Source organism: Callithrix jacchus, chromosome 11, assembly GCF_049354715.1.
Source record: "Callithrix jacchus isolate 240 chromosome 11, calJac240_pri, whole genome shotgun sequence".
Taxonomy (NCBI): domain Eukaryota; kingdom Metazoa; phylum Chordata; class Mammalia; order Primates; family Cebidae; genus Callithrix; species Callithrix jacchus.
Window position 1 is genome coordinate 95,689,572 of NC_133512.1, and position 576,716 is coordinate 96,266,287.

The 576,716-nt window shown below is 41.5% G+C and overlaps 4 protein-coding genes, 3 long non-coding RNA genes, 1 other non-coding gene and 2 pseudogenes across 64 annotated transcripts in view; 5 read left to right on the plus strand and 5 right to left on the minus strand.

Annotated features, from left to right (window-relative positions):
- The first annotated feature begins 23,676 nt into the window (after positions 1 to 23,676).
- LOC108592911 (uncharacterized) lies at positions 23,677 to 59,073 on the plus strand. The gene is made up of 4 exons (XR_008473426.2): positions 23,677 to 24,128; positions 45,197 to 45,294; positions 45,537 to 45,816; positions 58,849 to 59,073. It is a non-coding gene; the product is annotated as an uncharacterized LOC108592911 (long non-coding RNA).
- Positions 59,074 to 95,317: 36,244 nt separating this feature from the next.
- Positions 95,318 to 97,257, minus strand: CCT8L2 (chaperonin containing TCP1 subunit 8 like 2). Its single transcript, XM_009002788.5, is given in 4 exon segments — positions 95,318 to 95,716; positions 95,719 to 96,335; positions 96,337 to 96,834; positions 96,836 to 97,257. Coding segments are annotated over 4 exon segments (1,635 nt in total). The 5' UTR covers positions 97,117 to 97,257; the 3' UTR covers positions 95,318 to 95,477.
- Positions 97,258 to 97,497: 240 nt separating this feature from the next.
- LOC144578409 (uncharacterized) lies at positions 97,498 to 105,500 on the plus strand. Its single transcript, XR_013524137.1, has 2 exons — positions 97,498 to 97,839; positions 104,647 to 105,500. It is a non-coding gene; the product is annotated as an uncharacterized LOC144578409 (long non-coding RNA).
- A 1,445-nt stretch (positions 105,501 to 106,945) lies between these two features.
- Positions 106,946 to 407,797, plus strand: KMT2C (lysine methyltransferase 2C). Of its 50 annotated transcripts, none has more exons than XM_078343416.1 (63): positions 106,946 to 106,977; positions 107,834 to 107,995; positions 180,155 to 180,243; positions 204,429 to 204,570; positions 220,031 to 220,231; positions 224,254 to 224,402; positions 226,735 to 226,844; positions 252,544 to 252,620; positions 264,666 to 264,828; positions 273,613 to 273,784; positions 275,597 to 275,711; positions 286,178 to 286,347; positions 286,800 to 286,951; positions 288,220 to 288,333; positions 289,248 to 289,325; positions 290,702 to 291,402; positions 302,580 to 302,699; positions 305,787 to 305,903; positions 311,969 to 312,070; positions 312,259 to 312,363; positions 316,951 to 317,132; positions 317,388 to 317,552; positions 318,877 to 318,986; positions 319,465 to 319,530; positions 320,480 to 320,692; positions 332,651 to 332,779; positions 334,856 to 334,975; positions 339,348 to 339,478; positions 342,931 to 343,111; positions 345,241 to 345,345; positions 345,677 to 345,724; positions 346,802 to 346,972; positions 347,108 to 347,140; positions 347,241 to 347,360; positions 353,697 to 353,829; positions 354,069 to 354,283; positions 355,832 to 355,905; positions 357,956 to 358,138; positions 358,514 to 360,394; positions 361,297 to 361,589; positions 363,312 to 365,134; positions 367,042 to 367,153; positions 370,960 to 371,038; positions 373,041 to 373,104; positions 374,914 to 375,146; positions 377,953 to 379,671; positions 382,844 to 383,056; positions 384,019 to 384,183; positions 387,036 to 387,177; positions 387,321 to 387,468; positions 388,953 to 389,131; positions 389,242 to 389,378; positions 390,409 to 390,658; positions 391,784 to 391,923; positions 392,353 to 392,460; positions 394,227 to 395,346; positions 396,600 to 396,736; positions 397,929 to 398,071; positions 398,340 to 398,508; positions 403,061 to 403,177; positions 403,576 to 403,649; positions 403,878 to 403,986; positions 405,838 to 407,797. In XM_078343416.1, exons 9-63 carry the CDS (start codon positions 264,729 to 264,731, stop codon positions 405,928 to 405,930), a joined length of 14,073 nt encoding a protein of 4,690 aa, XP_078199542.1. In that variant the 5' UTR covers positions 106,946 to 106,977; positions 107,834 to 107,995; positions 180,155 to 180,243; positions 204,429 to 204,570; positions 220,031 to 220,231; positions 224,254 to 224,402; positions 226,735 to 226,844; positions 252,544 to 252,620; positions 264,666 to 264,728; the 3' UTR covers positions 405,931 to 407,797. The 50 variants fall into 50 exon arrangements, with proteins under 50 accessions (XP_078199542.1, XP_078199543.1, XP_078199541.1 ...); XM_078343417.1 differs by having other exon boundaries at positions 252,547 to 252,620; XM_078343415.1 differs by having other exon boundaries at positions 204,432 to 204,570.
- LOC118143834 (chromobox protein homolog 1 pseudogene) lies at positions 139,766 to 140,767 on the minus strand (annotated as a pseudogene).
- LOC103794939 (SIN3-HDAC complex-associated factor pseudogene) lies at positions 235,614 to 236,425 on the minus strand (annotated as a pseudogene).
- On the plus strand, positions 352,284 to 352,345 carry LOC118143965 (U7 small nuclear RNA). The gene has a single exon (XR_004728443.1). It is a non-coding gene; the product is annotated as a U7 small nuclear RNA (small nuclear RNA).
- A 13,967-nt stretch (positions 407,798 to 421,764) lies between the features above and the next one.
- On the minus strand, positions 421,765 to 496,008 carry GALNT11 (polypeptide N-acetylgalactosaminyltransferase 11). 6 transcript variants are annotated; one of them, XM_078343424.1, is made up of 14 exons: positions 495,849 to 496,008; positions 494,064 to 494,160; positions 473,553 to 473,597; positions 452,628 to 452,957; positions 446,310 to 446,433; positions 444,609 to 444,775; positions 442,242 to 442,367; positions 439,032 to 439,281; positions 433,266 to 433,383; positions 430,759 to 430,911; positions 426,977 to 427,195; positions 425,224 to 425,328; positions 423,128 to 423,265; positions 421,765 to 422,526 (listed from the first exon to the last, which is right to left on the minus strand). In XM_078343424.1, the coding sequence occupies exons 4-14, from the start codon at positions 452,917 to 452,919 to the stop codon at positions 422,395 to 422,397; spliced, it is 1,824 nt and encodes a 607-aa protein (XP_078199550.1). In that variant the 5' UTR covers positions 452,920 to 452,957; positions 473,553 to 473,597; positions 494,064 to 494,160; positions 495,849 to 496,008; the 3' UTR covers positions 421,765 to 422,394. The 6 variants fall into 6 exon arrangements, with proteins under 6 accessions (XP_078199550.1, XP_078199551.1, XP_035110223.3 ...); XM_078343425.1 differs by lacking the exons at positions 473,553 to 473,597; positions 494,064 to 494,160 and adding an exon at positions 457,753 to 457,850; XM_035254332.3 differs by lacking the exon at positions 494,064 to 494,160.
- A 7,662-nt stretch (positions 496,009 to 503,670) lies between these two features.
- GALNTL5 (polypeptide N-acetylgalactosaminyltransferase like 5) lies at positions 503,671 to 569,716 on the minus strand. Of its 3 annotated transcripts, XM_035254334.3 has the most exons (10): positions 569,554 to 569,716; positions 569,062 to 569,165; positions 557,480 to 557,765; positions 553,292 to 553,412; positions 540,625 to 540,791; positions 536,222 to 536,344; positions 520,619 to 520,868; positions 516,267 to 516,384; positions 508,981 to 509,130; positions 503,671 to 503,954 (listed from the first exon to the last, which is right to left on the minus strand). In XM_035254334.3, exons 3-10 carry the CDS (start codon positions 557,727 to 557,729, stop codon positions 503,799 to 503,801), a joined length of 1,335 nt encoding a protein of 444 aa, XP_035110225.3. In that variant the 5' UTR covers positions 557,730 to 557,765; positions 569,062 to 569,165; positions 569,554 to 569,716; the 3' UTR covers positions 503,671 to 503,798. The 3 variants fall into 3 exon arrangements, with proteins under 3 accessions (XP_035110225.3, XP_078199553.1, XP_078199554.1); XM_078343427.1 differs by lacking the exon at positions 536,222 to 536,344 and having other exon boundaries at positions 503,677 to 503,954; XM_078343428.1 differs by lacking the exon at positions 508,981 to 509,130 and having other exon boundaries at positions 503,677 to 503,954.
- Positions 569,717 to 569,831: 115 nt separating this feature from the next.
- LOC118143738 (uncharacterized) overlaps positions 569,832 to 576,716 on the plus strand; it is a 27,392-nt gene continuing 20,507 nt past the window's right edge. Inside the window, exon 1 of the long non-coding RNA XR_004728125.3 lies at positions 569,832 to 569,907. This is a non-coding gene — a long non-coding RNA (uncharacterized LOC118143738). The remainder of the gene's footprint in view (positions 569,908 to 576,716) is intronic.

A 576,716-nucleotide genomic window follows, 5' to 3' on the forward strand; every position in this document is an offset into this window, starting at 1 on the left:
GCAATGGCGCAATCTCGGCTCACTGCAACCTCCGCCTCCTGGGAACAGGCAATTCTCCTGCTTCAGCCTCCTGAGTAGCTGGGATTACAGGCATGCGCCACCATGCCCAGCTGATTTTTTGTATTTTTAGTAGAGACGGGGTTTCACCATGTTGACCAGGATGGTCTGATCTGTTGACCTTGTGATCCACCCGCCTCAGCCTCCCAAAGTGCTGGGATTACAGGCGTGAGCCACCACACCCGGCCAGGCTTTCTTTGTTAGAATTTTTTACAATATAACCTTTACTCGAGGGGTCTGACAAGAATAGAGAAGAAACGACACTATTTTGTCCAAATGTTATCACCATTTGTGTGGCATGTTCGTCTCCTAGAGGCTTTGGCCAGCAAGGTCACCTCACGAGGCACAGGCCAGAAATCATGTCCCTTTCGGGATGCTGGGAGGGAATGTCCGACTCTCTCTTTCCTGCCTCTGAGAAGAGTGTTTACAGGGACTAGGGACTGACTTCAGTGATTAGGAAGGCAGTGGTGTAGAAGGAAAAAGGAATGGAGTGGCTCTTATTGCTCCAAAGGGTCAAAGTTACCAGGAAGTAAATTTTGGCCTAATCTAAGAAGGAACTTTTTATCACAAACTACAGCTGCCTGGGAGGGAGCCCCTCAACTCCTGAGTAAATGCCTTCCAGCGCGGGCGGCACAGGGAGCAGACAGAGCTGTGCCACACGGAAGGCTGGCTACAAGAATGCTGTTGAATGCCATGGTTTTTGTAACTTGTTTTCTTCTGAATTCCTTCTATGTTGATATTCTGGCTCTTCTTTTTTTTTCTTTTTTTTGAGTCAGAGTCTTACTCTGTCACCCAGGCGGTGGTGCGATCTGGGCTCACTGCAACCTCCGCCTCCTGGGTTCAAGAGATTCTTGTGCCACAGCCTCCAGAGTAGCTGGGAATACCGGTTTGAGCCCCCATCCATGGCTCTTCAATTGCCTGATGAGAAGGTGTATCAGCTCTGTCTACTTCTCCCTCTTCTCTCTGCCGGACAAACAGCCTCTCCAGCTGAGGCAGCAGGTGTGCAAGCAGAAGAAATCCCTACTTTTCCCGCTGACATTTGTATTTGGCCACACAGGGTTCCTGAGCTGTTGTATTTACAAGTCACTTTTTCTCCCTGTTATTACAAAGCCCTCCCTTCCCACCGACGTTGAAGTGCCATGACTTCAGTGTTTGCCTGAGAAAACTGACCACAAATTAAGATGCCAAGGCCGGGCTCAGTGGCTCATGCCTATAATCCCAGCACTTTGGGAGGCCTACTAGGCAGGTGGATCACCAGAGGTCAGGAGTTCGAGACCAGCCTGGCCAACATGGCGAAACCCCATCTCTACTAAAAGCACAAAAATTAGCCAGGCATGTGCCTGTAATCCCAGTTACTTGGGGGGACTGAGGCAGGAGATCACTTGAAGTTTGCAGTGAGCCGAGATCATGCCACTGAAATCCAGCTTGGGCAACAGAGTGAGATACCATCTCAAAAAAAAAAAAAAAATCGGTCTGAAAAAAAAATTAAGAAGACACGTAATTTCTTTGCAGAAATATTCAGAACGATTAATTGGAGCAATTGCATCCTCTGTAAATGCACTCAGGTAACAATCTATGTAAACACGGATGGGAGCCACACCCTAGGTAGAATTCTGTGCTTATCTCCATGGCTAGATTTGGAGTCAGTGCGAAACTCCCAGACATCTAGGCGGGGTCATGTTTTCCTGTGACCCACCCTGGCTTTCAGGGCCTGCCTGAGCTAGCCAGTGCTTGCTATTCCGTTTTTTTGAGGAGGGGATGGAGTCTTGCTCTGTCGCCCAGGCTGGTGTACGCGGCTTACCGGGAGTCTGAGGCAGGAGAATCACTTGAACCCAGGAGGTCGAGGTTGCAGGGAGGCAGGAACTGGGCAGTTGCTGGGCGAAGTGCTGACCTGCAAAAGAGTCTAAGGGATGAGAAAGTTAGAAACAGTCCACTCTAATGTCCTCCCACCCACTTCACCAGCAGGTCCTCCCTTTCACATTCTGTGAGTTTCTCTGTCCTTCATTTTAATCTGATCATCTAACGCTAAAATGTAGTCGGAACACTCCTCCCCAGGCTGAGTCCTCTTGGGAGAACCAGAGAAATGTAAATTGTCATCCTCTACACAGCAATCATTACTGTAGCCCAGAGCCCAGAGGCCCCCCAGGGCCACCCTTCATCTGGTAAACAAGAGGATACAAACCCAGACACATTTTTTGCCTAATCAGAAACACTCAACAGAAAATGAAGAGTCCACCCTCCCTGCAGCGGCATCCAGGCCTGGCGGTGGGCCTCCCATCCTCCTGCACTGCTGCGCCTTCCTGGAACTCATCCCCACGTAGAATACTTAGCCTTGGGTTAGCGTTGGCTGCATTTTCATCAGCTTCATTTCCAAATGCCTGTAATTCCTACCGCATCCAATAAATATATTTTGACCAGTTCTATTCTAGCAGACTGGGGACAGAGACATCCTCCATACAGAAATGACAGCTTCATTGTTATATATCTATTATTTTTGAGACAGGGTCTCGCTCTGTTGCCCAGGCTGAAGTGCAGTGGCTCAATCTCGGCTCACTGCAAACTCGACCTCCTGGGCTCAAGATCCTCTCACCTCAGCCTCCCAAGTAGCTGGGGCTACATGTGCAGGCCACCATGCCTGGATAATTTTTTTTTTTTTTTTTTTTTTTTTTGTAGAGATGAGGTTTCACCATGTTGCTCAAGTTGGTCTCAAACTCCTGGTCTCATGCAATCTGCCCACCTTAACCTCCCAAAGTTCTGGGCTTACAGGTGGAGCCACCGCACCCCCCTGGCCTCATTGTTAATAAAGACCATGCCACTTGGTTAGGGTGAGACCCAGCCCTATTCTTTCTAAGGCTTTAATAATTAACTTTAGTTCCTCTACTATTCCAATTCTGTCCTGAAATGGACGCCATCTCAAGGAAGAGACTACCTTCGAGCAAGTGTCTGAGAAGACAGCTTTGATAGAATCGCATTATTCAAATTCTACTTAAGATGCTGGACAAAATGAGCACGCATAGCTTTTCACTCAAGTTCCCACTCCCTACCGCCCAACACGCTTACATTTTAAGAGGGCCTTCAGTAATTTGGCTGGGCTCGATGACTCACACCTGTAATCCCAGCACTTTGGGAGGCTGAGGATCACCTGAGGTCGGGAGTTCGAGACCAGCCTGAACAATATGGAGAAACTCCATCTCTACTAAAAATACAAAATTAGCCAGGTGTGGTGGCACATGCCTATAATCCCAGCTACTTGGGAGGCTGAGGCAGGAGAATCACTTGAACCTGGGAGGCTTGCGTTGAGCCAAGATCTCATCGTTGCACTCCATCCTGGGCAACAAGAGTGAAACTCCATCTCAAAAACAAAACAGAAAAAAGGACCTTCAGTAATTTAACCCAAAATGTGTACTGTGAGACACTGGTTCTGTGATCACCCCCCTGAAGTAAAACCTCTATGGCAAGAGGTTCAGAAGGGCGCAAGTCATATTGCATAATGAGCGTGAGAAGCCCCAGCTGGCTGATGCCAATATTTCTCGGATGCACTTGACCATGGAGGTTTTCCTGAAGGCCACAGCCAGGTACCCAGCAGGACATTAGTGAGCCTCTGTGATGAAGAATGAGCCTTGAAGACTACATACACACTGGGAGATGCTGCTGGAAGGCCGAGGATAGTCTACGGTAATATTAAATACAAAATGCAGGAGACAATATTTTGCACTGACAGCCTCTTGCAACCCCTTCAAATCACAGACAGAGGTTAGCATGGCCGCGAAGTCAGCCCTGCTTTGGTATAGGGTCAGTTTCACTAGAATGGAAACTCCTTGAGGGAAGGGATTAATGAATGCTTAGTGGATGAATAAATTAACAAGTCAATCTCAGTTCTAGTATTATTTTAAATTTTATTTATTTTTAAAATTTTATTATATTTTATTTATTTATTTTTTTTAAAGATGGGGTTTCACCATGATGGCCAGGCTGGTCATGAACTCCTGACCTCAGGTGATCCACCCACCTCGGCCTCCCAAAGTGCTAGGATTACAGGTGTGAGCCACCGCGCCTGGCCTTTATTTTATTTATTTAAAAAATTACATCTTTTTGGCCAGGCCAGGTGGCTCACACCTATAATCCCAGCATTGTGGGAGTCTGAGGTGGGTAGATTACCTAAGGTCAGGAGTTCGAGACCAGCCTGGCAACATGGTAAAACTCCATCTCTAAAAAAAATTAAATTTTTAAAAATTACATCTTTCATGCTTTAACTTTTTTTCTTTCTTTTTTTTTTTTGACAGAGTTTTGTTCTTGTTGCCCAGCCTCTCCCAACTAGCTAGGACTACAGGTGTGCACCACCACACCTGGCTAATTTTTGTATTTTTAGTAGAGATTAGGTTTCGCTCTATTAACCAGTAGGTCTCTAACTCCTGACCAAAGGCAATCCACCCGCCTCGGCCTCCCAAAGTGTTAGGGTTACAGGCCTGAGCCACCGCCCCAGCCGCAGCCGGTTGTTTTAAATTATATGCTAATACTAGTCACTTATAGAGCAATTTCTTCAAGCAAGCAAACGCTGCATGCACACACCATTGCTAATCTATAATTAAAATATGAACAATCATATTACAAGTACACATTTAATATTATTACCTCCAAGAGCAGGAATGATCAAATGTTTGAGAGTGTTTTTAATTCGGTAAATCACTTTAACATTGAGATTAGCCAGAGACTTTTTTTCCTTCATTATATGAAAGCTTTTTTTTTTTTTTCCTCTCTATTAAGTTATTTGAAAGCTCAGAAGAACTCACATCTTTTTCCTCCTGAAACCGTCTTGTTCTCCAGGGAGTGGTGGGAGGTTTGTTTGTTTTGCTGCAGAAGGTTAAATGATTCTTTTTTCTTTTTTTGAGACAGAGATTTGCTCTTGTTGCTCAGGCTGTAGTGCAATGGTGTGATCTTGGCTCACTGCAATCTCCATCTCCCAGGTTCAAGTGATTTTCCTGCCTCAGCCTCCTGAGTAGCTGAGATTCCAGGCATGCACCACCATGTCCGGCCAATTTTGTATTTTTAATAGAGATCAGGTTTCTCCAGGTTGGTCAGGCTGGTCTTGAACTCCTGACCTCTTGTGATCCGCCGATCTGGGCCTCCCAAAGTGCTGGGATTACAGGCATGAGCCACCGCACCCAGCCAAGATGAATGATTCTTGACACACTTCTGGCCTTGTCCTGTTAAAAACTGACAAGGGGCATCACATCCCAGCCCTGGGTAAGGGCACGAACACAGACAGATTCTCTGCGCAGTGGAGTTTGCCACCCCCACCTTGTAGAGTGTTCTGTGGTGGGCCCAGAATTCCAGGAAGCTGAGAGTCCAAAGAAACAGGCTAACAAATCTGATTTCTTGGCCAGAATCATTTAATACAGACTTATAAAGAAAAGCGCCCGGGGCTTATGTTCCATAGGGGAGGGGTGATTCAGAAGGGATAGGCAGGAACTGAAGTCTGAGGACATCAAGGTTGTTTGCCCTACGGGCAGGATTCACTGTTTGTTTTTTTTTTTTTTTTGAGACAGAGTTTCGCTGTTGTTACCCAGACTGGAGTGAAATGGCACGATCTCAGCTCACGGCAACTTCCGCCTCCTGGGTTCAAGCAATTCTCCTGCCTCAGCCTCCCGAGTAGCTGGGACTACAGGCGTGCACCACCATGCCCAGCTAATTTTTGTATTTTTAGTAGAGACGGGGTTTCACCTTGTTGACCAGGATGGTCTCAATCTCTTGACCCCGTGATCCACCCGCCTCAGCCTCCCAAAGTGCTGGGATTATAGGCGTGAGTCACCGTGCCCGGCGGATTCACTGCTCTTATACAAGGAACTATATATAGATAAACAGGAACTCTCAGAAATCAACTTGGTGGGCCCAGCTCGATGGCTCAGACCTGTAATCCCAGCACTTTGGGAGGCCAAGGAGGGTGGATCATGAGGTCAGGAGTTTGAGACCAGCCTGACCAACATGGTGAAACCCATCTCTACTAAAAAGAAATACAAAAAGTTAGCTGGAAATGGTGGAGGGCACCTGTAATCCCAGCTACTTGGCTGGGGCAGGAGTTCTGGGATTACAACGCAGGAGTGCAGATGCCTTTCAGAGAGCAGAGGTATATAGGAGTGAATGAGGATGGCCACATCTTATCAGCTGGAATTTCGCAAAAGCAGGCTTTTTGCTTACCATGGACCCGTTTGGTGGGAAGCCATGAGATTACACATCAATTCTTGCACATGCCGGACTGCCCCTATCCTTCCTGGGGAGAGACTTGCTAAGCAAACTAAGAGCTGCTATCACCTTCACTGATACGGGCTCGCACAGCTAAAACTGCCTCCGGCAGGGATTATCATGGCTCTCACAGTCCCACAGGAGGAGGAGTGGAAACTCTTTCTGACTGAACCAGGATGAGAACTAACCCCTGCTCTAGCCAAACAATGGCCTAAGGTCTGGGCAGAGGAGACTCCGCCAGGACTGGCAATCAACCAGCCCCTGTGCTCACTGAGGTCAAGCCTGGGGCTCAGATGGTTAGGCAAAAGCAACATCTAGTTCCCGAGAGGCCCTAGAAGGCATTCAGGTCCACCTCAAACGATTAAAGGACTATGGAATTACAGTTCCTTGCCAGTCTCCATGGAACACCCCCCCTCTTGCCTGTCCCTAAACAAGGGACCAAAGACTACAGGCCAGTGCAGGACTTGTGCTTGGTTAATCAGGTCACAGTGACTTTGCACCCAACTGCACCAAACCCGGACATGCTGGGATTATTGCCAGCAGAGGATGGTTGGTTCACCTGCTTGTACTTAAAGGATGCTTTCTTTAGCATCAGGCTGGCCTCGGAGAGTCAGAAACTATTTGCTTTTCAATGGGAAAATCCAGAAACCATCCGGTATACCTGGACCTGGCTCCCCCAGGGGTTCAAGAACTCTCCCACCATCTTTGGGGAGGCACTAGCCCGTGACCTCCAGAAGTTTCCAGCTAGAGACTTAGGCTGTGTGTTTCCCCAATATGCAGATGACCTTTTATTAGGACACCCCACGGCAGTCGGGTGCACAAAAGGAACAGATGCCTTACTTCAGCATCTGGAGGACTGTGGGTATAAAGTGTCTAAAAGAATAGCCCAGATTTGCCGACAGCAAGTGCAATATCTGGGGTTCGTCATCCGGCAGGGAGAGCACAGTCCAGGAGCAGAGAGGAAACAAGACATTTGTGATGTGCCAGGACCCGAGACTAGAAGGCAGGTGAGGGGGTTCCTGGGAGTGGTGCGTTTCTTTAGATTGTGGATTCCAAACTTCGTGGTACTAGCCAGACCCCTATCTGAAGTTACTAAGCGAGGATCTCAGCAGTGGCAGGCCTTTCAGGAACTGAAAGCGAAACTTATGTCAGCCCTGGCTTTGGGGTTACCTGATTTAACAAAGCCCTTCACCTTGTATGTGTCAGAAAGAGAAAACGTGGCAGTTGGACACAAACACTGGGAACTTGGCCCAGGCCTGTAGCTTATCTTTCCAAGCAGCTGGACAGAGTTTCCAAGGATGGCCCCCATGTTTAAGGGCCCTGGCAGCAACTGCTCTGCTAGCACGAGAGGGTGATTAGCTAACTCTGGGGCAGAACTTAAATATCAAGGCACCCCACACAGTAGTGACTCTAATGAATACCAAAGGGCATAATTGGTTGACAAATGCTAGGCTGACCAAACACCAGAGCCTGCTATGTGAAAATCCCCGCAGCACCATTGAGGTCTGCGACACCTTACACCCCACCACTTAGCTCCTGGTGTCGGAAGGCCCGGCTGAACATCACCGTGTTGAAGTATTGGACTCAGTTTATTCCAGCAGGCCCGATCTTCGGGATCAACCATGGGCGGTAGTACACTGGGAGTTGTGTGTGGACGGAAGCAGTTCTGTTAATCCACGAGGAGAAAGGTGTGCAGGCTGAGCAGTGCTAACTCAGGACACTGTAATCCGGACCCTGCTACTGCCTCAGGGTACTTCGGCTGAGAAGGCTGAACTTACTGCTCTGACCTGAGCCCTAGAACTGAGTGAAGATAAGGCCGTGAACATTTATACTGATTCCCAGTATGCCTTTCTAACTCTTCAAGTACCTGGGCGCTGCACAAAGAAGAAGGATTGAAAAATTCAGGAGGAAAAGAAATAAAGTACTGACATGAAATCTTGCAGTTGTCAGAGCAGTTTGGAAGCCCAGAAGGGCAGCAGTCGTGCACTGAGGAGGACATCAGCAGGCCCACACCTCCGCAGCCGTGGGAAATTCCCGAGCTGACTCAGCAGCTCATAAGGCAGCATCTGTTACAGCCCCTCTAATTCCCCAGATAGCTGACTTGGTGCCCACTTATTCTAAGGAGGAAAGAACTTTCTCCAAGCAGAAGTGGGGGCAAATAATTAAAGAGGGATGGATCCGGCTCCCAGATGAAAGAGTAGTGGTGCCGCAGCTATTAGGGGCCCCGGTCATACAGGCTATATGTGAAACCACTCATTTAGGCCAAGAGTCACTTGAGAAGTTGTTAGGCTGGTATTTTTACATCTCACGTTTGTCCGCCCTGACCAAAACTGGCGCAGCGATGCATTACATGTCGGCAGCACAAGCGGGGCAAGGTCCAACTATCCCCCTGTCATTCAGCTTATGGAGCAGCTCTGTTTGAAGATCTCCAGGTAGATTTCACTGAAATGCCCCAGTGTGGAGGACATAAGTATTTGTTGATCCTGGTGTGCACGTACTCTGAGTGGGTAGAGATCTTCCCGACTAGAACTGGAAAGGCCCATGAAGTAACCCGTGTGCTTCTTGGAGATCTCATCCCCAGGTTTGGACTGCCATTGCGCATCTGCTCAGACAACGGATCAGCATTTGTGGCTGATTTGATCCAGAAAATGGCAATGGCATTGGGTATCACTTGGAAGCTACATGCCGTCTACCGACCACAGAGTTTCAGAAAGGTGATCGTGTGTGGAAGAAGGACTGGAATGCAGTCCCTCTGAAGCCACAGTGGAAAGAACCCCGCACCATGATCCTGACCACTCCCACAGCCGTAAAGGTAGTGGGACTCCCAGCCTGGATCCACCACAGCCGTGTAAAGCCTGCAGCAGCTGAAACTTGGGAAGCTAGACCAGACCTAGACCACGACTGCAGAATCACCTTGAGAAAGACCACGACAAGCCCTGCTCCAGCCACATCCTGGGAGCTGGCTGGTCCATGCACGGCCGAAGCATGAGGAAACTCACCAGGGGACTTTTTCTTCTTAAAATTTGGACTTAGACCGTAGGGACATTAACAGATTTTGGAGAATGCTTTCTGTGTGCACCAGGTTACTGAGGTAGGACGGAAAGCTACTGCCATTCTTTTGTTCTGCAGTTATTATGAATGTACAGGGACACAGAAGGGAACCTGTTTATATAATGTACTCAGTATAAGGTGTGTCACCCAGGGGATGGACAACCCGATGTCTGCTAGTCTATCAGAACCCCCTACACATACAACTTTTGAAATTAAACTCCTAGCAGGGCGATGGAACAGTCCTACTAAGTTATTAGCTAAAACAGAGGGAAAAGGAAGCCCAAAACAGGTCACCCGAAGGTTTGATGACTATGCAGCCATCAGTGCCTATCATTCCAGTGAGGGGGGCTGTGGTTCCCTCGGATAGGAACAAAGTTGAGCCAAAGAGCGGAAGAGTATCTGCTAGAAACCTACTGGTGCAGTGAATGCACTTACTGGCCATGCGTCATCTGGGCCACTTGGAAAGAGGGTAAAAATGATCCCGTTCACCTTGTAAAAGGGAGGGACACCATTCCATGGGGTAATGTCCCCTGCATCTCGGGACACTGTAATCCAGTAGAATTAATAATCATAAACCCGCTCCTAAAATCCCCAAAATTACGGGATGCTTGAAACCATCCTGGGTATCAGAGAGACTGGACGGCCCCAGCTGGGTTGTACTGGATACGTGGACAGAGCATATATACAGCTGCCTGAAAGATGGACGGGTAGCTGTGTCATAGGCACCATTAAGCCTTTTTTTTTTTTTTTTTTTTTTTCCTATTACCTGTTAAGACAGGTGAGCTGTTAGGATATCCGGTCTACTCTGCCCGGGAGAAAAGAAGTCTAAAGATAGGCGAATGGAAAGATGATGAGTGGCCACGGGGGAGAATTATTGAGTATTATGGGCTGGCCACATGGGTGGAGGATGGTTCATGGGGATACCGGACTCCTATTTACGTGCTCGATCGGATCATCCGGTCGCTGGTTGTCTTGGAAATACTCACTAATGAAATGGGCAAAGCTCTGTCCATTTGGCCTGACAAGAAACTCAAATGAGAAATGAGATTTATCAGAACCAGTTGGCCTTAGATTATTTGCTGGCAGCTGAAGGAGGAGTCTGTGGAAAATTCCATCTAACCAACTGCTGCCTACACATACACGACCAGGGTCAAGCAGTGGAGGATATTGTAGACACATGAGCAAACTGGCACACGTGCTGTGCAGGCATGGCACGGATTTAACCCTGAGTCCTCCTAAGGTTGGTTCTCATCCTTGGGAGGATTCCAGACTCATCATCAGTGTTGTGATGAAACTCCCTTGTTTGCTCCCCTGCTTCCTTCAGATGATTAGAGGATTCATCACTGCTGTGGTCAACCAGAGACCCACATCACAAGTATATTATATGACTCATCGATCAGTTTCTTTAGAGGATCAGGAGGATGAAAATGAGAATGAGAGTGAGAACTGTCACCAATGCCCTAGGTGAGGTTCTCAGCAGGGGGTGAGGAAGGAGACCCCTTCCTCTTCAGCTTCTAAGACCATTTCCCCTTAGCCTTGCATTTCAAAAGGAGAAGTAAAAGTTGCACATAGAAGCACAAGGTCAGCGGAGGAGACAGAACAGGTTCCACTAGCTGGACCTGGAGGTTACAGATGAAACCCCCTCCCCAGTTCCTGTCCTACCTACAGATCACTGGCATGGTATGGAGGAATCTTCCCCGGAAGGCGTTGTTCTTGCTTAATCATGATTAGACCCCCACCTAAGTCACGTACCCCTCGCTCACCTCATCGATCACGACCCTCTCACAGGTACCCTCTAAGACTGTGAGCCTTTAAAGGAGGCCAGGATTTTCTAGTCAGAGAGCTCAGTTCTCGAGACACGAGTCAAATAAAAAGCCCCTTCTTTCCCAGTTCGGTGTTTGAGAGGTTTGCTCCTTGCCGCTCCTGCTTCAGGCCAATAAAAGCATATATTAATGAAACAGAAAACACAGAGAAAATAGAGAAAATCAATAAAACATAAAATTGGTTTTTTTTTGTTTTTTTTTTTTTAGAGTTTTGCTCTTGTTACCCAGACTGGAGTGCAATGGCACGATCTTGGCTCACTGCAACCTCTGCCTCCTGGGTTCAGGCAATTCTCCTGCTTCAGACTCCTGAGTAGCTGGGATTACAGGCACACACCACCATGCCCAGCTAATTTTTTGTATTTTTAGTAGAGATGGACTTTCACCATGTTGACCAGGATGGTCTCGATCTCTTGACCTCGTGATCCACCCACCTTGGCCTCCCAAAGTGCTGGGATTACAGGCGTGAACCTCTGCGCCCAGCCCTAAAATTGTTTTTTTTTTTCCCCCTGAGACAGGGTTTCACCGTGTTACCCAGGACGGAATGCAGTGGCATAATCACGGCTCCCAGGAGAGTCAACATCCCAGGCTCCCAGGCTCAACTCATCTTCCCATCTTAGCCTGCCAAGAAGCTGGAGCTATAGGCTCACACTACCACTTCCAGTTAAGTTTTCTATTTTTTGTAGAGAACAGGTTTTACTATGTTGCCCAGGCTGGTCTCGAACTCCTGGATTCAAGTGATCTTTCCACCTTGGCTTCCCAAAGTGCTGGGATTACAGGTGTGAGCCACTGCACCTGGACAAAAATTGATTCTTTAAAAAAAATAATTGGCTGGGTGTGGTGGCTCATGCCTACAATCCCAGCACTTTGGGAGGCCAGGGTGGATAGATCACGAAGTCAGGAATTCAAGATGAGCCTGGCCAACATGGTGAAACCTGTCTCTACTAAAAATATAAAAATTAGCCAAGCATGGTGGTGGGGGCCTGTAGTCCCAGCAATTTGGGGGAGAGTTGGGGAGGAGGAGAATTGCTTGAACCCGGGAGGCGGAGGTTGCGGTGAGCCGAGATCATGCCACTGCACTCCAGTCTGGGTAACAACAGTGAAACTCCGTCTCAAAAAAAAAAAAAAAAAATTAAATTGATAAATCTATGATGAGACAGCTCAAGAAAAAGGGAGAAGAGGAACTAAAAAAATATGTTTGGAATGAAAAAGGGACATCACTACAGATCTTGCAGATATTGAAAATACATATAGTCATATACTTTAAATAACTATGTAAAGATTGAAAATTTTTACTAAAAACAAAATGAATGCAAAAAGACATAGAAAACTTGAATTATCTCTGCTGGAGTTGGAATGGAAAAAGAAAAAGAAAACTTGAACTGTCCTATAACTATAAAAGAGGTTAAATCTGTGATTGAAAATCTTCCCCCAAATAACACTCTAAGCCCAGATGGCTTTTTCTATAAATTTTATCAACGTATAAGGAAGAACTAAAACCAGTCTCACAAATTCTCCAGAGAAGTGAAAAAGAGTATATTTGCCAAGTCATTTTATGAGCCTATCACAACTTCGTAGCAAAACCTGTCAAGGATATTACTTAAAAAAAAACTAATTGGCCAGGCGAGGTGCTCACGCCTGTAATCCCAGCACTCTGAGAGGCCGAGGTGGGTGGATCACCTGAGGTCAGGAGTTTGAGAACAGCCTGGCCAACATGGAGAAACCCCATCTCTTAAAAAAGTAAAAAAAAAAAAAGTATATAAAAAAATTAATTACAGGCCAATATCATTCCTAAACAGAGATGCAAAAATGCCAAATAACATATTGTGAAACCAGTCCTACAAATGTATAAGAAAACTAACACAACGTGACCAATCTGAGTGCATGCTAGGAATGTGAAACCGGTTTACTAAAAACAACATAATTCAGCACATTAGCAAAGTAAAGGAGAAAACGATCTCAATAGATGCATTAAAACGTTTCATAAAATTCACCTATGCAAATATACGGAATAGAGAAATGTGGGCCAGGCTTTGCGGCTCATGCCTGTAATCCCAACACTTTGGGAGGCTGAGGCTGGTGGATCACCTGAAGTCAGGAGTTCGAAACCAGCCTAGCCAACTGTGGCTCAGTGATGCATTACATGTCGGCAGCACAAGCGAGGCAAGGTCCAAGGTGAAACCCCAACTCTACTGAAAAAACAAAAATTAGTCAGGGGTGGTGGTGGGCGCCTGTAATCCCAGCTACTTGGGAGGCTAGGAATCGCTTGAAGCACAAGAATTGCTTGAACCTGGGAGGTGGAGGTTGCAGTTAGCTGAGATCATACCACTGCACTCCAGCCTGGGTGACCGAGAGAAACTCAGTCTAAAAAAAAAAAAGAGGCCGGGCGCAGTGGCTCACGCCTGTAATCCCAGCACTTTGGGAGGCTGAGGCGGGTGGATCACGAGGTCAAGAGATCGCAGACCAACCTGGTCAACATGGTGAAACCCCATCTCTACTAAAAATACAAAAAAAAAAATTTAGCTGGGCACGGTGGTGCGTGCCTGTAATCCCAGCTACTCAGGAGGCGGAGGCAGGAGAATTGCCTGAACCCAGGAGGCGGAGGTTGCAGTGAGCCAAGATTGCGCCATTGCACTCCAGCCTGGGTAACAAGAGCGAAACTCCGTCTCAAAAAAAAAAAGAAAAGAAAAGAAATGTGACTGGGCTCAGTGGCTCACGCCTGTAATCCCAGCACTTTGGGAGGTCGAGGTGGGTGGATCACCTGAAGTCAGGAGTTCGAAAACAGCCTGGCCAACATGGTGAAAGTTTGTCTCCACTAAAGAAACAACAATTAGCCGGGCATGGTGATGCGTGCCTGTAATCCCAGCTACTCCGGTGGCTGAGGCAGGAAAATCACTTGAACCCAGGAGGCGGAGGTTGTAAAGAGCCGCAATCACACCATTGCACTCCAGCCTAGATGACAAGAGCGAAATTCCATCTCCAAAACAAATAATAATGAAAGAATGGCCAGGATCAGTGTTTCATGCCTGTAATCCCAGCACTTTGGGAGGCTGAGGTGAGTGGATCACCTGAGGTCAGGAATTCAAGACCAGCTTGGCCAACATGGCGAAACTCTAATATAAATACAAAAATTAGCCAGGTGTGGTGGTGGGCACCTGTAATCCCAACTACTGGGGAGGCTGAGGCAGGAAAATTGCTTGAACCCAGGAGGCGGAGGTTACAGTGAGCTAAGATTGCCCATTGCACTCCAGCCTGGGCCACAGAGCGAAACTCTGTCTCAAAAAAAAAAAAGATAACAAATGTGAACATTTTTCCCTTTGCAATTAGGAATGAGGAAAGCTGCTCACTCTCACCACTTCTATTCAGGTGGTTGAGGAGGCGGCGGTGGTAGCCTGGGGAATGGCAAAAGTAAGAAGGTAGAGTTGAGAGTGGTTGTCTGTCTCTTTTGTTTGTTTGTTTTGAGACAGGGTCTGGTTCTGTTGCCCAGGCTGGAGTGCAGTGGCCCAATCTCAACTCTCAGCAACCTCCACCTCCTGGGCTTAAGCCAACCTCCTGCCTCAGCCTCGCAAGTAGCTGGGACTACGGGCTCATGCCACCAGGCCCAGCTAATTTTTGTATTTTTTGTAGAGACAGTGTCTTGACCTCCTCTCAACTATCGCACTTGCCTTGGCCTCCCAAAGTGTTGGGATTACAGGTACAAGCCTCCATGCCAGTCCAAGAATGTATTTGTGATGTAGTCTTAGGAATGGCAAGGCTTAGGTGTACCACTGGAAAGGGGGAGAAAGGAGAAAGCAGGTGAAGACAGAGCTGGAAGGGAAGGAAGCTTGAGACCAGAGTTTCGTGCAGACATGAATGGGCACTGCAGTCGCTGAGGCTGACAGGGACGTGGGCTAGAATGAAAGATTATGACAACCCATGCTAGAGCCTTCAATAAATACGGCCATGACCAGGACTTGAGTAGATGACATGGAGGAGGAGAGGTACAAAGTAATGAAACAGAAAGACAAACTGTGAAAGAGTGTGTGGGGTTTTAGGCCGGGCGTGGTGACTCATGCCTGTAGTGAGCACTTTGAGAGGCCCAGCCCTTTGGGAGGCCGAGGCGGGTGGATCACGAGGTCAAGAGATTGAGACCATCCTGGTCAACAAGGTGAAATCCCATCTCTACTAAAAATACAAAATTTAGCTGGGCATGGTGGTGCACGCCTGTAGTCCCAGCTACTCGGGAGGCTGAGGCAGGAGAATTGCTTGAACCCAGAAGGTGGAGGTTGCCATGAGCCGAGATCGTGCCATTGCACTCCAGCCTGGGTAACAACAGCAAAACTCCGTCTCAAAAAAAAAAAAAAAGAGTGTGTGGGATTTTACACCAAGGTGACGTGATGATTTGAAAAAGCTGGGGGGTAACAAATACCTAACAGGATACTGATTTCAAGTTCTCATGCATGGAGTTTATAGAAACCAACCACCGCCATGCAGCACAGCTCTGGAGGGAGCCTTCCACTAAAAAAAGATTTATTTATATTTATATATATATCTTTTTTGAGATAAAGTCTCGCATGATCTCTGCTCGCTGCAACCTCTGCCTCCAGGTTCAAGTGATTCTCCTGCCTCAGCCTCCCACGTAGCTGGGATTATAGGCAGACACCACCATGCCCGGCTAATTTTTGTATTTTTAGTAGAGACAGGGTTTCACCATATTGGTCAGGCTGGTCTCAAACTTCTGACCTCAGGTGATCCACCCACCTTGGCCTCCCAACGTGCTGGGATTACAGGCGTGAGCCACTGTAACCAGCTGCCCTTTCAGACTGGAGTCTCACCGTGTTAACCAGGCTGGTCTCAAACTCCTGGCCTCCGACCACCTCAGGACCCGCCCACCTCGGGACCCGCCCACCTCAGGACCCGCCCACCTCAGCCTCCCAAAGTACTGATTACAGATAAGACATCACGACCGGCCTCAAAAAAGGTTTTGCATCAGATAATGCGTGCTGAGCCCCCGGCATAGGGCTTGGCGCAGGGGAGGTGATGAGTGTTAGCCAGAAGGCTCTGTGGAAAGAGAGGAGGGGGTCCTGACAGGAAGCATGTCAAGGGAAGGGAAGAGACACCAGCAAGAGAAGAGAGGGAGCTCACATTCTGGGTGGAGGAGAGGGCAGGGATGGGAAATGCAGTGTTACTTGAACCTGGGAGGCGGAGGTTGCCTTGAGCCCAGATAAAGCCGCTGCACTCCAGCCTGGGCCACAGAGCGAGACCCCATCCAAATAAAAAAAGAAGAGAAAATGTTCTACTTTTTTTTCTTTCTTTCTTTCTTTCTTTTCTTTTCTTTTTTTTTTTTGAGACGGAGTTTCGCGCTTGTTACCCAGGCTGGAGTGCAATGGCGCGATCTCGGCTCACTGCAACCTCCGCCTCCTGGGTTCAGGCAATTCTCCTGTCTCAGCCTCCCGCTGGGACTACAGGCGCACACCACCACGCCCAGCTAATTTTTGTATTTTCAGTAGAGACAGGGTTTCACCTTGTTGACCAGAATGGTCTTGATCTCTTGACCTCGTGATCCACCCGCCTCGGCCTCCCAAAGTGTTGGGATTATAGGCGTGAGCCACCACACCCGGACTTCTTTTTCTCTTTTTTGAGTTTCTCTCTTGTTTCCCCAGGCCGGATTGCATGGCGTCATCTCAGCTCACTGCAACCTCCACCTCCCAGGTTCAATTGATTCTCCTGCCTCAGCCTCCCGAGTAGCTGGGATTATAGAATTAGAGCAGTTCTCATGCTGGACTTGTGGTCTAAATGAGAATTCCCCGGGGGATTTAGTGGAACTCCATTTAGCTCTTTCTTTTTTTTCTCTCTCTCTTGAGAGGTATTCTTGCTCTGCTAATTTTGCGTTTTTACTAGAGGCATAGTGACTCACACCTGTAATCCTAGCACTCTGGGAGACCAAGGCAGTCAGATTGCTTGAGCTCAGGTGTTCAAGACCAACCTGGCCAACAATGCAAAGCCCCATCTCTACCATAAATACAAAAAATTAGCCAGGTGAGGTGGCACACACCTGTGGTTCCAGCTATGTGGGAGGCTGAGGTGGGAGGCTCGCTTGAGTCTAGGAGGCAGAGGTTATAGTGAACTGAGATCACACCACTGCACTCCAGCCTGGGCGACAGAGTGAGACTCTGTCTCAAAAAAAAAAGAAAAAGATACATTTTGTTTGTTTCCTCTGCAACATTTTTCATGAAAGCAGAAATGATGTTTAATGAATGCCTGCCCTCTAAATGTTATGTGATTTTGTTTCTGCAATAAACCTGAGAGGCTAGTTTCCTTATTCTCGTTTTTACAAATGAGGAAATCACGGCTTAGACTAATGCCGTCAGTCAGGGTCACCCCGCCCGAAGCGGCAGAGGTGAGGGTGCTGCCCGCTGTGTCTCACTCCAAACTCACTGTTGCCTGGAAAAGCATGAATCCTGCTTCTGCTGGGTAACTGTTTGATTTATGCTGTGGTTAAGTCAGAGACGATGTGGCATTTACACGATTAAGCCAGTGGCTCTTTTCAAAACATTCCCCTCAGGTGTGTATTTACCCTCTTGAAGACAAGTGAATTAGAGCAGTTCTCACCCTGGACTTGTGGGCTAAATGAGAATTCCCCCGGGGATTTAGTGGCACTCCATTTAGCCCTTTCAATTCTTTTTTTTTCTCTTAGAGATGTATTCTTGCTCTGTCCAGGTTGGAGTGCAGTGCTGCGATCATGGCTCACTGCACCCTCCGCCTTCCCAGGTTCAAGCGATTTTCCTGTCTCATCCTCCTGAGTAGCTGGGACTAGGGACTACAGGCGCACGCCACCACACCCGGCTAACTTTTGAATTTTTAGTAGAGACAGGGTTTCACCATATTGGTCAGGCTGGTCTTGAACTCCTAACCTCAGGCGATCCAGCTGCCTCAGCCTCCCAAAGTGCTGGGATTACAGATGTGAGCCACCGCGCCCGGCCACCCTTATAATTCTTTCACCACCATTTGGTTCGTCACCAACTCGGTTGCATGTGATAGGGTCTTTTGAAAGAGATCTCTTTCTGAATCTTTGCAAAAGGAAGGATTTTAGCACAGCCAAAAAAGTATAAAGGGAAACCATTTTAATTTTTTAATTCATGCCATTATTAGCTCTCTTCGCATCAGCTTCTAATTATGCAGAACTGCGTACCTCTGACAGAGTGCCTGGCCCTGACTCATGACTCACTAATGAGATCATATTTTTCATTACAATTCCAAAATCCCATCAATCTTTTTTTAATTATTTTTAAGTGAATTTGCTGCCTTAGAAAGAAAAGGGCGTATGCGGCACTAGCAGGAGGAACTAGGAAAGTTTCATGCGATTTCAATTTCAGAAAGTTTGTTGGCAAGATGGCCTGTATCTGTTGCCAAAGTTAATAAATCAAATTTTGATGTCTAGGAACGGGTTTCATGCCATGGCCCCCCCTCCCATGTACCAGAACTCACTCTCAGATTCAGTGGATCAGCCTTCAAGCATTGCCACAGCAAAGCTCCTTCCAGATGCCTCTGCCAACACATATTACAGTCATTGGGATAAGCAGGGGCACTATTCAAAATGTCTGACAACGGATACCAGATTTAACTCTGAAACAAGGTCCTGGACCTCAGCTATGCCAGACTTAGCCCTTTAGCAGCTGGATTTTAAGAAGCTCCAGGAGGTCCCTAGAAGGGGGCCAGAAGAGACAGATTTTGGGGTGTGGGGAGAGATGGAGCAGCATCTATTTAAAGACGGGTAGAGATGTGGTTAAATGTTTTTGTGTGCAGTATAGAGCAGTGCTTACCAGTATCGGCCTCACCTCCAGCCACCCAGGCATCCCGGCAATGGCCGTCTCCTAAACCTGGGTTACAATCACCTTTCTCATCCCAGGGCAGGTGGTGGCGGTGATGGTATTTTTTGTTTTTGGTTTTTGGTTTGTTTTTGGTGCACTCCACTTGGCTCACTGCAACCTCAGCCTCCTAGATCCTAGCCGGGTGTGGTGGCGCATGCCTGCAATTCCAGCCACTTGAGAAGCTGAGGAGTATTCTGCGTTGTGGCCACAGCAACCTCGGTTTGTATCAGAGTCACGGCACCAAAAAAAAAAAAAAAAAGAGAGAGAGAGAAGCTGAGGTAGGAGAATCACTTGAACCTGACAGGCGGAGGTTGCAGTGAGCCGAGATCCCGCCATTGTACTCCAGCCTGGGCAACAAGAGCAAAACTCCATTATCAAAAAAAAAAAAAAAGATAGGAGAGCTTGGTCTTCACCTTTGATTCTCTCCGATCCTGCTGCAGCCCCTGTTTTCAACACCACTTTCTCCTTGTCTCTGCCTGCCCCTCCCCCTGCCGTGTGCTGTCAATCTTATTTATTATACTTCATCCTAACCTGAAGTTGAGAAACGATGGCCTCACCCACTCACCACTCAGTACTCAGTTCTGTTTGTGGAAATGTTCTAGGCTGACAGGGGCCAGGACCCTAGATTCAAGCGATTCTCCTGCCTCAGCCTCCTGAGTAGCTGGGAATACAGGCGCTCGCCACCAAGCCCGGCTAATTTTTATATTTTTAGTAGAGATGGGGTTTCACCGTGTTGGTCAGGCTGGTCTCGAACTCCTGACCTCAAGTGATCTGCCCACCGCAGCCTCCAAAAGTGCTGGGATTACAGGTGTGAGCCACTGTGCCTGTCCGACGGTGTTTTTCAATTGTGCCCAACATTCTGAATGAGTTTTATAGCATCACACCTAAAAATGTTCCCCTGGTCCCCCTCCACTCTCTTTCCATGGTGTCAGCTGCAATACCTATCAGTCACATGCTCCTAGTCCTCAGGCGATGTACCCTGCAAATATTCACGAGTACCTAAATGAGGGGAAACGAACATGGTAGTGAAAGTTGTTCTGGCTGATCTTGGTTGTCCCTGTTAGCCTTTTCCATTTTCTCCCTGAAATCAGGACCTCAGAAAGGAAGCCCCAGTTTTCTCTTTTTTTTTTTTTGACTTTTTCTTTTTTTTAAGATAGAGTTTCAAAGACCGGGAGCGGTGGCTCACGCCTATAATCCCAGCACTTTGGGAGGCCGAGGCGGGTAGATCACGAGGTCAACAGATCAAGACCATCCTGGTTAACATGGTGAAACCCCATCTCTACTAAAAATACAAAAAATTAGCTGGGCATGGTGGTGTGTGCCTGTAATCCCAGCTACTCAGGAGGCTGAGGCAGGAGAATTGCTTGAACCCAGGAGGTGGAGGTTGCGGTGAGCCGAGATTGCGCCATTGCACTCCAGCCTGGGTAACAAGAGCGAAACTCCATCTCAAAAAAAAAAAAAGGTAGAGTTTCACTCTGTCTCTAGGCTGGAGTGCAGTGACTCGATCTCAACTCACTGCAACCTCCACCTCTTACAATTCTCCTGCCTCAGCCTCCTGTGTAGCTGGGACTACAGGTGCCTGCCACTACGCCCAGCTAATTTTTTTGTATTTTTAGTAGAGACAGGGTTTCACCATGTTGGCCTGGATGGTCTCAATCTCCTGACCTCATGATTTGCCTGTCTCAGACTCCCAAAGTACTGGGATTACAGGTGTGAGCCACATTGCACCAGGCCCCGTCACCCCAGTTTTCTGACTACAAACTTAAAAAGCTTAAAGAAAAAAAATTGAAATCGGATGTTGGCCAGGCGCGGTGGCTCACGCCTATAATCACAGCACTTTGGGAGGCTGAGGTGGGTGGATCACGAGGTCAAGAGATCAAGACCATCCTGGTCAACAAGGTGAAACCCCCGTCTCTACTAAAAATACAAAAAAATTAGCTGGGCATGGTGGTGCGCGCCTGTAGTCCCAGCTACTTGGGAGGCTGAGGCAGGAGAATTGCCTGAACCCAGAAGGCAGAGGTTGCGGTGAGCCGAGATCGCGCCATTGCACTCCAGCCTGGGTAACAAGAGCAAAACTCCGTCTCAAAAAAAAAAAAAAGAAAGCAAGCAGATGTTTCACATCAACACCACCCTTTGTAGCTCTTGGAAGTTCTGGTAATGCCTCGTAAACAAGAGGGAGGGAGGAAGTCAAATCTCTGAGTTGAAAGGGGCCTGGATCAGTCTTACCTCCAGGCTCCTGGTGGCCAGGGCAGGAGGTGACACCTCTGGCTGGTCAGTCCCCTGCACAGACAGAACTTTTCCAAGTTTCTGGTCGTGGCAGCTTTGCGTTCATCTACTCCAACATCAGCTGCTTCTCTTTATTATTTATTATTGTTACTTTTTAAGAAGTTATTTTATTTATTTATTTATTTATTTATTTGAGATGGTGTCTCTCTTTGTCACCCAGACTGGAGTGCAGTGGCCTGATCTCGGCTCACTGCAACCTCCGCCTCCTGGGTTCAAGCGATTCTTCTGCCTTAGCCTCCCAAGTACCTGAGGCTACAGGTACTCACCACCACACCTGGTTAATTTTTGTATTTTTTTTAGTAGAGATGGGGCTTCACCATGTTGGTCAGGCTGGTCTTGAACTCCTGGCTTCAAGTATCTGCCCACCTTGGCCTCCCAAAGTGCTGGGATTATAGGAGTGGGCCACTGTGTCCAGTTATTGTTGTGCTCTTTTTTTTTTTTTTTTTGAAGTGGACTCTCACTCCGTCTCCCAGTCACCCAAGCTGGAGTGCAGTGGTGCAATCTCACTCGGCTTACAGCAACCTCCACCTCCTGGATCCAAGTGATTCTCCTGCCTCAGCCTCCCAAGTAACTGGCACTACAGGTGTGTTTCACTACGTCTGGCTAACTTTTATTTTTTGGTTTTTTGAGACAGATTTTCAGTCTCGTCACCCAGGCTGGAGTGTAATGGCACAATCTCGGCTCACTGCAACCTCAGCCTCCCAGGTTCATGCAATTCTCCTACCTCAGCCTCCCAAGTAGCTGGGATTAAAGGTGTGCAACACCACACCCAGCTAATGTTTTGTATTTTTAGTAGAGACAGGGTTCCATCATGTCAGTCAGGTTGGTATCAAACTCCCGACCTCAGGTGATCCACCCACCTCTGCCTCCCAAAGTGCTGGGATTACCGGCATGAGTGATTGCACCTGGCCTAATTTTTGTTTATTTGTTTGTTTTTTGAGACGGAGTTTTGCTGTTGTTACCCAGACTGGAGTGCAATGGTGCGATCTTGGCTCACCGCAACCTCCGCCTTCTGGGTTCAAGCAATTCTCCTGCCTCAGCTTCCCGAGTAGCCGGGACTACAGGCGCACACCACCATGCCCAGCTAATTTTTGTATTTTTAGTAGAGATGGGGTTTCATCTCATTGACCAGGATGGTCTCGATCTCTTGACCTCATGATCCACCCACCTCGGCCTCCCAAAGTGCTGGGATTATAGGCATGAGCCACCACGCCCGGCCCAATTTTTGTATTTTTTTAGTAGAGACAGGGTTTTACCATGTTGGCCAGGCTGGTCTCGAACTCTTGACCTCAATTGATATTGTTGTTTTTTAACAGAGACAGGGGTCTCACTATGTTGCCCAAGCCAGTCTCAAACTCCTGGGCTCAAGCAATCCTCAGGCCGTGGCCTCCCAAAGTGTTAGGATTACAGATGTGAGCCACCATACCCAGCTTCAAGCCCTTTCTTTTAACTGGAGCCATTTTCTTTCTTTAATGTGTCAACTTTATTTATTATTGTTGTTATTATTTTTGAGACGGAGTCTCACTTTGTCACCCAGGCTGGAGTGCAATGACACAATATCGGCTCACTGCAACCTCTGCCTCCTGAGTTCAAGGACTTCTCCTGCCTCAGCCTCCTGAGTAGCTGGGATTATAGGCATGCACCACCATGCCCAGCTAATTTTTGCATTTTTAGTAGAGATGGGGTTTCACCATATTGGTCAGGCTCGAACTCCTGACTTCAGGTGATTCCCTGCCTCGGCCCCCCAAAGTTCTGGGATTACAGGCATGAGCCACCGTACCCAGCTGTCAATCTTATTTATTATACTTCATCCTAACCTGAAGTTGAGAAACGATGGCCTCACCCACTCACCACTCAGTACTCAGTTCTGTTTGTGGAAATGTTCTAGGCTGACAGGGGCCAGGACCCTACAGGGAAGCTGGCTATCAGGAGACAAGCCCTGCCTCTGTCCCCAGCCAGGAAAGCAAAGTGAGCCCAGGGCCCTGTGTGGAGGAATGTGACCGATCACCTCCTGGTAGCTCCATGGCAGGGCCAGGGAGCCACCCTTGCTCTCAGACTCTGTGTCCCACGGCCAGGATCCGGAGCTTTCCTCCCCAGCCTATGTACTGTAATAACTAAGTCAACTGGAAAAAAAATACTGAAGAAAAGAGTGAGGAAAAACAGGGCATGGGGGCAGCTGGGGCCAGGAAGGAGCTCACAGCGAGGTATAAAGGACCATTGTGCCGGGGGCAGGACTTGGCACTCCGGGCCTCGGAGGAGCCGGCAATGATCCGCTTTCTCTGGAGGGAGATCCTTGGATCCCAGCTGAATAAAGAACAACTTGGAACTTGGCGAGGGAGACTGGGGGGCACACGGCAGGGGGAGGGGCAGGCAGAGACAAGGAGAAAGTGGTGTTGAAAACAGGGGCTGCAGCAGGATCGGAGAGAATCAAAGGCGAAGACCAAGCTCTCCTATCTTTTTTTTTTTTTTTTGATAATGGAGTTTTGCTCTTGTTGCCCAGGCTGGAGTACAATGGCGGGATCTCGGCTCACTGCAACCTCCGCCTGTCAGGTTCAAGTGATTCTCCTACCTCAGCTTCTCTCTCTCTCTTTTTTTTTTTTTTTTTTGGTGCCGTGACTCTGATACAAACCGAGGTTGCTGTGGCCACAACGCAGAATACTCCTCAGCTTCTCAAGTGGCTGGAATTGCAGGCATGCGCCACCACACCCGGCTAATTTTGTATTTTTAGTAGAGACGGGGTTTCTCCATGTTGATCACGCTGGTCTCCAACTCCCGACCTCAGGTGATCCGCCCTCCTTGGCCTCCCAAAGTGCTGGGATTACAGGTATGAGCCACTGCGCCCGGCCTCTCCTATCTTTTTACTGCTTCTCTATCACCCCAAATAACCAAGGTCCAATCAGAAGCTCACTTTGACAGCTGTCCAATAGGAACAGCAACTTGGGGGGCTGAGGTGGGATGACTGCTTGAACCTGGGAGGTCGAGGCTTCAGTGAGCCAAGATCACGGCACTGCACTCCAGCCTGGGTGACAAAGTGAGACCCCGTCTTAACAAACGAAGAAAAAACTGGAATAGCAATCTTTCAAAAGGCTGATCAGTGCATATTAAATGCTTGTTCTTGGAGGAAGGAGAAGAATAGAAAAGAAACTGAGAATCCATGGCAGTGATGGCGAAAATTATGAGGCCATGATTTTGAGGCTTTGCTGCTCCCCATGTTACACTGGAAGGTATGGGAGAAGATGACAGAAGAAAAGGAGGAAATGTGACTAACCTCTGCAGGGGGTGTTGGCTGTAGAACTATTATTACTACTATTTATATAGAGACAGGGTTTCACCATATTAGCCAGGATGGTCTTGATCTCCTGACCTTGTGATCCACCTGCCTTGGCCTCCCAAAGTGCTGGGATTAAAGGCATGAGCCACCGCGCCCGGCCTATCGTTATTATTATTACATCTTGAATAACAGCAATTCCTCCTCAATTTCTTGGTTGAGTTGCTTGCTCTCTGCCTTCTTCCTGATCATTTCAGGGGAAAGTAGAATAGAGCCAAGAACTGTCCCCGAAATTGAGAATATTTGTCCAGACTGAAATTTATTTTATTTTTTAAAATCTTTTTTTCTTTTTAATTTTTTTTTTTTAAAGACAAGGTTTCACCATGTTGGTCAGGCTGGTTTTGAACTCCCGACCTCAGGTGATCCACCCACCTTGGCCTCCAAAGTGCTTGGATTACAGGTGTGAGCCACCACGCCCGGCCTATTTATTTATTTGTTTGTTTTTAAATTAATAAAAATAGAGACGGGGTTTTACCATGTTGGCCAGGCTGGTCTCAAACTCCTGACCTCAAGCAATCCACCCACCTCGGCCTCCCAAAGTGCTGGGATTACAGCGTGAGCCACCACGCCTGGCCCAGACTAAAATTTACTAAGGAAGACAAGAGAAGCCGAGAGTCAGGGGTCCAGGGAGGCTTTTGAGCCTGAGCTCTCCTCATCGCAACTGTGGCCTCCTCTGTCCTCAACCCCTTTCTCAGGGAGGAGTCTGTGGGGTACCTCCATCCTCTCGAGGCCTTCCAGGGGAAAACCAGTTCATCCTAGACGGATGGTTTGTCCCCAGAACAAATTGGGGGTGGGAGAGACTGAGACTAGAAAAAGAAAGCGTTAAGAGGATGACAGAGCTGGCACTGCTGAATGGAGAAAGGTTCCAGCACTTAATCCATCTTGAACAGAATCATTAATCAGGTGCAAAACTCCTGAAAGGAGCAAAACCAGGACCAGCTCCTTCCGAGGGCAGCATGCCAGCCCCCCCACTTGCACTTTCATTTCCAAATCCGTGGTGTCTTTGTATCAGGGCAGATCCCAGCCAGCCTTCTCAGGAGCCACCTGTTCATGTCCCCTCCTATCTCCCTGACCTCGGAAGTGAGAGGAGAAATGACGGGAAACCCAGACAGCTGCCGCGACCCCCTCCCCCTCCCCCTCCCCCACAAAATAAGCAGCCCTATTCTAGGAACTGGGCCAGACCCTGGCAGATGAGTTACTCTCTGTGAGAAATGCCTCTCTGGGCATGTTAACTCTTTCATTCTGCACATCACTCTTGCTTAATGGAAGGTAAAGTCAGGCCCAGGCCGGCCCTCGCAGGTCAGGGCTCGCCTATCCTTACTGTTCCAGCCTGGAGAGTTCCAAGTGACGGGCCCAAGGTCACAGCACAGATTACGAGCAAGGTCATGCAGCCAGCCTCCAAGATATCCCCCAGTGATTGCTGCCTCAGTGTCCACACCTTTGGAGTCCCTCCCACAGGGAATAGAATCTATGAAATCAACAGGACACTGCAGAACTGACCCTTCGGGACTCCCAAGGCTGGGTCATGAAAGACTCTGCAGCCCCCAGCTTGCTCTCCTCTCTTCATTCTTGGGGAGAACCAGCTGCCATGTCACTAGGACACTCGAACTGCCTTGTGGCAAGGCCCATGTGGTGGAAACTGAGGCCTGCCACCAATAGCCAGCACCAAGTCATCAGCCATGTAAGTATGCCACCTTGGAAGCAGACCCTCCAGCCCAAGACAAGCCTTCAGATGAATACAGCCCTGATCCACATCTTCAGAGACCCTGAGCCAGAACCACCCAGCTAAGGCTCTCCTGAATTCCTGGCCCACTGAAACTGTGAGTTAATTACTATTTATTGCAGTGTCAAAGAGAAACAGAGCCAGACACTTATTAAAGACAGCAGGTTGGACTTTACTGAGACTCCTGCAATAAGGCAGAGATGTCAGCGGCTGAGCTCCACTCTCAGCCATGCAGAGGTGCCTGGGCTTTTTTTTTTTTTTTTTTTTTTTTTGAGATGGAGTCTCACTCTGTCGCCCAGGCTGGAGTGCAGTGGAGCAATCTCTGCTTAGTGCAAACTCTGCCTCCCAGGTTCAAGCAATTCTCCTGCCTCAGTCTCCCAAAGTGTTGAGATTACAGGCGTGCGCCTCCACACCTGGCAGTGACTGGGCATTCTTAAGTGGAGGATGAGGGAGGATGGGGGAGGAACAAGCAGGAGGAGCTGAGGTGGAGTCAGATGCAGTTGGGTAAGTGGAAACTTACAAAGAGTGGGTGGCGGGCTCTTTTCAGAGAAATGTTAGATAAGGCAGTCATCGGGTCTATACAAATCTCAAACAGTAAATTCTTTCGGTAGCCATGAGCTTTTCTAGGCGGGAACCCAAGAGGAGCTGGGTCATGCCAGGGACATGACCTTGAGCTATTAGAAAGCGGGCTAGTATGTTTTCAAGTCTCTTAGTGTGAGGGTGAACAGAATTGCTCTGTCAAGATTTTGCGTTTTTCAAAGGCAAGGTTAAAACCTCGTTGAGAAGACCGAGGGAACCCTGACTCAAGTTTGGTCAAAGAGAAGGTCTGTGTCAATAGTTCTAAGCCACTGTGTTGGGGTAATTTGTCTTGCGGTGATAGATAACTGCGCACAGTAAATATGTAGAAGCAGATTCTTAGAGTCTGTGTCTATGCTTTTCTTTTCTTCTTTTTTTGAGACAGAGTCTCTGTTGCCCAAGCTAGCATGCAGTGGCTTGATCTCAGCTCACTACAGCCTCTTCCTCCTGAGTTCAAGCAATTCTCCTGTCTCAGCCTCCTGAATATCCATGATTACAGGTGTGAGCCACTATGCCCCAACTATGTTGTAATTTTAGTAGAGACAGGGTTTTAACATGTTGGCCAGACTTGTCTTGAACTCCTGGCCTCAAGCAGTCCACCCACCATGGCCTCCCAAAGTGCTGGGATTACAGGAGTGAGCCACCACGTCTGGTCCTCCGTGTCTCATGCTTTTCCCACCACTCTACTGGGCCCTTCCTTAGAAGACAAGGCTGCCAGACATCACTTGTTACAATAACAAAGCTTTGAGGCCAGGCGTGGTGGCTCACACCTGTAATACCAGCACTTTTGGAGGCCAAGGCAGGCAGATCACCTGAAGTTAGGAGTTTGAGACCAGCCTAACCAACATGGTGAAACCTCCTTTTCTACTAAAAATACAAAATTAACCAGGCATGGTGGCACATGCCTGTAATCCCAGCTACTTGAGAGGCTGAGGCAGGAAAATCACTTGAAGCTGGGAGGCAGAGGTTGCCATTGCACTCCAGCCTGGGCAACAAGAGCGAAACTCGGCTTCAGGAAAAAACAAAAACAAACAAAAAACAATAGAGTTTCAGCCAACATGCAGGACAGCCAGAACCCTCACCTGTCCACATATTCATTCCCATGGACACTCAAGGCTGAGCACACAGCAGATAGATTTATGGACTTAACAGGCATGAAGGTTTCTCTCTCACCTCAAGTACCTCTCCAGGAGAAATCCCTGCAACTTGGCACGTCTTGTTGTAAGTGGAAGCAGTGGCTTGTCCATGTCAGGCATGAAAGCCGTTCATAAAACCACCTTGCTGAGCACTTCCTGTGTGTCAGGCAGATGTGAAGACACGTAAATAAACTTGCTTGTCTCTGTCCTCCAGAAACGGACTTCTAGAAACCCAGTGAAAAAATCTCTTATTTAGATGAAGGTTTAGGGAGGAGCTTAGGTTTGTCAAATGCAACATGAATTCCTTTACTTACTTTTGAAGCCATTTCGTCCCAGTTAAGCTGAGGGCCCTCAAGAGTGCACTGATAGTCAGAAATGTTTATTTAATGCATTTAACTGTGAGCAAAGCAGAGGCCAACAGCATCATCATCATCAACAATTGAAGCAAAGCCTTTGTCAATGAGATGTTCACAACATGGCCACCTAATGACTTTATCTTTTTAATCTCAGGATGTAGAGGGCTGTGCCCTGCTATTTAAGACCAACCAGGGGCAGGCGTGGTGGCTCACACCTGTAATCCTAGCACTTTGGGAGGCTAAGGTGGGTAAATCACCTGAAGTCAGGAGTTTGACATCAGCCTGGCCAACATGGTAAAACCCCGTTTCTACTACAAATACAAAAATTAGCCAGGCATGGTGGTGCACGCCTGTAATCCCAGCTACTCCAGAGGCTGGGGCAGGAGAATCACTTGAACCCAGGAGGTGGGGGTTGCAGTGAGCAGAGATCATGCCACTTCACTCTAGCCTGGGCAACAAAGTGAGACTCTGTCTCAACAAAAAAAAGAGAAAAAAAGACCAACCAGATAACTAATCAGTACTGTTGAGAAAGTAGTCAACACCAGGCATGACCATTTTTCTCAAAATTATATCCTATAGATCTCTCTGTAGATATTGTGCTATAACCCTATGAATTTTTTTTTTGAGATGGAGTCTTGCTCTGTTGCCCAGGCTGGAGTGCAGTGGCATGATCTCCGCTCACTGCAATCTCTGCCTCCCTGTTTCAAGTGATTCTCTTGCCTCAGCCTCCCTAATAACTGGGATTACAGGCATGTGCCACCACGTTGAGATAATTTTTGTATTTTTAGTAGAGACAGGGTTTCACCATGTTGGTCAGGCTGTTTTGTTTTGTTTGAGACGATGTTTCACTCTCATTGCCCAGACTAGAGTGCAATGATGCCATCTCAGCTCACTGCAACCCCTGCCTCCCGGGTTCAAGTGATTCCCCTGCCTCAGCCTCTCAAGTAGCTTGGATTATAGGCATGTGCCACCACGAGTGGCTAATTTTGTATTTTTAGTAGAAATAAGGTTTCTTTTTTCTTTTTCCTGCCTCAGGTTTATTTGTACAAATAGCACAGGAGGACCCCAGCCCCATGCAGATAGCAGCCCGGGGGGTGGCACCAGTTCATGTGTCCTCACGTTGGCAGACAGAGATATCTGCTCTGAAGCCTTTGTAGGGGCCTGGGCACCTCTGGGAGCCTGAGCTGAAGCTGTAGCCTGGGCCTTGGTTTGCTCCTTGGCTTTGGCCTTTGGCCGGCAGATCCTGAGCCCCTTGGCACTGCGGGCACGAGCACGCTTCCCAAGCTTGGGGTGGGTAATGTAGGCAAGTTGACCGAGCTTGCGGCCGGCCCCCTTTGGGATCTTGAGCTTAACCTCCTTGGACTTTACGAGGGCCTTGATGGCCTCGCACGTGCACTCATGGCCTTGGCCTTGGCCTTGTAGGCCTGCTCTTTGTTTAGGCCCTTCTTGTGCTTCTTGGCAAAGCACATGTTCCTCAGGAACTTGGGGTTCACCCCCTTAAGAGATGGGTGATCTGGGCTTCTTGATACCATTTCTGTGCCATTTTGGGGACTGGTTGTGTATGGTGTGGTTCAGGGACTTGGCCATGTCCGCACCCAAGCCACTGTTCTCTAGAAATGAGGTTTCTTCATGTTGATCGGGCTTGTCTCCAACTCCCAACCTCAGGTGATCTGCCCGCCTTGGCCTCTTAAAACACTGGGATTACAGGAGTGAGCCACCGCGCCCGGCCCCATAAACATTCTTAACCGCCCATGTTCAGGGCAGAGAGACAGTGGTGGTGACCAAGTGCCTGGAGAAAGCAGGGCCTTCAACAGGACTCGCTTCATATACCACTTTCTCCTAGAAGTGCCTGAAAAAGGGAAATGTGAAAATAGAGGACAGTGCTGTGAATTCTGGTCCCAAGCCCTGGCAGGAGAAACCGAGGAACTAATATTCCAGCTCCTTCTCATTTCAACTTTCCTGCACCTTAATTTTAGGTGCAAATTACCCGAGTGATTGGCAATTTTCCTCATAAGCCATAGATAATATGCCAGAAGTGGAAGAATTAAACTTCAAAGACAAAAGATTTAATTAATTTTTTAAGCTCTCCAAATGAGCTCTTAAAAATGAAATGGCTCAAAAATACATTTAAATCAAAATTAGATTTCAAAAGTAATTGAGTTCTGGAAGGAAGTGATGGGCACTTTCGTATTGGAGGCTCGCTGTTTAGATTTGGGCTCCGTTGCACCGTCCAAAGACTCTACATCTGTCAATTCAGCCATTCTGGTCTCTCTCCCAAAAATAACAATGTCCAATTTCATTGTGAAAAAGTATACACAGACACATATTTATGCATGTGAGAAATTTATATATATTAAAAATCATGGCGTCTGTGTCAAATAGAACAATAATGGTGTCTATTGCATAGAATTGTTGTGAAGATTAAAAATATGCCTGGCATATAATAAACATACAGTAAATATTAGCAATAATAATAATATCGCAAAGGCATCTCAATCTTGTTTCTTTTTTTTTTATTTTTATTTTTTTAATAGAGATGGGGTTTCACCATGATGGCCAGGCTGGTCTTGAACTCCTGACCTCAGGTGATCCACCCACCTCGGCCTCCCAAAGTGCTAGGATTACAGGCATGAGCCTGGCCTAATCTTGTTTCTTAAATACCTCATTAATCCAGGAGTTCTCAAAGTCTGATCTGGGTCCCTTGAATGGGGGAAGAGGGGCCCTGAGATCCTCTCAAAAAGTCCAAAGGGTCAAAACTATTCACACAAATACTAAGGAGATGTTTTGTCCTTTCCATTCTCATTCTCTCACAAACATATAGCAGAGCTTCCCAGAAGCTGCATGACTATGATACAGCAACCAGCTGAATGCAGAACCAGGTGCAAGAACCCAACCCCTGCTAAGTCAGACCTTAAAGACGTGCAGAGATCTATCACAATGCCATTCATCTCACTACGTTTTTCTTTCTCTTGGAAAACACAATTCTTTTTTTTTTTTTTTTTTTTTGAGACGGAGTTTCACCCTTGTCACCCAGGCTAGAGTGCAACAGCACAATGTTTTGTTTGTTTGTTTTTTTTAATTTTTTAAATTTAGGACAGTCAGTTTGAGCAGTGACACAATCTTGGCTTACCACAACCTCTGCCTCCCAGGTTCAAGCAATTCTTTTGCCTTTGACTCCTGAGTATCTGGGATTACAGGCCCCTGATACCACACCCAGCTCATTTTTGTGTTTTCAGTAGAGACGGAATTTCACCATATTGGCCAGGCTGGTCTCAAACTCCTGACTTCAGGTGATTCCCCCTCAACCCACTTAAAAATTATTGAGGACAACCGGACACAATGGCTCACACCTGTAATCCCACCATTTAAGAGGGAAAAGGGCTGCTTGAGTCCAGCCTCTTCTCGCTGTTTCTACCACAGTCAACCTACAACCCATCATCACTCCCGCCCTCCCAGAGGGACTTCTGCCAGGCACCCACCTGACCCACTGTCACTCATTCCTGCTGCCCCAACATCTTAAGCATCTACCCTCTCCCAGTCACTGTCCCAGGTAAAGGGGATGCAAGGCAGTTATAGTTATTTCCCTCCTGAAGCTTATATGAGGCAGATTAGAAGCAAACACAAACAGCTGGGCACAGGAGCTCACACCTGTAATTCCAGCACTTTGGGAGGCCCTAGTGGACAGATCACCTGAGGTCAGGAGTTTGAGACGAGCCTGATCAACATGGAGAAACCTCGTCTCTACTAAAAATAGAAAATTAGCCAGCCGTGGTGGCGCATGCTTGTAATCCCAGTTACTCAGCGGGGCTGAGGCAGGAGAATCACTTGAACCCAGGAGGTGGAGGTTGTGGTGAGCTGAGACCACACCATTGCACTCCAGCCTCAGCAACAAGAGCAAAACTCCATCTGAAAGAAAGAAAGAAACAAATGCAAACAATCAAATCCATATAATGATTGCAGATTGTAATCAGCACAAACAAGGAAAGAATCTCGGGAAGACGAGAATGAAAGGGGACCTCGTGAGGAGAGCGTGGCTAGGCAGGCTTCCCCCAGGCTTTGCCTTTCAGACCTCAGGCAGCTCCTTCAGTGAGTCAGAGAAGAGCCTTCCCAGGTGTGGAACTAGCCTGGGTGACCATGTCCGTGGCAAAGCTCCTGCGGTTTCATCCCAAATTCCAGCCAGAGAGGCCATTCATTGGCCCCGTCACATTGACTGACCCATTTCCCTGGCTTCCTATTATTGGAACAAAGAGCAAAATCCTTAACAAGAACAATGTATTCATGTTGCCCAGGCTGGTCTCGAACTCCTGAGCCCGCCCACCTCTGGCTCCCAAACTGCTAGGACTACAAGTGTGAGCCAGCACACTCCGCCCCGATCCGAATTATAATCTGCTTAAGGGAACATGAGAGCGGCTTAAACTTCTTTGTATCCACTGTACCACATGGTGCAAGCATTCAATAATGTTTTGTTCATTCTGTACATAGTTTACAGAGCACATTATGTGCCAGGCAGAGCATTAGACTCGGTGATACAAAAAAAGAATACGTTGTTCTTGGCTGGGTGCGGTGGCTCATGCTTGTAATGGGATCCCAGCATGTTGGGAGGCTGAGGCAGGCGGATCACCTAAGGTTGGGAGTTCGAGACCAGCCTGACCAACATGGAGAAACCCCATCTCTAAAATAAATACATAAATAAAAATTTAAAAAGAAAAAATACATTGTTCTTGTTTTGGTAGACACGAAATCCAGTTGACTAAACGCTTTCAAGAGTGCCTTTATTGAAAAAGTACCTGTAAAGGTAGCAAAATACATGTGTACTCAGCGGGGAGTGAGGGAGGATGAAAAAACTGAACAGTGGGTCACGAGCTTGCGCGTTCTGGAGAATGGACGCTGTTGAAAATGCCAGTTCTCGGGCCCACCATCGGATTGCCATTCAGTGGAACCTGGGTTGCACCCAGGAATCTGCATTTAAGATGCTTCTACAGCATTCTGACTCAGGTGGTCCCTAGGTCACACTTAGGATGCACCGACAATTTTCAGTCAGGTTCTTGTGGCTGGGTGAGTGACCCAACCCGCTAAGCCATCCTCAGGACCGGCTCCGTAGACACCATGCCCTTGGAGCAGGGTCTGAGGTGGGAATTCAGGTGCCTCTGATTGATGAGGGGGTGCTCAGGGGGTGCTCATCTGGAAAGACCTGCAAGGCAAGTGGTGAAGTGAAGCTTGGAAGGAGATGGAGCTGAGTGGGGAGGATTCCGGAAGGCTGGTCTTAGCCTGATCCACACAGCAGGTGTCCATGGCAGAGTCACCCCTCCTGAGATACAGGGGCACCCTCTGTGCCTCTGCATTAGTCATGGAGGGCAGGGCAGGACAGCAAAAACCTGGAGCAAACTGGCTCCCACCAGCCAAGGATGACGCCCAGAGAAGGGGCAGCCGTGAGCGCTGGCCACGGGCTGGAGTGCTGGCTCAGAAAAGGGACTGTGGGTGAGGCCTCACCGCTTCTAGCTCACTAACTGAGCAAATACCACCGCCCGCCCCCACAACCCTAACCCCGAAATGAGACTGGAAAATTCTGTTAAAAAATGTAAACAACGAAGTGGACCACTTACATCCAAAAGGATCTAAACCCTTTGCCAGCCTTAAGCGGGACCCAAACTCCAACGTCCTCTGAAGGTGACAGATCCCAGTTAATCCGCAGCCCTGAATTCTTTGACCCTACCAGCCCTTTCAGTCTCAGGTGGAAACATGAGTATTTCATGCATGGAAGTCTTGTCTCCCAGAGACTGAGACCTCGGACTGACAACCCCACAGCACGTCATGCGGGCCAGCCCCTAACCAAAGTGACTGCTTGCACCTCTCATTGTTGCTACTGTATTGCTACCTGCTACTTCCAAAGCCCCCACGCCTGTTCCACACTTCGGGAAACAAATGCCAGGGTGGAATTAGAGGGAGCCTACGCTGGCAGGGAAAGTCTTCCGACTGAGACACCAGTCTGACACCTGTGGAGGGCGGGAGGGAAGGAGAGATTGGGCAGGAAGCACCCTGGCGGGGCTCTGCAGGTCCCTTCTGGGTGTGTTACCTCCTCTAATGACATAGGAGTCACCTGCCCATAATAAAGCTGGGAAGACAGGCTCTCAGAAAGGTGAAGGAGGCTACTCCACATGGCATAATAAAGCTGGAGCTGACATGTGATGCAAGGCCCAAACCCTCTGCTGAGTCTTAGTCTTTTTTTTTTTTAATTATTATTATTTTTTTTTAAAGATGGGGTTTCACCATGATGACCAGGCTGGTCTTGAACTCCTGACCTCAGGTGATCCACCCATCTTGGCCTCCCAAAGTGCTAGGATTACAGGTGTGAGCCACGGTGCCTGGCCCGAGTCTCAGTCTTGTCTTTTCCTTCCTTCTTTCCTTCCTTCCTTCCTTCTTTCTTTCTTTAGACATAGCCTTGCTGGGTGGCCCAGGCTGGAGTGCGGTGACAGGATCATGGCTCACTGCAACCTTGGCCTCCCAGGTTCTAACAATTCTCTTGCCTCAGCTCCCTGAGTAGCTGGGATTACAGGTGCCCAACACCATACCCAGATAATTTTTGTAGTTTTAGTAGAGACAGGGTTTCACCCTGTTGGCCAGGCTGGTCTCAAACTTCTGACCTCAAGTGATCGGCTCACCTCTGCAAACCAAAGTGCTGGGATTACAGGTGTGAGCCAGCGTGCCTAGCCAGTATTTGTTTTGTTTGTTTCTTTCTTTTTTCTTTTCTCTTTCTTTCTTTTTCTTTCTTCTTTCTTTCTCTTTCCTTCTTTCTTTCACTCTCCTTCCTTCCTTCCTTCCTTCCTTCCTTCCTTCCTTCCTTCCTTCCTTCCTTCCTTCCTTCCCTCCCTCCCTCCCTCCCTCCCTCCCTCTCTCTCTCTCTTTCTTTTTTGATGGAGTCTCACTCTGTGACCCAGGCTGGAGTGCAGTGGTGCAATCTTGGCTTACTGCAACCTTGGCCTTCTGGGTTCAAGTGATTCTTCTGCTTCAGGCTCCTGAGTAGCTGGGACTACAGGTACATGTCACCACGCCCAGCTAATTTTTGTATTTTTAGTAGAGATGGGGTTTCACCATACTGGCCAGGCTGGTCTTGAACTCCTGACCTCGTGATCCATCCACCTTGGCCTCCCAACGTGCTGGGATTGTAGCCGTGAGCCACCTTGCCTGGCCCAGTATTTGTTTCTTTACTGGCAATTAGCACTATTTATCTATCTACGTGTGGATGTCATTATCATATTACTGTAATTTATAAATTCCTTGAGTTTCAGCTGGGCGTGGTGGTTCATGCCTGTGATCCCAGCACTTTGGTGATCCCAGGCAGGTGGATTGCCTGAGCTCAGGAGTCTGAGACTATCCTGGGCAACATGGCAAACCCTATCTCTGCTAAAAATACCAAAAAAAAATTAGTGGGGCATGGTGGTGCATGCCTATAATCCCAGCTGCTTGGGAGGCTGAGGCATGAGAATTGCTTGAACCCAGGAGGCGGAGGTTGCGGTGAGCCGAGATTGTACCACTGCACTCCCGCCCGGGCAACAGAGTGAGACTCTGTCTCAAAAAAAAAATAAAAATTAGCTGGATTGTAATCCCAGCTACTTGGGAGGCTCAGGCATTAGATTCGCTTGAACCCAGGAGACAGAGGTTGCAGCAAGCCAAGTTCACATCACAGCACTCCAACCTGGGTGACAGAGCAAGACTCCATCTCAAAAAAAAAATTTTTGAATTCAGGATCTGACTTCTACTTCCATTTTTATTTTATTTTTGATTCCTCATCATTCAACTTCATCTACTTCCTTTTTATCTACAAAAAGTGCTAGGTACAGTCCTCTACCACAGAGCCAGTTCAACAAAACCATGCACAAGAAAGCTAAGGGTCATTCCTGCACCTGCTGCTGCTGATTCATGGCTAAGTCGTAGCTTCCTGTTTAGTTCCCAAACCTCCACTTCTTCTTCTTCTTCTTTTTTTTTTTTTTTTTTTTTAGGGAGGAAGGGAGGAAGGCAGGAAGGGAGGAAAGGAGGAAGGGAGGGAGGAAGGGAGGGAGGGAGGGAGGGAGGGAGAGAAGGGAAGGAAGGAAATCGAGCAATGAGAGAGACATTGCCGACCTGGATCTAGAGGTCTACAAGTTGATTTCTTTTTTTTTCTTTTTTTGAGAGAAGGAAAGAAAAAAAAGGAGTGAAGGAGAGGAAGAAAGAGATGGAGTTTCACTCTGTTGCCCCAGACTGGAGTGCAATGGCACAATCTCAGCTCACTGCAACCTCCACCTCCTGGGTTTAAGCAATTCTCCCGCCTCAGCCTCCCCGGTAGCTGGGATTACAGGTGTATCCACCACACCCAGCTAAATTTTTGTATTTAGTAGAGACCATGTTGGTCAAGCTGGTCTCAAACTCCTGACCTTGGATGATCCACCCACCTCAGTCTCCCAAAAGTTCTTGGGTTACAGTTGTGAGCCACCATGCCCAGCCTCTCACCCCTGCTTTTTTTTGAGACGGAGTTTCACTCTTGTCACCCAGGCTGGAGCGCAATGGCATGATCTCGACTCACTGCAACCTCCGCCTCCTGGGTTCTAGTGATTCTCCTGCCTCAGCCTCTGGAATAGCTGGGATTTCAGGTGCCTGACACCATGCCCGGATAGTTTTTTCTATTTTTAATAGATATGGGGTTTCACCGTGTGTTGGCCAGGGTGGTCTCAAATTCCTGACCTCAGATGATCCACCCACCTTGGCCTCCAAAGTGCTGGCATTACAGGCATGAGCCACCGTGCCCGGCCGAGGTTCCCCTCCACTTCTAGCACCAGCATCCCATGGTGACCTTGCTACTTCCTATTCTTTGTCTCCAACCACAACTCTGCGACCCCCATTTCTCTCGTGTTCCTCTCTATAATTGCTCCTCAAGGCAGGCTGACCTCCTTCCTCAACCAAGTGCAGGACCAAAAACAAACAACAAAAAAACAAGGAACAAGTGCCGAATGCAGTGGCTCACATGTGTAACCCCAGCACTTTGGAAGGCCGAGGTGGGAGGACACAAGGAAAAGTGGATTGTGTAAAAGGGAGAAATGGGCTGAGTACAGTGGCTCATGCCTATAATTCCAGCACTTTCGGAGGCTGAGTCCGGAGGATCACTTGAGGTCAGGAGTTCAAGACCAGCCTGGGCCATCCTGGGCAAGACCCTGTGCCTACAAAAAGTAAAAAAAAAAAAAAAATTAGCTGGGCATCGTGGCACGTGCCTGTAATGCCAGGCTGAGGCAGGAGGATTGCTTGAACCCAGGAGTTTGAGGCTTCAGTAAGCTACGATGGTGCCACTGCACTCCAGCCTCCTGCAAGAGAGTGAGCCTCTGTCCCAAGAAAGGGGGTGGGGGTGTTGAAAAATAGCTGAGAGAAGACTTGGAGTGCAGAGGAGATGGGGTTGGGCGAGATTCTGCAGGAACACAGGACTCTTCACCCCAGACAGACGCCTACATATGGATGAATGTGTTCATTTGGCTTCACACATGTAGAGTTGAGGTTAGGAGCATGGACTCTGGATTCACCTTGCCTGGGTTTGAATCCCAGCTCCAACACTGTGTAACCCTGACCGAGTTCCTTAACCTCTCTCTGCTTCAGTTTCTCACCTGTAAAATGGGAAAAACCATAGAACCTTCCTAATTGGGCTGCAGTTAAGATTAGATGAGTTAATAAAAGTAAACTTAAGGCCCGGGGGTGTGGTGGCTCAAGCCTATAATCCCAGCACTTTGGGAGGCCAAGGAGGGTGGATCACGAGGTCAAGAGATCAAGACCATCCTGGTCAACATGGTGAAACCCCGTCTCTACTAAAAAAAAAACAAAAATTAGCTGGGCATGGTAGTGCATGCCTGTAATCCCAGCTACTCAGGAGGCTGAGGCAGGAGAATTGCCTGAACCCAGGAGGCGGAGGTTGCAGTGAGCCGAGATCGCCCCATTGCACTCCAGCCTGGGTAACAATATCGAAACTCCGACTCAAAAAAAAAAGAAAGAAAGAAAAAAAAAAGTAAACTTAAGGCATTGCCTGACGTATAGTAATGGCAGGTGATGATGACGTCAGTGACTATGATTGATGATGGTGAAGAAATGTCCTCCCCATAAACAAAACAAAACCACACACAGAAATATATGTTACCTCTATCTTGTATGCTACTGAAAATAAATATCTCTTTATGCTTGCTAGATAGATAGTTATACTCTGGTTAGCTTCAATATGAATAAAGTTCTTCTCTTATATGTGTTTTAAGTTTTTTCTTTTTCGCTGGGCAAGGTGGCTCACACCTGTAATCCCAGCACTTTGGGAGGCTGAGGTGGGCGGATCACTTGAGGTCAGGAGTTCGAGATCAGCCCGGCCAGCACCCATTTCTAGTTTTGTTTTTATTTATTTTATTATTATTATTGGTGTGTGTGTGCTGTCACCCAGGCTGGAGTGCAGTGGCAGGATCTCAGCTCACTGCAGCCTCTGCCTCCTGGGTTCAAGCGATTCTCCTGCCTCAGCCTCCCAAGCATCTGGGACTACAGGCACACACCAGAATGCCCAGCTGTTTTTTTGTATTTTTAGTAGAGATGGGGTTTTCCATGTTGCTCAGGCTGGTCTCAAACTCCTTAGCTCAGGTAATCAATCCATCCTCCTCGGCCTCCCAAAATGCTGGGATCACAGCTGTGAGCTACCACACCCAGCCCTATCTCTATTTTTACAATTTTTAAAAAATTATTTTTATTTGCCTTGAGTAGAAAATTATTCAAAACAGGAATAGCAAGGAAACCTTCAAAAATTTCTGATGACCCTTGTGTCATTCATTATTTTATTACACATGCTTGGTTATTCAATAATTTTTGCTTTGGATTTTTTTTTTTTTTTTGAGACAGTCTCCCTCTGGCACCCAGGCTGGAGTGCAGTAGTGCGAACACAGCTCACTGCAGCTCCTACGTCCTGGGCTCAAGTAATATTCCCACCTCAGCCTCCCAGGTAGCTGGGACTACAAGCATGAGCCACCACACTGGGCTAATTTTTGTATTTTTGGGTTTTTTTGTAGAGATGGGGTTTTGCCATCTTGCCCAGGCTGCTCTTGATCTCCTGGGCTTAAGTGATCCTCCTGCCTCTGCCCCCCAAAGTGCTGGGATTACAGGCATGAGCCACCACGCCTGGCCTTGGTTTGGACTCCTTCCTTCCTTCCTTCCTTCCTTCCTTCTTTCCTTCCTTCCTTCCTTCCCTCTTTCTTTCTTTCTCCTTTTTTTTTTTTTGAGACAAGTTTCATTCCTATTGCCCAGGCTGGAGTGCAATGGTATGATCTTGGCTCACTGCAACCTCCACCTCCCGGGTTCAAGTGATTCTCCTGCCTCAGCCTCCCGAGTAGCTGGGATTACAGGCATGTGCCACTACACACGGCTAATTTTGCATTTTTAGTAGAGACAGGGTTTCTCTATGTTGGTCAGGCTGGTCTCAATCTCCTAACCTCAGGTAATTCACCCACCTTGGCCTTCCAAAGTGCTTGGATTACAGGTGTGAGCCACCGTGCCCAGTCTTTTTTTTTTTTTTTTTTTTGAGATGGAGTTTTGCTCTTGTTGCCCAGGCTGGAGTACAATGGCGAGATCTCGGCTCACTGCAACCTCCACCTCCTGGGTTCAAGCAATTCTCCTGCCTCAGCCTCCTGAGTAGCTGAGATTACAGGCTGCGCCAAAATATCTGGCTAATTTTTGTATTTTTAGTAGAGTACGGGGTTTCACCCAGGGGGTTGGTCAGGTTGGTCTCAAACTCCAGACCTCAGGTGATCCACCCAGCTCGGTCTCCCAAAGTGTTAGGATTACAGGCGTGCGCCATCGTGCCTGGATGATTTGGACTTTCTGATTGCAAAATAACACATATATCCACACTTTTTTTTTTTAAATGGAATCTCACTCCGTTGCACAGGCTGGAGTGCAGTGGCACAATCTAGGCTCACTCTGCCTCCCAGGTTCAAGTGATCCTCCTGCCTCAGCCTCCTGAGTAGCTGGGACTACAAGCACGTGCCACCATGTCCAGCTAATGTTTGTATTTTTAGTAGAGATGGGGTTTCACCATGTTGGCCAGGCTGGTCTTGAACTCTTGACCTTGTGATTAGCCACCATGTCTGGCCCACTCATTCTTATTGTAGAAAATTCAAGCATACCACAAGCCTACAGGAAAATTGGGCCTGTCCCCTTGCCACCTTTGCCTTTACTGTGTCCCCCTCCACCTAAGTGAGCAAATCACATGCCTCACTTAGTGTGCGCCTTGTAAGCTACTTTCTGTGCCCTTACACAAAGATACATTTTTTTCAATATCTGTTTGCTGTTTTTTTCAACTTGCTTTTTCCACTTATATGTATCATATACAGCCTTGCAGACCTATCAGGATATAGATATTTATACACACACATGTTTTTCACTCCTTTTAACAATTATTAATGATTTAGCAATTATTGCTTTAACCACCTCTCAATCCATAGACATTTGTTTCCAATTTTTGCTACTGTAAACAATCCTGCCAGGCGTAGTGGCTCACGCCTGTAATCCCATCACTTTGGGAGGCCGAGGTGGGTGGATCACAAGGTCAAGAGATCGAGACCATCCTGGTTAACATGGTGAAACCCCGTCTCTACTAAAAATACAAAAAATTAGCTGGGCATGGTGGCGCGCGCCTGTAGTCCCAGCTACTCGGGAGGCTGAGGCAGGGGCAGGAGAATTGCCTGAACCCAGGAGGCGGAGATTGCAGTGAGCTGAGATCGCACCATTGCACTCCAGCCTGGGTAACAAGAGTGAAACTCCGTCTCAAAAAAAAAAAAAAAATCCAGCAAGAAATATTATCTGCATATATATTTGCACCATTATGCTTTAAATTTTATTTATTTATACTGTGCTTACTACTAAAAAGGACTTAAATAGCTAAAAATTATTTTTTCAGTTGAATCCAAATCTAAAAGGTGCCAGTTGTGACTTCAGATAACAAAAAGGAAGGGGAGAAGAATCAAGCTAATGTCAGAAAAGTTATAAGCGAATTAAGCTAAAATGCTAATTTTGAGAGGGTAAAACAGATGGGCCTTGTAATATGTGATCCAAAGGTTTCTGGAGACACTTATGTTTGAATTAGAAGATACTGCATGAGCTTTCTTGGCAGCAGAAATTGAAAGCAAAGTGATGTTAAATTGATTTTTCCCCCAAACAATTACTCCCACCAAATCATCCTCCATCATTCTATTTTTAAATACCAACAAGCATCTTGTACACATTTAAAATCAATGAATGCTATTTAATAAAATTTGTATTTATGTACTTTTTTTTTTTGCGATTTCATACATTTTCTATCTTCTCATTTCTAATGGCAACACTCTCGTCGATGTTAGAAATTTTAGGAGAACTTTGCCCTTGTCTTCCACACTGGCTAATTTAGAATCAGGAATAGCCCCCACCATGAGGCTCTTCCTGCAGGCCTATGGATTGCAGTCAATCAAATGTGTCCCTTGTACCCACCCGTAACTGAATGAAGAAATACTTGGGCCGGGTGTGGTGGCTCAAATACCAAGGGGCAAATAGGCTCTTTCTTTATGAGTCAGTGCTTTTTGGGAAGCTGAGGTGGGCGGATCATTTGAGGTCAGGAATTTGAGACCAGCGTGACCAACATGGTGAAACCCCACCTCTACCAAAAAATACAAACATTAGCCAAATGTGGTGGCGCAAGCCTGTAATCCCAGCTACTCGGGAGGCTGAAGCACAAGAAGCACTTGAACCTGGGAGGCCGAGGTTGCAGTGAGCCGAGACAGCACGACTGCACTCCAGCCTGGGCGACAGGGCGAGATCGTCTCAAAAGCAAAAAAGATATTTGACAGTGATGTTGCCCTAATGGAAAATGGAAACTTTCTAAGACCTAGCAAGGCCAAGTTTGATTAAAGAAAATACATACGATAAATACTGGTAACAGTGGTGATACTGGTAAGAATATTGGAGGAGCATCCAGCTAGCAGTCAAATGTGAGTTATTTATGTATTTGTTTTTGTTTTCTTGAGACAAGTCTCACTCTGCTGCATAGGCTGGAGTGCAGTGGTGCGATCTTGCAACCTCTGCCTCCCGGGTTCAAGCAATTCTCATGCCTCAGCCTCCCAAGTAGCTGGGATTACAGGCATGCACCACCACACCCAGCTAGCTTTTGTATTTTTAGTAAAGACGAGGTTTCACCATGTTGGACAGGCTGGTCTTGAACTCCTGGACTCACGTGATCTGCCCACCTCATCTTCCCAAAGTGTTGGCATGTGTGAGCGACTGCATGCCATCAAATGTGATTTAAATACCAAGGGGCAAACAGGCTCTTTCTTTATGGGTCAATGCTTTTTCTACAACTAAATGAAACTGTTGAAGTTCTTGGTTCTTTTTGCCATCCTCCCCCTGTTATATCACTCCTGAGTATTGGGGAGAGGCCTAGAGGATCTATCCCTCCTCTGGGAATTTCTCAGCATCTTTCAGACCACATAGTGCAGGCCAGGTGTGATGGCTGATGCCTGTAATTCCAGCACTTTGGGAGGCCAAGGCGGGAAGATCACTTGAACTCAGGAGTTTGAGACCAGCCTGAACAACATAGTGAGATCTAGTCTCTACTAAACAATAAAAAACAAAAAATTATCTGGTCATGGTGGTACACACCTGTGGTCCCAGCTACTCGGGAGGCTGAGATGGGAGGATCACTTGAGCCCAGGAGATCCAGGCTGCAGTGAGCCATGATCGTGACGCTGCACTCCAGTCTGGATGAAAGAGCAAGACCTCGTCTCAAAAACAATGGCCAGGAGTGGTGGCTCGTGCCTGTAATCTGAGCACTTTGGGAGACCAAGGGGGTGGATCACTTGAAGTCAGGAGTTTGAGACCAGCCTGGCCAACATGGCGAAACCCCATCTCTACTAAAAAGACAAAAAATGAGCCGAGCGTAGTAGTGGAAGCCTGTAATCCCAGCTACTTGGGAGGCTAAGACAGGAGAATTGCTTGAACCCGGGAGACGGAGGTGGAGCCGAGATCAGACCACTGCACTCCAACCTAGGTGACAGAATGAGACTCTGCCTCAAAAAAAATAAAAAAGAAGAGAAAAAAAAAAAGTATTCTGCCCGGCTCAGTGGCTCATGCCTATGATCTCAGCACTTTGGGAGGCGGAAGTGGGCAGATCATTAGGTCAGGAGTTCAAGACCAGCCTGACCAACATGCTGAAACCTCATCTCTACTAAAAATACAAAAATTAGCTGCGTGTGATGGTACATGCCTATAATCCCAACTACTCAGGAGGCTGAGGCAGGAGAATCTCTTGAACCTGGGAGGTGGAAGTTGCAGTGAGCCAAGATCAGGCCACTGCACTCCAGCCTGGGAAACAGTGAGATACCATCTCAAAATATATATATATATATATATATATATATATATATATATATATATATATATATAATCCAGAGAGCTGTTTATGAAACAATTACCAGCACATCACTAGTTTGTCTATTTGTTGAAGCTACTTTCTGGTTACTTCTGGCTGATCACTTTGGTGACAATGGAAATGCTGGATGGATAGGGGAGTCCCATTCTTTTGAGACTGGGTTTTAAAAGATCCTGCCCACTTTCAGCGAAATAAACTAGACAAGAGCCAGGAAGTATGGACACTGAAAAAACTACAGTCAAGTTCTGAAAGATTACCCCAAGTCCTGGCTGACACCAGCACCTGCTCACAGCATCCTTCCTTAACAGCTGAGCAGGGTCTGCATCTGCTGCCAGGCCATAAAACCCCCAGGAGGGACTAAGTGTGCCCCCTGAGCTAACTGTGGAAGGCAGCTGGGGAGAGGGCCAGCTCCAACCAGCTCTACCAGTTTTCCACAAGGCCATAGGCATGTCTCCTGGGAAATTTTTCATTCATACCTATCATCGTTTCAGTGTTCCTGCTTCTGGTATGGGAGAGGATCAACAAACCATTAAGGGGGCACTGCAGGGAAGACAGAGCTTTAATGCCAGCTGCACGAGCATGAGCCTGAACTATTTGGCTGTCCTGAATGTCTGTTGCTCTGTGAATATTCTCTGAAGAGCAGCAATGAGCAATGTGAAGCAGGCAGATGTGGGTGAGACTACCTGGGCTGGACCCATGCCACCCACCGAGCTCAGCAATCTTGGGCAGCCACCTATCTATCCCTTCTTTGTTTTGTTTTGTTTTGTTTTGAGACAGAGTTTCGCTCTTGTTGCCCAAGCTGGAGACAACAGAGCGAAAGATCTCCAAGCTGGAGATCTTGCAATGGCGAGATCTCCACTCACTGCAACCTCCGCCTCCTGGGTGCCTCAGCCTCCCGAGTAGCTGGGATTACAGATACATGCCACCACGCCTGGCTAATTTTTTTTGTATTTTTAGTAGAAATGGGGTTTCACCATGTTAGCCAGACTGGTCTCAAACTCCTGACCTCAGGTGATCCTCTGCCTCGGCCACCCAAAGTGCTGGGATTACAGGTATGAGCCACCTTGCCTGGCCTTATCTATCCCTTCTATGCCTCAACTTCCTTGTCTCCTAACTGGGGACATAGTAATACCCACCCTTATAGGGTTGTTGGGAGATCAAGTTAAGTCCCACAAAAGTCTCAGAACAGGGCTGGTTTCAGGGGCATGTGGCCAGTGCCGTGACACAGGGTCCCCATGCTCAAAAGGGTCCCACGCTTTGGACTGAATGCTCTGCAGTCATCATCTTGGAATTCTTTATTTTTTATTTTTTTGAGATGGAGTTTTGTTCTTTTTGCCCAGGCTGGAGTGCAACAGTGTGATCTTGGCTCACTGCAACTTCTGCCTCCCAGGTTCAAGCAATTCTCCTGCCTCAGCCTCCTGAGTAGCTGGGATTACAGGTACCCATGACCAGCCAGTTTTTATATTTTTTAATATTTTTAGTATAGACGGGTTTCACCATGTTGACCAGGCTGATCTTGAACTCCTGACCTCAGGAGATCTGCCTCAGCCTCCCAAAGTATTGGGATCACAGGTGTGAGCCACCGCACCCAGCCTGAAATTCTTTTTTTTTTTTTTTTGTTCCTCAGCTGAAAGGCCTGAAATTCTTAATGATTTTGTCTTTGAATTTCTCTTCCCACAGGGCAATGGAGCGTGCATGCATCATGGACTCGGAGTGTGGTCCCACCTCCCTGCCTCCTCCGGCAGATACCTGATGCCCATTTCCCCGTCCCCTGCACCCTGGGCCCCATGGCCCCCTCCCCACTCCCACTGGGTCACCCTTCACTCTGGGCAGGGACTGAGTGTGGGTGCAGGAGGATCAGGGTAAGGCACATGCCCCCTGGTTTCTCAGGCACACAGCGTGTTCCAGAACACCTCTAGAGTGTGCAATGCCTCGAGGGATGACCTCTCTGCCGCAGATGGTAAGTTGCTGGCCCCTGGCCAGAGTGTAGTGCATTGATTACTGGCTAGCCAAAGTGAGGCTCAGTGGCAGATGGGTGGGCCTCTGAACACTGAATGCTAGGACAGGGACCCCAGGCACTTGGGAGGGTCTCCACTCCTTCAGGAGCATCCTTGAGGCTACAGGAAGTATGAAATTCAACAGAAAATTTAAAAACAGGACAGTTCCAGAGATAGACCATGGAAAAAATACTTTGTATTTGGTACTTTTTTTTTAAGACAGGCTCTTGCTCAATTGCCCAGGCTGGAGTACTATGGTGCAGTAATAGCTCACTGCAGCCTTGATCGCCCAGGCTCAAGCCTCCCATCTTGGCCTCTTGAGTGTCTGGGACTAGGTGCACCACGCCTAGCTAAATTTTTTTGTTTTTGGAAGTAGAGATGAGGTCTCACCACGTTGCCCAGGCTGGTCTCGAACTCCTGAGCTCACAGGATCCTCCCGCCTCAGCCTCCCAGAGTGCTGAGAGTACAGGCGTGAGCCACTGCTCCTGGCCTGCACTTGGTACCTTTAACAGCACTTTTCTCTGCTTTTCAAACAAGGAGCCCCATATTTTCATTTTGCACTGGGCCCTGCAAATGATGCAGCTAGTCCTGCAGAGAACATTACCTGGCACACAATAGGCGCTCAATCAAAGTTAGCTATTATAATTATTAGGACAACATATATGTTCCCTGTGGAGTCATGTACCTAACAGGACATTCCACATCTTCACATGCCAGGATAAGGGTCATATCTATTCAGCATCACATGGGTCTTGATACAGCATCTTGTGCTAATATACGCATCTGGCTGGGCATGGTGGTTCACACCTGTAATTGCAGCACTTACGGAGGCCGAGATGAGCAGATCCCTTGCGTCCAGGAGTTTGAGACCAGCCTGGGCAACATAGTGAAATCCCATCTCTACTAAAATACGAAACTTAGTCGGGTCCGCCGTCCCTGCCACTTGGGAGGCTGAGGCTCGAGAATAGCTTGAACCTGGGGGGGCAAAGGTTGCAGTGAGCCAAGATCACACCACTCCACTCCAGCCTGGGTGACACAGCGAGACTCCATCTCAATGATAATAAACATTCACAGCAACAGAAGATGACATCGATTGCTGGGGTGACCTTTAGCATTGAATTTTTTTTTTTTTTTTTTTTTTGAGATGGAGTCTTGCTCTGTTACCCAGGCTGAAGTGTAGTGGCACAATCTCGGCTCACTGCACCACTGCCTCCTGGGTTCAAGCAATTCTACTTCAGCCTCCTGAGTAGCTGGGATTACAGCTGTGCACCACCACATGTGGCTAATTTTTGTATTTTTAGTAGAGACAGAGTTTCACCCGTATTGGTCAGGCTGATCTCCGACTCCTGACCTCAGGTGATCCACCCGCCTTGGCCTCCCAAAGTGCTGGGATTATAGATATGAAACACTGAGCCTGGACTAGCATTCAGCTCTGAAAGGTTAAATCACCACTTTCTTTCTTTTCTTTCTTTTTTTTTTCTGAGATGGAGTCTCACTCTGTTGCCCAGGCTGGAGTGCAATGGTGCAATCTTGGCTCACTGCAACCCCCCGCCTCCTGGGTTCAAGCAACTCTCCTGCCTCAGCCTCCAAGTAGCTGGGACTACAGGAGCCCACCACCATGCCCAGCTAAGTTTTGTATTTTTAGTAGAGACGGGGTTTCACGAGATTGGCCAGGCTGGTCTTCAACTCCTGACTGTGATCCGCCAGCCTCAGCCTCCAAAAGTGCTGGGATCACAAGGATGAGCCACCGCGTCCGGCCACCACTTTCTTTCAAAGAGCCAAGCACTAAATTTTTATTGAATATCTGCCTGGGGGAGCAGACAACCTACCTGGATCTAGAGAAGCCTACCATACCAATTCTTTAAAAGGCAATTCCGCTCCAGGTGATGTACTGTGAACCATATGTGGCATGGGAACCCAGAGAAGGGTCAGTGTAGTCCTAGAGCAGTGACAAGCCAGTCTGAGTCACATCAAAATCACCTCGAGACTCAATGACACGCAGTGCTGGGCCCACGGGGTTGCCAGCTCCATAGGTCTGGGTCAGGGGTCGCAGGAGTGCGTTTCCGGTCCCGGGTGATGCTGCTGCTACCGTTCTGTGCTTTCAGAACTAGTGGTGTAGACTAGAGCAATCCAGGAAAGCTTCATGGAGGAGAAGATTGAGACGGTAAGTAGTTAGTTGATTGGTGGGAAAGAGCAACTGCAAACAGAGGGCATGAAATGAACAAAGGTACAAACCAAATGAGAGCGTGTTGTGTGTGTGCAGGGAAAGGTTTTAGGCAGACAAGGGTGACTTGCCTCCTGGAAAGGTATTCTCTCCTGGTGAGCTATGATCCTGTACGTCTCTCCAAAAATAAAATTAAAACAAATTTTCAAAAACTGGCAAAGAGCTGGGCATAGTGGAGCGTGCCTGTAGCCCCAGCTACTGGGGAGGCTGAGGTGGGAGGATCGCTTGAGCCCAGGAGTTCTGGGCTGTAGCGCGCTATGCCGATCGGGTGTCCACACTAAGTTCAACATCAATATGGTGACCTCCCGGGAGCAGGGGACCACCAATTTGCCTCAGGAGGGGTGGACCGGCCCAGGTCGGAAACAGCAGGTCAAAACTCCCATGCTGATCAGTAGTGGGATCTCGCTTGTGAATAGCCACTGCACTCAGCCTGGGCAATATAGCGAGACCCCATCTCTTTTATTTTTTCTTTTTTAAAGATGGGTTTTCACCATTATGGCCAGGCTGGTCTTGAACTCCTGACCTCAGGTGATCCACCCACCTCGGCCTCCCAAAGTACTAAGATTACAGGCATGAGCCACCGAGTCCAGCCAACCCCATCTCTTAAAAAAAAAAAAAAAATACTGGCAAAGATAAATCATGCTATTAGAGTAAGATTTTTTTTTTCACTTCCGTTGTAAAACCAGAGTTGTAAGCACTGGAAGTAAATGTTATTTTTCTCTAACCCTGTCACCAAAACTCTGTGTGTTTGTATGTGTTTGTGTGTGTATGTGTGTGTGTACTATCAACCCAAAATATCTGAGACAAGTCTCAATCCATTCAGAAAGCTGATTTGCCAAGGTTAATGACCACTCGTGACACAGCCTCAGGAGGGGCTGGCGATGTGTGCCCAGGGTGGTTGGGATACAGCTTGCCTTCATACGTTTTAGGGAGACATGAGACGTCAATCAATATGTGTAAGATGTACATAGGTTTTGGTCCAAAAAGGCAGGAAAACTCAAAATGGGGGCTCAAAAATTCCAGGTCCTGGGTAGATGAGAGACAAAAGATTGCCTTCTACGCCAGGCACAGTGGCTCATGCCTGTAATCCCAGCACTTTGGGAAGCTGAGGCAGGGGGAATCACTTGAGGCCAGGAGTTTGAGACTAACCTGGCTAACACAGGGAAACCATATCTCTACCAAAAAATACAAAAATTAGCTCGGCATGGTGGTGCACGCCTTTAGTCCCAGCTACTCAGGAGGCTGAGGCAGGAGAATTGCTTGAACCTGGGAGGCAGAGGCTGGATTAAGTCCAGATCTCCTCGCTGCACTCCAGCCTGGGCAACCGAGCCAGACTGTCTCAAAAAAATGAAAAAAGGTTGCACTCTTTGGAGTACTTGATCAGCCTTCCACTGAATACATAGCTGAGTCTGACTCAGTGAATCTGCATTTTTACGTAACCAACAGGGCAGAGGAAGCAATCAGATATGCTAGCGCCTCAGGTGAGCAGAGGGGTCACTTTGGGTCTGGTATCTGTGAGGAGAAGCTACCAGTGTGGCTTCTTTTTACTTTGCCGGAGTGAAATTCAACAGGACCCTCTCAGGACAGAGACCTTGAGGCCCACTAGGAATTGCCTTGGGGGCAAATTGTGAGGAAGGTAGGTAGCTTTTTCCTAACGTACTTTTTTTCTCTTTTTTAAATAGCACAATCACGACTACATAAGACATGTGGCTTTTTTATCCTTGTAACTATCTTATTTAGGAATAAAATGAGAAACAGTTTGCCTGACACTTCCCATTTTGACTTTTCCTTTGGTTTTAGTAATTTTGGGGTCCCGAGATTTATTTTCCCTTCACACTATATAGAAAATGCCACGTTGCAAAGGACGGGAACACTCCTGAAATGAAAGTGTCGGTCCCCTGGAGAGCTTGCTTTGACATTTTCTGTTTGTTTGTTTTTCCAAAATTCAGTTTATGATACTATTCCAGTGTAAATATCCCCTTTAACGCTCCTAGGTCTTTAAATATTTATTTATCTGAGTGCTTCAGTCAAAGCACTCAGCGGCTGTTATTTTGACTTTGTATCCTCTGCAAAATTTTAATAGTATACAGCTGTCATTTTTCTAAACATTAATGGCAAGAAGAATTTACTGAAAATAACAAAGTTTTAGAGAAAACAGACCTGGTTCATATCCAAAGTTTGCCATGTCTTAGGAACTTGCCCAATGCCTTTAGAAAGTAGATAATGACAACCTGCTCGTATTAATGAAGATAAGGTTCAGCGGCAAGTAATGAAAGGCCAACCAGGCCGGGTGCGGCGGCTCAAGCCTGTAATCCCAGCACTTTGGGAGGCCGAGGTGGGTGGATCACGAGGTCAAGAGATCGAGACCATCCTGGTCAACATGGTGAAACCCCGTCTCTACGAAAAATACAAAAACTAGCTGGGCATGGTGGCGCGTGCCTGTAATCCCAGCTACTCAGGAGGCTGAGGCAGGAGAATTGCCTGAACCCAGGAGGTGGAGGTTGCGGTGAGCTGAGATCCCGCCATTGCACTCCAGCCTGGGTGACAAGAGCGAAACTCTGCCTCAAAAAAAGAAAAGAAAAGGCCAACCAACAGTGGCTTGAGCAGATAGAAGCCCAAAAAATACAAAAATTATATGGGTGTGGTGGTGGGCACCGGTAACCCCAGCTACACAGGAGGCTGAGGCAGGAGAATCGATTGAGTCTGGGAGGCAGAGGTTGCAGTGATAAAATCCCAGGTAGGTGGCTCAAAGCTGGGACTGCCGTCCGTGGGTATGGGACCCTGACTCCTCTGTCAGGCCCCAGCTTCACGTCACTCCATCGGCCTCAGTGGTCTACACCAGCTGCCTCAGCCCCAGCCTGCTCCGCTGTGTGCTGGCCAGGAGAAAGGAGAGAAAGGGATGATTTCCAGAAGCCTCACACTCCAGCTGTAAGAGGGGCTGAGCATTGTCGTTTACACAGCCAGGTGCCCTGCAAAAAAAATCAGGAATCCTGTTTCTAGAAAAGAAAAAAAGGCAAGGAATGACGATTCACGCCTGTAATCTCAACACTTTGGGAGGCTGAGGCAGGAGGATTGCTCGAGTCCAGGAGTTCAAGACCAACCTGGGCAACATACCGAGACTTCACCCTACTAAATAAAAAAAAAGCCAGGTGCGGTGGTTCACGCCCGTAATCCCAGCACTCTGGGAGACTGAGGCAGGTGGATCACCTGAGGTCAGGAGTCCAAGACCAGCCTGACCGACATGGTGAAACCCTGTCTCTACTAAAAATACAAAAATTATATGGGTGTGGTGGTGGGCACCGGTAACCCCAGCTACACAGGAGGCTGAGGCAGGAGAATCGATTGAGTCTGGGAGGCAGAGGTTGCAGTGAGCCAAGATCATGCCATTGCACTCCAGCCTGGACAACAAGAGTGAAATCTGTCTCAGGCTTATATAGATATTATCAGGGTGCAGTGGCATGTTCTCACAGACCCAACTGATACAGGAGGATCGCTTGAGCTATGATCGAGCCACTGCTCTCCAACCTGGGTAACAGGGTGAGACCTTACATAAAAAAAAAATAAAAGTAAAAAAAGGAGCACAGATATTGAAGATAAGTCGTTTAGATCGTATCTATGAAAGCCCTGCTGAAGTTCTCTACACAAAGGCAGTCACGGAACACTGATTACTGCTGTCATATATTTGTGTGTGCTCTAAAGCATCATGGTCTACAATAAACCAGGTGTGGTGGCAGGTGCCTGTAATCCCAGCTACTAAGAAGGCTGAGCTAGGAAAATCGCTTGAACCTGGGAGGCGGGGGTTGCCGTGAGCTGAGATAGCGCCACTGCACTCCAGCCTGGGCAAGAGAGCAAGCCTCAATCTTAAGAAATAATAATAATAATAATTTTTTTTTTGAGACAGAGTTTCGCTCTTGTTACCCAGGCTGGAGTGCAATGGCGTGATCTCAGCTCACTGCAACCTCCGCCTCCTGGGTTCAAGCAATTCTCCTGCCTCAGCCTCCCGAGTAGCTGGGATTACATGCCCAGCTAATTTTTTGTATTTTTAGTAGAGACGGGGTTTCACCATGTTGACCAGGATGGTCTCAATCTCTTGACCTCATGATCCACCCGCCTCGGCCTCCCAAAGTGCTGGGATTACAGGCTTGAGCCACCGTGCCCGGCCAAGAAATAAGTTTTAAAAAGGATCATTGTCTTGGCTGGGCACGGTGGCTGTCATCCTAGCACTTTGGGAGGCCTTGGCAGGAAGATTGCCTGAGCTCAGGAGTTTGAGACCAGACTGAGCAACACAGTGAAACCCTGTCTCTACAAAAATTAAAACAAAAAAATAGCCAGGTGTGGCAGTGTGCTCCTGTAGTCCCAGCTACTCGGGAGGCTGAGGCAGGAGAATCGTTTGAACCCGGGAGGCAGAGGTTGCAGTGAACTGAGATCGTGTCACTGCACTCCAGTCTAGGCAACAGTGAGACTCTGTTTCCCCACCCCCAAATAAAGGATCATGGTCTTAATTTATTATTATTATTATTTTGAGATGGAATGTCGCTCTGTAGCCCAGGCTGGAGTGCGGTGGTGCAATCTTGGCTCTCTGTAATCCCCGCCTCCGGGTCCCAGTTCAAGCTATTCTCCTGCCTCAGCCTCTCAAGTAGCTGGAATTACAGGCACAGCCACCATGCCCAACTAATTTTTGTGTTTTTTGGTAGAAACAGGGTTTCACCATGTTGGCCAGTCTGGTCTTGAACTCCTGACCTTGTGATCTGCCCACCTCAGCCTCCCAAAGTGCTGGGATTACAGGCATGAGCCACCACACCTGGCCTTAATTTATTATTTTTATAAGTAAGAAATTTCTACTAAATGAGTAACAGAAAATGTATCATTATTTTCCTCCTCTGCCGTAAAAACTAAGAAGGTAAAATAAATAAAATGTGTATCCTGCATGATTTACGAGAGATATACAAAACACTATTCCATCAGGAAGGATGTCTCCTGCTCTTAGAAATGAAAAACTTAGTTAAACACAAAACACAGTAGGCCAGGCACAGTGCCTCACCTGTAATCCCAGCACTTTGGGAAGCCGAGGCGGGCAGATCACCTGAGGTCAAGAGTTTGACATCAGCCTGACCAACGGGGAGAAACCCTGTCTCTAATAAAAACACAAAAATTAGCTGGGCATGGTGACACAGGCCTGTAATTTCAGCTACTCAGGAGGCTGAGGGAAGAGAATTGCTTAAACCAGGGAGGTGGAGGTTGCGGTGAGCTGAGATGCTACCACTGCACTCCAGCCCGTGCAACAAGAGCAAAATTGTGTCTCAAAAAGGGAAGAAAGAAGAGAGGAAGGAAGGAAGGAGGGAGGGAGGGAGGCAGGCATCAGCCGGGTGCAGTGAATCATGCCTGTAATTCCAGCACTTTGGGAGACGGAGGTAGGAGGACTGCTTGAGCCCAGGAGTCTGAGACCAGCCTGAAAAACATAGCAAAACCCTGTCTCTAAAAAATTTTTTAAATTAGCAGGGTATGATGGCACATGCCTGCGGTCCCGACTACTCAGGAGGCAGAGGCAGGAGGATCACTCAAGCCCAGAAGGGTGAGGCTGCAGTGAATTGTGACCACATGACTGCACTCCTGCTTTGTTCCTGGGTAACAAAGCGAGATCCTATCTCAAAAAAAAAAAAAAAAAAAAAAGAAAAGAAAAGAAAAGAAAAAAGAAAAAGAAAGGAAAGAAAAGAAACGAATCTAAAATTCTAAAATGTCTCCATCACCTCTGAAATCTGATGTAGACTTCTGGCTTCAGGCTAAGAAGTTATCTGGGTAAGGTACGGAATCTCACACTTTTTTCTCTGGGTTACTCCCATAATATAAAAATAAGAATTCAACAGAGATAACAACACCTTAAACTTTTTAAAGGATTACTATTTGGAGCTTTGCTTACTCTTCTCAAGTATATATTCTTTACTCTAATATCTGTTCGGTTTTCAGTAAATTGATGAGTTTTCTTTTATAGACTACTGCAAATGTATCGATGCATTTCTAGATGCTGAACCAGGTATGATGGCTGATGCCTGGAGTCTCAGCTACGCAGGAGGCTGAGGTAGGAGGATTGTTTGAGCCTGGGAATGAATTCAAGGCTGTAGTATGCTATAGCCGCGCCTGTGAATAGCCTCTGCACTCCAGCCTAGGCAATGTAGCAAGACCCTATCTCAAAAAAAAATAAAAAGAGTTCCTAATGGGAAAAAGACAAGACGTATACAAAGTTGTGGAGGAGATTTCAGTTAATATTTTCAGATATTGTCCTGGAAGCTTTCTGAGCCTGCCCTGGTTCTAAGAGCTGCACAATTATATCCCATAATTCATGGCTGCAGAATCCGGAAAATGTGAACCTCCTTCAAGACACAGGAGGCTTGTGCTTCACTTAGGGTGTGCACCTGCTTCAGGATCTGATTCTGGATTGTAAAAACATCAGCTGGAAGTAATTTTTGTTTCAAAAAGTGCTCTACTGTAACAACATAGGATAATAGCTAACACTTTGAAGTTAAGACTATTTTTTCCAGATATTGAACAACGGGGAAAAATTTTCTTTTTTAATTAAAAAACCTCAATTACAAAAGCAATCCGTGCTTCCTGCATGGAAATTAAAGCAATTTTCAAGCTAAAAAGTACAAAGTGGAATGTCTCCAGCCTCCTTTTTCCTCCCCTATCCCTGTTACAGAGCTGTAGTTTATAACGTAGAACCTGGGAAAACCTTTTCAACTGTGTAACCCATCAATGTTCTGAAAACTGAACAGATATTATAATAAAGAATATGTGCTTGAGAAAAGTAGACCAGGCTCGGTGGCTCATTTGTGTAATTCCAGCACTTTGACAGGCCAAGGTGGGCAGATCATGAGGTCAGGAGATGCAGACCACCCTGCTAACACGGTGAAACCCCATCTCTACTAAAAATACAAAAAAAAAAAAAAAATAGCCGGACATGGGGACTACAGGACTGGCCTGTAGTCCCAGAACTCAGGAGGCTGAGGAAGGAGAATTGCTTGAACCTGGGAGGCGGAGGTTGTGGTGAGCTGAGATCACACCTCTGCACTACAGCCTGGACAACAGACCAAGACTCCGTCTCAAAAAACAAGCAAGCAAACAAACAAAAAGTGTTAAAAGCTCTAACTAGTAAACTTTTTAAAGAGCTTTTTTTTTTTAAATTTGAGATGGAGTCCTGCTCTGTCGCCAGATTGGAGTGCAGTGGCACGATCTCAGCTCACTGCGACCTTAGCCTCCGGATTCAAGCAATTCTCCTGCCTCACCCTCCCGAGTGGCTGGGACTATAGGCGTCCACCAACATGCCCGGCTACTTTTTGTATTTTTAGTAGAGACGGGGTTTCACCTTGTTGACCAGGATGGTCTCGATCTCTTGAGCTCGTGATCCTCCCAGCTTGGCCTCCCAAAGTGCTGGTATTACAGGCAGGAGCCACTGCGCCTAGCCCTAAAATGTTTAAAATAATAATAATAATAACTTTCATCTGGGTCTACAGACCTGTGATACCACACCAGGCTAATTTTTTTCTTTTTCTTTTTTTGTTTGTTTCTTGCTCTGTCTCCCAGGCTGGAGTGCAGTGACACAATCTCGGCTCACTGCAACCTCTGCCTCCAGGGTTCAAGCAATTTTCCTACCTCAGCCCCCTGAGTAGCTGGGATTTTGGCTCCCTGATAATTTTTGTATTTTTAGAAGAAACGGGTTTTACCGTGTTGGTCAGCCTGGTCTCGAACTCCTGACCTCGTGATCCACTGCCTTGGCCTCCCAAAGTGCTGGGATTACGGGCATGAGCCACTGTGCCAGGCCTAATTTTTGTATTTTTAGTAGAGAAGGGTTTCACTATGTTGGCCAGGCTGGTCTCAAACTCCTGACCTTGTGATGTGCCCACCTCATCCTCCCAAAGTGCTAGGATTACAGGCGTAAACCACCACGCCCCGCCCCTTTAAAAAAGTTTAAGGCGTTACTATCTCTGTTAAATTATTTTTTGTGGGGGTGGGGGAGACAGAGTCTTGTCCCCTCTTGTTGTCCAGGCTAGAGTACAATAGCATGATCTCAGCTCACCGCAGCCTCCACTTCCTGGGTTCAAGTGATGCTCCTGGCTCAGCCTCCTGAGTAGCTGGGATTATAGGTATGTGCCACCATGCCCAGCTAATTTTGTAGTTTTTAGAGACGGGTTTTCTCCATTTTGGTCAGGCTGGTCTTGAACTCCCAGCCACAGGTGATCCACCTGCCTCAGCCTTCCAAAGTGCTGAGATTACAGATGTGAGCCACTGTGCCCGGCAAATTCTTGTTTTTATATTATAGTGGTAGCCCAGAGAAAGAAGTTTGATATTTCTTCCTCTTGAAAAAATTCTTAATTACCTGTTTTACCCCAGGGACAGCTTAGAAGAAAGTAATTTTAGCATGAGAGAAATAGAACGGTACCTTGCAGTGGGATGAGAAGGGATGACTTTCCTAGCACCAGTAGGGTGGCCAGGAGGGGCAGAGTGGAGGGTGAGTGTGGGGAAATTCCACAGAGCTCTAAGTCTCCCATGGGAGTCACCCAGCATGGGTTTATTTTATTTGAAATATTATCACTGCCTCTAAACTTCAGCTAGACCCAAATTCTCCGGTAATTCCGAAGAACACCTTATAAGCCAATTGTAAATAACTGTAGGAGTAGCTGATACTTTGGGTTTACCCGTGCTGCCGTAAACACTGCAATAAGATAGAGGCCAAGATTTTATTTTATTTTTGAGACAGAGTCTTGCTCTGTCCCCCAGGCTGGAGTGCAGTGGGGCAATCTCGGCTCCCTGCAACCGCCACCTCCTAGGTTTAAGCAATTCTCCCACCTTGCCCCCTGAGTAGCTAGGACTATAGGCATCTGCCAACACATCCCACTAATTTTTGTAGTTTTAGTAGAGACGGATTTTACCATGTTGACCATGCTGGTCTTGAACTCCTGACCTCAGGTGAGCCAAATTGGCTGGTGAGGTGGCTCACGCCTGTAAACCCAGCAGTTTGGGAGGTCAAGGAGGGCAGATCATGAGGTCAGGAGTTCAAGACCAGCTGGCCAACATGGAGAAACCCCATCTCTACTAAAAATACAAAAATTAGCCAGGTATTGTGGCACACACCTGTAATCCTAGCTACTCAGGAGGCTGAGGAAAGAGAATTGCTTGAACCCAGGAGGCACAGGTTGCAGTAATCCGAGATCATGCCATTGCACTCCAGCCTGGGTGACAGAGAGGACTCCATCTCAAAAAAAAAAATAAATAAATAAATAAAAATAAATATTATTTTTAAGTTGAAATGAAAACAACATTACAGAAACACAACTTTCCCAGAAGGGACTTCTTCTGGGTATGAGGCTGCTTTGGTTTTCTCACGTCACTCCGCTGGTTACTAGACAGCCTTCATCTATCTGAATAGACAGAAATTCCCCTTCTCCTTCCATGTTTACCTTCATTGTCGAGGATCTATGAATGATCTAGTCTCTAAAAATGTCCACTGTGGTCCAGGTGCGGTGGCCCATGCCTGTAATCCCAGCACTTTGGGAGGCCAAGGTGGGCAGATCACTTGAGCTCAGGAGTTCGAGACCAGCCTGGCCAAGATGGTGAGACCCCCCCCCCGTCTCTACTAAAAATGCCAAAGTTAGCTGGGCATCATGGTAGGCACCTGCAGTCCCAGCTACTCTGGAGGCTGAGGCAGAAGAATTGCTTGAATTCTGGAGGTTGAGGTTGCAGTGAGCCGAGGTTTCTCCACTGCACTCCAGCCTGGTGACAGACCGAGACTCTGTCTCAAAAAAAAAAAGAAAAAGAAAAATCATTATCTTGTGGTGTATCACACAGTTGTTCTAGGCTAGGGTACATTTTCTTTTTTTGTTTTTTTGAAATGGAGTCTCGCTCTGTTGCGCAGGCTGGAGTGCAATGACAAGATCTTGGCTCACCTCAACCTCAGCCCCCTGGGTTCAAGTATTTCTTCTGGGATTACAGGCGCCTGCCACTATGCCCAGTTAATTTTGTATTTTTAGTAGAGGTGGTTTTTCACCATGTTGGCCAGGCTGGTCTCGAACTCCTGACCTCAGGTGATCCGCCCGCCTCAGCCTCCCAAAGTGCTGGGATTATAGGCATGAGTCACCGCTCTTGGCTGGTTTCAGGACATTTGTATGCTCCTAAAAATTACAAAGAACTCGCCCCCCCCAGGAGGTTAGTTTATATGGATTGTATTTATTGATATTTACCATATTAGAAACCAAAGTTTAGAAAATTTAAAAACATTTCTTTATTAATTCATCTTCAAAGAACAATAAACCCATATCATGTTCATGTAAATAACACTTTTTTTTTTGGAGAGATGGAGTCTCGCTCTGTCACCCAGGCTGGAGTGCAATGGCGAGATCTTGGCTCACTGCAACCTTGGCCTCCTGGGTTCAACCAATTCTCCTGCCTCAGTCTCCTGGGTAGCTGAGACTACAGGTATATACTGCCACACCTGGCTAGTTTCTTTTGTATTTTAGTAAAGACGGGGTTTCTCCATGTTGGTCAGGCTAGTCTGGAGCTCCTGAGCCCAGGCAATCTGCCAGCTTCCGCCTCCCAAAGTGCTAGGATTATAGGTGTGAGCCACCACAGCTGGCCAAATAACACATTTATATTCAAAATAATTATATTCTCCAAAACAAAAAACACTGTAAAGAGTGGCATTTACAGTTTTATAAATCTCTTTGCTATCTGGCTTAATAGAGGACAGCTGGTTCTCATGTCTGTGTTCAATCTATTGCAGTATGATGTTTTGGCTGAACTACATGAAGAGAATCTGGCCTCACACGATTACGAAGCTGGAAAATGAAGGGCCCCATAGACCCACTGGAAGGGTCTCCAGGATCCCAGGGCTCCTCAGACCACACGCTGAGAACTGCTGCACTGGAGCAATGCACATCGTGATAAAGATAGGACTGTGGTGGGAATAAAAAGGCTTCTTCTGAGGTCTTTGTATTAATGTGAAAAATCTGTTTACAATTCTGTCGTTTTCAGGATCCTACAGTTGGAGGTCGGGAAATTCCATACTTGTCAATTCTTCCCCATTTCCAGCACAGCACAGAAGTTTGACTCACGGCCGGGCATGGTGACTTGCACCTATACTCCCAGCACTTTGAGAGGCCAAGACAGGCAGATCACCTGAGGTCAAAATTTGGAGACCAACATGGCCACCATGGTGAAACCTCATCTCTACTAAAAACACAAAAAACAAAATTAGCTGGGCGTGGTGGTGTGCGCCTGTAGTGCCAGCTACTCAGGAAGGCTGAGGCAGGTGGCAGAGGTTGCAGTGAGCCAAGATCGCGCAACTGTACTATAGCCTGGGTGATAGAGCAAGACTCTATCTCAAAAAAAAAAAAAAAAGTATGACACATGTCTCTTAAATAGCAAAATGAAACAAAGGGCTACATTTAAAATTTAAAATACAGTTGTTAATTAACTGATTTATTTTTTATTTTTTGTAGACACAAGATCTCACTGTGTTGCCTAGGCTGGCCTCAAACTCCTGGTTCCAAGTGATCCTCCTTCCTTGGGCTCCCAAAGTGCTGGGATTACAGGTGTGAGCCACCAGCCACAGTTGTTGATTTTTATTTTTATTTTTTTAGACAAGGCCTCACTCTGTTGCCTAGGCTGGAATGCAGTGGCACCATCATAGCTCCCTGCAGCCTCAAACTCCTGGGCTTAAGCCATCTTCCCACCCGGCTTCCCAAGCAGCTGGGACTACAGGCATGCACCACCGTGACTGGTTTATTTTTTAAATTGTTTGTAGAGATGAAGTCTTCCTATGTTGCCCAGGCTGGTCTTAAACTGTTGGCCTCGCCGGGCGCGGTGGCTCACGCCTATAATCCCAGCACTTTGGGAGGCCGAGGCTGGTGGATCACCAGGTCAAGAGATCGAGACCATCCTGGTCAATGAGGTGAAACCCCGTCTCTACTAAAAATGCAAAAATCAGCTGGGCATGGTGGCGCATGCCGGTAATCCCAGCTACTCAGGAGGGTGAGGCAGGAGAATTGCTTGAACCCAGAAGGCGGAGGTTGCAGTGAGCCAAGATCGTGCCATTGCACTCCAGCCTGGGTAACAACAGCAAAGCTCCGTCTCAAAAAAAACCGTTGGCCTCAAGTGATCCTCCTGCCTCAGCCTCCCAAAATGTAGGGATTATAGGCATGAGCCACTGTACCTGGCCCACAGTTGTTGACTTTAATGAAGAGAGGCCCTGTATTAATCATCTATCTCTGAGTACTAAAAATAGGAAAAGATGTATATTTTAGATCTGTAGGCCAGGTGCGATGGCTCATGCCTATAATCCCAGCACTTGGGAGGCCGAGCAGGTGGAACACCTGAAGTCAGGAGTTTGTTTGTTTGTTTTTGTTTTGGGCTCTTTTTTTTTTAGACACTCTTGCTCTGCTGTGCCAGGCTGGAGTGCTGCCGTGGTGTGATCTTGGCTCAGTGCAACCTCTGCCTCCCTGGTTCAAGCCATTCTACTGCCTCAGTCACCCAAGTAGCTTGGAGTACAGGCACATGCCACCACACCCAGCTAATTTTTGTATTTTTAGTAAAGACAGGGTTTCACCATGTTGGCCAAGTTGGTCTCGATCTCTTGACCTCATGATCCGACTGCCTCAGCCTCCCAAAGTGCTGGGATTACAGGCATGAGCCATCACACTCAGTTGAGGTCAGGACTTTGAGACTAGCCTGGCCAACATGGCGAAACCCCATTCCTACCAAAAATATAAAAATTAGCCAGGCCTGGTAGCGGACGCTTGTAATCTCAGCTACTCAGGAGGCTGAGGCAGGAGAACCTTTTGAACCCAGGAGGCAGATGTTGGGAGCTGAGATCAGGCCACTGGACTCCAGCCTGGATGACAGAAGGAGACTCTGTCTCAAAAAAACAAACACATAAATCCGTAAATCGGTAGGTGAGACATATTAAGACATGTAAAAAGGCTGATTCTTTTTTTTTTTTTTAAGATGAGATTTCACCATGATGGCCAGGCTGGTTTTGAACTCCTGACCTCAGGTGATCCACCCACAGCCTCCCAAAGTGCTAGGATTACAGGTGTGAGCCACCGTGCCCAACATAAAAAGGTTGATTCACAGTTTAAACATTTATTTTTTAAATATATGAATTGAATTTAAAAAATGAAACTATAAAACTAAAAGACTATTTTATTATAAAGGCTATTCTCTTACATACATACACACCTGCACACTTTATTATTATTATTATTTAAAGATGGTTTTTTTTTTTTGAGACGGAGTTTCACCCTTGTTACCCAGACTGGAGTGCAATGGCGCAATCTCGGCTCACCGCTACCTCCGCCTTCTGGGTTCAAGCAATTCTCCTACCTCAGCCTCCTGAGTAGCTGGGACTACAGGCACACACCACCATGCCCAGCTAATTTTTGTATTTTTAGTAGAGACGGGGTTTTACCTTGTTGACCAGGATGGTCTCAATCTCTTGACCTCGTGATCCACCCGCCTTGGCCTCTCAAAATGCTGGGATTATAGGCGTGAGCCACCGCGCCCGGCCAAAGATGGGGTTTCACCATGTTGATCAGGCTGGTCTTGAACTCCTGACCTCAGGTGATCCACCCATCTCAGCCTCCCAAAGTGCTGGGATTACAGGACTGAGCCATCACGCCCGGCACACTTTATTATTTAAAACAGTTTTTAGTTCCCAGCAAAATCAGATGCAAAGAACAGAAAAAAAAAGGAATCTTAAAAATTAAATAGGGCAACTTCTTTAACAGATAACGAAGCTACCTCCACAGTGTTCCAATGCTGGTCCAAGCTAGTTGAAACCCAGTTTATTTCAGGATTGTAGTCTTAATAAAAATCATTCCATTAAATAAAGGCTGTGGTAGATAGAGCCACTGAGTCTCGCTCTGTCACCCAGGCTGGAGTGCAGTGGAGTGATCTCAGCTCGCTGCAACCTCTGCCCCCAGATTCAAGTGATTCTCCTGCCTCAGCCTCCCCAGTAGCTGAGATTAGAGATGCCTGCCACCATGCCCTCTAAGTTTTGTATTTTTAGTAGAGGTGCTTTTTGGCCATGTTGGCCAGGCTGGTCTTGAACTCCTGACCTCAGGTAATCCTCCGGCTTCAGCCTCCCACAGTGCTGGGATTACAGGCGTGAGCCACCATGCCCAGCCAAGAATATTTCATACAACATATTATTTCGTTTTCACAAGAACCCAGTTAATATTTTATATTTGTCCAATGTTATGGGTCATAGAGTAAGTTTAAATAAGTTAAGGCAACTCCCCTACACAACCAGAAAGAAAGAAGTCAAGTCTCTCTGTCTGCAAAGTTGGTAATCCTTGTGCAATACTCCACTGCCCCTCAACCAAAGTGCAAGTTAGTTTCACATTTTGAAAATCATGTAACACCTCTTAGCTTTTCTGGACCTCAGTTTATACTTCTGTAAATTGAGATGATAGATTCATCTCTAAAAAATTGATGATTTTGGCTGGGCATGGTAGCTCATGTCTATAATCCCAGCACTTTGGGGTCAGGAGTACCAGCCTGGCCAACATGGTGAAACCCTGTCTCTACTAAAAATACAAAAATTAGCCAGGCATGGCAGCACATGCCTGTAGTCCCAGCTACTTGGGAGGCTGAGGCAGGAGAATCGCTTGAACCCAGGAGGTGGAGGAGGTTGCACCACTACACTCCAGCCTGAGCGATAGAGTGAGACTCCATCTCAAAAAAAAAGAAAAGAAAGAAATTAACCGGGCATGGTGGCGGGCACCTGTAGTTTCAGCTATTCAGGAGGCTGAGGCAGGAGAATTGCTTGAACCCGGGAGGCGGAGGTTGCTGTGAGCTGAGATCGGGCCCCTGGGTAGGGGGAAAGAAAAAAGGAAAGGAGGGGAGGGGAGGAATTTTTTTTAAATTAATGATTTCAGGAAATCCTAAAATGAGCCTGTCTCTTCATTTTTGTGGATTTCAGTTATCAATATATAGAAGAAAATGTTTTATGTAAGTTCTGCAGCAAAACATACCAATCTTTACTTCTATTTACACTTCAATTATGAAAGCTAATTGTTGGATTAAATCAGTTGCAACTGGGCTATATCAAACTTCACAAGTGCTGTTAAAACCTAAAGTCACCACATAAGAATCCAGAAATGTCACCTAAAATTCTAAATCTCCAGCTTCCTGGGAAAATGGAAATACTGGCCATACTTGCTCCAAATTCTCAGATGGAAATCGTTGCTGAGAGAATAGCAGAGACCTCTGTAGTCCCCTGCAGTCCTACCACTTCCTGTGGTCCCCAACAGTGACCTCATCCTAGCTCTCCTTACAGTCATTTGAGGGGTGCCTGGTGTAAGAATAACTGTGTACTGTTTTCAGGACTGTTAATGGTTTGCTAGTATTGCTGGATTTATGTCACGAAACTCCAACAAGTCAATGTATTCATGGGTCCACCTGACATGAAATTAAGAAAGAACCTCTTTCTCCTTCTGTTCCTCCTCCTTCCTTCTCCTTCACCTCCTTCTCCTCTTCCTCCTTCTCCTTCTTCTTTCAGAAGCAGCCTCAACCTCCCAGACTCAAGGGATCTTCCGGCCTTGGCCTCCCAAAGTCCTGGAATTACAGGCATGAGCCACCACACCCGGCGCGGAGTATGCATTTGAAACAAGTTCTCCAAATGATTCTTATGTAAACTAAGTTTTGAGAACCAATGTCCTAAAGAAGAAAAGCAATTCATTAATTTGCAAATTTTTCTTCCTTCAGTGGTTTTTTGACAGAATATGTAAATTCTAAGAGAATTCCAAGGAAGAATTTACTCCTAGCTGGACAGATCAGGGAAGGCTGCCCTGGGAGATGGTAGCATTTGAGCCAGCCCTTGATGAAAACACAGGATGTAGACATGTGCAGAATGTTTCCCCAGGGGGCGGAAACTGTGTGAGCAAAGGCACAGAGACAGGAAAAGGCAGGAGTCGGGAAGGGCAGGCAACTTCCCTTGGTTGTCATAAGCGTTCATTAAAGGGAGTAGAAGCTGGTTCGGTGGCTCACACCTGTAATCCCAGCATTCTGGGAGGCCAAAGTGGGAGGATCACTTAAGCCCAGGAGTTTGAGACCAGCCTGGGCAACATAGTGAGGCCCTGATTCTTTTTTTTTTTCAATAGGGGGAGTAGAGGGTGCTCGCCAAGCTTAGCAAAGAGGCAGGGGCCTTGACACGAACAGATATGACTGCCTGGCTAAGGCACATGGCAGGAAGGTTTTGAATTAAGGGCTAATATGATCAGAACCATACATTGGGAGAATTTGTCAGGCATGAGTAGGAGCAGAGGAAATAAGAAGCCAAGATGTGCCTTCATGATGCTTAAACTAATGGGATAATACTGGGAATAGAAAGGAGGAGACAGAGCTGGGCGTGGTGGCTCACGCCAGTAATCCCAGCCTTTGGGAGGAGGAGGCGGGCAGATCACTTGAGATCAAGACCAGCCTGGCCTACGTGGTGAAACCCTATCTCTACTAAAAATACAACAATTAGCTGGGCATGGTGGTGCATTCCAGTAATCCAAGCTACTCAGGAGAACCACTTGACCCTGGGTGGTGGAGGTTGCAGTAAGCCAAGATTGTACCACTGCACTCCAGCCTGGGCGACGGAGTGAGAGAAGGAAGGAGGGAAGGAAGGAAGGAAGGAAGGAAGCAGAAAGGGGAGGGAGGAAAGGAAGACGAGGAGGAAGGAAGGAAGGAGAAAGGGGGGAGGAAGGAAGGAAGGAAGGAGACAGGAGAAAGGGGGGAGGGAGGAAAGGAAGACGGGGAGGAAGGAAGGAAGGAGAAAGGGGAGGGAGGAAAGGAAGATGGGGAGGAAGGAAGGAAGGAGAAAGGGGGGAGGGAGGAAAGGAAGACAGGGAGGAAGGAAGGAAGGAGAAAGGGGAGGGAGGAAAGGAAGACGGGGAGGAAGGAAGGAGAAAGGGGGGAGGGAGGAAAGGAAGACGGGGAGGAAGGAAGGAAGGAAGGAGAAGGGGAGGGAGGAAAGGAAGACAGGGAGGAAGGAAGGAAGGAAAGAGACAGGAGAAAGGGGGGAGGAAGGAAAGGAAGACGGGGAGGAAGGAAGGAGAAAGGGGGGAGGGAGGAAAGGAAGATGGGAAGGAAGGAAGGAAGAAGAGGGAGGGGAGGGAGGAAAGGAAGACTTAAGAGCTACATTAGGGGTAAAGTCAGAGGTTGGACTCCCAATTGTGAGCTTGCAAAAGGCGGAGTAGGCCAGGCTTGGTGGCTCACACCTGTAATCCCACCACTTTGGGAGGCTGAGGTGGGGGGGATTATGAGGTCAGGAGATCGAGACCATCCTGGCTAACAGAATGAAACCCTGTCTCTACCAAAAATACAAAAAGTTAGCCAGATGTGGTGGCTTGCACCTGTAGTCCCAGCTACTCGGGAGGCTGAGGCAAGATAATTGCTTGAAACTGGGAGGTGGAGATCTCGCCACTGCACTCCAGCCTGGGTGACAGAGTGAGACTCCATCTAAAAAAAAAAAAAGTAGCCAGGAGCGGTGGCTCAAGCCTGTAATCCCAGCACTTTGGGAGGCCGAGGCCAGTGGATCACGAGGTCAAGAGATCGAGACCATCCTGGTCAACATGGTGAAACCCCGTCTCTACTAAAAATACAGAAAATTAGCTGGGCACGGTGGCGCGTGCCTGTAATCCCAGCTACTCAGGAGGCTGAGGCAGGAGAATTGCCTGAACCCAGGAGGCAGAGGTTGCGGTGAGCCGAGATCGCGCCATTGCACTCCAGCCTGGGTAACAAGAGCGAAACTCCGTCTCAAAAAAAAAAAAAAATCCTGTCTCCACATGCACATTGGGGGTTAGGGGTCAAACCCATGAATGGGTGGGGGGAAAACAGTTCAGTCTACAGCATTTTTTGTTTTCTGTGCTTTGGTTGTCTCCAAAATAGAATTCCCATGGAATGTAAATAAAAAGAAGTATTGACTGGGTGCAGCGACTCATGTCTGTCATCCCAGCACGTTTTTTAAAAAATTTTGTGTTTTTAGTAGACAGGGTTTCTCCAGGTTGGCCAAGCTGGTCTCCAACTCCCAACCTCAGGTGATCCACTCACCTCGGCCTCCCACAGTGCTGGGATTACAGGCATGAGCCACCATGCCTGGCCTATCCCAGCACTTTGGGAGGCCGAGGTGGGTGGATCACTTGAGTTCAAACCAGCTTGGGCAACACGTTGAGACTCCTACTAAAAATACCAAAAACTGGCCAGGCGTGGTGGTTTACACCTGTAATCCTAGCACTGTGGGAGGCCAAAGTGGGTGGATTGCCTGAGTTCAGGAGTTTGAGACCAGCCTGGGCAACATGATGAAATCCCATCTCTACTAAAATACAAAAAATTAGCCAGTTATGGCGTCATGTAATCCCAGACACTGGGGAGGCTGAGACAGCAGAATTGCTTGAGCCCAGGAGGCAGAGGTTGCAGTGAGCCAAGACTGCGCCACTGCTCTCCAGCCTTGGGGGACAGAGCAAGACTCTGTCTCAAAAAAAAAAAAAAAAAAAAAAAAATTGGCCTGGGTGGTGGCTCATGCCTGTAATCCTAGCACTTTGGGAGGCTGAGGTGGGCAGATCACCTGAGGTCAGGAGTTCAAGACCAGCCTGGCCATCATGGTGAAACCCCATCTTAAAAAAAAAAAAAAAAATTAGCTGGGCATGTTGGCGGTGTGTCCCAGCTACGTGGAAGGCTGAGGTGGGAGGACTATTTGAGCTGGGTGGGGCTGGAGGTTACCATGAGTGGGAATCATTCCACTACTCCCCTGTTCATCTGTGATCTGCTCATCTCGGCCTCCCAAAGTGCTGGGATCACAGGCGTGAGCCACCACACCTGGACTTTTTTTTTTTTTTTTTTTAAACATAATCTATCGTCCTTTCAATGAACATACCTTCCTTCTTCCCTGGGTGATAGAGCCCAGTCTCAAAAAAAAAAAAAAAAAGAAAGTCAGTAGAAGAGAGTCAACGTTGACTCAGTGTCATTTGTTTATGCTGGTTGATTTCCTTTGGATTTATGCCAACTGATATGAATGCTGAGCAGTTTTATACTTTTAAAGGTTTACTTTAGTCCAAGGAAGCAATTTAATATTGAAACAAGGAAAAGATTGTTGCTTGCACATGCAGATTGTTTTCTGCCAATGCAAAATGTGGTGATATTATTTATTCATTATATATACCCTCACCTTTCCCAAAAGGGACCAGAGACTGCTGCAAAATGAAATGGATAATTATATGGTTCACATCGAAATTTTCTTGCTGTAGAAAAAGTCAGTGCAGTTTGGAATTTGTTTTGCTGTTGTTACACTTGTCTCTCTCTCTTTTTTTTTTTTAGTCGGAGTCTTGCTGTGTTGCCCTGGCTGGAGTGCAATGGCGTGATCTCGGCCCACTCCAACCTCTGCCTCCCAGGGGTTCAAGAGATTCTCCTGCCTCAGCCTCCCAAGCAGCTGGGATTACAGGTACCCACCACCATGTCCCGCTGATTTTTGTATTTTTAGTAGAGAGGGGGTTTCACCATGTTGGCCAGGGTGGTCAGGCTGGTCTCAAACACCTGACCTCAGGTGATCCTCCCACCTCAGCCTCCCAAAGCGCTGGGATTACAGATGTGAGCCACTGAGCCCAGCCTAAAATTGTTTTCTTCAATCCTACAAAATTTCAGAGGAGCCAACTGACCAAAAGTTTCTGAAATCCCAGCTACCTAGAGTAGTTCTAACCAGACCTTCCTTGTCTTTCTCTCTCTCTTTCCTTTTCTTTCTCTCTTTCTTTTTCTTTCTCGCTCTCTCTCCTTCCTTCCTTCCTTCCTTTCTTTTCATCTTTCTTTCTTTTCTTTCTGACAGAGTGTCCCTCTGTCACCCATGCTGGAGTCCAATGGCACAATCTTGGTTCACTGTAACCTCCACCTCCTGGGTTCAAGTGATTCTCCTGCCTCAGCCTCCCAAGTAGCTGGGATTACAGCAACCGCCATCATGCCCAGCTTTTTATATTTTTATAGAGACAGGGTTTCACCATGTTAACCAGGGTGGTCTTGAACTCCAGACCTCAGGTGATCTGCTCATCTTGGCCTCCCAAACTGCTGGGATTACAGGCGTGAGCCACCACACCTGGCCTTTTAAAAATATATTTATATAATCCATTGTCCTTTCAATGAACATACCTTCCTTCTTCCCTCCTGGCAGCTGCTCACCTCTCTCCATGCCGCCTCTCTTCCAGCTCTCCAGCAACTGAAATCCATTGTTCTAAATCAAGGGGAAGCTTTCGAGTGTCTTGTTAAGTACCGCTACACTCAAAGAGCCACCTTCTCCAGCTAGCCCTTGTCCTCTGTTACAGCTGCACTGTGTCCACCGCCAAGTTCACATGTTGAAGTCCTAACACCAGTAGTTTAGAATCTGACTATATTTGGAGATGGGAAAAGAGGTACTTAAGTTAAAATGAGGTCATGGCTGGGCTAAATGGCTCATGCGTATAATCCCAGCACTTTGGGAGACAAGGCAGGAGGATCACTTGAGGACAGGAATATGAGACTAGCCTGGGCAACACAGGAAGACACCCATCTCTACCAAGATGTGTGTGTGCATGTGTGCGTGTGTGTGTGTGTGTTTGAGATGGAGTCTTGCTCAGTTGCCCAGGCTGCAGTGCAGTGTCGTGAGCTCAGCTCCACCTCCCAGGGTCAAGGGATTCTCCTGTCTCAGCCTTCCAAGTAGCTGGGATTACATCATGCCTGGCTAAGTTTTGTATTTTTAGTAGAGATGGGGTTTTGCCATGTTGGCCAGGCTGGTCTCAAACTCCAGACCTCAGGTGATCCACCAGCCTCAGCCTCCCAAAGTGCTGGGATTATAGGTGTGAGTCACTGTGCCTGGCCAAAAAAAAAAAAATTATTTTTGAGACAAAGTTTCACTCTTATTGCCCAGGCTGGAGTGCAATGGTGCAATCTCAGCTCACTGCAACATCTGCCTCCCGGGTTCAAGTGATTCTCCTGCCTCAGCCTCTCAAGTAGCTCTCAGCTTCTCAAGTAGGTATGCACCATCATGCCTGGCTAATCTTATATTTTTAGTGGAGACGGGGTTTCCAATATTGATCAAGTTGGTCTCAAACTCCCGACCTCAGGTGATTCGCCTGACTTGGCCTCCCAAAGTGTTGGGATTACAGACGTGAGCCACCGTGCCTGGCCAAAAAAAATTTTTTTATATTAGTCAGGCATTGTGGCATGCTTCTGTATTCCCACCTACTTGAGAGGCTGAAGCAGAAGGATTGCTCGAACTCAAGAGGTTGAGGCTGCAGTCTGCAGTGAGCCATGACAGAGCCACTGCATTCCAGCCTGGGCAACAGAGCCAGACCCTGTCTTAAAAAAAAAAAAAAAAAGATCAGGCACAGTGGCTCATACCTGTAATCCCAGCACTTTGGGAGGCTGAGGCAGTGGAACACCTGAGGTCGGGAGTTCAAGACCAGACTGACCAACATGAAGAAACCCTGTGTCTACTAAAAACACAAAATTAGACAGGCATGGTGGCACATGCCTGTAATCCTGGCTACTCGGGAAGCTGAGGCAGGAGAATCGCTTGAACCCAGGAGGCGAAGGTTGCAGCGAGCCAAGATTGTGCCATTATACTCCAGCCTGGGCAACAAGAGCAAAATTCCTTCTCAAAAAAAAAAAAAAAAAAAGTCATCAGGTGGGCCCTAATTCAATGGGAGTAGTGTCCTTATAACTAGAGGAGATTAGGACACAGACACATATGCAAGGAAATCCACGAGAAGACACAAGAAAAGACACAATCTGCAAGCTGAGACGCCCCCAGGAGACCCCAGCCCTCCTAATGCCTTGATATTGGACTTGAGCCTCTAGAGCAAAGAGAAAGTACATTTCTGCTGTTGAAGCTTCGCCCAGCCTGTGCTACTTTGTTACCGTAGTCCTAGCAAACTAACATCCCTTCTTACACTGGATAGATCAAAGACTTCGCCTTCCTCAAAGGAAGCTGGGGACAGGCAGGCTTTAAGGGTTAGAGTGGGGAGAAACATTTCATACCATCCTTCTCTGCTTAAAGCTGATATTACTGAGGTAGCATCAGTATAAAATGCACTTTGATTTACTTCTCTAGCATTGGGAGTGGGTTATGCTCAGCCATCTGTTCTCTCTAGCCCAGTCCCCTTGAGATGGTCGGAAAACATATTAGAAATCTGGAGAAAGTAACACCTGTAGCTGTAGTATAATTTTTTTGTTTCTTTTATGGAACTGAAACTCAATAAGAACACGCTCAGTTTGATTTTTAGTTTCTTCCCTGATTGTGTATGTACAACATGTCACTAGAAAACTTGTTGGAAATTCATAATCACTATCATTTTGCCATATTTTCATCTGCCTTTTTATTCTATTCTTTTAAATGTGTTTTAATCAATTAAAAAACGAACACTGGCCAGGCATGGTGGCTCAGGCCTGTGATCCCAGCAGTTTGGGAGGCTGAGGCGAGTGGTTCACCTGAGGACAGGAGTTCAAGACCAGCCTGACCAACATGGCAAAAACCAGTCTCTACTAGAATACAAAAATTAGCTGGGCATGGTGGTGCACGCCTATAATCCCAGCTAGAGTGAAACTCTATCTCAAAACAAAAAACAAAAAAAAAAAAACACCATCTTTTAACACCTAAATGTGTTTTTATACCTAATTTTGTTTCATGCTTCTTTGTTCATCTAACATATGATATTAGGCCATTTTATTAAACCTCCTCATACACATTCTGTTATATGAAGATACACATTTTTTTTTTTGAGACAGATTCTCCCTCTGTTGCCCAGGCTGGAGTGCAGTGGTACAGTCTTGGCTCACTGCAACCTCTGCCTCCCGGGTTCAAGCAACTCTCCTGCCTCAGCCTCCCAAGTAGCTGGGATTACAGGTGCCAGCCACCACCCTGGCTAATTTTTTGTATTTTTAGTAGAGACAGAGTTTCACCATGTTGGCCAGGGTGGACTCAGAAGTCCTGACCTCGTGATCTGCTCACCTTAGCCTCCCAAAGCACTGGGATCACAGGCCTGAGCCACTGTGCCCCGCTGTGGAAGGGAAACATGGGGTTGAAGCCACCACATGGAGTCCCTACTACAGCACTGCCTAGTGGAGCTGTGAGAAGAGGGCCACTGTCCTCCAGACCTAGAATGGTAGATCCACTGACAGCCTGCACCGTGTGCCTGGTCTTCTGCCTGGGCATCCAGGCATTTCCATACATCTTCTGAAACCTAGGTGGAGGTTCTCAACACCATGAGGAAGCTGCCAAGGCTTGGAGCTTCCACCCTCTGAAGCCACAGCCCAAGCTGTACATTGACCCCTTTCAGCCATGGCTGGAGTGGCTGGGACACAGGGCACTAAGTCCCTAGGCTGTACACAGCACAGGGACTCTGGGCCTGGCCCATTAAACCACTTTTTCCTCCTGGGCCTCTGGGCCTGTGATGGGAGGGGTGACTGTGAAGGTCTCTGACATGAACTGGAGACATTCTCCCCATCGTGTTGGGGATTGACACTAGGCTCCTTGCTGCTTATGCAAATTTATGCAGCCGGCTTGAATTTCTGTTAAAAAATGGGTTCTTTTCTATGTATCACCAGGCTGCAAATTTTCTGAATTTTATGCTCTGTTTCTCTGGGTTTTTTGTTGTTGTTATTTTGAGACAGTTTCAAAAATACCCTTGTTGCCCAGGCCAGAGTACAATGTTGTGATCGTGGCTCACTGCAACCTCTGCCTCGTGGGTTCAAGCAATTCTCCCACCTCAGCCTCCAGAGTAGCTGGGATTACAGGCTCCCACCACCATGCCTGGCTATTTTTGGATTTTTCAGTAGAGATGGGGTTTCACCATGTTGGCCAGGTTGGTCTCAAACTCCTGACCTCAGGTGATCTGTCCACCTTGGCCTCCGAAAGCGCTGGGATTACAAGCATGAGCCACTGCGCCTGGCCTGTTTCCCTTTTAAAACTGAATGCTTTTAACAACACCCAAGTTATCTTTTGAATGCTTTGCTACTTAGAAAATTCTTCTGCCAGATATCCTAAATCATCTTCTCAAGTTTAAAGTTCCATAATTTCTAGGGCAGGGGCAAAATACTATTAGTCTCTTTGCTAAAACATAACAAGAGTCACCTTTGCTCCAGTTTCCAACTAGCACCTATCTCCACATGAGACAACTTCAGCCTGGATCTCATTGTTCATATGACTATCAGCATTTTTGTCGAAGCCATTCAGCAAGTCCCTAGGAGGTTCCAAACTTTCCCACATTTTCCTGTCTTCTTCTGAGCCCTCGAAGCTGTTTCAACCTCTGCCTGTCACCCAGTTTCAAATTTGCTTCCGCAGTTTTGGGTATCTTTTCAGCAATGCTCCACTCTACTGGCATCAATTTACTTAATTAGTTCATTTTCATGCTGCTGATAAAGACACAACTAAAACTGGGAACAAAAAGAGGTTTTAATTGGACTTACAGTTCCACATGGCCAGTGAGGCCTCAGAATCATGGCGGGAGTTGAAAGGCACTTCTTACATGGCAGCAGCAAGAGAAAATGAGGAAGCAGCACAAGCAGAAACCCCCGATAAACCTATCAGGTCTCGTGAGACTTATTCGCTGCCACCAGAAGAGCATGGGAAAGACCGGCCCCCGTGATTCAGTCACCTTCCCTGGGTCCCTCTCACAGCACATGGGAATTCTGGGAGATACAATTCAAGATGAGATTTGGGGGGTTGGGGGACAGAGCCAAACCGTATCAGTATTCCAAACACAGATCCCCGTGGCGGCCAGGTGGCAAAGATAAATAACTTTACTGTGCCTGATGTATGGAGTGTATGCCCTGTCTAAAGAGGGCAGCAGCCAGTCAGCAACACCGTCTGTAATCAGGCGAGAAATGCACAGCTCTAATTTCCAAAAGAAGTTACAATTCTGAATTCTTTTTTTTTTTTTTTTTACAATTCTGTATTCTTATCTGAAATCTTTTATTTTTATTTATTTATTTATTTATTTTTTGAGATGGAGTTTTGCTCCTGTTACCCAGGCTGGAGTGCAATGGCACGATCTCGGCTCACCCCAACCTTCGCCACCTGGGTTCAAGCAATTCTCCTGCCTCAGCCTCCCGAGTAGCTGGGACTATACAGGCTTGCGCCACCATGCCCAGCTAATTTTTTGTATTTTTAGTAGAGATGGGGTTTCACCATGTTGACCAGGATGGTCTCAATCTCTCAATCTCGTGATCCACCCGCCTCGGCCTCCCAAAGTGCTGGGATTACAGGCTTGAGCCACCACGCCCAGCCTATTTTATTTATTTATTTAGAGACAGAGTCTCACTCTGTCATCCAGGCTTCCAGTGGGGCCATCTTGGCTCACTGCAACCTCCACTGCCCAGGTTTAAGTAATTCTCCTGCCTCAGCCTCCCATCTACCTGGGACTACAGGCACATGCCACCACACCCAGCTAATTTTTTGTATTTTTAGCAAAGATGGGGTTTCACCATGTTCCCCGGGCCAGCCTTGAACTCCTGACCTCAAGTGATCCACCTACCTTGGCCTCCCAAAGTGCTGGGATTATAGGCATGAGCCACCACGCCCCGCCCTGAAATCTATTTTTTTAAATCTCGAAAACTAATTTTAAAGTTTCTAAAGGTTGTGAGAGACAAACAATACACATCTGTGACCACGATTTGTAACCTCTAACTCAAGGTATATTTGTTTTTCGTTGACAAAATATTCTATCCCTATGGGTTTGAGTTGAATTTTCAACCACAGAGTACAGGCTGAGCTGCCATAAGAATGTCCTTACCAGGGTAAAGCCACCCACCCTCCTCCCCAAAAGCAGCAAGAAGGTTTCCTGTTATTTCCTCCTAGTCTAGGAAACTCGATACCAATTGAGAACTAAACCTGTGCCCATGCCTGTAATCCCAGCACTTTGGGAGGCTGAGGTGTGCAGATCACCTGAGGTCGGGAGTTCAAGACCAGCCTGACCAACATGGAGAAACCCTGTCTCTACTAAAAATACAAAAATTAGCCAGGCATGGTGGCATATGCCTGTAATTCCAGCTACTCGGGAGGCTGAGGCAGGAGAATCGCTTGAACCCAGAAGGCAGAGGTTGCGGTGAGCAAAGATCACCCTATTGCATTCCAGCCTAAGCAACAAGAGCAAAACTCCGTCTATAGTAACTCCACTTATAAAGGAAATTAACTTACCAAATCTATTCCAAAAGTATGGTAGCAGGAGTTACAACAGAAGAAATAATTAAGGCGATGGCCGGGCGCAGTGGCTCACACCTGTAATCCCAGCATTTTGGGAGGCTGAGGCAGGCAGATCGCGAGGTCAAGAGATCAAGACCACTATGGCCAACATGGTGAAACCTCATCTCTACTAAAAATACAAAAATTAGCTGGGCACAGGTGGTTTACGCCTGTAGTCCCAGCTACTCGGGAGGCTGAGGCAGGAGAATAGCTTGAACCCACGAGCCGAGTTTGCCCCACTGCACTCAAGCCTGGCGACAAAGTAAGACTCCACCTCAAAAAAAAAAAAAAAAAAAGAAGAAAGAAGGCAGAAAGTTTCTAGTTTTCATCTTTAAGAGGAATGGAGTGAGCTTTCTTATGAAATTAGACATCAAAAAGAGATGTGACACATCATATCAAAAGTGTCTACACCTTGTTGAAGGAGTTAAAAATACTGAAACGTGGCAAGATGATTTTGTTGTCGTTTCCAGAGAGGGTCTCCCTCTGTCACCCAGGCTGGAGTGCAGTGACGCTGGAATGTCTCACTGCAGCCTCGACCTCCGGTCTCACGTAATCCTCCTGCCTCAGCCTCCTGAGTAGCCAGGTCTACAGCTAAGTGCCACTATGCCCAGCTAATACTTTTTTCCTCTTTGTAGAGATGAGGTTTTGCCATGTTGCCCATGCTAGTCTCCAACTTCTGGGCTCAAGTGATCCATCTGCTCTGGCCTGCCCAAACGCTGAACTACAGGTGTGACCATCATGCCGGGCCGCAACATAATTGAGGATCGCATTTTGTTTACATTTTTAAATTCTTTAGTTTTTCTTATTATTGTAATATAATAGACCTAGGAACTAAATTCCAGTATTCAGTTTTTGTACAATGATATGCAATTCATTCTCATGATTTGACAGTGTTGACTTTCTATTACTGACAATCCGGTGATTTGAAGAAAAGCACTGGTAGATTTATTATCTTTTTAGTGGGTATTAACATCGAAATAATGAGCACAAAAAAAAAAGAGAAGAAAACAATCTTCAGTAGGAAAAGATAAAAGACATTTGAAATAAGATATATATTTATATACCCAATAAGGGCTAAGAGTTTCTAGCACTGTTTGGGCTCCCAATCAGGCAAAACAGAAAGCAACCACACCCTTTAGAAAATTAGCTGGGCATGAAAAGACAGTAACTGTATATGAAAGATCTCTTTTTGTTGCTTTCTTTGTATTTAATTTACATTTTAAAAATTTGGACCTCAATTCCTACGTTTTGATAGTAGTTAATAGCATTTACTATTTATAGATAGTACTCATAAAAATAATAAATATGGTAGTTCTTCAAGTGCAATAATACTACAGCTAATTATGAATAAGTTCATTCTTTTTTTTTTTTTGAGACGGAGTTTCGCTCTTGTTACCCAGGCTGGAGTGTAATGGCGCAATCTCGGCTCACCACAACCTCCGCCTCCTGGGTTCAGCCAATTCTCCTCCCTCAGCCTCCGGAGTAGCTGGGATTACAGGCTTGAGCCACCGCGCCCGGCCCATTCTTTTTTTTTTTTAAGACGGGGTTTCACCATGTTGGTCAGGCTGGTCTTGAACTCCCGACCTCAGGTGATCCACCCGCCTTGGCTTCCAGTGTTTGGATTACAGGCGTGAGCCACCACGCCCAGCCTCAGTAAATTCATTCTTACATTGAATTTAAGGAATAATCTTTTTTTTTTGAGGCGGAGTTTCCCTCTTGTTGCCCAGGCTGGAGCGCAATGGCGCAAACTCGGCTCACTGCAACCTCTGCCTCCTGGGTTCAAGCGATTCTCCTGCCTTAGCCTCCAGAGTAGCTGGGATTACAGGCGCCACCAAGACGGGCTAATTCTGTATCTTTAGTAGAGACGGGGTTTTTCCATGTTGGTCAGGATGGTTCTCTTAACCCCCGACCTCAGGTGATCAGGAGGCTTTTGGAAAGCCTTTCCAAAAGGAAATCTCAGCTTTCCAAACTGCTGGGATTACAGGCATGAGCCACGGCGCCCGGCCATATTTTCTTTCTTAATGACTATTTTTGTAGCTATGTCTGTACATTCCGAACATAGTATTTTCTTCCCAATGTGGTAAAATACATGTAAATTAAGACTAGAATTTAAAACAAAATTCTACTGATAAAATACATTTGGAAAAGTAATACAAATGTTTTGAGCATATTGTTTTGCATATCAACGTTCAAGAACTATTTGTTGAATAAAGAAATGTCTGAGAATGAAATATTTTTGTTCCGAAATGCCATAATACTGCAAAGCATTTCAAATTATTGTGTCAAATCTTCAAATTTAGCATTCAAATTTTAGCGTTTTTAGACATTTTGCCCTTCAATTTATATAATTTGGAAGAATAGATGACTTGGTCATTGTTACTTAACGCGTCACCTTGTTCTGGAGAGAAATTAACATAATGATCAAGGAGTGAAAATTAAACATTCCATTTGCTGTCCATCCAATGCTAAGGTTCTAAGCAAATCAGCATGGAGAAAAAAGGATGGGTAGAAATAACTGAACAGATTAGTCTGCCTCCACATTCACGCTGCAAGCGTTGGATAGATCCGGCTTCACTGAGTCCCCGGTGCAGGTAAATGGACGCGCGGGCCAAGCAGAATCCTAGGAGCGCGATCCCACCGCCTGGCGTTCCAGCAAGCCCTGCACCCGCGGGATCCACGCTGCCTTCGGAGTCTCTGATTCTTTCCGTTTGCCTAGAGACAGAACGCCGCGGTCCGCACGCGAGGGGGAAAGTGCAGGCTGACCGCCGGCCCGGAAGACCCCAGCGCGCTGCGCCCTCCCATCGACTCCACGGGCACAAAGCAGCAGACCCGGTTGCGCGCGCGCCTTCCCCCGAGCGCTGCCGGGCTCCCGCGGGGAACAGGTGACTGCGGCGCGCGTGGGTGGGGCGGGCGGGGGCTGGCGCCAGGTTCCTCCCGGCGGCCCCTCCCGACTCCTCCCTGCGGCTTCCCCCGCTGCCCAGGATCCCTCCGCCCGCGGTCCACCCTTCCGCGCCAAGTAGTGCGCCCCCAGCCCCCGCGGCTTCCGCACACGGGGACCCGCGGGGACGAGTCCACGGCCGCGCGCGACAAGGAGCGGCGCGGGGACGGCCGGGGCCGCGGGAGTTGCGAGGTTTTCCCGGCGAGGCAGCGGCGGGCTCCCGAAGGCCAGGGAGAGAGCGCGGTAGGTCCCGCGGGACCCCGGCTCCTGCCGCCGCGAGCGGGCCGGGCGTGTGCGGCCGAGGCGGAGTTGCCCGGGAAGCCGCGCGGGGCCGGCGGCCAGCCGCGGAGGCAGGTGTCCCGAGGCCCGCCCCGCCCCCACCGCCGCAGGCAGGAAGAGGAAGGAGCCACGGCTGGGTTTCGCGGGCGGGGGCGCCCTGCTCGGGGAGCGCGTGACCTAGTTCGCCCTAAAGTGGATTTGACAGGTTGTCCCCTCCGCTCCCCGCCCCCACCGCCTTCCGGGTCTCCCTCCCCGCGCGGGGAGGCCCACCGCCCGCGGCCCCCGGCTCGGCCTCCCATTGGCTCTCTCGCTGCCTGGCGCCCCGCCCTCTCGTCATCACCCTCCTGTTGGCTTGGGGCCCCGCCCCCGCCCCTAGCTCGCCCTCCCATTGGCTTCCTTCCGCCTGGCGCCCCGCCTCGGCCCGGAGGACCCGGCCCGCCCTTCCATTGGCCTCGCACCGCCTCATACCCCGCCCTCGCCCCTGCCTGCCCTCCCATTGGCCTCGTGCCGTTTAGCGCCCCGCCTTCTACCCGCCCACCCTCCCATTGGCCTCGCGCCGCCTGGCGCCCCGCCTATTTCGTGGCCCCCTCTCCCCGCCCAGTCCGGCTCGCAGCTTAGCTGCGAGTGCCTGCGGGCGTTCCTCGGACTTGGCCTCCTTCCTTCCCTCACTGAGTGCTGCTCCTCTTCCTCTCATTTTCTGCATTTCTCTCCTTTTTCTGATCTCCTCCGGTCCCGGGAGCCCGAGAGCCGTTGCCCGGCTGCACTCCGCGGCCCGAGCTGGGCCCCAGGTGCCGGCTGCCTGCGCTCCACCTGCCCCGGGGCCCCTTGCAACCTTCCCACCGCTCCCTGGACCTGACCCCCTCCGTGCTTCACTTCTCGATTTTCTTTCTTCCTTGAAATTAGCGGCAGCGAATCCGTTCTCCAGGTTTTCTCATGTGTTCAGTCTGCGAGGCTTCTCCCTTTCTCCACCCTGCGCCTCGGTTTCTCCCCCGCTTCCCCGCCCTCCCTAAACTCAGCCAAGTGGAACAGATCTCCCAGCCTAACAAGGCATAGGGCGAGGATAAAAATGATAAATGTCAATATCAACATTTTTATTGCTTTAGGTTTTTGAAATGGAAAATTAGCTGGAATGCCCAGATCAACCCAGACCTAGGATCAAGATGGAGTTTCTTAAAAGTACCAAGTGAGACAGCAGTGACAAAGTCGATTATCCCAGCAATATAATCAGCTTTGCCTGGGGAATCTACTTCTACTTTGTTTATGCAGTATGTTCTACCATTTAAAATTTCTATGGGTTTTTTTTTTCTGAGCTCATTTTGTAAATGGTTGCTCTTGGATGTAAGGATAAATTGACTGATGAAGCTGAGGTTTGGAGCTAATCCCTGCAAAAGGCATTTGGCATCAAACATGAGAAACCCTTGGTTATTCAAATAAGGAAACTCAAGTAACTTTCCCAGGGTCTTTAAAATGGGAGACCTCAAACGTGGACCCAGGTCAGACTCCAGAAGTCCACCAGGACCACCCGTTATGACTCATTAATATATCTAGCTGCCTTCCTGCCTATCGTGGGGGTCCTAACAGAGCTCTCCACCAGGGCCTTTAAGGCCTGCCTTCCAGGAGCAGCTTTCTGCCAAGACCATTTGGCCATAGGGTCTTTGCACTTGAATTTCTTTTCTTTTTTTTTTTGAGACGGAGTTTCGCTGTTGTTACCCAGGCTGGAGTGCAATGGCACAATCTCGGCTCACCGCAAACTCTGCCTCCTGGGTTCAAGCAATTCTCCCGCCTCAGCCTCCCGAGTAGCTGGGACTACAGGCACGCACCACCATGCCCAGCTAATTTTTGTATTTTTAATAGAGACGGGGGTTTCATCTTGTTGACCAGGATGGTCTCGATCTCTTGACCTCGTGATCCACCCGCCTCGGCCTCCCAAAGTGCTGGGATTATAGGCGTGAGTGCAGTTGAATTTCTTTAGACTTCTCACCTGGCTTAGTTTATCTGTCACCTTGGGGAGGCATCCATCTTTTTCTTTCTTCTCCTTTTATTTTCTTTTATTTATTTATTTATGTTTTTTTGAGACAGGGTATCACTCTGTTGCCCAGTGCAGTAGTGCAGTCTTGGCTCATTGCAGCCTCAACCTCTGGGGCTCAGAACCTTGGCCTCCCAAGTAGCAGGGACTACAGGTATGCACTACCACACCTGGCTAATTTTTTAATTTAAGTTGACTTAATTAACTTATTTATTTTGAGACAGAATCTCGCTGTTTTGCCCAGGCTGGCGTGCAGTGGTGCAATCTTGGTTCACTGCAACCTCTGCCTCTTGGTTTCAAGTGATTCTCCTGTTTTAGCCTCCTGGGTAGCTGGGATTACAGATGTCCGCCACTGTGCCCAGCTAATTTTTATATTTTTAGTGGAGACAAGGTTTCACCATGTTGGCCAGGATGGTCTCAAACTCCTGACCTCAGGTGATCCACTCATCTTGGCCTCCCAAAGTGCTGGGATGATTACAGGCATGAGCCACCATGCCCAGCAGATTTTTTTTTTGTATTTTTGTAGAAACTGGGTTTCACATCGTGAAACCCCAGGCTGGTCTCAAACTCCTAGGCTCAAGTGATCTGCCCACCTCAGCTTTCCAAATGTGTTTGGATTACAGGTGTGAGCCACCTCACCTTGGGGAGGCATTTCTGACACTGTAACTAAAGTACTTTTCCCTGCTCCCTATCATATCACCCTGTTTTCCTCAGAGCCCTTGGCACAGTTTGAAATCATTTTGCTTACTTACTCGTTATGGTCTGTTCCCCTTCTCCTTCCTCCCACCATTAAGATGTGAGCTGCTGGATGCAGGGGCCTTTTCCAGGGCACAGGGTAGGTGATCAACAAATCTTTCACGAATAAATGAACGGGTACATTTGCTGTGACAACCAGGGAGGGACTAATTAAACTGTCCTTCCTTTTGGATTCTGCCTAAATTGTATAGATATACCTGTAAGTAAGAGTTGGGAAAATGGCTATTCATTCTCTTTTTAAGTATTTTGTGTTTCTTTGTTTTGCTTTATTTCCTGCAATTTTTGAAAACAAATTAGCAGCACTTTAATTTGTAACGAAAGGATTAAATAAATATCCTCCCCTTCTTTTTTTTGTTTTTAATCCTGCTATTTTTTGACAAGGAGAGTGGGAAGGCCACTGTGTTGCCCACTTTTTTCCCAGCTGTTCACAGAATGTAGCCACTAGCCTTGCCCTCACCCTGGCCCCAGGTGGGCAGATACTTGGCAGGAAGCCCCTTCCTCCAGAGCAGTCTCAGAGGCTGTCTGCTTGGCAGAGATTTAGAGTGGGGGAAGGGAAAGAGGCCTGGTTCAGTGAGACCGTCCTGTCCCCGGGGCTCAGCTGCAGCCCTTGCAGTGGTTAAGTGTCATCCCCTCAAGGCAAAAAAGCAGAACAGAAGGAGGCCTCTCCTACCCTCATCCTTCCTCCCCCTCAAACATACTTCTGGGTTCTATTCATCAGCTAGATCACAGTCTGATTTTTATCCGGAATCTTTGTACATTGGGCCTCTGTACATGCTGAGGCCAAGAGAACCCTAGGTCAGTTGCTGGAGACTTGTAATTTAGGCCTAACTGCCCCCAGTAGATAGCGTAGGCTGGGCAAGGTCTAGTAACCTCTCTGGGTCTCAGTGACCTCATCTGTCTTTGCCTATGTTGTTTGTTCACAGTTTTAAGGATACAGTATAGACATCTCAGATTTTAGCTACTAAAAACTCAGTTTCAAACAAGAATCCTCAGCTTCCCCTCGGGGCCACAGAGAGGCTGCCAGTGGCAGTAGAAGCCAGTGCTTCCTAATGTATGTCCAGTGGGAGAGAGTGGACTTCTGTTCCTGCATTACAGGCCAGAGCCCCCAAGTCACCCAATGACCGTGGCCAGAATGGAAAGTATCGATCAGAGTACATGCTTGGAGCAGGGGTGGTGTCAGCTTCTCCATTAAGTGTGTATGTAACTGAAATCGCAATACATTTAGGCAGGGGGATGGAGGACGATACTGATGGCCTGGCCAAGCGTGTGACTCACACCTGTAATCCCAGCACTTTGTGAGGCTAAGGCGGGCAGATCACCTGAGGTCAGGAGTTTGAGACCAGCCTGATTAACATGGTTAAAAACCCCATCTCTGCTAAAAATACAAAATTAGCCAGGCATGGTGGCCCATGCCTGTAATCCCAGCTACTTGGGAGGCTGAGGCAGCAAAATTGCTTGAACCCAAGAAGCAGAGGTTGCAGTGAGCCAAGATCGTGCCACTGCACTCCAGCCTGGGCAACAAGAGTGAAACTCTGTCTCAAAAAAATTAAATAAGATAAAAAAACAATGGCTTGTAAGTAACTAGCACAGTGCAGGGCACATCACACAGCTGATGTTAGTCATTGCTGTTGGCAGCAAAGATAACACGGTGTGGGAGAATCAGCCTGGCACCAAGTCATTCTCTCAGGTCCCTAATTGCTACTAACTACTAGCTTAGTGATTTCAGATAAATTATGGAAATTATACAATTTCAGAAGTGGAAGAGCCGGACTCAGTGGCTCATGCCTGTAATCTACCACTTTGGGAGGCCAAGGTGGGTGGATCACCTGAGGTCAGGAGTTCAAGACCAGCCTGGCCAACATGGTGAAACCCCATCTTTATTAAATTTAAAAAATTTTTTTAAATAAAAAAAGAAGTGGAAGAGTTCTTAGAGATCACAGGCCTCAGTCCTTCATTGGACAGACTTGGAAACTGGTACCTAGAGACATCAGTCTGAGTCTCGGTCTCTGTGAAGTGAGGCTAATACTACTGGTCTATGTCTACCCTTGATGTCATTATGAGGATCAAATGAGGTGATGTGTATGTACAAGGCTTGGACATTTTTTTTTTTTTGAGATAGAGTCTCACTTCTATCATGCAGGCTGGAGTGCCGTGGTGTGGTGCGATCTCGGCTCACTGGAACCTCCGCCTCCTAGGTTCAAGCAATTCTTCCTCAGCCTCCTAAGTAGCTGAGATTACAGGCATGCGCCACCACACCTGGGTAATTTTTGTATTTTTAGTAGAGATGGGTTTTCGCCATGTTGGCCAGGCTGGTCTCAAACTTCTGGTCTCAGGTGATCTGCCTGCCTCGGCCTCCCAAAGTGCTAGGATTACAGGCGTGAGCCACCGTGCCCAGCCAGAAATGCTATTCCTATGGGAAGCATTTTATTTGTGTTGTTATTATTGTAGTAATTATGCCTCATTAAGGGGAGAAATGGAGAGTGCCTTCAAAGGATAAGCTTACTTGGTTCGAAATGAATATTAGCACTTGAGAAAGAATGTGTGGTGTGTACGTGTGTGTTCGCGTTCTTGTTAAAGTGAGGAAGGTGTAGTTGAAGCGTGGCCCTTCCTGTACCTTTAAGGAGAGGCATAGGGAATGGTTCTCTTTAGTTCATTTTTTTTATTTTTGGGCTCTAATACTTGCCAGGGAATGGTTCTTAGGATGAAAGAGATTGGTGTGAGAGTTGGTTATAAATGAAGTGTCTCGGGGTGGTGGTGTCAGTAAAAAGTAAATAAATAAATAAATGAAGTGTCTCTCCTTTTTTTTTTTTTTTTTTTTCAAAGACAGAGTCTTGCTCTGTTGCCAGGTACCAGGTGGCTGGAGTGCAGTGGCACAGTCTTGGCTCACTGCAACCTCTGCCTCCCAAGTTCAAGCAGTTCTCCTGCCTCAGCCTCCCAGGTAGCTGGGACTACAGGCATGCACCACCACACCCAGCTAATTTTTTTTTGTATTTTTAGTAGAGACGGGGTTTCACCATGTTAGCAAGGATGGTCTTGATCTCTTGACCTCGTGATCTGCCCGCCTTGGCCTCCCAAAGTGCTGGGATTACAGGCTTGAGCCACCGCGCCTGGCCGAAGTGTCTCTCCTTGACTGACATTTGAGGAGAGTTGCTGACCTGGGAGGGCAAGTCAAGTCCTAGGAAGAGGCAGCCTGTGAAGGAGAAATCATATTAGGGCATTCTTTGCGTTGCTATAAAGAAATACCTGAGATTGGGAAATTTATAAAGAAAAGAAGTTGGCTGGGCGTGGTGGCTCACGCCTGTAATCCCAGCACTTTGGGAGGCCGATGTGGGTGGATCACCTGAGGTCAGGAGTTCAAGACCAGCCTGGCCAACATGGTGAAACCCCATCTCTACTATAAAAAAAAAGAAAAGAAAAGAGGTTTAGGCCAGGCACAGTGGCTAATGCCTGTAATTCTAACGCTTTGGGAGGCCGAGGTGGGAAGATCACCTGAGGTCAGGAGTTTGAGACCAGACTGACCAACATGGTGAAACCCCGTCTCTACTACAAATACAAAAATTAGCCGGGAGTGGTGGTGCATCCCTGCGGTTCCAGCTACTCGAGAGGATGACTCAGGAGAATCGCTTGAACACAGGAGACAGAGGTTGCAGTGAGCCAAGATCATGTCACTGCATTCCAGCCTGGGCACCAGAATGAGACTGTCTCAAAAAAACAAAAAAAGGTCGGCACGGTGGCTCATGCATGGTGGCTCCCAGCACTTTGGGAGGCTGAGGTGGGCAGATCATGAGGTCAGGAGATTGAGAGCATCTTGGCCAACGTGGTGAAACCGTGTCTCTATTTTAGTACAAAAAATTAGCTGGACATGGTGGCGTGCGCCTGTAGTCCTAGCTATTTGGGAGGCTAAGGCAGGAGAATCACTTGAACCCAGGAGGCGGAAGTTGCAGTGAGCCGAGATCGAGCCATTGTACTCCAGCCTTGGTAACACTATTGTCTCAAAAAGAAAAAGAAAAAGGAAAAGGTTTAATTGGCTCATGGTTCTGCAGACTCTACAGAAAGCATGAGAGCAGCATCTGTTTGGCTTCTGGGGAGGCCCCAGGCAGCTTTTACTCACGGTGGTAGAAGGAGAGACTAGAGCAGGGATGGGGGAGGTGCCATGCACTTTACAACAAGCAGATCTGAGAACCCACTGGCTCTCCAAGCCATGAGGGATCCACTCCCATGACCCAGGCACCTCCCACCAGGCCCCACCTCCAACGTTGGGGGTTACATTTCAACATGAGATTTGGTCAGGGACAAATATCCAAACTATATCAATAATTTTTTTTAATGTTTTTAATTTTAATTTTTGTTTTTCAGATGAGGTCTCAATTTGTTGCCCAGGCTGGGGTGCAGTGGCGCTGTCTTGAGTAGCTGGGACCACAGGTGTGTACCACCACACCTGGCTAAATCAGTAATTTTATGTTTATATTTTTCCACCCTGTGTTGGTTCAGGTCCTTTGAAAAATAGGTGCCAAGAAGATCCTCGTACAAGAGATTATGGGGGAAACACTGATGAGGAAAAAAAGCAGAGGGAGGAATGAGGAAACTTTTTTTATTTTTGAGATGGAGTCTTGCTCTGTCACCCAGGCTGGAGTACAGTGGTGAGATCTTGTGTCGGGAAGAATCCACACCGAGACAGTGGATGACTCAGCAAGGCTAGTTTACTTCCTGCAGGAAGGTGCAACTCGCCGGCAGTCTTGCCACAAGAGCACACCTGAACAGGGGAGACAGGGACATTTATAACTTTCATAACCTCCTGGCCGGGTGCAGTGGCTCAAGCCTGTAATCCCAGCACTTTGAGGCCAAGGCAGGCAGATCACAAAGTCAAGAGATCGAGACCAGCCTGGCCAACATGGTGAAACCCTGTCTCTACTAAAAATACAAAAATTAGATGGGCATGGTGGCATGCACCTGTAGTCCCGGCTACTCAGGAGGCCGAGGCAGGAGAATTTCTTGAACCCGGGAGGCAGAGGTTGTAGTGAGCCGAGATTGTGCCACTGCACTCCAGCCTGGCGCCTGATGACAGAGTAAGACTCTGTCTCAAAAAAAAAAAAAAAAAAAAAAAATATATATATATATATATATATATATATATATAAACTTTCATAACCTGATGCAGTCACCCTACTGCTGTGTCCAGTTTCCGTTGGCCGGAACAGAACCTCACATTCTATGCTTGACCCGATTGGCTAAAAACTTGGACATTTCCTGAATAGATAAGGGGGAAGAAGACATGGAAGAAGAGGAAGCCAGTCAGGAGGTCAGGAGGGTTTCCAAATGAGGAATGGCCTGCACCAAGGTTTGGAGCTTGCCCAGTTCTGTTCAGACATACCGGAGCGAGTCAAGGTAGCTGATTTAAGACGTAGCTGATTTAGAACATATACACATGGGTATATGATTATGCTAATAATGGATAATGGCCATAGAGCAAGAGAGTATAAATCCTTATAATGTAATCTAACATATAAACTTTGAGGAAAAACTTTCCCATCTCTCACCACAACCTCTGCCTCCCAGGTTCAAGCAATTCTCCTGACTCACCTCCTGAGTAGCTGGGACTATAGGCATATGCCACCGTGCCCAGCTAATTTTTGTATTTTTAGTAGAGATGGGGTTTCACCATGTTGGCCAGTCTGGTCTCCAACTCCTGACCTCAGGTGATCCACCCGCCTCGGTCTCCCAAAGGGCTGGGATTACAGGGGTGAGCTACCTTGCCCAGCCAGAATGAGGAATTTGACCCCCCCACAACCCCCAGAAGGAAAAGGGAGTAAGTAGGGGGCTTCCAGACTGCAATGCAGCTCAGAGATGATTTTGGCCAGGCTGACCCGAGTCTGCATTAGAATCTGGAAGGAACTGACCTTATTATCCCATAATCCCGCAGTCACTGGCTGGGGAGAACCCTCAGGAAGCACAGCCTTGTTGTAAATGCGGTGGTGGTAGATTCAGAGGAGAGCAGTTGAGGTTCTCAGTCAGTTACACCTGCAGCAGGAGATCTGAGCAGGGTCTTTTCAAAACTGCCATCATGCCACCGGTTTCAAAACAGCGCCATTCATCCAGGGGCTGACCATCCAGGACATTTCTGTTGCTGTGGCAAACAGAAGCATGTGACCCTTGTCTTCTCCAGCCGTCTTCCATGTAATTGTTCATATTTCAAAATGGCGAGTTTGTCTGATCGAGACTCCTTGCCTGCTGACCAAGTTGAATTCTGGTTGCTGGGTAATTCTTTACATGGGTTGGCACTTAATAAATGGAGATCGAGTTGCAACAATAAACCCAAGTACACCCTTGAAATGTAAATAGTTACTTCCAGAACTCACCGTTTCCATGCAGAATGAGAGGAGATTTTAGCATTCAGTACTCTTGGAAGCTCATCATTTCGATAAATCTAAAAAAAGAAAGTTTACGAGTATTCACTAGATAAAAGAAGAAAATTTTATTAAAAGCTGAAGTGCTCATTAGAGAAAAAAAATGAAAGAAGAGAAATTTAAGAAAATCCAAGGCTGGCTGTTATGGCTCTCACCTGTAATCCCAGCACTTTGGGAGGCCAAGGCGGGTGGATCACTTGAGGTCAGGAGTTTGAGACCAGCCTGCCCAATGCAGTGAAACACCATCTCTACTTAAAATACAAAAATTGGCAGGCCAGGCGCGGTGGCTCACGCCTGTAATCCCAGCACTTTGGGAGGCCGAGGTGAGTGGATCACGAGGTCAAGAGATCGAGACCATCCTGGTCAACATGGTGAAACCCCGTCTCTCCTAAAAATACAAAAAATTATGTATTTACCTAAAAAATTAGGTGGCGTGTGCCTGTAATCCCAGCTACTTAGGAGGCTGAGGCAGGAGAATTGCCTGAACCCAGGAGGCGGAGGTTGCGGTGAGCTTAGATCGCGCCATTGCACTCCAGACTGGGAAACAAGAGCGAAACTCCGTGTCAAAAAAAAAATACAAAAATTGGCTGGGCATGGTGGCGTGCGCTTGTAGTCCCAGCTACTGGGGAGGCTGAGAGTTGCTTGAAACTGGGAGGCAGAGGTTTCAGTGACCCAAGATTGCGCCACTGCACTCCCACCTGGGTGACAGAGCAAGACTCCGTCTCAAAAGAAAAATAAAATCCAAATTTCAGGGAGAAAATATATATTTATCCTCGTGAAACTACCAAGAAAAATACATTTATCCAAGATGGAAAAAAATGAGGCTGAGCAGGCATTTCAGAGCCATAGATAAAGTAAAAGGCAGACAAAATCAATTACTCACTGTAATGAAAACCAAGAGAAATTGATATAAAACTGGAGACCATAGGCGTATACATAAGGTAATGGCTGAGAAATAAACAATTAGAGAGTTTTGAAATCAACTGGTGAAGAATATACAGAAAATAAAATATGGCATGGAGGAGAAAAAGCAAATATACCTAGTGAATTTGCAAGATAACAGAAAATGAAGTAAAAGGTGACAACAAGGAAAATAGGACTACTTTCTTTGAATAAATATTTATGGCATTAATATTTCTGTATTTAAATAATTGATGAAATTCTCTTTCTGTACTAAATAGTGCTGAAGATAGCACTGGGCAAAAGAAAAATCCACACAAAAGTAGGAAAGCTTAGCTTCTGAGTGTGACTTTAGAACATCAGACTTTTTGGCCGGGTGTGGAGGCTCACACCTGTAATTCCAGCACTTCAGGAGGCCAAGGTGGGAGGATCACTTGAGGTCAAGAGTTCGAGACCAATCTGGCTAAAATGGTGAAATCTTGTCTCTACTAAAAAGAATACAAAAATTAGTCGAGCGTGGTGGCACTCACCTGTAATCCAAGCTACTTGGGAGGCTGAGGCAGGCAGGAGAATTGCTTGAAGTGGGAGGTGGAGGTTGCAGTGAGCAGACATGGTGCCACTATACTCCAGCAATGGCGACAGAGTGAGACTTTGTCTCAAAAAAAAATTGGTTCGATTCACTCACACACACAAAACAATCCGACTTTATAGATTGTATCTTTGTCATATGATACTGAACATCTGAATTAAGACTTTACATTTCAGTAACATTTGGGTATATTTTGAAATGTTTCCTATTTAGTTTTATGAATTAAGGCAAGTATAGATTCTTTTCAAAATCTAGTGTAGAAAACATCACAAGTAGTTTTGGAAACTATTTTCACTTAAAATGATATTCGAATCTTGGTTCATGGATTGTTATGCCTCTTATAAATAAAACTACATTAGCGGGTCATGTGGCTCATGCCTGTAATCCAGCAGTTTGGGAAGCTGAGACAGGTGGATCACCTGAGGTCAGGAGTTTGAGACCAGCCTGGCCAACACAGTGAAACCCTGTCTCTACAGAAAATTAAAAAAAAAAAAATTAGCTGGGCCGGGCACGGTGGCTCACACCTGTAATCCAAGCACTTTGGAGGCCAAGGCGGGTGGGAGTTCAAGACCAGCCTGACCAACATGGTGAAACCCCATCTTTAAAAAAAAAAGAAAAAGAAAAAAGAAACCCCATCTCTACTAAAAATACAAAATTAGCTGGGCATGGTGGCACATACCTGTATTTCCAGCTACTCAGGAGGCTGAGGCAGGGGAATTGTTTGAATCTGGGAGGCAGAGGTTGCAGTGAACCGAGATCATGCCATTATACTCCAGCCTAGGCAACAAAAGTGAAACTCCATCTCACAAAAAAAGAAAAAAATCACATTTGTAGACACAAGAGTTTAAATTCTTTTTTGATATGGAGTCTCATTCTGTTGCCCAGGCTGCAGTACAGTGGCATGGTCTCAGTTCACTGCAACCTCCGCCTCCCAGGCTCAAGTGATTCTCCTGCCTCAGCCTCCCGAGCAGCTGGGATTACAGGCACCCACCACCATGCCAGGCTAATGTTTGTATTTTAAGTAGAGACAGGGTTTCACCTTGCTGGCCAGGCTGGTCTTGAACTCCTGATCTCAGGTCATCCACCTGCCTCAGCCTCCCTCAGTGCTGGGATTTCAGGCGTGAGCCAGTGCATCTGGCTGAAAGTTTAAATTCTTAAGTCCTAAACTCCAATGTGTGGGAAGTATTTGTATTTTTATAACTAAATCATCTCAGTATTTCTATTTCTAGCCCCCTTTCTGCCTGGTGGCAAAAATACTTAATCTAGTCAATTCCAGGTAAACTTTGGCTTTTCATGACTTTTCCTGATCAGGTCAAACCTCAACCAAGTTCATTCTTGATCTCCTCCTCTACGTCCTTTTCTCATCACCCCACGACTAGCTTCCAGTCCATGGGCTAATGCAGCATCTTGGTGTCCTGTGGTCTGAGGTCCTTTTCTGTCTTTCTCAAGCCTCAGCTAAAGTTTCTAATCCTACCTCTTCTCATGATCTTGAAATGCCCTAAGGTTCAGGGACTATGTCTGCAAATACCTGACACCCATTGCTGGGACATGGGGGCCTGGCTGCTCTCTGAGGCTGCTCAGCAAGGCAGAGCATCCCATCAACTCCTGGGGCCCATTCTGCCCGAGGGCACAGCCATTCCTGCTCTACCACTCTGCTGTCCTGTTGGCACACGGAACTCCTCGGGGCCCCAGGGTTCCAGATTGGAAGCAGAGAATCTCCTCTGTTCTCAGAGCCCCCAAAATTTGCTGGGGATTCTATTGTCCTTTTCCCCATCTTACTCCTTGGAACCCAGGGGGAGGTGAGTAGACTCCCTCTCAGAGATTCTACCACCATCTCCCTCATGCTTACCCTAACCTTCTTCTTCTTCCTCCCCAGTTAGGAAAGAGGATCTTTAGCCTGCGGCAGAGGCCAGGGGGATGCTTGATGTTTCAGGGGAAAAGGTAACTCAGCCACTTTAGGAATATCTGTCACACCTCTCTACTGGAGGTTTGACATTTTAGTGCAACAGCTTCCCTTTTGGCAGCGGCGCCCTTTCAACTAAGTACAAGGGAAGATTTTCAGCGAATCACATGGGAAGTAGCCCATCAGTTAATATCAGTTAATACTCAAGTGTTGCCCCCTCACATCCGTGGTGCACATCATCGATAGCTGCTATTCCAGCTCAGGTAGAAACGGGAGTGGTCTAGCGAACCTTACCCAAGTCCATTACTGATCTCCTCCTCCACCTCCTTCTCCCATTACCCCGCGATTAGCCTCCGGTCCATGGCTGATGCAGCATCTTGGTGCAAACACAGCACAAGCAGGTCTTTTCAAATTCGTTTTGCTTATTTACAGATCAAATGGTTGGGACCTCAAGCCCTGATATTCTCCTTCCCTCCCGTTCAGATGCCCCAGTGTTGATGTTTTCTGTTTTTGCTCCTCTATTGAATCTTAGCTTTCTCTCTCTCTGCCTCTGTACTACATAGCCTTCAGGTTTGTAGGCCTGGAAGGAAGAGTTCAGAAAAGACTGAGGCCAGGCGTGGTGGCTCACTATAATCCCAGTACTTTGGGAGGCCGAGGCAGGTGGACCGCTGGAGGCCAGGAGTTCCAGATCAGCCTGGCCAACATGGCAAAAGCCTGTCTCTACTGAAAATACAAAAATTAGCCGGGTGTGGTGGCGGGTGCCTATAACCCCCGCTACTCAGGAAGCTGAGGCAGGAGAATCCCTTGAACTCAGGAAACCAAGGTTGCAGTGAGCCAGGATCACACCGCTACACTCCAGCCCAAAACAAACAACACTCTTGAGAAACAACTCAGTTTACAGGCAGGGCGTGGTGGCTCACACCTGTAATCCAATTTCTTTGGAGGCCAAGGAGGGTAGATCACCTGAGGTCGGGAGTTCAAGACCAGCCAGACCAACATGGTGAAACCCCCATCTTCAAAAAAACAGTCCGGGCTCGGTGGCTCACGCCTGTAATCCAAGCACTTTGGGAGGCTGAGGTGGGCGGATCACCTGAGGTCAGGAGTTCGAGACCAGCCTGACCAACATGGTGAAACCCCATCTTAAAAAAACAAAAATAAAGAAGAGAAACAACTGAGTTTACATGAGAAGAGGCTGGCCCATGCAGAGAAAGGGTTGGCAAACTAGGACAACTCTTTTTTTCTGTTTGGTTTTCAATCTTCTCTTCACAGTTCTTTTTAGAGTTTCGAATCGATACCTTTTTCTCTTCATCAGAACTCCAGTGTTTTTGTAGATTGAAGTCTTTTTTTTCCCTTGAGTAAGGGTCTCACAGTTTGTCACCCAGATTGGAGTGTGGTGGCCCAGTCACTGCTCACTGCAGCCTCTACTTCCTGGGCTCAAGAAAGCGCCCACCTCAGCCCCCCAAGTAGGTGGGACTACAGGTGTGCACCACCATGCTTAATTTTTATTTTTTAATTTATCATGATGGTGATTTTGAGAAGGAGTCTTGCTCTGTTGCCCAAGCTGGAGTGCAGTGGCATGATCTCAGCTCACTGCAGTCTTCGCCTCCCGCGTTCAAGCGATTTTCTCACCTCAGCCTCCCGAGTAGGTGGGACTACAGGTGCATGCCACCACACTCGGCGAATTTTTAAATTTTTTTATAGAAAAGGATTATCACTGCTCATCAGTGGAACTCCTGACTTCAAGTGATCCGCCTGCCTTGGCCTCCCAAAGTGCTGGGATTGCAGGCGTGAGCCACCATGACTGGCCTACATACAGCCTAAATGCATGAGCAGTTCCCACTCAGTCTCAGCCTCCACTTTTCGAGTCAGACTCTCATCTCCTTCCCTTCCCAGGACTCAGTTCTCATTTTCTTCCCCTGTTTTCTCCGGGTTGTGACTCTTGCTCTCTGCTTGCTAGATCCATGTGGAGCGCAGTAAAGCAGTGTCACAGAGCTGGATGGGATCTGGGATGAGTCCACCAGCTACAAGTTCTTATAGGAAATGTGCTCCAGGAATTGCCATTTCTGAAATTCAACTGCTTTTGGAATTGAAGCAAGCAGCTTGTCTTGGAAGAGAAATATGTAGCCAACCCCAAAGCCAAAGCCTTTGGAGACTGAGACCTAGCATGCTAGGAGACCTTGACCCTGTAACCTCAGAAGAAGAATCTGGATTTGCCCAAATTGAGGTCAAATTCTGATCAACTTCTCCATAGTCAGTAGGAGAAAAAAAAAAAAACAACTTGATGTTTGAGTCACATGTTTTAACAACTAAAGAGGACACTTAGGCTGGGTGCGGTGGCTCACGCCTGTAATTCCAACACTTTGGGAGGCCAAGGTGGGCGAATCATTTTAGGTCAGGGGTTCAAGACCAGCCTGGTCAACATGGTGAGACCCCATCTCTATTAAAAATTCAAAAAAAATTAGCCGGGCATGGTGATGGGTGCCAGTAGTCCTAGCTACTTGGGAGGCTGAGGCAGGAGAATTGCTTGAACCTGGGAGGTAGAGGTTGCAGTGAGCCAAGATTGTGCCATTGTACTCCAGCCTGGCCGACTGAGCAAGACTGTCTCAAAAAAAAAAAAAAAAAAAAAGGACATTTAAAGATGACATTAAAGAGGTTACTTAGATTCTAGGCACAATGAAGGTGTAGCGAATTGGGTTGGGACATAGCAGCTCACCCCTGCAAATCCTGGTACTTTCGGAGGCTGAGGTGGGTAGATCACCTGAGGTCCAGAGTTTGAGACCAGCCTGGCCAATATGGCGAAACCCCATCTCTACTAAAAATACAAAAATTAGCCAGGTCTGGTGGTGGGCACCTGTAATTCCAACTATTCAGGAGGCTATGGCAGGAGAATCACTTGAGCCTGGGAGGTGGAGGTTGCAGTGAGCTGAGATCACACCATTGTACTCCTGCATCTGGGCAACAGAGCAAGCCTCTGTCTCAAAAAATAATTTTTTTTTTTTTTTGCTGTGCTGCAACTCATATACATGCTATAAGGTAATGGTTTCTTTCTTCTTTTTCTTTTACTTTGTCTTTTGACACAGAGTCTCGCTCTGCCGCCCAGGCTGGAGTGCAATGGTGCGATCACGGCTCAATGCATCCTCTGCCTCCTGTGTTCAAGTGATTCTCCTGCCTCAGCCTCCTGAGTAGCTGGGATTACAGGTGCACACCACCACGCCCAGCTAATTTTTGCATTTTTTAGTAGAGACCGGGTTAAACCATGTTGGCCAGGATGGTTTGGATTTCCTGACCTCGTGATCCGCCCACCTCCCAAAGTGCCGGAGTTATAGGCGTGAGCCACTGCCCTAGGCCTAGGTTCTTATCTTTTTCTATGGTAACTTGGATGGTTAAGGTGGAAGGCTTTGGGTTTTAGATGCTGAACCCACTCAGCTCTGCTCAAACCCCTTCTTTAATGCCCAAGGTTGTCCAATCCTAGCCCTGCCCCCTACCTCAGCTTCTCCTCCCCTACACAACAACCTTAGCACAGCCCTAAGGTATGTGTTCTTATTGTCTGTTATGTATGCCAAGGATGTTTGCTGGCTTTTGTTTTGTTTTGTTTTGTTCTGTTGAGACAGGGTCTTGCTCTGTTGCTTGGGCTGCAGTACAGTGGCGCAATCACAGCTCACTGCAACCTCAACCTCCTGGGCTCAAGTGATCCTCCCACCTCAGCCTCCTGAGTAGCTGGGACTACAGGTACATATTACCCAAGCCTGGCTAATTTATTTTTGTTTGTTTTTGAGACAGAGTTTTGTTCTTGTTACCCAGGCTGGAATGCAATGGCACGATCTTGGCTCACCGCAACCTCCGTCTCCTGGGTTCAGGCAATTCTCCTGCCTCAGCCTCCTGAGTAGCTGGGATTACAGGCACATGCCACTGTGCCCAGCTAATTTTTTTTGTATTTTTAGTAGAGACGGGGTTTCACCATCTCATCTCACAAACTCTACCAGGTTTCACCATTTCATCCTGGTTTGACCAGGATGGTCTCAATCTCTTGACCTCATGATCCACCCGCTTCGGCCTCCCAAAGTGCTGGGATTACAGGCGTGAGTCACTGCACCCGGTTATTTTTATTTTTGTAGAGACAAGGTCTCACTATGTTGTCCAGGCTGGTCTTGAACACCTGGACAGAAACGATCTTCCTGTCTCAGCCTCCCAAAATACAGGAATTATAGACATGAGCCACTGTGCCAGGCAAAATTTTTTTTTAAGTTCAATTTCTGCCTGCCACCACAGCAGCTCCTTTTCCTGACTTTCTCTCTCTCTCTCTCTCTCTCTCTCTCTCTCTCTCTCTCTCTCTCTCTCGTTTCTCTCTCTCTTGCTTTAAGATGATAGCCCCAGCCAGGCACAGTGGCTCACACCTGTAATCCCAGCACTTTGGGAGGCCGAGGTGGGTGGATCACGAAGTCAAAAGATCAAGACCATCCTAGCCAACATGGTGAAACCCCATCTCTACTAAAAAATACAAAAATTAGCTGAGCGTGGTGGTGCGTGCCTGTAGTCCTACTTAGGAGGCTAAGGCAGGAGAATGGCTTGAACCCAGTAGGCAGAGGTTGCAGTGAGCCAAGATCGTGTCATTGCACTCCAGCGTGGTGACAGAGTGAGACCCCATCTCCAAAAAAAAAAAACAAAAAAGATGATAGCCCCTTCTTTTTTTGAGACAGAGTTTAGCTCTTGTTTCGCAGCCTGGAGTGCAGTGTATCAAGGAAATAGCTGGGATTACAGGCATGCACCACCATGCCCTGCTAACTTTTGTAATTTTAGTAGAGACAGGATTTCTCTATGTTGGTCAGGATGGTCTTGAGCTCCCAACCTCAGGTAATCCTCCCACCTCGGCCTCCCAAAGAGCTGGGATAACAGGCATGAGCCATTGCACTGGGCCATAGTCCCTTTTTTTTTTTTTTCAAATAACCACATCAGGAATGACTGGCCACTCTTATAAGCTGCAACTGTTTTCAGACTCCTAAAGCGACATTTAGATGTAAGTCCATATATATCAGAATATCATGCAGGGAAAGCTCAAACAGTAAGGAAGAGATCGCTGCACTGTTTTTTGCATGCCTGAAGACCAGATAGGTACTCAGTTTAAAAATCTTAATAGAATTGAATCCTGCTCTTATCATAGGAAAGGAACAGAACCTGATGGAGAGGAACAGGAAATGAAGAAGTCGAGAACTGGAAAGGAACTCTGAAAAGAACCGTTCTGTTCCTTCATGTTGTTTTTATTTAAAGAAATGGAATCGAGTTCCAAACATGGAATAAAGGCAGACATTCAGTTTTGGGGTGACTGTCCCCTTCTTGGCAATCCCCGTTTTATTGAGGGTGTCACTACTTATTCATTCCAAGGATTTTTTTTTTTCCACAGGAGGTGGGTGTTTCTTTGCCTTCTTAGAGTCAGGAGGGAAGATCTGCGGATGTGTGGGACTTTTCTTGGCCACAGCGATTTCATCTACAGTCACGAGCTGCAGCACAACCTCAGCCACCGCTTGAAATCCTTGGGCTTTGGCCATTAGGGTGTCCCACACCCCTTCCTGGGCCACTTTTATTATCCATTGTGCTCCCACACACATTAGAAGTGCACTCCACTCATTTCTGCCACCACATCTGAGAGAGCTAAGCCTGCATTCTCTGCCAGGGTTTTAGGAAGACACTTCAGGGCCCGGGCAAATGCTAGGAATGCAGGCCCCCTGGGCCCTTCCAGTCTGCTTCCTTTATCAGAGAGCATTTTTGCCAAAGCCATTTCTGTAGCCCCAGCCCCTGGAACCAGTCTGGGATCTTGACATAGCTGGAAATAGGCATCAATGCCGTGGTAGATGGCCTGCTCTGCACTCCGCAGCCCCTGGGTGGTGGCTCCCCTGAGGACCATGGTGAGGGCAGGTGAGCCTGTACATTCCCACTCAAATGCCACAGCCAAGCCATCTCCCATCTCCTGCCTGTAAACCCTCTGGCACTTGCCTGGTTTCCGGGGAGGGAGCAGATGAGGCAGCAGAGGTGTGTCCGACACCTCACTCAGGTAAACGATCTCCATCCGAGACCTAGTTTGAGTCACCATGATACCATACTTGTCCGCCAGTGCGAGGGTCTCCTCGTCGACGTCTCCCGACACCACTGCCACGTTAATTCCCGCGGCTGCCAGCTGGCCTACTAGCTTTCCTAGTAATTGGTCATTTCCTTTACTAAACTGAACTAGATCTAGGACTAGAGAGACGGGCCGTTGCTGGTACATTTGGACAGGCAGGACCAAAGGGGCAAGCAAAGAGAGCCACCCTGGCACCACTTAACACTGCAGCCATTTGCCCACAGAGGTTCCCAGAGATTGCTAACCTCGGGAGGAGGCAGGAATCCTCCAGTGTCCTCCCGTGCAGCATGCACACTCCAACACGCTCAGGCTTGAAGCTGCCATCTAGCTCCTTGGTAGCCCAGCAGGCACGGGCCACCAGCTTGGTAAGGTAGTCCGTGGCGGACAGGGTGTGGGTATTCATCACAGAACGGAGGGCCCAGGATGGATCTTCCAAAGGCCCCAGAGACTGGATGGCCAGGGAGGGCAGCGTGGTCAGGATTTCCGCAGTGGCTGTGGCGTAGGCCTCCCGGAGCTGTGGGCGAGGCAGGCCAGCCTTCGGCAGGTGCTCTGCCTGTTCCAGCAGCGCTTCTGTCAGCAGAACCATAAAGGCTGTGCCGTCCCCACTGTTCTCTGCCTGCTTCCTGGAGGAGCCACGCAGCGGGGTGCTCCAGCTCCAGTGCCCTGAGGATGGCAGCGGCACACCCTGTGCACACTGTTTCTCCTCTCATGGTCACCAGGAGTTTCTGCCGGCCATGAGGGCCATAGCAAGGCCGGATGACACTGGCCAGGGTCTGGACTGCAGCCAAACTGCTCAGCAGGTTCGGCTCCTCCTCTTCCGGACTCTGCGGGCTCTGCGTCGAGTTTGGTGCCAGCCGCTGGGGCAGCTCCAGGGCTGAAGGGACTGTGCTGTCCATCGCCCGCAGAGAGAGGAGAGGCCACCGTGGGTTGTAGAGATGCTCTAGAAACAGCAGCACGGGTGCCCTTGACACCGATCTTTGAAAGTACTCAAGAGGTCAGTGGAAGCAAGGAGCCAAATACCCATCGACAGGTATCTGAAGACCTCAGCACGGACCGGTGCACCACTGTGGATCCAGCATGACCTGCAAGGAGCTCAGCCCTAAAGCCACCCCAGGGTTGATTCTGGAAAGGAATTGGGCTCTTTACAGAGGCTGGGGCCTCTCAACCTTGGTGGCTGAAATGGGATCTTTAACTGATGAAGTCACAAAGTGGAAAATGGGGAGAGAATGAGGTCATAGAAGGCTGGGTAGAACTGACAGTGCCAGCAGGCAAAAGCTGGGCTTTATCCAGCAGTGGAGGTACATGTACCTCTGCACCAGGCCTGAGACCTGTTTAAGTGTTAGAGACAATGAGGAGATCAGGTGAAAAGCCCACCCACTTCACCCTGACTGGAGTGCAGTGCATGACCGTGGTTCACTGCAGGCTCAACCTCCCGGTCTCAAGCGGTCCTCCTGCTCAGCCTCCCAAGTAGCTGGGATTACAGGTGCACACCACCACACCTAGCTAATTTTTTGATTTTTTTGTAGAGACAGGGTTTCTGTATGTTGTCCAGGCGGGACCCAAACTCCTGGTCTCTTGAGAGCCTTCCACCTTGGCCTCCCAAAGTGCTAGGATTACAGGTATGAGCCACCATCACAACCACCTTTTTTTTTTGAGACAGAATCTTGCTCTTTCCCCCAGGCTGGAGTGCAATGGCATGATCTTGGTTCACTGCAACCTCTCCCTCTTGGGTTCAAGTGATTCTCTTGTCTCAGCCTCTCGAGTAGCTGGGACTACAGGCACATGCCACCATATCTGACTGAGTTTTTGTGTTTTTATTTTTTATTTATGTGTTTATTTTTGAGATACAGTCTCGCTCTGTTGCCCAGGCTGGAGTTCAGTGGTGCAATCTCGGCTCACCACAACCTCTGCGATTCTCTTGCCTCAGCCTCCCAAGTAGCTGGGATTACAGGCATGCACTCAGCTAATTTTTGTATTTTTAGTAGAGACAGGGTTTCATTATGTTGGTCAGGCTAGTCTCGAACTCCTGACCTCCTAATCTACCCACCTCGGCCTCCCAAAGGAGTGAGCCACCATGCCTGGCTTTTTTTTTTTCTTTTGAGACAGAGTTATACTCTGTCACCCAGGCTGGAGTGCAGTGGCACAATCTCAGCTCACTGCAACCTCTGCCTCCCAGGTTTAAGCGATACTCCTGCCTCAGCCTCCGAGTAGCTGGGATCACAGGTGTGTGCCACCACACCCAGCTAATTTTTTGTAGAGATGAGGTTTCACCACATTGGCCTTGGTTGGCTAGGCTGGTCTCAAACTCCTGGCCTCAAGTGATCCGCCCACCTCAGCCTCCCAAAATGCTGGAAATACAGGCGTGAGCCACCACGCCTGACCTTTTTTTTTAAAGAGAAGGAACTGAGAGATGACATCTGTGTTTTGGTGTTACTTTCTCTTGCAGCACTGTGTAATATTAGCCATGTTTTGCTCTCTGTTCGCCTTTGCCTTTTTCGTGTATCTTATCAGTTGTGCTTGTGTCAGGTTTCTTAGGGCGTCTGATGGTCTTTCAGGGTGCAGGTGTGGGAGGCTGCCCAGTGTGCATGCCTGTGCCACAACTCCCAACTCTGCCTCTCTGGCGGAGGCAGGGCAATGCAAGGCGGGAAAGATGGTGACAGCTCACAGACAAATAAAAGTGAACCCAGATGGGTGAAAAGCCACCAGCCTCCCAGTGGTCAGGGAGGTAAAAGCCTCAATGGGGCCCTGAGGTTTGAATCCGAATTGCCTTCCCATCCTTACCTTCAACGCTTATAATTTAAGTCTCTTTTTTTGTTCTCTCTCCTTTCCTCACTTCTCTCCTCTTTCCTGATATAAAGCCTTCTCGGGTAATGATGTTTCTGCTTTAGTTGAACACATATTTAGTCTGGACGTAGTGGCTCATGCATGTAATCCCTGCAGTTTGGGAGGCTGAGGCAGAAGGATTGCTTTAGCTCAGGATGTGGAGGCTGCAGTGAGCGATGACTGCGCCACTGCATTCCAGCCTGGGCGACAGAGTGAGACTTGTCTCAAAAAAAAAAAAAAAGAAAGAAAGAAAGAAAGAAATCCGAGTCACGGCACTGAAAAAAAAAAAAAAAGGGAAAGGAAAGGTCATTTGGAATCCTTAGCCCAGAGATAACCATTGTTTACAACTTGATGAACATTACTACTTTGCACATATTGTATGCTTACATAATTATAGATTTACACCATTTTATGTAAGATTGTGATACATGTATGCTATACTGTGATCATTTCCCCCTCAACATTATCTTGGCTCAGAGAACTGTTGCTAAGGAGATCTTACTTGGTCTGAGGACCATGGATGATTATTTTGACCACTTTTGATTCTGGAGACTCCATTTGGGTCAGGCATGGTCCTCCATGTTTGGGCTTCTGAATGCCTGTACCTCAGAGTGTTCCATAAAAAATGTTGGTTATGGGCCGGGCACGGTGGCTCAAGCCTGTAATCCCAGCACTTTGGGAGGCCGAGGCGGGTGGATCACGAGGTCAACAGATCAAGACCATCCTGGTCAACATGGTGAAACCCCGTCTCTACTAAAAATACAAAAAAATTAGCTGGGCACGGTGATGGGTGCCTGTAATCCCAGCTACTCAGGAGGCTGAGGCAGGAGAATTGACTGAACCCAGGAGGCGGAGGTTGCGGTGAGCCGAGATCGTGCCATTGCACTCCAGCCTGGGTAACGAGAGCGAAACTCCATCTCAAAAAAAAAAAAAAAAAAATGTTGGTTATGAGGGTGAAGATGGCTTGCCTGTCTTGTTATACAAATGTAAAATGTAACAACCAACAAAAATGTTGCAAACTATGCATGTATACATTCTCTACAAAGATACAATTTCTTTTTTTCCCCCTTTTTTCTTTTTTCTTTTTTTTTATTAAGACGGGGTTTCACCATGTTGGTCAGGGTGGTCTTGAACTCCTGACCTTGGATTACAGATGTGAGCCACCACGCCCGGCTTTTTTTTTTTTTTAATAAACACATTAGCCAGGTGTGATGGTGGGTGCCTATAATCCCAGTTACTTGGGAGGCTAAGGCAGGAGAATCTCTTGAACCTGGGAGGCAGTGAGCCAAGACTGCACCATTGTAATCCAGCCTGGGCGACAGAGTGAGACTCAATCTCAAAAAACAAAACGAAACAAATAAATTAAATTAAATAAAAAACACTCCTGGCCAGTGGCTGTGGCTCATGCCTGTAATCCTAGCACTTTGGGAGGCTTGAGGCAGGTGGATGGCTTTGAGCTCAGGCATTCAAAACCAGGCTGGGCTATATGACAAGACACCTGTCTCTACTAAAAATACAAAAAAATAGCCAGGCATGGTGGTGCATGTCTATAGGCAGCTACTTGGGAGGCTGAGGTGGGAGGATTGCGTGAGCCCTGAGGGTGGAGGTTGCAGTGAGCTGAGATCACGCCACTGCACTCCAGCCTGGGTGACAGAGTGAGGCCCTGTCTTAAAAAAAATAGCTGGGCGCGGTGGCTCACGCCTGTAATCCTAGCACTATGGGAGGCCAAGGTGGGTGGATCACCTGAGGTCAGGATCAACCTGGCCATCATGGTGAAACCCCATCTTTAAAAAATAATAATAAATAAATAAATAAACAAACAATAAAATAAAATAAGCTGGATGTGGTGGCATGTGCCTGTAGTCCCAGCTACTCAGGAGGCAAAGGCAGAAGAATTGCTTGAACCTGAAAGGTAGAGGTTGCAGTGAGCCGAGAGATCCTGCCACTGCACTCCAGCCTGGGTGACAGAGCAAGAATCCATCTAGAAAAGAAAAATAAAAATGAAATAAACACTCCTATAAAAGATCCTCTTAGCTCTTTTTCTAACACCTAACCTATATTTTCATATTTATTTCAGTGACTCCACAACTCTTCATTGAGCTGGTGCCGAATAAGGGAAATAAGGCAGATAACACTGCCATCTCTGCTGGGCTTAGGGAGGATACAGACATTTATTTGGGCACTTTCATTACAGGCAATGAGAGCTGCGGGTGGGGAAAGCACGAGGTTTGCAGAAGCATTTAGGGAGACACAGCCATCCTCACGGAGGGGAGAGGTTGAAAGAGAGAGCCGAAGAAAAAGTAGGACCTGGCCTTGTGAAGAAGGGAAGGGAGATGGGACAGCTTGGTGGTTTGCAGCCCACCAGGAGTTCTGAAAACTGGAGGTCAGATGAGCACACTGGCCAGAGGGTAGCAGGGGCTCTCCGGACCTAGTGAGTCAAGCCAAGGAAGTTAGGCTTCAGCCTGCGGGGTGATGGACAGAGCTGTCTATTCCATTAATTAATTAATTAATTATTTGAGACAGCGTCTTGCCCTGTCACCCAGGCTGGAGTGCAGTGGTGCCATCCTAGCTCACTGCAACCTCTGCCTCCCTGGTTCAAGAAATTCTCCTGCCTCAGCCTCCTCAGTAGGTGGGATGACAGGCGCCTCGCCACCATGCCTGGCTAATTTTATATTTTTAGTGGAGGCAAGGTTTTACCATGTTGGTCAGGCTGATCTCAAGTTCCTGACCTCAAGTGATCCACCTGCCTCGGCCTCCGAAAGTGCTGGGATTACAGGCGTGAGCCACTGTGTCTAGCCTCCATGCTTCTTTTCTTTCTTTCTTTCTTTTTTTTTAGACAGAGTTTTGCTGTTGTTACCCAGGCTGGAGTGCAATGGCACGATCTCGGCTGACCGCAACCTCTGCCTCCTGGGTTCAAGCAATTCTCCTGCCTCAGCCTCCTGAGTAGCTGGGACTACAGGCGTGCACCACCATGCCCAGCTAATTTTTGTATTTTTAGTAGAGATGGGGTTTCACCTTGTTGACCAGGATGGTCTCGATCTCTTGACCTCGTGATCCACCCGCCTCGGCCTTCCAAACTGCTGGAATTACAGGCATAAGCCACCGTGCCCAGCCAAAATTATATAATTTGAAAATGAGAAAACTATACATTTTGAACAATCCGTCTTGAGGAGGGAAATGTTACAAGTAAAGGAAGTAAAAATAAAAGAATAAAAATGCAATTAAAAATGAAAAAATAAAAGCAAAACAAAAAATTCTTAGTAATTGTGACCATTCTGGATTTAATCTGAGAATATTAATTTTTTAAAACTATGTATAACAGGCCGGGTGCAGTGGCTCATGCCTGTCATCCCAATACTTTGGGAGGCCAAGGCGGGCGGATCATGAGGTCAAGAGATTGAGACCAACCTGGACAACATGGGGAAACCCCGTCTCTACTAACAACTCAAAAATTAGCTGGGCGTGGTGGCATGCACCTGTAGTCCAAGGTACTTGGGAGGCTGGCGACAGAGTGAGACTCTGTCTCAAAGAAAACAAAACAAAAACAAATAAAAACCATGTGTAACGGTGCATGTATTCGATTTGAGGCTGTGGAATTTGAGATATGGTTAGAGTTTTTTTCTAAAACTTGTTTCCTACTAAAATACAGGAGTGGTTTTTGTTTTTGTTTTTGAGACGGAGTTTCGCTCTTGTTACCCAGGCTGGAGTGCAATGGTGCGATCTCGACTCACTGCAAACTCTGCCTCCTGGGTTGAAGGGATTCGCCTGTCTCAGCCTCCCGAGTAACTGGGTTTACAGGCGCATGCCACCACGCCTGACTAATTTTTGTATTTTTAGTGGAGATTGGTTTTCGCCATGTTGGGCAGGCTGGTCTTGAACTCCTGACCTCGGGTGATCTGCCCGCCTTGACCTCTCAAAGTGCTGGGATTACAGGCGTGAGCCACCGTGCCCTTTGGATGGTCAAGCACTTTGGGAGGTTGAGGTGGGTGGATCACCTGAGGTGAGGAGTTCGAGACCTGCCTGGCCAACATGGTGAAACCCTGACTCTACTAAAAATACAAAAATTAGTTGGGCATGGTGGCATGTGCTTCTAATCCCAGCTACTCGGGAGGCTGAGGCAGGAGAATTGCTTGAACCTGGGAGGTGGAGGTTGCAGTGAGCTGAGATCGCACCACTACACTCCAGCCTAGGCAACAGAGCGAGACTGTCTCCCACCTCAGCCTCCCAAGTAGCTGAGACTACAGGCATGTGCCACCACACCTGGTTAATTTTCTTTGGTATTTTTTTGTAGAGATGGGGGTCTCACTATATTGCCCAGGCTGGTCTCAGACTCCTGGGCTCAAGTGATCCACCTGCCTTGGCCTTCCAAAAGTGCTAGGGTTACAGGCGTGAGCCACAGTGCCCAGGCTACAGTGCAACTTTAATAATAACCATAGGAACACAAAAATTAGAAGATCTATAACTTAAGTTTTCAGTGGTCCTTCTGTCACTGTGAAAGTTTGGTTCCTAAAAGGCCCTGAGGAATTTATGGGAAAACAAAAGAGACAGACAACATTTAGTAGTGAACCTCTGCACTCTAAATAAAGACCATATCAATGACATTTTATAGACCTTCAGTTAGTAAGAATGAATACTGGACTATGACTTTTCAGTCACTGTCACTTGTTTGCTAGACACTTTGAGAATCTTCCTTGCCTATGGTTTCCTGAGATATTGGTTTTTCTTTGTCACAAATAACAATCCTCATTCCCTTCCCATTAAAAACTATGTGTGTGTGTGTGTATGATTAAATGATTACTATATGTGCTTTGAAATATTCAAATATTGTAGACAATGGAAGTCCCTTGTAATTCAGCCCTTTGCAGGTGATTGGTTAACAGGTTAATGCACATCTACCATATTTTAAAAATGCATATTTAATATGTATGTTTAATATTTCTATTAAGAAATAGTCTGATATTTTTCTTTTTTTTGAGATGGAGTTTCGCTCTTGTTACCTAGGCTGGAGTGCAATGGCGGGATCTCGGCTTACCACAACCTCTGCCTCCTGGGTTCAGGCAATTCTCCTGCCTCAGCCTCCTGAGTAGCTGGGATTACAGGCATGCGCCACCGTGCCCAGCTAATTTTTGTATTTTTAGTAGAGACGGGGTTTCACCATGTTGACCAGATGGTCTCGATCTCTTGACCTTGTGATCCACCCACCTCGGCCTCCCAAAGTGCTGGGATTACAGGTGTGAGCCACCGCACCCGGCCTTGATATTTTTCTACTGCATTTGGTACTATTTCCAGATGCTCCTGTCTTTTTGGTTTTATAATTTGAAGGACCTCAGCTCCCAGCCTCCTAGATTTTTAACACTGTGGTCTCAGAGCTGTGTAATTTGGATGACTGAGATGGAAAACCTTTATTTATGTTGAGTAAGTATTCCTTGAATCCTTCCTCAGCATCCTGGGTTACATTTTATTTGCTCTGCTCATGATAACTTCATGCCAAGGAGCTTGCTATCAATTCTCTTAAAACAGATCCCAACTCCCTGCTCACAGTGGCCAAAGGAATGGAGATTTAAGGCTGGGTTTACTCACCTGCATCATCTTCATCTTTCCAGAAGCATTGCTGCATGGACCTCTGTTTCTACCCTCCACTCAGTAGAGACTAGACTGGGCAATACAGTGAGACCCCCATCTCTACATTGCTGCACGGACCTCTGTTTCTACCCTCCACTCAGTAGAGACTAGACTGGGCAATACAGTGAGACCGCCATCTCTACATTACTGCACGAACCTCTGTTTCTACCCTCCACTCGGTAGAGACTAGACTGGGCAATACAGCGAGACCCCCATCTCTACTGCACGAACCTCTGTTTCTACCTGCCACTCGGTAGAGACTAGACTGGGCAATAAAGTGAGACCCCCATCTGTACATTGCTGCACGGACCTCTGTTTCTACCCTCCACTCGGTAGAAACTAGCCTGGGCAATACAGTGAGACCCCCGTCTCTATATTGCTGCACCGACCTCTGTTTCTACCCTCCACTCGGTAGAGACTAGACCGGGCAATACAGTGAGACCCCCATCTCTACATTGCTGCATGGACCTCTGTTTCTACCCTCCACTCTGTTTCTTCCATTCACGCGGCTCACTTTTTTGCTCTTAGTCCCTTTGCTTCTTGTGAACTCTCCAGTGGGAGTGACTTGCAGTTTGTACGCGCTGACACTGAAATTCTCGGAAGTGCTGGAGAAGCGTATCAAAGTAAACTACATTGATGTGTAATTTTGTGCATGTGAAACTCACAGTGAAAGCGCCTATTTTTATTTCAGTATGGAACACATGGACATTTTGATCAATAATCCAGTTTTGAAAGCGTACTTTATTTAAGGTATAATGTGCTGAAAAAAATGAAAAAAAGAAAGGGTGCTGTCCTATTTGTACTTAGTAAACTTTCAATATATCACATCTTACGTTTATCACTAGTCATGTATATGTTGTATTTCTATGTGTAATAGTGATGTACTTTTAATTTGTAGTTTTGTAAAAAAAATTTCTTTTGTAGTTTTTTTTTTTTTTTTATAAAGATGGGGTTTCACCATGATGGCCAGGCTGGTCTTGAACTCCTGACCTCAGGTGATCCACCTACCTCGGCCTCCCAAAGTGCTAGGATTACAGGCGTGAGCCACCACGCCCTGCTAATTTGTAGTTTGCATTTACCATGCCAGCCTCCTCCTCAATCCCAAACTTCCTTTGGTTATAAATTTAGCAAATTTGAAAGAGCCAGCAGGGATTAAACCCTAAAGGAATTCAAATGACTCTCTGACTTTGTTCCTTATTTCAGCCATTTGAAAAAATTATGCTTTCATTTAGAATAGGCTCTGGGAATCAAAGTGTGTATATTTTACCCAAGTAGAAGACACAGGGTGAAGTTAACATCCTAGCTACTGTAAGGGAAAGCAAACAACACCGCTGGAGAAGGAGTCTATTATTTTTACCTTACACTGAAACTGCATTGTGAAGATGAAATCAGGATGAGAGTGTGCCTCTTAATGCCAGGCCCAACGTAGATGCTTATTAAATGATAGTTTACCCCAATCCCTCACAAATGGTTGATAGGTCTTAATATTTCCCCCTAATTAACATCTAGACTTTTTTCACTCCCATATACTAATCGATAGTGCATGGTAAGCACAGAATAGATCAACGTCCAAGTGTTAGTATTCGCCTGAGAAATCCGGAATCCCGTATTTGTAACTGTCCTTCCTGAGAAAGTACATTTTTCAGGAGGATTCTAGCCCCATTTTTCTTTTTACCATTTTAACATATTATAAGAAGAAGCTTAGAAATACTTCGATTTTTGCCTCTTCATCACAACACACTGAACGTTAAAACCGAGAGGTTGGGTTTTTATCGGCTTTTGTCTTTAACCGTTTTATTTCTGGAGCTGCCATCGTTCTTTCCCTCTTACATCCTTATGAACCTTTTCTGGATTAAAAAAAAAAAAATGACGTTATAATAATGAAACTCTAACTGGTGTTGGATTAGGTCGAAGTTGACTCCATTCCTTTTCCTCCCCGCAGTGTGGGCGCTACGAGGAAAGACCTCGGCGAGAACCGGCGAAGCCCGGGCTGACCTCGCCGTGCGGGCGCACACTTGCTCCCCGCGCCGGGCTGCCCCCTGCACCCCGGGCCACCTCCGCGTGTGTCCGCCGCTCCCTCCCGCCCTCGCCCGCAGTCCCCGGATCCCGATCCCGGATCTCTGGGTCCACAGCTTGGCTCCCTCCCGAGCCGGAGCCGGAGCCGGAGCCGGAGCCGGAGTCGGAGCCGGAGTCGCTGCTGGGCCCGGCCGCCGCGTCACAGGGGGAGGGAACCCGGGGGGGAGGGGCGGTGAGGTCAGCGGCGGCGGCGCGTCCGCGGGCGGCGAGAGCGGCGCATGCGCGGAGCGAGCCCCGTGAGTGGCAGCGGCGGCGCGCGGGGGGCGGGCGAGGGGCCGAGAGTGGGGGAGCGGGCGGGGGCCGTCGAAGCGGCGGTGTGTGGGCGCGACGGTGGCGAGTTGGAGAGGTCTGTGGTGCGGGTCGCCCCGGGGGAGCCCCGGCGCGGGCCTCGCGCGGCGGCCACGGTCGCGCGGCGTGTGTGTGGGGTCCACGCACACCCGTAAAACTTCCTCCTCCCCTGCTCCGGGAGAGCGAGCGAGCGTGTGTGAGAGAGCGAGTGTGAGGAGCGAGCCGCGGCCCAGCGCCCGTGCAGCCCCGGCGCCCAGCGCCGCCACTGGAGCAGCTGTCAAAACTTCGCCGCCGCCGCCGCCGCCGCCCGGGCCTGACGAGCCTGACGCGCGGGGGAGGGGCGGCCGGCCGGGGGCGCGACCCCTTCACCGCCCCCGCCGGGCCCCGCGGCCCGCCCTCCCCGCACCGGGCCCCTTTCTCCTCCCGCCGCGGGCGGCCCAGGGGAGGGGCCGCGGGCGGAGACCCCGGGGGCCGGCGCCCCCCACGCCGTCCGCCCGGCCGCCCCGCCCGCCCGCACCCGTCGGCCCCGCCCGCCCCGCACCGCCCGCCCCGCCCGCCGCCCCCCGCCCGGCCCCTGCGCGCGGAGGTGCGCGCGCCCGCGCCGATGTGTGTGAGTGCGTGTCCTGCTCGCTCCATGTTGCCGCCTCTCCCGGTACCTGCTGCTGCTCCCGGGGCTGCGGGAAATGCGAGAGGCTGAGCCGGGGAGGAGGAACCCGAGCAGCAGCGGCGGCGGCGGCGGCCGCGGCGGCGGGAGGAGCCCCCCAGGAGGAGGACCGGGATCCATGTGTCTTTCCTGGTGACTAGGATGTCGTCGGAGGAGGACAAGAGCGTGGAGCAGCCGCAGCCGCCGCCACCACCCCCCGAGGAGCCCGGAGCCCCGGCCCCGAGCCCCGCAGCCGCAGACAAAAGACCTCGGGGCCGGCCTCGCAAAGATGGCGCTTCCCCTTTCCAGAGAGCCAGAAAGAAGTAAGTTGAGTGCGAGGGAGCCAGGCCGGGAGCCAGCGGCGGCGCCGGGCCGGAGCTGTCACTGGGCGCCCGCCCCGCGGCCCCCGCGCCCCGGCGCCCCCCGGCGGGGTGGGGGCGGGGCGGGCCCGCGGGCGGCGGCGGCTCCCGGCCCCGGCCCTGGCCCCGCGCCCCTCGGCGGCCGCCCGCGGCCGGCCTCCCCCGCTCCGCGCCGCCCGCCCGGGCTCCGCACACTTTACTTTTCAGTCGGGCCTTTTCGCTGGGTCTTCTCCGCAACTCTTCTCTTGGAGAAATTTCTCGTAGCCGCGTCTTGGCCTAGCTGGATCATTGAGAAAACAAACCCGGAGCGCGCCCAGGTTGTCCCCGGACGGACTCCGGGCGAACAGCCGAGCCGTCGGCGCTCGGCAAACTCTCGGAGCTGTCAAAACGCCCGGGCCAGGTGGTCTCGGGGCGCGGGCTGGGAGCGAGAAGAAAGCGGCCGGGCGAGTGCGGCTTTTCTTTGTCAGAGACCTGCTCCTGGAACTTTTCCTGGTCCCAAACCTGTGTTTTCTTCTTTTGATATATTAGGAAGCCATTTGACTTCTCCCTCCCCACTCCCTCGACACCCCGAACCGCACTGTCGGGCTCCGAAAGCACAACTCCTGTGGGATCCCACAGCTTCGGGGAACGGCCTGCCTAAGTTTTGGAGACGTAACCTGTGTCCCCTCGTAAGGCAGAATACGGAGCACTTTTATTCGGAAAGAGTGCCGATGTAAATGTCGCTTCCCTAGTAAGTCTTAGCTGTAAGGGGTTTGGAAAAAGGTTGGCGTGCTTTCGAGCATACAGTAGGGGTGGACCAGTTTATTAGAGGACCAGAAATGTTTTTGTACAGAGCGGTTATTGGACGGCTTTGCTTGTCAATGAAGAAACCCGTTTCAGTGCCAGTGAACTAACTGCTCGGCCTCTGTGGTTCTTGCGTGTGCCGTGGAAGATCTGTGAATGTCTCTCGAAGTTGTAGAATGGCGTGTGTGCTTACTCATTTCATGATACGGTATTCTCATTGAACTGTCGGGAGTGGAAGGGTGCGCTGGGACGTGAAGGAAGCCAGCACGTTTATGGATAGGCTGTTTCTTTGGTTCGGGTGCATTCACTTAGTAATACTGTTGTTGTTTGGTGATTTGTAGTAAAAATAGTAGCGTGAACTGAGGCATAACAGAGCTGGGTTGTGGGAACCTATTAAGCACTTGACTTGAATGTGCTCTTTTCTTGCCCTACGTCCTTTTACTATGGAAATGATTCAGGCCCTTCAGCTTGCCTCCATATTTCATTGCCAGCTCTTACCTAGCTATGATAATAGTGAGGGAAGCAAGTACAGGATGTGTGTACATTATTACATTTGCTTCTTTGTGATACAAAGTTAGGGTTTATTTATTAGGCCGCTTGCATTGTAATGTAATGGCAGGTATAGAATGCCCTTATTCTATATTAACTGAAATTTGGAGAAGGAAGTGGAGGTTTAAAGTAATTTGTAGACGTCTAAGCCACTTTTTGGTATCCTTTAAAGGAACTCAGGACAAGCCATCTTGGGATTTTACCTCGATTGTCTCCCATTTCACTATTTGAAAACCGTTTCTTCATCTCTTACTGAACATTAATTTGAGATTATTGTTTTTAAATTTGCATTTGAATTCTTACTCTAGAAAGAGTAGATTTGTGTTGTCACACTCCACACCCCATACTCATGTAAGGGCGTGCTTGTGCACGCACACTTGCACACGCACGCGCGCACACTCAAACACACATCCTACTTTTGAAACGAGCTCATTTGTATTAGTGCAGTTCCTGGGTGCACCGGACGATTAGGGTATTTCCACTTTATTATTTTAAATTTTTTTTTTTTAAATTATAAAGATGGGGTTTCACCATGATGGCCAGGCTGGTCTTGAACTCCTGGCCTCCCGAAGTGCTAGGATTACAGGCGTGAGCCACCGCACCTGGCCTATTTTAATTCTTAATCTCATGAAGAAATAGGTAGTGTTTGGAGAAGGTAAAATTTCTGCTGAAGGACGGCATAACGCTGAAACATCAGAACTTTGGAAATATTTAGAACAAATGTAAGTCTTGAGTGTTTCCTTTTAGATTTGAAAACTTGTACTGCATTCTTTATAGGAAAGTCTACTGGTAAATTTGACGGGTCCAAACTTTTCAGAGCATTTTTTTTTTTAATTAAATGTCTTTTGAAGGGAATGGAATCCCCAGTTTTTAGAAACATGTAAATGGAAACTAACATATGAATTGGAAAGCAAAGAGAAGGTTTTTCAATTGTGTATCTCTACACTATGTTAGAGTCCATGCAGGAAAAACCTTCTAATTGGGTAGTAAAGACCCTGAAAGTGAAACTTATGTGTAACCAGTGTAAATTAGGTTTGTAACCAGTGAAATTATGTGAAATTGCGAGTAATTCATCTGAGATATGAAAATTAATATTCTTTGTTAAGTATCATAGAGATATTTTAAGTTGTTAGTGTTACTTATGTGTTCATTAACTTAGTGAGTTACATTAAGTAGAGAAGATGCCTTTTGACACTAAAGTGGATTTGTGTTTTTATCTTTGGCTTAAAAAAAACATGCACCACCAATTACGCTTCTCTCCAGTTTGAATTTTTAATAATTAGGTAAATAAAGCATTTTCTTGTCTTGTAGTGTTAGCTAGATTGTTTTTGTTTGTTTTATCACATATAAAAAAAACTAGCTATATAGTTGCTGCTTTTATATTAATATAACTTAAAATTTTGTTTAGTGTCTAAAATCAAGAAATTTGAACTGAAGCTATTAATCTTAGAGTTGGAAAGGTAAGTATGTAAATAGAGATTTTCTGTTGTACAAATGTCAAGTGGCACAGTGAAATTTACATTCATCTGAAAGTTTTCCTTAACTGTAAAGACTATCAAATTATTTGATTATTTGGAGTAGTTCATAATCTTTATCAGAGGCACAGGTCTGGCAAAGAAGCCTCTGCCAGAATATGCACATTAAAGATCTGATTATTGTTCTGTTAATGTTAAAAAACCTTTTTCTGAAGCTTTGATCTTATTTTTTCCATCCTTACCCTGTAAATTCCTTACTCTGTAAGTTGGGAAGCCAACGGAACATTCTGCTCTACCATATTTCTTACCAGCTCATCAAAGGTGATGTTAGAAGTGGGGTGGGTGTGGGGGATGGGCGTGGGTGTACAGAAGCGGCAGGTGATAGGGATAGAATTTCGAAGCACTATCTTTGACCCTTTTTGAGTAAACTCTTTATACCCAGAATCACTTTCTTTTCAGAGGGCAGTTGCTATTATTAGAGAGCCACCTTAGGGATTATTGTTGTAGAAAAATTAGGTACATTCATCTGAAAGTTTTCAGTGATTGTCATTGCAAGGACCAGCAAAAATGGCTATGCAGCAGGCTGCTACCTGTATTTGTAAGGCCCTGCCCCCAACAAAATTTCTCCTTTTCTTTCTTTTTTTTTTTTTTTTTGAGACGAAGTCTCGCTTTTGTCCCCTAGGCTAGAGTGCAGTGCCACTCACTGCAGCCTCTGCCTCCCCCCCCCCCGCCCGGGTTCAAATGATTCTCCTGCCTTAGCCTCTCGAGTAGCTGGGATTACAGGTGCCCGCCACCACGCCCAGCTAATTTTTGAATTTTTAGTAGAGACGGGGTTTCACCATGTTGGCCAGTCTGGTCTCAAATCCTGAGCTCAGGTGATCCACCCACCTTGGCCTCCCAAAGTGCTGGGATTACAGCTGTGAGCCACTGCAGCTGGCAGATTCTTTTTTTCATAGCTGTGAATTTGAAATAAGTGACAGAAAACTGTACTGCATTACTATATATGCTGTTTAATAAAACAAGTTTATAGCTGAGAGATAGCACTATTTATAGTTGTTGAGATAATGCAAATTTGTAATTTTTATGATAGCAATTCTTAATTTGTTGTTCAAAAGATTTGATAAATGGAAATGTTTTAATAGTTATTGTTCTCTGGCACTTAGTAGGCACTGAAATGTTTTAATTCAGTTGAAAAAGCTGGTTCAGGATTGCTACCCTCTCTTACTGTTAGGAGGTTGTTTAACCTGACCTTACTGTAGTTTACTGTTGCCTCGTTCATGGGAATTTCTAATATTTGAGAGTAAGTTGTTTTCTTTTCTTTCTTTCTTTATTATTTATTTATTTATTTTTTAAGACGAGGTTTCACCATGTTGGTCAGGCTGGTTTTGAACTCCCAACCTCAGGTGATCCGCCTGCCTTGGCCTCCAAAGTGCTTGGATTACAGGTGTGAGGCACCACGCCCGGCCGAGAGTATGTTGTTTTTAGTCTAGTATACAATTTTATATAAAACATATTGGTAACTAATATGTAAACTTGATAAACATGGATTTACATGGAAGTTTAAAAATGTCACAACAATTTGTTTTCCCATTCTGAAAATTGCGATTTATTACGTTTTTCTATTATTTCAGTTAATTCTGTAATGCCAGATTTGTCGTCAGTTTGCCGAGTGACAAACCACACTGCTTCTTCTTATCCCTCTATTGTGCAAAACTGCAAAGTTTCCCAGGCCACAGTCAGGTTTCTCTGGGTAGACAGTAGTCGTCCAACTCTAGATCCTTAAGTCACTTTAAGTGTGTGACAGAGGGGCTTCCGTGCAACTTCATTGACCTTCCAAGGTGAAAATTGGTCAGTTTTCAGTTATAAAGGATATTAAGGTTGAGTGTGGTGGCTGACACATGTAATCTACCACTTTCGGGAGATCGAGGCAGCAGGATCACTTGATCCTCATGTAAAAGGAATTTGAGACCAGCCTAGGGAACAAAGTGAGACCTTGTCTCTACAGAAAAATTCGCTGAGTGTGGTGGTAGGCACCTGTAGTCCCAACTACTCTGGAGGCTGAACTGGGAGGATTGTGTGAGCCTTGGAGGTTGAGGCTGCAGTGAACCAAGATCACGCCACTACACTCTAGCCAGGTGACAGAGCAAGACGCTAACTAACTAACTAACTAACTAACGTACGTTAGATGGTCCCTCTGCACTTTTGTCTGGTAGGGATGTGTTACATACCCTTGATAGGTTGTGATAGATAGATAGATAGATAGACAGATAGATAGATAGAGTCTTGCTCTTGTCGCCCAGACTGGAGTGCATGGCCAATCTTGGCTCACTGCAACCTCCACCTCTCAGGTTCAAGTGATTCTCCTGCCTCAGCCTCCCGAGTAGCTGGGATTACAGGCATGTGCCACCACACCCGGCTAATTTTGTATTTTTAGTAGAGGCGAGGTTTCTCCGTATTGGTCAGGCTGATCTTGAACTTCCAACCTCAGGTGATCCGCCCACCTTGGCCTCCCAAAGTGCTGGGATTAGGCGTGAGCCACCTCTCCCAGGCAGTTGTAATTTAGTTTTTAATCTGTGAGATGTTTGGGCCACACAATTTTTAGCTGCCATGGAATAAACTTAGTGTGTGAGTTTGTGTTTGCCTTTAGTTTTTTTTTTTTTTTTTTATTGTTTTGGTTCATTTTTATCTTTTAATTTCAGAAAGCTGATTAATCTCTTCCTCTTTTTAAAGTTATCTTTATCATGTTTGTGCTACAGTGGTTATTTTGAGAATTTGTTGGCAGGATAAGTTGCAAAAGTTATGGAGTAGAATAGAGAGGATTTCTTTTTTTTTTTATGATGGTCATTGCATTTAAATGTATGCTGGTGGTTATCTGTAAAAATGTAATAGAAAGACTAACCTTGAATTTAGAATTGGGAGTGCCGATACTTTCTTTGCATAATTTGAAGGAATGAAGAGCACAAGATAAGAGAAACAGAAATGACACAGCTCTTTTTGCACTTCGTTATAATCTAGAAAAAGCCTTATGTAAAAGGTAGGAAAATTGTTTCACTTTGCTTCTGCTGTTAATTTTGGGATGGCAGTACCTACATATGATCCACAAATGTAAAATTGTTTAAGAAGTCTTAAGTTTTCTATACTTTTCTGTAACTTCTTAGATCTTTCATTTGGTGTATATTACTTAAAAAGCTAAATATGTCCTGGTATGAACAGTAGTCAACCCTGGAAGATTCATTGTGGCCTACAGGGATACTCAAAGATTTGGAGGAAGTAGTGCTTGACTTAGACCTTGAAGGATTGGTGGGATTTAGCCAAGTAGAATGAGAAGAAAATGAGTGTGCGAGGGAGCAATGTGAATGAAATTATAGCGGGTGGGAAGTTTAAAAGGTGGGTGGTGGGTGACTCTGTGACTAGAATAGAGGCGGCATGTAGTGGTGAGGCCAAGCTGTTTTAGTCCTTGAATACCAGACTCATGAGTTTCGGCTGTATCTATCCTCTAGTCTAGGAGTTATACACTGTTTACTGGGAGCAGGTAAGCAATTTAAATCTGAATGACAACTGACCCTTAAGACCTTGGGTTGGGGAGAAAATGGCAAATAAAAACAGCGTTGGGAAAGTCTGGGAGTCCTTATTACCATGCTTAAGGTGAAAATGATACAGAATTCTGGCTACTGGTTGCTATTCGAGATGCTGCTTCTAGATTTTTCAAGAGGCCGGAAACTTGGATTTTTATGATTTTTAAAATCTCTTGGATTTTCAGTGTTTTTCATTAATTAGAATCTAAAATAGCATTTGTGACTACACCTTGTAGGCTAGGTTTAATCTGTGGACCACTAGGGGACTGCAGGGCTCAATCTCTGCTTTATGCCTGGTTATTTTATTTCTTAAAGTTGTAAAAGCAGGTATTTACAGTCTTGAGGATAGGAACCTCACTAAATTACTTTGTATTCTGCTTAGCATTTTATGCGGTTTAATGTAGACACTCAAATACTTAGTGATTTAATAATGCCTATTATTTAAAAAAAACCACACTCTGATGATAATACAGAGATAGGAGTTACCTGGGGGCAAAGATAATGGCTTTTACAATAGTTGTAGTGTGAGATGATCAAGCCAAAGCATAGAATGTTGGTAGTGTGAATGGGAAGGAAGATTCCAGACACTGCAGAGGAAGAATTCGGAAGTTTCTGGCATCCAGGTAGATTGGATGCCTGCTAAGCATTTGGGGAAGCAGGATTGGAGTTGAGGAATAGATTAGGATAATTATTTAAATATGTGACTTAACATGTAATCACTGAGAATATGGAGTATGGGAAATAGTAAAGGATTAGGGTGCTTTGTTACCCTTAGGAGATGGGGGACCAGTTATACTCAGAAAAACAAGAAGAGAAATCAGAATGTATTCTCGTTACAAATGGACAGTATGTACATATGGAGATGTTCATGGCAGTAGTATTAATAGTAGAGAAAAGTTGGCAACAACAGAATACCCATCAGTGGACTACAGGGGAGGCAGTTTTAAATCAAGACAGAGATAGTTCTGTGGGCCCTGAAGTGGGAGAATGTCTATGATACATTGTTGAACTAGAGAAAAAACTTGCCGGCCGGGTGTGGTGGCTCATGCCTGTAATCCTAGCACTTTGGGAGGCCGAGGTGGGTGAATCACCTGAGGTCAGGAGTTCAAGACCAGCCTGGCCATCATGGTGAAAACCCATCTTTAAAAATAAAAAAATAATAAAAGAGAAACAACTTGCCAAAAGTTGTAAAGCAGTGAGTTTAGTAGTAACTTTGTTTTGTGACAAGCATATAAACCCAACCTGTGTATATATTTTGTGGATATAAAAGGATTGGGAAGGATACATAATAAATACTAATACTCTGCGGTGGCTCATACCTGTAATCCCAGTATTTTTTGGAGGCCGAGGCAGGTGTATCACAAGGTCAGGAGTTCAAGACCACCCTGGCCAAGATGGCGAAACCCCATTTCTACTAAAACTACAAAAATTAGCTGGGCACAGTAATCCCAGCTACTTGGGAGGCTGAAGCAGGAGAATCGCTTGAACCTGACCAGCAGAAGTTGCAGTGAGCTGAAATCGTGCCACTGCCCTCCAGCCTGGGTAACAGAGTGAGACTGTCTCAGAAAAAAACAAAAAAACTCTAGGGAGTATATTCTTTTAGTGTACTCTGTGCATTAAAAAAAAAAAAAGCTAATACCTCAAAAATATTAAATTATTTGGCAAATGAGAAGATCAAGTTCCGGGGACAGCACTGATTATAGAGTTAAGACCTTCTGGATTCAAGTATAGGTTCTACTACGTGTTAACTATTCGACCTTGGGCAAGTTATTTAAATTTTTTGTGCTATGGTTGTCTGTAGAGAAGATGTAATTATAGACCTAATTTAGGATTGTTGTTAATCTATGTAATGTGTAGAATTTAGAACAGTCTCTGGCATAGACTGAGTCTTATTAAAAGGTACTGTGGTAAGGATTTGACCACAGTTGTTACTGTCATTGCCACTCATCATCAATTGTCAGTCAACCGGTTACCTATTATCATGGAACTAGTTAGGGACAGAAGTGATCAGAAACCAAACTCACTCTAAAAGTGCCATGACATAAGGCAGGGTATGTTGGCTCACGCCTGTAATTCCAGTGCTTTGGGAAACTAAGTTGGGAGGATTACTTAAGTCTGGAAGTTTGAGACCAGCGTGGGTAACATAGTGAGACCCCATCCCTACAAAAAAAATTGAAAATAGCTAGGTGTGGTGGTGTGTGTCTGTAGTCCCAGTTACTTGGGAGGCTGAGATGGGAGGATCACTTGAGCCCAGGAGTGGAGGCTACAGTGAGCTGTGATCATGCCATTGCACTCCAGCCTAGGTACAGAGTGAGACCCTATCTGCAAAAAAAATGATATAAAATAATGCAGTTGATATTGGAGGCAGGGATAGTGGGGTGGCAAAGATTTCCTTTGTGTGCAGATGTCCCCAATAAATAGAAAAAGAAGAAAGATTTTTAAAAAGCTAGGTCAGCAGAAATCTCTAAGGAATGTTTTTCATTATGAGCAATACATGAAAAACAACCAGCAATTCCCTAGGAGTTGTATATGTAGTAGTAATATTCCAAAATTTTTTATTACTCAAACCTTTAAATGTTTTTAGAGTAGATTTTTACATATTATAACTGCTGGCTGGGGTTTTATTAGTAGGCCTCCCTCAATGAAACTTATTTTAGGTGGTTTTAAAATGATTACTTATATCTTTTATCCTTGGTCACTTTAAATCTTTACACCTTATTGTAGTTGATTTACATTGGAAGCAATGTAATTGAAGTCTATGTGGTTTTGTTCTTTTGGTGGATGGAGCCTAGGAAAAGAAGAATTTCTTCATCTTTGGGATTCCAATCATATGTACCACATTTGGAATAAAGACATAGTTGAATATAAAATAACAAAATGAAACAACCATAGTCTTTACCTTAAAGTTCTCATCATTGGATTGTTCTGCTATAGTTGAAGTGTTTGGTCCAGTATGGCCAAGTTTTTGTTTATTTGTTTTGAGACGGAGTTTCGCTCTTGTTGCCTGGGCTGGAATGCAGTGGCACCATTTTGGCTCACTGTAATCTCCACCTCCTGGATTCAAGTGATTCTCCTGTCTCAGCCTCCCAAGTAGCTGGGATTACAGGCGCCCCACCACCACACCCAGCTAAAATTTTGTATTTTCAGTAGAGACGGGGGTTTCATCATGTTGTCTAGGCTGGTTTTGAACTCCTGACCTCAGGTGATCCGTCTGCCTTGGCCTCCCAAAGTGTTGGGATTACAGGCATGAGCCACTGCTCCTGGCCCCAAGTTTTTCTTATAATTCATACTTTATAAGACTTTCATACTTAACAGAGTTGTAGAATATTAAAACTATGAATAGATGAGAATTTAAGAATATTGAGTCTAACCCCTTATTTTATAGATAACTAAGCCCCAGAAAGAGTATGGAATGCTAGAAGTCATATATTAAGGTGTTACTTGTACAGTAAATAAAGGAGGAGATGGTAGTTTACTATATTGGTGACCCATAGTGAACCATGCCTATAGGTATTCATGCTATTGTGCAGCTTCTCTTTGTGTCTTGCTTAGCCCTGTGACTCACTTTAACCAGTAGAGCATAGCAAAAATGATACTCCGCTATTTTTGGGTACAAGCGTTGAGAATGTCAGGCAGCTTCTACTTTTGTACTCTCGGGAGCCCTGAGTTGCTGCCATGCAAGAAGCTGTCATACCTTGCTGGAGAGTAGATACGGAGAGGAAGAGATTCCAAGACTATATGGAAAGAGGGAGGCCCAACCATCTCAGTGTCGCCACTGAGTTCAGCCCTTAGTTGACTTGCCTGTTGAATACAGACACAAAAGTGATTAATAAGATGAGTGGAGGGGCTGGTGTGGTGGTTTATGACTGAATAATCCCAGCACTCTGGGAGGCCAAGGCAGGTGGAACACCCGAGCCCAGGAGTTAAAGGCCAGCCTGGGCAATGTAGCAAGACCCCGTCTCTACAAAAAATACAAAAATTAGCTGGGTGTGGTGGCATGTACCTGTACATGTACTCAGGAGGCAGAGTGGGGAGGATTGGTTGAGCTCAGGAGGTTGAGGCTGCAATGAGCCATTATTGTGCCACTGCACTCCATCCTGGGCAACAGAGCAAAACTTTGTCTCTCTCTCACATGCACACAAAAGATTAACAGAGGAATCACCTAGCTAAGCTCAGCCCAGGTTACAAAATCACAGTTGAATAAAATGGTAGTTGTTTTAATCTGTTTTGCTGGAAGCAGATAGTTTTCTGAATTACAGGGACTCTTAAGAACAAAGAGTATTTGGATCTGGGTGTGGTAGTCCATGCCTATAGTCCCAGCTACTCAGGAGGTTGAGGTGGGAAAATCACTTGAGCAGAGGAGTTGGAGGCTGCAATGAGCTATGATTGTGCCATTGCACCCCACCCAGTTTGGGTGACAGAACAAGACCCTGTCTCAAAGAAAAAAAAAATATTTGGGAGGCAAGTGATAAAAATCATTATTTTCTGACATGTTTTCCTCAAATAGTTAAATGAAGTTGCTCCTTAACTGTGCCCTTTATTTTTCTAAAGTATTTTGAGAGATAGATTTTTATTATTGAGGAGTTTAAATAGTATTTAAAAATGGAATTTTCATGGTGTAGATTGGGCTATAGTTAGATCATACAGAATAGAAAGATACAAGAATTACTAATATCAGCCCTAAAAAGGGCATAATTTTACTTTATTTTTAATTTTTTTTAAGAGACGGGGTTTCACCATGTTAACCAGGATGGTCTCGATCCCCTGATCTGATCTCGTGATCCGCCTGCCTCAGCCTCCCAAAGTGCTGGGATTATAGGCATAAGCCACCGTGCCCGGCCACTTACTTTTTTTTTAAACTTGTACAGAGATCTTTATATATTTGAGCATCCTGGACTCTGACAGAAGAACTGATACCTATTTCTGGGCCAACTCTTAGGGGACTAGGTTTGTCTTTATGTGATTGAAAACCCCATAATAATAATGACTTGAACAGGAATGTTTATTTCTATTTCACTTCAAAGTCTGGAGGGTAGGTACTGAGGCTGGTACCTTTGCATTGTGAAGGCATCAGAGACTTGTCTCCCTTTATCTCACTTCTCACTTCTCACATTTCTAGGATGCACTAGAAATTTTTTCCTTGCACTTTTTTTCTTTCCTTTTATTTTAGGTTCAGGGGTATGTGCACAGATTTGTTAACATGAGCACATTGTGTGTCATTGGGGCTTAGTGCACAAATTATTTTGTCGCTCAGTTAGTGAGCATAGTACACAATAGATAATTTTTGGATCTGCACCTTCTTCCCTGTCTCCATTCTTGAGTAAGCCCTGGTGTCTCTTGGTGCCCTCCGTGTCCAGATGTACTCAGTGTTTAGCTCACGTTTGTAAGTCAGAACATACAATATCTGGTTTTCTGTTCATTAATTCGCTTAAGAATAATGGTCTCCAGCTGCATCTATCCTGTTGCAAAGGATAATTTCTTTTTTTTTTTTTTTTTTTATGTCTGCACAGTATTCTTTCTTGTATATGTACCATGTTTTCTTATGATAGGCATTTAGGTTGATTCCATGTCTTTGCTGTTGTGAAAAGTACTGTGATGAACATAGGTGTATGTGTGTCTTTATGGTAGAACAATTTTTATTAATTAGGGTATATACCCAGTAATGGGATTCCTGGATTGAATGGTAGTTCTCAGTTCTTAGGGAAATCTCCAAAGTGCTTTTGACAGTGGCTGAACTAATTAACATTCCCACTAGCAGTATATAAGCATTCCTTTTTCTCTACAATCTTGACTTTTTTTTTTTTTTGACATTTTAATCATAGCCATTCTGACTAGTATGAGATGGTATCTCATTGTGGTTGATTTGCATTTCTCTAATGATCAGTGATGTTGAGCATTTTTCATATGCTTGTTGGGCACATGTATGTCTTCTTTTGAGAAGTGTCTGTTCATGCCCTTTGCCCATTTTTTAAATGGGATTTGTTTTTTGTTTGTTGATTTAAGTTTCTTATAGATTATGTATATTAGGCCTTTGTTGAATGCATAGTTTGCATCTATTTTCTGCTGTTCTGTAGGTTGTCTGTTTACTCTTTTGATAATTTTTTTTGCTGTGCAGAAGTTCCCAGTTTGTGCAGAACATTCTAGACACTGGAGATGTGGATGATGTAGAGAAATATTAATCTCCTTTAATGGGTGTATCAGAATTTATAGAATATGTTGTAGTGACAAAGAATCCCAGTTCTTAGTGGCATCAGTTAACAAAGGTTTATTTCTTGCTCATGCTGTGTGTTCATCACGGATCAGTGTGGGTGTTAGATGATAGGTGATTTAAAATCTGTTCCTTTCAAAGTACATTCTTAAAGTATGGTTTATTCTTGTCATTTTTACTTTTCCTATTTGTTTTCTATTAATCACCCAAAGAGGATGTTACAGAAAGTAAAATACTGAGAATCTGCTATGTAGTATACACTGGAGAAACCAAAATAAGGCAAGATCCCTTATTTTTGAATTGAGATACCCTCAATTTCTGGTAACTCAGTGCAAACTATAATGCAAATGACACATTTTACAATAGATTTCAGAAAGTGCTGAGGAAGCTTAGAGAAGGAAGAACTTACTTCACGGGAACTGTCTTCAAAAGATATCTGTGTTGAGTCTTTAAAAGTGAAAACAGACTTTACTGAAGAGAAAAGGGGGAGTGAGAAACTAGTAGTTGGCTATTATGTATTAGCACTACTAGTGCTTACCAGAAGTTACCTTATTTGATAATTACTAATCACATGGGTTTGAAGAATTTTTACGTAGGTTGTAAGTGATTGAGTCAGGATTTGAATCCAGGTGTGTCTGATCCTGACCTTTGCTTTGTAAGAGGCACGGTCCAGTATGGAAGGAAATGAGGAAGGAAAAGTAAATTGGGCATTTTGAAAATTAATTGTAGGCAATAGGGAGCCATTGAAGATATTAAACAGAGCTATAACATTGTATCTGTGTTAGAAAAATAACCTTGACAACAACTGTAAAACTGAAATGATTTTGTTTCATCTGATCTTTAATTTCTAGCTGTTATATTTTATAATTTCTAATTGACAGGCCTTGTACTTTTTTGTTAAATTGATTCTTAAGTATTTCATTGTTTTTGGTGTTGTTACTGTTTTCTTAATATTATTTTCATTTCTAAAGCATAAACTATTATTGTACCCAAGAAGGCGTATTGAAGTGAAATTATAAGGATAATCTTAGACTGCCCTAATTTATTTTTATTTTTGTTGTTTTGAGATGGAGCCTCTGTCACCTAGGCTGGAGTGCAGTGGCACCATCTCTGCTTACTGCAGCATCCGCCACCCAGGTTCAAGTCATTCTCCTGCCTCAGCCTCTGAGTAGCTGGGATTACAGGTGCCCACCACCATGCCTCACTAATTTTTGTATTTTTGGTAGAGATGAGGTTTCATTATTTTAGCCAGGTTGGTCTTGAACTCCCAACCTCAAGTTATCCGCTTGCCTCGGCTTCCCAAAGTGTTGGGATTACATGTGTGAACCACCACACTCAGCCTTATTTTTAAATGTAAAATAAACTTATGAATTTCAGTACTTCATATCAAATTTTTTTTTTTTTTTTTTTAAGATGAAATCTCACTCTGTTGCCCAGGCTGGAGTGCAGTGGTGCGGTCTTGGCTTATAGCAACCTCTGCTTCCCAGGTTCAAGCAATTCTTCTGTCTTAGCCTCCTGAATAGCTAGGACTACAGGCACCCACTATCGCCCGACTGATTTTTTATATTTTAGTAGACATGGGGTTTGACCGTGTTGCCCAGGTTGGTCTCTAACTCTTGAGCTCAGGCAGTCCACCAGCCTTAGCCTCCCAAAGTGTTAGGATTATGGGCATGAGCCACCACACCTGACCTCAAATATAATTAGTTAAGTACTATGATAAACCTTATTTTGCAATATTAAGACTGATAACTGAACTCTAAGGCCAAGATTTTTGCAAATCATAACACAACTAAGAAAGATGATAGATCAGACTGTGAGCTTCTTGAACATGGTGACTATGATTTCAACATTGTGTCTACAGTATCTGCAGAGTGCAAAGTTTCTGATATCCTTAGGTTTATATCTTTATATGTTTGGTTTTTTAAAGTGTAATGAAGGATAGGAATGAATCAAAGTGTAGATTTTTTTCCAAGTAACTATTTTTATTTTTTAATTAATTTTTTTTAAGACGAGGTTTCACCATGTTGGTCAGGCTGGTCTTGAACTCCCGACCTCAGGTGATCCACCCACCTTGGTCTGCAAAGTGCTTGGATTACAGGCGTGAGCCACCACGCCCGGCCAATTGTTTTTTTTTTTTTTAAGACTAGTCAAGTGCATAGTGAGAAGTGGGGAAAGAGTAGAACAAGGAGTTTGATCTGTAACTGACTGAACAGTCAATTGAGATAACTCACTACCTTCAGACCAGCCTTTTAAAACACAACCTTGTATTTTAGAAGGTATTAATAATTAATTCATAGCAGAAATTTCCTTTTTCGGTTGTTGGCTTATCTTTTTCTTGTTTTTTCGTCTTAGCCATATAGCCCATTTATTAGTTTCTTAAGTTACTTTTTACTTCTCTAATTAATTCTTCTTTCTGTTGAGCCCCGTTATCTTTTGATTCATTCTTCCTGGGATAAGGAAAAGCTAACTCTTCAATTAGAAGTTGCTGGCTTGTGGAAGTATTGCAATGGCAATGTTGGTGACAGGTGTTCTGAGATTCTTGTTATTTGCCTGGTGTTGGCATTGGAAAACAATGCTGGGTAAAGATCATTTTTTGGTTTTTCTTTTTTGAGACGGAGATTCGCTCTTGTGGCCCAGGCTGGAGTGCCATGGTGCAATCTCGGCTCACTGCAACCCCTGCTTCCTGGGTTCAAGCAATTCACCTGCCTCAGCCTTCCAAGTCACTGGGATTATAGGTGCCCACCACCACACCCAGCTAATTTTTTTTTTTTTTTTTTTAGTAGAGACAGGGTTTTGCCATATTGACCAGGCTGGTCTCGAACTCCTGACCTCAGGTGATCTACTAGCTTTGGCTTTTCAAAGTCCTGGGATTACAGGTGTGAGCCACTGCGCCTGGTAAAGATCTTTTTTTAAGTTAAAAAATTATTTTTCATTGTCTTTACATGCAGAAACTCGTATCAAATACCTATTTATGAGATCTCATTATTCTACTCATCCCTTAGTATTTGCTAATCCTAATCCAGTTCATGGTAACTTTCACCTCCTTTTACCTTTCTGTGTTATTAAGAGGCTGCTGCCAAATGTAGGTTTTTTTTTTTCAGGGTCTTTGGGAATAATACTAGTGATAGGCTGGGATTAATTTGAACTTTTGTTAAAATAGAATTTATTTATTTATTCATTTATTTATTTAGTAGAGACGGGGTTTTACCATGTTGGCCAGGCTGGTCTTCATTTCTTGACCTTGTGATCTGCCTGCCTTGGCCTCCCAAAGTGCTGGGATTATAGGCGTGAGCCACTGCACCTGGCCTAAAGTAGAATTTTTCTTTTTTGAGACATTGCCGTTCTGTGACCCATACTGGAGTTCAGTGGCATGATCATGTCTCATTGCAGCCTCCGCCTCCCAGGTTCAAGCAATTCTCTCCTGAGCCTCATGAATAGCTGGGATTACAGGTGTGTGCCACCATGCCTGGCTAATTTTTGTATTTTTAGTAGAGATGGGGTTTCGCCATGTTAGCCAGGCTGGTCTTGAACTCCCTCACCTCGTGATCCTCCTGCCTTGACCTCCCAAAGTGCTGGGATTACGGGTGTGAGCCACCATGCCCAGCCTAAATAAAATTTAAGTGTATTTTAGAATGAGCATGATTCGAGATTATGATGTAAAATTATTTTCTAAATTTTTTCTTTTCTTTTTTCCCCCCACAGTCCAGCAGTCTTTTATTTTTTAACATCTTTTATGCCATGAATTCATAGAGAATAGTTTCCAGTAGCTCAGGCTCCTTCCCACTGGTTCTCACAAAGTGTGTTTCTCTGGATGGAGCAGGCTGGCGCTTCAGTTGAACCCAGGAATGTTTCTGTTTGGCTTCTTTCTTTTTCTGATCATTTTCCTTCTTGCGTTTCAGGAAGCTATCTCGGCTCTTACTGTGCTTAATGTGCTCAATACACACATTAGTTCTCTTGGCAAGAATCTTGCCCTTAACTTGTTTACAACAGTGCCAGGAGCATGCTGGTGATATTGTAGACTCTTCCAGTTTTATGATGGTAACACTTGTGGGGCATTCCTTTTTGAACAGTACCCATTCTGTTGATGTCTACAATATCACCTTCCTTAAAGATTTGCATATATGTGGCCAAAGGAACAACTTCATGTTTTCTTTTTTTTTTTTGAGACAGAGTTTCGCTGTTGTTACCCAGGCTGGAGTGCAATGGCGCGATCTCGGCTCACCGCACCCTCCGCCTCCTGGGTTCAGGCAATTCTCCAGCCTCAGCCTCCTGAGTAGCTGGGATTACAGGCACCCATCACCGTGCCCAGCTAATTTTTTGTAGAGACGGGGTTTCGCCATGTTGACCAGGATGGTCTCGATCTCTTGACCTCGTGATCCACCCGCCTCGGCCTCCCAAAGTACTGGGATTACAGGCTTGAGCCACTGTGCCCGGCCTACTTCATGTTTTCTAAAGGACCTAGAGAACATATATCGGGTGCCTCTCCTCTTTCCCTTTGTGTTTGTCATTTTGGTGAATTACTGGAAGAAGGAGGTTCCGGCCGAAAGCAATTTTTTCTTTTTAAAAAGCCACAAAGTCTAGCTATCTTAACCTGGATAGGTCTCAAACTCCTGTGCTCAAGCAGTCTTGCTGCCTCAGCCTCCGAAAGTGCCGGGACTACAGTCATGAGACACTGTGCCTGACCCTAAAATTTTTGAAATACAAATACATCAAAACATTTTTCTCTTTGTCATCTGAAACCTGAATTTCTTCTGCTATCATCATATAACTTGTGGATTCCTAATTGTGGAAATGTTTTACTTCAATCACTTATATTTTATTTTAATTTATATTTTTATTATGGAAAATTTGGAATGCTGAGAAAAGGAAAAAAATCGTTTCTTTCTATACTGCTCTAATATAAACACTTATTTGACCTGTTTTCCTTCCTTCCTTTTTTTTGAGATAGAGTCTTACTGTCTTGTCCAGGCTGGAGTGCCGTGGTATATCAGCTCGCTGCAGCCTTAACCTTCTGGGCCTAAGTGATTCTTTTACTCCCAAGTAGCTGGGATTATAGGCATGTGCTATTATGCTGGCTATTTTTTTTTTGGAGATGAAGTCTTGCTCTGTTGCCCAGGCTAGAGTGCAGTGGTGTGATCTTGGCTCACTGCAAACTCTGCCTTCAGGTTCAAGTGATTCTTCTGCCTCAAGCCTCCTGAGTAGCTGGAATGTCAGTCGCCCGCCACTGTGCCCGGCTAATTTTTGAGTTTTTAGTAGAGACAGGGTTTCACCATATTGGGTGAGCTGGTCTTGAACTTTTGACCTCATGGTCCACCTGCCTTGGCCTCCCAAAGTACTGGGATTACAGGTGTGAGCCACCGTGCTTGGCTTTTTTTTTTAAAAGAGAGAGTCTCACTCTGTTGCATAGGCTGGAGTACAGTGGTGAGATCTTGGCTCTCTGCAACTTCATCCTCCCATGTTCAAGGGATTCTCCTGACTTAGCCTCCCCACTAGCTAGGATTACAGGTGTGCACTACCGTGCTCAGCTAATTATTGCATTTTTAGTAGAGATGGGGTTTTACCATGTTGGCCAGGCTGGTCTCAAATACTTGACCTCAAGTGATCTGCCCACCTGAGGCTTCTAAAGTATTGGGATTACATACATGAGTCACCACGCCCGGTCTATTTTTTTTTTTTAATTAAAAAAAAAAAAACACCTTTTTTTTTTGTAGAGACAGTCATCTCACTATGTTGCCCAGGCTAGTCTCAAACTCCTAGGCTTAAGTGATTTTCCCACCTTGGCCAAGTGCTAGGATTGCAGACATGAACTACCACACTCAGCCTGATCTATTCTTTGAAACTTTTTTCATATACACAGTTTGCTTTTGTGATACTAATTATGCCCATGAAGAATTTTATAGCCTACTTTTCCTTGAAACACGTGAAAAAAAATTTCCATACTGTTAATCTTTATAACATTTTTGAAGGGTGCTTAATTTTCCATTGAGTAAAACTGAGGGCCGGCCATGGTGGTTCATGCCTGCAATCCCAGCACTTTGGGAGGCCAGGGTGGGTGAATTACCTCTGAGGTCAGGAGTTTGAGACCAGCCTGGCCAACATAGCGAAACCCTGTGTCTACTAAAAATACAAAAATTAGCCGTGTGTGGTGTGACGCTCACCTGTAGTCCCAGCTACTTGGGAGGCTGAAGCAGGAGAATCACTTGAACCTAGGAGGTGGAGGTTGCAATGAGCGGGGAGACCTAGGCATTACACACCAGCCTTGGTGACAACAGAGTGAGACTCAGTCTTAAAAACGACAACAACAAAAACTGAGTCACCACACTATCATTTATGTAACCATCCACCTAGCTCCCCTTTTCCTCTCTTCCCCTTCCTACCCTACCATCTTTTGCTACTATGTGTAATACTCTGGCTGACTTTTTTGTAGATAATGCCCTTTTCATATTTTGGTTATTTTTATAGGACAAATTACCCTAGCAGATAACTTGTTCAAAAAGGTAAGCATTTGGCTGGACAAGGTGGCTCACGCCTGTAATCCCAGCACTTTGGGAGGCTGAGGTGGGCTGATCAGTTGAGGTCAGGAGTTTGAGACCAGCATGACCAAAATGGTGAAACCCCATTTCTACTAAAAATACAAAAATTAGCTGGGCTTGGTGGTGGGCACCTGTAATAGCAGCTACTTGGGAGGCTGAGACAGGAGAATTGCTTGAACCTGAGAGGCAGAAGTTACAGTGAGCCGTGCGTATTACTCACTAAGTTTCTCCTAAATATGAACTTTTTTTCTTTTAATATTTGATGTCTTAGCAAGAAATAAATATGAACTTTTTTTTTTTGAGATGGAGTCTCTCACTGTGTGACCCAGGCTGGAGTGCAGTGGTGCCATCTTGACTCTCCACAACCTCTGCCTCCTGGGTTTGAAGTTTTCTCATGCCTCAGCCTCCCGAGTAGCTGGGATTACAGGTACATGCTACCATGTCCAGCCAATTTTGTATTTTTAGTAGAATACTAAAAATACAGGGTTTTGCCATGTTGGCCAGGCTGGTCTTGAACTCCTGACCTCAAGTGATCCGCTCGCCTTGCCCTCCCAAAGTGCTTGGATTACAGTGTGAGCCGCTGCACCCGGCTCTTATCTATTATTTTTATTAAGGTTTTGAAATGCTACCCCCCAAAAACGCTGCATCAGTTTGTAATGTCAGTAGCAATGGGTGATAGGTCCAATTTTATCAAACCTTTGTCATGTGTGATATATTAAAATATTTATCTTAACAACTGAAAAATAGTACTTTAGTTCCAAGTTTTTACTTACTTAATTAGTAGGACTAATGAATATTTTTGAATATTTTTGTTTCTTTTTTTGAGACAGCATCTCACACTGTTGCTCAGATTGAAGCACAGTGGCATGATCTCAGCTCACTGCAACCTCTGCCTCCCAGGTTCAGGTGATTCTCCTGCTTCAGCCTCCTGAATAGCTGGGTTTACAGGCACCCAACACCATGCCTGGCTAATTTGTTGTATTTTTAGTAGAGATGGGGTTTCACTATGTTGGCCAGGATGGTCTCGAACACCTGACCTTGTGATCCACTTGTCTCAGCTTTCCAAAGTGCTGGGATTACAGGCGTCAGCCACTGTACCTGGCCTATTTTTGTATTTTATTACTTATATTTCTTGTGAATTGCCCAATCTTGTTTCGTCCATAGTTTATTGGGGGGGGGCATTCTTACTGTTTTGTATTATTAATTTAAGCTTGTTGTATGCCATATTTTAAGACATTTGCTCTAAGAATGTAATTTCATTTCTTGTATAAATAATTATCTTTTGTGTAGTGAAAAGTCTCCTTATTTCTTTTAGTTCATTTAAGATTTTATTCAATTATTTGTAGAAGTAGTAAGAGAAATATTTGTAGATTAGGGAAACAAAGCAGTAGAATTTTTGACTTTCTACAAAGTGAAATAATTTGATTTAATGTCCATTTTTGTTCATTCCCATTTCCTCTCTAATTAATTGAACACAGTATTAGGAGGAGGAACAAAATTTTAATCATGATATCATTGCTGTTTTTCCAAGTAATCTAGGACTAGTAACAGGTCTTCTCTTTCATCAAGAACATATTAAAGGCTGGGCACCATCACCTGTAAATCCCAGCACTTTAGGAGGCTGAGGCAGGCTGATTGCTTGAGCTCAGAATTTCAAGATCAGCTGGGCAAAATGGTGAGACCCCCCCCATCTCTACCAAAAAAAAAAAAAAAAAATTAGCTGGATGTGGTATGCACCTGTTGCCCCAGCTGCTTGGGAGACTGAGATCGGAGGATTGCTTGAGCCCAGAAAGTTGAAGCTGCAGGGAGCGGTGATCATAGTACTATACTCTTGCCTAGTGGCAGAGGAAGACCCTGTGTCAAAAAGGAAAGAAAGAACGTATCGAGAAGTTAACTTATTTCATTACCTTAATAAAAAATGATTAAAGGCTGATACGGTGGCTCATGTCGGTAATCCTAGCACTTTGGGAGGCCGAGGCAGGTGGATCACCTGAGGTCAGGAGTTCGAGACCAGCTTGACCAGCATGATGAAATCCCATCTCTACTAAAAATAAAAGAATTAGCTGGGTACGGTGGCCTCAGTAAGAAGAAAGTCAGAAAGAACTTGACCCTTATTTACCAACCTCCCCCAAAATATTTAAAGTCTTTAAATCTTTTATTTTGAAATTGTTTTTTGTTTTTTTGAGACAGAGTCTCATTCGGTCACCCAGGCTGGAGTTCAGTGGTGCGATCTCGGCTCACTACAACCTCTGCCTCCTGGATTCAAGCAATTGTCCTGCTGCAGCCTCCCTAGTAGCTGGGACTACAGACACATGCGACCTTGCCTAGCTAATTTTTGTATTTTTAGTAGAGACAGGGTTTTACCATGTTGGTCAGGTTGGTCTCAAACTCCTGACGTCATGATTTGCTCACCTTGGGACCTAGTGATCCACTTGCCTCAGCCTCTCAAAGTGCTGGGATTACAGGCATGAGCCACCACACCTGACCCAAGACCCCTGTTCCTTTAAGCTAGTTTATTTATTAACAAAAGAAGCAGGCCGGGTGTGGTGGCTCAAGCCTGTAATCCCAGCACTTTTGGAGGCTGAGGTGGGTGGATCACAAGGTCAAGAGATTGAGACCATCTTGGTCAACATGGTGAAACCCTGTCTCTATTAAAAATACACACACACAAAAAAAAGTTAGCTGGGCATGGTGGCATGTGCCTGTAATCCCAGCTACTCAGAAGGCTGAGGCAGGAGAATTGCCTGAACCCAGGAGGTGGAGGTTGTGGTGAGCGGAGATCGCGCCATTGCACTCCAGCCTGGGTAACAAGAGCAAAACTCCGTCTCAAAAAAAAGTAGACTCCAGTTACATGTTTCTTTTTTTCTTGTTTAGTGTCAGGAGTAGAATACATTTGGCTAGCTTCATAAGAAGATTAGAAAGTTGGAGGAGGAGCTGGTCTTGGTGGCTCATGCCTATAATCCCAGTGTTTGGGAGGCAGAGGTGGGCAGATCATGAGGATAGGAGTTTGATACCAGCCTGACCAACATGGTGAAACCTGTCTCTATTAAAAATACAAAAATTAGCCGGGTGTGGTGGTGCATCCCCTATAATCTCAGCTACTCAGGAGGCTGAGGCAGGAGAATCGCTTTAACCCAGGAGACAGAGGTTACAGTGAGCTGAGAGTGTGCCACTGCATTTCATCCTGGGCGTCAGAGTGAGACTCCATCTCAAAAAAAAAAAAAAAAAAGTTGGAAGAGGAAACAGAATTGTTTATGGATCCAGGAAAATAATTGTCTATAATTATAGATGCTTGTTTTGAGGTTTGGAAAAGGTGGTTTAAAAAACTTTTAAGAAAAACCATGATACACATCTATACATATGAGGAAGAAAAATTGGTTTCAACTTTTTTTTTTTTGAGAGGGAGTCTTACTCTGGTCCCAGACAGGAGTGCAGTGGCAGGATCACAGCTCACTGCAGCCTTTGCCTCCTGGGTTCAAGCCATTCTCCTGTCTCAGCCTCCTGAGTAGCTGGGATTACAGGTGCCTGCCACCATGCCCAGCTAATTTTTATATTTTTGGTAGAGGTGAGGTTTCATCATGTTGGCCAGGCTGGTCTCAAACTCTTGCCTCAAGTGATCAGCCTGCCATTACCTCCCAAAATACTGGGGTTACAGACATGAGCCACTGCTCTTGGCTAGGTTGTAACATCTTCATTAGACTTGTTTAAATGAAAAATTTCTTTTGTTAATGGAAGGATATAGGCTCCGTTTTGGGAGAGTGAGGCCCAAGTATGACATTTAAATTTTTTGCTTTGCAAAATTGACCAAAATATGAAGATAATTTTAGTTGGTTATATTTTCAGTTTTGACTTCCTGGCCAGAGATAGTAGACTGTGAAAGGATTTGGATATTTTCTGAGGGAAGTTTTTAACATTGTGATGCAAAATGATGTTAAACCATGTTTGTTTCCCTTTGTTTTATGTCCTTGATTCCTTTACATAATGCAAAGTAATTAAATGGACCTGTTGGGTTATTTGAAATTAAGCAGTAGACTGGGGAAGTTCTTACAGGTGATTACTAAAGTGTTAATAACCTTGGAGGCATTCTCCACTGGCTGGCTGTAGCACAGTCCTGGATCTGGGCTTTGGAGAAATCCATCCCACCTTTTTTGGGTGCCTGCTTTACCTACGATCTGCTTTCTTTATTTGTGCCTTTTCTTCCACTGTCTTCCCCCTCCTCTTTCTGGTTGTTGGTGGGGAGGCAGGGGAGAGAAAAGGAGGGACAGAGAATGGGAGATCAATTGATTGATTGTGTTTGGGGGGTGTGGTGGGCTGGAGATTGTCAGGGTCATAAAAATTGCACGAAATAAAATGCTCTTGTTTTTTTTCTTGTGTGGGCACTGCATGAGATCAGGTTGTCAGGACTTGATTGGGAGCCACAGATCCTGCCCTACTGAAAACATTGTTGCAGGATGGGATGGGATGAAGCTGAAAGTGTTATCAGGTGGTATTAGATCTGGCACAACAAAAAGCCAGAACCCCAAAATACCCTAAGGATAAAAAGTTTTTGTTTCTTTTCATAGGATATTTTTGTATCTGGTTTGGAAGGATGACTTGACTTGGATTGTCCTGTTAAAGACAAAATGAAAAGAATTACTGTGTTTATTACATATTTACTTACTAAAGCATTAAATATGATAGCACTAGTTACAGTGTGTGTGAATACTCGTATGTAAACATGTATGCATATATAAACGTGTTATCACGCTATATATAGAGTTCTTATATATATATAAATGTGTGTGTGTGTGTGTGTGTGTGTGTGTGTTTGTATATATATTGTTTTGAGACTGGGTCTTGCTCTGTCCTCCAGACTGAAGTGCAGGGGTGAGATCTTGGCTCACTGCAGCCTTGATCTCCCGACCTCAGTGATCCTCCTACCTCAGCCTCAAAAGAAGCTGGGGCATTGGGGATGTGCTTCCACCACCAGCTATTTTTAAATATTTTTTCATAGAGATGGTATCTCTCAGTGTTGCCTAGACTGTGATCTCGAACTTCTGGGTTCAAGTGATCCACCCACCTCATCCTCCAAGAATGGGATTATTGATATAAACTACTGGGTCTGGCTGAGATACATATTTAAAAAAAAAAAAATTTTTTTTTTTTTAAATTTGAGATGGAGTCTTGCTCAGTCGCCCAGGCTGGAGTGCAGTGGTGCTATCTCGGCCCACTGCAGCCTCTGCCTCGAAGGTTCAAGTGATTCTCCCGCCTCAGCCTCCTGAGTAGCTGGGATTACAGGTGCACGCCACCACTCCTGGCTAATTTTTGGTATTTTTAGTAGAGATGGGGTTTCAACATGTTGGTCAGGCTGGTCTCAAACTCCTGACCTCGTGATCTGCCCACCTTAGCCTCCCAAAGTGCTGGGATTACAGGCCTGAGCCACTGTGCCTGACCTATGTTTTTAATAATTAAATCAGAATTAGGTTTGTAAATAGGGAAAGAACAAGTAATCACAAAAGTTTTATATTTTGAATTTGTAAGTTGGTTGATTTAAGAGTGATGAAAATACATTGTATCCCCTCCTCTTTCACTTCTCAAGGTTTTCCACTTAAAGTAATTTTATTAGTTATAGTAGAGTAACTCAGCATTTTGAAGTGTTTATATAATTTGAAAAGTCTCTGAAAGAACACTGTGATTCAAGTATAGCATTACAAGTTTGAGGGATTTCAACAGATTTCTTCATGTGTGTTTAATTCCATTATGATTAAAAAAGAAAACCAAGAAATAAAACCTCTGATCACTTAACCAGCATTTTTTTTTTTTTTTTTTGAGATAGAGTTTCACTCCGTCTCCAGGTTGGAGTGTAGTGGTGTGATCTTGGCTCGCTGCAACCTCTGCCTCCCAGGTTCAAGTGATTCTTCTGCCTCAGCCTCCGGAGTTTATAGTTTATAGGCATTTTACAGGCACCCACTGCCACATCCAGCTAATTTTTGTATTTTTACTAGAGACGGGATTTCACCATTTTGGCCAGGATGATCTTGATCTCTTGACCTTGTGATCTACCTGCCTTGGCCTCCCAAAATGCTGAGATTACAGGCATGAGCCACTGCACCTGGCCTTAGCTAGCATTTTAACATAATTCTTCTGAAATTCTGATTGCCAGAATTTAATTATATTAGAAATTTTTTTACAAAGCTGATAACTATTACATAGCAAATGTGTTTTCAAATAACTTGTTTGAAGGTGGGTCTCGGCGGCTCATGCCTCTAATCCCAACACTTTGGGAGGCTGAGGCAGGTGGATCACTTGAGGTAAGGAGTTCAAGACTAGCCTGGGCAACATAATGAGACCCTGTCCCTACAAAACGTACAAAAATTAGCCAGGTGTGCTGGCACATTCTTGTGTGATCCCAGCTGCTCGGGAGGCTGAGGTGGGAGGATTGGTTGATCTCTGGAAGTCAAGACTGCAGTGAGCGGAGATCGTGCCACTGCACTTCAGCCTGGGTAACAGAGGGAGACTCTGTCTGAAAAAAAGGAGAAAGGAAAAAGAGAAACTCACCTAGTTTGATGAGTTAGATATATATATAGTGAAACTATTTTTGAGATAGTGTATAGTTAACTTCATTATGTTCACCATTAAACTCACATTAGACCCTTAACTATTCTAAGATATTTAACATTAACCTCAAGTGACATTGGCTTCACTGTTTTTTTTTTTTTTTTTTTTTTAACAATATGTTGTAGTTTATGTCAGCAGTCCCCAAACTTTTTGGCACTAAGAACCAGGCACCTACCTGTGGAAGACAGTTTTTCCACAGACCCTGGGGGGAGCAGAAAGGGGATGGTTTTGGGGTGAAACTCTTCTATCTTAGATCATCAGGCATTAGTTAGATTCTCATAAGAAGCATGCAACCTAGGTCTCTCCCTTGTGCAGTTCACAATAGAGTTTCTGCTTCTATGAGAATCTAATGGCACCAGTGATCTGAGAGGAGGCTGAGCTCAGGTGTTATTGCTGGCTTGCCTGCCGCTCACCTGCTCTGTGGCCTGGTTCCCAACAGGCTACCGACTGGTACTGGTCTGCAGTGGGAGGTGGGGAGACCCCTGGTTTATATTATGTATGATAAACTATCTTCTAGAATAATTTTTATTATATATTGAAGCAGCAGTGCCTAGTTTATAAGTAGACTTGCGTGCATGCGTGTGTGTGTGTGTGTGTGTGTGTGTGTGTGTATCTATGTATGTATGTAGTTTATACTTGGAGTACAAAATCCACCTTGGCCGCTATTTTAAAAGTAAAACTAAATAATACTGAAGTATGTGTTTCATGCTTTGTAAGGACTGTTGATTTGGAAACAGTGTATTTTAACAAGATAAATTTTAAATGTAGCTAATAGTATGTATTTCTAAATAAACAGTTGGCACTTCTAATGTAAAGTATCATATTTGTTTTAAAATCCTTGCTCAAGTTGTATAGTTGTTTTGGGCACGTATTTTTAACTTCTGGCCCTATACAAAATATAAAATAGCTAAAAGACATGTAATATAGTTGTATCCTTTCTAAATACTGACCCATTTTTTTTCATGTTACTTTTTTTTTTTTGGAGACAGAATTTTGCTCTGTCTTCCAGGCTGGAGTGCAGTTGTATGATCTCAGCTCACTGCAACCTCCTCCTTCCGGGTTCAAGTGAGTCTCCGGCTTCAGCCTTGTGAGTAGCTGGGATTACAGGTGTCCACCACCACGCCTGGTTAATGTTTGTATTTTTAGTAGAGGTGGGGTTTTACCATGTTGTCCAGGATCGTTTCAAACTCCTGATCTCAAGTAATCTGCCTGCCTTGGCCTCCCAAAGTTCTAGGATTACAGGCATAAGCCACCATGCCCGGCCCCTTTGCTACATTTTAATGATAACAAAAATGTAATCCAAGCTATTAAATTATTTAATAGCTTCCTGTCTTTTGGGTTGTGGGGAGTTCAATACATTATTTTTTAATGTTTCTTAGCTTTTTATTATAGTTCATGGATAGTGGGGAAGTGAGTTCGTGACTTGATTGAAATATACTATAATGCATTCATCTGCATCATAGGCACTTGACTCTTAATGGTGAAGTGGAATCTAAATTTCTCCCTATGAACAATTGTACTAATTTATTTAACTGATATTGATGATGCTCCATAAAAGATAAAAATTTGCATGGAAGCTTACTCATGATGTAATTTTTATTTTGGAGAAGTAAATCATAGTATGATGTTAGATGTTTTATTAAAAAATAGTTTCAATGGCCGGGCGTGGTGGCTCACGCCTGTAATCCCAGCACTTTGGGAGGCCGAGGCGGGTGGATCACGAGGTCAAGAGATCAAGACCATCCTGGTCAACATGGTGAAACCCCGTCTCTACTAAAAAAAAAAAAAATTAGCTGGGCATGGTGGCGCGTGCCTGTAATCCCAGCTACGCAGGAGGCTGAGGTGGGAGAATTGCTTGAACCCAGGAGGCGGAGGTTGCAGTGAGCCGAGATTGCACCATTGCACTCCAGCCTGGGTAACAAGAGCAAAACTCCGTCTCAAAAAAAAAAAAAATAGTTTCAGTTTCTAGAGTAGAATATTATTAAACAAAATGGTAAACATTATAAACCATAATACTGCAGCAGTCCCCTGCAGTTGTCTTCTCCCTTCCCAAAAGAAATTATTACCATCACCACTTCTCCTTCCAAAAAAGAAACTTATTACCACCCCCACCTTTAACAACAGAAAATAAAAAATAAAAAACTCCTTTTTTGGCCCCACTCTATGGCTCATACCTGTAATCCCAGCACTTTGGAAGGCCGAGACGGGAAACTCTTGAGACCAGGAGTTTAAGACCAGCTTGGGCAACATCAGGAGACATCATCTCTACTAAATAATAATAATAATAATAAAATTGGCTGTGTGTTGTGATACACCTATAGTTTCAGCTACTTGGGAGGCTGTGGCAGGAGGGAGTCCAGGAGTTCAAGGCTGCAGTGAGCCATGCTTGTACCACTGCACTCCAGCCTGGGCTACAGAGGGAGACTCAGTCTCAAAAAATAAACAGAAAGCCCTTTTAATCTGTTAAAACTCATGGCTTGTTTAAGATTTTCTTTTAAGCATTTTTCATATCTTTTTTTTTTTAAAGACAGGTTCTCACTCTGTCTCCCAGGCTGGAGGGGTAAAATCATGGCTTATTTATTTATTTATTTATTGAGACAGAGTTTTGCTCTTGTCCAGGCTGGAGTGCAGTGGCACGATCTCTGCTCACTGCCAACCTCTTCCTCCCAGGTTTAAGCAATACTCCTGCCTCAGTCTTCTGAGTAGCTGGGATTATAGACATGTGCTCCCATGCCTGGCTAATTTTTGTATTTTTAGTAGAGTATTTTCTCCATGTTGGTCAGTCTGGTCTCCAACTCCTGACCTCAGGTGATCGACCTGCCTTGGCCTCCCAAAATGCTGGGATTACAGGTGTGAGCCATGAGCCACCTCACCTGGCATGGCTTACTGCACCCTAGGATCAGATAATTCTCTCACCTCAGCCTTCTGAGTAGCTGGGACTACAGGGGCACACCACCATGTCCAGCTAAGTTTTGTAGTTTTTGTAGAGACTGGGTTTTGCCATATTGCCCAGCGTGGTCTTGAACTCCTGGGCTCAAGTGATCCACCCACCTTGGCCTCCCAGAGTGCTGAGATTACAGGCATGAGCCAACTGTGCTCAGCCCGTTTTTGATATTTCAAATCTTTCTTCATAGGTTAAAGTCAGCCATGTTTCTCCTAGAATTTAAAAAAATCTATTTTGTCCTGCTATTAAGCTATTACCCTGTAGAGTTACATACTTATTCTTAATTTTAACTAAACTGTTTTGAGCAGTAATTCATTACTTTTTAATCTTTTTGTGTTTTGTGTTGTATTTAAACTTTAAGTTCTTTCCCTGTCAATTTCTGACAGATTAAAAAGTAATAAACTTCATATTATTTATAAGTCTTTTCTAAAAGGTACAAAGGAAAAAATGGAATGAAAAGTGAGCTAGGCAGGGTGTAGTGGCCCATGCTTGTAATACCAGCACTTTGGGAGGCCAAGGTGGGCAGATTACATGAAGCCAGGGGTTTGAGACCAGCCTGGCATGGCAATACCCCAACTCTACTAAAAATAAAAAAAATTAGCCAGGTGTCGTGGTGCATGTCTATAATCCAAGCTACCGGGAAGGCTGAGGCACAAGAATCACTTGAACCTGAAAGGTGAAGGTTGTAGTGAGCAGAGATTGTGCCACTGCACTCTAGCCTGGTCAGAAAGAAAAAAAAAGAAAAAGTGAAGTTGAACTAAATTTAGGTCTGTTGACTTTGAAATGATGGTTGTATATATTTCTACGATCAATAAAACCTACATTAATCTAGAGAACAGGTGTTAAAGATACATTTTTGGGCCGGGCGTGGTGGCTCATGCCTGTAATTTCAGCATATTGGGAGGCTGAGGTGGAAGGATCACAAGATCAGGAGATTGAGACCATCCTGGCTAACACAGTGAAACTTCATCTCTACTAAAAGTACAAATAATCAGCCAGGTGTGGTGACACATGCCAGTAGTCCCAGCTACTTGGGAGGCTGAGGCAGGAGAATCGCTTGAACCCGGGAGGCGGAGGTTGCAGTGGGGCTGAGTTCGCACCGTTGTACTCCAGCCTGGATGACAGAGCAAGGCTTTGTTTCAAAAAAGAAAAAAAGAAAAAGATATGTTTTTGGTAGGGTGGGGTTCCTCATGCCTATAATCCCAGCACTATTGGAGGCAGAGGGTTACTTGAGCCTCAGGAGAGCAGCTTGGCAACATGGAGAAACCTTGTCTCTGCAGAAAATAAAAACATTAGCCAGGCATGGTGGTGCACATTGTCCCAGCTACTGAGAAGGCTAAGGCGGGGAGATTGCTTGAGCCCGGGAAGCAGAGGTTGTAGTGAGCTGAGATTGTGCCATTATACTCCAAACTGGGCAATAGAGGAAGACCCTATCTAAAAAAAAAATAAATAAAATAAAAGATTTTCATACGTATGTGAAATAAGTATTAAAATTAGGGAACTGTGGATGAATATAGATGTTTTGGCCTGGTCAAAGTACTGTGAATTAAATTTTTGGTAACATTTTACTCTGATAAGGAGTGACGGTCCAGTAATTTTGGTGATACTAGTCTATACATCATGTAACTTGACTTATTTGTCTACATACACCTTTTAAAATGGTTTTAAAGCCTCAGAAATTATTTATTTGGAAGAGGAAGATTAAACTGAAGTTTTATTCATTGCATTATGGAGGAAAGTTTAGGCAGAATGTCTTTTTTAAAAAATAAACCTATAGTTTTATTAAGACAAAAACTGACAGTGTAGTATGAAGTTTACATTTAAACAAAGTTTTCACAGAAATCTAACACATGCCTAAAAAGATTTTACAATGTAGCTCTAGATGCAAGTCTAGACAATATCAAGAACTGACGGATCTCGTGACTCAAGACAGAGCATTTTGGGTATGTTAGTTCTTAGGATTTCTTTAAAAAAGTGTGTGTGTGTGTGTGTGTGTGTGTGTGTGTGTGTTTTAAAGTGAACCACTGCCCAGCATGAAAGTTTAATCTTCTGGGACCAGGGTTTTTTAAGTCACCCAACTCTGGAATCAATTCAGTGAAACTTGTGCTGTCAGTGACTGAACCCTGCCACCAATGGTTTCAGAGTTCAAACCTCAAAAAAGAACTGCTCCAAGAGTTCTCCCCACTAAGAGCACAGGCCCTGGTCTTTCCCTACCGTCTTATCTCCTGTCCCACCCTCTTTCTCTTCCCCAACACCTCAGCCAATGGCTTGGATGAACAAGCTGATATTTATAATTTTGTTATTGGAAAAGAAAGGTCTTCTAATTTCAGGAATTAGCACCTCTGAGACAGAATGATCTGCTTGTACTGTATACTCTCCGATAAAAAGACCCTTCCTCCTCAGTCAATTTCCATTTTGGCAACGTTGGTAACTTATGAACTGGCTTAGTCCTTTGCAGGAAACAGCAGTAAATTTAGGCAGGGAACACCTTGGCTTATAGGTTTCAGACATTCACAGCTTTTAAACAGTCTCTTACAGTCCTTATTTATGGTGCCAATGACATTTTTTTGAAAAGTAAAATATTCTGGACATAGAAGCATATCATTAGTTATCTGTTCTTTCCATTGCTTCACCATTTCCCCTTTCAGACCCCCAAATTTAATCAAAATGATGCTACCCATCTCCCTTTCTCCCCTCCCCATCCCTCCCTCCCCCAAATATACACCAGTAATAGCCAAAAACTACATACATGCTATGCTGTAAAAATGCAGAGTTAACACATTGGGAAGAAGGCTGTGTGTTGTGGAGATGCTCTTTGAAGATCTACAGTATTTTTTTGCTCTCCCACACACCCAATTCTGCAAGTTTTGTCCTTCATAGAAGGCCCTTTGCTTTTCTCAGCAAAGTGCAGAAAAGGTTGCTTTGAAACGCTTATCCCCTTCCCCTCCACTGGGATGGGTGTGCAAACTATACAGCTTGTAACGGCTTTAAAGCACTTGGGCTGCTGCATGGCACAGAAACTATACTGGCTCTGCAAAGGACATCTTCTCAAGCCACCTCTAGTGTCAAGACAAGTAGAACTCCTTCCCTTCCCACTTGAAACCCACAGTCAGATGTGACAGGGGTGGTACTTAGGAGAGTTAATTCTTGTCATCTTTTTTGTCGTCATCTTCCGAGGGGTAGGAATGCCACGTCAGCCTTTCCTCATAGAAGGATATGACAACCTGTGGGTACTTGACATTGGCTTCCTTGGCAGGGACCAGATCTGCCTCATCAGAGTTTTTCCATTTCATTAGGAACATGAGCTCTCCACTGGAGTCTGTAGCTCCAATAATCTGCTCCGGCTCCAAACCTCTAGCAAAGCCTCGTGGCTTTTCTGACTCTTTCTTCTTCTTTGGTTTGCTCTCTTCTCTCTTATCTTCAGAATCAGAATCAGCTTTGCGCTTGCCTTCCTCTGATTTATCTGTCTTGTGCTGTTTTCTGTGACTGCAGAAACTCCGCAGTGAGGTTGGGGCAATCCAGATTCTCTTCTGGCTCCCATGTGTTGTCCTCATCTGAGAACCCCTTCCACTTTAGGAGGTACTCCACTTTGCTCTTTACCACTTGATGGTCGAGAACTTTTTCCACCACATACTCCTCTTCCTCCTCTTCTAGCACTTCCTCCACTTTCTTCTTGTTTTGTTTTTTTCCCCATAGTACCAGAAAGCATTTTCTGGTATAAAGGGTAACGCTGCTCAGAGCAGTGCCCAACAGCTGTAGAGGAATAGGTGCTGTGCTACTGGCGCCTTGTGTCGGGTCGGCCGGGGGAGTGGCGCCCAGGAAGGCAGCAAGCCCGTTGGCCACAATGGAGCACCTCACTGGAGCGGCATACCACAGGCCCAGGCCAACGGCCCTCCCTGCAGAATGTCTTAGAGTTTCGTTTTTTATGAAAACATCAGTATTATTTTCCATTGAAAAACTTTACATTATATATTTGTATGGTTAAAAAAAGTCAGATAGCCCAGAATGCTTAAAGATCAAGAATTCTGTTCCACTCCTTAGTTCTCCAAATGAAACTTTTTTTGTATCAATTTAAGGGCTACCGAAGCAGTTTTGTTACATGAATACATTGCATAGTGGTGAAGTTTGGGCTTTTAGTGCATTCATCATCCAAATAATGTAGGTATAGCCATTCAGTTATTTCTTGTCACTCACCCTCCTCTCACTCTCTCAACCTTCTGAGTCTTCAATGTCTTATTCCACACTGTGACCATGTGTACATATTATTTTGCTTCAACTTATAAGTGAGAACAAGGCCTCCAGGTCCTTCCACATTGCTACAAAAGACATGATTTCATTCTTTAAGTGTTCGTGTGTATATGTGTGTGTGTGTGTGTGTGTGTGTGTGTGTGTCTCCCTCCCAAAAAAACAGACTTTATCTAGTAATCTGTTGATGGATATGGAGATTGATGCCCTATCTCTGCTATTGTGAGTGTTGTTGTGATAAGTGTACAAGTGCTGTATCTTTTTGATACGGTGATTTCTTTTCCTTTGGATAGAAACCCATTAGGGGGATTGCTGGGTTGAATAGTAGTTTTATTTTTATTATTTTCGTTTTTCCGAGATGGAGTTTCGCTCTTGTCACCTAGGCTAGGGTGCAATGGCACCATGTTCACTGCAAGTGATTCTTCTTCCTCAGCCTCCCAAGTAGCTGGGATTACAGGTGCCTGCCACCACACCTAGCAAATTTCTGTATTTTTAGTAGAGACATGGTTTTACCATGTTGGGCAGGCTGGTCTCGAACTCCTAATCTCAGGTGATCCACCTGCTTTGGCATCCCAAAGTGCTGGGTGTGAGCCACTGTGCCCAGTCAGTAGTTTTATTTTTTAGTTTTTTGAGAAATCTTTATATTGTTTTCTGTAAAGAGGGTCCTAATTTACATTCCCACTCACAGTATGTAAGTGTTCCCTTTTGTCTGCATCTTCCCCAACATCTGTTATTTTTTGTTTGTTTAATAGTAGCTATTTTGATTAGTGTAAGATGATATCTCATTGTGGTTTTTATTTGCTTTTCCCCTATGATTAATGATGTTGAGCATTTTTTTTCACATACCTGTTTGTGTGTCTTCTTTTGAGAAATATCTATGAATGTTCTTTGCTAACTTTAAAATTTTAAAAGATTTTTTAATTAAATTTTTTTATTTGTTTGTTTGAGAGGGTCTTGCTCTGTTGCCCAGGCTGGAGTGCAGTGGTGCAATCTTGACTCACTGCAACCTCCACCTCTTGGGTTCAAATGATTCCGCTGCCTCAGCCTACTGAGTAGCTGGGATTACAGGTGCCCACCACCACACCTGGCTAATTTTTTGTATTTTTAGTAGGGATGGGATTTTACCATGTTAGTCAGGATGGTCTCGAACTCCTGACCTTGTGATCTACCTGCTTTGGCCTTCTAAAGTGCTGGGATTACAGGTGTGAGCCACCGCACCTGGCATATTGAAAATTTTTTTAAGACTACTCAAGTGCGGTGGTGAGAGGGGAGCAAAGAGTATAGAACAAGGAGTTTGATCTGTAACTGTGAACCATCAATTGGGAAAACTCACTACCAGTTATCAGTAGTGAGGTATTAGGAATAGCCCTTTGCTCACTTTTTGTTGGGATTGAGTTCCTTGTAAATTCTGGGTATTAGTACCCTGTCAGATACATAGTTTGAAACTATTTTCTCCTATGCTGTAGGTCATTTGTTCAGTCTGGTGATTATTTCTTTTGCCATGCAGAAGCCTTTTAGCTTAATTAAGTCTCATTTGTCTATTTTTGTTTTTGTTACTTGTGCTTTTGAGGTCTTAGTCATGAATTCTGTGAATTCAAGATGGTCTTTAATCCATCTTGAATTGATTATTGTATATGGTGAAAGATAGGGGTCCAATTTCCAAAGGAAACTTTTGAATTATTTCTTCCTGTGGTATTGTTGTGACTGTATAATATACTTACTTTATGATTTATGATTGATTTCTGCCTTGATAAAGGAGGATTTGGCTTCTTTACATCTGCCTCCCCAATAGATTTTTAAAAAAATCACTTTAAATTTTTCTGTTAGTTATCTCTGCAGTTCATAAATTAGAAGTTTTCTTCATGTTATCTAGACTGTTGATCTTGATTTCTTGATTTACCAAGTAGTAACTTTTCTTTTTTTTTTTTTTCTCCAAGATGAAGTTTTGCTCTTGTTGCCCAGGCTGGAGTACAATGGTGCGATCTTGGCTCACTGCAACCTCTTCATTCCAGGTTCAGTTGATTCTCCTGCCTCAGCCTCCTGAATAGCTGGGATTACAGGCATGTGCTACCACACCCGGCTAATTTTGTATTTTTAATAGAGACTGGATTTCTCCATGTTGGTCAGGCTGGTCTCGAACTCCCAACCTCAGGTGATCTGGCTGCCTCGGCCTCCCAAAGTGCTCAGATGACAGTGTGAGCCACCCCGCCCAGCCGTAACTTTTCTTTTTACCTTTCCTTTCCCCTTTATGTGCTTATGTCTGTCATTTCTAACATTGACACTGTCAAGGTTGAGAACAGTTTTGCTCTGTTTTGTACTCCTTACTACTTTACGACTTTAAATCCTTTATTTTTTTTGAGACAGAGGCTCACTCTGTTGCCCAGGCCGGAGTGCAGTGCTGCAGTCTTGGCTAACTGCAACCTCCGTTTCACAGAGAATAGTTACTTTAACTATTTTGTATCCTTGACTTTGATTATGGGTATACCTTTGCTATTTATATGTATGTGAATGTACTTATATCAGTTTTTATGATAATGGGATCATTTAGTTTATATCGTGATTTGATTTTGTCACTTTGCAGTTTATCTTAGGCATCTTTTCATTTTAGCTTATACACAATTATCTCATTCTTTTCAGAATTTATCCAGAAATACAAATCACATGCTTAATTTGCCGAGGAGTGTTTTAGGTGTTAAGGATTCAGTGGTGAACAAGAGAGACCAAGCCCCTGCCCTTGTGGAACAATATTTCAATGGTGAGAGACACAAAATAAATGCATTTCTAGTAATTAGTTTAAAAAACTGAGAAGTGTTACGAAGAAAATAAAATGTGGTACTATACTAAGTGTGTCTGTTAATGGTATGAGAGATAATAACGCATGTGGCTGAGGTCGTCAGGAAGGTCTTTATGAAGTGATGATGTTGAAACATACTTGAATTATGTGGAGGCATTTTAGGAAGAGCAGGATTTATTGTGAAGACTCCAAAACAGGAATGAGTGTTGTATTAGTACACTGCTGATAAAGACATACCCAAGGCTGGGTAATGTCTAAAGAAAAAGAGGTTTAATGAACTCAAAGTGCTATGTGGCTGGGGAGGCCTCACACTAATGGCAGATGGCACATCCTTACATGGCATCAGGCAAGAGAGAATGAGAATGAAGTGAAAGGGGTTTCCCCTTATAAAACCGGCAGATCTCATGAGACTTATTCACTACCAGGAGAACAGTATAGGGGAAACCACCCATATGATTCAGTTATCTCCCACTGAGTCCCTCTTACAACATGTGGGAATTATGGGAGCTATAATTCAAGATGAGATTTGGAAGGGGACATATCCAAGCCATATCAAGTGTGTTATACTCAAGGGATCTTCCCATCTCTCAGAATAAGATTGGTGTTACTGTGCAATGAGGGGAACATAGATCATATTTGAGAGGCAAGTAGGAGCCCAGTCAGATAGTGCCCTTGATACCATGGAAGAAGCTGGGATTTGGCCAGGCGTGGTAGCTCATGCCTGTAATCTCAGCATTTTGGGAGGCCGAGATGGGTGGATCATCTGAGGTCAAGAGTTTGAGACCAGCCCGACAAACATGGAGAAACCCTGTCTCTACTAAATATACAAAATTAGCTGGGCCTGGTGGCACATGTCTATAATCCCAGCTACTTGGGAGGCTGAGGCAGGAGAATCACTTGAACCCAGGAGGTGGAGGTTGCAGAGCCGAGATTGCACCATTGCACTACAGCCTGGGCAACAAGAGTGAAACTACATCTCACAAAAAGAAAAAAAAAAAGAGATCAGGCCAGGCATTGTGGCTCATGCCTGTAATCCCAGCACTTTGGGAGGCTGAGGTGGGCGGATTACAAGATCAGGAGTTCTAGACCAGCCTGGCCAAGATGGTGAATCCCCATCTCTACTAAAAAAAAAAAAAAAATAGCCGGTGTGGCACACGCCTGTAGTCCCAGCTACTTGGAAAGCTGAGGTAGAAGAATCACCTGAACCAAGGAGGTGGAGGTTTCAGTGAGCTAAGATCGCACCCCTGCACTCCCACCTATATGACAGAGTGAAACTGTCTCAAAAAAAAAACAAAAAGCTGGGATTTTATCCTTAGTGCAGAAAGCCCTCAGAAAATTGTAAACCAGGACACCCATAAGTCTCTGAAAGTAATCTTGACAGGTGTGGTTTAGAGTAGGGTGATGGCAGAGGAGAAAGGTAATCAGAAGTATTTGCAAAGCTTGGGAGGCTGAGGCAGGAGAATTGCGGGTACCTAGGAGGTGGAGGTTGTAGTGAGCTGAGATGCCCCTGCAGTCCAGACTGGGCAACAGAGTGAGACTCCATCTCAAAACAAAAAACAAATGAACAAACAAACAAAATAAGTGTTTGGAAAATTACAGCGATAAGATCTGCTAAAGGATTTGATGAGATGGATATGAGAGAGAGAATATAAAATTGTCTTCTAGATTTGTTGGCTTTAGTAGCTGAGTGGACAGCAATGTCATTTACTTAGATTAGAGATTGATCTTAGTGGAGAAACAGATTTTAAACTAGGTTGAAGGTACCCTAATTAGTTAAATCATTCCCCTATTGATGGTCATTTAGTTGATTTCCAGTTTTGTTATCTTTGTAAGGAACATCCTAATACTTGTATATTTGTACATGTGGACATATTCTAGAAGATTAAGTCCTAGATGTAAAGTTCTCTCATCGAAGAGGACAGTTTATATGTTTCACGTTTTGGTGGATATTCATCAGTGGCCCTCCAAAAATGAGGTATTGGCTTGGATTCCCACAACAGAGTATGCATTTTTCTGGCATTCTCACTAACAACATTCGCAGGGCCTACATTTCTGAAAATGGGAGTGGGAGTTCTAATGGCATTTTTCCTTTCCTAAGTCACTTTGACACTCTGTTTGCAGAATGAAAATCAGCAATTGTCCTTTTCTTTTTGGTATCCCTGAAGTCATAAGATGTCTCTGGCTATAGTTTTTCCAGTTACAAGTCCCACAGCTGAAGGTCAGTTCCTCTAGGCTTAGTGGTATTTATGAAGCCTTCCATAATGATTATGATGATTACAATGAAAAGAAAAACTATTAATTGGTTTAATGTATGCCAAGTACTATCCCAAGTGCTTTACATGTACTATGTTAATTTATTTAATCCTCACAGCAACCTCAAAAGTAATTATTACTATCTTGATCTCTTGAAGTGAGACACAGGACTTTGACCAATCTTTGTCTTCATTTATTTTTTTTTTTCTTCTGTAAACATATCTTTCTGGGAAGTTTGGCACTGTTATTTGAATACCTTTTGTTGGTGTGGGTCAGAGCCAAACTCGTAATAGGTAGCAGGAAAAGGCACATTGAATTTGGAAGAATGCTGCTTATGGGTGGTAGTGTTTCTAGTGCTTTGGGTTTTGATTGTCAGAATTGCTTGTATTCAAATTCTAGCCTTACACTTAGTATTTGTTTGATTTGGGGCTGATCATTGATCTATTTTTGTAGCTCAATTTTCAGAGCTTTAAAATGGGAAAACAAGGTTTTGTAGGTTGTAGGATTGTTGTGGGTAATAAGTTATACACGCAAAAGTGGCCAGCACAAGAAGCACTTTTATTAGGGTCAACTATTGTTTTTACGTAATTGGCTAACAGTGGGCAGTCCTATCTAGCAATCAAAGTGTGGGGAAAAATACAGGTGATAGGATATCACACTCTTACTGAGTTGTATGTATATTTAGGTATAAAACTTATAAAGTGGGGCCAGGCATGGTGGCTCACGCCTGTAATCCTAGCACTTTGGGAGGCTGAGGTGGGCAGATCACTTGAAATCAGGAGTTTGAGACCAGTCTGGCCAATGTGGTGAAACCCTGTCTCTACTAAAAGTATAAAAATTAGCCGGGCGTGGTGCTGGACTCCTGTAGTTATAGCTATTCGGAAGCCTGAGGTAGGAGAATCGCTTGAACCCAGGAGGCGGAGGTTGCAGTGAGCTGAGATTGCACCACTGTATTCCAGCCTGGGTGACAGAGCAGGACTCTGTCTCAAAAAAAAAAAAAAAAAAAAAGCCAGGTGTGCTGCTATGTGCCTGTTATTCCCAGTTACTCAGGAAGTGAGCTAGGAGGATTGCTTGAGTCCAATAGGTTGAGATTGCAGTGAGCCATGATTGTGCCACTGCACTCCAGCCAGTGTGACAGAGCAAGACTCTGTGTCAACAAACAACCCTTAAAAATTTTTTAATGCTACTAATGTTTCAGTGAGTCATATTAAGTGGGATTCTATATGTACCAAACTTTTATTTTTACTGAGTGACATTATTTCATGGTTATTTTAATTTGCATGCCTTATGATTGAGTTAAATTGACTATTTGTATTTATTTTTTTGCACACTGCCTACCAATACTGCATATCAGGTACTTTGCAGTTTCCAATAGCAAAAATCTTAATTGAAAATGGCTTAAACCATAAATAAAATCTACCTCACTTGACCAGAAGTCCAGGTGTAATTCAGTGGCTCAATTAAATTGTCACGGACCTAGATGGTTTCCATTTTCCTGCTGTTTTATATTCAGCTCCATGTTGATGGTTGTTAAATTAATTCACTTAAATAATCATGTAGCACCTAAAATGTACGGGCAATATTTTATAAGCATGGGAAATATAGCAGTGAGCAAAACAAAGTTCATTGCCTTCCCTCATGGAGCTTATATTTTAGTGGGGATAAGGGAGAAGTTAGTCAAAGAAATAGGTACAGTTGGCTGGGTGCGGTGGCTCACCCCTGTAATCCCCGCACTTTGGGAAGCCAAGGTGAGCAGATCATGAGGTCAGGAGTTCGAGACCAGCTTGGCCAACATGGTGAAACTGCCATCTCTGCTAAAAATACAAAAATTAGCCGGGTGTGGTGGCATGCACCTGTAATCCCAGCTACTTGGGAGGCTAAGGCAGGAGAATCGCTTGAACCCAGGAGGTGGAGGCTGTAGTGAGCGGAAATTGTGCCACTGCATTCCATTCTGGGCGAAAGAGTAAGACTCTGTCTCAAACAACAACAACAACAACTAGGTAGAATTTATAAGTTGTCAGAAGATGTTAAGTTTTATGGAAAATATAAAGCCATGGAAGGGATGGGAAGGGCCGTGTTGGATTATTTTAAGTGGGGCCATCAGAGAAAGCCTCAGTGAGCTGATGTTTGAATAGAATCTTAAAGGAAGTAAGAGTGCAAAGGGCAGATATTTGGGAAAGAGCATTGCTGGTGCAGGGAACAGTGAGTGCAAAAGCCCCAAGGCAGGATGTGCTTGGCATCTTAATAGAACTGAAGGCCAGTGTGGCAGGAACTGTGTTACAGAGAAAACATCATAAAAGAAGTAGCAGAGAGTCACATTGTGCAGAGCCTTGTAGACCATTGTGAGATCTTCTGACTTTTACTGTGGATTAGATGAGATTCCTTTGTGGGCTATTGAGTCGAGGAGTGGCCTTATCTGACTAAGAGTCTAAAACTCTCATGCTGGCTGTTGTGTTGAGACTAGAATGAAGGAGATCAAGGTAGAAACAGGCGTGCTAGTTTAGATAATATTAAAAGGAGCAGGGTGACAGATGATTTGAGGCATGATAGGCATCAGAGAAATGTTGAAGTAGTTTTGTATATGTTGAGGCAGAGCCTAAAAGATTTGTTGAGGGATGTGAGAAAAAGAGGATTCATAGTTCACACCAGGTCCAGTGACCTCAATCAGTAAAATGAAGTATATTTGTTCATGCACGTCTAATTTTATTTGGAATTAAAAACCTTTCCTGGAAGCCTTTAGCAGATTTTTTCTTTTTTCTTTTCTTTTCTTTTTTTTTTTGAGACAGAGTTTCATTTCTTGTTGCCCAGGCCGGAGTACAATGACATGATCTCAGCTCACTGCAACCTCTGCCCTCCCCGGTTCAAGCAATTCTCCTGCCTCAGCCTCCCGAGTAGCTGGGATTACAGGCATGCGCCACCACACCTGGCTAATTTTGTGTAGTAGAGATGGAGTTTGTCTGTGTTAGTCAGGCTGATCTCAATCTCCTGACCTCAGGTGATCCACCTGAATCAAGCATCCCAAAGCATTGGAATTACAGGCCTTAGCCACTGCACCCAGCCCACAGAGTTTTCCTTAAATTCCATCAGCCATGATTGGTATCCATCCATGTCCTAGATACAAGTGAGAGTGTGACAGCAAGGATGTTTCTTTCACCCATTTTAATGGCAGTGCACTCTGTAAGGAACAGGTTGTGAGGGGGAGTGGCTATTGGTTAGATAACTAGTAGTGATGTCTATTTGTCATTGCCCATTTTTCTGTTAAGTTGGTCATCCTTTTTAAATGATTTGCATGCCAAGAAAATAAGTATTTGTTATATAATTTTAGATTCTAAATATTTTGAAGTTGTAAGTGAGGTTTTAAAGTCAGATCAGTTTTCTAATTTTGAAATAAAATGAATCTCCATTCAAATTTATAAGTGGGGGCTGGAGATTGCAGAGTCCAATGCATAATTTGTAGTTGTTTCCATTCTGGATGTAGTTGTCATTTTAACCCCAATGCCAGATAGTTATCTTTATAAAACTACCATGTGTGAGTTATAGGGGCGGCATTGGGGTGGTGGGAAAAAACAAAACGCCCCCTGCCTGCTTCTCTATGTACTATTTTGATGGAGGCAACTTTTATTTTTATTTTAGTTTATTTATTTTTGAGGTAGGGTCTCACCTCGTCACCTAGGCTGGAGTGCAGTGGCACAATCATGGCTCCTTTCAGCCTCAACCGCCTGGGCTCAAGCGATCCTTCCACTACTCAGCCTCTGGAGTAACTGGGACTACAGGGGTTACCACCACACCAGCTAATGATTATAATTTTAGTAGAGACAAGATTTCATGATGTTGCCCTTCCTTCCTTCACCAAAAAAAGCTGATAACTGACTTATGATATAACAAGGGATTCTCATTTTATTTTATTTATATTGTTCATTCTTCATTTTCAATGATGCCAAGCAGTGTTTCATGGAGGTTTTGAGTGTGAGCTTCAGATACTGAAGAGTTTTTGAGTCTTAACTCCATCACTTAGATAGCTGTGTGACCCAGACCAGTTTGTTGGACAGCTCCGTTCTTGTTGTGCCGGGGAGGGCATTCCCACAAAATACAATAAAATTGTGCTAAATTCTGATGTTACTTTAGACAAGTTCATTAAACACTGCACTTTCAATAAGATAATGCATGTGGAATGCTAAGTGCCTCTAAGACACTTAAAGGGAAATGAGAACAGTTCCATAGCCCTTCATTTTTACTTTTATTTATTTATTTATTATTTTTTTTTAAGATGGAGTTTCACCATGATGGCCAGGCTCGTCTTGAACTCCTGACCTCAGGTGATCCACCCACCTTGGCCTCCCAAAGTGCTAGGATTACAGACGTGAGCCACCACACCCGGCCCCATTTTTACTTTTGACTAAGAGTTGATTACTAATAACTAATTAGGTGAGTTATAAATGGGGAAGGAGGGTCATTGTGAAGTGGCTGTGAAGTAGCATAGAGGATATATTTAAAAAGCTGTATTTTTGCTGCATATTATCAAACTACGTATTTCATTTTAGTTTGAAGAACTTTATTGAAAAATAAAGTAGTAGGGTAGTATATGAGTCTGGGTCATTTCTATAGTTAGGTGGTAGGTGTACTAAGACCTTTCCAAGTCTTAGTCCTGTGGGAGATAGATAGGGTTTGTAGGGAGTAGGGGAGAACAGATAGATGAGATACATTTACATTTTTTTTGCATGGTAACTTATAAGGCATTGCCAAGAGAGGGAATTCATTGGAGGCAAAGAAAAATATAAAACATAGTATATATAGGAGTTTGTAGCATCCGTGGTTTCAGGCATCTGTTGGAGCCAGGCAGGGGTAGGGTATGAGGTCGAAATGTATTTCCTGTGGATAGGCGCAGGACTACTTTATATATCACTTAAAGACCTTTTACTGGTGGGGAATCCAACATTTAAATTTATGTATGTATGTGATAAAGCCAGAATTTTTATCTCAGATCTCAGATTCAAAGCTCTTTGTGTTTTCATTTATACTCCAGCTCTTCTGAGGGGCTTTAAAGTCTGATTACACAGACAGGAAAAACAAGGCAGGCCGAGGTGGATCATGCCTGCACTTTGGTAGGCTGAAGTGGGTGGATCAACTAAGATTTGGAGTTTGCGACCAGCCTGGCAAATATACTGAAACCCTGTATCTACTAAAAATACAAAAATAAGCTGGATGTGGTGGTATGTGCTTATAATCCTAGCTACTCAGGAAGCTGAGGTAGGAGAATTGCTTGAACCCGGGAGGCAGAGGTTGCAGTGAGCCAAGATGGTACCATTGCACTCCAGCTGTGTGCCAGAGTGAGACACTCTGAAGAAACAAAAACACAAAACAAAGAAAGGTTAGTGCAGAGTGGCTCATGCCTGTGATTCCAGTGCTTTGGAAGGTGGAGGTGGGCAGATTACCTGAGGTTAGGAGTTCAAAACCAGCCTGTCCAACATGGCGAAACCCTGTTTCTACTAAAAATAGAAAAATTAGCTAGGTATGGTGCCAGACACCTATAATCCTAGCTACTCAAGAAGCTGAGGCAGGAAAATGGCTTGAACCCAGGAGGTGGAGGTTACAGGCACCAGTGCACTTCAGCCTGGGTGACAGAGTGAGACATGGTCTCCGAAAAAACAAACCAACAAACAAAAAAACAGACAGGAAAAACATACATGCACCAGATTGTTAAAAGAGGAGATTCTAAGGTGTGTGGTTTTTTTTTTTTTTTTGAGACAGTCTCACTCTGTTGCCTAGGCTGGAGTGCAGAGGCGTGATTTCAGCTCACTGCAGCCTCCACCTCCTGGGTTCAAGCAATTCTCTGCCTCAGCCTTCTGAGTAGTTGGGATTACAGGCACCCGCCACCACACCTGGCTAATTTTTGTATTTTTAGTAGAGATGGGGTTTTACCATGTTGGTCAGGCTGGTCTCGAACTCCTGACCTCGTGATCCGCGTGGCTTGGCCTCCCAAAGTGCTGGGATTTAGGCATGAGCCACCAGCTATTACTTCTTTGATCCCTAAGGAAATGTTTAACAAAGTGTCCTTCAGTTTCTACTTCCCAGTTCCTTTGTGGAACTGGTAAAAATTTATAGTAAGGTAAAATGTGGCTTTTCTTGGACAAAGTATGGTAGACAGATGTCTAGAATATTCAGTTATGTCATTTAATACATTTTATTTTTAAAAAAATTTTATTTTAGATTCAGGGGATACATGTGCAGATTTGTTACGTGGCTATATTATGTAATGCCGAGGTTTGGCCTTCTAGTGCACCCATCATACAGCTAGTGGCCTTAGTACTCAATAGGTAGTTTTCAGCCTGTGTGCCCCCTCTTCTGCATTCTCAGCACAACCCCTGTCTCTTGGGTTAAAGCAATTCTCCTGCCTCAGCCTCCCGAGTAGCTGGGATTACAGGCATGTGCCACCACGCCCAGCTAATTTTGTGTTTTTAGTAGAGACAGGGTTTCTCCATGTTTGAGACTGACTGGTCTCGAACTCCTGACCTCAGGTGATCCCCTCACCTTGGCCTCTCAAAGTGCTGGGATTATAGGTGTGAGCCACCACACCCGGCCAGTGTACTCGTTTAGCTCCCACTTAAAAGTGAGACCACGTGGTACTGGTAGCCTCCAGCTCCATGCATGTTGCCGTAAAGGACATTTCATTCCTTTTTATGGCTGCATGTTTTTACCTTTTTTTCTGGGGGGAGAGGTTTTAAGTACAACCAGCATAATGAGGACCATAATTCTACTGTTCACATAACCCCTGTTAGTTTAAAAAAAGTTCATGTAGGCTGAGTGCGGTGGCTTAACCTGTAATCCCAGCACTTTGGGAGTATAAAGGAGGATCACTTGAGCCTAAGAGTTCAAGACCAGCTTGAGTAACATAGTGAGACTCCATCTATACAGAAAATAAAAATTAGCTAGGTATGGTGATGCATGCCCTATAGTCCCAGCTATTTGGGAGGATTGCTTGAGGCCGAGTTTGAGGCTGCAGTGAGCTGTGATTGTGCCACTACACTCCAGCAGGGGTTGCAGAGTGAAACCCTGCTTCAAAAAGAAAAGGAAAGGAAAGAAAATAGAAAATTTAAATAGTATAAACTAGAAGCCTCTCCTATTAGTTTGCTAGAACTGCCGTAAGAAAATACTTTTTTTTTGAGTTGGAGTCTTGCTCTGTCGCTGAGGCTCTGGAGTACTGTGTCATAATCTCAGCTCACCGCAACCTCTACCTCCTGGGTTCAGGTGATTCTCCTGCCTCACCTCCTGAGTAGCTGGGATTACAGGTGCCTGCCATTATGCCCGGCTAATTTTTTGTATTTTTAGTAGAGATGAGGTTTTACCGTGTTAGCCAGGATGGTCTCCCATCTCCTGACCTCATGATCTGCCTACCTCTGCTTCCCCAAATTCTGCAATTAGAGGTGTGAGCCACTGTGCCCAGCCAGCATCACTCTTAATTTTTTAAAATGAAAAGAGATTACATTTCTCAATTCTGGAGGCTGGAATTCCAAGATCAAGTTGCCTGCAGGTTTGGTTTCCTCTGAGGCCTTCCTCCTTGGCTTGCAGATGGCTTCTCTCACTGTATCTTCACATGGCCTTTCTTGTGTATCATCTGGGTTCTAATCTCCTTTTCTTTTTCTTTTTAAAATAGAGACAGGGTCTCACTCTGTTGCCCAGGCTAATCTCAAAACTCCTGGGTTCAAGCAATCCTGCTGCCTTGGTGTTGAAATTACAGGCCCAACCTAATCTCTATAGGACACCAGTCATGTTGAATTCAGGTCTACCCAAACCACTCTGTTTTAATACCTCTTTAAAAGCCCTGTCTCCAAATAAGGTCACATTCTGAGTTACTTGGGGCTCAGGCTTTAAACATGACCTTTGGAGGGACACAGTTTAGTCCATAACACCACCTTAACCTTATAATCCCTGTTTTATTTATGTATTTTCAGAAAAATTTACTGTCTGTATATCTGTGGGTATATGAATTTGTATGGTTAATAACAGTTTCTTTGGACTTGTAAACAGTTCACATAGTAGGAAGGAATTATTGTAGGATTATACCAGGTTGTGGAAATAAATTTATATGGAACCAAACGTCATGATATATTTATATGTGTATGTGTATGTCTATGTAAATACAAGTATGTTATAGCCTTTGGAATATAAAGATGACAGTGTAATATTTATCTTAAATCCTTGATGCACTAAAGTGTTTTTGTATTGTGTGTCAGTCTGTGAATTGGATTTATTCATTTAGTATTTATTGAACACTACTATGTCAGGTACTCTGCTAGGCATTAGAAATATTCAGAATAATAAGATAACATCTCTGCCCTTAAATCCTAAAGTGAGGTGAGAAGGCAGGTGATATATAAATGGAGATACGTACACACTTCTTGGTACTGAAAAGGAGGATGAGCCATTGTTCCCTGAGGCTTAGATAAAGCTTTCCTGAAAGAGGTGACACTTAAATCTTGTAAGGACTGTCCAGATATATTTTAGGTAGAGGGGAGTAGCACATAAAAAGGCAAAGAATTTTGAAGGGGAGGATAAATGGCTAAATATGATAAAGTATCGCAAGTAGTGTAGTGACCACAGTTGAAGCTGAACAGTTGGCATATATTTCATTATAAAAGGTCTTTTATGCTCTGTTAAGAAGTTTGTATTTCTCTCCTTGAGACCTTGGAGTATGTAACCATTGAAGTATGAAAGAAGGGGGTGATATCAGATATTGAAATTTCTGTCTGGGCAGGGTGTGGTGGCTCATACCTGTAATCCTAGCATTTTGGGAGGCCCATGGGAGGATCACTTTAGCCCAGGAGTTCGAGACTGCAGTGAGGTGAGTGTGTCAATGCACTTCCAGCCTGGATTACAGAGTGTGACCCAGTTTCTTTAAAAGAAAGAAAACAAAAAGACCAGGCGCTTGAACCCAGGAGGCAGAGGTTGTGGTGAGCCGAGATAGAGCCATTGCACTCCAGCCTGGGCAACAAGAGCGAAACTCCATCTCAAAAAAAAGAAAAAAGTCTAAATAGTCCCCAAAACATAAAATTTGAGCCTAAAATGAGAACTGTTTTAAAATGTTAATATATTGTTTTTTCCCCATTGAATTCCAGGTATTATTTAGCTCAGTTTCACAAAAAAGTATGTGCTTGAAAAACTTACCAAAATCTCCTGATTAGAACATACTTTTTTTTTTTTTTTTGAGACAGAGTCTCACTGTGTTGCCCAGGCTGGAGTGTAGTTGTGTGATCTTGGCTTACTGTAACCTCTGCCTCCTGGGTTCAAGGGATTCTCCTGCCTCAGCCTTCTGAGTAGCTGGGATTACAGGCGCACACTACCACCCCTGGCTAATTTTTGTATTTTTAGTAGAGACAAGGTTTCACCATGTTGGCCAGGCTGGTCTTGAACTCCTGACCTTATGTGATCAGCCCACCTCGGCCTCCCAAAGTGCTGGGATTACAGGCGTGAGCCACCGTGCCTGGCCAGAACATACGTTTTTTTTTTTTTGAAAAAGCAATGGTATGGATATGTGTATTTATTTATTTTTTTGAGATGGAGTTTCGCTGTTGTTACCCAGACTGGAGTGCAATGGCATGATCTTGGCTCACTGCAACCTCTGCCTTCTGGGTTCAAGCAGTTCTCCTGCCTCAGCCTCCCGAGTAGCTGGGACTACAGGTGCACACCACCATGCCCAGCTAATTTTTGTATTTTTAGTAGAGACGGGGTTTCACCATGTTGACCAGGATGGTCTCGATCTCTTGACCTCGTGATCCACCCGCCTCAGCCTCCCAAAGTGCTGGTATTATAGGTGTGAGCCACCGTGCCTGGCGGATATGTGTATTTAAATAGACTTACTTGTAGGTAGATGTATAAATGTTGTATATCCCTTATATGAATGAAATTGATGAAATTATATGTATATTCATTATAAAGGGTTACCATTTTTACCCCAACCTAGAAAGCTTTACTATATAACATGATTATGTGGGAATTTTAGAGTTGGATCACTTTACATTACTGTAAATGATAGATAAAGTTTTATTTTAAAGTATTTTTTATTTTTTGAGACAAAATCTTGGTTTGTCACCCAAGGTAGAGTGCAGTGGTGTGATCTCAGCTCATTGCAACCTCTGCCTCCCAGGTTCAAGGATTCTCCTGCCTCATCTGAGAAGCTGGGATTACAGGTGTGCTACACCACACCACATCTGGCTAATTTTTGTATTTTTAGTAGAGAGATGAGGATTCGCCATGTTGGCCAACCTGGTCTCGAACTCCTGACCTCAGGTGATCCGCTCACCTCAGCCCCCCAAAATGCTGGGATTACAGGTGCCAGCCACTGTGCCCAGCCCAAGTATTTTTGATTCTAAAGGTGTATGTGCTCTTCATAAATTCAAATTCTAACACAAGTTCAGTTTTACTCCACAAAGGTAATCACTGGAAACTTTTTTGGATATTTTCCCAGATGTTTCTGGTTTGTAGATAAAACATGTATGTACATAGAAAAAAAACATAGACATAGGCGTATATGTTCTTTGAAAACAAATGGAATTATACTACAAATACTATTTTGTAACTTACTTTTTTTTGCTTTCTAGTATATGTTATACATCCTTTTATAGGTATATCGTGATTAATGTAGGTGCAACTCAATAATGATTAAAATAAAGTTATTTTTCATTATATTCTATTTTTGAAAAATTACCAATAGCTACATATAACTAAAATCACATTATATAATTGTCAGTATAAAGGAATTGCTCAGGTAAAACCAAATAGAAGTTGTATATTTAATATTTTTAATAATTTTAATATTCAGTTAAAAAGCTAAAACTTTTACTACATGGTTCTTTATTAGGGTAAGGAAGTGCAATCTCTCTTTTTTCCTTCTTTTTTTGTCGCCCCCGCCTCCCCGAAGTAGGATCTCTTTAATGTACATAGTGTTTTAAAGATATCTCATTCTGATGTGTCTTGTTGATTGTAAAACCCCACTTAATATTTTGGGGTCCTATTTATATATTTCTACTTCAAAGTAATATTATTCTGTGGTTATTCTTGTGGCATATTAAAGTGATTTTAAGAAATACTTAGCAAAATTCTGTATAAAATGTGTCTACTCTAACTAAGTGAGAAATTTTGACGCGCTTATTGGTCTTAGGGTCTTGGAAGTCACTTAAGATCCTGAGCTCTGTATTAAGCCAGTGCTGGTTTAAATTCTGGATCTACCATTTAATAATTGACCCAAATTTCTTTATTCTTCAGTTTCCCCAGCTATTGTATAGGAATAACGATTATTGTGACGAGTTAATAAAAAATACTGTCTTACTGACATTATGACGGCCAAAATTTCAAGTGTAACACGGTAACAGTTAAGTCATACTGGGACTCAGGCTACTCTTTTCTCTCTTGCTCGAGGCATTGATGTCCACCTGGCAAGTAGGGGTGAGAAGTGGGTCAGGGATTGCGAGGGAAGTTTGGGGACAAGGACTGGGAGTAGAAAAGAGTTGCTTTTGCCCACAGTTCATTTTCCAGAACAGTCATGTGAAAGGGAAGTTGGAAAATGTAGTTTAGCCATATGCCAAGAGGAAAAGGAAACACTTTGGTGAATTGTCAAGCCAGTTTTTGCCACCAGTGGTAAGCACCATTCCTGGAAGATGGTTTTCAAGTCGTTAAGCAAGTCACTTTTCACCTCTTCAGTTCGTGTTTCTTTCTGTTAAGTGGAAAGAGGGATGATGATGAAAACTTCTATGAAGTACTGATGTGGGAGAACTGGGTGTTATAACCATCTTAACTCATTTAATTCTTACCAAAGAATTAAGTAAATACTCTCTGACGAGAGAGAAGTAAAGACTATTATTGTCCTTTTTTTTTAAATTTTTTAACAGCTGAGGAAACTAAGGCTCAGAGTGAGTCATGGAGACAGGATTTGAACCCAGGCAGTCTTTGCTGTAGGATCTGTGCTTTTATTTATTTATTAAAAACATTTTTTTTGAGTTGGAGTCTCACTGTTGCCCAGGCTGGAGTGTAGTGGTGTGGTCTCAGCTCACTGCAACTACTGCCTCCTGGGTTCAAGCGATTCTCCTGCCTCAGCCTCCCAAGTAGCTGGGATTACAAGCATGTGCCCCCATGCTCAGCTGATTTTTGTATTTTTGGTAGAGACGGAGTTTCACCATGTTGGCCAGGCCGGTCTGGAACTCCTGACCTCAAGTGATCCGCCCATGTTGGCCTCCTAAAGTGCTGGGATTCTGGGTGTGAGCCACCACACTCAGCTTGGTCTGTGCTTTTAACACTATTGAAAGTACTGCATGAAGACATCTTCACTGTATTCCTTACATTCTCTTGTATCATAAATCTTTGTCCTGGTGAGTGCCACCATGGCAGGCTAATTTTTGTATTTTTATTAGAGTTGGGGTTTTACCATGTTGAGCAGGCTGGAACTCCTGATCTCAGGTGATCTGCCTGCCTCGCCAACCAAAGTGCTGGAATTACAGGCATGAGCCTCCACACCCGGCCTCAGGCATAATATAATTTCTATAAATATTAGAGAATGTAGTTATATAAAGTAAAGACTTAAGAAAAACCTAATACTACCATCATACTTAAAATAAGTTGACAGTTAAATTAACAATATCATGAAATATTCAGTGTTCAGATAAACGTCTCCATTTTTTAATGTACTTGAATAAGGCTTATATATTGTTATTAAGTCTCTTAATCTGTAGGTTACCACCCTCCTTTTTATTCTTGCAATTTATTTGTTAAAGAAATGTGTTATTTGCCCTGTAGACTTTCTCATCGTCAGGATTTTGCTGATTGTATCACTGAGATTCAGTACCAAGTTTATCCCTGAAATTTCTGTATTCTCTGTATTTCCAGATGAATAGTTGGAACCGGAGGCTTGTTCAGTCTTATTAAAAGACCGCTCTTATGTTGTGGTGCATTCTTTCATCAGAAGGCACACAATGTTGTTGTATCTTTTTGTGATAATAGCAACTGTTGGTGACCAATGTCTAGATCCATTTTGATTCATTAAGGGCTGTAAATGATGATGTTCTATTTCTGTTATCCTAAATTTTATTATCTGGAATACGTTTTTATGAAGGGAAAATTTTTCATCACGTCTTACTTGGTTGTCCAGTGTAACTGTTCATATAGGAAAGACCGAACAAATGTTTGCTTGTTTACCTTTTTTTTTGAGACAGAGTCTCACTCTGTTGCCCAGGCTGGGATGCAGTGGTACGATCTTGGCTCACTGCAGCCTCTGCCTCCCGGGTTCAAGCAGTTCTCTGCCTCAGCCTATAAGTAGCTGGGATTATGGGCGCTTGCCACCGTGCCCAGCTAATTATTTTTGTATTTTTAGTAGAGACAGTTTCACCATTGTGCCAGGCTAGTCTTGAATTCATGACCTCATGATCCACCTGCCTTGGTCTCCCAAAGTGCTGGATTACAGACGTGAGCCACCGTGCATGGCCCTTATTTACCTTTTTTTTTTTTAACCAGTTTCCAGTGTAGTCAGTAGGTTCACTACATTTTCCAGCTGTGATTAATAAATTTTTAAAATTATTTTTATTTTTAATGTATCTGTTACTGTATAGAAAAGTATCTGGAAATACCCAAAGGCAGGATCTCTTGAAGGAGTGATTGGCTTATGGTGGATCAGTGCTGTGTGGTAGAAGTGGTAGTGGTAGTGGTGGTGTTATGCACATAGGGGGCACATATAGCAGAGACACTTACCTTGAAATTAGGAGAGAGCTTTGATTTCTTGAGCTGCATTTTGAAGATCAAGTAGCAGTTTGCTATTTGAGGAGGTAGAGGTTACTTTTCAGGCAGAGGGAGCAGCATATGCAAAGGCTCTGAGACATGAGTGAGTTTGTAACTGAAGAAATTCAGTATGGCTGGAAGCTCACTGAGCTTGTTGTAAGAGAGTCAAGAGATGAGGCTGCATAAGTAGTATGGGTTCTAAGTCTTTCCAAGGAATGGTCTTTATTCAGCTCTGAAGGCCCTGGAGAGACATCGAAAGTTTTTATCCAAGTGAATGACATAAGCAACAAACTGTGGAACTCCTTGGGCAGAACTGAGGAGAGTGACTCATGATGCCCCTTTTCTGAACTGCTTATACAGATTTGATTCTCATTCTTGGTATTACTCTTGATTCCTTCTTCGTCTGTATGTGCCTGCATGCACGCACGTGCACACACATGCGTACACCCACATACCCATACACATGTACCTCTCGGATCTCCTTATAGAGTCCTAGTTCTTGTTCTTTTCAGAACTTGGGCAACTAACAAGGTTAGAAAGGAGGCCATCTAAAAAAGTGGTTGATGTTGAAAAGTTGTTGCTGTCGTCCTAGCAGCGCAACTCTTCACATCATAGTAATAGAATTAATGATGATGATGAGTGTGGATAACTAATGAGCACTTAACTGTAGTACCAGGCACTATTCAGAATGCATTAGTGTGACAACCCTCCAAGGTAGGGTCTGTTATCCGCATTATTCAGATGAGACAGAAATGGCAGGGAGAAGTTAAGTGACTTGCTTAAGGTAATATATGTAGTAAGAAGCAGAGGTGGGATTGAGCCTAAACGGTCTGAATCTGGAGTTGATGCTCATAACATTCTATTTATTGCCTTTCTAGTTTTATGACCCCCTTCTCATCTAAGTGTATGCTTTGTGCCCCACGCATACAAACTAGTTCCCATAGCATGTGTTACATAATGTCTCCTTTCCCGGAGTTTCCAGGCTTCGTAGCCTTCTCCTTAGCTTTCTGTCATCATTCTTTCCTAGCATTTCTGGTCCAGCAGCTGCCTAGCCTATGTCAAAGTGAGAGTCACCAGCATAATAGATGATAAATACTGTCTGATTACTGGAATGTAGGAAGATGCACTAACATTCCTACTAAAAGTGCTTTTCCCACAGATAGATTAAACCAAGGTTGGTTAGGTTTCGTAAGACTGCCATTCAACTATAAATAGGCCTTAAGTATGTTTACTAAATCAGAAGAAATCTAATATAGCTAAATTATAAATATTTATCAATGACAGAAAATAAAAGTATTTTGCCCCGCCATTTTTAGGTTACAAAGACTTAGAGGTATATTTTATTTACATGCATGCATATACACACCCCCACCCACACACACAAATTATATATATATAGATGTGTAGAAAATATAGAAAAGTAGAAAAATGTATAGAGATATTTGAAATAAGTTATGTGATATCATGTTTGTATTTCTCACTTAGGAAAGATAGTTATTAAGAGTTACATGTCAGTAACCATGATACTATAGGATTTTAGTAGTTGCAGAGTATTACATTGCTTAAATAAATGATTCATCTGAATAGTCTTTTTACTGGGCAAGGAATCTTTCCCTCTTTCCCAATCTTTGAGAGTTAGAAACAATGCAGAGATGAGTGTCTTTGTAGCTAAACCTTTGTACACTTTATTATTTACTCATGATAAATTTCCAAGTTGAATTCCTAGGCCAAAGGGTATGCAGATTTTAAAGACTTTTAATGTTGGCAGATAACACTATAGGATAATTATACCAATTTATACTCTTACCAGTAATATATGAGTTTATACATTTGCCTATTCCTTGCCAATTCTGGAAATTGTGAATTTAACAGAATCTTCCAAAAAGCTTTGAAATTGGCCTGGAAATGTAAATACTCCTTTCTTATTCTTCAGCTTGCTAATGAATCTATCATAATCTTAGTTGTCTGAATCCAAATGAGAACTAGTAAAATTGAGATGACAAGTTTATTGCCAAATAAATGACTTGAAAGTCACAGGCATTGGGTGGTGTAGGGGCTGGGCAGGTAGTGGTGGCTGAGATTACTCTGTGTTTGGAGTTTTGAAAAGATGGTAGATTTGAAGGAGAAGGAGTTCAGAGAAGTAGAAAGGCAAATAGGGGCTGTTATAAATAAGGACAGTAGCATGAGCCAAGGGGGTTATCTGTCGTATTTAAACAACGTGGCTAGATCTGCTTTTCGTATAAGTTGATCCCTTACTGCTCTTCTGAGTTGAAAGCATATCTTTAGTCTCAATGCAGCCTGAGTGGCTTTCGATGTCTCTGATGTGGAAAGGTTGTTTGTGTATCTCAGAATAAGTCATTTTGCTAAAAAAAAAGACTACTCCTGAGGGAGAGCAGTGGGAAAAGAGTTGGAAAAGTGGATTGTTGCTAGTTGTTGAAAAAAGGCCTTGACGGCAGGGTGCGGTGGCTCAAGCCTGTAATCCCACCACTTTGGTTGGCCGAGGCGCGTGGATCATGAGGTCAAGAGATCGAGACCATCCTGATCAACATGGTGAAATCCCGTCTCTACTAAAAAAGCACAGAAAATTAGCTGGGCATGGTGGCGTGTGCCTATAATCCCAGCTACTCAGGAGGCTGAGGCAGGAGAATTGCCTGAACCGAGGAGGTGGAGGTTGCGGTGAGCCGAGATCGTGCCATTGCACTGCAGCCTGGGTAACAAGAGCGAAACTCCATCTCAAAAAAAAAAAAAAAAAAAGAAAAGAAAAAAGGCCTTGAATGTCAAGCTTCAGGAGTTAGGTTCTTATTTGGTATGTTGTTAGCCAACCATTTGGACTTTTGAGCAGGTGAAGAATACCGTATTAATGAGTACGGATAGCTTGGGAAGGAAGGAGACACAGACATTCAGCTCTAGAGAAACCAGTTAATAAATTGTTTCAAATGATGGCATTGGTAATAGAAAATGATCCATTGAAATGTGAGGCATTCACATGGAAAGAACTGGTAGAATGTGGTGATTAACCACTGTAAGGACCCCAAAAATAAAAGGAATAATCAAACATCACTCAAAGCTTTTAGCAGAGTTTTTGAGAACAATCTGTCAGGAGGAGAAGACAGCTTTGTTTCTAAAAGTTATATTGTGAAATAAGTGTAGCTTACACCTTTTTGAAAGTGAAATCTCAAGATTCACGATACCTTTACTTCTACTTGCCAAATTACTAAAATAGTGTTACATTTCTTAAGATATTTTGAAGTCTCTGTTACAGAACTCAAATAGGAGAAAATGGAATTAATGTTTATTAACAGTTACTGTGAAAGGGGGGATAGAAATGTGTTGCTCTACAACAGGATTTCTCAACCTTGGTGCTATTGGGCTAGCTAATTCCTTGTTGTGGGAACTATGTCCTGTGCGTTGTAGGATGTTAAGCAGCATTCCTGGCCTCCACTCACTAGATACAGTAGTACACCCCCTCACACACTGTGACAACCAAAAATGTCTTTAGACATTGTCAGATGTCCCTTAGGCAGCAAAAATTGTTCTCTTGCCCCAGTAAAGAACCATTGTCTTGGAGTACAGAATCAGTACCACTAAATAAATGTTATTAGCATGTTTAGAACAGTGCCTAACACATAGCTGGCACTCAAATATTTGTTGAATAAACGAACAGTCAGATTTTCATTGTGAATAAAAAACAGAACAAAACTTGTTGACCATTCAAGTTGCTATACAAAGGAAGTATGCTATACAAAAGGATGTCCTTTGAACACCGTTTTTAGATCTAATTTCCCAGTCTGGATTATTAAAATGATGAAGCTATTTTTTCCCAGTATATAACTTATTTTAATGCTTTTTGCTGTAAAACTTTCAGAGCTTCTCTGCTAAACCGTACCAGGTTCCAGTTTCTTAGCTTGGGATTCAAGTCATAAATATGGTGGGTCTGTCTTACCTTTCAGCGCTTTCCTTTGTTCCTTTTTGAACATGGCTGAATTTTACCCTTATGTCTACCTGCCCAGGCTATTCTTGCTATCGCTTCTTCCTTTTTCCACTCTAATCTCTTTTCCATTTTTTAGTCTGTAAAGCCTACCTATCTTTTTTATTTTTTAAATTATGAGATCTCATTTTGTTACTTAGGCAGGGGTGCAGTGGTGCAATCATAGGTGACTGCAGCTTTGAATTTCTGGGCTTCAAATGACTCTCCCATCTCAGCCTCCCAAGCAGCTGGGAATACAGGTGTGCAATACTGTACCTGGCTAGTTTTTGTAGATACTGGGGTCTCTCTGTGTTGTTCAGGCTGGTCTTGAACTCATGGGTGGGTGCAAGTGATCCTCCCATTACAGCCTCCAAAAGTGCTGAGATTACAGGCATGAACCACTGTTCCCAGCCATTCACTTTGTTAATAATTTCCTCTGGTTTGCAGAGCCTTTTAGTTTAATGCCATCCCACTTATTTGTTTTTGCTTTTGTTGGCTTGTAAAGTCTTTACTAATAATAAAGTGATTTGTCTTTTGACTAACCTATTTTTTTGTGCATGTGCTTTCATTGCACTTGAGACATTTTTTTTTGTTTCTATTACATATTCCTTAAGTTTGATGAATGCCTCTTTTTCATATTTGTATTTCCATCTGGGGATTATTGTTATACGCTTTACATTGATTGAAGTAGAGGCTAGATGTCTGGTCTGGGATGTTATAGGAAGAATTAATTTATTGGGTAGAAAGTTGAACAAGTCTTGCTAATATAATAACTCTGTGGTGTTACTTTAGTTATACGTATGTACTTAGGATCAAGTAGTAAATAAAGTGTTAAGAAATGTTTATTATAGAACTTTAAAATGTATGTAAAAATAGACTTTTGGTTGGGCATAATAGCTCACACCTGTAATCCCAGCGCTTTGGGAGGCCAGGGTAGGTGGATTAAGAGGTCAGGAGTTTGAGACCAGCCTGGTCAACATGGTGAATCCCTGTCTCTACTAAAAATACAAAAATTAGCTGGGTGTGGTGGCGTGCACCTGTAATTCCAGCACTCAGGAGGCCAAGGCAAGAGAATCGCTTGAACATGGGAGGTGGTGGTTGCAGTGAGCCAAGATTGCACCACTGTATTCCAGCTTGCGCGACAGAGTGAGACTCTGATAAAAAAAAAAAGTTTTATTGAACCCCCATGTTCTCATCACTTTATTTCAACAATTATTCATGTATGGCTAATTAGCTGCATTTCATCTATACCATCATTTCCTGCCCCTCCCTGGTTATTTTTCGGATAATTTTAGACAAATTTTTGTCAAATTAATTGACAAATAGTTCAGCATGTAGCTAGGTTTTTTTTTTTTTTTTTTTAAATTTTTTTTGAGAGAGGATCTTACTCTGTTGGCCAGGCTAGAGTGCAGTGATCTTGGCTCATTGTAGCCTCCACCTCCTGGGCTCAGGTGTTCCTCCTGCCTTAGCCTCCCACGTAGCTGGGATCACAGCGTGCATCACCATACCTGGCTAATTGTTTTGTAGAAATGGGGTTTCACCATGTTGCCAGCCTGATCTTGAACTCCTGGACTCAAGTGATCCCTCTGCCTCGGCCTCCCAAAGTGCTAGGATTACAGGCATGAACCACCGCACCCTGGCTGCAATTAGGTATTTTTTTTACATTTGCACAATGTTTTGGAAAAAGTAGTTCAAGTGAAAGAATGGAAAGATGGGGACTAGAATTAGCTTTTTTTATTTTAAAAGGGACATTGGAATAAGTTTCAGTGGTGTTGGGAGGGCCTTGAGCAAGAAATGAATGAAAGATGGGGGAACGGAGGGAGGCCATGCATGGATGCTTTCTACAAACTAAGTTGTGGAAATGAAGTGCAGGGGGAAGTTTTTTGAAGATGGGAGAAACTGGACAACTTTTATTTATTTTATTTGATTCCTTATAAATTTGTAAGGAAGACAGAGCTTATATTTTCATTTCACTAAAGTTGAAAATAGAGTACAGAAAAATTGAGACACAGCAACCCCAAAACCCAGCACTTCTGGATAATATACTGTTGGAAATATTTATTTCAGAGTGAAGAAAATATTGGAAGTTAGGCTTGTTAATTGGTCTGCATGATTCATAATTACTATTTGATATTAACTATTTAAGGAACATGAGACCAGGAAGTTAAATACCCAGATATATGCAGAGGTAAATCTAGAATTAGTACCAAAGTAAATATAGTCATACCTTAGAGGTACTGCAGGTTCCATTATAGACCACCACAATAAAGTGAATATCACCATAAATCAAGGCACACAGACATTTTACCAGTGCATGTAAATATTATGTTTACATTCTACTGTAGTCTATTAAATGTGCAATAGCTTTATATTTTAAAAAATCAATGTGCGTACTTTAATTTAAAAATACTCTGTTGCCAAAAAATGCTACTGATCATCTGAACTTTCAGTAAATTGTAAGATTTTTTGCTGATAGATGTTGGTGGCAGCTGACTGATCCCAGCAGTGATTGCTGAAGGTTGGGGTGCCTCTGGCAATTTCTTAAAATAAGACAACAATGAAGTTTGCCACATTGATTGCCTCTTCCATTCATGAAAGATTTCTCTGTAACATGCGATGCTGTTTGATAGCAATTTTTACCTGTAAGTAGAACTTATTTTCAAAATTGGAGTCAGTCCTCTCAAACTCCGCCACTGCTTTGACAACTAAGTTTATATGGTATTCTAAATCGTTTGTCGTTCAACAGTGTTCACAACCATCTTTAAGAAACCACTTTCTTGGCTCATTTGTAAGGAACAACTCCTCATTTGTTCAAGTTTTATCATGAGATGGCAGCAATTCAGTAGTCACATCTTCAGGCTCAACTTTTAAATCTTTTTCTGTTTCTACTACATCTGCAGTGACTTCCTCCACTTGAGTCTTGAACCCATCAAAGTCATCCATGAGCGTTGGAATCAACTTCTTCCAAACACCTGTTAATGTTGATATTTTGACTTCTTCTCATGAATTATGAATGTTCTTACTGGCATCTACAAAGGTGAATCTTTTCTAGAAGGTTTCAGTTTACTTTGCCCAAGACTACTAAAGGAATCCTCCCCCCTTTTTTTGAGACAGAGTCTCGCTTTGTTGCCCAGGCTGGGGTGCAATGGTGTGATCTCAGCTCACCGAAACCTATGCCTTCCGTTTCAAGCGATTCTCCTGACTCAGCCTCTGAAGTATCTGGGACTACAGGTGCGCACCACCACACCTGTCTAATTTTTGCATTTTTAGTAGAGACGGCGTTTTGCCGTGTTGGCCACACTGGTCTTGAACTCCTTGCTTCAATTGATCTGTCCACCTCCCCCTCCCAAAGTGTTGGCATTACAGACATGAGCCACCACTCCCTGCCAGGAATCAGTTCTTATGGCAGCTGTAGCCTTATGAAATGCATTTCTTAAACAGTAAGACTGAAAAAATGTAATTACTCATTTATACGTCGGTTGCAGAATAGATGTTGTATTGTACTGGCAGGCATGAAAGTAACATTCTTCTCCCTGAGCATATCTATCAAAGCCCTTTAGTGACCTGGTCCATTGTTAGTGAGTGCTGATATTTTGAAAGGAATCTTTTTTCCTTAGCAGTAGGTCTTGACAGTGGACTGAAAATATTCAGTAAGCCATCCTGTAAACAGATGTGCTGTCATCCAGGAGACTGTTGTTCCATGTGTAGAGAGCAGACAGATTAGATACAGCATAATTCTTTTTATTTTTTAAATTTTATTTATCCCTCCCCCCCACTGATATAGCATAATTCTTAAGAGCTCTGGGACTTTTTGAGTGGCAAATGAGCATTAGCTTCAACTTCAGCTTACCAGCTGCATTAGCCCCTTATAAAAGTCAGCTTGATTGGCCGGGCGTGGTGGCTCACACCTATAATCCCAGCACTTTGGGAGGCTGAGGCTTGTGGATCACGAGGTCAAGAGATCGAGACCATTCTGGTCAACAAGGTGAAACCTCGTCTCTACTAAAAATACAAAATTTAGCTGGGCGTGGTGGTGCGCACCTGTAGTCCCAGCTACTCGGGAGGCTGAGGCAGGAGAATTGCTTGAACCCAGGAGGTAGAGGTTGCGGTGAGCTGAGATTGTGCCATTGCACTCCAGCCTGGGTAACAAGAGTGAAACTCCATCTCAAAAAAAAAAAGTCAACTTGATTTATTTATTTACTTACTTACTAATTATTTTTTAAAAGAGACAGAGTCTTGCTGGGCACAGTGGTTCACGCCTGTAATCCCATCACTTTGGGAGGCCGAGACAGGTGGATCACGAGGTCAAGAGATCAAGACCATCCTGGTTAACATGGGGAAACTCCGTCTAAAAATAAATAAATAAAAATAAAAAAATTAGCTGGTTATGGTGGCGCACGCCTGTAATCCCAGCTACTCAGGAGGCTGAGGCAGGAGAATTGCTTGAACCCAGGAGGTGGAGGTCGCGCCATTGCACTCCAGCCCGGGTAACAAGAGCAAAACTCCGTCTCAAAAAATCAAACAAAGAAAAAAAAGAGACAGAGTCTTGCCTTGTTGCCCAAGCTGGCCTTGAACTCCTGGGCTCAAGCTGTTCTCCTACCTTGGCCTCCCAAAGTGCTGGGATTACAGGTGTGGCCTGAGCCTGACCCTTGAAGCAAGGCATTGATTTTTCTCTCTCTAGCTGTGAAAGTCCTAGATGGCATCTTCTTCTAATAGAATGCTCTTTTGTTTATGTAAAAAATCTTGTTTAGTATAGCTGTCTCCATCAATATCTTAGCTAGATATTCTGGGTAACTTGCTGCAGCTTCTATGTCAGCACTTGCTGCTTGACTTTGCACTTATGTTATGACAAGAGCATTTTTCCTCATGAACCAACCTCTACTTGCTTCCAGCTTTTCTTCTGCAGTTTTCTCACCTCTCTCAGCCTTCATAGAATTGAAGAAAGTTAGAGCCTTGCCCTGGATTAGGCGTTTTGCTTTAAGGGAGTGTTGTGGATGCTTTGATTTTCCATATGGACCACTAAAACTTTATTCATATTAGCAATAAGATTGTTTCATGTTCACTGACATAGCACTTTTAATTTCACTTAAGAATTTTTGTTTATATTCACAATTGACTAACTGGTACAAAAGGCCTAGCTTTAGGCCTTTCTCACTTTTTGATATGTCTTCCTCACTAAGATTAATCATTTGTAGCTTGTCACTTAAAGTTAGAGGCATGTGACTCTTCCTTTCACCTGAATTTTTTGAGGCCACTGTAGGATTAGGGTTAACTAATTGGTGTAATTTTAAATGATTGTGTCTTGTGGAAACAGGAGGCCTGAAAAGAAGGAGAAAGAAAGGTAGGGAATGGCTACTTGGTAGAGGAGTCAGAACACACATTATGTGTTAGCCATCTTACAACTACAATAGCACCACCAGAGATAACATGGTAGCTCACTCCTGGAATCCTAGTACTTTGGCAGGCCAAGGCAGGAGGATCACTTGAGTTTGAGACTAGCCAGAGCACCATGGTGACACCATATCTCTATAAAAAATAAAGAAATTAGCTGGGTGTGGTGGTACATGGCTGTAGTTCCAGCTACTCAAGAGGCTGAGCACTTGAGTCTGGAAGGTTGAAGCTGCAATGAGCTGTGATTGTGCCACTGCACTCTAGCCTGGGTGACAGAACAAGACACTTTTTCAACCAAAGGGGGGAATGTCGCTGATCATAGATCACTATAACAGATACAATAAAATTGAAAAAGTTAAAAATACTTTGAGGATTACTAAAATGTGACTCAGAGACAGAAAGTGAGTGCATGCTGCTGGAAATTGGTATGAATAGATTTGTTCAGGCTGGGCGTAGTGGCTCACACCTGTAATCCCAGCACTTTGCGGGGAGGCCAAAGTAGGTGGATCACCTGAGGTCAGGAGTTCAAGACCAGCCTGGCCAACATGGCAAAACCCCGTCTTCACTAAAAATACAAAAATTAGCTGGACGTGGTGGTGGGCGCCTATAATCCCAGCTACCAGGAGGCCAAGGCAGGAGAATTGCTTGAACCTGGAAGATGGAGGTTGCTTGCAGTGAGCCGAGATCGTGCCACTGCACCCCAGCCTGGATGACAGAGCAAGACTCTGTCTCCAAAAAAAAAAAAAAAAGAAAAAAAGAAAGAAGATTTGTTCAGTGCAGAGTTGCCAGAAACCTCGACTATTTAGAAAAACCCATCTGGCTAGGTATGGTGGCTCATGCCTGTAATCCCAGCACTTTGGGAGGCCAAGGTGGATGGATCATGAGGTCAGGAATTTGAAACCATCCTGGTCAACATAGTGAAACCTCTTCTAAGAAAAGAATATATAAAATATTAGCTGGGCATGATGGCAGGTGCCTATAATCACAGCTACGTGGGAGGCTGAGGCAGGAGAATCACTTAAACCTGGGAGGTGGAGGTTGCAGTGAGCCGAGATTGTGTCACTGCACTCCAGTCCTGTTGAGTAGGAATCTCCGTCTCAAAAACAAAATAAAACTCAACTCAATATTGGTAAAATGAGGTATGTCTGTAAGCAAAATGGATATTGCTCTTAATGTTTAACATTATTTTTTAATCAGGGGACCTCTGAAAAACTGATTTTGCATGAATCTTTTCCTTGTGTTTTTCTAAACTTCAATTTTTTTTGTTTTTGCAGACAGAGTCTCGCTCTGTTGCTCAGGCTGGAGTACAGTGGTGTGATCTTGGCTCACTGTGACCTCTGCCTCCTAGGTTCAAGCCGTTCTCTTGCCTCAGCTTCTTGAGTAGCTGGGATGACAGGTGTGCACCACCATGCTTGGCTAATTCTTACACTTTTAGTAGAGATGGGGTTTCACCATTTTGGCCAGGCTGGTCTTGAACTCCTGACTGCATGATCTGTTTACCTTGGACTTCCAAAGTGCTGGGATTACAGGTGTGAGTCACCACACCTGATCTGGTTGGTGTGGTGGCTCCAGTTTACACTCCTACTAGTGTCGAGTTTCCTATAACATGACTAGCACAGTGCGTTATCACTCTTTGCTAATTTGTTATGTAAAATGATACTCCTTGCTTTTATTTCCATTTCTAAAATTGTTAGGTTGAAAATCTCATGTGTTTAGAGACTATTTCACTCTTTCGGTTGTTGGACCATATTTGTTATTTTTCTTTCTTTTTTTTTTGAGACGGAGTCTCCTACTGTAGCCCAGGCTGTAGTGCAGTGGCATGATCTCCGCCCACTGGAATCTCTGCCTTTGGGGTTCAAGCAATTCTTCTGCCTCAGCCTACCGAGTAGCTTGGGACTACAAGAGTATGCCACCACGCCCAGCTAATTTTTTTGTATTTTTAGTAGAGACGGGGTTTCATGATGTTGGCCAGGATGGTCTCAATCTCCTGACCTTGTGATCCGCCCACCTCGGCCTCCCAAAGTGCTGGGATTACAGGCGTGAGCCACTGCACCTGGCCCGTATTTGTTATTTTTCTCTCAGAATTTTTCTTATTCATTCACTGTAAAAATGATTAAACAATTTATTGCTTTTCAATTTTTATTATTTTATTATTTATTATTATTATTTCTTGAGATAGAATCTTGCTGTCTTGCCCAGGCTGGAGTGCAGTGGTACAGTCTTGGGTCACTGCAACCTCCACCTCCCAGGTTCAAGCGATTCTTGCGTCTCAGCCTCCTGAGTTGCTGGTACTACTGGTGTGCAGCACCAAGCCTGGCTAATTTTTGTATTTTTAGTAGAGACAGTTTCACCATGTTGGCCAGGTTAGTCTCCCTCCTGGCCTCAAGTGACCCACCCGCTTTGGCCTACCAAAGTGCTGGGATTACAGACATGAGCAAATGCACCCAGCCAGTATTTTTCATTTCTCATATAATTGTTCGATTTCCCTGATTACTTGGTGAAGTTGAATGCTTTATCTTAATGTATAGGTTGATTAATTTTGTCCGAATTTCTTGTTTAAAAATGAATTACTTGTTCATATTCTTTGTCCCTTTTTTTAAAAATTAGGTTTGTGTCTCAAGATACTGTTTTTTTATATTTATAAATAGAGTTTTATATTTCTTATTAAATTTTTTTCCAGTAACTTTATTGTTGATACCTCTTTCCATTACAGTAGAATAGATTATTTCTACTGTTTGTTCAATACGCTGTATAGGAAAGTTTATGCTTGTATGCTACTATGTTGATCTGACTGTCTTAAAGAACTCTTAACATTTCACGTGATAAACTTGTATTTTCTAAATAGACATTGGTGATATTTTCTGCTAATTATGACACTTTTGCCTCTTCCCTTAAGGTGTTAAAGTCTCTTATTTCTTTTCTTTTTTTTTTTTTTTTGAGATGGAGTTTCGCTCTTGTTACCCAGGCTGGAGTGCAATGGCGCGATCTCGGCTCACCGCAACCTCCGCCTCCTGGGTTCAGCCAATTCTTCCTCAGCCTCCTGAGTAGCTGGGATTACAGGCACCCGCCACCGTGCCCAGCTAATTTTTTGTATTTTTAGTAGAGACGGGGTTTCACCATGTTGACCAGAATGGTCTCGATCTTGAAGCTCGTGATCCGCCCGCCTCTGCCTCCCAAAGTGCTGGAATTACAGGCTTGAGCCACCGCGCCCGGCCTTGTTTCAAGTATCTTCCTAATAACAATGGTATGAAACTAGAAATCAAAGACAGAGGAAGAAAACCACTTTGTTTTAAAGTTTGACCCTGTGTGAAATGTTACTGTTTTGTTCAGTGGAGGCGGAACTGTACCTTGATTTCAGGAACCCACCCCGATTTTCCAGTTTTCTTCCTCTGCCTTGATTTCTAGTTTCATACCATTGTTATTAGGAAGATACTTGAAACAAGGCCGGGCGCGGTGGCTCACGCCTGTAATCCCAGCACTTTGGGAGGCTGAGGTGGGCGGATCACGAGGTCAGGAGATTGAGACCATCCTGGCCAAACCCCGTCTCTACTAAACATACAAAAAAATTAGCTAGGCTTGGTAGCACAGCATGGGTGACAGTGTGAGACTTTGTCTCAAAAAAAAAAAAAAAAAAAAAAAAAAAAAAAGATACCTGAAATGATTTCATTTTTCTCGAATTTGTTAAGACTTGTTTTGTGGCGTAACGTGATCTCTCCTGGAGAATATTCTGTGTGTGCTGAAGGAGAATGTATATTCAGCTGCTGTTGGCTGGAATGTTCTGTAGATGTCGCTTAGGTCCATTTGGTCGGTTATGTTGCTCATCTGTGTTTCCTTACTGATTTTTGTCTGGATTACTTATCCATTGTTGAAAGTGGGGTATTGAAGTTCCCCATTCTTACTGTATTGCTATTTCCCCTTTAGTTCTGTTGATAGTGCTTTATATTGTTAGGTGCTCCAAATTGGGGTATGTATATATTTATAAATGTTACATTGTCTTGATGAATTGACCTTTGATCTCTTGTAACACTTTTTGACTTAAAGTCTATTTTATCTTATGTAAGGATCTCTGCTGTCTTTGGTTAATATTTTTGTGGAATATCTTTTTCCATCTCTTCACGTTCTGCCTCAGTCCTTTAAAGCTAAAGAGTCTCTTGTAGGCAGTATATAGTTGGATCTTATTTTTAAAAATCCACTCAGCCAGTGTGGTGGCTCACGCCTGTAATCCCAGCACTTTGGGACACTGAGGCGGGTGGATCACCTGAGGTCAGGAGTTAAAGACCAGCCTGAACAACATGGTGAAACACTGCCTCTAACTTAACATACAAAAATTAGCTGGGCGTGGTAACAGGTGCCTGTAATCCCAGCTACTGGGAAGGCTGAGGCAGGAGAATCACTTGAACCTGGGAGGTAGAGGTTGCAGTGAGCTGAGATTGTGCCATTGCACTCTTTTATTTAAAATAAGTATTGATAGGTAAGGAGTTACTACTGCCATTTTGTCAGATTGTCTGTCTCTTATAGTTTCTTTGTTCTAGTCTTCCTCTCTTGCTGTCTTCGTGATTTGATGATTTTTTGGTAGTGATATGCTTTTGATTTTCTATGTTTTATGTATCTTGTGGTAAGCAGCATCTAGTTGGATCTTGTTTTTAAAAATCCACTCAGCTAGATGCGGTGGCTCATGCCTGTAATCCCAGCATTTTGGGAGGCTGAGGCAGGTGGATCACCTGAGGTCAAGAGTTTGAGACCAGACTGGTCAATAGGGTGAAACTCTCTCTCTACTAAAAATACGAAAAATTAGCCAGGTGTGGTGGTGTGTGCTTGTAATCTCAGCTACTCAGGAGGCTGAGATGGGAAAACTACTTGAATCTAGGAGGTGGAGGTTGCAGTGAGCAGAGATCATTTGCTCACTAGTTGGACTCCAGCCTAGGCGACAGAGTGAGATTCCTATCTCAAAAAACATAAAGTAAAGTGAAAAAAATTTAAAAAAAGGCCAGGTGCGATGGCTTGCGCCTGTAATCCCAGCACTTTGGGAGGCCGAGGTGGGCGGATCACGAGGCCAGGAGATGGAGACCATCCTGGCCAACACAGTGAAACCCCGTCTCTACTAAAAATGCAAAAAATTAGCTGGGCATGGTGGCGGGCACTTGTAGTCACAGCTACCTGGGAGACAGGCAGGAGAATCGGTTGAACCTGGGAGGCAGAGGTTGCAGTGAGCCAAGATGGTGCCACTGCACTCCAGCCTGGGCGACAGAGCATGACTCCATCTCAAAAAAAAAAAAAAAAAAAAAAACAACACTTCGCTCAGCCCATCTATGTCTTCTGGAGTGTTTATTTCCATTTAAAATAATTATTGATGGGTAAGTAGTTACTACCATTTTGTCAATTTTTCTGACTCTTGTAGTTTGTTTCAGTCTTCCTCTCTTGCTATCTTCCTTTGTGATTTGATGATTTTTTGATAGTAATATGCTTTGCTTCTTTTCTGTTTTATGTATCTACTACAGGCATTTTCTTTGTGGTTACCAGGAAGCTTACATAATACATCTTACAGTGTTTATAGTCTATTTTAAGCTGATATCCTCAACAGTATACCAAAACTTACATTTAACTTCTTCTTTCACATTTTATTTTATTGATTTCATAATATATATCTTTTATATATCATGTATCCATTACCAAAAATATCTAATACTTTTGTCTCTTTACATTTATACTAGACTTAAATGTGATTTAGGGACAGTCATTACAGTATTAGAGTATTCTGAATTTGAATATATTGTTATCTTTGTAGTGAGTTTTATTCTTTAATATGTTTTTAGAGTTCTTTTTGCTTCAATGCAGATAACTTCCTGTAGCATTTCTTGTTAGGTGTGTTTAATGGTGGTGACCTCCCACATTTTTTTCTGTAAAGGGGTCATATAGTAGGCTTTGTTGGCTGTATGCTGTCTGTTGTAACTGCTCATATCTGCTATTGTAGCATGAAAGCAGATGTAGACAGTATATAAACAAATATACATGATTTTGTTCCTACAAAATTATTACAGAGGCCAAGTACAGGACTGGATTTGGCCTCTGGACCATAGTTTGCCGACCAGTGATTTAGACTTCTAACACGGTGGATTACATTGATTCATTTTTGGAATATTGAACAAACGTAGCATTCCTAGGATAAACCCCACATGGTGTAGTATATAACTCTTTTTATGTTCCTGATTTTGATTTGCTAATATATTCTTCATGATTTTTGTGTTTATGTCGACTTTGGAAATTGGTCTTTACTTTTGCTTCTTTGTATTGTCTTTACCTGATTTTTGTTTTGGGATAATGCTGACCTCATTAAATTAGTAGAGAAGTGCTATCTCCTTCTGTTTTATGGAAGGGATTCTGTAGAGTTGGTGTTACCTCATCTTAAAATGTTGGGTAGAATTAGTCAGTGAAAACATCTGGGCCTGGAGCTTGTTATTTCAGAAGATTTCATACTCTAAATTCAATTTCTTTAATAGTTACAGAGCTGTTCAGGTTACACATTTCATCTTGGGTGCATTTTGGTAGTTTGTCATTTCCTATGAATTGGTTCATTTCATTTCAAGATAGCAAACTTACGTATGTGGTGTTGTTTATACTATTTTATTGTCCTTTTAGTATCTGTGAGGCCTATAGCGAAATTCCTTTAATTCCTGTTTTAGTTCATTTTCTGTTTCCGTAATAAAATATTCAAGACTAGGTAATTTATAAAGGAAAAAGATTTATTTGCTTCATGGTTCTGCAGGCTGAGAAGTCTAAGATGAGTGGTCACATGTGGTGAAGGCTTTGTGCTATGTCATAACATGACAGAGAATTGCAAGGGAAAAGCACATGTTTGCAAAGGGAGGCCAAACCCAAGAGGCATCCTCACTTTATAACAACCCACTCTTGGGGGTCCGCTCCTACCAGAGTGAGAACTCCCTTGAGAATGACATTAATCCCTCTTAACAACATAGTCACCCTTTAAAGGTACCACCTGTCAACACTGCCACATTCAGGTCCAAGATTCAACTGGTGTCTGATAATGGTTGTTTCTTATATTGGTCAGGTTTTCTAGTTGTTTATGGCTGGAGGGTAATTTTGACCTGTCTTACTCCCATGTAGCTTTATTTAGAAGTCTCCTTTGTTACTTTAGGAACTCAAGTTGGTTTCAGCTTCTGAGATTAATATGGAACAATAAGTTTTGGTAGAAAATTTTCTCTAATAAAGTTAGTTGTGTTCTTTTTTTTTTTTTTTGAGACGGAGTCTTGTTCTGTTGCCCAGGTTGGAGTACAATGATGTGATCTTGACTCAGTGCAACCTCTGCCTCCCAGGTTCAAGCGATTCTCCTGCCTCAGCCTGCAGAGTAACTGGGATTACAGATTCACAGCACCATGCCCTGCTAATTTTTTTATTTTTAGTAGAGATAGGGTTTCACCATGTTTGCCAAGCTGGTCTTGAACACCTGACCTCAGGTTGATCCACCCACCTTGGGTCTCCCAAAGTGCTGGGATTACAGGTGTGAGCCACCGTTTCCGGCCAAGTTAGTTGTATTGTTTTACTTCACATTTCTTATTAATAAAGTGAAGTGAAGAACACTGAAATGAAAGGGTTAAGAGACCATTATCTTTTGCATTCAGAAATTCGTGTTTGATTAGTCAGAAAAGTCATGTGCCAGAAGCCAATGAACAACAGTAAGAAAGGACACCAATGAAATAAAAGAAGTTTGAAAATGATGTGATGTTATGAAGTTGGTCCATTGGTCAGAAGGAAAGGAATTCTGATGAATCGATGAATATAAAAAGCATGTCTTCCTAGTGCCAAAACCAAGGGTAGGAGAAAACTGGAAGAAAACATTTTAAAAGCAAAAATTAAAATAAAAATTCTTTTTTAAGAAGTAGGGGAATGCAGATAACTGATATGTTGATAGAGATTATAAACTAGACAGAACAAGCTCGAAATAAAGCCAATTGTTCTTGCCCCGACAAACAACAACAACAACAACAAAAAAACAAAAACAACAAAACCCCAGCATGTACAGTGATGATCCAGATAATGGAGAAAGAAACTCAAAAAAGAGTAGAACATGGTCTGAGAGATTAAGTTAAAAAGCCAGCTAAACCGTATGATTTTCAGTTTCTTTAAAAATGGATGTTTTTTCTTTAAAAATGGATACTTCCATAATATCATTTGAATTAATTTCTCATTCTCTATTCTCATTGAAGTAGCCATGTTAGGATTATTTTAAGGATTTCTAGTCTCCTGGTCCCTAGTTCTTATATTTAGTCTACAGATTTCTAAACAAAATGATCTTATTTAAAAAAAAAATTCTTAGACCTCATGTCTTCTTACCCCCTACGGCTGACTGTGTTCCAGAAACCATATATCTTTCTTGTTCCTCTAACCCCCTTCACTTGGTCTAATCTCAAGAGTTTTGCATTTGCTGTTGCTTCTACTGCGGTGCTTTTCTCCGAAATATCTGTGTGGTTTGCTTCATCTTCAGTTCTATGCTGAAGCAGCTCTTTATTTGTAAAAAATTTTATTTTAAAACATTTATTTTGTAAATCTGTTATTTAAAATAGCTAGTCCCTTTTTCTTTGCTTTCTTTTCTTGGATGTGATGTGTAATACTTGTTTACTGTTTGTTCTTACTAGAACGTAGTTTTATGAAGGGAGGGATTTTGTTTTATTTCTGTATCCACTGTGTTTGAACAGAGTCAGACACAAAGGACTGATAGAGCAATCTACAGATGCTTGTTAAATGTGTTGTCCAAATACTTGTTTAAAATGCTTCAAACTATAATGTTTCATGTTAGCTTCTGAGAGTGGGATATTAAAATCTCTCTAATGATCAGTTGTCAATTTCTCTTTGTTCTGTAAATGTTCGCTTTATATAATCTGAAGTTCTTTTGAGTTACATTATCAAAATAAATTAATCTTTTTATCATGACAGTTTAAGCCATTTATATTTATTGTGAAAATTCTTATTTATATTTATCTTTTTATGTCATTTTCTGTGTACTATTCATTTTCACTCCTTTTCTGCCTGCTATTGGATTGATCATATTTCCTCATCTCTTCTTCCTACTTTATTTTAATGTTTTCTATCAAATTTAAAAACAACTAAATAAAATCTAAAGATATTCTTTCCTTTTGTCCATGAACGGTAAGATCCACCATAGAGTGTTTTATCCTTTATCACTCTTTTTCATCTTTCAGGTTTTGTAGTCTTTTTATTTAGTTCTGCCTTCTTTCCCCTCTTCCCTGTGAAGTTTGAAATGATGCTATTTTGACTGTTTGACTTGTTATATCATATTAACAAATTTCTCATATTGAATCATCCTGGCATTCTGATTATGTTCAATAGGATTGTATTCAGTTTTTTGTTTTCATTTATAGTTTTTGACAGTGTTGGAATTCTGATTCAGATATTTCCTTTTAATTTTGTTATTTTTGGTTAAGGATGACTTTTTGATAGTTTTTAGTAATTTAATTATAAAACGATTTAGACTTTTTGTTTTGTTTTGTTTTTTTGAGACAGTGTTGCTCTATCACCCAAGCTGGGGTATATATACAGTGGCACAATCCTGGCTCACTGTGATCTCTGCCTCGCAGTTTCAAGCAGTTTTCCTGTGTCAGCCTCCCTAGTAGCTGGGAATACAGGCATGCGCCACCATGCCCAGCTAATACTTGTAGTTTTTTAGTAGAGAGAGAGTTTTACCATGTTGGCCAGGCTGGATCTCAAGTGATTCGCCTGACATGGCCTCCCAAAATACTGGAATTACGGGTGAGCCACCATGCCCAGCCGATCACTTTAGTTTTTAATACATTCTTATGTTACAGATATGGTTTAGGTTGGTTAAGTTTTTATTTTACTATTTTTAATTTTTTTTTATTTTTTTTGAGAGGGAGTTTTGCTCTTGTTGCCCACACTGGAGTGCAATGGTGTGATCTCGGCTCACTGCAACCTCTGCTCCCTGGGTTCAAGTGATTCTCCTGTCTCAGCCTCCTGAGTAGCTGGGATTACAGGTTTCTGCTTTTAAGTTTCTAAGTTTTTATGTGTAACATCTTGTCGCTCTTATGTGTTACTAATTTTTCTTTTACTCATTTCTATTTATATATTTTTATTTTTCAAGATGGAGTCTTGGTCTGTCGCCTAGGCTAGAGTGCAGTGGCATGATCTTGGCTCACTGTAGCCTCTGCCTCTGGGGTTCAAGTGATTCTCCTGCCTCAGCTTCCTGAGTAGCTTGGGACTACAGACATGCAGTACCTCACCCTGCTAATTTTTGTATTTTTAGTGTAGATGGGGTTTCATTATGTTGACCAGGCTAGTCTCAAATTCCTGACCTTGTGATCCGCCCACCTCGGCCTCCCAAAGTGCTGGGATTACAGGCGTTAGCTATTGCACCTGGACTCTCATTCAATTCTGTACCTTATTTAGGATAATTCACAAAATTTAAGGGCAGTAGTTGTTTTTTGTTTGTTTTTGTTGATTGCTGTGCATCAGGAATGTCACCTTACTGTGACTCTTAGCTTTATTTTACTTTCCTGAAGTGTTCGTAAATTAAATTTTATTATACTGGTAAGGTGGACATGATTATAATCATGCTTAATTTAAAAAGTTTTGTTTTTTAGTCATCTGTATCACAGTCACCGTATATCTGATCATTTCTTATCAACTTTATTAAATGTAGAGGTAAAACCTGGTATGTGAACTTTGTAAAGAACCCATTATGTAGTTAAAAGCCACTACTGTAGACGAGTCATCAGAAGGACACCTAAAAGAGGGACAAAACCAGAGTGAGAAGTACTTACGTGAATTATGAGGACACAATTATATTCATGTGGTTCTCTTCTCACATATAGAGTATAACGAAGTGCTGGATTTAAGAAAGAAAAAGACTGTAAACTCTGATATTTTCTACTTGATATGGTAAAATGCTGGAAAAATGCTCAAATTAGTATTTTGTGTACCTTCAAATTGTGCTTTATGTTGAATGTAAGTCTAAGCCTTAAAATTTATTAACTAATATGTACTTACTTCTTCTTCTGTAGACCTCGAGGTAGGGGGAAGACTGCAGTGGAAGATGAGGACAGCATGGATGGGCTGGAGACAACAGAGACAGAAACTATTATGGAAACAGGTATCAGAACTCGAGAGTTTATAAGAATGTGCATAATACTTTGCATATATATCCATACACTGTGTACGGCATTTGTATAGCAGTATTCTGTATTAAGCATTTATTTGTCTTTATACTGAAATCTTAAGTTTCCAATCTGCCTAAGTAGTTCTGATAACTAATGACAAAGTGAAAAAAACTGAGCTCGCTCTCTCTCCTTTTTCTCTAAGCCCTGATTTAGTTTAATTATTTTATATCTGAAGATAAAGGTTTTATCAAAGCAAAATAAAGACTGGGAGAAACAATAATCCAGACAGTTAGTATGATTGCTCATAGCATATTCTGGCCTATGAACCATCTAGTGTTTGTTTAAAGCTTATTTTGTTAATATGTGTATTGAAAAAAGTAAGATGTTGTATTATGGAATTAATATTATGAAATACTAGGCCAAAACTAGACCAAATTGTTTCTGGTCTGCTGGACTTAGGTGCCCTTAAATAAGCTGTTGTATGTTGTGCATCTGCAAAAGGAAGCTAGAGTTGGTTGCCCAAAGCAGTTTCCAAAATTTACACGTCAGTGATAAGTTATCAAAGGAACTGTGATTTATACTGTATTTAGAGGATACCTGTAGGAGATAGTCCCTCATTGGCAAAGTTTTAAACAGTTGTTAGATAGAATTTAGACACAGTGATAGGCTTTCTCTCTGAAGTTGAATATATCTTGATGCTTACAGAATATCATACAATTAGAGATGAGAAAATTAAACATTGTTATATATTTTAAAATATATTTTTCTGAAAATCATTATGGTTGTCAGACGTGTTGCTATTTTATAGATATAATTCTTGGAAAGTGTTCAAATCCCTAGTTCCTATCTTCCTTTCCAGTAAGGTCTAGTTAGAGTAACAAAATGATGCTTAGAAGTTGGGAGTACTCAATTTCTCAAATTTAGACAAATTAACATTTGTCAATTATTGTATTACTTGAAACTTGAATTTATATAAGTTCTGTTCTTTTTCATATGATTTTTTTCTTTACTATATATTGTTACTTTTACTAGTGAAAAGTCTTTGTGAAGCTTTGTTTTTTTTCCCCCCAACATAATGATTACTTTAAAGTTACTTTAAAACAATGTTATCAAACTGTACCTTATACCCTTTTTGTTGCCTGTATTAGCTTTTTTCCTGGGTATTCTCTCTCATTCTTTTAAGATTTAGCATTTGCTTTTCTATTTATCTCTTCTCTGCTTCTTCCATTTCCTTTTCGATAATCTATTCAGTACCCTTACCTCTTTGCTTCCTTTTTACCCCTCAAAAATCCAGTTCTCTAACCTACCTCAGATACTCATTCTTATGGTTATAGTTTAGCCTTTGTCATTGTAGCAATCACCGGGATGATTACAGGTTTCATTTTCCAAAATCTCAGTTCAGCCACTACAACTTCTTTTTCCGGCTCACTTTCTCTTGATATCCCTACCACGTTAATTGTTCAGCCTTATCGAGACCTCCAGTTCAGTGTGATATTACCAGTGCAGTTTGTCCCTCTCTTTTCTGTCCAGATTTTATGAACCATCTTTTTAGTCATTCTCTTAAACAACGTCAGCTCCTTTGCCATCCTCCACTGTTTTGCTTTCATGACACGACCCACATGTTGCATTATAGCACCTGAACATGGCTAGAAAAACATGCAATCTTGCTGACTGGTTTTCATTTTAAATATGTGACTTCAAATCTCAAGCAGGTCTTGGTTGTTGCCTTCCAGTTTTACTTAGAAATTTTCTCTCCGATTATTATTATTATTATTATTATTATTTTTGAGATGGAGTCTTGCTCTGTTAGCCAGGCTGGAGTACAGTGGCATGATCTCGGCTCACTGAAACCTCCACCTCCTGGGTTCAAGCAGTTCTCCCTGCCTCAGCCTCCCAAGTAGCTGGGATTACAGGTACACATTACCACGCACAGATACTTTTTGTATTTTTAGTAGGGACAGCGTTTTGCCATGTTGGCCAGGCTGGTCTCGAACTCCTGACCTCAGGTGATCTGCCTTCCTTGCGAGATATGGCGAAGTTTCTTTTTAAGCAGTTTGCTTTTTATTCTTCAATTCTTAGCATGTCTTCCTCGTCCTCCTCCTCCTCCTCCTCCATTTTTTTGTTCTTTTTCTTCTTTCTGAGTTTACTATATGCTTAGGCATGCTACAGCACTAGTTGCATTATCAGCACTAGCTTACATTCTTTTATTTGGGAAAAGAATAGCTCTAGTTCGCTGCAGATGACCCTTTCTTCCTCTCCTCTCTGTCTCATTACATGTCTACTTTATTTAAGAAAGTTTAAATGTTTAGCTAATCAAGTTTAGTTTAGATTGTATAGTCTGACTTTAGCTAACGGAGAAAGGACACGGAGCAGGAGCAGTGTTATGAATAAAATCTTCTGTTCTCCTTTGTTAAAGGTGCTCTCGTAGCAACTAGCTATATGGGAGACACTTTCTTGCACATTTGCTAAGAAATCCTGAGTGCTCCTTTCCCTTACAACTCTGAGCCTTGTTTCTAACACACCTCCCGAAGTGCTGGGACTATAGGTGTGAGCCACCACACCCAGCTCCAGTATTGAAGATGATTTATTTCACCACCTTTTCTTTTCTCCTGAAACTTCCAACACCTCTTCTCATTTTTGGTTCTTTAGTGATGATCTTGCTTATTTCATGAAAAAAATAAAAAATACAGAAACAATTAGAAAAAAAATTCCATATTCACCCACCATCAGATCTATTTTCTTGGTTGCATCCCTACCCATATATTGTAGTTTCTATCCTGGTATTAGTCTTTGATTTTTCTTTGTCCTTGAAAAGGCCATTGTCCAGTTCTTTTAGGGAACATAGTGAACATAGGGCAAGGAGAGCAGTGAGAGAAAGAATAACTGTTACAACCACCAACCTGCAAATAAACCCAAACAGAGAGAGTTCCCATAAATTTCTAGTTTGTTTAGAAGCAAAGTCAAGTTTGCTGTAAGGTTTTAACCTCTCTGTGTATGTCTAAAGACTCTAGGGTTTTATTTTTATTTTTATTTTTGAGACAGAGTTTCACTCTTGTTACCCAGGCTGGAGTGCAATGGCGCTATCTTGGCTTACTACAACCTCTGCCTCCTGGGTTCAAGCAATTCTCCTGCCTCAGCCTCCCGAGTAGCTGGGATTACAGGCATGTGCCACCATGCCTGGCTAATTTTGTATTTTTAATGGAGATGGGGTTTTACCATGTTGGTCAGGCTGGTCTCGAACTCCCAACCTCAGGTGTTCTGCCTGCCTCAGCTTCTCAAAGGGCTGGAATTACAGCATGAGCCACTGCACTTGTCCAACCCTACAGCTTATTTGAAGTTTCTCTTGTTCCTATAAATCCTGTGCCTTGACATGCTTACTTAATGATTTGTAGTAATATAAGAGTGTGAGGCTGGGCGTGGTAGCTCATGCCTGTAACCCTAGACCTTTGAGAGGCCAAGGTGGGTGGATTGCTTGAGCTCTGGAGTTGGAGACCAGCCTGGGCAACATGGTGAAACTTGCCTCTACAAAAAATACAAAAATTAGCTAGGTGTGGTGGTATGCACCTGTAGTCCTAGCTACTCGGGAGGCTGAGGTGGGAGGATTGCTTGAGCCCAGAAGACACTGGCTGCAGTGACCCGAAGTCATACCACTGCATTCCAGTATGGGCGACAGAGCGAAATCCTATCTCAGAAAAAAAAAAAAAAAAAAAAAAAAAAAAAGAATACTAATTAAAATGAATATCCTACCATGGTGAGTGGATAGGAATGAGTAATCTAGGAGTAGCCATTGGGGGAGTAATAAGAAAGCTCATTTGTTAATATTTTATGTTAAGAAAATTTCATCTTTTTTTTTCTTTTTTTTTTTGAGATGGAGTCTCAACTCTATAACCTAGGCTGGAGTGCAGTGGCAGTATCTCAGCTTACTGCAGCCGCTGCCTCCCAGGTTCAAGCCATTCTGTGCCTCAGCCTCCTGAGGAGCTGGGATTACAGGTGCCTGCCACCACACCTGGCTAATTTTTTTGTATTTTTAGTAGAGTTGGAGTTCTGCCGTCTTGGCCAGGCTGGTCTTGAACTCCTGACCTTGTGATCCACCTACCTTGGCCTTCCATAGTGCTAAGATTATAGGCATGAGCCACTGTACCTGACTGAGAAAATTTCATCTTTTGTTGGTCGTGGCTGTTACCAGTCTCTGTGTATTTTTTATATGAATAAAGTCATCTCAAGTGAAGTGCTAGTTATTTGAAGAGAAGAGAAACTCTTTTTTCTTGAGAATCATATAATCAGGTTTTTGCAAACTTGTTTTAGTTAATTATAGTTAGCTAATTATAATTCATTTATAATTAAACATTTTTTCCTGCTGTTCAGGTTGTCATAGTTTGGCTCATGGGAGCTGGTTGTCAGCTGGCTTCTGAGTTCTTTTAAATAACATCTCAAAACCTTTTAGAACTTAGTGCTCTTTGGCAACAGTTTTATTTTTAAGGTCCATTTAAATTTCTCCCTGCCTCAAGGTATAAAATCAGTTATTCTCTAAGGACTTCTAGTTTTTTAGTGGGCAGTAGTATTATCGACAAAAATCTAGGCTCAAGGGATGCATATCACATTGTTTCTGTTGAGAATTAGTTATGTGAGTCCACTTTAGTCATATACTAGTACAGTCATGAACTGCATGACAACAGATCACATATATGACAGTGGTCCCATAAGATTATAACGGAGCTGAGAAATTTCTGTCACCTCATTATATCATGGCTGTCATGATGTCATAGCTGTCGTGATGTAATAGCACAGCCTAGTGCATTACTTACATTTGTTGTGATGTTGGTATAAAGAAACCTAGTGTATTCTCAATTATATGTATTATACAAAAGAATACTACATACAGTCTTGCACAGTGCATACCTCTTGATAGTAAGTGACCGTGTTGCTGGTTTATGTATTTACTATACTATACTTTTTATCATTATTTTGGAGTGTACTCCTTTTAAGAAAAAAGCTGTAAAACAGCTTCAGGCAGAAACTTCAGGAGCTATACCAGAAAAAGGCATTGTTATCATATGAAATGACAGCTCCTTGTGTGTTATTGTCCCTGAAGACCTTTCAGTAGGACAAAATGTGGAGGTGAAAAGATAGTGATAGTGAGAATCCTGACGTTGTGTAGGCCTGGGCTAAGTTTAAAAAGCAAAAAACAAACCCCACAAAGCCTCTAAAACCCAATGGCTTGTAGGATAAGGGTGTAGAGGGAGAGTTTGTTTTTTTTTTTTGTATAGCTGTACAGTGTGTGAGTGTTTTAAGCTGTGTTATTACAAAAGAGTCAAAAAGTTTTTGAAAAGTTTATAAAGTAAAAATGTTACAGTAAGCTAAGGTTTATTACTGAACAAAGAAAAACAGTATTTTAAAAATTTCATGTAGCCTAAGTGTACAGTGTTTATAAAGTCTATATTAGTGTACAGTAATGTTGGAGGCCTTTACATTTACTCGGTGACTCACCTAGAGCAACTTCTAGTCCCACAGGTACCATTCATGGTAAGTGCTGTATATAGGTCTACCATTTTTTGTGTTTTTACTTAGTATTCTTACCATTGTTTCTATGTTTACATATGTTTAGATACACAAATACTTAACCACTGTGTTATAGTTGCCTACAGTATCCAGTATAGTAACATGCTGTACAGGTTGGTAGCCTAGAGTACTAGGCTGTACTGAATAACTTAGGTTTTTAGTAGGCTATACCATCTAGGTTTGTGTGACAGTGACAAAATCGCCTAATACTGCATTTCTCAGAAGACATCCCTGTTCTGAGAGGACTGTAATTACATAGATATATACACACACTTGCAAATGTGAGTTCACATTGATATATTCAGTTACTTTTAGCATAAATTTTTAAAAATAGACTTTATTTTTCAGAGAAGTTTTAGGTTAGTAGCAAAATTGTGAGGAAGGTCCTGAAATTACCCATAAATCCCCTTCCCCACCACATGCATAGCCCTTTTCATTATCAACATCCTATACCAGAGTGGTACATTTGTCAAAATTTTAAACCTACGTTAACACATTATTATCATCCACAGTTCATAGCTCACATAAGCGTTCACTCTTGGTCTACATTCTGTGGGGTTTGGACAAATGTATAATGACATTATCTGTCATTATAGTATCATAGTCACTGCACTAAAAATTCTCTGTGCTCCACCTGTGAATCCCTCCCTTCTTGCTAACCTCTGGCAACCACTGTTCTTTTTACTGTCTCCATAGTTTTGTCTTTTCCAGGATGTCAAATAGTTGGAACCATACAGAATAGCCTTTCAGACTGGCTTCTTTTCACTTACTAATATGCATTTAGTAAGTTTCCTCCATGTCTGTTCATGTCTTGATAGTGCATTTCTTTTGAGTGCTGAATAATATTGCATTGTTTGGATGTACCACAGTTTATCCATTTACCTACTGACAGAATTCCTATTTGCTTCCTGGTTTTGGCAGTTAAGAGTAAAGCTGCTATAAACATCTGTGTGCAGTTTTTGTGTGGATGTAAGTTTTTAACCCATGGGTAAATACCAAGCAGCATGATTGCTGGATTTTATGGTAAGAGTATGTTTAGTTTTGTAAGGAACCACGAAGTTATCTTCTAAGATGGCTGTGCATTTTGCATTCTCACTAGAAACTTCTGTTGCTCTATGTACTTGCTGGCATTTGGTGGTGTCAGTGTTCCAGACTTTGGCGATTCTAATAGGTGTATAGTGATATCTCATTGTTTTAATTTTCGTTTCCCTGATGACATATAATGAGGAACATCTGTTCAGATGCTTATCTGCCATCTGTATATCTTTATTGGTGAGGTGTCTGTATTCCCCATGCTTTTTTCTTTTTTTTTTTTTGGAGACAGTTTTGCTTGTTGCCCAGGCTGGAGTGCAATGGTGTGATCTTGGGCCACTGCAACCTTTACCTCCCAGGTTCAAATGATTCTCTAGTCTCAGCCTCTTGAGTAGCTGGATTACAGGCATCTGCCACCATGCCCAGCTAATTTTTTGTATTTTTAGTAGAGATGGGGTTTCACCATGTTGGTCAGGCAGGTCTCAAACTCCTGACCTCAGATGATCCACCTGCCTCAGCCTCCCAAAGTGCTGGGATTACAGGAGTGAGCCACTGTGCCTGGCCTTCCCTATGCTTTCATCTCCTGAAGGAGATTATAGAGAATTGGTATAATTTCTTTCTTAAATGTTTGGTAGAATTCAGCAGTGAACCAAACTGGGTATGTTTACTATTGGAAGTTTATTAATTTTTTATTCAATTTGTTTAATAGGTATAGACCTATTCAGATTGTTTATTTCTTCTCATGTGAGCTTGAGCAGAGTTGTGTCTTTTAAGTAATTGGTCCATTTCTTCTAGGTTATCAAATTTGTGGGCATAGAGTTGTTAATAGTATTTCTTGATTATTTAAGATTCCGTGGGATTTGTAGTGATGTCTCATTTTTCCTTTCTGATACTACTGATTGTAGATTTTTCCCTGCTTTCTAAAACAGTAGACACTTTAATAGCATGGCTTTGAACTGTGTGTGTGGCTACTGATGCATGGATTTTTTTCAGTAACTATATTGGAAATTTTATTTGGAGATTTCTGACAATTTGAAAAAATGTGTAAGTAGCCTGGAAATGTAAAAATTAAGCAAAAGGTATGCATGAATACATAAAGTATATGTAGATACTTGTCTGTTTGACTGTTTACTACCATAAAATACAGATCTATTATTACTGAAAGTTAAAATGTATCAAAACTTAGCGCACACAGACTGTGTATGGTACCATTGGCCATTGAGAGAAATGTAAACAAAGGTAAAGATGTATTAAAAAACTGAATAAAATTTACTATAGTGGATACTGTATTACTACTATAATAATTCTGTGGCCACCTCCTGTTGCTATTGCAGTGAGCTCAAGTGTTACAAGTATCTGATTAAAACTCCATGGAATACCAGTCATCTTTGAGCAGTTTGTCTCTCCAATAAATAGGGTATCTTGGTAGAAAGTGATCTCTGGTGCATCTCATGTATCTTTCATCATGTTTAGTGCAATGCTATAAATTGTACGTAACACCACTGGATGCATATGAAGTGCCACTAATGTGCTTGAAGTGTTCCCCACAAGAAGCAAAGCCATGACATACCAGAAAAAGTTGAATTGCTTGATGTGTACGGTAGTTGGATGTGTGTAACTGAGGTGGCCCACTATTTCAGACAGACCAGTCCTGTAAATAGGTGACATAAACGTATGGTATCAATAAACATATTATGGTCAAAAATGTAATTTCTCTTCCTTATAATTTTCTTTTCTCTAGCCTACTTTATTGTAAATATATAGTATGTGACACAAACATATGTTAATCTACTGTTTGTTGTTGCTAAGGCTTCCAGTCAACAGTAAGCTCTTAGTAGTTAAGTTTTCAAGGAGTCAAAGGTTACACAGATTTTTGACTGTGTGGTGGAAGGGTAGGAGCCCCTAACCGCCTCATTGTTCAAGGGTCGACTGTCTATGTGTTAAATGCCAAAAATTTTCCTTTAAGCACTGCTTTCACTGCATCTCACACATTTTCTTCTGATTTTCATTTGGTTTAAAATATTTTTCAGTTTCTCTTGAGATTTCTTCTTTGACCTATGTGTTATTTAGAAGTGTATTTTTAAATGTCTCAGTATTTTGGGATTTTAAGCTTTCTTTTTGTTACCGATTTCTAGTTTGATTCTCATGTGGTCTAAGAGCAGAGATTATATGATTTCTGTTTTTAAAAATCTGTTAAGGTATGTTTTATGGCTCAGACTGTGGTCAACCTTGTAAATGTCCTATGTGGATGAGAAACGTGTGTATTCTGCTGTTGTTGATGAAGTAGTCTTTAGATGTCAGTTATATCCAGTTGATTAATGATGTCAGATTCAACTATGTCTTTGCTGATTTTCTGCCTGCCAGATCTTTTTCTGAGAGGGGTGTTAAAGTTTCCAGCTATAATAGTGGATTCATTTCTTACTCCCTGCGATTGTCTCATTTTTTGCTTCACATACTTTGATGTTCTGTTTAGAATAACGTGGTACATTTGTCACAGTTTGTAAACCTACATTAACACACTCATGGTAAGTATTGTTATGTCTTGAGAGTTAACCTCTTTATCATAATATAATGCCCTTCTTTATTCTTGATAACTTTGACATGTGTTTTGTCTGAAATTAATATAGCTACTCCTGCTTTCTTTTGATTATTGTTAGTTTGGAATATCTTTATCCATTTATTTCTTATCTATATGTATCTTTATATGATATTTAAAGTGGGGTTTTTGTAGACAATATGTAGTTGGGTTTTCTTTTTAAAATATCTATTCTAGGCTGGTGCAGTGGCTAACACCTGGAATCCTGGCACTTTAGGATGCTGAGGCGGATGGATGGATCACCTGAGGTCAGGAGTTCAAGACCACCCTCACTAATATGGGAAATCCTGTCTCTACTAAAAATAGAAAAATTAGCTGGCCTGTGGTGGCAGGCACCTGTAATTCCAGCTACTCAGGAGGCTGAGGCATGAGAATTGCTTGAATCCGGGAGGTGGAAGTTGCAGGGAGCCGAGGTCACACCATTGCACTTCAGCCTGGATGACAGAGCAGACTCTGTCTTAAAAAGAAAAAAAAAAAAAAACAAAACTATAATAGTTTCTTTTAATTGGTACATTTAGACCATTGGTATTCAAAGTGATTCTTTTTTATTTTTAGAGACAGAGTCTCACTGTATCACCCAGGCTGGAGTGCAGTGGTTCACTGTAATCTTGAACTCTTGGGCTCAAGCCATCCTCATACCTCAGCCTCCCAAGTAGCTGAGACTACCAGTGCTCAGCCTCCCAAGTAGCTGGGACTATTGGCATCACTCCTGGCTAATTAAAAAATAATTTTTTTGGAGAGATGAGATCTCTCTTTGTTGCCCAGGCTGGTCTTGAAATGCAGGCTTCAACCTCCCAAAGTGCTGGGATTATAGGCATGAGCCACCATGCCCAGCCTCAAAGTGATTCTTGATATAATGGAATGGATATCTACCATATCTGTTAACTATTTTCTATTTGTTGTCCTTGTTATTTATTCCTATTTTTGTCTTCCGCTGTTTTTGTGCCTTTTGTGGTTTTAATGGAGCATTTTATATGATTCCGATTTCTCCCCTTTCTTAGCACAGCTCTTTTCTTTTTCTTTTTTGAGTTGTTGCCTTACAGTTTGTAATATATGTTTACAATGAATCCAAGTCTACTTTCAAATAACACTATACAGTAGTGTCCCTCTTTAACTGTGGTTTTGCTTTTCGCAGTTTCAGTTACCTTCTGATAAGCACGGTTTGAAAATATAATATGGAAAATTCCAGAAATCAACAATTCATAAATTTTAAGTAGTATGCTGTTTTGATTGAATAGCATAATGAAATATTCCGCCTTCCAGCCTGAGATGTGAATCATCTCTTGTTCCAGTACATTCATTCTTTATATGCTACCTGCCCATTAGTTACTTAGTAGCTATCTTAGTATGATTGAAAAAGCATACTGTATATATTGGTTTCAGGCATCCACATGGGGTCTTGGAATATATTCCCTGTGGATGAGACGGCACCATTGTAATTTTCACTTGTAATGTGAGTACTTTTTTTTTTTTTTTTGAGACGGAGTTTCACTCTTGTTACCCAGGCTGGAGTGCAATGGCGCGATCTCGGCTCACCGCAACCGCCGCCTCCTGGGTTCAGGCAATTCTTCTGCCTCAGCCTCCTGCGTAGCTGGGATTACAGGCATGCGCCACCATGCCCAGCTAATTTTTTGTATCTTTAGTAGAGACGGGGTTTCACCATGTTGACCAGGATGGTCTCGATCTCTTGACCTCATGATCCACCTGCCTCGACTTCCCAAAGTGCTGGGATTACAGGCTTGAGCCACCGCGCCCGGCCGAGTACTTTATAAGAACAAAATAATCCTAATTCCTCTGTCCCATTTTATTGTTGCTGTCAGTTATTTCACTTATACATAAGCAATCACAATTGAATACATTGTTGCAGATATTATTTTGAACAAACTTACCTGTTAGATCAGTTAACAGTAAGAAAAAAGGTTTTTAAAAAATTTTATCTTCACTTACCCTGTCGGAGCTGCCCTTCCTTTCTTTTATAGATCTAAGTTTTTGACCTATACCATTTTTATTCTTTCTAAAGGACTTTTAACATCTCTTGCAGGGCAGGCCACCTGACAACAAATTCTTTAATTTTTATTTGAGAAAGCCTTCACTTTTGAAGGATAATTTGTCAGGGTATAGAATTCCAGGTTGATGTTTTCTTTCTCTCAGCATGTAATATATTTTGTTCCCTCTCTTCTTGCTTGCATGTTTTCTGAGTTGATATAATTGTTGCCTTAGGTATTTTTTTCCCTCTGAATTCTTTAAGGATTTTATAGTATTCCGTGGTTTGAATATGATGTGACCAGTGTAGTTTTTTTGGGTGTTTATCCTTTTTGATGTTCTTTGTCATTTGGTTTCTGAGATTAATTTGAGGACTATTTCTTGTTGTTTCTTTCTTTTTTCTCTTTTTGGTATTTCCATTACATGTTACCTCTTTGTAGTTTTCTGTATTAAATATTGTTTTTTTTTTTTTCCCCCCTTTTTCTCTTTGCTTTTCAGGTTTGGAGGTTTCTATGGAAATATCTTCAAGAAATGAGATAGATTGTTTACTCAGCTGTGTCAGGTCTACTAATAGGCCCATTAAAAGCATTAATCATTTCTGTTAGGGTTTTAAAAAATCTCTATCATTTTAATTTCTAGAATTTTCGGTTCTCAACTTTCATTGCCCATGTCTTCTTGGATGGTGTCTACTTTATTCATTAGACTTTTTAGCATATTAATCATAGTTGCTTTAAATTCTTCATCTGATAATTTCAACTTCCCTCCCATATTCGAGTCTACTTCTGATGGTCTATCTCTTCAAACTGTTTTAACTGTGTTTTTGCTTTTTAGTATACCTTGTAATTTTTCCTTGATAGTCAATGTAATGCACTGGGAAAAGACAACAGCTTTACTAATGTGGTGGGAAGGTATAGGAGGAGGGGGAAATCTCAGTTTTTGATTCTTTCTCCCTGACCTGCCCTTAGGTGGGACAGAATGGCCTAGACAGAAATAATTCTCTTAGGCTAGTGGAACTGGCTGGAGTTTCTCTTCTGGTAGGTCAGTTAGGTTCTAGTTGTTTCTCCTGAAGGCAGGCCTTGTTAAGCGAATGCTCTGGTGTATTTAGAAATGGTTCCTTTCCCCCTCCTGCTATTGAAAGCAAGAAGGGATTTTTCTGTGAAATTCACTGTGAGAAACTGTTAGAGCTTCTAGAGGTAACACACAAAAGTGTGGGGTCCCTCTGGAGTTTTTAATCTTCCAGTCTTGTCCAGACTGATCCTCCAGTGTTTTGTCAATTACAATTCAGGTTTTTGTACCCATGGAGATTTGTACCCACAGGTTTCTGCTCAGGTAAGCTGTGATTTTTGTCTATCCCTCCAATTCTGAGGGTACCTGTTTGCCCTGTTACTTTATTGACCTTATGGATCTAGCAAGAGTTGTTGATTTTTCAGTTTAGCTTTTTACATGTATCAACTATGTTTATAGTCCATTTCTTTTATAATTGGTAAGCCAGTTTTATAATTAGTGGACTGGATTATAATTAATGGTTAACAACAATGAAGTTAATATCTATCCCTTAGTGTAAATATGTCTCAATATTGTTATTAAAATAATAAAACGATTGAATTTAATATCAAGATTACCATTTGTGACTAACCTTCAAGGGATTTCCACTACTGACAATCTGTCAAACTGCCGTGAGTTACGTGTCAGAATCTTAGATTATCTACTGGTCTAGTTATTTGTTAATTTTTAGCGCCTGCTTGTGTAATGACTGTTGGTTCTTATTTAGTGGTGGCTTTCAGCTATTAGTGTTTGACATAGACAGATAAGATAGGGATCTTTTGCTTTGTCAGTACACTTGATGAGACAGGTGGTAACACAAAGCCATACATGTGTTACTTCAACTCCTTTTGGTTATTTGCATATGGCTTAAATATACAAGTTTGTATAAACCTACATGTCTGTCTTTACAAGAATAGACATTTTAGTGATATTATATTAAAAAGTGGACACCCCAAATTATTGTTTGTAATAGTAATTGATAACAGGTTATGGTGACATTTGGCACAAAGAAAAAGCCTGGATTCTTGTTATATTAATTGGCCTAATGATTTAATTTTACCTGTTATTTCTTATCTTTTTTTTTGATATGAAAGTTTGTTATTGACTCTTCTTTTTCTGAATTATCAGGTTTTTCTTTGGATATTTTTCACTAACTTTAGTATATTATTTAAAATTATATATTGTTTTGGTAGAGATTGTTGACAACGTCAAATAGCTCTGGCACTCTCCCTTCTGGAGATGTGGTGTAATTACACATCTCCAGGCCTTCTTGAGGGGCCCGTGTGATTGAGTTGTATCCAGTGAATTGTGGATGGAAATCATATTGGTCACTTCTGGATTGGAGCAAAACCCTCTTGAGCTTTTTTCTTTTGAAGGTAGTGACTGCTTCGACAGTTTGGATGAAGAGATGGTGGAGCAAAGGCACCTGTATGTCTTGGATTAACCACAACATAATTTTCAAACCGAAGTTTAAAATGAAAATTTTAGCTTCTTATTGCCATGTAACAAATCATTTCAGAACCAATGGCTTAAAACAGTAAACATATCTCATGATCTTGTGGGTCAGGAATTTAGGTCAGGCTTGGCTGGACAGTTCTTCTGCTCTGCTGGCATCAGAGTCGTTTGTTGCTATTCAGGTGACATCTGGGCTGGTCTAGAGGATCCAAGACAGTTTCATTGGTTGATTTTTTTTTTTAAAAGGCCTAAATAAAGTTAAATTTCAGAAAAAGATCAATATTGGCAGAAATAACTGTTATAAAGATGTAATTTGTTGGTTTTGTTTTAGTTTCTTTAATTAATTGCAAAAAACTCCATTAAAAACATTTAAAAGTTATAGAAAAACCAAAGGAAATATTGATAATAACTAAATAAAACATCTAGAGAACAGTTGACATCTAACAGTTAATAGTTTTTTTCATTTTTCATTTATTAGCAGTATGTCTTGCTTAAACAATTACTATTTAAATTAATGCCCATATGTTTTTTGGCTTTTGATAAGTATTGGACTCTTAAACTTTTTGAATTTGCATTAAAAATCACATTAGATATTATAACAGTAATATATATTTTTAGAAATTTATGGAACTGTGGACAAGTATAAAGAGTGTAAGTCACCTGTAAAAGTGTTAACTCCCAGAGAAAATTAGTGCTTTTTTTGTATATTTACTTTTAGTTGCTTACATTGTTCTGTGAAAGCAGCAACTAATTAATAATATTATATTATAATAATCACTGTCAATATTTTAAGTAGCTTAGTGAATAAAGATAGGTTGAATAAATATAAATAGTTTGCTTTTTCTTTTCTTTTTTTTTTAGTGATGGAATTTCACCATTTGGTCAGGCTGGTCTCGAACTCCTGACCTCAGGTGATCCTCCCACGTTGGCCTCCCAAAGTGTTGGGATTACAGGCGTGAGCCAGCTCTCCCAGCAATAATTTGCTTTTTCTAATATAGTGCTAATGTTTTAGCTTTGCAACACAATTTGGATGACATTGGATATACTAGATTCAATGAGATACATCCAGAAAGCATGACTGTCAGGAAGCAGACTTCTTTAGACTACTGTCATTCAAAAGAAGGAAAGGACATGGTTACACTATTTCTTTTATATGTTTTCTTCTGTAGTTTTAGTAGGAAGCAAGCATGTTGCCATTCTCTGAAGGTAAAGGAAGTTGGTTATTCTATTTAATACCTGATTAGGCTGGGCATGGTGGCTCATGACTAATTCTAGCACTTTAGGAGGCTGAGGTGGGAGGAAAACTTGAGGCCAGGAATTTGAGGCCAGCCTGGGCAACACAATGAGTCCCTGTCTTTACCAAAACAAAACAAACAAACAAAAAAATTAGCCAGGCATGATTGCATGTGCCTTGTAGTCCTGGCTAGTGGGGAGGCTGAGGTGAGAAGATACCTTGAGCCCAGGAGTTTGAGGTTATGATGAGCTATCATTGTGCCATTATTGTACTCTATCCTGGGTGACAGAGCATGACCCCCAGCTCTTTAAAAAAAAAAAAAAAAAGTTGATTAAAGCATAAGAGGGAGGCAGGCATATTTTTTGGATAGCTAGTTGATAATGAATGTCAGTGTTTACTTGCATAGTGAATATGAATTCATTTTAAATATATTATTCTCTGTGCTTTTTGTAAATCTTCGTTTCTCTATGTAAGATTTACCTGCTTGCTTTGTATTATATAATTAACATTAATTAAACAATTATCTAATGTCATTCAGATTTTGTGATAGCTCAGGTTTGTAAAAACAGATACAGTGCCTGTTTTCATAGAGCACATAGTCAAATTGGGGGTGTAGTCTCCTGTGAATGGCACATACAGAATGGGGGTTCTTAAACTTTTCGGTGCCATCATCCCATTTGGTAGCATGGAAAAAGAGTGTGGACTCTTTTTCAAATAATGTTTTTAAATGAATAAAATAAAAAGAAATCAAAATAGGATTACAAAGATAAAACAGTTGTATTGAAATAAAAATAAGCCAAATTTGTAATTTTGTAACATTTTTCTAATACACACTTGAATTATAAAATCTAGCAGGGAGTTTAATAACTATTACAATTTTAAAGTAGTGATAAGGGTGAATGATATTTTGAGATATCTGTAACAACTGCATGTGATAAGAAAATATCTGATTTCTGTTGGTGACAAAAACTTAGGTATCCACTAATACCACTATGCTTGTTGCTTACTTTCTTAATATTTTCTTAGAATCCTAAATTTTGAAGGTGAGTAAAAATTAGAGGTTAGTAAAAATAAAGAATTTCTTCTTCTAAAATGCTAGAACCTTTAGTAAGTAACCTTTAAAAATCCATTGAAAAAATTGGGTGCTTTGAAAGAATATAGTAATGTATTGATAAGGGAGTTCATAATTGACCTCTAAAATATTTTTGACATCTTACATTATGCTATTAATATTAATAGAGTTTGTTCAGTATATTTGTAGACTACGTATAGTCCTTTCAAGGAAGTATTTAACCTTTGAGGGAAATACTTTTATAATTGTTCAAAATCAAAATGCTTTATTTTTGTGAACTTGACTGTGAGATAAATGTCCTCTCCACTTCATAATTTTTTCAACAGTGCTTAAAAAGAAAAACTTTGTATTTTTAGTTATCATCTCATAGTCTTTATATTCAGTAAATCATCCTGCAGTAACATGGTTCTAGTAAGACTATTAATAATTAAGTCTTTTATAATAATTATACTACTAAAGATAATATAAATAATATATTTATATTATTGATATAAAGATAATATAAATATTAATTTAAAAATATAAAGAGAAATTCTCTTTAATATTAATTTATTTATAAAACTTGTGGCATGCTACAATTTGATGCCATGCCTGGCAGTGGAAGTAGTGAAAAGAGTATGTCAGACTTCAGGGTTATACAATCTGATTTTGGATCACAGTTTTGTTTCCTATTAGCTTTGTGATCTTGAGCCTGTAGTTAACTTTTAGACTTTAGTTTCCTTATCTTTTAAATGAACAAAATATGCCAGATATTATTCTTTTTTAAAAGAGAAGACTTGAGAGAGAACTATTAGGCACACTTAATTTATTCTTTTAGTTTTAGCTGGGCTTCTGATACCTTTCTGAAACCTTCTGAGCTATATTCTCCACCTCTTCCCCTTAACTCCCATCATACCATGTGCTTACCAGCATCATGTCTATTACTGTGTCCTATTTTTATTTTCAGTCTTTCATCTAGATCCATTAAAGGTAGGGATCTTGAGTCTATCCTTGTAACGACCGCTATTTGAATACAAATTACAGTAAGCAGTTCTTACTTAAAATTTTGTTTGGTAAATAATCATTCTAAAATAATGATACATTAACTCTGGAGCACAGAGTCAGGAGGGGCTAAATAAATGGTCTCTTTATTCCCATTACTTCTCATAATGTAATTTAATAATTCATGATCTGGCATCAAGAGTTAGAAGTCGTCTAGTAGGTGAGGTGGACAAATAAATACATAGAATATAGTGTGTGAATGTAGATAGATATCAGCAGACTAATAGCAGCCACATCGCTACACTTAAGACATTGAGTTAAGTGCTTTTCATGCATCCTTTTTTTCTTTTTAATCATAAAGACAGTTTTTATACTAGGTGGTATTGTCTGTCTTCTAAATGATGAGCAAAATAAAATTGAGATGAAGTTAAATAACTTGGCAAAGGTCACATTGCTAGCATATGGCGGAGCTAGAATACAAACTCAGAACCATTAGATTCCAAGCCTTTGATTTTAACTAATATAGCAGACAGCTTTTGCTATTAAACTTTCTCATGTCTTAGAACCAATTTATTTAGGATAAATTAGAGTCATTGGAGGTGGGAAAGTAAAGGTTTAAAAGGGGTATCTTATGAAAGGATTTAAAGGAAGGAGTTGGCTCTAATTTATCTTTGTGTCCCCAGAGATATGCCTGGCACATAGATGATGCTGTTTAATGAAGTGCACAATCTCTTCAAGTTCTCTTAGGAATTTCCTTACATGTCATTACGTTTTCTTTTTTATTGTTGTTGTTGAGACAGGGTCTTGCTTTGTTGCCGAGGCTAGAGTGCAGTGGCATGATCTCACTGCAACCTCTGCCTCCCAGGCTCAAGTGATCCTTCCACTTCAGCCTCCCAAATAGCTGGGTCTCCTGGTGTGTGCCACCAAGGCTGGCTTAGTTATTTTGGTTTGCCATGTTGCCCAGGCTGGTTTTGAACTTCTGGGCTCAAGTGATCCGCCTGCCTCCCAAAGACTGGGATTACAGGCTTGTGCCACTACACCAGGTCAATGATTAGGTTCTTTAGTATAGTTAGCACTGTACATGTGCCACCTAGTGGTTAGACGTTAGTCATAGAGAGTGACTGCAGATGAAATCACCTCACCTGTCCTTATCCCAGGGTTGTAGTGGTCCCCACCTTTCTGACTTGGGTGCATTTTTGAACCAAGTGCCATTGCCTATATTTTAGGTCAGGTTCAAAGTAAGGGGAAAGATACATTGGGGATTTTATATTTAGGAAAAATACCACACTGAATTTTTAAAAATGCAATGTAATATTTTAAATGTCAGCTCTAGTTTCCAGTTTGACTTGCAGGCAGTTTGAGCTAATTGAACCTCATGAAAGTGGTGGAGAAGCCAAACCTGGATTATTTTATTGGCTGAATGGCCAGCTTCTTTCTTTAGGCAAAGCATAGGATAGTATTCAAGAGTGCATTTTAAATAATAAACTAGAGATAACTAAGTACTGGCATCAGGAGTATTTCCGCAGATATCACTGGGTTATATAGTCATTTCATCAGGAACATCCCTGGATGACCTCTCGGGTTGGATCCCTGGTTGACATCATCTTTATCCAGAGCAGTCCGTTTTACATTCTGCTGCCAGACTTTGTCAGTTGTTTGAAGACTAGGATTAGGAGAAGAGAGAGACGGAAACACTAAATTGTCCTGCCTTGACTTTGACAGATAGTAAGATCTAACATGTTTTACCAAATGAAGAGTGACAGTTAAAGACAGGTTCTATCACATATTTAGGGATACCTTTTTTATTGTTTGTTTCTGTTTTGTGACCGGAATTACAGCTACCCTAAGAAGCAGTCATAGATTTCCTCCTTATCTGTTAAAGAACACAAGACAAAAACAAAATCTAAACCAAAAATAAAACCAGAACTCATCACTCCCTACTGTTTAGCAAATCCAGTTAGAATCATGCGCAGAGCCAGTAATAACAGTAGCTAGAGGAGAAAAGAGAACAGGATGAACTCTGAAAGGCTGTCTTCTTTGTGGGATAAGATCTGGTCCTGATCCTGTTTCTTTAAAAAAAAAAAAACAAAAAAAAAAAAACAAAAAAAAAAACTATAGTCTGAATCTGTTTTTTTTTTTTTTCTCTTTGAAATGCAGGAAACATAACTTTAAAAGATTACCTACAAACCTACCGACCGACCAGTAACGTTAACATTTATCTTTTCCATTTTCTCCAGGCTCTAATTAGAGGGAGACAGACACTGTCCTACTTGTTTTTTCTTAGTTGTAAGCAATAAAACTCCCCTAAAAATAATTCAAGTGCTATGTCTTTTCTTTTGTGGGGGCAAAAATAAGGAAAAAGCTGAGACTGTTACATACTCTGCAGGGAGAAGGAAGTTTTTGACTAGAGGTCATGTATGGTGGATAGCAGCATAGTAAAAGGAAACAGACAGGTCATGCTCTATTGGAGGTAGCATAGTTTGGGAGTGGGGATAAATGAATGTGGCTCCAGGAAGAAGAGTGTTTCCAGGGTAATGTAATGATTTGTGACCCTGGTCCATTTGACTCATTGTCTGTGAGTTTCTGGGACACTATTCTTAATCCTCCTTTTTAGGTTTGTCACTTATTTTTTCTCTTTCCCATTCTTGTTACCCAGTAGTAAGAATGGTATAAAATGGATATATCACAAAATGTTTTCTGGGTCTCTCTGAGTAGAAATGAAATGCTTTCATAAAGGTATTTTATATATATGATAATTTTATAGTACTTTGAATATAATAGGCAGGCAGAGAGAGTCTCTAGCAGAATTGTATTCCTTTCTATCTTTGGCTGTAGAAGTACTAGAGAGAGACAACACAGGATACCCTTTGGCTCATTCCAGATACTTTCCCTAGAGCTGCAGGCTTTGTAGGCACAGTCTGCATTCCAAATTATTGTAGGTCATAGCTGTATCAAATATTTTAATACAGCATAAAAAGGGTTGATTTTCAAACTCCATTATCACTGTCTCATGGCCTGATCACCAAAGCCACTTTTAAGTTTTTGTTATGGCAGTTTTTCATTCTTAATCCCAGTTTTCTGGGTTAATTAGGGCATGAGTTAAACTGCTGTAACAGAGATCCCAAAATATAGCTGTGGCTTAAATAAAACAAATTGATCTTTCTCTCATGTAATATTTCTGTGGGTCGAGAAGTGTAGGCTGATGAGTTGTCTTTTGCTCCATATTATTGTTTGTTGACCCTGTTGACCCAGGTTTCTTCTGTCTTGTCTCTCTGCCATCCCCTGGATCATTCCCCCTCATTGGCAGCATTGCAGCTGGGTTGCTGCCATGTCCATTCCAGTCTTCAGGAAAGGGGACTGTAATTTAGTTAAGAGTAGGTCAATTCTGGCCGGGCACAATGGCTCACGCCTGTAATCCTAACACTTTGGAAGGTCCAGGCAGGTAGATCACAAGGTCAGGAGTTTGAGACCAGCCTGGCCAAGATGGTGAAATTCCTGTCTCTACTAAAAGCTACCAAAAAAAATTAGCCGGGAGTGATGGAAGGCATCTGTAATTCCAGCTGCTCAGGAGGCTGAGGCAGGAGAATTGCTTGAACCTGGGAGGCGGAGGTTGCAGTGAACTGAGATTGCGCCACTGCCCTCCAGCCTGAGCAACAGAACAAGACACTGGCTTCAAAAAAAAAAATGCAGGTCACTTCCTTTTAGATGATGAAGTTGCACTGTTGCTTCTGGTCATATTTTCTTGGTAAGAACTTGCCATGGTTTGCTGCAAAGAGGATTGGGGAATAAAGTCTCTAGCTGGACAGTATGTGCCCTACTAAAACTTGAAAAGTATAGAGGATGAAGAGTATGGATTTTGTACTTTGTCTATTTTCTTTCTTTTGAGATAGAGTCTTGCTCTGTTGCCCAGGCTGGAGTGCAGTGACATGATCTTGGCTCACTGTAACCTCTGCTTCCCGAGTTCAAGCGATTCTCCTGCCTCAGCCTCCTGAGTAGCTGGGATTACAGGCCCCTGCCACCACACCCAGCTAAGTTTTGTATTTTTAGTAGAGACGGTGTTTCACCATGTTGGCCAGGCTGGTCTAGAACTCCTGATCTCAGGTGATCTGCCTGCCTTGGCCTCCCAAAATGCTGCAATTACAGGCGAGAGCCACTGCGCCCGGCCCCTTTATCTGTTTTCTACAGGTTTATGTGCCTTGTTCAACTTTAGAATTCTTCACCTATTCTTGATCTGAATACCCTTTTTTTGGTGGTGGGGCAGGGAGGAATTCAGATTGTATTCATTTTCTCTCATCTGTGACATTCATTTTGTTCATGAGGTCATTTGTCCTATAGAAATGTAAATTTTCATTTTATGATTCCTTTTGAATACAGTCTTACATATATGTAGATTTGATTCTAGATATGTTATTAATTTTATCTCTAGGGATAGACAGGACACCTTTTGATAGACCACAAAAGCCCTTAATTTAAGGTCAGCTTTTCTATTTCAATTTTTTTAAAAAGAAAAGAAACATGTTATTTTAAGTATGAAAACTAAAACCATCTGTTTCATGCCTCATTATCATTAATTTTATGATTTGATAGATTTTACAACTATTTGTAGTTTTTTCAGTGGGAACTATGCAGGAATAGTTATTCAAATTGTTCGTTTTTCGAAATGCTTTTCTAAAATTTATTTTGAATCTAGAAGATAGTTTTTTTTATTTTAAAAAAGGGAAGTCAGATTGAAGTGCTTAATCTGAGTGATAAGAGATAAAGTTTTGTGTGAAATTTAGTGTTGAAGCTGCTAAATATGTCTCGTATAGTTAAAATATGGTGTGGAATTCAGGGGGGAAGGTAGTGCTAGAGATGTTGACTTACAAATCATTTAAGTCCAGAGGAGGTTGTTGAAATGTGGATAACAAATACGTTCTTCAAAGAGGAGCTTATAGGCTGGGTGCAGTGGCTCATGCCTATATTCCTGGCACTTTGGGAGGGCAAGGTAGGAGGATGACTTTAGGGCGGGAGTTTGAGACCAGCCTGGGCAACATAGTGAGACCCCATCTGTACAAAAAATGAAAAAAAGTGTGGCGGCATGTGCCTGTAGTCCCAGCTGCTTGTGAGGCTGAGGCAGGAGGCTGGCTTAAACCCAAGAATCTGAATGATCATACCACTGCACTCCAGCATGGGTGACAGAATGAGTCTTTTTCTTAAAAACAAAAACAACCAACCAACCCCAGGAGCAGATAAACGATGTACCTATATTTAGAGGTTTAAAGGAAATCAGCTGATGAGACAGATATTAGACCATTATATCTACCTGCTTATAAAAGATAGAACATTTCACTAAGGAAGAAGTTGTCTTGGTGTGAAATGAAGTTTTAGGATGTTTGAAGAAAGCTTGTGAATGGTGCCTGGATTGTTAGTTCTTTTGCCGTTCATTGGTAGTGTTGACAAGAATAATTGTTATAGTAGGAGGCTGGTTACAGTTAGAAAGGGTTAGTTGAAGGGGAAGGTAATAGAGCTCAGTCACTTTAATGTGCCATCTCATGAATTTGGTGGTAAGAGGGAAGTCAGAGAAGAGGAACTTGAAAGGACTTTAAGATTTTTTTGTTTGTGGTTAGTTATACAGAAAGGTCTAAATAAATTTCAAGTTAGAAAAGAAGGAGCCAGCATGGAATTGCATCACGATCACTGGTAGGGAGATGTAATGTCCCTTCATTCTAGTAATAGAGCATGACCTTCAGAGTGGACATACAATTTTCATTAAACGAGAAGAATGATGTTAGGGGTAGTGGTGTGTGGAAATCCTCCCAGCTGTTGGATTGCCTCCTGAGAAAGTACATATAAGGTGTTTGGAGTTGGAATCAAGGAGAATGGATAAAGGCAATAGAGTAAACGTTTGTACTTTTCAAATATTTTGCTTTTAGAAAGGCTAATAATTAGGATACATAATGAGTATTATAAATAATTTTATAAAGTGTGAAACAATTTTTAATGAGTCACTTTGAAATACATTTGTTCTGTAGACCAATTGCTATAATCCTAAATTAAAGATTCTTTTTTGACTGGATGCAGTGGCTCATGCCTGTATTCCCAGCACTTTGGGAGGCTGAGGTGGGTGGATCATCTGAGGTCAGGAGTTCAAGACCAGCCCAGCCAATGTGGTGAAACCCAGTCTCTACTAAAAATACAAAAATTATCTGAGCATGTTGGCAGGTTCCTATAGTCCTAGCTACTTGGGAGGCTGAGACAGGAGAATTGCTTGAACCTGGGAGGTGGAGGTTGCAGTGAGTTGAGATCATGCCATTGCATTCCAGCCTGGGTGACAGAGTGAGACTCCATCAAAAAGAGAAAAAAAATTCTTTGTTGTTGTTGTTGAGGTAGTATCTGGATGTGTCACCCAGGCTGGAGTGCAGTGGTATGATCACAGCTCACTGTAGCCTCAACTGCAGGGAACTGATTGATTCTCCCACCTCAGCCTCCTGAATACCTTTGACTACACGTGTGCCACAATGCTTGGCTAGTGTTTTTGTAGAGATAGGGTGTCACCATGTTGCCCAGGCTGTCTCGAACTACTGGCAATACACCTGCCTCAGCCTCCTAAGGTGCTGGGATTACATGTGTGAGACACCACACTTGGCCAAAAATAAGATTTTTTTTTTTTTTTTTTGAGACAGGGTCTGGCTTTGTCACCCAGGCCTGAGTGCAGTGGCAAGATCCCAGCTCACTGCAGCCTCCACCTCCAGGGTTCAAGGCATATCCTTCCTTCTCAACCTCCCGAGTAGCTGAGACTATAGGTACTCACCACCATGCCTGGCTAATTTTCATATTTTTTGTTAAGACGAGTTTTTACCACGTTGCCCAGGCTGGTCTCAAACTCCTGAGCTCAAGGGATTTGCCTACCTTGGCCTCTCAAAATGCTGGGTTTACAGGCATGAGCCACCATGCCTGGCTAAGATTCTTACCAGTTATTACTAGGATGAAACTTCTCAGAGTCAGCTATAATTTGGGCACAAGGAAAAGTATACCATGCTTCACATTATTTTGATGATAATTTTTCAGTAGAGAATAAAGATGCATGATAGCACTAATTATGTGCATAAACTTTTTTTATATTAGTGAAGTATTGTCATTTGTTGTTTCTATTTACATTATGACTTGTGCTTTATGGATGAATTCACCAGTGATTAATATAAATAGAAAAATGACTCTTTGTATTCTCTTGTTTACTGTTAAGCAGAAATCAAAGAACAATCTGCAGAAGAGGATGCTGAAGCAGAAGTGGATAACAGCAAACAGCTAATTCCAACTCTTCAGCGATCTGTGTCTGAGGAATCGGCAAACTCCCTGGTCTCTGTTGGTGTAGAAGCCAAAATCAGGTTAGAGAATGAATGCAGCTGGATTGGATCTTAGAGGAAAAAAGTGGTGAATTGACTGTAGAGAAAATTCATGGAGTATGAGTTTAGGATGAAAATCTGGGTGGAATTTAATGATTTAGTAGCTAAATTTGAAGCTGATACCTCTGTGTGTAATTGGGATGAGTACTTCTGTGGGCTTAGGCAATTTGTAGAACAGGACAGTACACTAGGGCTTTACTCTAGTTGTCTCAGGCCAGTACAGAATATTACCAATGTGCTGTTCCTGGCAGAAGACATAAATGTGAACATTTAGCATGAGGAATAATTTTTGATACTTATCTATAAACTTAAGTTTATATTTTTGTCCTTTACCTTCTCCCTATTCATTAATAAAAGAAACACAGGACATTATAACCTATCTTTTTTTCTTTTTTCTCCCTCCACTCCCCACTCCCTTTTTTTAGGTAGAAACTCCACTGTATTGCTCAGGCTGGTCTCAAACTTGGGCTCAGGGGATTCTCCCACTTTGGCTTCCCAAAGTGCTGGGATTACAGGCTTGAGCCACTATACTGGGCCTGTAACCTATCATTGTATAATTCAGCTTTGAAATTTTAAGAGTATTTCGACCTTATTTGAAAGACATGAATATAATAATGAAATTATCTATCAGTTGAGAACTCTCTTCCCCCTCCCTCCTTTCCTGCCTTTTCTCCCTTCCCTCCCTCCCTCCCTCCCTCCCTCCCTCCCTCCCTTCCTTTTCTTCCTCCCTTCCTTTATTCCTCCCTCCTTCCGCTCCATCCCTTTCCTCTCCTTTCCCTCCATCCCTCCTCCATCCTTCCTCCCTTTGTTTCCTTCCACCTTGCGCCCTTCCCTTTTCTTCCATTCCTTTATTTTTTATTTTTTGAGGCAGGGTCTTACTCTGTTAAACCAGACTGAAGTGCAGTGGTGCGATCACAGCTCACTGCAGCCTCAACCTCCGAGGCTTAGGTGATCCTCGCACCTCAGCCTCCTAAGTAGCTGGTACTACAGATGTATGCCACTATACTTGGCTAATGTTTGAGTTTTTTTTTTTTTTTTGTAGAAATTGGGTCTCTTTATGTTATCCAGGATGGTCTGCAACTTCTGGGTTCAAGCAGTCCTCCTGCCTCAGCCTCCCTAGGTTGTGGGATTACAAGCATGCACCATTGCACCTGGCTTCTCTCATCTTCTTGAAGCATTTTCTTTCTTTTACTTTTGGGTCATCACTCCTCATTTTGTGTTTTACAAGTTGCTGTGGAGACTCTACATACTGTAATTTTGGAATCCTTAAGGATAAGTCCTCAGATACCTTATCTTACTTTTTTGTCTCTGTTCACTTCCTGGGAAAGAAAACTCATTCATTCTGATAGCTGTAACCTCTGTTTGTGTCTTTAAGAGTCACCTGTTCACTTCCATTGTTATTCTGTACCTGAACTCCAGACTTTTATATCCAACTGTCTGCTTGACATCTCCATTTGGAAGTATACTAGGCACCTCACCCTTACCATGTCCAGTACCACGCTTGATTCTGCCTCCACCTCTGCTCAGAATTTGCTTCTTCCCAAGATTTCCTCATTTCAATAAGTAATGCCAGCATTCCGCTTAGTTGTTTAGTCCAGAAACTTTGGAGTTAATCTTTGATTTCTGTCTTTTCTCATACCTTACAGCTCAACCTGATAACCGAAACAATGTGTTAACTTGCCTACCATTTTGGCCACTGTTATCCTTTGGAAGTTGTAGTAGCCTTTTAACCAGTCTTTCTGCTTCTCTTTACCTTTCCCTAGTCCAATTTGTTTATAGTACAGTTGCAAAAATTATTGTAGTAATGATAATCAGGTTTCCACTCTCTTTCATGACTATTATATTTAAATTAAATACTTAAGTTCTATTTATAACGTTAAGTACTTACCGTGTCTGCAAGCTGTGATCTCTTCCTGACTGCCTCTCTCAGTCGTCTGTCACTCATTGTGCTCTCACCACACTGGCCTTACTCTCTCACATGTGCTGATGTGGTTTCTGTCCGAGAACTTTGGTACTTTCTCTGCTGCTCTCCTGACTTCCTCCCAGAGAGGCCACCTTACTGATAATACTAGTCTCCTCCGAAGGGTCACATGCAGCTTTGTCTCAGTAAGCTCAGGAAAAAGAACATACAGTGTGAATCAAGGTAAAGAATTCACTGGTGTTTGTTATACTGTAGTCCTCTCCTCCCCCCCCTCCTCCTCCTCCTCCCCCTCCCCCCTCCCCCCTCCTCCCCCTCCCCCTCCTCCTCCTCCTCCTCCTCCTCCATTTTCTGGGAGGTTTGAACATTTTCAAAATAAAGGTGTAGGATGGAAAAGAAAGAAAGCTCCCACCATATTTTACATAGTAACCTGCTTTATTTTTCTTTGGAGCACTTATTATTTTCTAACAGTTCATTTGACCGTCATGTGAACTCTGAACGCAGGCACTGTGTTTGCCGGTTTTGTTCACTGCACTGTCCCCTGCACCAGATAGTCCCTGACAGAGATTAGGTGCTGTGCATGTGTGTATATATGTATTTTTACGAATAATGAAGTCTAGTTGATGGAGAAGAATTTAAAGTTTTGCTTAAATTTTCGTAGTTTGATACTACCATAAACTTCACTTTTTACTATGTTTTCTATAGAAGTTAGAAATGGTAACGCATATGTGGAGTTGAGAGGTACAGAATACAGAATATTTGCTAGTTTACAGCAAGCGTCTGAGAGCCATCTGAGAGTATTCTGTGCCTCTATCCTCTAGGCCTATTTCGGGAACCCATTGCAGTTCTTAACCTCCTTGCTTGATTCTTCTGCAGATCTTAAGGACAGAGTATGCCTGACTGACTTATCTTTTTGTCCTCTGTGACTTAGCTTTTCGTCCACTGTCACTGTTAGTCCTCACCTAATACATGTACAAAGAATGAAAGTTAAAAGCTACTCATGAATATATGATAATTTCGTTTGTAATAATCATGGCCTATCAGTAGAAAAGAATAGGTCACTCAGTAATTGGCTGTCCATTTAAAAAATGTAGGTAGATTGATGTTCCGTACCACATGGAAGAGTAAATGAGGAAGATTAAGAAGCAGTGCCATTGTTATTTATTTATCCTGGGCTGTACCACCACTACCACTGTTATTTTCATGTACACTGTGAGAGAGCCAGCATACTGTAAATACACACCTGGTGGTTATTCCAAGCTCTACAACTTTTTGACCTTTATTTATTCATCTTTATCAATCTGTCCAACAGTTTCCTTAAAATAGAATGAACAGATTGAATTTAATGAATTTCAATGGTACAGTATATAAAATGTTCTAAATGAATCTATAATCACCCTATTATAATTAATAGGATTTTAGCAATATTGCTAGATATAAAATCAAAGTGCAAAAATCATATGTATTTATATATGTCAGGAACAGAGTTAAATGGTGTTTTTTTTGTTTGTTTTTGGTTTTGTTTTGAAACAGAGTCTCTCTTTGTCACCAGGCTGGAGTGCAGTGGCACGATCCGGCTCCCTGCAACCCCTGACTCCCGGGTTCAAGTGAATCTTCTGCCTCAGCCTCCCAATTAGCTGGGATTACAGGCACGCACCACCACATCCAGCTAATTTTTGTATATATATATTTTTTTTTTTGAGAGACGGGATTTCATCATGTTGGCCAAGATGGTCTTGATTTCCTGACCTCATGACCCACCCACCTCGGCCTCCCAAAGTGCTGGGATTACAGGCATGAGCCACCATGCCCGGCCGGTATTTTTTAGAATATTATTTTCCAATAATATAAAATAATATCACGTGACTAGGTTTATGTGCAAAAATGTAGAACTTTTATAGAGAAAATTACTAAACTTTTTGGAAAGATATTAAGGAACAAAGACATAATAGAAATATATTCACATTTTAGGGGATTCAGTATTTTAAAGATATTCTTTCCCGATTGATCTATAGGTTCAAGAAAATTCTAATAAACATTTCTACAGTAAATTTCACAAGCTGATTTTATACGTTTATATGAATATGCAAAAGACAGGATAAGCCAAAGGGCCCATGAAGAAGAGGGAAGGATTGCTTTATTTGATACTGAGACTTCTCATAACATGGTAATAAATTAAGTCAGTGCTGTATTACCCACAGAAACAGATAGACCAGTGTAACAGAATAGGGAACCCAGATACAGATATATGAGTAATGTGGACAGGTTATTTATAACAAAGGGGCATCACAAATTTAAGGATGTCTCTTTCAACAATTGTGCTGGAACAATTAGATATACTTAAAAAAAAAAGTAGACCTAATTTATTCACCTTAACTCCGGTTAATTTATAGACTTGCGTGTGAGAAGCAAGTTAATAAAAGAAGTTAAGGTAGAGGGATTTCTTCATTGCTTTGGGGGTAAGGAAAGACTTTTTAAAATTAAATGGAAAGCACTAATTATAGAAAAGGGTTGATTGGCCAGGCACAGTGGCTCATGCCTGTAATCCTAGCACTTTAGGAGGATGAGGCAGGAGGATTTCTTGAGCCCAGGAGTTCGAGACCAGCCTGTCTTGAACATGACAAAACCCCATCTCTACAAAAAATACAGGAATTAGTGAGGCATGGTGGTGCTACTTGGGAGGCTGAGGTGGGAAGATCACTTGAGCCCAGGAGATTGAGGCTGCAATAAGCCTTGATCCTGCCACTGCACTCCAGCCTGGGCGACAAGAGAGAAACGGCATCAAAGCAAAAACAAAAAAAACTCATGCCTGTAATCCCAGCACTTTGGGGAGGAGGCCAAGGCAGATGGATCACCCGAGGTCGGGAGTTTGAGACTAGCTTGACCAACATGGAGAAACCTGTTTCTACTAAAAATACAAAATTAACTGGACGTGGTGGCACATGTCTGTAATGCCAGCTACTCGGGAGGCTGAGGCAGGAGACTCACTTGAATCTGGGAGACAGGGGTTGCGGTGACCCAAGATCACGCCATTGCACTCTAGCCTGGGCAACAAGAGCAAAACTTTGTCTTCAAAAAAACAAAAAACAAAAACAAAACGATGGATAAATACCACTATATTTAAATTTAAAACTTTGCATAAAAAATACCAAAAATGTGAGTAAAAAGATAAATGACAGAAAAGGGAAAAATATTTTTAAAGCATATAACCGACAAAGAACTTATGTCCATATGTATTTAAAAATGAAACAAAACAATTCAGTAGGAAAAGGCCACTTCTGTAGAAGGCAATAAGCATTACTTGAAATAAACATTACTTGATTATGACATATTTTTAAACATGCTCTTGGATTTTAGTTAGCTAATATTTTGTTTGTATTCAGAATCTATGAATTTTTATAATTTTTACTGTAATGTCCTAGTTGTGGAGACAAAATCACACCAGTCTTATGTGAGTGAGGCATCTTTCAGTTTTCTTACATTTTCTGGAACAACTTATTTAAGATAGGAATCGACTCCAGGAAAGTTTGAAGTAACTGTCATAAAATTACTTGGGTCGTGGGGTTTGTTTTAGAAAGTGAAGTCACTACCAGTTCAATTCAAAAAATTTTTTTCTTTGAATATGTATTCTATAAATTTGCTCCTGACTTCCATATTTTTTTGTTTAGCTGTTTCATCTTGTATTAATTTTCTCATGTTATATTTTTCTCAGAACTTACAAATTTTATCTAAAATGATTAATGATACATTTATTATTCTTTAAATATTATCGGCAAACCCTAATTGTACATTTGAGTACAGTATGATGTTTCAATTCATGAATGATTGAATCAAGTCAAATAACATATCCATTACCTTGATTACCTCTGATTTGTTATGGTGAGGCATTTGAAATTTACTCTTAGGTTGGTGCAAAAGTGACTGCAGTTCTGCCATTAAAAGTAATGGCAAAAACTGCAGTCACTTTTTCACCAACCTGATAGTTATTTTAAAATATAGGTCACCCTGCTATGCAGTATATCTCAAAACCTGTTCCTCCTGTCTCAACCTTCGTATCCTTTGACTAACCACTTTCTATTTCCTTCTTCCGGCTTTACTTTCTCTGAGTGTCTGTTTACCATTACTCTACTACCGCTTCTATTAGTTCAGCTTTTTTAGATTCTGCATACAAGTGAGATCAAGCTGTACCTGGCTTATTTCATTTATCATAATGTCCTCTAGATTCATCTGAGTTGTTGTAAAAGACGGGTCCCACCTGCCCTCCCACTCTCCCACTCTCACCTGTCCCCTCCCCCCTCCCCCTCCCCCTCCCCCCTCCTCTCTCCTCCCTCTCCCCTCCCACTCTCCCCTTCTCTCGTTCTTCCCTCTCCCCTTCTCCCTTTCTCCCCTCCTCCCCTCCCCCATCTCTCTCTCTTTTTTTTTTTTTCCATTTTGGACAAGGTGTCACTCTGTTGCCCAGGCTGCAGTACAGTGCTGTAATCACAAGTCCCTGCAGTCTCAACTTCCTGGGCCCAAGCAATCCTCCCACCATAGCCTCCAAGTAACTGGGACTACAGGTGTGTGCTCACCACACCAGGCTAATGTTTTAAATTTTTTGAAGAGATGACAACCTAGTCTTGTTATGTTGTCCAGGCTGGTTTTGAGTATCTGGGCTCAAGCAGCCTTCTAGCCTTGACTTCCTGAAGTAAGAGGATTATAAGCATGAGCCACCACTCCCCATCTTCCTGCTTTTCAAGGCTGAATAGTATTCCATTGTTTATATATACACACCATATTTTCTTTATCCATTCATCTATTGATGAATACTTAGGTTGATTCCATATCTGGCTGTTGTGAGTAATGCTGCCTGCAGTATGCATGGGCATGCAGATATCCTTTTGACACTGATTTCAGTTCATTTGGATATATACCCAGAAGTGTGATTACTAAATTATGTGATAATTCCAGTTATAGTTTTTTGAGAAACCTTTTTACTGTTTTTCATAATGGCTAATTGACACCCCCAACAATGTACAGAACTTCCATTTTTTCTGTATCCTTGTCAATACTTATCTTTCATATTTTTGATAATAGCCATTTGAACAGGTGTTAGGTAATATATGATTATGGTTTCAATTTGCATTTCCCTAATGATTGGTGATGCTGAGCATTTTCTCATGTACCTGTTGGCCATTTGTATGTGTTCTTCTGAGAAATGTCTGTTCAGGTTCTTTGCCCAGTTTTTAATCAGGTTATTTTCTTGCTATTGAGTTGGATTCCATAAATATTTTCTCCCATTCTGTGGGTTGTCTCTTTCCTTTGTTAATTGTTTCTTTTGCTGTACAGAGCTTTGTAGTTTAGCTATCCCATTTCTGTATTACTGCTTTTGTTGCCTGTGCTTTCAGGGTCATATCCAAAAAGTTACTGCCTACATGGAACTTTCTCCCTGTGTTTTCTTCCAGTAGTTTTGTAGTTTGACATCTTAAACGTAAGACTTTAATCTATATTGAATTGATTTTTTGTGTGCTATGTGAGACAAGAGTGTGATTTTATTCTTATGTATGTGGATATATAACTTTTTCATCGCCATTTATTGAAGAGACAGTTCTTTACCCATTGTGATTTTTTGGCATCTTTGTTATAAATCAACTGAGTGTAAATGTGTGAGTTCCTTCCTGTTTCGTTGGTCCATGTGTCTTGTTGTTACTGTTTTTTGGGCCAGAGTGTCTGTAGCACAGGCTGGAGTGTGATGGTGTGATCTTGACTCGCTGCAACCTCTGCCCCTGGGTTCAAGACATCCACCCACCCCAGCCCCTTGATTACCTGGGACTACAGGTGCTTGCTACCACCCCTGGCTTATTTTTGTATTTTTAATAGAGATGGGGTTTCACCATGTTGCCCAGGCTAGTCGAATTCCTGGGCTCAAGCAATCTGTCTTCCATAGCCTCCCAAGTGCTGGGATTACAACTGTGAACCACTGTGCCTGTCCAGATGTCTGTTTTTTTTTTTTTTTTTAAGATGGAGTCTTGCTCTGTTGTCCAGAGTAGAGTGCAGTGGTGTGGTCATGGCTCACTGCAACCTCTACCTCCCAGGTTCAAGCAATTATCCTGCCTCAGCTTCCACAGTAGCTGGGGTTACAGGTGTGTGCCCCCACGCCCAGCTAATTTTTGTATTTTTATTAGAGATGGGGTTTCATCATGTTGGCCAGGCTGGTCTCAAACTCCTGACCTTGTGATTCACCTGCCTCAGCCTTCTAAGATGCTTGGATAACAGGCATCAGCCACCATGCCCGACCATGGTGGCTTCCAGTAATACATTGAAAAGAAATGTTGAGAATGAGCATTTATTTATTTATTTATATTATTACTATTATTATCATTTTTTGAGACAGAGTCTTACTCTGTCACCCAGGTTGGAGTGCAGTGGTGCAGTCTCAGCTCACTGTAGCCTCTGCATCCTGGGTTCAAGCGATTCTCCTGCCTCAGCCTCTCAAGTTGCCGGGATTACAGGCACACGCCACCATGCCTGGCTAATTTTTGTATTTTTAGTAGAGACGGGGTTTCACCATGTTAGTCAGGTTGGTCTCGAACTTCTGACCTCATGATCCGCCCACCTTGGCCTGCCAAAGTGCTGGGATTACAGGTGTGAGCCTCTGTGCCCAGTCGAGCATTTATTATTATTTTTATTTTGCATATGTAGTTATTTCTCCTCTTCATTCTGTATTTTGTTTGAATTTTGCCTGGTTTTTTCCAGCAGAGATTTTTGCTTTAAAAGAATTAGGTTTTGGTGATCTTCTCTATTGTTATTAGTTGCCTATTTCCCTGATTTCTGTTGTTTTCCTTGTAGTTTCTATCAGTGTCCTTGTTTACTTTGTCCCCAACTTCTTTGTTTTAAAAAATTATTATTTTTTTCAAAGCTACTGCAAATCAATAAAAAAAATTATTTTTTAATTAGAGACAAGGTCTCTCACTGTGTTGCCCAGACTGGTCTGGAACTCTTGGGTGCAAGTGATTCTCCTGCCTCGACCTCCCAAAGTGTTGAGACTACAGCTGTGAGCCACAGTGCCTGGCCCCCAACTTCTTTAGTTGAAAGTTTAGCTCATTTCTATTTAAACTTTTTTTTTTTTTTTTTTTGAGACTGGATCTTGCTCTGTTGCCCAAGCTGGAGGGCACTGGCATGATCTCGGCTTATTGCAGCCTCTGCCTCCCATGTTCAAGTGATTTTCCTGCCTCAGTCTCCTGAGTAACTAGGATTACAGGGATGTGCCACTACACGTGGCTAATTTTTATTTTTAGTAGAGATTGGATTTCACCATGTTGGCCAGTTTGATCTTGAACTCCTGACTTTGGGTGATCCCTGGATTCTGCCTCCCAAAGTGCTGAAATTACAGGCATGAACCATTGCTCCTGGGCTACAAATTTTTATATTCAGTATTTTCATTAAAATTTCATACCAGATATTGGGATATCCATTTTAAGTGAAAGATTCTTAAGCAGTATCTTTTCTAGTTTCCTAATATTTGGAAATTTTTCCCCCTGAAATGGAGTCTCGCTCTGTTGCCAAGGCTGGAGAGCAACAGCAAGATCTCTGCTCTCTGCAACTGCCACCGCCTGTTCAAGTGATTCTCCTGCCTCAGCTTCCCAAGTAGCTAAGACTACAGGCGTGTGTCACCACACCTGGCTAATTTTTGTGTTTTTAGTAGAGATGGGTTTTGCCATGTTGGCCAGGCTGGTCTCAAACTCCTGACCTTGTGATCCACCCTCCTTGGCCTCCCAAAGTGCTGGGATTACAGGCGTGAGCCACTGTGCCTGGCCAGAAAATTTTAAGTTACCGACTTACTATACATTTTTAGTTTTACGGCACTGTTGTCAGAGAATATGGCCTGTATGATACGGGTCACTTGCAGTGTACTCTTTTATGGCCTACTATGTAATTTACCCTTGGAATATTTTAATATACATGAAAAGAATGTAAATCATTGGTTGTAGATAGAACGGAATATAGTATCTCAAACCAGTTTATTACACTCAAATAAATAACAATAAAGATGTTCAATACCTACTTAATTTTTTTTTTTTTTTGAGACAGAGTCTCACTCTGTCTCCCAGGCTAGAGTCCAGTGGCGTGATCTCAGATCATTGCAACTTCCGCCTCCCAGGTTAAAGCGATTCTTCTGGCTCAGCCTCCTGAGTAGCTGGGACTACAGGCATGTGCCGCCATATCCAGCCAATTTTTGTATTTTTAGTAGACATGGGGTTTCACCATATTGGCTAGGTTGGTCTAGAACTCCTGACCTAGTGATCCGCCCACCCTCTTACAGGTTTGAGCCACTGCGCCTAGCCAATATCTACTTAATTTTTATCTATTTGATATAGTATTTTCTGAGAAAGTAATCAAAATCTTCCACTGTTGTTATTTTTTTTTTTAGCCTTCCAGTTTTGTTAATACAGTTTGAGTATCCCTTACACAAAATACTTGGGACAGGCCGGGTGCAGTGGCTGATGCCTGTAATTCCAGCACTTTAGGAGGCCAAGGCAGGTGAATCACCTGAGGCCATGAGTTTGAGACCAGCCTGGTCAACATGGTGAAACCCTGTCTCTACTAAAAATACAAAAATTACCCAGGTGTTGTGGTGTGTGCCTCTAGTCCCAGATACTTGGGAGGCTGAGGCAGGAGAATCACTTGAATCAGGGAGGTGGAGGTTACAGTGAGCTGAGACCTGTACTTCAACCACCACTGTATTTCAACCTGGATGACAGAGCGAGACTCCATCTCAAAAACAAAAACAAAAACAAAATGCTTGGGAGCAGATGTGTTTTGGATTTTGGAATATTTGCATATACATAATAAGATATTTTGGGGATGGGAGACATGTATACACATGAAATTCATTTATGTTTTTATTATGTATGTACCTTATACACATAGCCTGAACGTAATTTTATAGAATATTTAAGTAATTTTATACTTGAAAAACAAAGTTTATATTAAGTACTTAGGTGTGAAATTTTCTACTTGTGGTATCATGTTGGTGTTTAAAAAATGTTGAATTGGCCGGGTGCGGTGGCTCACGCCTGTAATTCCAGCACTTTGGGAGGCTGAGGTGGGCGGATCCCAAGATCAGGAGTTGGAGACCAGTCCTGGCCAACATAGTGAAACCTTGTCTCTACTAAAAATGCAAAAAATTAGCCAGGTGTGGTAGTGTGCATCTGTAATCCCAGTTACTTGGGAGGCTGAGGCAGGAAAATAGCATGAACCTGGGAGGCAGGGGTTGCAGTGAGAACCTGGGAGGCAGGGGTTGCAGTGAGCTGAGATCGCACCATTGCACTCCAGCCCGGGCAACAGTGTGAGAATCATGTCAAAAACAAAGTTTCTTATTTTGGAGCATTTCATATTTTAGATTTTCAGATTGGAGATGGCTAACCATTTCTTTCAGATTAGAGATTCATTTGGAGGCCTGTTGGTCTGAGTATATGGTTATAATGGATATCTGTTATACTGCTGTTGATCATTTTATTAGTGTATAACATTTTTTTCATCTCTAATGCAGTTTTTTTTTTGAGCTAACTTTCATTTTGTCTGATAAAATTATCGCCACTCAGACTTTGTTTTGGTTTATATTTGCCTGGTATCTTTTTGCCTCCTTTTCCATCAACATTTTGTCCTTGTTTTATATGTCCTTTGCCTTTATACTTCCAACATTTTTTGCACCTAATTTTTTTTTTCTTTTTTTTTGAGAGGGAGTCTATCTCTATTGCCAGGCTGGAGTGCAGTGGTGTGATCTCGGCTCACTGCAACCTCTGCCTCCTGGGTTAAAGCGGTTCTCCTGCCTCTGCCTCCCAAGTAGCTGGGACTCTAGACACAAACCACCATGCCCGGCTAATTTTTATATTTTTAGTAGAGACGGTTTCACCATGTTGGCCAGGATGGTCTTGATCTGATCAAGACCATGAGCAGAAGATCATGGTGATCCATGATCCGCCCGCCTTGGCCTCCCAAAGTGCTGGGATTACAGGTGTGAGCCATTGTGCCCTGTCTGCACCTAATTTTAATCTAATCTCAAAAGTGGTCTTGTGATTTTTGCCTTTTAATTGTTTATTTTTGTTCACATTATTGTAATTGGCTACTAATACTTTGCCATTTTAAAAAATGTTTTTCAGGTGCTGTATACATGGTATTTATTTGTTTGTTTATTTATTATTTTTGAGATGGAGTCTTACTCTGTTGCCTGGGCTGGAGTGCAGTGGCACGATCTTGGCTCACTGCAACCTCTGCCTCCTGGGTTTAAGTGATTCTCCTGCCTCAGTCTCCCAAGTAGCTTGGATTACAGGTGCCTGCCACCATGCCTGGCTAATTTTAGTATTTTTAGTAGAGACGGTGTTTTACCATGTTAGCCAGGCTGGTCTTGAATTCCTGACCTTGTGATCTGCCTGCCTTGGCATCCCAAAGTGCTGGGATTACAGGTGTGAGCCACTGTACCCAGCCTCTTTTCCTTTTTAAAATACAGACAGGATCTCACTATATTGACCAGGCTGGTCTCAAAATCCTGGGGTCAAGCAATCCTGCCTTGACCTCCCAAAGCACTGGGGTTACAGTGTGAGGCACTGCTCCTGGCTGAGTTGCTGTATGTATGTTTTTCTTCCTTGGTTGTGCATGAACACCTAATAAGGTACACGGAGAGGAGCCTTTGTGTGGGTTAGAATTCCTCTTGTGTCTGTGGTCACAGGTGTTAACATATTCTCACCGTGTCTCACACTTGGCTTCTAGCAATTCATTAAAATTATTTTACTCAATTCTGATTATCCTACTTGTATGATATTCAGTGTCCTCTTCCTCAGAGGTACTATTGTCTCATTTTTTTGTGGAAGTGTCTTTCATTAGATTGTGAGTTGGTTGTCCTGTGATTTCTGCCCTCTGATGGGTTTCAGAAAAGTAAATTTGCAGATTGTCTGATTGGGTTATATTGTGTGATTGGGCACAATGCTGTTGTAGTTTTCTACAGCCAAACCAAAAGCTAGAATCTTACTAAAAAAAGTCAACAATAAATTACTCTGAGGTGTTTGACCTTTCTTATTTCATACAACCTTTCCTGATTTTTTAATAATTGCAGTACTTCTCTAGAAGTATTTTCATTGTGGATCTTTTGGGTGGCAAAATTTCTGAGGTCTTCCAATCCAGGGAATAATTTTACTATACCTTCACATTTCAGCGATAGTTTTGAATATAAAATTGAAGGCTAAAGTCTTTCTATGCTATCTGTAAAATATTGCTCCATTTTTTAATCAGTGCTGTTATAATCAATGTTGTTGATAACGCTAATGTCAATATGATTGTTGCCTCTCATGGGTAGTGTTTCTAGGGGAAGAAACAAACCAGAAATGGGATATGTTGAAATAAATGTAAGCTTAATAACTCAGAGAAAATTATAAATAAGAGTATATTAAGATACTGGCAAAGCATATGGTGGTGGTCTCTTTTGGCAAGAAGAAATTTTCTTTTTCAATTTGATTTGATTTTTCTGAAATTAGACTACATTTAATTTGTGTATATGTGTGTATCTCAGTACTAGCTGACAACACAGTTTATCATGAACTTGAAATAGATTAGTTACTAGAAAAGCAAAAGCTAATTTTCATAAAAAGTAATTAGTTGAGAGTCCAATGTGAGCTAAACCTAAGTTTTAAAAACTCACCTTAAAAGACTATAAATTAGTTCTATCACTTGGTATAGACGTGTCAGATCATGGGATAAATACTGTAGAGGTAACTTTAATGCCTGAGAAGAAGGATTTGGGTACAGCTGCAGTAAGTATCTTGCGAAGGGCAAATATAACTAAGAGGAAGTGGTCCTTTTAATTTCATTCCTTCTAAGGTCTCTTAAAAGTGTATAATCCATATATGTGTATTGTTTAAAAAATTTTTAAAGTTATCTTTTTTTAAAATTAATAGAAGAGCAGTTTTAGGTTTACACAGAAATTATGCTCATTCTCCCACCTCTACCTGTAACAGTTTCCCTTAATGATTAGTATTGTCTGCTGTGTTAAAACCAATATGGATCATTTATTTATTTATTTAGAGATGAAGTTTTGCTCTTGTTGCCGAGGCTGGATTGCAGTGGGGCGATCTCAGCTCACCGCAACCTCCACCTCCTGGGTTCAAGCGATTCTCCTGCCTCAGCCTCCCTGGTAGCTGGGATTACAGGAGCCTACAATGATGCCAGGCTAATTTTGTATTATTAGTAGAGACGGGGGTTTCTTCCATGTTGGTCATGCTGGTCTTGAACTCCTGACCTCAGGCGATCCGCCTGCCTTGGCCTCCCAAATTGCTGGGATTACACACATGAGCCATTCGCTAAAGATACCTTTTGCTACTAATCATCCCTTTCCTCCCTCCTATTCAGCTCTTTTGCTTCCCACCAAATCTACTACCACTTAACCCAGTCACATTTAAGTTTATATTTTTATGTCTCCCTGTGTGTGTGCATGTGTGTGGTATATATATCATGCATAATGGATGTTTCATCAAGTGGTTAAATAAAACTGTCACCATATGTTTTACAGAGCTGTCATGCAGTTGGGTGGCTACTAAACTCTACCTTCTTTCCCATTTTTAGCTTGCATTGTTTTTTCCCTGAGACAGAGTCTTGCTCTGTCACCTAGGCTGGAGTACAGTGGTTTGATCTCAGCTTACTGCAACTTTTGCCTTCTGGGTGCAAGCAAGGTTCCTCAGCCACCTGAGTAGCTGGGATTGCAGGTGTGTGCCACACCACACACAGCTAATTTTTGCATTTTTAGTAGAGACAGGGTTTTCAGCATGTTAGACACGCTGGTCTTGAACTTTTGGCCTTAAGAGATCCTCCCGCCTCAGCCTCCCGAAGTGCTGGAATTAGAGGCATGAGCCACTGCACCTGGCCCCCATCCTTAACTTTCTTACTTGGATTTTTTTCTAGTCAAATACTAAAGGAAATAACTTTTTTTTTTTTTTTTTGAGACAGAGTTTCGCTGTTGTTACCCAGGCTGGAGTGCAATGGCATGATCTCGGCTCACTGCAACCTCCGTCTCCTGGTTCAAGCAATTCTCCTGCCTCAGCCTCCTGAGTAGCTGGGACTACAGGCGCGCACCACCATGCCCAGCTAATTTTTGTATTTTTAGTAGAGACGGGGTTTCCCCTTGTTGACCAGGATGGTCTCGATCTCTTGACCTCGTGATCCATCCACCTCGGCCTCCCAAAGTTCTGGGATTATAGGCGTGAGCCACCGCGCCCGGCCAGGAAATAACTTTTCTAAGTACTAACTAGAATTTTTTGGATTTGATATGTGTATACTACTTTAAAAAGTGCTATGGAAAAGTAGAATTCCAAATATATAATAATTATTAAACTTAATTGTTCTTATGGGTAATCACTGAATAGACTGTAGAAAATAGATTGAAAAGTTTAGCTTGCAATTTAGAGATGGTTTAAAAGCACAAGTATCTATAGTTGTCATTTAAAGTAGTTGAATAAAGCTGCTTGTCTCCTTCTCTGACTTATGTTTCATTTTTACTAGTGAACAGCTCTGCGCTTTTTGTTACTGTGGGGAAAAAAGTTCCTTAGGACAAGGAGACTTAAAACAATTCAGAGTAACGCCTGGATTTATCTTGCCATGGAGAAACCAACCTTCTAACAAGAAGGACATTGATGACAACAGCAATGGAACCTATGAGAAAATGCAAAACTCAGCACCACGAAAACAAAGAGGACAGAGAAAGTAAGCAGTTTTGAATTTAAATTGTTGGAATAGATTAAGGCTGTATCATTTATTTTCATTATAATGTTTATAAATTTTCAAATGGGGTTGTTCTTGTTGAACAGTTTAATGTTTTCCGCATTTATGGGATACTCTATGACTCATAATTAACTCAGTCCAACAAACTGTCCTTTTCAAAAAATTTTCTTATTTTTAAAAAAAGTTTATCTTAATTGTATATTAAAAATCAGTGTGATCACAAAACCAAACTTTTGGAAGAAAACATTAAAGAACATAACCCAAGCTGAGAGGGAGGGAGTTCTTGGAATTTATAAATGGAAAGAGGATATTAATAAAACAGATCAATGAAGTCCTTCTTTTGTTGCTCTAAATAAGCTTTTAATTGTAAGAATATAACGTAATGCAATAGCAAATTCAGAACTGATTTTCACCACTCTTGTCTTTTGTGTAATCCATTCATTGATCCAGTCAATCATTTAATTAATTAATTAAATATATATATGTGTGTGTGTGTGTGGGTGTGCGCGCATGTGCGCGCGCTTCAGAAAATGCTGGACTGTCCTCATTTTTCCCTCCTTCCCTCCTTCCCCCTTGTTCCCTCCCTCCCTCCCTGCATTCCTCCCTCATTCCCAGAAGATGTTTTTTTCTTTCTTAAGGAATTTTTTGTTATTATATATGTAAGTCTGTATTCACGGACGCATTGTACTTACCTAAAACTCTTGTCTAATATATTTCAAAATATTTTGTGCAGTTGTGTTTAAAGACCATATTAATATGGAGACTTGGCTGTGCTAGTTAAGGGGAGTAGAAGTTTCTGTAGTTGATGAGAAAGTATAAAAATTATTTTGGCTTGCAAAACTAACAGATTCTGCCTCTTGAGGGTGATGATGTAATCACCCAAGTGCTTATCTGGCTTATATCCAAATTTAAATACTAAAGCATTTTCATGTTGTACTTATTTGATTGGCTCCTTGTTTTGAACTGCTGCCAGTGCCTTGAAGAACTGAAGTAGAAAATGAAACAATAACAAGAGGGAGAATGTTTTAAACGAATTTAAGGTGGAACAATTTAAGGAAGCTTAGAAGTACTGTATTAGGAGAGTTGTGTTGTTTGGGAGGCCATAGCTAGATCATATGCAAGAAGAGCCTTATCTTTAGTTATCCGTTGAGTATACACATCTTAATAAAATAATCAAAAGGCCAGCAAACTTAAAATGTCTATTAGTATTAGCAAATTTAATGGACTGAATCAGGCTCTATCTTATATCCTCACGTTCTGCCTTAAATAATGGCAGTTATACAAAATCCTGTCCTGAGAAATAGAATTGGGCTTCATTTCCTTGTTTTAAGAGTGAAATTGCCTGGCCTTTTGGCTCACACCTGTAATCCCAGCACTTTGGGAGGCCAGGGTGGGTGGATCACAAGGTCAGGAGTTTGAGACCAGCCTGACCAATATGATGAAACCCCGCCTGTACTCAAAGTACAAAAATCAGCCAGGCGTGATGGCATGTGCCTGTAGTCCCAGCTATGCTGGAGCTGAGGCAGGAAAAATGCTTGAACGGAGGCGAAGGTTGCAGTGAGCTGAGATAATGCCTCTGCACTCCATCCTGGGTGACAGTGAGACTATGTCTCAAAGAAAAAAGTGAAGTTAATTTTTAGTGAAAATTCTTATGAGCTCGGATAATTATATAAAAATAGCCTTTGTTAAATGAAAGGCTTTGTATATATTTGGTGCTTACCAACTTAATAAGTAATGATAACGTGCTAGTTAATGATATACACTTAGAAATTTGGCATCATTGGCCGGGTATGGTGGCTCATGCCTGTAATCCCGGCACTTTGGGAGGCCAAGGTGAGGAGATCACAAGGTCAGGAGATCAAGACCATCCTGGCTAACACGGTGAAACCCTGTCTCTGCTAAAAATACAAATATTAGCCAGACATGGTGGCATGCGCCTGTAGTCCCAGCTACTCGGAAAGGTGAGGCAGGAGAATCTCTTGAACCTGGGAGGTGGAGGGTGCAGGGAGCCGAGATGGCACCACTGCACTCCATCCTGGGTGACAGAGCAAGACTCCGTCTCAAAAAATAAATAAATAAATAAATAAATAAATTAATTAATTAATTTGGCATCATTTAAGGGTAGGCAATTTATTTAGCTTGGTAATGATTTCAAATATTTACAAAATATATGTTACTAATGTCGTTTAAATAGCTAGTTAATTTTAAAAACAATTTTTCAGAGGAGGTTTTGAAAATGGCTTTCCTCTCATTTTCACTGTATAAAAACATCAAGAATGTTTTTACTCTTTCTTTCTGTTTTGTAACTTAGAATTTTGTGGGGTATGCATTTCAGCTGATTCCTCTTGATGTCTCTTTCTAAGCTGGGCTGCTGTCATCCTTAGTGTTGACGTTGATATCTTACTGATATGGTATATACAAACAAACCAGTCTCAAAACTTCACGGTTGAATTTGATTAAGCAGCTGCTTTGGACCTGATTAGTAATAGATTAGTCAGTCATTCTGTTGATTTTTTACACCCCTTTCCCTCATCAAATACTAGTACAAAACAATCTGTTAAAACAATACTTAGTAGTTATAGATGAACTGTTGATCTTTTTTTTTTCCTCCCAATAAAATAATGATTTGTAATGGAGAACATATTTGTAGGAATAGAGATTATATTTATAGGAAAGAATTGGTTCTCATTTTACTGTGAGCATTTATTAAAATGAGAATTTAAAGTTAGCATAGCATGCTAATCCTTTTTTTAAAAGTCTATGCATTTCTAATGCTGAACATAAAAACATTACTGATTATTTTTATATGATTTGATATTTAAATGTACTTATTGAAATATGTTAATACTTTTTTTCTTTCAATGATTCCAGGTATAAAAATGTTTAGTACCCTGGTCATTGTGCTGATTTTCTCTTAATAGGAATCATGATAAATATCCAGCATACAGAAGTGCAGTGAGTTATGATCTATATTCAATAGTGACTTAATCCAGAATTATGATCAGGTTAAATACTGTGGTTTCAGGAGGAGATGAAAGTTTTAGTGGTAGTCATCTGATATCTCATATTTAATATTAAATACAGTAGCCATTTTTTTTTGCTTAATGGTCTTAAATATTACCTACAGTGTTAGACCTTGAAAGGCTGAAATCTCCCATATGTTGTTTACTTTATTCAGTGTACTTTTTTAGACTATAGTTTTTGCTGTTATACTATCTTCCTTATTCTACATGACTTTGGGTAGTGATTTTGCTTTTGTTTTTTAATTCCAAATTGTGATGTACAGTCTTGATTGAGAGTACTTGCAACGTCATGCCACAGACCAGCTGTTGAGATTTGTTGACAGGAACGTAAGAAAGCTACAGCTGATACATTCTGTTCCTCCTGCCTCTGTTTTCACACTTTGTAGTGGGTTTTTATTTTCCCTGGGCAATGTCCTTTCTTTAAAAAGCTAACTGCCACCTGTGTTGTGGCAGTCCTCAGTCGAGATACAGCAAACTAAACATTTCTTATTTAATCAAGTTTTGTTTTGTAAAGCATTTAAGTAAAGCCTGGGTGACAAAGTGAGACCCTGTCTCAGAAACAAAATCCCCCAGAAAAGAACTAAACACTGATTGCTGGGCTCCACTGCAAGATTTTTTGATTCAGTAGATCTCACTTGTGATCTGAGATTCATTTTAAGTGTTAAATATAATTCCTGACTAGAATATGAGAGTTGCTTTTGAAAACATGTTATGGAATGGAAAAAGAAATTTACAATTTAATTTTAATACTTTGCTGTGGGTTTGGAGACTCTTTTTCTTAGTTGTTACTTATATAATATGGTAACCCAGTTTGATATTATACCATGGATAATATTAACAGATGAATTCTAAAAGTTGTTTTATGACAGTTAATGTCTGATAAATTAAAATGGATTTGGCAGTACGTTGCATTTAAACACTTAAAAATGAAACAATTTTCCGCTTGTTTTCACTTTCACAGCTATTTTATTTTATTTTCAGAGAACGATCTCCTCAGCAGAATATAGTATCTTGTGTAAGTGTAAGCACCCAGACAACGTCAGATGATCAGGCTGGTAAACTGTGGGATGAACTCAGTCTGGTTGGGCTTCCAGATGCCATTGATGTCCAAGCCTTATTTGATTCTACAGGTATGGGCCTGTTTTCAATAATAACTACCTGTTAATTCTGGAAGCATTTTAATTTTAATGCATCGCTAATGTCCTCAATAATAAATAGCTTTTGTCTAGAAATAACTAAAATCATACTGTAAAAAAATCATTATTAAATATGCCTGATTAGGTAAAAGAAATTGTCTAATAAGGTTTATGTAATTTATTTAAAATCTGCATAGTACCATCATCAGACTAGATGCTTTTTAAAGTACTTGCATTTATTCTTGTGTAGATAGCACTGCTGTGGAGTTCTGACAATTGAGAAAAGAGAGAAAATTTTAAAGGGGAATATTTTAATGTTAGAACTTGGGGAATGTGGCATTCTGGGTCTCTCTTATTTGGGCATGAAGGAGAATAGATCTGAGCCATTCAGATTATCTTATTATAATAGTAATGTAACTTAGCACTCATGGTGCTATTGGGATTTTAAGTACATCTCATTCTGTAGTCGAACTGCAGATTGAAAGTGGTTCAAGTGTTACGTGATGGATAATTTAAAGGCTGAAGTCTTAATAATCATTGATAGGTGCTCTCACTGTGGTATGAGGGAAGTAGAGGTGTATGTGTAGTTTATTCTCTCTACATTTCCTTTGTATATCCCCTCAACAAAGTACTCAGTCTTGTTTGTTTTATATAATGATAGCAGAAACATACCAAATACATACATAATATTTAAATAAAATGACTAAAAGCGAATTTTGTTTGTTGAAGAAATAATCAGTAATTTAGTGATTCTCAAACTTTTGTGTGCATCATAATAACCAGATGGCTTGTTAAAACACAGATTACTGGCAGGGTATGGTGGCTCACAGCTGTCATCTCAGCACTTTGGCCAGCTAAGGTAGGTGGATCACTTGAACTCAGGAGTTCAAGACCAGCCTGGGCAGCAGGGCAAAACCCCGTCTCTACAAAAAATGAAAAAATTTGCTGGATGTGGTAGTGTGTGCCCGTAGTCCCAACTGTCTGGCAAGGTTGAGGCGAGAGGATCTCTTGAACCCTGGAGATCGAGGCTGCACTGAGCTGTGTTCATGCCACTGAGCTTCAGCCTGGGCTACAAAGTGAGATCTGAGGTCTGTCTGAAAAACAAAACCAAAAAAGAACTGAACACAGATTGCTGGGCCCCATTGCAATAATTTTTTATTCAGTAGCTCTCAGTTGTGATCTGAGATTCTGCGTTTCTTTTGGTTTTTATTTTGAGATAATCTTGCTCTGTTGCACAGGTTGGAGTGCAGTGGTGTGATCTCAGCTCATTGCAATTTCTGCTTCCTGGGTTCAAGTGATTCTCATGCCTCAGCTGGGATGACAGGTGAAAGCCACTACGCCCGGCTAATTTTTGTATTTTTGTAGATACAGGTTTTTGCTGTATTAGCCAGGATGGTCTTAAATTCCCAGCCTCAAGCCGTTTGTCCACTTTGGCCTCCCAAAGTGCTGGGATTACAGGGATGAGCCACTATGCCCAGCCAGATTTTGTTTTTTTTTTTTTTTAATGAGACGGAGTTTCGCTCTTGTTACCCAGACTGGAGTGCAATGGTGCGATCTCGGCTCACTGCAACCTCCGCCTCTGGGTTCAGGCAATTCTCCTGCCTCAGCCTCCTGAGTAGCTGGGATTACAGGCACGCGCCACCGTGCCCAGCTAATGTTTTATATTTTTAGTAGAGACGGGGTTTCACTATGTTGACCAGGATGGTCTCAATCTCTTGACCTCGTGATCCACTCGCCTCAGCCTCCCAAAGTGCTGGGATTACAGGTGTGAGCCACTGTGCCCGGCCCCAGATTCTGTATTTCTAAGAAGTTCTCAGATTGATACTGATGCTGGCACTCAGTGGTTGGACCACATTTTTAGAAGGGCCACTTTACTGATACCACAAATATAGGATGTCATTGTATATTTACATATTAGAGTTGATTTTGGAGTTTTATATCTTTCTTTTGTTAATTAATTATTTTTAAATTTTTAGACAGAGTCTCTCTTTGTCACCCAGGCTGGAGTGCAGTGGCATGATCTCAGCTCACTGCAACCTCCGCCTGCTGGGTTCAAGTGATTCTTCTGCGTCAGCCTCCTGGGTAGCTGGAATTATAGGCGAACACCACGATGCCTGGTTAATTTTTGTACTTTTAGTACAGACGGGGTTTCACCATCTTGGTAATGCTGGTTTTAAACTCCTGACCTTTTGATCCACCCTCCTTGGCCTTTTAAGGTGCTGGGATTACAGGCATGAGCCACTGCGCCCAGCCTTATGTCTTTATTTATTAGCTTTAATATTTTTAATGCTTGCTCATTTGCTTCTTTTCATTTTTCCCATTTTAGGCACTTGTTGGGCTCATCACCGTTGTGTGGAGTGGTCACTAGGAGTATGCCAGATGGAAGAACCATTGTTAGTGAACGTGGACAAAGCTGTTGTCTCAGGGAGCACAGAAGTAAGTAGACAAAGCAAATATTTAAATCATAGTTCTGTAACATTCACTTTAATTGAAAGTTCATTTGAAAGGATTGTTTATCAAATGATTGCTATAGAGTAAAAGCTCTCAAAATAGGAAATTATTAATTTTTATGAAGAGTAATTTTAATTAGCTGGGCGTAGTGGCACATGCCTGTAGTCCCAGCTATGCTGGAGGCTGAGGCAGGAGAATTGCTTGAACCCAGGAAGTGGAGGTTGTAGTGAGCCGAGATTGTGCCATTGCACTCCAGCCTGGGCAACCAGAATGAAACTGTCTCAAAAAAAAAAAAAAAAAGAAAAAAGGATAATTTTAGGCCAGGTTTGGTGGCTCATGCCTGTAATCCCAGCACTTTGGGAGGCTGAGGCAGGTGGATCACTTGAGATCTGGAGTTTGAGATCAGCCTGGCTAACATGGTGAAACCCTGTCTGGGCATAGTAGTGGGAGCCTGTAATTCCATCTACTTGGGAGGCTGAGGCAGGAGAAGTGCTGGTACCTGGGAGGTGGAGGTTGCAGTGAGCCGAGATTGCGCCACTGCACTCCATCCTGGGTGACAGAGTAGGACTCCGTTTAAAAAAAAAAAAAAAAAAGGAGTTATTTTATGCAAAAAATTAACTGGGCATGGTGGGGTGCTGAGGTGGGAAGATTGCTTGAGCCCAGTAGATTGAAGTTGCAGTGAGCTGTGATTGCATCACTGCCCTCCAGCCTCGGTGCCGGAGTGAGACCCTGCCTCAAAAAAAATAAAAATAAAAAATTAATTTGTGTATGCCATTGGAGTGTGGTATGTTACTTAATGAACTTGAATCTTTTTTTTATTCATTCATTCATTTGAGATGGAGTTTTGCTCTTGTTACCCAGACTGGAGTGCAATGGCACGATCTCGGCTCACCACAACCTCTGCCTTCTGGGTTCAAGCAATTCTCCTGCCTCAGCCCCCCGAGTTGCTAGGACTACAGGCGTGCACCACCATGCCCAGCTAATTTTTATATTTTTAGTAGAGACGGGGTTTCACCTTGTTGACGAGGATGGTCTCGATCTCTTGACATTGTGATCCACCTGCCTCGGCCTCCCAAAGTGCTGGGATTATAGGCGTGAGCCACCGCGCCCGGCCTTTTTTTTTCTTGTAATGGAGACGGGGTTTCATCATGTTGGCCAGGTTGGTCTCTATCTCCTGACCTTGTGATCCACCTGCCTTGCCTCCCAAAGTGCTGGGATTATAGGCGTGAGCCACTGCACCCAGCCGAACTGGAATCTTTTAAAATGGTTTATATTTAAATCAGAAATTAAAATTTTAGAAATGAAAATTATGAATTATACTTACACATTCATGTGGTTTCTTTTTAAGACAGAAATATTTGATAAATATTTAAAATGAGAGAAAATATTTGAAAAGATTTGAAGGTCGATAGTTCACAATGTGGACTACCTCTGTTTGATAATTTAAAAATTGATTCAAGTATTTCTTTTTAGCTTACTTGGCAGTTTAGTTCATCTTTATTGCATTATATCAAAGTAATATGTGCATACTCTGCCGTTTTTGAGAGCTTTCACTGTGATTTTCAAACAATATGTTTGAAACAAATATAAATGCAATAGCTACATCCCATCTATAAAGACAACAGACTCTATGAAGTAATATTACTTTGCTATCTATAAATTTATTTTATTTTATTTTTTTAAATGTAGAAATGGAGTCTCAGCATGTTGCCCAGGCTGGTCTCAAACTCCTGGGCTGGCCCAAGGGATCCTCTCTTCTGGGCCTCCCAAAGTGCTGGGATTTTAGATGTGAAACACTGTGCCTGGCCTTCTCTTTGTTTTTTTTTTTTGTGTGTGTGTTTTTTTAAAGACAGAGTCTTGCTCTGTCACCCAGGCTGTAGTGCAGCGGTGTGATCTCAGCTCACTGCAACCTCCTCCTCCTGGGGTCAAGCGATGCTCCTGCCTCACCCTCCTGAGTAGCTGGGATTATAGGCGCATGCCACCACACTGGCTAATTTTTGTATTTTTACCATGTTGGGCAGGCTGGTCTTGAACTCCTGACCTCAGGCGATGTGCCCGCCTCAGCCTCCTGAAGTGTTGAGATTATTGATGTGAGCCACTGCACCTGGCCCTTTGGTTTTGAGCAAGTATATTTGGGAGAAATGAGACAGCCCTTCAAATGGAGTTTGAAAACTGGAAATTTTGACCTTCGAAACTGTATGGGCTTTAATAGGTAGAAAGAACATAGCCAAAGCCTTGAAAAGTATAGCTGAGACAAGGACTTAGAGTCAAGTAATAGTTTAATCATTAGAACATTAGCTTTACTTGGTTTATCGAAATGATCTTATTTTCATAGTTGAGTAACCATCACCTCAAGGGTAGTGCAGTCAGAGTGCCTATTAATGGAAATTTACATTAAAGTGTATATGTCATCAAATTTTGAACAACTTAATGCATAATGCTCTATTCCCCAGCTTGAAGATTCTTAGAGGTTGTATTAAGACAATGATATTTCAGTGAAAACCATCTTTTTAATGAATTAGTTTATAAAAGTAATTTTTATTTTGGGCTATTTTGTGACAATGAAAGTATTATAGTGAAGGTAACAAAGCCTAAATGAGCTTTGTGGTGTTGTATTAGAAGCAGAGGAGTCAATATAAACTCGTAGGTTGTGATATGTAGTACAGAAATGTAGGTGTAGGAATTTGCATGAGTTTGTATTCATATATTTCCTACCTCTGTTTGCTAGGAGGTTAGTTAAAAGAAAACTTGCCTCACTCACTCTGTCCTTTTTGGAAAAAAGTTACCATTTTTTGTTCTTTAAATGCTTACAAACTAATAATTAAATGGTGTTTAGAGATGAAGATTGTGTCCTACCACTAGCAGAGAAATCACAAGATCTTAGGAGACACTGCATCCCTTTTGACTTTGTTTATGCATTAGTATGTTACATGCAGATTGAGTACCTGGAGTAGGTAGACTGTCTGGGGATTAGAAGGGACCCAGTGGTAACTCTGTTAAACCTTTACTACTGAACTAGATTCACTCACTGAAAACTCACAGTAGTGTCAGTTTTTTATTGCCATTCGTACTGTTTTTTGTTTGTTTTGTCCTTCCTTTTTTTCTTTTCTCTCCCTCCGTCCCTACCTCCCTCCCTCTTCTTTCCTCCCTTATTTCCAGGGTCTCACCCTGTCATCCAGGCTGGAGAGCAGTGGCGTGATCTCGGCTCATTGGCAACCTTGGCCTCCCAGTCTCAAGCAGTCCTTCCCTCAGCCTCCCAAATAGCTGGGACCACAGGCATGTGCCACCTTGCCCAGCTAATATTTTGATTTTTTGTAGAGACTAGGTCCCACTGTGTTCTCCAGGCTGGTCTCTATCTCCTGATCTCAAGCGATTCTCTTACCTCATCCTCCCAAAGTGCTGGAATTACAGGCATGTGCCACCACACCCAGCTTTTGTTCATTATCAAATAGGCACAAGATGGACCAGTTAGCTAGAACTTTGTCTCAAGAAAGGAAGACTTGTCTCACTGGCAAAAATTTGAACATACAGCAACATGTTTGTTGACAAGACTGTGGGGAAACAGGTACTCTCATTCTTTCCTGCCCCAGATGCAAATTGGCACACATCTTTTGGAGGGAAATTTAGTGATACCTAACAAACTACATATGTATTTACCTCTCAGTTATTCTACGAATCTATCCTAAATATGCCTCTAACAATATAAATCATGTCTTATGAAATGTTATTAATTAGTGTTGTTTAATTTGCAAAATATTGAAAACAAACTAGATGCCCACACAGAGGAGAATGGTTGAATAAACTGTGTTACATCCATACATCCATATAATGGAGTACCATGCAGGTAAATAAAAAACTTGAGATTGGTTACCTATAGGGATTGGGAGGGAGAAGGAAATGGAGATCTGTGTAGCAGGGATGAAATGCAAGTGGCACTTCTCAGAGTATATTTGTTTCTATAACTCTGATTCTTAGAACCATAGGAATGGTTTACATGCTTTGTGCAGTTGCCACCAACCAGGATTTGAGGGACCAAAGAAGCAATTACCACCAACCCAGATGCAGGAGAACCCAAAAAGGAATAGTAAAATTCACACAGAAGGGGATAGGGAAGGAAAGAACTCACCTGAGTAACTGTAGATTAACACAAAACTGAAGACAAAAATTACTGTACAATCATGCTGTAGTGTTGAAATGAGATCAGAAGTATGAATATAAACTCATGGTTTTTAATATTCATACAGACATATGGAAATACAGATGTGTATATATGTATGAATTAGTTTGAATATGTGTAGTTTCCTACCTCTGTTCCCTAAGAGGGCCTAGAAACAATGACACCCCAGTAGCACTGAGAATACCTAGTGCTTAGATCTTGGTCTTTAACCATTGTTCTTCAGTGAAAGGAACCAGGGCTCCTTGAGAAGTAGTTCCTTACAGGACTGGTGCAGGGAAAATACAAGATAAGCCTGGATCAACTGGTAGTGCCAGAAAGTAAGGACGTGCTCAAAAAGATGAAAACCTGTTCAAAGCACATGAACCAACCTGAAAAAGCTCCTAAGAACTGGACCAATTTTAGCAACTGTAAAAATAATGATAATAATTACATTTTTATCCACAGAATAAGTACCTGAGTCAATACTGATGTAATAGATATATATAGATTGTCCAGTCATGTCATTGGTCTACTTAAATCACTCTTCAGTGACTTCTCATTTTATTCTGAGAAAAAAAACCAGATCCCTTACTAACCTATAAGGCTTTACATGATCTTCCCTACCCCTCGAGTATACTTCTCAGACATCTTTCACTATAACTGTTCCTTCGTTTACTTCCTTCAACCACACTGACCTCGCTGGTCTTCCTCAACTACAGAGATGCAGATTCACCTCAGGGCCTTAGATGATGAATGAGTTGCTCCCTCATATCCTTTATGTATTTATTCAAGTGTGACTTTACAGTGATGCCTTTACTAGGCTTGCTGTCGAGGATTCCAAGTGCCTTCTCTTCCCATAATAGCTGTGCTTTTTCGTTTTGCTTTTTGTACCTACCACCTCTGACAGAGTGTATATTCACCTAATAGAACAGTTCATCTCCCTCTCACTATAATACTAGTTCCATTAGGCTAGGGGTTTTTTCTGTTTTGCTCATTCCTCAGTAATATTTGTAGACTACATTAATAGTACTGAAGATCATTCATGGACTCAGTCATAGGCAAAAAAGAAGTTCGAAGTATCCAAAAGTGTTACTGGAGGTTGTCATTGTGGCCAAGTACATAAAAGTTTATATACTTAATCTCAAACAGAGTAAATCTTTACAGGTCTACGGAAATAATTGGGAAGGAGGAGCCGAGGAAAATTTTGGCTGTCACAAAAGATTCCCTAGGGGCAATGTAGCTATTGAACTTGTAAGACATTTTTATTTTGCCAAAAGGTAGATGTTCTAAATTTGCTGACCTTGGCTAGGTGCAGTGGCTCCCATCCGTAATTCTAGCACCTTGGGAGGCAAAGATGGGAGGATTGCTTGAGCCCAGGAGTTTGTGACCAGCCTGGTTAAGATAGTGAGATCTTGTCTCTATTAAAACAAAAAATTACATTTGCTGACCTGTATTATGTTGACATGTAGCTGAGTGCATTTTGATACACAGCTCTGTTTTCAAAGAAAACAATCTGCCCCTTCAAGATAAAGATGACATTTCAACACTGAAAATGGCAGTGATTAAAGAAACCTGTCCTGGGGGTTGAACATTTTGAAAACAGATGCCTTTAACTAATTATATTGGTATTTTATTGCCAGAAAAAATGAAGGTTGTAAAAACAAAACAAAAACTTCTCATATTTGTCATTTAAAAAAACCTGAATGTGGAATTTTCTGATTTGTTTAAAATATTCTAAAGGTTTCTGGTTTAAGTCCATTTATTAAAAATTCAATATTTTTATTAGAGAGGGTGGAATTTTATTTGCTTAAATTTTGATAATTTTGATTTAGATTCAGAAATGATTGTGGAAATCATGTATTACCTCTAATTAAATCTTTTTATTTTTGGGGAGAATCTTTTTTTTTTTTTTAACCTGTGAGAGCCATAGAAACTAGATATTGAAATAAACCAAAGTTAGAATTAGGCTTTTCAATCAAGAAAGTAGAAGAGAACAAGATACTGTAAAGCTCTGATGTGAGGGGTTACAGTACTCTGTAAACTTTTTGATTATGCATATCTTTTAATGAGAAATGTTTGAGTATGCAGCTTTATTATGCATTCACAGTGGAATATGTATATCTCCTTTATTTTTTTGCTGGAGTGCAGTGGCACAATCTCAGGTCACTGCAACCTCTGCCTCCTGGGCCCATGGGATCCTCCCTTCAGCCTCCCAAGTAGCTGATATCATAGGCGTGCACCACCATGCCCAGCTAATTTTTGTATATTTAGTAGAGACAGGGTTTGCCGTGTTGACCAGGCTGGTCTCAAAGTCCAGGCCTCAAGTGATCCGCACACCTTGGTCTCCCAAAGTGCTGGGATTACAGGCATGAGCCACCATGCTCAACCATATATATCTCCTTTATGTAACATATCAACATCTGCAACTTTATATTTGTTTGAGTTTTTTATTCCGTCTGCATATGTGTATGTGAGTCTTTTTCTTTGAGTTTTACACCAAGGTTGTAAGCACTGTGAGCATGAGGAAAATATCTGTTTTGCTTTATCATATTTTCTCTGCTGCCTAACAAAGTACCTGTAACACAAGAGAGTTACTAATGGGATCAATACATGCATTAGTGGCATTTGCCAGTGAAGGGCAAAATTTAGTGCATTACCTTGAATGAGGAGGTATGTCCTACTGGTCTCTGTTGGGTAGAGGCCAAGGCCGCCACTAAACATTCTATAATATACAGGATGGCCTCCCACACCAAAAACTATACAGCTTAAAATGTGAATAGTGCTAGGTTAGAGAAATCCTGGATTGACAATATTATTCCTGTGTTAAAATTAATATATATAAAATAATTTCCTCAGTTGTTACATGGTATCTTTATCAAGCAGTTTTGCTTTTCTGAAATATACCTCAGATTGTTTTTGCTTTTTCCAGGGGAAACTTTATTCATCTTTTTAAAAATTTTTATTTTCTAATAAGACTAGATTTATTCAATACCCTAGTATAAGTTTTGATTATAAGTATCCAACAGTATAAAAAGTACAAAATGGATCTGTAGATTTCTAATATATTAATACAAAGTGCATGACTACATACAGTACATCCTACAGGCAAAGAGAGGTGGAAGGGGAAAAAGAAGACTGTGGTTGTGGTCTAGTAATAAATAAATACAGAAGTAGAGATGATCCATATTATAGTATATCCTGTCACCAATACTGCAGCCAAAATGTACAAGAAAAAAAAAATAAAACCATTTCAAAATAACTCAGGAGGATGCTAATGACTGGACTTTTGTAATTCACCTCAAAAACTGTGGGAGAGACGACCCAACTCACTGTATAGTCTGTGCATACGGTGGCTTGTAGCATGTAGGATTTTTCCAAAAGAAGAAAATATAACATGTTTAGATTAAGAACTATAAAACTACACAGTGCTTATAAAAGGTGGCTTACTCCTTATTGTTATTATACTATCCAATTTTAAAAACACAGTTTAAAAATAAGCACTGAGTCTTGTTATTACAAGGCAGGCAAATGCTTCTACCTCATTATGAAAAGACTAAACTGGTGATGCTTTTTCCTGAACATTTAGAAAAGAGGCAGTAAGAGTACTCTGGTTTGGGTTCCACTGAGAAGCTTTTCATGAGGATCTCAGGATTGCAGAGCTATAAGTTCAGGATATCACATTGTTCCGAAAACCTAACTAAAAGAAGCCAAACCAAAACCAACCCACTTAACATGAACACAAATCTCTTTTCTTTTAGTAAATTTTACTATTAATGCAGAGTGAAAGAAAATAAAAACCTAATTCTGCTTTAGAAGTTTTACATAAATTAAAATATCAAATATTAATATGAAGGGAGGTAGCACAGGCCGCAACATATATAAGTTACCTCTCTGTATATACTTTCTTTTCCAAGATATTTGCCAACAGTAAGCTCAGTCTGTCCTGCTTAATAATCAGTAGTACAGGTTTGACTCTTCAGAACCGTTGCAACACCTTAATATTTCAAAATGATTAACAACTACCTCTAGGGTCAAAGTCCAGGTTACTGAGTTAGGACAAATTTATTATCATGAGGGAAAACAAATTTAGCCAGCCATCTTAAACAAAATGCCCCAACCATTGCTTCTCAATACAGAAAGACTAAAAACTACATACAGTTTATCATACAACAAATCCCATCTCTGTCCCCTGAAATTCCCCTAGTTTCATTCATTAGAAGAGGATTAAAAAAAAAAAAAAAAGACTTAAAGAGCACTTTACACCAACATTCAGCTTTCCTATGAAATACTCAGCATCTTAAATTTATGTACAACTCTTTTTTTTTTAGTAAGCTAGGCACTGGTTTCAGAGTTTGTGGGACTGGGGAAAATCAACCCATTCAAAACTACTCTAGAAGTTGTCTTGGCAGAATAGCAGGTATCCAAGTTAAAAATAAGAAGGTCACTCAAGACCAGCCTGGCCAACATGGTGAAACCCCATCTCTACTAAAAATATAAAAATTAGCTGGGTGTGGTGAGGCTGAGGCAGGAGAATCACTTGAACCCGGGAGGCGGAGGTTGCAGTGAGCCAAGATCGTGCCACTGCACTCTAGCCTGGGCAACAAGAACAAAACTCTGTCTTGGGGGTGGGGAAAAAAAAAGAGGGTCAGTTTGTTGCTTTATGGTCTTTTCAAAATTTAGATGGTTTTTCTGTTCCCCTTTTACATAAAAACCTCAGTCACCACTCCTGAGTGGAGATGGCCAGAGGCTCTGGCCCTTGCTCCTCTGGCTTCTCAGCAGCTGCTTCATTATTGCTGCAGCAAGGCTTGAAGAGATGTGTGTCAATGAGGACTTCCCCAAAACAGCCTTTATAGATGATCCCACAACATATCTTCTGTCTTTTCCAGTATGTGAGATCTAAAAAGGAAAAAACTGGTATTCTGTTAGAACCAGAAGCCATCTCTGTGTCTGAGCCGTCATCTGACTGGTTACTGTAACAAGGAGATTGAGCTGGGGAGGGGCACTTGAGGTGGTACTGTGAGCATCAGAATTATGACGTTTAAATTCCTTCTGCAGTTAACAGATCTGGTTGCTTTTTATCCTGTTCCCAGATAGAGTTTTCACTTTCTTTGGTTTCAATGTAGTCTTTAGACTGGGTCCAGCCCTTGCATCTACCACGATTCCAGTTTTTTTTTGATCCTGCTGGCGACTTCTTCCATCTTTTCACAAGCAGGACACAGGCATTGCAGATGTCTCCTGAGCGAGTCTCATGCAATCCAAAACAGCTCTGGGGGTCCTTTTCATAGCGTTTACTGACTTAGCTCTGCAAATACAGCAGCCCTCTATACTTCGGTACATCTTTGGCTTATGAAAACCAAACATCTTTTCTTCTGGGCAACAGTCTTCCAAAAGCAGCCGTTCCACGCGCAACAACGTCCCTGAGGTGCGGAGTGCACGCCAGGTCAGTCTCCCTCAAGCACTCCCTCCTCCTCAACTCTATTCATCTTTTAATAGATAGAATAATATGGCAAACAGTGAATCTGTGTTTCAGAAAGGATAATGGTGTTCTCTTTTAATTTCCCCTTTGAAGCTCTGGGGGTGCTACCAACATCTTGGAAATTTGGATAAGTTCAGTATTACTGAGGGAATAGTTTCATTCTACATGCTACAAATGTTTAATCATTTTGTTTATCTAAAGCTCCTTTCTCAGCCAGGCATGGTGGCTTATGTCTGTAATCCCAGCATTTTGGGAGGCTGAGGCGGGTGGATCATGTGAGGTCAGGAGTTTGAGACCAGCTTGGCCAACATGGAGAAATCCTGTCTCTACTAAAAGTACAAAAATTACCAGGGTATGGTGGCGTGTGTCTGTACCGTAATCCCAGCCACTCGGGAGGCTGAGGCCGGAGAATTGCTTGAACCCAGGAGGTGGAGGTTGCAATGAGCTGAGATTGCACCACTGTACTCCAGCCTGGACAACAGAGCAGGACTCTATCTCAAAAAATAGTAAATAAATAAATAAATAAATAAATAAACTCCTTTCTCTTGTATTCCCAGTATTGCCCCTCAAAAAGAAGTAATCCATTACCCCTAATACATATTACTGTTTTCTTAACTAGTTCTGAATAAAATGTTCAGTGTTGGCCGGGCTTGGTGATTCATGCCTGTAATCCTAGCACTTTGGGAGGCCAAGGACAGGCAGATCATTTGAGGTCAGGAGTTTGAAACCAGCCTGGCCAACGTGGCGAAACCCTGTCTCTACTAAAAATACAAAAATTAGCTGGGCGTGGTGGCATGTGCCTGTAATCCCAGCTACTTCGGAGGATGAGGCAGGAGAATCACTTGAACCCTGGAGGCCGAGGTTGCAGCGAGCTGAGGTCATGCCATCACACTCCAGCCTGAGACTCCATCTCAAAAATAAATAAACAATCAACAGTTCAGTGTTTTACTCTTAAGACATGAAAAAAATATTTTTGTTGTCTTCCCTCTTAGAATTGGTAACCTCTTCCTTCTCCACCCTCGTCCCCTGCCTTAATTCTGTATTGAAATTTCATTGTATTTTGTGCCAGATATCTTTGTGTAAAACCACCTTAGTTCTGTGAGAAGGGTTGTACATTTTTAATGTTTTTGTTCTTTTTGTAGACTGCAGAAGCAAACAAAAATAGCTTTCCTATAGTAAGGTGGCAATTCACATTAAGAATGCAGATAAGCATTCTTATCTAAACAAAATTGAAAAACAATATATAATGAAAGTCTCTCAGCACGTCTCCAGCCAATGGAAAGCAGTTTTATGTAAGATCCTTAAAGTTACTAACTTGGATATTTACATAAGATAATTTGTTAGTATCTATTTTATAAAAAAAAGTTATTTAATCCTATTTTATTTTATTTTCTATAGAATCCTAGTGTTTTTCATGTAAATTTTAAAAATTCTTAGAGTATGTATCCTTTTTTTCCCCATAGTTGTTTTTTGTTTGTTTGTTTGTTTGTTTTTAACTTCTATTTTTAAGAGACAGTGTCAGTTGCCTAAGCTGTAGTGCAGTGGCATGATTACGGCTCACTGCAACCTCAACTTCTGGGCTCAAGCAGTCCTCCTGCCTCAGCCTCCAGAGTAGCTAGGACCACAAGTGCACCTGGGTAACTTTTTTTTTTTTTTTTTTTTAAAACAGACAGGGTCTTGCTCTGTTGCCTAGGTTGGTCTCTTACCTCCTGGGCTCCAGCAATTCTCTCACCTCAGCCTGCCAGAGTGCTAGTTATTATAGGTGTGAGCCACTGCACCCAGCCCTTTATAGTTTTTTGAGAGGAAGGATAAACCTTAAGAGATCACAGCCTATATTTCTGTCAGGGGTCTACAAGACTGCCTCCATGTTTGAAAATTTGTTAGAAAGACTTATGGGGATCAGCTTAGAGTTGTAATGGCTAAGCTTTATTACGGTAACACATAGTATGGACATACAGTAGAAAGACCTCAATGGAAAAAGACACTGACAGAGTCTAGAAAAATCCATGTTCAGGCTTCCTTATGTGCTGTGCCGTCCATCAGGATTACATAGATGACCTTGTTTCCCCCTTAATGAAAATACAACAGTGTATGTGACTGCCCAAGAAACTCATGGTTTTTATCTGAGCTAGTCATATAGGTATACTCTCTGCCCAGCTTATGTGAAATTTCCAGACTCATAAAAAGAATAGCAGGATAAGCCACATTATTTCCGTAGTCTACATACAGTAAACCATGATTATCAGTTAGGGAACCCTCTTGAAATTCAAGTTCTCAGAACCAGCTTAGGACCAACTGTGTAAACAGACCTTTCACAGGATAATATAGTAGTCTCAGATCTGCTTTGTTAATTCTTTTCTGCAGAGAGTTTTGTACTATAATTGGAAGGTGTCTCAAATTCTACATATTTTTGTCTAATGGACTATAGCAAATTCTACATATTTTTGTCTAATGGACTATAGTAAGTGTTGTATAGTATATAAAACTGAGTTATTCTCCATCATAGGCAGGGTAAGTGCTCTAATGTTTATACAAAAGAACTTTGTAACTTTGAGCAGAGTAAAGAGAGTGTTAAGGATATTGACTGCAAGTAGTGGAAAAATCTTGTATTTAACTCTGAAATATGCTCTGCCTGATATTAATATATCCACTTTAGCTTTCTCTTGACTAGTGTAAGCATGGTGTATATTATTCCATCCTTTTATTTTAACCCGTTTGCATCTTTATATTTAACTTGTGTTTCTTGCAGGCAACAGTTTTGTTTCTCTCACAATCTCAGCTTTTTAATTGGGGTCTTTAGATCATGTTCGTTTAATGTGATTGTTTTCTTATGTGTTTTCTATTTGTCTCCATTTGTTCTTCCCATCATTTTTCTTGCATTCCCCACCTGCTGAGATGGGGTCTTGCTCTGTCACCTAAGCTGGGGTGCAGTAGTGTGATCATACCTTACTGCAGTCTTGACTTCCTGGGCTCAAGTGATGCACCTCAGCCTCCAGATAGCTGGGACCACAGTTGTGCACCACCCTACCTGGCTACTTTATTTATTTATTTATTTTGAAACAGAGTTTCGCTCTTGTTACCCAGGCTGGAGTGCAATGGCCCGATCTCGGCTCACTGCAGCCTCTGCCTCCTGGGTTCAAGCAGTTCTCCTGCCTCAGCCTCCCGAGTAGCTGGGATTATAGGCACGTGCCACCATGCCCAGCTAATTTTTTGTATTTTTAGTAGAGACGGGGTTTCACTATGTTGACCAGGATGGTCTTGATCTCTTAACCCTGGTGATCCACCTGCCTCAGCCTCCCAAAGTGCTGGGATTACAGGCGTGAGCCACCGCGCCCGGCCTTACTTTATTTTTTTATATATGGAGTCTCACTATGTTGTCCAGGCTGGTCTCAAACTCCTGAGCTCAAGTGAGTCTCCTGCTTTGGCCTCCCAAAGTGCTGGGATTACAGGTGTGAGCTGTTGCACCTGGCCTTCTGGCATTATTTTACATTATTTTTTATAATTCCATTTTACTTCTTTTAATTACCTTTACCTTTTTTGAAAATTATTTTTTGTGATTGCTTTAAGATTTATAATATACATCTAGCAGAGCTCTACCTTCAAGTAATACTGTATATTTCATCTGAAATAAAAGCATTCCTTCATTTACTTTTCTTTTCTTCCCTCCTGGACTTTGTGTTACTACTTCTGTGCATTTGACTTTTACATATATTATAAACTCTGTAATATATTTTTGCTGTTTTTTTATTAAACATATATCTCTCAGATTTAAATAATAATAAAACATTTAAAAGATGTTTGCTCATATAGTTACCACTTTGGTGCTCTTTATTCCTCTGTATTAATCCAGATTTTCATCTGACATTATTTTCTTTCTGAAGAATATCCTTTATATTTCTTGCAGTGAAGGTCTCCTGGTGATGAAGTAGTTCATTTTTTATATTTCTGATGTATCTTTATTTCACCTTCATTTTTGAAAGATATTTTTGCCAGGCATAGAATTCTAGTTGACTTTTTTCTCCTAGAACCTCAGAGATGTGCCAGTGTCTTCTCACTTGCATTGTTTCTCATAAGAATTCTGATGGTCTTGTCTTTGCTCTTCTATAGGTAATGTGTCTTTTTATATGGCTGCTATTAATAATGGTTTCCTGATTTTGAATGATTTGATTATGTTATTCTTAATGTAATTTTCTTCATGTTTCTTGTGCTTAGAGTTTGCTGAGCTTCTTGGATTTGTGAGTTAATAGTTTTTATGGCTAGAAAGTTTTCAGCAGTTATTTCTTAAGTATTTTTTTCTCTTCCTCTTTTCTCTCCTTTGGGGACTCCAGTTAACTGTATATTAGGCCATCTGAAGTTGCCCAACTGCTCACTGACGCTTTTTAAACAATCATTTTTTAAATATTGTTTTTCTTTTTGTACTTTAGTGTCTGTTCTTATATCTTCAGGTTTGCTATTCTTCTGCAGTTTCTATCTGCTTTAGTTACATCCAATGTAATTTTCATCTCTAAATTTTTTGTCTTTGAAAGTTTGATTTTGGCCTTTTTTGTTTATCTTCCTTGTCTCTCTTGAACTTTTTGATTATAAGGAATACATGTATAATAGCAGTTTTAATGTCTTTCTCTGCTAATTTTAACGTCTCTGCAAGTTCTGGGTCAGTTTTGATTCATTATTTTCATTTCACATCATTACTGTCTACTTCTTTTTATGCCTGATAAACTTTATTTAGCTGTAAAATTTACCTTCGGCTCTGGCTGTTTTCTTTATTCTGTAAATCTTCTTGAGCTTTGTTTTGAGATGTAGTTATTTATAAACAGTTTCATTCTTTTGGGTTTTGCTTTTATGATTTATTAGGCAAATATGAAGGAGTACTTAGTTCAGGTTAATTATTCCTCACCAGTGAGGCAAGGTTTTCCTATGGACTCTATTGAATATTCCATGAATTATGAATTTTCACAGTTTGGCCAGTGGGAACAGACACTATTCCTGGCTTCGTATGAGTACCAGGCCCGGTTCCCTCCCGCTCTTTCTGATGGTTCTTTTTCTGGTCTCTTAGTTTTCTCATATGCATATGCTGATCAGTTCTCCAGTGAATGCTTGAAAGGGGATTTCTATAGGATTCTGGGGTTCTTTTCTATGTAACTCTCATCTTAGCATTCTGTAAGTTACTCCTTGCTGCTTTTTTCTCTGCTGGCTCTCAGCTTTCTCTCTGACTCAGGAGTCAGCTGGGATTTGCCTCAGTTGCCACTCTTTAAGCAATGGCCTGGAAAGTCTCTCAAGGTTGTGTGCTGGGGCATATGTAGAGCTCACCGCTTTTGTTTCTCATTTCTCAAAGTTCCGCAGTTCTTTGTTGTCTCATGTTCACATATGATATATATGTTCACATATTTGCACGTCATCTGTCCATCCATCCATCCATCCATTTATCCATCCATCCATTTATCCATCCACCCATTTATCCATCCATCCATCCATCCATCCATCCATCCATCCATCCATCCATCCATCCATCCATCCATCCATCCATCCACACATTTAAAATTTTAGTGCAGATGGGATTTCACCATGTTTGCCAGGCTGGTCTCAAACTCCTGACCTCAAGTGATCTACCTGTCTTAGCCTCTCAAAGTGCTGGTATTACAGGCGTGAGCACCATACCCTGCCATATTTTTGTTTTTTGTGGTTGTTTCAGGGAGGAGTGTAAATCTGGTCTTTGTGACTCCATCTTGGCCAGAATCAGAGGTATTGTGCAAGTAACTCTATAAAATACAAGAAGTTTGTTATTTCATAACAGAATATTAGGAGTTAGGTGATGGGTAGTTGTGTAGCTTCATGATAACAAGTTGTCAGGTTCTTACCGTCTTTTCTTGGTGTATCCAAAACATATTGGTCTCTTTCTTGGTCCAGATCCTCTCATGGGCAAAAGATAGTGGGCAGGACCCCTAAGCATTGTACTCTTAGGATGGCATTCGGAGGCAGAAAAGAGAAAATGAACCATTTCCTTATTATTATTTTAATTAAGGAAAATCCTTGCCAGCAGTCAGGAGTCTTCTTAATCTGTCTCTGACATAGTTAGCTAATATCAAGTGACATCTTTTTCAAGTCATGTTACCTGCCAATATTCAATCTTCATGCACAGAGTAAAAGATTATTTTATTTTTTCACTCTAAAATGCAGGGATAGAAGGAAGACATCAAAAAATTAACAATGGATTATTTCCTCACAATGTTAAACACAAGGTCTGAATACAGCAAGATAATTCTAGGTATTTATTTGACCTTGGAATGCTCTTAGATATACATTTACTTAAAAATTGATGTGGCTAGGCATGGTGGCTCACAGCTGTAATCCCAACACTTTGGGAGACTGAGGCAGGCAGATCACTTGAGCTCACAAGTTCAAGACCAGCCTGGGCAAGATGGCAAGACCCTGTCTCTTTACTAAAAGGAAAAAATATATAGCTGGGTGTGATGGTGCATACCTGTAGCCTCAGCTACTCGAAAGGCTTAAAAGTAGGAGGGATGGTTTGGACCCAGGATGCAGAGGTTGCAGTGAGCTGAGATTGTACCACTGCACTTTAGCCTGGGCAATAGAGCCAGACCTTGTCTCAAAAATGAATGAATGAATGAATGAATGAATGATGTTTGTTTCCTGTCACCTTGACACCTTGGAGCTAAGAGGAATCTGAAAAATTTCTGTTTTAGAAAATTAAGAGTTTTGTATGTTTGTTTAAAACATAGTTAAATTTTGGTAGGCTCATTGAATGAGATTGTCTCAGTTTAGTGAATTTACCTTTGTGATAAGGTGGATGGTATTCTTTGGTATTGTAAATGACACCTTGAATGTAAAGAGTGGGGGAGAGGTGGAGAGTAATATAAACTTATATATGCATAAAATATCTTATTTTTTCACATATGGAGAGCGAATTCTTACTACATTATTTATTGAAACATCTTTTCTCCCCTTATTTGAAATATGACCTATTAGATAGCAAATGTTCAATATATTTTAGAATATTCATAGGTTTTCTGTTTTATTCTTTGTGTATTTGAGAATCCCAGAGATATATCATGATGTCATTGTTACTGTAGCTTTATACTTGGTCTTTATATTCAGTAGTATAAGTGTTATTTCCACCTCTTCGTATGGCAGAGATGCTTGGTTTATAGTAGGCTTTCCACTGGGAACAGTTAGAGAAACTGTATAAAATATTGTTTTAAATATTTAAGGGATCTGAAAACTGGTAGAGTGGTGAGGACTTGAGGAACTGAAAACTCAGAGAGTAAGATTGTGCAGTTTGGCCCAACATTAAATTTTCTTTTCCCCTTGAGTTATTTGCTCAGTTCAGAAAAATCCAGCTGAGAGGTTGAATAGCTGAGAAGGGTTTCTGGCAGTCTATAGAGCTGGAAAGACAAAAAGGGAATTTAGGAGCCATTAAGTTCTATAGACTTTTATTTGGGACCCTGAAAGCTACACAGGGTGTCAGCAAATGACAGCCTGTGGGTCACAGTCAGTCCTCCAGCTATGTTTATGTGGGCCATGAGCTAAAAATGGTTTTTACCTTTCAAAATATCTGAAAAAAATTTAAAAGGGAATAATATTTCATCATATAGGAAAATCATATGAAATTCAAGTATAGTGTTTAAAACTAAAGTTTTATGGGAACATAACCACACCTGTTTATTTGGGTATTATGTGTGATTTCTGTTGCACTACAGTGTCAGAGTTGGTTGCTACAGAGAGTACATATGCTTCAGATTGCTACTCTGCATGCTACCAATCACAATGACATATATTTTGTCAGTGTGTTTGTGTATGTTTGTATGCCCTACACATTGCCCTGGCATCGTATTTATTTCTCTGATTACCAGTACATACCTACCTATCATATTAAAACAAGAAAAGGAGAAAAGTGGACTTTATATGTAACACTTTTGAGGCATAGTGGAGTGTATATTATTGTTAACAAATTAGATGGCAAAGCATTATATTTATTACGCCAGAACACTGTGGCAGTGCTAAAAGAATACAGTATATGTCAGCATTACCAGACTGGGCATTTCTCACAGTATTCCCAACTAACAGAAAAAAATAGTAAATCAAACAAAATTTTATCATGGCAGATTTTCTCCTCAAACACAAAAAATGGAAATTAAGCTATAAAGTAAGTTTTTCAGTGGCTTATTTGTTACCCACCATTACCAACACTACTTAATTTAAATTATGTTTTATCATGGTAACCAAAAATGTGTCCATAGAAAATAAACTTTTAAAGACTATTAACCTTTCAGTGAGAGTACTTGCTCTCAAAGTTAAGGACAGGGCTGGGCGGTGGCTCATACTTGTAATCCTAGCACTTTGGGAGGCTGAGGCGGGTAGATCACAGGTCAGGAGTTCGAGACCAGCTTGTCCAATATGGTGAAACCCTGTTTCTACTAAAAAATACAAAAATAGCTGGGTGTGGTGGCATGTGCCTGTAGTCCCAGCTACTTGGGAGACTGAGGCAGGAGAATCACTTGGACCTGGAGGTGGAGGTTGCAGTGAGCCGAGGGTATTGGGAGTAATATCAAGTCATTTTGGAAAGAAGGTGAATGATTTTTCTTGGTTTTCTTAGGCTTTTGATGGAAGAATAGGTGTTACCAGTACTCTTCAGTTGTTAAATAATCCAGAAACCAATGCTGAGTTCGAAATGACTGAAGAATTAGTATTTATGAATAGTCTGTGTGAAACAACTACAAGAGAAAATGTTTCAGAAAAGTTCAGCGGAAACTTAATTTAGTACAACCTGAAGTGGAATCTGCTAAGATGTGTTACAGTTGATAGTGGCAAAAATAACTGGAGCAGAAAAAGACTTTAGTTGGACAAATGTACAAAGTTGGTTAAATGTCAGATGTTTAAAGCCTGATTGTTTACTGTATTTATTAGCAGGTACTTTGCAGAAAATATTAACTCCTGTCACGTTTTGGTGAGCTATTATAATAATGTCAGCAGTGACTTTGACTTGCTTTTGTGGACTTCATCATCAAATCCTGTGAATTTCTCTTAGATACAACAGCAGAATGTACTGAATTGCTCTTCTACATAGCAATTTAATGACTTGGCAGTGATAAAGTTTCATTGTAGTTTTTTTTTTTTTTTTTTTTTTTGCGCTAAGGAATGAGATTGAAATTCTTCTGAATGAGATTGCCCTCAACTATTAAATACTTAATAGCTTTGAAAATTGGCTTTTCCTATAGATTTCATAATATTTTGTAAAAAAGCTCAACCTAAAATTACAAGCCAGAGCAGTGATTATAAGTGAAACTTATACTATGGTAAGGTTACTTCTACAACAACTATTGTTGTTTTGGTCACAGGTAATGGCAAGTTACTTCACACAGTTTATATGGTGTCAGTAGTTAAAATAAAAATCAGCATCTCTGTTGTCATATAAAGATGAGATATTTTGCTCAGAGATATTTTCCAAGCTCAAACTACAGTTCCTGCAGCAATTTTTGGACCTCGAGGGAAGTATAAGGGAAATTTCCGTATTTCAGAATCCACTTTCCTCTCTAATTCACTAGCTTCAACCTATCCTTTAATTGGAAGTGATTGTTCTGCAGTATAATGACTTGCTAAAAGGCAAAGATAAAGAGAAGACTCTAATAAAATTTTATAAGTAACTTTCAAAGATGAATGTTCTCAGTTAACATTACATGCTTGTGGATTTCTATTAGACCTCTCTGTAAAAAAAATTTTCAAATATGGATATAGAATATCTCATTGTAGGCTGGGCATGGTGGCTCACACCTGTAATCCCAACACTTTGGGAGGCTGAGGCAGGTGGATCACTTGAGGCCACAAGTTTGCTACCAGCCTGACCAATATTGCAAAAACCTGTCTCTACTAAAAAATACAAAAATTAGCCAAGTATGGTGACACATGCCTGTGATCCCAACTATTCCAGAGGGTGAGGCAAGAGAATAGCCTGCATCTGGGAGGCAGAGGTTGCAGTGAGCCAAGATTGCACCACTGCATTCAGCCTGGACCACAGAGCAAGACACTCTCTTAAGAAAAAGAAAATCTCGTTGTAGATCAGAATGTACAAATGAACATTTATAATCAACTTTGATGATAAGGAAAATAGCTTTGAATTCTAATTAAGTGAAATTTTATTTCCTCTTCCAAATTCTATTATTTTCATTAGTAGACCTATATTACAAAAAGTTGTACTCAGTCATTATATTCTGAATAATTATCACTAAGTTTGTGGAAATTTGTTTACTCTCTTGTCAGATAGTTATAGATATACTTTCAGGATATCCCTGGTTTTGCCTCTTGTTCCGCAAAACTAACAATATTTGCTATCTGGCTTTTCAGAAAAAGTTTACTGATCCCTAGCCTGCACCTTTGAAACAAGGGAAGATTGGGGGGAAAAATCTGTTAATACAAAGACTGAAGTTTGAATAATCATGAGCTTCAAAGCAGCTAATGAGCAAATTAAATTAATGTGATCTTTTCTATCCGAAGTGCCCGTCTGGAGAAAAAAGTAAAATCTTTGGTAATTGGCATCTCATCTAGTATTTCAAAATACCGCTATAATATTTCAAAAACAAAGTTTAGCAATAAGTCAGAAATTATCAGGCATACTAGAAGGTAAGACTGAATTATGAAAATTAAGAGAAAGAATAGTACAAAATGTCTTCCAATCCCTTTTGGCCCTTTGTATTTCCACCTAAAATAATAAGCTTTTAGAAAGGTAATAAAGGGAGAATATTTTTGTAAAAGAATTTTTGAGACACAGAAAGCACTGAATATAAAGAAAAATACTGGCCGGGTGCGGTGGCTCACGTCTGTAGTCCCAGCACTTTGGGAGGCCGAGGAGGGTGGATCACGGGGTCAAGAGATCGAGACCATCCTGGTCGGCATGGTGAAACCCCGTCTCTACTAAAAATACAAAAAATTAGCCGGGCACGGTGGCCTGTGCCTGTAATCCCAGCCCCTTGGGAGGCTGAGGCAGGAGAATTGCCTGAACCCAGGAGGCGGAGGTTGCGGTGAGCCGAGATTGCGCCATTGCACTCCAGCTTGGGTAACAAGAGTGAAACTCCGTCTCCAAAAAAAGAAAAATACTGCAACATTCAACTACATTAGAGAAATATCTTCTGTTAATAAAAGATACCATAGGCCGGGCACAGTGACTCACGCCTGTAATCCCAGCACTTTGGGAACCTGAGGTGGTTAGGTCACCTGAGGTCGGGAGTTGAAGACCAGCCTGACCAACATGGATAAACCATGTCTCTTATTAAAAATACAAAAAATTAGCCAGTTCTGGTGGTGCATGCCTATAATCCCAGCTACTCAGGAGGCTGAGGCAGGAGAATTGCTTAAACTTGGGAGGTGGCGGCTGTGGTGAGCCGAGATCACGCCATTGCACTTCAGTCTGGGCAACAAGAATGAAACTCTGACTTAAAAAAATCATAAGAATGAAAGCAGCCCTAGAGAAAAAGAAGATAATGGCAACAAATATGAAGAGGAATTGGTTTTAGAAAAAACTACTACAAATGAATAAGAAAAACAAAGGACAACTCATTTCTCTACTGAGCAGACCAAATAGGCAGTTTACAAAACAGGCAATCCAAATGTCCAGTAAACACATGACTAAGTACACAATCTCATTAGTAATCATGAATTGCAAATTTGAAACTGCAGTGAGATAGTGTTGCATACCTATCAGATAAGCACAAATTGAGTCTGAATGTAGTCAATGTTGGCCTGGATTTGGGTAAGTGGTAACTCTTACTCAGCAGATGAGAGAGTGAACATTTGAACAATCACTTGGGAAAATAGGTTGTAATTACCTAGTAAAGTTCAAGTCACACTTATATTGTGATGCAAGAATTCCACTTGTGTTTCTGTGCCTCAATAACCAGTGTTCTCAAACTTTTCGATCTCAGGGCATCTGAATACTTCTTTTATTTTGAAACATTAATGTCTGGCTTAATATAAAACAGCTGAATTCTGTCATGTGTTTTTGCATTCAGTGTGTTTAAATATGTTGGTTTGGGTTGAAATATATGAAGACAAACCAGCCTCAGAAAGATACACACTAGGAAAAAGGAAAAGTATGTTGATAACCATTTCAGAATGATGAATATTACAGTTTCATACTACACCAAAGCTTGAGAAGTGGTAGTTTCTCAAGTTTTTCAAGTGGTTTGGTGCAGTCTGAAGACTGCAGTCCCATCAGTGAACTTTATATGTTTACTCTTTAAAACTATAGTTTATTAGACTATCTTGCAATTTCAAGGGATCTTTTACCCATATATGATTTCATAACATTATTAAGTAGTCTTTAGAAAATATTGGTTCACTGAGTAATCCGGATATTCCAACTATTGATGTAGTTTTTTCATTTTTGTTTTTCTGTTTTTGAGACAGGCTGGAGTGCAGTGGTGGGATCTCACCTCACTGTACCTTCAGCCTCCCAGGTTTAAGTGATGCTCATGCCTCAGCCTCCTGAGTAGCTGAGACTAGAGGGCACGTGCCACTAGGCCCAGCTAATTTTGTATTTTTAGTAGAGATTGTGTTTCACTATGTTGGCTAGGCTGGCCTCGAACTCCTGGCCTCCAGTGATCCCAAAGTGCTGGGATTACAGGTGTGAGCCACCTTGCTTGGTTATACACATTTTTAATAATTAACAAAATTCACATTGGTTACAATCCACTGATCTCATCAGAAAAGTCTTAAGTATTGTAATCAATTAAACTTACATTGGTGAATATAAGTTTTTTAAATCTTCTCATTGGCCACTCATGTTGTAAGTTCCTTTCCTTGAAGTGAGAGGTTCACTTTATTCATTTTTGAAGAAATATGTAAGATAATCAAGTTTTTAATCACTGTTTGTCAGTTGTTCTTGCATGTAAAAATGGTGTTCCATGAAAACACTTATTTAAGTTTATAAATCACTTGATCACAGAAGTTTCTTCCCTCAAGAAAAACTGTGTTGGAACAGAATTATTTTATACTTTATTTCTCACTTTGTCACATAGATAATTAAAAGATGTGTATTCATGAATCAAGATTTAAAACATTAATGACTTTTGCTGCTTCATCAATTATATTCTCAATGATATTCTATTTTTACTGCAATTGTAGTACCAGTTGAGAATGCAGTAACTTCTAGTATAGCTTGGTGCCACTGCCTTCAGTTTTGGAAATATATCAACAGTTTTACCCAGCATAGCTTTTGCATCATATAACAATTTAATATTTTGATAACGCAAGGAATAGTAAAGTCTCTTTTATTGCCCATATTTTTACTGTTTATTTATTATTTCTTCCTTCGGGATGTTCTGAGAATCCTTCTTTTTATCATTTTCCTTTCCGGTTCAACAACTTTTCTAACTATTTTTTTAGTGTAGTTATGTCTCATGGCTAATTTTTAGTTTTCATTCATCTCACAATTTCTTGATTTCCCTTTCATTATTAATGGATGTTTTTGCTGGATATAGAATTCTTTGTTGTCAGTTCTTCTAGGACTTGCAAAAATGTTATGCTGCATTGTTCTGGCCTCAGTGGTTTCAGATGAGAAATCTGCTGTCAGTTGAGTTGTTTTTCATCTGTGGATAAGGTGTCATTTCTTATTTCTGTCAAAGTTTTTTAGTTTAGTCTTTAGTTTTCAGAAATTTATGATGTATATTAGCATTGATTTATTTGTGTGTATCCTCTTTGGATTTATTCAACTTTTTGAATCTGTGGGTCTTTTTCTTTATAAATGTGAGGAAATTTCACCCATTATTTCTTTGACTAATTGTTCAGCTGCATCTTTTTTGTTTTCTGAAATTCCAATGACAGGAATGTTGCATCATTTATTAATAGTCCCACAAGTGTTTTTAATGTCTTCTTAAAAAAATTATGTATTTATTTATTTTGAGCCAGAGTTTTCTTCTTTCACCCATGCTGGAGTGAAGTGGCACAATTTCAGCTCACTGCAACCTGCGTCCCTGGGTTGAGGTGATTGTCCTGCCTCAGCCTCCCAAGTAGCTCAGATTATAGGTATGCATCACTGTGCTAATTTTGTATTTTTAGTAGAGATGAGGTTTCGCCATGTTGCCCAGGCTGGTGTTGAACTCCTGACCTCAGGTGATCCACCCATCTTGGCCTCCCAAAGTACAAGGATTATAGGCATTAGCCATCATGCCCAGCCACTTGTTTTTTTTTTTTTTTTAACCTGTTTATTTTCTGTCTTGTTTAGGTTGGATAATCTCTCCCTTTTTGTTGTTCAGCTTATTCAGTTTGAATTTTATTTTTGTTAGTATATTTTTTAGTTTTAAATTCTATATTTGTATCTTCTTGATTTCTTTGCTGAAACTGTGTATTGTTTTCTTTATTTCAAAATTGTTTGTAATAGCTTTTTTGTTTGTTTTCTTTTTGAGACATAGTCTTACTCTGTTGCCCAGGCTGGAGTGCAGTGGCATGATCTCGGCTCACTGCAACCTCTGCCTCCTGGGTTCAGGTGATTTTCAGGCCTCAGCCTCCCGAGTGGTTGGGATTACAGGCGGGTACCACCATGCCTGGCTAATTTTTACATTTTTAGTAGAGACAGTGTTTCACCATGTTTGCCAGGCTGGTCTCGAACTCCTGACCTCAAGTAATCCCCCAACCTCTGCTTCCCAAAGTGCTGGGATTACAGGTGTGAGCCACTGCGCCTGGCTGTAATTGCTTGTTGAAGCAGTTTTATAGTATGTAGTTTAAAATCTTTGACAGGTAACTATGAATTCTCATTGTTTTCACCTTTTGACTGTATTTTCAAATTCCTGTTCAGATTTTCCTGATTCTTAGTATGGTATGACATGTTACATTTGTTTGAATCCTTAATATTTTAAGTGTTATGTTATGAAGCTTGCATTTTATTTAAATCCCCCCTTTTAGTAGGATTTATCTGAAACTTTGCTTTTGGGGTGGAGAGGGGAACAGCCTTGTTGCTACTCCCAGGTGTGTGTGAAAATTCCATTCCTTAATGGGCCTTTGTTGATTTATTGATGGAGAAGTATACCTAGTAAATGTTGAATAGGAGTGAAAACTCTGGCCTTTGCATTATACCTTTGTGGATACTATCCTGGCTCAAAGGGTTCCTGCTTTTCACTTGGCCTCTGTTGACACTGGGATAGAGGGGTGGGTATGTTACCACTGGGCAGTGCTTTGAGTTTTGATTCTCCAGTAGCCTTCTCCTGTCACATCCCTGTAGAAGGAGGGGTAGGGGTATGTCCTCACCATTGTGTGGGTATTGAATTCAGGCTCCCCACTTTTTTCCACTTACACTCTAGAGGGAGGAAGCCACGTTACTGCTCAGTGGGTATGAATGTCCTGTATTCCCACTTGACCTTCTGTGATAATCACGCTGTCTGTGGGTAGGAGTGGGGAATGGCTAAGGACTATGTCCTCTTAGCTTTAGTCTTTGCAAAAGGTGTGTGGCTTGGGCTTTTATTTGTGCCATTTGGCTTAAATTGGTTTGTTGTTGTCTATGAGTTTTTTTGTCTTGGTAACTTGCTGTTTTCCCTGCTTTTTTTGACTGGAGACAGCAGAAATTTCTTGGACTTTTATGTATGTGTGTGTCTGTTGGTGTTTCTGAGTTGTCTGCTTCTCTAGCAATTTTTCTTGTATATCTGAGTAATAAGGAAACCTAGGGCATTCATCTTCTTTTGTTTCTGGGGACCTTCAACCCTAGTTGGTCTTCCCTCTCTCATTTTGTTGTCTTCGTTTGTCTTCAGCATCACGGCCATGGGTTTTTAAAGCTATGTTTAGTCGAAAGAATAGGGATAGTACATTTCCTGCATTTTGTCTGAAAGTGGAAGTCTGCATTCATTTTTGACTTTTTTTCCCCTGAATATAGATTTCTCAGTTGATTATGTTTTCCTTCTTTAAGCATTAAAAGATGTTGCATTGTTTCCTGTCTTCCATGGTTTCTAATGAGAATTTAGGTGTGGTATCAGTAGTATCATTATTCCCATGTATATAATAATGTTTTGATATTCTCTGACTGCTTTCAGGATTTTCTCTTTATCTTTGGTTTTCAGCAGTCTGACTATGATGTGCCTAGGTGTGGTTTTCTTTGTATTCATCCTGCTTGGGGTTTGCTGAGCTTCTTGAAACTGTAAGTTGATATTTTCCAAATTTGTGAAAAGCTTGACCTTTATTTCTTATTCTTTTTCTGTCTCATTTCTCTCCCCTCTTCCTCTGTAATTCTAATTACATGAATGTTAGTGTATTTGATATTATTCCATAGATTACTGAGGGTCTGTTCATTTTCTTCCCAGTATTTTTACTTTTAGTTCCTCAGAATAGATACACTATTTATTTTCATGGTGACGGACCATTTTTCTACAATAGCCAATCTCTTGTTAAGCCCATCCACTAAATTTTTTATTTGAATTACTATACTTATTAGTTGTAGAATATTCTTTTCTTTTGAGACGGAGTCTCGCTCTGTCACCCAGGCTGAAGTGCAATGATGTGATCTCGGCTCACAGCCACCTCCACCTCCTGGATTTAAGTGATTCTCATGCCTCAGCCTCTCAAGTAACCGGGACTAGAGGCACACACTACCACGCCCAGCTAATTTTTGGATTTTTAGTAGAAATGGGGTTCTGCCATGTTGACGATGCTGCTCTCCAGGTCCTGGCCTTAGGTGATCCACCTTTCTCGGCCTCTCAGAGTGCTGGGATTACAGGTGTGAGTCAGCGTGCCCAGCATTGAAACTCTGTTTAAATACGTGTTTTAGCCAATGATATACCCTTTTTTTCCAAGGGTAAAATGTCCTCCCATTCCAGCCAGTTTTTGGTTATTTACAATTAACTTCAGTTAGTTTTTACATTTTATTCAGATTTGAGACATTTTAGGAAAGTTATTCTTCAGGAAAGTTATTCTTATATTAGCCCCTATGCTGTTACTCAATAAATAAATAAATATATTTATGTGTGAGAGTCATTGTTTTACTAAGGTATATTTTGCATACACTATAATTCACCCCTTCCAGGTGTATATTGAATGTGATTTGATATATATGAACAGTCATGTAACTACCATCATTGTCAAGATACAGATTATGCCCTTCACCCATAAATTCTCTCATGACCCTTTGAGGTTACTGCCTTCCTACCACTCCAGCTCCTGGCAATCACCTGTCTGTTGCTTTCCTATAGTTTTGCCTTTTCTAGACTAACATATGAATGGAACCATAGAGTATGGAATCTTTTCTGTCTGTCTTTTTAACTTAGCATAATGATTTTGAGATTGGTTCATTCAGTAGCTTACAGTTAAGTTTCTTTCAATTTTTGGCTAGTATATAAAGCTGCTGTGAGCCTTTATGTAACATTCTTTGTGTGGAAGTATCTTTTCATGTTTCTTGTGTAAATACCTAGGACTGGAATTTCTGACTTGTTGGAAATACATGCTTAACTTTGGAAAACAGTTTCACAGTTTCTTAAAAAGTGTCTGTATACTTTTCCATTTCTAGAGATCTGAGAGTTCCATTTGCTCTACATTGTTGCCAGCACTGGATATTATCACTGTTTCTAAATTTTAGCCATCTGGTTGGCATTTAGTGATACTTCATTGTGGGTTTGATTTTGCATTCCCTGATGAATAATTAAATCGAGCATATTTTTATGTTTTTATTTGCTGTTTGTATATCTTTGGTGACATGTCTTAAAATATTTTGTCTCTATCACCATTTTTTTTCCGGTTGATCTGCTTGTCATCTTGAGTTGTAAGAGTTTTTAATATATTATTCACAGAAGGTCAGTTATTAGAGAGCCATTTTGTAAATATTTTTACCTAATGTGTAACTTGTTTCCATTTATTTAGCAATATTTATTGAACAGCAGAGGGTTTTTTTTTGATGATGTTTGTCATTTGTTAATTTTTGGAGATTTATAAAAAATTTGCTCATTTTGCTTTATTAAAAAATCTTTGCCTGCCCCAGGGTTACCTGTAGGTTTAAAAAAATCCATTTATGGTTAAATTACATATATGATAAGATAATATGAGATAAGATTCATGTTTTTGTTTTCCATATGGATTATTTAGCAGTTTCAGCATGATTCTAAAAGATTATTTATTGCTCTCTTGAATTATCTTGGCCCCTTGGTCAAAAATTAATTGAATATGGAAAGGTGAGTCTACTTCTATATTTTCTCTTCTGTTCTTCCGACTTATTTGTCTCCCCTTATACCAAAATGAAACACAGTAAATATCTTTTTTTCAAAATCATGAGTTTATGTTTTCAATTGAATTCAGTAGCATAATTACGTATCTTTAAATCAATTTTACACATGTAGCCAAGCTATAATTGTATGTTTTCTTTTAATTTCATCTTTCATATAAGTGAAAAAGTTAAGAGGAGAAAGATAATTGTTTTTCCTTCAATTTAAAAGTAATCAAAACTTAGTGTCTAGTTTTAAATAGTCAAAGCTAATAGATGAAAAATGAAATTTAATAGTATTGCTTTTGCTATCTTTTCTTGAGTTTACTAGTGATGTAAAAGATATTTAAGTTATTTTCCATGATTATGTAAATGCTCTTTTGATGCATAATTCAGCTGTTAACAGCATATTAATTTGTGGCATTAATATTTTTACTGATAGTCCTTCTGTGATTTTGATTTTGGTAGTGGTTTTTTCCTGGTAAGTAGCATTTTGTCAGTTGCAGGGGTGTACTGGAAATCTGTTTTATCACTTATTTTTCAAGACAAGTGGAAAACACAAACAGTTTGTTCACCAAAGTTATATTTCAAGGGTTCTATTCAACCAGAATCTAGGTCACCTTATTAACTCAACTTGGGGATATATGTGCTAGATTTTTGTATACATCTATTTGGAGAAACTTATTTTATCTGTGTAATGGTTGTAAGACCAGAAGTTCTTTTACTATTCTTGAAATAAAACTTTTAAGATGCTGAATATTCTTCTGTTAGTTTCAGATTTGGGCTAAAATTACACCACGGTTTTGGACTAAGCAAATATATCTGTTCTTATGTTCTTAAAAGACGTGATTTAAGTGTATCCAACTAACTTGAATCTTACTGTGTCTGTGTTTACTCCTACTCAAATGAAAGCTTTAAAATTTTTTTCTTTCTGAAATGTCTTCTGTAATATGCAGTGTTTTATTATTAACTTTAAAGTTGTGTTAAACAAACATGATTAATATTTCAGTGTCAAAAAAATTTCAAACTATAAATTTTATTGTTGTACGCATGATGAGCTTTTAGGAATAACTTATGTGGAAGTTATGTGTATGCCTTTTCTGCTTTTGGCTAAGGAAAGATATCTTGAAATTAGCTTTATGGTGCATTCATTTGTATGGTTATTTCAGTTAATATCATTCCTTAATGTAATACAAGTTAATTCAGAAGAAAACAAACTCTTAACCCACCGTTGGAGAGATACCAGTTAGGATACTAACCTTGATACAGAATTTCATGTGAGAAAGAAATAGGAAAATATTTTCCATTAAAAGTTGAGTCTTTATCTAAAATTCTCTTAATTTTCTAAAAAACTTAATTTTTCTAGAAAATATATTGAAGAATGATACAAAATTCACTTTGCTGTATATATGCTATGTATATGTAGCATATATACATATACATGTATATATATATACATGCTTCAATTACTTTCTATATTTTCTTCAGATTTAAGACATTGTAGGAAAGTTATTCTTCAGGAAAGTTACTCTTATATTAGCTCCTGTGCTGTTACCAAATAAATAAATAAATGAGTGAGAATCATTGTTTTACTAAGGTATATTTTGCATACACTGTAATTCACCCCTTCTGGGTATGTATTGAATGTGATTTGGTAAATATGAACAGCACATGTATATATATATATATGTTTGCTATATATGCAGCAAAGTGAATAATAGAATACCCCAAATATTAGAACCTATATACTAAAATCACATCAGGAAGCAAATAATAAGAGTCCCAGAAGTTCCATTCAAGCCTCCTCTTGGTTACTCCTACTAACTCCCAAAGGTGTGCCCTATCATCACTAGTAACAACATAGGTGAGTCTTGCCTGTTTTTGTGCTTTGTATAATTGGGCTACTAATTACTGTTTTCTGTCATCTCTCATGTATATATTTGTGAGATTAATCCAAATTGTTGCTTCCAGTTTTTTATTTTTCTCATTGATGTATAGTATTCTTTTGTTAAGCGTACCATAATTTATTTATTTTACTGTTGGGCATTTTGGGTGCTTTAAATTTGAGGTAATTATGAATTGTGTTTTATGAATATTCCAGTACATTGCTTTTGGTTGGCACTGAGATGATCTTCTGGATTCTGATCCCAAAGTGACTACTTTCTTTTTTCTTTTTCTTTTTTTTTGTTTGTTTTTTGAGACAAGGTCCAGCTCTGTTGCCCATGCTGGAGTGCAGTGGCACAATCTTGGCTCACTACAACCTCCACCTCCTGGGTTCAAGTGATTCTCCTGCCTCAGCTTCCCCAGTAGCTAGGATTACAGGCGTGTGCCACAACCCCTGCCGATTGTTTTTTTTGTTTGTTTGTTTGTTTTTTTAGTAGAGATGGGGTTTTGCCATGTTGGCCAGGCAGAACTCCTGGCCTCAAGTGATCCGCCTGCCTTGGCCTCCCAAAGGGCTGGGATTACAGGCACGAGCCACTGTGCCTGGCCATGCTTTATTTTCTTACAACTTATATAAAAGCTATTGTGTAAACAAGACAAAGCATTCAGCACATTTCCATAGTCGATTAATGGAATTTGTCTTTATTACTTGTATATAACTAATTATGAACTCCTTGAGTTCAATTCCTCTTTCATTTCCTGACTCTGTGGGCTTGAGCAAGGAATTTAACATCTCTGTCTCTCATTTGTAAAATCAGAAATAGTGACATCTACCTAAAATGGTGGTAGTTAGATGGAAATAATGTTAATTCCTTTTTTTTGAGATGGAGTCTTGCTGTCGCCCAGGTTGGAGTGCAGGGGCTCAATATTGGCTCACTTGCAACCTCCACCTTCTGGGTTCAAGTGATTCACCTGCCTCAGCCTCCTGAGGAGCTAGGATTACATACACCTGCCACAAGGCCCAGCTAATTTTTAAATTTTTAATAGAGATGGGTTTTTACCATGTTGGCCAGGGTGATCTCAAACTCCTGTCCTGAGGTGATACACCCGCCTCTGTCTTCCAAAGTGTTGGGATTACAGGTGTGAGCCACTGTGCCTGGCCTAGATGAGAATAAAGTACATGGCTTACTTGCTGGCAAATAATAATGCTTACTGATTCTTGCATATTACCTATATTTTATTGGCTAACCTTATGCCTTCTTTAAATTATGAAATTCTATAAAGTATCCTTGTCTATTTAAAAATTATACTCAGTTTTATAACTTACAAGCTTTGTTTTTTATACCCAGGATACTAGATTTGTAATTCAAATTGGTGGTTATTTTTTGTCATTTGATTCTTTTTTGAAATGTGTGTTCTTACCACTTAGAAGTTTTTACATTTTTATATAGTCAGATTTATTCATGTTTTTATTTATGGTTATGTTAAAGGTTATAGCTGTTAGGGACCTCTTTCTTCGAGGTTTCTAATTTATGTATGTTGTTATAAATAGAGAAATTACCTTTTTTTTTTTGACCCAATAGGTAGAGGGCTCTTTTGTGGACTCAGAAAGCTTGCCTCTCCTATTTTATTTTAGGAAAACCTCTGAGATTCTGCCTCCTCATTTCCAAGCTGAAATTTAAAATATTTATGTTTTTACTTCATGGTGTTAAAACATTGTGTAATGTAAGTATAGTGTTTATAAAAAATTTTTAAAATGTAATAGTGATTTGGCAGAGACCAAAGCATGGAGGGCCTTGAAATGCTGCTCTTTTTGTTGTCTGTTATTATATAACAGCTATGATAAACTTAATATCTTAAAACAGCACCCATTTACTTAGGTCAGAACTCGGCAGGCCCAACTGTGCTCTCTGTTTAAGGTTTCACAAAACTCAAATCAAGGTGTTACCTGGGTGGAGGCCCTGAGGGTGAATCCTCTTGTAGGTGCATTTAGGTGTGGGAGGAATTCAGTTCTGTGCAGTTGTAGGGCTGAGCTTGCCATTTTCTTACTGGCCATTGGCCTGGGTCACTCAGCTCCTAGAGGCCACTTTTTGGTTTTTACTCCTGGCTTTTTTTGGTTTTTACTCCTGGCTATTTTTATCTTCAGAGACCGCAACAGTGTATTGAATTGTTCCCTTGCTGTGAATTCCCCTTTTGCTACCAGCTGGAGAAAACTCCGCTTTCAAAGGCTTGTTTGATTAGATTAGGTGAATCTCCCTTTTGATTGATTCAGAGTCAGTTGACTGGTGGCTTTAATCACATCTGCAGAATTCCTTTGCCATATATTACAGCATTATCCCTGCTATGATAGTTCATCATATTTATAGCCTCTGTATTAGGGTGAGAAATTTGGTGAGCATTTTAGAATTCTGCCTACCACAGGTTCTGTATTGAGGGGTTCTTTTAGAAAGATTACTTTGGCAGCAGTGAGGAGAATGGATCAGAAAGGAAAGACAGGGGCAGGAGAAAAATCCCACTCTTAGCAGTCTCCATTTTGATTTTGTAATGTCATTTGATGTTATTTTTTAGCAGATATTTCGATCAGAAATGTGTGTTTAATAGTATGCCAACTAGAATAATTAGCCTGGGCCAGAAAAAGAATTATGAATCAGTCCTTCAATTATTCATTACTTCAGATCAATTCATATACAGAATAATTTCATAGATTAGGTTTTATTTCAGTCAGCCTTATTTCATTGTCTAAAGCAAATAGTTGTTTAAACATCTGAATCTCATTAATAACATTTTAATAAACACAGTATTAGGGTGAATTTACTTCCTGAGATTGTGAATCTCATGGATTATATGTTGATTCTTATTGGCTTAATTTTTGAATCTAGTATTATATATTTTCATTCTTTGGTCTTACAGTTTTGCATGTTTCAAGCTATATATTTTCCTCTGAATACCACATTTGCCACATCTCAGAGATTTTTGATGTTTCTTAATCATTTCAAAGTAATACATGATTTTTCTTCCTGGTTAAAACTGTGCTGTTATATAGAAAGGCATTTTAAATTTCTCCAGTGGAGAGATTTGGAGTTTATTGTTATATTGTGAATTTCTGATTTTTATTGTATTAGGTTTAGGGACACATCTGCTTTTACTGAATATAACCTAAAAAATACCTGCCTTTTAATATATGTGGACGATTCTTTATGATCATAAATGAGGTGAATTCTTCGGAAAATTCTATGTACATTTGAATAGAATATGTTTTCTTTATTTTTGGAAAACAGAGATCTGTGTGTATTTTATGTGTAAGTTTGGATCAAACCTGATCATTGTTATTACTTATTTCATATCTATTTAATATCCTGATTTGAGAGCTATGTTAGAGTCTAATTTATGTATGTTATTTTACTCAGCTTTACTTTTAAAATGTCAAATGTATTTATTAGGTGTATAAACTTTAATGACTATGGCGTTTGGAATTTACACTATAACATAAAACTTACGTTAGTATGAAATACTGTCTTTGACTTCTTCACTGCTTTTTAGTTTGAATTCTATTTCTTTGCAATTATCGCTATACCTGTATGTTTTGGATAGCATTTGTTTGCGTTTTTCCCCCTTAAGTCTGTTTTTGAATTGTGTATGTCACTGTGTATTGTGCATATGTATTAGTATATATATAGTATCAGGCCACTCCTATGTTGCCATAAAGGAATATCTGTGGCTGGGTAATTGATAACGAAAAGAGGTTTAATTGGCCCACGATTCTGCAGATGGTTCAGGAAATGTGGTGCTGGCATCTGCTTCTAGTGAGGGCTTCAAGAAGTTTAAAATCTTGGTGGAAGGAGAAAGGGGAGCAGGCATCTCACATAGCAAGAACAGGAGCAAAGGAGAAGGGGGGAGGTGCCACACACTTTTAAACACAGATCATATGAGAACTCACTCATTATCATAAGGACAGGACCAAGCCATGAGGGATTTGTACCCCCCAGCCAAACACCTCACATAAGACCCTGCCCCCAACATTGCGGTTTACATTTCAACATGAAATTTTGGTGGGGACAAATATCCAAAGTATTTTACTCATTCATTTATTTATGTGCACACACACATACACATACATCAAGTGTGTAGGTATAGTTATATATAAAATGTGTGTATGTTGTAAGTGTATTTTGCATGTCTTGAAAGTTGGTATTTTTTACTAGAGAATTTAACCTATTTACATTTGTTATCCATAGACTTGAATGTTAGCTTAACAGGCTTTAACATTGTAGTTTTAAATAATTTTTTTTTTTTTTTGAGACGGAGTTTCGCTCTTGTTACCCAGGCTGGAGTGCAATGGCGCGATCTCGGCTCACTGCAACCTCTGCTTCCTGGGTTCAGGCAGTTCTCCCGCCTCAGCCTCCTGAGTAGCTGGGATTACAGGCACACGCCACTATGCCCAGCTAATGTTTTGTATTTTTAGTAGAGACGGGGTTTCACCATGTTGACCAGGATGGTCTTGATCTGTTAACCTCATGATCCACCTGCCTCGGCCTCTCAAAGTGCTGGGATTACAGGCGTGAGCCGCCGCGCCTGGCCCGGTTTTAAATAATTTTTTACAGACCTTGGGAAATAATGATTTTTTTTGTTTCTTTTTAATTCAGTATTGGTAATGAGAAGTGATGCCTAATTTTCTTTCTTTATAAATGACCTGTTTTTCTTTTATGCAGCTCCAAGAATTTTTCCTTTATTGTTGTCTCAAACTTTTGCCAGTGTTTCTGGGTCTGGGAAGGTTTTGCCTGAAGCTGACATTCAGGGAGTTTAAGGAAGCATTTTTACAGATTAAGAGTGGGTATTTGTTTTGGAAATTCCTTTGACTCTTAAATTGGTACTATGAATTCTCATTGAGGTTTTCTTTTTTTTTTGTTACTGTGTTCTTGGATTAGTATGGGAAAATATAACATTATAACATGTTACTTTTGTTTTCTTTCTCCCTCTCTTTTGTTTAATGATTAAAAGTAAAAAGATGCTATCTAGGAATTTTCAATATTGACTCAGATAAACCAGTTAGTTGCTATACCACTTAAGGGCTTTTTTTTTTAAAGACAGGGTCTCACTTTGTTGCCCAGGCTAGAGTGCATTAGCATGATCACAGCTCACTGCAGCCTCAACCTCCTGGGCTCAAGCGATTTTCCCACCCCAGGCTCTCGAACAGCTGGGAATATAGGCACATGCTACAATGCCTGAGTAATTATTGTATTTTTTGTAGAGATAGGGTTTCACCATGTTGCCCAGACTGGTTTGGAACTCCTGAGCTCAAATGATCCACCTGCCTCAGCCTCCCAAAGTGCTGGGATTATAAGCGTGAGCCACCATGCCCAGCCAAGATGTTTACTTTATCCCTCCTTCCGAAATGTTAATTAGCATTGTAATTGTTACTTATGTATTTTATATATATATTACTATTATTTTAACTTGCTTGATTTCTTTTATGTGTAGTATATGAGAGTGTTGACGTTAGAGAAGTTCTCTGTGGAAATCTATTCTTTGATATTGTCTACAATTTTACAAATACTTTTTATTTTGTTTAGGAAAATACATTCCAGACTATGTATATAGTAAACATTTTCTTTTAATGCTGATTGTTCTTCATTAGCTATGTAATTGTAACAGATGGCTTTGAAACATTCTCCTAAATAGAGTGTTTTATTTTTCTTCCTTTATTCACTAATATCTTTATATGATATTATAAATTAGTATGTTAGCTATATTCCAGTACTTTTCTTAGTAGTTTAGCTAATGTCGTATAATATTTTTCATTGCAGGTATGATTAAGAGAACATATTGGTGTTTCTAAAATGACAAAGACACTGAGAAGATGGTCAATTTAAATTATTTTTATTATTATATACTTACCTCTCATTATATTTTATCTGCCAAAATTATTTTCAAAGCAGAAGGCTTCTGCAAAACTTGCCATATGGTATCAAAATAAGCGATTTTCAATTTTAACAATTTAGCAGGAATTATTTTATGTTAATTAGTTATAAACAGTTTTCAACAGATTATACTTTTTCTCTTGATGTTTACTTGGCCTTCACATTCGGACATTTAGAATACCAGGGTGTTGTATTTGTAGTTAATTCTGGGTTCTGTTAGTGCGCTAAACATATTTAGATACTTTAGGAGTTATAATATAAAAAATTAGCTGTTTTGTAAAAGCTGGTTATTACACTTTGTCAATGAAAAGAAATTTTTTTTCTGTGTTTCTAATGCATTAATACCCTTGAGTGTCAAAATAGAACTGAAATTATGTTATTCTGTAGACTTATAAATATTGTATAAAATTAAAGTGTCACAACTGGAATTAGCATTTATGAATTATTTAGAAGCTATAGTGGCCTGTTGCCTTGCACTCAAAATGTGTGGAAGACACTCCAGGAATCACTTAGCTTTCTTTTTTCTCCTTTAATTTTTACATCTTTTTCTTTTTTCTGATTCAGCCCTCAAGGGTCACTTAACTTTTTTATGTTGATTCAATGCAGTGGACTAATGACAGTGAGGAAGGGTTTGATAGTATGTGATATACAGATTTACACATAAAACATTGAAAACAATTATAATTTTAACTATTGTAATCTCTGATTAATTAGCAGAATATAGAATCAGTGTATTAACATGTGAAGATACCCACAGTAATGTTAGCAGGGTCCAACTGTCTGTGTTACATGAGGCTCCAGTTATTTCAGCTAAGCTGTTTATGAGCCACACTTACAAAGAAGATCACCGAAAGTTAAGTCTGGTGTATATAAATAGGAACACCTATTTATTAGGGCCTATGTCAAGCAGCATTTTTGGTACTATAGATACAAAGATAATATGGTTCCTTTGTTGAAGGATCTTGGACTAATATGATAAAAAGACAATTATCATGTAATGGCATAGGCATGTAATGGTGTAAACCAAAATATATGTTAGATAGGCATTTCCTACAGAGAAATTTCATGCTGTATGGTACAGGGCCCATCAAAGAAAATGATGCTCAAAGAAAATGGTGCTCAGAGTGGACTTGGGAGAATGAAGAAGAATTTATGAATTATTCTAAGGGAAAACTGAATAAGTAAGTGCAGCATTTTAGATAATTTGTACTGACTTTTTAGGTGTCCACTTGTCCTAGACTGCCCCTGTTGTTTGGGACTTATTTCTGTGCTTTTTACTACTTGCAAGATAACAGAGGCAGGTTGAAATGGGAAAGATACCAGATGACTCAATTTTCCCCCCCACATTTCCATCTTTTGTTAAGAAATTTGAAACTGCCGGGCACGGTGGCTCACACCGGAAATCCCAGCACTTTGGGAGGCCGAAGCTGGTGGATTGCCTGAGATTGGTAGTTTGAGTCAGCCTGACCAACATGGAGAAACACTGTCTCTACTAAAAAGCAAAATGAGCGGGGGTGGTAGTGCATGCCTGTAATCCCAGCTATTCAGGAGGCTGAGGTAGGAGAATCACTTGAACCCAGGAGGCGGAGGTTGCGGTGAGCCTTCTTATTGCACTCCAGACTGGGCAACAGGAGTGAAACTCTATCTTAAAAACACAAACAAACAAACAAATTTGAAACTGATTGCTACAGCGAAGTATGTAGATTTTTTTTTTCATCTTTAACCATTTGTGTCCCCTTTACCTTATAATTGATGAGTTTATTTTGTCTTTATTTTTATGCAGGGTAAAAAATAGTAATAGGCCTTATAAAATATATTCCTATTACTGGTTTTGCTGGGATTTAAAAACTTTATAATAACCCTCAATATAGATACTTGCCCTTTTAATCTTATTACTATTTGCTTTTTAAAAAAAATCTTTAGGTTTTGTTTCAAAAATGTTTCAAACACTTTTGAAAATATAAGTAGGAAAAAGTGAAATTCTGACTTTCTCATTTGGAAGGATGAGTTGGTAGCACACAAAGCGCTAAATTGAGTAATGTAGAATTTGTTATCTTTAATCCTTTGTTTACTATTTTGCAGGTTTAATTTGTTTCACTTGTGGTGTACAAAGACTTTTTTATACCTTCCCAGCCTTATATTTGAATATTCCTTTTCAAGGTTTTATAAAGAGATTTCTCTCCTTTATTCCTTTCAGCGATGTGCATTTTGTAAGCACCTTGGAGCCACTATCAAATGCTGTGAAGAGAAATGTACCCAGATGTATCATTATCCTTGTGCTGCTGGAGCCGGCACTTTCCAGGATTTCAGTCACATCTTCCTTCTTTGTCCAGAACACATTGACCAAGCACCTGAAAGATGTAAGTTTACTTTAGATAGATTTTTAAATTTCAACCAGTGCATTTACTGAACATAACAAGTGTCATAAATTATCTGAATCTGAGGGATCTTTGCCGGAGGTCCTTGGGGAGGGAAATGTTATCAACAATTTCATTGAAGTTAAATCTAAAAAGTTATTTCCTCAGAAAGATCAAATAAAGTTTGCATTTTTTTATTCTTAAAACATTTAAAAAAAATCACTGTAGAAAGATATAAATACTGACTATACAGTATTTCTAATTTATAACTTAAGATAATTTATTAAAAAATTAATCAGTCTTCAACATCTTTTACACTACAAAGCCACCCAGTTGGAGAATTAGAAGACAGTTCACTCAGGTGTTATTTCAGGATTTACATTAATAGGAACACCAAACACTTCTGAAATACTTAGAAATTGTGTTACCCCCTGACAGGTATGATAGACATCTCTCCTAGCACTTTTCATGATTCATCTATCTTGGTCATCTATAATCTGTAGTTATGCTTTTTTTCTTTCTTTTTCAAATGGTATATTATAATTCAGTGAAATGTTTAAATGTTTGAAATTTACATTAAACAAGAAATTGTAACTCTTTACTATTGTATCATTAAATAGAGATCTTTACTTTTTCTTAATATGTGTTTTCCCATTGAGCATATATGTTTTGGGATCTTTTTTCACCTAGTCTATTGAATTTCCAATCTCATTATGAAATCACCATGATATTTTATTCAGTCTTTTTTATGACATCTCTTAGTTATCTAATGTTAGCTTTTATCTTTTCCTTAGCAGTGTTGATAAAAACAATTATTCTATCTTTTCCGGGTCTGTGAAACATAAATATAGCTACCCAGGCTTAAACTAAAATGGAATACTGTTAGTCTACATGATCATTACCCTTTATCTTTGTTGAGTGCCCTAATTTCATTTTCAGTTATAATTATTTTGTGTTCATATATGTAATCATATTGCCCTTAGTAACCTAGTGTACAAATTATAGTTAAGGCAAACTAAAATTTTAAATTATATTTAGGCTAATTAAGGAAGTTAAAGTTTTTAAAATGCTTTGGACTGCACATTCTTAAATCTGGAAGAGAAGGACTTTCATTTACAGCAACTGTTTTGGCTCCTGTTTATGTACTGAGTTCCTTCTGCAAGTGCATAAACTATCAGTTATCAGAGTGGATTATATTCTGGGTGGTATAATAAATACACTTTGTTATCTGAATAAAACAATTTTGTGTGTTTGTAAGAATCTGAATTTTATTCAGCCCTTTGTAGTTAGTCATGCTTTAGACCTCAGTAAGCAACATGCAAACTTTTATAAGAATATTGTTCTAATGTTAGAACATCTTATTACTTAATGGTAGTGCTACTTTCTACTGACAGCTGTGTTCTAATAAAGTATGCTTTCAGTTATATGTTAGCAATCATAAATCAGTTTGTAAAATAAACTGTAAATACTGAGGCGAGATCATTTGCTTGTCATTGATTATGCATATATGTTAGGTTTAGGTTTTAATAAAGCTAAAAGATATATTAAAATTATGAGTCCTCTGCCTTTTTCCAAAATAGACTTAGGGGACTCATAAAAATACATGAGCAATAGGATAAAACTAAAAATAAGTAAGGAAATTTGGCAGTGGAAAATGTAGATAGGATAAATATGAAGAAAACCCCCCCAAAAAGATATAATTCCAGACATAACCACAAATTTGTCCCCATACTTTTTCAGCAGCCAATACAAAGAAGGAAATATGAACACTTAATCTGATCTTATTACATATAACAAGATGTCACTTGTTATAATGGTACAATAACAAGATGTCACTTGACATAATGCAGTGAAAAATTGTCTTTAAGTAGCCGCCTTGCAGTAGAAGAAAATACCAGTTCCGTAGGGCTGTGTCTTATAACAGCCTTCAAACTAAGTCAGTGGTGTAAAATCAAGGCCGAAATGACTAAATTCTATTCCTCGGGGATTTTTTTTTTTTTAAGATGGAGTGTTGCACTGCTGTCCAGGCTGGAGTGTAATGACTCGATCTTGGCTCACTGCAGTCTTTGCCTCCCAGGTTCATGTGACTCTCCTGCATCAGCCTCCTGGGTAGATGGGATTACAGGCGCACACCACCATACCTGGCTAATTTTTTGTATTTTTAGTAGAGATGGGGTTTTACTAGGTTGGTCAGATGGCTCTTGAACTCTTCACACCCCCGCCCCTTGGGAGGGGGTTTCTTAAATGTGATCCACCCTCCTTGGCCTCCCAAAGTGCTGGGATTACAGCCATCACCCCCGCCCTCCTTGGGTATCTTTAACAGTACACTCTAACTACACAGTTTTCTAACCCATCTCTGTTAAGACGATCATAATCTTGGATTAAGTACCAAGTATATAATTTAAAGAATATTGCATATAGGATGTTTTGTCACCATTATGATGACATCTTTTTTTTTTTTTTTTGAGACGGAGTCTTGCTCTGTCACCCAGCCTGTAGTGCAGTGGCATGATCTTGGCTCATGGCATCCTCTGCTGCCCGGGTTCAAGTGATTCCCCTGCCTCAGCCTCATGAGTAGCTGGGACTACAGGTGAGCGCCACTACAGCTGGCTAATTTTTTTGTGTTTTAGTAGAGATGAGGTTTCACCGTGTTGGCCAGGATAGTCTTGATCTCCTGACCTTGTGATCCACCTGCCTCGGCCTCCCAAAGTGCTGGGATCACAGGCGTGAGCCACTGTGCCCGCCCTGTGACATCTTTTATACATATTTCTACCTATCCTAATTGTGTGTCATGGCACAAGTACTTTTGATGCTTTTTTGATGTTCTCTTAAATCATAGGGTTATTAAGAGAGTTAAATGAAAACAGTGGAAATCACGTAACATTGTGCCTCATATATGTTAATTGCTTGTAAAAAGGTAGTTATTTCAGCTCCTATCTAAGGCTCAAGTTACGAGAATAATAATAATACATATTGAGTATATATATTTTCTGTTGCTGCCTCAGGGCAGAGCAATAGCTGTGATAGTTGACTGAGTTAGGAGTAAGGTTGGCATCTTTTTATAAAAGTTGAAAAATTTAACAAAAACACAGATCTCATTATAAGGAAATTTACTAAAGAGAGTATCTGTCAAGATGGCCAAGATTTTCATCAGGAAACACTTTTAGGGTGCTGTGTCATAGGTAAATGGCTGGTTATTGCTGCAACATTATTTTCATGATGATACAAGGATACATTAACCTTGTCTGGAAATTTTACACTAAAAATCCATTTAGTAATTACAACCAGATATACTTCCTGAATAGGAAAGCTGAATGGCAAGAAGCCAATTGTTCATGCAAGATGAGAGGAAAGAACATTCCAGGGAGAGGGAACAGACCACTACCCAGACCTTGAGGAATGGACTTGGCATGATTTACAAACACAGCATGTCATTGTACTTGGAACATAGTAGCCTACTAGGTGGGTAGGGTAGTAGAGACATCTTAAGGTATACAAAGGCTAGATCATGTAGGTTTTGTAAAAAAGGAAAGGAGTTTAAGTTTTAATCAGTCTGCAATAAGAAATCTTTGCAGGGTTTAAATGTGGAAATGCTGCATATCTTAATTCACCTCCTGTTCCTCAGTGTATTTGCTCATCATTTAGCTTTAACTCCTTTTACTTCACTTAAACTCCAGCCTCTTTTCTTTGGTTATTTTTGTATTTCTTGACATTGAGTCCTGCTGCTTTTCTTTTATTCTAAATTCTGTCAGTCCTCTGACTTATCTACCTGCCAGTGATATGGCCTAGCCTCTTTGGATGACATCCATGATAAATTTTTTCTTTCCAGAGATTCCCTTTGATGGGCAAATCACCCAGCCCAGTGTCCTGCCGGTATTAAAAACTGGCAGATGATTGGGTGTTATAATGTTAATGGAAATTAGAAAGCAGTGCTGATTTGGTCCTTCTTAAAATTGACACCGTATGACAGCTGTTTGACTTTTGTTGCTCTTCGCCAATGCTTTTTTCTTATGTGTTGTCTGGACTTTCTTAAGCAATAGTTTCACCTTTCAGTTTCACCAAGTTTAAGGATCCGTGGTAAGCTCTGTTGTAATTTAAGCTCAATGTTTTTTGTCTTTTCCTTTATCTCTTCTCTTTTTACAGCTGTCTCTTAGGAAATGACCTTCTCCAGAGATGATTATTTTGTTTCCTGCCATAAGAACCTTGTTTCCCCTTCTTCATTTAGTTTCTTCACTGTATACCACTGTTGGCCATTTCATGCATACTTTCGTGTATACTCAAGACACACATCACCTTAATTGATCAGTAGTAAAGTTTGCTGAGGAGTCAATTTGATTAGTAGTCAAAAGTGTGATCTTAGAAGCCAAATCGATTTGGCTTTGAATTTTACTCCTGTCTTTTCAAATTATCTTTAGTTATAGCCTGTCTTTTTGCTATTCCAACTGTTTAAAGAAAAATTTCTTAGTTGATTATTGCTTCAAACTTAATGTCTCTGGCTTACAGATACATGTGTGTCTAAATATACATATACTGATTTATTTCTGACATGACACCAAAGCTATCCAGTAGTGTGGATAATTTTTGTATACATGACTTCCAAAAGGTTGTTTCAGGATTCCCACACATCTTCTCCCTGACTGGGAAGGTTGGAACCAACCTCATTTCTTTGTGTAGTACTTTTTAAAATTATTGTTTTTTACATAAGGCATATTAAGTGTTTTTACACCAAATGTATTACATGGATGTTTTTCTTTGACTAATTTGTTACCATAGTAATCAAGTAACACAGCAAGGTTGTCAGTAAAGAATTGGTGGAAATCATCACAGTCTAAAAAGTGATTTTTGTGACAGTGACAGAGTTGTCTTGTTGTAGAGTGGGCTTTGTTGTATAAAACAGTGCTGTGTGGAATAAATATGTGAGCGACATAAGTAATTTTAATTTTTCTAGTAGGTATGTTAAAAAGTTAAAGGAAACATTTGGGAAAAATTGAAATAAATTTTATTTAATTCAGTATTTTCAAAACATTAATATTTCAAATTTTGAGATACTTGACTTTTTTCCTTTATGAAGATTTTGGAATCTAGTGTGCAGTTTATGTTTACTGCACACCTCAATTTGAACCAATCACATTCCACTTGTTTGGAAACCACATGTGGCTAGTAGTTACCATGGCAAGTTGAAGCATCAGGGGAGCAAACTCCAGGAAGTTCACAGAAGCATTCCTAGGAACGTATAATAGAGAAATGAATTGATTATCTGATAATTACTTTCTGATGATTAGTTATTTCCCCCAATTTTTAAAAGTTTTAAGGTAAGCAAAAAGGAGAGATTACTTTTGAAAATGTACATATTTTGAAAGATAAATACTGGCATACTCTTAATATTGAGAGACATAATTTATCCCAATTATGTCCTTTCTATCAAAAATGAACTAATTTATGATGCTTCCATTTTAGATTGATTTAAATGCCTGTCACTTAGCATTCAAAAGTGATTTTAGCAGTAAGTCCTACATTTAAAGTAAGTTCAATAAGATTTGATTCATATTAGGCAGTTGAGGATACAGTTAAGGATCCTGCCCTTCAAGGATTTACAGAGTCGTGCTGTAATCAATTGATTGTGTAACGGAAGTTTCTTCTAAACATGGGAAAAAGGAATATTCAGCAACTAAATGAGCATTTGAGTGTGGTGATAGGTATTCAGGAAATATGTGCAGAGTCTTTTTTTGAGATGGAGTCTCGCTCTGTCGCCCAGGCTGGAGTGCAGTGGTGCACTCTTGCTTACTGCAGCCTCCACCTCCTGAGTTCAAGTGATTCTCCTGCCTCAGCCTACTGAGTAGCTGGGACTACAGGCATGTGCTTCCAGGCCTGGCTAATTTTTGTATTTTTAGTAGAGACGGTATTTCACCATGTTGGCCAGGCTGGTCTCGGACTCCTGACCTCAAGTGATCCACTTGACTCGGCCTCCCAAAGGGCTGGAATTACAGGCATAAGCCACCATGAGCAGGGTTTTGAAGGCTGGGAGCACAACAAAAACACAAAATTTCAAGCAGAGGGAACAGAATGTGTAAAAGCACACAGACATGAACAATGTGTTATGTGAGGTGCATAGCAGACGACTCACCATGACCACGAAATAGTGAGTGGTTCTGAGATTCAGTTGGAAAGGGAGATAAGGGCCTTTTTGCCTCATACTTGAAAATTCTGATTTTCTTTTAGGTGAAAAATGAGTTATTCGTGGAGTTTTAATTTACACGGAGGTTAACAATTAGATATATATATCTTTGAAAGATTGTTCTAGATGTGTAGAAAATGACTTAGAGAGGATGTTAGAACCGTAAGTAGGGATGATTTGATGCAGAAGATACTTTTTAGTGAGACAGAATATTAGGTTGATGCAAAGGTAATTGTGGTTTTTGCATATTAAAAGTGTAATAACTGCAAAAATTGCCATTACTTTTGCAGTAACCTGATATGGTAGACTAAACTATAAAAATAGAAGGAAGAATTATGTATAGGAAGTTTAATAAATAAGAATTGTTATCCGGTTGGATGTGTTGGGTCAGTGCTGAGAGTCAGCAGTGATACTAAGGTTTCTGCCTTTATCCATTCTTGAGAAAAATGGATGTTTTGGTTTTTTAAAAAATTTTCACTTTAGAGCAGTTGAGTTTGAGTGTTTTAGAACATTTGGCTTTGAGATCCAGTAAGACTTGAAAAATAAAGGTTTGGGGCTTGTGAAAGAATTCTAGGGCTAATACAGATTTGAAGATCATGGTGGTATTTTATGGCATGAGAGTTGATATGATCACAAAGGGAAACTATGTGGGATTAGGAAAGAAGGAAAAGGATGAAATCCTAAGAAACTGCAGCATTTAGAAAGATTGTATAGGTAACAAAAGCCAGCAAAGGAGGTTGAGATGAAAGTATGGGAAACCTAAGGAGAAAGTAGGAGAGAGTTGCCATGATAGAAACTAAGGAAAGGGGCGTTTTAATATGGGAGTGGCAAGAAATGCAAATGCTGCAAAGTGCAAAAAAGTCCAGGACTAAAACGTAACCATCTGGTTTCCTGTGGGCATCAGCAGCTTCACTAAAGTAGCTTCAGATGAGTAGCAGTTGCTGAGCTAGCCTTTGTGAAGTATGTTAGCAGTCCAGCCAGCAGTCCACATTTTGAAGGCTGTTTTTGTACTGCTCAGAAGCAAGGAATTATTTTTACATCTTTAAAGGAGTGTAAGTGAAAACAAAAAGTCCATATGACTTTTTGTCAGAGACTGCTATGGTTCACAAAGCCTAAATTATTTACTATCTGGCCCTTTTCAGAAAAAGTTTATAGACTTCTGGTACAAATAAAATAAATATATTTTTACTCCGTTTCAAGTGGCTTAACTGGAAAAGAAAGAATGTATCAGTCAGAGATGAATGGATAGGATTTACCAAACCTTCAAAAAATGGAAAAAAGGCTGGGTGCTCACACCTGTGATCCTAGCACTTTGGGAGGCTGAGGCAGGAGGATTGTTTGAACTCAGGAGTTTGAGACCAGCCTGGGCAATGTGGCAAACCCCGTCTCTACTAAAAATATAAAAATCAGATAGGCATGGCGGCACACCCCTGTAATCCCAGCTACTCAGGAGGCTGAGGCATGAGAATCACTTGAACCTGAGAGGTGGAGGTTGTAGTAAGCTGAGATTGAGCCACTAAACTTGAGCCTGGGTGACAGAGTGAAACTCTATCTCAAAAAAAAAAAAAAAAAAAAAGAAAAAGTGATTCATATACTTTGTGATACTTCTTAAATACAGGCATATTTATATATATATTATCTAAGGTTGGTATGATATGCTTGACTAGAAGCGAAAGAACATGAGTCAGAAGAATAGATAGGAATAATCAAACCTTTAAAAATTGAAAAGATTCATATACTTTGTGATACTAGTCATATACAAGCATATTTTTAATATATTATCTAAGATTGGTATGATGTTAGAATACATTCTTTTCCTTCTTATTTTGTAATATGCATGAGTTTATGTATTTGGCAGGGCAGTTTATCCTTACATTTATTTTCTGTTTTATATGGTAAAAGAACTCTTAGTACATTTTCTTTTAATCCACATGTAGGGATGGATGATGTCCATAATTATGTGGATTTTAATGCTTTTACAACTAGAAATTAATATAGATGAATATAGAATTAGTATATTAAGTAATGTGTTTGTGTATGAATATGTAGCTTCTGTCTTTAATGTTCTTCCACATAAGACATTTTCCAGTAACTAAAAAACACCCTTATTTGATTTGAATAGTCTGTATATGCTTAAGAAGCATCTTAATCTAATTGATATTAACATTTCTTAATTTTGTCTCCTGACTTATCTGATTTTGTAATTTCAAAATATATTTAATGTCCAAAGAAAATGTTTATGTTACACTGCAAAGCATCTCTCAGTTGCTATTTTCCTTGTTTGGTTCTTTCCCGTAAGCATATATTGAGCATTAACTAGGTGTCCGGCATTATCACTGGCATTAGTAATAGAAAATTAAAGAACTGCTTATGATAGATATAGCCACAAATAATTACAAAACTATACAATTAAATTTAATGTGGTTACATTTAGATTAAATATCCTACAGTGTTTTTATTGATACCTCTTTCTGATTAGTTGACAGTTCAATGTGAGTAACTTCAAATGTCTGAAGGGTTTACCCATGCAAATCCTTTCAAGTGATTTTACTGTAAAGTCAAAAATATTAAATTCTTATACAACAATTTCATTGTTTTACTGTTAATTATAGCGAAGGAAGATGCAAACTGTGCAGTGTGCGACAGCCCGGGAGACCTCTTAGATCAGTTCTTTTGTACTACTTGTGGCCAGCACTATCATGGAATGTGCCTGGATATAGCGGTTACTCCATTAAAACGTGCAGGTTGGCAATGTCCTGAGTGCAAAGTGTGCCAGAACTGCAAGTAAGTTTTAATTTCAATTCAAAGCTGTGTATTGAGTTTAAGAGGGACCCTATTATTAGGTGCTGAAGGTTTGTATAATATAATAAAAGTTGTTCATATTGCAGCTGTATTCAGACTCCATCATACCTTAAAAAAATCAGTGGATGTAAACATTTATATTACTTTGAAAGAAGTCTAAACAAAACTGATTTTAATAATTTAAATTGCTCTGGTTGTCTAAAAAGCTAATTTAAATTTGCCAACAATTTAAAAAGTAAGTGATATTAACAATTTAAAACAAGCATTAGAAGAATAAAGCAGGTTTTCTTAAGGGGGACTGGGGAGGAGATTTAATAGGATTTAAACCTCTTACTTCAGAAGTTAATTATCAGAGTTGAGGCAAAAAATCAGTCAGGTGTTTGAATTTCCATTCCAGGAAGTACAGTTTTATTATTTTAATGTATATCTGCATCTCTCTAAAAGTCAGCCACCTTGAGTAGATCCTGGTCAGCATAATTCTAAAACGAAATATTGTATGGCATTTACAGATTTGTAAGGGGGTTATCTTTTCCTATTGTATTCCATCTCTTGGTCTTTTCTGTGATTTCCTTTCTCCCCGTTATTCTAATGAGCATGATAATTTGGGGATGTTACCAGCATCTTTGTTTACAGGCTGAGAATTTTTGTATCTAGCAAGAATTCTGCCCAACTGCCATGATCAGTCTGTTTTTATTATTTAGTTTGATAAGAAATAAGAATCAACATCTTACAGTTATGTGGAAGGTACATAGTCCCTTCAGATTTTGGTAAAAATGAGATAAAATGACAGTAAACATTTATTCAACACCTTGTATCTGCACTCAGTTTCTTGGGGGAAGGATTAAAAGAACTTGAAGGAAGAGTACTTGTCCTCCAAGATCTTTAGTGTAGCTGAAGAGAGAAAACATGCAACTTTTTGTGTCGAGGTTGATCTGAATAGTAGTTGGAGGCCCACCGATGCATCTTCCTGTTGACTTCTTTTTATCCCCAGGTTTTATTCAGTGATTCCTCTCTCAACTCTTCTTTCGTTCCCCATTTTTTCTTTATCCCTCCTCTTGAATTTAAAATCATAGAATCTGAAAGTGATTAATAGTCAAAAATCAAGACAGAGAGAATGCTGTAGGACAGGGGCCCAATCTTTGGGGGCAGAAGAATGTTTAGAGAAAGGCTTTAGGTTTTCAATGATAATTCTTAATAATTATGACAAGGTTTGTATTTTGAAATAATTATTTAGTATTTAATTGCTTAATAGACATTCTGAGTGCTTGAATCTGCATTACATTTAATTCTCACAGTAATCTTTATTATTTCTGTTTTATACCTGCAACTCAGAGAGCTTTAGTTTATTTAGTGACACAACTAGAAAGCAGCAACCTAAATACAAATAAGAGATCTGATGCCAAATTTGATCCCGTTTACATTATATGACTGTTTTTTCAATTCACTGTGCCAAGGATTTATTTCTTTCCACACAGAAGCATCTAGCAGTTACAGTGCCTTCCTCTCAACAATTATGTTAAAAAAGTAAAGATCAGAGGCTATTCATCTTGCCTTAACCCTTCCTCCTCTACAGGAATCCTAAAAAGTTAACCATAGGTGAGCAATGAGTCAAGATTACCATTTAGGAGGTAATCCTTATGGCAAGGTTACCTCTATTATTATCTGCAGAGACACAACAGATACTGAGGTATTTATGAACTGTGCAGTTCCCAGGACTGATTATTTTCATGATTACTTATGTTACAAAACATAAGTCTAAAGATAAGGCATCATTAATGCTATCTTATTTTTTAGACAATCGGGAGAAGATAGCAAGATGCTAGTGTGTGATACGTGTGACAAAGGGTATCATACTTTTTGTCTTCAACCAGTTATGAAATCAGTACCAACCAATGGCTGGAAATGCAAAGTAAGTTGTTTATTATTTTAAGAAAAATATCCTCTGTATGTTTTATATAGAGAACAGACAAATGGGATACCTATTCAAATCTGTACATTACCGACATATAACTGACATACAATACACCATAGACTCTTCAAGATAATGAGCATAGTCATCACTCTCAAAAGTTTCCTGGTGCCACTTGGCTTGCCTTGTGGCTGTTCAAACCCCATCTTCCCAGTCTTCTTTCTCGTCATAGAATTATATTCACTTCTAGAATGTATAATAAAAGCTTCATATAGTATATATTCTTTTTTGGTCTAACTTCTTTAACTCAGCTTAGTTATTTTGAAATTCATCCATATTGCTGCACAGATCAATAATTCCTTTTTATTACTGAGTGCTGGAGGTACCACAATTTATTGCATCACCTATTGGTTGTTAAAAATTTTGAGCTATTATAAAAAATGGTGATGAATTTACTAACCAACTTACCTACCTCACTTGGCTTCTGCTCCTCCAGGGTGAGGTGTTCAGAGCTGGGTGGGGGGCAGCACAGTGGTGGAGATGGCCCTTGGTATCTGAGGTGCTGGGTAGCTTTCAAGGTTAGTCTTCCTGGGCTGCTGCAGTTTCCAGGTTGAGGGGGTGGAGATGACCCTTAGGTGCTGCACGGGCCTGAAGCGGGTATTTCCTGGAGCTGGAGAGGCAATGATGGCCCAAGGGAGTGGAAGGCACAACATTGTCATTGCCCTTCTTGGAACTGCTTTTTCTAGTGAGGAGGGAGAGGGCCTGGCAAAGAAGGTCCATGTGGCCAGCACAACAGGTTCCAGGTGCTGGGTCCCTAGCAGAGGGAGGAGGTGGGAGCAGACGCAGAGAGATCCTGCACCTGTGCCTTACCCCACCAGTGAGGTTTGGCACCTGGAACCAGAAGCAGTGTTACCAGGTTCTGTTGTCTTCAGTAAATTCTGTTAGGCATCTCCCTAAGTGGTGGGGATTGAGGGGAGGGGCCTTCTCTCCTACGGAAAATAGAACTGCTGGGTAACTGTGCTCAGCTGTGGCTACTTGGGAAGTGGAGCCTGAGGGCTGAAGAACTGTGATGCGCTCTGGCCTGCTTCCTCAGGTCAGATTTCATCTCTTGCTGAATGACTTCTCACTGAAAAGGAAAAACTCTGCTGTTGACAGATTTGTAGCATTTATGTTCTTACCTTCACTCACTTCCCCTACTTGCCTTTAACTTGTAATGTGAAGTTGAATTTGTAATTCATTTTCTTTCCTCCCCTAAGGAAAAAGGACATGTAAGACTAACTTTACCTTAGGCTATAGCTTTGGCTGAAGCCAGATTTATTGTATTTGTAAGTTTATGTATGTATGTACCTTACCAAATAACTTTATCTTTCTTAAGTTGTACTGAAGTATGTGAAGTTCTGCTTTAATTTCATTTAATGAGAGAATTTAACCAATGTAGGTTTTTAAAAATAAATGTTTTGATAATTGAAGTAGTAACTTTTTAAAGGTGTAGCATTTGTGCTTATTAATTTCGTTTAGATGAAGTTCTTTTACCTTTTTTGATTCACTGATTCAACAAGTTGATACAATTGACCACTATTAATTGTTCCTATCAGTTTCTCATTTTTTTAAACAAGTGCCTTGTGGCTGTTATATAGTAAATAGATCAGGCCAATGTTTATGTATTATGCTTTTTATCAGTCTAAAATTACTCTTTATTCTGTGTAATGTGTTTTTTGTTGGGGGTCAGGGAGGGCAGGTGTTTTGCTTTGTCTGACACTGTGGCCACATAGGGTGTTAGTTTGCCAATTGAACGGTTATCTTTTCACATCTTTGTATTTTGGATTCTTTTATGTTGTTTTAAATGTATCATTTGAAAAGCTTAATAGAGCTAACTGTTTAGACTGACTGCTTGGCTATTTTGAGGCAAAATTGTTCTTATAATTTTTATTTTTTCCTCCTCTTTTGCTTCCGGCAGTGATTTATAATTCAGAATCTCATTTTATGAATGTAAATTATTATAAATGTTAAAGATACACGTTTTCTCTTCTCCCACTCTTCACTGAAAATGAAGTTTTTATTCCTTTTTCCTCTGTTTGATTTGATTAAATTAACCTAGATTATGAACCGTGTCACAATTTTATTGCAAAAAATACATGTCCTCTGTTAATTCCAATTTTACCCTCAGCCTTTCAGAATCTTGGTTATGTTTCTTTAAAATGAATTTTACATTTTCTGAGACCCTACATGTCTGAAACAGACGGTTCCCTTTATAAGAACTTGGTTTAGTATGTTTCATATTACAAATTTTTCTTTTTTATACTCTGAAAACATTTTCTTCAGGTTTTTCAGTTTATGCTATCACAAGAAAAATCTTACTTTAAAAAAATTAATCATAATCCTTTTTGTCTTCCTGAAAGCTTTGGGATCTTTGTTTGGATTTGCTTCCAGGGTGTATTTGAGAGTGGTTCTCCATTAATTGGTTTTGCCTGGATCGTGTTTGACCACTGTCAGTCTGCAGTCAGGCCCACTTAAAGGTCTGGAGATGTGTGTGGGTTCCCCTGCCCCACCTTTCAACATTTAAGTAAATGTTTAAAAATACATTTACTTAAAAAATTATCTTCTTTACTCTCTCTAATAATGTCTAGTAACTACTCGACAATTTTTCTCTTGCTCTTAATCTTTTTTACCATGGTTTTTATTATCTTGAGAATTGTAAGACAATTTCTGGATCTCTTTCCCAGCTTGTTCTGTCCACTCTTCAGTGTGCCCTCTTTCTAACTTGCTTTTTGTAGTCTGCTCTTCTCTTTCAGAGTGATAGAATTATATAATTTCTGAGAATACTATTGACTACTTAATCTTTTTATTCTGTTCTGTGAAGGCTCTAGAGTGTAGTGGTTAAAAGCTTATGCTGTCGAGTCAAATTGCAGCTTTTTCAGTTACCTTTTTTTTTTGGAGATGGAGTCTTACTCTGTTGCCCAGGCTGGATGGAGTGCAGTGGTGTGACCTCTGCTCATTGTAACCTCGGCCTCTGTGTTCAAGTGATTCTCCTGCCTCAGCCTTCTAAGTAGCTGGGATTACAGATGTGTGTCACCATGCCCAGCTAATTAAAGGTTTTTTTTTTTTGGTATTTTTATTAATCACAGGGTTTTATTGTGTTGGCCAGGCTGGTCTCAAACTCCTGACCTCATGTTTTGCCCGCCTCCACCTCCCAAAGTGCTGGGATTACAGTCATGAGCCATTGCGCCCAGCCAGCCTTTTCAGTTACTTAATTTATGATCTTTGGCTACCTATTTGACTTCCCTAAGTCAGTATATAGAAGGTTAATGGTACTTACCTCACAGGGATGTTGGATTTAATACGGTGGTATCTATAAAGTGCCCAGCACATGCCTAATACAAAGTAAGTACAGAAACAGTTATCAGAGTTTTTCATGGTTTGAAAGGTTTGTCCTTTGACCCATTTGAAGAATGATCATCTTCCTCTGCTGTTAAATTCTTCTGTAGTTCTCTCTGTAGTCTTTGGTCATGATCTGCTCATTTGTTTGCATTTAACATTTGAGTGTTTATTGTGTGTGAACATCACTGTGGTGAAGGCTGGAGATGCTGGGGCAAATCAGTTTGCCCTCAAGGGGTTGTCAGTCTAGTTTGGGGCTGTTCCCTAGTGAGGCTGGAGTGTGGGTGATCTTTTCAGGGTATTTGTTGTAAACCAGTTATTGTCAGGTAGCTTTCTTTTTCCCATTTTTATCTCAAGAATGTTTGTCTGTGGTAATACATTTTTTAAAAAAAGTTTTAACTTAAAAATAACTTCAAACTCTAAAAGTTGGAAAAAATAAAAATAATACTCATATCCCATTTACTTAGATTCATCTGTTGTTAGAGTTTCATTATCGTTGGGCATGCCTGCTCTCACTTTCTGTCTGTGTGTCTGTGTGTCTGTGTGTCTGTGTGTCTGTGTCTGTGTCTGTGCCTGTGCCTGTGCCTGTGCCTGTGTCTGTGTCTGTGTCTGTGTCTGTGTCTGTGTCTGTGTCTGTGTCTGTGTCTGTGTCTGTGTCTGTGCCTGTGTCTGTGTCTGTGTCTGTGTCTCTCTTCCCCCCAACCCCCTACCATTTGAGGGTTAATTATATACATTGTACCTTTTTACCACTAAATGTTTCAGTATGTATTTCTAAATAATAGGGACATCCTTACAAAATCACAGTACTGCTATCAATCTCTTAAATTTACACCAGTGTAGTGTGTTTATCTAATGTACTAGCCATGTTCCAGTTACGTCATTTGATCTTCATGTCCTTCATAACCCACCACTTCCTCCAAGTAGGTTTTAGGATTTAGTTTTTGTCACTGGTATTTTTGAAGTACAGAGTTCTTCCCAATATAACTTTTTTTTTTTAAACAGAAATTTCCCCATTTTGTCTTTTCTATTCTCCTATGATTAGTTGAGAGGTATGCATTATAGGCCAGAATACTGCAAAGTGCTGATGCATCCTCAGGGCATCAAAGCTGGAAACACCCATTATTCCTCTTTCCCTTGTGGAAATCACCTGGTCAGGCTGTTGCCAAATTTCTTCTTCCCTGTCCCCCATTGTGTCTAACAAAGAAGTATGTGAGGAGATACTTTAAGACCATGCAAATATCTTGCTTCTGCTCAGAATTTGCTTCTAGATTTTAAAGTCTTATTCCCTAGGCCAGTCATGGTGGCTCATGCCTGTGATCCCAGTACTTTGGGAGGCCGAGGTGGGTGGATCATTTGAAGTCAGGAGTTCGAGACCAGCCTGGCCAACATGGTGCAACCCCGTCTCTACTAAAAATACAAAAATTTGCCAGGTGTGGTGGCCTGTGACTGTTGTCACAGCTACTAGGGAGGCTGAGACAGGACAATCACTTGAGCCTGGGAGGCAGAGGTTGCAGTGAGCCAAGCTCAAACCACTGCCCTCCAGCCTGGGTGACAGAGCTAGACTCCCTCTCAAAACAAAAACAAAAACAAAACAAAACCTTACTGCCTGATGATGCCATTTTAACCTGCTTGCTTTTGGTTGCAAATGATGCATTTCCAACTCTAGCACTCCCACCATATTTACCAGTTAGCCCTCTGCTTTCTTTTGTAAGGAAGAACACTTCTTCCACGTGTTAAACTTATTGTTTATATCACCTTAAAAACTTCTATTATCTTCAGTCATTTACAACACATTACCTAATCGTTTTTGTGCTCAAATAGTCCCATACTTGCTGTTGGTTGCTTCTTCAAGCTGGCACAGGTTTCCTGCCCTCACCTCTTATGTGAACATTTCGTTACTTTTTGGTATAACAAAGATGTTACAAGCCCATCTTATACCTTCTGTGCCCCAGCCCTGGAATCAGTCCATTTTAAGTAACCCAGATTCCTTTAATGGGGAATGGGTGCTAGATGCTCATTTCTACTGGAGGGTGTTTACTTCTGAACCCTTTCAGCAGGTGGGGTCAGGAAATAACATGCATGTGTATACACTTCACAAGCTTGTCCAACATGGCCTGCAGGCTGCATGCGGTCCAGGATGGCTTTGAATGTGGCCCAACAGAAATTCGTAAAATTACAATATTCTTAAAATATTATCAGTTTTGTTGTTTTAAGTCAGAATCTCGCTCTGTCGCCTGGGCTGGAATGCAGTGGCGCCATTTAGGCTCACTGCAGCCTCCACTGCTTGGGTTTAAATAATTCTCCTGCCTCAGCCTCCCCCGCCTAATTTTTTTGTATTTTTAGCATAGATGGGGTTTCACTACGTTGACTGGGCTGGTCTTGAACTCCTGACCTCATGATCCACCCGCCTTGGCCTCTCAAAGTGCTGGGATTACAGGCATGCACGGTGCCTGGCCTCATTATGAGTGTGTGTGTGTGTTTTTTTTTAAAGTAGTTCATCAGCTATCATTTTAGCGTATCTTGTGTGTGGCCCAAGACAATTCTTCTTTCACAGTGGTCCAAGAAAGCCAAAAGATTGGATACCCCTACACTTAAATGTTACATATAAATATATTCATATATGCATACATATATATATAACTTAGAAATAATGAATTTACACCGGTACCTCCGGTTCTTCTCTTTCTCCACTGAATTCTTTGCCTTGTCATTCTTGCATGTCTGTTCTTATACAGTAAAAATTCTGGGTTGCAGCAGCATCAGCACATGTATTCAGTAGCTCAATCTAACAAGCAAATCTGCTGTAGTTTGCCCTCAGTAATAGATTTTGCTCCCCTTTCTTATGGTTTTAATTTTTAAATATAGAACATATTAGTATACTTTCAAAAGTTAAAGCTATATAAAGTTTTACTCAGAATTGTCACTGCCTTTTGTTTATCACCTATGTGCCATTTTCCCAACCTCTTGGAAGTAACTAACTTCATTGTTTTCTGGTTTAAGCTTCCTGTTGTTTATTTTCCCTCTAAGAAGATATATTTCTCTTACTTTCAGGTAGCATGTTGTATATGCTCTTTTGCATGTTGCTTTTTTCATGTAATAAAATCTGGAAATCACTTCCAGGCAAGTTCAAGAGATCGCCTTCTCCTTTTAAACAGCTGCATAGTACTCCATAGTGTATCTGTGCTGTGGGTTACTCAGCCAATGGCCTATGCTCGGATGTTTCAGTAGTTTACAATATTTTGCATTATAAATGATTTTAGAGTCTATAACTTTGTTCATATGTGTTTTTGAATTCTTGGGGACAGATCTATAGGATAAATTCCCAGAAGTAGGATTTACTGCCTCAGGAGTGTATGGATATGTAGCTTTGTTAGATACTGTCAAAGTTTGTTTCATGGGGCTTATGGTACTTTGCCTTGCCACCAGAGGTATATGAGAAAACTTTTCCTGCATCTTTGCAAACAGGATAACTTGCTCAGCTTTTGAATGGTTGCCTGTCTTCTGGGTGAAAAATGGTGTATCAGTTTTAATTTTTGTTTTTCATAAGAGTGAAGTTGACCATTTTTTTCATGTGTTTAAGTCAGTTTTTCTTCTCGTGAATTGTCTGTTCACGTGTTTTGCCTGTTATTGAAGATTTTGGTGTTTCTTCCTAAATTTAAGAGTTCTGTATAAGTTAGGTATGTAAGGCCTTTGTCTGTGTTATATGATCCAAATATTTTCTGCCATCTTATTATTTGTTCTTTTGTTGGTTTGTTTGAGACAGTGTCTCACCCTATCACCCAGGCTGTAGTAGGGTGGTGTGGTCATAGCTCACTGTAAGCCTTGACCTGAAGGTTCTAGCAGTCTTCTTGCCTCAGCCTCCCGTGTTAGCTAGGACTTATGTACACCACCGAGCCCGGCTAATTTTTACTTTCGTAGAGGCAGGGTCTCACTATGTTGCCTAGTCTGTGTTATTTGTCTTTTGACTTTGTTTTTATTTTTTTTTCTTGGCTATGCAAAGTTTCTTTTCTATGGAGTTTATTAATCTTCTATTGTTTCTGGATTTTTGAGTCATATTCAGAAAGCCTTTCCCTTCACTGAGGTTATAGACTAGTTCATATTTTCTTCTAGGATTTATCTTGTTTTTATTATTTATTTATTTTTATTTTTGAGTTAGAGTCTTCCTCTGTCACTCAGGCTGGAGTGTAGGGGCATGACCTTGGCTCATTGCAACCTCCCCCGCACAGGTTCAAGTGATTTTCATGCCTTAGCCCCCCAAGTAGCTGGGATTACAGGCATGTGCCACCATGCCCAACTTATTTTTGTATTTTTAGTAGAGATGGGGTTTTGCCATGTTGGCCAGGCTGGTTTTGAACTCGTGGCCTTAATTGATCCACCCACTTGGTCTACCAAAGTGCTGGGATTACAGGCATGAGGCACCATGTGCAGCTCTCATTGTTTTATTTATTTGCATTTACTTCTCTGATCCATTTGGAGTTGATGTTTATGTATGATATGAGTATCTTTCCAATTGGCTATTCAGTTTTCTAAAGTCCATTAATTAAAAAGACTCTCTTTGCCCTAGTAACTTGAGATTCTAGACTCTAGAGTGTTCGATTTCATTGGACTGACTTCTGGAACTTCTTTTCCATTCTATTGATCTGTTTATTCATGCACCAGTACAATACTGTTTTAATTATAGAGCCTTTGTTTTAATTATAATATTACCAGATAATGTTGGCCCTCCCTTCAGAACTTACCCGTTTCATGGGTTTCTTAGTTGTACTTGTGTGTTTGTTTTTCCATATAAACTTTAGGATAAACATATGTAGCCCCAATAAAAACCTCACTGGAATTTTTATTGGAATCACATTAAATTTATTGAGTGGCTGGTATTGTGGCATACACCTGTAATCCCAGCACTTTGGGAGGCCAACGCAGGAGTATTGCTTGATTCAAAATAGTGTTTTGTTTTGTTTTTTTCTTGATCTTATGTCTCTGTTTTCATTTGTTTCCATGTTTGCATTGGCTCCAGAAGCATGCTAAAATAGTAGTGGAGATGCCAGGCACCCTTGCTTTTTCCTGTCCTTTGTGGGAATGCCTCTAGGGTTGCCCTATAAAATAAGATGTTGCCTTTAGAATTGAAGTATTTATGTTGAACACATTAGGGAAATACCCATCCATTTTTATTTTCTCAAGAGTTAGTAGGAATGGGTTTTGATTGTTCCCAAAGACTTCTTTTTTTATTTAAACATCTGTTGCATTGAAATATTTTTTACTCCTCAGATTTTTTAATTTGTTAAACTTTATTAGTAGGTTTTTCTAATGTTAAATATCCTTGAATTTCTTGTATAAACTTCACCTGGACATAGTTATTATTTTTTTAATGTGGTATTAGAGTCTGTTTGATAGTATTTAGAATTGTTTTTCTTTTCTCCTTATTTGATAAAGAATAATAAATTCTTTTAAAAATATATATATATATTTCAAAAGAAATATATATACAAAAGAAAAAGGGGTCTTAGTGTGTTGCCCACACTGAATTCGACCTCCTAGGCTCAAGAGATCATTCTGCTTCAGCCTCTCAAGTAGACATTACAGTTCTGTGCCACCATGCCCAACTATGTAGTATTTTTACATCAGTATTGTTAAGTGCATTTATTTTCATCTGTAAGACTACCTGATCCATGGTTTCTGGTAATTTCTCTTTTTAAGTTTGCATTCCTTTCATATCAAGCCAGTAGCACAAAAAGATTAAGTTCCTTATTATTGATGTTTTAGATTAGAGAGTTGGGTGGGTAATGAGAGCCCAACAATTTATTAACCTTATGCCCAGGATTTTAAGACTGACCAGCTCACAGGCACAGAATTAGTTTCGGCTGGCCTCTGGCTGGTCTTTTACTTCATAAACAATTCTAATTTAGTAGATAAGAGTAGGACCACTCTCTCTATTCTGAAAACATGAAGAGCCATCATTGGACTTTTGATGTTGAGCAGTTTATTTTCACATTTGCAGACACCAAGTCTCATGGAGTTGGCCATGCTCCGTGTTTTCCCACCCGCCATGGTGGTCTTGCACTGTTGTCCAGTGTGGCGGTGTGATCATAGCTCCCTGCAGCCTCAGACTCCTGGGCTTAAGCAATCCTTCTGCCTCAGCCTCCCAAGTAGCAGGGACACAGGTGCGCACCACTATGCCTGGCTAATTTAAATCTTTTTTTTTAAATTGTAGAGAAGAGGGGTTTTGCCTTCTTGTCCAGTTTGGTCTTGAATCCCTGGCTGCATACACTCCTCCCACCTCAGCCTTGCACAGTGCTGGGATTACTGGTGTTAACTATCGTACCAGGCTGGCCATACTGTTGTTTTAGAGAGAGTTCTTGAGTTTTAGGTTTTAGTTCTGAAGCTACCAAGAAGCAAGTGGAATACTATAACAACACCATTTTGCTTTTTGCGGAGTAGTAGGTTGAGTCGACTTATTGCACAAAAATTACTTCCTGATCCTAGAATGTTTCTTTTTTTGAAGTTTGGGTTGCTGTCTTTTTGGTTTTATCTCTTCCGCCTATATGTTTTCCTGGGTGTCCCCATTCCCTTATTTACATTTTTCTGAAGATTTGAGTGCAGTTTTTGTGAGGTCACATCAGACATTGAAAACAGCTTTTTAGAAGGTGCACCCTAAGGCCAGGCGCAGTGGCTCACACCTGTCCTCCCAGCGCTTTGGGAGGCCAGGGTGAGTGGATCACTTGAGGTCAGGAGTTCAAGACCACCCTGGCCAACATGGTGAAACCCTATCTCTACTAGAAACACAATAATTAGCCAGTTGTGGTGGTACACACGTGTAGTCCCAGCTACTCTTTGAGAGGCTGAGGCAGGAGAATCACTTGAACCCAGGAGGCAGAGGTTGCAGTGAGCCAAGATTATACCATTCCACTCCAGCCTGGGCTACCAGTGACAGTGCATCTCAAAAAAAAGGAAGTGTATACCCTAAATTAGTGTCATGAAAATAAAAGCTTAACATATAATCCAAATGATTCATGAATTTTTAAAAGGTTTGCATCAGAACTACAATTACAAATGCATGACAAACTATTTTTGTTTTTGTTTTGCCTGATGTTTAGAACTGCAGAATATGTATAGAGTGTGGCACACGGTCTAGTTCTCAGTGGCACCACAATTGCCTGATATGTGACAGTTGTTACCAGCAGCAGGATAACTTATGTCCCTTCTGTGGGAAGTGCTATCATCCAGAATTGCAGAAAGACATGCTTCATTGTAATATGTGCAAAAGGTAAGAAGATAGTTATTCCATTCATTTGTTTTGTCAGTTGTTTTATTCATGTGGTCATTTGCTCTACTATCTTACAGATTCTAAGTTTTTATCACTCTAGTTATTCCATCAGTACTGAGTGCTGTCATAGATGAAATTAAATGATGTTTTTGAGTCTCAAAGGAAGTAAATGGGCAAAAGAGAAGACCAGACCAGATCAGAAATGAGCACTCATAGCAAAAAGTGAAGAGAAAATAGCTTAGAAATGTGAAGTAAAAATACATCAGACCTCTAATGACATCCACAAATGATGGCTCCTTTAAACAACCTTTGTCAGTTAGCAACCCCTCTAACCTCTCTCCTCTCATCCTTAGTTAAGTGTTTTCATATCCACCTTTTCTGCAGTGCCTCCTCTTTACCTGGTTATTAACTTGGCTTTAGAAATTTTAATTTAAGTATACTTATCACTGCAGGTGGGTTCACTTAGAATGTGACAAACCAACAGATCATGAACTGGATACTCAGCTCAAAGAAGAGTATATCTGCATGTATTGTAGACACCTGGGAGCTGAGATGGATCCTTTACAGCCAGGTGAGGAAGTGGAGATAGCCGTGCTCACTACAGGTAAACTTGAGAATTTTCTTTTGTTTTTGTTTCTGTAATGCTCTGTCAATGAATCACCAGTATATCTGTTTAATCCGGAAGAGAGGATCCTGTATACCAGATTTCATCTTGTTCTCAAGTTCTCAACTTTTAAATGTATTTGTTACCTTGGTCATCTCTCAATCTCTAATGGCTAAAATCTAATCTAACTTAAGACAGTTTTTTTAGTATTTGATTTCCAGGTCTAGTGTGCTTTCCTTCACTTGTGTTCTTTAAGCTGACAGTGGATGTTCCCCAGTCTTTGGGTTTGCTTAGTTGGTTCTTCATAATGTGGGTTATTTTTCTCTAAGCATGTTGTAGTTTTGTAATGTCCTTAAGTTAATTATCACCTTTTCAGCCCAAGATTTTGTTTAGGTATGGAATATTTTTAGTAGTATCCTGCTGGTGTAAACATGAGTCTTAAAGGGTAACGGAAATAGACCTGCTTTCCAGATTGTTTTTCATTTTCATCATTATGAGTGTCAGCTTTTTTTTTTTTTTTTTTGAGACGGAGATTCCCTCTTGTTACCCAGGCTGGAGTGCAATGGCTCGATCTCGGCTCACCGCAACCTCCGCCCCCTGGGTTCAGGCAATTCTCCTGCCTCAGCCTCCTGAGTAGCTGGGATTACAGGCATGCGCCACCGTGCCCAGCTAATTTTTTGTAATTTTAGTAGAGATGGGGTTTCACCTTGACCAGGATGGTCTCGATCTCTTGATCTGGTGATCCACCCGCCTCGGCCTCCCAAAGTGCTGGGATTATAGGCGTGAGCCACTGCACCCGGCGAGTGTCAGCTTTTATAAAAGTTCTCTTTATCATCTTCAAGGGTAAATAAGCATCTTAATTACTAACCTTTCATTTCCAGGATGCCATCAGTATTCAGTTTTGAAATAACCTTTTAAAATAATGTGCCAGTTACCTTTTAAAAAATTTTTTTTGAGAGATGGGTTCTTAATATGTTGGCTTGGTTGGTCTTGAACTCCTGGCTTTAAGTGTTCCTTCCACCTTAGCCTCCTAAAGTGTTAGGATTACAGTTGTGAACTACCATGGTAGGCCCACCTTTAAATGCATTATAATTTTTATGTTTTTCAAAAATGTAAATATATATGTGGTTCGAAAGAGAAAAATCTGATGAAGAACTTATAGCATTTTTGGTGATTTGCCCTTACTTATACAAAGTCGTAATTGTTGACTTAATTAACAAAAAAAGAAAAACTCATTCCGAGCTAAAGAATTAATAATTTTTGTTAAGATTATAACAATGAAATGGAAGTTGAAGGCCCTGAAGATCAAATGGTGTTCTCGGAGCATGCAGTTAATAAAGATGTCAACAGTCAGGAGTCCACTCCTGGAATTGTTCCAGATGGTAAGAATGTTTAATGGATATACTCTGTTTTCGAAGAAAACATGTATATACAATAAATATGTGAATACTGACTAAAACTTCAGTAAATAAAAGCCAAGATATAGTCACTTAGGAAGAGTTTTTTAATAAAATAATCTTAGGCAAATTAATAGGAGAAAGGACATGCATATGTAGCTCAGCTATCGTCTAGATTTAATCATAAGTATGTACTTTGTTAAGGGATCAAGTGATTTTTCATTAAAAAGCAATTCATGTTTTTATTTCTTTAGTTGTAGTTGCTAAGTAGAGCTATTGCTGATGAGCTGTTTCATGCTGAGATAATGAAAAATTTACTGTTATTAGATCATCTCAGCAGTCCTATTGAGGGTTATTTCACTTATTTCCATGATATTTCAATTAAGCTTTTTGTAGTACATATTGATAAGAGCTATTACTGTACTTGCAAATATGGAATTAATGAGAGAGCATGTCGGGGGCAAATTACTTACTACATTTAATCACAGGCTCATCTGAAAGTCTGTCGTGTTATATGTGTAGTTGTATGTCTAATTATATAGTATACATAAAATTTATAATGTATACATAAAAAGCCACTGAGATGTTTTCAAATTTATTAAGTTCACATATAACAACTCTCATTAAAAGTTATTTTCTGTCATAGGAAATCTTTCTCGTGAGGTCTAGTTGTTAAAGAAAAAGAGAAAAGGACAAAAGAATTAGAAAGAAATTTTATCGTAGTGCAAAGACTTCTAATTTTGTCTTCATAACCTACTTACTAATAAATGTACAATGTTTTATGCTTATATTGGAAATTGACATTTAGTAGAATAAAACTCCTTACTCAAATTACTTTTGAGGGAGCAGTGTTACAGAAATTTTGACCCCTTCTTAGAAATTTCATGGATGTGTTACAGTGATTCAAGTCCACACTGAAGAGCAACAAGAGAGTCATCCCCCAGAAAGTCTTGACACAGATGGTCTTTTTATTGCTGGTAAGCAATATGTTCATATTGTCTGATTTGATTGAGTTACAGGATAATGTCTTCATGATTGCTATGCAGATTCAGGTCACTATCCATAAAATTGACTTTTCAAATAAATTATTCCAAAGACATTTTTGCCATTGCTGTATGTATACACATTACAGTAACTAAACCTTTTAGATTCTGGAAAAGAATTGACAGTGGATCTAAAGGAGGTTAGTTTCTCTTGAAAAGTTTTTTTTTTTGGTGGGGGTTATGGTTAAAAATATTTCATACTATCAAATCTGTTATTTGGCATTTTTCCTTTATCCTTAACTGGTCTTTCAATAAAATGGGAACGAAGATGAGATTTCAGTTTGATATCAGAACATGTATAGGCCTGGGCAATATAGTGAGACCCTGTCTCTAAAAAAAAAAAAAAAAAAAAAAATATATCCAGACATGGTGATATATGCCTGTAGTCCCAGCTGCTCAGGAGGCTGAGGTGGGAGGATCACTTGAGCCCAGGAGGTTGCTCATGTTTGTGTACTGTACTCTTTTTTTGTGTAAGACCCTGTCTTCAAACAAAAAAAAAAACCCATCGATAATTTTAGTCATTGATTAGTAAATGGTAAATGAGGATAGTAGTGTCTTTTTACTATAAATTAAAAGTGACCTTGATGAGATTTGGAATAAATGCCTTTATCTTCAGCGTTCTTACTTTATAGAGCCGCTAACAGCTCATGTCAGTTGCACCTCTAACTTTAAGCAAGATTGAGTTAAAGGTTTAACACACTGATACCCTGATTTAAAATTTACCAGTCAGTGACTATATTTCTGATATCTAATTAAGTTATAGACTTCTTAAGATTAGTCTCTTAATTTATAGACAATGATTGAAGAAAAAAGATTATATCCAAAGAATGTTTTAGGTAGGTTGGCAGGTATGGTTAAGCAAAATAAATATTGGTGGTTAGTAAATCTTTTCCGGCTGTGCTTGAGTCTATAGAAACTTTGTTACATCTGGGTGTCTACTGTTAGAAAATGCCTTCACATTCTAGATCAGTCTTTACTTTTACTTTTTAACTTGGGCCCCGCACATAATGTGATTGATCCTTATTTTCTTAACTAAAAAATGAGTACGAGAACTTTTCCTGTATAATTTTCAATCCATTTGGAAGTAGTTAAATTGTAAAACATCATGTTTTCATTAGGTTTTATGGTGTGTGGCTGATTCTCATCCATAGATCGTCATGTACTTTGGTTTTCATTAACTTAATAATTGCCTGCTTTGATGAATAACTTTTGATTTAAGTTATAGTTTAACTAAATGTTTTATATATCTATATTTAGAAAATTTAAAATTTGTATATACATTACTATAATAAATATTCTGAATTTTGTAGGATCATTCCAACATAAAATAAATACTGAATTGGAAAAAGAGATTTCTAATGAAGTAGGTAGTGAAGAAATGAAAATGTCTTCTGAAGTGAAGCCTATTTGTGGTGAGGATCGAATTGAAGATAAAATGGAAGTGACAGAAAATATTGAAGTTGTTACACACCAGATCATTGTGCAGGAAGAGGAAATGCAGTTGTTAGAGGAACCTAAAACAGTGGTATCCAAAGAAGAATCAAGGCCTCCAAACATAGTCGTTGAATCTATCATTCTTCCACCAGAAACCTTAGTGTCCGCACATGAGGAAAGTACTTCATTATGTTCTGAAAGGCTACAAATAGAAAAGGAACAGAAAGAAAATTCTGAATTTTCTACTGGATTGATGGACTCTGAAATGACTCCTGCAATTGAGAGTTGTGTGAAAGATGGTTCATACCAAGGAGAAAAATCTGTAAAGTTACTACCTGAGACAGAGTCATCATTTGCATCATCAGCAGACATATGCAAGACAGATGTGTCTTCCTCTCCAACACCTTCTTCAGACTTACCTTCGCATGACATGCTGCATAATTACCCTTCAGCTCTTAGTTCCTCTGCTGGAAACATCATGCCAACAACTTACATCTCAGTCACTCCAAAAATTGGCATGGGTAAACCAGCTATTACTAAAAGAAAATTTTCTCCTGGTCGACCTCGGTCCAAACAGGTAGGGTGATTTTAATGATACTGACAGAAAAGATATTAGAATAATTCTGTAAAATCAGAAGTTATATGTGTAGCTTTTGTGTGGATGGCAACTTTTTCTATTTTCAGATAGAACTTCAATGTAATATTGATTTATCTGTTTCGGCCGTTATTTTAAAAATGCTGTTAGTGAAGTATGTCATTTATTAAATTTGAAGTGATTTTATTTGGAATTTCAGCTCAATTGGGACATAAAAATGCTAGCTATTTGATAATAGTTTATAATAGAAAGAACTTTAAAAATTCTTTTAGTTCTGTGCCTCAGTAAAAATAGAGCCTAAAATGCAGTATAGTTTTGGGTATACAGTAACTAGCATCTATTATTTCCTTCTAATATATTTATTTATTGATATTATTAATTGTGTATATTTTTAACTGCATAAACATCAACATTTGTGACAAGGAATTTTCCATGCTGGGGAATTTCTCATTTTGATGTTTTCATTAATTGCTAACTCTTGTGGGATTTTTTTTTCAAGTAGGACTTATTTCAGTAGTTTCATGGAAACAAAATCTTAGAATTGTACTGTTGATTTTCAGTAAGTAAGAGAAATCTTCCTGTGACTGCTTTACGTAATGTAAATTCTACCCTTTAAGAATGAGTCCATTTCTTTTTAAGTGAGATTTAAGTAAAACTGCATACCAAAATGAAGATAGTTTAGGTATGAATTATTTATCATTTTACAAGATTGCTACTTTCTGAAGTGTTTTTTAAAATTGCAAGATAACAAATAGTGGAGAAGTGTTAATTTACAATAGTAATTTGGAGTTTTTTAAGTTTCATGATTGAAATTAAAAGTTAAGTTTTAAGTTTTGTGATTTAAATGGATTAAAGTTTGGCTTTTTATAGGAATAATACCTTGATTTTAATCATACAATTTTCAAACTGTAAGGCCAGTTTTTTGTTTTTTTTTTTCTTTTTTGAGACGGGATTTCACTCTTATTACTCGGGCTGGAGTGCAATGGCGTGATCTTGGCTCACCACAACCTCCGTCTCCTGGGTTCAAGCAATTCTTCTGCCTCAGCCTCCTGAGTAGCTGGGACTACAGGCGCACGCCACCACGCCCAGCTAATTTTTGTATTTTTAGTAGAGATGGGGTTTCACCATATTGACCAGGATGGTCTCAATCTCTTGACCTCGTGATCCACCTGTCTCCGCCTCCCAAAGTGCTGGGATTATAGGCGTGAGCCACCACGCCCAGCCTAAGGCCAGTTTTTTTAAAAATTATTTTTAATGTGAAAATCAGTTTCCTCTATATCAAACCCAGATATATTTTATTCTCTAAAGACTAGTACGCCAAAGGCAAAGTGTTTGTCAGATGAGATTTAACTGTTTCTGCAAGACAAATACATGTGAAGTAGAACTAGAGCACTCTTTATATAGCCCTTTTCTAAGTACTTTCCTTGACATTTGTTTCTGCTCTATCAAGAAAGATTTTTCTTCTCAAACCAGTTTTTCTCCTCTCCAGTAAGTTTTGTTTTGTTTTGAATAGTTATATAATCACTATGTTGTTATGACTCTGAAAAGACTTCAGCAATGGAAATTTGAATCTCAAATTTACTTTTGGTTCATATATTTATATTCTTTAAAGATACTGCTTCATATTTATTCCTGTTAAATTTTACATATCTCTCCTTCCTTGAAGACTTTCATTTCAACTGAGAAACCAGATTCAATACATTAGGACTCTTTTTCTGTGGACTTTATGTTCCAAAATATTGGGGAGGGCAGTGTGTTTTTTTCTTTCAGGCTGTGCTTTCACTGTTTTTAAGGACTGAATCGGAGATGGTTAGGACACAGAAAATGGAATTTATATCTCAGGTGTTGGACATCCTTATCAATCCATATAGAATTATTTTTCTTTAAGGAGGTTAGTAATTAGAGTTTACTAAGTTTTTGTATTCTTCTTTCATTTGTAATATTTTAGGTGCTATTTAGTGAGAAATATAATGCTATTTTCTTTATGAGATGTTTAAAATATATCTCAAATGTATGATTTAGAACCTTACTACAGAAATAGTAACAGATTGCTCTGATGGCTGTGAACAGAATACAATTCTTTTTAAAATTAGTTTTCTTGCCTATTGTAGACGTAGGATTTCACAAAGATGAGGAATAGTTAGACATAAGGTAGCAGGAGAAGTAACAGACATCAAATTGTCCTAATGACCTAGTTGTATTTTCTCATCTTTTATTGAAGTTATGTATTTATAAGTCATTCAGTATTTCATTTCTCAACATTTAAAAAACTTTTTTTTTTTTTTTTTATAAATAGAGATGGAGGTCTTGCTATGTAGACCAGGCTGGTTACAAACTCCTGGTCTCAAGCATTCCCCCCATCTTGGCCTTCCAAAGTGCTGGGATTACAGGTATGAGCCCCACAGGGCCTGGCCCATTTTTATAGGTATATGTACTTTGGGATTTGGGTTTAAGAAAGTGGTTATTGACACTGTCACATATTGTGATCACCTCGGTAGATTTTATAACATCAATCTAATGGCCCTACTGTAGACCATTTAAAATGCAGCTTCTGAAGATCATCTTTGACTGTAACCCTGAAAGCAGAGTCCTGAACTGGAGAAATATGCAACTTATTTTATTGATTTTTAAAAATGCATTAAACTTATATGGGTTGCTCTTTAAAAATGGTGGAAGTATTAAATTTGTCGTATTAAGTCATATTATTTTGTATTTTTGTCTTTAGTCCATTTCTCTCATTCCACAGTTGTATTTCCATTCTAATTTGGAAATTTTGAGATAATAATAATGTTAGGTCGCCGCCACCTCCTCCTCCTCCTCCTCCTCCTCCTCCTCCTCCTCCTCCTCCTCCTCCTCCTTTCTTCCTCCTTTCTTCCTCTTTCCTCTTCCTCCTCCTTTCTTCTTCTTCTTCTTCTTCTTCTTCTTCTTCTTCTTCTTCTTCTTCTTCTTCTTCTTCTTCCTTTCTTCTTCTTCTTCTTCTTCTTCCTTTCTTCTTCTTCTTCTTCTTCCTTTCTTCTTCTTCTTCTTCCTTTCTTCTTCTTCTTCTTCTTCCTTTCTTCTTTCTTCTTCTTCAGACAGTCTTGCTTAGGCGCCAGGCTGGAGAGCAGTAATGTGATTTCAGCTCACTGCAACCTCCGCCTCCTGGGTTCAAGTAATTCTCCTGCCTCAGCCTCCTGAGTAGCTGGGACTTCAGGTGCGCACCACCATGCCCAGCTAATTCTTGTATTTTTTTTTAGTAGAGATAGGGTTTCACCATGTTGGCTAGGATGGTCTTGATCTCTTGATCTCGTGATCTCTTGACCACTGTGCCTGCCTCGGCCTCCCAAAATGCTGAGATTAAAGGCGTGAGCCACCATGCCTGGCCGGGTCTTCTTATATTCTTTACGCATCATCACATCTTATAGAAATATACTTAATGTAATCACATAACTGTGATCTAGTTCAGGCACCCTCATGTTCTAATTGCTTTCTTGGTGGTATTGAAAGTTTTTATTAAACATTTTTTTTTGAGACGGAGTTTCGCTCTTATTACCCAGGTTGGAGTGCAATGGCGCGATCTCGGCTCACCGCAACCTCCGCCTCCTGGGTTCAGGCAATTCTTCTGCCTCAGCCTCCTGAGTAGCTGGGATTACAGGCATGTGCCACCATGCCCAGATAATTTTTTTGTATTTTTAGTAGAAACGGGGTTTCACCAGGTTGACCAAAATGGTCTCGATCTTTTGACCATGTGATCCACCCGCCTCGGCCTCCCAAAGTCCTGGGATTACAGGCTTGAGCCACCAAAAGTTTTTATTAAACATTTAATGAAATGTATTATTTTCAGTAGATACCTCTTTTTCTTTCTTTCTTTTTTTGATAATGAGTTTGGTCTGTTGCCCAGGCTGGAGTGCAGTGGTGTGACCTTGGCTCACTGCAACCTCTGCCTCCCAGGTTCAAGCAGTTCTCCTATCTCAGCTTTTCGAGTAGCTGGGACTACAGGCTCATGTAAACATGCCCAGCTTTGACATGAATATCCTGCTTTGTATTTTTAATAGAGATGGGGTTTCACCATATTGGTTAGGCTGGTCTCGAACTCCAGACCTCAGGTGATCCACCTGCCTTGGCCTCCCAAAGTGCTAGGATTACAGGTGTGAACCACTGTTCACAGCCTGCAGTAAATATTTCAAGAAAACTTCATAATTGAAGACATAGGTACTCTATTTTGATTTTCTTGGACAAATTACAAAAAGTATATATTATAAGAAGAGTACTTTCAGTTTTAAAAGTAGCCAGAGAACCATAGTTTTAAACCTAAAAAATACCTAGCCCTTTGGAACACCAAAGACATGGGCAGATTAGAAGTACCAGACTTTTCCTTTTAGTTTCCTTGTGCTTGTTGTGGCATTTGTGGAGCCATTAATGTTGCTAGTGCCACCTACATTGTATTCGGAAATTATTTAAGGCTAAAGCTGATTAACAGCTGTTTCTGTAATTATCAAAACAGGATTAGGTCTGATTTTTTGTTCTACATGATACTGAACTCAATTTTATATATGAGTCTTCTTTATGTAAGAATTCCCTAAATAATGAAGTGTTTGCTGCTGTAGCTCCAATGTATATGAGTGATTATATTTAACAAAAAGACAAACTATAAACTCTTATTTCTTTTACTAGTTATTTTCCTTTCTGCTCTCTCTCTTCATTGCTTTCACTTTTCCTAAATTAGATTTACTGTTTACAAGCAACCTTGGTTTTGCATGGTATGATGGAAGAGTGTGGGCCTGGGGTTGATTTAGGATTTGGAGGTGTAAAGTTTGCCAGTGATTCACCAAACATTTCTCTGGCTGTTTTTTAAAACTGATAGTACTCTTGGGCTTTAAGAGTGACTTTGATCATATTTAACAGCCAGCAATAGAATTTGACTTTTAATAGAAAGTTGCTTCTAGGGTAGCCTATCCTCCACCTGTCATTATTGTTCTCATTTCCCCATCCTCCAGTCCTAATATAACCTAGTAGGTTGGACAGTTTATCTGAGAAATTGGCCTCAAAGCAGAAAGAAACTTAATGCCAATGTTAAACAATTTTTTGGTTAAATTATTTTTCTTAGGTTCAAATTCAGTCCCAGCTAGATAGTATATCTTTTTAGTTTCTGTAGTATTTGATAGCAAATTGGTTCTATTTACCTCTCTTTACAAGTTACTAATGGTTACATTAGGAACTCTTTTGCTTTAAATTTAGTTTATAGATTAAGAGGGCATTGTATAGACTTTTTAGTAATTTTTAGCAACTTTTTAAAAAAGTGGAGACATTAGTGTATTTCATATCATAGTATGATGTTTATTGATGAATTCATATATATATATGCAAAAAAGATAATAGATGCTCAGCAGAAAAAAGTTCAGTAAGTGCTGAACAGGGTACTTAACATAAAGAGGGATGGTCTTTAATTACACTGTAAAAAGTGCTGCAACAGGAATGTAGGAGGAGAGTCCATATATTACAGGGACAGCTAACCTTTTCTGAATGGTTTGTGTAAGTTCTTGATCAAAGCTAAGATCTGAAGGATAATTTAAACTTTGATAATTATAGCTGTATTTTAATCTTAAGGTATAAGGAATATACTAATTTGTCAAAATATCTAAGTATGATAATTTTTCTTCAGTACTATAAAATTACACAAAGTGTCTTCTAATGTCTTATGATAATATAGTTATTAAAATTCATAATGTAATTATGCAAGCTTTAAGTATATAAGTTTTTCATAACAGTTGAGTGGTTTTCTAATTATCCCCAAAATGGCATCGAAACATTCTCAATCTATAAATCTCCCTGGATTAGATTCACCCATATTATATGGAATGTAAATGCTTTTCGAAATGAGATAAAATTTTGGCATCAAAGCTAACTTTTAAATTATGATGAATAATACATAATCACCAGAAAATTCTTATTTCTGGAATAAAATTATTCAGTATTATTTTTATCTTAGAGTATGACTTTCTGTGGCATATTTTTGAGAAGTGTTTACTGCGAACATAATATTAAACTGTCCACTAAAAGGAATGTAAGATGTATGTTAGCCAAATCTCAGAGAAACACCAATGGAAATATTGAAAACTAAATTTAGGTATGTCTTGCCCCCTCTCCCTGCTACTAAATACAATTACAAACAATAAAACTCTCCACATGCTGATACAAAGAGAGGGTACTAAAGATGTGATGAGAGAGATAATGGTTCATTGGGAGTACTAAGGAAAGGTATTGTGATGAGAAAAATACTTAAGTCCATACCTGAAGGGTTAGAAAACTCCAGATACGGCTGGGCACGGTGGCTCACGCGTGTAATCCCAGCACTTTGGGAGGCCAAGGTGGGTGGATCATGAGGTCAGGAGTTCGAGACCAGACTGACGAACATGGTGAAACCTCATTTCTGCTAAAAATACAAAAATTAGCTGGGCATGGTGGTACGTGCCTGTAATCCCAGCTACTCAGGAGACGGAGGCAGGAGAATCGCTTGATTGAGCCGAGATCGCGCCACTGCACTTCAGCCTGGGCAACCGAGTGAGACTCGGTCTCAAAAAAAAAAAAAAAAAAAAAAAAAAGCCAGACATTTATTAAAGGTCTGGAATGGTATAGTGAAGTGTTCTGAGTCAGTTGGGCTCTGATTGATGAAGAGCTTGGCATGTCTGAAGGACAGCAAGGAAGCCAGAATAGCTGGAGCATAGCAGCAGGGAGACAAGTACCACAAGATGAGGTTGGAGGAGGGCACTGGGAAAGGTTTCTCTTTTAAGTACTCTGAGAAGTATGAAGATTTGAAATGGAATAGTGACTTGCTTAGTCACATTTGTACTTTTGAAAAGTTCCTCTGGCTGCTGTGGATAAAGGCTTGAGTAGATGAAGGGTGGGAGAAGCATAAATAGCAGTAGACTCTTGCAGCAGGTTAGGTGAGAGATGGTGATGGCCAGGACTGGCCTGCTGGCAGGGGAAGTGCAAAGTGGAATGATCGGAGACAAAACTTGCAGATAAAAAGTCTTGGATTTACTGATGATTTGCCTTGAGGAAGTGTTGGTTCAGAGGATCGAAGGAGCAGAGGAGAATGACGAGGGACTAGATACCATTTATAAGGATGGGGAAGACTGGGATGAAACTAGTTAAGAGAGAAATTTTAAACATGGCAAACTTAAGAGGGTGTGTATGAGAAAATGGAAATGCTAAGAAGGAAGTTGAAAATCCTGCTAATTTGGAGATAGCAGGTTATAACTAAAAATAAGAATGTGGGAGACGTCTTTCAAGAGGCCCTCAACATAGATAATACCATTTCGAATCTAGGCTCAAGCCCTGGGAAACTCTGGGGCTTTGAAAATCTTTTTTTTAAAGAAAGAGAGAGAAAGAAAAATAAGGAATGAAGAAGAGGAAAAAAGAGGAAGAGGAGGAGGGAGAGAGAACGGGAGTGTTGCTTAATTGCCCAGGCTAGAATGCAGTCTAAAAATGGGTATTGAAAACCTCCCTTATACCATCAGTCGTGCTTAATAATGGCCAACCAATATTTCATTTAAACATGTGAGTAGGTGTGATGTGGTACTGATAAGAATGCATGTCTTGTGTGTTTAAAGTGGAGAGCTCTATAAATGTTTATTAAGTTTACTTGTTCCGGATCTGAGTTCAAGTCCAGGATGTCCTTATTAATTTTCTGTCTCATTGATCTATCTAATATTGATGTTGAAATCTCCCACTACTGCTGTGTGGGAGTCCAAGTCTCTTTACAAGTCTTATGTATCCTGTATTGGGTGCATACCCATCCAGGATCGTCAGCTCTTCGTGTTGTGTTGATCCTTTTACCATTATGTCCTCTATTGATCTTTGTTGCTTTCAAATCCATTCCATCAGAGGCGAGAATGGCAACCTCTGCTTTTTAAAATTTTATTTATTTATTTATGCCCTCCATTTGGTTGACAAATCTTTCTCCATCTCTTTGTTTTGACTCTTTATGTATCCTTGCATGTAAGATGGGTCTGGGTGCAACATACCAATGGGTTTTGGCTGTATCTTTTGATTGGGGGACTTAGTCAATTTAAATTTAAAATTATTGCCATTTGATGTTAGCTGGCTATTTTGCCCATTAGTTGATATTATAAATTCTTTATTATGTTGATACTCTTTACTTTTTGGTATATTTTTAGAAAGGCTAATACTGGTTGTTCCTTTCTATGTGTAATGCTTCTTTCAGGAGCTCTTGTAAAGCAGGCCTGGTGGTAATGAAATCTCTGAGTACTTGCTGATTCACAAAAGATTTTATTTTTCCTTCGATTGTAAAGCTTAGTTTGGCTGGATGCGAAATTCTGGGTTGAAAGTTCTTTTCTTTAAGGATGTTAAATATTGGCCCCCACTCTCTTGTGACTTGTAGGGTTTCTGCTGAGAGATTTGCTGTGAGTCTGATAGGCGTCCCTTTGTGGGTAATCTGACCTTTCTCTCTGGCTGCCCTTAGTATTTTCTCCTTCATTTCAACCCTGGTGAATCTAACGATTATGTGTCTTGGGGTTGCTCTTCTTGAGGAGTATCTTTGTGGTGGTCTCTGTATTACCTGAGTTGAATATTGTCCTGCCTTGCTAGGTTGGGAAAGTTTTCCTGAATAATATCATGAAGACTATTTTCCAGCTTGGATTCATTCTCTTTGTCGCATTCAGGTACAACTATCAAACGTAGATTAGGTCTTTTCACATAGTCCCATATTTCTTGGAGACTTTGCTCATTCCTTTTTATCCTTTTTACTGTATTTTTGTCTTCTTGTTTTATTTCATTAAGTTGGTCTTCAACCTCTGATATCCTTTCTTCTGCTTGATCAATTCAGCTGTTAAAACTTATGCATACTTCGCAAAGTTCTCGTGTTGTATTTTTCAACTCCGTTAACTCACTTCTATTCCTCTCTATATTATCTATTTCTGTTAGCATTTCATCAAACCTTTTTTCAAGGTTCTTAGTTTCTTTGCATTGTGTTAGAAGGTGGATGATAAGAACTTGTTCTGAAGCCTGCCTCTGTTAATGGAACACCGTCTTTCTCCATCATGCCTTGTTCCATTGCTGATGAGGAACTGTAATCCCCTGTAGAGGGAGAGGCTTTTTGATCTTGGGTATTCTCAGCCTTCTTAGGCTGGTTTCTTCCCTTTGTTATAAATTTATCCATCTGTTGTGTTTGTAATTACCACCTTTCTAATTAGGTTTCTGAGTGGACGTCCAATATATTGATTCCCAGTGCCGAAATCTGAGCAACCTACTGCGCCAGCCAAAACAGTGGTGTTAAGATTGATGATGCTTTTCTGCACCAAAAACCGCCGTGCCAAGGGTTGGCAAAACAGCCGTGCCAGCCACCAAGAGTCGCAGTGGCGACCCGTGGGGCTCCTCCCCTGGGAATCCCCTGGTCCGTAAACAAGAAAAATTCGTCTAAAAGTGTGGCATCCTCACGTTTTCTGTGCTTTCACTGGGAGCCACAATCCCAAGCTGCTAATGATCAGCCATCTTGGATCTCTCTCTCTCTCTCTTTTTTTTAATTTTAAAATCAATTTTATTAGTGAGGCTCTTTCCACATGTCCAAAACATGAAAATCAGATAGAGGAAGAACATGTATAGGAGATGAGTTTAGTGAGGAGGTCAGTGAAACATCCATAGATGTGCTGCTGCCAAATCCAGCAGAGTAGTATGTCAGATGTTAGGAGTGTGAGTAAAATGAAAAAAGAGAAAGAGCTTCTGACAATGCAGAGGTTTCCTAAGACCCTGGACTAGTAACAGTAGGGAAGAAGACATAGGTACAGATTTAAGTTGATTTGAAATTATGGAAGTGGGGTAGTTGACCTGCAGTGCTTGCTGCTCAGTGAAATCAGCATAGTGTTACCTGAGCTAGGTTAGAGGTTTGATGGGTAAGAAAGAAAACGTAAGCGTAATCTTGGAGTGAAAAATAAAGTGTTTTCTGGAGAGAATGAGTTGGATTGCTGGACTTCAATGTGTATGGGTTGAGCTTATGACTTAAAAGTGAAACCGGTCTATTGCTTGCATGGTTTTTCTATAGATAATGTTGCTCTGTTACCTCTCTGTTACCCCAAGAGTAGTCACATTTTTATTTCTGGTTATTGTAATTCCTGGTAGTATTTTTATGTGATTAATGAGTTATTACTTGTTACTATTTGATAATAGTCTAGAAACCTGGTAAGTACTATGTACCTTGCCTTACTGGTAAAATTATAGCATGCACCATTGAATTACCTAATTCAGAATAGGTTTTTTATTGTTTGACATTTGTTTTGTGTTTTTCTTTAAAATATTATCTTTGTGGAGTAAACATTTTTTCTTTATGCTGTTTAGCATCTTCATCAGATTAGTTTAGGGTATTGCTGAATGTGGTTATTTGGAAGTAAAATACTTTAAGTTATATAGATTTTAATAAGATATATTTTTTATATAATTTATCAGGTACTGTAGGCATTTTAATTTGCAAATTTAGGACAATTTGCTTTAATGTTTCTTCACTTCTGTCCATTGGATATCATTTCCATAAAGTATTCGTTCCCCGTAAATAGAAACCGAAACCCAAAACCACAAATGATAGTCACTGAAGGAGGAGTGATTAAATGTTAAGATTATAACGGTATTTGTATTTTAATGTAACAAACCGACTCTCCACAGTTTAAAGTTTATGCATTTATCAATTGCTTATGTTTCTCATTGCATTCTTTGGCCTACTGGTTTTGGTTGTTTATAGTTATAGTACATAGAATACCTTATTGTTATCCATTTTTTTTTTTAAGTAGAGCGATAGTTGTTAGAAGAAAAATAATCCCTTAATACTTTCTTCTAGTGTTGATTCTTAAAGTGTGATTGACTTTTATTTACTATTTGGTGCAGTAATTGCAGTTCATGAGTCAATGTTGATGTCATAGAAATCTTAATTTTTAATGTTTCATTGTAATGATGTCTCAGCTGGAATATTTAATGTAAATTGTAGCAGCAAACGTTTTAAATGTTTAAGTCACTGTTAGTGATAAGGTTATTTTGCCTTCCTTGAAGCAATTTGTCCTAAATTTCCATACTTTTACATTTGTTTTTGCTATTCTAAAATTCCTTAGTTGCTGGCTTTGACTTTTTATGTTGCTGAGTTTTACACATCTATTTTCTCAACTGCCATATCCTAGGGGGCTTGGAGTACCCATAATACAGTGAGCCCACCTTCCTGGTCCCCAGACATTTCAGAAGGTCGGGAAATTTTTAAACCCAGGCAGCTTCCTGGCAGTGCCATTTGGAGCATCAAAGTGGTAAATAAAATTGCATTTACATTCATATATCATTTCTTTCTGATTTGTTTTGCCCTACTGGATGTTAAGAATTAAATCTTTCTTTTCTAGATTGAGCTTTCAGAGACACTTGTAAAATCTAAAACTTTTAATGTAAAGAAACAATATGCTTGCATTTAAAAATCAAGTACACGTTTTAATACCTCTTTTTATGGTTAATTCCTTTTGTTGTGATTACTGCTGTTTTTATGAGGAAGAAGTCCTTGACATGTAGACCAAAAGGTAATTAAGGACCTTTTCATTCATGATGTCATAAAACTTTGTTGCTTAGAAAAGAGCGAAAGAAAAACTTCGTTAATTTATTATGTTCTCTTGGAGAAGAAATACCAAAATTGTGGCAGATTTCATTGTCTGTGGTTAATACCTTAAAATGACAGGGCTTCCCCCCCTCCCCCATCACATTGGTTGACGGCTTTGCTAGTCCTTGAAGTAAGTTGGGTAGTAATATGATACATTTTGAAGAGAAAAAGATTATTTGAAAAAGTATTAACCCAAAAGTTAAAGTGCTTTATTGGTTAGAGATGACAGTTTTTTTTTCATCTTCTATATTTAATCTTCTGGAATATGGCTGTTTAGACTAATCAAGGATTTTAAGGAATTCTAGAGAACACTTTATTTTCTTTCATGACTGGAAGAAAAATTTTTTACCTCCCTACCTCCCCCTGGTATCATCTAAAGATATTGAGGTATAAATATTTTAAGAGTCATTTATTTGACAGTTTTGTAACATAGACCAGCAATTTTCACTATTTTTTTTTCCTGGGTCAGCATTTGATGTTGGAGAAAATAAATTGAGAGATTATTATAGTCTTGATTTTTAAGCACTGACTTAATTTTTCAAAAATCTTTTATTTAAAAACGAAACAAACTGGGCCAGACACAGTGGCTTATGCCTGTAATTCCAGCACTTTGTGAGGCTGAGGCCAGCAGATCACTTGAGGTCCAGGAGTTCAAGACCAACCTGGTTGACATGGTGAAACCCTGTCTCTACTAAAAATACAAAACAAAATTAGTCGGGCTTGGTGGCACATGCCTGTAATCCCAGCTACTGGGGAGGCTGAGGCAGGAGAATTGCTTGAACCTGGGAGGCAGAGGTTGCAGTGAGCTGAGATCATGGCATGCATTGCACTCCCGCCCGGGCGAAGAAGTGAGACTTCGTTTCAAAAAACCAAAATAAACAAAAGGAAACTAACTGACCCTATCCATCTCTTGTTCAGAGAAGCCGATGCACCTCTCAGGGTCAGGGAATCTCAAGGAGAGCAGGCTAAGAGAACACAGGAGTGGCAGTTTGAAACTGGGAGCTGGCTATATTTATTATATCCAAGGGGAAAAAACAATTTCTACGTTCCCTTTTGTTCATGTTTATCTATTTTATGCTCACAATATCACCATAAATTTTTGACTTGGAAATCATTCTGCTAAATAGGAATTAAGTTAATATCAAACTATGATAAGGTACATCAGTTGAATTATGACATTATTTAACTTGTTGCAGGGGAAAGATCAAAGTATTTTCCCGATCATCTGGATAATTTTAAATATACGTAAATTGAGGCCAGGCGTGGTGGCTCATACCTGTCATCTCAGCTCTTTGGGAGGCTGAGGCAGGTTGAACACCTGAGGTCGGGAGTTTAAGATCAGCCTGACCAAAATAGAGAAACCCCATTTCTACTAAAAATACAGAATTAGCTGGGCATGGTGGTTCATGCTTGTAGTCCCAGCTACTCTGGAGGCTGAGGCAGGAGAATCACTTGAACCTGGGAGGCGGGGATTGTGGTGAGCTGAGATCACATCATTGCACTCCAGTGTGGGCAACAAGAGCAAAACTCTGTCTCAAAGAAACAAACAAACAAACAAACATACATACATAATTTATCTACTTATGTAGGTCCCAGGTTTTTTCAAGGAGTAATTAATTAGTAAAAACAAGGTAGGGGGTTTGGGAAAACTATACTCTGGTACTTAATGTCTTAAATTATCAGAGAATTTAACGTGTTTTCCCATAGGTTTATTTCTTGTGTTGGGTAAGAAGTCAGATAAATAATTTCCATTTCAGGTATTTATTATTCAGATTATTTAAAACAAAGCTTTCACAAAACCTTTTTTCAGCTTTCCTATAATTCTCGAATAATTTTTCTGGATGGACACTTGGGCTTACTCCTGTCATCCCAGCACTTTGGGAGGCAGAAGCAGAGGAGGATCACTTCAGCCCAGGAGCTGTGGGCTGCAGCGAGCCATCACTACACCATTGCACTCCAGCCTGAATGACAGAGCAGTTCCTGTCTCAAAATTAAAAATAATAACAATAATGAATTTTCCTCTAAATACTATGGTGAATGAGGCAGAAATGTTGAGTTCATAAGAGAACTGTTGAATAGTGAAGGCAACGGACTTAATTTTAATGACACGAAGAACACTGTTATACACTAGCAAAAATGAACTTTTCATGCCGATGTAGTAATACAGAATATGGTTCCAAACCAGGGACACTGGAGTCAGATTTGCTAGCTATGTTACCTTGGACAAGTTACTTAATCTTTTTATTCTTTAGCACACTCATCTAAAATAGGGATAATAAAACAGTAACCACTATGTGGGGTTGTTAAGAGTAAAAAATACTTAGATTAGTACATAGTAAGTACTCAATAGATGTTAGCTATTACTATAATCACTGTGAGACCAGTTAATGAGAGAGTTCTTCCTTATACTTTGTATTGAATACAATTTGTTGCACTTCGAAATGTCTGGTTCACATTGTAGCTGTTGTAGCCACTTAGAATGTAGGAGTGGGAAACAGTAAAATCATGCAAAGCCTTCCTGATAGTGTTCACAGTGACAGGCCCACGGTATAATTCTAAGGTTGTAAGCCTTTTGTATTTAGATTTTTAAGTGTGGAGTAATGTTTTAAAGATACAAATAAGCCAGGTTTTGTAATACTTAGAAAGTGTTTGCGTAACATTAAATAAAATGTTTTATCTCAGTGGCATTTGGATTTAAAAATTCCTTTGGGCTGTCACAAAATGTTGACTTTCCTAATCTGTTACATAGGGCCGTGGGTCTGGATTTCCAGGAAAGCGGAGACCTCGAGGTGCGGGACTGTCGGGGCGAGGTGGCCGAGGCAGGTCAAAGCTGAAAAGTGGAATCGGAGCTGTTGTATTGCCTGGGGTGAGGCTTGCTTCATATATCTTTTCTCTCATCTAAATGTCAATTAATGATGAAAAATCTCACTTGTAGCAAGTTATTGTGATATTAAGAGTCATATAAATAGGCCAGAACGTTTATTTTACTCTGTCTCTACTTTTCTTTTTTTGGACTCTCTTGTTGTTAAGTTTTCTTTATATTTACTTTCTCATCTTTCTCTCTTTTCTTACCTTCCTCTTTGACTCTCTATGCCAACCCTTTCTAAAACGTCAATATGTAATATATACGCTCTAAAAAAATTTTTTTTGAGACACAGTCTTGCTCTGTTGCCAGGCGCCAGGCTGAGTTCAGTGGCACGATCTCAGCTCACTGCAACCTCTGCCTCCTGGGTTCAAGTAGTTCTCCTGCCTCCGCCTCCCAAGTAACTGGGTCTATAGGTGCAAGCCACCATGCCCAGCCAATTTTTATATTTTAGTAGAGACAGGGTTTCACCATGTTGGCCAGGATAGTCTTGATCTCTTGACCTTGTGATCTGCCCGCCTTGGCCTTCCAAAGTGTTGGGATTACAGGCATGAGCCACCACGCCCGGCCTTATTTAAAAAATTTTAAGATTGATAAATATTTGCTTATTGGCATGTTATGAGGCTTTATTTAGATGTGCATTACAAATATGTTTGCTAACTACTGGCAAATATTTTATGTGACAACTTTGCTATTTTATTAAAATCCTGTCTTTTAAATTCTGAAATGTCATGTTAAGTTCAAGAGACAGGTGAAATTGTTCAAGTTTACTACTAAACCAGGAGTAAGGGAGCTTAGATTCTTGTCCTTTTTTTCAAAAAGGAAAAATTTTAAAGCAGGCTTATTGAGGTATAGTTGATATAAGCTATGTTTGACATGTATAATTTCTTAAGTTTTGATATATGTATCCACACCTTGAAAACCATACCACAATCATGATAGTGAATATATTCATCTCCCAAAGTTTCTTTATGCCCCTCTGCAACCCCCCTGCCGTCCATTGTTGTCCCCAAGATTAGTTTGCATTTTCTAGAGTTGTATATAAGTGGAATCATACAGAATTGTACACTTTTTGGACTGATTTTTTTTTTAACACAATTGTTTTGAGATTCTTCTATGCTGCTGCATTTGTTAACAGTGCACTCCTTTTTGTTGCTGATTATTAATAAAACTGTGGATGCACCACGGTTGTAGACCTGTGCACTTTTTAAAAAATATTTTCTGAGACAGGGTCTCATTTTCCAGGCTGGAGTGCAGTGGTGTGATTATAGTTCACTCCAGCTTCGACCTCTCACCCCCGTTTCCCAGGTAGCTGGGACCATAGGTATGCACCACCCCACCCAGCTAATTTTTAAAAATTTTAATGGAGACAATGTCTTGCTATGATGTCCAGGCTGGTCTTGAACTTCTGAGCTCAAGCAGTTCTTCCGCCTTGGCTTCCCAAAGTGATGGGCTTACAGGCATGAGTCATCATCCCTGGCCTGTAGTCTTACATTCTTGTAATGTTTTCATCTGATTTTGATATCAGCATAATTCCAGCTTCATAGAATGAATCAGGAAGGATATTCTCCTCCTCAGTTTTCTGGAAAAGTTGTGTAGTAGTGCAAACGTTTCTTCCTTATATTATACGTGAATTTATTGGTGAAAGCATCTTGGCCTGAAATTTTCTTTGTAGGATGGTGTTTGTTTTCTGTTTTTTTTTTTTTTCTTTTTCTTTTGAGACGGAATTTCACTCTTGTTGCCCAAGCTGCAGGGCCATGGTGCGATTTCAACTCACTGCAACCTCTGCCTCCCAGGTTCAAGTGATTCTCCTGCCTCAGCCTCCTGAGTAGCTGGGATTACAGGAGCCTGTTGCCATGCCCAACTAATTTTTTTTTTTTTTTTTTTTGGTATTTTTAGTAGAGACAGGGTTTCACCATGTTGGCCAGGTTGATCATGAACTCTTGACTAAAGGGGATCCACCTGTCTCAGCCTCCCAAGGTGCTGGCATGAGCCACCTTACCCAGTCTGTAGTGCAGTGGTGTGATCTCCACGCACTGCAATCTTCAACTCCTGGGTTCAAGCGATTCTCCCACCTCAGCCTTCTGAGTAGGTGGGATTACAGGTGCACACCAACATGCCTGGCTAATTTTTGTGTTTTTGGTAGAGATAGGGTTTTGCTATGTTGGCCAGGCTGGTCTGGAACTCCTGGCCTTAGATGATTCATTCGCCTGCCTTGGCCTCCCAAAATGCTGGGATTACAAGGTGAGTCACCACACCCAACCCTGTGGGGTGGATTTTAACAACAAATTTTGTGTCTTTAATAGGTACCTATTTAGGTTATTATTTCCCCTTTCATAAATTTGCATCTTTCAGGAAATTTGTTCATTTTGTCTAACTTGACAAATTAAAGGAATAGAGTTGATAATAATATTTATTATTATTTTAGTTACTGTAGAATCTGTAGTGATGTCACCTTCCTTATTCTTGATACTAATAATTTGTATCTTGCCTTATTTTTTTCCTGATCAGTCTTACTAGAGATGTATCAATTTTATTAATCTTCTTGAGTCAGCCTTTTTTTCATGGACTCTTCTCTGTGTTCTTTTTCCTTTCTGTTTTATTGATTTATATTCTCATCTTTATTTTTTCCTTTCTTCTCAGTTTGAGTTTAATTTGATCTTCATTTGTTGTTTACTCTTATGTGGCCCTGCTTGGAAGGGACACTTGTGAACTTCAGATCAGAGCTTTCTATTCTCCTTGGCTTAGATGTGTGGTCTAGCAAAGTGAAATTTCTATCACCTTCTGGATAGATGACAGTGTTAACTATCCAGGCAACAATAGCATATTTTCTCAAAGATTACCCTTGTCCTCAAGATAGGTTTTATTTTTCTAGCAGTCTAAAGGTCATGAAATAAATTATAAAATAAAAACCATGGGCCCTCAAGCTAGATGATACTATTTTCTTTCTTGCATGGACAATTGTTATTTTAAAATATTTTGTTTTTTCTGCACTTACTATTTAAATATGACTCTCCACTGCCGTTTGAATTGAGGGGACATTGTAGTTTTCTCCTGCAGACTTGTTTCTGTTTTATACTGGGAATATATTGTTTATCACTTTTAGTGAAAGCATTCACTGGTTAAATTTCCTTTCAAAAATAATAATGGATCTTTACAATTTCTTTGAGCTGCTCGGTGTGTAAAATGTATTGAATTTTCTGTTAGTGATTGGGAGGTAAAAATCGATGCTTTATCTGTATTTTAGCCATTTCCATAATTATATATCTCAATAGTCTTCTCACTGCATTACTTTACTTTTAGTAGCCACTTAATTTCTTACTAATGATAATTATTCTGCTTTTGTGAATCATCTTGGATGATTCTCTAAAATCTTAGAAAGCTATTTTGAGGTATGCATATAATACATGAATACATTTTTTCTATTAAAAAAATTGAAGCATTATAGGTAGATCAGAGATTACCATTACTACCTCCTTAGTTTTTTTTTTCCCCCTGTTACCAGTTTGGTATATTTATATATTAGGTTGATCTGTATGAAACTGCCAATATTATTTCTGACCTGATGAAAGCAGCAATTTCTTATGATTCAACCTATTATATGTGCCCGTAGACTATAATGACTTTGCATTTTTTTATATCATAGTGCTATACCTCACATACTATTCTGCAGTTTATTTTTCACTCAACAGTGTCTTTTGATAATTTCTTTCATGGGAGTCCATACAAATTTCTACCTTCCTACTTTTAAAATGTTGCATAACTTCCTAATGTTTGTATTTGCCATTGTTTTACTTATTCCCTAATGAAGAATATTGGCGTTACTAACACTTATAGTCATTAGGGTTCATATGACTGTAAATTGCTCTTATAAAGCATTAGTACTATCCATGAAAACGGCTTTTAAATGTATTTGTATTGAAAAATACTGAGATGTGTTCTAGTTTTCTTTCTCTTTCTTTGTCTTTTTGTTTTTTTTTGAGATAGGGTCTCGCTCTGTCACCCAGGCTGGAGTGCAGTGACGTTGCTCAGTGTAACCTCTGCCTCCCAGGTTCAAGTGATTCTCCTGCCTCAGCCTTATGAGTATCTGAGACTACTGGCGTGTGGTAGCATGCCTGGCTAATATTTGTATTTTTGGGAGAGATGGGGTTTTACCATGTTGCCCAGGCTGGTCTTGAACTTCTGAGCTCAAGTGATCCATCCACCTTAGCCTCCCAAAGTGGTAGATTTATTTTTGAGGCGGAGTTTCACTCTTGTTACCCAGGCTGGAGTGCAGTGGCGCGATCTTGGCCCACCGCAACCTCCGCCTCTTGGGTTCAGGCAATTCTCCCGCCTCAGCCTCCTGAGTAGCTGGGATTACAGGCACACGCCACCATGCCTAGCTAATTTTTTTGTATTTTTAGTAGAGACAGGGTTTTACCATGTTGACCAGGATGGTTTTGATCTCTTGACCTCGTGATCTACCCGCCTTGGCCTCCCAAAGTGCTGGGATTACAGGCTTGAGCCACCGCACCCTGCCAAAGTGGTAGATTTAAAGGCATGAGTCACCTCACCCAGCTGGTTTAATTTTCTTTCAGTTATTCCTCAAGAAAGATAGTTCTTGACCTTGTTTTATGTTTTGACCGTGAACATAACCTGTTATGTTTTAACTCTGTCTTTCGAGGCTTAGGTTGTAAGCTTTGTAAAGAAAGAGGATTGCATTTTATGATTCTGACAGTGCCCTCCTTGTCCTCTTCTGCAACTTCTAATTCAGAGCTGCTTTTTGTTTGTTTCATAATCATTCTAGAAATTATTAACAAGTCAGTGGGTACTTAGTTGATTTAGTCAAATAGAACTAAGTCCAGACTGAACAATAGTAGTGGATGATCATTTGGGTAATAATGAAATTTTGATGTTATTCAAAATAATATTCTAAAATGGTGCTAATAGAAATATAATGAGAACTACATATGCAATTTGAAATTTTCTAGTAGCCACGTTAAAAAGTTACAGTGGGCCAAGGCTGAGGCGGATGGATCACCTGAGGTCAGGAGTTCATGACCAGCCTGTCCAACATGGTGAAACCCCATCTCTACTAAAAATACAGAAAATTAGCTCGGTGTGGTAGCAGACACCTGTAATCCCAGCTACTCGGGAGGCTGAGGTAGGAGAATCACTTGAACCTCGGAGGTGGAGGTTGCAGTGAGCCGAGATCATGCCATTGCTCTCCAGCTGGGCAACGAGAGTGAAACTGTGTCTCAAAAAAAAAAAAGTTACGGTGGGTCAGGCACAATGGCTCACGCTTGTAATCCCAGCACTTTGAGAGGCTAAGGCGGGTGGATCACTTGAGGTCAGGAGTTTGAGACTAGCCTGGCCAATATGGTGAAACTCCATTTCTACTAAAAATACAAAAATTAGCTGGACATGGTGGTGGATGCCTGTCATACCAGCTACTTGGGAGCCCGAGGCAGGGGAATTGTTTGAATCCAGGAGGCAGAGGTTGCATTGAGCTGAGATCACGCCATTATACTCCAGCCTGGGCTACAAGAGTGAAACTCCCTCTCAGAAAAAAAAAGAAAAAGAAAAAATGTTTTAGTGAACAGACAAAATTAATTTTAATACCTTCCATTTCGACCAGTATATCTAAAATATTACTATTTCAACATGTAATATGTAATCATGTGTTGTATTTTATGCTTGCAGGACATCTCAGTTTGGACCAGCTACACTGCAGATCCCAAGTGTGTGTCACTAAAATAGAGTGATAGATTTATGTTTGTGCACACATATATCATCTGTAGTGTCTTGATTGGAATTCTGTGTAATCAAGTCTTAATAAAGACAAGTTTATATTTTCTCATTACTTCTTGGTCTATAGGAATTGTAACTCTAAAGAGAGAATTAGGTGAATTATAAAATGTCATGAGTCTGTTTTATAGTAGTATCTTAGCATTTATAATATTTGGAATTGTTAGTCTAGACCTTAGCAAAAATATATGTTTTGATTATGAATTTTCTGAAGCTTTCCAGTTGAGTGTAAAACAAGTGAAAAATATAACTTCATATTTTGTGTATTTTGCTTTTTATAGGTGTCTACTGCAGACATTTCATCAAATAAGGATGATGAAGAGAACTCTATGCACAATACAGTTGTGTTATTTTCTAGTAGTGACAAGTTCACTTTGAATCAGGTTTGAACTTAACAATTTACTGTCTTCTATGTTGAATTTCTCCTTGTACATTTCTACTTCATCTCATATGCACAGAAGTCATTTAATATTTAGCTAAAGAGCTATATTAAGAAGGTATTTTTAAAATAAAATTTGTAGATTCTTAGCTTAGTCTCCATTTAAAATATGTTCTGTTTTCTTAACTTCAGGATATGTGTGTAGTTTGTGGCAGTTTTGGCCAAGGAGCAGAAGGAAGATTACTTGCCTGTTCTCAGTGTGGTCAGTGTTATCATCCATACTGTGTCAGTATTAAGGTAAACATGATTAAATTGAGTTAACAAAAATGTAATGAATTTTTATTTGATTTCAATAGTAACTTGCAGTTCCCAGTTGTCACAATTAAGTATTATGATTATTATTATACATATGTGACATTATTTAAATACTTTAAATACTGCTTTTAAGGGTTTGGTATCTCAAGAAATTTGCTCCTCTATAAATCTGTGGTCTTCCATTGTACTAATATTCTGCTTTTGTCTTGGAAAAGTAAAACATAAAGATGTATGCATTTAATTTAAAAGACTATAATATTCACAGAGGTTTTAGGTTTAGCTGGTTCATTTTGTCTGTTGATTAAAAAGTTAGAACTGGAGTACGTAGTAAAAAATTATTAGCCCATTCTGTTCTTTCTTACATTCTCTCTCCTCTTTGCGCACTCGTATACTAAAGGACGTTTTCTCCTTATAGCCAAAAGAAACAAAACAAATGTCATATTTAATGTAATGAGTAATGAGTCAACACTGCTTATTTTCAAGCATCTAGGATAGAGGCTTTCCCAGGAACCTTTTAAGTAGTATCAGGTGCTTGGCTTTAAATATGGGCAGGTCTCAATACTTTAGTTCTTTTTTTTTTCTTTTTAAGAACTCAGTTTCAATAAAACTTACATATTTGAATAAAGTGTCATGGCCACTTTATTCAAACCAAGCATGGTGGTATAGCTGTACAGCAGGGGTCTTAAACTATATACTCCACAGGTAATTCTTTTCTAGTACTGCCATACCGTGTAATATAAATACTAACCTTAGTTTCCATGATAGGTTGTGAATCATGAGTGATATTTATACCTTTCTCCTGTGCCCTTCAGACATCACTGTATTATATCATTGATTTACCTAAAATGTCAGTGCAGTAATCAAATTCACATTATCTCCCTCAGAATTCTTTGTTGATAACGTCACTACTATTTCTTTTATGGGGTAATACAGGTTTTTGTGAATTTAGGTCTAAAAGTGAAAAATTGTAACTAATACTACCCAAAATAGAAGACTAGTACAGTTAATTTATGTAGTCTTTTAAAATTAGTTGCTCATGGGAATTTGACTGAAAAAGACACATTCTATAAAGTCAATTAAAAAATAGAATTATGGCCGGGAGTGGTGGCTCAAGCCTGTAATCCCAGCACTTTGGGAGGCCGAGTCGGGTGGATCACGAGGTCAAGAGAGCGAGACCATCCTGGTCAACGTAGTGAAACCCCATCTCTACTAAAAAAAAAAATTAGCTGGGCATGGTGGTGCGTGCCTGTAATCCCAGCTACTTGGGAGGCTGAGGCAGGAGAATTGCCCGAACCCAGGAGCTGGAGGTTGCGGTGAGCCGAGATCACGCCATTGCCCTCCAGCCTGGGTAACAAGAGTGAAACTTCGTCTCGGAAAAAAAAAAAAAAAAAAAAAGATTTATATAGGTACAGAGCATATTTCTTTTTTTCTTTCTACTTTATATTATGTATAAAAGTTGCTGTTACCATTAGATTTTGTTTTTAGAACACTTAATGTTTATGACGTAAGGAAATTAGTAAGATCCCTCTCAAGATAGTAATGTATTTATTTTAACCATCCAACAATTATTGAATTACCATTTTAAGATGAGTTAACTATAACTTTTATAAGTTAAGATCGGGCAGTTAGTGCACTACCAAACACCGAGTTACTGGTCGAGCTAGAATTTCAATTCATGTTTTTAAAAATTATGTGTGGTTTCTTTTATATGATGACACCGTTTTGGACAGTATAGAATACTGCAACTTCATTGATTGAGAAATATAGAAGTATTTAGAAATATACTAGAGATTTTCCAGGCATCAGGGAGGTTAAAAAAAAAAAGAGTAGAAATATACTAGGGATATGCGAATTGGCTCAGCTTGAATTTTTGTTGTGGTAGGCAATTATTTGTGGATAAGTTTGATACCTTTGAAGCTTCTTTTTAAGCTTGCTCGGACAATCCTTCACTCTTAAGGTAGATGTTTTCAAACTTTATGGTTGTAGAACCTTAACACTCTTTAAAATTACTGAGGACCCTATAGTTTTTGTTTATGAGGATTGTAACTATGGACTATTCAGCATTTTAGAAATTAAAACTAGGAACATTTTAGAACACAAGACTACAGAAGCACAACTTGTGCAGTGTCAATGTAATGATGTTATGAGACAACATGTAGCCTCTGTAAAGAACACTGTATAATTGTGAATGAATTGAAATGAAAAAAGCGAATTAAATCCTGGTATTACTTAAACTTGTTTTGACCTTACAGGCCCAATGGGGTTCCCTTGACCACACTTTGGTAGCTGTGATCCTAGCATTAGTTTAACCCAGTACTTAAGACTTGGCATTCTGGGATCTCTACTGAATTCTGCTCTCTGTTCATCATTGTCTTTTTTTTTTTTTTGAGATGCAAACACTAACGTTTCCATTAGATTTGGGTATAAGAAGGTCTTGATAAGCCTGGCTTAAGCAGTTTGAGTGCATGCGGGCATAGAGACCATAGTGTAGTATGTTGAAGAGTGAATATAAACTGAGAACCTTGAGAGTTCGGTTGTAAAAGGGACGACATGTATCTGTGAAGAAAACTTAGTAGGAATGAAGATAAATATTTTTAAAATTCTGCCACTAAATACCTCAGATCTGTCTGCCACTTTTTCTGCAGGTCATTTTTTTTAAGCCAGAGTGAAGCAGACTGGCCCATAGACTAAATCTGGCCCCTTTCCTATGTTTGCAAATAAACTGTTATTTGAATATGGCCATTTTTTTGTTTGCATATACCTGTAGTGGGTTTTGCATTACATTGACAGAATTGTGAAGTTGCAGCAGATCATATGGCCCTCCAAACTTTCTATTTACTCTCTGACCCTATATTGGAAATGTTTGCTGGCTACTGCTCTAAGCCACCCTGATCTTACCCCTAGGCCATTTCTTTCATTTGGGCAAATAATATATTAACTTGGTAATCTAAGATAAATTTTTAAAAATCAATAAGCTAATCAAAATAATAAATATATGTGTTTACAAATCAAACGACATTAAGAGCTTTGTAATAGGCTGGGTGCAGTGCCTCACACCTATAATCTCAGCGCTTTGGGAGGCCAAGGCAGGTGGATCACTTGAGGGCAGGAGTTTGAGCCAGCCTGGCCAACACAGAGAAACCCCATCTCTACTAAAAATACAAAATTTAGCTGGATGTGGTAGCTCATGCCTATAGTCCTAGCTGCTCGGGAGTCTAAGGCAGTTCAGTTAATAAGGTATTGGTTATGATTCAGTAAATGTTTACTGCAGATGTAAATGGTGTACTACGAGTTTCTTTTGTTTTTCATGAAGTTTTTAATAATAAGAAGAAAGTAAAAGTGACTCTCTATTCGTTCTTTGTTTTTGCCTGCTATAGAACTATCATATAAGATTATTTTGTGTAGTGCCATTTTTTTCTGGGAAAAGTCCTACCTTCGTCCTAGACGTTCCCTTTTCCTGCTCTAATATGTGCCGGTAGCTTTTAGGTTTGTTGCTCAGTTCTCATCCTTAAACTTCCCTGGCCTGATGGCCTTTGTTGGATCTGATTTCTAGATCCCAACTCTTCCTTTTCTTTATAATATATCCTCATTCTGTTCCACATATCTCTGACTAACTTTATTGGAAGGAGAATGTGGGAGCTGAATTTTGAGTCTTCCTGTGTCTACAAGGTATTCTGTCTTCACACTCAGTTGCTTGTGTAGCTACGTTGAGAATTGTACTTTGAAAAGTGTTTTCTTGTAGAATTGGAAACTTATACCATTCTAGCATCGAGAGTTGGGAAGTTTGGTGCTATTCTGATAGGCGTTCTTTTGAAAATAACTTTTATTTTCTTCTCTGGTAGTTTTTAGGCTTTCACATATGTCATGATCTCAGTTTTTATTCTGTACCTCGTTACTTGCTGTTTCATTATAATGTGGGCACTTGATTGGTTCTATCTGTAGCCCCTAGTCTTTTGAGATCTTTAAGAAGTTCCACATTCTTAATATTTCATGGTTTGGCTTCCCTGAGGAGTTTCTTAGGAATTTGGAGATTCCCAAATTTTCTACTAGCTTACACCCTTGAGACAGAGGAGTGAATGTGAACTTCAGAATTCCTAGCTTCATAGTCTAAATAGAAATCCTCTAAGATCATAAATGTCGCTAAGAACTCATATTTTACATTAATTTTTTGGATTTTTTTCTATTGATTTTAAGCATGGAAATGTAGATGGAGATTTTGTTGATGGATTTTAAAGTTATGTATCAATAATAGGGAAGCTTACTTGATTTCTTTAAAATCAGGTCACTATATAAATATAGTGGGTATTAAATGGGGACAGCAAAAGGTAATTATGTGGAATTTAGAAGGCATTAAAATAGATGCCACTTTCTATTATTCTGCTTAGTAGGATCCAAAAATTGTGTGTAAACATGCCCAACCCGGTATCGGGCCTTTGAGGTGCTCAATAAATGTTAGCTGCTTGCCTCTTTCCTACTTCTAGGTACTTAAGCACCATATTAATTTATATAGTGTATTTGATTATGTTAGGTTAATGCATAAATCACATGGATTGGTTGTTTCTTTTACAGATCACTAAAGTGGTTCTTAGCAAAGGTTGGAGGTGTCTTGAGTGCACTGTGTGTGAGGCCTGTGGGAAGGCAACTGACCCAGGAAGACTCCTGCTGTGTGATGACTGTGACATAAGTTATCACACCTACTGCCTAGACCCTCCATTACAGACAGTTCCCAAAGGAGGCTGGAAGTGCAAATGGTACTCTAGGATTTGTTTCCCTTGTTAGTCTTTCAAGTTCAGAACTTTCTCATATCACTTTAGTTTTTAAAAATTAGTCACATCTGTTTACTTGAATAATACACATTTGCTATGATAGATGGCACTAATCAGATAAATTTTCACATACACATTAAATCATTTCTCCCATTCTGTTCATATGTAGCTTCCTGAGTTACAGTAACTGAAAACTAAGAAAATAAAATTGAGACTTTTTGGGGGGGATTTGGATTTCAGGTGTGTTTGGTGCAGACACTGTGGAGCAACATCTGCAGGTCTAAGATGTGAATGGCAGAACAATTACACACAGTGTGCTCCTTGTGCAAGCTTATCTTCCTGCCCAGTCTGCTATCGAAACTATAGAGAAGAAGATCTTATTCTGCAATGTAGACAGTGTGATAGGTATTGTGCTGTTTTTTCATCTTTTTAAAGCTTTTCTCTTTGAAATGTAGCAAAAAGAAAATGGAAAATAGCTTTTCCTTGATCATAAGTTTTAGGTACAAAACTTTTTGCCTTGTAGATTTTTAGTCACCTAGAAACTTACAGAAGTGATTTCATGTTTTGAATTCTCAACTCCACACTAAAGATTTTTAATTTGGGGCTTTTTGAGAGTGTAGGAATCCCTTGAAATTAGAGGGAGAATTATTGCCTTTATCTATGCCATTTCCTATGGAAGATTTCTGAATCTTTTAATAGATTTTAAAGAATAACACATTCTGTTTTTCTTAAACTACTTAAAGTTCTAGATACTAGTTGTCTAGATATTAGATACCACCTACTGCCCTCCCTAAGTAATTACTTTTATTTTATTCTTTTTTTGAGATGGAGTTTTGCTCTTGTTGCCCAGGCTGAAATGTAGTGGCGTGATCTTGGCTCACTGCCTCCCGGGTTCAAGCGATTCTCCTGCCTCAGCCTCCTGAGTAGCTGGGATTACAGGCTCGTGCCACCATGCCCAGCTAATTTTTGTATTTTTAGTAGAGACTGGGTTTCACCATGTTGGTCAGGCTGGTCTTGAACTCCTGACTTCAGGTGATCCGCCTGCCCTGGCCTCCCAAAGTACTGGGATTACAGGCATGAGCCATTGTGCCTGGTGCCCACCCTAAGTAATTGTGTGTGAAATTTCAAAATCAAGAATGTTTCCTTGCTGTCATTGGTATGTCATTTTACGTATTGTTGTACTCTGTTAGAAGTCAAGCAGTGAACATATATTATTATTAATAGTATTAGTTCATCAGTAGTAGAGTGTTCCTGGGACTCTGCCTACAAACTCTTTGTTCCAAGGCAAGACAACCTTTTAGCTTTATTTCCCAATTACTATTCAGCATTGCTTTACATGAGATATGTTTACTTCAAATTAGATGCATTGCATGGAGCACATATAGGCTAGCACTGCCATTTGCAGTTTTCTGAATACCTTTCTGTTTGCCCTAACTAGATTCCTTGCTGTCTTTGAAATATTTAATATATGATAAAATAATGAACTTTCTTATGTACTGTGCTTTGCTTCCTCTCTAATAGTTGTTCTCATTCCCTTTTTTTTTTTATTAGCTCTATGTAAGGTTTTCTGTTAATAGGGTTAGTTAGGAGAAAAGGGCAAGGTAGGAGGAGCGTATGGGGCTTAGGGTTTAAAAGTTTGAAGACTGTCAGTTAGTGTTAACGTTTTAAAAGGTAGCAGTTCTCAGTATATTCCATTTTCTTAAAAAATGTACAAATATGGTCTTTTTAGATGGATGCATGCAGTTTGTCAAAACTTAAATACTGAGGAAGAAGTGGAAAATGTAGCAGACATTGGTTTTGATTGTAGCATGTGCAGACCCTATATGCCTGCGTCTAATGGTAAGAGAATAATTTAAACTCTGAGTCTGCACTCTTGTACAACTCACTTGCACCTTATTGTCCATAACCAATGAATTAACTTAGTTCTACTCTGTTTTGTCATTGTAAAACTTCAAGTAATTTATGAAAAATATTTTTTGTTATACATGACTTCTTATGACAACTTTTAAGAAAACAATTTACATGAAACTATAAAATATACTTTAGATGTAAACTATAATTTTGCTTCCAAGGAACATGATCTTGTAGTTATTGGCAATATGTCAAAATCCAGTATGTTGATTCTTAGCCAGTTTTCCCTTCCTGACATATTTCCTTCACCACTTCTTGTTTGTTGTTGCTTTAAAAACCACTTTTAACTCTAGTGTTCAAGTATTTATTTTAAAAAAGTGAGTATAGAAACAAATTTTAATCATATATAAGTATTTAAATATACCTTTTCTGAAAAAAATTACCTGGATTTTTTTTTTCGTTTCAGTGCCTTCCTCAGACTGCTGTGAATCTTCTCTTGTAGCACAAATTGTCACAAAAGTAAAAGAGCTAGGTAAAATTTGAAATGCTTTACTTAATTTAATTAAATTTACTTTGCTTAATTTTTACATAAGTGGCTTACCACATGTGAAACCTGCTTCAATCATATGGGTGTTCTATCCAAATTCTTTAATGGTGGTAATCATTTCCGTAATGATATATAAAATGTCATCCAGCTTTATTGGGGCAGTATTCATATAGATTTCTGCAAGTTGGCAACAAAAATAACAGCTCTTAGAATGACTGTTAATGCCATACTTGCTTGGGTTTCATATATTACTGTGCTTAATTGTCAACAGAAAATAAGGCCTAGTTAGCAAACAGATTTCTTTTAGAATTAATTCAGTCTCTCAATTTTTAAAATAATAAATCATTCTAGAATGGTGATTAATATGATGATACTCTTATTAAACAATCATTCTTTTGAATACTTGTATTTAATAGCATCTGATGCATAAACATTTGGATAGTACAGTAATTGTTCTAAGGAACAACAGTTATGTACATTTAAAATTAAATCCACAGGATTTGTACTTATTTGTTATCTCTCCCTATTATGTTGATACTCTGGTTTTTCCACATGAGCTTCTGGAGTATTCTCTCTTCTATGTAAATTGATCCCTATCTTTTGGTCTTTTCTAGGAAAAGGCCCATAGTGGATTAGCCTAGCATTGCATTTAGTTGCAGTGCTCTCTTTCTAACTCTTTTTATTGGGACATGAAAATAGAAATACCAGGAAGACCATTTTTAAAAAATATGCAGCCTTTCTGCCTATAATCCAAGGAAGTTGTTTGACCCGTTGTTATTGGGTATCATAAAATAATTATTCGTGCATTTCATAGATATATAATTACTTTCTATAACTACAGTCACATTCCCTTGACATAGGTATTTTGGAACAGTAATCAGTCAAATTTAAAATGAAAGTTTAAATTTGTATTCTTGGGATTTTGTAATTTTAGACCCACCCAAGACTTATACCCAGGATGGTGTGTGTTTGACTGAATCAGGGATGACTCAGTTACAGAGCCTCACAGTTACAGTTCCAAGAAGAAAACGGTCAAAACCAAAATTGAAATTGAAGATTATAAATCAGAATAGCGTGGCCGTCCTTCAGACCCCTCCAGACATCCAATCAGAGCATTCAAGGGATGGTGAAATGGATGATAGTCGAGGTAATACTAATTTATTTTCCATGAAATATGTGTGCAAGAATTAAAGCATATAAAGTAACTTTTGAAATATGTATATGATTTACAAAAGGGTAAATCATACTGAGTTAGATAACCCCTGATGTGACCCTTGCCGTTTCCAAATGAGTGATCTTCTTAGACCTTCCCTTTTCAGATTCTCTTTCTTTTAAAACAGACCTACCTTGCCAAAATCTCAGGGAGCACCATATCTTTGAAGATCACAGGTGGGGAAATAGAGGGCTTGACTTTAGTTTACTAGATAACAACATAAACCTTCTCAGACACTGTGAGCTTGGGTCATACCATGTTTAAGATACGGTAGAACTTGATGCATACATTCTAGAAATGGAGAAACTGTCATTTACTATTACTTCAGGTACAAATTTATATTCAGTGTGCATCATAATCTATTGGTTTATAAACAATTTCTTGATCAAAGTAAGATTTTTTTAGCTGAATTCTTTTTTTTTTTTTTTTGGGTGAGGGGGTGGGGAGACAGGGTCTCACTTTGTTGCCCAGGTTAGAGTGCAGTGGTACCATCTTGGCTCACTACAACCTCTAGCTCCTTGGCTCAAACGATCCTCCTACCTCAGCCTGCTAAGTAGCTGGGGCCACAAGTTCAGGCTACCATGCCCAGCTATTTTTATATTTTTTTGTAGAGATGGGGTTTCACTGTGTTGCCCAGACTGGTCTTGAACTCCTAGGCTCAAGGAATCTACTCTCCTCAGCCTGCTGAATTCTTGAGATAGCAAAATATTTTATAGTAATTTAACATTCAATATGAGTTAAAGAGGATTACTATAGGTTTGCTCATTTTGGGGGTGGTTATTTTCAACTGATTTAGAAATGAAGTAATACTTATTTTAGTCCCATTATGTTTTAATTTAATGGGCTCTTGTTTTATTTTGTTTTTTAAAGGGGTAGTGTCTTGTTACTTTTTCCAGACTGGTTTCCAGTTCCTGGGCTCAAGTGATCCTCCTGCCTCAGCCTCTCAAGTAGCTGGTACTATAGGCATGTGCCACCACAGCTGATGTTGAGACAATAGAATTTATTGAATAACTACTGTATGTCAGATGTTGGAAATTTTATCAGTGTACAAAGCAGGTAGAATTCTCTGCATATAGAGTTTTTATTTAATGTTAGGTAACAAAATTCTGATGAAAAAAACCCCATAAATCAGTTAATTATAGTATGTTTGGCAAGTCCCATGGTAAAAATAAGATTTGATTAAGAGGAATTGTCTGGCCGGGTGAGGTAGCTCACACCTGTAATCTCAGCACTTTGGGAGGCTGAGGTAGGTAGGTAGATCACTTGAGGTCAGGAGTTAGAGACCAGCCTGGCCAACATGGTGAAACCCTGTCTCTGCTAAAAATACAAAAAGTAGCTGGGCGCGGTGGTAGGTGCCTGTAATCCCAGCTACTCAGGAGGCTGAGGCAGGAGAATTGCTTGAAACTGGGAGGCAGAGGTTGCAGTGAGCCAAGATTGCGCAACTGCACTCCAGCCTGGGTGACAGAGCAAGACTCTGTTTCCAGAAACAAGGAAGTACAGACCGGTGTTTAGGATATGAATGGAAAGCAGTGTTTGAGCACAGACTTTAAAGAGGTGAGTGAGTGAGCTACTTGATTACCAGAGAGAAGAGCATCCCAAACAGTGAGGAAGCCAGTGCAAATGCCCTGGGTGAGAGTGTGCTGAGCATGTTTGAAAAGTGTTGTGGAGAACAGCAGAGTGAGCAGAGGAGCCAGTCAGAAGGTGAGAAGATTAGAAATGTGAGGACAAGGAGGGTGGCTCAGCGTATTGCCCAGAACCATAAGGTGATGTGTCAGTTGCTCGAAACCATAGGTGATGTGTCAGTAATTTGTGCTTTATAGTAGTGGAATGGGAGGCCACTGAATGTTTCTGAAAAGAAGAGTACCATGATCTTATTTATATTTTAGAGGAACACTCTCCTGTGATATAAATGGATAATTGGGTGCAAGAGTTATGGCAGGTAGATCAGTTAGGAACAGTGGTCCAAGTGAGACAGTTGTGACTTTGAAAAGATATGTCTTTTGTGTGTTCTTGATAATTTTTGTTTTGTGGTAGTGTGTTTTGGGTCTATGTTCTAGGAGAAAAGCTTTCTTATGCTTGTTTATAACTGATTTTCAGATACCATTAAACAGAGAATTTGATTTGAGGGCTTGGAGTTTGTGAAGAAATAGTCCATATACTTAGGAGGAATTGATCAGATCAGCATTATTCAGAGTATACTGACGAATTTCCATTTCTGAGGATGTTAAAAAATGTCTGAAAAAGGTTTCCATAGTTTCTTAAATTTGGAAAGTATTCCATTTCACAAAATACGAAAGGTTTGTTGATAATAGTACGCGTTGTTTTCCAAATTACGAGATTGTAATACCTTTTAAAAATAGCACAAAAGACCTTGAAGGGTTTCCTTGTGACTACCATTTGTAAAATAATACTGAGAAACAGGTGATAGGTTTCGGTTTCATATTCTCTCATTGACTCAGGGTAAAAGAAAATCAGTTCAAAAATTATCCTTGCTTCTTTTTTAAATTTACATGATAAAATAGCCTTTCTCAATTTACTGAATTTGCCCTTATTTTTGCTGAATATGAGAAACGATGATTGTTTAGTGTGTTAGATGCTGAAAATGCTAAGATAATTTTAGAATTTGTGGAATTAAATATACAGTATTTTCCTGAATTTGTCCTGTTTTTTACTTTCTCTCTCTTTTTTCGTTTTGAGACAGAGTGTTGCTCTGTTGCCCAGGTTGGAGTGTAGTGGTGTGATTTTGGCTTACTTCACCTCCACCTCCAGGTTCTAGTGATTCTCATGCCTCAGCCTCCTGAGTAGCTGGAATTATAGGCGTGCACCAGCACACCCAACTAATTTTTATATTTTTAGTAGAGATGGAGTTTCACCGTGTTGGCAAGGCTGGTCTTGAATTGCTTACCTCAAGTGATCTGCCCATCTTGGTCTCCCAAAGTGCTGGGTTTGCAGGCATTAGCCACTGCACCCAGCTCCTTATTTTTATTGAATATGAAGAAAGGTGACTGTTTAGTGTATTGGATGTTCAAAATGCTAAGACAATTTTAAAATTTAAGGAGTAGAATATACAGTATTTTCGTGGCTAGTCAGTCCCTTGTGTTCATTTACATGCCAGGATCTCAAATCCTTTGTGGAAAGAAAGGTACATTCCTAGGGATAAAATAAATGCATATTACTTGGACAGCGTTTTTGCTTTCTGCTGTTTGCTAAATAAAAATCCTTTTTCCGGCCGGACGCGGTGGCTCTCGCCTGTAATCCCAGCACTTTGGGAGGCCGAGGCGGGTGGATCATGAGGTCAAGAAATCAAGACCATCCTGGCCAACATAGTGAAACCCCGTCTCTACTAAAATATAAAAAAAAAAATTAGCTGGGTGTGGTGGCGTGCCTCTGTAGTCCCAGCTGCTTGGGAGGCGAGGCAGGAGAATTGCTTGAACCCGGGAGGCGGAGGTTGCAGTGAGCAGAGATGGCGCCACTGCACTCCACCCTGGTTCCTGGCGACAGAACCAGACTCTGTCTCAAAAAAAAAAAAAAAAAAATCCTTTTTCCAAATTTAGTATTGCTCCACGTTGCCATATTAAAAGTGTTTTAGATTACTATATTATACTGAAACTACACACACACACACACACACACACACACACACACACTCTCCCCTAAAATAAGTTTTATGGTATTTAATATGCCTGTACAGGAGAAAAAATAGGAAAAGCTACAGTCATCCTAAGTTCTTACTGCATTATACTGAGATTTCTAATAAAGCTGCCCTTTTCTGGGTGCTTTGTATTAAACCTAAGTTTTTTGTGATTTAGACTATTTAACATGTTTTGATAATGTCTTGGTACTCTTGGGAAGGCATTATTCAGTAGTGGGCAATGTTGAACCCTATTCTGGATGTTTTTAGGCAAAAAAAAAATTTTTTTTTTTTTGAGAGGGAGTTTCGCTCTTGTTACCCAGGCTGGAGTGCAATGGCGCGATCTCGGCTCACTGCAACCTCCGCCTCCTGGGTTCAGGCGATTCTCCTGCCTCAGCCTCCCGAGTAGCTGGGATTACAGGCACGCGCCACCATGCCCAGCTAATTTTTTTTTTTTTTTGTATTTTTAGTAGAGATGGGGTTTCACCATGTTGACCAGTATGGTCTCGATATCTTGACTTTGTGATCCACCCGCCTCAACCTCCCAAAGCTGGGATTACAGGCTTGAGCCACTGCGCTAGGCAAATTTTTTAACTTCTTTAATGCTTAGTGTTCTCATTTAAAGTAGGTGAACCAGGGTGAGCCTATAGGATAGTCTTGCTGATGAGGTGCAAGGATACATGCAAGGCACTGAGCTCTGGCTCTTCCTACAGAGAGAGTGCTCAGTAACCGTGAGCTATTAGAATATAAGTGCTCAACCAGTGCCTCAGCAGTTGTGTTCTGTGTCTGACAGAATTGACCAGACGTCCACACTTGTCTTTACGTGTGAATTTAGTTCCTTTTGAGTTAGTAAGAAATTGTGCCTGTGTTTGAGTAATTGAACTTTTAGGATGGGGGATCGTCTGCCACAGTTATTCTCCGAACTTAATGTTTCCGTGCCTTTTTCTTCATTTTGGAAGTTATGGAAAAATTATAATAAAAGTATACAAATGTTTTCCTCTGTATTATAGCATATCTGTCAGTTTCCCTTATTAAAAAGTATAGTACATTAGGGAGTGACTTGATGAATTAAAATTTAAGGTTGAAAGGTAGTATTGACTATAAGTGATTCTGAGCTGTGCAGTTTTCAGCTTGAGGTTGTCAGAATGTAATATTGCATGTTATATTACACACATCTACAGAATACAAACTGCGATTGATGCTCCTGGAGTATTGCAGTAATACCTTTTTGTTTGTATTGGTTTTTAACTCTTCTAATAAGCACTTCATACATCATCATTTTGGTGTTTCAGAAACAAATTCCTTATGCAACAAAAGCATATTTCTTTATCATTTACCTACTGGGATCTAGAAACCCTGTTAGTGCAAGAAAAAAAAAAAATCTCAAATCTCAAGAAAGTAAAAACAGTGTGTGTCTCAAGAATGGAAACACAGCACACTTCCTCTCAGTTGGTGGCCCCAGATAGACCATCACAATGTATGGGGAGGTGTGGAAATGGGACTGCTGCGTTGAGGCTCCAGTAGGCCAGGAGGTAGGGCAGACTAAGTGGAGGAAGGGCACTGGCATTTATTAACTGTTGGAGAGTGGGAAGACTGAGGTAAACTATCCACCTGGTGAAGGTGGCTGCTTTCTTGAGGTCACTTCCTGTACTGTTAATTCCCTCAACTTTAAAAATTTGATTTTTAGGCAAGTTATACATTCAAATGATTGAAAATTGGAAAAGAATGAAAAGACAGAGAAGTCTCTCCCTTTCCCCTGCCTTCATGCCCCTAGTTTACATCTCCAGAAACCTCCAGAGGTTTCTTGTATAATCTTCCAGATGTGTTTTATGTAGGTACAAGGAAATATGTGTGTATATATATGTATTTTTATTCCTTTTGTCTTACTATTTTTTACTGTTCTTCATTCTTCTATGGCTGCAAATTTTCCTTTGTATTGCTGTAAGCAACTTAATATACCAGTTCTTTCCTCTGTTGATAGGCCTTTGGGTTTCTTTCAGTCTTTTGCTGTGAATAGTACAGTGAATCACTTGGTATATTTATAATGTATGTAGTCACCTACAAAGGTAAATTTCGTGCTCAATCCAAAGTCACATGCATTTGAAACTGTTTTTGGCAGATAGGAGATAGGGTTTTTTTTTTGTTTTGTTCTCATTTATTTTTGTTATACATATCTGAGGTATACAACATGCTTTGTATACATACTAAAATGGTTACTATGGTCAAATAAATGTCTGTATCTTCCACCTTCAGTAGTTACTGTCAGTGTGTGCACCTAAAATCTACTGTTTCAGCAAATTTTCAGTACACAATATTATTAATTTTGGTTCTCATACTGTATAATAATTTGATCTCTAGAATTATTCATCTTACCTAACTGCAGGTTTGTGCCCTCCCATCCCACCCATCCCCCACCCCCACACTTGATAACCACCATCTACTCTCTGTGTATTCAGCTTCTCTCCTCGCTGCCTCTCATTCTGCTTATAAGTGAGATCATACAGCCTTTTTCTGTGTCTGGCTTACTTTACTTAGCATAATTTCCTCCAGTTTCATTCATGTTATCACAAATGGCACTATCTCTTCTTTTAAGGGTAACTGTTCCATTGTGTAGTCCTCAGTGTCAACACAGAACAAAAAAGTATGACAAAACCAATTTTTTTTCATCGCATTATACCAAAATTACATTGAAGGAAACTGTGTTACTTGAGGACCTCCTGTATGTTCATTTAACTTAAAGTCTTGGTTCCCAAGAACCTATTGATGACATTAAGGGAGGACTTGTATATTTATATGCACACACCACAGTTTCTTTATTCATCTGTCCTTGAATAGATAGATAAGTGAATTCCCCATTAGGACACTTAGTTTGTTTTCATATCTTGGCCACTGTAAGTAACGCTGTCCTGAATGTGGGAGTGCTGATGTCTCTGTGGGGTGCTGATTCTATTACCTTTAAATATATGCCCAACAGAGAGATTGCTGGATCTTACGGCAGTTGTATTTTTTTTTTTTTTTAAGGAACCTCTATACTGTTTTCAGTAATGGCTATACTAATTTACATTCCTATCAATAGTATACAAAGGTTCTGTTCTCTACACATCCTCACCAACACTTAAGTTTTTGCTTTTTGATGATAGTCTTTCTAAGAAACATGAGATGATACCTATTGTGGTTTTCATTTTCATTTGCCTGATGATTATGATGTTGAGCATCTTTTCATATATGTTTTGACCATCTGTGTGGATTTGGAGAAATAGCTCTTCAGGTCCTTCGCCCATTTTAAAATACAGTTATTTGGGGGTTTTTTTTGCTACTGAGTTATGTGAGTTCCTTATATGTTTTGGATTTTAACCCCTTATCAGATGTGTGGTTTACCCTGTTGTTTCTTTTCTTTGCAGAAGCTTATTCATTTGGTGTAGTCCCACTTGCTTATTTTTGCTTTTGCCACCTGAGCTTTTGGTATGATATATAAAAAATTATTGTCAAGGACAGTATCAAAGAGTTTTTTTCCTATGTGTCCTTCTAGGAGCTTTATGGTTTCAAGTCTTAGATATGTAATACAATTTGAGTTGCTTTTTGTGTATGATGTGTAAGATAGGCGTCGAGTCCAGTTTCATTTTTTTGCTTATAGATACCTGGTTTTCCTAGTCCTACTGCCTCCTTGCCTTGTACCAGATATTGAAGAAAAGCTTTCAGTCTTTCCCTATAGGTTTGTTTTTGCATAGATAATACCTGTGCATGTTTTAAGAAATACAAAGGTCTTAAAAGAGTGTTAAATTAGTCTTCGGCCATCCCTTCCTTGGAAAGAACCACCGTTTTCTTATAACCTTCCAGAGATTATTTATCTATATACGTGTGTGTGTGTATGGAAGAATTTCTTGTATTTGGGTGATACGGTCTTTTTCTTTATTGCAGCCTATGGGAATCAGAAGGCCCTTGTGAAGATGTTGGTTAGAAGACACTTGAGCCTTCAGTGATACCACTTGTGTTAGGGCAGTGTATGTGCTACTTTATGCCATTTGTCTCAACATGTGTGATTACTAGTGTCACTACGAACCTCATCAATAAAAGTGCTTTCTTGGTTTTCACTGTCCTTGTCTGCATTCTTTCAGGTGAAAGGTGGTCTTTGTACTAGATCTAGTGCTGTGTTTGGCTACAAATTATTACATATATTAATTTGGGGATCTCTTTTTCATCATCCTGGAGATCATCTTCTCCTCTCCCCTGTGTTGCATGTGTTTTCTGCAATTTCATGAATTTCTCTTATTTCTTTCCTCAATTTGGGTAAAACGTATCTTCCATAGCTCCCTGACAGAGAACGCGTGGAAGGTAAGTTTGGGGCATTATATACTTCTGAAAATGTCTTTATTTTACCTTCCTACCTGACTGATCTTTTTCAGGTTGGAAACATATTTTCATTTAGTATTTTTAGTTAATTGTTCATTGTCTTTTAGTTTCTAGTATATGAAGAACTTGATCCTTTCTATGTGACCTCTGTTTTTTTTGGAAGCTCTTAGGATTTTAGGAAATTTTTTGTCCTCAGTGTTCTGAAATTTCATGAGGATATGTCTGTTTTTGTCTATTTTGGGTTTAAAAAAATCTGTTTTTTCAGGCACTGAGTGGTCTCTTTCAGTCTGCCATCTTGCATCATCAATGGTAGGAAATGTTGTTGAATTATATTATTGATAACAATTTTTTTTTCCAGAATTCTGCTTTTCAGACTTTAAACACACTCAGTTTTTCTCTGCTTCTTTCCAATTCATGTCCTGATTTTATTTTCCTCTACTGAGGTTTTTTACTTTAGTTATTTCGATGATTTCAAGAGCTCTCTTTCCTCCCTTTGAATTTTTTTTTTTTGTAGCATCCTATTTCTGCCTCATGGGTGTCTTATATTATTCCTCAAAGGATTTTAATCTTCTTTAAGGTTTTATTTCTTCCTGCTTAGTCTGTTAATTCCAAATTATCTTTTATGTTCTCAGGTCTCTTTTATGTTAACAGATCAGGGATGTTCAATCTTCTGGTTTCCTTGACCCATATAGGAAGAATAATTGTCTTGGGCCATGCATAAAATACACTAATGATAGCTAATGAGGTTAAAAAAAAAAACTCATGAGAAGTCTCTTAACATTTTATGAAAGTTTACGAATTTGCTTTGGGCTGCATTTAAAGCCTCTTGGGCTACATGGAGCTCGTGGGCTGCAGGTTGGACAAGCTTGTTATAGACCATCATCAGATAATCTTTATTGTATGTGCATGATTAAAAGTGAAAAACTAAAGATGGAGACTGGATAGATAATATTTTTATTTTTTAAAAAAGGAATTAGTTAATTGGAAAGCTTTCAGAATGTGGTGGTGCTTGTTGATTTTTAACTTTAGTGAGGTGATCTGTGCTGACTATTTGGGGAACCCACTGGTTTCATTATCTTTAGATGTTCTTCTTGAACCGATCAGGTTCCCCACAACAGCCTTTGGAGGCTAGAGGTTTGGCTTCTACCTTTCCGAGAATTTAGTGGAGAAATGTGTCAGGGCTGGCAGAGCAGGTGGGATGGGGTTGTCAGCATTTAGTATGCTTATAGTTTCTTGGTCCTATTTTTTTTTTTTTTTTTTTTTTTTTTTTGAGACGAGTCTCACTCTGTTACCAGGCTGGAATGCAGTTGCGTGATCTCAGCTCATCACAGCCTCTACCTCCTTGGTTCAAGTGATTCTTCTGCCCCAGCCTTCTGAGCAGCTAGGACTACAGATGCACGCTACCACACCCAGCTAATTTTTTTGTATTTTTAGTAGAGATGGGGATTCACCGTGTTGGCCAGGATGGTCTTGATCTCTTGACCTTGTGATTTCCCTGCCTTGGCCTCACAAAGTGCTGGGATTAGAAGCATGAGCCACCGTGCCTGGCCTCTTGGTCCTATTTTCAATCTTTATCCCATTGTTCAGTTTAAGGTTACCTGGCAATCCTGCATCCCATGAATCAAGAGTAGCAGCTTCTTGGTGTGTAAACCCAGGAAGCAGGTGTAGGGAGTTTGACTTCTGTAGGTAATTAAATAAAGCTCTTGTTGCTTCAGTTTTCTCCCACTTATTTCCAAAGGTAGCCAGGTTTGCTAGTTTCTCAGCCTTCTGAGGATTGTTGTAAACTGGATTCTTTTTAAAGTTCTTTGCTCTCAACTGAGAATTTGCCTTTGTTGTTTTTCTCCTTTCCTGTTGTCTTTTTTGGGGGGAGATTGGGCCTTTCTCTGTTGCCCAGGCTGGAATGTAGTGGTGTGATCACAACTCACTGTAGCCTCAGCCTCCTGGGCTCAAGCAATTCTTTTCTCCTACCTCAGTATCCCAAATAGCTGGGACTACAGGCATGCCACTATGCTCCAGCTTGCTTTTTTTCTTTTAAAAATAGATTACTTCTGTGTGTTTTTAGTAGGGTTTCAGGAGAATGAAATTTTAATATATGAATTTAGACTGCTACCTTAACCCAAAATTCCGTCAAAAACTTTTAGGTGGTAAACAAGTGGCATTGTCATCTTTGGTGCTTAGTATGTTTCAGTAAATAAACCTTTTTTTTTTTTTTTTAGATGGTGTTTCACTCTTGTTGCTTAGGCTGGAGTGCAGTGGTACGATCTCGGTTCACTGAAATCTCTACCTCCCAGGTTCAAGCCATTCTCCAGCCTCAGCCTCCTGAGTAGCTGGGATTACAGGCTTGCATCACCACGCCCAGCTACTTTTATATTCTTAGTAAAGACAGGGTTTTACCATGTTGGTCAGGTTGGTCTGGAACTCCTGAACTCAAGTGATCCACCCACCTTGGCCTTCCAAAGTGCTGGGATTAGCAGCATGAGCCACATCACCTGGCCTATAAACTTTTCTTTTCATGGCTTAGTTGTAAGTCTATAGCCATTATCAAATTGTTATGGAATTGGCCTCAAATAGAGACCAAATACAATAAAAAACAAAAGACAAATACCTTGTTTATGCTATTACAGAAATATGTTATCTGTAATACTCAGAATATTGAAGCAGTTAATTTTAAAATGTATTTGATAAACATGTCTTTTTCCTGTAATACAATGTAAAGCATATATAATTTGGAAAAATTTGATTAACATAGTGTTAAAATAGCATTCTCTACGCATTTCATTTACCTCATTCAGTGAAATATTGAACACGTATTAGATATCCTGATAACAATACATCTGTTACAATAAGACAGTCTGTGTACCTGTTCTCATGGAGAATATAGTCTAGCAGAGACACAGACTTTAAAGAACCAATTAAAATGAAGCATGATATTCATATACAGGAGCATATAACTGTTTGACTTAACCTTATCTAAATATCAGGAATTCTTTAATACAGTGAAGTTTAGAATAAATTCTGAAAGATAAGTTCGGTAGAAGGCAGAAATTGGGAAGATAGTGGAAGACAGAGCTTGACAGATTCAAAAAACTGAATATAGTTCACTGGTGGGAGTGAGATGAAGCTGGAGAGTTTACAAGAGACTGTTGTAATGGGCCTAGCAATTTGAAGTTTATTTTGAGGGCATTGGAAAGACATGAAAGGATTTTAAGGAGAAAATTAATACATATTTCTAGAAAAATTATGCTGCAATTCTAAAAACTGTAGAGAGAGAAGCTTAGAGGTGGGGAACTAGATAGGAGCGTGTTGTATTAATAGTGAGTTATTTGAGGATGGACTAAGATGGTAGTAGAAAGTGATAAAATGCATTTCAGAGGTATTCAGGAGTCTTGGTTGTGGGAGGAAAGAGATGAGGAACGATGGTCTTCTAGGCCTCTGTCTTCTCAGGTTACATTGCCTTTTAATGATGATAGGTAACATAGGAAAAAGAAAGTTTATTTGAAATTAGTAGTTCATTTTGTGTATACAGTTTTCAGTAACTGGGTAATATTCAATTGTATCTGGTTGAAGATCAGAAGAGAGTTCTAGTCTAGTGACCTGGACCTAAATAGCGAAATTAAAAGCAAGTGAATTTGTTAAGTGCACCTGGATGGATAATTGTCTTTCTGATTTCTGTCTGTGTTCCCCTTCTCTGATTATTATGTTTTATTTCTTGGGAACACTGTACTAAGCAGCACAATTTCTACAGCCATTTGGGGCTTTTCTGTCTCCTTTAATACATTTTCTTCCAACAGGGACGTCCAATTAAGATGGCTCAGTAACCCCCGCCCCCCGCTTTGTATTCCCCATTATGTAGGGATTATGTATTTGATAGGTTTTTCCAATTTTTTGTATACATTTACTTTTTTTTCCAGAAGCAGAACTTATGGATTGTGATGGAAAATCAGAATCTAGTCCTGAGCGGGAAGCTGTGGATGATGAAACTAAGGGAGTAGAAGGAACAGATGGTGTCAAAAAGAGAAAAAGGAAACCATACAGACCAGGTATAGTCCTGAGGTAGACATTTTAATATCATCAACTTTTGGTTAATTTAAGAAAAAAAAAAAATACTGAAGACTTCAATTATAATGAAATATTCAGGATTAAGAACTGTCTAAACAAAAATGTGTCCACAGAAATTTGAGAAGTAAACTATTTGAATACAACTCTTTGGCTCATGAGCCCTTTATTTTGAATATGTGAATACTTCACAATGAATCATTATCGAATGCCTTATTCCAAATGTTAACCGTTTTATTAAATACTTTGCTACATTGGCTTTTGTTTGTACTTGGACTTCGAAGGCCATTTATATATTTCCTCTTGATGTGTACTTCTGTAATGCTTTTAATTTTCAGTATTCACTTTCTAATATCTTTTTGTTAAACTTACTTCAGTGTTTATGCAGGAGTGCCAGTAAGTATACAGTGTGAAGGTGAAGAGGACAGAGTTATGCCTCCTGGAATTGATAGTCCAGTTAATACCATGACTGGCACTCTTATTTCTGTCTGCCTCAGGAGTAGAGAGAAAAGTTGTCTTGCTTGTCAGTTTTATTTATCTTATTGGAAAAAATTATTGAAATTGTTACAAACAATGCAGAAGTTGTAGGCTTTCTTTTATTTATTTAAAATATTTTTTTTTCTGCTTTTCACAGGTGTTGAATAGACTTTCTTTAGGCAGTTTATTAATGTCTGTTTACCAGTGAGGTTTTAAATTGGATTGGTACAATCTTTATGCTTCTGGTTGCTTATGTTTTATTGGTAAGAGTGATCTAAATCCCTTTTGATATGTAAGGAGGAACTTTCTTACATTTGTATTCCATGAGACCTTAAAAGATAACCTGTCTTTTAATTGGGCTATATCTGTAATAAGGTCCCATGAGTAGTTGCATCTGAATCATTTTATGAAAATGATTTCATTTTTTCCTAATCATGAGTCTTATAAGTACACTTTTTTAGACATTGCAGATTTCTTCCAGGAACTTGTATTTACTGTTTTTTTTTTTTCTTTTCCTCTGCCTCACATTGGAAGTCAACCCTCTAACTGAGATGCCCAATAGATCACAGAGTATATTGCTAAATAGCGATATCATTTTGCAAAGGCTTATAGTGTTGACTGTGTACCAGACCTTATTCCAAGCACTTCACTTATGTTATTTGTCCTTATAACATCTATATGAGAAGCTGCTTTGCATTACCCCCATTTTTAACCAGTGAGATAACTGAGGCGTTCAGAAGTTAACTAACTTACCCACATTTAATGAGTAAGTAGAATTACATAGTCTGATTCCAGATTCCATGCTCAACCACAGGGCTCCGTGTGTTGCATGTATAAATACCCTTGTACCGTGGAACACCAGACACCGTCCCCCTGAAATCATAGTAGTCAAGGAATGTTTGTGTCATCTAGTTAGTTTGTATTGTCTGTACTCCAGCTAATGTACCAGTTAGCCAGTTAATATACAAATACAGTTATCCGTCACTTTAATTCAGAGAAATACATCATTAAGCATTTTCATTTTTGTGTGAACATCATTGAGTGCACTTACACAAACTTAGATGGTATAGCTTAGTACACACTTAGGCCACATAGTACACTAAATTCATTAAAAAAGATAAAGTAATTGTGCTACAGTGTTACGACCACTGTGATGTCTCTGCGTGGTAGGAATTCTTCCGCTTCATTATAATCTTACGGGACCACTGTCTTACATGCAGCCCTGTTGACTGACATCATTATGTGGTGCATGACTGTAATTTGATGCATGAGCTAATAATACATGTCAGATAGATAAACCAGCATAATTTACTGTTTGATATTTACACTGATACCATTTAGAAGAAGAAGTGCACACAGGTCTTTCTGTGTTCTGTTTGATAAGTGATAACAGTGGTTTTGCCTTTTTTTTCCTTATTTTTAACTTGTATTTTACATAAAAAAATAAGATTATTGGTTTAGGTTCGCATAGATTTAGTTTTGGAAAATGCCTTACTATTCAAGATTAAGCTGTTTCATCCTATGCACTGTGGAAATACAGGGTGAAATTATTTATCTGTTTACCCAATTTCTTTTTTGGATAGGTATTGGCGGATTTATGGTGCGGCAAAGAAGTCGAACTGGGCAAGGGAAAACCAAAAGATCTGTGATCAGAAAAGATTCCTCAGGCTCTGTTTCTGAGCAGTTACCTTGCAGAGATGATGGTATAGTACTGACTTAAAAAAATTTTTTTTTAACTTAACTCCTTGGTTTTGATATTTCTATTGGAAAGAACTATCCTAAATAATGCTAGAGTTACAGCCTTATTGCCTCTTATTGATGAAGGATTTGACTGCATAGAAAATTCATGTCTGTAATACAGTAGTCAGGTTTGATAAGGAAATGGTTTAAATCCAACAGACTTTATTCTTTTGAGATTTTTTTCCTATATTATTAAATATTTTCTCTATTTAAATATAAATGTTTTAGGGACTGAATAACTTAGTTACATAAGGTACTTTCTGGTCATCTCCAAAGCCTTTCTTTGACTGCTTTAACTTACTTCTCATGTCATTAGAAACTTCTAAGGGACCATACAGTGCTATGTGTGTGTGTGTGTGTGTGTGTGTGAATGTATGTACGTTTATTTATTTAACTTAAGAGAGGGTCTCACTATGTCACCCCTGCTGGTGTGTGGTGGCATAATCATGACTAACTGCAGCCTTGCACTGCTGAGCTCAAGTGATTCTCCTGTCCTCAGCCTCTGATATAGCTGGAAGCCACAGGCACACACCACTGTGCCTGGCTAATTTTTTGACTTTTTGCAAAGACAGGGTCTCGCTTTGTTGCTCAGGCTGATCTAGAACTTCTGTGCTCAAGTGATCCTCCTGCCTCAGCCTCCAAAACGGCTGGGATTACAAATGTGAGCCCACCTGGTATCTAAAAAAAAATTTTTTTTAAGACACTTTACCTCTGTCGTCTAGGCTGGAGTGCAGTGGTGCTGTCTTAGCTGACTGCAACCTCTGCCTCCCGGGTTCAAGTGATTCTCGTGTGTCAGCCTCCAAAGTGGCTGGGATAACAAGTGTGTGCCACCACATCCTACTATTTTTTTTGCATTTTTAGTAGAGATGGAGTTTCACCTTGTTGGCCAGTCTGGTCTTGAACTCCTGACCTCAGGTCATCTGGCCACCTTGGCTTCCCAAAGTGCTGAGATTACAGGCATGAGCCCTCATACCCAGCCTGGTGTCTCAACTTTTAACAAAATTGTGTAGTATTTTAGAAATTGATCTTAAAATGATTATTTTGTCATTTTCACTTACAGCTTCAAAGAAAGCTGAATCACTGCTTAAGCCATAACTGCCTATCACTTAAGAATGTACTCCCTTTTCTAAGTTTGAGAAGTGGTTCTATTGAAGACTTTGTAATTGGTATGGTCATGATCTGTGTGATTATATATTTTGAAGTGCTTAAAATAGAATCTAAGTAGACTTTAGATATTTTCAGGATGTGCTCTGAATAGTGTCTTTCCATTACTGAGGAATAGGGTTTTGACTTTAGATGAATTAATAAAAATGAGGAATCAGGATTGGGCATGGTGGCTCACCCCTATAATCCCTGTACTTCGGGAGGCCAAGGCTGCAGGATTGCTTGAGAACAGGAGTTTGAGACCGACCAGTCAGTACAACATAGTGAAACCCCCCTCTCTATAAAGAATAAAAAATAAAAAATTAACCAGACATCGTGGCTCATGCCTGCAGTCCCAGCTACTTAGGGCTGAGGTGGAAGGATCCCTTGAGCCCAGCAGGTTGATAATGCAGTGTACCATGATCACACCAATCTCAGTGACAGAGCAAGACTCTGTCTTCATGGACCATTGTTTTTTTGAGGTGGAGTTCTGCTCTGTCACACAGGCTAGAGTGCAATGGCACAATCTTGGCTCACTGCAACCTCTGCCTCCATGTACAAGTGATTCTCCTGCCTCAGCCTCCTGAATCAGTAGGATAATAGGTGCCCACCACCACACCAAGCTAATTTTTATATTTGTAGTAGAGACTGGGTTTTACCATATTGGCCAGGCTGGTCTTGAACTCCTGACCTCAGGTGATTTGCTCACCTCAGCCTCTCAAAGTACTGAGATTATAGGCATGAGCCACTGCACCCAGTCACATCACTGAACGTTTTCAAAAGGAAGCTCTGTAATGATTTTCAGGAAATGTCAAATATGACATTTTCTGGGTTCAAGTGATTCTCCTGCCTCAGCCTCCCAAGTAAATGGGATTACAGGTGCACACCACCACACCCAGCTAATTTTTTGTATTTTTAGTAGAGATGGGGTTTTACCATGTTGGCCAGGCTGGTCTTGAATGCCTTAGCCTCCCAAAATGTTGGGATTATAGGAGTGAGCCACTGTGTTTGGCCATACTCAGCTAATTTATGTATACACACATACACACACACACACACACACACACATATATATATATATATATATTTTTTTTTTTTTTTTTTTTTTTGTGGAGACGGGGTCTTGCCACGTTGCCCAGGCTGGTCTCAAACTCCTGAGCTCAAGCAATCTGCCTGCCTTGGCAATTGCTGGGATTACAGGAATGAGCCACCATGCCCAGCCAGGTTTTTAATTTCACAGGCAATTTTTTCCTTTTTGAAACTGTTTTTGATATTTTAACACTTTGTATTTTCTTTTTAAGGGTTATTTCTTCTGAGAGACTTTGTCATTTTTTTTTTTTATATAACTAATAGATTTAGAATATAAAATATCCGAGGCCTTTGGAGGTCTAATTTAACTCTTTGTATCTGCTGGCTCAGTCTGCTAGTGCCTCATTTCACTGTTTATTGTGTAAGATACACACACATTATTATTTTGCTGTCAGTTCATATTCTTGGGACATTCTTTGTTTGAAAACTGTAAGGACTGAACTGGAAGTGGGTTATTTCAGAATTGCATTTGTTACTTCCAGGAGCTTGGAGTGATACTGCCTCATATCTACTTTAGACTACATTGTTAGCTTTAAGTTTTTTGGTCGACTCATGTTATATAAATTCAAGTTTCTTATACATTCAGGCTATATTTAGTTTGTGAATTTTCAGGGAAGACTTTTTCACCTCTCTACCCAGTACCAAATTCCATGACATAATGATAAGGAGTTTTTATTTGTTTGTTTTAAGATGGAGTCTCGCTCTGTCACCCAGACTGGAGTGCAGTGACACAATCTTGGCTCACTGCAACCTCTGGCTCCTGGGTTCAAGCAATTCTCCTGCCTCAGCCCCTCAAATAGCTGGGATTACGGGCCCCCACCACCACGCTCACCTAATTTTTTATATTTTTAGTAGAGTCCAGGTTTCACCATGTTGGTCAGGCTGGTCTTAAACTCCTGACCTCGGGTGATCCTCCCATCTCAGCCCCCCGAAGTGCTAGGATTACAGGCACGAAGCACTGCACCTGGCCAGGAGTTTTTTGTTTGTTTGATTAGTTGGTTTGTCTTTGCTATTGGTGGTGAGCAGCGGGTGGCAAGTGATGGTATGTGGGTGTATTTCTTATTAAACTGACCCTGGGCATGGAGTCCCTGATGGACTTACCTTAATGCAAATCACCTCTGACCTGTCTGCGTTGGAGCGAGGCCTTAAGGTTTGTTTCTCTTTTATTCCCTATTCCTCATAATGCTTTGAAAATTGGAGTTTGAGGTCCCTGGCTTTCAGCAAATTTCAGAGAGCTTTTACTTTTTTGCTTACTTCTGTGGTTCCTTGTTTACCTTAATTTTGTTCTTCAGGGATTCCTTATGTTCTGGCTAGGTTACTGGTACATTTAAAAAGATAGTTGTAAAAAATGTTTGTCTATTTCTGGTTTTCAGAAGAGTAGTCAGTCCACTTATGTAGTCTGGTGATAGAGTGCCCTTATTTTCAGAAGGGATGTGCTGTTTGTTCTGCCATTATGAAGCATCTGAGAATATCACTTGATTGCTATTTGTTAGATTTAAGCTGTGTTCTTGTTTCTAATTTCATAGTCCCAAAATTTGTTTTATTTCCGTTTCTGATTTCAAGAATGAGTGTTCATTGCATATTTATGAGCATATTCATAGCCATGTTTTTGCAATGTGTATATCCTACAGATAATTTATAATAATTTTCTGAACTTGGAATGGAAATTGCTGTATTGAAGGACAGACAAACTTATTTTTATGATTTTTGTTGAGTATTCTCAGTACATTCTACAAAAAGTTGTACCCACTGAATTTCCCTTAATAGTTTATAAGTGGTCATTTCCTCATACTCATGAGCTTTGGGTATTTATTTATTTATTTTTACTCTTTAACACAATATATGTAAATAAGTTTTTGCTTTGTAAAGAAATACTGATTATTAAGAAAATAGGAAACATGCTAATATAATGAATAGATAGGAAATAAAAATTTTATAATACTTAAAAATAGTAAACTTGCCTTGAGATTTTTTTTTTTTTTTGGTTGAAAAAGGTTGTTTATATGAAACTGTGTGTATGTTGGTAAGTTATAAAATTATCTTGGATAGATTTATCTGGAAATTTTAAATGCTACATATTTATAAATGTGACTGTTGTTTCAGGCTGGAGTGAGCAGCTACCAGATACTTTAGTTGATGAATCTGTTTCTGTTATTGAAAGCACTGAAAAAATAAAGAAGAGATACCGAAAAAGGAAAAATAAGCTTGAAGAAACTTTTCCTGCCTATTTACAAGTAATATTTTGCTTTACATTATTTTACATGGTTTGTTAATTTAGGAAATAAAATTTATTGAGTTTTCACATAGGTTTTTTTGTTCTTATTAATGTTTTACTGGGTTTGTTTTTATTTAGTCATCATAAATGCCATTTTTCCCTTCCAGGGGCCCATAAAAATTAAATTTACTTTTTTGTGTGCTTTAATACTTGGCATAATTGCTTTTTAAATTCCGGTTGTTCACTTCTAAGTATTCCATAAGATATAACAAGGACATTTTGGGGTAGGAAAAACTCAGTCTTCCAAGCCATTTATAGTTATGTGCCCTACACCCAAGTCCTGTTGAAACTTCTTTTGCCAGTGTAAGTTATAGTAATTATATTCATTGATTAAAGATAGGGTTTTCAGCCAAATTCATTGCTTTAATCATCGTTACTGCTTTTAGAGGCCTGGTGAGCCAAAGATTTAAGCAGTATTCTTTTGGTTTTCCAAAATAGACATCAGAAAAATATCTTTCAGTATGAAGAAATTACGTTTGATAGATGTAGAGTTCAAAAAAAAGAATTTTTTCTAGTTCATTTTGTAAACATTAAGTCGGAGTTTAAGGCCATTGTGGTGGAAACAGCTCAGTATTAGAAATGGTACTGAGATTCAACATCTGGCTCTGCATCTAGCTAATTATAATTCCTAAGCATGTTATTTATCCTCTCTGGCCTCTGTTTCTTCATATGTTAAAATTGAACTCGAACAGACTATCAGTGAGTTTCTATCCTAATTTCAGTGTGGACAGCTATTCATCTGATCTGTTCCTCATATGAAACTATGGCTTACATAGATAACCCTCATTGCCTGAGGTGTATTTACATTTTTAGTTAATATTCCAGTTAGGTATTACTAGTTTAATTGGTTTTAAAATACATTGCCTTTCAACTAACATACAGCTTCCTCACTTTTCTTTTTCAGTAGCTACTAACATCTTACCGGCAGTCTTCATGTTAGAATTCAGCCTTTAACATCAGAGGGTTTAAATACCATTCTGCTCCCAGTCAGCTGTGTGATTTTAACTTCTTAAAATGTCCCACTTTCCTCAGTTGTGATACAGTGTTGCCTCTCAGAAATGCTCAGAGATTCAGTAAGAGTGTCTGTGTAAAGTGCCTAACCTGTGTTTACCTTTTGTATATCCTTTGCAGATGTTTTCCCCCTCAATCTCTTCAAATACTCATTCATCCTAGGTTTGCACCTTTGTTTTTTTAAACAACCATTTTATTGGTCAGGGGAGAAACCCATTTATAGTTTGGCTTACCTTTTTTTTTTTTTTTTTTTTCCTTTCCAAATCTTTGTTGTTGTTTTCTCCTGTTCCCTTCACCTCCCTTCTTAATAGTCCTTTCTAGGAATATTGTGATTGCAACCTTTCTTTCTTCCTATTGATCCTTCGGTAAAGTGTAATTTAAATTTAAGAAGCTTTCTTTAGGTGTTTATGCAAGTATGAAAACTGGCTGTTCAATACTTTGGCAAAAGAGCCTTTGAGATTATTAGGTCTAATTTCCCAATTACTGCTTTGATCTTAGTCTCCTGAACTGCCTTGTTTCCTCTACTGTACATCAGTAACTTTCAGCTTGTGTGTGTGTGGATGTGTGATATGAAGGAAGCCTTTGTAATGGTACTGTCTTCTTGGACATTTAGAGACCATGTGGATGGAGCTACCTCTTTATGTTACCTACGAGGAATGGAAAATCAATTATCACTAAATTAGTAAGAGTGATACAGTTTTTTATAAGCTCCAGTAAAGTCACCATGTGTCATTACACAGAATTCTTGCTCATGATGATCTAAGATTTCTCAAATTTATACTGAAGGCATTAAATAAATGATCTCTAAATATCTAAAATGCTTTCTGCTGTTCAGCATTTTTCCTAATGATAAATGCATTGCTTGTTACAAGAAACAAATCCTTTTCTACCTGGTGTTCTCGTTTTGTGGATTTTTAGATTTTTCATAATGAGACAACTTTTTCATTTGAAATGTGAAAATTTCAAATCAGATATATCATTACCTCCACCAGACTTCACACGCACCCAATCTTTTCTCAGAAGGTAGCATTGTTAATAATTTGGCATTTATCCTTCAGAAACTTTTTTATAATTTACTTTTGCAAACTTACAATAGTCTTGATTTAAATTTTACGATTTTTTTTTTTGAGATGAAGTGTCACTCTATCACTTAGGCTGGAGTGTAGTGGTGTGATCTCAGCTCAGTGCAATTTCTGCCTTCTGGGTTCAAGCGATTCTCTTGCCTCAGCCTTCTAAGTAGCTGGGATTACGGGCATGTGCCAGCATGCCTGGCTAATTTTTGTATTTTGTGTAGAGTCAGAATTTTGCCTTGTTGCCCAGGCTGGTCTCTAACTCCTGGGCCTAAGTGATCCACTCACCTCAGCCTCCCAAAGTAATTGGATTACAGGCGTGAGCTACTGCGCCTGACCTGTATTTTATAATTTGCTGTATGTATCATTCAACTTGCTTTCTTTGAGTAACGTATTATAGGGCTTTTCTTTGATAACACAGAACTATATACTTTTTAAAAATTGTTACATTTTGTAGTATGAGTGTCTATAAGTTAGTTATAGGCCTCTTAATAGACATAAAGGCCATTTTTACTTCTTGACACTACAAAATCTGCTATCCTGAACTTCTTGTGCATGTTTGGCAGGAGTATGTTAAATGTTGATAACTACTGCAAAATCGTCCCGCATGAAAGATCCTTTTTCCAGATAGACCACATCATAGGAAATAGACTAAAGCAGAGTTTCTGGTTGAAGCAGGGTAAAGGGGTGGACCTGTGCTTCTCTCTGCCTTTGGTATTGATTTTTTTTGAAAATTTGGAGAGATCTTGGAGTTGCAAGGAACCCAGCTTGAATGTATATTGAAATGGAAAAATGTTAATATGTATAAATAAATAGAAAACCACAAGCCTTTGTAGCATAAATATTGTACACATAAGTTTGGCTAAACTGACTATAAAACCCTCTTTCAGATTGATAGTGTAAGTTGTCTTATAGTGTAATGTGGTTATATGAATCAATAGATTACAAATCTACCTTAAGTAATTATTAAAGCTCTACATCAAGTTTTATGCTGTCCTCTGCAAGTAATCCTAAAAGTTAATAATATTCATCAAGTTCTTATACTGCAGTTTCTAGAAATCTTTGGCATAATTGTGTGGTTTTATTTCCATAATTTTGTCTCTAGTAAAACTACCAAAAAAATCTTATTTTTAAAATAAGGGAATCTGTACAAAATAATTGACAGGATAATTCTATATTGTTTTTATGCTTCTGTATTCAGTTTCTGCATTGTTAAATATAAACCTTTTCTGTTATTTCTGCTTCCCTGTCAAAAACCGTGACAGAATAATCTATTGTCTTTTTAGAATTTTGTAACTAACCAGTTTTATATGTGCTTCTCTTCATCTAGGAAGCTTTCTTTGGAAAAGATCTTCTGGATACAAGTAGACAAAGCAAGCTAAGTTTAGATAATCTATCAGAAGATGCAGCTCAGCTTTCGTGTAAAACAAACATGAACACAGGTTTCTTGGATCCTTCCTTAGATCCACTACTTAGTTCATCCTCAGCTCCAACAAAATCTGGAACTCACGGTATGTAGAATTATTCACAGATACTTTATGTCATGACATACATCTTCCTTTCAGTTAAACCCTTTTGAAATGTTTTTGTTTGGCTTGGTATATATTTTAAAAATCAACTGTATTGAAGTATAACTTCAGTAAGTGGAACTATTTTAAGTGGACAGATCTATAAGATGTAGCAAATTAATTCACCTGTGTAACTAGTACCAAAATCAAGAGTTAGGAAGGAAAATGTTTGGTTTACACTTTGCTGAGAACAATGTGAGGGGTTATAATTTGACCAACTATGATTTTTTAACTAAGAATCTAAGTTAGATTTTTGTTAATCATACAGCTTAAATTCAAAACAGAAACCAAAATGGATGTAGGGTTAGTTAGGAACTTGCTGGCACAGTGTGTTACTATATTGCCCAAGTCATGGTTTCTTACTACTGACAGTTTGAGCCAATAATTCCTCGTTGTGGGAGGGAGACTTTCTGGTATATTGAAGGGTGTTTAATGGCATCTTTGGCCTCATGTCTTTAAAAAGTTAGTTATAGTTTGTAAAACAAAAAACTGCTATGTGACCCCTAAAATAATTATCCAGAAATTTTTTCTTTCAACTGCAGTGTTGTCTAGAAAAGTACATTATTGAAATAATTTTCTCTAAAAAGTTTCTGGATATTTGGACACACAAAACTTAATATGATTTGTTACATATGAAATCTATTTTGAAAACTGTACCAAGACTGTTTCACAGACATATTTGATCTGCAGTATTACATTTATGCCCTCCCCCCCTTTAAGTAAAAATACACTTGAGATGGATTAAAAATGTCAGTTTTCTCTTTACTGAATGACTAATATAATTATTAAAGCTAGCCTAAAGAAGAGTTCCAATGGTTTCTTGGTTAAGTTCCAGACCCTTAGACTCCTCCTTGACTTTTCATTCCCTTTTGTTCATCCACGTTTGTCTCTGCCTTCAAAATATGTCCCAAAGCCAGCCACTTGTCTCACCTTTTCCCACCACCATAGTGCTATCATCACCTCACCTCTCAGACTGCACCAGTGCCCTTTTCTAATCTTGCCAGCACTTCCCCAGTTTTTACCCCATATCTGTTCTACACATAGCAGCCAGTGTGTTCCCTTTAAAATACTAGCCGTCATCTATCTTTCAGCCTTCCACCAACTTCTCATTATACCTCAGAGTAAAACCCAGTCTTCACCATGATCTCTAAAACCTTACATAATCTTGCCCTAGCGGCCTCTTTTTTATCCCTTCCACAGTTTTTCTTACTGTCACCACTCTGGCCTCTCTTGGCAAACCTGGCTATCCCCAGGGGCTTTATGTCTGTTTAGCCTTAGTTTGGAGAGTTATCTCCATTTTTGTGCATATAACTTACTCCCTCATTTAGTTTTATGCTCAGTCATCTCTTAAAGGTCTTAAAGACAGATGACCCTGTCTAATACAACATCCCTGCAGCTTATTTTTAATCATTTTTTCTTGTTTTTTCTTTAAATAGCACTTAAAGAGTGATTTCATTTATTTACTGTCTTAACTCCCTCCGAGAAAGTAAGCCCTCTGAGGGCATGCACTTTGTTTCAGTCATTGCTGACTGGGCAATGCCTGATACATGATCCTTGGACAGTTCTGAGTGTACCGAAATACTTTTTAAAATAAATGAGTGAATGAGTAATCAGTGTGAAGAGTAAAGCTGGAAGTAAGTAACTAGATGGTACCAGGCCTGTGCTTCACAAGGAGTTTCTAAAGAGTGATGGGTTTGTCTTTCATATTTTAACTTTTCCTAGTGTTTTAATTTCTTGATGTCACTTTTAGACATGTCACTTTCCTAGTGATTTTTTTTTTTTTTTGCTTTGTTTCTTATAGCATTTATTCTCTTTCACTTTTGTTGCCTACAGGTCTTTAAATTTTGCCTCAATCTACATTAATCACAAGACAAATAGTCTGAATTTTTAATAAATTTTTGTAATTCTAAGTGTTATTTCCTTTGCTATGAAAAATTCTTACTGTAAAATAAGAGTCTCAGGTTTCTATTCTAATACTTGTCTCAGTATTTGCTGTACTCTAGGTTTTTAGCAAATGACTTCATATCTGGGAAAATACTGAAATTTTTAAAAATGTATTTAATTATATTTAGGTCCTGCTGATGACCCATTAGCTGATATTTCTGAAGTTTTAAACACAGATGATGACATTCTTGGAATAATTTCAGATGATCTAGCAAAATCAGTTGATCATTCAGGTATATATGAATACTGTTTACCCTTTTTCTGGTTTCTGATATGAGAGAGAGGTGTATGTGTGTGGAACAAGGTTAGCTTTTTATCTGTTTCCCAGTAATTTTGTTTTTGTCTTTGTCAAAGAACTCAGCATTTTATTTGATCTACCTCAACTTTCCTGCTTTAGGAGGGGATATAGCAAGTTAGTTAATTTCTGTTGTCTTTCTAATTGCATCAAATTTAAGGCATGTTGCCTTAAAGTCTCGCTGTATCTTGTTTCTTCTTTTGTTTGCATTTTCCCTCACTTCCCGCTCCCATGGTAATCATCCATTTTATTTGGTTTGGGTCTTATAGGTCTTGATTTATGCACTTTCCAGGTTGAGAGCTCACCTTTTCCATTTGGTAAGAAACTGAGCAATGGATGATGGCTGACTAGAAGTAGTCTTCTTTTTTTATAGTAATTTCAGCTGAAACAACCTGTAGGTGCATGCTGTTTATCAGTAGTGCTAATTTGTCACTAATCCATACTTTGCTTTCCCTTTTTGTGTGTGGCTAAATAAAGCATAGTATAGCTGTTCTGTACTTTGGGTGATTTTCTCAGTAGTTTTTCTTTAATGAGTAATTTTATTTTTGTTAATATGTAATATCTAAATGTTATAGAGCTAGTTCCTAATATATGATCAAATAAGAGCAGACTAAATGTTTACTTTTTAATAGTAATAATATTGAGAAAGCATGAAAAAAGTAGATGATAAACCACTTTTACATGTGACTGTTGCTTAAAATACAGATGTGAGCTACAGCATGTTATGATTTTATAAATGTAATATACATAATCAGAATGTGCCTACAGAATATTTAAAAAATATTGCCTATAATTGAAGTTATTTACAAAGGATAATATTAAACACTGAGAATTTTAGGGCTTTTCATTATATGAAACTTAGTCCTTTTTACATACTGTGCATAATAATTGAAGTGTACATTTGATACCACTATTTTCCAAATTAAAGCAATTATTTGTGTATCGATTTCTCATAAACTCCTTTCTTAAAGTTTTTTTTTTGCAGCGATTGGCAAATTAAAATCAGACATATTCTTTTGTTCTTCAGGAAATGTTTTTACTTAAAATAGGAGTATATGTGGCACTTAAGTTTACAGATATATTGTGCCTAGTTTTTACTGAGTGACTCTCCAAATTGATATATTCTGATTCAGAATTAGACATTTTTGTCTATTTAATCATATTGCTGTATATTAAATAAAGGTTAATAGTGCTATACATTATTCCTTTTCTTTTTTTTAAGACAGGGTTTCACCATGTTGGTCAGGCTGGTCTTGAACTCCCGACCTCAGGTGATCTGCCTGCCTTGGCCTCCAGAATGCTTGGATTACAGGCATGAGCCGCGATGCCTGGCCATACATTTTTGTGTGAGTATTTTGAATGTACCTTTAAATTTATTTTCTTTACTCTTTTAGATATTGGTCCTGTCACTGATGATCCTTCCTCTTTGCCTCAGCCAAATGTCAGTCAGAGTTCACGACCATTAAGTGAAGAACAACTAGATGGGATCCTCAGTCCCGAACTAGACAAAATGGTCACAGATGGTAAAATATTTGCCCTACATCTAGGCTTTCTAAAAAACCTGAGTAAATATGATTTTTAAAGATTTTTGCATGGTTACAATTTAACTTCCAATTATTTCTGTGTCAATTAAATGCAATTTTGTATCAATATATTGAATTTGTAGCTGTTAATGTTTCTATGTTTTTAATTTATTCTAGGAGCAATTCTTGGAAAATTATATAAAATTCCAGGTAAGTGCGTTTTGATTTTCCATTTTATGAAAATGGCATTCCCCATACCATGACCCTAATAGTCCTTTAATCTTGATACTACTATTGTTTTATCTCATAGAGCTTGGTGGAAAGGATGTTGAAGACTTATTTACAGCTGTACTTAGTCCAGCGAACACTCAGCCAGCTCCAGTACCACAGCCTCCCCCACCAACACAGTTGTTGCCAATACACAATCAGGGTATGTTATGAGTTTATGGTTCTATATTATATCTACACGTGTGTATATACGTGGGTACATATACATATGCAAAGAAGTTTTGTCCTGTTCTTTAGTAGCCACATATATAAACTGATAGGGGAAAAAACCCTTTTGTGATAATAGAAAAATAGTAACTTCAGTCACATGTCTCCCTGAAATTCTCTGTCATTCTGTAATCATCCTTATGACCAGAATTCTTTTGTTCATCCATTGTCAGTGAGGAGGATGTAACAGTGCCTGACCTCCTCCCCCACTGCAAGCCCCATTCCCTGCTCATTCCACTCCAGTCATTTTCCACATAGGCACTTCTCTGTCTGTAGAACTGTCCCTGCTTACCTGGCTGCCTGTATGCATTAATCTGGTCTTGGTTTCACTGTCTTCTCTCAGAGGTTAGCTGGTCACCACTCCATCCTCGTGTTCATGTTTGCATTTGTAGCATATGGCACAAATATACCTGTTTGGGTAATTAAGGTCTTCCCTTTACATTGTGAGCTCTTTAAAGGCAAGGGTCGTACGTGTCTTGCTGATATGCCCTGCCACAGAGTATGTGTTCAGTACATACTTTCATAGGAAATCAGTGACCTTTCTATCCCTGTAGACACTATGAAATTTTGTGGGGGGGGGTGGAAATGGCCGTGCGTGGTGGCTCACACCTGTAATCCAAGCACTTTGGAGGCCAAGGCAGGCGGATTACCTGAGGTTGGGAGTTCAAGACCAGCCTGACCAACATGGTGAAACCCCATCTTTTTAAAAAAAAAAAAAAAAAAAAATTTTGTGGACATTTACCTATTTTGTTCATGTTTCTTCTGCCTACTTACAGCTAGCTGCCTGCCAATTTCTCTCCCTTTTTGTAGAGCTGAAGTTTGATAGCCTAGAATTAAGGACTGTATGAGTAGCTAGGACGATTAGTACAGGTATGGGACTCTCCTGTAGGAAGGAGTTTATGAAGTTGTGTGGTGATGTGTATATAACTATATCTATATACATTTTTATTTTGAGACAAGGTCTTGCTCTGTCACCCAGGCTGATGTGCAGTGGCGTGAACACAACTCACTGTAGCTGTGACCTCATGGGCTCAAGTGATCCCTCCTGTCCTTAGCCTTCCTTGTAGCTGTGACCACACATCACCAAACCTGGCTAATTTTTTGATTTTTGGCAAAGATGGGGTCTCACTTTGTTGTGCAGGCCAGTCTTGAACTCCTGGGTTCACATGATCCTCCCACCTCAGCCTCCCAAAGTGCTGGGATTATAGTCATGGACTACTGTGCCATGCCAGCATATATTTTTGATGATCTGAGCATAGGAATATTTTTCTATATCCTCTTGTTATTGCCTCATGACTATATCCTGAATTGAATAACATGAAGGTATCTTATTCTTTTCTTGTGTAAGTACCAAAGTGTGTGAATAATTTGTAACCTTCACTAACAACCTTGTATATACATGAAAAATACCATAATGCACATAATGGAAATATTTGAGTTTTTACCAGTTTTGCCTCTAAACATACATTTGCCTTGATTTTTGCTAGACCAAACATGTGATTTACATTTGGGTAAAATATTCATCATAACTACTGCTTGCCTTAATTGTTCCCATATGCTTTTTTAACGATTAAGAACTATTCAGTATTTCTCTTCTCAATATATAAAAATGACCTGTCTTTATGTTTTCTGAACTGAAAGTGTGTATTTTAAAAATCAAACTTGTATTTCCTTATTAAAAAAATCTTACAATCATTATGAAAATCACTTAATTGTGCAGTCTCATTTTTAAAAGGTCTTGAGAGGATGACTTCTTTTTCCTTTTTTGTGAAGTGTTGGTGTGTAATACAAGGTGAATAAGGCTGCCTGTGCTTAGGAGTTTTTCATCCTAATACTGTAGACTTTCAGGTATACAACGAATGTGTATTATAGTACAGTATAATTCAAGTACAGCCGTATGAATCACTAAGATTTCATTGTTGTTGTTTGAAATAATAGAAGTTCCAATGTAAGGACAATGTGTGATCAAATTACATATAGGGTGACACATAGGTATTCAAGAATAGTAACTTTTTGACATTTTCCAGAACAGAGCAAGTGGGCATTGTTTAAGGAAGCAAAACTGGAAGTGGCCATTGGTACTGATCATAAAGGGCTATGAGAAATAGGCAGAGGCAACTGACCTTTCCCTCCAGGCTTCTAGGAGCCATTGCAAACCTCACACCAGTGGTGATTTGATCACTTAGATGTTTTGTTAAGGTAGCTCTAGGTGTCAATATTGGAAATAAATTTGGGACAGTAAGAGTTGTATTAATGAGGTTATTGTGGCTGAGACTAAGTTAAAAAGTAGGTTCTGTGTAAAGATACTAAAGTGCTGATTGAAAGGAAGGAGTAGATACGAGAAACAGTGACATTACAACAAGTAGGATTGTGCCACTGAATTGATATAAGGTGTGAGGAAAGGGAGAAAGTAGAGTGAATTAGACTATATTTAAACCAGTGGCTCAGAGGGTAATCCTGAAACATGGGATCAAGAAAGACTTAGTTTGTGTGCTGATAGAAGGTAGTGGAGGTATAATGCATTTAGTTTTAGATCTCTTTTAGGTAGGTAGAAATGGGACATATACACTATTCTGACTTAGAGGCAGTTGCAGTTAGTCAAGGAGATGGATGAAAATGTAGGAATTATCTTTGTAATTGTGCTAATTGCAGTTGTGGGAAGGATGAGATTTATTAAGAGAATATACTTCCAGTTGAGTATAGAATCTTGAGGAATGCTTTTTTTTTTTTTTTTTTTAATAAAAGATGGGGTTTCACCATGATGGCCAGGCTGGCCTTGAACTCCTGACCTCAGGTGATCCACCCACCTTGGCCTCCCAAAGTGCTAGGATTATAGGCGTAAGGCACCACGCCTGGCCTGAGGAACGCTTTTTAATTAAATGTAATGAAATATATGCCTAACTCATCTGATTTATATTAGGTATATAATTACATGTTTCATATCTTCTTTTTAAAGTTTAAGTGAAAGTGAAAAAAGTAGTGAGAGATTTGAGACATTGAGTGAGAGGTATAGGATCTTGGAAATGGATGATTATCAGAGACAGATTGTATAGTTAAGTAAGACGAATACTTGAAAAATATTGTTTCGTTGGACCGTGAAAAGGATGTTGGTAATTTTCAGTGGAGTAACTTCAATAGAATTGATGAGAAAGGGGAGGCTGTGGGTAACACCCTGCAATGGGCACCGAGGAAGGAGAACTGTGCAGACCCCAGGCACAGTTAGTGCATGAAGCATAACTCACTGCTTACTGTATCAAGCTTATATATATATGCTGATATATATAAGCTAATATTACATAGTAACATGTATAATATGTTAATAAAGCACATCACATATTACATAGTATCTAATGATAATAAAGTTCACAAAGTAGAGAATAGAATTTTCAAGATTGACATAGAGTAACTTGAAATCCCTTTATGTAAAAGTTGTGAAGAAACTTTTGAACTTTCATAATCTAATATGACTAGTTTGGGTAGATATGGTAGACTTGAAAAAAAAAAAGACCAACTCTTGAATAAAATAAGGAGAAATACTTTGCTTTTACTTGTTTGTCCTTGAACAAACTTTTTAATTTTTCTGGGTCCTCTTTGCTTAAACGGTGCTGAACATAATAACCTATTGCAATGGATTTTCATGAAGCTGTAAAGCTTTTAAGACAGTGCTTAGCATATTATAAAGTACTTAAATAATAGCTAATATTATTATTAGGAAAAGTTGCAACATAGTAATATTGTATTTACAGTAGATGACACTGATAGATAGCTACAGTTTGGATCACATTCTCCTTGCCAATAAACTCGTTTCTCCTGAAACATGAAAGACATTTGATAATGTTTATTAATATTTCACATTCCTTAATGCAGCAGTCCCTAGCCTTTTCGGCACCAGGGACCATTTCAAGGAATACAATTTTTTCACAAAACCAGGTTGGTGGGTTGGGAATTGTTTGGGATGGAACTGTTCCACCACAGATCATCAGGCATTAGATTCTCATAAGGAACATGCAACCTGGCTTCCTTGCATGCACAGTTCACAATAGCATTCATGCTCCTGTGAAAGCTTAATGCTGCTGCTGGTCTGACAGGAGGTGGAGCTCAGGTGGTAATGCTCATTTGCCCGCTGTTCACCTGCTGTGAGCCCTGGTTTCTAACAGGCTGTGGACTGGTACAGTCTGTGGCTCCAGAGTTGGGAACCCTTGCCTTAATGGAAGCTGCTTTTCACTGAAGTTGAAAATAGATGTAGCATTCTATTTTGACAAAAGCAGAAATCTTGACCTGTAATCCTTGAAGTAAATAAAAGTGTCCTGAAACATTTGTCATTGTGAAAACCTGATTCTGTGGACCCAGCTGCCCATTGGTGGAAGTCAGAGAGTTTCTGGAAGTCTTTGAAACAAAATCTTTTAAACTTGCATCAGCCCTAGTATCTACACCTACACACTGGAGCTGTGTACGCTCTAGTGTTATAACATTCAAATGATGTGGTTTAGGTGAAAGATTGTTATGTATTGTAAAATGTATGTGTTTGAGACCTTTTTCTTTTTAATCTAATGGTATGACATTAGGTAAAAAATCAGGTGATCAGGTTAGGAATTCTTCAGTTATACCAAGTATTAGCCAGTTTTGAATTGCCATTTCTGTAATTAATTGGTGATGTGGATCTCCTGTAATAGTATGGCTGTAAGTGTTACAGCAATTAATAGGGGCCTTGTGTATTTCCACAAATTATCAAGTTTAATTGGGAGGACCTTTTGAAGGTACACAAAGTTTTGTTGTTGTTCTTGTTCTTTTTTTCTGGAAACTCTGCTCCAGTATGGACAGTTGGCTTATTTCCAAAATGTTTAGACAAGTAGACTTTCAGTGTTATAGCTGTTTTAGAATTTGTCTAGCAGGCTTTCTGATGTTTGCCAGAAAGCCACCCCCCCGCCCCAAGAAAAGAAAAGAAAGACAAGTAGTCTTTCACTGTAGGGACTGGAGTTACATGCTTGAAGGAGTGTTGTAAAGAACATAAGGTAGTCTTATGATTCGCTGTTTAGAAAGAAAACAGAAGATTTTCTATTTAGAAAGAAAACGATAAGGTATTTGATGTTTGTGAATAAGCTTGAATGAAAATTTAAGTGCATTTGGGGACTGAACCATAAGTTATAAAAATTAGGTCAAAACCAGAGTGTATATATTTTTTTAGCAATAATCATCTGATTGATAGTGATAGATGATATATTGCTTATTCAAAACTAATTTAGAGAAAGCATTAATTTAAGAATCATAGGTAGGGCCAGACCCGGTGGCTCACCTATAATCCCAGCACTTTGGGAGGCTGCGGTGGGTGGATCACTTGAGGCAGCAGTTTGAGGTCAACCTAGCCAACATGTTGAAACCCCACCTCTATTAAAAATAGAAAAATTAGCTGCGCACGGTGGCAAATGCCTGTGATCCCACCTATTCAGGAGGCTGAGACAGAAGAATTGCTTGAACCTCCGAGGCAAGGGATGCAGTAAACTGAGATTGTGCCACTGCATTCCAGCCTGGGTGACAAAGTGAGACTAAAAAAAAAATCTATGATTTTTTTTTTTTTTGGTGTTAAGAGGAACAGGAGTAAAGTATGAGAAACATCCATTTATAATAAAACTTACTAGCATTTGCTGTGGGGGTTTTTTTTTTTAAGAGTTAGTTTGTGTCGAATAGTTATTGGATACCAGGCACTATGCTTAGAGCTGTACATATACTGTCTTAATTAACACAAATAACAGAATACCTGTGGTTTACAGAAATAGAGATAGATTGTACTTCTAACAGGTGAAATTGAAATTCAAACCCCAAGCTTTTGGACTCCAGAACTCTTGCTATTTCTAGTACACGATAATGAAATTGTCACAGCTGTAGAGATCATATTTCAAAATCTTATAGCCAAAAGTTACTCTTTAAGTATTATACAATATAATGAAAACAGTCCTACTTTAAATTGCAGTAAAGGCTTTGACTTAGAAGCCTAAGCATCTCTTCTATACCTGGGGGCTGGTTCTAGGACCTCCATGTATAACCAAAGTCTGAGAATACTCAAGTCAAAGGTTGGCCCTGTGGAACTTAGTGTACAAGAAAAGTTGGTCCTGGGCCCAGGTTTTACTGTGTTTTCTATTTGCATTTAGTTGAAAAAAATCTGTGTTTATGTGGACCCATGCAATTAAAAACCATGTTGTTCAAGGGTCAACTTTACTTCAGCTCCTTGTTATTTATGAATATTATGCAAACTGAATTTTTTTTTTCTCTTAAGATGTTTTTTCACGGATGCCACTCATAAATGGCCTCATTGGGCCTAGTCCTCATCTCCCACATAATTCTTTGCCACCTGGAAGCGGACTGGGAACTTTCTCTGCAATTGCACAATCCCCTTATCCTGATGCCAGGTACTTAAAAGACTTATTTCCTTTCGAAACTTAAATTGCACTAATTTCTGTTTGATTTATATGTAAATTAGTCTGCTTAAATTATTGTGTATGATATTGTATGTTGCATTTATTGTGGCTTTTGCTGTAAATATGTTACTTCTGGCTATTTTGTAATAGATTTTAATGAAAGCTATACTTGAACACATATTAGAAAGTTATTTTATGTTTATAAAGTGAAGATACTTATTTTTTGTCAGGGACAAAAATTCAACCTTTAATCCAATGGCGAGTGATCCTAGCAACTCTTGGACATCATCAGCTCCCTCTGTGGAAGGAGAAAATGACACAATGTCCAATGCCCAGAGAAGCACACTGAAGTGGGAGAAAGAGGAGGCTCTGGGTGAAATGGCAACAGTCGCACCAGTTCTCTACACCAACATTAATTTCCCCAACTTAAAGGAAGAGTTCCCTGGTACGTCATGAGTATATTGCTCTCTGTTTTATGAACGTTGTCACATGTGCAGTAACTTTTTTTTTTTTTTACTGCAATAGAGAGGTAGCTTAACTAATTTTCATCTGCTCTGATGCTGCGCAGCATGAAGATTCCCCGGATATCTCCAGACATCTTGCATGTTACTTTGTCCTAGACCCTGCCCCCATTCTCATATTTCCCCAAAGTTAGTTTCAATTAATGAAATGGTCAGTTTTTTTAACTCCTAGCAGTGCTTGTTAATATGCAGACATCAGTGTTATGTAATTCTTAAAAAAAATTTTATGACTCAAACTATCATTGAATCAAAACTACTGTTAGGCTAAATCAGTGAATTCTAATGTTTATGTGAAATGAATTCATTATTGTCTCCCCTTCTTACCCCTTGACTTTCCCTGTCTAGCTATTACTACTGCCTCTTGAAAAAAGCAGATGATAAAATAATAGTACGTAATCATGAAAATTCTGATTAACCAATGAGTGAGACATTTAGATGAATGAAATGTCAATTATTGAATATATGCAAGCAATGCAGTTTTATTATTTTGCGTTTATGGTATCAGACAAACCAGGATTGAAAAAGTTGCTCAGACTCAGTTTTGCAGTAGTTTCCCAGCTATCTATAAATACAGAAGCTCTTAAATTACTAGAGGGATACCTGGAAGTGACTTTTCATTTGGATGACCCCTGGTTTTTAGGTACCTTTTTGGATTGGTGTCTTCATGGTACTTTATTCATGGTTTGATGCAGGGAGACTGTGAAAGCAGTGTCTCATTTTTCAATTCCGTGCTTACATTTGCTGTTTATGAATGTATGTTGGTATGTTATCATTTTGTGTCAGCACAAATTGTCCTTACAGCAGAGCTATAGCTTTATAAAATAATTTTCTTTAATAATTTACTTTGTAATTCAAGAACCTCATGAAATACTGTGTTAAAGCTGTTGGTCTGTTAACTGATTTTTCATTTTCATTGGCTTTTTGGAAGTGTCCTTTCTTTTTGTAATGTAGAATAAATAATTTCTGTGTTTGTCTTTAACTTATTCATTCTGTATATCATCATGACATTGAATTTCATAGAAATGGTTTGAACTCAGTACTTTTCCATGTGTTGTACACAAATGCTGGTGTGATGCTTATTTATGACTATGTTTACTTCTGTTAGATCAAATTGATAGAATTCTGTTTAGTGCAGATGTTTCACAAAACTTGTGCTTTGGTTCTGGTGGTATCACGTGGTTGAGGGAATTTATTCTTGGCTTACCTTTTTGCTACTTTGTCCCTTGAATCTAAACACTTCCCAGCTTTACAAGCTAGGTTTGTGAATAAGGCAACACTTCATTTAGAAAACATTTGTTTGCCCTCCACTGTGCCAGGATTTTGTTTCTTGCAAAGAACTTAATATAGGTCTACTACCTCATGAGAATATGGCCTGAATAAGATGAACTGTCAGCAGTTCATCAACAGGCTTTACTACGGCATATCATTAGCTTGGCTCTGAGAAGGTATTATCCTCTGTTCTTTTGTTGCAGACTGGACTACTAGAGTGAAGCAGATTGCCAAATTGTGGAGAAAAGCAAGCTCACAGGAAAGAGCACCATATGTGGTATTTTAAGAAACTCTTATCTTTTAAATATTTAAATACAGTACTTGAACCTTATTTGTATTATAGTAAGTTAATAAAGAAGAATTCTATTTCAGAAAATGCTTGTTAGTACCTGTACAACAAGCAACTTTATTTTTACAGTGATTTTCTAACTCATTATATTTTATTAGAGATGTGACATTTTTATAAGCAAGTGAACAGAAACAGAATGTTGAAAATTGAAAATCAGCTGTTTTGAGGGGCAGGATTAATTCATTTCACTTTAAAATTGTTTTATCTCTTCAGCAGAGGGTACAGGCGGCCATCTGTATCCATGAGTTCATCTGTGGATTCCACCAACCACGGATCAGAAATATTTTAGAAAAACATCTATACTAAACTTGTACAGATTCTTTTCCTTGTCACAGTTTTTCAAACAATATAGTATAACAATGATTTTCACAGCATTTATGTTGTGATAGGTATTACAAGTAATCTGAAGATGACAAAGTATACGGGAAGGGCCAGGCTCTATGGCTGGCCCAGCAATTTGAGAGGCCAAGGTGGGCAGCTGGCTTGAGCTCAGGAGTTCAGGACCAGCCTGTGCAGCATAGCCAAGACCTCATCTCTACGAAAAATGAAAAAAATTAGCTGGATATGATAGCACATGCCTATAGTCTCAGCTACTTGAGAGACTTCAGAAGTTGAGGCTTCAGTGAGCCAGAATTGTGCTACTGCATTCCAGCTTAGGTCACAGAGCAAGACCCTGCTGTGTCAAAAAAAGAAAAAAAAGGAAAAAGTATACAGGTATACAGGAGGATATGGTAGGTTATATGCAAATACTGTGACATTTTATATAGGGGACTTGAGTATCTGTGGATTTCAGTATCTGCAGGGAGTCCTGGAACCAATACCCCATAGATAGGGGAACAGCTGTACTAAATTTGGAGACTGGATTGGCATCCCTCAGTGTCTTCCATAATCACCTCTTTTCTTGTTAGGTTTCATAGAGAATCTTTGTGCATCTTGAAAGAGAAATATTTAGACATCTTTAAAGAGCATTTAACACATGATCTTTGCCATGAACTATTAGGTAATTGTATAAGATTCACAGTTCATGTGGTAAATTAATTTCTCCCAAAGAGCTGAATTAGGATTGTCAGCTGGAACCAAATCCTTGCTTTCATTTTAAAGCATATTAAATCCGTATTATTGTTGGAAAATATATATATATATTTTCCAGCTTGTTCCCCAGTGCATGTATTTTCAGTTACAGTGATTATTTTGGATAGAGTGTATGTGCTCTGTCTCACACACACACACACACACACACACGTTGATATGCTGTGTTTTATTTTACCTTGACTTTAAGTAATGACAGAATTTTTTAAAGGATTTATTTAATGATAACTTTCAAATACCCAGATTTTTTTTTAAGACTGATTGGATATTTTTCCTTTTTTCTCTTCACTGTTGTTGCCCAGGCTGGAGTGCAATGGCGCAATCTCAGTTCACTGAACTTCTACCTCCCAAGTTCAAGTGATTCTCCTGCCTCAGCCTCCTAAGTACCTGGGAATACAGGCATGTGTCACCATGCCCAGCTAATTTGTATGTTTTGTAGAGATAAGGTTTCACCATGTTGCTCATGCTGGTCTCAAACACCTGACCTCAGGTGATATACCCTCCTTGGCCTCCCAAAGTGCTGGGATTACAAGCACGAACCACCATGCCCAGCCTCTTTTTTTCTAAATTGAAGGAGACATTATTTCTAAGGATGCGTTAAGAAAACTAGGAGGAAAAATATGAAATCACCCCTGGGATCTTTAAGCTTAATTCAAATACATAGAGAGAACTATATCCTCAACTGATAGGTACTGTGCACTATAAAGAGAGAAGACGAGTTAGTGTCTAGATCCTTTTTTGGAAGAGAGGTGCTGTAAATTCTGAAGGACAGTATATCAACTATTTTACCTGACTTTTTTCTTTTATTTGAGAAAGTTCATGATAGTTTCATATTGTTTCTTAAAACATTTAACATAATCTGAAGAATTTTTTTCTCCTTTTGTCAAAGCAAAAAGCCAGAGATAACAGAGCTGCTTTACGCATTAATAAAGTACAGATGTCAAATGATTCCATGAAACGGCAGCAACAGCAAGATAGCATCGATCCCAGCTCTCGGGTTGATTCGGAGCTTTTTAAAGACCCGTTAAAGCAAAGAGAATCAGAACATGAACAGGAATGGAAATTTAGACAGGTATGGAATTTTTGGATAATCTACTTTTTGAAGTTGCATTTTTTTTTTTGATACGGGAGGTCTTTGCATTATTTTAGAATATAGTTCTCAGATCATGAAAATTTGATTTAGGATAGACTTGTTTCTTTTTTCAGTAAAATATATTTAAGTTGATTTGGGAAGTTTATTGAAATATTATAAACAATATACTGCTCTAGGCACAAGTAGAACATAGTATGATGAATAATTTCTCTTCTTCAATAATTCATAATCTAATATGGGAGCAATCTGGTAGCTGTTGACATCAAACAAATTAACTTTCTGTTGCTTTTTCCCTTTATGATGGTAGTTTTCTTCCTTAACCATATGATTGCTTTTTCTTTTCTATTTTAATAGCAAATGCGTCAGAAAAGTAAGCAGCAAGCTAAAATTGAAGCCACGCAGAAACTTGAACAGGTGAAAAATGAGCAGCAGCAGCAGCAACAACAGCAGTTTGGTTCTCAGCATCTTCTGGTGCAGTCTGGTTCAGATACACCAAGTAGTGGGATACAGAGTCCCTTGACACCTCAGCCTGGTAATGGAAGTATGTCTCCTGCACAGTCATTCCATAAAGAACTATTTGTAAAGCAGCCACCCAGTACCCCTACGTCTACATCTTCAGATGATGTGTTTGTAAAACCACAAGCTCCACCACCTCCTCCAGCCCCATCCCGGATTCCCATTCAGGAGAGTCTTTCTCAGGCTCAGACTTCTCAGCCACCTTCACCACAAGTGTTTTCACCTGGGTCCTCTAACTCTCGACCACCATCTCCAATGGATCCTTATGCAAAAATGGTTGGGACTCCTAGACCACCTCCTGTGGGCCATAGTTTTTCCAGAAGAAATTCTGCTGCACCCGTGGAAACCTGCACACCTTTATCAGTGTCTAGGCCCATTCAAGTGAATGAGACAGTAGCAAATAGGCCATCACCAGTCAGAGATTTATGTTCTTCCTCCACGACAAATAACGACCCCTATGCAAAACCTCCAGACACACCTAGGCCTGTGATGACAGATCAGTTTCCCAAATCCTTGGGCCTAGCCCGGTCTCCTATAGTTTCAGAACAAACTGCAAAAGGCCCTGTAACAGCTGGGACCACTGATCACTTTACTAAACCATCTCCGAGGGCAGATGTGTTTCAAAGACAACGGATACCTGACCCATATGCACGACCCTTGTTGACACCTGCACCTCTTGATAGTGGTCCTGGACCTTTTAAGACTCCAATGCAACCTCCTCCATCTGCTCAGGATCCTTATGGATCAGTGTCACAGGCATCAAGACGATTGTCTATTGACCCTTATGAAAGGCCTGCTTTGACACCAAGACCTATAGATAATTTTTCTCATAATCAGTCAAATGATCCATATAGCCAGCCTCCCCTGACCACACATCCAGCAATGAATGAATCTTTTGCCCATCCTTCAAGGACTTTTTCCCAGCCTGGAACCATATCAAGGCCAACATCTCAGGACTCATATTCCCAGCCCCCAGGAACTCCACGACCCGTTGTAGATTCTTACTCCCAGTCTTCAGGAACAGCTAGGTCCAATACAGACCCTTACTCTCAACCTCCTGGAACTCCCCGGCCTGCCACTGTTGAGCCATATAGTCAGCAGCCTCCAACCCCAAGACCGTCTACACAAACTGACTTGTTTGTTACATCTGTAACTAATCAGAGGCATTCTGATCCATATGCTCATCCTCCTGGAACACCAAGACCTGGAATTTCTGTCCCTTACACTCAGCCACCAGCAACACCAAGGCCAAGGATTTCAGAGGGTTTTACTAGGTCCTCAATGACAAGACCAGTCCTCATGCCAAATCAGGATCCTTTTCTGCAAGTAGCACAAAACCGAGGACCAGCTTTGCCTGGCCCATTGGTAAGGCCACCTGATATATGTTCCCAGACACCTAGGCCCCCTGGACCTAGTCTTTCAGATACTTTTAGTCGCGTTTCCCCATCTGCTGCCCGGGATCCCTATGATCAGCCTCCAGTGACTCCAAGATCTCAGTCTGACTCTTTTGGGACAAGTCAAGCTGCCCATGATGTTGCTGATCAGCCAAGGCCTGGATCAGAGGGGAGCTTCTGCGCGTCTTCAAACTCTCCAATGCACTCCCAAGGCCAGCAGTTCTCTGGTGTCTCCCAACTTCCTGGACCTGTGCCAAGTTCAGGAGTAACTGATACACAGAATACTGTAAACATGTCTCAGGCAGATACAGAGAAATTAAGACAGGTAAACACATTATATGTCCTCAGTTTTAAATGTATTATTTGAGGAATCTGTTCATTTCATCAAACTGAATATTCTAAACGGGTTAGTTTTTTTTTCTTTTTTTTGTTCTGTAGAGTTTGTCATACTGCAAAAAAGAAAAATGAAATTGATACAATTAACACCAGCTTAATTTGTTCTCTATCTGATTTCAGTCTTCATGAATTTGCAGGGGAATCCTTAAATATTGAAGCCTTGTTTGGGCTGGGCGAGGTGGCTCATGCCTGTAATCTCAGCACTTTGGGAGGTCAAGGAGGGCAGATCACCTGAGGTTGGGAGTTTGAGACCAGTGTGACCAACATGGAGAAACCCCATCTCCACTAAAAATACAAAATTACCCAGCCATGGTGGCGCACTCCTGAAATTCCAGCCATTTGGGAGGCTGAGGCAGGAGAATCGCTTGAACCCAGAAGGTGGAGGTTGCAGTGACCTGAGATTGCACCATTGCACTACAGCCTGGGCAACAAGAGCAAAACTCCATTGCAAAAAAATAAAAATAAAAATAATTAAAGCTTTGTGTTGTGATAGTTGTCTGGTAAGGAAAAGGACTCAAATCATCAATTTATTTTTCCTAATTTATTGAATAGTTGAATGTAACTGGTGTTAATCAAACTTTGAAACGTTACCACAGCCACATAATGAAAGTGTTAGGATTTTAAAAGCCACTAACCTGTCAGGCACAGTGTCACATACCTGTAATCCCAGCTATTAGAGAAACTGAGGCAGGAGGATCACTTGAGCCCAGGAATTTGAGGCCAGCCTGGGCAACATGGCAAGATCCCATCTCTAAAAATAAAATGCCAGTAACCTTTTAAAAAGCCGTTAATTACCAGAAATCCAAGTGATTTTTGTTTCTTCCCATTTAGCGGCAGAAGTTACGTGAAATCATTCTCCAGCAGCAACAGCAGAAGAAGATTGCAGGTCGACAGGAGAAGGGGTCACAGGACTCACCAGCAGTGCCTCATCCAGGGCCTCTTCAACACTGGCAACCAGAGAATATTAACCAGGCTTTCACTAGACCCCCACCTCCCTATCCTGGGAACATTAGGTCTCCTGTTGCCCCTCCTTTAGGACCTAGATACGGTGTTTTCCCAAAAGATCAGCGTGGACCCTATCCTCCGGATGTTGCTAGTATGGGGATGAGACCGCATGGATTTAGGTAATGCTTTTAATTTCCTGCCAAATTTAAATTGCTATTAGAAGAGGGAGATAGAGCCAGGTGTGGTGGCTTGTGCCTGTAATCTTAGCTACTGGCTGAGGCGAGGCAGGAGGAATGCTTGAGGCCAGAAGTTTGAGACCAGCCTGGGCAGTATAGTGAGACCCCACCTCTTAAACAAATTAAAAAAATTTTTTTAAAGGAATAGACAAATGAAGGTATTGTTAAATCAGGAAGCTGCTACTGATTTCTACTTCTTTTTCCCTTTTGAGATTTTATATAGATAGATAGATAGAGAGATAGATAGATAGATAGATAGATAGATAGATATTTTCTGTTAATGAGAGGTCATAGACATTTTTTCCCCTCTAAGAACACTAGAGACTCTGAAAACCTTACCTTTGTTTTTAAGTATTAGCTACGTTAGCATTACCTTGCAGCCATAATGATGTAGTTTATCATATGAAATCCACAGAATATAGCTATTGTATAGGCAAAGCCTCCTATGATGTGATGAGACTTGTCCTCTCTCCAAATTTCTACCTTTTAACTTTACATTGTAAATTAATTTTAGGCTGGGCACAGTGGCTCATTGCCTATAATCCCAGCATTTTGGGATTGCCTATAATTCCAGCATCATGAGGTCAGGCGTTTGTGACCAGCCTGGCCAACGTGGTGAAACCCTGCCTCTAGTAAAAATACAACAATTTGCTGACCATGGTGGCATGCACCACACCTGTAGCCCCAGCTACTGGGGAGGCGGAGAAGAGAGGATTGCTTGAACCCGGAAGGCAGAGGTTACAGTGAACTGAGAGGTCACAGCACTGCACTCCAGCCTGGGAGATAGAGCAAGACTGCGTCTCAATTTAAAACATAATAAATTTTAGAGATTTCCAAACTGAAAGGATTTTCCCTATAGGAACTTTTCATGTGAGATCGGGTTGTAAGGTAGTGATGATGAATCATAAGAATGTTTCCTTTTTCAAAATGGCTAAAGTCAGAGCCAAACCCATGCCCTAATTATAAGGAAATAGTTCTGTAAGATACAATTCTTAGTTTTATGTCTACCTCCATGTTACATTCTTACTTTTAATTTTCCTCTTTTCTTCCACCTTGTTACAATTTATGCTTCTTGCTATGTTTTCTAATTTATGTAAGTTGCCTGTAATGCTGTCTTAGAAGGAGGCACAGTATAAATAAAATAGTCCTACAGTTCATTCATTTACTTAATCTTTATAGATGAGGCCGACCTTTTTTTTTCTCTGACTGTAACTTAAGTCTGTACTGTTGTCAAACCTGTGCCTTTGTAGTCTTGGGACTGAGGTCTGAAAACCCTCAATAGGTGTAAGACCTATCTCCATTCAAACATCCTCTGAAATCACCTTCCTTCATTGAGCCTCCCTAAATGTAGATAAAATAAATTCTTCCTGAAAAACTCCAGTAGTATTGTTCTTATCTCTAAACAATTGATTTCATCTGCTTGGTGCTTGTTCCTTCATTTTTGTTATCTGTTAAATCCTAAGCCTTTAGGGCTCAGATATGTATTCATTGTAGGATACCTAGCAAAATCTTACTTGCATATGAATCCCCATAAATACTTTTTAATGGCCATAGCTTTGCTTTTGTAAGTCATTGTATTTGGCAACACTAATTTTGTATCTACCGTTTAATCGGAACTTTTCCTTTTTTTCAGCTTAACTCAATTTTTGCCTTTTTTTTTTTAAGATTTGGATTTCCAGGAGGTAGCCATGGTACCATGCCGAGTCAAGAGCGCTTCCTTGTGCCTCCTCAGCAAATACAGGCATCTGGAGTTTCTCCACAGTTAAGAAGATCAATATCTGTAGATATGCCTAGGCCTTTAAATAACTCACAAATGAATAATCCAGTTGGACTTCCTCAGCATTTTTCACCACAGAGCCTGCCAGTGCAGCAGCACAACATACTGGGCCAAGCATATATTGAACTGAGACATAGGGCTCCTGATGGAAGGCAACGGCTGCCTTTCAGTGCTCCACCTGGCAGCGTTGTAGAGGCATCTTCTAATCTAAGACATGGAAACTTCATTCCTCGGCCAGACTTCCCAGGCCCTAGGCACACAGAGCCCATGAGGCGACCTCCTCAGTGTCTACCTAATCAGCTCCCTGTGCACCCAGATTTGGAACAAGCGCCACCATCTCAACAAGAGCAAGGTCATTCTGTCCATTCATCTTCTATGGTCATGAGGACACTGAATCATCAGCTAGGTGCTGAATTTTCAGAGGCTCCTTCCTCAACATCTGTGTCATCTGAAACAACATCTGATAACTTACAGATAACCACTCAGCCTTCTGATGGTCTAGAAGAGAAACTCGATTCTGATGACCCTTCTGTGAAAGAACTGGATGTTAAAGACCTTGAGGGGGTTGAAGTAAAAGATTTAGATGATGAAGATCTTGAAAATTTAAATTTAGATACAGAGGATGGCAAAGGAGATGAATTGGATACTTTAGATAATTTGGAAACTAACGATCCCAACCTGGATGACCTCTTAAGGTCAGGAGAGTTTGATATCATTGCATATACAGATCCAGAACTTGACCTGGGGGATAAGAAAAGCATGTTTAATGAGGAACTAGACCTTCCAATTGATGATAAGTTAGATAATCAGTGTGTATCTGTTGAACCAAAAACAAAGGAACAAGAAGACAAAACTCTGGTTCTCTCGGATAAACATTCACCACAGAAGAAATCCACTGTTACCAATGAGGTAAAAACAGAAGTACTGTCTCCTAATTCTAAGGTGGAATCCAAATGTGAAATTGAAAAAAATGATGAGAATAAAGATAAGAGGGTTGACACTCCCTGCTCACAGGCTTCTGCTCAGTCAGACCTAAATGATGGAGAAAAGACTTCTTTGCATCCTTGTGATCCAGATCTACTTGAGAAAAGAACTAATCCAGAAACTGCTGGCTCCAGTGCAAATGTCATTCAAGGATCCACTCAGCTACCTGCTCAAGATGTTATAAACTCTTGTGGCATAACTGGATCAACTCCAGTTCTTTCAAGTTTGCTTGCTAATGAAAAATCTGATAATTCAGACATCAGGCCATTGGGGTCTCCACCACCAACTCTGCCGGCCTCACCATCCAATCATGTGTCAAGTTTGCCTTCTTTAATAGCACCACCTGGCCATGTTTTGGATAATACCATGAATTCTAATGTAACAGTGGTTTCTAGGGTAAACCATGTTTTTTCTCAGGGTGTGCAGTTAAATCCAGGATTCATTCCAGGTCAGGCAACAGTTAACCACAATATGGGGACAGGAAAACCTACAACTCAAACCGTGCCTCTAACAAGTCAGTCTGGTACCAGTAGCATGTCTGGACCGCAACAATTAATGATTCCTCCTCAAACATTAGCACAGCAGAATAGAGAGAGGCCCCTTCTGCTAGAAGAACAGCCTCTACTTCTACAGGATCTTTTGGATCAAGAAAGGCAAGAACAGCAGCAGCAAAGACAGATGCAAGCCATGATTCGTCAGCGATCAGAACCGTTCTTCCCTAATATTGGTAGGAATTTCCTTAAGTCTCAACATATATTGCTATGTGTATTAGAGTGGCATGCGATATGTTTATAAGATTTCATCAGAATTACAATTGGAATAGAGCACTGAGTTTTTCTGTTCCTTCTTGAGCTTCCCCTCCCCCCCACCCCGAGATGGAGTCTCACTGTGTCACCCAAGCTGGAGTGCAGTGGCGCGATCTTGGCTCACTGCAACCTCCGCTTCCTGGGGTCAAGCGATTTTCCTGCCTCAGCCTCCCAAGTAGCTGGGACTAGAGGTGTGTGCCACCATGCCTGGCTAATTTTTGTATTTTTAGTAGAGGCATGGGATTTCACCATGTTGTCCAAGCTGGTCTTGAATTCCTGACCTCAGGTGATCTGCCCACTTTGGACTCCCAAAGTGCTGGGATTACAGGCAGTGAGCCACCATGCCTGCCCCTCCTTGAGCTTTAAAATGAAAGAAACTGGTTGGGCCTGGTGGCTCACACCTGTAATCCTAGCACTTTGGGAGGCCAAGGCGGATGGATTGACTGAGCTCAGGAGTTTCAGACCAGTCTGGGCAACAAGGGACATGGATGATTCTGGAAACCATCATTCTCAGCAAACGAAAACAGGAACAGAAAAGCAAACACTGCATACTCTTATAACTGGAAGTTGAACAGTGAGAACACATGGACACAGGAAGGGGAACATCACATACTGACCTGTTGGGGTGGGGAGATATGGGAGGGATGCATTAGGAGAAATACCTAATGTAAAATGACAGGTTGATGGGTGCGCAAACCACCATGGCACGTGTATACCTGTGTAACAAACCTGCACATTCCGCGCAGATATTCCAGAACTTAAAGTATAATAAGAAAAAGATGAATATAAAAAATTAGCTGGATGTATCGGCATGCTCCTGTAGTCCCAGCTATTCGGGAGGCAGAGGCAAGGGAATGGGAGGTGGAAGTTGTAGTGAGCCAAGATCACGCCATTGCATTCCAGCCTGGGCAACAGAGCGAGATTCCATCTCCAAAAAAAAGAAAAAAAATTAGGAGATTTGAAACTGAGTTACAAGCTTCACTCAATTCTATTGTTTATGGAATTGTTTAATAGAAACTCGTTGTCTTTTTAGTTCTTACCTTCCAACCATTGTTGCCATATGTTTTCAGTCCTGGAAGGATGAATTTAAGTAAAATATGGTAGAAGTAATGCTTCATACTGTCCTTTTGTGTACGACAAATGCTTGGTCATTTTTTGCTATATAAACCTCTTTAACTTGTTTCGGATGGTTTAGTGATTGTAAAAACAACAAAAGCAATACAGTCAAAATGCCTCAGTGTCTCTAAGAATAAGAATTAGCAATCAGAGGGCACATGTCTAAGCAGTGTGCCTTATTCTAAAGTTGACATTTCATTTTATATAGTCCCCAATTTTATCATTTTGCTACCTTTTTTTCATTTAGATGCAAATAGGTTTTTTCTTAGTGGCTTCTTACTGTGTGAATATAACTTTAAGAAATTGCTACATTATTCTTTTAGGAGCGATGACTAATTTAGTAGAATTCCTTAGTATTGCAAATTATTGTGATGTTACATTTACTAAAAAGAAGCTGTTCTGATTAGCTTTGCAAAAGTTTGGGTGAAAGGGAATTAATTGCACTGCTTTAGATTATTGCTTATAATCTCCCTTAAATTTGACTTCTTGTTTTGATTCCTGCAGGACTAAGGTATTAAAGCATGATTTAATTAAGGATTACTGAGATGCGATTAAACCCAGGATAAGTTTGCCATCTCAGAAATCGATAATGATTATTAAATAATAAAGTTTAAGAGCCTTTAAATTATATAATGTTTGTGATATTTGAATTACTTCTTAGTGTACCTTAAACCAATTACTATGAAATAGTAACTTTATGTTTCTTTTTTAGATTTTGATGCAATTACAGATCCTATAATGAAAGCCAAAATGGTGGCCCTTAAAGGCATAAATAAAGTGATGGCACAAAACAATCTGGGCATGCCACCAATGGTGATGAGCAGGTAGGTGCAGGAGTTGCTTCTGTTTACTGGGCATCTAGACATTTGTGAAATAATTACTAGTTTTTAGAAAAAACATATGGATAATTGAAAGCCTTTGTTCTAGGAATGAACAATGCTATTAAAATTGTCGTGGCATCAGCTGGATATGATCAGATGTAAAATGCTATATCAATGTAAGAAATTAATGTATGAACCAGTGTGAAAGCATTAGTCTCAAGGATGTAAACGTAAAACATCTTAAAAAGATTTGGAAGATAGGATTTCCTGATTACTCAAGTCATGGTATTTAAGTGTGTGCTCTTTTAAATACCTTTAGAATTGTTCATGTTAACTAAGATTTTTTTCAGTTAAGACACCAGAGTGAAAAGGCAACCATAAATTCGGCTCTGAAATAAAATGTCCCCAAACTGCTTTTGAATCAGAAAGAGAAAGTTATAAGGACTAAATAAGAGGACAGTTGGAAGTTAGGAATTGCAAAGCCTGTCTTTTCTTTCTTAGGAGAAAAGTAGAAATTATGCATTAAGGAAGACAATAGTGGTTACTTGAATATCTGAAGTTTTGAAATTATGCCCCCTAAGGGTAGTAACCACAGGGCACTGTTTCTTAAATTTTGATCATGGACTACCATGAGAATTACGTGGTAATTTTTTTTTTAAATGTAAATCCTTTTGCTCTACTGCACACTTACTAAATAAGAATATCTGGAGATGGTTGCTTGTGTGTCTCTATTTATAGCAAGCATCGTGAATGAGTCTTTTGTGTATTATATGAGGACCTCTGTCAGTAAAGTAAGCATAGAGCCTCAATTTAGCCTAATTATCTTGTTGAAAACTTTTTTATATAAAAAGAAATGTGGATGATTATAGAATTGAATATAAAATTTGCATGAATTTAAGATGTGTATACTTCAAAGAAATTGGAATTCTTAAGGGTATAGTTCTTTTCAATTGTTGAGATACTTTGAACATGGTTAGGAAGCATTTTTGAGATCAAAGTAGAGATAGTGGTTTCTAATGGTTTTCATTATTAAGCAATATTTATTAACACTATTCCTCTATCATAGAGGTTCCTGTTTTATGTCTTGAATCTTTTCAAGACATAAAATCTTTTCGGTGAAGTCTTTGAAATTTTCAGAGTGTTTTATATGCAGAAAATTTAAAACATAGTATTTTACAAAGGAAATAAATTATACTTTAAATATAGTTATTAAAATATAATTAAATTTATAGTATTATGCTTCTTAAAGTATTAACAAATTTAGCAGTAAACCATAATTTGAAAGTAATGGTGAACATAACTAATCTATTAGGTGCCTGCAACACTTTATAGGAAAATAATTTGTCTTCTATTGGTAATAGTTATGATACTGTTAATAATACTGGAATTTCTACCTGTATTCAAAACAGAAGGAAATACTTTTTTTGCTGTTTTGAAACAGAGTTTCAGTCCAGTTGCCCAGGCTGGAGTGCAATGGTGCAATCTCTGCTCACCACAACCTCTGCCTCCCAGATTCAAGCAATTCTCCTGCCTTAGCCTCCCAACTAGCTGAGATTACAGGCATGCATCACCATGCCCACCTAATTTTTATTTTTTATTTTTATTTTTTTATTTTTAGTAGAGATGGGGTTTCTTCACGTTGGTCTGGCTAGTCTCAAAACTCCTTACCTCAGGTGATCCACCCACCTTGGCTTCCCAAAGTGCTGGGATTACAGGCGTGAGCCACTGCGCCTGGCAACAATGACTTTTATTTAGCACTTAGTTTTTTGGGGGGTTTTCTTTGAGATGGAGTTTTGTTCTTGTTGCCCAGGCTGGAGTGCAATGGCCTGATCTTGGCTCACTGCAACCACCACCTGCGTCAGCCTCCAGAGTAGCTGGAATTACGGACATGTGCCACCATGCCCAGCTAATTTTTTTGTTTGTTTTTGAGACAGAGTTTTGCTCTGTTGTCCAGTTGGAGTGCAGTGGTAAAATCTCGGCTCACTGCAGCCGCCACCTCTCGGGTTCAAGTGATTTTTCTGTCTCAGTCTCCTGGGTAGCTGGGACTACAGGTTCATGCCACCACACCCAGCTAATTTTTGTATTTTTAGTAGAGACAGGGTTTCACAATGTAGGCCAGGATGATCTCAATATCCTGACCTCATGATCCGCCCGCCTCAGCCTCCCAAAGTCCCGGGATTGCAGGTGTGATCCACCACACCTGGCCAGTTTTGTATTTTTAGTAGAGACAGGGTTTCACCGTATTAGCCTGGATGGCCTCGATCTCTTGACCTCATGATCCACCTGCCTCGGCCTCCCTAACTGCTGGGATTACAGGCATGAGTAATTTTTGTATTTTTATTAGAGACAGGGTTTCACCATGTTGATCAGGCTGGTCTTGAACTCTTGACCTCAGGTAATCCACCTGCCTCGGCCTCCCAAAGTGCTAGAATTAAATGTGTGAGCCACCATGCCTGGCCAGCACTTAGTTTTACATATGGACCTCAGAATCTGAGGCATTTCAGCATCTGATGTTCTTTGAGCATCATATCTCTGCCAGTTAACTACATTAGTCTTATATCAGGTATACCATTCTACTGACTTTTTTGTAGAAATGGAAGTGATAGTCCCTTTGTAGAGTAGTGTGATATATTGAATTAGGATGATAGACCATGTCTGATATTTGGATTAGGAGATAATTTAGACCAGACCAGTAGTATAAGGTGGGGTGATGAATGAAAAACCTGAGTAAAAAATTTAAAAATAAATTCTATATCCTAGTAGTATTTTAATAGTAATATACAGCATTTGGAATACATTTTGAAAATTTATGTGTATCTTGGTGTATTAAAGCATTTGATAACTCCAGAGGAAATATTTTCATGTAAGCAGTAATGCTTCTGTGAAGTTTCATAGTTTTAATTATAATAAATAACATTTTTCCAAATACGTTTAACCATGCAGACTGATCTTGGTCAGTCATCAATTTTTGATTTGCTTTAACATTAGTTATAGAAATGTATGAAACTTCTTAAATTAGGAAATGTCTTTTGTTTTAGAATATAGAATAGCTAAGCTGGCGTGGTGGCTCACTCCTGTAATCCCAGCACTTTGGGAGGCTGAGGCAGGTGGATCACGAGGTCAGGAGTTCAAGACCACCCTGGCCAAGATGGTGAAACCCCGTCTCTACTAAAAATATAAAAAGTAGCTGGACCTGGTAGTGGTTGCCTGTAGTCTCAGCTACTCGGGAGGCTGAGGCAGAGAATTGCTTGAACCTGGCCAGGTGGAGGTTGCAGTGAGCCGAGATGGTGCCATTACATTCCAGCCTGGGCAACAGAGCAAGATTCCTTCTCAAAACAAAAAAAAAAAAAGCTAAGCTGCCAATTAGTTTTTAATAAAGATTGGAACAAGAAAACATTTTCTTAGATTTTATGTTATAAAATGTAAATCAACTTATTTTTATTCTGAAGGCTTGAATTCATTTTATCGTAAAGTAGAGTGAGGCACATAATAGAAAACCTCTAGAGTAAACTAGAGTCAGCTTTTCTTACTGCAGCCCTACTTGTTCATCCTTGTGGGGAAGGTTAAGGAATATCTCTGAATCTTACTGTCATCATAAGTAACGTGAGGGTACTAAGAGCACACACTTCATAGAAGTACAGTGAGGATCAAATCTGCTCGGAAGGAAAGCTGAGGCTTTGGTGTTTTGATGAAGAAATTGCCACTACTCTTCTCTGGAAGAGAAAATTGTTAAGCACCTAATATAGTTTTTAATTAATAATAATTTCTAAATGCTCATCATTTGATACTTGTGTGCCCTGTTTTGACAGGTTCCCTTTTATGGGCCAGGCGGTAACTGGAACACAGACTAGTGAAGGACAGAACCTTGGAACACAGGCCATTCCTCAGGTAAGACTGCCTGTAATGAGTCACTCTAGAATGCACGCGTTCCTGTTTCCCAGCAAACTCATGCTTTATAGTAAGGCCTAAGGCTAGAGAGTAGTATTAGGTTGGTGCAAAGTAATCACGGTTTTCACCATACGCTATTCGCCACTGCCATTTGCCAGTGGCAAAAACTGCAATTACTTTTGCATCAACCTAAATAGTAGCCTTAGAAGACTGCCAAGACATAGTATCAGCAAAGTCAAAAATAACCAAAAAGACATTTTATTACTTTTTAAACAGAAGACAAATCAACGTTACAAAATTGGCTGTGATTTCTGAAAAGGATCTGTATATTTAAGGGTAAAAAGTCACTTGATGGGAAAAGCCAGATGCTGAGGACTTTTGGTTTTATTTACTTATTTTTAACTCCAGAAGGACGTTTTCATGTCTTGCATTTTAGAATTAAACCTATTACATTTAAAATGTAAAACTTCTGTAAATACTAGAAAATGGTCAGATACAGTGGCTCACGCCTGTAGTCCCAGCACTTTGGGAGGCCAGGGCGGGCAGATCATGAGGTCAGGAGTTCAAGACCAGCCTGGCCAACATGATGAAACCCCGTGTCTACTAAAAGTACAAAAATTAGCTGGGCGTGGTGGCCCATGCCGATAGTCCCAGCTACTTGGGAGGCCGAGGCAGGAGAATTGCTTGAACCCGGGAGGCAGAGGTTGCAGTGAGCCAAGATCACACTACTGCACTCCAGCTTGGGCCACAGAGTGATACTTCTCAAAACAAACAAACAAAACTAGGAAACAGTATGCTGTATTTGTTTTTTCCTTTTTTCTTTTCATCCTTGTTGAAAGATACGCTGTATTCTTAATCTCAGGCAGTGTCTGGGGAAGTAAAACTCATGTATGTTTGTCAATGATTTTTTTTTTAAAAAGGGAACTACCTACTATAGAATGTGTCCTTTTGGAATTTTCTTTCTTCACCCGCCACTTGTATGCTGATAATTATATCCATCTCATGATTAAAAGAGGAAACAGATGCCATTTGATGTAATGGGTAAAGGATAGCCTTTATAGCTGAGTTTTTTTAAGAAATTCTAGTTCCACTATGAATTTACTGTGCAACTTTGGGCAAATTCTTTTAACTTCTTGTTTTCTAATCTGTCAAATGTTAAACGAGCCGCTTTGCATTATTGTGAAGATTGTACTCAATACATTCTGGCTGCCAGTATAGTTTATTACCTTGTATACAGCTCATGTTAAGGAGAACTTGTGACAACCGGATAAACATTTTCAACCTTAATTTGTCAGGTGATTATCAGGGACTTGTGGGATTAATAACTGCTTGTTCAGTCACTTGGAAGAAATAAGACTTTTAACTCAAAAATAAAACTAAATAAATACTTTAAGTTTTTATTTTTTAGGGACAGGATCTTTCTTTGTTGCCCAGGCTGGCCTCAAACACCTGGGCTCAAGGGTTCCTCCCACCTTGGCCTCCCAGGTAGCTGGGACTACAGGCGTGTGTAGAAAATAAGACTAATATTTTTATTAACATATTTTTCTTTATATTTGTGCATGTTAGAGACATTAGTTTTTATTATAAATAACCATGCTGTGGAATGGCATTTAGTTAATCTGGAACTTCTGTTTGATTGAAGAAGAAACCAGGTAAACTTCATCAAGAAGTGAGAATTTTTTTTTTATGTGGATCTCTAGCTTATTATTAGCAATAATTGATTTGCCCTGTATTATACTTCTGATAATTCTTTACCTTAAGCATAATTGTTTTTCAGTCAAAATCTAGACCATATAATAGTTCAGAGATAGTAATAAGTTTTCAGATTTAGGTTGCCACCACTAAGATCATTCTACTTTTTATAAAAATCAAAACTTTAAAAGATATCTTAGGAAATTAAAGGGTTTTTTCTTCCATTTCTTTTTCTTTCTTTCTTTTAAAGTTTTTTTGCCCTTTAACTGAAATGTGGAATAAACATATTTGTAAATTTTACTTATTTTAGGATGGCAGTATAACACATCAGATTTCTAGGCCTAATCCTCCAAATTTTGGTCCAGGCTTTGTCAGTAAGTATAAATCTAATAAGTTAATGTTTTCTGGGGATTGCTTGTCTGCACTCTATGTGTGCTGTTCTAAACCTGAAGTGAGTGTAGGTATGCCAGTTCAAGCCCGGGTGCCCTCATGTCTTACTAAACGTCACTGTCCTATTAGGCACCTCTTCTTCAAGGTGTGTGTTTTCGTTGCTTTTTTCACTGTGCATGAAGAATTGTAGTTAGAGAAAAGTATTTTAATACAGAAAAAACATCTTCCCCATTCTCTTCAATATTGTTCTTGCTGTTTTTGTATATAGATTGGGCACTTTACAACCTATAGAATTAATCCATGTTTTGCTCTAAGAACTGCCTTCCTTAGTGACAAGGACACTAAATGGGAAAAACAAAGGGAATATACTTGGCAGTAAGTTGGGTTAGCAGCATGGTGTGAAGGTCAGGTATGCAAGGTGCCCCTGAATCCTTTCTAGTTATCTGCAGGGGTCCCAAGGTGGTTCAGGATAGTATTTAAAGTTCTCCCCAAACTGAACCTTTCTGAAATCTTCAGACTGTTTAGCTAACTTTTTTTTCACCATTATTTTTCATTTTGCTCACCTCTGCTCTCCTGGTTCCAGAAACCAGAAAGGCTTTCCTTGCGGTAGGTCTCATTCTACCAGAAGCAGAACTTCTGAAATCTTGTGAAAAAGCCTGTTCTTAAAATAATGCCCTTCAAATTTAGTAGACTAGATTTCAAGTTCATACATGTACTGGAACTTCTGGGTTTAGGAACAAACCCAAAGTTTGACCTTTAAAATTCCCCCTACATTAATTATTACTATAATTTGAATACATATTTGCATTAAAAACAAGTAAACGACTATACCAACTGGCTTTTTCTGGCTTTATTGTGCCCATTGGCTTTGGTTGGATTCTTAATGTATGACAATATTCTGTTATCATTGATGTTATCATCGAATGTCCTTATTTATTCATTCCTTTGTCTCACAGTGAGTCAAAAAGGTATATTCAGAATTTCACTATGTATGATGACTTTCCCCTCCCCCTCCTTGGACTTGGTATCAATGAAGTAAAGTGCCCTTAAAGAATAAAGAAGAGAATATTGGTACAAAATGAGAGAGATTACCATTTGGGGAGAATTAATGGCAGTTGTGAACGTAGAAAATATTTTGCTTGGTTAACTATTCCCTCCCCTTATTTTAAAAAATATAAATTACAGAATTAATAATAATTACCAATGTTTTTAACTTATGGATTTCCTTTATAAGTCATAGACTTTAAATTATTCCCTGTTAAAGCTTCTGGGTTCCCTCCCTCTCTGTTTAGAATATTTTTCCATCATTAAGAAATAGGAAAGAACTTACCAAACTCAGGAAAATTAACTTAGGAAGTGATTTCCTAGTCTGTGTGCTAGACCTTAATGGGATATGTCTTTGTCTCTTCAAAATACGTGAAGTTTTATTCATAAAATGCATATATACCTTAGTATGTAATTTGGCTTATAGGGTAGAGAATTTGTTTAGTAAAAAAAAAAAGAGAATTCCATTATATAAGTCTTCTGCTTTTCCAAGATTGGATTTGTGATATTTATAAGTGCCGAGTTAACCAGTATCATAAAAAAAAAATGTGCATTCTCTGACTTTCTCAACTAAATATTTTTGTAAGATTTGATATTTTGTCATTACATAATGGTCTAATATTTAGTATAGTGTTTTCAAATTTTCTATTAAATGGTCATGGTGAAAATACTTCCTTACAGAATAGATTTATGTAACTTATAATGTTGGACCCTTTAGCAAATTAACACAAATTTTAATTTTTCCTCAGATGATTCACAGCGTAAGCAGTATGAAGAGTGGCTCCAGGAGACCCAACAGCTGCTTCAGATGCAGCAGAAATATCTCGAAGAACAAATTGGTGCTCACAGAAAATCTAAGAAGGCTCTTTCAGCTAAACAGCGTACTGCCAAGAAAGCTGGGCGGGAATTTCCAGAGGAAGATGCAGAACAACTCAAGCATGTCACTGAGCAGCAAAGCATGGTTCAGAAACAGCTAGAACAGGTAATAAATAGGTTTGCAAAATAGAAACTATGAACAATTAATGATGTGTCATTCAGTAGTGATTTTGACTAGTGATTTTTTTTTGACTAGTTTTAAATGATACATAAAAATACATTGCTAAAAAGCGACAGCTCTGAGACCTCTTAGTAACTGCAGCCATAACAGCTCCAGTCCTTTGTTTAGAGTGATGGTCACAGTACGTATTAAATACATGGTAGAGAGATTGAGTCTCATAATTTTGACCTCGAAGAACTATTTTCAGCCTTCTTATGGTTGGAGACATTATTTTTTCTACACTAAGAAATCACTGCAAAGACTCATTATACATCATTTGAGAGTATTCAACTTAACTGAGGACTGAGCTCATGGAGAGATACTGGGTTTCGTTGTGAGCAAGTATTGGGGAACCAGGAAATATTTTTGTTTACTAGGAGTTGATTATTATTATTTCCTAATATTTTGGTCTTAAAATACATTGGTCTATATTATGTGAAGGACTCATTCCAGAAAAATGAAATCATTTGCCATTATCTTCTATTGTAAACCAGATATTTATCAGAATTTTCAAACTGGATAATATACTGGAAAAGAAGAAACATGTAAAAATTTTATTTAAAACAAAACAATAGTGTGCAAAATGGATTCAGAGTCAATTCCTAGGTATATTTACCCAAGTAAATTAAAAACTTAGGTTCAGGCCAGGCGTGGTTGCTCATGCCTGTAATTCTGCACTTTGGGAGGCCGAGGTAGGCAGATCACTTGAGGTCAGGAGTTTGAGATCAGACTGACCACCATGGTGAAACCCTGTCTCTACTAAAAATATAAAAATTACCTGGGCATGGTGGCATGCATCTGTAGTCCCAGGTATTTGAGAGGCTAAGGCAGCAGAATCACTTGAACCAGGGAGTTGGAGGTGGTGGTGAGCTGAGATCAGACCACTGCACTCCAGCCTGCTAACAGAACGAGACTCTATCTCAAAAAAAAATTTGAGTATTCTCTATAATGAATACTCTAGGAAGCACTTGCACTTACATTGTCTTATCTGTAACTTTCTGAGGTTAATATTATCACCATTTTACAAACTGATTGATTGTAGAGATTATAAACACCGTACATGTGGCTGGGCGTGGTGGCTCATGCCTGTAATCCCAGCACTTTGGGAAGCCAAGGCAGATGGATCACCTGAGGCCAGGAGTTCAAGACCAGCCTGGCCAACATGGCGAAACCCCGTCTCTACTAAAAATACAAAAAATTAGCCAGGCATGTTGGCAGGTGCCTGTAATCCCAGCTGCCTGGGGGGCTGCAGGAGAATGGCTTGAACATGGGAGGCGGAGGCTGCAGCAAGCTGAGACTGTGCCATTGCACTCCAGCCTGGGCAACGAGAACAAAACTCTGTCTCAAAAAAAAAAAAAAAACCAACCAACCAAAAAACTATTGAACATGTTTTCTCAGAACTAACTATTAGATTAGGGATTTGGACTCAGGTATCTTAACTTCAAACCACAGCTGCCACAATAACATACCAACAATAAGGTGATTATAATTCCAGTTGTTTAAAAACTAGGATTATTCCAGAATGCAAGGTTTCTTTTCTTTTTAATCCACTCTGCCAAAGACCCAGTGTCATCATATCAAGATAAGCAGTTGATGGTCATGTTTAAATGACTTTTAATATAATAAAAGTATTATAAAATATCATGGGAAAGACATGGATGACCACTTTATGATCCCAGATACTGTAGTAGGTGCTTTCTGTACTTTCTTACGACTTCACCAACTGGTAATTTCTTACTTCTAACCAGTTAACTGGCCAGGAAGAATAAGGAAATAAGGTAGGAGTTACACAACTGTTGAAGAAGAGATCAAATACCATTATTTGCAGAAAATATTAGTCTACTTGGAGGACCTAAGAAAAAACATTGAAAAACGATTAGAACCCCTGGTTTAGTATATTAGCATAATAGTTATCTAAACATTGAATGATGTTGAAAAAGAAACACATCATTTAGCACTCCTCCTTTCCATAGCTTGTTGGAGGAAATGCTGTGGGCCTCTAGAACAGAGTGCATCTTGATCGATACTTGGTCTATAGTATTGAGCACATTGGAACACAAAGGTTTTTGGAATTAATTAATTAATTGATATTAGTCAGCCGTTGTAGTAAGAGATTGTTTACAAGCTATTCAAAATATTACCTCAAGAGCTTATATAGATTTCAAAAATTATAATTTGAGTATTACCCATTAGATTCAAAGTGTTATGCAAATCTAGTCTTTTTAATTTGGAGGAGGGGTTGTGATATTTGTGCTGATAATTCATCTTGTCTTAAAATGTTACACAATTTATATGTTTAAGAAATCAAATCAACATATTTAAATGGTTAAAGTTAAGTCTGTTATTCTAACATTGTGTATTAATATAATTTCTAGGACATTGAAATTAGCTGCTTCCTGTGAAACCTTTGTTTATTGTTTTATGTTTTTGATGTATAATATAAATAGTATAATGAGTTTCACCATGAGATTTCAATACTTGCTTTACAAAAATATTTTCAGTATTTCATATGTGAAGAGCTTTTACAGATACCTTTATAAAAATCCTGTTGTTAAAAGAGATTTGATAGTCTTTAGTTAAGGCTTATTAATTCAGTTTTTTTTGTGATTTTTGCACTTGCCCCAGGAATAGATTTGCTTCTACAGGACCAAACTGCCCTATCTATATAACCTCAACCAAAGTCATCAGCCAGTGTTTTAGTTCAATACCTATGCTATATGTAAATGAGCAATTATGCATTTTGTTATTCCAGATTCGTAAACAACAGAAAGAACATGCTGAATTGATTGAAGATTATCGGATCAAACAGCAGCAACAACAGCAGCAATGTGGGATGACCCCACCTACCCTCATGCCTGGTGTCCAGCCCCAGCCACCCCTAATTCCAGGTGCCACTCCACCCACCATGAGCCAGCCCGCCTTTCCCATGGTGCCACAGCAGCTTCAGCACCAGCAGCACACAGCAGTTATTTCTGGCCATACTAGCCCTGTTAGAATGCCCAGTTTACCTGGATGGCAACCCAGCAGTGCTTCTGCTCACCTTCCCCTCAATCCTCCTAGAATTCAGCCCCCAGTTGCCCAATTACCATTAAAAACATGTACATCAGCCCCAGGGACAGTGTCAAATGCAAATCCACAGAGTGGACCACCACCTCGGGTAGAATTTGATGACAACAATCCCTTTAGTGAAAGTTTTCAAGAACGGGAACGTAAGGAACGTTTACGAGAACAGCAAGAGAGACAACGAATCCAACTCATGCAAGAAGTAGATAGACAAAGAGCTTTGCAGCAGAGGATGGAAATGGAGCAGCATGGCATGGTGGGCTCTGAGATAAGTAGTAGTAGGACATCTGTGTCCCAGATTCCCTTCTACAGTTCTGACTTACCTTGTGATTTCATGCAGCCTCCAAGACCCCTTCAGCAGTCTCCCCAACACCAGCAGCAAATGGGGCAGGTTTTACAGCAGCAGAAGATGCAACAAGGATCAATTAATTCACCCTCCACTCAAACTTTCATGCAAACTAATGAGCGAAGGCAGGTAGGACCTCCTTCATTTGTTCCTGATTCGCCATCAATCCCTGTTGGAAGCCCAAATTTTTCTTCTGTTAAGCAGGGACATGGAAATCTTCCTGGGACCAGCTTCCAACAGTCCCCAGTGAGGCCTTCTTTTACACCTGCTTTACCAGCAGCACCTCCAGTAGCTAATAGCAGTCTCCCATGTGGCCAAGACCCTAGTATAACCCACGGACAGAGTTATCCGGGATCAGCCCAATCTCTCATTCAGTTGTATTCTGATATAATCCCAGAGGAAAAAGGGAAAAAGAAAAGAACAAGAAAAAAGAAAAAAGATGATGATGCAGAATCCACCAAGGCTCCATCAACTCCCCATTCAGATATAACTGCTCCACCAACTCCAAGCATCTCAGAAACTACCTCTACTCCTGCAGTGAGCACACCCAGTGAGCCTCTTCAACAGGCAGAGCAAGAGTTGGTGGAACCAGCGGGCCCATCCACTCCCAATATGGCAGCAGGCCAGCTGTGTACAGAATTAGAGAACAAACTGCCCAATAGTGATTTCTCACAGGCAACTCCTAATCAACAGACTTATGCAAATATAGAGGTAGATAGGCCATCCATGGAAACCCCTGCCAAAATAGAAGAGATAAAACTGGAAAAGGCTGAGACAGAGTCATGCCCGGGCCAAGAGGAGCCTACATTGGAGGAACAGAATGGTAGTAAGGTAGAAGGAAATGCTGTAGCCTGTGCTGTCTCCTCAGCACAGAGTCCTCCTCATTCTGCTGGGGCCACTGCTGCCAAAGGAGACTCAGGGAATGAACTTCTGAAACACTTGTTGAAAAATAAAAAGGCATCTTTTCTTTTGAATCAAAAACCTGAGGGCAGTATTTGTTCAGAAGATGACTGTACAAAGGATAATAAACTGGTTGAGAAGCAGAACCCAGCTGAAGGATTGGTAAGTGTAAATCATAAAAACAACTTTATTCTTTTGCTTTAAATTATACTTACAGCAGATTAGTGCCAACAACTACATTAATTTCCACACTATTTGATAACCTTTTTATTCCTAAGGACCATTTTTTGTCATTTCCACCTCTGTGAAACCCATGTTTTTACTTATATCTACACTATATTAAGTAATAATTTGTTTACTGTTTTTTAAAAAGCAAAGGTATGTATTGCATTTCATATAGCGTGATGTGTAGCAACTGGTTATTACCACACTGAGTTGACATAACTAAAGAAGTAAGTAAATGTCTGTGTACTTTATTGTAAATAAATGCATCATTTCCATTAACCTCTTTAAAATGTAGAGGATAGACCATGTACCTTTATTGATATACTTGGCACTCTTAGGGATACCATAATGGGAACCTATTGTGTTACAATGTTGTATTGATACTTAATGTAATGTTACATGTAGATACTATTTTATAGTTTTCCATGTATCAGTTTTCTGTCAGTTTAAGTTATTAACATTGAATTTGCTTTTTTTCCCCATTTATTTGAAGAGCTAACTTGTAAATATACCCTTACAAGAATCCTTCCCCTTTGCTTCAGTTAACTTCGTTAAGATATTTCCAAAACTCCAAAACTAGAGTTTCTGAGTCATGGGAATTGGTCTGCTTAATAGCTCTTGCCTGTGTATCTTTCAGAAAGTACAGTGCCATTACCGGGGCATTCATAAAGCTGTCACTAGACTGCTTCTCAAACTGGATTTTATTTTCATATTTTAATTAAGGGTGGAGTGATATATTTAGTTACCCAAATTTTCAATTTTAAGATTGTTAATGAAGCTCATCTTTTTACAAGTGTTGCTCTTTTTCTCATCTTTGATCATTCAGTAGAGATTGAATGTTGACCTGATCAATTTGTGTGGGTTTTGTAAGTTTTAGTGGTTATGCTTTTCCAGTTTCATTTGTCACCAGTAAATACAGCCAACTCTCCAGCACAGTCTCCACCCACTTTTCTCCAAGACATCTTATGCCCTGAGGAGTACTGAGTAACTTGCAGTTGTCCTTTTACCCTTCTGTGTATACCACCTGCCGCTGCTTCTCCCTGCTCTGCTCTCCCTTCTTATATATGTCTGGCCAATATATTTTTATCTTTTAAAATGCAGTTTTTGAATTATCTTTTTTTTGGATGCCTTTCTCACCTCTCCCAATCTCAAATATATGTTGATGCCCATGTTTTCACATAGCAGTTTCTGTTGTACCATTTAATATTATTTAAATAGCTCCTTGAACAATGCAGACTACATTTGGAGCATCTTTACATTAAAATTTGTGCTGTAAACAAAAAAACAAAACAAAAAAAATTGTGCTATATAAGAATGTTTAATAACATGGGGAACAACCACATGTGAAGTTTAAAAACTAGCCCCCCAAATTAAAGTGTGATTTGTTGTGATTTAAATATATATATATGTCAATTAAGAAATTCTTAGGTTCTTGACACTCAAAATGCAGTCCTTGGGGATCCCCAGAATCCACATTAGGTGGGAGCTTTGTAACACATGCAGAATCTCCTGCCACAGACCTGCTTCTCAGGATGTGTGATTTAACAAGATCCCCAGGTGATTCCTGTGCATCTGAAGGTGGAGAAGTACTGCTGTAGGCCTGCAATTCTCAAAACTGTAAAGTGTAAGGATCCACCAGGAGGGCTTGTTAAACCAAGATTGCTAGGCACTAGCCTCAGCATTTCTGATTCTGTAGGTCTGGGTGGAATCAGATAATCTGCATTTCTGAATTGGTCCTAGATGCTGCTGCCACCCTGGGGACTCCCCTTGAGAACCACAGAGCTAGCCTGGAGATGAGCAGTTTGAGCCTGCTTTCACCTCCCTTCATGAGCTAAGAATGGCTATAACATTTTTAAATGGTTGAAAACAATCTAAAGAAGAGTAGTGGCCGGGTGTGGTGGCCCACGCCTATAATCCAAGTACTTTGAAGGCCAAGGCGGGCGGATCACCTGAGGTCGGGAGTTCAAGACCAGCCTGACCAACATGGTGAAACCCCGTCTTTAAAAAAAAAAAAAGAGTAATATTTTGTGACACATAAAAAGTACACAAAATTCAAGTATGTCTGTGAATTTTGAAAGTTTTATTTGAACACAGTCAAGTTCATTTATTTATGAGTTGTTTATGGTTGCTTTTGAAGTACTCAGTGGCAGAGTTGAGTAGTTATGCCAGAGACTGTATGGCCTATAAAGGCCTACAGTATTTACCATCTGACCCTTTACATAAAAATGTTGTCATCCATGCTCTAAACTATTTAGAGTATAACTGGAAACTAACTTTCAGAACCCTCAAAGAGTCAATGCAGAATTTACTACGGTAAGTTCAGCTACTATAATTGTCTATAGCAAAGTATTTATGTTAAATTTAGAAATAATCGAGACTGAAAATATTCCTGTTTATTAAAGTATTGATAGGACTACCCTTAAAGGCCTTTTCAGGGCTTGACTTATTCTCACTTTGTAATGATAAAAATAAAGAAAAGGTTTATTTGTTATCATCTAGGTTCTCTCCCATTGACTTTTAAGTATGTGGGCATTTTTTTTAGTCAAATATGGTTGTGAACTAATTTGAAGAACTGGTGTTTTTTCTTTTTCTTGTTGTCTAGTGTTAGCTGTTCTCTCACCTAAGATGCATAGGCTATAAAGCTTTTCTGGACCCGGTGAATTATTTCAGTACACCTCATATTTCACTAGCTCCTAAGGAGAACCAAAAATAACTCCCCAAGATCACTATGCAGAGGCTCCTATAGCCATCTACAAGCATCTCATCTCCTTCCCTTCTGCAGTCAGTGAGCAGGACTAAGGGGCTCCCCAGCCCCAGGGAGGTTAGCAGGGGTGATGCTTTGCCAGAAAGGGCTCTGGCCTTACTTACTAGTTCTGCTCTTTGCCTAAGCTTTTCAGCTTACTGATTTTTATACTTGAGAATAATGTTTGAAGAAAAGTGTGGTATTTTCATAAAACAGCATTTGGCACCACTCTATCTTCCCTACTTACTTAATAACTTTTAGTGGCATGTTAGGATGATGAGTCATAGCTTGGCACTGAAGTAGCATGAACTAAAAACCAAATGTGCAAATTGTTCATTTGATTTTTAACCTTTCCAATTACATTAGCAAACTTTAGGGGCTCAAATGCAAGGTGGTTTTGGATGTGGCAACAACCAGCTGGCAAAAACAGATGGAGGAAGTGAAACCAAGAAACAGCGAAGCAAACGGACTCCGAGGACGGGTGAGAAAGCAGCACCTCGCTCAAAGAAAAGGAAAAAGGATGAAGAGGAGAAACAAGCTATGTACTCTAGCACTGACACGTTTACCCACTTGAAACAGGTGAGGGTGAGTCATTTGTAACAGCCCCTTTAAAAATGAAAGGAAGGATATAGGCTGGGGGCAGTGGCTCATGCCTATAATCCCAGTACTTTGGAAGGCCAAGGCAGGTGGATTACTTGAGGTATGAGTTCAAGACCAGCTTGCCAACATGGCAAAATCCCGTCTCTACTAAAAATACAAACATTTTCTGGGTGGGTGTGGTGACACACACCTATAATCCCAGCTACTTGGGAGGCTGAGGCACGAGAATTGCTTGAGCCTGGGAGGTGGAGGTTGCAGTGAGCTGAGATTACGCACTGCAGCCTGGGTGACACAGTGAGACTCTGTCTCAAAAAAAAAAAAAAAAAGTCAAGTCCCGAGAGATCAAATGCTTCTTCAACCGAATTCAACCAAAACTGTCTCTATTGTGATAGTTCCTAATTCAAGTTGAGAGCTAGCAGGATAAAAGATACCTGGACAAGGAATGTAATAGACTTTTTCCAAGCAAAATCACATCATATCCTATTGGCACCTGAAATTTATGGTAATACAGGTGGATTCATAGGTGATAGTCAAGGGTAGCCTCAGTAAAATACTGTCCCCAGTGCTTAATTGTGGCTCTGGATCCAAAGAAATGCACTGTAAATTCTGTTCCTTTTTGGTTGTTATAGAAGTGGGAGACAGCCACTAATAGTGCTGTTGGTGGTACCCAGCCTCAGTTTATGCCCCGGTTCTTGCTGAGCAAAGATAAGAAATATGTTTTTCTTGTTAGACGCCTGGCAGCGTCCATTTAGAACAAAGTTTATTTTTAAGTCTCAAAGGTCTGTAGTCTCTGTCACTTATTCCAGCATTTTGATACTTGAAAATTTTAAGTCTCATTTTTCTCAAGCCTTATTCAACAAAGTTGCTTCAGGTCTTAGCAAGTTGAGTTACACTGAGTTCTTTTTATCATGTACATTACTCTTAAATATGTTTTTTAATAGCAGCTCTCTCTGCTCCCTCTAATGGAACCAATCATTGGAGTGAACTTTGCGCACTTTCTTCCTTATGGCAGTGGCCAATTTAATAGTGGGAATCGACTTCTAGGAACTTTTGGCAGTGCCACCCTGGAAGGGGTTTCGGACTACTATTCTCAGTTGATCTACAAGGTATGTTTTTCTGCCAAGGTGTTGTCTTGCTTCATCTTTGGGTAACATGTCAGAATTGGTAGAGCTTGTCTTGTTTTTATACCTAGTTTACATCTGATCTTCCAAGTTTTATTAAAACTTCAGCTACAGGGTTAAAATTTTACCTGGTGAAGTATTTCTAGCACAGACATGTGAAGTTTTTTTTTTTTTTTTTTGAGATGGAGTTTTACTGCCCAGACTTGAGTGCAGTGGCACAATCTCAGCTCATTGCAACCTTTGCCTTCGAGTTTCAAGGGATTCTCCTGCCTCAGCCTCCTGAGTACTGGGATTACAGATGCCCACCACCATGCCTGACTAATTTTTTTATTTTTAGTAGAGACGGGATTTCACCATGTTGGCCAGGCTGGTCTCAAACTCCTCTCCTCATGATCCGCCTGCCTCAGCCTCCCAAAGTGCTGGGATTTGAAGTTTTTTTATAGCTAAGAATATAAATTGTGAGAAATACCTATTACATATTTTCATGGTAGAAGAAATCCTTATTTCCTTATAACCTTTATTAACTGTATAAAATGAATTTAAAATCACTGTAAATGGTGGGGATTTTTAAAAAAGTAATTAGTATTTTACTTTGAAAAATGAAATTAAACAATTTTAAATGTGTCTTATCTAATAATGTAAGTATTAATTGCAACTAATTCCAAGACTCTTAAAATCTTTTTTTTTTTTTTGAGACAGTGTCTCACTCTCCCATCCAGGCCAGAGTGTGGTGCAATCTCTGCCTCCCAAATTCAGGCAATTCTAGTACCTCAGTCTACCAAGTAGCTGGGACTATAGGTGTGCGCCACCACACCCTGCTACTTTTTGCATTTATTTTGTAGGGACAGGTTTTGCCATGTTGTCTCGGTTGGTCTCGAACTCCTGAGCTCAAGTTATCCTGCTGCCTCAGCCTCTCAAAGGGATTACAGGTGTGAGCCACTGTGCCAGCCCAATTCCTCGACTATGAAAATAATATCAAATGAAATCAAGTTTAACTTTTGGTATTTTTCTAACAGTTTTATGATAGCATAAGACATCTTCAGTTCACTTTTTACTTATGTAAAAAGATGATGGCCAGGCACAGTGACTCGCACCTGTAATCCCAGCACTTTGGGAGGCCGAAGTGGGTGGATCACCTGAGGTCAGGAGTTCGAGACCAGCCTGGCCAACATGGTGAAATCCTGCCTTTACTAAAAATACAAAAATTAGCAGGTGCCTATAAGCCTAGCTACTCAGAAGGCTGAGACAGGAGATTCACTTGAACCCGAGAGGTAGAGGTTACAGTGAGGCGAGATCGTACTGCTTCACTCCAGCCCGGGCAAAAGAGTGAAACTCTGTCTCAAAAGGAAAAAAACAAAGTAAAAAGATTATTTTTGCAGAAACATTTGAGAATAGCATCAGTTTTCCAGAGCCTCTCTTCTGACTTTACTATTAATTAATTCTCTTTTGATGCTTCATTTATTGTCCTTGTTAGTTTTTCAGTTAGAACTTCTCCTAGCTGGATGTGGTGGCTCACACCTGTAGCCCCAGCACTTTGGGAGGTTGAGGTGGGAGGATTGCTTGAGGACAGGAATTCAAGACCAGCCTGGGCAACACAGTGAGATTTTGTCTTTACAAAAAGATTTGAAAACTGGGTGGGTGTGGTGGCCCATGCCTGTAGTTCCAGTTACTTGGGAGGCCTAGGCGGGATATTCACTTGAGCGCAGGAGGTCAAGGCTGCAGTGAGGATGATTACACCATTGCTCTTCAGCTTGGGAGACAGAGCATGACTCTGTCTCCAAAAAACATCCCCCAAAACAAAAAACCTATCTTAACTCTTGTAAGTGTCTTTTCTTCTGGAGTAAGCTGTTGTCCAACATTACTTTATCATCCTCATGAAATTCTTTATCTTTGCAAAATTTGTAATTCCACCTTGCACTTGATTCGCATAGCGTTATTGGTAGATTCCAACAGTCTTCAAATGACAAATTGGTGTTAACTGTTAAGCTGGGAGAGATATCTGAAGAGGAACTACATTAATGATTTGGTTACTTTAGTAAAGTTGCTTCTTCTAAAGGTCTTAGTCCAGATTCTGTTATCTCAGATGTGAGTTATATTACAAGTTTAAGACCACAGGTTCTTAAGTTTTTCATAGAACTAGGGCATATTGTAATGAGAAGGGAAAGGGATTTTTGGTAATTTTTTGCAACTTATTGATTGCATTTTAATGTTACCCTTGGGCCAGGCATGGTGGCTCACACCTGTTATCCCAACACTTTGGGAGGCTGAGGTGGGCATATCACCTGAGGTCAGGAGTTCGAGATCAGCCTGACCAATGTGGTGTAACCCTGTCTCTACTAAAAATACAGAAAAAGTTAGCCAGGCATGGTGGTATGTCCCTATAGTCCCAGCTACTCGGGAGGCTGAGCAGGGGAATTGCTTGAACCCGGGAGGCGAAGGTTGCAGTGCGCCAAAATCACGCCATTGCACCCCAGCCTGGACAACAGAGCGAGACTCCATCTCAAAAATAGTTACCCTTCATTAGCTATGACCATGAAACTTGAAGACCTGCATAAATAAAATCAGGTATAAAGGAAATGAGCTTCTTAATTCAAAGCTCAAGTGGGCAAGCTGGGTAAAGTAAGCAAGTTACTATGTCCATAAAATCACGAGTATTTGTTCCACTAAGAAGTCTCCTGGCCTTGCATATATTATTTTTCTTGGTGTGCAAGATAACATCTTGATCACATTTCTGTAGCCTTGCTTCTATGTGCAAAAAATTCACAGAGCTAAGTTTTAGCAAGGTCATTGCATATTTGCTCAGTAGCATATAATTTAAATTTTTTGGTCTCCTGCAGCAGAATAATTTAAGTAATCCTCCAACACCCCCTGCCTCTCTTCCTCCTACACCACCTCCTATGGCTTGTCAGAAGATGGCCAATGGTTTTGCAACAACTGAAGAACTTGCTGGAAAAACTGGAGTGTTAGTGAGCCATGAAGGTAGGATTATAGCCTCCAAATTTCACACCTTGGAGAAGTGTGCCTTTGCCAGTTGTGTGTTGTGAAATGGCAATAGAATTGTAAAGTTCTACCCATTTGTCAGTGTTGACTAAATATATGGTTTTGTGTTTTTGCTTTTTCAGTTACCAAAACTCTAGGACCTAAACCATTTCAGCTGCCATTCAGACCCCAGGACGACTTGTTGGCCCGAGCTCTTGCTCAGGGCCCCAAGACAGTTGATGTGCCAGCCTCCCTCCCAACACCACCTCATAACAATCAGGAAGAATTAAGGTACAGGTTATTTTTTTCTCAAATAATTCTTGGTTATTTCATTTTTAAAAAAATGTGTGTATGTGGTATACTATCTGTAGGAATAGCATGCAAAAACATTTAAGGAAAAAAATTTAGTGAATAATCTTCAGGATTTAAAGTTTAAAAGACTATTTCCATTAAATATAATTAGTTTGCATTTTTTAGGCTTACATGATACAGAGAGTTAAACGGCAATAATCTAATAGACATTAAGGCAATGAAAAATCTCCATGCAACATATTTCAGAGATCATTGTCCTTTAAAGGCTATTAATGTGATTTACTGAGTTTATTGATGTTTGTAGATGTCTAAAATGAAAGAGCAGAAGTTGCAGGTATCAGAGAATGCTATGGTGGAAGAGAGTTTAAGAACTGTTCTGTTTGGGGTTTAACCTGTTTGTGTCCGTTCTTTAATTGCAAGATTCTGATTGGGGAGAATCAAATTCCCTTAGTAGATAATCGCTACCCAACTCATTAGATCCAGAGGGTTCTTAGAACTTCATCAAATAATTATCTTTTCCTTGGAAAATCTGCCAACTACCCTCTATTTTTTGAGAAATTTATTTAATCTAAGTCCCTTACTTTATTAATGTGGAGAATAATCTGTCCAGATTCAGGATCCAGGTCCCCTTTCTACTGTACCTCACTACTAGAAATTTCTACATTTGTTAAGCAGCATCCTGAGTGTGTGTGTGTGTGGTGACCTGAGGCAGGTATCTGCTGCATCCCTGGATTTCACAGGACTCTGGCTGAAAGCCTTTCTTGGGTCTCCTGCATGACAGCAACTTCTCTGCGTGAGGAGTGGGAGACAGCAGATCCAGAGGGTTGTCTCGGACTCTTAGTCTGAGACCTCACAATTGCCCTAGTAGACTCGAACTTGAACTCAACAAGAGGGACTGGTCTTTTGTTTTTCTTACCTTACTTTATCATTTAAGAAAAATAAGGGCCAATGAAGTCAATGGCCAACTGTTCTCCATCTCCAGCTATTGTGAAGAGCAGCAGTAGGACAGCTATTTTCCCGGTCAGGTGTATGCAGGCGTGGCCATTGCATGTGTGCTTGGGCTCTTTATCTTTTCAAAGTTTTCCTCTTTTATTCTTAAATCCAACCAGCGGCTCTTAGCTTTTCAAGCTACGGGAGTGCTGCCCTAGGCTTAGCAATCTGGGATTTGGAAAAGATGCTTTCATGCTTTCTATGTTGTGTGCTAATCAGAACATCTTCCTCTTTGGCAGGTCTTTAAACCTTGGTGCTGAAGCTGTGGTTAGAAGGAAACATACTGTTTAAATTATTTTGTAACTCAACATTGTTCTTGTATTTGTTTCCTAATGTGGCTCTGAGCTTTTGTGTAGGTGCTGCATAGAATATCCTTTCAGCTGTACTCATAAATGTCAGCGGGGTTGGTACAGGAAGCCCCCAGTGATGTGCACACTTTGATGTGTGCATGTGTGTTGTTTTTTTCTTTTCAGGATTCAGGATCACTGTGGTGATCGAGATACTCCTGATAGTTTTGTTCCCTCATCCTCTCCTGAGAGTGTGGTTGGGGTAGAAGTGAGCAGGTATCCAGATCTGTCATTGGTCAAGGAAGAGCCTCCAGAACCGGTGCCATCTCCCATCATTCCAATTCTTCCTAGCACTGCTGGGAAAAGTAAGAAAAACACCAACCTTTATGATTTCCCTTTACACTATGCCAATTTACCAGTGTAAGTATTTTGATTTTGAAAAGCCATTAACATTTTTTTCCCTCTCTTTTGTAAGGTTCAGAATCAAGAAGGAATGACATCAAAACTGAGCCAGGCACTTTATACTTTGCATCACCTTTTGGTTCTTCCCCAAATGGTCCCAGATCAGGTCTTATATCTGTAGCAATTACTCTGCATCCTACAGCTGCTGAGGTAAAAGATTAAATGACTTCTTCATGTTAAACAATATGTCCCCAATTTTAAAAGGTGGGTCAGTTGTCTACCATGAAACACACAACAGGATCACTGAGGACAAAGCATCAGAGAGCGGGGCTTATGCTCACTGTAGACTTCTCAGAGTGCCATTGTTTGTCATTGAATTGGGCTCAGCCTACGTCAAGTAAAAAGGGAAGTTAGAGCTCACATTTTCTTATTAAAGGATGTATACTTTCGAGAACTCTTGTTTTTTAATAGAGACACAGTCTCACTCTGTTGCCCAGGCTGGAGTGCAGTGGCACAATCATAGCTTGCTGCAGCCTCAAACTTCTGGGCTCAAGTAACCCTTCTGCTTTAGCCTCCTCAGTAGCTGTGACTATAGGTATAAGCCATCATGTCCATCTCAGAGAAAAACTTTTTTTATAACTGTTAACAGTGAAGAAAATTAAGCAAAGGAAAATAAGTTTATCAACAATAACAGTTTAGCAGAAGCAATAGAAATGTTCTTCAGGCAGCGTCTGCTTGTATCAAACACTAGTAATTTGATGAGGATTTAATTTTTTTACTCTGAATTCTGTGAAGACATTTCATTAGAGGCAAAAATTAAAGTCCAGTGATGTGATATTTTGGTTATCAACAAAATACAGCAATAGCAAGACCTTTGTCTGTTCTTATGGGTTGTGTCACATTTGGCCAGAGCTGGACAGAAGCCCTTGAAAGTAAGCTGACCACCCGTCGGAACTGACAGGGCCTGACAGATGTTACAGTATCTAAAATAGTTTAATGTGTTCCTAGATATTTAATGTTAATTGGAATCCCATTATGAGGATTCCTATTTTTAAAAGTTTTTTTGGATATTGGTTCTTTAGAGCTAATTTTTTTCCTGAGACTCATTAAGTCTAAATGTGTTGGATGTTTTTGGAATCTATGTGTCATGCAAAGAGCATTTATCCTAAGTGTATCTTTTTGTTCAGTGGTTCACTTTTGCCTTCTGGGTGAATAATACAGCATTTGCATTTGGTTTTAGAACATTAGCAGTGTTGTGGCTGCATTTTCCGACCTTCTTCACGTCCGAATCCCTAACAGCTATGAGGTTAGCAATGCTCCAGACGTCCCATCCATGGGTTTGGTCAGTAGCCACAGAATCAACCCGGGTTTGGAGTATCGACAGCATTTACTTCTTCGTGGGCCTCCGCCAGGATCTGCAAACCCTCCCAGATTAGTGAGCTCTTACCGGCTGAAGCAGCCTAATATACCATTTTCTCCAACAAGCAATGGTGAGCTAGTGAGCTTTTTGTTAACCCCAGATCCATTCCTGATTCAAAAGTTAAGCTTACTCGTTGAGATACTGATTTAACTTTTAGCAATGGTCAGGTAACATGCTGGTGTATAGTACTTGGTGAACTCAGCATGTGTGGGTGTTCTGTTTTCTGTGGTGTGATTTGACCTTTAGCGCTTTGGCCTGTGTATTCTGTCATGCTGTCACCAGGGGCTTTGTGAGTGCCAGCCATCTGCACAGGCTGCCAAAGAAGCCTGTGATGTGCTTGCTCTTGAGCAGCTTTTCGTCTTCCTTGTTTCCCAACCCCCAGCCCACTGTGCCTGGGCCACCTGGTGCAGATGGGGCTGGCGACCTGACATGGGTTCTGTTTCCCATTCTCCTCCACTTTCCATCCTTACCTCCCTCTTGTTTCACCTCTGCACCAGCTCTACAGGGCCCTTCTTTTCCCACAGAGATGTTCATGCCTCCCATCTCTGAAAATGGAATAACATCCTTAGACCAACCTTGATGGTGTTCCCTTCCTGCCTCGCTGGCAGTCTTACGAGCGCGCTCAGTCCAGGCCCCAGCTTCCTCCTCTTGGCTTCTAGCTGATTCTGTCACTTTTTCCCTGCGCCTTTTTGCCTTCACACTGCACCTGAATGATGCTTTCTAATTCCTGAGTCCTTATTGACCTTCTTATCCTTGGCCTTGGCTCTTTCCTAATTTCTGACTCTGCAAGTCACACTTATTTAAGACTCTTATGCATAGATTGTTGTATCTTTCATAAAATGTTTTTTTTACCATCTTAACCCGCAAGCAAAACTAATACCTATTTCCCCATCTGGCTCACTTTGCACTTAGACTGAATAGGAATGTCTCTTGGTGACTTAGTTTTATTAGATTCTTCTTTCATGCTAGTGTTGTTTTCCCAGTTGTTTGAGAATAGGCATGTTTCTTTATTTCTGCCCTAGTGTCAGATAATCAACTCTGTAACCATTGCTTAGAAGATAAAATTTTTTATTAAAGAATGATGTAAAGTTAATGAACCCATGTTGTAATAAGTTAATATTGCATAATTTTTCACCATGTGCCACCTTGTGTCATCAGTCAGTGTTAATTACTAACAAAAGTTGATTGCCTTTAGGTCTTTCTGGATATAAGGATTCTAGTCATGGTATTGCAGAAAGTGCAGCACTCAGACCCCAGTGGTGTTGTCATTGTAAAGTGGTTATTCTTGGAAGTGGTGTGCGGAAATCTTTCAAAGATCTGACCCTTTTGAACAAGGTACTTTGCTATTCCTTTGATGACCCCACCTCCTACCTCCAGTGAAATGTCCTTCGCAGTGTCTCTTCCAGCATCAGAGAGAGACTCCAATTATGGTGGTATGATGGGACACATGTTCCTGGTGGTGGCACGAGCATATATTAGACGTGCTTGGGCTGAACACCAAAGAGTTACAACAGGCTATTAAATGGAATATTATGAGGACTACATGTTTTTAAACAGAGTGAACTATGGACCACATAGTTTGGTTTTGTACACTTATTTTCTCCCTAGCTAAATTATCGCATGCTAAATATTGGGATGTGGTTTCCTTTCTACTTTTAAGATAAAGAACCACTGTCACTTTTGAATATAGCATAAAAACAATGTATACATCTTGTTTTTATTTTGACTTGTTGAGATTCCCACACATTTCTCTTTGCTTTTCAGGATTCCCGAGAAAGCACCAAGAGGGTAGAGAAGGACATTGTCTTTTGTAGTAATAACTGCTTTATTCTTTATTCATCAACTGCGCAAGCAAAAAACTCAGAAAACAAGGTAAGATTAGGACAGTGTCAGCTGGTAATAATGCATAACAAGTGACTTCTCTGTTCTGTGCGTATGGGAGTGAATGAACATGTGTGTCCCTGCCTTCATGGAGCTCTGTGCAGGAAATCCAGAGCAGATGCTGACCCTACAGAGGAGGAGAGGGTGTAGGGAGCCTTGAGCCATGCTGCCCTTTCAACTTAGTTATTTGACAAATGTGGGCAGAGTTAAGTTATGTTTTAAAAGTTTGGTAAATAGAACACTAATATTAAAGTCTTCAATTTTACCAGTTTAATTGTAAATATCTTTTTTTTTTTTTTTTTGAGAAGGAGTCTCACTCTGTTGCCAGCCTGGAGTGCAATTGCGCATCTTGGCATACTGCAGCCTCCGCTTCTTGGGCTTAAGTAATTCTCCTGCCTCAGCTTCCCGAGTAGCTGGGATTACAGGCATGCACCACCACACCTGGCTAATTTTTGTATTTGTAGTAGAGAGGCATTTCACCATGTTGGCCAGGCTGGTCTCTATCCTGACCTCAGGTGATCTGCCCACCTCAGCCTCCCAAAGTGCTGGGATTACAGGGTGAGCCACTGTGCCTGGCTATAAATATCTTAATATTTTTAAATTATTTGTATTGCTCTTACCCCAATAGGAAAACCTGTTCAAAGATAAAATTTAAGACTATTTGTGCATCATAAGAGAAGATATTTTGCTCACACTATGGTGAAACAGGTCCACTTTACTTAATTTTATGTAATTTGAGTGTATCCAGTTGAATAGTTGATACAAATAAATGACAAGTTTGCAATCATGTTTTGAAGGAAGTTTTTCCTGTATAGTCATTCCTCCATCCAGGTTACTGCTCTAGTAATGTCTTTCACAGAAGAACATTTTGAAGACTTATTTTTAACAGGTAGTTGCCTGTAGTATGCCTGTAATAAAATCCAAGCTATATGACAAATAAATGTAGACTTTAAAATGTATCAGCCTAAATGCAAGACGGAGGTTTTTAGCACCCCCCCCCCCCACCCCCCGCCTCGATAGTTTAGGTCAAGGTGCAATTCCTGCCTGATTTGGCACGAGGCATGTCTTTTTTTAGGTACCTCGTTAGGATGGGCGCATGTGCCAAGAAAGCAGCCTGTGGGTGTTTATTAGTTTATGATGCTGTATGCCATCAAGTAAAGAAGCTACTGCAGATTCCTTATCAGCTCAACTCTTTGAGCAGCTGGGTCAGAGCTGAGAAGCCTCAGAGAAAAGTTAATACGATTTATTTGTTGACAGGGGCTCCTTCCCTTTCTCTGACATTTATACCAGTTCATTAAGCCTGAGATTAACAGATGTGAATTTCAGAGTGGAAATAAGCTCTCAAGAAAAGATGTTGCAGCATTCTTACTTGGTTAAACAAAAAGCACTGTTTCATTGTACAAATTAAATTAGCTCTCTGACAGCACTTTTTTCCCCCTTTTCTTTCTGGCTTTAATATAGTTAGAAAGGGGACTATCCCAGAAAGTTGAAGAGCAGAATATTCTCCAGTATTATGGCTTTGTGGAAGAGGCATGGAAAGGATGCAGCACAGCTGCCATCCCCAGCTTTCTCTTTCTGTGCACCTTAGTGCATGGTTGGCTTCTGTGGTGCATGAGCCCCCAGCACTCACTGCTGGCCCGTCCTGTGCCCCTCACGTCACACATCCTCTTAAATCATATTGCTCAGCTTCTTGTCTTAACAAGAATTGCTTTTCGGGCTTGAGAATTTTTTTTTCATGATTTCTTTCTGTTACTCAGGAATCCATTCCTTCATTGCCACAATCACCAATGAGAGAGACACCTTCCAAAGCGTTTCATCAGTACAGCAACAACATCTCCACTTTGGATGTGCACTGTCTCCCACAGCTCCAGGAGAAAGCTTCTCCCCCTGCCTCACCGCCCATTGCGTTCCCTCCTGCTTTTGAAGCAGCCAAAGTGGAGGCCAAGCCAGATGAGCTTAAGGTAACAGTCAAGCTAAAGCCTCGGCTAAGAACTGTCCATGGTGGGTTTGAAGATTGCAGGCCACTAAATAAAAAATGGAGAGGAATGAAATGGAAGAAGTGGAGCATTCATATTGTCATCCCTAAGGGGACATTTAAACCACCTTGTGAGGATGAAATAGATGAATTTCTAAAGAAATTGGGCAGTTCCCTTAAACCTGATCCTGTGCCCAAAGACTATCGGAAATGTTGCTTTTGTCATGAGGAAGGTGATGGATTGACAGATGGACCAGCAAGGCTACTCAACCTTGACTTGGATCTGTGGGTCCACTTGAACTGCGCTCTGTGGTCCACAGAGGTCTATGAGACTCAGGCTGGTGCCTTAATAAATGTGGAGCTAGCTCTGAGGAGAGGCCTACAAATGAAATGTGTCTTCTGTCACAAGACAGGTGCCACTAGTGGATGCCACAGATTTCGATGCACCAACATTTATCACTTTACCTGCGCCATTAAAGCACAATGCATGTTTTTTAAGGACAAAACTATGCTTTGCCCCATGCACAAACCAAAGGGAATTCACGAGCAAGAACTAAGTTACTTTGCAGTCTTCAGGAGGGTCTATGTTCAGCGCGATGAGGTGCGACAGATTGCTAGCATCGTGCAGCGAGGTGAACGGGACCATACCTTTCGCGTGGGAAGCCTCATCTTCCACACAATCGGTCAGCTGCTTCCACAGCAGATGCAAGCATTCCATTCTCCTAAGGCACTCTTCCCTGTGGGCTATGAAGCCAGCCGGCTGTACTGGAGCACGCGCTATGCCAACAGGCGTTGCCGCTACCTGTGCTCCATCGAGGAGAAGGACGGGCACCCAGTGTTCGTCATCAGGATTGTGGAACAAGGCCATGAAGACCTGGTCCTAAGTGACGTATCACCTAAAGGTAACATCTGCCATTCACGTGCTGTGCAGAGCTACATACTCTGATGTCAGGCTAATGAACATGTTTTGTCAATATTTCCATGTTTGTCTCATGTTCATTTCAGATTTTACGTTTTTTTTTCATTTACAAATGCAGATCTTTGTGTTCTCGCACCTTACTCTCTCTGCTATACAGTTTTCTAAGCACTTTCATAGAGTCAATATGTATTTGAACATAAGAGTTGGTAAAGTAAATCTGAGGTTGATTTGCTGATTTGTAGATAAAGGTTGCCTGTCATTTGCATCCCCCTCCTGCAGCGCTTTTTTTTTTTTTTTTTTTGAGACGGAGTTTCTCTCTTGTTGCCTAGGCTAGAGTACATGGTACAATGGTGTGATCTCAGCTTACTGCAGCGTCCACCTCCCAGGTTCAAGCATTTCTCCTGCCTCAGCCTCCCAAGTAGCTGAGATTACAGGCATGTGCTGCCATACCTGGCTAATTTTTGTATTTTTAGTAGAGATGGGGTTTTGCCATGTTGGCCAGGCTGGTCTCGAACTCCTGACCTCAGGCGATTCACTGTCCTTGGCCTCCCAAAGTGTTGGGATTACAGGTGTAAGCCACTGCACCCAGTGGGGACACCTTTTTCTTAATGTCAGTTTCTAGAAGGCAGGAATGACATCCAAAGCATACTGTATATATTGTCTTGTCTTAGGAGCATCAGATATTACTTAAGTTTAAGATGGAAATTAAACACTTAGTTTGGACATCTATGGTTAAGTCTAGATTGTCACTTCTGTTTATGTAGAAAGTACACAAACAAAAGTATGTGGAGCCTCTTTCTTAAGTTTAGCACTTTTTAAAAAAAGTCTGAAAATACTTTAAAAGATAATTCCAAAGAAAATACCAATTTAACATTTTAATTTAAATCTGAGGGGAAAGAAACATACCTATAGACATTACCCTTTAGACTAATGATTTTAAAATCTGGTATGTTATACAGCCAGTATGAAAGTAAATGAACTGTTCACATGAGTTTCAGTTATATTAATTTTTTTCACTTTAATGTCTTTAATCTATTATTTTCCCCAAAATTGCTGCCATTTAATAAACACGTTCATTAGATTTATTAGATTATTACCCAAAACAGATTTATTAGGTTATTACCCAAAAAGATTTATTTGGAAATTAGTAAATCCTTGTGAGTGGTTATTCTTCATTTTGCTGTTTTTATACTATATTCTATTTCCCATAAAAATTATGTTTTTGTCCCTATGTAGGTGTCTGGGATAAGATTTTGGAGCCTGTGGCATGTGTGAGAAAAAAGTCTGAAATGCTCCAGCTTTTCCCGGCATATTTAAAAGGAGAGGATCTGTTTGGCCTGACGGTCTCTGCAGTAGCACGCATAGCAGAATCAGTGAGTGTCTTGGTCAGGCTTTGAGATTGGAATTGCTTTCCTAATTCAGTGTGACCGCTTGAACACATACTGTAACATTCATGGCACTCTTCAGAAAGTGACTTGGCCAGTGGATTGACCTGTTTCTCTTAGCAGAAACAAGGCACTGGTGATGAATCGGGAGAGCTCAGTGTGTGTTAGTATTTACCCAATGAGGTGGTTCTGTTCCAGGCTGGAGGCAAGCAGGGGTGCAGGACACCAGGCTTGTCACATCTTCTGGGTGTGCTGGATGGCTGAGGACACACTCCTCTTCCCTTTTTCTGACACCTGGGTGTTTACGGCCCCTCTCCTGCCCTCTTCCTAGGGTTAAGTCACTAGAGGGCAGCAGCACTTACATCCTCTCTGACACCTCTTTGCTTAAAAGATTATAGCCTGTTTGGCACTGAGTCTAATTGAACCATATCTACAAAATTGTTTTAGAAAATTGTGTGATTCTAAGGTATTGTTTCAAGAATAAAAGCATCATTAGTGTGTTTTCTTTGGAGAAGCAGGGGAAACCCCAAAAGCCACTGAGTAATGTGCCTGGTTGTTTTCTTTGGAATAGCCTTGCCTAAATGAAACTTTACTTTGTATGATTATAGAGAAATACATTTCAAAAGCAATGTATTCCAGAAAAAACCTTTATCGTGTAAATTATGAGGAAACCTAGAGTTAACACCTGCGCCCTATGTTCTCAGGACATGGAGAGTGGAGTCAAATTGAAAGAAGTGAGAAATGATCAAGAAAGAAATCGTAAATGATTTGTAACTATTCTTAATTGTAAAATTCCAGACAGGCATATAAAAGTTGGCATTAATCCGGGTGAAAGAACTAAATGCAGATTACTGTGTGCCCTGTGTGAGTGTTGGAATAGTTAGGCCCTGAAGTCACACACGTGTGGGCACAGGGTACATTGATCGGCCAGTATTGGTTGCATGGGCTAATCTTTTTCTTCAAGGAGCACTTGGCAGGGTTTACCTGTTTGGCTTTGAAACTGAATTTGCGTACTCATATTTAGCAGGCTGATTGTGTTAACGTTAAGTTAAAAGACCATTTCATTATCAGGGAGAATGTCGATGAGTTATTTCTGTTGTGGGCCATCTTTTGACCAGCTGAGGTTGTCTGTAGTCTCCATCATGTGGGTTGACTTTGTGTCTACTTTGTTTCTTTTCAGCTACCTGGGGTTGAGGCATGTGAAAACTATAACTTCCGATACGGACGAAATCCTCTCATGGAACTTCCTCTTGCCATTAACCCCACAGGTTGTGCCCGTTCTGAACCTAAAATGAGTGCCCATGTCAAGAGGTTTGTGTTAAGGTATTTTGTTTTAACTTCACATAGTACAGCCCAGGGTTTCTAGGCCTATTAGTGGTTTCTTGTGCTTGATTTGTCTGCTGCTTACAAACCCTGCTGTCTGGCTGTGTATGTGTCCAACTACATAAGAGAACTCGCCGTGTGTCTCTGCTAGGCAGCTTTCCATGTGTGTTTCTGTCAGTAAGAATTTGAATTGACCTGGTTTTGGGCATTACTCGGGATGTCTTCAGTTTCCCTTTTATTTTTCCTGTTGATATGCCATTGTCTGCAGGCCTCACACCTTAAACAGCACCAGCACCTCAAAGTCATTTCAGAGCACAGTCACTGGAGAACTGAACGCACCTTACAGTAAACAGTTTGTTCACTCCAAGTCGTCGCAGTACCGGAAGATGAAGACTGAATGGAAATCCAATGTGTATCTAGCCCGGTCTCGGATTCAGGTGAAGAAATACTTTGTGTACAGGAAGTAGAGAGACAGTGTGGAGTCTAGGAATCTGAAGCTATTGATGTCCAGTGTGTGAAAATGATTTCACATGGCTGCAGGATAGAAACACGTTTTCAAAATCCTATCAAATCCTGTCCCTTTATAACACTAGGGATTTAATATGTAGTCTTGGAACTTAGTGATTGGCTTCCCCAAATGGAAAGCAGACCAGTGGTATCCACGATCTTTGCATCTTGTTGACGCTCCTGGGAGGCAGGTAGTGTTGTGTTTTACACACACTGGATTTGTGGAGCTGCTCAGTAGAGCTGTTGCAGGCATTTGAGAGAAATACAAATGAAAATATTTTCAAAAGTTACACCATTTCAAAAAAAAAAAAAAAAAAAAGGTACACCAGTCTCGGCAGTTACCTTATATTTTCGAAGCCACCGTTTCATGAAATCATTGCACCTTTTTTGGTAGACTGTGGACTGTCTTACAAGTAAGTCTGTGTATAGGCTAAGCGTTGAAACTTACATCTGTACATTTACATTTACATTCCATACTTGCCGAGCTGCAGACTCAAATATCCAGATGCCTATTTAGCATTTTTCTCCTTGGATGTCCCACAGTGGAATTACAAAGCTCTTACCTTGTCAAACTTGTCCAGCTCCTAAACCCGGCCATCCTGCAGGCCCATTGCATTACTGAGTGACATCACCGTTGGTGTACGTTGGCCTCAGCACCTCCAATTAAATATAAAGCGTCATCAAGTTATGTTTTCTCCTAAAAATTCTCTCACATCCACTCAGGTTCCCAGCCCTATCTTAATCCACATCTCACTTGCCTGTACCACTGCAGGCCTGGCTGTCTCCTCCCATCCATTCCTTCTCAGCAGCCAGCGAAATTTCTTTACAGTCAAAATTGGATCAGCATTCCTTTGTACTCATTCAGATTCTTGTTTCTGTGTCACAGTCCTTTTACTCCTCACTGTAAGTTTGTAGGATCTTTACTGATATTTGGACATTTCGCGGAACTACGACTCAGTGAAGGTCTTTTTATTGATTGCTTTCCTCCCTTGATAAGTCTTTTCAACCTGGAACATCAAGCCCATCCTTCTGAGAAATGTGTTTTGTTTTAATTCTTTTGCAAGTTCTGCCCCTCTGTTTCCTCTATGTTCGCACCTATAGACCCTTGAGATTCAGGATCTCAAAATGTGGACCTGGGACGAGAAGCCGCAGCATCACCTGGGGAGGTTGTTTTGACATGCAGGCTTAGGGGTGTCAGCCCAGCCTTACTGAATCCAGCTCTGGTGGCAGGGCCCCCCTGGATGATTCTCATGTGTGCCAGAGAATAATTTTGTTCTTACAGCCTTCCTGTGCTTCTGGTTTCCTTGTCTCTCTGTTCTTTCTGAGACTTCCTTTACTTTCTGCTAACCTTTCTTACCCATTTTTAAAGAGCTCTTTCTGCTCTTGATCTTTTTGTTTGATACTTTTTTTACATTATGGGTAGGGTATCTTTCTTTTCTCTCTGCTGTTGCCCCCCTCTCTGTTGAGCCTCTCTCGGATTCTATAGGTGAATTAGTGCTCTGCCTCTACTCCCCCAGTTGTAGCTTTCTTCTGTTAAGTCAATTACTTTCTCATTTTAAGTAGTCCATTCACTCATACCCATTTGTGTTCTTGAGGAACGTGCTTTTACTGTGATTTTAGTGGTTGTCTTAACTGTGTCCAACCTGACATCTTTAACCTGAAGCATTTTTGAGAGCTCTAGTTTCTGTCTCTTATTTCATTCTGCTAACCTTCCATCTGCCCACCTCCCTGGAGATCCCATGGATGCTCTAATATGTATCCTGTTTTTCTGTGCCAATTTATTAGAAATGTATACACTTTTATGTACATATATAAAAAAAGAATCATGTTATATTTCCTTTTCTCCATCTTCCTTTTCTCTGTAATACTCAGAGGTCCCTCTAGATCAAGTGACATAGCTTCATTTCATTCTCTAATGGCTCTGTGATGTTCCATAGTGTCGATGAACTGCAGTTGAACCAATATACTACTGTGAGCCTTTATTTTGTTTATAATCTTTCTCATAACGAACAGTGTTGCTATATCTTGTACAGATACTACCATGAATTAATAGTTTCACTCCTGTGGGATATATTCCCAGAAGCACAGTTTTTGCGTAAAAGCATGTGTACTTTACATTTAGATAGATATTGCCAGTTTCCTAAAAAGGCTGTCATTGCACACTTCTTCCTACAGAATGTGAGACTGTTTTTTTGTTTCCCATTTGTAGTCAGTGTTACTATGTTTTTGTTTTTTTGGTCTGATAAATATAGTCTGATGTAGTTACCTTAATTGAATGTCTGCCATTTGGATTTGCTCTCTTGAGAATTGTATAGTCATATCCTTTGTCCATTTTTCAATTTGTAGCAATTTATACCATTCAAAATGTTCTCCTATAAAATATCCTTTGCTTACCAGCAAGGGTGGCATCTTTTTTCTTGTAAAAGTTAATATTTATCTAGACAAACATACATAATTTTCTATTGCATTTGGTCTTGGTCAAGACCATAGATTATATATGTATTCTAGAGTTTTTTCTTGCATAAAATTTAAAAAATATAATTTCATTTTTTTCCATTGGATAACCAGTTGTTAAAGGACCATTTAGAGGTAACCCACTCATACTGAACTGACTTTTTTCTTCTTTTTTTGAGATAGGGTCTCACTGTATCACCCAGGCAGGAGTGCAGTGGTGCAATCTCAGCTCACTGCCGATTTGCTTTCCCAGGCTTAGGCAATCCTCTTACCTCAGCCTCCTGAGTAGCCAGGGCTAAAGGTGCATGCCACAACACTTGGCTAATTTTTTAAAAATATTTTTTGTAGAGATGGGGTTTTGCCATGTTGTCAGGGCTGGTCTTAAACTCTTGAACTCAAGCATTCCACCTGCCTTAGCTTCCCAAAGTGCTGGGATTACAGACATGAGCCCCTGCACCTGGCCTGAATTTTTTTTCTTCTTTTAATCCCATGAGATCTAGACTATAATCTGAATTTTAATTCCAGTTGCTGCTATGTGTTAAATTTTCATATATGCAGGTATCTATTTCTCTTTTTTGAGCTAGAGTCTCTCTCTGTTGCCCAGGCTGGCGTGCAGTTGTGTGATCTTGGCTCACTGCACCCTCTGCCTCCTGGGTTAAAGCGATTCTCGTGCTTCAGCCTCAGCAGTAGCTGGGATTACAGGCATGTGCCACCATGCCCGGCTAATTTTTGTATTTTTAGTAGAGACAGGGTTTCACCATGTTGGCCAGGCAGGTCTTGAACTCCTGACCTCAAGTGATCCGCCCGCCTTGGCCTCCCAAAGTGCTGGGATTACAGGTGTGAGCCACTGCGCCCGGCCTATTTGGAATCTCTTCATTTCCACTGATCTTGTTTGTTCCCAAACCACACTGTATTGATCTCCATCCCGACTTTGGTGTGTTCTGGTTCATTCACTTGTGAGTTGTGTCTGGAGTAGAGCACGTAATTAAAGATGTTTTTTTCAGAGAAGTCATTTCAGATACTGCAGTCTCTAACATGGGCCCTTCCCACCGTGTGCTTCCAGACAGTGCTTGATGAAGATGTAGCTGGGGCAGCACATGGTCCTCCTAGTAATTCTGACTAGAATGCAATTGATTTTTGCATTCTAGAATTCAGTCAATTCTAGAATTGCGTTCTAGTCTAGTACTTCTGATTCAGTTTCATCTAGTCTATTACATCTTTTCTAGTATTTTTGCATTTAATTGCCAGAATTCTAGTACAAATTAAGTGCAAAAAAACAAAATTGGGACAGGAAAATACAACTGTTAATGGCACTAGCCCATATTTTTTTAGTATGTTTCTCCACAAGTAGTGCTACAACCTGAAAGAGTGCAGCTAGCAGGCCACTGGCATGGGGTCACAAGCTGCCCACTGAGAGCTGCATCTGTTTCGGCCAGTTCAGACTTCTTTCCCAGCCTCAGAATTCGGGATTAGTGAAAAATTTGCCTTCCCCAAGAGCTTCATTGTTTCCAGCGTTCCTGATATTTACAGCAGAGTGACGTTTCCTATGTCTGCTCTTTGCTCTGGCTCCTGGGAAACTCAAAGCCAAGTCTGAACCTTGTTTACAGTATCAGTGATTGCTTATCATAGCCTGAGTTAGGTCTTTTTTTGAAATATATTGGGATAAAATAAACACCAGAAGTCAATAAGCTTATTTAGTTGGTGGGAACTCAGCATGGTGTTACCTGGAAGATTAGATAGCTTCATGCATAAGACACCAAACCACATTATTAATATACAGAGACCCTAAGAGTTTAGGGCTAAAATGACACAGGAATAAGCTAGCATAGTTTTAAGTAGTAAAAATGTCCAATTTTTAAATTTCAGAAAATAGCACATTCAAAAAGATGATTTGAGTTCAAGTGAAACTTAAGGATGGCTTCTTATAAGACCCAAGGGTAAAACCTTTGTATAAAAAAGAGAAAATAGATTTGTTGTCAAATAAATTACAAGTATGTAAATAGGTTTTTTGGTTTTGTTTTGTTTTAGGGACTGGGCCTGTATGCTGCTAGAGACATTGAGAAGCACACCATGGTCATTGAGTATATCGGGACTATCATTCGAAATGAAGTAGCAAACAGAAAAGAGAAGCTTTATGAGTCTCAGGTAGGTGTCTGGTCCCTGTGATTGGATAAACAGCACTGTCATCTCTCTTTCTCATACCAACTGAACACCCTGAAAGGCAGAATGAAATGTATCATGCTGCATTCAGTTTTAAACAAAAGCACTATCTGTATATTATTGTATTTTTATCAGTTTTCTCTTTCGATTGGTGTTACGGTTTACGTTGATAGATAACTGTAATGATCCTGGCTTCACAGACAACCTGCTGATTCCATGCTCTCCATTCGTGCCATGTAAATGTATCTGTGGCTAATAGAGTATCCAGGTGAGGGCAGTCAGGGTGCAGTCCCGTTCAGTTTTGACTGAGTCCTCCTGGTGTGGATAGGAACATGGAGGAGAGTTTCAGGTCGCCATTGATGACTACCTGACTTTTCCTTCAGAACCGTGGTGTGTACATGTTCCGCATGGATAACGACCATGTGATCGACGCGACGCTCACAGGAGGGCCTGCCAGGTGAGACAGTGAGGAACCTGATGGTGAGCGCTTCTGCTCATGCTCTCGCTGCAGCCTGGCAGTGATGAAAGACTCAGCGCAAATGAGCTTTGAGAATTTTCATTTAAATTTTATATTTATACTTGTTTTACCAGTGGGCAAATAGCATTTCTTTCTCTATAAATGGGAACTTTTTAAAGCTGCTCCTAACTGTTGTATAATATCGTTTTCTGGCATGGCGGCTTGCAGGTATATCAACCATTCATGTGCACCTAATTGTGTGGCTGAAGTGGTGACTTTTGAGAGAGGACACAAAATTATCATCAGCTCCAATCGGAGAATCCAGAAAGGAGAAGAGGTAAGAGTATGAGCGATTGCATCTGCCGTGTTTCTCAGATCCTGGGTGTATATCCTTCTCACACGGGTAACTTGCTCACTTGTTTCCCAATTCTTTGTTGGGCTAAAAATTCTCTGTATAGTAGGTCAGATGCACCCACCCTTTCATATTTCACCCTTCAGGCCCTCCGGTCCCACCTTCCTCCACATGGCAGCTCTGTGAGCATTTGTGATCACCTCCCCCTTCCCTTTGTTGCCATGGGTTCAGCATCCCCATGTTGCGCAGGTGGTATCATTTCTGTGCACCGTAGAATCCTTCTTTATTTCCTTCACCTGGACACAGTTTGTCAGTGTCCCCTCTCTAAAGAACATGCCCGCCCGTCTCCAAGAGGGCATGGCTCCTGAGATGGCACTGTTGGGCTGTGGCCGGCAAATCTGGGTGGCCGTGCTGCTGCAGACTGCGTGCTCACACTGTCTATCAGTGCAAGCCTCACCGACACAGCCTCCAGCAGTCCAGGTGTGTGCGGCCGTCTTCAAAATGCCGAGTGCCAAGCTTGCCGTTGGTCTCTGTGCTCTCGGAGGCGACTCTGGTCCAGCATCTCTCCTGTTGGGATTGTTATTGGCCTAATTGCCTCATTTGTTTCCCAACTTGGTCTTTCCCAGAGTGGCCAAAACCATGATCTAGGTACCTTGGTTCTGGAATTGGCATTTCCTGGAAAGCTGTCATTGAGCAGCAGTCTTGGTTTCTGTGGGAAACGTCCCCCATTTCGGGAGTGAGGCACCTGAGAGACTTGACTCTGTTGGTGCTCTTGGCCCTTCGTGAACGTATCCATGGGACTCATGGGATTCTATCTGTATTTTTAGTTTTCGTGGAATCCCTTCTTAGTCAAGAATAAGGATCTGACCAAACCCAAGGCCTATTGTGCATCTGTGCCATGTGTAAATGAGGCAGTTGGCATGGTGCCAGTAACCGATGGATACCATGGTGATCAGAACAGATTCAGCTGAGCCCAGGGTCGTTCCCCTCCTTCCTGCTTGAGTATATAGTTTAATCTGAGCCTCTGTTTTATCTTCTGCAAAACAGAGAAAATAATCTTCTTACCAAGCTTCTGTAAGGAATCAGCAGATACCTGATAGAAAGTAGTGGCATCATTGCCAAGAACAGCTACTCAATAAACACTGGTTTCTTTCCTTTCTGTGTAGAAAGTCTTTCCAGTTAGTATTCTAGAATAATTTGAACCAGAAGAGGCCTAGAAATTATTGGTCCTCACCTTCATTTTTCAGTGTCGGGTTTCTCTGGGGCGTGGGTGGTTGCAGGGGCCACATGGCAAGGCTTGTACCATGGGACTCAAGGGAGGTAGGACTCCCACCTCCCTTGGTTGGTCTGAGATGTTAATTTGGTAACCTCTAAATACAGAGACATCCTTTCAGTGTTGAGTGAGGAAAAATGAAAAACACTGTTAGCCGGCGAGGGTGTGGTTCATCTCACCCAGACGTGCCCCACTCAGCAGATCAGGGAAGTGAAAGCCTTCCGGGTTTTAGGGAGAGTGGTAGGAAAGTAGTTTCCCTTCCAGTCCCCTCCACCTACTTGCAGGGACAGCCTTACCAGAAGTCACAGAAATACCACTTTCTCCAGTCAGACGACCCTTTCTCAGATCTGGCTCAGTTTAAAAATATTGCCTTCCTCATTTCTCTGCAAGCACAGCGCGTCTTTTCAGGGTTCCCCCAGGGATCCCATGGAACCTCAACAAATCAGCTCTTCATTAATTTACATGCGTTTTGTTTGCTGTTTTAAAATGTGAGGGAGATGGGGGCAGAAACCCCATTTCCTTCCTTGCTGTCCTTTCTTACCCTGTGTCTTTGCCACGGGCAGCTCTGCTATGACTATAAGTTTGACTTTGAAGATGACCAGCACAAGATTCCATGTCACTGTGGAGCTGTAAACTGCCGGAAGTGGATGAACTGAAATGCATTCCTTGCTGTCTCAGCGGGCGGCTTGTCCCTAGGAAGAGGCGATTCAACACACCATTGGAATTTTGCAGACAGATATTTTTGTTTTCTGTTTTATGACTTTCTGAAAAAGCTTCTGGGAGTTCTGATTTCCTCGGTCCTTTAGGTTAAGGAAGCGCCAGGAGGAGGCTGACAGAAGCGTTCCTGAAGTGGTCGAGGTTAAGCAGAGTTGCAGAATGGTCCAGCACTTTCGCTTTTTTTCTTTTCCTTTTCTTTTTTTCTTCTTCCCTTGTGGGTGGGTTTTGTTATTTTGGTTTTTAGTCTCACTAAGGAGAAACTTTTACTGGGGCAAAGAGCTGATGGCTGCCCTGCCCCTGGCAGGGGCCTTCCTATGAATGTAAGACTGAAATCACCAGCGAAGGGGACAGAGAGTGCTGGCCACGGCCTTATTGAAAAGGGGCAGGCCCTCTAACTTCAAAGTGTTTTTAAATAAAGTAGACACCACTGAACAAGGAATGTACTGAAATGACTTCCTTAGGGATAGAGCTAAGGGGTAATAACTTGCACTAAAATACATTTAAATACTTGATTCCATGAGTCAGTTTATTGTAGTTTTTGATTTCTGTAAAATAAGAGAAACTTTTGTATTTATTATTGAATAAGTGAATGAAGCTATTTTTAAATAAAGTTAGAAGAAAGCCAAGCTGCTGCTGTTACCTGCAGAACTAACAAACCCTGTTACTTTGTACAGATATGTAAATATTTTGAGAAAAAATACAGTATAAAAATAGTTATTGACCAAATGCTACCAGGCTCTGCAGCAGCTCGGGTGCTTATACAATGTTCATAGGGATGTTACAATATAATTTTGTGTTATAAAATAGGCCATTATAATTATGTAATAACCAAAATTTCCCCCTAGAGTGTTGGGGTTTTTGGAAACTGCAGTCTATTAGTGCTTAATGGTTTTATACACCTTCCTTCTGACAGAGCGGGCGTACGCCACGGCTACAACTTTTATAGCTGTTTTCGTAATTTAAACTAATTTTTTCATATTATATTGTTGCATCCCTACTTCTTCAGTCAGGTTTTTTTGTGCTTACAATTTGTGATAACTGTGAATAACTGCTTAAAAATATACCCAAATGGAGGCTGAATTTTTTCTTCAGCAAAAGTAGTTTTGATTAGAACTTTGTTTCAGGCCACAAAGAATCATGTAAACGTAATAGGATCATGTAGCAGGAACTGAAATCTGACCCTTAGCCTTCTATTTACCACAGACATTCGAAAAAGTGAAAGAAAGGAGATGTGGTGATGCTGACAGCTGCAGGACTCTGGCCATAGGGTTTTCGGAAGATGTAATTTTAAAATGTGTTTGTATGAACTGTTTGTTTACATTTCTTTAATAAAAAAACACTGTTTTGTGTTTGCTTGTAGAAACTTAATCAGCATTTTGAACCAGGTTAGCTTTTTATTTTGTACTTAAAATTCTGGTACTGACACTTCACAGGCTAAGTATAAAATGAAGTTTTGTGTGCACAATTCAAGTGGACTGTAAACTGTCGGGATATTCAGTGACGCAGTTCTAAACTTGTATATGGCATGATGTATTTTTATCTTACAGAATAAATCAATTGTATATATTTTTCTCTTGATAAATCGCTGTATGAAATTTGTTTCCTGAGTATTTTCTTCTCCTGTACAATACCCTGACACCCCACAGCGTTTGTCCTGCCGGCTTTTGTTTCTGTTCTGTATAATAGTATCTAATGTTGGCAAAAATGGAATTTTTTGAAGTATACAGAGTGTTATGGGTTTTGGAATTTGTGGACACAGATTTAGAAGATCACCATTTACAAATAAAATATTTTACTTCTATAAAAGCTGCCTAGAGCTTCTCTGTTAACTCTTCTTGTTCAAATTGGATTTGAACATGATTGAAGTGCCCTGACCGTCTGGGTCTTTCAGAATTAGAGTGATGTAATCCACGTGGTTCTCTTAGATTTCTTCAAATAAGTTTAGATGTAAGTTCATAATTCATTCTAATTATGATACTTTTTCTTCCCTTTAACTGAATAAAGAAGGGAACTTCGGTGTCTTTTTAGGGTGTTTACCGAATTTAGAATATCCTCGGTGCCTTGTCCAAAGCCTGTCTGTGTTTAATTGGTAAATCTAGTCTTTAGTTAGGCTTTGTTTTGTTTTTTGAGGCAGCTTTTCAGACTTACTCTATGTGGTAGGCTTTATTTCTATCATATTGAATTATTTAACATATTAAATATAAAGGGGTTAAGAAAAAAAATGTCCAGAATCCCCATTAATTTCTAGGACAGATTGATAACTTGGACTTCACAAACGCTAAAATAGCCAGTATTCCTTCTGCACCGTGGAGCTTGCCTTCTAATGAGGGGAAAGGACAAAAATAGGTGACTTTTTTAGATGGGAGGTGGGCTGGGAGCCCCGTGTGGGGGCATTCCTAAGGAGGTGACATTTAAGCAAAACTTGAAGGATGAAGAGGAGCTGGCCTAGGGAGGAGCGTGGCAGGCAGCACAACTCATGCAGGAGCCTTGAGATCTGAAAGAGGCTGATGCCACCAGCAGTGGAAAGGCAGGCGTGGCTGGGACAGTTGGCAGGAGGTGAGATGAGAGAAAAGCAAGGGTGAGTGGCATGGGTTCAGCTCACCTGGGTCAGCAGGAAGCCACTGGCGTGCAGTGCTGAGTTCCCACTGTGCACAGACGTGACACGCTGCCCAGAATAGGCGGCCCTCCAGTGGAGCACCAGCATGTGCACATAGGCTGAATGGGCTCCACACAATGCACAGGTCCCAGGAGGAGCGAGGGGTGCCCTGGGCCAGGCGGATACTGATGACTGGAAAGAGCTGGCAGCAGTTGAGGTGCTTTGCAGGTAGACTGCTCAACAATTTCCCGTTTCCAGACTGCCCGGTCTCTGTCTCTCCTCAGCTTCTCTGGTCCTCCTCCTTTGGCCCATGTCACTTGGAGGCTGCACTGCCCCCTGTCCTAGTCACCAAGTGGAAACACACGTAGTCTGGTGTGGTGTCTGAGGCAACAGATGATGATTTGGCTGTAGCTGGTGGCAGCGGCTACTGTCTTTGAAATTCTCTCCAGCCCCTGCTTTGCGGAGCAGCACCCATTCCCGCTTCCTTCTCATCTTTCTGGTTTAATCTTTTCCCTCCAAGTGCTCTTCCCGTTTCTTGTTTAAGTCAAAAGGTACGTATTTGTAATCTGACAGCCAAATGCAGTGGCTCATCCCTGTAATCCTAACACTTTGGGATACCAAGGTGGGAGCACCACTCGAGGCTGGGAGTTCGAGACCAGCCTGGGCAACATAGCCCTGTCTCTACAAAATATTAGCCACGTGAAGTGGCCTGCACCTGTAGTCCCAGCTACTTGGGAGGCTGCGGCAGGAGGATCACCTGAGCGTGGGAAGTCAAGGCTGCACCACTGCACTCCAGCCGGGGTGCCAGAGAAAGGCCTTGTCTCGATTGGAGAAAAAAAAATCTGAAGCCAACTCCACGAAACCACAGTTATGCAGTAATTCATGGCTTCTGTGATGCTGGAGCATTTTTTATTAGTCTCAGACACAAACACTAAAACTGTCCCACTTCAAATGCCCAGGAACAACGTCAACAAATTCCAAAGAATGAGCTGTTTACTGTGAAAACCATGGAAAGAAAAAAGGCGCAGAGTCTGACTTTATTCCTCAGCCCTGAGAAGTAGGGGCATCTCGCCCTGTTTGTAATAGGAAAAGACAGTCTCCACAGTGTCGTCACCAGCACGCCCTCAGCTTCTCAGCAATGCTGCCCCCAGTGGCCTTTTCCCTGGGGCCGTTGTCACATAAGCTGGCAGCAGGTTTGAAACAAGAAGTGCTACATTTAAAACATTAAAAATGTAAATATAATCTAAACATTTCAGTTACAACGATATAATGAGAGAGACTTAAGATTACCAGAGACAGTATGTTTTTAAGTGTGTTTGTTAGACTTAACTGTGGTTCTAGATAAGATGGCCTCAGCACATCCATCCGGGTTTCCAGGGGCCGTGCCTGGGAGGACTCTCGCCCCATCACCTTCTGGCAGAATTGAAGATCCTTTGCCAAATATCTAAAGAAACTGGGTAAAGGTGAACAAAGCAAAGTCCTTCTCATGGGGAGGTGAGTAGCCCGACGATGCTCATTTGCACAATTTGCTCTGTGGCCCTGGGTACAGAGTACAAGGGCTCCGGGCACTCTGTGCCCAGCTCTGCCCAGTGCCACTCTGAAATCTCATTTTCTTCCTGTCATGCCACTAACAGCACGGTCTTATGTGTAGTGCCTGGAGGCACCTTACAGTGTTGAGGACCTTCTAAAATGGAGCCCGTATTCTGCTTGCTAGGGTTAGGGTCACCTGGGTCCTCACCCCCATCAGCCACAGCCTTACTCCAGGTCTCTGGGAATCTTGCACCCCGGTCGTGCTTGCTCCTGTGTCCTCAGACCCCGTGGTGGTCCATTGGAGCCCTTCAGGGGCTGAGATCTCACTGGCACCTGTGTCTATGGTGCCAGGTTTTTGTCTGTGACATGTCCCAGCTGCTACTGCAGACTCTGCGCCTGCTTTGTCTGTTCTGAGGATGCTCCAGCACCGCTCCTGGGCCAGCACCCTTACCCCGCTCACTGTTCCTGATTCAGTTTCTGATGTCCTCTATTCCTGCTATGGTTCTTGTTTTTGAAGGCACTGCTCCTGGGTCCTGGAAATTCTTTTAACCTCATTTTTAATCCCAACCACAGAAATGTTAAAAAGTATTTCTTCTTCCTTGATGGCAAACTTTGCTTCCTAAAGAACAAGTTGATGCAGGCGTAGCACATGGGATGTATGACCACCTCTCATAAACCTGTGGTGGGAGGCCCAACTCAGGTGACCCCTCCTCCTCCCACCACCCCTCCCTCATCTACCGCTACCATTCCCACTGCTGCCAATTCTACAGCCTCAACTTCCTGTGTACCTTTTAAATGCTAGCTCCCCCACACTTCCTCAACTCTCTTATCCTCTGCTGTCATCACACTGACCTCATCCAAACCTGCAACTTACACAACATGGTGGTGCCAGCGTTCCAAATGCCTCCGTTCTGAGCTCCAGACCCCCCGGCCTGAGCCTGCAGAGCTGTGCTGCAGAGACGCTCTCCTTTTTATCTTCCCCAGAATGATGGCAGCAGCACCTCCTCACCGTGGGAATGGCAGTGCTACCCCTCAACCCTGCACACCCCCAGGCGCCCACACCAGAGCCCCACACCATCCTCATGCTCTGCCTGGCTCAGGGCTCCATCCCAGCAGCCCCAGCCAGGAAGGCCCTTTACTTTCAGAACAGAAAGACCTGCTATTCCCTGACCTTTAAATGCACGCTCATGCCTTGGTGCTTCCAAACTGCTGTGTGTTTGACCCTGGCCTGCTCCAGGACGTTCTCCAGCCCTCTTGCCTGCCGTGGGAGTGAGCAGCCCCATCTGTGTTTTCTTGGCAGTGAGTCTATTAACATTTCTCAATTTCGTTTTGAAACTTTCCTTTCACCTGAAGGTGGAAACTTTAGCTTCCAGCTATTTCTCCAGCACGGGAGGGAGGGCAGGCAGAATGCTGAGTGCTAGGTGGCCACCTCCCTCCCTGCGATCCCTCCTGCTCTGCTGGGTCCTGGCTCCTGCTTCAGTTCAGCCAGTGGGAGCTGTGGGGAAGGCCGGGAGGCAGGACAAGGGACCCAGGTATTTCTGTTCCCACTGTCTGGATGTGGAGCAGCTTCCCATGTCTAGGGCTCCCGACGCCGCTTCTTACCCGTCAGGCTCAGAGGTGGCAGTGCCCCTGAGGCTGCTAACACGGTCACAGTCCCTTCACTCTCATATCCAAGATGCCAGAGACGCCCCTTCTCATTTCCCAGCAGGACCCTGACTCAGGAAGAAAAGATTTGGGAACTCTTGACAGCGTAAGTTAACATAATGTGTAAAAAATACTGTTTTTTGATTAAAATATCCATAGTTATAAAGAAAAAAACGGGGAAGGAGGACAAAAAGAAAAGCTGAAAGATGCTTAAGGAGTTTACAATTTTTTCTCGTCAATTTTAGGGGGAACATCTTCAGATATCTAAAGAGAATTACCTTATCATCATATTAATACAGCATTTGGGAGCACGTTGGGATTACTTTGAGGAAACTGGCAGAAATGCTATAGAGCGTTCCCATACACCCCTCAGCAGGTTCCCGATGTTAACTGTGGCACATCCGTCAAAACTGAGAAGTCAGCATTGGGGTGTGGCTGTGGACTAAGCTGCAGGCCGCCGAGGTTCGTCGGGTTTCCAGTCATGCCCGTTTTCTACTCCAGGATGTGTTCCGGGCGCCATGTGACGTGCGGTCATCACGTCTCCTTCGTCTCTTCTGGGACACAGGTAATCTGACAGTTTCTCAGATTCGCCTTATTTTTGGTGACTTTGACCAGTTGTGATTTGACAGTTTTGATTCTCATTTTCTTCAAGTTTCCCTATGATTTTTTCTTTAGCACATTGAGCATATTTGTCAAAGCCGTTTTCAACACCAGTGTGTGCTAATTCCATCCTTTTATTTCTCGGCCTGTTTATTTTTAAGACCTTTATTAGGCCCGGTGCGGTGGCTCCTGTAATCCCAGCACTTTGAGAGGCCGAGGCCAGTGGATCACGAGGTCGAGATCAAGACCATGGTGAAACCCCGTCTCTACTAAAAAAAAATACAAAAATTAGCTGGTCGTGGTAGCGCACACCTGTGGTCCCAGCTACTCAGGAGGCTGAGGCAGGAGAATTGCTTGAACCCGGGAAGGAGGTTGCAGTGAGCCAAGATCGCGCCACTGTGCTCCAGCCTGGCGCCTGGCAACAGAGTGAGACTTGGTCTCAAAAACAAAGACCTTTATCAACAGGAGCTTGCAGTTTGCTACTTCTTTGAAAAAATCAACTTAAGTTTTACCACAAATGAAAAATGAAGTTCTTAAAAATCTCGACCAGTTGTTTTGTAACAACTTTAAAACCTTTAAAGGCATATTGAAAAAAACCGGGCATTTTTTTAATGTTTCCATTTTATCATGTTAAATGATACAGATGAACAGCTATAGGGCAAAGTATGTGGGAAAAGGTAAGGAGCTTCCATAACTTCTCTAGGCCTGCCATCCTCCCGCACGTCTTTGTGTGTTTAGCAACCTGGAAGCTCATTTCTATGGAAGCCTCGTCACATAGGCACGATCAATCATCGACTCAATGAGCAGCCCTTATCCCCCTCCTGGAGCGTGGAGCGTGGAGGTGGAGCGTGGGACTAAAAGTTTCAAGTTTCTAAGAATGGCTTGGTCTTTCTGGCACCCAGCCCCAATCCAGGAGACCACCACAAAGTAGCCTATTGGAACAAAGGTGGTTCTAGCATCCAGGCAGTTCCTGAGGTTAGTGCTGTGTGTCAGAAATGGGTCAAGGTGAGAGTTTCCCTCTTGTAGCCCAGGCTGGAGTGCAGTGGCGCAATGTCGGCTCACTGCAACCTCTTTCCAGGTTCAAGCAGCCTCCCAAGTAGCTGGGATTACAGGCGCCACCATGCCCCGCTAATTTTGTATTTTAAGTAGAGACGGGGTTTCACCATGTTGATCAGTCTGGTCTCGAACTCCCAACCTCAGGTGATCTGCCCACCTCGGCCTCCCAAAGTTCTGGGATTACAGGCGTGAGCCACTGCGCCCGGCTAAAACCAGGCATTTTCAAAAAACACTTTGTTATTACCAGAAAGAGAGATCTTTAGGTAAAAATACTAAAAACTCCATGCCGCGCAGACAATGCAGATGGTTCTAGTTACCTGGTCAGTGGACAAAAATCAAGCACTTAAGGTCTTCATCTCCGACTTTTCGTTCATTTCGTATGGCTGGAATTTCCTAGTTCTTGCTGGATGACGGAACTGGGTGATGGCAGAGATGGCGGCCGGCATTGGCTCAGCCCTGCCCCGCTCAGCCTGGAGTGAAGAAGTCTCAGCTGGCAGATTGGCTGCCTCATCTTGTGGTTTAGGGTTGTCTGGGTGACCGAATCAGGGTCCCGACGCTGAGGTGGCAGCTAACCTTGGGTCTCATCTCGTGGATTTTCTTTACCCTCTAATTGCTGTCCTCTCCAGGCTGCCTTCAGTGAGGAATTGTGGTCAGCATTCCCAGTAGCCACTGCCCTGCTGGTCTCCCGTTCTCTGCACTCTGGCTGTTACCCTGTACTTGTCACCCCGTGTCTGTCACCCCTGCATCTGTCACATTTCCGTCTGTCACATCTCAGTCTGTCACCCCTGCATCCGTCACATCTGCATCTGGTCACATCTCCGTCTGTCATATCTCAGTCTGTCACCCCTGCATTCGTCACATCTGCATCTGGTAACATCTCTGTCTGTCACCCCTGCATCCATCATCCCTACGTCTGTCACCTTTGCATCTGTCACCCCTGTGTCTGTCACCTCGGCCTCTGTCACCCCTGCATCCATCATATCTGCATCTGTCACATCTCCGTCTGTCACATCTGCATCTGTCACCCCTGCGTCTGTCACCCCTGCATGTCACATCTGCATCTGGTCACATCTCAGTCTGTCACTCCTGCATCTGTCATCCCTGCATCCATCACATCTGCATCTAGTCACATCTCCGTCTGTCACCCTTGCATCCATCATCCCTGCATCTGTCACCCCTGCTTCTGTCACCCCTGCATCCATCACATCTGTGTCTGTCACCCCTGCATCCATTACCCCTGCATCCATCACCCCAGCATCTGTCACATCTGCGTCTGGCACCCCTGCATCGCTGCTCCCTGCCCCGAGGCTGGAGACCTGCAGCCTCCCATGGAGGAAAGGAGAGCCTGCATCTGCAGTGAGGCCGGCGGGGCGGGGCCTGGACTTAGGGGCACTGTGTGATCCCTCCTCTTCTTCCCCACTCTGAGGATTCAGTGGGTGATTCCGGGGAAGACCCCATGTCTGGGAGGGTTACCACGGCCGTGTGTTTACTGCCCTGACCTGGGTCCCCCGGGCCCTGGAACCCTTGCTGCCCCTGTACCCGTTTCACCTTCAACCTCAGACTCCGCAGCCTCCCAGCTCCTGTGCTTCAGGGTCCTTCCTGGGAGTCTCCTTCTTCATCACAGGTGAGCAGACATCCTCCTCGGTGTCATTCCTGTTGATGAAACCATATCAACCATACCCATTCTTTACCCTGAACCGTTTTACTGTTCCCAAAACCTTCGCTGGGATGCCCTTGTCTCCGCCGGCAGGTGCCAAGGTGAGGCCACTGGGGCCACTCCACCCCAGTACCAGGCTGAGTGTGGGCAGCACCAGGGCGGGGGCTGCAGGGGCGGCGATGTTGCCTAGGGTGTGATGGCAACGAGGCCACAGTGGTGGTGGGGCTGCTCAGGGCTCTCCGGGATCTGCTCCCGCTGCTGCTGCCAATCGAACTCTCTAGGCCTGTTTAAATCATCTTTTTCTCCTGGTGATAGTTATTTTTTTTTAGACAGCATCTCACTCTGTCACCCAGGCTGGAGTGCAGTGGCCCAATCTAGGCTCACTGCAACCTCCACCTCCCGAGTTCAAGCACTTCTCCCACCTCAGCCTCCCAGGTAGCCTGGATTACAGGTGCCTTCCACCGCATCTGGCTAATTTTTCTATTTTTAGTAGAGACGGGGGTTTCATGTTGGTCAGGCTGGTCTCGAACTCCTGACCTCAGGTGATCTGCCCACCTCCACCTCCCAAAGTGCGGGGATTCCAGGCGTGAGCCACTGTGCCTGGCTGGTTTCTTCCTTTGAAGAACTTTTCAGATGAGTCTGATAGCACCTTTACTCTTGGCCAAGTCAGCTCCACTCCTAAGGCATGGCCCTTTGGGGAGCACCCTGGGTGCCCTGAGCACTCAGTGGCCACTTCCACTTCGCTGGGGGCAGCTTCAGTGATTTCCAGCCTCACCTCATCTTTGGGAGCTGTTTTTATAGCCTCCCAGTAACTTCCCAGCCCAGCCTCATGAGTAAGTTTTCATGTGGACAGACTGAAACACAGCGGACTCCAGGGACTCCTGTGCCCGCCTTCATCCTCCAGTGCAGACTGGAGCCACCTTAGCCTCCCTGGACTCTGACGTCCGTCTCGACCTGCAGGACAAAGGCCCCTTTTTCAGTTCCATTTTCTGTGCCCGAGTCAGGAAGCTGTCTGTGGGTGGGGAGAGTCCTGGGCTCAGGGGTCCCTGTCCCGCCAGTCCCTGGGAGCCACATGTTGCTGCACATGTGTTTCTACTTCTAGTTTTTTACTCCAGGAGGACAAGTCCAGATCCTGTTACTCCTCCTTGGCCAGAACAGAACTTCTGTTTTTCGTTTAAAATGTTTCCTTCTTGTCAAATTCGGCTTCTTTAAAGGCCTTATTTATTACATCTTTGCCCCCGTGTTCCTCCCTCCTCTTCATTTCTCACACTTCCGGTTCTGCCCCACATTGAGTTTCCAGCTTGTTCTGCACGGTGCTCTCCCGTCGCTCTCCGTTTAATGCCTTAAGCTTGGTTTGAATCAGCACGTTACATGGGCTGGTTCTGTGAGCACGTCCCCTGGAGCACTTTCATTATTCAGATGTCATTTAGCTCTTTTTCTCTTCCTCTGCTTCCTGTGGGATTTGGCCTTGATCTGCTTCTGCTGCTCGTTTGGTGGGAACTGAGTTTCTGGACTTGGAGGAGCGTGGCTCAGACGTCTTTCCCAGCTTTGCTGCCTCCCTCCACCTCCTGTTTTCCCGCGGTGTTGAAGACATGGTCACCTCCTTCTGCCACTGCCTGGCTTCGCTTCCCTCCTCTACTTCCCCCAGCTGTCTTTCCTTTTTCTGTCATTAATAATATTCATTTGTTACTATTTCTCTATTATCCCTGTCTTGCTCAATTTCGACTCTATGCCCTGGCAACATTTCGTGAGTTCAAAGGAATTAGGCTTCATCCCTAAGTCCTCCCTCCCCAGGGACCCCTGCGCCACCCAGGTGGAGAGGGAGACACCGCGGTGTCCGCTGCTCTGACTCCTTCGGTTCCGGCGGCCACTGCTGCCTTTCCGCCTCCTCCCCTCCTCCACGCACAGTCTGCCCGGAAGCTTGCCCGGCTTTCCACAGCCACACAGGTCTCGGGGCTTCCAGCTCTTCCTACCCACTTTATTTTAGAGAATGTGCAAGTACCTTGTCACCTAGCTACTCCAAAGATGCCGTCCAGGGGTTTGGGTCTGTCTGTCTAGTTGCTCTAACGCTATGTTGACTGGGCAGAACCTGAAAGCTGTGCTGCAGCCTTTTCTGACATTTCCCGAGAAGCCCCCATGTCGGTCTTTATTTCAGCCATATGAATGGATGGAAAGTGGCATCTGAATGTCGTTTAATTTGCATTTCTCTGATGACCATGATAATGAACACCTTTTCATATACTGAGCTGTTTATACTTCTTTGGTGAAGTATCCAAATATTTTAGCCATTTTAAAAATTGGGTTCCTTTTAGTATTGAATTTTAAACACATACCCTTGAATACAATTCTGTGGCTACTTTTTTCATTTTCTCAATGTTGTCTTGATAAGCAGAAGCTTAATTCTGAAGTTCAGTTTGTTAATGTTTTATGACTAGTTCTTTTTTCAGAAAGTGTTATTATAAAGACGGGGTCTATGTTGCCCAGGCTTGTCTCTTAACTCCTGACCTCAAGCAATCCACATCAGCCTCCCAAAGTGTTGGGATTACAGGCATGAGCCACCTGCGCCTGGCCTTTTTCTTTTTAAAATAGAGACGGGTTCTCACTATGTTGACCAGACTAGTCTAGAAACTTCTGGCTTCAAGCAATCCTCCTGCTTTTGGCATCCCAGAAAGTGCTGAGATTGTAGACACATAAGCCACCATGCCATTTTTTGTTTAAAATGTTTCCTTCTGGCTAGTGGCTGGGTCTTTAATGCGTGCTGAAGGAATCTTTGCCTACCCCAAAGTCATGAAGCTATTCTCCTACATTTTCTTCTGAAAGCTTTATAATTCTGGTTTTTATGTTTATGGTACAAGGTGGTGGCAGGGGTGTCACAGTTAATTTTTGTCCACTGGGACATCAGATCCTTGCAGCGCCATATGTTCTAATAATTTTCCGTTCCCCACTGAATTATATTGGCTCCTTTGCTGCAAATCAGTTGGCCAGAGATGTTTGGGTCTATTTCTCTTCCACCAATCAATTCTTTATCCATAAGTCAGTAGCACAGTAAGTCTTGAATTAGCATCAATCCTCCAATTTTATTCCTTTCAAATTATCTTGGCCACTCTTAGTCCTATGCACTTCCATATAAATTTAAAATTATCAGTTTCCACAGAAAGCATACTGGGAGTTTGATTAAAAGTAGCAGGTTTTACCACGTTGGCCAGGCTGGTCTCGAACTCCTGACCCCAGGTGATCCATTTAAAAAAAAAAAAGTAGCATTAAAACCAGAGATCAAATTGTGGAAAATTAACATTTAATGACACAGAGTCTTCCAATCATGAATGTAGTATAGTTCTCAATTTATCTGATCCTGATTTTTCTCAGCAATGTTGTGTACTTTTTATCATACAAATCTTACACATATTTTGTTATAGGTACCTAAGTTCTTAGATTTTGGGTGCTGTTGTAACTGCAGTCACAATACCATGAGCTTCAATTTTGAGCTGTTTGTTGCCAATATGAAGAACAATTCATTTTTATATATTTTCTTTGTGGTCCTGATAAATTGCTGTCTAGTAGTACTTTCAAAGATGCCCTCTGATTTTCTGCATACCTGACTGTAGTCTGCAAATACGCTTTCACTTCTTCCTTCCTAATGTACACGCCTTTCCTTTCCTTTTCTTGCTGTATTGCGCTGGCCAGGAGAGGTAAGAACGGTGTCCTTGCCTTGTTCGCAGTCATCTTTCTCATTACATGAGGCTACAGCGTCTCCACAGATGCACTTTGTGAGGCTGAGGAATTTTCTTTCCATTCCTAGTTTGCTGAGTTTTTATCATAAGTGGGTGTTGAATTCTGTCAAGTTTTTTTCCTACATTTTTCCCTGCAGGGTTACATATGCCTTTCCCCCTGTATTGCTAACGTTGTACATTATATTGATCAAATCTCTTCTGTTAAACCATCTTTCCATCCTAGACTAAACCAATTTGTCCATAATGTAGCATCCTTTTTACGTTGTTGGATTTGATTTGCTAATTTTTCAAGGAAATTTTTCTTCTATATTCATGTAAGATATAAAAATCCTGTTCTCTACCTGCTCATCGCTCCCTCCCTGTATTAGCTGGGTTTTCTAGAAAAACAGAACCAATAGGATGTATGGACACATAGAAAGAGATTTATCATGAGGGACTGAGACGCTCTGTGACGTGCTGCCCGCATGCTGGAAGCCCAGCAAAGGCCGTGTGTTGCTCCAGCCCCAGGCTGAAGGCTTCTGAGAGCCAGAGAGACAGTGATGTAGGCCCTGGTCTGAGTCCAAAGGCCTGGGAGCCAGAATGCGGACAGCGAGCTCCAAGGAGAGAGCAAGGCCCTCTCCTTCAGCTTTTTGTTCTATTTGGGCTCCCAACGGATGGAGTGGTGCCCACCTGCATTGGTGAGAGCAGATCTTTACTGAGTCTGCTGATTGAAACGCTCATCTCTTCTGGAAACACCCTCAGACACTTGCAGAAATAATGTCTTACCAGCTACCTGAGCATCCTTTAACTTAGGCAAGTTGACATAAAATCAACCCACTCCCCAGAATCCGCAGCAAGCACTGGTCTGTCTTTGTTTTTGCCTTTTCCAGAACCTCATACAGTTGGAATCATACAGTATGTAGCTTTTGCAGATTGGCTTATTTCACCAAGAAATATACTCTTAAGACACCTAATAACTTTTCAAGGCTTATGGCTTAATTCTTCTTAGCACTGAATGTTCCACTGTCTGAATGTACCGTAGTCATCCATTCATGTACTAAAGGACATCTTGCTTGTTTCCAGGGTTTGGCAATCATGAATAAAGCTGCTAATAAAATCCAGGTGCAGGTTTTGTGTGGTTTCCAGCTCCTTTGGGTAAATACCAAGGAGCACAACTGCTGGATCATTTCGTCAGAGTATGTTTAGTTCTGTAAGAAACTTGCCCAAGTGGCTGTCCCGCTTTGCACTCCTACTGGCAGTGAATCGGAGTGACCCACAGCTCCCGCTCCCACTGGCGGCGAGTCAGAGTGACCCGGGACTCCCGCTCCCACCGGCGGCGAGTTGGAGTGACCCGGGACTCCCGCTCCCACCAGCGGCGTGTCGGAGTGACCCAGAGCTCCCGCTTCCACCGGTGGAGTCGGAGTGACCCCCAGCTCCCGATCCCACCGGCGGCGAGTTGGAGTGACCCACAGCTCCTGCTCCCACCGGCAGTGAGAGTGACCCACAGCTCCCGCTCCCAATGGCGGCGAGTCGGAGTGACCCGGAGCTCCTGCTCACAACAGCCTTTTTCCACCTATAGACTGGTGCACGTACAACCCATTCCCGACTCAGTCATTTGAGGATTGTTTTTTTTTTTGTGGCTAGAGGTTTATCAGATTTACTGATCTTCTTAAATAAGCTTTTAGTTTTATTTTCTCTATTGTTGCCACTCATTTCTGCTTCTCTAACTTGCTCTTTCTCTGTTAAGATGGAAGCTGAAGTCATGGAAATGTGTATCCTTTGCTAACACAGGTGCCTGATGCTATCCAACTTCCAAGTACCACTTTAGCTGCATGCCACACACCTTGACATGCTGTATTTTCAGTTTGGAATAGACTTTTCTTTTACGCTAAGGTACTGGGAAGTGTGCTAGTTTTTATAATAGTTGGAGATTTTCCAAGTCTTTTGTTGATTTCTATTATACTTTGTATGACTTGAATTTTTATGCCTATAGCACGCCTTGCTCAATGGCCCAGAATATGACCTGTCTTGGTAAATGTTCAAGCGTAGTTGAAAACTGTGTGGATTCTGCTGTTGGGTAGTGTCAGTTAATGAGGCCAGGATGGTTGGCTGATTGACATAGTTTTGTTGAAGGTTTCTACATTATACTCTTTTTCTGTCTACTTGTTCCATCATCAGTTACTGAGAGGTGTGTTGAAATCTCTTACTATAATTTTGGATGGGTATACTTCTTGCAGTTTTAACAAAACTTCAAAATAAAGGCCACAAAAATGGATAAACTGGGATTATTTCTTCTTGGCGAGTTGAGCCTTTTATACACGAAATGACTCTCTGTATCATCCGTAGTATTATTCGTGCTTGAATCCACTGTCCAATACTAACACACATATATCCGGATGTCTTTCAGGTATGTCCCCATCCTTCTCTCCTTAATGTATTCCTATTTCAAGTGAGCTTCTTCTATGCAGCCTGGAGTTGGATCTTGCCTCTTAACTGTAGCATTTACCTTCATTACACTCCATGTGATGACTGACTTTGTTGGATTTCAATCTGCCATCTTGCTGCCCCTGTTTTCTCTATGTACCATCTGGCCTTTGAGGTCAAATCACAGATAAAATAGGATGTGGTGCTGAACCTGTTTTGTGGTTCAAGGTAAAATACCTGAGTGCATACCCGGCAAGATGGGACTGTTTGGGAGGAAAATTCATCTTGTGTTTCAGAATTTCTAGTATACGCAGAGGATTCCCAAACGTACTGTCCCTAACTGAGATGAGTCTGGCCTCTGTGTCCGACTGCCTGTTGAACAGCTCCCTGGGTGCTGCGCAGGCAACTCAGATGTCCAGTATCTAAGGCCACACAGCTCAAGCTGGGAAATTGGGCTGCGTCTTGAGAGGCAGAAGACTGCCACCGAGCCTGCCGCATCCAAGAGCGGCTATCCCACCTCGGACCAGAGGCCCCAGTACAAGACAAAATGTCCCAGTTAAATAATCAAAAAGATCCTTTATTTTAAATGTAGATAGTATCATAATTCATCAAAATAATTTATAATAGTTAACTGCCTCAATACTGTCTTATAAATGATGCCTTCTGAAGTTAAGCACAATGTAGATTCAGTTTTTTTTAAATGATCTACTTAGAACATACTATACAAATAATAAAGTTTTTTTTTCTTTTTTTAAGAAAAAGCACTATCTGTCTGCTATGAAGTCTTCTAAGAAAGGAAATCACGACAAGTTCCTGATCAGGTAAAAACCACTGCATCATTAAAGGGGATTAAAACGAGGCATGAGTAAATCTGAATAGAAACATCCATTTTCCTGGGTTTTGTCCTTCTGCACAAGCCCAGTTCTACAAGAAATTCCTTCACAGTAGCTCCGAGATGACCTCGGTGTCTGGGTAAAACATACTTCTTCACCTGGAAACACTCCTGGCGCCCATCTCTGTCAGACGCGTCACCTCTGCTGACATGCCCAGACAGCTCCGGGAAGAAGGGAAGGTCTTCCTCTCCAAGACAGCTCTGCTCTACCCACCCAGGCCTGCCTTCCTCAAGCCTGATCTCCACACAGGAGGCAATGCCCGATGAAGCACCATTCCCACCACAGCATCCACCTTAACCTTCCAAATGCCACTGCTGTGAGGAGGAGCCGTCACAGATCGCCATGGCGACAGAGCCCTTCTGATCCCGGGGATCCACCGCTCTCAGGCACTGTCCAACTGACACCTGGTACAGCCGATTATTTTTCTGGAAAAAAAAAGGGGGAGCAAGAAAAAAAGACCTCCAGTTACCGGGAAAACATGGAGATCCAGAAGAGACATGGAGCATTTAAGAATTCAGATTAATTAAGGGAACAACAGTCCCCCTGGTCTAAAGATTAGTTTTCTGCTGTTCCAGTTACCTGCAGTACAGTACAGTAAGATGATTTGTGACCGCATAATCTGCATTATATTGATTGGTTTTTATAGAGAATGACCAGGCTGTGGGGCTCCAGCGACCCTCCCACCTCGGCCTTCCTCAGTGCTGGGACTGCAGACGTGAGCCACTGCACAACCACAGTATGCTGTTACAACTGATCTGGTTTATTATGAGTTACTGTTGTGAACCTCCTACTCTGCCTGATAAATTTTATCACAGGTATACGTCTCTAGAAAGAAATCCAGTATATACAGGGTACCTGTGGGTTCAGGCATCCTCTGGGGGGTCTTGGAACATCCTCCCCCCCCCGGATAAGGGGGGACCCACCATACTGCAAACTGAGAAGACCCCCACAAGGTAGAATATGAGTCCACCCCTCCCCCAACCTCGGGGCTTTGTACACTCTCCCAACATCACCGGCACTCCTCACCCCAAAGGTCCACTGCTGGGATCCTCCTGACCCGTGGCATTTCATGAGCCGTGGTGGGTCTGATGAGCGAGTCTCTGACATGTCTAGACAAAGGAGACTATTTAAAACCAATTCATGCTCTTCATTATAAATCCAGATCTAGAGAAGAAAAAAAATTTAGATATTGAATTTCAAGACTGAACAACACTTTACATATTTTTCCACAGATGTATTCTATAAGGTCTCAAAGCAGAAACAGACCAGTGCACTAGACGTACAGGGAAGCAGACTCAACGTGGTTCATTCCACTTCAAGAGCCAGGCAGGAGGAGGCGAGGCGCTATTTTGGGAAGAAACCTAAGCAGTGGGTGAATTTTGTTCACTGAATTTAACTGACTGAATTAAGTCTTTTCCAATTTTAGAGTTTAGCAATTATATAATTCTCTGAATTCCTGGACTGTGCAGCAAGCTTCTGGCTGGCTTCTGGAGACAGAAGGGCACATGGTTGCCATTTTCATGGATTCCTCATCTGTGGGGCAGTCAGGAAGTACATAAGCTGAACCACAGGCTATCTTCAGGAACACGTGGGGGACAGGGCAGGTGCAGTGAGTAACCTACTCTCCAACGTGCGGCATCACTAAGTTCAAAAGGAACTTGTTCTCTTCTGTTCTAATTATGTATTCACTGCTTCAGCTTAGAGACCCGATAAGGGTGTGTGCAGTCTGTGTTAATATGAAGACCCTTGAATGGAGTCCATGCTGCTATTGTTTCACAGCCTGTGTCCAGTAAGGGAGCTGCTGGCCACATGCAGCTACTGTACCCTTGAAATGTGACTAGTGCGAGGCAGACGGCTCAAGTTTAGCTGCCTGATGCAGCCACGTGACTGCTGGCTGCAGTGTTAGCACAGCTACGCAGTGACAACACAGTACATCTAGAATAGGATAACTAATTCCATCACCAACTTATATTTTCTGGAACAAATTTCAGCACTCATCTCACTGTGACCTACATCACTGAAACGTCACCGCAATTTTATCCTTCCACAATGCTGCCACCTCCCCTACCCAGAAAAGGCACAGAAATCCCTTTTAAACACATTTTCAACACATGTATCACCTGAGACAGGGGGCACAAACTCTCCCGGTAGACGTTTGATGAAATTTCACAGTATACATGATTTACCAAAAAGCCCAAATTTTTTTTTTCATTCCTGAGTGACACCAACCCCCTATTAAAATAGAAATGAAACATTGTAGTCTTGAGCCACTACAGTTTATGTGATCTGACTGCTATTAGGTTATGCTATTTTATCAGACACAAATGAGTTTGAAATTACTGTTCCACATTGAAGTAAGTTATTTGCTGATTTTTAGGGCTGTTTTATTATTTAGGAGACATAAATAAGCTGAAGTTAAATTATGTGAATGAAATGAACTGGCTGGGCATGGTGGCTCACGCCTGTAATCCCAGCACTTTGGGAGGCCGAGGCGGGTGGATCATGAGGGTCAAGAGATCGAGACCATCCTGGTCAACATGGTGAAACCCCGTCTCTACTAAAAATACAAAAAATTAGCTGGGCACAGTGGCGCATGCCTGTAATCCCAGCTACTCAGGAGGCTGAGGCAGGAGAATTGCCTGAACCCAGGAGGCGGAGGTTGCGGTGAGCCAAGATCGCGCCATTGCACTCCAGCCTGGGTAACAAGCGAAACTCCGCCTCAAAAAAAAAAAAAAAGAAATGAAATGAAATTCTGTAGAATATTAGAAAATACAAATAATGGTGTGAACAATTACAGTGTTGCTATGACAACAAGCAGAGGTAGGAACAACATACCGAGGAGACACAGCAGCTGACTGAAGTGGCATCCGTGGCTACTCGCATCCTTTTAACCCATTTATGCCAGAGGTGCAAATTTTTTGTGTGAAAAATCAGACCCTGGGTGATGACTCTCAGCAGAAGGGTATAGGAAACTCCCATAAGCCTAGCGTTCCAATAACAGAACAGTAGGCCTAAATGGGTGAGGGGAGCCAGAATAGTAGACACTGATGTCCTCAGGAGTGGCCACCAGCAGCTCCCCTTCCCCTGCAGGCACCGGCTGTGAGTCCCGAGGCGCCACTCACCTGGTCTGGGTCAGTGTAGTCACAGGCCTTCAGCACCACAAGGCCTCCCTTCTGACTTGGGCGGCCCTGGGCCACCAGGCATTTGTTGGTCTGGAGGTGGTACAGCTGTAAGAGAAGGGCATGGCAGCTGAGCATGCAGCCTCCCAAGCCTGGATGTGGTTCTGGGCAAAATGTGAAAAGACTATTCCACAGGTTCCAATTCCAAGGCTCATAAAAGGATAAGCATTTTTAAATTCCTAAGTTCTAGCCTCAGTACACAGGAGCATCAAGACAGACAAAAGTTGTAACTCCAAAAGTTATTAGTGACTTTACCATGCAGGCAGTGTCAGGGAGAAATTCCAGCTACATATACGTTTCCTAATGTATAGCAGATGAAAGAAATTAAAATATCATCCCTGCCCTAAAAAGCCTTAAAATGAAGTCAGGGATGTAAGAACGACACGTCTGAAAAAGGACACAATTAAAGGCAACACGCATGAACTGGAGGTACAGGTGACAGCGCTCACAGGAAGGCCACATGCACGAACTGGAGGTACAGGTGACAGCGCTCACAGGAAGGCCACATGCACGAACTGGAGGTACAGGTGACAGCGCTCACAGGAAGGCCACATGCACGAACTGGAGGTACAGCTGACAGCGCTCACAGGAAGGCCACATGCACGAACTGGAGGTACAGGTGACAGCGCTCACAGGAAGGCCACATGCACAAACTGGAGGTACAGGTGACAGCGCTCACAGGAAGGCCACATGCACGAACTGGAGGTACAGGTGACAGCGCTCACAGGAAGGCCACATGAACGAACTGGAGGTACAGGTGACAGCGCTCACAGGAAGGCCACATGCACAAACTGGAGGTTCACAGGTGACAGCGCTCACAGGAAGTGCAGCGGCAAGAGAAACAGCAAGAAGAATGGGAGGGATCCAGTACAGGGCACACTGCTCTCTCTTTCACTTAGAGAAAAACCCCTCATACTAAACATGGGGATGGCTCTTTTGTCTTATTATAGGGTTGAGCACTGAGGAAGGGGGAAAGCTCTAGGCTTCCTCCTAGCCACTGCGGGAGAGTTGGCACTGTTTTGGGAGAAGTGTCTTCTTCATAAAAGAAGGGACACTGGGCAACACAGATAGTATCTGTCCTCAGCTTTCAGAAGCCAACTCTAAGAGATGACTCAGGAGAAAGGGATGATTTTATGGCCAGACCCCTACAATTTAACTGTGACGATGTAACTAATGAGTTTAGGACCCAAAGAGAGCTAAGGAAATGTGGTTGATCAATATGTTTTCTGCTGAGCTCAGGTGACTTCTGGGAACCGCCGGCATGAAATCCCACCCCATTCCCCAACTCTGACCCTCACTACCACTTCCCCTCTGTGAGTCAGTTCCCAGAGCTGTGAGCAAACAGCAGATCGCTGCCCCATTTCTCCACCTGTTTTCCTTTTGGGAATGGCCTTATGCAGCGTGTATTCACGTGTGCCTCTGCGCTCTTCAAAGCTGTCACATAACTTATCCCACAGAAGGCACGCTCCCTTCAAGGCCGGCAAGGCCAGGATCCTTAGTAACAGCAGCACAGATAGGAAGGTTTCTAAGGTCCTGCACTTGAGTAGAGGAAGTTCTCATAAAGAGAATGTAATGAAAGGCAAGCTCAAGTCTGTCATCAGACTGTTTAGTCCACAATGTCACAGCTTATGGACATCTCAAAACTTTTCCTATCAAACACTTTTCACGAGACACTTGGAAAAGACCGCTTTCTTACCCTTCCACGCTGAAGGACTTTCGGGCGTTTTGGGCCTTTGTTGACAAAAATGGGTTGCTGGGGTTTGGCGTGGGGCCCAGATGTCTGCATCTCTGGGTATATATTATCCAGATACCATTTAAATGATTTGCAACCCAACTTCTTTCTCAATTCAATGCGCTCACTGATGTTTCCATAGCTTTTCGTCTTCAGGTCAGGTCTTAAGGAAAAATACTGCTCCTGAATTTTAAAAAGTGAAATAACTGAATTTTTTGTTAAAAAATGATGATTATGCAATTACAGAGATTCTTTGCACAATTCAGTCTATCTGAGAATCAGTGAAGCAGGTGTACACATGGGATCAGTGGGTCTCCAATCGTTAGTCTCAGTACTCAACGCTCTTTCACTTTACTGAACCCCCAGGAGGCTCTGCTTGTGTGGGCTGTGCCTGCTCATATTTACTATACAGAAATCAAAACAGAGAGACCTACGAATTACTACTTCCTTAAAATAGAAACTCATTTCAAACACAAAATTTACTGAGAACATTGCTTTATATTTTTGTAGACATTCTTGCTGGCTGACTTAAAACAAGTCAGCTAAATTCTCACATCTGCATTTACCTTGTTATGATATGTTGTTTTGGTTAAATATATGTATTTTTAAAACTACAGCCTATATTCAGTAACTTTTGAAGTTCAATAACAGTGTGGAATATGAAATCATATTACAATTTGTGCACTGTTGCATTAAAATCTACTGGTCTATTCAGTTGAGTGTGGTGGCTCACACTTGTAATCCCAGCACTTTGGGAGGCCGAGGTGGGCTTAAGGTCAGGAGTTCGAGCCCAGACTGGCCAACATGGTGAAACCCCATCTCTACTAAAAATACAAAAATCGGCTGGGCATGATGGCACGTGCCTGTAATCCCAACTACTGAGGAGGCTGAGGCAGGAGAATCGCTTGTACCTGGGAGGCAGAGGTTGTAGTGAGCTGAGATCATGATACTATACTCCAGCCTGGTGACAGAGTAGGACTCCATCTCAAAAAAAAAAAAAAAAAAGTGTGTCCTGGAGAGCAGTGGCTAGCTCCGCCCACAGCTCAGCCACACAAGTGTTTCTCCTTGAACCAACCGCTGTACTTCAGTACACAGCAGAAGTGCTTTCTGTGTGAGCATGCGCACTCACACAGGATACTAAAAAGGCACATTGAGGTTTACTAAAATTACGATGTCAATGACATTCTGAATGAAACTGGCCTTTGTCATCTGAGTGAGGGCTGGTGAAGAATGCAGTGACTGCAGTTAATTGGGTGCTGATGCCTCGATTTATGCTAAAACACCAGCCACTTTACTCCCATGATTTTACACACACAGTGCAATGTCAACGTGGTGAAAGGGGCAAACACTGTATGAATCTGACTATGAGAACGACAAACTGGCAGCCTCCTGAAAGAGCAGCTAAGACAGGGACCGTGTGTTGAGAACTATGGTAGCCAGCGATGATTCAGAGATTGGCATAAAATTAGACAAAGTCTGGTCAAGGAGACAGAGGAGATAAACAATTCTGTAGGAGAAGCACCATGGAGTCCCTACTCCCCTGCCAGCACAGCACACTGCTCTGTCCCCATCATTCCAGCACGTGCTACACGTGTCTCTGTTTACATTTCCCTCGCGGTGTGGAAAATTCCTATGCACTCCCTTATTCATCTTTTATTCCCAAAACCTAACACAGAGCCTGGCATACAGTAGGCACACAACAAATGTTTAAAAAATACTATATACAGGTCGGGCACGGTGGCTCAAGCCTGTAATCCCAGCACTTTGGGAGGCCAAGGCGGGTGGATCACGAGGTCAAGAGATTGAGACCACCCTGGTTGACATGGTGAAACCCCGTCTCTACTAAAAATACAAAAAATTAGCTGGGCATGGTGGCGCATGCCTATAATCCCAGCTACTCAGGAGGCTGAGGCAGGAGAATTGCCTGAACCCAGGAGGCGGAGGTTGCGGTGAGCCGAGATCGCACCATTGCACTCCAGCTTGGGTAACAAGCGTGAAACTCCATCTCCAAAAAAAAAAAAAAACCATATACAAATATAGCAGCACCCAGGCGCGGTGGCTACACCTGTAATCTCAGCACTTTGGGAGGCCTAGGTGGGCAGATTATCTGAGGTCAGGAGTTCAAGACCACCCTGGCTAACATGGTGAAACCCTGTCTCTACTAAAAATACACAATTAGCTGGGCATGGTGGCACATGCCTGTAATCCCAGCTACTCGGGAGGCTGAGGCAGAAGAATCACTTGAACCCAGGAGGTGGAGGCTGCAGTAAGCTGATTGCACCATTGCATCCCAGCCTGGACAAGAGAAATACTCCATCTCAAAAAAAAAAAATTCAAAGCAGCATTTGTCATAAAGTCAAAAAAGTGGAAACAGGCCAGGCATGGTGGCTCATACCTGTAATCCCAGCACTTTGGGAGACCAAGGTGGGTGGATCGCTTGAGCTTAGGAATTCGAGAACAGCCTCGGTAACATGGCGAAACCCCATCTCCACCAAAAATACAAAAATTAGCCAGGCGTGGTGGCGTGCACCTGTGGGCCCTAGGGAGTTGAAGTAGGTGGATGGCTTGATCCTGGGAGGCAGAGGCTGCAGTGAGCCGAAATCCTGCCACTGTACTACTCCAGGCTGACAGAGTGAGACTCTGTCTCAAAAAAAAAAAAAAAGTGGAAGCAACCTAAATGTTGATCAACTGATATATAAGTAAAATGTGGTCTATTCAAACAATGGAATATTATTCGGCAATAAAAAGGAACCCATACATGGCACGGCACAGAGGAACCTGAAAATGCTGTGCTCAACTGAAGAAACCAGACAGAAAAACATTGTTTATGATTCCATTTGTATGAAATATCCAGAAAAGGCAAATTAAGCAGAGACAGGAAGTAGATTAGCAGCTGATTACTGGTTGTCCAGGACTGAGGCAGAGAGGGAGATTCTGGGTAGATATTGAAGGTTATGGACTTCTTTTTGCAGGACAAAATGTTCCAAAATCCATTTGTGGATCATACCTCAATAAATCGTTATGAAGAAAACATGTAAAGTGGTCTAAGGCAGAAGAGAAAGTGGAGATAATTCTCAATGTGCCGTCTACCGGGGAAGAAGTGGGACTGGGTCACCACAGTCCAGTGAGTAAAAGAAAAGGCCAGGCCTGGCACAGTGGCTAGTATGAATAGTCCCAACACTTGGGCAGGCTGAGGCGGGAGGATCGTTTGAGCCCAAGAGTTCAAGGCCAGCCTGGGCAACACAGTGAGATCCCATCTCTAAAAAAACAAAAAAATTTTTTAATTATCCAGGGATGGTGGCACATGCCTATAGACCCAGCTACTTGGGAGGCTGAGCCCAGGAGACTGAGGCTGCAGGCAGTGGTGATCACATCACTCCACTCTTGCCTGGGTGACAGGGCAAGACCCTGCCTCAAAAAACAAAACAAAACAACAAAAAAACCCAAGTTCTGTGGGTATCACAGTAGAGGGACCAGAAGGAATAAAGACTGAAGACAGAATTTCTTCCAACATGAGCTGCATTACCTCTTAAGGAGTAGACATTTACAAAATTGAAAGAGTCAGATTAGAACCAAAAAGAAGTGAAGTGCTAGGTGGGGGGTGGGGGCGGGACTAGAAGGAGACGGCTCTAAGGTGAAGGTTAACCAAGAGAAATACACCAGAGTGAAAAGCAACCAAAGCTCTCACTAGGCCAGTCACTTACAGGCCTGTCATTCCTCCTTCTAAACAAGAAACTTGGTCTCACCTTGTATTCATCCAACCAGACATGTGCCAGCCTCAGAGAGTTGTGTGTCATGGTGTCCTGGCCTTCAGGAGATCCATACGGTCGCCTTTTCCGGAAAATGTGTCCTACTCGAGAGCACGGGATGATGAAGAGCTTCCCGCCGCACATCCAGATCTGGCCAGAAGCAGAAACAGGCACTAGCAGCCGCCTCACGTCGTTGTGAGACCAGTGCAAGAATTTTCAGTGAAACTGATCTTTATTCAATAGGTGTTTATGAAACTTGGCAAGATATTTTATCAGATACAAATATTCAAACAGAAGAAAGAAGGTACACATTGTTCTATCTTTATGATTACAAGAAACTAAATTCTAAAACAGTGCATGAAATGCACACTTCCTACCATGTGTCTGAAACTGCACTTACCGAACTGTGTTGCTTTAACAGATCAGGAGATTTTATCTTAGCACCTAAGGACAGAAGTGCTCATCTAATTTCAGTTTCACAGGTACCTGCTTACACAATGCACATGATTTCTTAGAAAATAGATTTTTAAAAATAAAATATATAGAGTAACTCCAGATTAAGATTCAAAAGACCTTAGCTCATCTATATCTTGTCCGTTACTATCTGAGCTACTTTAGAGTTATGTCCATTTTTGTGGGACTCGATTACCTTATCTTAAAAAAAAAAAAAAAAAAAGAAACTGAACTTTTAATAAAATCTATTAGGCCTTTAACCCTAACATTCTAAAATTTACAGAATGAAAACCTGCCTTTTTTTTTTTTTTTGAGATGGAGTCTCGCTCTTGTCCCCCAGGCTAGAGTGCAGTGGCACTTGGCTCACTGCAACCTCTGCTTCCCAGGTTCAAGTGATTCTCCTGCCTCAGCCTCCCAAGTAGCTGGTTATTACAGGCGCCCGCCACCATGCCCAGCTAATTTTTTTGTATTTTTAGTAGAGATGGGGTTTCACCATGTTGGCCAGGCTGGTCTCGAACTCCTGACCTCAGGTGATCAGCCCACCTCAGCCTCCCAAAGTGCTGGGATTACAGGCGTGAGCACCCAGCCAAAACCTGCTTCTTACAAATACTGTAGTCAATACATCTGCAGAAATACAGGACATATGTACAGTTATCATGGTATTATCTGACAGGGATTCTGCTACCTGGACTAGGAGATGATTGGGAGAAAATACTGGGATATTTACTCGGAATAAGTCTCAGCTCTCCTCCTACCCTCCTCCTGCCTTTTCCAAAGACTGTCTACGCCACAGTCCTCTGAGCCACAGACGCCACCTGCACTGTCACCCTTCAAACCTTAGTAATTGGAGAAGACAGATTATGCGGGTGGATTTCTTAATGGGATGGTATTAGTTTTTCCAAGAGAGCAGGTATGATACACTAGGATGGTCCTAGGGAATCAGGGAAGAAATCTGATCACCCTGACTATATGTATCTAGTAGTATCAAGAAACAGACCGACAAAGAAATTTGAACACACATTAAGACATTCTAAGTTTATATCCAACCATTCATAACAACAATGCATCTATAATTTAAAAAAAATAAACACATACACAGAGTGGAATAACACACACTGGAGACTCTGAAAGGTGGGAAGGAGGAGGGAGGAGGGATAACACACTACCCACTGGGGACAGTGTCCATCATTCCAGTGATGAGCGCACTAAGGCCAGACTTCACGACTACACGCTACACACTTGCACCTCTAAATACTTAAAAACAGGCTGGGCGCAGAGGCTTACACCTCTTATTCTAGCACCTTTGGAGGCCAAGGCAGGAGGACTGCTTGAGTTCAGGAATTCAAGACCAGCCTGGGCAACACAGTGAGACATCTCTACAAAAAATAAAAAATAAGCCAGGTGTGATGGCATGTGCCTGTACTCCCAGCTACACAGGAGGCCGAGAGGCAGGAGGATCGCTTGAGCCCAGGAGTTTCGAGGCTGCAGTGAGCGACTGTGTTCATGTCACTGTATTCCAACCTGGGCAGCAGGGCAAGACCCTGTCTCAAAACAATAAGTACAAATAAATATGTGGGTTCTTATATGCTTTTTCATTTCGTTGTTTTCCTAGCCACTGGATCAACACAGATACTTTTGACATTTACAACAGATATCATCCATAGCAGAGATTCTGGCAAAGTAGGATTTATTAAGGACAGTTTGTCAATAAAGATAATCATGGAGCACTCTGGGAGGCCGAGGCAGGAGGATCACTTGAGCCCAGAAGTTTGACACTAGCCTGGGCAACACAGTAAGCCTGGACTCTACAAAAATAGAAAAAACAACAGGCACATGCCTGTAGTCCCAGCTAATCAGGAGGCTGAGCAAGAGGATCGCTGGAGCCCAGGAGGCTGCAGTTACCATGATCACGCAACTGCACTCCAGCCTGGGTGACAGAGAAGACTCTATCTCAAAAAAAAATTATAATAATAAGGAGAATTTACAGAAAATATGATATCATGGATGAAAATCATATTCTACTAATTGAGCATGCAAAAAAATAAAATTACCCGAAATGATATTTCCAAATTTTCTCCTCCCCAGATATCCATGCCACTATCGTACTGTCCAAGTTCATGGAAATACTGTCTGTTCATGGCAAACAAACCTCCAGCCATTGTTGGTGACCTAGAAAAAGGAAAACAACTAATTCCATCTCGTCAAGCGAAAGTTTACACTACTTTTGTTAAAAATATTCAGTGTTGCTTTGGAACGTAACTAATAAAAACTGAATGATTAGGAAACATTTTATCCAGTATCAGAAAATGAGCCAGGCCATACAACTGAATTTTCTAGATTGCTAATAATATGCTAGTATCTGGCACTCAAAGGCTAATTTCCTAAGTCTCAGAAGTTCTTTTCCTATTACAACCATTTCTGGTAGAAATCCACCTCGTTGGTAATTCCTTTTGACACTCTCACAGAGCCTTAAGGATAAAACCTGGGCTCTAAGGTCCACCAAGGAGAGACCTGACAAACATCACACACGGCGAGTTGGACTCACACGAGTTAGACCAGTGACTCTCAACTGGGACGACTGCGTTCCCCAACAGACAGTTCGTAATGTTTGGAGCATTTTTAGCTGTCACATCTTGATGTGTTTGTGTGGCAGGGTGCTTCCAGAATCTGGGTTGAGGTCAGGGATTCTGCTAACTATCCTAAAATGCACAAGAGGGCCCCCTGCAACAAGAATTATCTGGCCTAAAAAGTCAGTAGTGCCAAGGTGAGCAGCCCTGTGCTGGCGTGGGCAAAGCCAGAGACTGGTCCTCTCAAGGACTTGCACTAGCTCCCAGTCAGCTCATTTCCTCCAACTGAACAGAGCAGATTGTGGATTCTAGTGGCCCAAGCTGCCTGCAGAAAAGAAGCCAAATTATCTCTGCAGGGAAAAAACATCATCCCAGGCATGAATGTATTTCTATCATTTTTCATATATCATGTCTGGCGCTAAGCAAAAATAAATAAGCAACAAATACATAACCAGGCTACTGGGGAGGTGAAATCACATGAAAGCAAAGCAAGAGCAACAACCTGCAACAGAAACAGATGTGCAGGGTTCAAACTATGGACTTGTCAAGCAAAGACTTGAGCTGCTCAGTAGATTAAAAATTTCTTATGTAGGTTGAATTCAAAGAGGTTTGTCTGTATTTTTACTTTTTTAAAGTTTTTGCACCTACTGTTTTTTTAAAAGCTTTTTGTTATGGAAAATAACGTACATAAAAAGTATAGACATAAAGTATGTACTCCATATGCACACACACTTTAACAAATGGTCACAGTGTGACACACAGGTAGCTACCAGCCAGTGCAGGAAGCAGCGTGCAGACCCAGTCACTGCCCTGACACATAGAGGCGTCTTTGCTCTGACCATGGGAATCATTTTCTTGCTTTCCTGTGTAGTTTCGCTGCCTAAGAATGCAGCTCTACGCAAAACAGTTCACTTTGCCTGCTGGTGTACTTTGCGGAAGACATTATGACTTCTTATTTTGTCTTGCTTCCTTTTTTTTCCTTTTTTTTTTTTTACAGTAGAGGGAAGGGAAAAGGCAGGAAGGAGGGGAGGAAAGCTCTCTTGCTTCTTTTGTTGAACATTTTAAAACATTCCATGTTGTAGTATGTAGATATAATTTTTATTGCTGTATAATGTTCTCTTATATGAATATGCCACAACTTGTTCAGTTCACTGTTTTTTGGTGGGGCAATTGAGGTTTTTTTTTTTTTGAGACAGAGTTTTGATGTTGCCCAGGCTGAAGTGCAGGGGCACCATCTCAGCTCACTCCTTGGTTTAAGCAATTCTTCTGCCTCAGCCTCCCGAGTAGCTGGGATTACAGGCATGCACCACCATGCTTGGCTAATTTTGTATTTTTAGTAGAGACAGGGTTTCTCTGTGTTGGTCAGGCTGGTCTGGATCTCCCAACCTCAGGTGATCTGCCCACATTGGCCTCCCAAAGTGCTGGGATCACAGGCGTGAGCCACCTCGCCCAGCCTTAGTTGTTTTTCAGAACATTATAAGCAGCGTTGTTAAGAGATATTCTTGCTCATGGCTTCTAAGTTAGGAGTAAATCACTGGATCACAGAGGTGTCTCTTCAGTAGTTGATGTCGTCCCAACAGATGGTGACTAGAATGTCCTCAGCTGGCCTCTGGAACCAGGCCTAGAGGGGAGGTTGATAGAGCCCTGGGGCACTTGCAGGGGTCTGATGTGGCATGCTAGCAGAGCTGGGTCCTCTTCTGCTCTGTCAGGCCTTCCATGTGGGGGATCTGTGGCAGATCTTGGTAAAACAGTGAAGTCCCGAGAAAAGCCTCCTCAGGTCTCCGTTGTCTCTGTCTTTGTGCTGGCAGCTCCTCTGCACTCCCTGGCAGGTCATTCAGCACAGTCACTCCTTGGCTCTGCACAGGACCGTTAGGTGATGGAGCGCGTCTCTCAAGTGTGGTGCTGCATCTGGGGACTGGCCATCTGTGTTTCTGGTCTGTGACCTCACATCCTGTGACCAGAGGCAGACAGTAGTGGTGACTCCGTTTTTTCCTTTTCCTTTTGTACTGTCCATGTTCTTTTTCCAAAGGTGAAGGAAGTTATGTGCAGTTCAGAAAAGTATTTTAATTTTTTAAAAAGCACCCCAGACTTGGTTATATGTATATAGTTGACAGTTTTTGTCTATTTTTGCCTCTTTCATCATTTTCATGGATATTTGTTATTGCTTAATTTTTAATCAGAAATACAAATCCAGTAATGGAGCAAATCATGTAGAACTCAGTATGAAACGTGGTGTTCTGCTCCTCCCCACCATTCTTTCTTCCCAGAGAAAAATTCTTTTAACTGTTTCTGTTTCTTACTTTCTGCACCCAGTATAAGTGGATTCCTCTTTTCCACATTCGCCAGCTGTAGACACTGCCTGCATGAGGAGTGTGGATGCTGCTCATCTGTGTTGCTCCCTGTCCTCTGCCTCTTGGAACCATCGTGCAGTTCCTTCTAGTTGTGTGCTGGTGACTTTTCTCTTACTGTCAGTCTTTCCGTGGTTCTTATCTTTAGATGTGTCCCTCATAAGCAGCATGTACTCAAGTTTGTTTTAATTAAGTTTGTAGGGTTTTTTTTCTTTTTCTTTTTGAGACGGAGCTTTGCTCTTGTTGCCCAGGCTGGAGTGCAATGGTGCAATTTTGGCTCACCACAACTTCTGCCTCCCAGGTTCAAGCAATTCTCCTGTCTCAGCCTCCTGAGTAGCTGGAATTACAGGCATGTGCCACCATGCCCAGCTAATTTTGTATTTTTAGTAGAGATGGGGTTTCTCCATGTTGGTCAGGCTAGTCTCGAACTCCCAACCTCAGATGATCAGCCCACCTTGGCTTCCCAAAGTGCTGAGATTACAGGTGTGAGCCACTGTGCCTGGCCTAAGTTTTGGTTTTAAACCAGTGTGAAAACATAGTCTTTTGAGGTCTCAGGACTACTCTTGGCTTTCTGTGTGTCCTGTGTGTAGTATAACCTTTTCTCTTTTCTGGACTTCTTTTGGACTGAGTCCAGTTGTTTCTGTTCCCACTGCCCACTCCATTTTTAAAGTTATACATTCCTATACCACTTTTAGTGGTTTTCTTAAAAAATACAGCTCTTGTATTCTTACTTTCTCCAAACAATGCCAGGATCTCAGAATGTTCACGTTTCAGCTATCCCTCCCGCAGTGTGTGCGCTATTGTTGCTGTCCATATCATTTAAGCCCCAGAAGCCATTTCTTACATAGCAGTATTCATGCAGGCTTCCCAAGTATTTCCCCTTCTTGTTACCCTGTTCGTTCTGCAGCTGCAGGCTGGATCTGGGACTGCTCTCATCCTGGCTGAAGAACACTCTTAGGAGTGCCTTTTTTGGACCTCCTAGTGATTAATTCTCTGTTTTTCCGAAAATGTCCTTGTGTTTCCTTATTTTGAAGAACATTTTTATTCAGTATCCAGTTCTAGGTTGGCAGTGGCAGATACCTTCTTTCAGGACTTGGAAGGCATCATTCAAGAACCTTCCGGCATTCACTGTTTCAGAAAGGAAGTCAGTGTTTAGTCTTACTTCCCTTCCCTTTGAGATAATCTCTTTTTCATTGGCTGCTTAAATTTTTTTTGTCTTGTTTTATAAAGTGTTTTTTGGGTATGTATAAACATGGTTACTTTTTTGAAGTAACTAATTGACTGCCAAATTCTGTCAGACCCCTGCAAGTGCCCCAGGGCTCTATCAACCTCCCCTCTAGGCCTGGTTCCAGAGGCCAGCTGAGGACATTCTAGTCACCATCTGTTGGGACGACATCAACTACTGAAGAGACACCTCTGTGATCCAGTGCTTTACTCCTAACTTAGAAGCCATGAGCAAGAATATCTCTTAACAACGCTGCTTGTAATGTTCTGAAAAACAACTAAGGCTGGGCGAGGTGGCTCACGCCTGTGATCCCAGCACTTTGGGAGGCCAATGTGGGCAGATCACCTGAGGTTGGGAGATCCAGACCAGCCTGACCAACACAGAGAAACCCTGTCTCTACTAAAAATACAAAATTAGCCAAGCATGGTGGTGCATGCCTGTAATCCCAGCTACTCGGGAGGCTGAGGCAGAAGAATTGCTTAAACCAAGGAGTGAGCTGAGATGGTGCCCCTGCACTTCAGCCTGGGCAACATCAAAACTCTGTCTCAAAAAAAAAAACCTCAATTGCCCCACCAAAAAACAGTGAACTGAACAAGTTGTGGCATATTCGTATAAGAGAACATTATACAGCAATAAAAATTATATCTACATACTACAACATGGAATGTTTTAAAATGTTCAACAAAAGAAGCAAGAGAGCTTTCCTCCCCTCCTTCCTGCCTTTTCCCTTCCCTCTACTGTAAAAAAAAAAAAAAGGAAAAAAAAGGAAGCAAGACAAAATAAGAAGTCATAATGTCTTCCGCAAAGTACACCAGCAGGCAAAGTGAACTGTTTTGCGTAGAGCTGCATTCTTAGGCAGCGAAACTACACAGGAAAGCAAGAAAATGATTCCCATGGTCAGAGCAAAGACGCCTCTATGTGTCAGGGCAGTGACTGGGTCTGCACGCTGCTTCCTGCACTGGCTGGTAGCTACCTGTGTGTCACACTGTGACCATTTGTTAAAGTGTGTGTGCATATGGAGTACATACTTTATGTCTATACTTTTTATGTACGTTATTTTCCATAACAAAAAGCTTTTAAAAAAACAGTAGGTGCAAAAACTTTAAAAAAGTAAAAATACAGACAAACCTCTTTGAATTCAACCTACATAAGAAATTTTTAAAGAAAACGAAAATAAGAGAGATTTGTATTAGAGAAGATGAAACATGGATGAGAGCATAAAAGAATTCTATACTATGACTTAGTAACTGTACCCACAGGAATCATCTTCAAAACCCTAATGAAAGAAAAGGCTTGCATATTCATGTTTTTCACAGCACCACTCACTACCAAAGAGCCAAAGGCAACGTCGTGACACTAAAGCCACCAGGGTGTTTGAAATAAACACAGCACACAGGCCTCCTCCCAGGGCTGCCTCGGCGATGGCGGCCTGCTCTGTCTGCCTTTCTCAGGAAGGAAGCTCTGAGTCCTTGCGGGCACTGATAGTATCTTAATCATAAATCTTTCCTTAGGACGTGGCAGACTGCATAGAGTTCAATACATACTCAAGACTTTTTTAACGTACAAATTAAGTCAACGCTTTGGCTCCTTACACAGGAGGAGGAATCATCTTTAACAGCTTCTTTCTCCTTTAAGGAAGCACTGGTGGAAACTTTTCAAACAAAGGGGCAATCTTACTTTATTGGTGTGGTGGCTCCCTCGGCTCCTCCCAGCTCGGAAAGGGGGACGAGATCCCATCTGAAGTGCAGTCCCCAGTTGAATCCCCCACGGACGATGGGGGACGAGCTGTAGGCCAGTGTGTCGGCGCTGATGATATCGATCACTGGGCACACCACGGTATGCTGGTCCTCACGGATGGCAGCCAGCAAGGGCTGCAGCCACATCACGTTCACTTCACAGTGGCTGTCCAGGAACACAAGGACTTCTCCTGGGGAGGCAACAAGAGGCACGGAAGAGCGTCTGAACACTCCATTTAGGTATAGCTACCCACGCGATAGGATGGTGCAGTGACACAGCGTGAAACGCGATGGCCACCTCCCAGCACCAGATGGCTTTATTGCTCCATCACACTTGACTGCCGATGGTCCACAAGGGACGTCCCTCAGCCAGTAATGCTGCATGCAGTGTCCTGCCATAATTGAGGGACCCATATAAATTATATGCGCGTCTCTTGAGAAAGCTGGCCGACAATTCAGAATCTCTTAGTAAACAGAGTCAAAGTCTCACAGTAACAACTCAACTCTTTGGAAGGCCAGATATTATGTCAAGAGGTTTCAGTGCCATGACAGTGGCCAGTTATGGGTAGCTATTTATATTACAATTATTTTAATCGAAGTATTTTGAAATTTAGCACACACTCAAAATACATCTCTCTGCCTCAGTAAACAGTACAGAGAACACAGCTGCCTTTTCACCAGTGACTAAGAAATGCACGGCCACTAAGGAAGAATGCTATCACTCAGCAGTTCTCTCCATAGTGAGGGAGGCGCAGCCGATGCTGCTGTCGGGGACGCCTCATGCTCATTTCTGTTCCTTCCATCTCCCACCTTTCCTTTCTACTACCCCCCTACTACCCTCTTGGCTTCAGTGGCTCTCATCTGCCAATGGGATACACCTTTCTTCTAGTTTGCAAAATAGAAATCATCAAACTTTTATCCTGCATTTTAAGCTCCTCTTGATAAATGTGAGCAGGACTGAGGATTTTTAAAAAATAATTACAAATTTAAGAACTCCATGGTTCTTCTGAGCAGTTGAGAAACTTCAACTCCCATCATCAGGTCGCATTATTGATTTTCTAAATGTTCACTCATGTATCAAGATTTTACATGAACTACTTAAAGCACCAGATGTTATCTATCCAACTTCAACGAGTGATAAAAGCAGTATCTCAGACAGTTTTCAATGAGCCAGTGAATCAGTCACGCAGTTCAGTGTCTGTGAACAACCTGAATGGGGAGGGATGTGAGCAGCAGGCAGCTCTCCACTGTCACCGAAGGCAGAAAGGCAAAACGTCTGACATGGTCCTCAGTGGGGGTGAGATCAATTCAATCAAGATTTCTTCGAGGAGAAAATGGATTCAAAGCTTTTTTTTTTTTTTTTTTTGAGACAGAGTCTCACTGTCACCAGGCTGGAGTGCAGTGGTGTGAACTCAGCTCACTGAAACCTCCGCCTCCCGGGTTCAAGCAATTCTACTGCCTCAGCCTCCTGAGTAGCTGGGACTACAGGTGCGCGCCACCATGCCCAGTTAATTTTTGTATTTTTTGTAGAGACGGGGTTTCACCATGTTGGCCAGGATGGTCTCGATCTCTTGACCTCATGATCTGCCCACCTCGGCCTCCCAAAGGGCTGGGATTACAGGTGTAAGCCACTATGCCTGGCCCATAGCTTTTCTTAATTCTCAAAGTGTTACTTTTTCCAATTAACACAAATTTAACTAAATAAAGACTACACTTAGTCACACTGAACCTGAGACAATGACTTCCCACGCAAACTGGCTTGCTTCTGACAGATCCTAAACTGTATCTGAATGAGGACCTGAACAGATCATAAAAGGAAAAACTTAAACAGTCAATGCACAGTAAACATGCATTGTAACAGCACAATGTTTTGAGTGGCTTAATACTGAAAATACCCCACAATTTTCACTTTATTGCTTAGCCTTGAGTAATTCCACAAAGTCAATTCAGTAAGTCTTTACACGACTAGAAACCTAGAAAAGAAAATATCTCAAGCCTTGAATTCAGTCTGCCTCCAACTGCAGACCGGATGTAGAGGAGCTGCTTCTCGTTTGTTAATTGCTTCAGGTCACTGGGCTTAAGAAAAAGAAGAGAAGACAGATTCTAAAAGTGAAGTCCTAGTTCACCCCAGCACAAGAGCCAGAGGCTACACAGGAGGAGCAGGGTCGGGGGAGCAACGGCAACCACCACAAGCCTGGTGGCAGGTTATCTAGAAGAGTGTGGAATACAGGAAGGACTGCAGCAGAGGCTGTAACCGCTAGGGAATGTCCCCCCCCAAGTTGTTATTCTCAAATGATTTCCATAATTGTTTTGCCATGTCTATGCACTACCTGCAATATCATATGCCTAACATTTTTAAGCAGATTCATTTCAGTTTTGATCTAATTGAATTTATTTAAAAATTTTTAAAAATCACAATCATAAATAAAACTCAGGTAGACCAATGACACACAAGTAACCGTAAAACAAAATACAACAGAATCAAAATAATATAACTGAAGACCAAACAGATATATTTTCTGCAGAAGCCTGAATTTGATACCTGTTCTTTCTTTTCAAAGGGGGAGATCAGTGCATGATGGGAAGGTTTTAAACATATACTAGTAACAATGGAGACTTTCTCCCGGATGAAATCAGAAGAATTAAGAGGGAATTTTAAAGAAAATGCCTTTTATAGTTATGTAAGTCAATCTTACATCCATTTCCCAATTAAAGCCATAATGTGTAGCTCAAGGCATGTACTCCACACTAAGAATTAAAAGCATCATTCCAATCAACAGTTTGGGTTCATACATTTAAAATTTTGTATTTAAAATCATAAAAGTTCAGTTATATTTTGGTATCGGCTTTTCTGCTTATATAAGTGAACAAGATACAAAATCGACTTGAGGTGCAATAACTATCAAAAAGGGTCACTAAGAAAACAGACACTGAGGATTTGAGAGTTCAGCCCCCTACACTACGTGCTTTGGGGTAGCAGGCTGGGCGCTACTGAAAAGGCCTTTCCCAAAGAGAACAAGCCTTATCTCTCCTGCCGGCAATGTCCAATTGAAGCACCACTGTTCATAGACTTTGCAGAATCAGCAAAGGCCCTGAGGCTCAAGCCCTTGCCATCCAGCACCCACAGAGCAAAGCTAACAAGACGTGATACCTGTCGCATGGGCTGCACCAATCATTCTTCCTCGAATCAACCCCTCACGCTTGGTATTTCTTATGATTTTAATTTTTCCAGGGAGGTATTTTTGGACATATTCATCTAGTTCTCCTTTCAAATCATCTGAAAATAGAGTCCCACAATTATTCAAACTGTATGAGACATATATAAAGACACTTTACAGCTATTCTAAAGTTGTATCTAGTACTTCCTAAAATTCACAACAAACTATCAAGCAAATACTACAGAATCTTCTGCTTTATTTTAAAAGAATATTGTAGCTTATCCTGTAGGAAGAAAAAGGAAAGAAATTAGTAAGATGTGGAATACTGGCCAAGAGGAATACTTTATAGACTTACACTTCTCTCTATAGCATCCAGCACAATGCTTTGCATAATGTTTGAAACGAATACTTCAAATGCTTGATGTTCAGCTGATCGTATATGAATCAAGTTGATAACAAAGAAAATGAGATACAAATGCCTTTTATTACAAAGAATTTACTGTCTTGGTCCATTTCAAAATAGTTAAGAAACAACTTCTATTGCCCCTAGCAAGAATTACAAGAACAGCATTGAATATGTCCCTTCATTAATTTAGCACCCTTCTTCCAAGGTTGCTGAATAGTTTTTAAGGAACTCTATGTCACTCACGTATTTATTTTATAATAACTCAAAAGACTGTGTAAGATAATAAGCAGTAATTCTTTCCATAGTTAATATATAAACTACTCCAAATTATTGTTAATTTTTCCTTTTAGGTAAAATAGCCACAAAATGAAAAACAAAATACAAGCTGCCTTAAAAAAGAATCAACCATAAATTCTAGAAATTAGTATGTAACCATCTTCTACTTGGTCCAAACTTGTTTGTTAGGATTTTTTTTTTTTTTTAAGAAAAAGTTTGAGAATTTTGCTCCCACCAGTCTGTCCATTTCTTCCCCTTCTATATTTAAGTATATTGGTATACCAACTCTGATGTTGATATAAGTGGAACTTAATGCTTGAGTGCATGAAACAGTTGCTGGCATACACTTGTGCCGCTGCATTTCTGCAGGTTGCTGTCATGAAAAGAACAGAAGGCTTGGAGCCATCAGACTAGAGGCTTCACTTTTACTCTACTACTTAACAGCTGTGGGGTCCTGAGCAAACTAATTTTTATCTTTCTCCCTCTATAAAATGGTGTTCCAGCCTTTCTTGCAAGGTCACTGAGAGCTGAATGAGCAGTGTAATAAAAAGCCTTCTATCTTGGGAGGCCAAGGTGGGCGGATCACAAGGTCAGCAGTTTGAGACCAGCCTGGCCAATATGGTGAAACCCCATTTCTACTAATAATACAAAAAAACTAGCTGGGCATAGTAGCACATGCCTATAGTCCCAGCTACTCGGGAGGCTGAGGCAGAAGAATTGCTTGATCCTGGGAGGTGGAGGTTGCAGTGAGCCGAGATCACACCACTGCACTCTAGCCTGAGTGACAGAGCAAGACTCTGTCTCAAAAAAAAAAAAAAAGTTTTCTACTCTGTTTGCATACACAAAGCCATTCTTAGTAACAGTCTATGTTGAATTAAAGAAAGAGGAATAGAATATGTAGTGATATCATAAAATACTGGCATTCAGAGATCGCTGAAGAGCTATCAGAATACAATCCACTTTTATCTGGGGACAATCTTTTTTTTTCTTTCTTATTTATCTGGGGTCAATCAATTTAAGAGACTTAATAGAGAAGCATAAGCCAAGGCATTATGCCAGCTGAAGAAAGTCCATCTCAAAAGGGAACATGTTGTGTGATTTCATTTACATGACATTCTTGAAATAACAAAATGAGAGAAGGAAACAAAATCATAGAGAATTGTGGTTTCTGGGATTAGGAATGGCAGAGATAAGCAGGAGGTGTGAGCAGAACGAGGCAGCATGAGGGGCCCTCTGGATGAGGTAACAGTTCTGTATCACTGCAGCGAGGGCTACGAGAGCCCATGTGTGTGACAATGACCCTGGTCCCCACACCAGGGTACCAATGTGGATTCCTGGTTTTGGTAGGGGAATTTTATGATGGCGAAACTGGGTGAAGGGTACACAGACCCTCTTTGTAACTTCCTGTGAACCTACAGTTATTTCAAATAAAAAGAGTTGTGTTTCTAAAAGTAAGCCAAAGGAAAAATTTCAAGAGGCAAATTTGAGTAGCACAGTTTGTAAGCAGGTTCCAAATTTTACCAAAATCCGGATTTCTTCAAACCTATTTGTAGTCAGCCAGCTGTGACTGTGTGCATAGGATCCCTACGGACCATGTACTTGAGCTGCGTTCATGTGTTGTCAGTGCTGTAGTGACTGAAAGCCTAGATCCAATGTTACCAGTTACTGCATTCCTTACCAAAGTCACTGTCATCATCCACAAGGATGACCTCATGAAGCAGGTGTGCTGGCGTGCGGTCTATGACACTGTGCACCGTCCGAAGCAGGGCAGAAAAAGCTTCATTGTAGAAACAGATAACAACACTAGCAGCTGGCAGATCAGGTGGGTAGAACTTTTCTTTACATCTGTAAAGACGAGGAAATTCTGACATTTTAAAAGGCTCGAGTGTTTATTATTCTGTACACATTCACTGTCCCCTTGTTCAGCCTCTTTCTAACATTACAACAACAATTTTTAAAAAATTGTTTACAAAAACAATATGGTTTCTTCTTGAAGAGTTTTATGTTTTGCTAATGTCTCCCTCCTATACCTACTATCTTGCTTACTTTTGGATAGACACTTTTTAAACTTCAGGGTTTTTTTTTCTTTTTTGGAAGAGAGGTTACATAAAAATGTGAGTTCTTTTTACCAAAATCACTGTGAGTGTTTCATGCAGCACTCGTCAGCTGAGATGTCCAGTTTCTCCTCAGTGAGGTTTCAAAAGGAAACAGAAATATAAAGTTTTTATTTGAAGCTTTATTTTTTGCCCAATAATTAAAAAGATGTGAATAAATAATGACGGTAACAAGATAATAGAAGAGCTTCTATGTATCAAATCATTCAAGTAACTATTTGATAAAAAGGGTTAGGAGCTTTAAGTAACATCAAAAAGCCATGAACTGGCAGGTACAGTGGCTCACGCTTGTAATCTCAGCAGTTTGAGTGGCCAAGCAGGTCAGGAGTTCAACATGGTGAAACTCTGTCTCTCCTAAAAGTATAAAAATTAGCCAGGCATGGTGATGGGCACCTGTAGTCCCAGCTACTCAGGAGGCTAAGGCAGGAAAATCACTTAAACCTGGGAGGCAGAGGGTGCAGTGAGCTGAGATCTCACCACCACATTCCAGCTTGGGCAACAGGGTAAGACTCCATCTCAAAAAAAAAGGGGGGGGGGGCCATGAACTTAGAAAACACAATCCAGAGCCCTGAATTCTTTCCCAGGGCATATAGCACTCTAGCATCTGAGCCCTGCCTCCATCCAGCCTTGTCACCTCTCTGCAGGACTCTCCCTGACCACTCCAGGTCTATGCCCCCATTTCCCCAGACCCCGTCATAGCCCTTATTCACGTGCTACTGCCAGGACTTGCTGACTTATTTGCCTCCCCTGCTAGACTCTGAGCCCTGAGAACTCAGGAGCTACTACAGTTGCTTCTGTTTCTTCCAGGGCTCGGTATGGTGTGTAGCAAACAGAAGGTACTCAACAAGTGACTGTCTGTGGAATGACTGACCACATGCATGAAAAGCCTTGGATGGAACAAAAATAATGAAACAGAAAAGTGAAATGGAGAGTAAAATTCTTCACTGATTTTAATTCCTATTTGCCATGAATCCAATCAATAAACATTCAGAACAAACTTAAACTCAGGTTACTTAGTTAGCCCACCCCTCTTTCCCAGATAATCTGAAATGTTGAAGGAGACAGAGCAAGCCCTAGGACTCTGTGGTCCATCTCAGACCACGTGGCTTCACATTTGACACAGTGGAAATCTGTCTCAAGTTTCCTAGTGTGCTGAATGAAGACACTGCATGGCAAAATATGAATACTGTCCTCATGACTTCTTACACTGACACTAAAAGCACTGTGTTGTTAAAATGTATTTGCAAATACAGTAAGGCACATACGCTGCATTCCTCGTGTCTGGCACATCTCTGTGGTAGCCCAAACGGTTACTGATAAGCATATTAAAAGCGTGTTTCTGATAGCCCAAGTCTCTCAACTCCTGATCGCGTTCATTAAAAATCATACCTGCAAAAGAGTGAAGTTAGTCAGTGAATTAAATCTAGAAAGGATCACCAGTTACTGTTAGGATATTATGATCTTAAGGAAAGGCTGACTTTATCCTATGATAATCTAACCTCTCTTTTTTCGCAAACCTTAGGTTGTCTCCAGGGTGAGGTCAAATCCTTACCAGTCTAGGCCAAAGCAAGTGTGTCTTAACCAGAAACTGTAATCTTAACAATACTTCATTACATTCAAGAGAAAAATTTACCTGCAACCACAAAAAAATGTTATGATAATTTTCCATTAAAGCAACAGATTTTAGGACCCCAGTGAGCCTCAACAGACCTCAATTACATGCAAATTTTTACTGGAGTCCCTCCCCAGAAAAAGGTGATAGATAAGCTTTTCTATAAAAAGAGCTTCCCAAGTCAGACACAGTGGCTTACACCTGTAATCCTAGCACTTTGGGAAGCCAGGGCAGGAGGACTGCTTGAGCCCAGCCTGGGCAACACAGTGAGACCCTGTCTCTACAAAAAAAAAAAAAAATTAGCTAGGCCTGGTGACTCACACCTGTAGTCTTCATTACTTGGCTACTCAGGAAGCTGAGGCAGGAAGCTTGCTTGAGCACAGGACATCGAGGCTGCAGTGAGCCACAGTTGTGCCACTGTACTCCAGCCTGGGTGACAGATCCTGTCTTTCAAAAAAAAAAAAAAAAAGGCCAGGCACGGCAGCTCACACCTCTAATCCCAGCATTTTGGGAGGCCGAGGTGGGCAGATCACCTGAGGTCAGGAGATTGAGACCAGCCTGACCAACATGGAGAAACCCCATCTCTACTAAAAATACAAAATTAGCCAGGTGTAGTGGCACAAGCCCGAAACCCCAGCTACTCAGGAGGCTGAGGCAGGAGAATCACTTGAACCTGGGACATGGAGGTTGCGGTGAGCCAAGATTATGCCACTGCATTCCAGCCTGGGCAACAAGGGCAAAACTCCATCTCAAAAAAAAAAAAAAAAAAAAAAAAAGCTTCACAGTTTCTGGTTTTATTGTCAGGGAATTCCTCCACAGGTCTAATCCAAGTCAGTGTAATATTAGGCAGGGTATAACCGCTCATGCCTGTAATCCCAGCACTATGGGAAGCTGAGGCAGGTGGATTGCTTGAGGTCAGGAGTTTGGGATCAGCCTGGCCAACATGGTGAAACCCCATCTCTACTAAAAAAAAAAAACCAAAAAACAAAAAAAAAACTAGCTGGGCATGGTGGCGCATTCCTGCAGTCCCAGCTACTCGGGAGGCTGAGGCAGGAGAATTTCTTAAACCTGGGAGGCAGAGGTTGCAGGAAGCCAAGACTGCACCACTGCACTCCAGCCTGGGTGACAGAGCAAGACTCTCTAAATAAATAAATAAATAAAAGTCCCTTTTTAAAAGTAGTAGTACAGCTCTGTTCCTTTAATATAGTGAATATTTTATGAATATCCAGGTGTGAAGGGATGAGATATAGAATGCAGTGTTTACACAATTAGTACCCCCAAGTCCACTCTGGGAAACATTCTCTCTGAAACTGTTTCAATGGCAGTTCAGCCTTTTAAACACAAAACAAATCTCTATTAGCATTTTATGCAAGGAGAGAAACCATAAGAGACGAGACTTTGGTGATGACCAAAACGTAAAAGAAATAAAATTAAAACTGCTGGATACCTAGAACCTAGAGCAGAGCCTTGCACAAAGAAGATTCTCAACAGACACACCTTGATTCCACAAGTATCAGAGGATGACCTTGTGCTCAATACTGACAGAAGCATTTTCTATTATAGATCTCTTGATGAGAAGACTCCATATGAAGATTGTTTCAGCTTACTTTTCTTACTCCCCTGCTCACATAAAATGGTAGCCAAACCTCAATAAATGAGCATGCCAGAGGACCCTTTTCAATTAATTTTATAATTAATTTCAGATTAAATGAGAAAATGTTTTAAATTTTTATTGTTGGTTTTTTGTTTTTTTTTTTTGAGACAGGGTCTTCTCTGTCGCCCAGGTTGGAGTGCAGTGCTGCAATCTTGACTCACTGCAGCCTCTGCCTCCTGGACCCAAGCAATCCTCCTGAGTAGCTGGGACTACAGCCATGTGTCCCCACACTCAGCTAATTTTTAAACTTTTGGTAATACCACCCAGGCTGCTCTTAAACTTCTAAGCTCAAGCGATCTGCCAGCCTCAGCCTCCCAAACTGCTGGGATTACAGGTATGAGCCCCACACCTGGCCAATAATCTGTCTTAAATGTACCTTTTCATAGGTTCCTTCCCCTGCTTATTCAGTGAAAATTCTCCACTCAGAAATCTTCATAGTTTTAACTACTACTATATCATGTACACTAATTCCTTCTATATCAAATGTCTTTTATGTAAGAAATTTTGGATTTTGACCGGGCATGGTGGCTCACGCCTGTAATCCCAGCACTTTGGGAGGCCGAGGCAGGTGGATCACGAAGTCAAGATATCGAGACCATCCTGGTCAACATGGTGAAGCTCCGTCTCTACTAAAGATACAGAAAATTAGCTGGGCATGGTGGCGCATGCCTGTAATCTCAGCTACTCAGGAGGCTGAGGCAGGAGAATTGCCTGAACTCAGGAGGCGGAGGTTGCGGTGAGCCGAGATCACGCCATCGCACTCCAGCCTGGGTAACAAGAGCGAAACTCCGTCTCAAAAAAAAAAAAGAAATTTTGGATTTTAACTATGATAATTATGCACATAACATAAAATGTAGCATTAGTAACATTTAGTACATTCTCAATGTTGTGCAACCAGCATGATTAGTTGCAGAATATTTTCCACACTGCAGAAGAAAAGCCCATATCCATTAAAGCAGCCATTCCTCCCATTCCCCAGTCCCTGGCAACCGCTCATATGCCTTCTGTCTCCATGGACCTGCCTATTCTAGACATTTCACATAAAGGGAACCTACAATATGTGACCTTTTGTGTCTGGCTTCTTTCACGAGCATGTTTTCAGGTTCATCCATGTTGTGGCATGTATTATAATGTCATTCCTTTCTCTGCCTGAATAATATTCCATCGTATGGACAAACCACACTTCGTTTATCCCTTCATCAGTTGATGGATATTGGAGTGTTGCCACCTTCTGTCTATTGAGAACTGTGCTGCTCTGAACACTGAGTACCAGTTTTTGAGCACCTGTCTGCAGTTCTTTCAAGCACAAACCCCGGAGTGGTACTGCTGGGTCATATGGTAATTCTTTGCTTAACTTACGGAGAAGCTGCCAAAACGTCTACAGAGGCTGCACTGTTCTCCTTTCCCACTAGCAACGTATGAGGGTTCCAATTTCTCCGCATCCTCACCATCGCGTGTTACTCTCCTTCTTAAATGTATTATTATACCCCTCCTAGTGGGTGTGAGATGGCTATCTCACTGTTTTGATTTGAATTTCTGTAACCACTAATTATATTAAGCATCTTTTCATCTGCTTGTTGGCCATCTGTATATCTTCTTTGGAGAAATATCTGTCAAATCCTTTGCTCATTTTAAAATTGAGCTATTTGTCTTTTTATTGTTGGGTTTTAAGAATTGTTTAAGCCAGGCACAGTGGTTCATGCCTATATTCTCAGCACTTTGGGAGGCTGAGGCAGGTAAATGGCTTGAGCCTAGGAGTTAGAGACCAGCTTGGGCAACATGGTGAAACCCTGTCTATACAAAAAAATTAGCTGGGTGTGCAGGTATATCCCTGTAACACCAGCTACTTGAGAGGATGAGACAGGAGGATCACTTGAGAGCCCAGGAGGTTGAAGGTGCAGTGAGCCGTGACTGCACCACTGCACTCCAGCCCCTGTCTCAAAATAACATGAAATAAAATAAAAATGCAAACAAGTATTCTTTATATACTCTGGATACATTATTAGAAATATGATTTGCAAATATTTTCACCCATTCTGTGGGTCGTCTTTTGTCTTTTTTCACATTCTTTTTTTTTTGAGATGGAGTCTCACTCTTGTCTCCGAGGCTAGAGTGCGATGGTGCGATCTTGACTCACTAACCTCCACCTCCCGGGTTCAAGGGATTCTCCTGCCTCAGCCTCCTGAGTAGCTGGAATTACAGGTGCTTGCCACCACACTTGGCTCATTTTGTATTTTAATAGAGAGAGGGTTTCACCATGTTAGTCAGGCTGGTCTCAAACTCCTGATCTCAGGTGATCCACCCACCTCGTCTTCCCAAAGTGCTGGGATTACATGCATGAGCCACTGTGCCTGGCCGTTTTTTCCCCACATTCTCATGTGTTATTTGATATACAGAAGTTTTTATTTTGATGTAGTCCCATTTACTTTTTAAATTGGTAAGTTTGAGTCTTCCAACTCTTTTTCCAGACTGTTATGGCTATTCAGATCCTCTTGTAATTCCATATTAATTTTAAAATAAACTTTTCCATCTTTACAACAAAGACCACTGACATTTTGATAAGGATTGCATTGAATCTATAGATTGCTTTGGGTGATATTTACATCTTAACATTATTTAGTATTCCATCCTATGAAACTGGAATATCTTTCTACCTTTTTAGGTTTACTTTGATTTCTTTCAGCAGTGTTTCACTGTTTTCAGCATACAAATCTTGTAGCTCCTTGGCTAAATTTATTCTTAAGTGTGTGATTACTTTTGATGCTACTGTAAATGAAACTATCTCTTAACTGCATTTTCAGGCCACTCATTGCTAATATATAGAAATGCAATTGGTTTTTTGCCTGTTGATCTAGTACCTGCAACTGCCAAATTCATTTACCTCTAATATGTTTTTTTTGTGGATTCCTTAGGGTATTCTAGAAGGAATTTAGTTTTTCAGTTAGGCAGCTAGAGTTTGTTATTCAAATACCTACAGTTCTCTCACTACTTCTTTCAAAAGCAAATAAAAAGTCTACTCAAAATGGTAAACTCAGTATTACTTCTTCATAAAAGCTTTACCAATGTAACTATAAACACATAAAAGGGCTAGATATTTTCCCATTAATGCTTTAAAAATGTCCACTGGCTATTTGAAAAAGATTTATGAAAACTGTACTTTATGAAAACTGAAGTTGGCAAGACCACATCTCTATTTAAATATATTTTTAAATTAACACTGAAGGAGATATTAGCTTGTTTCCTCATAAAATTTTATATATTTTGACTTTCTTTATTAGAAAATCATTACGTCCTAAGAACTGATTTTGTCTTTGAAACTATGACCAAGTGAAAACTCGATTTTAACATTTCCTTTATATTCTAAGGCTCTCTCAATCTCTCAAAAATCTCTTTTATTTCACTCTTAAATTACCTATTATTTGATGTTTTGTGATAAGATCAAAGTTCTTTAAGTTTTAACGATAACAAAAATTGCTCACTTACCCTAAAAATAAAATTTGTCAAAATCAGGACTCTAAAATTGCAGTATTCAAAGGCATACATGATAGAGTCTTGCATCCACGTTGAAAAGAGTAGGATTTTTTAGGAGAAAAAATAAGCTTTCTCTTTTATATAAGATGTCATAAACTATATTATATATGTGTATATGTGTGTGTGTGTATATATATATATATATATATATTTTCTAGCTCCTTAGTAATTCTTAAGTGAAAGTCATATTAGATATAAATAACCCCAGCTTATTTTTAAACAGTATTTTATGCTCTGTATTAATTAAATGTAACCTTAAAAATAAGTTAAATACAGTCAAGGAAACTTTCAACGATTTCTTTCCCATATTAATCCTAACAATTAAAACCTTCTCCCAGGGCTGGGCACAGTGGTGCACGCCTGTAGTCCCAGCTACTCTCAAGGGGTAGCTGAGAGGTAACCTGAGAGGACAGCCTGAGCCCAAGAATTTGAGGAGAGCCTGGGCAATATGGCAAGACCCTTTCTCTTAAAAAAACAAACAAAAAACAAACCCCTTCTCCCATAGGTTTCATTTTCTTTCTAGTCTTTTTTCTTTTCTTTTGTCTTCTCTGGACCTTGTTTGTTCTCCCAAGTCCTCATAAAATACTGAAGTCAGAACTGGATAAATCAGAATATAGCTCCCCACTGAAGTCTGCAGAAACCGTGTAACTTCTGCTAGTTCACAAACAACATTAAGTGTAGGAAAAAATGATGCCGCATTTCTAATCTCCTAACTAATCTAATTAATCAAACTTCCAGTGATTAAATACACTGATATGGCTGCTGGTAAATACCAAATATGCTTACCTAATTCAGAAGAGAATTTCAAGTGGCCTTCTGGCTCTTCAATATGACTGTCTATCACATCGTCGATTTTGTTTGCTTTGAACTGTGGCTCAAGTACTCGACTTGGACCTCGAGTGAAACGGGGATAGAATTTTTTTGGAGATGGTCCATGGGGCCCAGACCCCTTGACGGGCACATTCTTAAGTGGCTGAGTCACTTCACTGAAGTTGAAATAAACAAAAAGCAAAACTGTCCAGGTCGCAGATGTAAAAAGGCACCCATAACAGAAATATCGAACTGTGACACTTCCCATTATAGACCTAGCATAGCTGAAGGGCCATTTTCAATTTCCTAAAAAAGAAGAATAAATACGTTAGACACTTCAGTACACTTTTAAATCATCCACCAAATACAAAGTCATTGTTTTCTAAACCACCAAGAAGGGTCACTATGCATACAGTTAACAGACATTCAAATACAAGAAGATATATGGATAGCACTGAGTTTTTAAAAAGGGTCCAACAATTAAAACCTCAGGCCAGTGGGTTAATGCTCAGAGAACCAATGGCAGTAAAATAGCTGACTTACTCATTTGCCCATGTTAATGGACACTTCTTCACCTTTGTTCTGGACTGCTTTCAGTTTGCTAATTTTTCTCATCAGGTTACAACTTTTCACAAGGAAAGTAACACAAGGAAAGTACCACATGTATTGTAACAGGACACCTAAAGTCCCTTCCAACTATACAACTGCAAGATTCTTTTTTTAACCCAAAGATCTTAAAATCTGTTATTAAAAATAAGCAACTGTGGCCAAGTGTGGCGGCTCACAGTTGTAATCCCAGCACTCTGGGAGGCCAAGGTGGGCGGATCATTTGAGGCCAGAAGTTTGAGACCAGTGTGGCCAACATGGTGAAACCCTGTCTCTACAAAAAATATAAAAATTAGCTAAGGGTGGTGGTGGGAGCCTGAAATCCCAGCTACTTGGGAGGCGGAGGCTGGAGAATCTCTTGAACCCAGGAGGAGCAGGTTGTGAGTGAGCTAAGATTGCACCACTGCGCTCCAGCCACAGAGCAAGACTCCGTCTCAAAACAATAAAAATAAATAAGCAAATATAAGCAAACTTAAAATAGTTCTACTTTCAAATCAAAGGTTATGCCTGCCGCTGTCCACTCTAGATCTAAGTTATTTTCAAATAAGCAGTTCAAGAAATTATGTTCCCTCACCTATAAAACAAGGCAAGAAGAACTCAATGTGGCACTGAACAGCAATCGGCAATTTTTCCTAAGCCTTTTTTTTTTCTTTTTGAGACACAGTCTCACTCTGTCACCCAGGCTGAAGTACAGTGGTGGAATCTCAGCTCACTGCAACCTATGCCTCCTGGGTTGAAGCAATTCTCCTGCCTCAGCTTCCCAAGTAGCCGGGATTACAGGCATGTGCCACCACGCCTCGCTAATTTTTGTATTTTTAGTAGAGAAAGGGTTTCACCATGTTGGCCTGGCTGGTCTCAAACTCCTGATCTCAGGTGATCTGCATACCGTGGCCTCCCAAAGTGCTGGGATGACAGGCGTGAGGCCACCGCACCTGGCAATTTTTTCTAAGCTTTTTGATATCCGATATTCATAGATGCTAACACAATTTCCTAAGGAATTATTTCTAAGGAGCCCAATGCACATATAAAATCATCTCACTAAACAGACTTATGGCAGAGAAACCCTATAAGCAATGTAGATACATAAGAAAGCGGCACAGATACTGCTTGTAAGTTACTTATTTCTACAGCATAAAACAATCTTAAAAATGATATTGTCCCCAAAGATCAGGACAAAGCAAATCAGCCTGAGTAAAGCCTGACTGTAAAAATCAGGTTCTCTTGTACAAGGTTATGCCGTAAGCCTAGATGATAGCAAACAGTTCAGTTTCTTACTGTCTGCCAACCAAGGACTATTTATTCCACTACAAGTCAATTAAAAAGTAAAAAAACCAAAACAACACTAACATACCAAAACAAAACAAAAACCCAACCAAAGACTCCCATCAACAGTAATACTGGAAATGATGATACAAAGGAAAATCAAACACCAATGAAAGCACTGCTATGTCAGCTGTTCTCTAAGCAAGGAAGCCCATCAGGGCAAATGAAAAGACCAAAAAAAAAAAAAAAAGCAACATGCAACTTCATAATAAAAATATTGCAACAAAAATGTACAGAGCAGTGACACTTAGGTGAAACAGACATTATAACTCCCTAAAGTATTTGCTTAGGGGTAGGCAAAGAGCAAGTAAACAAACAACAAAAACAAAAGTACTGCTTCTTCCAAAGGCCGTGAGATCCTAAAGACTGTAATCAGACAGGCTGCTCTGAATCCATGTGCACCAGTCATCTAGGGAGCCAACCCCTTCTTCGCACAGCAAGATTCATGCTTACAGGCGGTTTTCCTCAAAGCATTCCCAGCCTTCCCGCTTCCACCATGGGCTCCTTGGCCCTCACAAAAGGGAACCATCCATAACAGACCATGAAGAGAGCAAGGGCTGCTCCACTAGCCACTATGAAAGATGGACACTGATGTCGCTTGTCTTCTTCTTTAACCCGATTCCCACCATCATATTGGACCATGACCAACCCTGCCTCCAGATGTCTTGGTTAGTGTTCCTGCTGTCACCTACTGTCACCTTTACCTAAATTCCACATAAGAAACTTTGCCCTACTCTCAATTTCATTGTCATCCAGGACTGATGTGATGACCTCTTAACTTCTCAGTTAAAACCTCTCCCTCCAGGTGGGCATGGTGACTCACGGCTATAATTCCAGCACTTTGGGAGGCTGAGGTGGGCAGATCACCTGAGGTCGGGAGTTGGAGACCAGCCTAGCCAACATGGTGAAACCCTGTCTCTACTAAAAATACAAAAAATTAGCTGAGCATAGTGGTGCATGCCTGCAATCCCAGCCACGTGGAGGCTGAGGTAGCAGAATTGCTTGAACCCAGGAGGCAGAGGTTGCAGTGAGCTGAGATCGCACCACTGTACTCTGGCCTGGGTGACAGAGCGAGATTCTATTTCAAAAAAAAAAAAAAAACACACAAAAAACCTCCCTCTCTGACCACAATCCTGACTCTCCAGCTGCATCTACCCCTATCCTTCCACCTCATGACAGGAAAAGCCCAGGCACTCTGCACTTTCCTTACCATTTAATTCTATTTCCGGCCCCAGCTATACATACACTCCATAATGGCTTTACTTCCTTCTATATCCAGCTGGGAATGTGGCGTTAAATAACACATTAGAAAGTGACAAGTGCTGAGGAGAACAAATAAAGCAGGGAAGATCAACAGGGAGGAGAAGGTGTGTGAAGCTTCAGGAAAATGGAGAGGGAAGGCCTCCCTGAGAACGTGATACTTGTGTCAAGACGCAGACTAAATGAAGTAGTGAGTACTGCAGCGATCTGGGGAAGAGGTGCCCAGGGGCACATGGAATAACAGCAAAGGCTCTTGAGGAGTGCAACCAGTGGGGTCAAGGAGCCACATGCTGTGACCAAGACAAGTACACTAAAAACCAATGATAACAAGGTAACCAGAAATGTTACAAAATGTGCAAATGAACATCAAAGAGAGTTCTACAGAACTAAGTAGGGAAAATACAACTTTTATAAAACTCATAGGATATGGCCTAATTTATAGCTTTTGATGCTTGTTTTAGAAAATATGACCACAAACTATGATTTAAGAAAGTATAACTGAATAAACCCAAGGAACATAAAAGAATAATAAAAACAGTATCAGGAATTAATAGAAAATGAAGATAAGACAACAGAAAACAAAACATGGTTCTTTAAAAGCTCAGTAAAATCAACAATGTGAAACTGCCTTTGCAAAATTACGACAGTGAAAGGAACCTGACATAGCTGACTCCATCTTGCTTCTGACCTCCAAACTGTCCCTGGTCACTCCTGGGTGTACGCCAAGCTAACTTTGGGAGAAATTCAGTTTCCAGTTTAACTTAGAAGGAAGGATGATAACAGACTCTTCCAAAAACTAGCCCCTTTCCTTGATCAGCGGCTGAAAGCCACCTTTGTCAGCAAGAATATGCTAATAGGAACCAGAAGGGCCTAAGCTCCACTGATGTGTAGGTGTAGTTTCTATAATAGGAGTCATGTGGCCAGAGATCACGAAATTCGTGACTTCGACTATTCTTATAGATGACATCATTATTGCAGAACCTAAGATTGTTTTCTTGAGATATTTTTCAGACTGATCCTACCGAGGCTTGTGACTCACGACTCAACTGGTCCCAGAGGCGAACTCAGTGCACAGACACTGTTTTCCACGCCCCTATGATTTCATCCCCAACCAATTGGCCAAACCCATTCCCTAGTCCCCTGCCCACCAAACTGTCCATAAAAACACTAAACTCCAAGAAAACGGATATGAGTGATAACCCCAGTTCTCCTGTATGGGCCAGCTTCACATGGATTAAGTACTTTCTTGACTGCAATGCTATGGTTTCAGGGTATGATCTTGTCTGTGGAGTGGGCAGGAAAAACCCATTTTACAAAAGCACTGGCAAAACATACAAAGGAAAAAGTACAAATAACACAAAAATAAGAAAGAGGGCATAAATAAAGATGCAGATTTAAAATAAGAGTACTGTTTATAAATTCCGGTGAAATGATCGAATTCCTAGACAAACACAAATGCACAACACTGGCTCTGGAAAATCAGGAACCTGGATGCCCGATAGTCCCTTTGAATGTTAAACTATTGTAAAGACATTTCTAGATGATTTTGAAAGTGAGTCCTACCAATACTGAGGAACAGATGATTTTAGACAGATGCACTGGCCTTCAGAGAACAGAAAATGAGGAAATATTCTCCATGTCCCTTTCTGAGGCTGTTACCATCCTGATATCAAAATAAGGGCAGTTTGAGGAAAGAATGTTAAAGACAATCTCAGAGAGATTACAGAAATCTTAAAAAAAAAAAAAAAAATATCCTGGCCAGGCACGGTGGCTCACGCCGATAATTCCAGCACTTTGGGAGGCTGAGGCAGGTGGATCACGAGGTCAAGAGATCAAGACCATTCCTGGTCAACAAGGTGAAACCCCTTCTCTACTAAAAACACAAAAATTAGCTGGGCATGGTGGTACGCACCTGTAGTCCCAGCTACTCGGGAGGCTGAGGCAGGAGAATTGCTTGAACCCAGAAGGCGGAGGTTGTGGTGAGTCAAGATCGCGCCATTGCACTCCAGTCTGGGTAACAAGAGTGAAACTCAGTCTCAAAAAAAAAAAATCCTGAAAAAAACCATGTTTTTAAAAACTGAATATACCATGCACAAGCTGTATTTACTTCAGGTACTTGAAGTTGGTCCAGTATTTGAAAACTTACCATAATCTACCACCTTCATCAATTAAAAGAAAAAAAACACATGGTTTGATAAATGGAGATAAAAAGTTTATTAGAATTCAACACTCAATTCTTAACAAACTAGGAAAAAGAGGGAAATCCTTGCCTGACAAAGAACATCTCTAAAAATCCTGTAGCAAACATCATACTAAACAATGAAACAATAAACCCATTTTCTTTAAAAATAGAAGCAAGACAAAGGTTCCCATAATCACCTGTATGACACTACCATAACTATAATACTGGAGGGCAGTAGTTTTGAAGTACAGAAATCCCAGGAGTATTTATTAAAAATACAGATTCCCAGGGCTCCCCACCAACTGTGCTAAATGGGAATTCCCAGAGGTAAGGAAGGTTAAGGAACCTTTAGCTTTAACAAGCCTCCAAGTCAGCTCTGATGCACAGCCACATCTGGGAATCAATGGTATAATGAAAAGACAAGACTGAATTCTAATCTGATTCTGCCATGTATCAGTTATGCAACGTTGGAAACATTACCAGATTTTCTTAGCCTCACTCTCATCAACTGTATTCCAAACCACATTGTCTATCTCACTGGATACTTTGAAATACTCAGAATTACACGAGGTAAAATATGTAAAGTGTCAGATACAATGACTGACACAAAACACCAAGATAGTCTCCACAAGGACTTGGCTTGTTTTGCTGTTTGGTTTCCTGTTTACTGTTTTCCCTTCACTTGGCACAATGAATGGCCCACAGAAAATCCTGAAAAGAATCTATAGGATGAATATAGTAGAAACTGAACGAATACTAATTTTTTGTCATTAGATCTAGACTTAATATATAATATCAGTGGTAGACATGACCACCCATCTGTTCCTTACAAAGTTCCTACAAGTCCCTACGTAATCTGGCATTACCTGTCTGATCACTTCTCCCACTACCTTCTCTCTGCATCCATTTTATCCTAAACACCGGTCTCCTTGTGGGTCAGACATTTCAATTATACCCCATTAGGGCCTATGCACTGGCTCTTCACTCTGTCTAAAATACTTTTTCTCCCAAGTAATTTCGACTTCTTTCACTGCCATTAAATCTTTGCTCAAATATCATCTTCTCAGTAAGGCCCTACCAAGATTACCCTACTTTTAAAACTTCAACCCAGCCACTAAATATTAAACCTGATCTTCCTTATTCCATGGAATGTATCACCTTCTTACATATACATAGTTACTTATTCACTGATTTTATTATTGATGGTTTATTTCCCCAGGCACGGTGGCTCACGCCTGTAATCCCAGCACTTTGGGAGGCTGAGGTGGGTGGATCACCTGAGGTCAGGAGTTCAAGATTGTTTATTTCTCCCATACCAGGAAGTAAGCTCCAATAGTACAAGAGCTTTTATCTATCACTGGAGGTTAAATTAGTGCACAGAATATAGCAAGTTTAATAAATGTTTGTTAATAAATGGAAATATTACTGTAATATGGTTAGCAACATGCTTGCAAATTTCTCAACAAATCTGTTACTATCTAATTTGGGCGAAGCAATACCTTAATGCTATGCATAGAGGTCAGACCATCTTATTCAACAACAGTATAAAAACTAGCTCAGAACAACAGCCATGTTTATTTTTGGAAAAGGTACAAGAAACAACTCAGGAATGTACTGTCCAATTTCAAAACTTAAATAATGGTCTTTGTGATAAAAACAGGGAGACTAATCTTACCAAATTCACTGACAACAAACAAAAACGGAGATACTACTTTTCTTAGGTTCCCTGTTGGCTACCTGGCAGCACCTAAGGGCAAAATATAAATGTTTTCTGCTCAAAGACCTCACCAACAGGATTTGGCCAACTCTCTCCAACCATATTTTCATTCTTTAGAGGGTATTTTTTACATAGTAAATCATGCTAAATTTAAAAACATATAAAATGAATTTATAAAATGCCATCATTTCTTTTATACAATTAAGCATAATGGTGTTCAGAAGCAACAAAGTCACTATCTGTTTTAAGACGGGTCAAGAGGTTAGGGCTGGGTATGGTGGCTCAGACCTGTAATCCCAGAACTTTGGAAGGTCAAGGAGGGTGGATCTCCTGAGGTCTGGAGTTCAAGGTCAGCCTGGCCAACATGATGAAATCCTGTCTCTACTAAAAAAAAATACAAAAATTAGCTGGGTATGGTGGCACACGCCTGTAATCCCAGCTACTCAGATGCTGAGGGAGGAGAATCGCTTGAACTCGGGAGGCAGAGGTTGCAGTGAGCCAAGATCATTACCACTGCACTCCAGCCTGGGCAACAGAGTAGCTCTGTCTCCAAAAAAAAAAAAAAGAAGGAAATGCAAAAAAAATCAGATGTCTATTATTAATAAATTTCTCACCTGCTTAAGGAAAGTCACTAAAACATCCAAACAGAAATCAAAAGCTAAAACTTTAATCTACTCTAACAATGAATCCAGCATCTATACAAGAAAATCTTTTTTTCGTACTATTTGCTATCCCTTCTAAAGGCAGTTACCCATGCCTTTAACATCCAAGTCTCAAAGCCTTTGAAACAAGAGTCAAAACACATACCTAAGGTTACTAATGCAAAACAACGAATGGACAAATTCTTTCAATCATAAACTTGAATAGTTAATAGAGCCAAAACTTCAGCAGTTAGATATCAACTAATATGTTTTCAAAGTTAAATGAATAAAAGACTAACCAGTTGTGAACTGAATTTATTAAAGTGAGACAAGTCACTGTGGTTTTATGTTTTTCTTCAGTCATGGTCTGGCAGCTGCTCAAGGATAGGTGCCTTGGAAGCTGAGAGTTGGGTTTTTGCCAGGGAGGTACAACAGTACAGGAATGGGGCAAGGTATATGCAGTGGGATTATTATAATGACAAATCACAGATTTAAGGCACACAAGGAGAGATGTGAGGAGGTGTAAGTAGGAGGCAGGATGAAAGATGTGAGTAGGCCAATGCATGAGAGGGCCTGGTGTGGCTAAATAATTACTGGAGTTGTTACCAATGAGAGAGAACCAGAAAGATGAAATGTCATAGTTGGAAAATGAGATGTGGTTTTGGAGGAGGACAGTCAATGATAGTAGAGTCATCCTTTACAGATGTGTGAACCGAAGATAGTCCAGCAGATAATTTGCCTGTAGGTAAGCACTGTTATACCTACCATAAACAAGCCCCCTGAGGACAGGGATCATTTCCATCTTCTCAGACCCATATGTTTAGCATAGTGCTTAGTATTAACAATGAATAAATATTTGTTTGTATAATTTTTGAAGTGTATTTCTGTTCCAGAAGAAGTGGAAGGGCACTGTGTACATTCCGTGCAATGTGAAATCTTAGAGAAGAGTATAATGTGAGCAGAGCATATCCTGAGAAATAAATGTTTATTGGGAAGGAGAGGCAAGAAAGATGGCTAACCAGTTTAATCAGTTTCAGTATGAAACAAAGTACTCAACACGCCAGCAAAAGTCCCAAGTCTTCCCCTCAGCCCATCATTTCTTAACAACAAATCTGAAAACACTGTGAGAAGAAATTTTAAAAAGAAGAGGTGATTTTGTACAGTTCTATCAAAATCAATTTGAAAACATAAATCTTTTTTATTGTTGTTAGAGACAGGGTCTCCCTCTGTTGCCCGGCCTAGACTCAAACTCCACATTCCAGGCTCAAGTCATCCTCTTCTCAGCCTCCTGAATAGCTGGGACTACAGGTGTGCACCACTACACCTGGCTGGAAGAGAGTAACTTTTAAAGAGAATACAACTTATTAAAATTGACCCCATTCCTGAAGAAAATCATAAAAGAGCTCCCCAAAACACCTCAAAAGCAAAAACACTAAAGAAAAAAAACAAAAAAACAACAACAAAAACAAACCACCAGGCACAGAGAGGAGTGTTAGAGGAAATCTAACGCTGCTAAGCCAAATATTTTTTTAAAGGAAAGCTTCCCAATTTGTTTTATGAAATGAACATAACACTGGTGTCAAAAAGGACAAAGACTTAACTCCCCCGCAAAAAAATCTCATGTATGAATATCAAGGCAAACAAAATACTAAGAACAAACTTGACAGTAAATGTCTAAAGTATTTATGAGGAAAACAATGAGAAACTCCAAAAGGTCCCAAAGGAAGACCTGAACCAATATGAAGATGTATATGCCATATTCTTGGACAAAATGACACAATCCTAATAAATACATCAGTTCTCCCTAAGTTAAAGTGTAAGTGCTACACAATCATGTTAAATATACTTTCAGATTTTTTTTTTCTGGAGCTAAACAAGTTAATGATAAAGTTCATTTGGACAAGAATAAATAAGCAGGGAACAGCCAGGCAAACGTGGGAGCAGGAACTAGGGGGGTGTGAGCCCCACAGCAGAACAAGCCAGTTCCAGGGCTTCTCTAGCCAAACAGCACCGTGGGGCCCACGCGCAGACAGACACAGCAATGGGAAAAGATGAGAAAAAAGACCCAATTACATTTAGAAATCTAGTATAAGTTTACTATAAATCAATCCAGTATAAGCTTAGTACAAATAAAGACAACATCACAAACCTGAGAGGAAATGAATGACTTTCAACTAAATGATGTCAGAACAACTGTTTACATAATAGAGTATATTCTTCCCATCATTTATGAAAAGAACTGGGTATTTCATTATAAAACATGACTCCATACAAGTACTAGAAGAGAACATGAGTAAATTCCTCTATTATCTGGGAATGGGCAAAATTTTTCTAGCCAGGGCTAAAAAAAAAAATCAGAAAAAAATACAGGAAAAGAAAATAGATTACATAAAGACAAAAAACTGGATACTAAAAGACTCCAAAAGAAAAGTAAAAAGACAAGTGACAAACTAGAACAAATACAATTGGTATCACAGACAGAAGAGTAGTATCTCAATGTTAGTTTTCTATTGCTATGTAATTACTACAAACTTAATGGCTTAAAACAACACACACTTATTATCTGGCTATTTCTGTGGGTCAAGACGGAGCACAGCTTAGCTGGACCTTCTACTGAGGGTCCTCCAGGTTACAAACAAGATGTCAGCCAAGCTGTGGTCTCTCCTGGTAGCCTGACTGGGGAAGAATTTGCTCTGAACTCACCCAAGTCACCGGAATTCAGTTCCTTGTGGCTCAGGACTGCCAGGCCCTGACTTTTTAACAGCTGTTGGCTGGAGGCCGCCCTCAGATCCTACAGGCTGCCTGCAGTTCCTCACCACAAGCACTTCACCAGTATGGCCCTGGACTTCATTAAGCCAACCCTGAGGAGGTTCCTACTCGGGTCTGCTTAAGACAGAGTCTTCTCTAATGTTGCTGTAGTCACAGGAGTGACCTCTTATCTTTGCCATATGACCTCGCCTAATCAAGAGACTGACATTCTATCACCTTTGCTATACTCTGCTTGTTACAAGCAAGTCACAGGACCTATCCATCCCCACTGCAGGGGAGGGAATTACTGGAGGTCACCTTAGAGTTTGTCAGCCACAATCTCAAACAGAGATTCTAAAAGTAAAGGACCAACAACCTTATAAACCATTCACAAAAACAGAAACATAAATATTTCTCAGTTATATGAAAAAATGCTCAAACCTGCTTAAACTAAGGGAAATGCAAATTTAAATTACACTGAAATATCATTTCCCTCCTGTTCAGCTGAAAAAATCCGAAAGCTTGACAACATATTCTGAGAGTGAGGCTGTAAGGAAACTTTCATACATGGTATACCTTCTATGCAGGTTCATTTAGCAACATCAAGCAAAAATACACTATTTACCTTCTGACTTAGCAATATTGCCTCTAGTAATCTATCCCGTAGATGGTAAAAATAGGAAACAATGTATGCATAAGCCTATTGACTACAAGACTATTGGTAATAGCAAAAGGCTAAAATCAATGCAATGTCCATTAATAAGGGGCTGGTTGAACAAACTAAGAACCATCTACACACAGAGCAATACACAGCTATAAAAAGGAAAGGATCTTTGTTAACTGCTAATTATAGATTCATCTGTAAATTACATTGTCAGGTGAAAAAAGATAAGAGTATACATAGGATGCTACAAATAAGTATACACATACCTGCCTACATTATAAAGCAAAGGATAAAACAGGAAGACAAAGCAAAAGATTGGGTTGGTTTCTAGCATCCCCTATACACCATTTTAAAAAGCTGATAACCATTAAGAAGAGGAAGAAAACAGATTGTTATGGAGGCAGGGCTGGAAGCTGACATCATCTTTGTAGGTGAAGAGTAACTATGCAATCCAGGAAACTATAAAAATGTATATACAAAAACATGCAAACAACAATTTAACATACATACTTTAATCTGCTCAAAAAGCAAATTTTTATTATGACTGTTTACATCTACTGTTGTCATATCTAAAATGCTTTGTGGCAAACTATTTAGGTTACAAAGATCTAAAATCTCAGCTCACCCAATTCACATTCCAGCATCGTTATCAGATTAGCTTGAGGAGTATTTCTCAATAGCACAATAGGGTGCTTTGAGGTAAGAAGGCTCCTTTTGAAATGCTTTTTGTAGTCGTCCTCTATTTACAGAGGACACAGTCCACACCAGCTACAAAACTGTGCTCCATACATAAAGTAGTTAAATTACATAAAGGTCACTAAGACAATGCTTGTATGCAATGTCACTCTACAGATAACAGCTTAATTCCACTAATCTTCCAGTCTAAACAACCTAACATTTTTCAGAAATCTAAATAGTTTCTGGATGATTTAATGAAAATCATTAAATAATCCTAAAGAAAAGGCTAATATACTAGGAACACAATAGAAGCTCTACAGGCGAGGCACCATTCAGGGTATCGGCAATTAATGTTTTTTTGTTTTTTGTTTTTTGTTTTTTGAGACGAAGTTTCTCTCGTCGCCCAGGCTAGAATGCAGTGGCTCAATCTCCGCCTCCCAGGTTCAAGCAATCTCTTGCCTCAGCCTCTTGAGTAGCTGGGAATGTAAGCACCCACTAGGATGATTTTTTGTATTTTTTTCAGTAGAGATGGGGTTTCACAATGTTGGGCAGGCTGGTCTTGAACTCCTGACCTCAGGTGATCTGCTGGCCTTGGCCTCCCAAAGTGCTGGGATCACAGGTGTAAGCCACTGTTTAGTGGCCAGCATTTAGTGTTTCAATAGCTTTTGCTATCGGCTAAAAACTCAGAAAATACAGAAAAGCAAAAAAGAAACTAACAATCACCAGAAGTCTCACCACTATCAATATTTTGCTATATAATCTACTACTTATTTTTCATCTCTCTACAGTATCTACAAAATACTATACTGCTTCTGGCAACTATCAAAAAATTAACAGACTCAGGTTAGTGGCATTATGGCTAATTTTCTTCTTTCCTCTATGTAAAACATTTTCTACAAGGAATAGGTAGTGATTTAATAAATGAGGTAAAAAATTTCTTAGGAAAAAACTCCCTAACTTGAAAATATAAGAACAACTATGTAAAAGATTAAATACTTTGAGGTTATGAAAGAAACAGGATACCCTGTTCTCTTAATCTCACAGGCAAAGGGGATTTCCATACCCACAAGCACAAAGAAAACTGAATGGTAAGCACACTGAAAGAATGTTTTAATTTGTCAAAAATATGGGAATAAAATTTGAGTACAGAACAAATGTTCTAAAAGCAGAATTTGAAGTTTTGCCTCTATGGATCATTATCTAGTCCGAAATTTTTAATTACCTTTTAATGTCCATCTTTTACCACAAGACTAATGAGACAATTCTATTTCACAGGACAGCTTCTGTTTTCTACCAGTATAACATAATTTTCCGAATATTTAATGATGTTTAAAATGTATTTGAATGTTACCTTTCAGTAGTTTCCAGCTATTTCCTTGTAAGCATACTCTGTATTCCGAATTGTCAAACAGCACATATTTGTTAGCTTTGTCCATAAAAGAGACACATTCACATTTTAACTCAGCTGTAGTCATGTGAGTACAAATCTTAATTTACAACAGTACAGTACCTACAAACCCCTGTGAAATTACCAGGTGATGACAACATAAAAATACACATTATTCTTTCTCATTCTTTATCAACCCTGAAAACTGGAAGAAAACAGCCACCAACAGTTTATAATTACACATAAGGAGATTATTGAATTAGGAAAGGTCCAGAGCAAATTCCAGACATCATATGCTCCCTGGGAATGATCCTCAGATACCCCTGATATTTATGAATCTCTTTTGTATAAGACAATCAAAAAAAACATGAGCACATAAAATGTCTAACACTGTGTTCAAATGCAGAAGAAACCCACAAGGCAATGCTGATGGGAGAAAGAAGCAACTTTAATCAAACACAAAGGAAAGGAAACTAAAAGGACAAACAATGTGGCAAATGGCTAAAAGAAAAAAACCTGGGGCAGCTGCTGGGGCAGCGAATATGGGATGGTGGAGGCTGACCATTATTCTTTAAAATTTTGTCTGAATGAATGCCCAAGTAGAAAGTAGCAGCTCTCACTCACTACAGACCAGTGGGAGACAAGAAGGTAAAAGCTACCACAGCCTCATGGAGCCAGCATGAGGTCGATAGACTCAATAGTTTCTACCTCCTAATTCTATGAGGCAGAAAAGAAAAGTAAGGAGAACAAAATAAATTGAAATAAAATGACTATGGGTGCATGCCACTGTGTCCAGCTGTTATACATAATTATTAATAGTAGTATTAATGAAAGGGTCTTCACTTGCACCCTAAACATACTATCTTTCCTGTGTCAAGTATGCCATTCATCTGTGAGAGGCATTCTTCCTAGTCATCTGGGGGAGACAGAGTAGGAGCTACCATAAACCATGACTGAGGGGTGCTAGTGAGGGGCTGTGCCCCCTAAGTGACCATTATGCCTGAAATTCCTGCATTATAAAATAATCCTTTGGGTGTGGAGAGCTTATCTTTTCTTTAAGATGTTCTTATCTCAAGGTCTTCAATCAAAACACAAGTTGCATCCTTTTTGTCCAAGCAAAATTTTTGGAACTCTAGCACATAATTTATTTTGCAAATGTGCCTTTAAAAAACATGTAATTCATCACTTGTTAGAAAAACACTTATTCTCAGCAGAATTCTGAAAACCACTGCTAAAATTAGAAAGGAAGAGGGAGGGAAACTCAACCTAAGGAAAATAAATCAGACTATTACTTAGAAATGGAACACTTTAAAAATCACCTTATGCTGTTATTTAGAATCTCTTAAATTCTCTGGATTGTCATCTTTCGTGGGGCTTCAAAAAGTCTCTGCCATTATTTATTCAAATATTCCTTCTGACCTGGCACAGTGGCTCACGCCTATAATCCCAGCACTTTGGGAGGCTGAGGCGGGCTGATCACCTCAGGTCGTGAGTTCAAGACCAGCCTGACCAATATAGACAAACCCCATCTCTACTAAAAATACAGAATTAGCCAGGCGTGGTGGCGGGCGCCTGTAATCCCAGCTACTCGGGAGGCTGAGGCAGGAGAATCTCTTGAACCCTGGAGGTGGAGGCTGCGGTGAGCTGAGACCACGCCATTGTACTCCACTTGGGTAACAAGAGCGAAACTCCATCTCAAAAAACAAACAAAACCCAACAAATATTCCTTCTATCCCCTTCCCTCTTCTTCTAGGATTCCAATCACATATGTTAGACTTTCTCAGGATGGAGTTTCTTTCTTTTCTTTTTTCTTACAGCATCTTCAACTGAAACATCCATGTATGGAGTTTATTTCTTGCAGTCTCTTCAGTGTTGTCCAGCCTTTCGCCCTCTTCCGAGAGGTTTCTTCTGATCTCGAAGGGCCTCACTCTTCTCTTCAGCAGTATCTAATCTGCTGAATCCGCGAAATCCTCCATTTTGGGTACTGTAGTTTTCAGATCTAGTATTTAGTTGTTTTTCCAGTTTGCCCCTTTATATTAAGTTTCCAGTTACTTGTTGAAATGTTTTTACTCAACTTTGATCTCCATGAACATAAGAAACATAACACTTTAGAGTCTGTCTGGTAATTCCACCGTCTACAAAGCTGTTTCTACCCTCTGTTACCTGTGCGGGTTCTGTTGAGCTTGTCTCCCGGTGGGCCTGGTTACATTGACTTGGTTATGCGGTGAACACCCTATTTGAAAAATCATTTTAGAAATAATTTGACGCATGAGATGTTATCTTCCTCTGGAGAGGATTTTCATCATCTGCCTCTGTTAGGTGACTGGGGTCACCAGCAATTTGAGATCACCTCAATCCATTTCAGCATTTGAGATTTACTAAACCCCCAGGTGACCCCATGCGGCTTCAGTCCAGGCAAAGGCTGGCATACTCCCAGCCCACGGGCATTCTGGATGGCAGCCTCTCAAGGTTTCAATATTAACCCAGGAGGATCACCAGGGTTCTTACTCATGGCAAGTCCTAGATCCAGTTTTCGTTCCTCTCCTCCTGTGAGTCAGTTAACTACACTGCTCACCCTCTCACCTGCTCTTCCAGAACAGCAAATAGCCTGGGCAAAAGTGGCCTGGGGTCAGAAGCTCATGTCTATCATCTCCCAAATTCCAGCCCAGCAATTCTCTACTATGTTGTAAATTCTTTGATGCTTTTCAGAAAAGCATCAACTAGCTTAAACTAGGTTACTCAGGCCATTTCAGAAGAACAAGGCCAGAGCAATGTTCTCTTCTTTTTTTTTTTTTTGAGACAGAGTCTTGCTCTGTCACCAGGCTGGGGTGCAGTGGCAGGATCTCTGCTCACTACAACCTCTGACTCCCTGGTTCAAGGGATTCTCCTGCCTCAGCCTCCTGAGTAGCTGGGATTACAGGCATGCAGCACCACACCAAGCTAATTTTTGTATTTTTAGTAGAGATGAGGTTTCACCATGTTGGCCAGGATGGTCTCGATCTCCTGACCTTGTGATCCACCAGCCTTGGCCTCCCAAAGTGATAGGGCTAGCCACTGTGCCGGCCTTTTTTTTGTGACGGAGTCTTGCTCTGTCACCGGGCTGGAGTGCAATGACGCCATCTCGGCTCACTGCAACCTCCACCTCCCAGGTTTACGCTATTCCCCTGCTGCAGCCTCCTAAGTAGCCGGGACTACAGGCATGCGCCACCACACCCAGCTAATATTTGTATTTTAGTAGAGACGGGGTTTCACCATGTTGGCCAGCAAGATGGTCTCAATCTCCTGACCTCATGATCCTTCTGCCTCAGTCTCCCAAAATGCTGGGATTACAGGCGTGAGCCACCGTAGCTAGCCAGCCAGGGGATTTTCTAAATAGCTGTTTTGCATTTCAAAGTGTGCAGGCTAGATATTGCCAAAAAGAACATCAGCAAATCAAAATGTGACAGAATCTTGGGCCTTTTTTTTTTGAGACTGGGTCTCACTATCACCCAGGCTGGGGTGCATTGCCACGATCATAGCTTACTATAGCCTCCAACAATCCTCCCACCTCAGCCTCCCAAAGTATTGGGATTATAGGCATGAGCCACCATGCCCAGCTATAGCCCTTTTTCAAAAAATTAATTTTTCTTCTCCATACATAGTGAACTGCATAGGAAATTAATTTCTGAGTACTACCTCAATAGGTTTAGAAAGCTGACAGATTTAATAAATCTGGCAAATCGCCAGATCCTAGCTCATGGATCAACATGGCAGTAATCAACATGGCAGATGCTGTTGTTTGCAGGTCCTGTTGAGCATTACCATCCTGCATAGTGTTCTGAATTCCAACTGCCAGTACCTGTAGCTCTGGCTTCTGAAGCCCATTTGCCCACATGTAGGGCAGGCCCAACTACATCATGCTCCCAGACTTCAAAATATAGTACAAAGCTGTAGTGATAGAAACAACATGGTAATGGCATAAAAACAGACACACAGACCAATAGAAGAGAATAGAAAACCCAGAAATTAATCCACATCATCTACAGCCAACTGATTATTGACAAAGATTCCAAGAATACTCACTGGGATAGTCTCTTCAATAAATGGTACTGAGAAAACAGGATCTTCATATGCAGACGAATGAAACTAGCCTCCCACCTCTACATGAAAATCAACTTAAAATGGATCAAAGACCTAAATGTAAGACCTGAAACTATAAAACTACTGAGAGAAAACAGGGGAAATGCTTCACGGCATTAATCTGGGAAAATATTTTATGAATACAACTTCAAAAGCCCAGGCAACAAAAGCAAAAACGAACACACGGGATTATGCCACGCTAAAAAACTTCTACACAGCAAAAGAAACAATCGAGAGTGAAAAGGCAACCTACGGAAATGGGAGAAAATATAAGCAAACTATTCATCCAAACGGGGGCTAATATCCAGAATATACCAGGAACTAAAACATCTCAACAGGAAAAAAACAGCGGATTTAAAAATGGGCAAATGATCTGAATAGCCATCTCTCAAAAGAAGACAAATGGCCAAGAAATAGATGAAAAATGTGCAATTATCACAAAGCATCAAGGAACAGCAAATCAAAACCACAATGAGGTATCATCTCATCCCAGTTAGAGTGGCTATTACCAAAAAGACAAATAAAACAAAACAAACAAATGCTGGGGAGGATGCAGAGAAAAAGGAAGTCTTATACTCTGTTGGTGAGAATATCAACTAGCACACTATGGAAAACCATATAGAGGTTCCTCAAAATCTACAAATAGCATACCATATGATCTAGCAATCCCACTACTGGGCATTTAACCAAAGGAAAGGAAACTGGTATATCGAAGAGACATGTGCATCCCTATGTTAACTGCAGCATTATTCACAATAGCCAAGATACGGAATCCATCTGGGTGTCCAACAGATGAATGGATAAAGAAACTGTGGAATATATACACAATGAAATACTATTCAGCCATGAAATGAATGGAATCCTGTCATTCACAGCAACATGGATGGAAGTGGAGGACATTAAGTGAAATAAGCCAGGAACAGAAAGTTAAACCCCAAGGGTTCTCATTCATATGCGGAAGCTAAAATAAAAAGTAGATCTCATAGAAAAATCAGAACAGAGGGTACTAGAGGCTGGGAAAGGTAGAGGGGGGAGGAAATAGGAAGAGATTTGTTAAAGGATACAAAATTGCAGCTAGATAGGAGGAATAAGTTCTAGTGTTCTATAGCACTGCAGGATGACTACAGTTAACAATAACATATTGTACAGTTTCAAATAGCTAAAAGGAGAATACTGAATGTTCCCAACACAAAGAAATAATGTATGAGATCATGGATATGCTAATTACTCTGATAACTGAAACACTGTATGTATAGAAACACCAGTATGTACCCCATAAATATATATAATTATATGCCAATTGAAAAAAAATAAAAATTTTTAAAAAAGGCCAGGCACAGTGGCTCAGCCTGTAATCCCAACACTTTGGGAGGCTGAGGAGGGTGGATCACAAGGTTAGGAGATTGAGACCATCCTGGCCAACATCGTAAAATGCTGTCTCTACTAAAAATACAAAAATTAGCTGGGCATGGTGGCATGTGCCAGTAGCCCCAGCTACTCAGGAGGCTGAGGCAGGAGAATCGATTGAATCCAGGAGGCGGAGGTTGCAGTGAGCCGAGATCTCGCCATTGCACTTCAGCCTGGCAACAGAGCAAGACTTTGTCTTAAAAAAAAAAAAAGATAAAATAAAATAAAATGTATATTGTAGATTCTAGAGTAACTGCTAGAATTTTTTTTTTTTTTGAGATGGAGTCTCACTCTGTCACCCAGGCTGGAAATGGCACGATCTTGGCTCACTGCAACTTTTGCCTCCTGGGTTCAAATGATTCTCCTGCCTCAGCCTCCCGAGTAGCTGGGATCACAGGGGTACACCACCACGCCTGGCTAATTTTGTGTTTTTAGTAGAGGTGGGCTTTTACCATGTTGGCCAGGCTGGTCTTGAACTCCCGACCTTAAGTGATCCACCTGCCTCAGCCTCCCAAAGTGCTGGAATTACAGTGGTAAGCCACCGTGCCGAGCTTAAAAACTTTTTAAAAGAAGTATAATTAATATGCTATAATTGATAATGGTCCCCTCAGAAATGTACAAATCCTAATCCCCAGAATTAAGGTAGGAGATGGGATTAAAGTTGCTAATCATATAACATTAAAATACAGAGATTATTCTGGATTAAGTGGGTAGACCCAATATAATCACGAGTCCTTAAATGTAAAAGAGGAGATCAGAGCGATGCAATGTGAGAATCTGACCTACTGCTAGCTTTGAAGATGGAGGAAGAGAGCCACAAGCCAAGGACTGCGAGTGGCTTTCTCCCAGAACCTCAAAAAGGTGAAACAGTCCTACCAACACATTGAGTTTAGCCCCCTGAGACCCATTTCAGACCTCTGACTTCCAAAACTATAAGTTGTGTTGTTAGGAATAGGAAGCTCATACAAGATAAGAGAGGAGATAAAGCTGAATCATATAAAATGTCCAATTAAAAAGAAATAAAAAGCAACGAATGCAAAATAGTTAAAAAGATGGAAGATGTGAATCCCACTATATTAATAATCACTTCTAATATGAATTGTTTAAATATACTAATCAAAAGAGAGAGAATGTCACAGTGGACAGATGATGAGGATAGCTACACTAAACAATATATTTTCAATGTAGACTAAACAGCCATCTATTGGAAGAAGATGCCATCCAGGACCTTTCATAGCTAGAGATATCAATGTCTGGCTTCAAAGAATAGGGTGACTGTCTTGTTAGGGGCTGATGCAGCTGGTGACTTTAAGTTGAAGCCAATGCTCATTTATCATTCTGAAAATCTTAGGGCCTTTAAGAATTATGCTGAATCTACTCTACCTCTGCTCTAAAAATGGAACAAGGGCTGGATGACAGCACATCTGTTTTACAGCATGGTTTACTGAATATTTTAAGCCCACTATTGAGACCTACTGCTCAGAAAGATTCCTTCCAAAACACTGCTCATTGACAATATACCTGGTCACCTAAGAACTCGCATGGAGATATACAAGGAGATAAATGTTGTTTTCATGCCTGCTAACATAACACCCATTCTGCAGCCTGTGGATCAAGGAGTAATTTCTACTTTCAAGTCTTATTATTTAAGAAATAAATTACATAAGGATAGAGCTGTCATAGATAGTGATTCCTCTGGTGGCTCTGTGCAAAATAAATCAAAAACTTTCTGGAAAAGCTTTACCATTCTAGATGCCAATAAGTACATTCATAGACAGGCATGAGACACAATCCCAACACTTTTTTTGAGGTGGGAGGGTTACTTGAAACCTGGAGTTAAAGACCTGTCTAGGCAACAAAGTGAGACCCAATCGCTACCAAAAAATGCAAAAACAAAGTTGGGCATGGTGGCACATGCCTATAGTCCCAACAAATCAGGAGGCTGAGGTGGGAGGATTGCTTGAGCCCAGGAGTTTGAGGCTGCAGTGAGTTATGACTGCATCACTGCACTTCAGGCTGGGTGACAAAGGAAAACTGTGTCTCACAAAACAACAACAAAAACCCATTCATTAGAGAAGGTCAAAATATCATTATATTTCTTTTTTTTTTTTTTTTAGTCCACATTTGCCAGAACAAAAAAATATCAATTTAGCAGAAGTTGGTTCCAACCTTCATGGATGACCGCCAGGTTCAAGACTTCAGTGGAGTGAGTCACTGCAGAAAGGGTAGAAATAGCAAGAGAGCCAGAATTAGAAGTAGAGACTGAAGACACAAATGTGCAAATAAATAGTTTCTTGAAATGGAATCACTCCTGGTGACGATGCTGTGAACACTGCTGAAATGACAACAAAAAAATCAGCCTGTAACTTATTGTAAGAACTTGGCCAGTGTGGTGGCTCATGCCTATAATTCCAGCACTTTGGGAGGCTGAGGTGGGCAGATCATTTCAAGTCAGGAATTTGAGACCAGCCTGGCCAACACACTGAAACCTCATCTCTACTATAAACACAAAAAAATTAGCTGGGTATGGTGGTGTGTGCCTGTAGTCCCAGCTGCTCAGAAGGCAGAGGCAAGAGAATGGCTTGAACCAGGGAGGCAGAGATTACAGTGAGCCAAGATCTCACCAGCCTGGGCAATAGAGTGAGACTCCGTCTCAAAAAAAAAATTAAAAAAGAACTTGCCACAGCGATCCTAACCTTTAGAAACCAACAGCAGGCGACAACATTGAGGCAAGACTCTCCACCAGCAAAAAAATTACAACTCACTGAAGGCTCAAATGATCATGGGCATTTTTGAGCAATAAAGCATTTTTTAAATTAAGGTATGAACATTTTGTTTTAGATAAAATGCTATTGCACACTTAAAAGACTACAGTATAAACATAACAACATAACTTTTATATGCACTGGGACCCCCTCCCAAAATTTGTGTGACTCACTTTGTGATAGCTGCTTTATTGCAGTGGCCCAGAACTGAACCCACGATTTCACCAATGTATGCCTGTATTCCTCAAAACCGTCAAGGTCATCAAAAATGAGGAAAGTGTGAGAAACTGTCACAGCCAACCAAGAGCCTAAGGAGACATAACCAAATGCAGTGTGGTAACCTGGATGGGAATCTTAGCTTTTACCTATTGTCCTTAGAGTAGCAAAAGCACATTAGGTAAAAACTGAGAAAATCTGAATACAGTACAGAATGAGCATTAACTGAAATAAATGTACAGTATTAATGTTAAGATGTTAATAACAGAAGAAATCTGATATGGGATATATGGGAATTCTCTACCATCTAACAATATTCTATAAATCTAAGGCTATTGTAAAACTAAAAGTTTATTTTAAAAAGAATGGGGGTCAAGACACAGATTTTTTTTTTTCTTTTTTTTTTTTAAGATGGTGTTTCACCATGTTGGTCAGGCTGGTCTTGAACTCCTGACCTCAAGTGATCCGCCCACCTTGGCCTCCAAAGTGCTTGGATTACAGGAGTGAGCCACCACGCCCGGCCAAAGACAAGGATTATTTTTTATCACTAAAATCATCTAATTTTGGCTGGACACAGTGGCTCACACCTGTACTCTCAGCACTTTGGGAGGCTGAGGAGGGTGGGTCATTTGAGGTCAAGAGTTCAAGACACGCCCAACCAACATGGTGATCCATCTCTACTAAAAATACAAAAAAGCGAGGCATGGTAGCAGGCACCTGTAATCCCAGCTACTTGGGAGACTGAGGCAGGAGAATCGCTTGAACCTGGGAGGTGGAGGTTATAGTGAGCCAAGATCACACCACTGCACTCTAGCCTGGGTGACAGAGTGAAACTCCATCTCAAAAAGAAAAATCATCTAATTCTTTGCTATCTGAGATTTGCTTCAATTTAACCAAGAATGGCAGGATTATAGGGTAGGGTTATAGGTTTAAGAAAAAAGACTATTAATAGATTCTTAAAAATCTATTGATATAGATTTTTATAATATGCTTTATAAAAAGCAAAGTATCTGGACTAGGTGCAGTGGCTTGCACCTGAAATCCCAGCACTGAAGCACAGCTTGAGCCCAGGAGTTCAAGACTGGCCTGGGCAACACGGCAAAACCCTATCTCTACAAAGAAGACCCTCCCCCCCAAAAAAAATTGGCTGGGTGTGGTGGCTCACGCCTGTAATCCAAGCACTTTGGAGGCCAAGGTGGGCAGATCACCTGAGGTCGGGAGTTCAAGACCAGCCTGCCCAACATGGTGAAACCCCGTCTTTATTTAAAAAAAAAAAATTAGCTGGGCATGGTGGCACACACCTCCAGTCACTTGGGAGGCTGAGACTGGAGGATCACCTGAGCCTGGGGAGGTCAAGGCTGCAGTGAGCCAAGTGATCAGGCACTGCACTCCAGCCTGGGTGATGGAGAAAGACACCATCTCAAACAAAAACAAAAAGTACCTGATCCAACAAACTACTGTTCCTTTAATCCTGACACTTGCATTAAGGTGCTGGGTTCTGTACGCATATTGCTTTCTAGAGTTTGTAATGTGTCCACATGATTTAGCCCTCAACTAAGTCTTGTCCATAGAGTCAACGGACAGAGCCTCTGGAGTCCATTCTCATGGGTTTTATGTATGTCTCTGTATATGTTAACTATTTTCTCTTTACTTCTGCTTCTTCTTTATGATTTAATACAAGTTTCATTGTAACGTTACAATGCAGTCTCTAGGTAAGGGAATGCTCACGTGGACGTGTGTAGAGAGATGCAGAGTGGTCTGAGGGATAGATTTTGCCAGTGGTTAAGCTGTAGTCTCTTCCCTCCAAATCCACTTTCTATACTCTACTCCAGTGGTTCTAGGATATTTGGTAATTTCTGGGAAAATGTGGCAACCCACAGGAACTTTAGGCAGTGTCTGAAAACATTTTTGATTTTTGTAACTGGGGGGATCCTATTAACATCCAGTGGGTAAATGCCACAGATGCCTCACATCCTACAATGCACAGGACAGTCTCCAAATACAAATAATTATCTGGTCCAAATGTCCACAGTGCCAGCTCTCAGAAACCCTGTTCTGTGATGCTGAAGCTGGGACTCTAAAAACAGCATTTTCAGAACTATCGATAAATGGGACAACTTGGATGAATCAAGGGAATTATGATGAGTGAAAAAGTCTAATCCTAAAAGCTTACTTACTGTATAATTCCATTTACATAATATCCTTGAAATGACAAAATTATAGAAACAGAACATATTAGTGATTCCCAAGAATTGGGGACAACAGGGATTTGTGGGGTTGTGGATGGAGAAGATGGGTGTGGGATGTCAATATCCTGGTTTTAATATTACACAACAGTTTTGCAAGATATTACCATTGGGGAAATTAGGTAAAGGGCACACAAGAGCTCTTCATATTATTTCTTATAATTATATGTGAATCTACAATTATCACAAAACAAAATGTTTTATCTTAAAAAGAAAATTTTTTAGTTCCCATGACGCAAAAGTCCTATCGTTTAAGGAAATATTAATGACTTTAATATTTTTGTACTATTTAATATTGAGCTTATCTACTTTATAGAATAAGACAGTAGTAAGTACCGATTCTAGTTTTTGAGAAATATTTAATTTTAAAAGTATCCTATTAACAATAAATATCCTATTAACAAAAAGTACCAAGTTTGGTACTTTATATAGACCATACATACACACACACACACACACACACACACACTCTCTCTCTCTCTCTCTCTCTCTCTCTTTCTCTCTCTCTCTCTCTCTAGATACCAAATACCTGGTAACTTAATACCAAATAAAAAGTCAGAATTTTCTGGAAACACTTTGGAGATAGAGAATAGATTCCCCTAGCAATTTATACACATAACATCAGATAATAAAAGTAAATTGCTAGCCATTTATAAAATGCATTTCGTTCCAAACAGTGATTTATCTATATGAGTTTAAGAAAGTATCTGCTACTTTGCTTTCTCCCACTCCATCCCACAGATTATTTGGCAACTTCTATGGGCTGAATTGTTTTTTCCCAAAATTTCATGTTGAAGTCCTAATGCCCGTACCTCAGAATATAACTGTATTTACAGATAGAGTTTTTAAAGAATAATTAAATTAAAATGAAGTCATTAGTCTGAGCTCTAGTCAAATAGGACTGGCATCTTTATAAGAGGAAATCTGAACACATACTAAAGGAATTCTGCTCCTTGTCTCAAAAAAAAAAAAAAAAAGGAATCATTACAACTATAAACTTCATGTTATCTATATTTTACTACAATAAGATAAAAGGGAAAGATCAGTGTGCAGGAAGGAGCAAAAAAAAACGAAAAAAAGTGAGGTAGACCTTTTTACTATCCTGAAGATTTTTAAGTTAGCTGATCAATAGGTTGTAAGGATAATATATGCTTTCCCTTTTAAAATGCAATTTATAATGAAGTTCCCTTGTCTTTTTACCAACTCTTTCCAAGTTTTAAAAAATACATTAAAAACTAAAGAAAATATTTACAAATATTAATCTTAAAAATCAATTAAAACTGTTAAGGTAGGTCAAAAGGTGATGGCCAAAATTGAAACGCAAAAGGATAAAAATAGAAAAAATATCTATAGCAAATGAGTCATGGGATTAGATAAATGAATAAAGCATTAGATTAATGGAACAAGTATATACAAAAGACCATTCACTAAAGAAACACACATGGAAATACACTGGAAAAGACCTCATTCTCAGTAATGAGCAAAAACAAGAAAATAAAAATAAAATACTATTTTCTAACACAAACTAGGAAAGTTCTTCTAAATATTTATATTCAAAGTATAGTAGTTAAATGATATATTTATCAATGATGAAATTATAAATTGCAGGGTTTATTTATTTATTTTTGTAGAGACAGGAATCTTGCTATGTTGCTTTGGCTGGACTTAAACTCCTGGCCTCAAGAGATCCTCCCACCTTTGCCTCCCAAAGTGCTGGGATTACAGGCTTGAGCTACCCAGCCAAAGTGCAGACAGTTTCTTAAAAGCAGTTTGACAACATCACAAAGGCCTCAGAAACCATTATTCATTTTGGTCAGTAATCTCATTTTCTCTAAGGAAAAAAAAATCCTAAAGAAATAATAAATAAATCCGGTGGAAAACTTTAGCATATCCTGAAGCTAACTCCAAAATATGCTACAATAAATATATACTATATGGAAACAAGGATGGAGACATTAATTTTGTCTGTAACACATGAAGATGATTTCTTATCAGTTGAGATTTAGGTGTTAGCTCTAAGGATTAAAATTCCAATGGCCAAATACTGAAATATTTCAAGGAGAAAGTTCAAGTCTTGGGAAACTGCAACCTGTACATTTTCAGTTTTCCAAATAGAACAGCAAGTAGAATGGTTGGCTGTAGTGATGAATACAGATGAATCACGGGGCAGGATAAGGTTACTGGAAGGTGACTCTGATGCTGAGGATGAGAAGAATTAACTTGCTCTGCATGCAAAAGGAGTAGTGTCTTTAAGCAAATATATCTTGGGAAGAATATTCTAGCAGCTGTGTGTAAAATGATTTGGAACAGAGGGGGAAAACATCTAGAACCAAAAAGTACAGTTAGAAAAAGTCAAGTAAGACGCTCTCGTAGCATGACTGAGAACTGTGAAAGTGAGTGCAAAGCAGGACCAGTGGCAGAACTGCCCACACTTGTCAACTTTACAAGGCATGGGCCCCCAAGGGACAAAGGGACAATAAAATCCATACACAACTTCAAATCTTAGTGACAGGGACCACGGAGAGAATGGGCTTGAGGATGAACAGAACATCAATTTTTTTCTAGACATGTCGCATTAGAGAAAACGCTGTTATGTAAATGTCCATGAGATTCAAATTCAGACATAGGCCTGAGAGACATGTTTAAAATCAAAAGGATAGTTTCAGTTACACGAAAATAACAGCATGGGAGAGTTTAAGCAATGAAGACAGCAAAATGAACTGAACATGTGGGAACATGCACATTTAAGGATCATGTGGAAGAAGAAGAACCCAGGAAGGACCTGAGAAGGATCACAAAGTGGAACAGTAAGTGTCTATCGACAGCAATCTGAGGCGCCATAAAGATTTATAGGGGAGGGAGGGATCCAAGATGGCCGATTAGCAGTAGCTCAGTATTGTAGCTCCCAGTGAAAGCGCAGGGGGTGAGTGGACGCCACATTTCCAGATGGATTTGTATTGCTCACAGACCAGGAAATTCCCAGGTGGAGGAGCCCCACGGGTCACCAGCGCGGCTGTTTTGCTGGTGCCCTGGCACGGCAATTCTGCATACAAAATACACTGCCCTTTTAGCTGCGATTGGAGCTCCAGGAAGGCAGAGTCGTCCATTCATCTGATTAAAAAGGAGACTGAAACAGGGAGCCAGGCCAGGAGATTCCCAGGCAAAAAAGCACCACGAATCTCAGTGCTGCTGTTTCAGCCAGCAGTGGGTCGCCACACAGGAAATCACACAGATCCCAGTGCTTTTTCAATACACGACTGGAATACCTGGGAGAGAGTCCATCTTTCAACTAAAAAAAAAAGGCTCTGAGGCAGGGAGCCAGGTGATCAGGCTCGGCTGGTCCCACCCCCACAAAAAAACAGCAATTGGAAATGCTCTGGGTTGAGAGTTTCAAAGCCAGCACAGCTAAAGGTCCAGCTCTGTGGGGAAGGGGAAGGTCCAGCTCTGTGGGGGAGGGACGTCCACCATTACCGAGGCATTCCACCACTACAGAGGTAGTCTGCCATTTCTGAGGCAACCCGCCATTACAGAGAGAGTCCGCCGTTACACAGGTGGGCCACAATTGCCGAGGCAGTTCTAACTAAACCTGTATAAACAGGACTGCAGGGAAGTTCACACGGTAGCTGGGTGGAGCCCACAGCAGCTCAGCAAAGCCTCTGCAGGCAGACAGTGACTAGGCTGCCTCCATGCTGGGCAGGGCAGCCCTGGAAAAAAAGGCAGCAGCAAAACGGAAACTCATAAATAAAGCCCTAACTCTCCAGGACAGAGCACCTGGGGAAAAAAAGGGGTTTATGAGTTCTGCTGCAGCAGACTTAAACGTACCTGCCCACCAGCTCTGAATGAACGGAGCTTACAGCTCAGCATTTGAGCTCCTATAAAGGACAGACTGTCTCCTCAAGCAGCTCCCTGACCCCCGTATATCCAAAGAGTCACCTCATAAAGGAGAGCTCAGACTGACATTTGGCAGGTATCCTTCTGGGACAAAGATAGCAGAAGAAGAAACTGGCAGCAACCCTTACTGTTCTGCAGCTGCTGCAGGTGATCCCCAGGCAAGCATGCCTGGAGTGGACCTCAGCAGTCCTACAGCAGAGGGGCCAGACTGTTAGAAGGAAAACTAAGAAACAGAAAGAAATAACTTCATCATCAACAAACTGGATGTCCACTCAGAGACCCAGTCTGAAAGTCAGCAACTACAAAGATGACAGGTGGATGAATCCAGAAAGATGGGAAGAAACAAGTGCAAAAAGAATGAAAACACCTGAAATCAGAATGCCTCTCCTCCTACAAGGGATCACAACTCCTCACAGCAAGGAAACAATGCTGGATGAAGAATGAGTATCATGAATTGACAGAAACAGGCTTCAGAAGGTGAGTAATAAGAAACTTCTGTGAATTAAAAGAACATGTTCTCACCTAATGTAAAGAAACTAAGAACCTTGAAAAAAGATTTGATGAAATGCTAATGAGAATGGACAACTTAGAGAGGAATATAAGTGATTGACGGAGCTGAAAAACACAACACAAGAACTTCGCAAAGCATACACAAGTTTCAACACCCAAATTGGCCAAGCAGAAGAAAGGATATCAGAGATAGAAGATTAACTCAATGAAATAAAACGAGAAGGCAAGATTCGAGAAAAAAGGGTAAAAAGGAATGAACAAAGTCTTCAAGAAATATGGGACTATGTGAAAAGACCTAATCTGTGTTTGATAGGTGTACCTGACTGTGACAGAGAGAATGAATCCAAGCTGGAAAATACTCTTCAGGATATTATTCAGGAAAATTTCCCCAACTTAGCAAGGCAGGACAATATTCAACTCCAGGTAATACAAAGAACACCACAAAGATATTCCTCAAGAAGAGCAACCCCAAGGCACATAATCCTCAGATTCACCAGGGTTGAAATGAAGGAGAAAATGCTAAGGGCAGCCAGAGAGAAAGAGGTCAGGTTACCCAAAAAGGGAAGCCCATCAGACTCACAGCAGATCTCTCAGCAGAAATCCTACAAGCCAAAGAGTGTGGGGGCCAATACTCAACATCCTTAAAGAAAAGAACTTTCAACCCAGAATTTTATATCCAGCCAAACAAACTAAGCTTCGTAAGTGAAGGAAAAATAAAATCTTTTGCGAACAAGCAAGTACTCAGAGATTTCATCACCACCAGGCCTGCTTTACAAGAGCTCCTGAAAGAGGCACTAAACATAGAAAGGAACAACCAGTACCAGCCACTCCAAAAACTTACCAAATGGTAAAAAGCCTCAACACAATGAAAAAACTGCATCCACTAATGGGCAAAACAGCCAGCTAGCATCAAAATGGCAGTATGGAATGCACACATAACAATATTAACCCTAAATGTAAATGGACTAAATGCACAATCAAAAGACACAGACTGGCAGATTGGATAAAAAGCCAAAACCCATCGGTGTGCTGTATCCAGGAAACCCATCTCACACGCAAGGATACACAAAGGCTCAAAATAAAGGGAAGCAGGAAGATTTACCAAGAAAATGGGGAGCAAAAAAAAGCAGGAGTTACAATTCTCGTCTCTGATGAAATAGACTTTAAAGCAACAAAGATCAAAAGAGACAAAGAAGGACATTACATAATGGTAAAAGGATCAATGCAACAAGAAGAGTTAATGTTCCTAAATATATATGCACCCAATACAGGAGCACCCAGATACATAAGGCAAGTTCTTAATGACTTACAAAGAGACTTAGACTCCCACACAATAATAGTGGGAAACTTTAACACCCCATTGTCAATATTAGACAGATCAACCAGACAGAAAATTAACAAGGATATCCAGGAGTTGAACTCAGACCTGGAACAAGCAAACCTAATAGACATTTAGAGAACTCTCCACCCCAAATCCACAGAATATACATTTTTCTCAGCACCACATTGCACCTACTCTAAAATTGACCACATAATTGGAAGTAAATCACTCCTCAGCAAATGCAAAAGAACAGAAATCATAACCAACTGTCTCTCAGATCACAGTGCAATCAACTTAGAACTCAGAATTCAGAAACTAACTCAGAAGCACACAGCTTCATGGAAACTGAACAACTGGCTCTTGAATGTTGACTGAATAAACAATGAAATGAAGGCAGAAATAAATATGTTCTTTGAAAGCAATGAGAACGAAGACACAACATACCAGAATCTCTGGGACACATTTAAAGCAATCCCTAGAGGAAAATATATAGCAATAAATGCCCACAGGAGAAGCAAGGAGAGATCTAAAATTGACACCCTCTCGTCAAAATTGAAAGAGCTAGAGGAGCAAGATCAAAAAAACTCAAAACCTAGCAGAAGACAAGATCAGAGCAGAACTGAAGGAAACAGACACACGAAAAACCCTTCAAAAAAATCAATAAATCCAGGAGCTGGTTTTTCAAAAAGATCAACAAAATAGACCAGTAACTAGATTAATAAAAAAGAAAAGAGAGAATAATCAAATAGATGCAATAAAAAATGATAAAGGAGCTATCACTACAGATTCCACAGAAATTCAAACCATCATCAGAAATTGTTACAAACAACTCTATGCACATAAACTAGTAAACCTGGAAGAAATGCATAAATTCCTGGACACTTGCATCCTTCCAAGCCTAAACTAGGAAGAAGTCGAAACCCTGAATAGATGAATAACAAGTTTTGAAGTTGAGGCAGCAATTAAGAGCCTACCAGCCAAAAAAAGCCCAGCTCCAGATGGGTTCACAGCCGAATTCTATCAGACATACAAAGAGGAGCTGTACCATTCCTTCTGAAACTATTCCAAATAATCCAAAAAGAGGGAGTCCTTCTGAAATCATTTTATGAGACCAACATCATTCTGATACCAAAACCTGGCAGAGACTCAGCAAAAAAGAAAACTTCAGGTCAATATCCATGATGAACGTAGATGCAAAAATCTTCAATAAAATACTGGGAAACTGATTGCAACAGTACATCGAAAAGCTTATCCACCATGAGCAAGTAGGATTCACCCCAGGGATGTAAGGCTGGTTCAACATATGCAAGTTTATAAACAAAATTCACCACATAAACAGAACCAAAGACAAAAAACACGATTATCTCAACAGATGCAGAGAAGGCCTTTGACAACATTCAACAGCTCTTTATGCTAAAAACCTTCAATAAACTAGGTATTGACGGAATGTATCTCAAAATAATAGAAGCTATTTATGACAAACCAAGAGCCAATATCATACTGAATATTGATATACTGAATTGAAAGAGCTAGAGGAGCAAGATCAAAAAAACTTCTTCAAAAAAATTTGAAATCTGGCACTAGACAAGGATGCCCTCTCTTTGAAATCTGGCACTAGACAAGGATGCCCTCTCTCACCACTCCTATTCCATATAGTACTGGAAGTTCTAGCCAGAGCAATCAGGCAAGAAAAAGAAATAAAGGGAATTCAAATAGGAAAGGATGAAGGCAAACTGTCTCTATTTGCAGATGACATGATAGTATACCTAGAAGACCCCATTGTCTCAGCCCAAAATCTCCTGAAACTGATAAGCAACTTCAGCAAAGTCTCAGGATACAAAATCAATGTGCAAAAATCACAAGCATTCCTATACACCAATAACAGACTTAAAGAGAGCCAAATCAAGAACGAACTGCCATTCACAATTGCTACAAAGAGAATAAAATACCTAGGAATACAACTCACAAGGAACGTAAGGGACCTCTTCAAGGAAAACTATAAACCACTGCTCAACGAAATAAGAGAGGACACAAACAGATGGAGAAACATTCCATGTTCATGGTTAGGAAGAATCAATATCATGAAAATGGCCATACTGCCCAAAGTAATCTATAGATTCAATGCTATCCCCATCAAGCTACCAATGGCCTTCTTCACAGAACTGGAAAAAAACCACCTTAAACTTTATATGGAACCAAAAGAGAGCCCACATAGCCAAGTCAATTCTAAGCAAAAAGAACAAAGTGGGAGGTATCACACTACCAGACTTCAAACTATACTACAAGGCTACAGTAATCAAAAGAGCATGGTACTGGTACCAAAACAGAGATATAGACCAATGGAACAGAACAGAGGCCTCGGAGGCAACACAACATATCTATAATCTGATCTTTGACAAACCTTACAAAAACAAGCAATGGGGAAATGATTCCCTGTTTAATAAAAGGTGTTGTGAAAACTGGCTAGCCATGTGCAGAAAGCAGAAACTGGACCCCTTCCTGACACCTTACACTAAAATTAACTCCAGATGGATTAAAGACTTAAACATAAGATCTAACATCACAAAAATCCTTGAAGAAAATCTAGGCAAAACCATTCAGGACATAGGGGTAGGGAAGGGCTTCATGACCAAAACACCAAAAGCATTGGCAACAAAAGCCAAAACAGACAAATGGGGCCAAAACAGACAAATGGGACCTCATCAAACTCCACAGCTTCTTCACGGCAAAAGAAACAGTCATTAGAGTGAATCAGCAACCAACAGAATGGGAAAAAATTTTTGCAGTTTACCCATCTGACAAAGGGCTGATATCCAGAATTTAAAAAGAACTAAAATAGATTTACAAGAAAAAAACAAGCCCATTCAAAAGTGGGTGAAGGATATGAACAGACACTTTACAAAAGAAGACATACATGAGGCCAACAAACATGAAAAAAATGCTTATCATCACTGGTCATTAGAGAAATGCAAATCAAAACTACATTGAGATACCATCTCACACCAGTTAGAATGGAGATCATTAAAAAATCTGGAGACAACAGATGCTGGAGAGGATGTAGAGAAATAGGAACACTTTTACACTGTTGGTGGGAGTGTAAATTAGTTCAACCATTGTGGAAGACAGTGTGGCGATTCCTCAAGACCTAGAAATAGAAATTCCATTTGACCCAGCAATCCCATTACTGGATATATATCCAAAGGATTATAAATCATTCTGTTATAGACATACGCACACGAACATTCATTGCAGCACTGTTTACAATAGCAAAGACTTGGAACCAACCCAAATGCCCATCGATGACAGACTGGACAAGGAAAATGTGGCATATATACACCATGGAGTATTATGCAGCCATCAAAAACGATGAGTTCGTGTCCTTTGTAGGGACATGGATGAACCTGGAAACCATCATTCTCAGCAAACTGACACAAGAACAGAAAACCAAACACTGCTTGTTCTCACTCATAGGCGGGTGTTGAACAATGAGAAGACATGGACACAGGGAGGGGAGCATCACACACGGGGGTCTGTTGGGGGAAATAGGGAAGGGACAGTGTGGGGTGGGGAGTTGGGGAGAGATAGCATGGGGAAATACGCCAGATATAGGTGAAGGGGAGGAAGGCAGCAAATCACACTGCCATGTGTGTACCTATGCAACAATCTTGCATGTTCTTTACATGTACCCCAAAACCTAAAATTGCAATTAAAAAAAAAAAGATTTACAGGGAAGCCAAGACAGGTGTGAATAGAGGTGGAGTCATCAGATTTAGCAACTAGTAAGGGATGAAGGTCTTTAAGAAAGCCTTTTTTAAAATGTGATGAAGAGTTTGTCAGCTCTTCAATATGTTAAACACGGAAGTGCCATATAACCCAGCAGTGCCACTCCACTATAGAGGTATACAGTATACAGATACATAAATATATAGTGTATATAGTATACTCAAAAGAACTGAAAACAGGGGTCAAACGGATACCTGTGATCACAAGTTCACAGCAACAGCATTTCACAACAGCCAAAAGGTGGAAACAATCCAGTATCCTAAGGGATGAATGGATAAGCAAACTGTGATATATACACACATGGAATATTATTCAGCCATAAAAAAGAGGTATAATGCATGTTACAGCATGGATGAAGCTTGAAAACATTGTGAAATAAATCAGACACAGCAGAATAAATACTGTACAATTCCACTTACCTATCTAGAATACGCATATTCACAAACGGAAAGGGGCTGGGAAAATGGGGAGTTACTGCTGAATGATTAGAGTTTCTGCTTGGGGTAATGAAAAAGTTTTGATGACAGTGACATAATATTGGGAATGGACTTAATGCCACTTGTTAAAAATAGTTAAAATGATAAATTTTATATTATGTCTATTTTACAACAAAAGTGCAGAACTTTTTACAAGGAACAGAAAAGAAATTGTCAGAAGTGAAGAACTGACACCTACTGTTTGATGACATTTAACTTGAGAGGCTCAAATGATACATACTGAGGCAAGAGGTTTTTCTATTTCCTATTTTTGCTTAGGCAGAGTAGATCTCAAAATATAGTATTTCTGGGGAAAAGGAAAATATTATTTTTAAACATTCTGAAGCATCTACCCTACATCTGTGATTTAAGGGAGGAGAGTGATACCAGAATATTTTGGTGAGTTCACAGGAGAATGAAAAGCATATTCAAAATTACAATACCATTTTATGTTTGGAAAACCAAGCAACCAACAGTTCTCACAATGTGAAGTAGAAAGGAAACAGACCAAATCTTCTCTGATGGTAAAAATAAGCAAAACTAGTCTATCATGAGCATCTTAATTCCCCTCAAAAGGTAAAGTCTACCAGAAGTGGAGGGTGGAGGGGCTTGATATTTTTATATTTATCCAAACAGCATGCATTTTAAAAATATGTAAAGTTGTACAAGACAAATGACCCAATTTCTTTAACAAACATATTGCAAGGAAGAAAAAGAAATTTAAGAGGCATATCAACCAAATAAATGTGGATCTGGTTAAAATCCCAGCTAGCACAAACTAACCATTAAAAAAAAAAAAAAAGATATTCTAGGGGGAGAAGCAGAGCCAGATGGCCAAATAGAAACCTCCACCAATCATCTTCCCAAATTAAATAACAATGCACACAAAAAAGCATCTTTATAATAACTAAAAATCAGGTGAGCAATCACATGGTTTTAACATATTACTGCAAGAGTCACTGACACCATTCCTTTCCCATCCCTGTGGTACAGAGAGAGAATCTGTGTGCTTAGGGGAGGGAGAGCACAGTGACTGTGGGACTTTGACATCGGAACTCAGTGCTGCGCTGTCACAGCAGAAAGCAACACAGGGCAGAATGCAGCTGGCCCCCACAGAGGAAGCATGTAGATGAGCCTGAGCCGAGGAGAACCGCCCATCTTGGTGGTGGAAACTCGAGTTCCAGCAAGACTCACCATGGATTCAACTGCTCTGGGATTCAAAAGAAACCTGAATAGCAGTCAGACCACAAAGACTGCAGTTCCTGGGCAAGTCTCGGTGCTGTGCTTGGCTTGGAGTCAATGGACTTGAGGGGCAGGCAGCCCAGCAAAACACCAGTGGGGCCACCAAGGGAGTGCTTGTACCACTCTCCCTCAACCCCAGGCAGTGTAGCTCACAGCTCCAGGGTAGACTCTTTCCTTCCACTTGAGGAGAGGGAGGGAAGAGTAAACAGAACTTCGTCTTCCAACTTGGACACTAGCTCAACCGCAACAGAACAGGGCACCAGGCAAAGTCCTGAGGCTCCCATTCTGGACCCTAGACACCAGATGTCCCAGGCAACATTTCTAGACACAGCCTGGGCTACAAGGGAACCTGCTACCTTGAAGGGAAGGACCTAGTTCTGGCAGGATTTATCACCTGCTGACTAAAGAGCCCTCAGGCCCCAAACAATCAGCAGTGGTAACCAGGCTGTACTCATCATGGGCCTTTGGGTGAGACTCAGACATGCTGCCTTCAGGTGTGACCCAGCACACTCCCAGATGTGGAGGTTACGGAAAGCAACTTCTGCTTGAGAAAAGGAGAGGGAAGAGCAAAATGGACTACGGCTTGCAGTCTAGGTATCAGTGTGACCACAGTGGGGTAGGGCACCAAGCAGGCTCTTGGGGTCCTTGATTCCAAACTTGGCTCTTGGATGGTATTTCTGGACCTGCCCTGGGCCAGAGGGGAGCCTGCTGCCCAAAGGGAGAGCCTCAGGCCTGGCGGCACTCACTACAAGCTGACTGAAGAGCACTTGGGCCTTGAATGAACACTGGCAGTAGCCAGGCAGTACCTGCCATGAGCCTAGGGCAATGGCAGCTAAGGGCGAGACTCCTTTGCTCATGAAAAGGGGAGGGAGGAGTGGGAAGGCTTGGGTGCCAGCTCAGCCGCAGGAGAATAAAGCACCAGGTAGATTCCTAAGGCTTCCAACTCCAGGCCCTGGCTCCAGGATGGCACCACTGGACCTGCCTAAGGCTAAGGGGAACTTGCCACCCTGAAGGGAAGGACAAAAGCCTGGCTGGTTTCACTCCCTGCTGACTCCAGAGCCTCAGGGCCTTGAGCAAATAAAGGTGGTAACCATGGTGGTTGCCAAGGGCCTTGGTTGAGACCCGGTATTGTTCCGGCTTCAGGTCTGCCCCAGTGTCATCTCAGTGGTGGTGGCCACAGTGGTACCTGTTTCACCACTCCCCCAGCTCCAGACAGCTCAGCAAAGAGACACCATCTGTTTGGGAGAGAGTAAGAAAAGAGCAAAAGCATCTCTCTGCCTGGTAATCTAGAGAAATCTTTCAGATCCTATCTAAGACCACCAAGGCAGTACCTCTATGAGTCTACAAGAGCCACATTGTTACTGGGCTTGGGGTGCCATCTAAGGCACACATGGCAGCAGTGATGAAAAATTTACATCACAACATCAGAGTTCCTTTGAACAACTGGAAAGTCTTCCCAAGAAGGATGGGTACAAACAAGTCCAGACTGTGGAGACTACAATAAATACCTGACTCTTCAATGCCCAGGCACCGACAAACATCCTCAAGCATCAGGATGACTCAGGAAAACATGACCTCACCAAATGAACTACATAAGGCATCAGCGACCAATCTTGGAGAGACAGAGATGTGACCTTTCAAGAAAAGAATTCAATATAGCTGTTTTGAGGAAACTCAACAAATCTAAAGATAACGCAGAGAAGGAATTCAGAATTCTATCAGATAAATTTAACAAAGAGATCAAAATAATTCAAAACAATCAAGCAGAAATTCTGGAGCTGAGAAATGCAACTAACATACTGAAGAATGAATCAGTCTCTTAACAGCAGAACAGATCAAGCGGAACAAAAAATTAGTGAACTTGAAGACAGGCCATTTGAACGTACACAGTCAGAAGAGACAAAAGGAAAAAACACAGAAAAGAATGAAGCACACCTACAATATCTAGAAAACAACCTCAAAATGGTGAATTTAAAAGGTGCCCTTACAGAATAAGTAGACAGAAGGCGAGGGCAGAAAATTAATTCCAAGAGATAGTAACAAAGAACATCCCAAACCTAGAGGAAAATATTTAAGAATGAGAACATCAAGCAGATTTAACCCAAGTAAGGTGACCCAAGCTATTTAACAATCAAACACCCAAAGGTCAAAGATGAAGAAAAAAATCCTAAAAGCAGCAAGAGGAAAGAAACAACACACAATGGAGCTCCAATATGTCTGACAGCAGATTTCTCAGTGGTAGCCTTAAAGGCCACGAGAGTGCTGAAGGGAAAAAAAAACTTTTATCTTAGAATAGTATATCCAGCAAAAATATCCTTCAAATATGAAGAAGAAATAAAGATCTTCCAGACAAAAGCTGAGGGATTTCGTCAATATATCTTACAAGAAATGCCAAAGAGAGTTCTTAAATCTGAAAGAAACGGATGTTACTGCACAATAAGAAAGCATCGGCCAGGCGCAGTGGCTCAAGCCTGGGAGGCTGAGGCGGGCGGATCACGAGGTCAAGAGATCGAGACCATCCTGGTCAACATGGTGAAACCCCATCTCTACTAAAAATACAAAAAATTAGCTGGGCATGGTGGCGCATGCCTGTAATCCCAGCTACTCAGGAGGCTGAGGCAGGAGAACTGGCTGAGCCCAGGAGGCGGAGCTTACAGTGAGCCGAGATCGCCCCATTGCACTCCAGCCTGGGTAACAAGAGCGAAACTCCATCTCAAAAAAAAAAAAGAAAGCATCTGCCTGAAGGTATAAAACTCACTGGTAATAGCAAGTACACAGAAAAACACAGAATATTACAATACTATAATTGTAGTGTGTGAGCCACTCATGTCTTGAGTAGAAAGACTAAAAGATGAACTGATCAAAAATAATAACTACAAGTTTTCAGGACATATACAATACAATAAGATATAAATAGAAACAACAAAAAGTTTAAAAGCGGGGGATGGAGTTAAAATGCAAATGTAGTTAAAATGTATTTACATATTTATATATACAGGGTAAACATACACAAGCACACACACACACACAAATATGCACATACACACACACCCACACCCACAGGGTCTCACTCTGTTGCTCAAGCTGGAGTGCAGGGGAGCAATCACAACTCACTGCAGCCTCAACCTCCTGGGCTCAAGCAATCCTCCCACCTAAGCCTTCCAAGTGGCTGGAACTACAAGTGTGCACCACCATGCTTGGCTAATTTTTGTATTTTTTTTGTAGAGACGGGGTTTTGCCATGTTGTCCAAGCTGATCTTTTTTTTCTGAGATGGAGTCTTCTTCTGTTGCCCAGGCTAGGGTCCAGTGGCGTGATTTTGGCTTACCACAACCTCCACCTCCCAGATTCAAGTGATTCTCCTGCCTCAGTCTCCCAAGTACTGGGATTACAGGTGTGTAGCACCATGCCCAGGTAATTTTTGTATTTTTAGTAGAAGACAGGGTTTTGCTATTTTGGCCAGGTTGGTCTTGAACTCCTGACTTCAAATGATACCCCAGCCTCGGCCTCCCAAAGTGCTGGGATTACAGGTGTGAGTCACCATGCCTGGTCCCTAGGTCTTGAACTTCTGAGTTCAAGCAATGTACCACTTCAGCCTCCCAAAGTGCTGCGATTACACTCAAGAGCCCCTGCACCTGCCCAATGTGTAGTTTTTATTAGTTTCCTTTTCGCTTGTCTCTTTGTTTACACAATCAGTGGTTAAGTTGCCATAGGTTTAAGATAGTTAGAAGATACTATTTTCAGACTGGGCGTGGTGGCTCACGCCTGTAATCCCAGCACTTTGGGAGGCCAAGGCAGGTGGATCACGAGGTCAAGAGATCGAGACCATCCTGGTCAACATGGTGAAACCCTGTCTCTACTAAAAATACAAAAAATTAGCTGGGCACGGTGGCGCGTGCCTGTAGTCGCAGCTACTCAGGAGGCTGAGGCAGCAGAATTGCCTGAACCCAGGAGGTGGAAGTTGCAGTGAGCCGAGATCACACCTTTGCACTCCAGCCTGGGTAACAAGAGCAAAACTCCGTCTCAAAAGAAAAAGAAGATACTATTTTCAAGCCTCATGGTAACCTCAAATCTAAAAGCATATGATAGATACACAAAAAATAAAAAGCAAGAAATTAAAACATACCACCAGAGAAAATAACCTTCACTAAACAGAAGACAGGAAGGAAGGAAAGAGGGAAGCAGACCACAAAACAACCAGAAAACAAATGTACATTAAATAAGATGTACCTGAATGACCAGTTCAATGAAGATATTAAGAAATAAATTTTACAATTTCTTTAAGCAAATGATAATGGAAACAACGTACCAAAACCTATGGATATAGTGAAAGCAGAACTAAGAGTAAAGTTTATAGCAATAAGCACCTACATCAAAAAAATAGAAAAACTACGGATAAACCACCTAATAATGAATCTTAAGGAACTAAAAAAGCATGAGGAAATCCCAACCCAAAATTGGTGGAAGAAAAGCAATAATAAAGATCAGAGCAGAAATAAATTAAAATGAAAAAAATACAAAAGATCAATGAAACAAAAAGTTTCTTTTTTGAAAAGATAAACAAAATACAAACCATTAGCCAGACTATGCAAAAAAGAGAGAAGCCCCCAAAAATAAAATCAGAGATGAAAAAGGAGACTTCACAATCGATATCACAGAAATCCAAGATTAGAGGCTACTATGAGCGACTAATTATATGCCAATAAATTGGAAAACCTAGAGAAAATGGATAAATTCCTAGACACATACAACCTGCCAAGATTGAACTATCAAGAAATGCAAAACTTGAACAGATAGCAAGTAACAAGATCAAAGCTGTAATGAAAAGTCTCCCGCCAAAGAAAAGCCCCAGGACCTGAGGGCTTCACTGCTGAATTCTATACAACTTTTAAAGAAAAGCTAATACCAATCCTACCTGAACTATTTCAAAAAAACAGAGAAGAGAATACTTTCAAACTCATTCTATGAGGCTAATATTACCTTGCTACCAAAACCAGATAAAGACACATCAAAAAAATAAAACTACAGGTCAGTATCCCTGATGAACACTGATAAAAAAATCCTCAACAAAATACTAGCAAACTGAATTCAGTGACACATTTAAAAGATCATTCATCATGACTAAGTGGGATTTATCCCAGGGATGCAAGGATGGTTCAACATACGCAAAACAATCAAAGTAACTTATCAAATATCAGAGCATACAAATATCAGAGCATTTCCCTATGCCAACAGCAATCTGAAAAAGAAATCAAGAAAGTAATCCCATTTATGATAGCCACAAATAAAATTACTTAGAAATTAACCAAAGTGAACAATCTCTACAATGAAAACTACAAAACACTGATCCAAGAAATCTAATAGCCCTATTTAAAAATGAGCAAAAGATCTGAATAGACATTTCTCAAAATAAGACATACAAATGTCAAACAGGCAGATGAAAAGGTGCTCAACATCACTGATCATCAGAGAAATACAAATCAAAACTACAACAAGATATCATCTCACCCCAGTTAAAATGGCTTATATCCAAACGACAGGCAAAAATGAATGATGGTGAGGATATGGAGAAAAGGGAATCCTTGTACACCATCAGTGGGCATAAATTAGTACAAGCACTATGGAGACCAGTTTGGAAGTTCCCCAAAAACTAAAAGTAGAGCCATCACATGGTTCAGCAATCCCACTCATAGGTATATACCCCCCAAAAAAGGAAATCAGTGTACCGAAGAGGTGTGTTGCAGCACTGTTCACAATAGCCAAGATTTGGACCAACCTAAATGTCCATCAATAGATGAATAGGTAAAGAAAACATCATACATTTACACAATGGAGTACTATTCAGCCATATAAAAGAATGAGATCCCATCATTTGCAGTAACAGGGAAAGAACTGGAGGTCATTATGTTAAGTGAAATAAGCCAGGTACACAGAATAACAAACTTCCCCTGTTGTTATCTGTGGAAGCTAAAAATTAAAACAACTGAACTCATGGAGAGACCGACCAGATGATGGTTACCAGAGGCTGAGAGGGGGGTGAGGGGAGAGACAGTTAATGTACACAAAAATATAGTTATGGCTGGGTACGGTGGCTCACTCCTGTAATCCCAGCACTTCGGGAGGCTGAGGCAGGTGGATCACAAGGTTAGAAGATCGAGACCATCCTGGCCAACATGGTGAAACCTCATCTCTACTAAAAATACAAAAATCAGCTGGACATGGTGGCGCCCACCTGTAGTTCTAGCTACTCAGGAGGCTAAGGCAGGAGACTCGCTTGAAGGCAGGACGGGGAGGTTGCAGTGAGCTGAGATCGCACAACTGCGCTCCAGCTGGCGACAGAATAAGATTCCGTCAGAAAAATATACATCATTTTTACATAGAATGCATAAGTTACATAGAATGCGTAAGATCTAGTATTTGACATCACAACAGCATGACTAAAGTCAACCATGCTGCACATTTTAAAGTAACTTTAAAAGAGTGTACTCGGTTGTTTGTACCACTAAGAAAGGATAAATGCTTGAGCGGACGGATACCTGGCTTACCTTGACGTGATTACTATGCATTCTACACCACATCAAATATCTCATGTACCTATAAATACATACGCTTACTATGTACCCACAAAATTTTTTTTTTTAATTTAAATTTTAGGCTGGGCGTGGTGGCTCAAGCCTGTAATCCCAGCACTTTGGGAGGCCGAGGCGGGTGGATCACCAGGTCAAGAGATCAAGACCATCCTGGTCAACATGGTGAAACCCCATCTCTACTAAAAAGTACAAAAAATTAGCTGGGCATGGTGGCGCGTGCCTGTAATCCCTGCTACTCAGGAGGCTGAGGCAGGAGAATTGCCTGAACCCAGGAGGCGGAGGTTGCGGTGAGCTGAGATTGCGCCATTGCACTCCAGCCTGGGTAACAAGAGCGAAACTCTGTCTCAAAAATTAATAAATAAAAATAAACAAATAAATAAATAAATTTTAAAGAGATTTATTCTGAGCCAAATAGTGTCTACGGCCCATGACACCGCCCTCGGGAGAGCCTGAGAACATGTACCAAGGTGGCGGGGACACGGCCTAGTTAGAGATTTTACGGGGACAGGAGACTTCAATCAAATACAGGTACAGACTGGTTCCGTCCGCAAGGGCGGGACGACTCGAAGTGGGGGCTTCCAGGTCAGGGGTAGATGACAGACAAACGGCTGCATTCTTCGGAGCCTCTACACAGCCTTTCCCTGAATACACAATTTACAAGACCGGCCGGGCAGAGGAACAGTCACTGGCGCCTTCGTCTGGCTCAGTGAATCTGCGCTTTCAAAGGAAGCCATCGGACACGCACTTGTCTCGGCTGAGCAGAGGGATGACTAGAGTTCGGTCCCCGTCCCTCGCCTGCGAAGATGGCCTGTCAGTTTACACGGCCAGGGTGAAAGGGTAAAGATCTGGAGGCCCGCAGCGCATTTCTTCCTGGGCAAACGGCGAGGGAGCTGCGCGGCCTTTTCCCTTCGTTCGCAGCTGTCTCGGGAATAAAGCGGGAGCAGTTTTGCCGGACGCAGTTCCCAGCCTGACTGTGGCTCAGTGATGTGGGAACACGAGGTTCATCTTCCTTTCACACTGTTCTCTCTAGTTTTGTGTGTGTGGAATGTTCTATTTCTGGGCATTTTGTTTCCTGTAAGTGGACAACACTGCTCCGGACTTCATTTTAAGAAATGCTGGAGAGGCTGAAGGGTCAGGTGTGCCTCGGTCCTAAATGCCCGAAAACGCGGCCCGCGCCATGGCCCTCCCCCCGCGCCCGCGGACCCGCCTCAAGAGACGCCCGGGGAGGCGCAGGGGCAGCGGCGTCTCCCCGAGAAGCGAGCCTCACCCAGCGGGCGTACGGGAGCCCCGGCCCCGCGGGGAGCCAGGCGCTGCCCCGCCGCCGTCCCAGCCTGCCCCGGCCCCGCGCGCCGCCGCCGCTGCTCTTGGAGGTGCTGAGGGACGCGGGGAGGCCGCGCGAGAGCAGGCGCCGCCGGGCGGGTACTCACCGCGATGCCCGCAGCCCAGGATCGCCGCCTTCCGGGACTCGGGCTGCGGCATCGTCCCTCCCGCCACAGCCCCGGTGCCAGCAGCAGGAGCCGCGGCGGGCGGAACTGCACCGGGGCCCAGCAGCCAGACGCCGCGCATGCGCCGAGCGCAGTGGAGGCCGCGCCTCCCCAGGCCCAGGGCCCTAGTCAAGCTCCGCGCGCTGCCTCCGCCCAGCGCCGCCGCGTGACAGACGGCCCCGCCCCCGTGCCGCGGTGACGTCAACTCCCGCTGCCCTGACGTCACCGGCTGCCGCCCCAGCGTTGCTCCCTCCCCAGCGTTTGCGCAGCGGCGCCGCGCGTGATCTAACTGCTGTCGTCTGTCATCCGCGGTCTCAAAAAACACCCCATTAATGACAAATGTCCCGCCTGTGGAGTCGCTACTCCAGAAGCTGAGGCGGGAGCAGCTCTTGAGCCTGGGAGCTCTGCGCTGTATGCGCTGTGGCCACTGCGCGGGGACACCGAGTTCCGCATCGGTGTGGTGGCCTCCCGGGAGCGGGGACCACCAGGTTCCCCCAAGGAGGGCGGAAGCGGCCCGGCTCGGAAACCGAGCTGGGCAAAACTCCCCTGCTGATCGGCAGGGGATCGCGCCTGTGAATAATCACTGCCCTCCAGCCTGGGCAATACAGTGAGACCCCATAAGTGGAAAAAAAAGGGTAAATGCTCTTAAATATATTAAAAGACGTTAAGCGTCGCTTGTGATAGAAGAAATGTAGGTTAAAATGTAAAGAGAGAAGTTGTGAAAAACACTCATACATTGGTGATAAGACTGTAAATGTATACAACTCCCGTAAAGAGGAATTTGGCAATTTCTCAGAAAAATGGTGTAGGCATTCATCTTTGGCCCAGTAATGCCAAGTTATATTGAAGAATATCTTAATATTAACCTTCTTTGCATTTCTGAAATAATCCCACTTGGTTAAGATTTTTTTTTTAACTTTTTAAAAGAACTAATTGCTTCACAATGAAAGACTGATGTACAGGTGTAGTAATGGAGGAAATTTTACATCCCCTATAAATTAAAGAGCAGTGGCCAGGCGCGGTGGCACACGCCTGTAATTCCAGCACTTTGGGAGGCCTAGTCGGGTAAATCACGAGGTCAGGAGATCGAGACCATCCTTGCTAATGTGTGAAACCCCGTTTCTACTAAAGATACAAAAAATTAGCTGGGCATGGTGACTCACGCCTCTAGTCTCAGCTACTTGGAGGCTGAGGCAGGAGAATCACTTGAACCCAGGAAGCGAATATTGCAGTGAACCGAGATCCCACCACTGCAATCAAGACTTGGCGACAGAGGGAAACACTGTCTCAAAAAGAGAGAGAGAGAAAAGCAGCACCTGAACCAAAGCAGGGGCCTTACCGAGCTGAACTGTGCTAACCATATTCCCCAGCCCGTCTTCCACTGGATTACCAGGCCCTGCCAAATACCCTATGGGGTTGTCAGGGTGTAGGGGGTGCCATGTTGTGCCACCCAGGTTTTTCCTTAAGGACTGGGACTCATTTCTCCAGCTGTTGTATATGTAGACAGCTGATGGTCCCCAGCTGAGTCCTGTGGCTACTGCCCTCAGCCAGAGAGAGCTGCTTCTGGGTGCCAAATTGAATGCTTTTGACCCTTCGAACCATGGTTGTGTCTTGACTGGAAATGGACAGATATTTCAGGCAGGGGTTTCTCTTGCAAAGGCAGCGCAGAGAGTACACATGTATCTTTGCCCAGTTTCCTTCCGTGGTTGCAGCTCATATAAAACATACATAGGGTAATATCAAATAAGCCGCATTGGGGATCAGTCCTGCTGGCATCCTTCTCAGAAACTATTCACAGCAGTGGCAGGCAAACTAGGGTGAAGTCTACTAGAGATATTTAAAAGTGTATAAGAAGTTTATTTAAATACGTAAATATGTTGCCAGAAAGTAATCCTTCAAACTACCTAAACTAGTAATGAAAAATTCAGCTTAAACATGTATAAGGGGATACTAAGTTCTTGGATTTTTAAACATTATTATTATTTTAGTATATATTCAAGCAAAAGAATTTGAAGACAGAGCTTTAGAGCCTCATTATTCAAATGGTGGTCCAGCAGCCAGCAACAAGCAACATCAACGTCACCTGGGAGTGTGTTAGAAATGGTGTGTCTTGTGCTCCACCTACTTAATTAAAATCTGCATTTTTACCAAGATCTCTAGGTGATTTATACACAAATTAACATTTGAAATCATGCTCTAGGATATCATCAGGGCATGTAAATTTCAATTGTTCCATCTTCTCCTGACCAGGAGAAGATATTTAATACTTGCCAATTAGTATCAGATATTTAATACTTGCCAATCCGAAGAGTATGAGATGCATCTGTTTATATCTATTACTTTAAATAAATACTATTCTACCTAAATAATGTGCAATAATTACTTAACCATTATTCTAGTAATTGAGGATTTGGGTCAGGTCCAATTTTTCACTATTATACAGAATGACATTAAAATGTTCTTTTCAGTGTATCATTCTGGTTAAACTCAGTCTTTGAGGCGAGGCTGATTAGGATCATATAAGGGCTGTGTTATTGTTTGTCCCTGGATCCAGTTGCCAGATGAAATACAGGATGGGGACCGGGCATGGTGGCTCACGCCTGTAATCCCAGCACTTTGGGAGGCCGAGGCGGGTGGATCACCAGGTCAAGAGATCAAGACCATCCTGGTCAACATGGTGAAACCCCATCTCTACTAAAAATACAAAAAATTAGCTGGGCATGGTGGTGCACGCCTGGAGTCCCAGCTACTCAGGAGGCTGAGGCGGGAGAATTGCTTGAACCCAGAGGCAGAGGTTGCGGTGAGCTGAGCTGAGACCACGCCATTGCACTCCAGCCTGGGTAACAAGCAAAACTCCATCTCAAAAAAAAAAAAAAAAAAAAAAAAGAAAGAAAAGAAATACAGAATGGCCTATAATTTGAATTTCAGATTAAGAATAATTTTGTGGTGTATCCTATGCAATATGTGAAATAGGCTTGTCTTCATCTGTGCTGCTATAATAAAATACCTGAGAGTGGGTAGTTTTAAAAAACAGAAATTTATTTTCTCACTCTCCTAGAGACTGGGAAGCAGAAGATCCAGCAGCCCTAACTGGTAGGCTGCCAGTGAGGGCTTTGTGCTATGTCATAACATGGCAGAGAACTGGAAGGGGAAGTGGGTGCTGAAGGGGCAGTGTTGCTCATTAACAACCGGCTCTCAAAGTACCTAATCCAGTCTCCAGGAGTGGGAATGCTCAGTGACTGCATTAATCTTTTCACGGGGCTGACCCCTCATGACCCAAATGCGTCTTTAAGGTCCTATTCTGTCTCAACACTGTTACCGAGGGGACCAAGCCTCATCACGAATTTTGGTGGGGACAAGAGGTTTTCAAACTGTGGCACAGTTGCACTGTCAATTGTTTCAACATGAATTATGGAGGACTCATTCAAAATGTAGCCATATGGGCCAGGCACAGTGGCTCACACCTATAATCCCAGGACTTTGGGAGGCCAGGGTGGGCGGATCATGAGGTCAAAAGATCAAGACCATCCTGATGAACATGGTGAAACCCGTCTCTACTAAAAATACAAAAATTAGCTGGGTGTGGTGATGCACACCTGTAGTCCCAGCTACTTGGGAGGCTGAGGCAGGAGAATTGCTTGAACCTGGGAGGCACAGGTTGCAGTGAGCTGAGATGGCGCCACTGCACTCCAGCCTGGTGACAGAGTGAGACTCCGTCTCAAAAAAAAAAAAAAAAAAAATGTAGCCACGTGCACACTAAAATGTTACCGATTATTTGAAATTTAAGTTTAACCAGGTATTGTGTATTTTTATTAGCCAAATATCCCAACCCTAAAACTGGGCAAATTTTAACCATCATTTTCTTATGTATGAAACGAGGATAGCAATAGATGTATAAAGTTGTTGTATGAATGAAACAAGATAATCCACGCAGACTACGTACCACAGAGTATAAAACAGTGAAAGCTCAGTAAATGTCAGCTCTTCTTAGTTATTTCATACGGGTGCATCTTAGGATAAATTCCTAGAAGGATGTTTCCGTTACAGAACTCCTGGGCCTAATTTAAGACCTGCTTGAGCATTCCATCATACTGGTTAAACTTCAATACTGTTTTGTGAATAACCTTGAGCAGGTTACTGTTGGGGGAAATGGAAACAGAGGAAGGGCTTACAGAGTGTCCACGTGAAATGGTTACAAGTACTGGGAACACTAAACCGTGTCAAACTGCGTCAGGCCCCTGGGGAGGCAGACTTCCCTAAGCCTTCACATTCCAGGTGCAGAGTGACCTTGACTCTGTGACAGTACATAACATGCCCAAGGACTTCACATCCCTTCTGTAGCATTACAGAGCAACCAGACTTGTATGCTCCTTGTGAGACTCACTCCCTCCAGCTGCACCTAGAATGCAATCTACAGATAACCACATGCTTCTGCTTTTGAAAGAAACTCACAAAGCCACCACTGCTAGCAATCTTTAGAATGACACACCAGCTCCTGTTCTCTGAGGATTGTTCCACCGTGATGCCGCCCTCTCCCCACTATCACCTCACCTTCACCCCACCGTCTGCTGACTGCTCAAAGTGATTGTAACCAATAAATACTGTGGAGAACCTAAGCTCAGGGCCTTCACTGCCTCCAGTACAAGTGATGGCCCCCGGTCCCATTTTCATTCTTAATCTTTTTCTCATTCCTTTGTTGCCACCGAACTCGGGGTACCCATGGGTGGTGTGTAGGGGCTGGTTCTCTACAGGTTACCAGATACTTTTCAACTAGCTTCAGAATACAAATCAGGTTTTTAAATTGCCGCACAAAAACAAAAAGCTGCCATGTATAGGCAAGTATTAATTTCCCTTTAATCACACCAAATATTTGGATATTGATTCTGATTTGTTTTCTATTTTAGGGTCAACAGAAGCAATATTTAAGAAGATACTGTCCAAGGGATGTGCTAAACAATTCCTAGGACTTATCTGTGTTATCTAGTACCCAAATGAAATTACATTACAAAACTAAGACTTACTATTAGGCCCATGGCTTTTAACAAAAGAGAACACTTCTGTCTTTTGCTTTTGGCAAAGCTGATATTTACAGCACCCATTCTTTATGCTTACCAGAGAAAAACATACTCTTCAATGTTACATATATATCGTATATATAATTATTGCTATAAGTAAATTTTCAGTGCCACAAAAGAAGTGGCACTCAAATATAAATTTTCTCAGCAAGGCAATTTACTTGTATAGAAGGGTATGGCTCCCAGATGGAACAATGGCAAGCACATACATGGACAAGGGAAAGGAAGGGGTTCTGACTCCTGATGGAGGCAGGCCTTACTGCTGTGTCATTCTTCTATTGGCTAGGGTTAGACGGCACAGTCTAGGCTAATTCTGATTGGCTATTTTAAAGAGAGCAGGGGTATGAGCCGGAGTAGTGGGGTGGGTAGTTTGGCAGGAAGGACAATTAAGGAACAGATCAGAGCAAGTGACCGGGGGTACCTCAGGTCAAAGTAGGTGACTGGAGCAGGTGACCGGAGCAGATGACCAGAGCAGGTGACCAGAGCAGGTGACCAGAGAAGGTGACTGGGATGAGTCAGGACGGAGTAGGGGCCCAGGGGAACAGATGTGAACTACTGATTAGAACTGGTGAAAAATGTTGTTTACTGAAACTACAAGGAAGTTAAACTTTAAAATAGAGAATTAAAGAATAAGAAAGCTGAGCATACTGACACACTGATTCTTTGAAGAGCAACTTGGGGCTCAGTATAGCTGATGTTATGTATTACATATAATTATATATTACATATATATTCTCAAATTTCAACACTGAAAAAAAGCTGTTACTTTGAGAAGATATTCCATATTTATACTACTATAATTCTCTTTTTTTCTTCAGCTACAGGATCTCTATTTTTTTTTTTTTTTTTTTGAGACAGACTCTCTCTCTGTCACCCAGGCTGGAGTGCAGTGGTGCAACCTTGATCTCAGCTCACTGCAACCTCCACCTCCCATGTTTAAGTGATTCTTGTGCCTCAGCCTCCCGAGTAGCTGGGATTACAGTGCATGCCACCATGTCTGGCAAATTTTTGTATTTTTAATACAAAACTGAGGTTTCACCATATTTCCCAGGCTGGTCTTGAACTCCTGACCTCAAGTGATTGACCTGCCTCAGCCTCCCAAAGTGCTGGGATGTGAGCCACTGTACCTGGTTTCTATTTTGCATTTTATCATAATTTTAGTAGACTCGTGGATTTATTATGATTAATTTTTTAGTGACTTTCTAGAGGCGGGAAAGATATAAATAATATATGGGCCAAGAATACGATCACAGTGTGGCACTTGTTTTCTGCTGCCAGATCAACCTTTTAAAGGATCTGTCAAGTGGGCTGACTGTAATAGATCAGCCCATGTCTGTCTAGCAATAGATTTTATACAGTATTTTGCTAAATAGATAAGTATAAAGAAGTTATATGTGGCCAGTCACAGTGGCTCATACCTATAATCCCAGCACCTTGGGAGGCTGAGGCAGGTGGATCACCTGAGGCCAGGAGTTCAAGACCAGCCTGACCAACATGGTGAAACCCCGTCTCTACTAAAAATGCAAAAATTAGGTGGGCCTGGTGGTGAACACCTGCAATCCCAGCTAGTCAGGAGGCTGAGGCAGAAGAATTGCTTGAACCTGGGAGACAGAGGCTGCAGTGAGCTGAGATTGCACCACGGCACTCCAGCCTGGGTGACAAGAGTGAACTCTGTCTCCAAAAAAAAAAGAGGTTATTTTGTGTTGTTTCTAATAGCTCATAAAAAAAAAAAATACCCGAAGTAACTTCATTCCTTGCTGCATACCAGCAACTAGCAGAATACCTGGCCCCAAGCAAACACTCATCGTTGATTGAATGAGCTCAATCCATGAGTCAAATTGTTTTTCTGCTGTAAAAAGTAACTTATCTTCTTTCCAGCAGAGGCTATTCTCTTCCACTTTCTTTATTGCCCCTTTCAGTGCGTTTCTTCTCCCATTATCTGTCTTTCTGAATTCAATGTCTTTCACCTTCCTAGCCACCATCACCAGGGTGAACCCAACAGTGAATGTGTCTAACCCCAATGATGTGAAAGCAGCATTTTGGACATCTGGGAATGTGTTTACACAGGACAGACGAGGCACCCAGCTGCTTCTTCCTTGATCTCAGCTGAACAGTTTACCAAGGGTCAAGAAGTGTCTGGACGGCTGGAGGCCAGAGCCACAGGAGGAGATGGACATGAAAAAGGCAAAATCAGAAGCAGGGAAGAGGGAGTATCTCCAGATGATGGAACAGCTGGCAGGGACAGATGGGGAAGCTGGCCTGGAGATCTGACCAGACACCCAGGCAAGTGGACTGGACGGCAGATGTTCAGGAATGCAGCTGACCAAGGTGTCAGTGCCAGAGTCTACCCTGGTGGAACAAAGGAACTGCTGCAGCTCAGCCAAACTCACTGCGCACCAAGCAGGGTTCTTGTGAACGCCTTCCTAAGAAGGCAGCTGAGACAGATTGTCTGTCTGAGGCAGAAGCTAGGTTGGCAGAGGGAAAGCATCCCTGTCCCCTCTGCCAGGGCCAGGTGGGGGTGGTAAACAAACGTGTTTACCTCAGTCAGCTGTATGATAGAGTCTTAACTGTGGGACCACTTACATTTCTAATGTTCAAGATCTCGTCACCTCAGAAATTCAGTAGCAGATGAGTAATGAAGTATTAAGAATATTCATGAAAGGGGGGAATAAAGGCACATCCTACACCACTCTGGTCGTATTGCTTTAATTGCATTTCACATAATTCCACGATGTTCCAAACAAACAGTCTTGTTCCACCGTGTTGAACAACCAGGAGACTTTTAGCCCTTTATTGATGATAGTGATTTGTTTTCCTGTCACAAGCTGCCCACCGATGCCTCCAGCTCTGGGAAGACATTATCCAAATACCACTGAAATGACTTGCAGCCCAGTCGTTTCCTTAACTCTACACGCTCACTAATGTTTCCATAGGTCATATATTTCAGACCAGGTTTTCGAAGGAAAAACTGCTCCTAAATGAAAATATACGGTCAGTCATTACATGAAACCAAACAAATCTTCAGTGATCAAATGATTGTATTTAACATAGATGCATATATTTTCATCATGTGAACTAAAAAAGCCCTCCAGATCCCAATTTTTCTCTGTCTAGGGAATGAAGGCAGAGACATACTCTGAGCCTCGGATTCACCCACACAGGACATGTTCACAGCACGTGCCACGGCACCCTAAGTGGCATAGCAGGATCCAGGAAGACTGGGTCCTGCTTCTCAGGAGCCAAAGAATCCCAGCCACCTATTGTGGTAGCCCCTGTCTCCTGTTTTTTTTCAACAATACTCAAGGACAGACCCCTTACTCACTGGTCCCGATCAGTATGTTTGTCTTTTTTTTTTGAGACGGAGTTTCGCTCTTGTTACCCAGGCTGGAGTGCAATGGCACAATCTCGGCTCACCGCAACCTCCGCCCCCTGGGTTCAGGCAATTCTCCTGCCTCAGCCTCCTGAGTAGCTGGGATTACAGGCACGCGCCACCATGCCCAGCTAATTTTTTGTATTTTTAGTGGAGACGAGGTTTCACCATGTTGACCAGGATGGTCTCGATCTGTTGACCTCGTGATCCACCTGCCTCAGCCTCCCAAAGTGCTGGGATTACAGGCTTGAGCCACCGCGCCCGGCCAGTATGTTTGTCTTTTCAGAAACGGAGGGTGATGTAGGATTTAAGGGGGACCTGCAGGAGGACAGGCTGGGCTCAAAGTCTGGCTCTGCCATTCAGTGTCTGTGTGGCCTTGGGCAAGTCCTCCCCTTGCAAAGGCATTGTGAGGGTTGAACAGTGTAATATGTACATGCAATGCCCTGGGCGAGCATGGCTGGCACATACTAAGTGTCACATGTGAGGTGGTCATTATTGTCACCACACTCGGTTTTTTGTGTGCTCTGACTTCAGGAAGCCCCAAGAATGAATGTCTAATGGTCTGTGTTGGCCCCATGTTGAAAAAGGTGTTCTAAGTAGACTGAAGCCCTGTGCAGACAGAACCCTCGTATTTTCATCTGTGTTTTCCTCGGCCCCGGCATATAGGACAGTAATAGTGTTGAATGAGAGAAGTTTGCTAGTCCAATTAATGTACTATGGACATGCCATGTTGGATTCTCCCAGGGGATCCATGACCACTGTAGGTCCTTGTCATGGTGTTCTGCCACCCCTAAGTCCCCAGGGTGGATTGGTGCAGGGGATGAGCCTGCAGGTGGAGGAGGCCATCATTCTGGAGATGACAGCATGGACGACCTTAGGCACATCTCCCTGTCCGGAGCCCTCTGCTAGCCCCATCAGTCACTACATTTTCCAACGTACTCTATTATGGAATCCATTGATTTTTATACCTAACATCATATGCCTTTAAGTTAACTTTTTGGCACGATATGCTTCATGAAATTCAGCAAACCATCCAGAAATAGCTATGATCAATTCAACCATCTAGATCCATAAGCAGCGTTCACAGAAAAAAAATCACCAGACATGAAAATAAGCTCAAGATTTGTCATAATGAAATACAATTTTAAACAATGAGATGCTTTTTAACCTATTTGATTAAAAGAAACAAACAGTCCAATTATCACCAATATGAGGAGACAGGCACATTCATATACATTTGATAGCAGCATAGATGATGAAACAGTGACGACCATTTGGATGTTACCCCATCAGGATTGGAAATGCACTAACTCTTGCCCCAGCAAGTTCATGTCTTAAATTTATTTCAAAGATATATTTGCACAAATATGCAAAAAGAAGTATGTCAATAATTCTCATTTCAAGGCTCAGCGCAGTGGCTCATGCCTGTAATCCCAGCACCTTGGGAAGCCAAGGCAGGTGGATCATGATGTCAGGAGTTAGAGACCAGCCTGGCCAATATGGTGTAACCACATCTCTACTAAAAATATAAAAAAATTAGCTGGGTATGATGGCACGTGCTTGTAGGCCCAGCTACTTGGGAAGGCTGAGGCAGGAGAATTGCCCGAACCTGGGAGGCAGAGGTTACAGTAAGCTGAGATCACACCACTGCATTCCAGCCTCGGCGAAAGAGCGAGACTCTGTCTCAAAGAAAAAAAAAGAGAATTCTAATTTCAGGATTGTCAAGAATAACAAAAAGCTGGAGAAATCAGAATGCTTATCAACTGGTACTATTTATTAATGGGATCAATTTTGGTAGATCCAATCAAAGGAACTTTTTTTTTTGAGATGGACTTTCACTCTTGTTGCCCAGGCTGGAGTGCAGTGGCGTGATTCAGCTCACCACAACCTCCGCCTCCTGGGTTTAATTGATTGCCTGCCTCAGCCTCCTGAGTAGCTGGGATAAAAGGCATGTGCCACCATGCCTGGCTAATTTTTATATTTTTAGTAGAGATGGAGTTTCGCCGTATCGGTCAGGCTGGTCTCTGGTCTTGAACTCCTGGCCTCAGGTGATCTGCCCACCTTGGCCTCCCAAACAGCTGGGATTATAGGCGTGAGCCACCGCGCCTGGCCCAAAGGAACTATTTAAGAGAATGAGATATGTTTATATGTTCTGATTTTGAAAGACAACTTGAAAGCTCCCTGCCTTTTCTTTCCTGATCATAACCTTTTTCCTTAGTTTTAAATGCTATCTTGATTATGTATTCATTTTTTTTCATTCTAACTTTGATATCTGATTATTCATGCACAGATTATATGGTTTAATTTGACCCATTTGACCTTTACAGGAAGGAAATAATACAGTATAAGTTCTGTTTTTGGCTGCTTTCATACACCATTACGTCTCTGAAATTTACCCATGCTCTTGTAGGTACAGTCATGCACCACGTAATGAGGTTTCAGTCAACGCCTGACCACGTACATAATGGTGGGCCCATAAGATTATAACACCGTATTTTTTACCATACCTTTTATTTAGATATATTTACATATACAAATACTTACCACTGGGTTACAGCTGGTAACCTACAGTGTTCAGTAGAGTCACGTGCCGTGCAGGTTTGTAGCCTGGGAGCAATGGGCCATACCAATAGCCAAGGTGTGTAGTGGGCTGTATCGTCTAGGTTTGTGTAGGTACACTCTATGATAGTCCCACAACAATGAAATCACCCAATGATGATTTCTCATAATATATTCCCTTCGTTAAGTGAGACATGACTATACGATATCGTTGGTTAGTTTTTTTTTTTTTAGATAGAGTTTCACTCTTGTAGCCCAGACTGGAGTGCAGTGGCGTGATTTTGGCTCACTGCAATCTCCACCTCCCGGGTTCAAGGAATTCTCCAGGCTCAGCTTCCTGAATAGCTGGGATTATAGGTGCCCGCCACCATGCCCAGCTAATTTTTTTTTTAATTTTTAGTAGAGATGGGGTTTCGCCATGTTGGCCAGGCTGGTCTTGAACTCCTGACCTCAGGTGATCCACCCAGCTTGGTCTCCCAAAGTGCTGGGATTATATGGGTGAGCCACCGTGCCCAGCCCAGTTAATTTTCATTGCTGTATAGGATTACAGTAACTAAATATATCACATTTATTCACTCTACTCTTGATGAGTATTGGTATTGTTCTTGTATTAAGTTTTGGCTAAATCAAAAAATGCTATTTATCAGTCTTCTTGTTCATGTGTCCTGGTGCACAACAGCACGCACTTCTGTAGCATATGCATGAGCGCAACTGCTGGATCACAAGGTATTCATATCTTTACTCTAGTAGATGCTGCCAAGCTGTTTTCAGATGCAATCTTATAAAAGTCGACACTCCATAAGTGAGGGCTGAGAGTTCCTATTGGTCACTGACACTTGGGCCTATCAGACTTTGCTGTTTTTTTCTTTTTTTGAGATGGAGTTTTGCTCTTGTTGCCCAGGCTAGGGTGCAATGGTGCTATCTCAGTTCACTGCAACTTTCACCTCCTGGGTTCAAGGGATTCTCCTGCTTCAGCCTCCCGAGTAGCTGGGATTACAGACATGCACCACCAAGCCCAGCTAATTTTGTATTTATAGTAGAGATGGGGTTTCACCATATTGGCCAGGCTGGTCTTGAACTCCCAGCCTCAGGTGATCTGCTTACCTGGGCCTCCCAAAGTGCTGGGATTATAGGCATGAGCCACCGTGCCCAGCCGAGCCTGTTAGACTTTTAAAATTCTGCCAATCTAAGAGACGGTGTCAAAATAGTTCTTTGAAGTTTTAATTCACATGTATTGAATTACAAAAGAAATGTAATGTATTGTCTTCATAATTAAAGTGTGTTCTCAATTAGAGAAAGATAAGATGAAGACCAGGACATACATGGTCACAGACAGTAGTCCCAGCTACTCAAGAGGCTGAGGCAGGAGAATCACTTGAACCCAGGAGGCAGAGGTTACAGTGAGCTGAGATGGTGCCACTGCATTCCAGCCTGGTGACAGAATGAGACTCCATCTCAAAAACAAAACAAAACAAACAAACAAACAAACAAAAAACAAGGAGTTGCAAGTGGGGACAGGGGTGGGGAGAAGGGGAAGCCGTTTGCTTCAGGTGTGGGGCAGTTCCCTGGGGGTGGGAACGGAGGGAATAGATCCAGCACCCCCATAAAAAAGACTGCTCACGCTGGTTGATTTATTTCTAAGAAACTTGAGATTTCCCAGAAATTAAAACAAAAATAATGAGGTGCAAGAGTAGCAGTTTAGGATGAAGTGCCAATGGGGTTGGGGATGGGTTGATGAGGGGTTGGAGGGGTGCTGTTAACTCAAGAAAAACGGAGAAAAGAACAACTATCACTAACTATCAGCAGGTAGCTTTCTATCCTCACCCTCCCAAATCCACGCTCAGGAAGGCCCCAGGATCTGTTGTTCCCTGCTTTGTGTCCATGGACAATGTTTAGCTGTCACTTATGAGAAGGTGCTACTGCACCTTGGTTTTCTGTTTCTGTGTTAATTTGCTTAGGATAATGACATCCAGGACAGACGCTGGATCTGGAAAGGCAGCAGCAGGCTTCCTCAGAGCAGATCCTGCTCTGGGCTTACATGCATTTTCCAAGTCAAGGATGTGTCCCCCACCTTATATTCATCCAGCCAAACGTGCGCCAGTCTTAGGTAGTTATGTGTCACAGCATTGATGAGCGTAGAAGGTTTTCCACTTTGTTTCTTACTGATATGTCCTACTCGAGAGCAGGGGATTATAAAGAGTTGGCCTCCACACATCCAGATCTAGGCATAAGAAGAACAAAAAACATATGAATGCATTATTGCTAGTAATAGGCAACTGCTGGATTTTTTGAACAAACAATGGCCAGGCGTGCTGGCTCACATCTGTAATCCCAGCACTTTGGGAGGCCAAGGTGGGCAGATCACCTGAGGTCAGGAGTTCGAGATCAGCCTGGCCAACATGGTGAAACCCTGTCTCTACTAAAAATACAAAAATTAACCAGGTGGGGTGGTGCATGCCTGTAATCCCAGCTACTCGGGAGGCTGAACCAGAAGAATCGATTGAACCTGGGAGGTGGAGATTGCAGTGAACTGAGATTGCGCCACTGCACTCTAGCCTGGGTGACATAGCAAGACTCCATCTCAAACAAACAAACAAACAAACAAAACAAAACCATAAAAAAACCACAATAAAGGCTAATTAAGTTTCTTATTCAAATCTCACAAGAGCCTTATAATGCAGATTCTGTGATTATCCGCATTCTACAGATGGGGAAACTAACACACAGATTGGTTAAGAAGCTTGCCCATGACACAGAAGTTACACAGCAGAGTGCAAGGTTCGAATTGAGAAAGCCTGACTGAGGGCCAGCAGTGAAGCCGAAGGGGTTCTGCCGCTCTCATAACTACCTACAGGAATTGCTGGATGTAGCAAGAAACAAGAGAAGTGCTGATCGTGACTGAATTCAATTACTCAGCTCTTTTCAGACCTGCAACTCCTTATATTGCTCACCCTTAATAACTATTCATTCTACTACCCGAAAGTAAAATACGGCCATGGAAAACTTGGCGAATATAGGAAAGCACACGGACAACACAATTCACTTCTTGTCCTGACATTCTGAGTCAGTATTAGCCCAGGTACATATGTAAACACACAAAGACATACAACATTAAGAGAACTTGCTTTTTTCATTTGATATTGTGTGAAATTATTTTCCAAGTCTTACGTTGTTTGGAGATTTTGGTAGCTTCTGATTTTATTAGAAAGAATACCACAAAGAACATGCTTATGATAGAAATCTTGTGTACCTGATTTCCCAGCTGACAGTGTACTTGCCATCACGCTTTTGTTTCTAACCACTCCATGAGTAGTTCTCACACTCGCACAACTCAGACATTCTGGCTAAGCCCAGAAGCAGCACTTTAGCGATACAATGGATTACGAGAAATAGCCATTGCTTGCTGTTTCAAGGCACCGTGTTTGGGGATAGTTTGTTATACAGCAAAAGCTAACTGATACATGAAGGAGCATTTTCCTCCTAACACCAGTATTTTTTATTTTCTTTCCAACTTTTGTTTTCAGTTCCAGGGTCCATGTACAGGTGTAAACTGCATGTGTGGGGATTTGGAGTACAGATTATTTCATCTCCCAGGTAATGAGCATAGTACTCAGCAGGTAGCTTTTTATCCTCACCCTCCCACAATCTACCCTCAAGAAGGCCTCAGGATCTGTTGTTTCCTACTTGGTGTCCATGTGAAATGTTTAGCTCTCACTTATGAATGAGAATATGCAGTATTTGGTTTTCTGTTTCTGTGTTAATTTGCTTAGGATAATGACCTCCAGCTCCATCCACAATTTTACTCTTTTTAAATGGCTGCATGGCATCTCATGGTGTATATGTACCACATTTTCTTTATCCAGTCCACTGTTTTGTTTTGTTTTAAGATGGGGTTTCACCATAATGGCCAGGCTGGTCTTGAACTCCTGACCTCAGGTGATCCACCCACCTCGGCCTCCCAAAGTGCTAGGATTACAGGCATGAGCCACCGCGCCTGGCCCACTGTTTTTCTTTTTTTTTTTTTAATTTTGTTTTTTTTTTTTAAGACTGAGTCTCACTCTGTTGTCCAGGCTGGAGTACAGTGATACAATCTCTAGTCACTGCAACCTCCACCATCCGGGTTTAAATGTGCCTCAGCCTGTTAAGTAGCTTGGATTACAGGCCCATGCCGCCACACCCAGCTAATTTTTGTAATTTTAGTAGAGACGGGGTTTCACCATGCTGGCCAGGCTGGTCTTGAACTCCTGACCTCAAGTGATCTGCTCACCTTGGCCTTCCAAAGTGCTGGAATTAGAGGTGTGAGCCACCGCACCCGGCCCCAGTCCACTGTTGATGGGCTTTTAGGTTGATTCCATGTCTTCGTTATTGCAGAAAGTGCGGCAATTAACCTATGCATGCACGGTTCTTTATGGTGGAACAATGTATATTCCTTTAGGTATATACCCAGTAACAGGATTGCTGGGTCAAGTGGTAGTTGTGTTTTAAATTCTTTGAGAAATCTCCGAACTGCTTTCCACAATGAGTGAACAAATCTACACTCCCAGAGAAGGGTATAAGCATTCCCTTCTCTCCACAGCCTCGCCAGCATCTGCTATTTTTTGACTTTTTAGTAACGGCCATTCTACTGGCTGACACCAGTTTTATTTACTCAGGGAAATAAGACCTCCATCCACTTAGCTGGTCATTCTGGAAACTTGGTGTGATAGACTGCAACCTTGTTCAATAAACGGCTCACTCCTTGTCCCTCACCTGGGGGCACATTTCACTGACCCACTGAATTTGGGCTTCTCTGTTCCACACATTTGGCCCACGGATCGTGAGCACACATCAGGCATGCGGAGGTGTAAATGTGCTGTGTGGTGTGGCTCGACTTCTGAATGAATTCCTGCCATTCAGCGTGAGAAGAATATGCTGAGTCACTGCTGCTCCTAGAATGGTAATCAGATCCGAACCAAATTCAGAGCCTAGAGCCCAGCCCAACAACCTGCATCCTGAGGCAGAGCCGCTTTGGCCAACCATGGACAGATGAAAGGAAAAAGTAAATGCTTATTGTTCTCAACCACTCAGTTTTGTGGTAGTTTAGTACAAAGCAGCATTGTGGCAATAGCTGACCGCTGCTATGACAATGGCTGCCTGATGCCTAAAACTCTTGGGAATAGAAATTCTGGGCACACGGGCCAAGGGGAGCCCACGCAGGCACTGGAGTGTTCCAGGCAGAGAGTGAGGAGAGCGCTGAGTGACCTGCCTAATTCTCCCTTGTGCAGGTGTTTGAGCATTTGCTTGACTATTTCTCTATGACAGAGCACGTGGTTTGTTTTCCCATCACAGCATCCAAGGAGTTAGCAATCTTGGGAGGAGTCTAAATTGGCATTGATATCTAAGAAGTTCAGTCTGGGGAAGAGGCAGAGAAAACGGCTTCTCTTGGGATCATCTTTCAAATGCAGGGCTGGGCCCTGGTCCCCGGAGCAACACACCTTGCCAACATCTGGGGATAGCATGATGGAGTGCAGGTGTGGTGCAGGTCGGGTGGACCTGCAGATTGTTAGGGGCTGTTCGAGGCCAGCCTCTGCTTTGCCAGGAAAACTGAAATGCAGTGTTGAAGCTCAGGTATGAGAACCATTCAGAGACTGGAAGTGAGCCTGCAGCTTTGTGGGTGTCCACAAACCATCGCCTTCCACGAGCCACTGAGTTCAGGGCAACTAAAAAAACTTCAGAGCACTGGAGACTTCCAGTACATTGCAGCCTCAGACAGAAATGACTTAGAAACAGGGTAGTCCTAAGCTGGTGGCGTCTCAGGACCTGAAGTTGAATAGACAGCATGAGGCATGAAGCAACAGGTTGGGAGCACAGTGCTTACTAGTTCTGTGAATTTGGGCCAGTTACTCAACCTCTCTGAGGCTCAGCTTCTCCACTATAAGTCGGTTAATGGTGGTACTTACCTTACAGGTTTGTTATGATGATTAAATGAGTTAATATCTGTAAGTTTTTAGAGCAGTGCATGTCAGATATCAGAACTTATTAAATAAAGAAAATACATTTTATCCTTTACATGTAACTTAAGTGTGAGTTCTTCAGGGAAGCCATCTAAGATATACATATCCCCCAAGAGAAGGCTAGGTTCTCCTTTTATGGGGTCCCATCATACTCTGTATTTCTCTATTGCATTTATCAAAAATATTTTTTTTTGAGACAGAGTCTAGTTCTGTCACCGAGGCTGGAGTGCAGGGGCACAATCTTGGCTCACTGCAACCTCCACCTCCCAGGTTCCAGCAATTCTTGTGCCTCAGCCTCCTGTGTAGCTGTGTAGATGTGCACCACCACATCCGGCTAATTTTTGTATTTTTAGTAAAGATAGGGTTTCATCATGTTGGCCAGGCTGGTCTCGAACTCCTGACCCCAGATGATCCACCTGCCTCAGCCTCCCAAAGTGCTGGGATTCTAGGTATGAGCCACCATGCCTGGGCCAAAATAAAATTAAATATCTAAAAATCTCACCCTACTCAATAGATGGAAGGTTTGTGACATTAGAAGCCACTTTGTATTGTGTGCTGCTGTATTTTAGCATGGAGCACTGTGCTTCATATATAATAGTACTCAATACATATTGTTGCATGAATGAATCAATGAGGAGCGTGTCTTCTTCTCAATGGCCAGCATACAGCACAGTTTGATGTAAGGGGGTGCTCCTTACATGATGGCTGGATTGAGCTTAAATATTACTCTCGAGATCGTCCTAACTGAAACTATAGAGTAGGATATTATCATGATACAGGTGTTTGTTAGTTACAGCCACGGGGACTGATGCAAGTATCCTACTAAAAATATTAACAAGGCCGTGGCACAGACCCTCAGTGATCAGAGTAGACATGCCTGCCAAGTGCTACTCCTTTAGTTACTGGAACATGGAAGTCCAGAGAGCCTGGACCTATGGTTGGGCTGTAGGTGGAAGGTATTTGGTTGGCTCAGAGTAGAGGTTTCTTCACACCAGATACAGAAATACTGCATTATGTTAACAACCAGCATAGCTTCACAGGTGCAAAGTGACTGGATGCCAGTCTGAGCCCTGAAGAGCACGTGGGGTGGGAAGCAAAGTCTGCCAAGGATGGAAACTGTGGGGCCACCTGTGTCCAAGAGATGAGCAGCAGCAGACACTCCTGCAAAGGAAACTGAGAACTGAGTAATGGAAGGCAAACCGGGGATACTGTCCTAACATCAAGACAACTTCTGGAAAAGACAGTTTACAGTGTTAGATGCTGCAGTGACTGCAAATAGATGGAAGATGAAAAGCCATCTATTAAGGACATCAACAGGAAACTGGTGGCAGTTCCTGGAACAATGTCACAGAAAACTGAGGGCTTCCAGGGTGTCAGTTTACTGGAATGAGGAGTAAATAAGAAACAAAGAGGCATATGCAGGTGTAGAGATCATTCTTTTCTCAAGGAAGACAAGGTTACTTGTCGTGGTTAGAGACAGCTGCTGGTGTCAAAAGAATATTTCAGCTACTTACTAATTTACATACTTGTTTATAAAAAGACACCAAAGTATACTTAAAAGATATGAAGGGCCATCAAGAAAAGCGCCATTGAAATATTGGAACAGGAATAATTAATATGTTTGAATAACAAATTCGTTGTCACCAGGCATGGTGACTCACTCCTGTAATCCCAGCACTTTCAGAGGCCGAGGCAGGTGGATCACCAGGTCAAAAGTTTGAGACCAGCCTGATCAACATGGTGAAACCCTTGTCTCTACTAAAAATACAAGAATTAGCTGGGTGTGGTGGCCTGTAATCCCAGCTATTCAGGAGGTTGAGGCAGGAGAATCTTTTGAACCCAGGTGGCAGAGGTTGCAGCGAGCCGAGACCACCTCACTGCCCTCCAGCCTGGGTGACAGAGTGAGACTCTGTCTCCAAAAAAAAAGAAAAGTTGTCATTTGTTATCTATAGAGAATGTAGGGGAAGAAAAAGGAAAATATTTGCTCTCCAACTCTGCCTATATAATATGCAGAACTGACCACAGTTATTAGGTCCTGAAAGGGGATAAGTTCCTTGTGCCATTTTCTTACAGTGCAATACGATAAAACAAGGAATAATCCATCGAACAGAATAAAATATGCCAAAGGCATGGGCGTTATAAAACAACATCTGGGTCCCAGGGAACACGAGAATGAAAAAAACAAAGCAACCAAACGACAGGTTTAAGAGGGACCACCCAACAGGACTGGAGGAAACGATATGTTCCAGACATTTTCATGTATAACCAGTATCTGAAGTCTTATGAGAGAAGTCTATGCTTGAGAACTTCCAAAGGGAACAAATAAGCGGCCAGAAGAAGGAAGGAAAGCAGGGAAAGTAAAATCCCAGACAGAAAACACTGTGACAGTAAAAACCATACAGAGATTAAATATTATATTAATCTGGCCAGGCGTGGTGGCTCGCACCTGAAATCCTAGCACTTTGGGAGGCTGAGGTGGGTGGATCATCTGAGGTTGGGAGTTTGAGACCAGTCTGATTAACATGGAGAAACCCCATCTCTACTAAAAAAAGAAAAATACAAGAATTAGCAAGGGAGGGTGGCATATGTCTGTAGTCTCAGCTGCTTCAGAGGCTGAAACAAGAGAATCGCTTGAACCCAGGAGGCAGAGGTTGTGGTGAGCCAAGATCATGCCATTGAACTCCAGCCTGCGCAATACGAGTGAAACTCTGTCTCAGAAAAAATATATTCATTTGATATAGCATGTATCAGAAATAACAAAATATATGGTATAAGAACTTAATATTTTTAAATTAAATTAAATTAATTTATATTAAGAAGTAGAAGTTAGGCATGGTAGCTCACACCTGTAATCCCAGTGCTTTGAGAGGCTGAGATGAGAGGATTGCTTGAGCCCAGGAGTTCAAGACCAGCTTGGGCAACATGGTGAGACTCCATCTCGTTAAAAAAAAAAAAAAAAAAGTAGAGATAGGAGTCTTGCTATGTTGCCCAAACTGGTCTTGAACTCCTGGCTTCAAACAATCCACCTGCTACAGTCTCCTAAAAGTGCTGGGATTATAGGCATGAGCCACCACAACAGGCCAAGAATCTAATATTTTATTAAATGTTTTCAATTTTTGAACTCCTGACCTCAGGTGATCCACCCACCTCAGCCTCCCAAAGTGCTAGGATTACAGGCATGAGCCACTGCGCCCAGTGAAATGTTTTCAATTTTTACAAGGAGCCCCATAAATTGTTTATTACATGTGACACTGGAATGGCACTGAGTGTCCATGTGGGGAAATTGAGCAGAATGACCACAGCATTATATGTGACAAGGTTAGATTTCATTCTCTATAGCTATTTTAAAAACAAAGTGAATTACCCTTAGTGAAAGTTCCAAATTTTCTCCTCCCCAAAAATCCATATCCTTGTCATACTGTCCAATTTCATTAAAATAATGCCGACGTATAGCAAAAATTCCTCCAGCCATTGCAGGTGACCTAGAAAGGGGACATAAAAATTAATTCCACAGAGAAAGTCATTCTGTATTTTCCTCAAATTCAAAATTATATTGAATTAGTAATAACTTATAGTTAAAAGTTAATACTAAAATTATCTTATTATTCATTTAAGTATATAAAATGGCAAGCGGGTGTTGAACAATGACAACACATGGACACTGGGAGGGGAGCACCGCACACTGAGGTCTGTAGGGGAGGGACAGTTGGAGGGTGGGGAGTTGGGGAGGGATAACATGGGGAGAAATGCCAGATATAGGTGATAGGGATGGAAGCAGCAAACCACGTTGCCATGTATGTACCTATGCAACAATCCTGCATGTTCTTTACATGTACCCCAGAACCTAAAATGCAATTTTATATTATATATATATATATAAAAAATATAAAATTGCTAAAAACTTCAACTACCAAAAGTAGGCAATAACTTTTACTTAGCTCTCATCAAAATAGGTATGCGATACATTCTAAAAGTTTTCTTAATAAGAAGAAAAATGATGTTTGGAATTTGAGTTTCCCGTTAGGGTGGCAATCCAACTGGGTAGCAGAGTTCACAGCTCTCTCTTTCTAAAAACATTAGGTGAATTGTAATATTTACTTCTGGACAAACCACATTCTTGTGAAGTATCTTGCTCTGTCCACCCATAGTTGGGCCAAACTAAGTAGTTTGAAAATAGTCACAGCTGGGCACGGTGGCTCACGCCTGTAATGCCAACACTTTGGGAAGTCAAATCACTGGAGGTCAGGAGTTCGAGACCAGCTTGGCCAACATGGTAAAACCCCATCTCTACTAAAAATACAAAAATTAACCAGATGTGGCTGCTCATGCCTGTAATTCCAGCTACTTGGGAGGCTGAGACACAAGAACTGCTTGAACCTGGGAGGTGGAAGCTGCAGTGAGCTGAGATCATGCCACCACACTCCAGCCTGGGCAACAGAGTGAGAATCTGTCTCAAAAAAAAAAAAAAAAAAAGAGAGAAAGAAAAGAAAAGAATCACAAGTTCATTCATGTGTTCAAAAAAGTATCTATTGAGCACCTATGTGTCAGGGATATGAGTCACTCAACACAGAAGGCAAGACCCATGTGTGGGGGAAAGGGTAGGGAGACCATTAGAGGGGCTGCAGTGGTCCCAGAGAAAAAGAATCGGATCCGGGATAAGAATGCAGCAATGTAGGTAGTAAAATGTGGTTGAATTCCTCGTATATTTTGGTGATGGAGCTAACAGATTTGCTTGTGGGGAGTTGGAGGAAGAGAAGCATCGTTTTTGGCCTGCACACCAGACAGATGGAATTGCCATGCACTGAGATGAGAAATCCCACAGGTGGAGAGGTTTTTGGCAGGAAGATTCTCTTTGGGGCACATTTGAGATGTCTGTTTGGCATTCAGGTGGGGATGTGAAGTAGGTAGTTGGATGCGGTTGGATACATGAGTCTAGCATTCTAGGAGAGGTCAGGGCTGGAGGCGTCCTCTGGGAGTCATGGATAAGGTGGATGAGAATCACTTCGAGTGAATGGAGAAGCATAGAGGACCAGCCTGAGCCCCGGGTGCTTCAGCATTGAGAGCTGGAGAGGAGGAGAGGAACTGGCAAAGGGGATGGGAAGGAACAAGCAGGGAGGGAGAGAAGGCCCAAGTTCCCTGGAGGCCCAGGGAGGCATGTGTGTCCGAGAGAAGGGCGTGGCCAGCAGCATCCAACGGCTGAATCAGCGAGTGAGGACTGGAACTGAGCACTGGATGGAGCCATGCAAAGGTCATGACAAGTCTGAATCGCGCATGCGGGGAGCGAAGCCGGATGGAAGTGACTTTAAGGGAACTGGATATAATGAGAGACATCTCTTTCTAAAGCTCTAATACAAAAGTGAGAAAAGGGGAAGTAACTGACAGGAAGTGGGGTCAAAATAAGGTGGTTTTAATTTTGTAATTGGCAGAGATCCCAGCATGACTCTGTTCTGATAGGAATGTTTGTATCTGGTTCACTGGGCAGCGTGCGGCATGCCCGGTGCAGTGGGTGCTGCATGTCCTGTCTGGTGCACTGGGTAATGTGCATTCTATCTGGCACTAGGCCACTAGAAGGAGACTGATTGCAGGCAGTCCAGAAAGCCTGGTAGGAAATGATCCCTCCCCTGCCATAGCACTGTCCTGAGAGCCTGTTTTTACCTGCCTGACCTCTTCTCTAGACTATTCACATTTGAGGACTGGGATCATGTGTCCTATCAATACAGTGCCCACCACATGATAGGTACTCAATAAATACCCATTCAATTTACAAACCAAGTAATTTCACAAAACAATTTTTGTTTAAGTTACACCATGAGGTACTATTGAAAATAGGGTGAAAATATGTGTGGCTCAGAGGATTCAAGTTATACCTTCTTTTCAAGGGAGAAAGTGTTCACTCTAAAAATCTTGAAATCACTCTGTGTGTGTGTGTGTGTGTGTGTGAACTGACAGCCACTGGAGACAGAAAGGTGGGGGATGAGAGGGCAGTGGATGATGGGAGATTACTCAGTGGGTACAGTGTACGTTGTTTGAGTGGTGGACACTTGGAAAGTCCAGACCTCCCCAGCAGGCAATGTGGCCATGTAACAAAATTGTACTCTTACCCCCTATTTTATACAAATAAACCAATAAAATAATACAATAACATTTATCTTTTCTTTCAACCTTTAAAAAAGTTTTTCTTATATCTACTATATATTTTAATGTAACATGATTATGATACATAATGTGTATAATACATATTACATGTAATATGTACAATATAATCACACAAAGGAATACTCACAGAAAATGTTTTATGGTTTGATTTTTTAATTGAACATATGAAAAGCTTTCTTTCTAGTTAATTAGACCTTGAAAACTTAACTTTTAATGATTACATGACAGCCCACAAACAGGAATATCCTTTATTTTTACCCATTTCGATACTATTGCATTTTTATGCTGTTTTCAGTTTTTATTAGTACACACGTTGGCACCATGTACATCTCCATGCTTATTCTGACTCTTTTCAAATCAAATAAGTGGATCACTGCACCTAAGAATAAGGATATTTGTAAGATTCTAATTTGCATTGCCAAATTGCTTTCAAAAAGGAGGAACCAATGTATATGCACACAGCAGTGTAGTAGAACTCTAAACACTTTACCATTTAGCAAATAAATATTAGGAATACAGTTTCCCTGTTGAATATCAGTTCCTTTACATTAGAGCCTAAAAATATTTTATATGTGAGGTATGGAAATATTACAAAAATTATAAGCCAAGTTTGTGTAAATATTAGAATATTATGGAAATAGTACAAAAATTATAGGCCAATTGGAACATCGTAGCCATTTCTTACTAAAACTAACTTTATGTAAAATTATTTTGAGATAACTAACTATATTGAGATAACTATTTTATCTCACATAAAAATTATGAGATAATAATTTACCTTTATCTAAAATTATTTTGAGATAACAGATTGGTGCTGTTTTCATTTTTATGAAGCCAGGATTTCTACACATTACATTTATTAAAATAAAGCACACCTTTGTTCGTCTTTGTTTCGAAGTCTGTGGCATTACCAACACCTAATGTTGATATTGATCAGATCACTTCTCTGTGTCAAGCCTTACGCCATGTGTTTTTCATGTATTGGCTCATTCAGTCACCTCGACAATCCTAAGAGGCATGTGTTAATTATTATTATCACTGTTTTACGGATGAGGACACTGAAGCTGAGAGAGGTAATTGCGCCCACTGAGGGCTGTCCTAATTACGGTTCCAGATATGCCACTGACTTTGTGGTCTTTGTGTGAACAGTGCCTCCTGGAGATGTGCAGTGCCCAGCTGGTGCAACTGTACATGGCAGCCCTAAACAGCTAACAAATGATGGAGTACCTCCTACAAACTAGGTCTGCTTGACTTGAGCTTTTAGTCAAAATGAAATATTGCCCCTCAAAGGCATGATTGAATCCATATAGTATTGTGTTCAGTACCAGAGAATCAAAAAGTTATAGATCATGTGAAGATAAACGTCATATCGTATTAGATATTGAGTACTAAGTGATTCTATTGACAATAATTCTATTACTGTATTAAAGACTTCTAGAAACAAGAAACAAAACATTTTCATTAAGCTCAATAACTTGAAAGAATAATCTCTGGAGGCTTTTTCCCCCCAGGTCTCAATACACATATGCCATATTTTCCCAAAACCAGAAGAAATCTCACCGGATTGGTTTAGTAGGTCCTTCTGGTCCATCCATCTCATAAGAGAAAACATTATCCCATTTAAATTGTAGGTTCCAGTCAAAAGCTCCCCTTACAACAGGAGAGGGCTTATACTCCAGGGTTCTATAATCAATGACATCTATCACGGGGCACACCACCATTTTGGGGTCCTTGGCAATGGCATGCAGCAGGGGCTCCAGCCACACTCTGTTCACCTCACAGTGGCTGTCCAGGAACACCAGAACGTCCCCTGGGGAGGCAAGAACAGGGCAACGTCAGTCCACATAGCTGAAAAATCAAAGCTCGATGCGATGAGCACTTCTTGAACATTTACTCTGTTTGCGGGCTCTTACAGCGCTTTCAGTTTCATCGGGAGGAAACAAGAAATACATTATTATGTACAAAGGACGCAACATCACTGCCATAGATGTTCAGAGGAAGCCAGTAATTGTGGGTTAGAGAGTGGTTTCAGGGAGAATTCTAAAGGAGTAGGTGGAAGGAACTGAGCTGGGCTTCCATTTTAAAAAATGATTTTAGCTTGGTCTTGATTGATCAACTTAAATTTAACAAACTTTCATTGAGAGGACACCCTCTTAGGCAATGAGTTTGGTGCATGGGACGGAGACGTGCATCACTACTTTTGCTCTTGAGTTCCAACCTTTTTACCGCACAGGCTGGAATGCAGTGATGTGATCTTCCCTCACTGCAACCTCCACCTCCCAGGTTCAAGCAATTCTCCTGCCTCAGCCTCCCAAGTAGCTGGGATTACAGGCACATGCCACCACACCTAGCTAATTTTTGTATTTTTGGTAGAGACAGGGTTTCACCATGTTGGCCAGGCTGGTCTCAAGCTCCTGACCTCAGGTGATCCAACCACCTTGGCCTTTGAGTTCAAGCTCTAATGGGGACCTATTCTGCTTAGAGGACATGGGAATAATTGGCATGGTTAAAGTAAAGAATGTATGTTATTGAACACACCCGGGGCTTAATGTAGAAGGAAGCCCAAAATTCAAGTAGCAGAGTTTAGACTTTTTCCTGTAGTCAATCTAAAATCATTAGGAAAGTATAAAAAAATTCCATGTTTTGATCAGAAGACTTAATGTGGCAATAATCCCCATACTGATCTACAGGTTCAGTGCAATCCCTGTTAAAGAAATTGATCCTAGAAGTCAAACAAAAACGCAAGGAACCTAGATTAGCCAAAATAATCTTGAAAAAGAAAAATAGGCCGGGCTTGGTGGCTCACACCTGTAATCCCAGCACTTTGGGAGGCCAAGGTGGGTGGATCATGAGGTCAAGAGATTGAGACCATCCTGGCCACCATAGTGAAACCCTGTCTCTACTAAAATGCAAAAAAATTTAGCTGGGTGTGGTGGCACACACCTGTAGTCCCAGCTACTCGGGAGTCTGAGGCAGGAGAATGGCTTGAAACTGGGAGGCGGAGGTTAGAGTGAGCTGAGATCGTGCCACTGCACTCCAGCTTGGCGCCTGGCAAAAGAGTGAGATTCTGGCTCAAAAAAGAAGAATAAGGTTGAAGGACTTTCTGATTTCAAGCCTTACTGCAAAGTGATAATAATCAAAACAGTGTGGCATTGACCTAACTATAGACACATAAACCAAAAGAAAAGAACTGAATGTGCAGAAAGAAACCTTATGTCTATGGTCAATTCATTTTTGAAAAGGGTCAAGATAATTCAATAGAGTATAGTCTTTTCAGTAAATGGTGCTGAGACACCTGAATATCCACATGCAAAAGAATGAAGTTAGACCCCTACCTCACATCATACTAAAAATCAAATCAAATCGGTCATAGACTTAAGGTAAGAGCTAAAATTATAAAACTCAGAAGGAAACATAGGCATACATTTATGACCTTGGGCGAGGCAATGGTTTCTTAGACACAACACCAAACATATAAGGGCATAAGAAAAAATAGGTATGTTGGAATTCATCAAAAGCAAAACTTTTGTGCTTAAAAGACACCATCAAGAAAGTATAAAAATGGCCATGCACAGTGGCTCATGCCTGTAATCCCAGCACTTTGGGAGGCTAAGGCGGGGGGATCACCTCTGGTCAGGAGTTCAAGACCAGCCTGACCAACATGGTGAAACCCCGTCTCTACTAAAAATAACAAAAATAAATGGCCACTCATACTGGTGGGTGCCTATAATCCCACCTACTTAAGAGGCTGAGGCAGGAGAATCTCTTGACCCCAGAAGGCAGTGAGCCAAGATCGCACCACTGTATACCAGCCTGGGCAACAGAGCAAGACACTGTCTCAAAAAAAAAAAAAAAAACGAAGTGAAAAAAAACCCACAAAATGGGGGAAGATTTTTCCAAATCATACATCTAATAAAGGACTTGAACCAGAATATGTAAAGAATTCTTACAAGTTAGTAATAAAAAGACAAATAACTTGATTAAAAATGGGCAAGAGATTTGAATAGACATTTCTTCAAAGAAGATGTACAAATGGGTGCTAGGCATGTGAAGAGACGAGCAACACCATTAGTAATCAGAGAAACGTTAACAAAAATCACGCCGAGGTATCACTTTACATCCGCCAGGATGGCTAGAACGAAAAAGACAGATGAGAGCAAGCGCTGGGGAGGTGGTGGAGAATTTGGAACATTTGTCCAATGCTGTTGGGAATGACAGGTGAGAGGGGAGGAGTACGGGGAGCAGGAAAGTTCTTTCTTGTGTCGACTTGGGACTCTCTGGGCTGAGTTCTCTGAGGGTGTGGCTGGCATAGTAATGTTGAGGACCTCCCTTCCCATCCCTGCTGGTCTCTTGATAGTTCCCGCAAACTGGGCAAGTGCATTCTATTCTGGTGGCTCAGTCTGTCTTCTCAGCTCCTTAGGATCCTGTGTTCTGCCTCTAGCTTCTCTGCTGAGACCTGTCCATTCTTCTAGATAGTCCTACTGGACACCATCTAAAATGACCCCCACAGCTCTCCCTCTCAAACACTGCCGAAGCAAACTGCCATAAATACAGCCACTAACCTAAAAGCAAGCGTCCTTTGTTCTACAGCTGGTCACAGTTCTTTTATCCTTTTGATTTTCAGGCAAAAAACCCTAACATTAGTTCATGTCTCCTCAATCCCAGTATATTTCCAATTTTATTGCATTGATGTCTGAGAATGTGCTGAATTCATATCAAGTCTCTCTCACCAGGTTTCCTTTAATCTCTAACAATTTGACTCAACCTGGCTGAGCCATCTCATTGGTTCTCAGATCTCGATTTTGAAATGTCTTTATCACGGTCAGTCTAACTGACTGTGGAATATTACATCTATAGTTTTCATGCCTCAACCAAAACCAAGCTAAAAAGAGTCCCATTTTTAACATATAGTTTTTCACACTATTGGCAGCACACACACAGTCTTACGCTTCTCATTTTTTACCTACAATCACTTCTATAACATTATGTGACATTATCAGCATTTTAAAATCATGTCTGCTAACATGACGGTGAAAAATAACATCTGGTTCTCCTAGGAAGTCGAATGAATGGCTAGCAAGCACATGAACAGACGCGCAACACCGTTAGACCTTAGGGAAATACAAATCAAAACTGGTGAAGTATCACTTTGCTTCCACTAGGATGACGAGAACTTAAAAAATGAAGAATTAGTTTTGGCGATGGTATGGAGAAATCTGAACTCTTACACCTTGCTGGTCGGAGCATAAATGGTGCAGCCACTGAAGAAAAGAGCTTGGCAGCTCCTCAAAAAGTTAAACCTGGATTTACCATAAGACCGAGCAATTCTACCCCTAAGAACATACTCAAAAGAATTCAAACTAATGTATGTACGTCCATGGTCATAGCAGTACTGTTGACAACAGCCAGAAGATGGAAATAGCCCAAAATGCCCATCAGTGGATGGACGGAGAAACAAACTGTGTTCTATGACAGAATGGAACATCATTCACCCATAAAAAGGAAGGAAGTACTGACACATCCACCACGTGGATGAACCTCAGAAACATCACACTAAGTGACAGAAGCCCGACACAAAAAGTGACATACAGTATGCTTCCGTTTCTATGAAATACCTAGAAAACAGACAACACAGACTGGTGGTTGCCAGGGACTGGAGGGAAGGAAGCTGCTTAATGGGTAAGAGGTTTTCTTTACAGGTAATGAAAATGCTTTGGAGTTAGAGGTGATGGCTGTACAACATTGTGAAGGTGTGAAATGGACTCAATTGTTCATTTAAAAATGGTCAGTTTTATGTTAATTTCACCTCAATTAAAAAAAAAATCTGGTTAAATTTTTTTTTTTTGTCACTGGTGAGGTTGAGTTGTCCATGATTAGCCATTTGTAAATGAAATTTTCATGTCCTTTGCCTATTGGAGTAGCTTTTTTTTTCTTTTTTTGGGTGGAGTCTCACTGTGTTGCCCAGGCTGGAGTGCAGTGGCACGATCTCAGCTCATTGCAACCTCCACCTCCCGGTTTCAAGTGATTCTCCTGCGTCAGCCTCCCGAGTAGCTGGGATTACAGGCAAGTGCCACCACATCCAGCTAATTTTTGTATTTTTAGTGGAGATGGGGTTTCACCAGGTTGGCCAAGCTGGTATTGAATTTATGACTTCAAGTGATCCACCTGTCTCAGCCTTCCAAAGTGCTGAGGGATTACACTTCCAAAGGGATTACAGGCGTGAGCCACCATACCTGGCCTGGAGGAGTATTTTTAATGGATTTTAAATGTATATTTTACATACTAAGAATATTAGCTTTTTGTCTTGTTATATTTTCCTTAGTCTATTGTTATTTCTTATTTGCAGCAATTTTATATATTTTTTTGGTTAAAAAAAAGACTTTTTCAGCTGCCTTTTCCATTGGTTTTAAGCTTTGCTTTTTCTTCTTCTTCTTCTTTTTTTAAAGACGGGGTTTCACCATGTTGGTCAGGCTGGTCTTGAACTCCCGACCTCAGGTGATCCTCCAAAGTGCTTGGATTTCAGGGGTGAGCCACCACGCCTGGCCAAAATTTCTTCTTTATTCATAGAACAAGCAAGTATTAATCTATGTTTTCTTTTTAAATTTTTCTTATATGTTTGTGATAATACTGTTTTTAAAGACAGTCTCACTCTGTTACCTAGGCTGGAGTGGAGTGCTTACAGCTCACTAGAACCTCCAACTTCTGGCCTCAAGCAAGCCTCTTGCCTCAGCCTCCTGAGAAGCCAGGACCACAGGTATGCGTCAACACACTCATCTAATGTTTTAACAAAAATTTTTGTAGAGATGGTGTCTCACTGTGTTGCCAGGCTGGTTGAGCACTCCTGGCCTCAAGCAATCCTCTCGCCTTGGCCTCCAAAGCGCTGGGATTACAAGCATGGGCCACCCCCCTTGGCCATGGTTTGATTTTTAAAAATAAAATTAACATTATAATTTGTTTGGGTTATGGTATGAAATAAAGACCTAGAATTTTCCCAAAATGGATAATTGTTTATATGGCATTAAATAACAACAAAAACAAACATTTTAAAAGTCTTTTTCCCATGCAGATTTGTGATGTCCCTTTAATGTATAAAGTGTACACTTGTACACTTAACACTGAAAGACTGAAATATTTGCAACTTTGAGGGTTCTAATGACCCCTAAAGACCATAAATGTTAAAAATTGCAAAATAGTTTAAAATTATACTTTATGCAAAGTTAATATAGAGTATTCCTGAGTGCTGATTTAAGTTAAAAAACATGTGGGAACTGGCCCCCTAGCACCTACATTTCCATGAGATTTTATTTTGACTCATCAGAAAGTATTTAGCGGGGGAAATTCACATCTTAATAAGGAGAGCAAAGTAGTAGCGGGGCTTCCTCTTCAGCTGATTTCTTTCCTTCACAGGAATATTTTGTGAGGATCTAAAGTTTATTGCTAGGAAAGGACAGTTGCTTTACTCCCGCTGGCCATCGGTCCTTCCCAACACTCTCGAGGCCAGCAGAAGTAAAGAGATAGCCTATCATTCACGTGGCAGAGAACCTATCAGACATTCATCAGATTCTCTTCAGAACTTGTGATGAGTAAGGGAATGAGGTCGAGCCTGCCTGATAGAGGAATTTTCCTATACTTGCTTCCAGAGAATATTTGTGGAAATAGCCTCAACAATTACATTGCTCCCTAGAGTCTGGAGTTGGGAGCTATGTTCTCCATCTTTCCCTGTGAGAAGCTTATTTGCTGCTCTCCTGTAGTTGCCTATTTACACGATTTCTCTAGGATTGCGGTTTGCAAGGTTTGTTAACTTGTTTTTTGAAAAGCGACAAATATTCTATGTATCAATTTCACAGTATTTCTTGGTTTTCTCTATTTTGTATTTATTTTATTTCTTTGGTTAGCGTCCATATTTTTACATTTAAAAGTAACTCATATTTGATTTACATAACATTAACATTTTCAGCTTGTCTCTAAAACCAAGCATTTTTAAAGTCTTAAAGATATTTTCGGCCCGGTGCGGTGGCTGACGCCTGTAACCCCAGCACTCCGGGAGGCCAAGGTGGGCGGATCACAAGGTCAAGAGATTGAGACCATCCTGGCCAACATGGTGAAACCCATCTCTAAAAAAAAAAAAGTTTTTTTTTTTTTTTACTTACACATTATGTTATTGCTATATCATTTTTTATTTGTTTTTTTGAGATGGGGTTGTGATGTGTCGCCCAGGCTAGAGTGCAGTGGCACAGTCACAGCTCACTGTAACCTCAAGCTCCTGGGCTCAAGTGATCCTCCTGCCTCACCCTCCCAAATAGTTGGGATTACAGGTATAAATATTATGCCCGGATAGTATGTATTTATTTATTTTTGTAGAGATGACGTCTTCTCATTTTTCCCAAGCTGGTCTCAAACTCTCGGCCTCAAGCAATCCTGCCTCAGCCTCCCAAAGTACTGGGATTACAGGCGTGAGCCACTGCACTCGGCCTGTTAGTGCTATAACTTTCCAATTTTTTGGTATTGATGTTTAAGAATGTGGTGCGCAAAATCTATGTCAGTGATTTACAGAGACCCTGTGCTTAAGCATATAACTGGTTTTTGTAAAATACATAAGCATGTCTATTTAACTCACTATAGCTCTGTTAAACCTAGCCATTTGGATTTTGTAACAAGAAATCAAAGCAACTATACTATTAAGAATCTTCAATTTTGTCTGCATGCTACATCCTCATAATCCGGTGGTGGGATGATGTCTGCTGAGATGGCATCAGCATTCCCGGGTTTGAGCCCTGAGTGACATGACCTGGAGCAAGTCTCCAATCTTGCGGGAGCTTAGCTTCTTTAACTGGGATAAAAGGCTGATGAGTTCTAAAATCTCTGAGAGCCTTTCCACCATTAATATTTTGTATTTTTTTATTTTTACCTGGTATTTTTTTACTTTAGGTATTTTTTCATTTCGAAGCATAACATTCAATATTTATGTTTTAATTATTTATTTGTACTAATCGCTGTATAATAAGTATTTATTTAATACACGCTACAAAAAACAAATGTTTGATCATTGTACCAGCCATGTTAATTCAATAACACCATTCCCATTTTTGGGATTAGGAGGCTGAGGCTCAGAAGACTGACTTGTCTAACTCTCCCTGGAAGACACTGCTTCCCTGCAATGGTACTGATAGAATTTAAAAAACTCCTTTCCCCAAACTGCCTGAACCCAGCATCCAGAGGCAACACTGGCATTTAATCATTACCCATGGTTTAATCACCAGCCATGGGTGCCTCCAAACTGTGACTTCTGCTCCCATACAAGAAAAGAAAAAAAAAAATGCCACCACGCCCAGCTAATTTTTGTATTTGGGGTAGAGTTGGGGTTTCACCATGTTGGCCAGGATAGTCTCTATCTTGTGACCTCATGATCTCAAAATACTGGGATTACATGCATGAGCCACCACCTGTAGTCCCAGCTACTAGGGAGGCTGAGGCAGGAGAATCGCTTGATCCGGGAGGCGAGGTTGCAGTGAGCCAAGACTGTGCCACTGCACTGTAGCCTGGTGACAGAGCAAGACTCCATCTCAAGAACAAAACAAAAAACAAAACACAAAAAATCATGCCAACTGATTGTAGATTTCTTTAGATTCAAGCCATCTGATTGTAACATTCTCTTTCTTCTCTTTGCAAAACCCCTGCCTTCCCGTTCTCCTCCATGGAGTTAGCTATCTGCTGCATCTCAGGCAGTCTCCTCAAGCCCTGTGGCAGCACAGCATTCCCCAAGGCTCTCCACCTCAGCTCCCGCAATCTGTGGTGGCTTCAACAGCCATGTGGACAGCACAACCGGCCCAGAGACATGGACACATAGTGATGAGAATTACAAAGAGAAAGAAATGGGGGGTAAGAGTGATAGAGAGAAAGAGGGGTCTGCTATTTATATGTGGGGTGGTTTGAAAGACTACTCGGATAAAGCAGCATTTGGTTTGAGAACTTAACAAAGTGAGATAACAGGTCACTCAGATGCCTGGAAGAACATTCCAGAGGAAACCAATCACATGCAGAGGCTCTGGCTGGGAGAGAGGCAGTAAGGCCCATGCAGGTAGGGGTGGGTGAGGGAGGCAGGAAGAGAAAGGTCAGGGAGGCCGGGTGTGGTGGCTCATGCCTGTAATCCTAGCACTTTGGGAGGCTAAGGTGGGAGGATCACGAGGTTGGGAGTTCAAGACCAGCCTGACCAACATGGTGAAACACTGTCTCTACTAAAGATACAAAATTAGCCAGGTGTGGTGGCACATGCCAGCTACTCATAATCCCAGATACTCAGGAGGCTGAGACAGGAGAATTGCTTGAAACTGGGAGGTGCAGGTTGCCGTGGACCAAGAGCGTGCGCCATTGTACTCCCCTGCAGCCTGGGTGACAGAGTGATACTCCATCTCCAAAACAGAAAAGAAAAGGTCAGGGAAGGCATGGAACACATCATGGCGGGTGCCATGGGAGATACAGCATCACTTTGAAATAATGCAAATAGCTCCCCAGGAAGACGACCCGGCTCCAAAGGAGTGCGCGCACACAAATGTCATGTGAAAACCCATCTCCATGCTCTGTGGGCACAGTTTGCCTCTCAAGAGAATTGATAAAAATGGAAAAAAAAGAATAAATGTACATGAGTAGCAAACAGTCAGTGACAGACGAATCCTTGATGGATGAGTGAATACTCGGACCCATTAATGAAGGTCTGCTGGCTGCTGCCCACCTGCCCGAACGCAAGATCCCACACTGTGATTCAGGAGCACACCTGGTTCAGGCAGCCGCCTACATCAATTGGGGTGGGGGGAACAGACAGGGCAACAGATAGCAAGCGCTGGCAAAGGGGCCAGGAGAAGTAGGTGCACACCTCCACAGCCACAGCTGAAGGCTTGAAGCCACAGCCACAGTACAACTCTCAGAGACTTAGAAATCAAGTCGAATTCCATCAGTAAGCATATCAAAGAAATGCACAACACAATTTTCACACACACACACACACACACAGAACCTACAACCAAAAAGAAAAAATAGACATTCTTTTAAAATTCACATAGAAGGGCCATGCATGGTGGCTCATGCCTATAATCCCAGCACTTTGAGAGGTTAAAGTGGAAGGACTGCTTGAGACCAGGAGTTTGAGACCAGGCTGGGCAGCATAGCAAGACCCCCTCTCTACCACAAATTAAAAAAATAAGCCAGTTGGCCTGGTGCGGTGGCTTAGACCTGTAATCCCAGCACTTTGGGAGGTCGAGGCAGGCGGATCATGAGGTCAGGAGTTCAAGACCAGTCTGGTCAATGTGGTGAAACCCTGTCTCTACTAAAGATACCAAAAAAAACCAATTAGCTGGGTATGGTGGCTCATGCTCGAAATTCCAAAACTTGAGAGGCTGAAGTGGGAGGATCACTTGACCCCAGGCGTTCGAGGCTGCAGTGAGCTCTGATTGCGCCACTGCACTCCAGCCTGGGTGAAAGAGAAAGAACCAGTCTTAAAAAGAAAAAAAGTATAAAATATACATAGACATTTTGAAAAATTGACCCATCTTAAGACACAACAAATTTCAAATTTCTGACCACAATACAGTTACATAGTAATAAACAATTAAAAGATAATTTTAAAAATCTCTTAAATTTATTTGGAAACTTTCAAATTCAGTCCTTAAAAAAAAAATCCGAATTAAAGAGGAAACCAAAAAAGACACCAGTGCCTGGGCAGTTCATAGGCCAATTCTCTGTAAGCTTCCAAACATGGTTAATCTCTGCCTTATGTAAATTTTTAGAAAAAAGAGAAAACCATACAATTTGTTCTATGAATCCGGTAAAGTGAAAAGTATAAGAACACAGTACGAACAACGAAGATCATAAATGCATCTTATGTTTTATTTTTTAGACAGGGTCTTGCTCTGTTGCCCAGGCTGGAGTGCAGTGGCGTGATCTTGGCTCACTGCAGTCTCTGCCTCCTTGGTTCAAGTAATTCTCCTGCCTTAGCCTCCGGAGCAGCTGGGATTACAGGCGTGTACCACCATACCCAGCTAATTTTTGTATTTTTTTAGTAGAGATGGGGTGTCACCATGTTGTCCAGGCTGGTCTTGAACTCCTGACCTCAAGGGATCCACCCGCCTCAGCCTCCCAGAGTGCTGGGATTGCAGGTGTGAGCCATCGCGTCCAGTCTGTACCTTACTCTTGAACATAGATGCGATGTGTGTGTGCGGAGTGAGAAGAGGCAGAGAGCACATGTGTGGAGTGGGTGCTGTGAGATACTTAGCAACTCTAGGGGAGTGTTTCTATGGGTATTATGTGGGCTTGAAAATTTTCGAAATAAAAAAAATAATAAGACTCCCCTTTTAAACAAAAACAATCCAAATCGTAGTGTTATGGGTTGAACTGTGTTCCCCAAAAAGAGTTTTCAAGTTCTAACCTCAGGAACCTCAAAATGTGTCTTTATCTGGAAACAGGATGTTTGCAGATGTAATGAGGTCACACCGGGGTAGGGCGGGCCCTTCACTCAAGGCGACTGGTGTCTTTCTGAGATTAGGTTTCGGGGAGACAGACACGGACACACATTTGACCAGAGAGGTGGAGCCGCAGGTGACACCTCTGCAGCCCGAACTGGCAGCCACAGCCAGAAGCTGAAGAGGTGGGGAAGGCGCCCCCTGCAGGTCCGAGAAGGAGTGACACCCTGCTTACACCTTGATTCTGGACTCTGGCCTCCAAAACTGGGAAAAAGGGAATTTCTGTTGTTTTAAGCCACTTGGTTTGTGATACGTCGTTGTAACGGTCCTAGGACACTAATACACATAAACACAGCAACTAAATGATACGTCAGAATTATTCCCATGAAAGTCAAAAGCAGAAAGGATGGCTGCTACTGCCACTTCTAATCAACATTAGAGAGGTAGAAGGAAAATTATCTTCAGCTGATGGAAAATGCAAGCGACTCTACCCATCAATCACTAACAATTAAGTTTACTGAGGTTTCTGTTTATATGATCAAATACACCAAAAGATCTCATTCCTATATACCAGTAATAAAACAGGAGGGGCCCAAATCACAATTTTAAAAACAGCAACTAAAAAAATCAAGATAAAAAGAAATATCTTTGCACATGATATCTATAGAGCAAATGACAAAACACCAAAAGAATATAACAGCAAAATAAATGTCCATGGATGGGAGCATTTATTATCAAAAAGATGTAAATTCTTAACCATTTTAATCTATCATCTCTATAAATTCCAGTGAAAATCTCAACTCATTTTTCCTGGAACTTGATAAGAAAATCCTAGCTAAGACACTTTCACAGAATGAAGTGAAAAGATTTCACCTACAAATCTTATCAAGTTGTACTAATCTAGAGAGAGCGTCATTAGCCGAGAAATACAAAAATATAACCATAGAGCGGAAGAGATGCTGGAAATAGACCCAGGAATACACAGACATTTAATAAAATGATGGAAATAGCATTGCAACCAGTGAAGAAACGGTGGACGATTCAATGAACGGTGTGGGGGAAACTGGCTATTCATTATGAAAAACTGACATGACATTCTTAACTTACACCATTCCCAGCACAACCAACTCCAGCTAGACTCACAGGTTAACGTAAAAGGCAAATTTTTTGTTACCATGTGGAAGAAACGAAAGAAGAGTATCATCATGATCTCAGCATAAGGAAGAATTTCTTGAACAGGACACAAAAACCAAAAATCATAAATAAAAAATATTAATACATTTGGTTTTTTAAAATTAAGTTAAAGCCAGCTACTATTATAATAAGATTCCAAAATGATAATGGCGCAAATGCAATAGAAGTTCATCTCTACGCATTCAGCCAACCAGGGCAGGTGCTCCTGACTGGGGAAGCCCTCCACGTGGTCATTCGGGGATGCAGGCTGGCAGAGGCTCTTCAACCCATAGCCTCCAAAGTCACTTAGTTGTCTCTGCCCCAGCCAGCCAGAACAGGAAATAAGAGTGTGGAGGAGACAGACCGGCTTCCTAAGAGCCTTGGTCAGGAAATGGTACGTTACTTGCACTTACATCCCACGGCCAAAACTTAGTCACAAGGCTATTCCCATTGAAGAGAGGCTAGGAAGTTCAGTCTAGCTCTGTGCCTAGCAGGAGGAAGTGGGCTTTTTGGTGAACTTAAACACTTAAACATTTCTGGCCAGGTGAGGTGGCTCACGCCTTTAATATCAGCACTTTGGGAGGCTAAGGCAGCCAGACCACTTGAGGTCAGGAGTTCAAGACCAGCCTGACCAACACAGTGAAACCCCGTCTTTACTAAAAATACAAAATATTAGCCAGGTATGCTGGTGGGCACCTGTAATCCCAGCTAGTCAGGAGGCTGAGGCACAAGAATCACTTGAACCCAGGAGGCAGAGGTTGCAGTGAACCAAGATTGTGTCACTGCACTCCAGCCTGGGCAACAGAGTGAGACGCTGTTTCAAAATAAATGAATAAATAAGTAAATAATAAATAAAATTCTGCTCAACATAAGACATCCTGGTGAAGAAGAAAAGATAGGCTGTAGCCTGAGGAATGATATTCTCAGTGTTCATAACATAGAATTTCTGTTATAAGGACACGTTGAATCAATAACAAAAAGATAAACAACACATTAGAAAAATTGGCAAAGGATATGAACAGATAAATCCACAGAAAAATGATTTGTAAGCAATCCATGAAAATATAAAAAAATTCAACAGCCGGTAATACCAAGAAAAGAAAAGATGGCCTATGTTTTGGCCAACTGTGGCGAACATTGAAAGGTGGGTCATATTCAGCTCTGGCTGCAGAGAAAGGGCACTTTATCAATGTGATCAGACTGTTAATTGGTACAAACTTTTCAATGAAAATTTGGCATTATCTTTCAAAATTTAAAATAAAAATTCTTTTCTCCAGCAATCTCACTTTCAGGAATTTATCTCATAGGCACAATCAATCACACACTTGCACAAAGATCTATGTTCACCAGCTGTAACTGCTGCATTTTTGAAGTAATAATATAAAAGAAAAACCACCAGTTCAGAGATGGCTAACCAAGTTACGACAATCAATTGTAAAATCCATATGGGCTGGGAGCTGTGTCTCATGCCTGTAATCCCAGCACTTTGGAAGGCCAAGGAGGTAGGATCATTTGAGGTCAGAAGTTCAAGACCAGTTTGGCCAACATGGCGAAACCCTGTTTCTACAAAAAATACAAAAAATTAGCTGGGTGTGGTGGCATCCACCTGCAATCCCAGCTACTGGGGGAGGCAGAGGCAGGAGACTGAGATCACACCACTGCACTCCAGCCTGGGCGACAGAGTGAGACTCTGTCTCAAAAAATAAAAATAAAAAATAGAATCCATATGAAATGTCATTCAACACAGCAATTCAAAACTGAGGTAAGTCTTAAGTACTGTCATGGGAAAAGTTCCAAAAATTAAAAATAAAAGAGTAAGTCTCAGGACAATACAGATAGTATGATTCCATATATTTAAAAGTCCCAGGCGGGGCACGGTGGCTCACACTTATAATCCCAGCATTTTGGGAGGCTGAGGTGGGCAGATCATTTGAGGCCAGAAGTTCAAGGCCAGCCTGGCCAACATGGCGAAACCCCATCTCTTCTAAAAGTACAAAAATTAGCCGGGCGTAGTAGCAGGTGCCTGTAATCTCAGCTACTTGAGAGCCTGAGGCAGGAGAATCACTAGAACCCAGGAGGCGGAGGTTGCAGATTAAGCCACGGCACTCCAGCCTGGGTGACAGAGGGAAACTGTCTCAAAAAGAAAAAAAAAGTAAAATAAATAAAAATCCTTAACCCTGTGTATGTATATAATATATATGCATAAAAATGAGGGTCTGAAAAGACGTACTCCATATTGGTTTCTCTTGAATTTTGGACAATGAATATGTATTATCTTTGTAGTTAAATAAGAGAATGTCTCCACTGGTCAGGCCAACACGGAAAAAGAGAATCCAATTTCACTTTGTTCTTTTTGGGCTTCATTCTTAAGCAGGTGTCTCCTGCTAAGGAGCAGGGCCGTTTTATCAGCTTGCAACGCAGCCTGAGGAATGACCTTACTATGATTCACCTCCTGTGGTTCCAGCTCAGTGTTCTGTCAACATTCCCCTCGTGTGGCAGGAGGTGTGATTGGAGGAGGCATGGACCCTCTAGCAAGCTGCTCAGATGCTCCTGGGACTCAGCCGCCCAGCAGTGTTGACAGCCAATGGCTCACAACAGGGTGCCTCCCCAGGATTGCCCTTGGTCAGCCACGGCTACCATGTTCCAAGGTCATATCTGCGGTGTTCATATCCAGTGACTGGTCCATGCCTGGTCTCCTTACCTGGATCTGGATCCCTTTGAATGGCTCTCGGTGGCAGCCCTGGGAGTGTGCTGCTCAGATGTCCCTTCACAAGAACTTGCTGCGGGGGATGGATCTGAGCACTTCCCACTGCCAAAGCTTTGGGATCTACTGAAGCCCGTGCCAAGGTCATGTCGTTCCCACGGTGCTCCCACCCAGTGACTAAGCACAGTGTGTGGGTGGTGGGGAGGAACTGGACATGTGCCACCTGGTTCCAGTACAGGCCTTGCTGACGAGCAACTTTCAAACTGGGGCTTCCGCCAGCCCACTGAGCCTTTCTGAGCCCTGCACCCTGTCTGAAACTCTTCAAAGTAAGCCTCCTTCTCTCCTCCTCCACGTGTTTCAGACCAGAAGCGTCAGCTCACGCTTTTTCGTCTGTTCTCCTATCCCTTGCCCCATAAACTCTTTCCCTTGTCATTTCACTGTGGGGCCCTGGCTTCAGAGGACCCCATGGATGAGCCTGCAGCTCCCTCCTGCCCACTCTACCCCCAGTCTTCCTGTCCTCCCTCCTGTGGCTCCCAGTGGGTCCCCTGTGGTTGAAACTCCATCTCAGAGTTGGTCCTCGGGAACTCCGCCTGTGAGAGGTGCTGACATTATGGTCCTTGCTAAAGAATAGCTTCAACCCAAAATAGCAAACTGACATTTTAAAGCAGAATGCTTTCAGAGGCAAAAGAAGATTAAAGGCTCCTCTGGCTGGAATAGATTTCCATTCTTCTGGTGAAGTAGACAGAGACACAGAAGGGCTCCCCGCGGAAGCATGATGTCTGGAAGGGGAGATCTCTGGACCGTCCCTGGCTCTGGTCCCAGGAATGTTCCTACCTGAAGCATGAGAAGCTCCAATCAGTCTGGCTCGAATCAGCCCCTCTCTCTTTTTGTTTCTTATTATTTTAATCTTTCCCCGAAAAGTTTCCAGGTGATAGTCTAGTTTTTCTTTCAAATCATCTGGAAAAATATTCAACACATGCGAATGTATAAACTGCAACTAGAGAAATTAAAACAGTGTATCATCGTTATGACTTATTCCTAAAATCCATGCTAATCCACAGAAGCTTTCACTTTAAAAGAATTGTTTGGGCCAGACGCGTGGCTCACGCCACTGACATTTTAGGAGGCCAAGGTGGGTAGATCACATGAGGTCAGGAGTTTGAGACCAGCCTGGCCAACATGGCAAAACCCCATCTCTACTAAAAATACAAAAATCAGCCGGGCATAGTGGTGGGTACCTGTAATTCCATCTACTTGGGAGGCTGAGGCAGGAGAATAGCTTGAACCTGGGAGGCAGAGGTTGAAGTGAGCTGATACTGTGCCACTGCACTCCAGCCTGGGTAACAAGAGCAAAACTCCGCCCCCACCCCCCCAAAAAAAGAGAATTTTTATTCTATTTAAGGGAGAGAAAGAAAAGTGATTCACTATTAAAATCAACTGTAAATATTTTTCTTTTTGTTTTTCGTTGAGACAGGGCCTCACTCTATTACCAAGGTTGGTAGTGCAGTGGCATGATCACAGCTCACTGCAGCCTTGATCTCCTGGGATGAAGCAACCCTCCTGCCTCAACATCCTGAGTAGTTGGGACTACAGGTATGCACTACCACATCTGGCTAATTTTAAAATTTTTTGTAGAGATAGTATCTTGCTATATTGCCCAGACTGGTCTTGAACTCCTGGCCTCAAGGGGTCCTCCCACCTCGGTCTCCCAAAGTTCTGGGATTACAGGTGTGAGCCACCATGCCTACCCCTGTAACTATTATTCTGTGGTTCTACTGGATACCTCTATTTTAGTAAATCACTATTAACATTTTAATAGAAAAATCATGCATTACAGAGCTTTGGCGCAATCTGGCTTTGCTACTATCTGTGCTTCTAACTTTATAGTCGTTTTTAGGAGAGTTCCTCAGCTGAGAGAATGGATGAGCATCATGTTCCTGTTGGAACTCTATCACAAGGAAGAAATATATCACCCAGCACAGATCCTGGGACCCGATAGTCACTTAATATTTGGAAGTTAATATGATGATAAAGGAGGCTGGGAGCCGGTGAGATGGATGCAGATGCCTGAGGTTGAAATTTCCAAGTCCCAGGAATCTGGGGCCACGAGCAGGTTCAACAGGAGCAGGTTCATGGTAACCCAGCAGAAGGGATCTCCTTCCTCGTTTTTAGAAAGAGGAAGGCATACAGGCTGCACCTGCAGGCCTGGGCAACATTTCAGCTCAAAGGTCTCCAGACTATCGGGTGACTATCGGGTCCCAGGCTCTGTGCTGGGTGATATATTTCTTCCTCATACTAGAGTTCCAACAGGAACATGATGCTCATCCATTCTCTCAGCTCACATCCAGGATGTAGGAGGCAGCAGAAGGAGGGAGAAGTTGGATGCCATGAGCCGGGCCCTAGAGGAGATAAAGGCATTGAGGCAGCAGCAGTCACTGACTAGGAAGCGGAGGGCTTGGGTTTTTTAGATGTTCATGTTGCTGGCTTGCGGTCTAGAGGGACCAGGACTATGGGAAAAGTGAACGGCATCAGGTCCTGGACAGGCTGTTTCTGTAACTCAGTGCGGGCGGCTGCCTGGGCCTCTGGTGCTGCTCCCCAACGCTGAGCAGTCTATCAGCAGTACCTGTGGGTGTCAGCTGGGAAAGAAACTGCCCTTAAACCCGTGACGAAGTCACTGTGAATTAAAGGCAGGAAGGAGTCAACCCGGAGCTCCATCCGAGGCTTGAACACCCTGCTCCTGCATTTGAGGCTCCCGTGGGTCAAAGGCTCAGATTGAGGAGGAGAAGCAGAGGTGTCTGGTTGGGCAGTATACCCACATGTTGGCAGCAGCGACCCCCTCATCTCTTATGAAGGGGGCCACGATGTATGATGAACCTGTGAGAAGGTTGACACACATTATGGCCTGGATGTTTGTGTCCCCACTAAAATTCAAAGTACCGGGCCAGGCGCGGTGGCTCATGCCTGTAATCCCAGCACTTTGGGAGGCAGAGGCGGGTGAATCACGAGGTCAAAAGATCGAGACCATCCTGGTCAACATGGTGAAACCCTATCTCTATTAAAAATACAAAAAATTAGCTGGGCATGGTCGTGCGTGCCTGTAATCCCAGCTACTCAGGAGGCTGAGGCAGAAGAATTGCCTGAACCCAGGAGGCAGAGGTTGCAGTGAGCCGAGATGGTGCCATTGCATTCCAGCCTGGGTAACAAGAGTGAAACTCAGTCCCCCCCCAAAAAAAAAAAAATTCAGAGTACCCACAATATGATGGTATCTGTGGGTGGGGCCTTGCAGGGGCACAACTGGGCCATAGAGCCAGATTGCTCTTTCCACAACATGAGGATGTAGTGGAAAGATGGCTGTCCATCACCCAGGAAGAGGCCCTCTGTAAGAACTGGACCTGGTGGCACCCTGATCTTGGACTTCCAACCAGGACTCTGAGAAATAAATGTTTGTTGTTTAAGCAACCCACTTTGTGGTGTTTTGTTACAACAGCCAAGCTAAGATACCAGATACGTCTCTAAATTCATGGTTCTGAAAGGCTGGGCAAGGTATCCATCCTATGGTCATTCCTGGCATGGTGTCCCCATGGCAGAATCCTTGTACTTCTGGGTGAGAAGTTAGAATTCCACAGTCTGTCAGGTTATCCCACTCTGTCCTCTGCTGGTGGCTTTCCCAGTGACTTCTTGACCATAAGTTTTCTTTTGAGCAGATGAGGCAGCGTGGGTGACGTGGGCAGCAGGGAAGCCAGGCCCTCACTCCACACTCTTCCCATGCACAAGGCTAGAAATAAACAGTCTTGTGACCTCAGATATTGGTGACCCCCTTAAAAATGGTGTTATTTATGACAGGTGCCTGGCCAGCCTCTACAGTTCCAACACACAACTGCCAGTGACTTGAGTCACATTCAGGAGTCACCTAGATTCACTTCCCAGAGGGTGAACCTCAGGGATGGCTGCTTCCTCTGCCTATTCTTCTTACTGCTCCTCCTCCTCGTTTTGCTTCTGATTTCATAGTGGGTCACGTTTACAGTGGATTGGGAAGACTTTCAGCCTGAACCTTACCCAGTATTGACATTATTGCTTGGGTACTGCTGGCTTGCTGAAGGTTTGCACTCCGTTGTAAATTAGACAAGTAATTTCAAATTCTAAGTGTTGCTAACTAGTGTTAGTATCATGATTCTTTAAAACCAGTAAGCATGGAAGAATACACACTGAACTGCAGTGGGCCCGATTCCACTTCTTTCATGGAATTCCTAGATCATCTCATTTTCCTGCAGTAAGCCCTTCATAGCTCCTCATAGCCTCAAGATAAAATTCAAGCAATGCCTTTTATGAGCAGTTCCCCCCAACACACTTTTTTAAAGTGATGGGGTTTTGCCATGTTGCCCAGGCTGCTCTCGAACTCCTAAGCTCAAGGGATCTGCCCACCTTGGCCTCCCAAAGTGCTGGGATTACAGGTGTGAGCCACGGGGCCAGGCTGGGAGCTCCCTTTTCATAACTCTGGTTCCGCTCACCTCACCCCCGCAACTCTGTACTCATGCATAAACTACACATAATGTGGTAGCATGTATTTCAAGCTCACTGTGTCTTCTCTTGCCTCTGGGCCTTTACAATGCTGCTTGAGCTGCCTAAAACACCTTTCCCTTCCTCTCTACCTGGATTATTCCAACTCACCATTCAGATGTCAATTGACACGTCACTTCTCCCTGAAGGTATCTCTAAGGATGTGGACGGTGCCCCTTTGTTTATGCTGTGGAAGCACTGCCCCTCTATCCCTCTGCCAAGAGCCCAGACCTCACATGTCCACCATGCGCCAAGGGCCCCTAGTGCAGTACCTGCCCCAGTACCCACCAAAAAGATTCTTTGTACAAAATACTCAAGTGCCATTGGGGAGTGCACTACGTTCAAGGTAGATTAGATAGCTGGGCGTGGTGGCTTACATCCCAGCACTCTGGGAGGCTGAGGTGGAGAGATCACTTGAGTTCAAGAGTTCGAAATCAGCGTGTTCAACATGCTGAAACCCGTCTCTACTCAAAATACAAAAATTAGCCGGGGATGGTAGTGTGTGCCTATAATCCCAGCTACTTGGGAAGCTGAGGCAGGAGAATGTCTTGAACCCAGGAGGCAGAGGGTGCAGTGAGCCGAGATGGTGCCACTGGACTCCAGCCTGGGTAGTGGAGCAAGACTCCATCTCAACAACAGCAGCAACCAAAGTAGATTAGAGGATGAGCTTTCTATCTCACCAACTTCGCTCATGTCATCTACCAAAATAATTTCTTCAAGCAAATGGTGTGGCGTGAGGTTCCAGACGCTGGACATGGTCCGAAACAGGGCGTTAAATTCTTCATTATAGAAGCAAATGACAATGCTGGCAGTCGGGAGGCGGACTGGGTAACGTTTTTGAAGACACCTGCAGGCAGAAACAATGAGAAGAAAAGATCCATCTAAATGCCTTGGATGTTTTGCCAAGTCATTCAAACACTTTTCCTTATTTGCATCTTTTTAACCCTTTACACCTTCCAGGGATAATTATGGTAATAAGATGACAGTACATCTAAAAACACAAAAATGTATTTAACATCTTATGTTGTTCTAGAATTTTCTGAATCATTTCCCCCTTCTTGTCAGTAATAATTGCTCTGTCCTGAGACTGTGTTGATAGTCTTAGTTCTATTTTAAACATAGTATAAACACAAATTATATTCATATATTAGCTTCTGTTATAAAAATGAATTAGTTTTCTCTTTTTTTTTGCTGTCGCCATGGCAGAAGAGATAAAAATGAATTATTAAGCTTGCAAGTTGAAAGGTGTACATTAACCTTATTGTGCTGTCTTCAGAGAAAACTCCAGCTTTATTCTTATATTTGTGGAGTCTGTTGCAACAAAAAAGTGTGGTAGATATGGTCTAATTGGATTTCTTCTGAATATTTGACAAAAATGCTTTATTTTATTTTTATTTTTTTGAGATGGAGCTTTGCTCTTTTTCGCCCAGGCTGGAGTATAATGGTGTGATCTTGGCTCACTGCAACCTCTGCTTCCTGGGTTCAAGTGATTCTCCTACCTTAGCCTCCTGAGTAAATGGGACTATATGGGTGTGCCACTATGCCCGGCTAATTTTTTATATTTTTAGTAGAGATGGGGTTTCACCATGTTGGCCAGGCTGGTCTTGAACTCCTGACCTCAGGTGATCCACCTGCCTCAGGCTCCCAAAGTATTTGGATTACAAGCATGAGCCATCCCCCCAGCCCAAAAATATTTTATTTATTATTTGTGCATATGAGGGAAACAAAGAGGCTGAATTCTGGAATTCTAATAGTATTAGTTATTATTATTTAGATTGATATATTATTTGGTTATATTCTAAAATATTTTGGTTGTAAATTAAATAAATTTACTGGAGCTAACTTTAGCAAAAGAAAGGGAGGTGTGGCTGGTGTGACGGCGCTCATGCCTGTAATCCCAGCACTTTGGGAGGCTGAGGTGTGCAGATCACCTTAGGTCAGGGATTTGAGACCAGCCTAGACAATATGGCAAAACCCTATTTTTACTAAAAGTACAAAAATTAGCCAGATGTGCTGGTGCGCACCTGTAGTCCCAGCTACTAAGGAGGCTAAGGCAGAGAACTGCTTGAACCCGGGAGGGGAAGTTGTAGTGAGCCAAGATTACACCACTGCTTCTGGAAGGGGGGAAGAGGGAAAGGGAAGAAGGGAGGAAAGGAGGAAGGGAGGAAGGGAGGGAGGGAGGAAGGGAGGCAGGCAGGCAGGAAGGAAGGACAGAGAGATGTATTGTGAACCGACTCAGATGTCTCACAGGACCTAGCAGCTACAGCAGCTGTAGCCTCAAGGAATAATTACAACTACAGGCTTGACTGACGTCTGGATACTCTCCATCTCTGCTTTTGTCTTTACATCTCGGAAAAGTAATAACAGCAATATCAACCTACCTCCAAGGGCTCTGAAGTTTCAGTGAATTAACATGTCTGCTCATGGTGCGCAGAGCAGTGCCTGGCATGCAGTAAGTATTCAGACAGAAGGCTCATTACACGATCATGATTCTTCCTCTGCAAATACGCTTGTTTCCACTTCTTTAGTGGGAAATGTGATTGACATCAGCGTATCTTATAGGAAGTACCCAGGGAGAAACTGGTGGGACGTTACGTTTTCCAAGGTGAAATATTGGCCGGAAAAGATTCATTGGCCCAGCTTTGCCATAGGTGCCTATCCCCGGGTTCACCAACTGGGGCCAGAAAATGGAGTCAAAATAAATCATCATTGTTACCTCTGCAATCACATGGAAAAGGGGAAAAACAGCGAGAAAGGAGGGCTGGACAGGCAATCCTACAGGCATCCCGGACAGTCCCCTCAGGGAACTCACAAAATGAAGTCACCAGGGAAGGAGAGGGCCTTGTCCTGGTCCTCATTTTTATCCAAGACAAGATGAAGACATAGAAGTCACATCCACTGAGTGGAACTAACATCAGACTCAAAGGAATGGAGAGCCTGAGGGACAGGGCCAAGGAAAGACCGGAGCAATGGGAATGACGCCACCTGCACTTGGGTCTGGAACGATGAGTGGAAAATGCAGCTGTGCAGAAACATGTGGAAAAACAATTAAAAGGCCTAATGGCTCACACCTGTCATCCTGGCACTTCAAGAGGCCGAGGTGGGTAGATCACCTGAGGTAAGATGTTCGAGACCAGCCTGGCCAACATGGTGAAATCCTGTCTCTACTAAAAATACAAAAATCAGCCAGGTGTGGTGGCACATGGCTGTAATCCCAGGTACTCAGGAGACTGAGCCCAGAGAATTGCTTGAACCCAGAAGGCAGTGAATTGAGATCGCACCACTGTACTCCAGCCTGGGTGACAGATTGAGACTCCATCTCAAAAAAAAAAAAAAAAAAAAATCCAGTAAGATCACTGAGTTATGAGAGAGAAATAGGAGAGAAAGAGAAAACATGATGCTAGCCTCAACTAAGAAAAGGCCAATACCATGAATAAGAGAAGCGGTGGTCCAGAATGACTGGTGCTGCTAAAATCGCACCTGTGATGTCATGGTCAGTCCTGGGTGTATCACTTTAAGAAAACGGCAAATAAACTGTGTCCCTTCAGTTTGATGATGGTGGAGGAGCCTGAAAGTCACATGAGGACTCAAGATCCCCAAGAGAACCTGGTGTGTGTGGGTTTCTCAAAAATAGATCAGGGCCAGCGCAGTGGCTCACGTCTTTGGGAGCCTGAGGCAGGCAGATCACTTGAGGTCAGGAGTTTGAGAGCAGCCTGGCCAACACGGTAAAACCCCATCTCTACTAAAAAAAAAAAAAAAAAAAAAAAAAATTTAGCAAGGTGTGGTGCCAGATGCCTGTAATCCCAGCTACTCAGGAGCCTGAGGCAGGAGGATCACTTGAACCCGGGAGGTAGAGGTTGCAGTGAGCCTCCACTCCAGCCTGGGCAACAGAAGATTTCACCACTGCACTCCAGTCTGGGCAACAAAAGCGAAACTGTCTAAAAAAAAAAAAAAATCAATGCATGTTGCTACAGTGTGTCTATAACAACTCTCCTGACCTAAGTAAACTATTTTTAAGAGTAAAAGTAATTTGGATGGCCTTTGGTTGTCCTCAGTGAGCTGATGTTATAAATTTGCTGACCTTCTTCGGGAGGCTGAAGCAGGTGGATCACGAGGTCAAGAGATCAAGACCATTCTGGTCAACATGGTGAAACCCTGTCTCTACTAAAAATACAAAAAATTAGCTGGGCATGGTGGCACGTGCCTGTAGCCCCAGCTACTCAGGAGGCTGAGGCAGGAGAATTGCCTGAACCCAGGAGGCGGAGGTTGCGGTGAGCCGAGATTGCGCCATTGCACTCCAGCCTGGGTAACAAGAGCAAAACTCTGTCTCAAAATAAATAAATAAATAAATAAATAAATAAAATAAATTTGCTGGCCTTATATATTAATAATAGTTCAGTACAAAGTAGGACTGTTTCAGGTTGAATCATGTCCTCCAAAATTCATAAGGTAAAATTCTAGCCCCAGGACCTCAGAATGTGATCCCATTTGGAAAAAGAGTTGCTGTGGAGATAATTAGTAAGATGAGCTCATTAGGGTAGGCCCTAATCCACTGTACCTCATGTTCTTACAAAAAGGGGGAATTTGAACACAGAGGCAGATGTATGCAAAGGGAAGACGACGTTAAGAGTTCCAGGGAGAAGATAAGATGGCTGCCTTCAAGCCAAGGGGACATGTCTGGAACTGACCATTTCTTTACAGCTCCTAGAAGCAACAGACCTTGCCAACACCTTGGTTTTAGACTGCTGAGAGGGATTAGTTTGTGTTGTCTAAGCTACCCAGATGACGGTACTTTCTTACCGCAGCCCAACCAAACCAATACATGGATACCACATTTTACCATGCGTCAGTCTCCCCTGGGGTTCTTGCTGACTGCAGATGCTGACTAAGGAGATCTGGGGTGGGATCTGAGATGCTAAGAAGCTCCCAGGGGCTCTAAGGGCCTTTGGTTTTCAGACCATATTTTGAGTGGAAATGGTCTAGCGGGCACAGGCACTGTTACAATGACAATCTTTTAAGCACGTTAGAAAAATGTGGTAATGGATGACTGATAAATTAATTTTTTTTTTGAGACAGTCTCACTCTGTCACCCAAGCTGGAGTTCAATGGCGTGATCTCAGCTCACTGCAACCTCTACCTCCTGGGTTCAAGAGATTCTCCTGCCTCAGCCTCCTGAGTAGCTGGTACTACAGGTGCACACGGCCACACTTGGCTAATTTTTGTAGAGATGGGTTTTCACCATATTGTTTAGGCTGGTCTCAAAACTCCAACCTCAGGTGATTCACCTGCCTCAGCCTCTCAAAGTGCTGGGATTACAGGCGTGAGCCACCACACCCAGCTGATAAGCTAATGTGTAAATGGTGGTTTACTTGTTTAAATAGAATTTTAAAAACTTGATTTTTCTAAATAATTTTTGGATTAGAGGAAGTTGTAAATTATATAGAAATTAAAAATAAAAGCCTATCATATTAAAATCTAAGAGATATGACTAAAATTTTAATCAGAATAAAATGAATATTTATAAATGCACAACAAAGAGGTAAAATAATCAAACTAACTTTACAAACTACCAAAAAAAAAAAAAAAACAGGATAAACCAAAAGAAAGAAAAATGAACAAATAAAGATAACTAGATAGCTAGAAATTAATGAACTGGAAGACAAAAAAGTAAAATTGGTGAGTATAATCAAAAGCTTGTTTTTTGAAAGACAAAACAATGCATATCAAGCTTAAAAAGGGAGTGGGAAAATATACAACAAAAAAATGAGGAAGAAGGTGTGGTTCCAGTGGAGATCCTAATAATTAGGGAAATAAGATATACAACATTTTGCCAAAAAATTTAAAAACAGGTGGAATGAAGTTTTATGATAATAGTGTCCTAAATAGCCCCTAGAAATAGAAAGCTTGAGTAGAACAATAACCTTGGAGAAATCTGGCAGTTTCTCAATGTCTACCACTAAAAAATGCACTGGTGGCCAGGCGTGGTGGCTCACATCTGTAATTCCAGCACTTTGGTAGGCAGAGGCCAGTGGATGACCTGAAGTCAGGAGTTCAAGACCAGCCTGACCAACATGGAAAAAACCCCATCTCTACTAAAAATACAAAATGAGCCGGGCATGGTGGCGCATGCCTACAACCCAGCTATTCGGGAGACTGAGGCAGGAGATTCACTTAAACCCAGGAGGCAGAGGTTGTGGTAAGCAAGATCGTGCCATTGCACTCCAACCTGGGCAACAAGAATGAAACTCTTGTCTCAAAAAAAAAAAAAAAAAAAAAAAAAATGCACTGGTGATTCATAATTACCAAGCACATGCTATTTCAACATAATAGGTAATTATCATATTATCCCAACTAGTTTATAGTCAAAAACTCTCAAATTCAGTTTATAAAGCCAGTATAAGTCTGATATCCAAATCTGATGAGGATAACACAAAAAAGAAAAACACAAATCAGGATTTAAAAAACTTGAATCGTACACAGACTTATTTTGAAGAGAGAAAAATAAGGTCTTGGCCTCCAGAGATGAATTGTTAACTTTAAAGTTTCTTAAATATGTGAACTTAGGAGCTCAGAATCTCCTTGTGCTCATAAGTTCATACACAGCCAAAACCAAAACAGTTAAAAATCATGAAATATGGCTAGAAGGGTTAAAATCAAATAAATTAATATTAATTTCAGGTTGGGTTCTGATGAAATGACATGACCACTTATAACTTATTTTCCACTTGCTATAGGAAAGTTAATTTCTTAATTTGACTTGACTCCTACTATGTGGCGTGTGTTTGCTTAAATCTCTCAGTCCTGCCGGGTGCAGTGGTTCATGCCTGTAATCCCAGCACATTGGGAGGCCGAGGCAGGCAGATCACCTGAGGTTGGGTGTTCGAGACCAGCCTGACGAACATGGAGAAACCCTGTCTCCACTAAAAAATACAAAATTAGCCGGATGTCGTGGCACATGTCTGTAATCCCAGCTACTCGGAGGGCTGAGGCAGCAGAATCGCTTGAACCTGGGAGGCAGAGGTTGCAATGAGGTGAGATCATGCCATTGCACTATAGCCTGGGCAACAAGAGTGAAACTCTGTCTCAAAAAATATCTCTCAGTCCTATTTTTGTATGTGAAATATTGTTTTAAAAAATTCATGCCGGCGCGATGTCTCATACCTGTAATCCCAGCATTTGGGAGGCCAAGGCAGGGGGATCACAAGGTCAGGAGTTTGCAACTGGCTTGCCCAACATGGTGAAACCCCATCTCTACCAAAAAAAAAGTACAAAAAATTTAGCAAGGCATGATGGCGGGCACCTGTAATCCCAGCTACTTGGGAGGCTAAGGCAGAAGAATTGCTTGAACCTGGGAGGCAGAGGTTGCAGTGAGCTGAAATCATGCCACCGCACTCTAGCTTGGGCAACAGAGCAAGAATTCATCTAAAAAAGAAAATCTATTGGCCATACTGTAAAGTAACTTGTTATAACATGTAATTTATGTATTTGGTCTGTCTTTGTTTGACATCATTTGTATAATGTACTAATATTTTTATTACCTACTGAAATTCAGTGAGACTAGTAACAAGCTGTCCTCCTGAATATATATTTATTAAAAATAATATATGAAAGTGGGAAGATGAAATTTTAGAATCGTCCTGGATAATCTCAGTAAGAATCTGCAGTCTTCTGAAAATATATACATAAATCTCCATTTGAAAAACATGATTAAAAAAGCAAGACCTAACTTATGCTGCCTACAAGAAACTCACTTCACCTTCAATGATATACAAGGGTGAAAAGTGATGAGTTGGAAAAAGGTATGTCATGCAAATGGAAACCAGAAGAGAGCAGAGTACTTACACTGAAGTAAACCAGATAGTCCAAAACTGCAAAAAGAGATAAAGAAGGTCATTTTATGTAGTGATAAGGGGCCCAATTCATCAAGAAGATACAACAATATTATATTGCCAATTGATAGTATACTACTAAGATACAACATCAAGAAGACATACTGTAAATATATCTCTACCCAACATCAGAGAACCTAAATATATAGAGAAAACGTTAAAAATCTGAAGAGAGAAATAGATTGCAATAACATAATAGTAGGGGACTCAATACCCCACTTATACCTGTGTACAGATCATCCAGACAGAAAATCAATAAGGAAATACTGGGCTTCAACTATACTTTATTAGATCAAATGGACCTAACAGACACATTTAGAGCATTTTATCCGACAGCTGAAGGGCATACGTTTCTCCTCTGGTGCACACGGGCCATCCTCCAGGACTGATCAAATATTAGGCCACAGAAGAAGTCTTAACAATTTAAGATTGAAATCATATCAAGCATCTTTTCTGACCACATGGTATGAAACTAGAAATCAGAATGGGATAAATTTCAGAAAACTCACAAATATATGGAAATTAAACAACATGTTCCTAAACAACCAATGGGTCAAAGAAGAAATTTTTTAAAAGACAGTAAGATAGAAATTTAAAATATCTTGACAAATCGAAATGAAAAAAAATACCAAAACATATGGGATGCAGCAAAAGCCGTACTAAGTTTGGGGATTATAGGAATAAACACCTATATCAAAAAAGAAGCAAGTTTCCAAATACACAACCTAATGTTATACCTGGAACAAGAGAAAGATGAGCAGACTAAGCCCACATTGAGTAAAAGAAAGAACACAACAAAGGGCAGAAATGAATGCCATAGAGATTCGGAAACGAGAGAAAGACAAACCAAGCCAAAAGGCGGGTTTTTAAAAGGATAAGCAAATTCGACAAACCTTTAGCTAGACTAAGACAAGAGAAGAGTAAAAACAAAACAAAAACAGGACCAGAAGTGAAAGAGGCGACATCATTGACAGCACAGAAACACAGAGAATAAAAGACTCCTATGAACAATTACATGCCAACAAATCGCACAACCTAGAAGAAATGAATAAACTCCAGAAACATACGACCTATCAAAACTGAATCGTGAAGAAACTGAAAATCTGAACAGAGTAAAATGAGTAAGGGCATTGGATCAAGAATAAAAATCTCTCATCAAAGAAAACCCCAGGACCTGATGGCGTCACTGCTAAATTTACTTGAAGAATGAATTCCAATCCCTTTCAAACTCTTCCAGAAATTTAAAGAGGAAGAAACACTTCCAAACTCATTTTAGGAGACCAGATTACATTTTTTTAGAAAGTAAGGCAAAGCTAAAATGAAAATTCCATTTAATGAAACAACATGGCTATTACAATAATGGCTAAAAATCTGGTTGGACTCCAGACAGTGGTAGCTACGCTTAGAAGTGGATTTTTAAATGTAGTAGTGGGTTCTTTGTACAGAATTGAATTTCCCAGTAAAAGTTGTATTTTGAATATTAAAACTGCTAAGTCCACTTTTCTTTTTGGACAAATCTCTCTAAATGTTCTGCTTTTTGAACAGTAATCATGTGATACAGAAAGGAAGCAAAAGCAATGACACTATTTTAGAAGGTGAGATTTAGGGAGAATAAATGATAATACAGAGAGAATTTCCTAACTCAAAAGATATTTTTAAGTATTGAGCTTTGCAGAAGATAAATATTCAGTTCAGTGAAACACTGTTATCTAATATTAATACCATGTTCTATGGTTTGAGTAAATTTATATTTTTATTTTATCATGACCCAGATACATTGTGTCATCATGTACAAACCCTACATCTCTTGAGTGTGCCACAGCATAAGTGATATTTGTAGCTTCAAATGTTTGTGTTGCACACAAATTGCAACAAGGCAAAGCGGCCCCACTTTCTCCTGTTTCCTGGATATTCCTTAACGTAAGTATTTCTCATTTAAAGGAGAATACTAGCCCTTTTGGTCTGGAAACCATCAGAACCTAAAAGATACTAAAAAGGCATTAGCACATACACACTACAACACAGACGAACCTTGAGGGCATTATGCTGAGCAAAATAAGTCAGTCACAAAAAAAAGACAAATACCGTATGAATTCACTTATATTAGGAACTTAAAGTAATCAAATTCATAGACACACAAAGTAGAATGGTGGTTCTAGGGGGTGTTGGGGTGGGAAACAGAGAGTTGTTGTTTGATGAGTATTGTATCAGCTGGTTTTCACACTGCTATAAAGATGCTACCTGAGACTGGGTAATTTCTAAACAAAAGAGGTTTAATTGACTCACAGTTCCACATGGTTGGGGAAGCCTCAGGAAATTTACAATCATGGCAGAAGGTGAAGGGGAAGCAAGGAACATTTTACACGGTGGTGGGGGAGAGAGCACGGGGGAAATTGCCACTTTAAACACCATCAGATCTCATGAGAAGTCCCTCACTATCATGAGAACAGCATGGGGGAAACTACCCCCATGATCCAGTCACCCCCTACCTGGTCCCTCCCTTGACACCTGGGATTACAATTCGACATGAGATTTGGGTGGGGACACAGAGCCAAACCATATAATTCTGCCCCTGGCCCCTCCCAAATCTCATGTCCTTTTCACATTTCAAAACCAGTCATGCCTTCCCAACAGTTCCCCAAAGTATTAACTCATTCCAGTATTAACTCAAAAGTCCAAGTCTCATCTGAGAAAAGTCTCTACCTTTTATGAGCCTATAAACAAGTTAGTTATTTTCAAGATACAATGGGAGTATAGGCATTGGGTAAATATTCCCATTCCAAATGGGAAAAATTGGGCAAAACAAAGGGGCCACAGGCCCCATGTAAATCTGAAACCCAGAGGGGCAGTCATTAAAATTTTTTTCCTTTTCTTTTGAGATGGAGTCTTGCTCTGTCACCCAGGCTGGAGTGCAGTGGTGCAATCTTGGCTTGCTGGGTTTAAGCAATTATCATGCCTCAGCCTCCTGAGAAGCTGGGACTACAGGTGCGCGCCACCATGCCTGGCTAATTTTGTATTTTTAGTAGAGCTGGGGTTTCACAATGCTGGCCAGGTAGTCTCAAACTCTTGATCTCATGATCTGCCCACCAAGGCCTCCCAAAGGGCTGGGATTACAGGCGTGACCCATGGTGCCTGGCCCCTAAACCCTAAAGCTCTGAAATGATCTCCTCTGACTCCATGTCTCATATCCAGGGTACACTGATGTAAGGGTGAGCTCCCAAGACCTTGGGCAGCTCTGCCTCTATGGCTCTGCAGGGTACATCTTCCACAGCTGTTTTCGTGGGCTGGTGTTGATTGCCTATGGCTTTTCCAAGTGCACGGTCGATCTACCATTCTGGGTCTGGAGGATGGTGGCCCTCTTCTCACAGCTCCACTAGGCAGTGCCTCAGTGGAGACTATGTGTGGGGTCTCCATCCCCACATTTCCCTTCCCCACATTACTCTAGTAGAGGTTCTCCATGAGGACTCTGCCCCTGCAGCAGGCTTCTGCCTGGACACCCAGGTGTTTCCATATATCCTCTGAATTCTAGGTAGAGTCTCCCAAAGCTCAACTCTTGTCTTCTGCGCACACAGGCCCAATACCACATGGAAGCCACCAAGGCTTGGGGCTTGCACCCTCTGAAACCACAGTCTGAGTTGTACTTTGGCCCCTTTTAGCCATGGCTGGAACAGCTGGGACATAGGGCACCTTGTCCCAACGCTGCACAGAGCAGTGGGGCCCTGGGCCTGGCCCACAAAATCATTTTTCCTTCTAGGTCTCCGGGCCTGTGATGGGAGAAGTTGTTGTGAAGATCTCCAAAATGCCCTTGAGACATTTTCCTCATTGTCTTGGCTATTAACATTCAGCTCCTCATTACTTGTGTAAATTTCTGCAGCTGGATTTGGCTTGAATTTCTCCCCAGAAATTGGGTTTTTCTATTCTATGCATGATCAGCTGCAAATTTTCCAAACCTCAAGTTCAAAGTTCCATAGATCTCCAGGGTAGGGGCAAAATGCCACCAGTCTCTTTGCTAAAGCATAATGAGAGTCACCTTTACTCCAGTTTTCAACGAGGTCCTCATGTCCATCTGAGACCACCTCAGCCTGGACTTCACTGTTCACATCACTATCAGCATTTTGACCAAAGCCATTCAACGAGTCTCTAGGAAATTCCAAACTTTCCCACATCTTCCTATCTTCTTCTGAGCCCTCCAAACTGTTTCAGCCCCTGCCTGTTACCCAGTTCCAAAGTTGCTTCCACATTTTTAGGTATCTTTATAGCAGTGCCCTACTCCCAGTACCAGTTTTCTGTATTAGTCTATTTTTACACTGCTATAAAGATTCTACCTGAGACTGGGTAATTTCTAAACAAAAGAGGTTTAATTGGCTCATAGTTCCACATGGCTGGGAGGCCTCAGGAAACTTACAATCATGGTGGATGGTGAAGGGAAAGCAAGGCACGTCTTACATGGTGGCAGGTGAGAGAGAGTGCAGTGGAAACTGCTACTTTAAAAACCATCAGATTTCATGAGAACTCTCTCACTATCATGAGAATAGAATGAGGGAAAACACTCCCATGACCCAGTCACCTCCCACCTGGTCCCTCCCTTAACACCTGGGGATTACAACTCAAGATAAGATTTGGGTGGGGACACAGAGCCAAATCATATCAGGTACAGAATTTCAGTTTGGAATGGTGAGAGAGTTCTGGAGAAGGATGGTATCGAAGGCTGCACAATGTGACTGTCCACATTGTACATTTAAAAAGGATTAAAATGGTAAATTTTATGTAAGGTTTATTTTATCACATAACATAATCATTAGGTTAATAATCATGAACATAATGATTGTTAATACAATGATTGAAGGAACTTTTTTGGGGGGGGAAAAAAGCAGATTTGGGGGGAAAAAGGCAGCTGTGCAGAGCATTTTGTATCAGGAATGAATGCCCCTTTGGCCAGAAGCTATTACTGGTGATTTAATAAAAAGATCTGGCCGGGAGTGGTGGATCACAGGGTCAAGAGATCGAGACCATCCTGGTCAATGAGGTGAAACCCCGTCTCTACTAAAAATACAAAAATTAGCTGGGCATGGTGGTGCATGCTTGTAGTCCCAGCTACTCGGGAGGTTGAGGCAGGAGAATTGCTTGAACCCAGAAGGCAGAGGTTGCGGTGAGCTGAGATTGTGCCATTGCACTCCAGTCTGGGTAACAACAGCGAAACTCCGTCTCAAAAAAAAAAAAAGATCTGTGAGTAACTCAATTCTTGGAAACTTCTAGAACACATTTTGTGCCCATCAAAAAGATATTCTCCATACTATAAGCATTAGAATCTTGAAATAGAATCTTGATATTATCTGAATTCAAGTCCTAAAAATAGGAATCTATATTATAACATTTCTATCTAGTATGCTAAAATTAAAATCTGATTAGTAATTGTTTCCTATCTGTCTATCTAGAAAATGAGAGAGAGAGAACATACATTTTATTCCTGGTATCTGGCACTTCTCTCTCGATGCCCAAGCTTCTACTGATAATTATATTGAATCCGTATTTTAAAAAATCTTTATGAAGTTCTGGGTTTGTATGGTTAAAATCCACACCTGCAAGAAAAGGTAATTAGAGTCATATAAGTAAAGGGTTACTAGCAGCGATGCAGGAAAGGAAAGATCTAGAATAATTTTTTAAAAGAACCAGAATAGAATTCAGAAATCAATCTGTGCAAAAATGGTGAAATAATTCTTGATAAAGGTGGGCGTTAGGGGGCATTTTGCATTGCTATCCCGAGGCTGGGTATTTATAAGGAAAAGAGATTTATTTGGCTCACAGTTCGTGCCAGAAGCATGCAGCCAGCATCTGCTGCTAGTGGGAGCCTCAGGCAACTTCCAGTCTTGGCAGGAGGCAAAGGGGAAACAGGCAAGTCACATGGCAAGAGAGGGAGCAAGGGGTGGGGAGACGGCAGGCTCTTTAAACGACCAGCTTTCCCATGAGCTAACAGAAGCAGGGCTCATTCCTGTAGGCCGTTCATGAGGGATCTGCCCACGTAAACCAGACACATCCTGCCAGCCTCCACATTCAACACGGTGGGCCAAATTTCAACATGAGACATGGAGGGGGTAAATATTCTGATATCAGTGGGGAAAGGGGAGTTTATCAACAAGGGGTGTTGATCAACTGGATATCTGCAGAAAATAACCTACATGTGATGGTCCATTTTCAATTCTAAGTGCCTCAGTATAGGTTTAAGCAGAGAAAGAGAGAGATAAAGAGATAAATTTCTCTATTTCCATAGATAAACAGAGAGATAAAGAAGCCCGAATGTCCTGAGCCACACCCCCACCCCGCCCCTTCCTGCTTTCCCTTTCACCCAGCGGCCAGGCGTCTCTCCATCAGGGCACCTTCAACAACTCCCTCTCCACCCACCAAAGAATTTAGTTTAGGCTAGCTTGCAGCATAAATAATAGTACCCTTTTTATCAGCCAAGTGCAGCCACTAGGGCTATAAATCAAATGTTTAAAGAATCCTGAGACGGTCGCAGTGCATGGTGGGCTGCAATAAAATGCAGGAGAAAGGCCAGGCGCGGTGGCTCAAGCCTGTAATCCCAGCACTTTGGGAGGCCGAGGCGGGTGGATCACGAGGTCAACAGATCGAGACCATCCTGGTCAACATGGTGAAACCCCGTCTCTACTAAAGATACAAAAATTAGCTGGGCACGGTGGCGCGTGCCTGTAATCCCAGCCACTCGGGAGGCTGAGGCGGGAGAATTGCCTGAACCCAGGAGGCGGAGGTTGCGGTGAGCTGAAAACGCACCATTGCACTCCAGCCTGGGTAACAAGAGCGAAACTCCGTCTCAAAAAAACAAAACAAAACAAAACAAACAAACAAACAAACAAACAAACAAACAAACAAACAAACAAAAGCAGCAGAAAGACCCTGAAGAACATACTTGAAGTCCCTGCCTAATAATCAACAGGCGATGTCCGGGAGGATTGTGACCCTGCCGCACTCAGTCTATGAGGAGCCGGGAGTCGCCTGCGCACTAGGGGATAAATTGCTTGTTGAAACTGCGCTGGGTGCGCCTGTGGGCCAAGCAGCCGATCTCGCATCACTGTCATTAAAAGTCTCACTTTCACTCTTCTCTGGGTCTCTGAGTTCATTCTTTAAGTTTGGATGGGCGAGTTTGTTTCTTACAATATCCATATGGAAAAAATGAGCATTGATTTTTACCTCACGTCGTCACAACAATTAACTCGAAATAGATCATGGCCCTAATGTGAAATCTGAAACTTTAAATTCATTTCCAAAAGAAAACATAGAATGAAATCTTTGTGAACTTGAGGTAAGCAAAGGTTTCTAGAGGAAACATAAAAATCATGAATCATACAGGAAAATGTGAATTGAACAGCATGAAAATGAACGTTGTGAGACATGTTAGGGACTTATGAAATAAAAAATCCAAAATTTTAAAATGTAAAATTGTGCTTTTTGAATAACACCGCTAAAGAGAATAAAAAGACAAGCCACAGATTTATACAACATATTTGCAACTCACATATTAAGAAACTTGAATATTAAGAATATTTAACTCTTAAAAATCAAGCAGAAAAGTGCCCCATTTAGAAATAGACAAAGGACTCCATAAGACACTTTATAAAAGAAGATATATTAGTGGTTATTAAACACACAAAAAGGTTCTCAAAATCATTAGTCATCGGGGAATACGAATTAAAACCAAAGTGATGAACTTACTCATCCATTAGAATAACTAAAATGGAGAAATTGCACCGTGTCAAGTATTGGCAAAGATCCAGAGGAAATGGGGTTCTATACGCTCATAGAAAGTGGCCCAGCTACGTTGGGGAACAGTTCGGCCACCCCAATACTTGTTTCACTTGGCATATAATCAGGCTCTACTCACTTCCCGAAAGCAACACTGTCCCCCGCACTCATCCTTGGTTTGCTGTTTCTCTGCCTTCTGTCTCCATCCGAGTGGTAAGACTGAGAGCCAGAATTAGGGCGTGACCTCGGGGACATGAGCAGGAGACCTGCAAAGGGGCTGTCGTGTGTCACACACTAGAGTAGTGCTTAGGTAGAGTTTCAGGCCAACACCTACCTGGTCATCTAATGGGAGGGCTGTTCAGAGCAGGGATCCACAGAAACTTAGGCCTATATGTTAAGGCTTTAATTTCTATTCTTATTTTCTTTATCTTTCTTAGGGTTTATTTTGTTAAACTGAGTATTTATATTTGTATTTAATTAATTTATTTATTTTGAGATGGAGTCTCACACTGTTGCCCAGGCTGGAGTGCAGTGGTGAGATCTCAGCTCACTGAAATCTCCACCTCCTGGGTTCAAGCAATTTTCCTGCCTTACCCTCCCGAGTAGCTGGGACTACAGGCGCCCACCACACCCAGCTAATTTTTGTCTTTTTAGTAGAGACGGGGTTTCATCTTGTTGGCCAGGCTGGTCTTGAACTCCTGACGTCGTGATCTGCCTGCTTGGCCTCCCAAAGTGCTGGGATTACAGGCATGAGCCACTGCTCCTGGCTGTTTTTATTTTTTTGATACAGCATCTCTCTCTGTTGCCCAGACTGGAGTGCAGTGGCCCAGTGATATTTCACTGTAACCTTGACTTCCTGGGCTCAAGTGATCCTTCCACCTCAGCTCTCCAAGTAGCTGGGACCACAGGCCTGCACCACCACACCTCGAAAGTTTTTATTATTGTTTTTGTTGAGTTGGGATCTTGCTATGTTCCCCAGGCAGGTCTTGAACTCCTGGACTCAAGTGATCCTCCTGCCTCGGCCTCCCAAAGTGTTGAGATTACATGTGTGAGCCACCATGCCTGGCAAAACTAGGTGTTCATGTGTGGGAACATGGGAAAATAATCTTATGAACATAGTGATGAGAAAAAAAAGCAAGTTCCAAAAGGATATGTCTATCAGAATATCTAAAAATATAGCAAAATACAGAACACTATATTTTTCTTAGGGATAATATACAAAGGAAGTGGAAGAGACATGCATGAGAAAGACATCCATCACTTCAGATCAGAAAACCTATGAGGGCAGGGTGCAGATGGGAGGGAGGTAGAGTTTTGTTTTTTTTTTTTGAGATGGAGTCTCACTCTGTTGCCAGGCTGGAGTGCAATGGCACGATCTCAGTTCACTGCAATCTCCACCTCCTGAGTTCAAGCGATTCTCCTGCCTCAGCCTCCTGAGTAGCTGGGATTACAGGCACGCGCCACCACGCCCAGCTAATTTTTGTATTTTTAGTAGAGATGGGGTTTCACCATGTTAGCCAGGGTGGTCTTGATCTTCTGACCTCGTGATCTGCCCATCTCGGCCTCCCATCTGTTGGAATTACAAGTGTGAGCCACCATGCCCGGCCAGAGGTAGAGTTCTTACTGTACTATTAGAACTTATTTCTTGGAAAAGCAGAAAGCTATCTGAAGCAAACATAGCAAACTATATTTAAAATGAGAAAGTTAAGTGGTAAATGCATACATACTTCTTGTATTATTTTCTATATATTAATATATACATATATAAAATAATTTATTACTTAAGAAGTAAATTGCTTGAAAAAGGATATTCTCATACTCTTCCAAATATTAAATATTGTGGTATATTTTCCCCTTAAAACGGCTAACAGAAAAAAATCAAAATACTTACCCAACATAGAATTTGCTTTATCTTTACCAGGGATTTTGACTATTACACGTGGTTTTGGTATTTGCTCTGAGCCATAGATAATTTGCTGATGTACTTTTTTTCCAGGGGACCAAGCTGACAGAGGCTCATGGCTTTCCTTCTGCTGGTCGCTCACATGATCATGGCGGAAATATATGAATAACAGAGCTGTCCAAATCCCAACTATCAAGGACCCATAGAATAAACATCGACTTATGGCATTTCTCATCATAAACCTAGCATTTTCAAAGGTCCGTTTTTCAATTTCCTAAATCAGAATGATTTAAGAGAAGCAGTATTAGATATTCTAATGGTTGGTAGATCATCTATTTGGCTTAAATTCCATTTTTAGTGTTTTTAAAACAAATCATTTTCATTGTCCTTATCATAAAAAGTGTGTCCTTATTTCTATGAACACAAACTCCTAAAACTGATATTCCTAAGATTACTTAACATCAAAATGTATAACATGCTTATAAAACATCCGGTGTCATTTCAAGTCATTGGCCCATACTCCTGTACATAGAGAAAATAACGTCAAAGAAGGCTTCCTCATCCCTTATCCATGTCCAGTCCACCTTGGAGTGACAGTATGGGTCTCTAAAAAATCTGACTTGACATCAAGCAGCTTGTTAAAAATGTAAAAACACCTTTGGGAGGCCGAGGTGGGTGGATCACGAGGTCGACAGATCGAGACCATCTTGGTCAACATGGTGAAACCCCGTCTCTACTAAAATTACAAAAAATTAGCTGGGCACGGTGGTGCGTGCCTGTAATCCCAGCTGCTCGGGAGGCTGAGAAAGGAGAATTGCCTGAACCCAGGAGGCGGAGATTGCGGTGAGCCAAGATCGCGCCATTGCACTCCAGCCTGGGTAACAAGAGCAAAACTCCATCTCAAAAAAAAAAAAAAAAAAATGTAAAAACACACAATATTACATGCTGGAAATAAAAGGGCAAGGAGTACTGTGGCCTCACACTGATGAAAGGCACAGTGGTGCAATCAGTTTGGCAATGTCTAGTCACGTTGAAAATATGCAGCTCCATCCTGAGGAATGTATCCTAAAGAAAATGTCCACATGAGAAGCAAGGAAAGATCTCAAATCGAAGCCCTATCATCAACATGTAAAGAGCTAGAGGAGCAAGATAAAAAAAAACTCAAAAGCTAGCAGAGGACAAGAAATAACTAAGATCAGAGCAGAACTGAAGGAGATAGAGACACAAAAAAACTCTTCAAAAAATCACTAAATTCAGGAGCTGGTGTTTTGAAAAAAATCAACAAAATAGACAGACCACTAGCCAGATTAATAAAAAGGAAAAAAGAGAAGAATCAAATAGATGCAATAAAAATGATAAAGGGGATATCACCACTGACTACACAGAAATACAAACCACCATAAGAGATTACTACAAACAACTCTATGCACATAAACCAGTAAACCTGGATGAAATGGAAAAATTCCTGGACTCTTGCACCCTTCTAAGCCTAAACCAGGAAGAAGTCGAAACCCTGAATAGACCAAAAACAAAGGCTGAAGTTGAGGCAGCAATTAACAGCCTACCAACCAAAAGAAGCCCAGGTCCAGATGGGTTCACAGCTGAATTCTACCAGACATACAAAGAGGAACTGGTACAATTCCTTCTGAAACTATTCCACACGATCCAAAAAGAGGGAATCCTTCCCAAATAATTTTATGAGACCAACATCATCCTGATACCAAAACCCAGCAGAGACTCAACAAAAAAAAACTTCAGGCCAATATCCATGATGAATATAGATGCAAAAATCTTCAATAAAATACTGGCAAACTGATTGCAACATCACATCAAAAAGCTAATTCATAACAGTCAAGTAGGCTTCATCCCGGGGATGCAAGGCTGGTTCAACATACGCAAGTCTATAAATGTAATTCACTACATAAACAGAACCAAAGACAAAAACCACGATTATTCTCAACAGAGGCAGAGAAGGTCTTCGACAAAATTCAACAGCCCTTTATGATAAAAACTCTCAATAAACTAGGTATCGATGGAATGTATCTCAAAATAATAAAAGCTATTTATGACAAATGCACAGCAATATCATACTGCACGGGCAAAATCTGGAAGCATTCCCTTTGAAATCTGGCACCAGACAAGGATGCCCTCTCTCACTACTCCTACTCAACATAGTATTGGAAGTTCTAGCCAGAGCAATCAGGCAAGGAAAAGAAATAAAGGGTATTCAATTAGAAAAGGAGGAAGTCAAATTGTCTCTATTTGCAGATGACATGATTGTATATTTAGAAGACCCTATTGTCTCAGCCCAAAATCTCCTTAAACTGATAAGCAACTTCAGCAAAGTCTCGGGATACAAAATCAATGTGCAGAAACACAAGCATTCCTATACACCAATAACCGACTTAAAGAGAGTCAAATCAAGAACGAACTGCCATTCACAGTTGCAACAAAGAGAATAAAATACCTAGAAATACAACTAACAAAGTATGTAAAAGACCTCTTCAAGGAGAACTACAAACCACTGCTCAAGGAAATAAAAGAGGACACAAACAGATGGAAAAACATTCCATGCTCATGGTTAGGAAGAATCAATATGGTGAAAATGGCCATACTGCCCAAAGTAATTTATAGATTCAATGCTATCCTCATCAGGCTACCTGTGACCCCTCTTCACAGAACTGGAAAAAACCACCTTAAACTTCATGTGGAACCAAAAGAGTGCCCGCATAGTCACGACAATCCTAAGCAAAAAGAACAAAGCTGGAGGCATCACACTACCTGATTTCAAACTGTACTACAAGGTTACAGTAATCAAAACAGCATGGTACTGGTACCAAAACAGAGACATAGACCAATGGAACAGAACAGAGGCCTTGGAGGCAATGCCACACATCTACAAACATCTGATCTTTGATAAACCTGACAAAAGCAAGCAATGGGGAAAGGATTCCCTGTTTAATAAATGGTGTTGGGAAAACTGGCTAGCCATGTGCGGAAAGCAGAAACTGGACCCCTTCCTGACACCTTACACTAAAATTAACTCCACATGGATTAAAGACTTAAAGATAAGACCTGACACCATAAAAATCCTAGAAGAAAACCTAGGCAAAACCATTCAGGACATAGGCATAGGCAAGGACGTCATGACTAAAACACCAAAAGCATTGGCAACAAAAGCCAAAATAGACAAATGGGATCTAATTAAACTCCAGAGCTTTTGTACAGCAAAAGAAACAATCATTAGAGTGAACTGGCAACCAACAGAATGGGAAAAAATGTTTGCAATCTGCCCATCTGACAAAGGGCTAATATCCAGAATCTACTAAGAACTAAAACAGATTTATAAGAAAAAAAAACACAACAAATCCATTCAAAAGTGGGCAAAGGACATGAACAGACACTTTTCAAAAGAAGACATATATGAGGCCAACAAACATATGAAAAATACTCATCATCAATGGTCATTAGAGAAATGCAAATCAAAACTACATTGAGATACCATCTCATGCAAGTTAGAATGGCAATCATTAAAAAATCTGGAGACAACAGATGCTGGAGAGGATGTGGAGAAATAGGAACACTTTTACACTGTTGATGGGAGTGCAAATTAGTTCAACCATTGTGGAAGACAGTGTGGCGATTCCTCAAGGACCTAGAAATAGAAATTCCCTTTGACCTACCAATCCCACCACTGGGTATATATCTGGAGGATTATAAATTGTTCTATTATAAAGTCACATGCACACGTATGTTCATTGTGGCATTGTTTAGCATAGCAAAGACCTGGAACCAACCCAAATGCCCATCAATGATAGACTGGACAAGGAAAATGTGGCACATATATACCATGGAATACTATGCAGCCATAAAAAATGAAGAGTTCATGTCCTTTGTAGGGACATGGATGAACCTGGAAACCACCATTCTCAGCAAACTGACACAAGAAGAGAAAATCAAACACCACATGTTCTCACTCATAGGTGGGTGTTGAACAATGAGAACACATGGACACAGGGAGGGGAGCACCACACACTGGGGTCTGCTGGGGGGACTAGGGGAGGGACAGCGGGGGGTAGGGAGTTGGGAAGGGATAACATGGGGAGAAATGCCAGATGTAGGTGACAGGGATGGAGGCAGCAAACCATATTGTCATGTATGTACCTATGCAACAGTACTGCATGATCTGCACATGTATCCCAGAACCTAAAGTACACACACACAAATAAAGGAATATATTCTAAAGAGACTCTCATTAGTTGCAGCTCCCATCTAAAGAGATGTATTATGAGACAGGAACAAGAATTGAGGTAACGTTTATTATAATGAAAACTAGACACTGGCTGGGCGCAGTGGCTCATGCCTGTAATCCCAGTACTCTGAGAGGCTGAGGTAGGTGGATCACCTGAGGTCAGGAGTTCAAGACCAGCCTGGCCAACATGGTGAAACCCCATCTCTACTAAAAAAACAAAAAATTAGCCATGCATGGTGGCAGGCACCTGTAATTCCAGTTACTTGGGAGGCTGAGGCAGGAAAATCACTTAAACGTGGGAAGTGGAGGTTGTAGTGAGCCAAGATCGCATCGCTACACTCCAGCCTGGGCAACAAAAAACATGAAGAGCAGTGCAATTACTTATGGGGACAGCAATACGTAGTAAAACCATGCATGTAAATGATGTACACAAATTTACACAATGGTGATATATGCAATAGTGAATTTACATAACAGTGACTACCTCCATGGCGGAGGGGAGGAGAATGAAGAACTCCTACTGTATCCTTTGTTTTTTTTTTTGTTTTTGTTTTTGTTTTTTTTTGAGACAGGGTCTCACTCCCTTCACCCAGGCTGGAGTACAGGGGCACCAACATAGCTCACTGCAGCCTCGACCTTCTGGGCTCAAGTGATCCTCCTACCTCAGCTTCCTGAATAGCTGGGACCACAGGCACATGCCACCACATGTGGCTAATATATATATACATAATTATATATATATACATAATTATATATATATACACATAATTATACATATATACATAATTATATATATATATATTTTGTTGTTGTTGCTGTTGTTGTTATAGACAAGGTCTCACTATGCTGGCCTCAAACTCCTAGGCTCAGGCAATTCTGACGCCCTTAGCTTCTCAAAGTGTTGGGATTACAGGTGTGAGCCACCATGTCCAGCCTCCTATCGTATTCTTAATGCTGATTTAAAAAAAAAAAAACTCTGAAGAAAATGTGGCAAAATGATGTGATTTGATTGAGCTTGATAAATGAGAACACTGAGTGTTCTCGATTTTTTCTCTATATTTTCCTTAGGTTTGAAATTGTTTGTAATTTATCTTAAAAATAAAGAAGAAAGGCCAGGCGCGGTGGCTCATGCCTATAATCCCAGCACTTTGGGAGGCCGAGGCGAGTGGATCACGAGGTCAAGAGATCGAGACCATCCTGGTCAACGTGGTGAAACCCCGTCTCTACTAAAAATACAAAAAATTAGCTGGACACAGTGGCACGCTCCTGTAATCCCAGCTACTTAGGAGGTTGAGGCAGGAGAATTGCCTGAACCAGGAGGTGGAGGTTGCGGTGAGCCAAGATTGCACTCCAGCCTGGGCAACAAGAGCGAAACGCCGTCTCAAAAAAAAAAAAAATAATAATAATAAAACAATAAAGAAGAAAGTCTTGAGAGGTTTCCTCTAAAGATGATAGACTTTATATGTGTGTGTCTTCTCTCCCTCTTGACTCAATTGTGAATAAGAATTAAGCTAAAAACTCTTATGGGAAAAGACAGTGGTTAGAGGGAACATCACTGCATGTGAGATTTTAACACGTTTGGAGGAAAGAAAGTTATTGGACACGTGGTAACAATTTGGAGAGACAGAAGACTCCAATGTGGAAACAAGTTTGCTGACCTTGGGGGCCCCTAGTGAGTCGGTGCACACATGGCTGCAGGCTTGGGGAAGGCCACCAGTTAGTATTCAGAATAGTCAGCTCTCTTCCCCCAGCCATGCCCAGCAAAATCCAGGCAGGAGTCAGAGTGGTTTCTTCTTTGGAGAAATAGAAGGTAGAGGCTGAACCTTTACATGGAAAACTTGGGGCTAAAACCAGGAGTGTCACTTAGAATGTGTGGATGTGGAGGGTCTGAGTCTGTCCGTCCGCTTTCCCTCCTCCCACACAGGATCCCAGCAGCCAGGTTGCTGCGTCTGAGGCGGGAGATAGGAGAATCATTCTGGGATGAGAAGACAGGGCCCGGAGAAAAGACCTCTGCGTGCTGCAGTGTGAGAGCTCCCACAATGGCGGCTGGCTGCCTGGGCCGTCCCCCTGAAGGCAGCACACCTGTGGCCAAGGTCGGCCCGACACCCTGCGATCCCAATCAGCTGGTTGGCATCTCACTTTGGGATTGGAAGCTGTATTCATGCTGCCGATAAAGACATACCCAAGACTGGGTAATTTATTCAGGAAAAAGAGTTTAATGGACTTACAGTTCCACCTGGCTGAGGAGGCCTCACAATCACAGTGGAAGGCAAGGAGGAGCAAGTCACACCTTCACGGATGGAAGCAGGCAAAGAGAGGGCTTACCAGGGAAATTCCCCCCACACAACCATCAGATCTGGTGGGACTCATTCTCACGAGAACAGCATGGGAAAGACCTGCCCCCATGATTCAATTACCTACCACTGGGTTCCTCCCACACCTGTGGGGATTCCAGATGAGATTTGGGTGGAAACACAGCCGAACCATATCAGAATTGAATGCTGTTATGGCCAGAACTGTGTCCCCCTGCAACTCACATGTGGAAGCACCAAGCCCCGGTGTGACTGTATTTGGAGACAGCTTTTAAGGAGGGGATTATGGTTATATGAAGTCACAGGGTGGGCCCTAATCCAATAAGACCGGTGCCCTTATGGGAATAGGCTGAGGGCCCAGGTAGGTGCCTGCGCAGAGAAAAGACCCTGTGAGGGCACAGCGGGAAGGCAGCCGCCTGCAAGCCCAGAAGAAAGGCCTTGGGGAAACCAAACCTGCCGGCACCTGGATGCCCACTCCAGCCTCTGCAACTGTGGGAAAATCGTGTCCGTCATCTAAGCCGCCCAGTCTGTGGGACTTGGTTATGGCAGCCGCAGCTGACTCCTACAGCTGCCAAGGACTGCCAGGACATTTGAGGAAAGCCTCCAGAGAGAAAGAAAATACAAATAGAACCAGAAAGGGGAAGAAAGAAATGAAAATTGAGAGAATAAAAAGAGGCAGTTGCAATTTAAAACATCATTGTTCACATTTAAAAATCATTCTAATAAATGGCTGGGTGTGGTGGCTCACACCTGTAATCCCAGCACTTTGGGAGGCTGAGGTGGGCAGATCACTTGAGGTCAGGAGTTCGAGACCATCCTGGCCAACATGGTGAAACCCCATCTCTACTAAAAATACAAAGATTAGTGGACATGGTGGCATGCACCAGTAGTCCAGCTACTCAGGAGGCTGAGGCAGGAGAATGGCTTAAACCCTGGAGACTGAGGTTGCCGTGAGCAGAGATCATGTCACTGCACTATATTCTGGGCAACACAGTGAGACTGTCTCAAAATAAATAATAAAAATCATTAGAAAAATGGTGAGAAAGGAATATTTTGAAATGTACAACAAAATGGCAGAGGGAAGCCTGAGAGAAAGTCGAGAGCTGTGGTGTTTCATTCTAGAAGGTAGAAAGAACATCCGAGCAGTAATGAGTTCCACAAAGTGATTAGCAAAAAATGGAGAGGACATTGTCAACTCAACCACACAGACGTTTCCAGAACTAAAGGGGCCCGCAGAATGCCCCATAAAATGAATGAGACAAGATAGTATCAAAATGACATCGAACTTCTCAACAGCCACACTGCATTCTGAAACTATAGAGAAAGAGCTTGAAAATTTTGTTAGATGATATTCAACCCAGAATTCTATGTCTAGTCAAAATTTAATCAATCTTGGGAGTGGAATAAAAATATTTTCAAGTATATAAAGGACACAGAAAAATTCCTGTCCATGTATTCTTTTTTGGGAAGCTACCTTAAGTTGCAAATAAAAATAAAGGAAAAAGTAAATAAAGAAGACACGAGTCAGGCATGGTGGCTCACGTCTGTAATTCCACACTTTGGGAGGCTGAGGTGGGCGATCACTTGAGGTCAGGTGTTCGAGACCAGCCTGGCCAACATGGTAAAACTTCATCTCTACTAAAAAATAAAAAAGCAGGGCATGATAGTGGGCTCCTGTAATCCCAGCTACGTGGGAGGCCGAGGCAGGAGAATCACCTGAATCCAGGAGGTGGAGGTTGCGGTGAGCTGAGATCATGCCACTGCACTCCGGTCTGGAAGACAGAGCAAGACTCTGTCATTAAAAAAAAAAAAGACATGGGCCCAGGACGGTGGATGCAACCCCACTGAGAGGAAGAGCATGTGGGATGGAGAAGTTTAGGTGGACGACACAGCTAATGGTAAAAATTAAGGAACAGTATTTACAGGGTGGTAAAGAGGAGCACACTGATTACTGCATTAACCAAAAAAACAAAAAACAAAACAGACAAACAAAACAAAACAAAAACAAACAAACAAACAAAAAACCCAGACTTTTTTTTTAGGAAAAATAAATTAGAAGAAATGGAGGCCATGTAATAGAAACGAAGTTGATGTATAAAATTCATCGGAAAGCAGACATCTATGAACTCTGTTTAAAATATGAAGGTAACTGTCATAGAAACAGATTGAAGAGTCAAAGGTGATTGTATTTAGGGAGTTGAACTGGGGGCTGGGCAGGAATTGGGCAGGGACCTGCTGATTTTCTTTGTAAGATTTTTTTTTTGTATACATTACATTGGAAAAAAAATTTTTTTTTTTTGAGACGGAGTTTCGCTCTTATTACCCAGGCTGGGGTGCAATGGCGCGATCTCAGCTCACTGCAACCTCTGCCTCCTGGGTTCAGGCAATTCTCCTGCCTCAGCCTCCTATTTTTAAAATAAAGATTTTCTAAAAAGATTAGAAATGAAAACAAACCACATCAGAAAGCATGGATACTGATAAACACAAGAGTACATCAGCCAGTTGCCTTCTGGACCCCGTCCCTTTCCATCACACCATGTCCCCTGCACCTGGAAAAGGTAAAGGGAATTTTAGGGCTCGGCCACTCTCCAAGTGGCTGGCCCTGAACATCCCGCCGCAGGAGGGTACTGGGGGAAGGTCCTGAGGCAGGGCACGCATTGCCTTGCAAGGCAGAGGAGGAAAGCTAGCCTTGCTGGGGAGCAGTGTGCCACTTCTGTAGACCCAGAGGGTTCCTGTGGACCTGAGCATTCCAGGTCTCAAGTGTGTCTCCATCCAGGCATCCACATCCCAAGTGTCAGAGCCTCCCTCCTTCCCTGGATAGAAGACCAGCCCAGCTTGAGAATTCAGCCTGCTCTGGAGCTCTGCCGCCCTGACGATCAGGCCCTGGGCACTACCCTTGGCTCTCTCAGCCCTTAGGTTGTAGGAAATGAGATCCTTCTTATGCTAACACGGGCCTCTGACTCTGATACTTTGCTCTAAATTCGTGATGACCACCCTCAGCCTTCCTTGCCTTCTTCAAATGCAACCATAGCATCCGACAATAGCCGTCTACCCTGTAATCTTTGCAATTACCCCTCCCTTCTCCCCAGTCAAGTACACCAACCACAATATTCCTTTCCACCTGTATTCCATCCTGATTCACGGCCAGTGAGGTTTTAGCGAGTACACATTAGCCATAGTATGCTGGCCACAAGATCAGTAAGGATGGTCATATTACAACTTAGCCTGTGTGGGAAGGTACTATCCTGCATGTTCCCAAGGAAGCTGCAGAATCCGCCATCCTGAACCTGTGGGAGCCCAGGGTGCACATGTGGGACTGAGCCCAGAGGACACTGGATTAAGGGAGGGGAATGGAAAGTTGGATTTGGGGGCATTCATTACAACGGAAATATTCCCCCAGGACACAGGCTTTAAACAGCCTGGCCAAGATCCTGGGTGCAAAATAAAGATTCATTGACTGAATAAATAACACTTTACAAGTGAAATATTTGATTATGTACATTAAAAGTATCAAATATATAAAGAGAAGAAGGCAAATTCTAACTAGGGGAAATGGTGGATTAGGACACCTGAAGAGAGAATAAAGCTTTAATTTACACTACCACAGTATCTCCCTATCAAATATCTCAATTTCAAAGTTATCTAAAGTTAACTTCCATGTTAATTTTCTCCAAAAACCAAAAGCAATTAGAAACTAGTTAAAAACAGTAGGTGATGGGAGACAACCAGATGTAATATACAAATATACACATGCATTCATATGACAGTGATAGCAACAGGAGACAGACAAATTCCTAGGCAGAGGGGGCAGGTCCCCAGTGAAATCCAACCTTCAAGCCAAAGACAGCTTAAAGCCTGAAAACTGAGCTGCCAGAGTCCACGACTGGAGTGAGAACTTCCTTGATGTGTTCTTTCTAGACCCACCTGGAAGGAGTGGTGCTCTTTCCAGCACACACTCCCCCATTCTGATCCCATGAAAACCCTGGACACAGCCACACGTTGGGACTGCCTGCCTTTGGGCCCCCTCTCACTCAGAGGGTGACTCACTTTGGATCCCCTCTCCTATCAAGAGCTGTTCTGCCTTGCTCACTCTCTAGTGTCTGTGTAACCTCATTCTTCTTGGATGTGGGACAAGGACCCAGGACTTGCTGAATGGCGGGTGCAAAAGGAGCTGTAACACTGTAGCCCTCCCACCCTCTGCCAGTGCCAGGCAGCCACCCTACATGACAGGAAGTGATGGTGGGGCCAGGCCAGCCCAGGGGGCCAGAGTGGGATGGTGGGAAAGAATGAGCTGTAGCACAAATGAGCTGAAACACACCACTTGCCCTGTTTGCAGCCACACAAACGAGCCACAACACACCCTTCTCCCCAACCTGGTTCACCACACTGCAGGTGGCAAGAAGGAGAGAAAGGGCTGTAACAGTCAATGGGGGCTCAGACCTTGGGATCCCCCAGGTGAGAGCCGTAACACCCCTTGGGGCTCTGTGACTGCTGCCATCTCTGAGTTTTCAGGCACCACCACCATGTTTCCCCTCATCCAGATGATGGTGCCCAAGGTGGAAGATGGTTGCGGCACACTCAGGCCAGCCATGGGCTAAGCACAGAGTGGTTGTGGGTGTGGAATCTAGGCTGGTAGTGTAAGCTGAGCACAGCCTGCTGGATTGAGTGGGCAGAGCGAGCCCAGAGGTGAGCCCAGAGCCGAGTGAGTCCTAGGCAGGGGTGCTGAGCCAGCTGTAGAGATTTTCAGCTGGCAAAGCGGCACTAAAAGAATCCTGTGTCAATAGGATTATTACTGAAAAATAAATTATTCTCTAGAAAGATTCTAATACATCAGGAAAACTTTGGGGGAATTCTCTTTAGGTGTGAACACTTATGAACACATCCCCAACCCCCTCAATATTCTTATTTACTAATATGAGCTCTTATATTACGTTTTCCCTGGGACAAGCACCTCACCTCCCAACCCACCTGCTACACTCTCACAAAACACAGAAAACCCCTCTTACCGAGAGATAGACCTAATAGGTCTGCAGTTGGCTTTTGGACCTTGTGTCTTCAGAAGAAAACTATGTTCAGTTATTTTCTTCACTAAAAAATGCTGAATTCAATGCTAGAAAAGCACAGAATTTGTAAAATGTATTTCAATGAGGATTCATAAGTACAGCAAATAAAATCTTAAGTGCATTAAAGATACTTAGCAGATGACTGAAAGAATCCTGTAGAGAAAAGGATGCAGCTAATAGTCACCCATATGCCCCCCACACCCCAAAACCCTAGCCCAAATCTGCATCAGACTTTTCCCTCCTTCCTTTCCCCTTCCCTCTCCCCTTCCCTCTCCTCTTTTAAAAAGTAAAATAAATCTTCTTAATCCTAATCCCCAGAGCCAGCATCTCCTTCCAAACGCAGTGATTGGATGAGTTGCTTCTGCTGATTCCAAGTGAAAGAGGTTTCCCCTTATCTTTGTCCCACTTCTGACACGTGGCGCTCACTTCACTTACCGCTGAGATAACTGCAATGGCTGCTTTGTAACTGCTGTATTTTCCAAGCAGAGTCACAGGTGAAATGAGGCAGGGGTCTGGCCTGAATGAACTGAGAGATGTGAAGTTTTTTAGATAGCAGGCTTTATGGTGGCTGGGTTCCGAGCAGATACCTAGTTGTGCTGGGTTGCTGGACCACACAATAGTACTTAAAAGGCAGTGCAGGACGCCTCACAAAGCCTGATGACATCATGCAGGGCATCACAGCCCCAGGCCCCTGCCTGTAAGCTCCACCCAGCAGGTGGAATCCAGTCGTTCAGAGGTCCACAGGGTCCTCACCCCTCTGCTGAGAAAACAGGGAAAGTCTCATATCAGGTGAGGTCCAAATCCAGAGGGACTCTCTTTCTCTAGGCAAGGCCCAATTTTTAGCATTTTTGAAATAAACTTAAGAAAAAGAACAAGCTTTCAGAAAACATGAAGAAACCTAAAGATGAGCCAAAGGGTTATCTGACTGCCTTTTAGTTCTTCAGTCTCCATGACTCAACGTTTAGACATCAGCGCACAAGTTCAGCCAAATGCTTGCAAAATTTCTTCTGAACTCATCCGAGGAGACTTGACCTTCCCGACTTGAGGATTCTGACTGTTTTGCCTGACACCAGACAAACTCTGCCTCAGGGTCTGTGAGTGGAAGGGGATGGGTGGGGACCTCTTGCAGCCTCTTGGGGGCAGACACAATGGGCAGTAGTGACCTCCTGGGGCAGATACTGAAACTGCGCCAAGGAGTTAATCCCAGGATGAACACATTTTTGAGGTAAGAGAAGCAACCTGTGGAAACACTGAAACTCCATCTGCTTGTGAGATAACAAAATGGGGCCGGGCGTGGTGGCTCATGCCTGTAATCCCAGCACTTTGGGAGGCCGAGGCGGGCGGCTCACCAGGTCAAGAGATCAAGACCATCCTGGTCAACACGGTGAAACCCCGTCTCTACTAAAAATACAAAAAATCAGCTGGGCATGGTGGCGCGTGCCTGTAATCCCAGCTCAGGAGGCTGAGGCAGGAGAATTGCCTGAACCCAGGAGGCGGAGGTTGGGGTGAGCCGAGATTGCGCCATTGCGTTTCAGCCTGGGTAACAAGAGCGAAACTCCGCCTCAAAAAAAAAAAAAAAAAAAAATGGCAGGAACCAGTTGGAACCAATATGGCCAACTGGAGTTTCTGCAGAAGGAGCTTGCTGATGTCACGGCCAGGATTTCCACGCGTGTTTCATGCTAGCTGTCCTGGAATTTAATTTGCACACGGGACCCACGAGGAGGCATGAAGAGATAACTGCGCATGTCTGAGGGCTTTCCAGACCTCCTCTTTCCTTCTGCCAGTCTCCTGCAAATCCTGGAACCCACCCTCTAACCCTTTTCTAATAAGTGATTTCCTTAAAGGCAGCACAGCGAGACTGATTGGAGCTGGACTCCTGTCTCCTTGTTGGTCAACTTGCAAAGAAAGCTTTTCTTTTCTCTAAAACCCAGTGTGTTAGTATAGACTTCTTGCGCATAGGTCAGTGACCTCTTTTGCTTGGTAGGGGCAGACAGATGGGCATGAATGACGCCCAAGCCAAGCTTCTGAGCCTCCTTTCTGCAGGCTCGATAGGAAGGTCCTTCTTGCTCGTTAATAATATTAAAAGTAAGCGGCCGGGCGCGGTGGCTCAAGCCTGTAATCCCAGCACTTTGGGAGGCCGAGGCAGGTGGATCACGAGGTCAAGATATTGAGACCATCCTGGTCAACATGGTGAAACCCCGTCTCTACTAAAGATACAAAAAATTAGCTGGGCATGGTGGTGCGTGCCTGTAATCCCAGCTACTCGGGAGGCTGAGGCAGGAGAATTGCCTGAACCCAGGAGGCGGAGGTTGCGGTGAGCCGAGATCGCACCATTGCACTCCAGCCAGGGTAACAAGAGCGAAACTCCGTCTCAAAAAAAAAAAAAAAATAAATAAATAATAATAATATTAAAAGTAAGCTTTTATTCATAATAGCCTCAAACCAGAAACAACCCAAATGTCCGTTGGTAGGAGAATGGACCCACTGTGGCATGTGCATCTTGCAGACATGATGTGGAGCCGAAGCAGCTCATGGGATGCAGGGCTCTATTTCTGTGAAGTTTCTGCAGAAATAGAGCTTGTGATATCACAGCCTGAATCCCCACAGCATGCGGAGGGAGCAAGGAAAGGCAAAGCTACCCTAAAGTGACAGAGCAGATCTGTCAGTAACCAGCATCCCTGTTTGGGAACCAGAAACAGGGCTGCTGGTTACTCAGAGGAAGCAAGAGCCCTTTAGAGTGCCAGAGTGTTCTGTGTCTTCTTGATCTGGGAGAGGGCGAAGGCTTCATGGAGCGTACTTATACAAACGTGCATTGGGCCGGTCAATGAAAATGTGTATACTGCACTGTATGTGTGTCATATCCTCAAAACACGAAGAAAAAAAGTGAGTCAGCACAACTTTAGGACACAGATTTTATTGTGGGAGCTTTGCAACCATTATATGGTTTGGTTGCTGAAATAAAGTAAAATCTTTCTTTCTGAGAAAGGTGCATATACACCATGTTCAAAGAGAAGAGTTTGAATTGTGTTTATTTATTTATATTTATTTATTTGAGACAGAGTCTTGCTCTGTTGCCCAGGCTGGAGTGCAGTGGTGTGATTAGGGCTCACCGCAGCCTCGACCTCTCAGGCTGAAGCGATCTTTCTGCCTCAGCCTCTTAAGTAGCTGGGACTACAGGAATGTGCCACGACACACACCCACCTAATTTTTAAATTTCATATTAGTTTTTGTAGAGACATGACCTCGCTATGTTGCTCAGGCTGGTCTCGAATTCCTGGGCTCAAGCTACCCTTCCACCCTGGCCTCCCAAAGTGCTGCAATTACAGGCATGATCCACTGTGCCCAAACTTTTTTTCTGAGTAGGAGTCTCGTTCTGTTACCCAGGCTGGAGTGCAGTGGTGCAATCTCAGCTCACTGCAACCTCTGCCTTCTAGGTTCAAGCAATTCTCCTGCCTCAGTCTCCTGAGTAGCTGGGACTACAGGTGCACACCACTGTGCCCAGCCAATTTTTGTATATTTAGTAGAGACGGGGTTTCACCATGTTGGCCAGGCTGGTCTCGAACTCCTGACCTTGTGATCCACCTGCCTTGGCCTCCCAAAGTGCTGGGATTACAGGCATGAGCCACCGCGCCTGGCCTGGAACTTTATTTTTTAATTGAGATATTACATACCATAAAATGCACCTTTCATCCATGTTGCGGCATCTGTCAGTATTTCATTCCTTTTTATGGCTGAATAATGAGCCATTGTTTGAAAATACCGCATTTATTTATCTGTTCATTAACTGGTGAATATTGAGGTGGTTTCCACTTTGGCGCTGTTATAAATAGTACTGCTATGAATATTCATGTACACATTTGTGTGGACATAAGTTTTCAGTTCTCTTGAGTATATACATACGAGTAGAATTACATCCGGTAACTCTATGTTTAATTTTTTGAGTAACTGCCAGACTGTTTCATAAAACAGCTGCATCATAGAATTTTTATTTCCAAGATTTTTCCCAAGGGGGAGGAAAACGAGTCATGAACAGCCCTTCCTTAGGGCCTGCCCTACAGATTTCACACTCGCTTTGCCAGCCCCTATCATTTTGCACCAACCAATTCCTGGCATACATTTCTTCATATGTATCTCCTACTGCTTCTGTTTCTCAGGTTAACTGAACTTACGCTTTCTCAAGTGTAACTAAACCCTTTTAAAAAAATACAGAACCACTGGGCTTAGTGGCTCACCCCTGTAGTCCTAGCACTTTGGGAGGTCAAGGTGGGCAGGTCATGAGGTCAGGAGTTCAAGACTAGCCTGGCCAACATGGTGAAACTCTGTCTCTACTAAAAATACAAAATCAATGATTAATTCATATGTTCTAAAATATTATTTATTGTCAACCATATTGTTTCTTTAGTCTTTGTTGAGAACAAGATTTGAAGTTCATTTTAAAATAAAAGTGCCATTTTTTCATAGGACACACATATACAGTCCCAGCTACTCAGGAAGCTAAGGCAGGAGAATTGCCTGTACCCGGGGGAGCGGAGGTTGCAGTGAGCAGAGATTGCACCACAGCACTCCAGCCTGGGCCACACAGCGAGACTCCATCTCAAAAAAAAAAAAAAAAAAAAAGAAACCTAGAAAGTTCCTGCACGTTCCTTCCCTGTCAATGCTCATTACCATCTGGCACCACAAGCAAGCACTATTCTGATTTTATTTAGCATATATTAGTTTTGCCTGCTGTAGAATTTCATGTAACTGAAAGGATATGACATATGGTAGGAAACCTTGCGTAAGGTTTCTTTCATTCAGCATAGCATTTTTGAGACTTATTGTTTCATGCATCAGTAGTTTACTTTTTATTGATGAGTAGTTTTTTATCGTTAAAATCATGTGGTTTGTATTCAATATTTTGTTCATGAATAGCTTGGTATTTTAGTTTGCTCAGGCTGCCATACAAAATACTACAGACTTGGTGGTTTAACAACCAAAATTTCCTTCCCTCCCTCCCTCCCTCCCTCCCTCCCTCCCTCCCTCCCTCCCTCCCTCCCTCCCCCCTTCCTTCCTCCCTTCCCTTCCCTTCCCTTCCCTTCCCTTCCCTTCCCTTCCCTTCCCTTCCCTTCCCTTCCCTTCCCTTCCCTTCCCTTCCCTTCCCTTCCCTTCCCCTTCCTTCCTTCTCTCTCTCTTTCTTTCTTTTTTTGAGATGGAGTCTCATTCTGTCATCCAGACTGGAGTGCAGTGGCACCATCTCAGCTCACTGCAACCTCTATCTTCCGGGTTCAAGCGATTCTCCTGCCTCAGCTTCCCGAGTAGCTGGGATTATAGACGTGGACAATCATGCCCAGATAATCTTTGTATTTTTAGTAGAGATGGGGTTTCACCATGTTGGCCAGGCTGGTCTTGAACTCCTGACCTTGTGATCCGACCCCCCTCCCCGCCACTGGCCTCTTAAGTGCTGGGATTATAGGCATAAGCCATCACACCTGGCCTGAAGTTAATTTCTCATAGTTCTGGAGGCTGCAGGTCCAAGAGCAAGCTGCCGCAGGGTTGGACTCCTCTGAGGACTCTGTCCTTGGCTTGCAGGTGGCCACCTTCTTGCTGTGTCCATCTGTGCTCTTTCTTAGGTGTGCACACACCCATGGGGTTCTCTCTGTATGTGTTGTAATTTCCTCTTGTTAAAAGGGCACTGATCAGATTGTATGAAGGCTCACTCTAACAACCCCATTTTAACTTAATTACCTCTTTAAAGGCCCCATCTTCAAATACCGTCAGTATCATTCTAAGATACTAGGGGTCAGGATTTCAGCGTATGAATTTGGTGGGCTGCAATTCAGTCGATGGCACCACACTGTTTCCAGTTTGGAGCTTTTACAAATAGAGCTGTTCTGAAATTCTCGGACACAGTTTTCTACGGCACCAGGTCTGATTGAATGACATCAGCAATGTGGCGGAACAGCATGATGTGCTGTGGAAGGTCCAGATGAGCACTGTACCTGCAGAGCACGTGCGACAGACAGCAGAGGGTTGACACAGCCTGGGGAAGTCTAGTGGATTGTGCCATCCCTACCATGTAGGGGCAGACTGTTTCATTGATGGGGACCAAGAAGAATGAATTTTCCAGAATAATTGCTCTATACCAAGTGCCAAAGTCTTGTTGCTACTCTCCACTGAAGACAGCACAGCTACAGTTGGAGCTACCACCTGATTAAGCTTAAAACAGTTACTGTCATTTGCTACAGTCCATTTGATTTTTGTAGGGGACTTGCAGGGACGTTGAATGGGGATATGATGGGACCACTACCCCTGCATCCTTGAAATCTTTGCTGGTGTTAATCTCTGCAAGTGTTCTGGAATGTGGTGTTTTTCCTTCTGATTTACTGTCTCGGAAGGCTGTGCAAGGAGTGGGGATGAGAAGTTTCAGGGCTTCCTCTTAGCTGACTCTTCTGTAATGGTCCTTCTTACAGAGGAGGGAATCAATTTAAGGATTCTACCAATTGCTAGGCATGTCTATCCCAATTATACACTTAGGGACCAGAGGAATAACTGCAGAGAAGATCCGTGGGACCATCAGCTCACAGTCATTCATACTTAGGTAAAATGCCATTGATCACCTGACCACTTCAAGTCCCCACTCTAACGGGCTTGTGAGCTGTTTCGGATCCTCTGAAATCAGGACTAACAGCTCCCGGAAGACTCATGCCTATTCATTTTTCCCCCTTGTAATCCCTCCAGTGCAGAAGAACGTGATATACCTGACCCTTTTTTTTTTTTTCTTTTTGAGACGGAATTTCATTCTTGTTGCTTAGGCTGGAGTGCAGTGGTGTAATCTTGGCCCACTGCAACCTCTGCCTTCCAGGTTCAAGTGATTCTCCTGCCTCAGCCTCCCAAGTAGCTGAGATTACAGGCACCCACCACCATACAAGGCAAATGTTTGTATTTTTAGTAGGGATGAGGTTTCACCATGTTGGTCAGGCTGGTCTTGAACTCCTGACTTCAGGTGATCCACCACCTCGGCCTCTCAAAGTGCTAAGATTACAGGCATTAGCCACCACACCTGGCCCCTAACCATTTTTGAAAAGTCAGAGTATTCTCTTTGTTTTCCTAGGCACAGTCAAACTGACAAATGGCTGAAGGCTGTTTTGGGGAAGGGCTGGGCACTACGTACCGTATGTACTGCGTGGTCAGGTCTGTCGTGCTGTGAGTATCACACCAGAGGGCAGGTCAGGCTCCTGCACTGCTCCATTTCTGGACTCAGTTGTCTCGCTGGTTAAAGGAGGATGTTATCAGACATAGTCTTCGGGTCCCTCAGGATTGGCCTGGGTGCTTCTGGGTCCTGGGAGTGGGGGTGGGTCGTCCTCTTCTTTCAACTGGAACTGGTCTGCCTTTATCTGTTTTACATACGTAATGTTTTCCACGTAAGACTTCACTTGAAAACATTTCTCAGCCAAAAGGCCACCTGCAGAACTGGGGAGCTACATGATCTCATTCGGTTTTAAAAACGTGGGCAAACGTCACCCACTCTGGGCCTCAGCTTCTGGTCTCTAAGAAGGGGTAATAGTATTGACTTCCTAGGTCTTGTATAGGTGGAGAGTTTAGAGAAGTCTTCCGGCACG

What these genes read in the sequence shown, in the direction of transcription:
- KMT2C (XM_035254316.3), top strand. Translation starts at nt 107,835, where the DNA reads ATGTCGTCGGAGGAGGACAAGAGCGTGGAGCAGCCGCAGCCGCCGCCA. An exon ending in ACAAGTTCACTTTGAATCAG is followed by an intron (nt 312,071 to 312,258) that starts GTTTGAACTTAA and finishes TCTTAACTTCAG; the next exon opens with GATATGTGTGTAGTTTGTGG. An exon ending in TAGCACGCATAGCAGAATCA is followed by an intron (nt 396,737 to 397,928) that starts GTGAGTGTCTTG and finishes GTTTCTTTTCAG; the next exon opens with CTACCTGGGGTTGAGGCATG.
- GALNT11 (XM_078343421.1), bottom strand. Translation starts at nt 452,919, where the DNA reads ATGGGAAGTGTCACAGTTCGATATTTCTGTTATGGGTGCCTTTTTACA. An exon ending in TCTGGTTGGATGAATACAAG is followed by an intron (nt 427,196 to 430,758) that starts GTGAGACCAAGT and finishes TTTAAAATTCAG; the next exon opens with GAGCAGTATTTTTCCTTAAG. An exon ending in ACTACACTGACCCAGACCAG is followed by an intron (nt 423,266 to 425,223) that starts GTGAGTGGCGCC and finishes TTTCTTCTCTAG; the next exon opens with ATCTGGATTTATAATGAAGA.
- GALNTL5 (XM_035254334.3), bottom strand. Translation starts at nt 557,729, where the DNA reads ATGATGAGAAATGCCATAAGTCGATGTTTATTCTATGGGTCCTTGATA. An exon ending in GGACCTACTAAACCAATCCG is followed by an intron (nt 516,385 to 520,618) that starts GTGAGATTTCTT and finishes TCCCCTTTCTAG; the next exon opens with GTCACCTGCAATGGCTGGAG. An exon ending in ATTTGGAACTTTCACTAAGG is followed by an intron (nt 509,131 to 516,266) that starts GTAATTCACTTT and finishes TCTTATGCCTAG; the next exon opens with ATCTGGATGTGTGGAGGCCA.